This window comes from Colletotrichum jinshuiense, chromosome 2 (genome assembly GCF_051148585.1).
Source record: "Colletotrichum jinshuiense chromosome 2, complete sequence".
NCBI classification, from domain to species: domain Eukaryota; kingdom Fungi; phylum Ascomycota; class Sordariomycetes; order Glomerellales; family Glomerellaceae; genus Colletotrichum; species Colletotrichum jinshuiense.
This window is the reverse complement of record NC_139309.1, coordinates 2433483-2971652: the sequence shown is the minus strand read 5'-3', so window position 1 is coordinate 2971652 and position 538170 is coordinate 2433483. Positions and strand designations below refer to the sequence as shown.

The 538170-nt window shown below is 54.6% G+C and overlaps 159 protein-coding genes across 159 annotated transcripts; 73 read left to right on the top strand and 86 right to left on the bottom strand.

The window, feature by feature from the left end:
* Positions 1-962: 962 nt before the first annotated feature.
* Positions 963-1730, bottom strand: EsH8_II_000810 (uncharacterized protein; the record flags this gene model as incomplete). The annotated part of the gene is made up of 1 exon (XM_083264108.1): positions 963-1730. One exon carries the CDS (start codon positions 1728-1730, stop codon positions 963-965), a length of 768 nt encoding a protein of 255 aa, XP_083121430.1.
* A 2320-nt stretch (positions 1731-4050) lies between these two features.
* On the bottom strand, positions 4051-5708 carry EsH8_II_000809 (uncharacterized protein; the record flags this gene model as incomplete). The annotated part of the gene is made up of 3 exons (XM_083264107.1): positions 4051-4511; positions 4586-4795; positions 4886-5708. 3 exons carry the CDS (start codon positions 5706-5708, stop codon positions 4051-4053), a joined length of 1494 nt encoding a protein of 497 aa, XP_083121429.1.
* A 912-nt stretch (positions 5709-6620) lies between these two features.
* Positions 6621-7370, bottom strand: EsH8_II_000808 (kinase A anchor protein; the record flags this gene model as incomplete). The annotated part of the gene is made up of 1 exon (XM_083264106.1): positions 6621-7370. The coding sequence occupies one exon, from the start codon at positions 7368-7370 to the stop codon at positions 6621-6623; it is 750 nt and encodes a 249-aa protein (XP_083121428.1).
* A 1383-nt stretch (positions 7371-8753) lies between these two features.
* Positions 8754-9496, bottom strand: EsH8_II_000807 (signal transduction histidine kinase; the record flags this gene model as incomplete). Its single annotated transcript, XM_083264105.1, has 3 exons — positions 8754-9021; positions 9211-9383; positions 9476-9496. 3 exons carry the CDS (start codon positions 9494-9496, stop codon positions 8754-8756), a joined length of 462 nt encoding a protein of 153 aa, XP_083121427.1.
* Positions 9497-16158: 6662 nt separating this feature from the next.
* EsH8_II_000806 (DUF3984 domain-containing protein) lies at positions 16159-17298 on the bottom strand (the record flags this gene model as incomplete). The annotated part of the gene is made up of 1 exon (XM_083264104.1): positions 16159-17298. The coding sequence occupies one exon, from the start codon at positions 17296-17298 to the stop codon at positions 16159-16161; it is 1140 nt and encodes a 379-aa protein (XP_083121426.1).
* Positions 17299-18570: 1272 nt separating this feature from the next.
* Positions 18571-22947, top strand: EsH8_II_000805 (Elongator subunit IKI3; the record flags this gene model as incomplete). The annotated part of the gene is made up of 5 exons (XM_083264103.1): positions 18571-18761; positions 19020-19969; positions 20022-20807; positions 20863-21205; positions 21267-22947. 5 exons carry the CDS (start codon positions 18571-18573, stop codon positions 22945-22947), a joined length of 3951 nt encoding a protein of 1316 aa, XP_083121425.1.
* A 261-nt stretch (positions 22948-23208) lies between these two features.
* EsH8_II_000804 (KOW motif domain-containing protein) lies at positions 23209-24446 on the bottom strand (the record flags this gene model as incomplete). Its single annotated transcript, XM_083264102.1, has 2 exons — positions 23209-23922; positions 24009-24446. 2 exons carry the CDS (start codon positions 24444-24446, stop codon positions 23209-23211), a joined length of 1152 nt encoding a protein of 383 aa, XP_083121424.1.
* Positions 24447-28270: 3824 nt separating this feature from the next.
* EsH8_II_000803 (ras family-domain-containing protein) lies at positions 28271-29380 on the top strand (the record flags this gene model as incomplete). Its single annotated transcript, XM_083264101.1, has 5 exons — positions 28271-28338; positions 28480-28507; positions 28681-28878; positions 28962-29096; positions 29222-29380. The coding sequence occupies 5 exons, from the start codon at positions 28271-28273 to the stop codon at positions 29378-29380; spliced, it is 588 nt and encodes a 195-aa protein (XP_083121423.1).
* Positions 29381-32448: 3068 nt separating this feature from the next.
* On the top strand, positions 32449-34293 carry EsH8_II_000802 (uncharacterized protein; the record flags this gene model as incomplete). The annotated part of the gene is made up of 3 exons (XM_083264100.1): positions 32449-32508; positions 32614-32911; positions 32975-34293. 3 exons carry the CDS (start codon positions 32449-32451, stop codon positions 34291-34293), a joined length of 1677 nt encoding a protein of 558 aa, XP_083121422.1.
* Positions 34294-36343: 2050 nt separating this feature from the next.
* EsH8_II_000801 (uncharacterized protein) lies at positions 36344-38970 on the top strand (the record flags this gene model as incomplete). Its single annotated transcript, XM_083264099.1, has 3 exons — positions 36344-37265; positions 37351-38202; positions 38255-38970. 3 exons carry the CDS (start codon positions 36344-36346, stop codon positions 38968-38970), a joined length of 2490 nt encoding a protein of 829 aa, XP_083121421.1.
* Positions 38971-39204: 234 nt separating this feature from the next.
* On the bottom strand, positions 39205-39792 carry EsH8_II_000800 (uncharacterized protein; the record flags this gene model as incomplete). The annotated part of the gene is made up of 1 exon (XM_083264098.1): positions 39205-39792. The coding sequence occupies one exon, from the start codon at positions 39790-39792 to the stop codon at positions 39205-39207; it is 588 nt and encodes a 195-aa protein (XP_083121420.1).
* A 637-nt stretch (positions 39793-40429) lies between these two features.
* EsH8_II_000799 (alpha-soluble NSF attachment protein SEC17) lies at positions 40430-41705 on the top strand (the record flags this gene model as incomplete). Its single annotated transcript, XM_083264097.1, has 4 exons — positions 40430-40462; positions 40598-40721; positions 40861-41167; positions 41291-41705. 4 exons carry the CDS (start codon positions 40430-40432, stop codon positions 41703-41705), a joined length of 879 nt encoding a protein of 292 aa, XP_083121419.1.
* A 1191-nt stretch (positions 41706-42896) lies between these two features.
* On the bottom strand, positions 42897-46458 carry EsH8_II_000798 (AEX-3 domain-containing protein; the record flags this gene model as incomplete). The annotated part of the gene is made up of 3 exons (XM_083264096.1): positions 42897-43333; positions 43395-45701; positions 45765-46458. 3 exons carry the CDS (start codon positions 46456-46458, stop codon positions 42897-42899), a joined length of 3438 nt encoding a protein of 1145 aa, XP_083121418.1.
* Positions 46459-53106: 6648 nt separating this feature from the next.
* Positions 53107-54180, bottom strand: EsH8_II_000797 (trafficking protein particle complex subunit 13; the record flags this gene model as incomplete). The annotated part of the gene is made up of 2 exons (XM_083264095.1): positions 53107-54010; positions 54110-54180. The coding sequence occupies 2 exons, from the start codon at positions 54178-54180 to the stop codon at positions 53107-53109; spliced, it is 975 nt and encodes a 324-aa protein (XP_083121417.1).
* Positions 54181-55920: 1740 nt separating this feature from the next.
* EsH8_II_000796 (uncharacterized protein) lies at positions 55921-57939 on the bottom strand (the record flags this gene model as incomplete). The annotated part of the gene is made up of 8 exons (XM_083264094.1): positions 55921-55944; positions 56001-56613; positions 56668-56876; positions 56923-57087; positions 57138-57190; positions 57247-57268; positions 57446-57681; positions 57738-57939. 8 exons carry the CDS (start codon positions 57937-57939, stop codon positions 55921-55923), a joined length of 1524 nt encoding a protein of 507 aa, XP_083121416.1.
* Positions 57940-59446: 1507 nt separating this feature from the next.
* EsH8_II_000795 (acetolactate synthase regulatory subunit) lies at positions 59447-60472 on the top strand (the record flags this gene model as incomplete). Its single annotated transcript, XM_083264093.1, has 2 exons — positions 59447-60237; positions 60292-60472. The coding sequence occupies 2 exons, from the start codon at positions 59447-59449 to the stop codon at positions 60470-60472; spliced, it is 972 nt and encodes a 323-aa protein (XP_083121415.1).
* Positions 60473-60638: 166 nt separating this feature from the next.
* Positions 60639-61807, bottom strand: EsH8_II_000794 (ornithine carbamoyltransferase; the record flags this gene model as incomplete). Its single annotated transcript, XM_083264092.1, has 3 exons — positions 60639-60679; positions 60732-61422; positions 61478-61807. The coding sequence occupies 3 exons, from the start codon at positions 61805-61807 to the stop codon at positions 60639-60641; spliced, it is 1062 nt and encodes a 353-aa protein (XP_083121414.1).
* A 1143-nt stretch (positions 61808-62950) lies between these two features.
* Positions 62951-65718, top strand: EsH8_II_000793 (uncharacterized protein; the record flags this gene model as incomplete). The annotated part of the gene is made up of 3 exons (XM_083264091.1): positions 62951-63713; positions 63833-64795; positions 64901-65718. 3 exons carry the CDS (start codon positions 62951-62953, stop codon positions 65716-65718), a joined length of 2544 nt encoding a protein of 847 aa, XP_083121413.1.
* Positions 65719-68348: 2630 nt separating this feature from the next.
* EsH8_II_000792 (uncharacterized protein) lies at positions 68349-68975 on the top strand (the record flags this gene model as incomplete). Its single annotated transcript, XM_083264090.1, has 1 exon — positions 68349-68975. The coding sequence occupies one exon, from the start codon at positions 68349-68351 to the stop codon at positions 68973-68975; it is 627 nt and encodes a 208-aa protein (XP_083121412.1).
* A 287-nt stretch (positions 68976-69262) lies between these two features.
* On the bottom strand, positions 69263-71269 carry EsH8_II_000791 (U4/U6-U5 snRNP complex subunit SNU66; the record flags this gene model as incomplete). The annotated part of the gene is made up of 2 exons (XM_083264089.1): positions 69263-70389; positions 70450-71269. 2 exons carry the CDS (start codon positions 71267-71269, stop codon positions 69263-69265), a joined length of 1947 nt encoding a protein of 648 aa, XP_083121411.1.
* A 2346-nt stretch (positions 71270-73615) lies between these two features.
* On the top strand, positions 73616-75866 carry EsH8_II_000790 (glucoamylase; the record flags this gene model as incomplete). Its single annotated transcript, XM_083264088.1, has 7 exons — positions 73616-73841; positions 73907-73927; positions 73993-74193; positions 74247-74394; positions 74450-74523; positions 74574-74705; positions 74776-75866. 7 exons carry the CDS (start codon positions 73616-73618, stop codon positions 75864-75866), a joined length of 1893 nt encoding a protein of 630 aa, XP_083121410.1.
* Positions 75867-76008: 142 nt separating this feature from the next.
* On the bottom strand, positions 76009-76904 carry EsH8_II_000789 (ribosylnicotinamide kinase; the record flags this gene model as incomplete). Its single annotated transcript, XM_083264087.1, has 3 exons — positions 76009-76542; positions 76603-76708; positions 76765-76904. 3 exons carry the CDS (start codon positions 76902-76904, stop codon positions 76009-76011), a joined length of 780 nt encoding a protein of 259 aa, XP_083121409.1.
* Positions 76905-77500: 596 nt separating this feature from the next.
* On the top strand, positions 77501-78287 carry EsH8_II_000788 (aminoacyl-tRNA hydrolase; the record flags this gene model as incomplete). Its single annotated transcript, XM_083264086.1, has 2 exons — positions 77501-77891; positions 77962-78287. 2 exons carry the CDS (start codon positions 77501-77503, stop codon positions 78285-78287), a joined length of 717 nt encoding a protein of 238 aa, XP_083121408.1.
* A 976-nt stretch (positions 78288-79263) lies between these two features.
* On the bottom strand, positions 79264-80984 carry EsH8_II_000787 (WD40-repeat-containing domain protein; the record flags this gene model as incomplete). The annotated part of the gene is made up of 2 exons (XM_083264085.1): positions 79264-80235; positions 80292-80984. The coding sequence occupies 2 exons, from the start codon at positions 80982-80984 to the stop codon at positions 79264-79266; spliced, it is 1665 nt and encodes a 554-aa protein (XP_083121407.1).
* Positions 80985-81378: 394 nt separating this feature from the next.
* Positions 81379-83899, top strand: EsH8_II_000786 (small subunit rRNA maturation protein TSR1; the record flags this gene model as incomplete). The annotated part of the gene is made up of 2 exons (XM_083264084.1): positions 81379-81472; positions 81558-83899. 2 exons carry the CDS (start codon positions 81379-81381, stop codon positions 83897-83899), a joined length of 2436 nt encoding a protein of 811 aa, XP_083121406.1.
* A 216-nt stretch (positions 83900-84115) lies between these two features.
* EsH8_II_000785 (CobW/HypB/UreG, nucleotide-binding domain-containing protein) lies at positions 84116-85125 on the bottom strand (the record flags this gene model as incomplete). Its single annotated transcript, XM_083264083.1, has 2 exons — positions 84116-84755; positions 84938-85125. The coding sequence occupies 2 exons, from the start codon at positions 85123-85125 to the stop codon at positions 84116-84118; spliced, it is 828 nt and encodes a 275-aa protein (XP_083121405.1).
* A 553-nt stretch (positions 85126-85678) lies between these two features.
* On the bottom strand, positions 85679-86289 carry EsH8_II_000784 (type 1 protein phosphatase-activating protein YPI1; the record flags this gene model as incomplete). Its single annotated transcript, XM_083264082.1, has 2 exons — positions 85679-86004; positions 86088-86289. 2 exons carry the CDS (start codon positions 86287-86289, stop codon positions 85679-85681), a joined length of 528 nt encoding a protein of 175 aa, XP_083121404.1.
* A 736-nt stretch (positions 86290-87025) lies between these two features.
* Positions 87026-89213, bottom strand: EsH8_II_000783 (uncharacterized protein; the record flags this gene model as incomplete). Its single annotated transcript, XM_083264081.1, has 2 exons — positions 87026-88647; positions 88697-89213. 2 exons carry the CDS (start codon positions 89211-89213, stop codon positions 87026-87028), a joined length of 2139 nt encoding a protein of 712 aa, XP_083121403.1.
* A 290-nt stretch (positions 89214-89503) lies between these two features.
* Positions 89504-90343, top strand: EsH8_II_000782 (mitochondrial 54S ribosomal protein mL61; the record flags this gene model as incomplete). The annotated part of the gene is made up of 3 exons (XM_083264080.1): positions 89504-89542; positions 89684-89790; positions 89902-90343. 3 exons carry the CDS (start codon positions 89504-89506, stop codon positions 90341-90343), a joined length of 588 nt encoding a protein of 195 aa, XP_083121402.1.
* Positions 90344-90764: 421 nt separating this feature from the next.
* On the bottom strand, positions 90765-94367 carry EsH8_II_000781 (HECT-type E3 ubiquitin-protein ligase; the record flags this gene model as incomplete). Its single annotated transcript, XM_083264079.1, has 2 exons — positions 90765-91687; positions 91739-94367. The coding sequence occupies 2 exons, from the start codon at positions 94365-94367 to the stop codon at positions 90765-90767; spliced, it is 3552 nt and encodes a 1183-aa protein (XP_083121401.1).
* Positions 94368-96510: 2143 nt separating this feature from the next.
* EsH8_II_000780 (uncharacterized protein) lies at positions 96511-97336 on the bottom strand (the record flags this gene model as incomplete). The annotated part of the gene is made up of 2 exons (XM_083264078.1): positions 96511-97186; positions 97257-97336. The coding sequence occupies 2 exons, from the start codon at positions 97334-97336 to the stop codon at positions 96511-96513; spliced, it is 756 nt and encodes a 251-aa protein (XP_083121400.1).
* Positions 97337-99113: 1777 nt separating this feature from the next.
* Positions 99114-100789, bottom strand: EsH8_II_000779 (zinc-dependent alcohol dehydrogenase family protein; the record flags this gene model as incomplete). The annotated part of the gene is made up of 9 exons (XM_083264077.1): positions 99114-99271; positions 99331-99428; positions 99496-99761; positions 99835-100038; positions 100104-100208; positions 100265-100348; positions 100422-100426; positions 100524-100627; positions 100755-100789. The coding sequence occupies 9 exons, from the start codon at positions 100787-100789 to the stop codon at positions 99114-99116; spliced, it is 1059 nt and encodes a 352-aa protein (XP_083121399.1).
* A 2715-nt stretch (positions 100790-103504) lies between these two features.
* EsH8_II_000778 (40S ribosomal protein eS10) lies at positions 103505-104159 on the bottom strand (the record flags this gene model as incomplete). Its single annotated transcript, XM_083264076.1, has 3 exons — positions 103505-103550; positions 103635-104050; positions 104121-104159. 3 exons carry the CDS (start codon positions 104157-104159, stop codon positions 103505-103507), a joined length of 501 nt encoding a protein of 166 aa, XP_083121398.1.
* Positions 104160-104597: 438 nt separating this feature from the next.
* EsH8_II_000777 (splicing regulator SDE2) lies at positions 104598-105458 on the top strand (the record flags this gene model as incomplete). The annotated part of the gene is made up of 1 exon (XM_083264075.1): positions 104598-105458. The coding sequence occupies one exon, from the start codon at positions 104598-104600 to the stop codon at positions 105456-105458; it is 861 nt and encodes a 286-aa protein (XP_083121397.1).
* A 319-nt stretch (positions 105459-105777) lies between these two features.
* On the bottom strand, positions 105778-106317 carry EsH8_II_000776 (cytochrome c oxidase subunit VIb; the record flags this gene model as incomplete). The annotated part of the gene is made up of 4 exons (XM_083264074.1): positions 105778-105812; positions 105862-105925; positions 105981-106093; positions 106269-106317. The coding sequence occupies 4 exons, from the start codon at positions 106315-106317 to the stop codon at positions 105778-105780; spliced, it is 261 nt and encodes an 86-aa protein (XP_083121396.1).
* Positions 106318-106663: 346 nt separating this feature from the next.
* EsH8_II_000775 (uncharacterized protein) lies at positions 106664-107158 on the top strand (the record flags this gene model as incomplete). The annotated part of the gene is made up of 4 exons (XM_083264073.1): positions 106664-106726; positions 106788-106803; positions 106919-106981; positions 107034-107158. The coding sequence occupies 4 exons, from the start codon at positions 106664-106666 to the stop codon at positions 107156-107158; spliced, it is 267 nt and encodes an 88-aa protein (XP_083121395.1).
* A 256-nt stretch (positions 107159-107414) lies between these two features.
* Positions 107415-107931, bottom strand: EsH8_II_000774 (RNA-binding protein; the record flags this gene model as incomplete). Its single annotated transcript, XM_083264072.1, has 2 exons — positions 107415-107555; positions 107611-107931. The coding sequence occupies 2 exons, from the start codon at positions 107929-107931 to the stop codon at positions 107415-107417; spliced, it is 462 nt and encodes a 153-aa protein (XP_083121394.1).
* A 531-nt stretch (positions 107932-108462) lies between these two features.
* Positions 108463-112352, top strand: EsH8_II_000773 (uncharacterized protein; the record flags this gene model as incomplete). The annotated part of the gene is made up of 3 exons (XM_083264071.1): positions 108463-108671; positions 108725-112253; positions 112308-112352. 3 exons carry the CDS (start codon positions 108463-108465, stop codon positions 112350-112352), a joined length of 3783 nt encoding a protein of 1260 aa, XP_083121393.1.
* Positions 112353-113220: 868 nt separating this feature from the next.
* EsH8_II_000772 (GET complex subunit GET2) lies at positions 113221-114371 on the top strand (the record flags this gene model as incomplete). The annotated part of the gene is made up of 2 exons (XM_083264070.1): positions 113221-113368; positions 113470-114371. 2 exons carry the CDS (start codon positions 113221-113223, stop codon positions 114369-114371), a joined length of 1050 nt encoding a protein of 349 aa, XP_083121392.1.
* Positions 114372-115478: 1107 nt separating this feature from the next.
* On the top strand, positions 115479-119195 carry EsH8_II_000771 (ankyrin repeat domain-containing protein; the record flags this gene model as incomplete). The annotated part of the gene is made up of 2 exons (XM_083264069.1): positions 115479-116875; positions 116927-119195. The coding sequence occupies 2 exons, from the start codon at positions 115479-115481 to the stop codon at positions 119193-119195; spliced, it is 3666 nt and encodes a 1221-aa protein (XP_083121391.1).
* Positions 119196-122105: 2910 nt separating this feature from the next.
* Positions 122106-123622, bottom strand: EsH8_II_000770 (basic helix-loop-helix domain-containing protein; the record flags this gene model as incomplete). The annotated part of the gene is made up of 2 exons (XM_083264068.1): positions 122106-123499; positions 123556-123622. The coding sequence occupies 2 exons, from the start codon at positions 123620-123622 to the stop codon at positions 122106-122108; spliced, it is 1461 nt and encodes a 486-aa protein (XP_083121390.1).
* A 3765-nt stretch (positions 123623-127387) lies between these two features.
* Positions 127388-129357, top strand: EsH8_II_000769 (uncharacterized protein; the record flags this gene model as incomplete). Its single annotated transcript, XM_083264067.1, has 4 exons — positions 127388-127717; positions 128068-128129; positions 128197-128455; positions 128512-129357. 4 exons carry the CDS (start codon positions 127388-127390, stop codon positions 129355-129357), a joined length of 1497 nt encoding a protein of 498 aa, XP_083121389.1.
* A 2420-nt stretch (positions 129358-131777) lies between these two features.
* EsH8_II_000768 (class I glutamine amidotransferase-like protein) lies at positions 131778-132623 on the top strand (the record flags this gene model as incomplete). Its single annotated transcript, XM_083264066.1, has 2 exons — positions 131778-132380; positions 132468-132623. 2 exons carry the CDS (start codon positions 131778-131780, stop codon positions 132621-132623), a joined length of 759 nt encoding a protein of 252 aa, XP_083121388.1.
* A 289-nt stretch (positions 132624-132912) lies between these two features.
* Positions 132913-133935, bottom strand: EsH8_II_000767 (NAD dependent epimerase/dehydratase; the record flags this gene model as incomplete). Its single annotated transcript, XM_083264065.1, has 1 exon — positions 132913-133935. The coding sequence occupies one exon, from the start codon at positions 133933-133935 to the stop codon at positions 132913-132915; it is 1023 nt and encodes a 340-aa protein (XP_083121387.1).
* A 4024-nt stretch (positions 133936-137959) lies between these two features.
* Positions 137960-139265, top strand: EsH8_II_000766 (uncharacterized protein; the record flags this gene model as incomplete). Its single annotated transcript, XM_083264064.1, has 3 exons — positions 137960-138088; positions 138322-139006; positions 139063-139265. 3 exons carry the CDS (start codon positions 137960-137962, stop codon positions 139263-139265), a joined length of 1017 nt encoding a protein of 338 aa, XP_083121386.1.
* Positions 139266-140579: 1314 nt separating this feature from the next.
* On the bottom strand, positions 140580-142913 carry EsH8_II_000765 (uncharacterized protein; the record flags this gene model as incomplete). Its single annotated transcript, XM_083264063.1, has 2 exons — positions 140580-142344; positions 142408-142913. The coding sequence occupies 2 exons, from the start codon at positions 142911-142913 to the stop codon at positions 140580-140582; spliced, it is 2271 nt and encodes a 756-aa protein (XP_083121385.1).
* A 2179-nt stretch (positions 142914-145092) lies between these two features.
* Positions 145093-147685, bottom strand: EsH8_II_000764 (uncharacterized protein; the record flags this gene model as incomplete). Its single annotated transcript, XM_083264062.1, has 2 exons — positions 145093-147260; positions 147313-147685. 2 exons carry the CDS (start codon positions 147683-147685, stop codon positions 145093-145095), a joined length of 2541 nt encoding a protein of 846 aa, XP_083121384.1.
* A 1854-nt stretch (positions 147686-149539) lies between these two features.
* EsH8_II_000763 (RuvB family ATP-dependent DNA helicase reptin) lies at positions 149540-151074 on the top strand (the record flags this gene model as incomplete). Its single annotated transcript, XM_083264061.1, has 3 exons — positions 149540-149548; positions 149604-149833; positions 149898-151074. The coding sequence occupies 3 exons, from the start codon at positions 149540-149542 to the stop codon at positions 151072-151074; spliced, it is 1416 nt and encodes a 471-aa protein (XP_083121383.1).
* Positions 151075-151271: 197 nt separating this feature from the next.
* EsH8_II_000762 (U5 snRNP complex subunit LIN1) lies at positions 151272-152675 on the bottom strand (the record flags this gene model as incomplete). The annotated part of the gene is made up of 1 exon (XM_083264060.1): positions 151272-152675. The coding sequence occupies one exon, from the start codon at positions 152673-152675 to the stop codon at positions 151272-151274; it is 1404 nt and encodes a 467-aa protein (XP_083121382.1).
* A 484-nt stretch (positions 152676-153159) lies between these two features.
* EsH8_II_000761 (polyubiquitin-binding protein UFD1) lies at positions 153160-154421 on the top strand (the record flags this gene model as incomplete). Its single annotated transcript, XM_083264059.1, has 3 exons — positions 153160-153162; positions 153216-153521; positions 153582-154421. The coding sequence occupies 3 exons, from the start codon at positions 153160-153162 to the stop codon at positions 154419-154421; spliced, it is 1149 nt and encodes a 382-aa protein (XP_083121381.1).
* A 985-nt stretch (positions 154422-155406) lies between these two features.
* EsH8_II_000760 (uncharacterized protein) lies at positions 155407-156262 on the bottom strand (the record flags this gene model as incomplete). The annotated part of the gene is made up of 3 exons (XM_083264058.1): positions 155407-155488; positions 155612-155998; positions 156108-156262. The coding sequence occupies 3 exons, from the start codon at positions 156260-156262 to the stop codon at positions 155407-155409; spliced, it is 624 nt and encodes a 207-aa protein (XP_083121380.1).
* Positions 156263-157497: 1235 nt separating this feature from the next.
* EsH8_II_000759 (uncharacterized protein) lies at positions 157498-158513 on the bottom strand (the record flags this gene model as incomplete). Its single annotated transcript, XM_083264057.1, has 3 exons — positions 157498-157579; positions 157642-157887; positions 157984-158513. The coding sequence occupies 3 exons, from the start codon at positions 158511-158513 to the stop codon at positions 157498-157500; spliced, it is 858 nt and encodes a 285-aa protein (XP_083121379.1).
* A 289-nt stretch (positions 158514-158802) lies between these two features.
* On the bottom strand, positions 158803-158964 carry EsH8_II_000758 (uncharacterized protein; the record flags this gene model as incomplete). Its single annotated transcript, XM_083264056.1, has 1 exon — positions 158803-158964. The coding sequence occupies one exon, from the start codon at positions 158962-158964 to the stop codon at positions 158803-158805; it is 162 nt and encodes a 53-aa protein (XP_083121378.1).
* Positions 158965-160276: 1312 nt separating this feature from the next.
* EsH8_II_000757 (uncharacterized protein) lies at positions 160277-161646 on the bottom strand (the record flags this gene model as incomplete). Its single annotated transcript, XM_083264055.1, has 2 exons — positions 160277-160829; positions 161495-161646. The coding sequence occupies 2 exons, from the start codon at positions 161644-161646 to the stop codon at positions 160277-160279; spliced, it is 705 nt and encodes a 234-aa protein (XP_083121377.1).
* A 3208-nt stretch (positions 161647-164854) lies between these two features.
* On the top strand, positions 164855-165717 carry EsH8_II_000756 (uncharacterized protein; the record flags this gene model as incomplete). The annotated part of the gene is made up of 2 exons (XM_083264054.1): positions 164855-164926; positions 164980-165717. The coding sequence occupies 2 exons, from the start codon at positions 164855-164857 to the stop codon at positions 165715-165717; spliced, it is 810 nt and encodes a 269-aa protein (XP_083121376.1).
* Positions 165718-176383: 10666 nt separating this feature from the next.
* EsH8_II_000755 (WD40 repeat domain-containing protein) lies at positions 176384-178924 on the top strand (the record flags this gene model as incomplete). The annotated part of the gene is made up of 5 exons (XM_083264053.1): positions 176384-176798; positions 176855-176981; positions 177038-177349; positions 177416-178687; positions 178741-178924. The coding sequence occupies 5 exons, from the start codon at positions 176384-176386 to the stop codon at positions 178922-178924; spliced, it is 2310 nt and encodes a 769-aa protein (XP_083121375.1).
* A 21-nt stretch (positions 178925-178945) lies between these two features.
* On the top strand, positions 178946-180237 carry EsH8_II_000754 (major facilitator superfamily domain-containing protein; the record flags this gene model as incomplete). The annotated part of the gene is made up of 4 exons (XM_083264052.1): positions 178946-179086; positions 179139-179314; positions 179372-179656; positions 179724-180237. The coding sequence occupies 4 exons, from the start codon at positions 178946-178948 to the stop codon at positions 180235-180237; spliced, it is 1116 nt and encodes a 371-aa protein (XP_083121374.1).
* A 736-nt stretch (positions 180238-180973) lies between these two features.
* On the bottom strand, positions 180974-182645 carry EsH8_II_000753 (cytochrome P450; the record flags this gene model as incomplete). Its single annotated transcript, XM_083264051.1, has 2 exons — positions 180974-182060; positions 182125-182645. 2 exons carry the CDS (start codon positions 182643-182645, stop codon positions 180974-180976), a joined length of 1608 nt encoding a protein of 535 aa, XP_083121373.1.
* A 1451-nt stretch (positions 182646-184096) lies between these two features.
* Positions 184097-184729, bottom strand: EsH8_II_000752 (uncharacterized protein; the record flags this gene model as incomplete). The annotated part of the gene is made up of 1 exon (XM_083264050.1): positions 184097-184729. One exon carries the CDS (start codon positions 184727-184729, stop codon positions 184097-184099), a length of 633 nt encoding a protein of 210 aa, XP_083121372.1.
* Positions 184730-190293: 5564 nt separating this feature from the next.
* Positions 190294-191615, top strand: EsH8_II_000751 (polysaccharide lyase family 1 protein; the record flags this gene model as incomplete). The annotated part of the gene is made up of 2 exons (XM_083264049.1): positions 190294-190433; positions 190565-191615. 2 exons carry the CDS (start codon positions 190294-190296, stop codon positions 191613-191615), a joined length of 1191 nt encoding a protein of 396 aa, XP_083121371.1.
* Positions 191616-192162: 547 nt separating this feature from the next.
* On the bottom strand, positions 192163-194369 carry EsH8_II_000750 (ankyrin repeat domain-containing protein; the record flags this gene model as incomplete). The annotated part of the gene is made up of 2 exons (XM_083264048.1): positions 192163-194143; positions 194200-194369. The coding sequence occupies 2 exons, from the start codon at positions 194367-194369 to the stop codon at positions 192163-192165; spliced, it is 2151 nt and encodes a 716-aa protein (XP_083121370.1).
* Positions 194370-197950: 3581 nt separating this feature from the next.
* Positions 197951-198261, top strand: EsH8_II_000749 (uncharacterized protein; the record flags this gene model as incomplete). The annotated part of the gene is made up of 2 exons (XM_083264047.1): positions 197951-197991; positions 198048-198261. 2 exons carry the CDS (start codon positions 197951-197953, stop codon positions 198259-198261), a joined length of 255 nt encoding a protein of 84 aa, XP_083121369.1.
* Positions 198262-200168: 1907 nt separating this feature from the next.
* On the top strand, positions 200169-201163 carry EsH8_II_000748 (uncharacterized protein; the record flags this gene model as incomplete). The annotated part of the gene is made up of 2 exons (XM_083264046.1): positions 200169-200751; positions 200970-201163. 2 exons carry the CDS (start codon positions 200169-200171, stop codon positions 201161-201163), a joined length of 777 nt encoding a protein of 258 aa, XP_083121368.1.
* Positions 201164-201542: 379 nt separating this feature from the next.
* Positions 201543-203057, bottom strand: EsH8_II_000747 (uncharacterized protein; the record flags this gene model as incomplete). Its single annotated transcript, XM_083264045.1, has 2 exons — positions 201543-202343; positions 202410-203057. 2 exons carry the CDS (start codon positions 203055-203057, stop codon positions 201543-201545), a joined length of 1449 nt encoding a protein of 482 aa, XP_083121367.1.
* Positions 203058-204663: 1606 nt separating this feature from the next.
* Positions 204664-205495, bottom strand: EsH8_II_000746 (ER lumen protein retaining receptor-domain-containing protein; the record flags this gene model as incomplete). The annotated part of the gene is made up of 4 exons (XM_083264044.1): positions 204664-205157; positions 205217-205283; positions 205343-205401; positions 205471-205495. 4 exons carry the CDS (start codon positions 205493-205495, stop codon positions 204664-204666), a joined length of 645 nt encoding a protein of 214 aa, XP_083121366.1.
* An 894-nt stretch (positions 205496-206389) lies between these two features.
* On the top strand, positions 206390-207430 carry EsH8_II_000745 (WLM domain-containing protein; the record flags this gene model as incomplete). The annotated part of the gene is made up of 1 exon (XM_083264043.1): positions 206390-207430. The coding sequence occupies one exon, from the start codon at positions 206390-206392 to the stop codon at positions 207428-207430; it is 1041 nt and encodes a 346-aa protein (XP_083121365.1).
* A 557-nt stretch (positions 207431-207987) lies between these two features.
* Positions 207988-208921, bottom strand: EsH8_II_000744 (LicD family-domain-containing protein; the record flags this gene model as incomplete). Its single annotated transcript, XM_083264042.1, has 2 exons — positions 207988-208060; positions 208155-208921. The coding sequence occupies 2 exons, from the start codon at positions 208919-208921 to the stop codon at positions 207988-207990; spliced, it is 840 nt and encodes a 279-aa protein (XP_083121364.1).
* Positions 208922-214712: 5791 nt separating this feature from the next.
* On the bottom strand, positions 214713-215214 carry EsH8_II_000743 (bladder cancer-related protein BC10-domain-containing protein; the record flags this gene model as incomplete). The annotated part of the gene is made up of 2 exons (XM_083264041.1): positions 214713-215127; positions 215198-215214. The coding sequence occupies 2 exons, from the start codon at positions 215212-215214 to the stop codon at positions 214713-214715; spliced, it is 432 nt and encodes a 143-aa protein (XP_083121363.1).
* Positions 215215-216629: 1415 nt separating this feature from the next.
* On the top strand, positions 216630-221426 carry EsH8_II_000742 (uncharacterized protein; the record flags this gene model as incomplete). The annotated part of the gene is made up of 2 exons (XM_083264040.1): positions 216630-221183; positions 221244-221426. 2 exons carry the CDS (start codon positions 216630-216632, stop codon positions 221424-221426), a joined length of 4737 nt encoding a protein of 1578 aa, XP_083121362.1.
* A 1694-nt stretch (positions 221427-223120) lies between these two features.
* On the top strand, positions 223121-225982 carry EsH8_II_000741 (WD40-repeat-containing domain protein; the record flags this gene model as incomplete). Its single annotated transcript, XM_083264039.1, has 4 exons — positions 223121-223256; positions 223324-223599; positions 223685-225670; positions 225723-225982. The coding sequence occupies 4 exons, from the start codon at positions 223121-223123 to the stop codon at positions 225980-225982; spliced, it is 2658 nt and encodes an 885-aa protein (XP_083121361.1).
* Positions 225983-226831: 849 nt separating this feature from the next.
* On the bottom strand, positions 226832-228111 carry EsH8_II_000740 (DNA repair protein RAD14; the record flags this gene model as incomplete). The annotated part of the gene is made up of 2 exons (XM_083264038.1): positions 226832-227950; positions 228022-228111. The coding sequence occupies 2 exons, from the start codon at positions 228109-228111 to the stop codon at positions 226832-226834; spliced, it is 1209 nt and encodes a 402-aa protein (XP_083121360.1).
* Positions 228112-228698: 587 nt separating this feature from the next.
* Positions 228699-229483, bottom strand: EsH8_II_000739 (inorganic phosphate transporter Pho88; the record flags this gene model as incomplete). The annotated part of the gene is made up of 3 exons (XM_083264037.1): positions 228699-229093; positions 229208-229368; positions 229467-229483. The coding sequence occupies 3 exons, from the start codon at positions 229481-229483 to the stop codon at positions 228699-228701; spliced, it is 573 nt and encodes a 190-aa protein (XP_083121359.1).
* A 1673-nt stretch (positions 229484-231156) lies between these two features.
* Positions 231157-232506, bottom strand: EsH8_II_000738 (glycoside hydrolase superfamily; the record flags this gene model as incomplete). The annotated part of the gene is made up of 5 exons (XM_083264036.1): positions 231157-231268; positions 231354-231649; positions 231747-232046; positions 232135-232248; positions 232306-232506. The coding sequence occupies 5 exons, from the start codon at positions 232504-232506 to the stop codon at positions 231157-231159; spliced, it is 1023 nt and encodes a 340-aa protein (XP_083121358.1).
* A 1743-nt stretch (positions 232507-234249) lies between these two features.
* Positions 234250-234706, top strand: EsH8_II_000737 (mitochondrial 37S ribosomal protein uS19m; the record flags this gene model as incomplete). Its single annotated transcript, XM_083264035.1, has 4 exons — positions 234250-234292; positions 234361-234376; positions 234438-234617; positions 234673-234706. The coding sequence occupies 4 exons, from the start codon at positions 234250-234252 to the stop codon at positions 234704-234706; spliced, it is 273 nt and encodes a 90-aa protein (XP_083121357.1).
* A 410-nt stretch (positions 234707-235116) lies between these two features.
* On the bottom strand, positions 235117-235849 carry EsH8_II_000736 (transcription initiation factor TFIID 23-30kDa subunit-domain-containing protein; the record flags this gene model as incomplete). The annotated part of the gene is made up of 2 exons (XM_083264034.1): positions 235117-235524; positions 235616-235849. 2 exons carry the CDS (start codon positions 235847-235849, stop codon positions 235117-235119), a joined length of 642 nt encoding a protein of 213 aa, XP_083121356.1.
* Positions 235850-239889: 4040 nt separating this feature from the next.
* Positions 239890-241754, bottom strand: EsH8_II_000735 (Zn(II)2Cys6 transcription factor; the record flags this gene model as incomplete). Its single annotated transcript, XM_083264033.1, has 3 exons — positions 239890-239914; positions 239970-241480; positions 241695-241754. 3 exons carry the CDS (start codon positions 241752-241754, stop codon positions 239890-239892), a joined length of 1596 nt encoding a protein of 531 aa, XP_083121355.1.
* Positions 241755-242630: 876 nt separating this feature from the next.
* EsH8_II_000734 (uncharacterized protein) lies at positions 242631-243587 on the top strand (the record flags this gene model as incomplete). The annotated part of the gene is made up of 2 exons (XM_083264032.1): positions 242631-242911; positions 242969-243587. The coding sequence occupies 2 exons, from the start codon at positions 242631-242633 to the stop codon at positions 243585-243587; spliced, it is 900 nt and encodes a 299-aa protein (XP_083121354.1).
* A 220-nt stretch (positions 243588-243807) lies between these two features.
* EsH8_II_000733 (uncharacterized protein) lies at positions 243808-245859 on the bottom strand (the record flags this gene model as incomplete). The annotated part of the gene is made up of 6 exons (XM_083264031.1): positions 243808-244446; positions 244517-244849; positions 244908-244979; positions 245048-245235; positions 245353-245528; positions 245639-245859. 6 exons carry the CDS (start codon positions 245857-245859, stop codon positions 243808-243810), a joined length of 1629 nt encoding a protein of 542 aa, XP_083121353.1.
* A 679-nt stretch (positions 245860-246538) lies between these two features.
* EsH8_II_000732 (uncharacterized protein) lies at positions 246539-248992 on the top strand (the record flags this gene model as incomplete). Its single annotated transcript, XM_083264030.1, has 1 exon — positions 246539-248992. The coding sequence occupies one exon, from the start codon at positions 246539-246541 to the stop codon at positions 248990-248992; it is 2454 nt and encodes an 817-aa protein (XP_083121352.1).
* Positions 248993-249932: 940 nt separating this feature from the next.
* Positions 249933-250359, bottom strand: EsH8_II_000731 (uncharacterized protein; the record flags this gene model as incomplete). The annotated part of the gene is made up of 3 exons (XM_083264029.1): positions 249933-249986; positions 250049-250240; positions 250297-250359. The coding sequence occupies 3 exons, from the start codon at positions 250357-250359 to the stop codon at positions 249933-249935; spliced, it is 309 nt and encodes a 102-aa protein (XP_083121351.1).
* A 13167-nt stretch (positions 250360-263526) lies between these two features.
* On the bottom strand, positions 263527-264256 carry EsH8_II_000730 (uncharacterized protein; the record flags this gene model as incomplete). Its single annotated transcript, XM_083264028.1, has 2 exons — positions 263527-263888; positions 263950-264256. The coding sequence occupies 2 exons, from the start codon at positions 264254-264256 to the stop codon at positions 263527-263529; spliced, it is 669 nt and encodes a 222-aa protein (XP_083121350.1).
* A 3469-nt stretch (positions 264257-267725) lies between these two features.
* Positions 267726-268173, bottom strand: EsH8_II_000729 (uncharacterized protein; the record flags this gene model as incomplete). The annotated part of the gene is made up of 2 exons (XM_083264027.1): positions 267726-268026; positions 268139-268173. The coding sequence occupies 2 exons, from the start codon at positions 268171-268173 to the stop codon at positions 267726-267728; spliced, it is 336 nt and encodes a 111-aa protein (XP_083121349.1).
* A 2464-nt stretch (positions 268174-270637) lies between these two features.
* EsH8_II_000728 (uncharacterized protein) lies at positions 270638-272116 on the bottom strand (the record flags this gene model as incomplete). Its single annotated transcript, XM_083264026.1, has 3 exons — positions 270638-270782; positions 270854-271214; positions 271267-272116. The coding sequence occupies 3 exons, from the start codon at positions 272114-272116 to the stop codon at positions 270638-270640; spliced, it is 1356 nt and encodes a 451-aa protein (XP_083121348.1).
* A 1397-nt stretch (positions 272117-273513) lies between these two features.
* On the top strand, positions 273514-274815 carry EsH8_II_000727 (Zn(II)2Cys6 transcription factor domain-containing protein; the record flags this gene model as incomplete). The annotated part of the gene is made up of 1 exon (XM_083264025.1): positions 273514-274815. One exon carries the CDS (start codon positions 273514-273516, stop codon positions 274813-274815), a length of 1302 nt encoding a protein of 433 aa, XP_083121347.1.
* Positions 274816-276239: 1424 nt separating this feature from the next.
* On the bottom strand, positions 276240-277166 carry EsH8_II_000726 (lytic polysaccharide monooxygenase auxiliary activity family 9 protein; the record flags this gene model as incomplete). The annotated part of the gene is made up of 1 exon (XM_083264024.1): positions 276240-277166. The coding sequence occupies one exon, from the start codon at positions 277164-277166 to the stop codon at positions 276240-276242; it is 927 nt and encodes a 308-aa protein (XP_083121346.1).
* Positions 277167-279925: 2759 nt separating this feature from the next.
* Positions 279926-281545, bottom strand: EsH8_II_000725 (Alpha/Beta hydrolase protein; the record flags this gene model as incomplete). The annotated part of the gene is made up of 1 exon (XM_083264023.1): positions 279926-281545. One exon carries the CDS (start codon positions 281543-281545, stop codon positions 279926-279928), a length of 1620 nt encoding a protein of 539 aa, XP_083121345.1.
* A 1835-nt stretch (positions 281546-283380) lies between these two features.
* On the top strand, positions 283381-287390 carry EsH8_II_000724 (RNA dependent RNA polymerase-domain-containing protein; the record flags this gene model as incomplete). The annotated part of the gene is made up of 3 exons (XM_083264022.1): positions 283381-286364; positions 286418-286738; positions 286796-287390. 3 exons carry the CDS (start codon positions 283381-283383, stop codon positions 287388-287390), a joined length of 3900 nt encoding a protein of 1299 aa, XP_083121344.1.
* A 905-nt stretch (positions 287391-288295) lies between these two features.
* Positions 288296-290147, top strand: EsH8_II_000723 (major facilitator superfamily domain-containing protein; the record flags this gene model as incomplete). Its single annotated transcript, XM_083264021.1, has 3 exons — positions 288296-288615; positions 288678-288999; positions 289056-290147. 3 exons carry the CDS (start codon positions 288296-288298, stop codon positions 290145-290147), a joined length of 1734 nt encoding a protein of 577 aa, XP_083121343.1.
* A 458-nt stretch (positions 290148-290605) lies between these two features.
* Positions 290606-291818, top strand: EsH8_II_000722 (aldo/keto reductase; the record flags this gene model as incomplete). The annotated part of the gene is made up of 4 exons (XM_083264020.1): positions 290606-290648; positions 290745-290783; positions 290841-291378; positions 291458-291818. The coding sequence occupies 4 exons, from the start codon at positions 290606-290608 to the stop codon at positions 291816-291818; spliced, it is 981 nt and encodes a 326-aa protein (XP_083121342.1).
* Positions 291819-292476: 658 nt separating this feature from the next.
* Positions 292477-293438, top strand: EsH8_II_000721 (uncharacterized protein; the record flags this gene model as incomplete). The annotated part of the gene is made up of 2 exons (XM_083264019.1): positions 292477-292636; positions 292702-293438. 2 exons carry the CDS (start codon positions 292477-292479, stop codon positions 293436-293438), a joined length of 897 nt encoding a protein of 298 aa, XP_083121341.1.
* Positions 293439-295235: 1797 nt separating this feature from the next.
* Positions 295236-296677, bottom strand: EsH8_II_000720 (uncharacterized protein; the record flags this gene model as incomplete). The annotated part of the gene is made up of 6 exons (XM_083264018.1): positions 295236-295322; positions 295379-295443; positions 295498-295923; positions 296001-296173; positions 296230-296399; positions 296471-296677. 6 exons carry the CDS (start codon positions 296675-296677, stop codon positions 295236-295238), a joined length of 1128 nt encoding a protein of 375 aa, XP_083121340.1.
* Positions 296678-297834: 1157 nt separating this feature from the next.
* EsH8_II_000719 (uncharacterized protein) lies at positions 297835-298196 on the bottom strand (the record flags this gene model as incomplete). The annotated part of the gene is made up of 2 exons (XM_083264017.1): positions 297835-298103; positions 298163-298196. 2 exons carry the CDS (start codon positions 298194-298196, stop codon positions 297835-297837), a joined length of 303 nt encoding a protein of 100 aa, XP_083121339.1.
* Positions 298197-301195: 2999 nt separating this feature from the next.
* EsH8_II_000718 (major facilitator superfamily domain-containing protein) lies at positions 301196-303102 on the bottom strand (the record flags this gene model as incomplete). Its single annotated transcript, XM_083264016.1, has 3 exons — positions 301196-301508; positions 301568-302804; positions 302871-303102. The coding sequence occupies 3 exons, from the start codon at positions 303100-303102 to the stop codon at positions 301196-301198; spliced, it is 1782 nt and encodes a 593-aa protein (XP_083121338.1).
* Positions 303103-306528: 3426 nt separating this feature from the next.
* EsH8_II_000717 (aromatic alcohol reductase) lies at positions 306529-307440 on the top strand (the record flags this gene model as incomplete). The annotated part of the gene is made up of 1 exon (XM_083264015.1): positions 306529-307440. The coding sequence occupies one exon, from the start codon at positions 306529-306531 to the stop codon at positions 307438-307440; it is 912 nt and encodes a 303-aa protein (XP_083121337.1).
* A 3427-nt stretch (positions 307441-310867) lies between these two features.
* EsH8_II_000716 (HET domain-containing protein) lies at positions 310868-313198 on the bottom strand (the record flags this gene model as incomplete). The annotated part of the gene is made up of 2 exons (XM_083264014.1): positions 310868-312930; positions 313018-313198. The coding sequence occupies 2 exons, from the start codon at positions 313196-313198 to the stop codon at positions 310868-310870; spliced, it is 2244 nt and encodes a 747-aa protein (XP_083121336.1).
* A 1227-nt stretch (positions 313199-314425) lies between these two features.
* On the top strand, positions 314426-315382 carry EsH8_II_000715 (uncharacterized protein; the record flags this gene model as incomplete). Its single annotated transcript, XM_083264013.1, has 1 exon — positions 314426-315382. The coding sequence occupies one exon, from the start codon at positions 314426-314428 to the stop codon at positions 315380-315382; it is 957 nt and encodes a 318-aa protein (XP_083121335.1).
* Positions 315383-316974: 1592 nt separating this feature from the next.
* On the bottom strand, positions 316975-318212 carry EsH8_II_000714 (uncharacterized protein; the record flags this gene model as incomplete). The annotated part of the gene is made up of 3 exons (XM_083264012.1): positions 316975-317061; positions 317121-317570; positions 317625-318212. 3 exons carry the CDS (start codon positions 318210-318212, stop codon positions 316975-316977), a joined length of 1125 nt encoding a protein of 374 aa, XP_083121334.1.
* Positions 318213-320264: 2052 nt separating this feature from the next.
* Positions 320265-322289, bottom strand: EsH8_II_000713 (uncharacterized protein; the record flags this gene model as incomplete). The annotated part of the gene is made up of 4 exons (XM_083264011.1): positions 320265-321358; positions 321414-321488; positions 321547-322155; positions 322256-322289. 4 exons carry the CDS (start codon positions 322287-322289, stop codon positions 320265-320267), a joined length of 1812 nt encoding a protein of 603 aa, XP_083121333.1.
* A 1403-nt stretch (positions 322290-323692) lies between these two features.
* Positions 323693-325363, top strand: EsH8_II_000712 (uncharacterized protein; the record flags this gene model as incomplete). Its single annotated transcript, XM_083264010.1, has 6 exons — positions 323693-323929; positions 323987-324114; positions 324167-324266; positions 324328-324469; positions 324528-324736; positions 324794-325363. The coding sequence occupies 6 exons, from the start codon at positions 323693-323695 to the stop codon at positions 325361-325363; spliced, it is 1386 nt and encodes a 461-aa protein (XP_083121332.1).
* Positions 325364-326804: 1441 nt separating this feature from the next.
* Positions 326805-328845, top strand: EsH8_II_000711 (P-loop containing nucleoside triphosphate hydrolase protein; the record flags this gene model as incomplete). Its single annotated transcript, XM_083264009.1, has 4 exons — positions 326805-327080; positions 327155-327419; positions 327477-328147; positions 328201-328845. The coding sequence occupies 4 exons, from the start codon at positions 326805-326807 to the stop codon at positions 328843-328845; spliced, it is 1857 nt and encodes a 618-aa protein (XP_083121331.1).
* Positions 328846-329543: 698 nt separating this feature from the next.
* On the bottom strand, positions 329544-333145 carry EsH8_II_000710 (FMN adenylyltransferase; the record flags this gene model as incomplete). The annotated part of the gene is made up of 11 exons (XM_083264008.1): positions 329544-329681; positions 329733-329777; positions 329874-329887; positions 330025-330411; positions 330585-330625; positions 330703-330918; positions 331847-332260; positions 332324-332691; positions 332750-332817; positions 332877-332913; positions 332969-333145. The coding sequence occupies 11 exons, from the start codon at positions 333143-333145 to the stop codon at positions 329544-329546; spliced, it is 1905 nt and encodes a 634-aa protein (XP_083121330.1).
* Positions 333146-334636: 1491 nt separating this feature from the next.
* On the bottom strand, positions 334637-335745 carry EsH8_II_000709 (glycosyl hydrolase; the record flags this gene model as incomplete). Its single annotated transcript, XM_083264007.1, has 3 exons — positions 334637-335231; positions 335285-335402; positions 335463-335745. The coding sequence occupies 3 exons, from the start codon at positions 335743-335745 to the stop codon at positions 334637-334639; spliced, it is 996 nt and encodes a 331-aa protein (XP_083121329.1).
* Positions 335746-340960: 5215 nt separating this feature from the next.
* Positions 340961-341605, bottom strand: EsH8_II_000708 (DUF4863 family protein; the record flags this gene model as incomplete). Its single annotated transcript, XM_083264006.1, has 2 exons — positions 340961-341423; positions 341502-341605. 2 exons carry the CDS (start codon positions 341603-341605, stop codon positions 340961-340963), a joined length of 567 nt encoding a protein of 188 aa, XP_083121328.1.
* A 3163-nt stretch (positions 341606-344768) lies between these two features.
* On the top strand, positions 344769-345203 carry EsH8_II_000707 (uncharacterized protein; the record flags this gene model as incomplete). Its single annotated transcript, XM_083264005.1, has 1 exon — positions 344769-345203. The coding sequence occupies one exon, from the start codon at positions 344769-344771 to the stop codon at positions 345201-345203; it is 435 nt and encodes a 144-aa protein (XP_083121327.1).
* Positions 345204-346307: 1104 nt separating this feature from the next.
* Positions 346308-348304, top strand: EsH8_II_000706 (serine hydrolase domain-containing protein; the record flags this gene model as incomplete). The annotated part of the gene is made up of 4 exons (XM_083264004.1): positions 346308-346848; positions 346908-347024; positions 347082-347367; positions 347425-348304. 4 exons carry the CDS (start codon positions 346308-346310, stop codon positions 348302-348304), a joined length of 1824 nt encoding a protein of 607 aa, XP_083121326.1.
* A 192-nt stretch (positions 348305-348496) lies between these two features.
* Positions 348497-349447, bottom strand: EsH8_II_000705 (zinc metalloprotease; the record flags this gene model as incomplete). The annotated part of the gene is made up of 3 exons (XM_083264003.1): positions 348497-348569; positions 348624-349141; positions 349199-349447. 3 exons carry the CDS (start codon positions 349445-349447, stop codon positions 348497-348499), a joined length of 840 nt encoding a protein of 279 aa, XP_083121325.1.
* A 2120-nt stretch (positions 349448-351567) lies between these two features.
* On the top strand, positions 351568-353825 carry EsH8_II_000704 (MRX complex nuclease subunit; the record flags this gene model as incomplete). Its single annotated transcript, XM_083264002.1, has 4 exons — positions 351568-351583; positions 351641-351768; positions 351821-352910; positions 352960-353825. The coding sequence occupies 4 exons, from the start codon at positions 351568-351570 to the stop codon at positions 353823-353825; spliced, it is 2100 nt and encodes a 699-aa protein (XP_083121324.1).
* An 11511-nt stretch (positions 353826-365336) lies between these two features.
* Positions 365337-367299, top strand: EsH8_II_000703 (uncharacterized protein; the record flags this gene model as incomplete). Its single annotated transcript, XM_083264001.1, has 4 exons — positions 365337-365687; positions 365758-366280; positions 366329-367189; positions 367244-367299. 4 exons carry the CDS (start codon positions 365337-365339, stop codon positions 367297-367299), a joined length of 1791 nt encoding a protein of 596 aa, XP_083121323.1.
* A 3467-nt stretch (positions 367300-370766) lies between these two features.
* Positions 370767-371610, bottom strand: EsH8_II_000702 (histone H2AZ; the record flags this gene model as incomplete). Its single annotated transcript, XM_083264000.1, has 3 exons — positions 370767-370955; positions 371033-371164; positions 371506-371610. The coding sequence occupies 3 exons, from the start codon at positions 371608-371610 to the stop codon at positions 370767-370769; spliced, it is 426 nt and encodes a 141-aa protein (XP_083121322.1).
* A 3616-nt stretch (positions 371611-375226) lies between these two features.
* Positions 375227-377211, top strand: EsH8_II_000701 (uncharacterized protein; the record flags this gene model as incomplete). Its single annotated transcript, XM_083263999.1, has 3 exons — positions 375227-376621; positions 376668-376879; positions 376944-377211. The coding sequence occupies 3 exons, from the start codon at positions 375227-375229 to the stop codon at positions 377209-377211; spliced, it is 1875 nt and encodes a 624-aa protein (XP_083121321.1).
* Positions 377212-377532: 321 nt separating this feature from the next.
* EsH8_II_000700 (uncharacterized protein) lies at positions 377533-379080 on the bottom strand (the record flags this gene model as incomplete). The annotated part of the gene is made up of 6 exons (XM_083263998.1): positions 377533-377763; positions 377834-378404; positions 378486-378697; positions 378804-378862; positions 378926-378981; positions 379049-379080. 6 exons carry the CDS (start codon positions 379078-379080, stop codon positions 377533-377535), a joined length of 1161 nt encoding a protein of 386 aa, XP_083121320.1.
* Positions 379081-379729: 649 nt separating this feature from the next.
* On the bottom strand, positions 379730-381290 carry EsH8_II_000699 (MCT family MFS transporter; the record flags this gene model as incomplete). Its single annotated transcript, XM_083263997.1, has 4 exons — positions 379730-380301; positions 380358-380561; positions 380622-380995; positions 381085-381290. 4 exons carry the CDS (start codon positions 381288-381290, stop codon positions 379730-379732), a joined length of 1356 nt encoding a protein of 451 aa, XP_083121319.1.
* A 1228-nt stretch (positions 381291-382518) lies between these two features.
* Positions 382519-383734, bottom strand: EsH8_II_000698 (uncharacterized protein; the record flags this gene model as incomplete). Its single annotated transcript, XM_083263996.1, has 4 exons — positions 382519-382577; positions 382866-383070; positions 383126-383302; positions 383369-383734. The coding sequence occupies 4 exons, from the start codon at positions 383732-383734 to the stop codon at positions 382519-382521; spliced, it is 807 nt and encodes a 268-aa protein (XP_083121318.1).
* A 463-nt stretch (positions 383735-384197) lies between these two features.
* EsH8_II_000697 (phosphoribosylamine--glycine ligase) lies at positions 384198-385736 on the bottom strand (the record flags this gene model as incomplete). Its single annotated transcript, XM_083263995.1, has 5 exons — positions 384198-384240; positions 384293-384473; positions 384528-384815; positions 384867-385400; positions 385451-385736. The coding sequence occupies 5 exons, from the start codon at positions 385734-385736 to the stop codon at positions 384198-384200; spliced, it is 1332 nt and encodes a 443-aa protein (XP_083121317.1).
* A 180-nt stretch (positions 385737-385916) lies between these two features.
* EsH8_II_000696 (HET domain-containing protein) lies at positions 385917-387974 on the bottom strand (the record flags this gene model as incomplete). Its single annotated transcript, XM_083263994.1, has 1 exon — positions 385917-387974. One exon carries the CDS (start codon positions 387972-387974, stop codon positions 385917-385919), a length of 2058 nt encoding a protein of 685 aa, XP_083121316.1.
* A 659-nt stretch (positions 387975-388633) lies between these two features.
* On the bottom strand, positions 388634-390305 carry EsH8_II_000695 (anaphase promoting complex subunit DOC1 domain-containing protein; the record flags this gene model as incomplete). Its single annotated transcript, XM_083263993.1, has 4 exons — positions 388634-388747; positions 388802-389174; positions 389228-389603; positions 390122-390305. The coding sequence occupies 4 exons, from the start codon at positions 390303-390305 to the stop codon at positions 388634-388636; spliced, it is 1047 nt and encodes a 348-aa protein (XP_083121315.1).
* A 1038-nt stretch (positions 390306-391343) lies between these two features.
* Positions 391344-391663, top strand: EsH8_II_000694 (uncharacterized protein; the record flags this gene model as incomplete). The annotated part of the gene is made up of 2 exons (XM_083263992.1): positions 391344-391424; positions 391487-391663. The coding sequence occupies 2 exons, from the start codon at positions 391344-391346 to the stop codon at positions 391661-391663; spliced, it is 258 nt and encodes an 85-aa protein (XP_083121314.1).
* Positions 391664-392394: 731 nt separating this feature from the next.
* Positions 392395-394465, bottom strand: EsH8_II_000693 (RNA-processing protein NOP58; the record flags this gene model as incomplete). The annotated part of the gene is made up of 3 exons (XM_083263991.1): positions 392395-394135; positions 394282-394371; positions 394431-394465. 3 exons carry the CDS (start codon positions 394463-394465, stop codon positions 392395-392397), a joined length of 1866 nt encoding a protein of 621 aa, XP_083121313.1.
* Positions 394466-394905: 440 nt separating this feature from the next.
* EsH8_II_000692 (H(+)-transporting V0 sector ATPase subunit d) lies at positions 394906-396163 on the top strand (the record flags this gene model as incomplete). The annotated part of the gene is made up of 4 exons (XM_083263990.1): positions 394906-394937; positions 394995-395083; positions 395133-396025; positions 396080-396163. 4 exons carry the CDS (start codon positions 394906-394908, stop codon positions 396161-396163), a joined length of 1098 nt encoding a protein of 365 aa, XP_083121312.1.
* A 181-nt stretch (positions 396164-396344) lies between these two features.
* EsH8_II_000691 (mitochondrial 37S ribosomal protein uS15m) lies at positions 396345-397370 on the bottom strand (the record flags this gene model as incomplete). Its single annotated transcript, XM_083263989.1, has 2 exons — positions 396345-397261; positions 397325-397370. 2 exons carry the CDS (start codon positions 397368-397370, stop codon positions 396345-396347), a joined length of 963 nt encoding a protein of 320 aa, XP_083121311.1.
* Positions 397371-397744: 374 nt separating this feature from the next.
* On the top strand, positions 397745-398808 carry EsH8_II_000690 (40S ribosomal protein uS2; the record flags this gene model as incomplete). Its single annotated transcript, XM_083263988.1, has 3 exons — positions 397745-397914; positions 398027-398475; positions 398534-398808. The coding sequence occupies 3 exons, from the start codon at positions 397745-397747 to the stop codon at positions 398806-398808; spliced, it is 894 nt and encodes a 297-aa protein (XP_083121310.1).
* Positions 398809-400836: 2028 nt separating this feature from the next.
* On the bottom strand, positions 400837-406372 carry EsH8_II_000689 (mitotic regulator LTE1; the record flags this gene model as incomplete). The annotated part of the gene is made up of 2 exons (XM_083263987.1): positions 400837-405832; positions 405954-406372. The coding sequence occupies 2 exons, from the start codon at positions 406370-406372 to the stop codon at positions 400837-400839; spliced, it is 5415 nt and encodes a 1804-aa protein (XP_083121309.1).
* Positions 406373-418254: 11882 nt separating this feature from the next.
* EsH8_II_000688 (AAA family ATPase SEC18) lies at positions 418255-420705 on the bottom strand (the record flags this gene model as incomplete). The annotated part of the gene is made up of 3 exons (XM_083263986.1): positions 418255-418605; positions 418662-420531; positions 420581-420705. The coding sequence occupies 3 exons, from the start codon at positions 420703-420705 to the stop codon at positions 418255-418257; spliced, it is 2346 nt and encodes a 781-aa protein (XP_083121308.1).
* Positions 420706-421574: 869 nt separating this feature from the next.
* On the top strand, positions 421575-422762 carry EsH8_II_000687 (uncharacterized protein; the record flags this gene model as incomplete). Its single annotated transcript, XM_083263985.1, has 2 exons — positions 421575-421582; positions 421637-422762. The coding sequence occupies 2 exons, from the start codon at positions 421575-421577 to the stop codon at positions 422760-422762; spliced, it is 1134 nt and encodes a 377-aa protein (XP_083121307.1).
* A 114-nt stretch (positions 422763-422876) lies between these two features.
* On the bottom strand, positions 422877-424754 carry EsH8_II_000686 (putative isoamyl alcohol oxidase; the record flags this gene model as incomplete). Its single annotated transcript, XM_083263984.1, has 2 exons — positions 422877-424215; positions 424276-424754. The coding sequence occupies 2 exons, from the start codon at positions 424752-424754 to the stop codon at positions 422877-422879; spliced, it is 1818 nt and encodes a 605-aa protein (XP_083121306.1).
* A 997-nt stretch (positions 424755-425751) lies between these two features.
* EsH8_II_000685 (uncharacterized protein) lies at positions 425752-429643 on the top strand (the record flags this gene model as incomplete). The annotated part of the gene is made up of 7 exons (XM_083263983.1): positions 425752-426135; positions 426827-426920; positions 426991-427660; positions 427724-427884; positions 427947-428310; positions 428365-428718; positions 428788-429643. 7 exons carry the CDS (start codon positions 425752-425754, stop codon positions 429641-429643), a joined length of 2883 nt encoding a protein of 960 aa, XP_083121305.1.
* A 3128-nt stretch (positions 429644-432771) lies between these two features.
* EsH8_II_000684 (slipin family protein) lies at positions 432772-434182 on the top strand (the record flags this gene model as incomplete). Its single annotated transcript, XM_083263982.1, has 4 exons — positions 432772-433135; positions 433204-433787; positions 433841-434069; positions 434169-434182. 4 exons carry the CDS (start codon positions 432772-432774, stop codon positions 434180-434182), a joined length of 1191 nt encoding a protein of 396 aa, XP_083121304.1.
* Positions 434183-434917: 735 nt separating this feature from the next.
* Positions 434918-435523, bottom strand: EsH8_II_000683 (uncharacterized protein; the record flags this gene model as incomplete). The annotated part of the gene is made up of 1 exon (XM_083263981.1): positions 434918-435523. The coding sequence occupies one exon, from the start codon at positions 435521-435523 to the stop codon at positions 434918-434920; it is 606 nt and encodes a 201-aa protein (XP_083121303.1).
* Positions 435524-436447: 924 nt separating this feature from the next.
* Positions 436448-437233, top strand: EsH8_II_000682 (uncharacterized protein; the record flags this gene model as incomplete). The annotated part of the gene is made up of 1 exon (XM_083263980.1): positions 436448-437233. One exon carries the CDS (start codon positions 436448-436450, stop codon positions 437231-437233), a length of 786 nt encoding a protein of 261 aa, XP_083121302.1.
* A 1555-nt stretch (positions 437234-438788) lies between these two features.
* EsH8_II_000681 (KxDL motif-containing protein) lies at positions 438789-439731 on the bottom strand (the record flags this gene model as incomplete). The annotated part of the gene is made up of 3 exons (XM_083263979.1): positions 438789-438870; positions 439114-439266; positions 439397-439731. The coding sequence occupies 3 exons, from the start codon at positions 439729-439731 to the stop codon at positions 438789-438791; spliced, it is 570 nt and encodes a 189-aa protein (XP_083121301.1).
* Positions 439732-446506: 6775 nt separating this feature from the next.
* On the bottom strand, positions 446507-447712 carry EsH8_II_000680 (diacylglycerol kinase; the record flags this gene model as incomplete). The annotated part of the gene is made up of 1 exon (XM_083263978.1): positions 446507-447712. One exon carries the CDS (start codon positions 447710-447712, stop codon positions 446507-446509), a length of 1206 nt encoding a protein of 401 aa, XP_083121300.1.
* A 1465-nt stretch (positions 447713-449177) lies between these two features.
* On the top strand, positions 449178-451184 carry EsH8_II_000679 (ATP-dependent RNA helicase SPB4; the record flags this gene model as incomplete). The annotated part of the gene is made up of 3 exons (XM_083263977.1): positions 449178-449242; positions 449297-449399; positions 449451-451184. 3 exons carry the CDS (start codon positions 449178-449180, stop codon positions 451182-451184), a joined length of 1902 nt encoding a protein of 633 aa, XP_083121299.1.
* A 6697-nt stretch (positions 451185-457881) lies between these two features.
* On the top strand, positions 457882-458499 carry EsH8_II_000678 (uncharacterized protein; the record flags this gene model as incomplete). The annotated part of the gene is made up of 1 exon (XM_083263976.1): positions 457882-458499. One exon carries the CDS (start codon positions 457882-457884, stop codon positions 458497-458499), a length of 618 nt encoding a protein of 205 aa, XP_083121298.1.
* Positions 458500-459112: 613 nt separating this feature from the next.
* Positions 459113-459550, top strand: EsH8_II_000677 (methylated-DNA--protein-cysteine methyltransferase; the record flags this gene model as incomplete). The annotated part of the gene is made up of 1 exon (XM_083263975.1): positions 459113-459550. The coding sequence occupies one exon, from the start codon at positions 459113-459115 to the stop codon at positions 459548-459550; it is 438 nt and encodes a 145-aa protein (XP_083121297.1).
* Positions 459551-460948: 1398 nt separating this feature from the next.
* On the top strand, positions 460949-461362 carry EsH8_II_000676 (uncharacterized protein; the record flags this gene model as incomplete). Its single annotated transcript, XM_083263974.1, has 2 exons — positions 460949-461117; positions 461187-461362. The coding sequence occupies 2 exons, from the start codon at positions 460949-460951 to the stop codon at positions 461360-461362; spliced, it is 345 nt and encodes a 114-aa protein (XP_083121296.1).
* Positions 461363-463469: 2107 nt separating this feature from the next.
* On the top strand, positions 463470-465324 carry EsH8_II_000675 (FAD-binding oxidoreductase; the record flags this gene model as incomplete). Its single annotated transcript, XM_083263973.1, has 3 exons — positions 463470-463741; positions 463806-464006; positions 464070-465324. 3 exons carry the CDS (start codon positions 463470-463472, stop codon positions 465322-465324), a joined length of 1728 nt encoding a protein of 575 aa, XP_083121295.1.
* Positions 465325-467549: 2225 nt separating this feature from the next.
* Positions 467550-469134, bottom strand: EsH8_II_000674 (uncharacterized protein; the record flags this gene model as incomplete). The annotated part of the gene is made up of 5 exons (XM_083263972.1): positions 467550-467771; positions 467822-468228; positions 468281-468809; positions 468867-468894; positions 468956-469134. 5 exons carry the CDS (start codon positions 469132-469134, stop codon positions 467550-467552), a joined length of 1365 nt encoding a protein of 454 aa, XP_083121294.1.
* A 1319-nt stretch (positions 469135-470453) lies between these two features.
* Positions 470454-470857, bottom strand: EsH8_II_000673 (uncharacterized protein; the record flags this gene model as incomplete). The annotated part of the gene is made up of 4 exons (XM_083263971.1): positions 470454-470480; positions 470546-470627; positions 470681-470712; positions 470762-470857. The coding sequence occupies 4 exons, from the start codon at positions 470855-470857 to the stop codon at positions 470454-470456; spliced, it is 237 nt and encodes a 78-aa protein (XP_083121293.1).
* A 348-nt stretch (positions 470858-471205) lies between these two features.
* On the top strand, positions 471206-471789 carry EsH8_II_000672 (tubulin-binding prefolding complex subunit GIM3; the record flags this gene model as incomplete). Its single annotated transcript, XM_083263970.1, has 4 exons — positions 471206-471223; positions 471278-471409; positions 471468-471535; positions 471597-471789. 4 exons carry the CDS (start codon positions 471206-471208, stop codon positions 471787-471789), a joined length of 411 nt encoding a protein of 136 aa, XP_083121292.1.
* A 782-nt stretch (positions 471790-472571) lies between these two features.
* Positions 472572-474444, top strand: EsH8_II_000671 (major facilitator superfamily domain-containing protein; the record flags this gene model as incomplete). Its single annotated transcript, XM_083263969.1, has 4 exons — positions 472572-472629; positions 472683-472876; positions 472928-473341; positions 473410-474444. 4 exons carry the CDS (start codon positions 472572-472574, stop codon positions 474442-474444), a joined length of 1701 nt encoding a protein of 566 aa, XP_083121291.1.
* Positions 474445-477168: 2724 nt separating this feature from the next.
* Positions 477169-478269, bottom strand: EsH8_II_000670 (uncharacterized protein; the record flags this gene model as incomplete). The annotated part of the gene is made up of 1 exon (XM_083263968.1): positions 477169-478269. One exon carries the CDS (start codon positions 478267-478269, stop codon positions 477169-477171), a length of 1101 nt encoding a protein of 366 aa, XP_083121290.1.
* A 7165-nt stretch (positions 478270-485434) lies between these two features.
* Positions 485435-488905, top strand: EsH8_II_000669 (uncharacterized protein; the record flags this gene model as incomplete). The annotated part of the gene is made up of 2 exons (XM_083263967.1): positions 485435-488027; positions 488088-488905. 2 exons carry the CDS (start codon positions 485435-485437, stop codon positions 488903-488905), a joined length of 3411 nt encoding a protein of 1136 aa, XP_083121289.1.
* A 781-nt stretch (positions 488906-489686) lies between these two features.
* EsH8_II_000668 (uncharacterized protein) lies at positions 489687-492095 on the bottom strand (the record flags this gene model as incomplete). Its single annotated transcript, XM_083263966.1, has 3 exons — positions 489687-489872; positions 489972-492044; positions 492093-492095. 3 exons carry the CDS (start codon positions 492093-492095, stop codon positions 489687-489689), a joined length of 2262 nt encoding a protein of 753 aa, XP_083121288.1.
* Positions 492096-492806: 711 nt separating this feature from the next.
* On the top strand, positions 492807-493691 carry EsH8_II_000667 (uncharacterized protein; the record flags this gene model as incomplete). Its single annotated transcript, XM_083263965.1, has 2 exons — positions 492807-493113; positions 493177-493691. 2 exons carry the CDS (start codon positions 492807-492809, stop codon positions 493689-493691), a joined length of 822 nt encoding a protein of 273 aa, XP_083121287.1.
* Positions 493692-493844: 153 nt separating this feature from the next.
* On the bottom strand, positions 493845-494456 carry EsH8_II_000666 (Cnl2/NKP2 family protein-domain-containing protein; the record flags this gene model as incomplete). Its single annotated transcript, XM_083263964.1, has 2 exons — positions 493845-494102; positions 494160-494456. 2 exons carry the CDS (start codon positions 494454-494456, stop codon positions 493845-493847), a joined length of 555 nt encoding a protein of 184 aa, XP_083121286.1.
* A 759-nt stretch (positions 494457-495215) lies between these two features.
* On the top strand, positions 495216-498421 carry EsH8_II_000665 (MRG-domain-containing protein; the record flags this gene model as incomplete). The annotated part of the gene is made up of 4 exons (XM_083263963.1): positions 495216-495614; positions 497759-498030; positions 498084-498199; positions 498249-498421. The coding sequence occupies 4 exons, from the start codon at positions 495216-495218 to the stop codon at positions 498419-498421; spliced, it is 960 nt and encodes a 319-aa protein (XP_083121285.1).
* Positions 498422-499106: 685 nt separating this feature from the next.
* EsH8_II_000664 (mitochondrial 54S ribosomal protein uL30m) lies at positions 499107-499367 on the bottom strand (the record flags this gene model as incomplete). The annotated part of the gene is made up of 1 exon (XM_083263962.1): positions 499107-499367. One exon carries the CDS (start codon positions 499365-499367, stop codon positions 499107-499109), a length of 261 nt encoding a protein of 86 aa, XP_083121284.1.
* Positions 499368-502163: 2796 nt separating this feature from the next.
* Positions 502164-504222, bottom strand: EsH8_II_000663 (citrate synthase-like protein; the record flags this gene model as incomplete). The annotated part of the gene is made up of 2 exons (XM_083263961.1): positions 502164-503693; positions 503755-504222. 2 exons carry the CDS (start codon positions 504220-504222, stop codon positions 502164-502166), a joined length of 1998 nt encoding a protein of 665 aa, XP_083121283.1.
* Positions 504223-509049: 4827 nt separating this feature from the next.
* Positions 509050-510994, top strand: EsH8_II_000662 (uncharacterized protein; the record flags this gene model as incomplete). Its single annotated transcript, XM_083263960.1, has 2 exons — positions 509050-509490; positions 509966-510994. 2 exons carry the CDS (start codon positions 509050-509052, stop codon positions 510992-510994), a joined length of 1470 nt encoding a protein of 489 aa, XP_083121282.1.
* A 3574-nt stretch (positions 510995-514568) lies between these two features.
* Positions 514569-516284, top strand: EsH8_II_000661 (Glucanosyltransferase-domain-containing protein; the record flags this gene model as incomplete). Its single annotated transcript, XM_083263959.1, has 2 exons — positions 514569-514574; positions 514839-516284. The coding sequence occupies 2 exons, from the start codon at positions 514569-514571 to the stop codon at positions 516282-516284; spliced, it is 1452 nt and encodes a 483-aa protein (XP_083121281.1).
* Positions 516285-518380: 2096 nt separating this feature from the next.
* Positions 518381-519285, top strand: EsH8_II_000660 (guanylate kinase; the record flags this gene model as incomplete). The annotated part of the gene is made up of 3 exons (XM_083263958.1): positions 518381-518390; positions 518612-518931; positions 519028-519285. The coding sequence occupies 3 exons, from the start codon at positions 518381-518383 to the stop codon at positions 519283-519285; spliced, it is 588 nt and encodes a 195-aa protein (XP_083121280.1).
* Positions 519286-520047: 762 nt separating this feature from the next.
* On the bottom strand, positions 520048-521209 carry EsH8_II_000659 (septin CDC10; the record flags this gene model as incomplete). Its single annotated transcript, XM_083263957.1, has 3 exons — positions 520048-520377; positions 520430-520992; positions 521095-521209. 3 exons carry the CDS (start codon positions 521207-521209, stop codon positions 520048-520050), a joined length of 1008 nt encoding a protein of 335 aa, XP_083121279.1.
* A 703-nt stretch (positions 521210-521912) lies between these two features.
* Positions 521913-522380, top strand: EsH8_II_000658 (mitochondrial 54S ribosomal protein bL32m; the record flags this gene model as incomplete). Its single annotated transcript, XM_083263956.1, has 2 exons — positions 521913-522273; positions 522331-522380. 2 exons carry the CDS (start codon positions 521913-521915, stop codon positions 522378-522380), a joined length of 411 nt encoding a protein of 136 aa, XP_083121278.1.
* Positions 522381-525260: 2880 nt separating this feature from the next.
* On the top strand, positions 525261-526394 carry EsH8_II_000657 (WD40-repeat-containing domain protein; the record flags this gene model as incomplete). The annotated part of the gene is made up of 4 exons (XM_083263955.1): positions 525261-525263; positions 525314-525350; positions 525428-525973; positions 526024-526394. 4 exons carry the CDS (start codon positions 525261-525263, stop codon positions 526392-526394), a joined length of 957 nt encoding a protein of 318 aa, XP_083121277.1.
* A 446-nt stretch (positions 526395-526840) lies between these two features.
* EsH8_II_000656 (DNA polymerase delta, subunit 4-domain-containing protein) lies at positions 526841-527487 on the top strand (the record flags this gene model as incomplete). The annotated part of the gene is made up of 2 exons (XM_083263954.1): positions 526841-527260; positions 527314-527487. 2 exons carry the CDS (start codon positions 526841-526843, stop codon positions 527485-527487), a joined length of 594 nt encoding a protein of 197 aa, XP_083121276.1.
* Positions 527488-527788: 301 nt separating this feature from the next.
* On the bottom strand, positions 527789-528952 carry EsH8_II_000655 (queuosine 5'-phosphate N-glycosylase/hydrolase; the record flags this gene model as incomplete). The annotated part of the gene is made up of 2 exons (XM_083263953.1): positions 527789-527961; positions 528025-528952. The coding sequence occupies 2 exons, from the start codon at positions 528950-528952 to the stop codon at positions 527789-527791; spliced, it is 1101 nt and encodes a 366-aa protein (XP_083121275.1).
* Positions 528953-529833: 881 nt separating this feature from the next.
* Positions 529834-532266, top strand: EsH8_II_000654 (E1 ubiquitin-activating protein UBA2; the record flags this gene model as incomplete). Its single annotated transcript, XM_083263952.1, has 5 exons — positions 529834-530103; positions 530271-530441; positions 530501-531508; positions 531566-531912; positions 531975-532266. 5 exons carry the CDS (start codon positions 529834-529836, stop codon positions 532264-532266), a joined length of 2088 nt encoding a protein of 695 aa, XP_083121274.1.
* A 69-nt stretch (positions 532267-532335) lies between these two features.
* EsH8_II_000653 (SDR family NAD(P)-dependent oxidoreductase) lies at positions 532336-533624 on the bottom strand (the record flags this gene model as incomplete). The annotated part of the gene is made up of 5 exons (XM_083263951.1): positions 532336-532484; positions 532594-532686; positions 532810-532896; positions 532994-533171; positions 533307-533624. The coding sequence occupies 5 exons, from the start codon at positions 533622-533624 to the stop codon at positions 532336-532338; spliced, it is 825 nt and encodes a 274-aa protein (XP_083121273.1).
* A 1763-nt stretch (positions 533625-535387) lies between these two features.
* EsH8_II_000652 (phosphatidic acid phosphatase type 2/haloperoxidase) lies at positions 535388-537435 on the top strand (the record flags this gene model as incomplete). Its single annotated transcript, XM_083263950.1, has 4 exons — positions 535388-535589; positions 535724-535940; positions 536007-537271; positions 537353-537435. The coding sequence occupies 4 exons, from the start codon at positions 535388-535390 to the stop codon at positions 537433-537435; spliced, it is 1767 nt and encodes a 588-aa protein (XP_083121272.1).
* Between the last annotated feature and the right edge of the window lie 735 nt (positions 537436-538170).

The window sequence follows — 538170 nt, the reverse complement described above, 5'->3', positions numbered from 1 at the left end:
AAACGCTCGGCGAGGAAGGATGGTGGTAAATGTAAGAATAACATGTCGCACGTTATGTGCTATGCAAGGTCTGGTGCCTAACTGTGTCTGTAGTCCTGTTGCTGTTGCCGATGCTGACCACGGTGGGGAGCCATCACATTCCTCCCCTAATTTGAACCCAAAAGCATAGATCGAACCCCAAAGAAGTAGCCCCTGCAGTAAGGCAGGGTGACGCCGGTGTTTCCTTCTGACACTTCAGAAGTCTGACGGGTCGTAGCTGCCTGAAGGGCAACCCATCAGATACACAACGCTGCGCCCACCTGGGATGTCTTTCTCTTTCACCCGGATCATCGGGCGAACCGTTGAACAATCTTTCCAGATTCTCGCACCACGACGGGAAGTACGCAAATACCCAGTCAAATCCAGTCAAAGGAAATGTGTCATGTCTCATCAAAAGTCGAACTACCAGAGACCCATGGCACACTGAAAGAGGGGTCGTCTCTTCCAGAACACCAAGGGACTAGACGCCCTACCCAACTTCTTCTGCTGCCCACTTGGGCCGCCCTGTCAGTCAGCCTCACTCACCCAAATGTACCTCAAAGCCTCACACATGTCCTCAGGCTCCGGGAATACAAGACAGGGTTGCCGTCCTGGGTTGCAGGCTGACCTGCGGCCTCCTGCAGCACTGCCCTTCCAAGGTGAACTACCTTGTGCAGGAATTACCGACAACATGGATACTGGAAAACCTTATTAGCAGAGGATGAAATCAGTTGAACGGTCGCCGCCGCCCGCAAAAGCCTAACGACAAATCGGAAACTTGCCCGCCTCCCCCCCGCCTCCCCCCGCCGATGATCGACGCCGTCGTCTCGGCCCGCCCCGGGAACAAAGCGCGCCTGTTACCCACATCTCCGGAACTGCCATAACACTGCATTCCTAACAGCATTGGAACAATAATTGGCCATCATAGCTAACAACCCCATCACCTATTGATGGCGCCTGCTGGGCCGCCTCCTTCGAGGCCCTGCTACCTCCGTCACCACCTCAGGCCTGACGGGTCTCCAACCCGAAGGATACACACCAGTCGGGGCAGTGGGGCCTTCACTAGCACCCTTGGCCTGCTGGTAGGCCTCATACGATATCATGCCGGCGCGATACACGTGTTCGAGAAAATGGAAGTCGGGCCGCCTTTCCTCGAAGCGATATCCATCCAGCATGTGTCCCGCGATATGTTGCATACGTTGAAAGAAGTTCATCCCTGCATCGGTACCGCGTTGGGTGTTGAAGTCGAAGTCGCCGCAGTACCAACATATACACATCGTGGGGTACACGCCTTGTAAATGATCATCCTCGGCGTGTCGAATCCACAGATCCACCTCATCCAGCCGAAACTCTTGCTGACACCCGGTCCAGGGCCGAAATTCGCAAGATAGCATGTGTGTGCTTGCTGGAGCTGGGACCTGCCGTTGCGCAATGCCTTGGCCAAAGGTGCTTAGCGCAGTGTGCGTCGACGGAGGTGGTGAAATGGAGTACGCGTTAGGCATGCGGAACTCGTCATACGAAGGCCTGTCGCCATTCGAAGGGGTGTAATAGCCCTGGCTGCTACCGCCATAGCTATAGCTGGATTCGGCAGACGAGGAACCAGAAACGGAATACGTATTGCCTGCATAGCGAGGGGTGACCGGCTGGCCAGCAGACGAGTAGTAGCCTGCTGAAGAGTACGGGTAACCGTATCCAGAGCCGTTGGACGACATGATGTACGAGTTATCACGAAAAGTCCCGTCGAAAAGGGCGTGGATTACCGCCGGACAGAGCAGGCTTCGCAGGACGGCAGGTGCAGCTTGGCCGGACAGACTTGCGGGGTCAAGTGGATGGCAGAAGGTTTCTGACCGTTGCCAGACGGATGCAAACCAACCGAAGGAACCCAGCCCAAGGCTTCGAGGTGGGAATCGATGCAAAACGCAAGGAGGTAACAAGCGACGGTCGAGTTGGAGGGGTGGGGAACTTGGAGATTGGTGTTCGTGAACGACTCTGCACCGGCGTGCCTCGACTCCGATCCCGGGATGGAGGATGCTACTGTTTAACAGCACCAAAACTGCAAATGCGGTATGGGTGCACTTTCTGGAAGACGATGATTACTCGAAAAAACGGGAGAGTAGGTGAAAGGAAGTCTCGCTTTCTTTGCTTGCGTACTCGAGGATTGGGGATATGCGTCCGTCTTTATGAGCCGATAACATTCTTACATGCACCCACTTATCCCGTCATGGTTGGCAACCCTTGACGGGCTTCTGGTACGAACCGTGGCCGGCGGCACGAACCCACACGCGTCCCAGACGGATAGTTACAGCTGAGCACACCAACTCCAAGCCCAGGCATCAGCTCCTACAGCCGGTCTCATTCATTCACCCACCTCTTCAGCAACAAAACAACCATGTCAGCAATGTCTGAGTGGCCTTTGGTTTCCATCATTTCCTCGGAAGGTGTTCGTCTCAGTTTGGAACCTGGCCCCGACGTTGTGTTCCTTTGCATAAGATCGACGATCTTGTAAACAGATGTATTGGACCGGAGGCCATGCCCGATCATCTGCGTTTTGTGACAGCTTCATAGGGCTACTGGGGGCTGGGATACAGAGTTCATTGACTGGCAGCACCGTGTTGTACAGGCGTCAACTTCCATCGAACATCCCAAGGGTTTGGTACCAGGCCCGTCTTTCCCTGCGTGTTGACGTCTCTCTTGTTCATTGGTACGATGGCGATGACTGCCCACTATGTGTTGTCCACGTGTATGGCGAAAGCCACACTAATATTTCGAGAAGAGCGGGGGTTTGCAGGAAAGGTAGCCAGAGCAAGCGAGTGCTGTGCGGCGCGCTGCAGTGACACACCATGGAACTGCCGGGAGACGCCTGCACAACGAGGCTTGTGTTTGAGCAGAGCAAAATACGGGGGATTATTATTCAAGATGCTGCCAACCTGGACAAGCAGAACTCGAAATACGATCTTCAAAATACGGTCCTTTGTCCTGTCATCACACGGCCCTGGTGGGACTACTGTCTACGGAAGAGCTTCTCAATGGGTATTGCAGCCTGTCACTTGGGTGGTGGTGGTCCAGGATCGGTTGTTGCAGCGGGCCTACAGCACAGCATGGCAGCTGAAGGGAAAGGAGTTGCAGGAGGTGCGTATCAGGTGTCAGCGCATGTTGGGGGGATCCCGTAGACCCGGAGCGATTGCCCGCCGATGGGCAGCAGAGCCGCACTCCTTCTCTCTTCCCCCCCTCGACTGGTAATCTGGCTCGCTCGGCGGCAGGATAGATTGCGTGGAAGGGTGACAGTAACAGTGGGGGAGGGATGGAGAGGAGATCAACCCCGCTCCCTACCAGCCTAGGTAAGGGGGGGATCCAACTGCAGGAAGCTCAGAAGGGTTGCATGTCTTAAGGACGCAAAGTCGACTGGGATTGCAGTGAACCGGCGCGTTCATTGGTCGGCGTCGCCGGATGGCATGCCCGCACCTTTCCAATGGTAAAATGTGGTGAATCAACAACGCCTTCGTGATAGAACAAGATACGAAGAGCGGTTACGGGCCCGGTCTCAGCCCGCACCGCGCCGCGCCGCCCCGTGCGTGTGGGAGGGGGGGGAGGGGTTTAGGAGCGGGGCGTGCGTGTGTTCTAGAGTGGCTGGCTTCCTGCCGAGTGAGTTATCTGTGCCTGCAGGCCCAGTCGGCGTCTTGAAGAGAAGGGGGGTGTGGGATGGCCGGCGGCGACGGCTGATGAAGACAATGGAGGATGATAAGTTGATAGGTGAAGATTGCGGCCCAGGGAAAGTGCAAATCTCACATGCGGCAGCGCTTGACGACGGTTTTGCATCATGAAGGGCGGTTGATGGGCGTGTATTTGTAATGACCCCGGCAGAGGGTCAAGGCTCTTGAGCCGCAGCCGAGAGGAGATGGGAGGAAAAGAGAAAGAGAGAAAGAGAGAGATGGAGATGGAGAGTGAGTAGGTAAGTGAGATGAAATGAAAGGGAGACAAAAGTAGAGAGATAGAGGGAAGCATTCGTTTCTTTTCTTTCGGCATCAGCGTCTTTCATTCGGGACTACATAGTACCCTAGCCTTGGCAATGACATTCTGATACTGCATGTGCCCGCCGTTCTCGTCCCCGCGCTTGATGATGCCGGGGAAGGTGACGCACGCGATGTCGCGCTGCGCCAGGGCGTCCTCGTCCTCGCCGCCAATGTCCTCCATGGTGGCCGCGTCGAAGCGCGTGCGCTGGTGCGGGACGATGTCGGGCATGTGGACCCGGAACACGGCCTTTTGCACGGCCAGCTGCCGCGCCAGGTCCGCCGCGCTGCCGACGAGGGCCCTGAGGGCCGCGTCGCGGGGCTCGGTCGCCTTCGCGTCCGTCACGGCGTCGAGGACGCGGTTCACGCGCCCGATTACGACCTCCGCCGCCGCCGACGTCTCGGCCTGCATCCTGGTCTCGGCCTCGCGCTGGAGGAGCGCGAGGGTCGAGGACCGCCAGTTGTTGATTGCTTCTGCCGAGTCCACTGCGAGTTACCAACCGTTAGGATATTTTCATGTTTCACCGGCAAAGGGGAGGGGGGGGAGAGGGGCCACTAACCATGGCTCGAGAGCATCTGTTCTACGGCCTTCAACTGTTCCGCCTGCTCCCTGGGTAGACCGAAAAAGTACGAGTCGAATATCGTGTCTACGAGCAGGCGCGAGACGACCGACTGTAACAGGTGGACCTTGGCCGAGGTCTCGAGGTCGGCGTACATGGGCACCAGCTGGCCGAGCTCTTCGCGGATCTCGTCGCTCGCGGCGGCAAAGTCTGTTCAGATGTGCGTGGTCAGTCGCGTTCTCCCGCATCCTCCAAAGCAGCTCGGCTAAGCCGCGCAAGCCCATCGAAGAGGGGACGTACCCAGCTTGGCCCTTCGGAAGTTGACAATGACCCAGTTCTGCAGGCCGTTGCTCAGCCTCGCCATGCCGTCGCAAAACACCTCGTCGGAGGTCTGCCCGCTGGTGCGTGTGCTCGTGCTCACAAACTCCTTCAGCCCACGCACCTGGGCGCGCAGCTCGCTCACCTCCCGCCGTAAGACGTCGCGGTCCGCGTCGCGGGCCTCGGCCTCCTGGCGCAGAAGGCGCGCGTCGGCGTCGGCGCGGAGGAACTGCTGGTTCAGGTCGCTGTGTTTCGCCTGCCAGAAGACGGCCGTCTCGCTCTCGTTCTGCGAAAGCTTGTCGAGCTCGCGCGTGAACTCTTGCTCCATGATCTCGAGCTCCCGCTCCAGGTGCGCTATGCGCGCGTCCTTGTCCTTGGCCAGCGCCGAGGAGCTGCCGCTGCTGGTGCCGCTACCGGCGGTCTTGCTGTTTCCCCCACTCGAGGCCTCTTTTTGCCTCGCTTCCTTGTCTTTGGCATCCTTTCCACCACTTGAGGTGGCACCAGCACCATCTTCGGGGCTGGGGCTTGCAGAGGAACTCGCGGGGGCGTGGTGCGCGCGGGGGGGCGGAGCGATGATGTTCGCAGTGTTGTTGCGCGGGTTCGAGGTGTGGAGGACGTGGGTGCTGGAGCCGCCTTGTGACGGCTTGGAGGGGCCGGTGTTGGAGGCGGCGTTATTGCTGCTGCCGCTGCCGCTGCCGCCTCCGCTGTTGTCCTTGCTGCTACCTCCGCCACTGCCTCCGGAGATGAAGGAGCGGCGCTTCTCCGACATCGTGGACATCCGACCGAGCTTCTTATCTTTCGTCATGGGGACGGCGGGGGAGCTTGCGGCTTGTCTTGGTACTGCATGTTGGGAGTAAGACGAAATGGTGGGGGGTTTCTCTCACGTCGGAGGGGAGATGTGACGGGCTTGCCTCTCCCTCCCCTTTTGCTGAACAGCCCCTCTCGCGAGAGGTGAGAGGTCGACGCGGAGCCTGAGGGCGATAGATGGCGAATGGCGGTAAAACTCGTTGGCTGCCTAGCCTTGGGAGGCGAAATGGCGAAAGTCGACTCGGGATGGACGGCTGGCCTTATTAATGGGAGGTAGCCTTATGGCAGAGAGTCGTCGCAAGTATCCCCAGGATGTAAGGTTGTCATTGGGGTCCGACGGGGATCCTCTGCCTTTGGGGGTCCGCACCCAGGTGGTTCCCCGCCGGAGCGGTATTTTTAGCGGCCCGGCGCTTGTGGCCGCGCTCGGGGCTGAACCGTGGGGGCAAAGCGGTGCTTCTTCGGTTGCTGCAACCTTCCTGGGAGCCCTGCGAATGGTGCGCGTTTACGCAGTAACCCTGCTGCTGAAAATTAGGAGAGTGGTGTTTGCTTGGCAAAATCACTCGGGCTTTCTATTGCCTGTCTTGCTTCGAATTGTACGTCTTTGAAGCCGAGGCCGTCTCCAGTCAATCATTGAGGTTCGTGGATACCGCTCAATTTGCAGATACTACGTAAAAACCTATTGGAACTTCCTTCAACGGCAATATGCTCTTTGACATACCAAGAAAGCTTTCTGCAGACAAACAAATTCAGAACAATCCCAGGGCGAGCGACTGGCCTGCCCACTTTCACCTGGGCTGGTCCATCGCTGACCAACGTATCTGTGCTTTCCAAGATCTGGTAGGAATTTAGTCCTCAGTTAGTGCCCAAGGCCAACACTGCGTGACGAGACAAGACTGGGTGGACGCTGGCCTTAGAAGTTGATATCAGCCTCGACCTCGTATTCTTGGTCGTCCACACCCTCAACCTGTTTCGCCCCCATGCGGCAGATGGCGATTTTGTCCACGGCCATGTCTTCCACCCAAACGTAATCATCGTATCGGTCGATTATATCCCTTGCGTCGATAGTCAGCTTCGGCCCCTTCTTGCCGCGCCCACCTTTGACGTAGATGGTGTTGATAATAGTAGCGTGCAGCAATAATCCACGGTCATCTTTTTCCATAACTTCTGCCTCCTCGAAGACCGTCCTGATTTTTTCGCAGAATGTTTGGAAGATACCCTCGGAGTAGACGGGGGGCGCGTAGAGGACTGATGCTTTGCTAGGATCTGCCCTTGGGCCGGACTTCATGCACTGAAGGCCGCGGAGCGTAATGGACAGTGGGGTAGCATCGGGGGCAACCAACGCCTGGCCAGGGCCGGCCAGTGGTGTTTTGGAGGACAGAGGTTTGATACCGGCCAGTATTTCCCGCGGCTTCAGACTTTTGAGCACCTCGACTGCCTTGTCGACGCCTTCGTTCTTGGGAAAGCTCATCACTCCTAAGGTCAAGTGCAGAGTACCAAGCGGCCGTACGGCATCCGTGGGAATGGCGAAGCTATCTGGGCTGGTGACGTCCGCTTGAAAGGATGCCAAACTCTTAGACAACTGGGGCCGCGAGGCTGGAGTGACCAGAGGGATGCACAGAAAGTGCGTAGGCGACGGCCTGGCGCTTGGTCGAGGCGGCATGTCGGATGCTCTGGGGCACAGACGGGCTGAGATGAGTATGTGCGGTTGGCTTAAGGAGATCTGCCAGATCTGGTTAATCCCCAGCGCTTGCCGATGGTTATGCTCGTTGTACGACAATCACTACCCCGGTGACTGGTCAGCCTTGCGATGAGCGACGGTGTCTGTCAACCACGTTAGTCTAATCTTGGAGGGCTCCGCGAGCGAAGATAATGAGGAGTCAAACAAGACGCTCCTGGAGGGACGGCTCAAAGACTTGTATCTCCGGAGTGCCTGTGAAAACACCATTCATTATCAAGCCGCAGGACAAACCGCGAGCCAGGGCATGTGCGGTTTCCACGGCTTCTGTGATGTGGCTTCGAGGCTACCTATGGAAGAGGCTGCGCCTGGCACGTCTATTCCACGAGCACCCACCCGCACAGCCACAGAAGACACCCACTTGAAAATGTCATAATACGTCGAGGAAACTTCGAGACGTACCGGACTTGAGCTATGGCGTCAATTTGTCGATCCTCGGGTCTGGGCTTCGTCACGGCTCGCAATGATGTCAGTCGGTCAAGGCTGAAAGGAGACGCTCGGGTAGAATTTTGGCGGGTTCCCCGCTGCCCGCACTGAATGCTGAAATGCAAACCTGCTTGTCAGCCTGTGTAGTGCCCCAGAGGAAAGGGTATCTATCCCCTCGGAAATAGAGGGAGCACAGCGTATGATTTTGTACATCGAGCCATCTGGCAGGTTTGCCCTACCCCTTTCTTACCCTAGATATTTGGAAATGCAATTTCTCTGGGAAGGTCCATCCATTTTCTATTTTCACGAGACGAGAACTTATTGCACTTGCCCACGCAATATTAATGGCTTATTTGTGGCGACAAAAGAGCCTCTCCATTGCTCTATTCAAACGCAAATACTGCTATTGCCCGTCTACCCAGTAGGGAGTGTAGAGACTGTGTGCGTATGTGTATGTGTGCATGCTGTTGATTTAGGACTATGGTAGGCGTGGAGGGAGAAGCCCATTGCACAAGCGCTCAGAATATCTCTGTCGTTCCAGTTGACTACCTCGGACATCCGACTATTCGTTCGGCTGCCCCCAACAGAGAAGGAGAGCCTTCCATGCAAAAGCCACACCAGGCCACCATTGCCAAAGCGCGAGTTTTCTTCATGATTCAAATTCGTAAGCGTAGGGAAGGGGTATGTGGAGAGGTAGGTTCGTAAGCAAAGTGTCCAAGGTCCGAGGTAGCTGAAGAGCTGCGCGGCCTTCCATAGAGGGCGAGCCCTCTTTCATGTCCAATGTCCTCGACGTCGTCACAGCCATCGTTTCTAATGCTGTTCGACGGTACGGCTGGTGCTGGGACACGGAGCGACGTTGCCGGGCAATCGTACAAGGCAGCTCTAGTCTTCTTCTTCTTCTTCAGTGCCAAAGAACTTCTTCAGAAGCTTCTCGGTGTCCTGGTACTCCGTCTTGAGGACCTTGAGCGTCTCGGTAATGCGCTTCAGGCACAGCTCCTCGTCCAGCTCAGGTGATCCGTCCTCGTTCTCCTTCTTTCCGTAGCGTTGGATCTTTTCGCAGCTGTCTCTAACTTTGACGAGTCCAAGAGTGGCTGACGAGCCTTTGAGGAAGTGGCCCAACTGCGACAACTGCTCCAGGTCCTTTTCCTCTCTGGGAATGAGAAAGAAATGAGAGTCAGCCTTGCTCAACGCCGTATTGAACCATGCGCCCGGGACCGAGAGACAAGAGACACTTTTATTTGTTGCCGAGGGTAAGGTAAGGCAGGGGGGAGGAGAGGAGAGGGGAAAGCAATGCGGAGTGGGGGGCCAAAATGAGGCGGGTGATGATGATGCGACTCACAAGGCCGAGTCCATCGACTCAAAAGTTTCTTCTGCTTGCTCGAAGAAGCCAAACACGATTGACTGGCTGAAGTCGCGATCATTTTCGTCCTCATCCATCTCCAGGATCTGACCGAAGGTGACTGAGTCAATCGCGTCGCCAAATTCGGGGCTGCTGAGGGGGCCGTCATCGCTCTGTGTCAAAGACCCGACGTTAGCCCTTTGTGGTCCTAATCACCATACGACCAGCGCAGATGAATTTTTCTTCTTCTTCTTCGGTCACGTACCTTATCCTCAGAGGCAGGCATTTTGACGGTTTGGTGTGGTCCTGTTAAGACTCGTTGTGTGTTTGGTGGCGAACGTGGCCGTGAAGGTAGGGCGAATAAAGACTTGGAGGGGTAAAGGCGACCGAGATGAAAGCACTGAGTGTGATTGGCGGCAGCACAGAGGTACGGAGAGGCTACCGAGGCGAAGAATTTGGTTAGAGTCAGGAGACCAACGGCAACACGGTAGAGGACCAGTCAGGTGGTGGATCCCACGATGTGTGGATTGTGGAAAGAAGGCTTCGGGTTTGGCGCCCGGTTCTTGGGGATACCCGGGCTCTGGGTGTGATATGGTAAGGATGGCAACGTCGCCGCCGCCGCCGCTGCTTCTTCTGCCGCCGCCACTGCGGGTGATGATGAACGAGATATACCGCACAGGGAGTGTGCAGCTGAGTGTGGATATTCGGAGACGAAGGGGGGCAAAGGGGACAAGGTGGAATCGCGCACACAACAAATTACTTACATACAGAGTCAAATCGGTCTGAGGATGGTTGCAACGAACAGTTGCCGTACTAGAGTAAGAAAGGGTAAGTAGCTGTCGGGTCCGATTCTGGTCGGGTGCGCATATAAGACGAGGACGAGTCCTGCTGGTAGGCAGAGAGGCAGGTAGGGCTTCCGAGGTGTCTAATAATTTTTCGGCGGGGGATGCAGTGAGTGATGTGGGTAGGTGGGCTTTTGGAGGGGAAGAAAGCGTGGTGGGGTTGCGCTGCTGGTGACTGCAAAGTACCTGGACTTACTGGGTTGGGATCAGGACAAGAGTGTGTACTGAAGAGGCGCAATGGAGGTGCAGTGCCTGAAGTGTCGGTAAGTGAGGCGAGGTCAAGCAGAACGGGTATCTTCTTGGTCCCTGCCCTCCTTGGACGGGGGTTTCAGCGAAGCCGAGGAAGAAGAGAAAATGCGAAAATTGCGTGCCGGGGTGACGACGCGAATGAGATGATGCAGGGTCGGCGAAGAGCAAGGCTTCGAGCAGTGAAGCCGGCGGCAACAGGCAATGGCGGCGGCGAGATGGGCTCTTTGGTGGACAGTCTCAGTCGCAAGAAAACCAGAGTGTGTGCTCGGAGTGAGTCCCGTTGAGCGCCTGAACGGGACTTCGGAGAAAATAAGGCCAAGGTACCGTACCTCTCAGGTGAGCTAAGGTAAGGTGAGACAGGGAAGTTACTGCGCGGTATGGTATGGCCTAAGGACGCTGATTAAAAGCGGAAGGCGTGACGGCGGGGGGCAGGAAGACAAGGGCCAGAGGGGAGGGGATGGGATGTCTCAAAGAGGGAAAGGGCGGATCTGGGAGTGATCTCTAGTGCGATTGTGGTTGGGACCTTTGGTGTTAAGCAGCCGGTGTTAGGCTGGACGTGGACAGCAGGAACAAGCCTGGGGGGAGAGGGAGTGCGTACCGCTACAGCCTTGCTAGGAATTGCTGCGAGCATGTACAGCCGTGGTACCCTCTGCGAGCGGATGTTGTACACTGCACACTACACTACGGATACACTACTGCCCAAGGCAAGCAAGATGGGCGGGACGGTCAATGGAGGCGTGACGAGGGAGGGAGGGGAGCAGGAGCCGGGGGGTGGGACAGACAGGGTCCAGCGAAGATACGGCGGGATTGGGTCACCATTTTTCTCCTGCAGGGCCTCGTCCGGGAAGGGCAGGCACCTCCAGCGCGCGACGCGAGTGTGGGTAGTGTGAGATTGGGACGGAGGTTGGCTGAGAAAGGGTGCCGCCGTGGACGGGAGCAGCAAAGTTCGACTTCTTGGCCGCGACCGTTCACAAGAGGCACGCCGGCCGAGATGAAGGGGGATGGATATAACGTACCAACCCGTGCACCGCCATGCCAGCCGAGAAGCGATTGCCCAGACAGACTCGACTCGAACGTATTCAAACCTCGAGGTTTGCGCTGTGAGAATCGGGACAAGAGCGGCTGCATTACCCACTAACGGGGCCTAGACGTGTCTACCTGACCTCATACCTGATAACCCCCATCGAACCGTCGCCAGAAGTTGCATCATTAATCAGCCCTTTCCAATAAGGGTCCGTCCGGCTGCCTCTGTCAACATGTGCGCCGCTTTCCCACCGGCACAACCCACCAAAGGTACAGCCTACAGCCACGGTACTTGACTTGCCTTAGCACCCAGCAGCCTCCCCCCCCTTCCACGCACGGCTGAAGCCCAAGGTGCTAAAGCAAGGCACCGTGGTAGTTAAAAGCTCGGGGCAGGGAAAGACTGCTGGGAAGAACCCCCGAGCCAGCTTGAGGCGGCAGCGTTATGCCTCGATACAGCATTTCAACGCCGATTTACCTGCATGAGGCCGGCCTCTGGGTTAGCTTGGCCAGGGCAATCGGTTAGCTCATCCACGAAGAAGATGCCGCTTAGGAACGGCAATATGTCAAGGTGTGGAACGTTTCTTCGCAGGCCTTCCAGAGCTTCTAGGGCACCTCTTTTACGCTGCCGCTGCCCCTGCCGCTGCTCTGGGCGCCTTGCTTAAATCGTGGAATATCCGCCATGTCCGCAGAACCAAAAGTGTGTCCTTTGTCAAGTGCTGCCACATGTCTTCTGCAGGGTGGGCGCAATGCCTTGACGTTTATCCTATCACCTACCGCGCTTTCCTACGGTCATCAGCTACTTCAACTGGCTTGTTGCTTTCTTTTCTTCAGAGACCATTCGTCCGTCTGCCAGCTACACCTGCTCGGGTTCCGACGATCCTTCATCCATCCTCCCTCCCTCGGATTGTCTTACCATGGGTGTTGTCTGCTCGATTGCAATCTAGACCTTCAGGCTGTTCCCACACTGACCAACTTTTCGTCCAAAACCCCCCCGTGTCCACGTCATGAAGGTCCGGCACGAGCCCCCGGGCGTCAGCAAACACACATTTCAGCCCGAAGACCCCGGGTTGCTGGCCACTTGACTGCGAACGACTTGACAGATACACACCACCGCCGCCAGCCGCACTCGCTCCTCATATCGAACAGCTTCTAGACCGAAGAGACCGGCCACGGGGTTGTGGATCTAACTACCGCCGTACAATACCCGTGAGCACCAACACGAGCTACCCCTCATTACCTAGCGCCTCCCTGTACCTCCTTCACGATGCGAGAGCGCTGCCCCCTGCATTGCAAGTTTGGTGTTGTGTCTGGCACTTCTAGTCACCAAGAGGTTGTGATCAGCGTCTTCCTCCGTCTCCCTCCGTCCCCCTCCGGCTTTTTCTCATCATCTCAGCCGGCTTGGCTCCTCTGCGCGCTTGCAAGTGTCATCTTGCTGGCGTTTGAACCTCACTTGCTCCTACCTTGAGCAGCGACCACCCGCTAGTAACTGGGTTATAGTAAGCAGGGCGGCGACTTTATGTCCTTCTGCGATGCTCTCATGCCATAGTATTCTAAGGGAGGTGGTGTGGTCTCAACTCAGAGCGAGGATGACACTTTCCGATGTCATAGCAGCCGGGTGAGTAAATTGATTTTGCACCCGGCACTCTCGGTATCTAGTCCGCATCTACCCCTTTCCAGCCCCAGACCTCACTTACACCCATGACCTCGCCTACTTAGCTTGTCTGTGCCCAAACGAGAGCGAATATGATATTCAATAGTCTACATCCAGTGTCTCGATACGTTCGAGCCCACCATTGAGTGGCACGATCTGACCATGGCGTGTTGCGGCAAATGCCATTCACTGCCACGGAAATTTACGACAAAATATGCTCACCACTCCACACCGATAGGAGGGCCCAAATAAGGCAGGAGGGATGAAGCCAGAACCAAACCCGGCGACCCGAAGCTGGTAGGAGAGATGGGAGAAGCAAAAAGGAAAGTAACGAGGTGGGGAGAGGACGGAATGCAGGGTCCATACCCGTTCAACATCTTTGACGATCTGTTCCTGATTCAAGCCTCTTAGCCATGCTCAGAAGCCATTGGATGCCACTCGCGCTGGCCGGGTGGCAGGGGCCACGGTGAACAACCGTCCCACACCGCTGCAGAATCATCTCAGAACAGCCTGGCGACAGAGGCTAGATTTACTCGGCAGCGGTTGATACCCCACTCCCCACTGCTTTTCAGCAAAGAAAAAGGATTTTCTTAGCCAAAAGGCTGGGTTTGGAGGTGCTGTCCACCGTCCTCCGTGTTATGGAGTTTCCGTCAAGGTGGTTAATGGTGAGGTGGGGCGGGGCAGCTGCATATGCACTCTGGGGGGGCTGGAGTTGGTGCCTTCCCACACGTCATACCGCACATGGACGTCATCGGTGGGTTGCACTGCAAGGTCTACAAGGACCAGGGTGTATCGAATGCCAGCCGTCTCCGTTTTTGTTATCAACCGTCCGCGACGACAGTCTCAACAACCATCAGCCCGACTTGACTTCACACCTTCACGGCTATCTAATCGACTGACTGCAGTAGCCTGGAAACAAGCGGCCACGACCCAGTGTAGAGACGGTGCGCTATTATCGGAGCTCTCTTTTTGGGATGCACTTGACGCTGGAGCCATGTAGCGTTGAGGCTCTGCTGCTACTACCAGCAGCCGAGCGTTGCGCCTGGCGGAAGACGACAAAATCCGGCCGCACGGGACCGTAACGCCAGTAGACTTATCCGTGTTTTACGGAAGCCCACTCCCTTGACGGTCGTGTGCAGTTGTCCGGAAATCGGCATGCTACTAACTGAGAACTTCCATCCCCACGAGTCCTGTCGGACCCACCATCACCGGACCCATGATTTCTGTCGCTCACTCGCACTGATGGCTCTCACCAAGCCAACTCGCATTGCATCTCACATTCTAGGCCCTGTAGAACTTCGGTGAACCAAGTGATCAACAAGCAAATCTGCGCAACTCGCCTGATGATTGGATCGGCTGGACCTTTGATGTCACGCATGCGCCAAGCCTATGGAGCGAACGGCGAGCCAGCAGACGGAGGCGCTGACCTGAACTGACAGAGCCTTTTGACTCCTCCGCCCAAAACTTCGATCGTCGCATGAGTGGAGGGTTGTTGGGTATCGCACAACCAATGGTCAATGTACGGTGACATCTTCCCGTGCTTCTGGAGCTCCTCTCCGCTGCCATACATACAGGTTCACGAGGGCTGTTCGGTCCACGAGCTTTGACCCTCACGACAATGTAGGCACACTGCTGATGTAGACCGAGAAGAACCAGACTACGTCGATACTCACGGGCGTATGTATTGGTTATGTGCGTTGGAGGTGCTTAGGTAGAGGGCTCGCAGTGACAGCAGACCTGCAGGTTTGGCTTCAAGCTTCAAGCTTCAAGCCTTGGGAAACTCTGTCTCGGTCAAACATCGATTCGGGGATACTAAATGACACGCCGGACGGACGACCGAACGGGAGTCGATTGCTTACAACCTTACACGTTCCTCCACTGTACAATCGAAGTCATGGTCCACATTTCGGTCGGCATCCGTCCGAGTGACAAGGATTAGCTACAGTGATATTTTTTTCTTTCCACATGGCCCAAAATAACATTGGCATACTGCCCATCAAACTTCTGGGCCATCAGACGGGATGAATGTATGGCGGAAAGGGTTATCCAAGAAAATAGGCCGCAATGGCGGCGGTCAGCGGATTGAGAGTGAAATTGGTACGTCCTCGCGGTACAGGACACACTCGCGCTCACCGTCTCATCCCGCGAGCCAATATGCACAGACAACACGAGGTTCCCGCCGGTGCTGCATGCAAGTGCGAGGTGACACTCCCAAAACCTGTTTTTGGCCCTATTATGCGGCCAGTAGTCTCCTCACGCCGGCTTGGCCGGCCGCCATCGCCCTTGGGGTGGGCGGCTTCGAGACGATAGTTCAGATGGTGCCCTCGCCCTTCCGTTGGTCGCATCAGTTGGACGCGCCGTCTTATTGGTCCAGGCCCTTTTCCCCTTAGCCCTTCTAGACGCCCGGGCGAAAAGCCAATGCTTTTGGTTGATGGAAGGAATCGACGGCCATTTCCAGTGGGGTTATTGACATGGCCGGAACCGGGATCACCACCACCGGTCCGGGGGGCGTCTCGGTGCAAGCGGTCACGTGTTGCATGGGTTGCTTTTCTTGCGGGGTTCGTACGTTGATGATTTTGTGGCCTATCATTGACTGCCGGATCCGAAAGGCAGCTACTGGGCAGCCGAGGGTTTTGGTTTCATTGTTTGTATTTAAATTGCTTGTATATTTATTTTCCATTCCTTTTCAGAGTATCATGTTGCGATCCAATGAAGCTGTTGCACCGGCCCTGGTCCGTCCCGCAGTGTTTAATCCTCGTAAAAACCGCAATACTCCGTGCTTGCGGTACGGTTTGTATGCCAAACCAGGGAGGATGGAGCTGCCATCCGATTTCTAGACAGGTGGAGAGCATCTGCATCGGATAGAAGGGGGTTTGCATCGGGCGCCGAATCGCGGACAGAGACGCTCCTCGAGAACAGCAGCTTCGCAGGATCCGGCAAAAAAAAAAAAGGAAAAAAAAAAAGGGACGTGGGGCCCGGCGAGCAAACAAACATACCCTGCAGATTTGGCTGCCGGGGGTCTCGAATAGTCTAACGGTGAAGCTTTCGGTTTCGCTAGGGCTGCGATGATACCCACATCACCGTTCTGAGGAGTCAAGGGGCGCGCGAGCGAACCTCGCCGTCTTGGCGGGTGGTGCAGCCTCTTCTTTGGTGGGAACAAAAATCTTGTCTTGTCTAATCCATTCACAGCAGGACCTTGGTGGCCACGCTGAGCAGCCATGCTGCATCCTGCCAGCCACCCTCGTCGGCCTTTGGGGGCGGGATCCGTTCTTCTGGGGCGCCGGCAACGCCCTCAAATTGCCGGGCTGACCACGACGAGCGGAGTCCATGCGCCTCTTCGTCAGCCTCACCCTCGAACTCCCCGTCTGCATCGTCGTCCGACTCATCCTCGTTTTCCTCCACTGCGAACAGCGGCCACCCCAGGATGTTCCCAACCCAAGAGGCCGCCCCGGCCCTCTCGCCCTTGACCAGCCTCCTGACGGCGGCCTCGTCGTCTTGAGTCGTGTCAAACTCTAGGGACTCGAGCTGCTCGTCGAGATTGACGAAGTCGGGACCGGCAATGTAGTCCTCGCTGTCATGGTTGCGAGGGAAGTATCCCTCGTCCGAGTGGCGATCCATGGGCGTCAAAATCTGGCTTCGGGTGCCGACTCTACTAGCTGACCGACTACCAGGACGACTCGGCCTGGCCGAATGGGTATACGCGCCGTCTACATCGGCGAGACTCCCGCGCCGGCTGCTCCGGCGGCTGGCGAGCTCCCGCTCCCGAGCCAATTCCCTCTCGAACGCCTCCTCCTCCGCGTCCCGCACGCCCGTCAAGCTCGTCGAGCTCTGCCTCGATACTAGCCACGCCTGGCCCTTGAACTCGCGGTTCTCATTCGTGATGAGCGCCCCGGTCCTCAGAAGCCAATCGCTGTCGTTCTGGTCCCTGGCCAGGAAGTCGTCCTTCTCCTTCCTACGCCGCACCGTCGGCGACGTGGTGCCGGAGACGGACTTTCGGTTGTTTGCTTTGCGATCGCTGGCGCCGGGCGTCAGGTGGGTGGCCGACTTGCTCTTGGGGATGTCGGCGTGCGGCACCGAGGAGCGGCGGGCGTTGGAGTTGGACCTGGCGGGAGAGCGAGAGAGCAGGCCTGGTGTGGTGGGAGCCGACTTGCCCTGCAGGTAGGAGGTGCTGTGGTGCGGCGAGGTCAGGTGTTCGGGGAGGGCATCGTCGTCTTGTAGGGGCATCCTCGAGGTGAAGGGCGCTAGGGAGAGGTGGTTCAGGTTTGTGCTGGAGCGGTTCTTCCGACGCGCCTGGTTCGCGTACTGCTTGTAAGCCTCTTCCATGGTGACTCCTTTTTTTTTCGCTTTCGTCTGTCTTCCTCTCCTATCAAGCTCGTGGTCTGGCAGGAGTAGACAGGGGCAATTGGTAAGCGAGAAGCAAAGTAGCAGATGAGCTAGGGTGTTCAATGAGTATGGTTCTACAGGCGGGATGGAGGGGAGGCAAGTTCGGGTGGTTTCGCTTTGGTCTTTATGAAGGAAAAGGGTTGGGAAGCACAGGAAGCTTGTTGAGGAGGGCGGAGAGGACGGCAAAGCGGCCATTGACGGGCGGCGGCAGGGAGCAATGGAATGCAACACCGCAAAGCATATGCGCTAATGGCAAAATCCGGGGCAGCAGACTTTGGCTACCGAGGGATCGGCTTGTCTGTGATTTGCTGATCTGGCCTTGCGGGGGTGTTGGGCGGTGATTGGATGCATGATTACGTAGGTACCTCCTCGGTAAGGTACATGAGGACGCTCGGGTAATGCTATGCGGCGGGAGGTACCGGGATATCATGCAACCTCTCTTGGGGGGGCGCTGAAGCCTCTTCTAGGCCCTTAACCCCTCCCCTCTGGATTGCATGCGCTGAGGTTACGGGCTGGAATGAGCTGACTCTTGCACGAGGTTGCGAGACCTGCTTCATGCGAGAAGCATTTGCGTCGCGTGAGCTCAGGGAACCGCTCAATGGCATGTTCTTTCTGTGTTACACACGGACTAGCCTGAGCAAGATGCCCGATATGACTTGTGAGGTTTGAGGTACACGCCTGCTCCAGCTCGAGGTGCTTGGGAGTCGGAATTGGCCGTTACGATATGCTCCGTTCGATGACTGAAGGTGAATTATTAGGTCTACTAGCCAAGTTAAAAAGCATGCCAGAGGCGACTATCAACTGAACCAAGTGAAAGTGTGGCTTGCACGGACTGTCCCCCCCGCTCCTGAATTTCACAGACGTCCGTCGCCCGCGAGGCGGCCCCGGGGGAGGTGAGAGAGGAGGGAAGAGGGGGGAGGCAGGACTTGGGCCCCGCCAAGGTACAAAAGTACATGCCTGACGGCGCGTGGACTATGTAGGGTACTTTCTTAGTCGTCCCGCCTTTGGGCGGCGCATTGAGATTTTCAGCGAAGAAAAAAAAGAAAAAAAAAGGGCAGTGACGAAGATAGAGCCTACTGAAGATTACGACTCACAACTTTCTCGCGACCGAAACGGCCCCATGAACCCCCGAGCATAAACCCCTCGGCGCAACCACCAGAATTTTATGCTTGGGAGCTTGCACGCCTGGTATCTGAGCACCCGAGAGTCAAGATGCGGAACCTGCGCAACATTCGATTCAGCGCTTGGGAGCAGCAGCAACAGGGCGAGGCAGGCGTCACCGTCACTTCGGCGTGCTGCTGGGACCCCGCCAAAGACGAGCTTCTCTGCACGACTGGCCCGACGGAAGCGAAAGCCACCATTGAGCTGGTGAGGCTGTCGGACCACCACCAGCAACAGCAAATGTGTGGCGCCATTTTTCTTATACTCCCGCCGTTTCTGATTGCATCCCTGTTTCGTTGCGCTACTTTTCGAGCCCTTTCCTATTATTCCCATGTATTGGTTTCCCTGTTCTGTATTTTGACTAGTTCGAGTCTTCCACCCCCTTTCCTTGGTTTCGACGTCGTTTTGTGATTTTGTGTAGTGGTGGCGTGGCTTGTATGTGGCGGTCTTGAACGAGACTGGGGGACTTGAAGGGATTACTAACATGGATCTCGCGGTAGTAAATCACACATCATCACGAGCTGGGATGCGCCGAGCCCCAGCCCGGACCTGCCCGCGGACAGGGTAGTCAGCCTTCACCACTTCAGTGACACACTCACTACTTGTGTCATCCTCGAGGGCGGAGACATCGTCACCGTGCAAGAGGATGACGGCTTTGGCGGCAACTCCCAGGATGGGGAGGTCCAGATCGAGATCGTGGGGTCCATCGACGCCGGCATCGCCGCGGCGCGGTGGTCGCCCGACGAGGAACTACTTGTTATTGTGACCAAGGAAGGGAATGCCGTCTTCATGGGCCGGACGTTCGATCCCATCGCCGACGTGGCCATGACCGCGGATGACCTGAAGCTCTCCAAGCATGTCTCTGTCGGATGGGGAAAGAAGGAGACGCAGTTCCAGGGGAAGGGAGCGAAGGCGCTGCGGGACCCTACGATTCCCGAAAAGGTCGATGAGGGTATTCCGAGTGTAAACGAGGATGGCAGCGCGGCGATCAGCTGGAGGGGCGACGGCGCGTATGTTGCCATCAACTCTGTGGCTGGCGGCGCGAGGAGGGTCGTGAGGGTGTATTCCCGTGAGGGTGTCCTCGACAGCGTGAGCGAGCCTGTCGATCACCTCGAGGGAGGTCTGAGCTGGAGACCCTCTGGAAACCTCATTGCTGGAATTCAGCGGCTCGAGGACAGGACAGATGTCGTCTTCTTTGAGAGGAACGGACTGCGGCATGGGCAATTTACGTTGCGCTGCGCCGACGGGCCCCTGAGCGCACACGAGAAGATCCGGCTTGAGTGGAACTCTGACTCGACGGTTTTGGCTGTTGTTCTGAGTGATAGGATACAGCTGTGGACTACGGGCAACTATCACTGGTATCTCAAGCAGGAGGTGTCGTTGACGTCCGACTTTGCAGGGTTGGCATGGCATCCTGAGAAGCCGCTGCGTTTCGTCGCCGCTACGTCAGGTTGGTTTGCCCCTTTTGGTAGTTAGTTTGTGTTGTACTGACCGAAGCGCAGACGTTGTGAATGTGGCTGAATACATCTTCACCGTCGCACGTGGCTCGCTCAGCCCCCCCAATGACCATGGAGCCGTTGCGGTTATTGACGGCCAGACCGTCAAGTTGACGCCTATCAGGACGGCGAACGTGCCGCCTCCCATGGCCCTCTTCGAGATCGAGTTTGCTAGTTGTGTGACTGACGTTGTGTTTGACCCGAGCAACTCGTTCATGGCCGTGTTGCACCGCAAGGGGCTTGACGTGTACGAGTGGCAGACGAAGGGAGCGCGGTCAACAAAGCCCAAGGAGCTGGCAAAGATTGAGTTTGAAGCCGATGTTTCTACCAAAGTTCCTCTGCAAGTCGCATTCTCAGGGCGGACTGAGTGCCAAGTCCTTGTTTCTAACGGGGGCTTGAAGCTTGAGACCTACGACGTTGAGGCGTCCGCTCTTAGCGCTTCAGGATCCATCCAACTCAGACCGTCGGAGACGATATCGTCAATTTTCAGTTATGAGGGTGATTCAGGGGTCGAAGCTTGGGGTCAGGACCGCTCGGGCAAGCTGTACAAGCTGTCAGGAAAGCAAACTCCAGAGGTGCTGAGTACTCAGCTGTCAACACAGCTCCCGTGGTGCGAAGTTCGGAACATCAACGGAAGGAGTGTTGGCATTGGAATGACCAGGAACGGTCACCTCTATGCCAACTCTAGACAGCTGGCGAAGAACTGCACGTCCTTTGTCGTTACCCCTGCGCATATCATTTTCACGACCAACAACCACTTCCTCAAGTTTGTGCACCTGGTAGACCCGGAAGGTGAGTCGTCCACATCCCCACCACCGTATCTAGAGATGCTAACCAGTTTTTTCAGAGATGGAAGTCCCTGGCGATGACCCCGAGATCGACGAGAGATGCCGAAGCATCGAACGTGGTGCGCGTCTCGTGACGGCGATACCGACTAACATGAACTTGGTCCTGCAGATGCCGAGAGGTAATCTCGAGACCATCTTCCCTCGAGCCATGGTCGTTGCAGGCATCAGACAGCTCGTCGACGAGAAGAACTACGGCAGGGCGTTTGCCTTCTGCCGCACGCAGAGAGTCGACATGAACATTCTCTACGATCACCAACCGAGCCAATTTCTCTCCAACGTGGGCATCTTCCTCGACCAGCTCAGGGATGTTTCCTACATTGATCTGTTCCTCTCATCTCTCAGGTAAGCCCATGCGTGTTCATGACTCGTCTTCTGACAGTAGGTGAAAGCTGACTTTCATCAGGGACGAGGACGTTTCTCAGACCATGTACAAGGACACAAAGCGTTCGGCTAGATCAACCGTCGAGCCATCAGCAGAGACCCCCGAAGCACCCGCGGACCAATCTAACAAGTCCAAGGTCAACAAGATCTGCGACGCCATCCTCAAGAGCCTACAGAGCAAGAAGAGCACGAACCTGCAGAACATCATCACCGCCCACGTCTGCAAGGTTCCGCCAGCCCTCGACGACGGCTTGACCCTCGTCGCCGAGCTGATGCAGGAAGACGAGAAGGTCGCCGAACGCGCCGTGGAGCACATCTGCTTCCTCGTCGACGTCAACCGCCTATACGACAACGCGCTGGGATTGTACAACCTCGACCTCGCCCTACTCGTTGCGCAGCAGTCGCAGCGTGACCCGAGAGAGTACCTCCCCTTCATCCAGAACCTCCACAACCTGCCGGACCTGCGCCGCAAGTTCGAAATCGACGACCACCTCGACCGCAGGACTAAGGCGCTTTCCCACCTCAAGGCCCTCGACGCCTTCGACGAGCTGGCGAAGTACACCACCAAGCACGCTCTCTACCAAGATGCCCTAGGCCTGTACAGGTACGACCAGGCGCGCCACCAGGCCCTCACGGGTCTGTATGCGAGCTACCTTGAATCCAACTCCAAACACCGCGATGCTGGCCTCGCATACGAGACGCTTGAAAACTTCGCCAAGGCTACCAGCTGCTACCGCGCGGCCGGCGTCACCTGCTGGCGCGAGTGTCTCTTCGCCGCACAGCAGCAATCACCCCCACCCTCGGAGGAAGCGCTTGCAGAGCTTGCCTCGAACCTGGCAGACGCCCTCTGGGAAGGAAAGGAATACGCCGCTGCGGCGACGATCCACGTCGACTACCTCGCGTCCCTGGAAACGGCAATCAAGTGCCTCTGCAAGGGCTACCACTTCGCCGAGGCCCTTCGCCTCATCGCCCGCGAGCGCCGCGCGGACCTGCTCCCGACCACGTTCGACGCCGGCCTCGTCGAGGCGCTGAGCAGCAGCACCGAATTCCTCGCGGACTGCAAAGCGCAGCTCCTGTCACAGCTGCCCCGCGTCGCCGAGCTGCGCCGCAAGGCCGCCGAGGACCCGCTCGCATTCTATGAAGGCGAGCGGCCCGGCGGCGCGGGCGACATCCCCGATGACGTCTCCGTCGCGGCTTCCTCCCGCATCAGCACATCTGCGAGCTTGTTCACGCGGTATACGGGCAAAGACGGCAGCGTCGGGACCGTGGGCACGGGTGTCTCGCGTGCGACATCCAAGAACCGGAAGCGCGAGGAGAAGAAGCGCGCGAGGGGCCGCAAGGGAACGGTCTACGAGGAGGAGTACCTTGTCAACAGCGTCCGCAGGCTCGTCGAGCGCGTCGAGGGCGGCGCCAAGGACGAGGTCGGGCGGCTCGTGTTCGCGCTTGTAAGGAGAGGCATGACGGAGCGCGCGCGTGCCGTGGAGGTTCTCATGGACGAGGTCGTCGAGGGGTGCAAGGTGGCGGTCCGTGAGGTGTTCACCGCCAAGGAGGAGGCACAGGAGGCCGTCGTTGGTCCCGACGGGGAGACGTGGAACCCGTCTGGTGCGGACGCCGTGTTGCAGGAGCATCTGGATGCGAGGACCAAGAAGTTGGAGCCGCCTGTTCTCGGGGCGTTCCAGAAGCTGACGCTGTTGGGATCATAGAGTCGGCGTAGACACATAGACACATACGGTGTTGTTTAAGCATGAAAGGGCAAACAGGGGGGTTTCAAAAAAATAGAACAAGATAAAAGAGAATATAGACTGGTTGTTTGACGAGTCTTTTTTTGTGTTTGACTAAAAGTACAATATTGCACATTTGAGATTCTACTAATGGTGTTCATACATGCTATATCTCACCCGCGCGCCCATCTCTTTTTTCGGATTTCATACAACCTCAACATCCACGCCCGCCGCAAGCTCTCCTCATTGAGGCGGGGGACTACTCTCCTTGCTTGCTTCCGCTGACAACGCAGCACCCTCAAGGATGTTCGGTGTAGGCGCAGACGACGCGGCAGAACCCCCAACAGCAGCCCTGTTCCTCGCGATAAGCTCTCCGATCTTCGCCATCATATCAGCCGTCAACTCGGGCTCGCCGCGCGCGCGGCGGGCCTCACGCTGCTGGCGGTTGAGCTCCTGTAGCGGTGTACGCATGGACGCGAGGGCGTCTGATGAAGCCTTCTTGAGGGCCTTCTTCTCGGCCTCCTCGGCCTCCTTGCGGAGGATGTAGTCGTCCTCGTGACGGGTACGGAAGCGCGAGTACTTGTTACGCAGCTCGTCAATGACGGACTCGGGCATGGGCGGGTGCAGAAGCGTGGGGACGAAGGTCGCCTCCTCGACGTTCGTACGCAGAGTGTCTCCCGGCTGGTCCTCGCGGGCCGGGAGATCGCGCTCGGGCCAGGGGATGGCGATGTTGGCGCCGGGGATGTAGCGGGTCCAGGAGCGCCAGCCGGTGTGACGGGACCATTTGACGGGGCCGCGGGCAAGTTGGCGAACTACGACATCGCGGGCGACACCGGTCGCAGGGTCTACGATGGGGTGGACGAGGCGAATGGCTGAGATGGGGATGTTCATGGCGGCGTTTTGTGTTGGGGGGGCGTCGAGGACGGATTGGAAAGTATCGGGAACGTGGACGGTGACCTAGAGGATGGGAAGCGGTTAGTTTCAAGCTTGCTATTTTGTTGCCGTTCCTTCTGGGCATAAAAGCAGAGCTCTCAGCAGCGTACCTTGGCGATGTTCTCCAGCTGTACGGTGCCATACTCTGGGTTAATGCTCGCGATCCTGTCGATCTTGCCCTTATCAGGGCCCTCGAGGAGGACTACGCGATCCTTGACGGCGATGTTGAGGTACTGGCAGCCGCCTGCCCAGGCGCAGCGTGCCTCAATCTCCTCGGGCTTGAGGGGCGTTGAGCGACCCTGGCGGTTGGTCTCGAGAGCGCCGTAGGTGTCGAAGATGTCGCGGCGCGGGGCCATGGGGCCCAGACCCCATTTCTCGGAGCGGGAGATACGGGCGGCCTTGACATCATTGTTGAGCTCCGTGAGCTGCTGGCGCTGTTCTCTGAAGCGCTGGGCCTTCTCCTGGCCGTTTTCCACGCGGGAGCGCTTCTTGAGGCGGCGGGCAACCTGCTTCTCGGCCTGGGCCGTGCGTTTGATGAGTTTCTGCATCGTTGGCAGATGGCTAGCCGCCAATTGGGGGTGGAATCGGTCCCTTTCGAGTTGGGGGGGTTAATCGCTAGAGATTATCGACTTTCGTGGAGTTCGGCAACGGGGTCGGAGGTAGGCGTCGGCAGAACTGGAGCCGCGGTGGTCTGTCGACGACGTCCTTGAATTCGTGATTTGGAAATTTCAGACGGGTCGGGAGCTTCCACGATCCCTGCAGCTACGGCCAGGCCAGGGGTGTATGCTACGGAAAATCATAGAGGCCGAGCCGCCGCGATCGATCCACTTTTGTCACCGTCCCATTTTCTTGGTGCCAGGCACGCCAGGATGGACTGATGGATGAATGCACGCCCCCACATCCCCCGGCCAAGGGGAGATGGCGGTAAGTATCCGCCGGGATACTTGGCTGACATTTACAGACACAGCGCATGCTCACGTCGATGCTTGCTCCGATGGCGAAATCTAACCGGGCGCTGGATGCTGGCAAAAAAGACGACGTGGAAGTTGGAAACTACCATTGCTGCAATCTCCCGTCGCTGAGGAGCCGCATAAGAATGTTGGCCATTGTCCAAGGCTATCCAAGGCTGACGGGGCCATTATGCAGGATCTACGATGATCCCTCGTGCGCCATGTCCGAGAATAGCCATGGGAAAGGGGAGAAGTGGATGGCGACTCGGAGATGGGGGGATGAATGGATATACGCTCCGTTAGTCGTTGCCGATGACTCCTGGTGATGGCTTCCATGCATTGTTCAAGGAGACTATAACCTCGGTATGCGTCGGGCCAGTATTGCTCTCTGAGCATTCAACACCAATTGTGTTAGAGAACATGGTGCCTCGGACAGTGTACGCCGATCAAGGGTGCGAAGGAAGGTGCCGTTGTGCCCCTATCCCAGTTATTGGAAATTGAATAGGGTTTCCAGGTGTGGCTGGCGACCGAGACATTTGCACACCCTTTTGGAATCTCTTCAACGAGGTACGTATGGCTCTTTCCTTCAAAAATGCCCGTATGATTGTTGTCGAATGATGGAAGCTGTTAGCGCAGGCGTTGAAACTCAAAGTCGCGGTCAATGGCTTGTCACGTCAATTGGAGACGCGCAGCGGTCCATCATCCGAGTCTCCAGTTCCGGCGCACAGAGCCAAGAAGTAGGTAGCTATGTAGTGACAGGGGTTGAGTCCTAGATCCAGGACTTTGCTACCGCAGTGCGCGGCGCAAGCATCGTCCAGCAAGGCGTCATCCCGGGGTACTAGACCACCGTCGGCGTTTTGCAACATTTGATACGGTCCTGATGACCATCTAGTCCTCCTCCACGTACCTCTCCATGTGGGCGCATATGCACGAATGGCTGGGGAGCGTGGAGGGATAGCTTGGAGCTTGTGCAAGCTAAGGCTTTCCAGATCCAGCAACCACCATAGGATTGCGCAGGGCAGCGTATCGGTATTGAGTGTGTGTCGCGTTGGTAGCCCCTAGCAGCCTTGACCGCAAGAGTCTTGAATCATGGAAATAGAAGCATGACCATGGCTGGATCTAGGACGTCCTGGTGTTGCGGCAGACGAGTGCGTCCGTGGCTTCGCCTCGCAGCGGAGGATGTGAGATCAGGCTAGTGAAGATGTACCAAGTCACAGCTGGTTTAGTTTGACTCCCTCAGGAATCAGCACCAGTTCCCGGGCTGAGGCTGCGGCTGCTGTTAGGCAGGCTGTCGCTGTCACTGGCGACAGTAGTCCTGCGGCGGATGCGTGGATGATAATCTGACTGAGCCACTCTACCACTGTGCAACTGGTTTCAGCCCAAGCTTGGACCCTGGAGGCAACGCTCATGGTCGGTTCCTCGACATGGACTTTTTGGTTTATGCTTCCCCCAAGAGACCTCGCAAAACATCAGCGTAAAAGGGGTCGATGTCAAAGGCATAGGACGACAGAGGGCCTGGCATCATGATCCCTGGCCAGATAATACAGGACTTCTGCGTGTCTCGTATGCCGCGGCCGCCGCCGCCACCTGTTACTACCGCGTATCTGCCTGTGCCTGTGCCTAGATTTATGCCTGTCGAAATGTCATGTCCTTTCATATTCTCAAGGAATAGGACAGGCAGGGCTGCCTGCGGCGGAAGAAGACGCATGGTGCTACATGTTATCCATGGACGAAGTAAGAACAAAAATATACGTACATTGGAGAATACCCGAGACCAACGTCAGCTCGGCATTTAAAGATGCTTTGTTCGTCACCCATTCCCTTCATCGCGAAGGTCCGACTACCACACACATTGTCACTGCAGATCAATCAGTACCGGCGTAGCTTCCCTGCCTTATCGCATCACTCCCACATCTGCCATCATCCTCTCACCTTCTTTGCCTGATCCTGCTTGCCAACTCTACCGACCGGTTTGGCTGAAGCGCCATTACCTGCCCTTCTCCCGCCGACGCCTACAGTTCCTGTGGCAAGTCAGCACTGTTGGCCCATCCTCCGGCCCTGCCTTCCACACCTCGCTGTGCAGCAGAAACAGGCCCGTCATAGTGCATATCCGCTGTTGTTCAGTGGGCGAGATTCTCACAAGGTCAGCAAGACAGGGGGACTCTAGTGGAAGTTGCCACCCAATTGAGAGGTGAGTGAGCGAGAACCCACCTCCCCTCCCCCCCCAGAAGCCACCCCGCCCCCTGTATCCGTAACGGCCCCTTCCATCCAACTCGCAATTCCATTCGCCTTGTTTGGCTGCCTCAGGACAACGCTCCCTACCTTAATAATAAGGACGCAACGCGCACTCACCTGCCAACCGGGGCAACGCAAGTACCGAACGCGTGGTGTTTACAGCCAAAAGATACTTGATCATCAAAACTTACCTGGGAAAGAGAAAGGGAAAGAAAAAAAAACAAGGACGCGGCATCTAGCCTGGCTCCCTCAATCACATTCACTGGCTGGTCGGACAGCCCCCGTCTCGTCTCTCTCCAGTCCAGTCATCGGTCAAGCCAGACGGGTCAACAAGTGAATCCATCCAGTCCCATCCCGTCACCGTTACCGTCGCTCTCTCGTTCAGCTGGCAAGCACACACCACTAACCAGACACACACAGCCCCAGGTGCCTGATTTAAGATACCTTACCAGGGAGTACGCTATCAGCACAACAACACCTCCGGGCTCCGCCATCTCTTCTCACCTCACCTCGCAATCAAAGGTACCTACGCCAAACGCCAACCAGTCCATTGCTCTCGGTTTCCCAGTCTCTCTCTCCCCCTCCCTCCTTCCCTCTGCCTCTCTTGCTCTCTCTCGTTCTCGTCCTCTTTCTCTTCATAACCGGCCAGCCAGCAGCCAGCCGGTCTCAAAAAAAAAGTAGACGGGAGAAGTCAAAAGTCCCTAAAAAAGCCCAGACCATCTGTCTGTCCTGCACCTATCTGCACCTGCAACCTGCACCTTTCCAAGGTACCCTACCTACGGATACCCTACCTTGCCTGCCTTACCTCCCCTACCTTAGTCACTTACCTAGGCCTGTCTGCGCCTACGCCTGCGCCCTGCACCCTGTCCTGCTCCCCCCAAATCTTTGTCTCTTGTGTTGCTGCCAGGTCTCGCTCTCGCTGGTTCCCTTCTTTTCCCTCCCGCTCTTCTGACACCCCCCGCCCCAACACAATCTGCCCTGCTGTTGCTTGCACGTCGTCGTCAAGTGAACTCCACCTACTACCACCTTACCTTACTTCTACCCATCCCATTCTCTTCCACCTTCAGACTCCCCCTTCCGACGCAGCTCTTTCTTCTCCATCTTCTCCGCCAACAAGCTCAACCTCACCAACCGTCCACAACTCAATCCGCCCTCCGTCGCTCACTCTCTCTCACATTACAGACACCATGGCTGAGATCCGCCGAAAGCTCGTCATCGTCGGCGACGGTGCCTGCGGTAAAACCTGCTTGTTGATGTGAGTATCTGCCTCTCCCTCTCCCTACCCCTTCGATTGCCCCCAGCGAGTACCAATCTTGCATCGTCGCATCGACGAAAAAATATACACACAATGCTATCTCGCATCGTTCAAAACTTCATCACGCTGACCTGTCATCAGCGTCTTCTCCAAGGGCACATTCCCTGAGGTAAGATTACCTTTTTCTCACACGCCGACGCGGCCTGCCGCCTCCTGTTTCCCCGACACGAAGCCAGGCTGAGATGCATCAATCCATCAACAATCCAGCCCTCCGATGCCGATGCCACACCCACCTTTCATGAATCCGTCTCCGATCCACGAATATTCTGACAACTAATCCAGGTCTACGTCCCCACCGTCTTCGAGAACTACGTCGCCGATGTCGAGGTTGATGGCAAGCACGTCGAGCTGGCCCTTTGGGATACGGCTGGCCAGGAGGATTACGACCGTCTCCGTCCCCTTTCCTACCCCGACTCCCACGTCATCCTGATCTGCTTCGCTGTCGACTCCCCCGACTCCCTGGACAACGTTCAGGAGAAGGTACGTTCTTTTTCTTCCCCGGCACCACCACTGGCCGCGTCTGATAAGCCAACTTTCGCTAACACGTGCTCTTCTTCCCATAGTGGATCTCCGAGGTCCTGCATTTCTGCCAGGGTCTGCCCATCATTCTTGTCGGCTGCAAGAAGGATCTCCGCTACGACGCCAAGACGATTGAAGAGCTGCGTAAGACCAGCCAGAAGCCCGTCTCCCCTGAAGAGGTAAGCTTATCTTCATCTGCACACCCGGGTTACCAGCCCGCCTCGGGCATCTGGCGATGCTGGATGCCTGACGGCCTCCCGGTCTCATTTCTTTGTCATTCTACGCATGCTAACAATCCGTCCAGGGTGAGGAGGTCCGCAAGAAGATTGGCGCCTACAAGTACCTCGAGTGCTCCGCCAAGACGAACGAGGGTGTCCGCGAGGTGTTCGAGCACGCTACCCGCGCCGCTCTGCTCTCTCGCAACCGGAGCAGCGGCAAGAAGCACAAGTGCATGGTTCTCTAAATACCCCTCTGGGTGTACTTCCCAACCCCTTTTCTCCCTCTTCGACCACAAACCCCCATTGTAATCATCAAGGTCCCGGTCACCATTGTCTTTTCCCAACTATTCGGATGAGAGAGGGCTTGTGGTGGCGGTCTCGAAGGCGGGGGCAATATCTGCCTGCATAGGTTCTCGGAATTTGGAGTTTTGCTCAACATTGTGTCTTATAACAACCATGGCACCACATTATCGGCGTGTCACCGTGTCTGGTTCTGCGGGGGTCTTTTACTGAATCCATTTCTTTCCCTACCGAACGGTGATTGGGAGAGGCGACAGCTGGCCACGACCCTACAAGAAGCTACGAGGAGGCTGAGTTCAACCACGGTTGTCTCTCTCATGGTCGCGGGGGAGGAAAGGGCTTAGTGGCTGGCGTAACCCGCAGCTGCTGGGTGGCGATGGACAGTGAGTTGTTTGGCGACTTCGGGAACGGCGGAACGGCAACGGTTGATTTTAAAGCTGTGGAAATGGCGTGTCTGGCCGCAGTGTTGCGACGAAGCCCGGCTACATCATAAATCTTTCGTGTTTCTTCTCTTTGGACGCCTCGCAGCTTTAGACGGCGGAGATGGACAAGTGTTGCTTCTGGGCCGCGTTTTCTTCTCTCTTGTCGATTCTCTCAATCCAGGTCTTTGATAACTCAAACTGAATCCTAACGTCCCTTGTACAGTGATGTCTCCACGTTCATTGGAACGACGATCGACTTGACCAGGGCTGATATTGTCCATGGGTCTGGACATTTCGTCACCACCGTCATACTCACGTGTCAAGGATGGCAAAAGACGAGACGAAAAGATGTCCCAACCAGGCACCACTGCTTAAATCGACAATGCCGTGCCGTGATGCTTGAGATGAAGTAACCCAGGCAACACAGATATAGTGTTGGTATTTTTGAAAGCGGGCCGTTATATAGAGTCCCTGGCCCGTTATACCCTATCAATAGGCACATGACAGCAATGATTCTAAAGACGGCCGATTGCACGTTGGCAGGCGAATGGGCATATGGGGTAGCCACGGCTCCAAGGTTGGGCGGTGTCACGTTGATTACGATGCCCCGCCCCATGAGGGAGGGAATGGCCCTGTTCGGCAAAAACAACAGCTTTGGATAGTACATCACGCGATGCTACATCGGGCATGAGGAAACAACATCAAATAATTTTGGGGGGGTGGCTGATTGGTTTTCATTTGCTATCATGCTGATTTCGGGTTGTTGAAGCGAACGGGAGCGCGGTTCCCCTCCCTGCCTCTCCCTCTCCCTCTCCGTCCGGCTAGCTGTCTGGCTAACACGGAATAAAGGTAAACTCGAGATAAGCTAAAGTTACGTTTCAGAACAGTGAATGTTGTTCCCCATCGTCTCCCGTCTGCCCGTGCGTTTGACTAGAGAGGATGGGTAGATAGATGTATGAATCACTTGAAGGAGTGTGAGGGGTTTCTCGTCCAGTCCTCCTTCGCTCTCTCAAATCGTAGATACGATTTCCAACCATAACGTCTCATCTCGACTCCCATCTTTCAGTACAGGTCAGGTGACATGGCGGCGGGCGGTATAGTCAAAGTTGAGAGGTGCTTAGGCGGGGCAGGTCTGTATTGGAGAGGAGGGGCGGACGGTCAGCACGTGTAGTCAGATAGGAATGGAGGGTCGGAGAGGGCCGAAGGCCAGGAAGGTGAGGTCAAGGCAAGAGGAGGGGGGACCCGGGGTGAGTGAGGCTTACAGCTCCGCAGGACGAGCAGGTCTTGCCGGTCTGGCTGGCGGCGCCGCACTTGGGGCAGGAAGAGTCGTGGGTGTTGATGAGGGGCTGCATGGTTGCGGTTGTTGAAGTTGGGACTTGGGGCGGTTTCTTGGGCTGCTTTGTAAAAAGTGGTATGGAAGAGGATGAGACGGGGGAACTGAAGGAGTCAAAGAGGAAAAGATGGTGGAAAGCGGGGTGGTTTTTATTCCTCTCAGTTTGCTTTCACAGTCCGCGCCCGCGCCCGCGCCCACGAGGCGGCCATGGCCTGGCTGATGTGCCTGTTCACCTGTGACCAACGCAGGAGCTACCACTTGTGACCCTCTCTCCCTTTGCCTGCGAACGTCCCCTACTCGTTGCCGTAGAGGGTGGGGGGAGGGGGTGGGCTTGATTGAGCTTACCGATGGGTTGTCATGCGAGATGGACGCCTTCTCGTTGGCTGAGAGGAGGGGTAGGTCCAAGTCTCACAAGACGCCTTGGGGGCGTTAGGCACTGGTTAATTAAGTGGTGGGTTACGGAGCGGGTGGTGCTGTCCAGAAAAGGCCCCCCCCTCCTTTCTTAACCTTGGGGCGGGCTTGGTTAGTTGTCATACGTTCGGGATGGGCCTTGGAGTGAATCGTTTTGTTTGTGTGTGTGAGCCTGGAGTGGGCGGGCGCGCGGCGTGTGGGTGGAGGAGTAGCATGAAGTTTAGAGGGGAGATACACTGGTGGATGGTAGATTCAACTGTCCGGCATACGTATCAGTGGTGAGCAGAGGCGTGAGGGTGCCTTGTTCCTCAGTAACAGTGTTCAGCAAAAATGTACCTATCTAGCCATCCCAAAGTAAGGCGGGAATGTCTGGGCATCCGCGGCATGTGGACGAGAATCGATAAGGGTTGTTTCTGCAAACGGCGCTCTGCAGAATCAGCAAAAGGCACTGGGACTGGTGGAGAGATATCTGCAACGAAAGAAGCCCCGAAGAAAAGCGACCTCGTTCGGGCATTTCTTTCGATCGTTACCCGCTCGGGAAGGTTCATCCTTCATTTTTTTCTTATGCACCTTGCCAAAAGTAGCGTGTAGCGCAAGTGGACAGACAAAGGTACCTCTCCTCGCCCTTCCCCTTCGGAAGCGGACCCCGGTGTGGGCTGTCGGTCGGGTGACTCGGGACATGAGATAAGCAACTGTTTCCCGCGCCCGCGCCCGCGGTCATTGCGCCGCTACATCCCACACCACCCCGGATCCTACACCGATCAAGCGCCGGAGGCGGTGGGGGGTCACGTATTCATCCATCACCCCTTGTTGTTCTCACCAAAAAAGGCAAAAAGCCAGAGGAACCATGGAATTGCCCAGAAGACGGGCTCCCAGGAGGAAAGATGACCGGATCATTCTCCACTTTGTACGTCGAAGCTCACTCGGTTTTCACTTGGCTCTCCCGTTCACCGTCTTAAAAATTGACGAGGCTCGCGGCCATGGCGTGCCCAACTGCTAACAACCACGTCAGGACTATGACTGCTTCTACGCCTCGGTATATGAGAACCGGGACCCGCGGCTCAAGGCACTGCCGCTGGGCGTGAAGCAGAAGAGCATCCTGGCGACGTGCAACTACGTCGCCCGCAAGCGAGGCGTCAAGAAGCTCATGCTCATCACGGACGCCAAGAAGATTTGTCCGGATCTTGTCATCATCGAGGGCGAGGACCTGACGCCGTTTCGGGACATGAGCAAGACCCTCTTCGGGTTCATGAGGGGTTACTCGTGGAACAACAAGGCCGAGAGGCTGGGTTTTGACGAGGTTTTCATGGGTGTGTGTGCTGCCCCTATCCATCTTCTTGGTGGAGGAGCAAAATTTGGCTAACAAAGGACAGATGTTACCGACATTGTCAACTACAACATGTTTTGCCTCAACAGGGCGTCGCTGTCCGAGTCGTTCTTCCATCTCTCAAAACATGATCCGGAGAAGGGCTTCACGTGCGATTTGACTAAAATTGCTGGGTGCGTGTACGGAGCGACGCCTGAGCCGGGAGACCTTGAGAGTTCTACGTACGTTCGCCTGCTGCTGGGGAGTCACCTGGCTTTTCATCTACGGACGAAGCTAGAGGAAGATTTTGGCTTCACGTCCTCTGTTGGAGTGTCAACGAACAAACTCCTCAGCAAGCTAGTCGGAAGCGTGAACAAGCCACGCAATCAGACGACTTTGATGTCACTTGATGACGCCGTTGTTGCGGATTTCATGGACGCACACTCGGTCAGGAAGGTACCCGGTATTGGATTCAAGATGTCGCGCGTGTTAGAATCTCGTTTCCTCTCGGCGCCTCTTGGACCCGACGATGCGGACAGGGAAAACTCGCCCCTGAAAGTTCAGAACGTACGTGTCCATGCAGATACGACACCGGATACCTTGGAGAAGCTCCTGGGCGGCGCTGGTTCCGAGCGCGGTGTTGGCGAGAGGGTATGGGGCCTCCTGCACGGCGTCGATGAGACGGACATCAAGGACGCGAGCGATATACCGTCACAGATCAGTATCGAAGACACCTTCAAGGGACTGGAAACAATGAGTCAGATTGAGAGCGAGCTCCGGAAGATATGTGCATCTCTGGTGAGGCGGATGCGGACAGATCTCTTGACGGACGACGATTCGCTAGATCCAGGGGGTCAGAGGTGGATCGCCCATCCCAAGACGCTGCGGCTGTCCATCCGGTCTTGGCCAGCCGAGTCGACGCCGAACTTCCAACGCATTTCCCGCTCCCAGCCTCTTCCCAATTTCATTTTCAACCTGAAGGAGTCCCCCGAATCGATAGCCGAGAGACTTACGTCCGAAACACTACTCCACACGATGAAGAAATTCTACCCGGCAAACCACCAGTGGAATCTGCAGCTGATGAACGTCTGCGTTGCTAACATGGCTGCCAGCGGCAGCGAGGCCGGCCCGGGCGTCGGTCGAGACATCTCCGTGATGTTCAAGAAGCAGGACGACGTGCTCCGGCAGTGGAAGATTGACACGACGGTTGTTGAGGATGATGAACAGGTCTCAGATGACTCGTTTGAAGAGGCAGAACTTGGAAACTTTGACGCCGGTGACTCGTGGGAGGACCACCATGAAACAGTGCGGTGCCCGCTGTGTGGGCATTGTATACCGCCCTTTGCCCTCGCTGCCCACGCCCGATATCATGACCTGGGCAATTGAGTCTGAGGCGGCGGTCACTTATGCGAGCGGAGCGTTGTGTTGAACGCCTCCACGCGCACTCTCGTCGCTGGTGGTGTCAGCCTCGTCATCCGACGAGATTTGGGAGGCCCATTCATCGTCGCTGATATACCCACTGCCCCGGCCTTCTTCCTGCTCAACGCTAGAGTTGTACCGCGAGGAGGTGGATCTTGTCGACCTGACGCTAGGCTCTCGGGAAGGAGACTCCTCTAGCCCGGTTGCGCGGGTCTGGTTGCCGTCTACGTCTTCCACTATGACAATCGGAGTGCTAATAGGGCTGTTACGTTGCGAATATAGACCACGGCTTTCAATGCTATTATTGGGATGAGGACCAGATTTCGAGGAACCGTCGGGCTCCGGGTGGTCTACGGATCTCTTCGCCAGACGGTTGTTTTGGGACCGCCTACTGCTGAAGAGCTTCCCGATGAACATGCAGAAGCATTTTCGGATGCGGTGAGCGAGTTTCGGTGCCATTGCTACTGGGGACGTCGGTCAGGGATGTACGCTTGTGGTGTGATTGCCGGGTGCTACAGCTGTCTGGACTTGTCTGACGGGGACAGAAGTTTGCGGCATAGTCTGGAGCATTGTGAGAATTCAGGATGCTTCAAGCTTGCCGTTTTATGATATGGGAGAGAGGCAAGCGGAGATAGCATCCTGGTGGACGGGAGATGTATAAGTGACGCCCATGGTTGGGTGCAACTTTGGCCTGAGAAGGGTTGTCGAAGACCGAAAAGTTAAACCTGATATACCGTTCCATACCATGCTCCGGTGAACAAAGCAGAAATGTGCAAAAGAGTATTAACAGCAACAACTCGAAACTTCATCGGGTGCTGATGCTGTGAGAAGGTCCTGTTGACCAGTGATCTTCTTGCCAGACGTCCCACTCTTAACAATAGCAGCCCATGGGTGGTTGTCTCGGTGCTCTCATTTATTTACTCTCCTCTTAAGCTTATCTTGCGTGGCTTTATTCGGCAACCATGACCGTGGAATTCTTCGTTTCGGGTGTTTGAGTCTCATTCGAGTCTTTGTCGTGAGCGGCCGTGGTGTCTAAGCTTTGAGACAGGCAAGCCAACCCTAACTCTGGCTTTTTAGGTTGGGAATACAGAATGACAACGGTTGTTCAGCCCTACTTCCCGGACACATACTGTGTTAGTTTGATCGCGCAGACGTCTATTCCAGGAAATTGGAGATGGACGAGTGAAATCCTGCTCAGTCTTTAGTCCGTAAAGGTAACATGTGGTGATGGCGAAGAATATGTCATGGAGCGCTCAAAAGCTTAGACATGTCTCACTTGGTCCAAAGAACAGGCACATGGTGCATCACAATACCAACCAGATGACATAACAGTCGACCTGATCACGACCTGTCCGAAGTTTGCGCCGCTGTAGACAAAAATAGAGTTGATGGCGGACCAACGGGGCGATGCCAAACGGAACGGGACACAACCGGTTGACTGGGTCTGAGCTGCTCTCTTCGAAACCCCACGGTGAGCTCTGGAGCTTCCAGAAGAGGGCCGAAAATCCTTGCATTAGCGCGCCTGCAAGCATCCGCGAGGGTGAGGCTTGGGGGCGGCAGCGGGAGGGCACTGGAGACGTTACAGGCGGTAGCTGCCAATCAGACGGCCCAAGCACGCCCCTCTGCAGGGTCAGGTTTATCGATAAGATCGCTCCATACCCCGGAAACAGCGTCCAGAGCGTCTGTGACCCTGCAGTGATGCGGTGGTGCATCACTGAGTGCGACCTGACAGCTGACGTCAGGGGTGAGGTCTAGTCGCAGCTTCCCGGGACTACAAACAGAGCTCATGTCCCTCACACGCGCTTCCCGTGTGGTGTTTGCTTCACCTTCTGTTTCTTCGCGTATAGACACAGGTACAGGCACAGGAAAGCAGCACTCGGGCAGACCGACACATTCACCGCTGCCTGTGGCGCCAAACCCAATAATAGCCAGTTGTACATTGTAACTGTTCACCTTGTAGTCACCGTGCCTTCCTCCTTCCCGCGATTGGTAGCCCGCCCTCGAGAAATTGCCCGTAATGGAAACTGCGCGCCCCTCCTCACCTTCCCCGGCAGCACCTGCCGCGGAGCAGGCGTCGGTTGCGCAGGAGGCAGCACCCAACGTACCACCGCACAATCACCCACGGAGTACAAACACGGATGCCTCTCCAGCCAGCTCTCAACCTCCCCCTGACTCTGGCCATAACATCAACACTTGCTCAGACAACGACGAGGACCAGTACAACTACACTTACTCTGACGAGGAGAACTTGGACACATCATCTATCTGCTCCTTCGAAGAAGAAGAAGACGGCAACTGGGAACGAGATCCAGACGACGACACCATGGGTGGTTCGAGACGCCCTCACGGCCAGCGCCGTCGTACCCAGACGGACCTGACTGGCGTCCTCACCCTCGAGGAGAAGAACGAGCTCATCAACCTGGTCGGCAACGTCTTGGAGAATATGAAAGACCAGCTCAGCAACATCTTCCACTCCCCTCCCATCACCCCTGCCACAACCGAGGACCCCCAGCACTCGTGGCTGTCACTCTCCCTGGCGAAGAATAAAACTGGCAACAACCCCGCCGCCTCTCAATCGCGGAGCAATGTTAACAAGGAGGCCGCCGGACCCTCTTCGGCATCTTCGAACCAGCAGAGTACCGGAAAGTTGTATGACAAGGCCCACGGGATTGTCGAGAAGGAGGAGAAGGAGGCAATGACGCCCCAGCTCCAGGAGCTCAAGAAGGAGTGTCTCGTCGTCTTCAAGAAGTGGCAGGGCAACGTCCTGACGCGTGCCAAGGACATCTCGGTCAACGACCCCGATGCCTCTGCCGGCCGTGGGGGCCGTGGTGGTCGTGGAACACGCGGCGGTCGCGGCGATCGTGGTGCGCCTCAGGGGGGCCGTGGCACTCAGCGCGGACGTGGTGGCAGAGGCGGCCCTCTCAGCGTCAAAACAGGAGGTAAGTCATTATTAGGCCCTTGCAAAGAGGCCAATATCCATGACAATATCCGTCGGATTGCTTGCAGCTTTGCTTACCTGTCTAGGCTCACCGACTGCCCGCCGACCATCTGAGGCTGACCCCTGGCTGATGCAACGATTTCCCCCAACTTCCACGACGCTGACTTCCCTTCCCATCGAGCGGCGCAAGCTGTTGCTTCACACCGCCCTCTTGCTATTGCTGTCTTTGGAGCAGTACACTGCTTTCTCCCGCGTCTTTATGCTCAACTTGACTTCGTCACTTCACCTGTCCCTTCGCACGTTTCAAGAGGACGAGGTTCGAGTTGCCCGAGGTCTTGGCAAGACTGTCCAGGAAGTCAACGCCGACGAGGTCGTCGAACAAAAGGTCGCAGAGAACAAGACATCCAGACGCTGGAAGGTTGGCCTCGCTGGCGCTGCCGGTGCCGCTATCATTGGTGTCACCGGAGGTCTAGCCGCCCCCTTGGTTGCTGCTGGCATCGGTACAGTCATGGGCGGTGTTGGTCTCGGTACTACGGCGGCAGCGGGTCTTCTCGGAACCCTTGCCCAGAGCGGTGTCGTTGTCGGGAGCCTGTTCGGCATTTATGGCGCTCGACAGACATCCAAGATGATGGATCAGTATGCCAGAGACGTTGCGGACTTTGCGTTGCTGCCCCTGCACGGCGAGATGAGAGATGAGTACCGCGACGCCAAGGGAATCGCTCCCAAGGACCGACGTTTGCGAGTCGTCCTCGCGCTCAGTGGCTGGCTGACCCAGAAGGAGGACGTGGTAAACCCCTGGCGGTGCATCGGCCACCAAGGCGAGGTGTACGCCGTCAGATGGGAGGTTGCCAACCTCATGAATATGGGCAACTCGCTCGAGACTGTCATCAAGAGTACCGCCTGGGGTGTTGCCAAGAAGGAGATCATCACACGGACTAGTAGGTCTCTCGTCTCCCGAGGTGAAAAACCACGTATACTGACTCCCTTCAGTTTTTGCCAGTCTCATGTCAGCCATGTGGCCCATCGGCCTGCTCAAGGTCAGCAAGGTCATCGACAACCCCTGGAGCGTGGGCATGGTCCGAGCCGAGAAGGTTGGCATGATCTTGGCCGAAGCCATCAGCCGCAAGGTTCAGGGTGATCGTCCTGTCAGCTTGATTGGCTACAGTCTGGCTGCCCGAGCCATCTACACCTGCCTGATGGTGCTTGCTGAACGTCGCCAGTTCGGTCTGATTGAGTCGGTAGTCATGATCGGCACCCCGGCCCCGTCTGAGAGCCGCGTCTGGCTGGCGTTGAAGAGTGTCGTTGCCGGCAGACTTGTCAATGTCTACTCGGAGAATGACTACATCCTAGGCTTCCTGTACCGCACGTCCAACCTCCAGTTCGGCGTGGCAGGATTGCAACCGATTCAGGGCGCCGACGGCGTAGAGAATTACGACGTGAGCAACATGGTTAGCGGCCACCTGAGATACCAGTACATGATCGGAACCATCCTCAAGAACATCGGCTGGGAGGATCTCGATCACGCGCAGATCCAGAGGGATGAGCAGGTTCTTGGCCTCATGGACGAGAAGTACGGCCGCGACAAGAGCGAGAAGCCGGCCAATGTCGACATGGACAAGGAAGCCGAGAAAATCCGAGAGGAGGTCAAGTACAAGAACGATACCAAGCTTGAATCGAGAATGAGCAAGATGAAGATCCAAGATTAGGCTACGGAGAGCATCTTAGCTGGGATGATCGGTAGAGAGATATCATTAGAGAGAGGTTATGGTTATTGGACGAGACAAACGGCGTGCGCAATGGACAGACGAGGACTTGCAACAGGATTAGCCATATTACAGATAAGATTGGCAAACACAGTTGTAACAAAACGAGTAACGAATAACGAAACAAGCTTGTCCATCGACGGGTTCTCTCACCGGGTATTCTAACTGCTGTGGGTATCATGACTCCTCCCTTTTGCTCTGAACGACAAAGTACTTCCCGGCCTTCCTGGATGCCGTCCCGAGAGGATCCCAATCTTCAATGCCCGCTGTGTCAACCTTTGTTCCACGTACCCGCTTCGGTCGTTGCTTGTGGCCGAAGCGGATTTCTTTGGCCAACGCATCTTGTAGCTCCTGTAGTCCAATCGTCGTCTCTGCCACGCCCTCGGTTGTTTCGTCGCGCAATGACCGCAGAGGTTCGACGCCGGTTGTGTCAACACTCTGTACGTCGCGCACAAAATGGAGCTGCGAGTGCAGGGTGCGCAGCATCGCGGACTCCTCTGCCTCAGATTCCGGGAGTGGAAGGGCGGATAGACGGAGGAGGTGATGGAGTTTGGAGCGGGTGATGGGTTCTTCTGTTGGCGCTTCCGCGGCGCCGGAGGCCGGGGAGGGCGGCAGGAGAGATGCGACGGACCATGTCGGTTTTGAGAGGAGGGTTGCAGCGGATTTCGAGCTCGAGGAGAGGCGGCTGACGGAGGACGTGAATGCGCGCTGCTGGCAGAGGAGAGCGCTGCAGCGCCGGCAGAGGGGGCCCATTGCGGGTCGCATAGCTGGGTATTTGGCTCGGAAGTCGTGTTTGCGTAAGGCTTTTTGGATGGAGCTGATCGTCGATTGAGAGCTGCAGTCGCAAGGTCAAGGGTATCGTTAAGGTTGAAGTTGGTAGCTTCAGCCTCTGGACAATTATTTTGGAGCTTGAACCCTGGTTTCTTTCGATGGACGGCAGAATGAGTATCGGAGCAAACGCTGGCGAATCATGGTGCCGGGATACCACTCCCGCCCACCCGCAGATAGTGCTCCCAGGAGGCGGCCCCCCACCAAAGGACACTGGAACCTCACTCAGCCCGGGATTCGCAAGCCACGGGGGTCCGCTAAGCCACAGGACACCCCGCGTCATAGCTCGCTGGCTCCGCTGCCGACTCAGAGAGCGAAGCCCAAACGGCCGAAGTGGGTGGTTCGCCTGCAGGTGGTTGCTGCTACACTTTCGAACGCTGATGCCAAACGCGCAACACCACGCACGACGCTCTTACAACTCGCGACCTGTCCTCATTCCCGACACTTCATAAACCTCAGGACGCCCCCGCGACTAAGCAAAGACGAATACTTGATTCTGAACCCACCCCTTCCCCTCCGATCATCGAACGAACCCATAATCCGCAGTACCGAGTGACTGTTTAATTCCGAAACCATGGCTCAGGATCCTCGCGCTCTGCTGCAGAAGGTGCGTTGCTGATGGAGTCCATGCCGCCGTGGCGCCACCCTTCGCCTTTGGTGGATGGGGGGCCTCGCCCGGGATGGACAGCCTTGTCTATGAGTGTCTGTAGGGATCGGGTTGCTGACGTTCAGAATCGCGCAGGCAGACAAGACGCTCGCGAGCGCCGGCGGCGGCTTCAGCTTCTTCGGCGGACGAGAGGACAAGTACCAGAATGCCGCCGACCTGTACATCCAGGCCGCCAACGCCTTCAAGATGCAGAAGCTCAGTCAGTTCCCCCTTCCCGTCACGGCCCAGATCCGCCACCATACCCCTCCTCCAACACTCCCAGCACTCCTCCATCCTCCGTCACCAAAGACGTCGGGTAGCAAAAGACTGACCAGTGGGGCAACCTTACCCCGTCACAGGCCGTGAAGCAGGCCAGGCCTTTGAGAAGGCTGCCCAAGTACAGACCAACAACCTCAAGGAGCCCGACGATGCTGCGAACACCCTCGTCGACGCCTTCAAGGCCTACCGCAAGGATGACCCGGAGGCCGCGGTGCGCTGCCTCGACGTCGCTGTCAACCAGTACTGCTCCAAGGGCAACTTCCGCCGCGCGGCGGGTCACAAGGAGGCGCTGGGCGAGCTGTTCGAGACGGAGATCGGCGACTCGAAGCGCGCGCTCGAGAGCTACGAGGCCGCCGCGGGGTGGTATGAGGGCGATAACGCTGCTGCGTATGTTCCTCCCCCCCTTCTCTTACTCCTTCAATCTTCGCGTATTCGCTTTCTGTTCCCCCCAAAGTGTGCGAGGGGTAGGCAACAAGAACACAGACGGCTAACAGCGCGATGATCAAACAGTCTCGCCAACAAGCTGTGGCTCAAGGTCGCCGACGTAGCGTCCCTCGAGGGCGACTACTACAAGGCCATCGAGAACTACGAAAAGGTCGCCTCGGCCTCCATCAACAACAACCTCATGAAGTACTCGGTCAAGGACTACTTCCTGAGAGCCGGCATCTGCCACCTCGCGACGGGCGACATGGTCGCCGCCCGCCGCGCCCTCGAAAAGTACACCGACATGGACCCCGGGTTCGCCCAGCAGCGCGAGGCCATGCTCCTCAACGACCTCCTCACGGCCGTCGAGGGCGGCAACCAGGAGGAGTTCACCGACAAGCTGTTCCAGTACGACCAGGTCAGCAAGCTCGACAAGTGGAAGACAACGCTGCTCGTGAGGGTCAAGAATGCCATCGAAGAGCCCGAGGACGAGTTTGCCTAAAGTCCCTATTTTATATACATTTTATTTTTTATTTTTGAAACCCTGTCCTTTTGCGGATGAGAGGCAGAGAGACTGTCTATGCTTGTGCGCGCGCGTGTGTGGAGAGAATGGATGAAATATGAGAAGAATAGGTCTCCCAAGAAACCCTACTCCCAGTTTTGTTTAGAGGCTTTGGTTTTATCTCCTCCTTGGCAATGGAAATCATGGACTGTGAGACGAGCGCGTGTGCGCGTGAGGGGGACGGGACCTGCCATCCACCCCTTCCCCCTATTAGGGGGAGCACCTCATGGTATATGTGTGTATGCGTGCGTGTGTTTGTGTGCTTGTGTTTTTATGAGTGTTTCACACATGGGGGAGAAGGGGCCCTTGGGTTTCCTCCGGGATCACTGGGCGCTCGCTCACTCCTATGTGTGTCTGGCATCTCGTCTCATACAGTAGCAGACTAGGACCGCCGCCTCCATGGGAAGAACCGGCGTACATCGTGGTTTTCTTTCCTTTCTCTCTCTCTCTCTCTCTCTCTCTCTCGCTTGAATAGAAACCGACATCCAAATGAACAAACGCACTTTAGATGAGAGATTCCCCTCCCCCCCCTGGGTTCTCCCAGTCATGAAAAGACGTCGATCGAATGGGTTCTATACTACCTACCAGTAGGCTTAGAGTCCACAAGACAGTTCGCAAGAAGAGGGAGGAGGCCAATGTGCTACAGCCGATGTCACATTAAATGTCAACAGACCTGGGGTCTATTGTATTCACCGTTTCCTCTTCGTCTTGATTTATCTAATCTTACGCAGAAAAGAAAAACAAGCCAACCGTGTCACGGCTACATATAGCCTACGTTGTTCACCTTGCAAAATAAATAAAAAGACAATGCCTTCCACCTCGCCAATGCTCTTTCTACCTGCTTGCTTGCTAGTTTGCATTTCCTGCTCAACAACAATGCAATTATCCGGAAATGGCTTTGGAATCCAAGTTCCTCTTCGCAACTGGAAAATAAAAAGGACAGCTTCTAAGGAGACCCCCTGGCCTCTTTTGTCCCCAGACTCCCTCCCCTATGCCGTTTTGTTTTGTACAATTCTGCCTCCGGTCGTTTATTAAACATATAGTCTCCTTATCGTACAGTTCCGGAAGCAGAAGATAAAATGGTCGTCGAATCATGGCCGGCGTTTCGCCGATAGGCATCATCGTTGCCATCTAAGACGGTGGGCTGCCCACCATGCTCGGAACCTGCTTCCTTATAAGGCCGCGGGTCCGTTGCTCTGCCCGAGGTACACCTTGGATCGCCCGAGGCTCTTTCATGAGACTGGGGTCCAGCTTGGTGGGAGTCCGGCTGACGACTGATCGATACTCGCCGGGGAACTTGGCGCTGGGGACAGGTACCGAAGCCGTTCGCCACATGTGATCAGAGGTGTCGCCCAGGTACGTGGGTATCTTGAGCTTCGACGGGGCCGCAAAGCCGGAAGCGTTGCTCGAAGCACCGTGTGACATGCGGATGGTCGAGAGACGAGATAGTCCCACGCTGAGTCCCGGGCGTCCTCGCGCCTTCTTCGCCATGATGATCTCGTCAAAGAGACGGACCGAAGAGTGCGTCGCTGAGTGAGTCTCCCGCTCGTGAATGAATTCGTTGAACGCTGGTTGCATGTTAGCATATACATGGAAGTGAAGGAAATAGGGGGGGTTGGTGGGCCATACCTTGAGTTTCCCTCATCATCGTCGCGTACTCTTGTTGATCATACGGAAGGCTCTTCACAAAACCGTTCATGTCAAATGAATAGAGCTGGCCATTACTCTTTTGCTCTCGGGTGGGACGGCCAAGATGCTTCCTATAAGTGTACAGCAAGCTGGCTAGGCATCGAACGAAGGCTGCCCGCACCCGGTCCGGGTGGAACGCTTCGCTGCATACCACCGAGACCTGTCCAAGACAGCGGTTGTGGGCGCAGCTGTTGCAGTGGGAACACTTGTAGATGCCGTCTCCCTCGGACTTGTCGTCACAGACCGAGCAAATCGATGACATGTCGTGGGGAATCCAGTTGAAGCAGTGGCCTTCGACCCAAACCATTGTGTCTGTGTTCCGTACGGGTTGAATGAGCATGTTCGGCATGATGGTGGATGCTGCCAGTGTAGACTGCGCATACGTGGATGGCGCATATCCCGGCGTATACCCTCCGTAGGAAGATTGAGAATCAACAGAGATGGAAGATACCGACATGCTCGCAGCATGTCCGTTTAGGAAAGGCAAGCTTGGCCGATGAAGTGGCGGGTGCTTATCCACACCGAAGGACGAACTGCGGCGGGACTTTTCGTCAAAGTGACCAGACTTCTTCTCCCTGAGGGTCTGGGCGAAGCCAGAGTCACTTCGTGACACCGGCGTTGTCGGCATCGGCGGGAAGCTCATTGACACCGGGGAAACGGAAGAGTTGGGGCTGGTTTTACCGGACTTGCTGGTGCCGGGCCGGTCCGACCTGCCGTGGTCGCCCTTCGAATGCAAGAAAGCATTGAAGATTGGTGGTCGCACCGTGTTTTGCGCATCGGGCTCCCCAAACGACGATGAGTTTTGGGTGACCCACTTGCCCAGGGAGCTCGAGGCAACGTTGGGGTTGTACAGCGTTTCGTTCTCGACGGAGAAGGCATCGTACGGGAACGACTCCATCGCATACGGGGGAGGTCCCGTCGTCACCCCGTACCGAATATGATGCGGAGCTGCGACATGAAGCAAAGAGATGAGCTTGCGGCGGTGCTGTCGTGGCAGACGGACAGGCTGGGCAGTAGCGTCGATTGTGTCCATGTCCAGGTCGACCAGCACGTAGTCGTCCTCTGGCAGCTCGATCTTTTCGTATCGTCGCTCAATGCCGACGATGTAGGGGCAAGGTGCCTCCAGCGCCGAGAGCAAACGCGCCGGAAGCACAGGAATGAAGATGCTCGCCCACTTAAGGGGATACAGCAAGTTGACCAGCGCGTGACATGCCAGGTGAAGCATACCAGTATGGGAGGATATGAAGATGATTCGCGACTCCGACATGGCGTACTCGAACAGGGCCACAATATTCTCCATGGATAGGCACCGGAACAGGGCGTATATGTCAATGGTTCTCGCCCCCGGGATCTCGTTGATGGCCTCCTTTCGGCAGTACAGCCGCAGTTCTCGCACGCCCAGCTCAACCTGCGTCTTGGAACTCAGCGGGCTGAAAGCCTCGGTGCAGAGGTTGACGACATATCGCTCGAGGGGTTGCCAACGGCCAACCTTCGGGGAGCTGGGTGGGACTCGCAGAACGGCGCCGTCCGTCATGGGTACGACAATGGCCCGCAACCACTCCTTCCAGAACGTCATTCTTGTGACATCTCTTCCCAGGATGCCGTAGGCTCTGGGGGCCCACAAACCGCTCTCGCCAGCGGTCAGGCCGTCGATCTTAGATGCGGCACCATGGCGCAGTGGTCTCAACATTTCTGTCATGAGAGTGATCTTTTCCTCTACAGAGCTGATTTGGTCATCTAGATTGTCACGAGCAGAGGACCCGGAGGGGATTGTGGGGAGCTTTGCGAGCAGCTGAGAAAGGTGGGCGCGCTCGGCTGCAAGTCGCACACCAAGGCTCGCCGCCAACTCCCGCTCTTCGTTGGACATGTGGCTCTGCCGCCATTGCTCGCATCGCTGCTCTACCTCGTCTGCGACTTCGGAAGTCAAGGCGGTCCAGACAATAATGGTGATGCCGTATATCTTGGAGTTGTCATCCGAAGTCATTGTGAAGCCATGCCAGGTGGATCGGGGCCTGTCGTCCGAAGATACGATCTGGATGTCGTTCGGGAAGGCAAACATGGGGACGTAATCCGGAAACTTCCCACGGCGGCTGATCTCGTCTGTCGCGTCCTTGGCAGGATACCTGTCCAGCAGTACGGGCTCGAAACGTCGCCTGAGAGGATGCATGTCTGGATCTGTATTCAGGGGCTCCGGGGGAGGGATGACGGAGTTGTAGTTGCTCAAGCGTTTAGAGGTCCTAATCGAAGCTGGAGCCAGCGTGTTAGTTGGGCGGAAAGAACTTGGAGATTGCACGATAGAGGAGGATGGACCTTGGCGGGGGATCGTACCGGCTCCTGGCGTGCCTGCTCTGGGAGTGGTGGGTTGCTTGCGCATGCTGTTCATGTCTCTGAAACTCATCTTCCGGCGGATGCTCCCCTTGATGCTCCTCTCGATGCTGCGCAAGGGGCTTCTCCGACCGCTCATGTCGCCCTCTTCGGCCTTGATGCGCTCGGCTCTCGGGTTTACCATGGGAGGCCGGGCTTGTGTTTTGGCACCGGCAGTGAAGGACAGGTCCTCGAGGAAGTTCTCCCGTTCGGCGGCGAACTTGAGCAGGGCCTTGTCGAAGTCGAAGCCCTCGACAAAGGGCCCATCGCCGTTGAGGCCATGCAGACCATTGAAGATATTGAGGCCTTGAGGGCTGCTGGTGCCGCTAATCTGGTTGGCCTGGGAGGGGCGAATGGTGGCGCTGCTCCGGTTGCTTCGTGTATTCCCGTCAACTTCGTCCAAGGTGTTGATGGAGAAGCGCCCGTTGGAGGTGCGGCCGCCCGAGTTCTGCCTCGAATGGCGAGCGACGCGCTTGCTCGGGGTGGCATTCAGATCGCAATCGCTCTCCTCAAGTTCGCTGTCCTCGGCGATGGTGGACTCGAGGTTGGAGGGGAGCTGCGGGGTAGAGTCATGGTAGGAGATGGACTCTACGCCGGCGATCCAGAAGTAGTCGGCGAGCGGCGTCGAGGAGCTGTCCATGACATGTCACTTGCTGGTGACCAGCCGGGTTGGCGATTGGGCAATATGTCTGGCCAGCGAGGATATTTTTTCCCAACGTCTCGTTGCTTCGCACGGGGTTGGCCCGGGCTTTTAATCGCGAGAGGGTCTCGGGGTCCTTTGGGTCGTTGACTGGTCAGTCAGGACTGGGGTGGTACTTTGTCGTAGGGTGGGCGGGCAGGGCAGGGGTGCCAGGATCTGGAAGGTTTCTAGGGAAAAGTCTCAGGCGATGGCTGTAGGGAACGGGGTCGTTTAGCTATGGACTCCCTGTGTCAAGGACTCCATCCCGGACTGGAGAAGAGAGGGGGGGACAGAAGGCGGTGAACGCACGAACCAGGGAAAAATGCGACGGTTCTTCGGCCAGCGACAGCGACAGCGCCCAGCAGCGGAGCGAAAGGAGCAGATAGGCAGGGAAGCCGGAGGTAAATGATCGAATCGGATCAAAGAGGGGTGGAAGCGTCGCGTAAACCAAGTCGAGGCGAAGCGAGGCAGCGGGATGAAGAAGCTGTCGAAGATGAGGGTTGGGCCAGGGTCGAAGAAGTGAATCAACAACAAGAAGAGGAAGCCGCCAAAGGAGTGAAGAATGGAAGTTGGACGTGGGGATAAAGGGTGGAAGTGAAAATGAAAGTTGACGAGTATCGAGAGGCGTCAGTCAGCCAAGTCGGGTGCGGGCCAAGAACCAGGCTCGCTCAGATCAGATGGTCCAAGTTTAGGTTGGTCGGTCGGACAGAGATAACAACGGCCAGCCAGAATGGGGAGAGACTATTTCTTCCTCGGCCTAGACTTTTTTTTCTCGCGTTCGTTTTTTCGGTCGTGACAGAAGAACAGACGCAGAGCCTCCAAAAAAAGAAAGTACAACAAGAAGAAGGTTTGCTGGCGGCAGACGACCGTGCAAGGTCGCTGGACGGTGAGGAAATGCGAAGGAGACGAAGGTAAACAGGCCAGGTACCAAGAAGCCACGCGCCGACAGGTTTTCTATTCTTCATCTGGTCGCGTCGTTCGTTTTGCCCTTCACTGTGTAGGTAAGGCCGCAGGCAGAGGCCGCAGGCAGCGAGCGCAACGGGCAACGAACAACAACCGCATGGGACGGTTTGGGACAGAATGGGAAGCTAAGATGGTGATCGGGCCCAACGCGAGAGTAAAAGAGGGCAAGCCTCAGGCGCCTTCATTCGCCATGCGTGGAGGAAGGAGGTGGTGTGTGGTTTGCGGCGGGGGGGTGGTGGTGGTGTGGGGGGGAGTGGGAACCGGACCGGGGGCGGCGGGCGGGCGGGCTGCGCAGCTGAATAGCAGTTGTCAGTTACAGTGGCCAGGGAAAGCCAGTGGATAATTAGGCCGGGGGGTGCTAGTATACAACTGCGGGATGGATGGTCACTGAGGAAGAGGAGTGAGCACGGAGTACGGAGTACGCAGGAGTGGGATGCAGGCAGGCCCCAACCAGGGGGGTTGCAATGCACCTACCTAGCGGCAAGCACCAAAAGTAGTGTGTGGTTTCCGTACGGATACAGGGGAGAGATCACAACAAACTCTTGGCCCGATGAGAGGGTCGATTAGGCCTTTCCATGGGAGGTCGACTGGGAAGAGGGGAGGGCAGATGTCATTTCTGCTATGAATCAAAGCACGACAAATCAACTTCTGTTGCTACGTGATAGAGAGACCCTGTCCCTTTCCGTCCGTCTTTCCTTGCCTTGTCGTAAGGCTGTGTTTTTTTATGTGAGACAGCAAATCTGCACCGTCGGCCATCCCACCCCGTAGAGACGCTCTAATGCTTTACTATTTTACTTTGCCTTGAAGGGTGTCCTAGAGCCTGCTCAAAGCCTGCGCTGAAAGGAAGACAAACCCCTTCGCCTTCGAGCCACGCACGCCGAGTGTCTCTGAGTGGTCTTGCTGAGATGAGACTGGGTCAACAGGTGTGTGTGTGTGTGTGTCCGCCGCATTCCTCCCTTGGGGCGTTGTTGAACCAGGTTGACGGATAACTGACGTGTTTCATACCAGGCTTATTCTACTTTCTTCTTCAAGATGGGGGGGATATGGGGATCTCATATGATTGAAGAAGCAATGACATATGCAGTGAGACCCCATCGAAGAATGTCTCTCGGTTGCCGTTGCCGTGTCTTGCGTCTCCCATCCGGCTGGACGTTCTTCCCCACTGCCCATATCCCATATCCCCCCCAAGTTGAATGCCATTGCATTCATGAATAGTCCGTGCCTTTCCTCTTGGCTCTTTCCAACGGCATTCTCGGCCTCCATCCCCTCCCCCGCACCTGATTGGTTTCCTTGGAGTACCTATCGTCTCTCTCCTTTTGTCTCCCAAACGGCGCTTACACTAGGATCGTGCTGCCGAAGCGTGCAAGAGGCAAAGCCACACCCCTGAACTAGCGTTCCAGCGAAGAAAGAGCCTAGTATAGCAACCCGGGAGACCGCGCTACATAGCACCCGAACCCTTACTCTATAGTACACTAGTAGTACGGGCGACGATAATCAGGGCCCTGGACTTCTCCTGGACCACTAACACCGTCGCAGGCATTGGCTCGTCGATCAACTTACGGCCGTCGTCGTTGGTTCCACTGTTCCACAACGAGCCCATTGTCGCCCTCCCTCGCCCACAGTGGCTGCCACTCTGGTTCTCCCCACCCACCAGACCCTTTCGTGTCTTTCTCGCGACCACGGTCCACTATGACGGTCCACATCCACCTCTTTCTCCTCCTCCAGCATCCACACGCTGCTCTTCCTCCGGGCATTCTTCTTTTCAGCTCCCCATGTCATCACGGAATATCCCCTCAAGGTAAATCGCTCTCCCCTCACTTGCTTTTTAGTGCGTGTACGCTGCTACCGCCAGAGGCCCAGCGTCGTGTAACTTGTCTTCCCGCCCCAGCCAGTCAGCATCCCGCATGCCAACATCCCAACGGGAGGGACATGCTCCAGTGAGGGGGGGGAATCTGAGTTGTGAGGCGCCCAGCGCTAGCCTTCCATGCTGTCCGGGATGAAGGTCCTGTCCAATGCAACGGCAACTGCAAAGCAACCCAACTGGACTGCACCCATTCTGCAGACACGCCGGTCCCCTACACTACGCCTCTCCCTCATGAGACGCACGTGCGCGTACGCTACACACACTACGCTACATTGCACTACACTGCAGTCCTTGGTCTGAGAAGCATGTCACCCACGAGGAACAGATCCCGGTCTGCGTTTGCTTCATACGGATACTCCTGGCCACTCCTGCTGCAGACGTGCATCTCCTTACAAACCACATGAAATCGCGGAAAGAATTTTCATCTGCAGAGCCCGCTGTCTCTCCAGCTGAGATCGACCATACGGGGTACGCATACACTGGAGACAAACAACACTGGTAACCAGTGCCCCAGGGCTCAACCCGGCCGGGGCGGAACTGACATTCTCTTGTCCCGAGGTGCCGATGTCCTGCTCCAACACCCTAACCCCATATTGTATTGCCCATCCAGCTAGCATGAGAGAATCTGCCAGATGCAAATTCCCTCGGAGCAAAAGCCACCAAAGACGTCCCTTGGACGAGACCTCGCTCGTCTGGTGGATCGCCCCACCAACCCGCCGTATCTCATCTACTATAATCCATGGATGTCGTCCTGACACTGTCGTATCGTCGTCACTCGTCACCCGCTGGGTGTTTACTGCCAGTGCTCAGTCTCCCTGTCAGCGGGCCAGGTGCCCCATGACGACTCACAACCATTCTTCACGAGAATACTCTACAATAATAGTTCCCAAAGGATGCTCCATCGCTAGACTGGGCAAACAAAGCCAAACACTCGTCAACTACAACCTGTTACCTGTTCGTCCGGCATCACGGCCAGGACGGATGCAATAGTCTCAACAACCCAGTCAGTCAGTCCCAAGTTAGCTAGCTAGCCACGCATCCTGCTCAGGGGTTGCGGGCTTTTGCTTCACACCCTCCCCCTCTGTGGATAAATTCTCACGGCTCCTACAACCCATGGGGTTGCCTGCAGCAGGGCAAGGCCTCTCCCATACTCCGACGAATACGAATGGGCCAGACCAGCCATGCCAAAGCAAGCAGCCAAGGCGGTCTGCAATCTGCATCCCACCGCTTGCTACAGAGAACACCTCGCCCGCCTGATGCACTTTGCCTTGACGCGGCATCTATCAAAGAAAAGAAAAGAATATCCTCGTTGCGTACCTGCTTGTTGACTAGCATGCCTCCAATGCGAGGGTTTGCCTTGGCGTGCATTCGCCTGTTTCAAAACAGTCGTCAACGGTAACCTGCCTGAGCCGAGCCTCCCTGAATTGGCTGTCGCCGTTTCCCCTCGCAAACCAGATATTCTTGACAATCAACACAATCGCCCCCCTGGCCTCTCAGCCGCTGCCAGAATGGGACTTGGTAACTTCGCAGCACGGCGATCCCACTAAAAGGGATCAGCTTTGCGACATGGCTCATAAAGCCTCCCAAACTCGGCCTCTTTTGGCGCACAGAAGAAAAGATCATCCCATTCTTGGTACACTACGCCTGACATCACGGCCCATGACCGATCGTGGACCCGACATATCGAACGTGATGGACAAGGATCGGCGCACAGCTTCAAGTGTCTGTGGGTGATGCCCGGTCCTCACTGGCCATATCCCTCAAGAGCCCATCGCGGGCTACTCCTCATGGGCGCCAAAAGCAAATACCAACGCCGGCAGATGCCCGCCACAGCCCCCGGCGCATTTGTCGTGTCTAGGAACCCCATGCCACCACTTGACATATTTTCCATGAATGAGTCGTCATTTACTCAACCCTTGAACCTAGAATGCACTGCAGTAAAGGGTTCCTTTCCTCTAAAGACCCGCATCGTAGCCGAGCACATATTTTCGGGCACTCTTGTATTATCACAGCTTCCTCGGGGGGCACAGGATTGCGGATGGCTCAACGGGAAGGTTTAGCCACTGCAGACTCCTATTCTGCAGCCAGGCAAACGGCCTGGAGAGACCTTTGTTTCAGATCTTGCCTACGTGCCGACTCAACCCATGCGCTAGGCGCTTTATGGGGTATTAGAGTCTGCTAGTTGGCACTTCTCGTCTTGTCTACCTCGTTTGACCCCTGACACCCGCGATAGCCACTCATCATCTCGCCGGGGTTGGATCATCCGGACTTGTCGAATATACCATGTACAAGAACACTATAATGTGTCGTGGCCAGCGTCCAGCTTGCCATGCTCGCCGACACTGTTTTTATATATATTTATCACTCAGCTATCATATGCTCCTCTTGCCTCCTACCGGATGTTTGCGCTTATTTTTGACGTCGCCGTTCTGCTCATACCATTGCAAAGATGGGCTGGTTCCGCATCATCTGGCCCGAGTGGCCTCAAGCGTGGACGCTAACATCTTAAATCCATGGCCAAGATCCAGGAGGCAAGCACGGTTGTTCGCGACTAACACCAAGATCGTAATGCCTCCGCAAAGCCGGTCGTCTTGCCTTTATTCCCTGCAAGCCCGCCGCGGGATGGAGTATTGAAGCCCAACGGCGTCTCTCCCAATTACTTTACCTGCAAGCTGCCTGAAAGAGATGGTTTTGTTTCTTTTTCCCAATAATTTTGTTTTTGTGCATTCTGCCCAATGCTACCGCAATCAATCCAGAACAACGGCCTGGTGCATACCAGGGGGGGAAACACTCAAATGCAGTGAAGCCGTCTGTCCCACAGGACCCGGTTTCCTGTCTCGGACGGACGCAAGGCACAGCAAGGCATGACAAAAGCAGAGCAACCAAGCATTGTGCCAGTCACTGCCGATCTGTACACTGCATGGCCAGGGACGTCACTTTGAATACTGGGGAGTCTACACTGCAACTTGGACAGCAGAAAGAGGTGGACAATACTATAACGTGCTATAACGGTCGTTGCCTCCGCGAACCCCCTTTCTGTTCGTAGAATAACCGAAATGCTGAGAGACGATCCCAGGGGCTGCCACGGCACGGGGCCAAGACATCGATCTTCGGTAGTCTCAGGGCGCCCATTAAAGTTTGTGCGATCTGAGATGAAATGGCTGAGATCCGGCGCTGTCACGCCCAGCCACCGTTGGAAATGTCCCCCAGATGTTCAGCAGTGCTTATTCTGACATGACAATTTTTGGTGCAGATTTAGTGGCGCATCCGAGCGCAAAAAGGGGAGGGACTACGCGCCTCGACTCTGTCTTTAAATTTGAAAGAGGGGACAGACTAGACCGTCTGCCTACACCAAGTCTCCCGGGGCCTCTCGAGTAGGTATCACATCTGCTACACACTGAATACTGGCAGTTGCACCCGAGCACCGACCCTTACTTTCTTTCAAGGCGTTTCCCCTTCACTTGTAGCCTCATTACGCGCGAGCCATCGGCCCGCGCCCTACTCGCCATCCGGCGCGCTCGGCCAGGACTCAGCCGTGCGGGTTAAGCAAGCCGCTGCTAGGTCGATATTCACCTGCTCGGGCATGGCTCCAAGTGTTTCCCTACCGGAGTTAACTCCGGCGGCGCGCCCTGGCCCCCTTCCAAATCCCCCTCGGCGTCGTGCCTTGACTGACGTTGAATATACCATCGGCTCCAGAAGTGCCCCTCGCTAACCTCTTTTAAAAATAAAAACCCCCAAACTTCTCAGCTGTAGACGCCAAAGTGATTTCCCGCGGAGCCACGTCAATCTACGTGCCGCGTACCCAGCTTCCCGGTGGAAAGAAAGCCCCTGTTGCCCATCTCCCCCCTCCACCCAATGCCCAGCACGCCGAACATGATCCTGCCGTCCTCGCCGGGCACGGCCTTGGACCCCTCGTCCTCCTCCACCACGAAGCACACCTGCTCCACCTCCCCCGGGTGAAGCACCGGCCGCGCGCCATCGGCCGCCTCCCAGTTGCAATCCGTGTACCCCAGCCCGCCCTCGAGGTCCAGCACCACCTTCTCCAGCTGCACCACGTCCTCGGAGCAGTTCTCCAGCTGCGCCTCCAGGACCCACCGGCGGCCCCCGTGCGCGGCCGACGGCGCCAGCGGGCCGATCTTTGTGCGCACGATGAGCGACGACTTGCAGATGAACTGGTACAGCTTGCGGAACGTGCGCGTCTTGCCCGACGTCTCCGTCGCCTCGTAGTAGCTCACCGTCACGGCGAGCACGTGATTGCCCTCCTCCTTGAGGTCGAAGTTGACGATGCGCTGCAGCGTCTCGCCGGCGTCCAGGTCCGTCCCCTTGGCGTCGTCGCCGTCCTGGGGCGACAGCTCGAGCCGCTGGACAGAGTTCGCGCCGGGGGTCTTCATCTCGGCCTCGATGCGCACGTCGCGGATGGTCCTGCGCTTCGCGCCTCCCCCGGGGGCGGCGGCGGGGTCGGGGGCATCGTGGTTCGCGCAGAGGGTGCAGCTGAAGACCTCGCCGACGTAGGCGGAGCCGAAGCTCAGGGGCAGGTTGAGGATCGGGGAGAGGAGGAAGGGGGCCGGGTTCGTGGAGGCGGCGGTGTCGTAGGCGAGGGACGCCGGGGCGGGGTCCGCGGGGAGGTTGGACGGTGTCAGGGGCGGGCGGATCGGGTGCTGGACCACGAGCGACGGGCGGGAGAGCCTAGTCGACGATTCGGGTTAGAAGGGGAGGGGGAAGCTTGCTACGAGGCTACGGGCGGCACACGGTCTACGCGATGGACGGGGCGGGTGGGTTTGCTACCTGAGGACTTTTAGGGAGACGGAGTGAGGCTCCTTGAGGGGGTCGTGCGAGGGGTACCGTTGGTGGCTCATTGTCGTGTGTGCTTGTGTATGTGTGTGTCTCGGTCCCCCAGGGACGGTCGAAGGCCAATGGAGCGTGTATGTGGAATTCGAGCTATCGTCGGGACGGCGGAGGACGGGCGACGAAAGGTTACGGACGTAATTGGAGATGAGAAGGGGTGCTGGCTGCTGGTGGGACGAAATGACGATGGAGTTTAGCTGTGGTGGAGCCCGGCCGTTATCGATAAGGGAACCCCTAATTGTGAACGGGCCCGGGGCGCGCGGCGGAGGCTTCCCCGCATGGCCTGCCCGCTCGGGGTCCGGTCCAGAGCGGTGTGTATGTTGGCGCCGCACTGTGGCCGGAGTGCACTCCGACTTCGACCTCCGCTCACAACTACCGGTGCCGCGCTGTGCGTTGTACTCGTCCCCAGCCATGCATATTCAACTTGGTATCTTGCTAGACAGCTTCGCAGATCTTCGGGTCCGTCGCATCTGCACTTGGACTGTTGAACTTTTTCGACATAACATACATAGAGAGAGTTACGGCTATCCCGAGTCTAGAACATATGACCCCACGGAAGGATCCCTCTGATGTAGCTCTCTGAAAAATCATTCACAACTGGCGAGGCAGGCATGCTTGCAATGAAAGTTCCTTTATACTATGGTCCTCGCTGTGTTGTACCACCAGCGCCTAATGCTACGATTTGACGTGTAACACCATCCGCCTCCGCTTCCCCGTGTCCCCCTTCAGATTGTCGTGAAAACACACTTTAAGGTTCAAGGCGGAGGAATGGGACAGTGACAACGGGTGCGGCGCAATATAACCTTATCTCACGTTTCCGGACAGGGTTGCTATGCACGATGTTCAGGCTGCAGCCCGGTGCGAGGTATCTCCAGCAGCGACTTGCAGCGTCCCCTACACACATTTGATATCTTGGCCTGGCTATGTCTCGCTGCTCCGGAAACAATATTTCGGTCTGGAGTAACCGACTGCGCCGGATTGTTTGTAATTTATAGAGCCCCCCCCCCGTTCAGCAAAGGTGGACATCGAGATGTCTTTTTATCCGCCCTTTTAAAGCTAGCGAACATTATGAACTTAGATATCAATCATCATTCAACTGTTTTTTCCCCTTCTCCCTTTCGAAAAGAGCTACGGGAATAGAAGTCGCCACAGCTGAGCGAGGTCGCAGAGGTTCTCCACGAGTCCCAAATATCAGGGACCACATGGTTCGGTACGGGCGGGTGGTGATACAAACTTACTCAACGATGCTGCCGCCACTTTCTGCCGCCGCTCTCTGCTGCCGCTTTCTACCCTCATCCTTCTCCGGCAGCGGTGCACCATCCAATTGAGGAAATTGGGCACTGGAAGGGCGGTTTGAGACAAGTAATTTTTCTCTTCGTCTCGCCAAACTCTTCCATGGACGAAGAAATCTGGCTGCGCATTCAGCAACTCCCCCAGAGCACCTAGCCTGTAAAGCTCAAGTCCCGCAGAGACTTCCACGTATTGCGGCCGGCCCTGTCTCAGACTCGTAGCCACAAGGCGTCGCAGCCAGAGCACGGGGAGAAAATTGTAGCCCATAGGACGCATCAAGTATCTTCACATTACTATATCTGTTTAATCATTTACAACCTCATCTACCCCTCCGTATGACATGTCTAGCGACTGTCTTTTGTGACGTCTTCGGTTGTATCGTGAGTAGTGCCTCAAATGGCCACTCTTATCACCAAGTTAAAATGCAATTTTGAGAACTATTACTGTGCCCGATCTTTTTCCTAAAGGCCGGGAGGCGGCGGTACCTAAAATCAGTTTAGCATTGTTCCTCGGCTTCGAAGCTGCGCAGGAAGATACTTACAGCACCGTATCCTCCGGTTCCCGGAGGCGAGCCTGAAGGAGGTGGCGGAGGAGCAGAGCTTGGAGGAGGTGGAGGTGGAGCGGCCTCGCTAGGTGGCGGTGGAGGGGGAGACGCTCCAGGAGGCGCCGGCGAACCTTGCTGTTGCTGTTGTGCAGCGGCATAGTATTGCTGGTACATCTGGACGTATGCAGCGTAACCGCCGTAAGCAGCGTACGGGTCCTGTCCGCCGTAATACTGCGCGTACTGAGCGGCATAGTCGGCCCCAGCAGCAGGGCTGTTTGAACCGCCGGCAGGAGCCGGGCTGGCAGATTGTCCCGCTCCGTGACCACCATACCCGCTGTGGCCGCCGTGACTGCTATGGCCGCCGTGACCGCCATGACCGCCATGGCCTCCATGTCCGGAGTTGTAGCCACCGCCGCCGCCGCCGCCGCCGTGGCCTTGGTAGCCGCCGTGGCCGCCATCATGACTGCGCGAACGGTCGCCATAACCACCACCGCCACCACCGTAAGCACGAGGTGGCCTGCTCTTAAACTCCTCGTACTGCTCCTTAACGTTCGCAATAAGGTCTTCGCAAAGCTCCTTGGCCTTTTCAACCATCTTGGGATCGGGTCCTCTGTTCAAACATCAGCAGAGGGTTACAAAGCTGGATTACTTCTCTGAAACTTACGCCACATGAAGGTACATGTCTTCATCGCTCTCGCGGTTGGTGGCTGCTTCGAGGTATCCAGAGCCACGTCCCTTGATTTGGACACGACACTGGGTCTCTTGCTGAATGTGCTTGACATAGGCACCTCCGTGGCCGACGACCTGGGCGCGAAGGTTGAAACCCGGAACAGATTCCAAGCCTATAGGGATCTTCTCCTCGGGCCATTTGCGCTGGGGAACGTTAGGTGCGACCAATCAAGACGGGGGTTATACGTACTCTGCCATATTCGTCTCTTTCAACCTGTTCTTGGTCACGACGACGGAAGCGACGCTCGTCCACTAGGGCGGGAAGTTCCTGTTTCATAAGCTCCTCAATCTTGGCCACAGCCTGCTCGAGGCCCGTCTTTGATGTGCTAGTGACGTGAAGGTACAAGGGCGGATTCTATAAAGATGTCAGGAGGTGCGCCTTGGGCATGGCAGGTGAAAACATACCGCAGCAGTCGCCATGCTCTTGTCGGGATAATAGCTTCCTCGGGTAGTAACATCTTGCAAAGTCAACCTTTGTTCCTAAACAGACGTAAAATTGGGAGGTGTTGCGTACCAGCACCAGTGTCTTCTTTGATCTAAATCAAGCAAACGGAGTCAGCAGGTGCCAAAGAGGGGTGATCTGTGCGAGCTATCGTGCCAAGTAAGCAGGATGATCTCGACACAAATCTATGGATATGTATGGAAGCAGAATGCGCCCGAGGCGAAGCCTGGGAAGGAGTAATGATCAGTGGTTTTTGCACAGGAGTATTTACCATCTTCTGAGTCGACCCCTTGGTCAAGAGATATCTGTTGCGAAGGTCGTTCACTTCTATGTCTTTGATGTAGTCGCCGTCTGCGATGTACATCTCGCCGTTGATCGTGTTGGCCGGATCGGGTGATTCGCCGCTCGCATTGGCCGGAGGAGTTGCCGTCTTGATCGGCGGGACATCGACGTGCTGGATACCCTTCTTCGCTTGGAGTTGCGCATTGATTCGCGCGGCGGCGGCAGCTGAGACTCTGTTAGCATTGATTCAGTTGAAGAAGCAACAAGACGCCAATCTATACCGGCAGCGGCGGCGGCATCCACAGGCGACTTCTTGGGCTCGGTCGCATTATCGGCCGGCAGAGGACTACGATCCCTAGCCGACTCCGAGCGTCTTGAGGGAGGCGATCGGGAGCGACGGTCGAATCTCGACGCCTTGCGCGGCTCGGGTTCGGTCTGGTCGAAGCGCGAGCGCTTGGCGGAGCGTCGCTCAGTGTCGTCCATTGCGGCGTACGGATTCAGCGATTCCGTCTGTGTTTGTCGCTGAGAGTGAGTAATTCGTCGTCGGCGCGCGTTCTACCAATGCGCATGCGCCTGTTGATGTAAGTCTGGAAAATGGTAGGATTGGCAAAATTTACGCGGTTTGAAGCTCATCAGAGGTGGAGCCTGGCGAGGTGGACGGGCCAAAATAAAGTGGCTTGGTCTGTGCGGCGAGACGGCCGTCACTTCCATCACGGCTTTGCGCCTCAGGTGTCAGACGCAATTAGCTGCAGAATTTAGTCTGCACCAGCCACATGTATTTCTCGGAGCGACCATCGGCAGCATGTAATTAGCTTTCCGCCCGACATGGTCTCCCGGGGGATCCTGCGCCGACTATTTCAGTTATCACACTCCACTATCATCACCTGGATAAAATCCTTTAAGGGCCAAGTCGTTCGTTTTACTTCACTCAAAAACATCAGTACTAACACAACAGTGCCTGTAACAAATTGCAGTCTGCTTGAGCGCAAGTATGGCAGTGTAGATATATGCTGGTCCTGTGCAGAGTAGATCGCTCGACAAATATGCTTTTGTGGTCTATCCGATCAATGCTCTATTCTTGTGCCACTGTTCCCAGGAATTCGTTCTGTCAAGTAAAAGGATGATAGAAGAGAGGGCTGTACGCATGGTGTCATCATCGTAAACACCGTGATTCTCTGGATTGAAGCAGATTTTTTAGAAAACCCGCAAGATCCCAAATGTGAACCTTCTGGTCTAATTACTTATCACTATAGTCGCGGCTCTTGTTACACTTTAAATGCACCCGAAGGACGTGGGCAGAAAATATTACATACATCAAAGACTTTCATTGTCGCCTGCCTAGGAGGCTTAACATGACAAAAGCGGGCTGCTGAGCTTCGAACCGCTTAAGACAGCTGAAGTTAAAAGAGACTTCAATGCTGTATAACCAAGAGGCCGAGATAATCAAGTGCTAGAGGTGAGGTGACAACAAAAAGCCAGGTCGAAGTTCGATTCAAAAAGCAATCTTTTGTGGTCAACAATTAGGTTGCCATTGGGGTTTTAGGCAGTGGTGTAAATCCCATATTGTTCGGGAACCAACAGAGGAGAGACTCGGGGACAACATTTCACCTCAAATATATAGATTTGATTACTTTGGAACTGTTACCACAGGTCAGCTACAGACACAGTGTAGGATGTAACCCCGCACCCTCCAGGCCGACCCCGCGATGCAGTGTCAGTGTGTCCACTCGCTCGGTGGAAACCCTTGTCGAAAGCTGATCCGTGCCCCACAACCCCTGCAAACAGCCAGCTCCCCTGCCTCCGACTTCCCTCCGAAGAATCATCCCCCAATCTCCTCAAATTTTCCCAGTGGAACTAAACACAGACGGTGAGTCAGTTGTTTCTTATCTATCCAGCCATTGAACCTCGAGCTCACACTCATACAGGTTTCGAGATTCGTCTTTCATCTGGTCGGAGAACAATTGACTGTTCTCGCACTTGATCAGGAAAGATGGCGTCTCGCCGCCTACTTTCGTCCTCGCTTTGGCGGGCCTCCTCCCTGAGCGCCGCCGCTCCGGCCCATGCGACATCGCTCTCCGCTGCACGATGGAGCTCAACGACCAGCTCGACCTCTGCCATCGCCTACAAGGCTCTCCGACGCCGTTCGGCGCCTCTGCCCGTCAGCGACAGCCCGCCGTCATGGTCTGCTCAGGCCGCCGTGTCTAACATCCTCTACGACATGCCCTCCCCGTCGTCGCAACCCCCCAAGCGCCACATCCTCAACTGCCTCGTCCAGAACGAGCCCGGTGTGCTGTCCCGCGTCTCCGGCATTCTCGCAGCTCGCGGCTTCAACATCGACTCTCTGGTTGTCTGCAGCACCGAGGTCGAGGATCTCTCGCGCATGACCATCGTCCTGACCGGACAGGATGGCGTCGTCGAGCAGGCCAGGCGCCAATTAGAGGACCTCGTCCCCGTCTGGGCTGTCCTTGACTACACCAACGCCGCCCTGGTTCAGCGCGAGCTTCTGCTGGCCAAGATCAACATTCTCGGACCCGAGTACTTCGAGGAGCTGCTCGCCCACCACCGCGAGATGACGGCCGCCGATGCCGATGGCGAGTTCGCCCCCGAGATCATTGATCAGCACTCGCTGGAGGAGGTCGCCAAGGACTTCCACCCCAGCAAGTTGGCTGTCAGCCAGGCCCTGCGCCACAAGCACGAGCATCTGAAGTCCATCACCTACTTCGCCCACCAGTTCGGAGGAAAGGTTCTGGATATCAGCACCAACAGCTGTATTGTGGAGATGTGAGTCCGGCCCTCGGCTGATGGAAACCGAACAGAGTACTGACAATTGCGCAGCTCCGCCAAGCCGTCCAGAATTGACTCCTTCCTGAAGCTCATCGGACCCTTTGGTATCCTCGAGTCGGCCCGCACTGGTCTCATGGCCCTGCCCCGTTCACCCCTGTACGGACCGAACGAGGAGACGGTTATCAAGGAGGCGGATGAGGTTGTTGACGCTAGCCAGCTTCCTCCCGGTTAAGTGGTTTTGTATTAAAGAATATCCGGCGTTGGTAAAAAAGGGGTATTGCCATCTTTCAATGCTACCAAGTTGCTATACAATCTGTACCATTTTATTTGCCAAGAAAGAAACGCCTCGCCTTTTTTTTCGTCCACTATGACCCGTAAGAACGCCGATGCATGTCCCATTAGATCTTGCCCTTGTTCACAACAAATCCCTCGAGAGCAGCTGTTCTACTGTTAGCGTGGCCATGTTTGCCGAGAATGAGAAGAAAACGTACAAACAGCAGCCCACAGTCGGTTCTCCGCCTCGGGGAAGACCAAGGAGCGAGGGCTGTAAAAGACCTCATCGGCAACCTCCTCGGGGTGACGAGGCAGGCAGTGCATAAACTTCCAGCCCTCGTTAGCACCGCCACGCTTGGCCAGGTCATTGGTGATCTGGTAGCCGGCAAATGCCTTGAGTCGCTTCTGGGACTCGGCCTCTTGACCCATAGAGACCCAGGTGTCGGTGACCAGGATGTCCGCATTCTTGATAGCATCTTCGGGCACAGTAGTCTCACTGAGCTTGCCGGGAGAAGCAACGCCATTGGCGGCAGCGGAGATGACAGCCTTCATGGCATTGGGGATGCCATAGCCAGCAGGAGAGGCCACAGCAATGTCGACGCCCATCTTGACGCAGCCGATGGCGAGGTCGAAGAGGACGTTGTTGGAGTCGCCGATCCAGGCAACCTTCAGGCCCTTCAGGCCAAGATCAGCCTTGTCCGAGGTAGCGTAAGCAGGGAAAGCTTCATGGATGGTCAGGAAGTCTGCAATGATTTGCAGCGGGTGGTAATCATCGGACAGAGCGTTGATGACGGGGACACTGGAGTCCTTGGCCAGGCCAGCGACATCGGAGTGAGGGCCAACACGGGCAACCATGCAAGAGGTCATGGAGGAGATGACTTTGGAGGTATCATACAAGGACTCGTTGACCTACGCATGTGTTAGCGAGGGACATCTCATGTTATGAGACGGTGGCTCAACAAACCCCGAGCTGGATGTCGTCCTTGCCGAGGAACATGGGATGGCCGCCCATGAGAGCCACGGCAGCCTCAGTCGACACACGGGTGCGGGTACTACGTTTGCTGAACATCATGGCAACCGTCTTGCCCGTCAGGCTCGCGGCGAGCGCCTGGGGAACGTTGCCGGACTTGACGGCAGTCTTGTTTGACGCGGCATTGCGGACCAAGGTGGCGAACTCAGCAGGGCTGAGGTCGGCAATGGACATGAGATGGCGCGGGCCGGTCGATTGTGAGTAGGCGCGGCTCTGCGCGCCATTCAAAACTTGACGAGTGACTCGGAAAGCTGATTGCTTCATGTTGGGCGACTCAATGACTCGAGTGTTGGGGAGGAGGGTACCAAGCTTGAGACTGCTGTGGGCGGATTGAAACGGTTCACTTGAGTGCTTCGGGCTTTTGGATTTTACTTCAGGGTGGATTGAGTAAGTTGCGGAACTAAGTGAGTCGTGGTCGTGTCCAATTGAGATATATCGAAAGGTGGTTGAGTCACAATTGGATAGCTTCAATGACTGACGATAACGGTTTCCACCTCCACAGACTGACTCCCTGCTCAGCAAATTCGGAGCTCCCCTCACCGCTTTACACCGAAAATTTCAGAGTTGGCTCAGAAGCCCCTGTAACTCCAGCGCCCTGCAGGGCTTTGGATGCAATGCCAGAAGGATGCTACAGGCGGGGACGGCCTGCAGGAGCCCAGACCGGTCCGGTGAAACCGCCGGAACCGGAACGCGTGTGCGGCCAGCCCACCACTCGGAAAACTGGCGCCTACCAGCTCCCCCCGGTTATTTCCACTTATAACAATCCTCAACTTGACTAAAATACACGAGTAAAAGATACAGGGCGGAGTAATCAAGCCCAGAGACAGTTTGGTGAATGTGAAGGAGAGACGCTGTGCCGAGAGGGAGTAAAAGACAAGAGAGAAAGGCATAAGCCAAACTGACTGTTTCCTGCAGGTACCGCACACCTCCCATTTCGTTGGGGCCCGCGTGCCAGCCTGGTTTCCTCCCATCCGTCCGCAGTGGTTGCCACTCTGTGCATTGTGCCTGAGCAAGAAGGAATGGCCCGTGCCCGCCCCCGTGGTACTCGCCAGGCACTCAAACAATCCGAGGAAGATCATCCCCAGCCATCCACTCAGTCCGGTCGGCCCTGGTGACCAGATCTCGTCTCATTGGTTTCAGCTGACCTCCACCCCGGCCTCTTCAACAGCACAGCCCGCCCTGGGATGAACCAAGCTACTTGACATCATCACCCATTACGAATCCCGGCTGTCTGGGTGTCTGGGCACGAACGGAAACCTTCTCATTTTCTTTCTGCATCATTTTCTTCTGTACGCTCATCTCTGCCTATATTTCCTCTGTGTTTCTCGGACGGCGATGACGGGCTTCTTCCTACTGTAATTCAACAAATCCCCCGCTAATTGCGATCACGCCGCCCCTCCATTCGCCATGGCCGAAGACGACGAGAGATCGCCACTTCTGACGCCCAAGGGCAAAGGTCGAGCAGAAGATGATTCCCTGCTGTCTGAGTCGGCGCCTCTGCTGTCCAGCTCGTCTGCGACTCCCCGATACGATGGAGAACAAGACGACCCCGAGAGGTCCTGCGCGGCCTCCCTCGCCTCAAACCAATCGTCCAAGAGCACCAAGAAATCTATACGATGGGCTTCCCTCATATCTATTTCGGTGCTGACAGTGTTGGTTGTCTGCATCATGGCTGGCTGTTTCTTCGTACCCTCGGCCGTTGAAGAGTACGCCAAGCAGGCCGCCGTCGTCGAGCCGACCAACCTGGCCTTGGAATCGATCACGACGGACGGTGTGCGAGCGCGGATACAGGCAAACTTCAGACTCGATGGTTCCAGGGTGCAAGATCCGACTTCGAGAAGGATTGGGAAGTTTACGACTTGGATCGTGAGAAAACTAGGAACCGAACAGACCAAGGTCGGCGTCTTCCTGCCCGAATACGACAACGCTTTGCTTGGCAACGCTGTCGTACCGCCACTTACCATCAGCATCGTCGAAGGCCAGACCACCGCAATAGACTTCGTCGCCGAACTGACGCCTGGCGACGCCGAAGCGTACCGCAAGATTGCCAACGAGTGGTTGGATGGAAAGCTCGATCAGCTCAAGGTGCTTGGAAAGGCCGATATTCCACTAAAGTCTGGAATCCTGCCTCTTGGCACCCATCCCGTCAGCGAGGTCCTGGTATTTGAAGGTCAATCACTCTACCGCTCCTTTGCGTCTTTGTATTTTGGAGAAAAAGCACTGCTTTAAATATGATTACGCATCATTCGCAAAAAATTGTTCGAAGCCCGAGACTAATGCCTCATATAGCAAACCAAATTCCCACGCTGCCGGCGTATAACATCTCACGACTTAACTTCCGGGACGTGCCGGACTCGGATGGCCAGCTTAGGGCCGTTGGCGCTGATGTTGCAATTACAGCGTATAACGAGTTTCCCGTTAGCCTTGACGTGCCTGAGCTTGGATTCGAAGTTCTCGTTCCTAACTGCAATTCTTTCGATCCCTACATTCTTCTTGCGGATGCCACTACCAAGCCTCTTACCATTAAGCCCAGGGCCGAGGTCACTGTCAACGTGTCAGGCATCGTTAGGGAGCTACCGAAGTCTTTGACAAGAGTCTGCCCGAACTCTAAGTCGTCGCCACTGGACAAGTTCTTGGATCAGTACATGCATGGTGAGGCTCCCACCGTCTACGTTCGTGGCCGGAAAATGCCCAATTCCGACACGCCCGACTGGGTTGGCGACATCTTGTCCGAGATCACCGTCCCTGTGCCGTTCCCCGGCCAGGGATTTGACAATCTCATCAAGAGCTTTTCTCTCACCGACGTGAACTTCCAACTCCCCGACCCGATGGCGGACCCAGACGACCCGGATGGAGCCCCCAAAGTCTCTGGCACGGTCCAGGTGCTCGCCGGCTTGCCGAAAGAGATGAACTTTGACATCAATGTCACGGACCTGCGAGCGACGGCAGACGTCCTGTATCAGAACAAGAAACTTGGAGAGCTCAACCTTGACAAGTGGCAGCCTGCGAACTCGACCAAAGAAGAAGGCACCGAGGAGCACGAGCCACTCTTGAAGATTACGTCTCGAGTTGTCGATGCCCCTCTAAATATCACCGACGGCGACGTTTTGTCGGACGTCATGCAAAAGCTCATTTTCGGCGGAAAGGAAGTCATGTTGGACGTCAAGGCCGGCGTCGACATTAAAGTTAACACGGCTCTTGGAAACTTGGTTCTGAAGGATGTCCCTGCAGAGGGGAAAATCCCAGTAAAACGTCCGTACTAAGTTTGACACTATTCGTCTTATCGTGGGTTGGTTTCTTATGTCCCTGCTCACTAAGGGGGGAACTACCGGAGCACAGTGGCTTACACCGGTGCAGCTTTACCCGGCAACACCTTCGGCAGCATCCGCCCCCAGGTTGGAGATGTCAGGATCCTCAGCACCTCCTCTTCGTCGATGACGATCGAGGCAGTGGTCAACATTACGAACCCAACGCCGTATACTGCCACTGTCCCGTATGTCAATATTCACATCGTCAAAGACGGGTTCATACTTGGCAGCGCCACGGCGAAAAACATGAAAGTTGTCAGAGGCAACAACACAAATTTGGTCGTCACGGCAAATTGGGACCCAACAGCAGGGGGTGAAGGTGGCCGCAAGATCGCCAGTGATATGATATCGGAATATCTATCCGGACGCAACGTCACAATCGACGTCAAGGCTCACCGCGGAAGCATCCCATCTGTTCCTCTTATCGGCGAGGCTTTGTCTAAGCTCAACATCAGCATCGCTGCTCCCAAGCTGGAACTTCCCGGAGACGGCGAAAAGAAGGGACACTTCATCAGGGATGCCACTTTCCATTTACTTTCCTCTACAGCGACGTTTACTCTGGTATCGCCTTTGCGATACAACACTATATTTATTGACTGGGTGAACGCCACAGCGTTTTATAACCACACAGAGTCGGTTGGGAGCATCGTGTATGATCTTCCATTTGCGGCGCCCCCAGGAATGTCCACAACGCCTAAATTGCCAGTGGACTGGTCCTTGGGATCTGTGGGCTACGATGCCGTAAAAAGGGCTCTTGGAGGGGCTCTGAAGCTCGATGCAAGTGCAAATGTTACGGTACGGATTGGGAATTGGAAGGAAACGGTCTGGTATGAGGGTCAAGGGATCGGGGCAAGCATTCGCTTGTAAGGGCTATTGGGATTTGGCGTTATCAGGTCATTATCGGGCTGGGCGGCGGCTGTAAACGCCTCGCGCTTAAGCGACATCAAAACATGGTCACGGATCTGTATGTGAGCACAACACACAAAACAGTCGTAGGACTCTATCAATAGCGGCTCATTATATTGAACCAAGTTATCTTGTCTTAACTGTACGTGTTACTAGGGCAATCCTTTTCCAGAATCTAGAAAAAGGAAGCTTTATTGGTGGGGTGGTATTAATTATAATCACGTCTTCCGGCAATGAGTAGCGTCAGGTCGTGCCAAGGTCCGGGGGTGGATTGTGCAGTCTCGGATCGGCTGGTTTAATTTGGTGTCTCTATATATTGCCGTGGACAGCTCATTCTTTTACATTTCTGGACATGTACACACGGATGATGCTGAGTGTAAATCAAAACCGCCCAATGCTTTTTTTGAACACTTATACAAGGTGCAGAAGCGATTCTCACCAAGGAGATGTGTATCGTGTCATGTCATAAGACTGCGAATTCGAGCGGTTGCTGTTCCTCCCCCTTTCCCACTCCTTCCCAGGGCGTCAGAAAGAAGCCTAAAGATACAATAGCCTAGCCTCTTCTCTCTAATGCTCCTGTTATGTGAAGTGTATATTATATTGCCAAGTTGGACGGGGCCCTTGGCAAACCCAGCCGCCGAGAAAGTGATGCGTGAAGTGGCAGGAGGCGATTCACAGTGCGCCGAGACAGTGCCGCCACCAACCTTGGCGCCGACCGGTCCCCACCGCTGCCGAGAACCCGTCTTCATCAGGGGATTCGCACAATGCTCGTTACCCCATTGCGCGCGCGCGCCGAACTTCATGTCCCATTTCGAAACTCTGTCATTTTTCCATCAAACGGTCTTGTCGAAATCCGGGGGCAGAGGCCGATCGAAACTGCAGTTCCTCATCAAAAGCCCGCGCCTGTCAAGGCCTGCCATTCCCCAAGTTCATCCAGGAGCCCACACCGGCCACCACCACCAAACCAACAACATTGACGACTGACTGCCACTGGTACTACACACACACACACACACACACACACACACACACACACACACACACACACACACACACACACACACACACATACACACACAGCACCTACAACAAACGGGGGACATCTACATCGGCCCACACCCCCTGGAGCAATGCCATCGATTAACTTCTCCCCCTACGCCCCGCGGCGACGCCGCGCCCCGCTCGTGGTCGTCACATGGGTGGCTCTCTGGCTCTTCGTCCTGACTCTGACATGGTGGTTCACGACGCAGCGGCGGTCCGGGTTGGCGGCGATAACGGATTCGTATGCCGACGCGGGAGTCAATGGAGAGGAAGCCGCTCCCGAATCTGGTGCCTAAATCTATCTTCTTCTTCATTTGGGGGACTGGAGGGGAGTGAGGGTGGAAGGGCGGGGGATTCCCAATTACCCTTACGTCGGGGCCTGGCGGCTGTCTCTTGGCTTTCCTTCTCCTTTAGTGTTCTTGTCTTACCTACTAGGACATGTAAACCCCTCCCTCCGGAAATGCCCGCCGTCATGCTCTGTCGTGCGGGCCGAGTGCGTTGGTTGTTGTTGTTATTGTTGTTTGTTGTATGATAGGGAAGTCTCATGAACAAGGATGAAGCACGTGGGGGCGGCAAGGTCGAGACCCGACGCCAATACATCTCGAGTTGTTGGGTTTTGGTGCCATCTTTGCCGCGGCGTAGGCCGCTCCCCCTTGATCCGGCTCAACTCACCTCAACTCAGGTCACTCTCGGGGTCATCGACTGTGTTAACAAGTGCCGTAATACTCAAATATGGGAGCGACGGTCATGGGAGAGAGGAGTGTCAGGATATGGGGGCGAGGAGGACATTGGCACGCAGATGATACGGCAGAGCAACAGTCCCTGGAGATTAAGGCCTCCCAGAAGGGGGTAATGGCATTCCAGGGAGAGTCAGACCATGGGTAGACCGGAAGGGCGGAGGGAGAATGACCACATCGCGATCGGGAGGACTTGCGAAAGGAAACAACAAAACATAGGCGTTTTTTATTTTTATAATTTTGTTTTATCGTTTTGCGACGGTGAAAGGGAGGTTCGGAGGATCCTCAATATTTCTTTCTTTTTCCTTTTTTGTTCGTTCGCTACCCTCTCCATTGGAGGCGATAAGACCTGGATCTAGAGATCTGTCGGGTCTTATCAACCTCGCACGCGCGCGTGCGATTCTCCCGCTCTTCTCGGGCAACCGGCCTGGACGAAGCAAACGCCACATGGCAGGAGGCCTTGTCGGTGTGCTACTGTTTCCATAATTACGAGTGCTCGCCACGGGCTTCAGCAAACGCCTCAAGCACTCTAGACGGGGAGAAAGGCAAGAGGGGCCGGGAAAGAAGCCCCCAAGACGGACCAGCACGGGCGAAGGAGACCCCGTCGCAACTGACAAAGTGGGTGAACGTGGTGTGATGTTGAGTGGCTCACGAGGTAATGTCATATGTCTACAGGTTTTTGTTCTATAGCTCACTACCTGCCAATCATCTAGCGCACATTTCACTCAGTGTACAGACACGCTTGGTTCAAGTATCACAGAAATCCAGTGTCAACTGTCGGGTCTCGGCAGACCCTATTTTCCAAAGTTCAGGATGAACGGCGGCAGCGGCGGCGGGCGGGCGGGCCCCATGCCCAACCTCAAAACCATGCAGATGGACGCTCTCACGCATGAGTGCGGCCGGAAAGGCTGCTTTCGCGGGTCGGCGGCGCCCGACTGTGAGTTCCACGGCAACATCGTCCGGGACATTATCAGAATGAGACGGGACCAGAGACGCGCGCGGCTTCAGCAGCGGAGTCGGTCACACAGCGATGCGATGCCGACAACGGCAACGGCCTCCGCATCTACAAGTCGAAACGTCACGCCGCTGAAGCGGCAGTCGAGTCAGAGCAGCAAGCTCGACAGCCCGAATTCATGTACTTCATCGGAGTTTTCTTCCGACATCTCACCTTGCGTCTCGCCACTAATGGAGGACCTCATGCTCGAGGTGGAGGACGCCATCGACGACAGCAATGGCATGCGTCCGGAACTCACTGGTTCTCCAAAACGGAAAACGTCTGCGTTCAACATGGACGAAATATTCAAACTTATCGATGAGGCTCAAAAGGAGTATGAGAGCCTTAGTGCGTCACCTAGCACCGCCCGAGGGAGGAACGATTTCGCCCGTGGAGCTCGCTGGGTGAGAGAGGACAGCTGGGAAACCCTGCTGGGCCCTCGGTAGTCGCCAGGCGGTCATATGCCAGCGACTTGAATGACAGGGGAGAACCACTTGGCTCCGATTATTATGATTTGAAAGCAGTGTCGTGCTCTCTTTGAAAGCACGCAACATGAGCCGGGAATACAACTAGCATCCCGGCTGCTGGAGGGAGATGAATGTCAGAAAGGAGGTGTCACCAACCGGATGTCTGAAGGATTGCGCGTTGTGTCAGCATGGAATAAACTCCATCAATTTGGATTGTACATATTAAGGGTCTGCACCTTTTTCCTGGTCCCAAACACCCGATAGCCTTATTGTAATCGAACACCGGCCTCGCGCCGCTTAGACGATGATGAACTCATGTTTGCGTTTTCGCTCGCGTCAAAAGTGGGCTGTGCCATGCGTCGATGTTCTTCCTCAATCTTCTTCAGTCGCTTGTCGGTCTTGCCCTTGCCGCTGCCCTTGCCGTGGAACTGGTGGCTCATGTGCTTGAACGCCTCCTTTTGATCGAGAGACCTGCCGTGATCGTCCACGTACTTCAACTCGACGTTTGGCTTGTAATGCTTCTTGAAGAGGTCGTCGACGACACGAGACTGCTGCAGTTCGCGGTGTGCGTTCGCCTGTCGCGCGCGTTCCTCTCTGTCCCTCACCGACATGGCGTCCAACCGGCCGCTGTTTCTGTCGCGTTCACGTTGAGATCTAGCTCGCTCATCTTGGTCCCTCTCGACGCGTCTCTTCTCTGCCAAGAATTCGGCTTTCTGACGCTCGCTCATGTTTAGCTCGGCACCGTGAGAGTCTTTCAGAATGCCACGCTCTCTCAGCAGGGCCAGAGTTGAGCCCATGCCTGTGTCCATCGTCCTCTCCTCATCGACTCCTGTCGCTGCAATGTCTTCGGAGTCTTCTCTGGTCCTGTCCACAGAAAGCTCGTGGATGCCTTCGCCCATGGGATGGTCCTCGTCATCCGATTCGCCATCCATAGCTGTGACGGCCTCTTCAACCACGGATTTAGACTTCTTCGGTTTCCTTTCCTCGTCCTCGTCGGGTTTCTTCAACCCCGAGACGAACTCGGAGATCTCATCAATCACAACGCCGCCTTTCTGAGCCTCATTCTCTGGCTCATCGACTGCTTCCTTCAGTTGTCGGGCAATGTCCTCAGGGCGGGTCCTCTTGCGTTTTTTCAATGCATTTTTGCGCTGGATCGCCAAGGACGCCTGCAAATCCTCATCATCAACGAAGGTGTCGTCCTCCACTCTGCGCTTTTTCTGGTTGACGGACGCGCCAGAGTCCACGTCCATCAGATCGTCGGCTGGTGCGGTGTCGATGGGGAAAATGTCGTCCTCATCAATAGGTTTCTGCCTAGTCGACTTGGACTTCTTCTTCTTTGGCTTTTTGATCTTGATCTCTGAAATGTCGAGGTAATCTGACGTGGGGGTATCCTCTGCACGGGGCGAAGTCAGTAGAGTTCCACATCGCCGGGGCTCGAACGGGTAATACTTACGAATGAGGTCGAGGTCGATGGCCTGCAGCTTCTTCGACTTCTCTGACGGCGCCCCCAAGATATCGCTCAGCTCTGCGATCGCACCAGACCCATCAAGAGTGAACTTCTTGCCTTTCTTGCCGTAGATCTCCTCGTCGTACTGAGCCAAAATGCCACGCTCGTCCCCTTCGTCTGTTGTTGCGAATACGTCGTACGCGGGCTTCTTCTTCTTCAACTCCATTCTCTCCTGCAGTTGTTCCCTCGCCCGAAGCTCCATATTTTCGAGCTCGTCGCCCTCTTCTTCGTTTTGGTCGATGGTGGCGTCCTTCAAGGTCAGGATTTGTTCGTCGCCGTCGAGGAATGTGTCCACTTCGTGCGCGACCTTTACACCAGCTAAATCTTTGGAGGTGTACTCGACAGCCGCAAGCGCGGCAGCTTCGGCAGCAGCCTGTTCCTCTTCCAGCTTCCTTGCCTTGTCGATGGCTTTTTGCCGCTTCTTTTGAGCCTTCAACCATGCCTTCGCATCCATCTCGCTGCCCTCGTCGGCTTCGCCAAGACCCTTGCCCTCCAGAATCGCGTGGCGTTGCGCAGCGTCTCTCTCTCTCTTTGCAGCAGCCGCTCGCTCCTCTCGTTTGCGCTTGGCGGCCTCGGCATCGCGTACTTTTTGGTAGTTGTCATATGCTTGCGCCTGGCGGCTCTCGAGGGTACTCGGCGCATCCTCGTCGTCTGAAGCGGAATTGTCACGTTGCGATTCAGCTGGGGGGGCACCAGGCACCGGCAAAGGCTTCATGCCCAGCGAAATGCGAATGCGATTCGTCTCCTCGATGGTCGCGGCGTCCATCTTGGCGGTTGTGTGGGTACTAAAGGATACTACTAATGTTCAGGATGTTGCGTTCGTAATGAGGCGGGCCTTGGTGACAAGAGTTGGTGAAGTTGCGGATGGCGATTCGTACACTGCAGCTGGGAAAAGTAGCTACTGTTGCGCAGCGAGGCTGGATGGAATCACTGGTGCAGTGCCGATAGACAGGGGCCCATATTTTGCTTCGTGGCCAACCAGGAAAAGTATGAGGCTCATCAGCACTGTGTCGGTGCCCCACACAGAGAAAGCTTAGCTAATCATAGTGGGTCTTACGTTTACTACATATCGCAGCCTCGCCGAAATTTTCTTCTATTCTTCTTTCTTTCTTTAACAAACACGGGTCTGTGCCAAGCGATCCTCTGCTTGCTCCGGCGAGTTCAGAGTTGAACGCTGCGGCAGCTCGATCATCCAAGGAGCCATCAAATCATGATGTAAATCTTCCGATCGACAGATCCAAGAGTGACCGGTCTTTAGGCAGCCATGTTCGCCGTAAAAAGCTTGAGCGTGGTGTATCATTGTACTGGGGACGTCATATTCCGTACCCTTTTTCCGAGATCGTCGATCTGTGAGGTTAGGGAAAACCATGACTTACCACAAATTTTCTTCCGAATAGTCCTGTTTTTTGTAAAGTTCTACCACGAACGCGATGAGCAGCTGTGTTGCAGCTGGTCTTCAAAATATCGCGGTCGTGACGGTAGTAGCCAGTCGCAGCAGCGGGTATGTGACACGCCAGACAGCCAGTTCTTCCCTTGACCAGCATGGGCAACCGGGTCGTACGTGGTGGTTTGGTGTGTCTGCCGACTGGAAACAGTATTCTTGTCAGCGCGGTTGCGCATCACGGGTCGCCTCTGATGCCGCTGCGAAGTTCTCGTTAAAAATCCTTTCAAGTGGGTCTCCTGGTCCTCTTCGCCTGACCAGGCATGTGAAATGTCGGTTGGACTGTAGATCCTCTACGGTCAATCTCTCGGTGCATTTGTGCCTGGTGCTGTCATCCAAGCCTGCCATACCACGATGCATACTGCTCCTGCATCTTGGTGCCCACCTTTTCGCTTCTAAATTGCATCAAGGTTTGTCGGTTGCGGCGCTGGATCCCCGTTCTGGATATCCTGGCCGGCCGTGTCAACGGTGCCAACATGTGGGCGATGCCCGGTGCGGGGTGCAGCCGTATGATCTGGGGTAGCTATTGGCATGGCTGACCATCTGTCCGTCCGGCGGCCCGATATCAACAGGAGGCTCCGCCATGCCATCCATCATACATACTGGCCGATGCTACTGCAGCGTAGCAATGAGCAAGTTGCATGAGGACAGACTGCTTCTGAGGATGAGATTCTCTGAAATGTGACGCACAAAGGCATCATCCCACCAGCAATCACAGGTAGGGAGTGTTGACGTTGCGCCTGTTTCTATATGCTCGATGAGGCGATCCGGGGATAATCCAGACGGAACATCGTGAGTTGTCCCGTAGTATCAAACGTTGTTCGTCAACTATTTCTAGCAATGAAATTTATCCCTCGTTTGATTGTCTAGGCCTAAGTCCTACCAATGTAGGTTGGCAAGACAAAGGCATTTCCCGTCCTAAGACGCATTTGGCTCGAACATGTCTTGGTCATTCGATCGGCCTAAGCCTCGGGACGGAGAGTGCGGGGAACGCTTAACCTCTACCACCTGGGCAACCCCAACTTTGATGTCTCCGTCATCAAACCACCAATAGTACCACACAGTTCCTGGCGGATAGGACCGAGCAACCAGGTTGTCTGATCTGCTTGCCGACGACATCATTCAGCCCCCTGTCGCTATCCTTGGCTCCTGGCTGAGCTGACTTCCTGGACAGAGGGCCAACCTGAACCACGTGCGGCATACTCGGCGTTGCTTGAACCGGGATCAGTGTTACCCTTCCTTCATGACATGACTTGAGAATTTCATGTGGTACTCATCGACATTAGTATTAACAGGCCACTCAACAGGAAGATAGAGAGGAGCCGGGGGGTTGTAGAAGGGAGGACGGAAAGAACACGCCATCAGGGTTGGGAAAGGAGAAGACGGTTTAGGCAGTTCGGCTAGGATTTTCTCACGGTTCATCCGACATAGCTCCAAACTTTGGAGCGTGACGAGGTTCATCTCCGACACCATAGACTAATGCGGGCCGACTTGACAGCTCGGTGATACTCCAGCATTCGGGCCTTCGAGGCACATCAATTTGAGGCACCCTGGACAATAACCCTGTTCTTGCGCCTTTCGAAGTGGTATATAACCGCGATGGTGTACCTCCAGCATGTCATGTCAGGCGTTCTGGCATTGAACACCACAGAGCACTTCACACAGCCCATCATGAAGTTTCTCACCTCTGCTCTTCTCCTTGGCTCTTTCGCCACCCAGTCCATCCTGGGCTACCCTGGGGCCAACGTTGCCAAGAGAGACGTCGACTCCTTTATTGCTACCGAAACTCCTATTGCTCTGAGAGAGCTACTCTGCAATATTGGATCGAACGGCTGCCATGCTCAAGGCGCGAGTCCCGGTATAGTCATTGCGTCTCCGGACAAAGTTGATCCTCCGTGTAAGTTCTACCCATGCGATGGAATACCTCCTCCTCCTCATTTCGGTTACTAACATTTTGGGCAGACTTCTACACTTGGACCAGAGGTACGATATTGTTACTCTCTTGGTAGAATTTGTTGATTATATGGCAGTAACTGACAGAACTCCAGACGCTGGTCTTGTCTTCAAGTGTGTTGTAGACATATTCACGAACAGCTATGATGCGAACCTACAGGCCAACATCCAGAACTATGTTGTGTCGCAGGCCCGCCTACAGGGAGTTTCAAATCCCTCAGGAGGCTTAGGCGATGGTGCCGGCCTTGGTGAGCCCAAGTTCGAGGTGGACTTGAGGCCTTTCACAGGCTCTTGGGGTACGATAGAAGAATCTCCGTGTATTTTGAGGCCATGCTGACAGCTGCGGTAGGACGACCTCAGAGGGATGGCCCAGCACTGCGGGCGATTGCCATCATCGGCTACGCCAAGTGGCTGGTGTCGAACGGCTACTCTTCCACGGCCTCATCGGTCTTGTGGCCGGTTATCCGAAATGATCTGAACTACGTTGCCCAATACTGGTAAGGGACTGCAACAGCCTGCGTTGGCAGATAGGTTTGACTTATGACCCATCAGGAACCAAACCGGATTCGATCTCTGGGAAGAAGTCCAAGGAAGCTCCTTCTTCACCGTGGCCAGCCAGCATCGCGGTACTTACTCCTGGTTTCCGTTACTGGTCAAGACTAATTCTGTGTAATAGCGCTTGTTGAGGGCAGTGCGCTAGCCCGCTCGTTGGGCCTGTCTTGTAATGCTTGTGATGCTGTCGCTCCTCAGGTCCTCTGCTTCTTGGGGAGATTCTGGAACCCTGCGGGTAACTACATGGTCGCGAACAGTAAGTTTACATCTCATATTCGAAGTCCTGTATTTGTAAGATGTTCTGAGAGGCTAATAACTCTATGAAGTCAACGGAAATGGAAGATCTGGTCGGGATGCCAATGTCATTCTTGCATCCATTCACAACTTTGACCCAGCCGCAGCCTGCGACGCAGCGACATTTCAACCCTGTAGTGACAAGGCTTTGGCCAGTCACAAGGTTGTCGTGGACTCCTTCCGCTCCATCTACACCATCAACAACGGCATCGCACAATCTGCCGCCATTGCAGTTGGCAGATACCCTGAGGACAGCTACTACGGCGGAAACCCCTGGTACCTCAACACTCTTGCCGCCGCCGAGCAGCTCTATGATGCTCTCTTTGTCTGGAAGCAACAGGGTTCCATTACGGTCACACAGATATCCTTGCCCTTCTTCAGGGACCGCCTCGGCTCCGTTGCCCCTGGCACGTATGCTTCAGGCTCGGCCACCTACAACTCACTCATTAGTGCGGTGAGCATCTACGCAGACGGATTCATCAATGTTGTCGCAACATACGCCCAGACCAACGGCTCGCTTGCGGAGCAGTTCTCGCGGAGCAATGGTCAGCCCCTATCAGCCGACGATCTCACCTGGTCCTACGCGGCGTTCCTCACCGCCGCACAGCGCCGTGCCAACGTCATCCCTCCTGGGTGGGTTGCTCCATCCGCGACCTCTGTTCCAGGCAACTGCCAGGCTACCTCGGTTGTCGGCGGTTACTCAAGCGCCACGGCGACTTCGTTCCCTGCAAACCAGACCCCCGGAACTGGCGTGCCTACTGGGACTACAACGCGGGCTACATCGACCGCGACCGGGTGCCCAATCGCAAGCTCTGTCCTCGTTACTTTCAATGAGCGAGCCGTGACGCAGTTTGGTCAGACTATCAAGATTGTTGGAAACGTTCCTTCGCTCGGAAACTGGAGTCCGAGCAACGCCATCGCTTTGAGTGCTTCTCAGTACACTACCGACAACCCTGTTTGGTCTGTGACAATTGAGCTGCAAGCTGGCCAGGTCATAGAGTACAAGTACATTAACGTTGCCAGTAGCGGTACGGTCACTTGGGAGAAAGATCCCAACCACACTTATACCGTACCCTCCTCCTGTGCTACGGCAGTCAGCAAGTCCGATTCTTGGCAGGGTTAGATGCCTCAAGAGCTCCGTGACTTCAACAGCTATCAGGCTTGAGCTTGAAACAATGCTTCTAACGGAATGAGATGAGGCGCACATTACATACTTTCTTGTATATATCGTCTTGGATATTTAAATGGACATGGCCAACTATGTACTAAAGCTTCTTGGAAGCTTGCGTCTCCAACTCCGTGATGATTGTATCAACAGTCCACTCCAAAGTAGTCTCCATATCAATATCCAGCCCTTTGCCGACCTGCGCTTTGATACCCTTCTCCCTCAATACCTCCTCGTTCAACTCACCCTCAACATTTCCGTTCTCAAACAGCCATGCATGCGCTTCTGCGTAGTTGGGCCAGACGATCTTGTCTACATAATCAGGGGGGTCCTTCCAGAAGCCCTCAAGAGTAACATATCCGTCGCGCGCCTCACGGCGTTGGGTCGCCTTGGCACGACTCACCAGGAGGAATAGCTTGATATCAATGAGTTTCATCGTAGTCTCCATCTCCTGGCAATAGAGAAGGAATCCATCGAAGAGGCACACATTGAGCTTGCCCTCGGTGAAGATGGCGTGCCCGGGTTTTCCAGGTTGGAGCCAGGCGTCGACTTTGGCCTTCACGGCGGATATTTTATCATCTGAAATGGGACACTTGCCGACGGAATTTTGATCTTCTTTGGAATCTACGAAGGGCTACCGGCATGCATGTGAGTAAACAGCAGTGCGAGGACACACATAGGCTGCGGGACTTACTGGGAATGTTCCATTTTCACGGATATGGATAAGGGCTTTCTCCATGTCTGGAATGGATATCGCTTCAGGACAGTCCCAGTCAAGAAGGCCATTCTTCGTCGGCAATCTGACGGGAACGTGAGTCGAGAACCACTGATGTTTTGTGCACTTGGGCTCACTCACTCGGACTCGGCCTTGTAGAAGTCATCTTCGTGAAGGATAAAAGTGTTTGGGAATATGTCTCTCAGTAGACGGGCCAGCGTCGTCTTGCCGCTTGAAGAGCACCCGCTCAGTCCGACCACAACCGCGTTGTTGCCTCCCATCTCAGTGCTTATTCACGGTGTACCACGTAGATAAGTGAGCTATAGGAGTGTTAGTCCATGTGCACTTGCTTACGAGACATGAAGTAGACATGAGTAGACATTATGAGAGATTCTTACTTCATGCCAGAGCCGGAATTGTTCTGATTATCTGCCGTCCTTTTGATAGACCGCCAGTTGCTAAGATGTGAACGAGCGGGAGATGACCACAGCCAAGTCTTCATCTGAGATTCTCGCATGCAGTAGCTCAGATCTCCAAATCATAACCCCCACTACTACCCCTCCCAGAGGTCTGATAGTGGGGGCATCGTCCGCTAATGGGTCCTGGCAACAGCGGTCGAGGGGGGCTTCAGCCACAGCCTGGCCAGGCAGGCAAGCCCCTGACGTGCGTCATCCGGCCAGGTACCGTTGTCTGTCCACCACGAGAGCAGGCAAATCCGACATATCCAAATCCCATTCCCACAAAAAAAGATCCAGTTCATCCCAACCCTCCCGGCCGTTAGCTACCAACCTCATTGCTCCTTGGCTCAGCGACTCTCCTTTCCGAATCTCCTAACGACCTCAAAAAACCACTACCCAAACTGGCAACGTCGCCTACAATGTCCACCGACTTAGGAGGCCCGCAGGCCGCTGTCGTCATCTCGACGTCCATCGTCGCGCTCATCTCAGGCTTCATGCTAGGTGTTTACTCGATCCGCGGGTACCTCATCTCCCCCGAACTCCGCGCCGAAGCCCGCGCAAACGTTGAAGATCCGATCGAGACCGATGAGTCTGATGTTGACGAGGATGACACTATCCTCGACCACGCACCCAACTGGGCCAATGGCGAAGCCGCCGACCGCCGCGACGGTCTGCGCCAGCGCCAGACTGCTTCCTCTGAGAAGCCTGCTTCGTCAAAGAAGTCCAAGTCCGCCTCCACGCCGCTCGTCGATTCTAAAGAGGAATGCAAGCTCGTTCTCGTTGTCCGGACGGACCTGGGCATGACCAAGGGTACGTTTGATTTAGGAAGCCACTGCCCCTGAGACATGTTCCTCCTCTAACTTACCTTCTTTCCACACAGGCAAGATGGCAGCACAAGCCTCGCACGCAACCCTCGCCTGCTACAAGTCCCTCTCGCGCGCCGCGGAACGCGACCCCTCATCCCCAGCCGCCAAGATCCTTTCGCGCTGGGAGCGCCTCGGCCAGGCCAAGATTGCGGTGCAGATCAAGAACCAGGACGAGATGCTCGAGCTCATGGGCAAGGCACGCAGCCTGGGTGTTACTGCTGAGGTCATTGCCGATGCTGGTCGGACGCAGATCGAGGCTGGCAGTCTCACCGTGCTCGGCGTCGGCCCGGCGCCTAGAAGCCTGGTCGACCAGGTTACGGGTCACTTGAAGTTGCTGTAAAGGGAGGGGCCCATACTTGGGTATTGGGACTTTTTATGACACATAAATTCTGGGAACATACATGAATGGAGCGCAATGGCGTACGGTACATAAAAGTAGGCGATGATCTTACGCGTGGATTTCACTTTGCACGTGGGACATGAGGCATGCCCTCAATGAAGAGGTTAAGAAAAAAAAAAGTCAACTTGAAAAGGGAAGAGCAACCTGCAATTCAACAGCGAGATTAATATAGGCTTAGGTATCTTGGACTGTGGACGAATGGCTATGGGTTATGGTTGGTGTACTTACATTGTCAGCCACTGTTCTTTACCTCAAACCTTTGAGGGTGGGGAGTGGTTCCTAGAGGACTCTTACTGAGCCATCGTTTCGGTAATCTTTCACCTCTCAGAGATTTTCATAGCTTCTCAGAGCTTATAATGGGACAGCTTTCTCGTCGTGGCGTAAAGAAGAAGATGTGATGGATCGCACCCGTTCAGGGCAGGGCTGGGGAGCATGCTGGCAGCCGCTCAGGTTGATGGAAGCCGAATGCACAATGCCATTCATATTTCTATGGCAATTTCTATAGCAAAGCAAAGATCCAGATATGATAAAAGCCAGATCAAGATTGTAGTATCTACTTGCCTTTGTAAAGTCTTGTTGTCGTGTCCCATTTTGACTCTGTTACCATTCTCTGACCTGTCTCCTGATAAGTAACACGCCAATCATGCTTTGCTGAGAATGAATTAATTGTTATTTGGACACATGTAGAAAACGATGGATGAGGCTTATAAGTTGACAGTTCAATGAGACCCATGTACATAAAGACACATGCAAATGACGAATGAGAGCAAAATACATGTGATGTAGGTAAGAAGGCACAGAGATTGTCTCTCAATTTTGGGTATTCATGGTCACTAAGGGTGCAAATGCCTAAACGCCTCTTACATGCAACCAACTCCCCGGTCCAACTTTTCACTTTTACAGTTTGTCCCGCCCATTATTCCTTGCGCGCGAATCTTGACAGAGCCGGCCCAAGATCAGCCTCGACCTCCTGGTTCTTCCTCTCCCGCTGCTTCTTCTGCTGCTCCCAAATCTCATCCACCTTCATCCTCTTCTCGTCGATGATGTTCTTCTTCCTCTGCTTCCTCAGGTACTTCTTCAACGCGCCGTTCTTGCCCCTCGCACGATTCTTGATCTCCTCCTCGATAGACAGCGGCTTCGAGTCCAGGTCCTTATCGGCCCTGCGCTGCTTCTCCGACCGCAAGTCGATGTTGCCGATAAAGTTGGGGTCCAGAGCAATCATCTCCGGCTGGAGCTTGTTCAGGAGACCCTTCACCTCAGCCTCTTGTCTCTGCTTGACGTTCTCGAAGGGGTTGACCTCCAGGGCGTCGAAGTTGGCCTCTCCAGCGCCAGGAACGATGATGGACGAAAATCCTTCGTCGTGGCCCATTCCCAGAACATCTTCGAACGGGCACCATCTGACTCTCTCAATGCGCTTGCCCTCACCACCCCATGCCATGTAAGGGCTCTGTATCTTCTGCTGGACCGGCTCGTTCTTCTGGAACAGGTCCTTCCAGACGCTTGTCTGAGTGCCCCATCCGACAGCCGTAAGACCAGTGTCTGAGATGGCTACTGAAGATGCGGGCTGTCTTGTGAAGTAGTTGTTGACCTCCCTGAACATTCTAACATCCCAAACAGCCATTTTACAGTCCTGGCCGGTCGAAACCATGTACCGGCCCTCCCGGTCAACGGCTAATGATCTCACAGGCCCTCTGTGAGCCAGTAGCTTGACCAGGGGGTCGGTCTGATTGGGCGACCAGAGTGTCACCGTGCCATTCTGGTGGCCGACATGGAGGACAGCGTTCCACGGATTTTGGGTCATGGCTGTCGGGGGACCAAGCTTGGTGGGGATCTCGGAGACGATGTTACCGGTCGAAACATCTTGGTACTTAAGGAAGCCCGTCGATGCCTATAAACGTTAGCAGAGCTCGGTGCCGATGTTCATTCTTTGTCTGGAATACTTACCACGGTGCCCAGGAGGAAATGGTAGGGGAGGAACTCCATATGCGTAACCTCCATGTGCTTCCTCAAGCAGTGGATTTCCACGCCGTTTCGGTCGTAAATGTAGACATACTTCTTCTGCGCAACGGCGAAGAACTGGTTGTTGTGCAGCCACCTTACGTCTCTAATTGTTTCCCCGAGCTGGATCTCACATCCTAGTTTGCCTTCCCTCCAGTCGAACGTCGCGAGATGTCCTTTCCGTCCCGCAAGCAGCAATTCTCTGCCGTTACGGGTGTACTCGCCGACGTATGGTCCAAGTTCCTCGAGCTTGAGCTCGAAACGCTTCTGTGCCGTCGTAATGGCGACGTCCTGAGTGATCTCATCCTGGCGAACCTTGTAGGTCCTTTCGAGTTCTGTTTCGGGTTCGAGGAAGCCGCCGGAGTTCTCGAGCAGGATCTCGGCATCCTTGGCCTTGATGGTGGCGTCGCGGTACTTGTTCTCGAGTCTTGAAAGGTTGGTGCGCAGCTTCTTGTCTCTGATTGACTTGACGTTGATGTTCTTGCCGCGACCGTACGACTTGTTCGCTTCCTTCAGCCGTCGGATCTTCTCCCGCTCCTCTCTCGGGATGAGATCGGTACGCCGCTTCACCGTAACGGCGCCATTGGAATGAGTATTGTTTCGGGATATCGTCTGCGTCTCAGTTTTGTCGATTTCCATGGTGGGCGACGCCTTCAGGTTGTGGAAACCTGTTTCTGGTGCAATGCCTTTTACTAAGTCCAAGCCAGGCGCAAGTGCAAAAAGTTGAGCGAGGGTCTCAAATTTCTCTATCTAGGCTCTATCTTATCACCGATAAAGACCCACATTTTGAGTGTGGAGGGGACCAATAGACATCTCTGGATAATGACCTCGAAAAAAATTCCGATAACACTTTTTTGAACTCGCACAACCCCTCATCATCACAGGCGCAAAACCGACGAAAACCAAATTGCGCCGTGCTCGAGTATTCACACCGCACTTTTGTCGACTTCGCCAAAAGAAGCCTTCGTCCAACCTGGCTTCGCTACCTTTCCGATTCAAGTCTGGGGGAGACGGCAAATTGCCCGCCTCGGCGATGAGTCACTCTCATAGACCGACCACCAAGGTCACCCACAAACCCTTTAAGTCCAAGCATGCGACCAAGGGTTCGCTGAGAGATGCGGCCAAAGGTTCGTCAATGCCCGGAATTCTGAACCTGCACGGCACTTTCGGTGCTCCAGTTCTCGTACAGAAATGCTGACTCTCTATTAACAGGCAGACTCGGAGGCGACGAGCGCGGCCAGCGAAAGACGCCCCACCAGCAGGTCATGTCCAAGTTCGACCGACGAAACCAAGCCAAGCAGCGCCAGCAGGCCAAGCGCAAGGAGCGGTTGGAGGAAGCATCTATTTTTGTTGGAAAGGATGGCGCCCCAAGAATCGTCGCGGTCGTACCCCTGTGTCAGGATGGCGACGCTGCCGCTGCCGTCAAGCACTTCAACGACAGCCTGGACATCGAGGCCGAGATCGAAGAGTCGCCGTTCCGAGTTTCGGTCGACCGATTCAAGCAGAAGATTCAGTACATTCCCCTCAAGAGAGACCTGAATGCCGTTCTGGACGCCACCCGGGTTGCAGACTTCGTGGTGGTTATGCTTTCGGCCGATGTCGAGGTCGACGACCTTGGAGAGCTGATGCTTCGGAGTCTTGAGAGCCAAGGTCTCTCGACTTTGTTCACCGTTGTCTACGGCCTGGAGAAGATTGAGCAGGCTAAGCAGAAGCATTCAACACTCGTCTCCCTCAGGTCATACATCACCCACTTCCACCCGGAGCAAGAGAAGCTCTATAGCCTGGAGAACAGGCAAGAGTGCTCCAACCTCATGCGCTCGCTCTGCAATACCACTCCGAAGGGCGTCAGGTGGCGCGAGGACAGGAGCTGGCTGCTGGCCGAGGACATTCAGTTCCCCAACTCTGGGCTTGGCTCAACTGTCATTACCGGTGTCGTTAGAGGAAAGGGTCTGAAGGCCAACCGCCTGGTCCAGCTGGGTGACTACGGAACCTTCCAAATTGAAAAGATCACCGCTGCGCCGCTGGTCAAGAAGCAAAAGAAGGACGAGATGGCTCTTGAGGAGACCGAGGGCGAGGAGATCCTTGAGATCCCCGATGAGGACCAAGATGACCTGGCGGAGCTGGCACCCGACGCCTTGATGGACGAGGATGACGAAATGGATGAGGACGAACCGCCAGCTATCAAAAAGGGCGTGCTTCTCGACGACCACCACTACTTTTCAGACGATTACGGAGAAGCTGAGAAGGCCAAGACAAAGGTGCCCAAGGGAACATCAAACTATCAAGCGGCGTGGTATCTCGGAAATGAAGAGGTGTCCGACTCCGGCTCCGACATGGAGGACTTTGAGATGCCGGACAACGAGTCTGAGGAGGACGAAGCCCGCCCTGAAGACGGCCTCGAGGGCTACGCACCGAAAGAGCCTACCGAGGGCGCTCCCTCAGAATACCCCCAATCGGAGGTGTTCATCCAACCAGATGAGGAGGAGGATGCCGCGGGCCTGGCGGCTTACCGGGCCAGGAAGACGGATGAGGTTGAGGACGACAAGGAGTTCCCCGACGAGATCGAGCTGCACCCCGGAGTTTCCGCACGGGAGCGCCTGCAAAGATACAGAGGTCTCAAGAGCTTGAGGACAAGTGAGTGGGTCGAGAGCGAAGACCGGGCGTACGAGCCCGAGGAGTGGCGCAAGCTTCTCCGAATCCCAGACTACCAGGCATCCCGCTCAAGGACCACGAGGGAAGCCCTTGTTGGTGGTGTCGCCCCCGGCACGAGAGTCCACGTTCACCTCAAGGGTGTCCCCGCGTCATTTGAGAAGTCTTACCAGCCCAGCCGGCCCGTAACGCTCTTCTCGCTGCTGCGCCACGAGCATAAGAAGACGGCCGTCAACTACCTGATCAACCTCAGCGCTGACTGCCCCAAGTCGCTCAAGGCCAAGGAGGAACTCATCGTGCAGTGCGGCCCTCGCCGCTTCACTGTGAAGCCCATCTTCTCCCAGCCGGGTAACACGCCCAACAACGTCCACAAGTTCTGCAGATACCTCCACCCTGGCCAGTCTGCTGTGGCCACCTTCATGGGCCCAATTACCTGGGGCGCCGTGCCGGTGCTCTTCTTCAAGCGCACCGCTCCCGTGCCGGAGGGCTCCGAGGAGGCGGAGAACGGCGAGTCCACCGTCGGCCTGACCCTCGTCGCCACCGGCACCGCCCTGCCACCCTCGACGTCCCGCGTCATTGCCAAGCGTGTCGTCCTGACGGGCCACCCGTACCACATCCACAAGAGGATCGTCACGATCCGCTACATGTTCTTCAACCGCGAGGATGTCGAGTGGTTCAAGGCCCTGCCGCTCTGGACCAAGCGCGGCCGCAGCGGCTTCATGAAGGAGCCCTTGGGTACCCACGGATACTTCAAGGCGACGTTCGACTCCCGCATCAACCCGCAGGACTCTATTGGTGTCAGCTTGTACAAGCGTGTGTGGCCTCGTAATGCCGTCCCGATTGAGGGACCTCTTCTCGAGCCTAGCGTCGGCCAGGTCGAGGAGGGTGATGTGATGATGGATTGATTAAATGGGTATATCAAAAAAGTCAAACATGATGAGATGGAAATGCCAAAGCGGTCCGGGGAAAAAAAAACCAACCATAGATGTTAGCAGCAACGTCGGCTATAGATACAGGCCTGACGCCATCCTCCGGAGTTAAGAGGTTCAAGACAACTTTTTTACTTTTCTTTCGCTTACAAGCTTCAATGATGACCAGAAAAGCCTCCCTCTCGCACCATCCTAGGCATTGAGACTGTCCAGTCCCTCCGTCGCCCGCGGTCCGCCCACGGCCCGACGCGCGCCCTCCGCTCCGCTCGCCTTCCACGCGCTGAGGATGAGGTTGACAATGTGGTCCACGGCCACGTTCTTCTTGACCTGCGCAAAGACGGTCGGCCCGCCCTCGCGCATCTTGCGCGCGTCCCTCTCCATGACGCCCAAATCGGCGCCCACAATCTCGGCGAGATCCGTCTTGTTCACGACCAGCAGGTCGCTCTGCGTGATACCCGGGCCTCCCTTACGGGGGATCTTGTCGCCTCCGGAGACGTCGATAACGTAGATGATGTAGTCGGCCAGCTCGCGCGAGTAGTTTGCCGCGAGGTTGTCGCCGCCGGACTCGATGAGGAGCAGATCCGAGTCGAACTCGCGGTGGAGGTCCTCGAGGGCCGCCAGGTTGGCCGAGATGTCCTCGCGCACAGCGGCGTGGGGGCAGCCTCCGGTCTCGATGGCGCGGATGCGCGGGGCCGGCAGGGCCTTGTGGCGGGTGAGGAACTCGGCGTCCTCGCGGGTGAAAATGTCGTTGGTCACGGCGGCGATGGAGTACTTTTCGCGCAGGGCGAGGCAGAGGGCGAGCATCAGGGCCGTCTTACCGGAGCCGACGGGTCTGGTTGGCCATGTTAGTCTCTTTACGTAATGTCTATTCAATGGCATATTCGGTTGAACCCGAGCATATATGCGTGTAAATTCGCTCCCCGTCGTTGCTCAAACCCCCTCAACCACCAAGACGGAACAGATATGAGCGGTTTTTGGGCTGCTGGGAGAAACAGCTCCGGAAAAGCGACTTACCCTCCGATACCGATGGTGAAAGCTCTGTCAGTCCAGTCTCTGCCCTCAACGATCGGCATCTCGCGGCCGAGGTAGCTGCCAGGACCGTCGAGGATCTCGTGCGAGTGGCCGTGCTCCTGGGCATTGAAGCCCCCCTCGTGGGAGTGGGAGTGGCCGTGGGGGCCGTCGTGGGAGTGCTCGTGAGACATGATGTGAGTGTAGAAGAGATTGAGTACTTCAAGGGCTGATTTATGACGCTGGTGGGGTGAGTTGCCTACGGTGTTGAAGGTTGCAGTTTTTGAGATCGATGCAGGGACCCTTTATGAGGATGGAGGGGCTGTGTCGCAGCGTTTAATGAATCGCGGGGTACGAGAGCTTGTCGCGGCTTATCGATAAGGCGACCCCTGGGCAACGTGGGATGGATGCTTTTCCCCCAACGGTGCGGTTGGGGTGGCGGGTATGACCTGACACCGCCGCCCTCCTTTGTATGTTTATTATGAACAATGCAGTGACAGACGAAAAGTGGAAACAAAATGGGTCATTCAGTAGATTGTAGCTGGATGCCTCAAAGAAGGCTGCACTGTGCACTAGCAAATGTTTTTAATAACAAGTCAGAGGCACCAGCTCTGCAAGTATGCTTCTTCTAGCATGTGTCTGTCTTCTTGCCCGCTAGCCCTACCCGGGGGCTGTATGCCTGTAAATGATGAACCGAACCCCCCAACGAACGCCAACCAATGCATGTGAATCATTCGGCATTTATCCTCAAGCCTTGGTTTGAGGGTTCTTGCTGCCCTCGCCCGCCTCATCCCTGGACTTTGGTGGCTTCGGGACCCTCTCGTACGCATTCGGGCTGGGTCTCCTCTTCTGTTTACCATCGCCCTTCCTGCCATGTCTGTGATCATGACCGTCGTGATCGTCGCAGTTGTGATCCCGCTTGCTACCCTTGCCCTTGCCCTTGTGGTCTCCAGAAGGTATCCTCCTGCGACCGCCGTCATCTGCCTCCGAGTCGGACGAGTCAGAAGAGGAATCGGAGGAAGACTCGTCGCTGGATTCGTCAACCCCTTTCGGGCGGTGGTAGATGCAGCAGACTGAGCGTAATGAGGCGATTAGTAACGCGATACACAAGAACGAGGGGGGGGGGAGAAGCAAAGCATAGACTCTGATCCCGTACCTTTTGAACTCTTGCGTCCCAGACCCTCGTTATCCACTACGTCCTCGGCCCAGCGCACCGACTGCCGCGCTGGGGCATGCGCGCCTCTCAACCGAAGAATCGCCTGGGTGCCCGTCCGGCTCTGTGTGCTCGTTGTCTCCGTCTGGGTCTGGGAGGCGCCGGGCGCCGGGCGCTGCTGCGAACGATTTTGCACGGCCGCCATTGTGGTGGTGACGTGTGTGCGGTGTGGTTTGTCGGGGAGGAAGGAGAGCGGCGGAATCCGTAGGCGGTCGTGAGCAGATGCGCCTCTGTTGCAGACCTGAGGGCGGTTCTCACACCGAGAAGTCTCTAGTCAGCCGCTCGTCGAAAATTCTCGAACGGAGTTCCGAATTGTCGAGATGTACGTGCAGCGCGTTTCCCAGGAGTATGCGTCGTGGAGATTTGTTAAACAGCAGACAAGTCAAAAATACCCAGGGGTCGGAGCGGTTTGTTCATTTGTAGGTGGAAGGGGGGAAGGGAAGGTGGGATGCTTTTGTTATTTTTTGGGGGTGCCGGTTCAAGGACCGATTGTCAGGTACCCCACGTCATTCACTGGACCCACACATACAGCGGACCAGCGGTCGGGGGTTCCGCCGTCCAGAGGAACGCCGGCGCCGTAATGGTTCCGGATTCGGCGCATCCATCATACTGCCAACGGCCCGGGCCGGGCACGTCAACGGCCAGTACCTTCGTCATTTGGGACGCAACCGGATCTATTGACCCTCGACGCGGTTTCACACGTGAACATAGCTCAGCGAAACCTGATGTCATGGTTGCTTCTTTCAACTCGTCATCAGAACTGTACCGATGACGTTCATGGCTGCAATTCTGTAATGCATTACAGGTGTTGGTACAAGGTGGTATTACATGTATCTGTTTTTACAGATGATATACAGTATGTGGAGATAATTACAGAGCCACTATGTGGCCTCGCCGGTTCTCTTAGCTTCCTTGGCTGCCTTCTTCGCTCCCTTCATGCTCTTGCGAGGACGGCTTTTAATATCCTTCTTCGGAGATTTGTTTAGTAACCAGGCATTCATCGGCAAGCGCGAGCTAACGAATTTGCCCTCGGGAGACCAGACCTCAACGACAGGCCAGTTCGGTTCGGCAGACTTCGCAGGCTTCGCAGGCCGCTCCACCTTGGGCGCTGCCTGGCGCTGGGCCGCTTTCTCCATTGCAAGGAAGGGGTCGACGGGTTCAGGTTCTGACTCGGGCTGAGATTGTTCTTCAATGAAGGGCGCGCAGCCCTCGAAGAGCTTCCTTGTTCGTACCTGCGCCACAATTTCGACCCATCCGCAGCCTTCGATGAGGATATCGGTGGCAAGCACACGCCACGGGAGGTTTTCAACCTTCATGCCCGCGACGTCCTTGCGGGTGAGGGGCCCCGCTCGCTCTTTGGTCACGTCGTAGCGGAGCTCGAAGGACCCAGCCAGCTTGATTTTGTCGACAATGTCGGACATAGCGAGACTGGGCACTCGAGACGACTGTCTGGTCTGCTCATGGAACTCGACGGCCTTCTCTGTAGAGGTTGAGTGTTCGGGGAGGGGTGTAAAGTTATAGGCGAGGAAAACCAGATCCGGCGTGGTAGGGGTGATGCGAATAAGGCCACCCAGCAAGAGGGACTGGCCGGGCTTGAGCGAATGCTGCTCAGGCTTGATTCGGTGGTGCATGATGAGATCCTGTCGGTGCTCCGGCTTGACATAGTTCTCAAGGTTCGATCGAGCGACGCCAGGCAGGTCAATCAACTCCCCCTTTCCGTTTCCGAAAGGGATTCGAATAGGGGAAGCCGTGGTGCCAGGCAAAGATGACACAGTAGGCATCTCCGGGAAGTTACTTTCAGCTCGGGCGGGTGGCAGCAGTGCGTCCACGTCCAGACGATCGGCATTGCTCTCGAAAGGGTCGTCCGTCACGTACTGAGCACTGTCGCTGTCTTCTTCCTTTGCAAACATGGAGACTTCGAGAGGGTGTTTCGATGGGATGCTCGCCGTAGTACCTTTGGGAAAGACGGCATCGAACAACTGGCTCTTGCCAACGTTGACCTTTCCGACCATCCAGCCCGCCCCTCCACGCTCGTAGATTTCCTCCTTGAGCGACTTGGTCCACCAGCCCCTTTGCGCGCTGACGCACTTCACATTGCCCAGCCTGATGAGCTGACCGAATCTGCCGAGCGACCTGCGCAGCACCTCTCTCAGATATGGCATGAGCGAATCAACCTGCTCCTTCTTCGGCGCCAAAAGATCCGACCTCGTAATAATGAAGCTCATGTCGAATTTGCGGTCCTTAAAGTATCGTCCAGCCCTGTTTCGGCGGTTGCGGTGCTTCAGGTTAGCCTCGAGGACCTGGTGCAGATTGGGGATGAACGACATCGGGAAGTCGGCGGCGTCGATGATGTGGTAGATTTGGTTGTTTTTGAATGGCGACTCCTCGATCGTCTCGCGCAGGGAGTCCACGGTGGGGTGGAAGATGGGTTTTCCGGCGTGATGGTGTACCAGCTTGTGGCATCGATCGCAGAGCGGTGCCCTCTTAGTCGCAGGGCGTGATACTAATACTTGTTAGTGGTTGCTACAAGCATCGTGAGAAGGATCACGTACCAGCTCTATCCGATTCCAGCTCCTCGCCGTAGCGCAAAGCATTCGGGTCCAGGCCTAGCTCTGCAAGCTTGTCCGCCCCTAAGCGCTGCAGCACTTCTTCGACCAATATATCATCCTCGCGAAGCTTCTTCGCCGCCTCGTCATCCTTATCTGGTGCGAGGAACTCTTTTACAGCTTTCCTGCTGAGATCATAGTACCCAGCCTGCCCGGCATCACTCGTCTGACTTAAGGCACCACAGCCGGTACACTGCAATGGAAGCTTCTTGGTCGAAGACTTTGTGGGTTCAGTCGTAGGAGGTGGCGATGGTGTCTCAGATGCCGGGGTAGCGTCATTATGTATGCATCGCCTCTGTCTGTAGGGAAAGCTCCGGTGCGCCTCGGTAGTTGGCGCAAACGAGTGACGAGCGGACGCGGTGCCCAGTGACGGGCAGAGATACACCGGCACCTCTGCAAGGGCGGCTCGGTCGCCGATGCTCAGGGCGCTTCTGAGCCATCTTGACGACAACGCGCGATGCATTGTCGGAAATAAAAACGAACGGCTAGAATCAATGGCTCAGGAAATCGATTCCCTGTAGCTTTGCTTGTAGAGCTCAAAATTTCCCTGATCCCATTCCCCGTCCAAGCTGGCATGCGATAAGAACCCGCCAATTTTCTTATCAGGAAAAACCCCGGTCCGAAAAAAAAGGCAAGGGTCGCGGACAATTTTCAGAATCTCAACCACGCGATCGCAGGATAGAGGTATCTCCCGAAGGTGGCAGTGGAACCTCTGGATTGTAGCATTTCTGGAGAACTTCTCAGGTCGTCAAAATGACACGTGTAGGGCAGAGATGGCATGCTCTAAGAGCTGTAAGTTGTTACCGTCATGCAACTCCCACTCAATTGCGCCGTGCATGCTAACACTTCCCGTGTAGAAGGTACATATGATCGCCGATACAACCCGACATAGCTCTTAGGACAGCTTCAATTGACCCAAGAGAAACCCTCCAGATCCTGAACATACGCTTCGGCCCCGGCGCCGCAACACTTCCTTCCAATGTGACGAGGATACATATCGAGTTCGCCAGGCGCGCGGAGCAAGGCCACTTCGGCCCCAGGTCCGTCTACCCTATCCAACACGGCCCCCCGACCTCTCATTGCGAACATCGAGGGCACTCTCCCCGACAGGCGGATAGACAGGATAAATACTGACACTCCCGGACGAATAGGAAATTCTGGCGCGACATGCTTCCTCGCCTTAAGTTCTACAACCCCGCCATCCCCATGATCGTGAACCGCAAGTCCAACAACGAGGGCGCGGCTGTCATGTCCCTCTACTTCAGCACCGACAAACCCCTCGACCCGTCGACGCTTCCCCAACCGCCCTCCTCCGCCATCGACAACAGCAAGGCACCCGCTCCCGTAGACGGCGAGCGCGTCGTCAAGATCGACATCAAGAACAAGCACTCGGAAGAGATCCTTGAGCACTTCCTCGCCGAGACAAAGGCCGAGGCCGTCGTGCCGGGCCCGGAGGACGAGAACGAGATGAAGGCCGTCGAGGAGCTGCGAATCAAGGGAGAGAAGGACCGCCAGCGCAACTTGAAGATTCGCGAGGAAGAGAAGAAGGAGAAGGCTATGCTGGCTAGGGCGCGTGCTGAGGCTGGCTCTTAATAAGGGGGCCAGAGTCTGTACGAGTGGGCGTGGGAAGAAAAAAACTTGTATGAATATCCTGTACAAAATGTACCAAAAAAGAATCTCTGCATGAATCGGTGTGCAATGGGGTAACTTTGCACGTTTGAGTGCAGTACGTGTTGTAGAAATACGTAGCCTCTGCATTGCTTCGCGGGATCATCATCACAAGGAATGGTTACAATTGTTCATTATAAACTAGCTAATCAGGGGCTTATCGCCCATGTACATCCAAAACACCGATTTCCACCCAAGAAACCCGACCTGCCGGTTGTAGGCCAGGATGAAGCTTGCCAGCCACCCTGTCTAGATGCTTGTTGATACCCTTGAAAGGCTGCTGAGGCCATTGTCTTTATGTAACTCCGATACTAATGTTCCTTGTCGCCATTTACACATGATGCGCTTATTTCAATCCAAAGCCTTCGCTTTCGTGTACAGCGGTCCAGAGCATATGCTCCAGTCTTTCCCTTGACTGGTACCGTCGCAATGCCAGCATATTGAAGCAGGTTCGAGCTATGGGGTACCTGTTCTCGTCTTCGCCCAAGCATGTTATCTTGATAGGAAGGAGAGCAGCACCCATTGCCGGTACCCTGTCCGTGCCAGTGATGAAAGAGAGAAGCTTTCTCTGCTCCTCAGGGGCCGCCTCCTTGAAGGCGTCCCAGAACCATCCAATGACGGGCTCTACGCCGTCGGGCGTCTTCGAACCCCAGTTGTCATATTCGGCCACACCCCTGAGAGCATCCACATCCAGTGCGGTGTCAGAACCTCGGACGAGGAGTTCAATCTCTTCAGGCCTGAAAAGTGATAGAGCGTTGCCACCGCAAACAGTGTAGAAACCGCGCTTGAATGGCTCAAATTGCCGGGTAACCGCTGTTTCGAGTATGTATCTGACGTAAAGATTCACGTATTCGCCTCTGTTCGCATTGGTTACAGGTTTCCTCTCCCCTCCCGGACAGAGCGGGATTTGGGTCACAATCCCGTACTTCTCGACATCGACGACGAAGTCGAGCATGAAAGTGTCCTCTACATCGCCGTCGTACTCGAGTAATTGTTTAAGGCCGCTTGCAAGCCGTGGGCGATATTCTGCCAGGTCCTCAAGCGTGTAATTCATGGTCGGGCGAGGATGAGCCGAAGGCCCAGCAGACGAACTAGGAGCCGCTGCAAGAAGCTTTCGAAAGGCGAATGGTGGCAGCGCAACGTCCAAAATGGTGGAATTGTATATGGCCAGACCCAGTACGACGCCAACGAGGAAGTACTGATCAGAAGTTTCAAAGGAATTGGGGTTGAAGTAACAGAACCGAGAATCATCGTCGTACATGAACATGCCTACGGCTGCATTAGAGAAAAAAACCAGAATGAGGGCAGACTGAAACATACCATGCTCTGGGTTGAACACCTCACGGACGAGGAGAAGAAACCACTCTTTCTTGAGGCCTCCAGCATCAAGGCCCTCCTCGCCCTTGAAAGCAATGCGCAGCCCCTTTTTGATGTCTTCGCTGCCGCTTCCAATAACCTCGCTGACAGCCTTCAAGCTGTCGTCAACCAGGCACTCTCGCCGGACGTCAAGCATGAGGAACTGCGTGACGTTCCTCCGCGTCATGATGCTATCAAAGAAGGCATCTCGAGCTTTTGTCATCTGCTGCCTGCGTGCGTCGTGCTCTAGTATCTGGGATTTGGCCCAGACGCTTAACAGAAACGGATACTGGCAAAAGGCGAAACCGCCCCGTTTCGACTCCCAGGTTTCAAAGTCAGCCACCAGATCAGTGTAGTCAATCATGGTGTTGTAGAAATCACTGGTCGGGATTATTTGCCCATGTGCTTGTATGCCTCCTCTGTAGGTGCTGCTGCTCATGCTGCCCGACGTCTGGTCGGGGCGTCGAATATGCGTCATGTTGTTTGCCGCAAACACCAGAGACAAGACACGCGCTGCGGCCCGGATCTGCCAGTCTTCATTGTATACCATCTTCTTCGGTTGCTCCTTCTGTTTCTTCGAAGAGCCACGCTGCGTTCCCAATGCTGCATGCAACGAGGCTGCTGAGTGGCCAGCACTCATGTTTGGGATCAGGTCAGCCGTGATATCCACTTTGACCTCATACTTCTTTTCATTCTGACGAACAAGTCTGTACGTCAAAAATCCAGCGGCCAAATCCTTGAGCCTGATGAACCTAGACTCGGAGTACCGTGCAAACCATGTGATCAGGTGGTTCTGGCATGAGTTCGACGAGTTGGATATCAACCCTAGGATCCGCTTAATGATGACGGAGTGCTGTCCAGATACGGGGCCGGTTTTCAGTGTCGATCTGTCGTCTGCATATAGCTCCTCGCGTTTCAGCGATGGGCGTCTGCCATCCTTCTGTTGCGCCTGGAAGGTATTGGGTCCGCCGTGAAGCAACGGATTGTCCAGGATAATCAACAAGTATCTCAAATCTTCCGGGTCAGTCATGGGCCGGCCAGGACGCTTTAGTAGCGTTTCTGTGGCTTTCAATAAAGTCCTGTGGGTATGCTCCTGGCCGAAGAGAAGCTGAGATTCCAAAGCTCGGAGTTCAGTTGCTGACAAGGGTTCCGCACCCGAATCTTGGCTCATCTCCTCATAGATGGACATCCACGATTCTGCCGCGTTGATGACTGATCTATACCATTCCGATACTTCGTTCCATTCCACCTGTGGAGAGCGAGGCGTGATGAACGAGGGAACATCTTCGATCCGGTGTGAGGCCGACCGCTTATGACGTGCCCTACTCTGACTCCCGGTCCACCAGGTCCCGTTCTCGGCGAAGTCGCCGAGCAGGAGAAGCTTGGGATCAAGATCACAGATCGGAGATTCGGTATGCTGTTCTGTATACCTTGGTTCGGGCCTCGGGACAACGGGCCGTCGGGGGGCAGACTCGCTCCCTGATCGCACCGCCGTGGCAGGTCGGCGAGAAAGAAAAGACGAATTCACGCAGTGGAATGAGCCGAAGCACGTCGTAATGTAGTCTTCTAGGGGCTTGAAGATCCTCTTCGGGTCGTCGACATGCCAATATCTGGGGTCTGCAGGCCGCTGTCCACTTGTTTCCGTATTTAGTTGGCGCACGGAGGGTCGATCGGGGTACGAGGAAGAGAAGGATCTTGACGGCGCCGCTACACGGGGCGGCGGATTGGGGTGCAAGGTGGGCTGTTCAGGGAAACGGTAACCCGACCTATTGCCGTGGCTGTGTTCTCGCCTGTGACTCGGGACTTCGGTGGTCCTCGAAGTGCATGGCCGCTGACCTTGTTCCCTGAAAGGGTTGGACGGCACATGGTTCTCGGCAAATTCGCGATGTTCATCCTCAAAGCTCGAGGACCTCCTAATTGCCCTCGCCAAATGTGCTTGAATACATTGTCGGATCAGTCTCCTGGTCTGGTCGAGGGAAATGGGTCTGGCCTCATATCGTTCTGCCGGGCGGGTAATTTGTTTCGGGGGTGACAGCGATTCCTGAGATGGCCGCTGAAGCCACTTTGGGCCAGTGTTGGGCCTGGGGCTCTGATGGTCCGGGTGGAGGTCGTTGATGGTCACGCAGACGGTGCATTTGAAGACCCTTAGCTCTCGCGGCCAGCGCACCAGGGAACCGCAGGTCATACAGTTGCCTGTGGCGAAGTCCCGGCTGCCGCCATTCGTACCTCCTCTCTTGTGCGTGTTCGGCGGTGGCTTCGTCATGACGGGCGCATCGCCGTCAGAGTCGGTGTCATGAGCGGTGTCGGGGCGCTTCTTCTTGCTGGAGAAAAGCGAGGGGAACGGATGGCTCATGGAGCGGGAATGGGTCGGTCGGCGCGGGCGTCTTGGGTGGAAATCGGATTCGGATGAGCTCGAGTCGCCGTGCAGGTGGGAGTTATCCAAAATCGCATAGTCTGGCAGGCGTCCCAGTTGTCCAGGAGGTGCGTTTAGTGAGAGGCTATGTACCCGGGAAACTAGGTCGACGGAGGATTGACGGAGAGTAGGAGGCCGAAGAGGTGGAGCATGACGTTGGGATTGGGACCAAGGAGCCATATTTGCGAGCGAGGTCGTCTAATGTCTGCGACGGAGGCAACGGCAACGACAAGGGCATCGGCACTGCTTCTCCTCCAGGCAGCGAATAGGCATGGAGAAGATATGTACAGCGAGATAAGGTTAGACTTTCTCTCGAAAAGAAATTAAAAGGTGCATTACAGTCCCAAGGAAGGCGCGATAGGTTGTAGTGGGAAAGTGAGACGGTTAAGACGGGGAGGTGCGGCCAGAGGTAGGAGGAAGGGAGGTTCTACACTTTGTGTATAAATTCCAAGTTCCAGGTGTGTGTAAGTCAAAAGGACGGGACGAGACAATACAAGACACCAATGCAGAGAAGACAGGCTCGCGATGCAGGTCGGTGCATAAGGAGGAACTCTCCGATGCGCCAACACTGGGATTGTGCTGTGGCATTCGGGCCTAGCTTGGACGCCACCGAACGCCGGCGGCACTGATGGCCAAGCGCCTGGGGTTCGTTTGACTGAGGTATGGTGGCCTAGGAACTCCAACGTCGTTGTGTTTGTTGTTATTGGTGGTCAGGCCGGTCGAGGTGGTGGAATTGACCGCCTCCAGTGGCCCGGCCAACACCTTGCGCTGTGCACGCAAGGATATCAGACGATGGGACGATTCATCCGGATGTCACGACCTTGAACTGAGCGCCGCGATGTGCTTCCAAGTTCCACGCCCGTTCCTCGACCTCGAGTCGGGCTCGAGTCGGGCTCGGCCGAGGGCCTGAACAATCAATGTAATGGATGGCCGCAGTCACCCGACTCATAACACGCACTTCGGCATCCCGTCTCGTATCCAAAGCTGGGCGCGGAATCCCGTGGGGCGAATCAACGCTCAGCCCAGCCCATCGCAGCTCCAATATGATCACCATGTATGTAGTGTAATGCCACCTAGGCAGCCGGTCCCCGCGGCGCAGCGTGACTAACTGACCGACCGAGCGCCCCTTCCAATAACCCAAAAATGGCTTGTCACCCCCCGACATGGCATAGGGTCTGGCTCTAGCAATAAAAAGACTTTTGTGGCATTGCATCCATCGCATGAACTGCTATAGAGCTTGCTGTAATTAAGGCCCTGGAAACATCAAACATCAAACAGCAAACAGCGCCAACGTCAAAAAAGAATTCTGGGACCTGTGGAGCAATGTGAAATGTTGCAATTTCCATGTTGGCCCCCTCGCTCCCCTTCTTCCCCCCCTTGTCGCCCTCTAATAATTTTCTGTTAATCAAGGGTCCTAGGGGTAACCATTTGAGGCAGGGGTTGCTTTTTCGGGGCCCCAATTCCCTGGGCTGGATCCCACTGGCCCGCTCCCAACCTCTTCCCAGTGTAACCCAACCCAAACAGACGAGGCCGTCCGCGGCTGTAATAATCTGCAGGGGGAACACTCCAGCGTGCCTTACTTCCCGTTAGCACACACACAGAGTCACACACACATCGCACTGCAACTAGCAGCTCAAGGTCGCACTTCCCCGCAGCCGGCACGCGGCGGCCGGTCGGCCTGTTGTTTCCCCCATTTCCTTCCGAGTCCCGTCCATCTGCGCCAAGCTTGGCTAATTACTCGAATGAGAGAAAAGTCGATCGCCGATCCCCGGTTTGACCTGTCAAGGTCCGCGATTGGTTCTCTTCTCTGCCTCTGGTCGTCGCACTTTCGACTTCAACCATGACTTTCTGCGGACAACACACGTGCAAGAAACTACCTCGGCCGTTTCATCATCATTCTGCTTCATCCATGAATATGCTCTCTATCCGGCTTCTCCCCCAGGTCCCCCACCCATACTCAGACAGCCGCCCCCCCCCACGCTTATCGAGGAAGCTTAAGCTGCCCAGCTCTGGACGTGACGTCAAGATGTGAACCGGGAATGTTGGAAGCTGCAGAATGCTGCTCGTATTGATATTGCGAAATCGGTCGACGGAAGAGATCGCTTGTTGCAAGCGATCTGAACAATGCCATGAGAAGTGGATGTGGATGCGTGCCCGCTGTCTAGATTCAAATCGCTTATCGCTCATAATGCTGACAGGTACGGATTTAAGCTTCAAACATAGGAGCACGGGAGCTTGACTAGGTGCAAAAAAAAAAATGTTCATATTCTCATTCGTCATAATCCGAGCAACTACTACTGCCGGCCAACTTCAGTGCACTCTCCTACAGCAACTGAGCAAACTGGGGCGTTACGCTAAACGCACAGTCAATGAACTTGATCGAATCGTTGCACCAGTTGTTTTCCTCCGTGGCGACGCCCACCATCCTCGCCTTGTCGGACGTCTTGGCTCCCTTCTTGACGCTTCCATTAAATGTGGTCTCAAAGTCGCCCTTCACGATCTTCAGGTCGCCCTTCAGCTCAGCCAACACCTCGCCACTCTCGCTGCGAAGCTCAAACATGCTCACACCGTGATCAATCTCCAGTGGGCTGGGGTTGTACACCTTCATGGTGTTGACGAATCCGCCGCCCCGCTCCGCTGAGTTGATCTGCGCGAGCTTGGGGCCGCCCATGCCAACGATGGGCACGTCCTTGGCGTACTTGACCTTGGCTGACATACCGAGCGCCTTGATCGTGCAGTCGCCGTTGTCGAGTCTAAGCACCAACTGATTGTCGCACATGATGGCTTTGACGAACGCCATGAAGGCGTTGCGGTCCAGGATCTGGATGAGTTGGTCGTTGACAACAACTTCTGTTCCGCCCGACTTTGTCTTGACTTCGGGAAGGTTCAGTTTGCCAAAGCAGCCGCCGTTGAAAACCATGTCCACAGTCATTGGGGCCATGGTCGCGCCCATGGGTCCGGTGCCCGTGACCCTGCTCACGATGGTCATGACGAAGGAGCTGTAAGAGGTTTCAAAGGTCAGCAAAATGACGGACACCCAGAAGCAAGACCCGATCGGGGATAACTCACTCTGCCTTCGGCTGGGAGATCTTGATCGTCTCCACTTCCAGCTTGGAGCGGTTCAGAATAGCTTGAGTGATGGCTTCCATATTGGCTAGTCTGTCGATTTGTGGGGTTCTAGGAAGATGATGGCGTTGACTGAAATGAGATGGCGGTGGTATGAGTGAAGTCTTGAGTGCTGATGAAGCCGATTGATTTGTTCACAGCAGAGCAGACGATGGACGAAGTCTTTATACTCGCCTACCATCTCAACTGATATCTTGTGCATTATTCCCGCGACTCGTTGTCGTCGGAACACATGCAGCTTCAGCTGCAATGTGGCTACGAAGCTGCTGCGACGGTTATTTTGCCTCGGAACTTGAGCCCGTCTCCAACAAATCCACTCTCACAACAGAGTTCGCATAGTTGTTCGCATAGCTCTTTGCATAGCTTGCTGCCCTGCCACACCCCGTCCGACACTGACAAGGTCCCTGGGGGTTACAGCAAGAGCCATCAGATGAAGACAACTATACTATTCCTGGCAAGCCAACACAATGGATGACAACCCCCTGGCTGTATAGTCCGATCAAGCTACCGATCCCCCCAAACGGCAGCACCCTGTGCGTTGAAACACCATTTCGGTGTATGGCAAGGGGGGTTCCGCAGCCAAAGCAGGTACCAGCTCACGCACAACGCGCCACGCACCCGCACCCGCACCCGCATTCGCACAGCTCAAGCACCTGCAACGCTTCCCATCGTTCTCCGTCGCTTGGACGTACCGTTTCGAGAAGCATTGTCGCTTACGGGTTCCAGCTTCAGCTCCAAAGCTCGCCCCAGAACCCAGACCCGCGCCTCGGCCGGCGGCAAGTCTCAGCTTTAAGCGAGTCTCTCTTAACTAGCGTGTCAGCGTAACGAGAAGCCTACAAGTCCCAGACAACTAAGGGGGAGGCTGTGAAGACCGATTGCCGTGCAGTACCCCACCGCTGAGGCCAGAGCCAAGTCGAAGGAGAGAGGGAGAAGAGGGACAAATTAGCCATTGCCACGAATGGCTGTGCATTGTTGTTTGTTCGGTGACGCAGCTTGTTTGGTGTGAATATGCTTAATCTCGGTACTTTTGTGAGAAATGTTGGCAAACAATTGCATGTGCTTCACCGAGCAACTTCATGGGGTGGAGCAGCGCGGGGGCATTACCTATCGACCATGCCACGCAGTCTGGAAACAAACCATTGAAAAAGCATATCGTAGGGATTTGGTTGCAATCGCAAGGCGGGGTAGGCACATCTCGCGGTGTGGAGGGAAGGGGAAGAAGGGATGGGCTTCGGATGCGGGTGGCGGTGATGCGGAGTAGACTGCGTAATGCAATGCTTCGTCTCTCCTCGCCCAGTAGGATCTCCGTAGGACGCGCATCTCGGGAAAACAAGGAACTTTGGATCGGGATACAATGAACAAGTAGTCTTTGGAGGGAGCGGAGGGCGCGAGGCTACGTTCGGGACATGTGGTAGTTCATTTGCTCTCCAACTATCATGTGCGAGCATTTCCCTTTTGGTGTTTTTTCCCCCTTCCAAAACAACGCAAAGGAAAGACTGATAATATAAAGCTCTTTTCTCTCCTGAACGCTCCTTTCAACTCCGCAACCGCTCGCGCTAATAAAACTTTAAGCCAAAATCGACATAAACAACTATTCAAGCCCCAACATCAAACTCATAAAACTCGTCAAACTCGTCAGAGTCACCTGGCAACCGGTCCGCTACAACCCGCCCCGGCCAAGCCTCGCCGTCAAGCTCCGATCCGGTATATGTCCAAGCCAGGAAACGGCAACCACGAGAAACGGCGGTCTTCGGATGGCGATGAGGAGCGGACGTCCTGCCATGCTGGCGCAGAGACCCCTTACACCCCGGTAGCGTCATCGAAAACAATGGCGGCCTTGATGGCGCTCTTGTTCTTGATGGACTCCAAAGCCTCGCCGAACTGCTCGAGCTTGAAGGTCTTGTTGACGATGCCCTTGGTCTTGACCTTGCCGGAGTCGAGGTAGTCGATGGTAGCAGCTGCACGACATCAGTCAGTCTTTTAACCTCCACAGCCACAGAGACTGGTTGGTACGTACGGAACATGTAAGTCTCGGAGAAGGAACCGAGGATGGTGATCTCGTCGCCAAAGATCTTGGAAGGGGGCCATGAGACGCGGGCAGAGCTGTTGTAGACACTGGAGGGGGTAAACGTTAGCTTCTATTGTATAAAAAAAGCTCTTGGGAGATGGTTCTCGAGCTTACCCGTAGACGACGAGCTTGCCGCCGCGGCGGACGTAGTTGATGGCGTCCTCGAGGATCTTGACGGAGCCGGTGGCCTCAACAACGACGTCGAAACCGTACGGGTTGTCCTTCTGGAGCTGGGTGAACTGGACCTCGGGCTCGGAACGCGAAAGTTCGATGTAGTTGTCAGCGGCGTCGAGGCTGCGGGCAAGGTCCATCTTGAGGCCCTGGGGGGCGGCGATGGTGACGTTGCAGCCACCGTTGTGGCGCATCAGCTGGGCGAGCATCTAACCGGGGCATTCTAGTCAGAAAGATGGAGGGAGGGAAGATGCAGCTTTCGGAGCTTCTTGGTTCACTCACCAGACCTGTGGGACCGGCACCGAACATGAGAACGCTGGAGCCGAGACGGGGGCGGATCTTGTCAAGGCCGTGGCACGCGCAGGAAGCAGGCTCCAGCAGAGTGGCATCGACGTCGTTGAGGTTGTGGATCTTGAATACCTTGCCGGCAGGGTAGGCGCAGTACTCAGCGAAACCGCCGTTCATGGTGACACCATGAGCCTCGAACTAGATAGAGAGCGTGTTAGTAGTCCGGAGCTTGACCATGTAAGCTGGAAGGTAGGGGGCCGTACGTGCTCGCAGAGCAGAAGCTCCCCGCGGCGGCAGTAGAAGCACTCATTGCAAAGCTCGCTGTTGTCTGCGGCGACGCGGTCGCCGACCTTGAAGTCTTTGACTTTCTGTGTTTCTGTGTTAGCAAAGAGGGTCGTTCTTGAGGTTAGGGAACCATGCGTACGGGACCGACGGCGGCGACGACACCAACAGTCTCGTGGCCCGGAATCAGGGGGAACTTGGCAATGAACTCTCCCTCGTGAATGTGCTGCCAAGAATATCAGCCATGCAGCTCCGGGAGCACAACGTTTTTAAAGTTCGTGAGAGGTCGGGTGGTTTACCAAGTCTGAGGCGTTGTGTTAGTCGTACATGTCCCCCCCCCCCGGCTGACCTCGACTTGCATTACGCATGCCATGCAAAGGGAAGGATGCAGTTTTACTCACCAGTGCCACAAACACCGCAGGCTCGAACCTTGACCAAGACGTCATTCTCCCGCAGCTCTGGAAGAGGAACCTGGACAATTGACCAATCCTCGGGCTTCTCATATCTGAATGAGGGGTCAGCTTATCGCCGAAGGAGTAATATCCCCAGAAAGTCAAGTTGCGCGTTGCGCGGGGTACACTGTTTCGTCGCGGGGATCGGGGAGCTGGGGGTTGACCCTAAGAAAAGCGTACCGGAGAGCCTTCATCTGCTTGGGGAGGTTCGCCATGTTGGTTATGCTGTTGGTTTGTGGTTGGTTACTAAACGGGCTGTTGATACAGCTAGGTGAAGTGAAGCCGGATCAGTATCACATCTCGACGTGTAAGTGAGCTCAACCAGCGCCAGAGGAAGGGCAGGGTGGGCAATGAGGCTGGAGACATACTTGGAAAGAATTTCACGTGGAGAGAAAGGACGGCGAGTAGACTTGGGGTTGACTCTGAAATGGAGATTCAGGAGGCGGCAACTGCAGCTTTATATACCGCCTCGTACACAAGCCTCTGTTCTAGTGACGCGGGGAATGGGCACATCTTGGGATGGAGATGGGACCAAGGCCCAAGGCGTTGGCTGGCATGTCCGAGGTCAGGGTACCTACCTCCAAACCCTCCCTGGGCTTGCATTGTACGCTCTAGCCGGCGAGCTTTCGATAGCTACACCGAATGAATGCACATCTTCACTCGTACAGTACCGTGCAGCACGTTTAGTGTAGTTGCATCCAACCCCACATCCGCATCCCGCGTCCATATCGACGTACCACTCGGCCATCAAATGACGGGACAAACACGAGGCGGGCATGTCACGCCGTGAGCAAGGGCCGGCCTGAACTGGCCAAACAATGATCGATGAGAGCGGGAAACATCTGAGGATTAACGGAGCCTTTGGCAGACCTTGAAGCTGGGCAAAGTCTCCTGGCCATGCCCCCTGTCCATCCTAAAATCGCCCCGCCTCGAAAGCTCCAACGCCGGCTGCACACTCGCCGTCATCACGCAGGGCTAGCAACCCGACTTCCTGGCCTGGAAAAAAAAATTGGGGAAGGCACCCCGCGAGAGCAATCATACTGCAGGGGAATGAATTGAGTCGTAAGAGGGAGGTGAAGTGCCCACCCCCGGAGTGTCCAACAACTGCCTGCCATCCCACCGAACGGGGCCAAGAAAGTATCATTGAGCCATTGAGAAATCAGCGAGGCGAACGGGATGCATCCGACTTGGAAAAGGGGAGAAGAGCCCTGGTCTCAGCTTGCAACTGCAAGAACATGGCAGTGACACCACTACTTTCAACGCGACCGTCTCTTCTGTTCCGTTCCAGCTACCTACCTAACTAGCAGATCGGTCCACTTGGTCACTGGCGCGGTGCTTGCTTATCTTGCACATCCGACATCCTTCCCAAGGTGCATCGCCTCAACAAAACCTCACCAAACCTCCACGGAGAGTAAGAATGTGGTGACACTTCACGGCACATGACAAGAGCTTACACTAGTCTCCCGGTCTCGACCACGCCCGCGCCCTTGCCCACGCTCATCATGCCCGCGCCCGCGATTCTCTCCCCACGCGCTAGCAACCCTGGGCGTGGCTCTCAACCGGCCGCTCCCCGGTTTGCTGGACTTGCTGCGTCGGCCCTTGGCGTGGAGACGATTCCTCCACAAGGGAACTGACTTACGTACCGGGCTGGCGTGACTGAGTGGGATGACGATTGGGTGCTCTGATATGATTCTGCTACCGTCGTGTTCGACCTAGGTTTGTGTCTGGTGGCTCATGAGCTTAATTCCGCCTCTACCCATTGTCGTGTGCGACAAGACAGAACATTGGAAATATTGTTGGATGTTAAGTCTCTTTCGGTTGGCCAACGGACCCGGAAGCAATGCGCGGCTTCTTCGCGTCCTGCCAATGCTGGTTTGAATAGGTGCATGTAAAGACTGCGTCGAGGGAGACGGTCTGCATGACTTTCTCACAAAGTGATACAGTCCAGGATTGCATTCCTCCTTCCCATCTCATTGCCCCGGGGGAGAGGCAACTGCGCCCGAAATCCGATGCAAGCACAACTGCGATGAGACCGAATGCAATGTACCTCACAGGTCGATGTAGGTAATGTGCTTCGGGATATGGTTAGGCAGGACGTTGAGGAAGTAGCCTGCGTGCCTTCTCAAGCCAATCTGCAACATCTCACTCGCTTATAAGTTACACAAGACACATATTCAATTAAAAGTGTGGGGTTGGGTGCTTCATATCCGAACTCGTGCGGGGCACAATCAAGACTTTGGGAAGTTGGGAAATTCAGATACATGGCCGTCATTGAATTTACCTAGTCGCCGACCGCTTATTGTCAGTACAGCCAGCACGGCCCGGCACTCCTCCAACTTGTCATTCTGGCGAGGGCCTTTTACTGTCACACATATTCGCGCCAAGGCGCGGAGACGTTGCGCATTGCTCCTTTGCCCAGGGGCCATGAGAGTCCAGTACGATACGTTATTCGTGCGAAGCCTGCTGAAGCTATCCTACGTGTGTCGGCGCTTACCCAGGCTCTCAACGTCCCTTCGTAGACGGACCCCTCCCTCGTCCGCCCTCGACTTGAGGAGACATCCGGATGTTCTCGTTTGTTTTCCCTGTCCTCGCCTCGATGCTTGTAAGAGTCTTAACGTAACCTCTCGAGGCTTCGGCACCACCCAATGTGCCAGCGGGCAGACACCACTTGCTCATCACAGCGTGGTAAAGAAAGAAAAGGACGTTTCACAGTTTGGAGGAAGCAGCACAAGCCGCAGGCTGCAATTCATGACCTTTTGATGCAAACGATTTCCGAGGATCTAACCTCCAAACTCCCACGATGTTTCCCCCGTAGTCTGTGACGTTAACAGACGCGCGACTGTTCCGGCCATCCACTGTTTAGAGTACATGTCGGTGCCCTTTTTTTGCCAATGCGTCTCGAGAGTAAAAGCCGATAGGAAAGAATCCTCTTACGAGGGGGGAGCAGCTCCACGGCCACGGCCAAAGCCACCACGGCTGCAAACAATTGTTAGCAAAATATTCCGTTCTCAATGCTGAGCCGCCGTAAAAGGTCGCGGGATGGGAGGGGTTGAGGCTCACAATTGGGGCTCGAATCCACCAGGCGCACCACCCTCCTTGCCTTCACCAGCGTCGCGGCGGCGGTAGCCACCCTCACGGTCACCACGGTCGCCACCACGGCCACGGCCGCCGAACGGTCTTCTCTCGCGCTCGCCCTCGCCGAGCATGCCGCGGGGAGGAGCGTGGGAGCGCTGCTGCTTGATGTGGGTGGCGGGGACGATCTCGGCGGGAAGGTGAAGCCACTCGCGGAGGTAGTCAAGACCCTCGGGAGTCAGAGTGTAGTAGTAGTATTGCCACGAGAACTGAGTCTTGACATAGCCGCGGGAGTTGAGCGACTGGAGAGCCTTGACGACGAAGAGGTTCTTGGTGTCGATGTCGGGGTGCTTGGGGAGGTTGAAGTCCTTCTTCGCGACGAGGACACCCTCACGGAAGAGGTACTGCAAATATCGTCGTCAGCAATCCAAACCCTCCCAATTTTTTCGTGCTCCTGCAAATTGGTAATCTAACCTCGTGGATCTTCTTGCGGTCGGCCTTGGGGATCAACATCGTGGCGGTTGTCTGCTCGCTTGCTGGTCGATGTTGAAGGGGGATGGATTCGTGATCGGAAGGCTTGCAAAGATCTCAAAAGGAAAATTCGTGTGGGCAAAAGCCTACGGTAGAGGGTGGTCTCCAACCCTATCCTGATGTGAAAGCCGAAGTGGGGCTGGCGACGCACGGGCCGAGCTGTGAAAATCAAATCACGTGAAGATAACGCAATCCGATAAGAAACGTCCTGCTTGCCACAGCAGCGCTGAAGTTAAGCGCAGAGTGGCTGTGCAGCTTTCCATATCTCCAGTAGCGTCGCGAGTAAGACAAACATCTCTTGGTGTGGTTGCCAGCCGCTTGAGATTTCGCATCCGCCGTCATCGTTGTCGTCCAAAGCGCTGCAATTTCTGATCGAATAATACCAGCAGCCTGCGACGGACGAGGAATCAATACGTCAAAATGACTGTCAGGAACGTCAACGTATTCATCAGCACCTTTGCTGGACTGGGTCTGCCATCAACACTGGTCCTCCCGGTACCCTCGACGACGACTCTATCAGATCTACGACAGAAGCTCGACGAGCGCTTGCCTGCAACAGACACCCGCCTTATTCTGACTACTGTCTCGAACAAGGAGCTCGCTGCATCGTCCACAAAGCCAGTATCAGACCTCCTGTCCTCCGCCACCGATGATTTCGTTTCTCTGCGGCTGTCAGTGCCGCTTTGCGGTGGCAAGGGTGGTTTTGGATCCCAGCTCCGAGCCGCTGGTGGCCGCATGTCATCCAAGAAGAAGCGCAACCAGGGAGACGCCAACAACTCAAGTCGAAACCTCGACGGCCGACGCTTGCGCACCGTCACCGAGGCCAAGGCTTTGGCCGAGTATCTAGCCATCAAGCCGGAAATGGAGAAGAAAGAGAAAGAGAAGCGCCGCGAAAGATGGGAGCAGATTGTTGAGCTTGCAGAGAAGCGCGAGGACGAGATCAAGAATGGCGGCAAAGGCCGTCTTGATGGCAAGTGGGTCGAGGACAAGGAAGAGTCCAACGAGAGAACCCGGGAAGCCGTGCTTGCGGCCATCAAAGCCGGAAAGTACAAAGACAACCTGCTTGGGACTTCGCAAGGGTCGACTGGCTCAGAGGAGACAGATGAGGCGATGACGAGTGAGGATGAGCAAGGCGAGGGCAGCAGCTCCAAGGGCTCGACACCTCCATCAGAACCTGCCAAGGCGCCCAAAGACAAGCCAAGGACATTTCTAGGATTTGATGAGGATGACGAGTTTATGAGCTCGGACGAGGATGACGAAGTCGATGGCAAGAAGAAGTGAATTAGAGCAGGTCTCCTATGTTATTATTTTCGGTTGGCATTTGCGTAAGGAGTTTCGCGTCAGTAAGAGCGCACGGAGTTTCCGGACAACTGGGCGGTTATGGGACGGGATCAAGTTTGGGGGGTTTTTATACAAATGACCATTTGGGGCGAACACTACAGATAGTTTGTCACGAAATCAAATTCGACGCCCATTAGCGCCTTCAACTTATTCGCACGACACATCTTTCGATGCTCTATTTGAGGTCTCGAACCATCTCGAAGTAGTACAGTCGCCCGGCTCCTCCGTCCAACATGCTTGCAACCTAGTCCAACGTCGCTTATGCGTCCAGCTTGACGGGGAAGTTGCCAGCCTCTGTTCTGTGTCAGCATACGCTTCTTCGACATACGGGCATGGTGCTGACCTCGCTGCTCATCCCAGCGCGTGTACCAACCGGAGGGGCACAGAGAGCGGTAGCCAAGCCAGAACTGTCACTCGTTAGTTTCCCGGTCCTTCTGGAGAGCAATTGCGGATTGTCCGGACCTGGCGGCAGGGGGCAAAGTCCTCGCCCTTGGCGTTGATGCACTTGTGGTAGTCGACGTAGTTCTGCCAGCAGTGCTTGGTCTGGTTCATGTTCGGGTAGCGGGCATCGGTGCCTGTCCAGCTCACGTTAACATATAGTCCAATTGACCATTGTTTGCGACATCATTCGAGGTGACGCTATCGCGGGTTTCGGGGGTTTGGGCGGAGAGTCATACCGGCTAGAAGTCATCAGTTAGCCTCGGAAAAAGATCAGACCATATTTCGGAGAGGGATATTTCTTCAACGTACCAGTGACGAACTTGAAGGGCTTGGTAACGAGTTCCTGGTCGTCGGACATTTTGACTGCGTGCGAGTTCAATTGACTAGGAGTCGGTTCTGGTGATGGGATAGAGTGGGCAGCGGCGTGCGATTGCGGTTGTTGCTTTCAGAGCAATTGAATGGTCGTTTCTGCACCGAGAATCAGGTGGTGACGGGCGAGAACGGGTGGGTGCCTTAAATGACCAATTGGGCCTCAGGCATTGCAAAGGTGGGCCGAGCTCCATTCTAACATCAGACCAGACTCATGGAAGTCAGGTCCAACTTCCAATCACTCATTTCGAGATCTGATCCCGATCAACTACGCTCCCTCAGGTGTACCAAAAGAACCGAAAAATCTCCCCTCTTCAAAAAACAAATCTGTCAAAATGCGTCCTACTCTCGGTCTCCGCGCTTTCCGCCCGACTCTTCGGATGATGTCTCCCGTCCCTGTACGTTGAAATTTCGCTGGTCCGGACGAGCGCAATTGCTAATTGTAACGTTTACCCGTAGGCCGAGGACCAGGTTGGTACGTCAACACCCGCTCCCAGCCATTGAAGGCTCTCACGATACCGGACATCGAAAACGATGACGAACGATGGTGGCTCGAATTGACTAGCAGGAGCTGACTTGTCCCACCGTAGGCCACACCATCTCTCAGAGACTGCGCAAGCTCCGCCAGATCCCTCCCGAACTGGTCCCTCTCGGTACGTCATTGGACTTGAAGCATTTCGTCGGTCAATTGTTGACGAGAATCAGGTGTCGTCGTTGGTTTCGCCCTCTTTGCTGCCGGCTACTCGGTCACGCGCCACTTCCTGACGGACAAGACCATCCGTCTCAAGCGCCAAGGCAAGTCTGCCGCCGACGCCGGAGAGCACCACTAAGCGAAAGTTGGGAGAATGATGAGAAGCAATTGACGAAGGGCGCCGATGTGTTATTAGGGGGGTCCGTTTTTATATGTCAACGACAGACAGATCAAAAGGCACCAGGGACGCTGCTTCAATTTCCTCTCTTTCAATGTGCCTCCCTCGCCCAATTCTTAGAGAAAAGCGAGATCCATTTGTACATCAGCAAACCATGTGAACGCCGTCGCTATGCAGTTAAATCAAGACTCAGGTCAACCTTCCAAATACCTCGCCCTCACTCCGGCCTTGGTCCTGCAACGTCAAGCCCCTCCAGGCCCTGCATGGGGTCATCTCCACGCACTTCAATCTGCGCGGTAGTTTGCTCTGCTGCAAGTCCGTCCTCATCGCCAGCAGCATGTTCCGCCAGCCAACCCTCCTATTAAATTGATCAATGAGAAGAGTTTGCAAGACCGGGTGCAGAAATGGCTTACCTGTTCCCATACCGCCTTTTTGCTACCCAGGCCTTCATCTGCGCTCTTCGGTACTTTGGCGGCTGACACTTTGATGACCCGCCCGAAGAATTCCGACTGATCCATGTTGTCAATTGCCTCTTTGGCGTCTTCGGCGTCCTCGTACTCAACGTACGCAAAACCTCTGTGAGGGTCGGTTGAGTTTGGTTTGTCGTTTTTCGGCAGCGATACATCTGCAATTTCTCCGAAGGGGAGGAAGGCATCGTGGACGTTGGCGGCCGTGACAATGGAAGCCAGACCACCCACAAACACGGTCGCTTTCCAACGCGCGGCGTCCGTCATTTTGCCTGCTTGTATAGTTCGGCTTTATAGCCCGGCGCGCTCTGTAATAATATTGGAGAAGCGGTACGGCTGGGTGACAGTGAGAGTGAATCTTTTGGTTGGCGGGGTTTCTATGCAGGAGCTCTCCTAACTCACTATTGGCTGGAAGGAGCTCTGTATTATGCACGTGACGCAACCTTTCGTGCCAAAGTGCACGGTCCTTGGAGACGTGGAGCCTGCGGTTTGGGGAGCTTGAACCTGGCAAGCCTGAATGTGGGCTGCAATCTGGCATCATAATTCCCCAAGGGCCAGCGTGCACTGTACCGATCTAGCAACCAACAGCCACCTGTAACCTCTCCCTCAAGGCTTGGCCTCCTTTTCTTACACCAAAGAATCTGGGCAATACTCGCCAGATTTTTTGTCCTCATCAAGTAACAATCAATGCCAATCTGCAGCTGCGTTTGAGTTGTCTCGACTGGCCCGCCTTCACTTTGCAACGTCCCTCCCCCTCCCTCCGAGTGCAGTCCCGGGGACTGAGTGATTCTCGCAATCATGGTTCGCCTTCGCGAGATCCCTAGGACCGCGGCCTTTGCCTGGTCCCCCGACCCGTCGAAGCCCCTTTTGATCACTGGCACCAGAGCTGGCGCTGTCGATGCCGACTTCTCTGATGAGACCAAGCTGGAGCTCTGGGACCTTAACCTTGACAACCAAGACCAAGGCCTCGAGCTGCAACCCATAGCTAGCATCAGCACCGACTCGAGGTAGGCTCTGCATCCACACAGCCACATCGAACGTCTTCGCTCACGGCCCTTAGATTCTATGACCTTGCCTGGGGACCTCCCGACTCCGATCATCCGAAGGGCATCATCGCCGGTGCTTTGGAGAATGGCTCTCTAGACCTCTGGGATGCCGAGAAGCTCATCGAGGGCGCCGAGGATGCCTTCATGTCCCGAACGACGAAGCACACCGGTCCGATAAAGTCCCTCCAGTTCAACCCCCTTCGACCTCAAATCCTCGCAACCGCCGGCGCAAAGGGAGAGCTCTTCATCTACGACGTCAATGACGTTGAGAACCCCTTCCGACTCGGTACCGCCGCGGCTCGCGCAGACGATCTGGAATGCGTCGCATGGAATCGCAAGGTTGCTCACATTTTGGCCACTGGAGGTTCCGGTGGATTTGTTACTGTGTGGGATCTCAAGACCAAGAAGTCGTCTTTGACGTTGAACAACAACAGGAAACCCGTCAGTGCCATTGCCTGGGACCCCAACAACTCGACGAAGCTCCTGACCGCCACGCACGATGATACTACTCCTGTCATCTACCTCTGGGATCTCAGAAACTCCAATGCGCCGGAGAGGACGCTCCAGGGACACGAGCAGGGCATTCTGTCCTTGTCATGGTGCCAGCAAGACAGTGATTTGCTGCTTTCGTGTGGCAAGGACAACAGAACACTTGTCTGGAACCCTCAGACAGGTGAACGCTACGGGGAGTTCCCCGAGGTCACGAACTGGACCTTCCTCACTAGATTCAACCCTTCCAATCCTAACCTCTCCGCCACCGCTGGGTTCGATGGGAAGATTACCATTCAGACCCTCCAGAATACCAACCCTTCGAACACTCAGGCCACAGCCGCGGACAACCTGGATGGTGAGGATTTCTTCACCAGCGCCCAGACGCAGCCTCAGGGAGCGTCCTTTTCACTGAACAAGGCGCCCAAGTGGTTGGAGCGTCCAATCGGAGCTTCGTTCGGATTTGGTGGAAAGCTCGTCACCTTCAAGCAAAATGCTCAGCAGCGGTCCACCAAGATTTCGATTACGCAGTTCTCTGTGGACTCGGCGATTGGTCCCGCAACGGAAAAGTTTGAGGAGGCCCTGCAATCGGGCGACATTGTCGGTCTCTGTGAGGCGCGCAAGGAGCAGGCGACGTCTGAGGAGGAGAAGGCAGACTGGCTTGTCATGGAAACTCTGACGGGCGAGAATCCGCGAAAGCGCATTATTGAGTATCTTGGCTTCAACGAGGAGGAGATCACGAATGGAGTGTCGCCCAAGGACGAAAGCAAGGCCGAGGATACCGCCGACGAGAAGAAGGAGGATGCCAAGGAAGAAGACAAGTCCGACAACCTTTGGGGCGAGGGTGATGGTGAAGGCGAAGGCGAAGATTTCCTGTCTAACCTCTCAGCAAACAAGGGGGCCAAGACGGACAGTCCTTTCCACTTGCTCGCCGACACCGATACTACGGTGGAGAAGTCCATCACCAAAGCCCTGATGCTTGGAAACTTTACCAAGGCCACTGAGATTTCACTCAAGGAGGAACGCTGGGCAGATGCTTTCCTCATCGCTAACTGCGGTGGGCAAGAGCTCGTGGACAAGGTGCAGACTGCTTACCTGGCCAGCAGGGATGGTGTTCCCAGCTATCTCCGTCTTCTTGGTTCAGTTATCGCCAAGAACCTGTGGGATGTCGTTTACAACGCCGATCTCGAGAATTGGAAGGAGACAATGGCCATTTTGTGCACATTTTCGGACCCCAAGGAGTTCCCTGATCTCTGCGAGGCCCTCGGAGACCGGGTCCTCGAGAACGGCTCACGTAAGGATGCTTCTTTCTGCTTCCTCGTTGGCTCGAAGCTCGAGAAGGTCGTTTCCATCTGGATCAAGGAACTTGAGGAGGCGGAGAAAGCAGGCGTGCAGGAACCCAGCGACGACTCGACTTTCTCCGTCCATGCCCGCTCGCTGCAGCATTTCATTGAGAAGGTTACCATCTTCCGTCAAGTTACCAAGTTTCAGGACTCCGGCAAGGATCAAACTGCCGACTGGAAGCTGTCAGCTCTGTACGATAAGTACACGGAATTCGCCGACATCATTGCCGCCCATGGCCAGCTTGCGGTTGCGCAGAAGTACTTGGACCTGCTCCCTGAGCACTACCCCGAGGCGGCGTTGGCGAAGAGCCGCCTGGGCCGCGCCACGCAGAGGGCCCCCGTCGCCCAAGCTGCTCCCAAGGCGGCGGCGGCGGCGAGTGGTCGTCGGCCTGGACAAGCTCCGCTTGTCAGCAACCCTCGACCTACTCCGGCTTACCAGCCCACTGGCCCCACCCCGACTCCCGGCGGTTCCAACCCGTACGCTCCCGCAGGACCAGCTCTTGTTGCTACTCCGGGACCTGCAGCGCCATCGAACCCCTACGCTCCGGCCCCGGCGTTGGGTGGTTACATACCAGCTGCTCAGTCGGGCTATGCCCCGGCCCAAGGCTACCAACCTCCGGTCGCCCAGTCCTACCAAGCGCCTACGGGTTACGGACCACCACCCAGCAACTTCGGCAATCTGCCGCCGCCTCCGCGTAACTCTACACCTACCACCAGCTTCCGCCCTAAAGAAAGTTGGAATGACGTTCCCTTGGTTAACAAGGCACCTTCTCGGAAGAACACCCCCAGCGTGGCTGCGATCACGTCGCCCTTTAACCAGGCGAGCCAGCCGGGCCCTCCTCCCCAGAGCCCCTATGGCCGCACTGGCTCAACGCCTCCTCCACCTCCCCCCAAGGGACCGGCCCCTCCCCGTGTCACATCCCCGCTTGCCGGGCCTCCTCAGTCCTTCCAGGCACCGCCGAGGCCGACGTCGGCAGCTTCGAATGCATACGCTCCTCCGCCACCCCAGGCCGGCGCAGCACCTTCCTTCATGCCGCCTCCGATGCCCCGCACTGCGTCGCCGTACAACCCTGCCCCATCAGGAGCCCCCCCCTCCAACCGTTACGCCCCTGCCCCCTCAGCGCAGCCGCAAACTAGCCAGCCGCCCCTGGGATCATCCATTCCGCCTCCTGGAAGTCAACCACCACCGAGGAACCCCTACGCGGCACCACCGCAGGCAGGGCCTCCGCAAAACCAGTACGCGCCCTCGCCGTATGGGGCCCCGCCTGCTGCTGCACCCTCGCCGTATGGCGCTCCACCTGCCGGTGCGCCCCCTACTGGACCTCCGCCCTCGAGCGGACCCCCACCCGCTGCCAGAGCCCAGCCTACTCCTCCCCCCCCGAGGGCAGCTGCTCCACCCAAGGCCAAGCACCCTGCTGGTGACAGGTCGCACATTCCGGCCCACGCCCAGCGGCTGGTCGACGTGCTCGGCTCCGACATGCAGCGTGTAGCTTCTCGGGCGCCTTCTTCCTTTGCCGCGCAAGTTAAGGATACTCAAAAGCGTCTCAACCTGTTGTTTGATCATCTCAACAACGAGGAACTCGTCAAGCCTGACACGATTGACCAACTGAGTGCGCTAGCAGAGGCTATCGAGCAGAAGAACTACGAGGTAGCTCAGAAGATTCAACTCGAGATCCAGCGTGACAAGACGGAGGAGTGTGGTAACTGGATGGTAAGTACAACACCACGACAGCCCGCCTGATGACTTTGCTAACTATCGTTCTAGGTTGGTGTGAAGCGGTTGATCAGCATGAGCAAGGCCACCCCATAAACGCCATCTGAGGACTAGGGTAATGGCAGTGTCGGGACGAGCTGTTGATGATAGCCGGTTGCGCTTTTTACGTATACACTAGAGCTTTAAAAAACGAATGTGGAAATTGCGATTTGACTACCCCATGAACCTTACACACGCGATGTTGTAGAGAACTCAGCAGGTGAGAGAACGCATGTGTCTTATGAGCCATCGCACTCTCAGACAGCAACGTGCGTCCACTCCATCACATGGCCATCGGAGGTGGAGCTTTGCCAATGAAACACTACATGTTGTATTCAGTCGGCCTCTGTGACGAACAGACTCACTTGGTCAAGCTATACACGGGCTGGTCCTTCCGAGTTCAATCACATTGCAGGCCGAGCTTGTAACCGGCTTTCTAACCCCCTCCTTTTGAGCTTCTTTGCATTGTCGGGGCCTCTCTGCGCCCCATGTAGGCGGAGAACACGAAGTAAAGGCCAAGGAAAAGAAACTTGCCGAGAAAACAAGACAGAGATACTAGGAGGCTTTGGTTAAAATAAATGTAGCTTTAAGGTCAAGCATTGTAATAAAGCGTTGTTAGCAACGCCTCTTCAGGGAATTTGGAATGAAATTCTGATTGGTACGCCATTAAAATCACATTAATTACATGTCATATGTGCAGACTTTTTGCATGGTTTCAGTGTGTAACTGATTGTTATAGCATATTATATGTATATTCCACGGCGAAGTGAATCTCTCACCAACAGTACCTTGAAACGGCGCAGAGCGAGCTCAGCGGGCCCCCTTGTCCGATAAGATAAGCACGGGCGGGCTAAAGCCAACATCATCCACAAAACGTCACACCTCACCAACCCGTCTATCTCCCCACAGTCAACAACCTCACAAGATGACGGAAGCAACACCTGAAGATGCCGCTGCCCAGCGTGCAGCAGAGCAAGCTCGCATTCGCAAGGCGAAGCGAGAGGCAAAAATTCGAGCCGGCGGCACGTCGAGACTGAACAAGATCACTGGCCTCGGTGGAGGTTTCCAGCGAGGTATGATTCTAACCCTATCCTCTCAGCTGCGATTTGCGCGATCGCGTTCGCTCTGTCTTGTAAGGATTGGAAGAATCAACAATGCTGACTATCATTTTCAGAAGATCCGGCCCCAACCCCTCCTTCGACCACATCATCCCCAGCGCCCTCTGCCTCGCCGGCCCCCGCAAAGCCAAGTGCCGGCGCCGAACACGCAGACCCTGAGGAGATCGACATCTCGCAACACTACTACGAGCCAGCCTCCACACCTCGCCCCTTTTCTGCGGCGCCTCCCATCGATCCAAATGGCATGACAGAGGATCAGCTTCGGCAGATGATGCTTGGTTTCGAGAGACCAGGCCAAGGTGGGGCCCCGCCCATGAATCCCTTTGGGGGCCCAGGAATGGGAGCTGGTATGCCTGGCGGCGAAGAGGACCCGATGATGAAGATGCTCTCGCAAATGATGGCTGGCGGTGGCCCTGGGGGGATCCCAGGCTTTCCCGGCGCCGGTGCCGGCGGCGCGCAGGGGGGCTTCCCTGCAGGATTCCCGGGCATGCCCGGTATGCCCGGTATGCAAACGCCTGAACAAGCCAAGGCCTCGTCATCCGCCTACCTCTGGCGTATTCTCCACGCCATCTTCGCCATTACTCTGGGTCTGTACATCGCCCTCTCGACGACCTTCTCCGGCACCAAGTTCGAGCGCGAGCGCACGGCGCTGGCGTACAACTACCCCACCGGCAGCGACGAAGCCGTCACAGACGTTAACGACATGGAGAAGGGGCGCGAGGTCTTCTTTTGGATGTTTGCTACCACCGAGGCCGTGCTCCTTACTACCAGATACTTCATTGAGCGCGGACAGGCGCCAGCAGGGGGCATGCTGTGGACCGTCGTGGGGTTTTTGCCGGGCGGTATCAAAACTTATGCCGAGACGGCGCTGAGGTACGGGCAGATTTTCGCAACGGTGAGGAGTGATATACTGGTCTGCGTCTTTGTCCTGGGCCTTGCCTCGTGGTTCCGCGGCTGAGGAGTTCGATTGGTGCGCGGGACGGTGACATTGCGATAGGGGGGTGTAGAATCTAGCCTTAATCCTAACCCATCCTCTGGACGCAAGTTTTGAATCCCATGGTTGCTAGGTGTTTACGGGCTCGCCTGACGACAGAATGTGCTGAGCCGAATCGTAAAATATGTTGCCGATCCTTCATCCTTGTACGCACAACGTCGGCTCTGCGTACAACACCAGTTGATGTACACCCAGACGATATATATACTCGAACCGGGGCACCCACGCCTAAGTAAGCTTGATAGTGGGCTTTCTCGCAAGTGAGCATGCTTGTTACTTCTTTTCCCACAAAAAAAGTACATTTGAGTTTAAAGTTATTTTCAACCCCATTCATTGTATCCAGTTCCCTACTCTCCGCACCTCGACACAGACGCCCACACGTGTCAAAAAGCAGAAACATACAACACGATGTATTCGCTGGTCGCCACCGACCCAGCTACTAATCCAGCCCTCACTGGCGTCCCCTAGACGAAGAAGAGACAGCTCTTTCGCAATAGCCTCGACAACCCAGAGTAGTAGGCAGTGCTCCTGTCACCAAGCGGAGCGTGATAAAGATATGCCGTTTGGATGCCGTTTAGACATGTGCCAGGCTGTTAGCTTATATTCCGTCCCAGTACGTAAATCTCACCCGAGGCGTCACCATTGCATGAAACAAGTATAATACGTTCATTAGGCTGGCAGAACCGGTAAGCGCCAAGCTTGATTTTTGACGTTGGCCTCGTCTTTAACGGCCTTTGGTCTATTGTTAGCCAGAGGTAGTTGTGTGACTATAAGCATGCATCGCACGTATATCTATTTCCGTATGTCAGAAGCAGGCTGCGTTCAGTATCGCCAATCAATGGGGAGGGGGGGTAGTGATGACTGAAGCTAGTCATCATGCGGAATTCATTTTCGCGGCAACAGCTGATGAGCTATTGTATTACTAGCGAAATCGTACACATAGGTTGGTCTTTCAAATAGTTTATTTTTTCACCCTTGGTTGGATGTCGTTTGCAATCTTCAATTTTCTTTTACACAGAACTCCCGTTCCCGTCCCACACCGACTATTGTGAAGTCGCAGGCGCAGCAATCATGGAAACAGTCGAACTGACGGCCAGTATTCTGACACTGGTTGAGATGTCATGGAACATCATCAACTATCTTGAAGGTATAGAGCAGTGCATCAGTGTTCAGAATAGTCTGCTAGAAGAAGTTACCATGTTGTGGCTTCTGCTTCGAGACCTCGAGGGCCAATTCCAACCGTCGCAGGATACTCTTAACGCCCCCTGGATGAAGTCTTTGAGAATTCTTAACGCCCCGAATGGAGTTTTGCAGCAGATGCGCGAGCAACTCCAAGAATTAGACGGAAAACTTTCAACCCCCACGACGCGAATCGGAAAGTCCAACATGACTCTCCGGTGGCCCTTCGAAGAAAACGATGTGAATCGAGTTATTCGACAACTCCAGAGTCTAAGAGAGACAGCCACACATCTTATAACGCAATCCGACAATAGTATTCTGCAAGACATCCAGACAAAGACATCCAGCGTCAGGGATATACTTGACAGCACCTACTTTGAAAAGTTTTTACAGTGGCTTTCCCCGCTCAGCTTTACGCAGAAGCAAGAAGAGGTTTTAGGATCGGCAGACCCAAACACATGGGTCCTGGGATCCGAGGAGTTTAAGAGGTGGCACAAAGACGATGTCAGGTCTCTCTGGTTCTGTGGCCCCCCTGGAGCTGGCAAGTCCGTCGTCGCGGCGTCGATCTATGCGCATCTCAAAAAAACGCATGACACGGATAATTTTGCTGTTTTGATTGCGTTTTGCAGTTTTGACAGCGAGGAATCCAAATCGACGAGGAGTGTGGTAGCAAATCTCCTGAAGCAAGTTCTGCAAATCCGAGCGGACGGCAAGGTTCCATCGACGTTGAAGGAACTACATAACCAGGCAATCATCAGCAAAGACGAGAAACCCTTGGGCTTGGATAGCCTGGGAGGCATACTTCGGGAAGAGCTCGAGTCGTTCGACTCAACTTTCATCATACTGGATGGACTCGACGAGACGAGCAATGAATCAGAGCGAGAGAAAATGGTTGATGCTTTACACAGTTACGGGCCCAGAGTTAAAATCGGCATTACTTCGAGGCCCTTGGATGACATCCGGACTGCTTTAGACAGGACTCAAGTTTGTCACGAGTGCAAGAAGCGTGATTCCGATACGCTCTGGAGATGCGCAACGCAGCCAAAACATGTCATCTGCGACGATTGCCATGCCACTGCTCTTTCCCAAGATGGAACGCAACCTCACACTGCCAGGGAGTTGAGGTGGCAGGAGCTTTGGTATCTGCCAAGGCCAGAGGATATTCGAAGCTACATATCTAGGCGCATCGAGATGAAACCTCACTTCAAGAAACTCCTAGAAGAGGAACAGTCAGAAGAGAGTCTTAGGAAAACGCTCATCACAATCGTGTTAGAGAAATCAGAGAACATGTAAGTTATTTATACCGAGTCACTCTGAAATTGATACTGACTTGGTATGAGATTCCTACTGGCACGTCGCCACATGGACCGTATGACAGACTGTTGGAGTATCGACCAAATCGAGGAAAACCTAAAAGATCTCTCAAGTGACCTAGATGTTGGGTATTCACAAACGCTTGCGCGAATGCAGCGCTCGCTTGAACCGAATCAGTGGCAATTACTGCGAAAGCTTCTGCTGTGGATTGCATGGGTTCAAAGACCTTTGAGTGTATCCGAAATGGAACACGCGCTTGCTGTTCGACCTGGTTTGAATAAGATCACGAAAAAAGGCATTCCTCCCATCCGGGAAATCACAGCATGGAGCGGCGGTTTGTTATTGATAGACCGCGCCGATCTGATCCGCTACATTCATACAACAACGAGCCGCTTCTTCCTGACGGAAAGAGAAGCTACATTCCCGAATGGTGATGCGATCATCGCGCACGCCTGTCTAGACTATTTGAACATGGCAGTCTTTCAGGAGACATTATGTGGTCCAAACAAACGCTCCCTTTTGCGGCTGCGGCTCAAGAATTACCCCTTTCTCAAGTACGCCATCCTCCAATCCGCTCGACATATCGCTAAGAGCACCTCTAAAGACGACGACGGCCGGGCTCTGACATTTCTTCGCTCTGACGCTCGAAATTCCTTCCTTCAGGCACTTTACTACCTCGACGAGGAGTGGAGCATTGAAAGAAATGCGACTGCAATGCATGTCGCCGCATACATGGGCTTGACACATGTAATATCAGAGCTTGTGGCTTCAGGGGAAGAGATTGACGCGCGCGATGCATTTGGAGCAACGCCTCTGATGTATGCAGCTGCAAAAGGTGATGATGGCGTCAAGGGGGTGGACTGCCTGCTCGCCGCTGGAGCTGATCCCGCTCTATCATGCCAGTTGGGATCGACTGCCCTGATCCGCGCCATCAATGCACAGTCCGATTCTGTCGTAGCACGACTTGTCCGGGAAGCCGATATAGGCATCAACACCGTCCTTAATGATCCAAGTGGGACGAGCGAGCCTGCACTTGTGGCAGCTTTCTATGCTGACAGCCGAGACATCTTTACCATCCTACTTGCGAGGGAAGATATCAATGTGAATATACGCTCAAGCAGAGGATATTCGGCCTTACAGCTGGCTGCCCATGCAGGAGTAGACTGGGCGATAAGAGCTCTTCTGTCCCACAAAGACATAGATATCGACCTTGAGACCCTCGAAGATGCTTGGACCTCTTTGTTTATGGCCGCCTCAAGTGGCTTCACAGATGGTGTGGAGTTATTACTCAAACATGGCGCCAACCTGTATCATCTAGATACAGACAGCGGAACGGCTCTTATGCGTGCTGCGGACAACGATCGTGAAGAAATCGTTGATCTGTTGTTGAAGCGCGGACTTGACGCCCACGTTCCAGACTTCTTAGGGCGGACTGTCCTTCACTCAGCTGCCGTCAACATGGCTTGGGGTAGCCTCGAGTTGATTCTGAACAGCGTTCCGGACATTAACATCAATGTCCAAGGGCAAGGTGGCGAAACACCGCTACACGATGCCTGCAAGCGGAATGACTCGAATGGCGTCAGGATCCTGGTGGCGGCCGGGGCAAGATGTGATATCCAGGACAAAGAAGGGCGAACCCCTGTGGACATTGCCACCAATAACCGGCAAGGCGAGTCCCTTGAGATCTTGAAGACAGCGAACGGCTATGAAAACACAACTGGTAGTCATCTGACAAAGTCTCTCATAGAGGCCATCAACACCGACCCCTCAAACGTTCTGCATAGAAGAATCAGCAAAACGACAGTCGAAGAGTTGAACATAGCTAAAGCATTCAGTGGCACCCCTCTATGCCAGGCGTGTTGGCGGGCTAGAACTGACGTTGCTGAGATGCTGCTGAAGGCCGGAGCGGATCCAAATCTTACCAACGCATTCAATCGGGCCCCATTATTCCTCGCTATTGAAGCTGGATCCCTCGGCTGTCTCCAAGTTCTGATTTCACATAAAGCTGATGTCAACCAGACGCCCTACATCCCTTTGTGGGAATATGCCATGGCTAGGAGACAAAGGGACATGGCCCTTATTATCCTTGAGAATGGTGCCGAAATCTCGAAGGGATCTGGCTACTTGCAGCTGGCGTTGCACTTCGCAGTGCGGAGGAAGAACCTCGCTGTTGCAAAACGCCTCATTGAGGCTGGGGCTTCAATGCAGCTCAAGACAGAAGGATGCGCAGCGGAACAGTTAGCAGAAATCGCCGGTACTGATATATTCGAACAACTATCACTAGACGGACAGTGAAGTAGTATGCTAGTAGGCTCTTCAATTTGACAAGTGTTGGGCTGGGGCGAAGTTCAACACTCGACTCCACAGCATGGAAGCAGCAGGGCCATCTTACCCCTTCTGCAGCAACCTGTTTGTTTGTTAACTGTCACCAAGTTATTTCATGCCTGATCAGGCTCATGGAAAGTATTAGGAGAGAATCGATTAATCAAAGCGACAGCACGAGACACATAATACATCTTTGTTTTCCCGAGATTTCTTGCGACGATTGCACACTCGTAGGCCGTTGAGGCAACCGCTGAGCAACAAGGTGAAACACCCGGTCCTCCCCGTACTGCTGAGAAGCACGAGTGTCAACTCAGAAAGAGCCTGATTAGGCTTGGTCCGATCACATACCGTTACTGTTGTTGTTCTGCGGATGGAAAGTTACTCTATAGTAGACGGAACCTGGGGCGCGTGGCAGCATTGCGTGTGTTGTAGTATTTTGTACCCAGCTATCCATCCTGTTCCACTTGAGTGTTCATGTAAGACACTTTCTCACGCGTGTGTCCCAATAACGCCATCTGTCTGTTCCATTAGTATGTTTCTTGAACTATGGAGCCCTGTTAGTAGGGACTGTGGCCACGCCACGCGCATTACAACCAACTGTTCAGACTTGTCCTGTGACATCGGGTGTTTTCTTAGTCAAGATAGTGAAGACGAACCGCGGCAATTAACAATCAGCGGAAAAAGAAAAACAGCAAGAGGTGAGAAGGGTGCTTCTGTTAACCAAATCAACAAAAAGCAAAAACATACAACACCAGGTATTCGCTGGTCGTCACCGACCCAACTACTAATCCGGCCCTCACTGGCTTATCTATGGGAGAGCGGACGGGATCCCGAGTTCTCCAGTGGGTATGGTCGTATGTGATTGTTTGAGGCAACGAAGTTGGCTAAGGACCTCGAGCGGCGGTAGCACGGGGTTGGATGATGCCTTGAACAAACCGCAACGGTTCTTTACTGAGAATACAATTCACATCCTGTAAGCATTTGAGCAATTATAATATTGTTCAGGTGGCTGGCTTAAATGCGAGGTGCTTGTTGTGGTCGGCGCCAGTGTCGAGATTCGCAACCACGACTCCAAGCGTGTTCTTTCACGTGATGTCGCGATAGTGACACCGACACACCTCCTCAACACACTTCGGACTTTGACCCCGCGCCGATAGCGTGACTCTTAGCCTGTGAATTATGTATGTATTCGTGCTCGAATAGGAGAGCCCCCCGAAAACAAAGTTGAGTCCGGGAGAAGATCCTTGGGATTAAGCTTGACTGGGAATGCCAAAAACCCGTCTATCAATAGCCAAAGTGAAACCACAGCAACTCGAAACCCGGCCTTATCGTACCCACTGGCTCGGAAATCAAGACAACAATCAAAAGATCTCTGGCATTTGGACGCTTCGGCAAACCCCAATACTCATTGGCTTTAGTGCATATTGGGAATGGTTTACCCGTATCATATTCGTCTCCCTGCCCCTTCCCCTCCCAAAAAGGCTGCCTGGTTTCGCCGATCAGAAATCGCCCGACAGCTTCCGTGCCCACGACGTCCACGCCGTCAGGTTTTCTGTCTTCACGGGCAGGCGACTAAGCCGACCCCGGTTCGACAGCCCTTGGCTCAACCCCCTTCACCGACGGGCACTAGCTGGTAGTTCACAAAACAAACGCCATGTCTCAGTCCTTTGGTCACTAAGGCACCGCCAGCCATCCCACCAAAACACTTCCATTGTTTGGCTCCCGGAAACACCATCCCTCTCCCCCCAAGGAATACCTTAGCCGCCCGTCCAGCCCCTCGGCCTAAAGAGATCCGTTATCCTCATCGTGTCAACCGCTTTGTCCCCCGTCCAATTTGCCTTATCTTCGTTCAACGTGGTCCTCGTTCCCCATCACCGCCCGCCGCTCGGATCTCCCTTTTGTCCCCTTCCTCACCCCGCGATCGTCAAGATTAGAATCGCGCCTGGCAGACGGGCGTTTTGGGGAGGGGGGACGACCCTTTACCCCACCATCACATTCCCCGGTCACCTAAGGATTCACGAGACGAGAGTGACGGGCAAAAGCGTAAGATTGGCCAAATATTGCATCGCACTAGCACAAGCATGCAGCAGTCATTCCCGGGATAATATCGCAGGGACGTAGGCTCGGGGCGAAGGCAAACATGTACCCTCGCCAAGCGCCGTCGTTTGGGTTGGGTTGGAGAATGCGTGGGTGCGAATACGCATACATGATCGACGTCAAGCAAAAAAGAGGAACCTGCGGGGTGCATCCGTACCACGCGAGCTTTCACATGTCAAAAAAAAAAAAAAAAAAATGTGTGTCGACTCCGAGGGACCCAAAGCCTGGTCGCAATCAACCCTTGCAGATTCTTGTGTGTCAGTCGCCAGGGAGCGAAAAGTTGAGATGGCAGATCAGCTCAACAGAACCAGAATGAAGGAGAGGGGCTCTCTCACTGATCTTTAGCACCTGCCTGCAAACGGATTTGTGAGATGAAATGGGCTTTGCTTAATTTTAACAAATAGAATTTTCAAGAAGACATAGTGTGAAGGGTATCAACTGCAAGAGCCTTCCCTGATAAAAAGAGTAAATCTGGGTAAATCTGTTCCCGCATGTAAATCATCATTGCCTCCCGTCCACGGCCTGAGCAGGGCCGGGCTACTCTCATAAATCACTCTCGTAATCATCCGGCTTGCCTTGACTTCCCCGAAAATTCCCAGTGTCCCATTGGTTGCCACGCTTCGCGCCAGTGCCCACCGCTCCTTCTTATCATATAATGGCCTTGTTTCGACGAGATGAACACGCAGCCATCACGTTCAGTATTCAGCTCCATCCCAAGATGAAGGTGAAGCGTACCAATCGTACGCCTCCGTATATCAGTAGCGTGATGTATGATGGTGATCATCACCGGCCCTCGAGGGCTTCCGCTTGAGCCTTCAGCTCGCCATTGCCTTTGAGCATGTCTTCGAGCCACTCAGCTGCCATGGTCAGCATGGTGCTTTTGCTGAAACCGCCTCCCTTTAAGCCCGGCACGATTTCACAGAGGTCGTCAAACCCTTCCTTAATCAAGGTTCGGCGCTTTTGCTCGCTCTTGATATGGTTTTCTCGCTTCTGTGCCTCAGTGAGATTTTCACGTGCTGTTTTGGCACCAGCGCCTGATTTGCGCCTGCGGCTGGCCGTGCCGTTTTCTGCTGGTGGTGTGGTTGAGGCCGGCTCTGCCTTGGTCTTTCGTTTCCTTGCGGCCTTCGTTGCGATGCCGTTCTCTTCATCTTCATCATCGATATCCTCCTTGGAATTTCTGCTCTTTCTCCTCTTTCGCGGCGGTGCATCCGTATCCTCTTCCCTTTTCAGAATCTCCGATGACTTTCGGCTGTGGCCCTTCCCCAAGGCATGCTCACCGTTGGGGCTCGGCGGACGAGTGTTGTCCGTGCTTTGACTTGGCTCGAGACACTCCATGTACCTCAGTTGGCCCTTGGATAGAGCATCATAAGTTTCCTTGGGGTCCGGAACAAAGCTGTTGGAACGATTGAACCGGGCATCCGAGCCCCATTGCATATCGATATTAGGGACTTGATTCGCCCGCTGGTTGGAGACTCTTTCGCCAGGCGCAGGGCCGAAAAACATATCCGCGAAGGTGTTCTCGTGCTCGTCAACAAGGTTGGCTTGGGCCACACTGCCTCGCTCAGCGCGCTTGAAGTCCTCCATAGGCTGGTGTCGGAGGTGACCGACCGGGGGTCCAAGAGAGTGTGGAATATCTCTGCTGCCGCCGAACATCGCTCCGGAGCCGGTCGTATTCGATCTCGATGACGAACCGTTTTGTAACAGTGTGCTGGCAGCAGCAAGGATCTCGGCCGAGGCATGATGTTCTACTAGGGTAGGGTGTGGTTGTTGGTGCTGTTGGTGTTGTTGGTGTTGGTGTTGGTGTTGGTGTTGGTGTTGGTGTTGCTGGTGTTGCTGCTGCTGCTGTGGCGGCGGAGGAGGCGGAGGCATCAGATTGGAGCCCATGGACATCATGTCCGAAAAATCAGTGTGGGGGATAGCATGCCCAGGAGATGCGAGAGGTGGAGGTGCAGGTGACTGGCCAAAGGACGTGGCCGTCCCCATGAACTGGGGCGGTAGCTCCAACCATGCATCGCTGAAATTAAGGCCTTCACCAAATGAGGGTAGGTTGTAGTGGTCCGCCGTCATGTCCTCAAAGAAGGAGCTGAGAAGTTTCGTGTCATTGTCGGAGAGGAGAGGTGCGCCGGGCGCAGGTTCGGGAGGGTCGAGGAAGAAGTCTTGCGAGGGATCAACGGCATCTGGAAGGTTGTAAGCATTCAACTTTGATGAGAAATGAAAGAGACGGGCCTCTTACAGCCGAAGGGCAAATTGGGGTCTGACGGCTGCGTCGAACCCATCCTGGGACGTTGTATGGCGAGCATGGGTGCGTCTTGTGGTAAATGGACGATAGTCGTCGAAAGTGCCGGTTCTAGCAGGGAGAAACGTTGGGCGCCGAGGCTTCGGAGTGTGAGATAGAATAAATGCGGGCGACTCGGAGGCGGACATGCGCATTCCTCTGGGAAAGTCGATATACTAGAGGCACATGGCAGCAGGGGCGGAACGTGTCTATCAGGAGCGCGGCGCGTCTATAAGAAAGAGGAGGCTCGTCAGGCTCTGGCTAGGAAAGGACGTGCGTGCGGGATGGTCGAGTATCGGCCGGTTGGTTGTTCGTCTGTCTTGTGATTTTGCTGGTTGGCGGCTGGTTGTTGTGGTAGCAGTGGCCGTAGTGGTGTTGCTTGATAGGGGACTGAAGAGGTTGGTGGGCGTATTTGTGGTCTTTAGATGCGCGCCGTGGCAGAGCAGGAGGAGACCCGAGCAGACGCTGGCGGGTTGCGTCGAGGCGGAGGTGGGGTGGTGGCTGCGCTTAGGCGCTACACCGGGTTTCTGGGGTTCTAGTGCTGTTGCCAGGAAGGCGTCCTCTTCGTCCTCGTCTCGTCTGAAGAGCGGCGGGGGGAGGGGGGGTGAGGGGAAGAGGAAGAATGGTGAGAATGGGCGCGAAGGAGAAGACGGATGGGTGTCGTGTAAGGTAAGGTAGGGTAAGGTGAGGTGAGGCCGGGCGAAGGAAGGCAGAGCTGGCAGCAGCTGGGCGTAGCAGTGCTACGTGTGGATTGAGCTCCCAGCAAAGGGATTCCAAGGTCTATCCCGTACGGCGAGCGTTAATGCGGCCCATGCAGGGCTAAGAATAATGTAGAGACCCTTGAGACTTGTTGGACGGCAGAAACAGAGAATGAGAAGACTGTTCTGACGAGCCAAGAGACGACGGGGGTACGTGTGTTTGTCGAAGATCGGATGCGAGCCCAAGGGCCATATGAAGCATTGCACAGTCTCTAGTGCTTGATGTTGAGGTCGCGCTCACCCGTGCACTTGCATATCTGAGCAGTAGCAGTCAGCGAGGTACCCCCCAATCACCTTGAGGTGGCCAGCCGCAAGGTAAGGTAAGCAAGACAGGCGAAGTGAGGCGACGGTCACGGGCCTGGAGACGGACGGGAGGGCTCAAGGACCCCGTGATTCAGCAGCGGGAAAATGACGAACAGGAGTAAACCAAGGACGTGAAAAGAATGAATGGTCTGGGGCACCAAACAACCAAACGACGACCCCCTGTTGTTGACCGGGGTCGTTGGGTGCAAGAAGAGGCAGAGACTGAGAAGAAGGAGGGCAGGGCCGCAGGAGGGGGGTGGGGTGGATGGGTGGGAAGACGGCACGGTCACCTGCATCTCGCTGCACGCCTCCACAGTTTATGGCAGCAGCTCGCAGGTCTTGAGTCGGCGGCCTAATTTTCCCACAGCTGCGCGGCCCAGGCCCAGGCACACCAGGTGAGGGAGGTGTGGTTTCCTGCCCTGCCCCAACATGTCGACATGCACGGAGGGCTGATTGGAGAGAGCCAGGATTTGGCTCGGGGCCAGACGGGCATGCGGCAAGAGTGCTGATATCGTTAAAGCGGTGCTTATTAAGGCTCGAGTTGGGTGGATGATGGTCAGCAGACTGGCCTCGGGGGCATAAACGGGGGTTCGATTGGCTCGCTAACCATCCCTCAACCATCCCAATAGCCAGTACTCTGCACTCGACGGCTTTGGCCGAGTGGGCCGGCGCAATCCCTGGGGACTGGCGGGCTTATTCCTGTAACGGTGCTTCACATGCCAACTTGGAGCTCCCTCTTCACATTTCCCAATCTCTCTTCCTCCCGCTGCTTGCTGTCAGTCACCCTTCGAATTCTCCCTCGCCCCAGGAATTGCCTGACACTATGCCGTTCTGGGCTTGGCTCTACAGCAGTACCTTGTACTGCTGCGGGCGGATCCGCATCATCGAACCTCCTAAGCTTTCTCCAGCACCTTGCTCTTCCACTCTCACTCTCTTTCCCTTCTCTAGTGTATGTCCGTCCCCTCACTCACTCACTTGAGGTAGCTTTCTTAGTTCTGCACCCAACCGATATGCTCTGAGGTCTATTGTCTTATCCTGCCCTGTTCCTCTTTCTTTCGCACAATCGTTCGGCCAAACCCGTTGCTTCCGCCTGTCGCCTGGAACTACATCTGTTACACCGCTCCGCTCCGTTCTGTGCCTTCCGGGACGGCGGGGGCCCTAATTAACCCTGCCCGCTTCGACAGTTACAGCTCTGCCTCGATTCTTTGAAATCTTGACGGCAGCACGCACGTACTTCTTCACTAGCGGCCAGCGGATCCCACTAAGGCACCTCACAGACACTGAACGGCCCAGCCTCCGAAAGAAAATAGATCCAGTTTTAGGAAACGGAGAGATAAAGAAACAAACACCGCCTCGCCTGACACGAAACGGCTGGGTCGTCCAAGCTTGTCTGGGTCTACCTACCTACCAGTCGTCTCCCCGCCATCTTCACAGTCGGTCCATGGGAGGGAGAAGCAGGCGCTGAGATCACCTCAGATTTTGACGGCCGGCGATCGCATTGATCCAGCGTCCTGCAGTTCTCAAGGATTCGAGCAAGGCATCCCCTGTTTAGCACCGTCTGCCATCTGCCGAGCTGACGCAAAACGTCCTTCCCTTCAGGTCGTCCGTCAACCTGACAAACTCTAGCCTCTGGTCAAAGTCTCCTCCTTCTTCTGTAACTGCGTCGCACTCGCATGGGTTGCCGTGCCTAACCCCATCTGGGTTGGCTGCGCTCAATCTGTTGCCCTGTTCATTTCTGGTCGACACCGTGAACCTCAGCGTGACAGAACACCTGGTCGAAACACCCTTTCTGCAACCAATCATCTTCGACTATTTCCAACTGTGCTATAGTCATCAACGCCTCGGTCACCTTTACCCGATTCGACCTCCAACGTGCCGAAGGATCCAATCGTCACATTGTCCTCGGGCTCATTGCTGCTCCCCGCCTTGCTCCCATCTGCACCACCTACGTCGCCCATCCTATCCCCAGGGTTCCATCCAAACCGTGGACACACTACTTCCCCACAATTTCTTATTTCATTCCCGTCCTATTCATCTCTGAAGACGCAAGGTACGGTTCCATTCGACATTGGGCACTGTTCCAGCCCTGCCCTAGGCGTTGGAGGGTTGGCAGCAGAGGAACAGTCGTCACGATATTCCAGGAGCCGATTGATGGACATCAGCCTGGTCTCCTTACCCCGGTAAGACGCACCCGCTAGTTCGCAACCCCCCTTCCCGCGTTTTCTGTTATTCTTCGACATATTCCATGCCCAGACTCTCTCCTGCAGGACGCGTAGTTGCATCCGAGGTATCTAGCCAGCTTCAAGTGACAGAGAGTCCCGAACAGTGCCGATACGTATTCCTAATAAACAGATACCGGTACCTGACAGGTCTAATTTACCCCGTTTGGCATGATCCATACCCTCTATGCGAGGCGTGCTGTCCACTTACCGCGCCTCTCCCCATTGCCTAACGTCACTCATGCCTCCCTGCCATTAACCACACTTTGCCGGTTATTCCTGTCACTCGGCGTAACACTCCGTGCCCTCAGCCACATCTTTCACAAATCCAAATCCAAATCCTGAAGTCAGTGCGGCCGAGTAGCCTACCTGTCCAACCTCACGCCACTGTATGGTTGCATCAACGCAATCTGTGTGCACGGACACATCGTTTTCGGCTCCGAGAAGGGTTGCTGATTCTCCGTCCAGGGACAGTTTCTAGTTCGTCTGCGGCACTGACGCCGAAGCTTCATGGCTCTCGTCACATCTCCGCCCTCCGCAATGCTACCTCGGAGTCAGATGCAAATCCGCCGGAATGGCCTTCTCGAACTGCAAGGAATCCCGCCAATCCTACGGCCCCTCCTTCGGGCCTATCTCCTGGGCTACGCTTCCGCTGTCACTCCGAGAGTTCTGACCTTGTTGATGCAATACATCACCAAGAAGCGCCGCAAAAACGCAACAGATCAGCGACAATGCGCTGGGTTTTGGGCGTCACTGAGGCGAATAGTCCTTACCAGTCTCGAACCCCAACGTTTTCCAACGTTTTGTGCCGTAGTTGTCGGCGGCAGTACATTGCTAGAGGTATGTACTCTCGGCACCCTTGAGACGGACTCGGACGCTGGGCATGCGATGGGTGTGGATCACTGTGCCTTCAGCTGAGGCCATGCATTATCAACAAAGCGGCAACCACTACAACGATCCCAAGAGTTGCGTCAGAGATTAGCCTAGAAGCTGTCCAAGATGAGGAGCCCAACCACTCGGCTGTGCTCTTCATCCTAAGCAATTCTGGCTGCTGGCCGGAGCACAACCTCGGCCCATACAGTCGTATCTGCCGATAGGATACCTATACTTTTCATCGCAGCCGCCTGGCGTTCCGGCTTCGTTGATATTAGTGACCTGGGCTGCCCCTGATGACTAACAAGCCGCGATAGGAACCATTGCGGCGCTTATTCGACCGCAGTGCAAAGGGTCTCAGTGAAGTGGCCCGCACAAGGTGAGCGAGTCCGATGCAACTGTGTTTCTAGTTGCTCCAGAGTTACCGAATGCTAAGTTGAGGCCAGGCTTGCAAGGTGGAGCGCCACATTCATTGCCGCTTGGTTTAGTTTGCAACTTCTGCAGTCCAAGACGAGCCCAGCTTTTACAAAGACGGTTCCAGTGAAATCCGAGGCTCCTCCAGGGGCAGAGCTGAAGGAGGTTCGGTACGCCGGGCGGACTCTTGATTTGACTCTCTTCACATTAACGCGAGCACTTGATGTCGTTGTTGGTGAACTCTGGGCACGTCGGCGTGCCCGCCGTCTGATTGAGGGAAAATGGACCAAGGTAGGCATCGCAGCTTCCTTACCCCATATATACTCCTCATTACTGACCTTCGACAGGCTGAGACGGCCGTCAGCAGGTTGACTGATCCATGCTTGTTCGTCACCTCTTGTGCTTTCATCATGTGGGCATGGTTCTACCATCCCTCCAGACTTCCCAGTGCCTACAACAAATGGATCAGCTCGGCGGCAAACGTCGATATGCGGCTGATTGATGCTCTCCAAAAGCTACGTGCTAATGAGATGTCCTACGGCAAGAGCGGGCAAGCAGAGTTGCTGCAGGGTATGTGCGAGCAGTACAAGTGGCCGATGGAGTGGGGAAACCCGGAAAAGTCCATTCCTATTCCTTGCGAGATGGTCCACATGGGCTGCGGCCCTTCGTGCGAGTACCACGCTATCAGCCGGTTCTATCGGTCATGGAAGTGGTCCATGGCCATGTATCTCCCATTGAGCATGGCGCTCCTACTTCGGGGACGCATTAACAAGAAGACCATTGTACGGGCGTTGCTCTCGGCCTCGAGGTCATCGGCCTTCTTGGGCACGTACATTACTTTGTTCTACTACGGCGTATGCCTCGCCCGAACAAGGGTCGGGCCTCATATCATCGGCAAGGACCTGGCGGCACGGCAGAAGATCGACGCTGGTGTCTGCGTCGGTACGGGGTGCTGTCTATGCGGCTGGAGTGTTCTCGTTGAGTCCGCCAGCCGTCGCAAAGACATGGCTTTGTTTGTCACTCCCCGAGCCATGGCAACATTGCTGCCGCGGCGGTACGATATGGATAAGCAGTGGAGGGAAACGCTTGTATTTGCTGCCAGCACGGCGGTTGTTTTTACTTGTATCAATGAGAACCCAGCACGTGTACGAGGCGTACTGGGGAGTGTATTGGGAATGGTTTTACGCAGGTAGACGGAGGGTATGAAAAACAGCCACACTACGGGGATTGGGATTAGGTATCATCTGGATAGATTTGTAGAGTTGGTCTAGCGCATGGGCGGGCATCCGGTCTTTCATTTTTGTACTTTATTGATGCGACATTTGGGAACGGTAGACTAAGATAGAATCCTGCGTACTAGGTTATAGGAAGACAAAAAAATCAAAGCACGGTACACGGCGAACATTGAACCCATCCTCGCCAAATTCTTCCGTGTGTGTAGCTCGGCATGTTAGGACCACACTAGGATTGTGAGGACGAGAGTCTGGTGACTATCCCACCAAAGACTGACAATGGAACCACTACCAGCAGTCCTTGCAACTTCCAGCGCCATAACACCAGCAAGTTCTCGGGCAACTCGTCTTTTTCTGACCATCTGCGTCGACTATTAGCGGGTTTCGCGTGTCCGTCTTGAGGAATAGTAATAGCGTACGTACCATGAGGGCTTCTGGCTGGTGATGGCGAACACCCATCCGGCCCGAGTGATTTGACTTGGGTCTCGGATCTCTTTGGCGAGTTGATCGGCAAACGGAACTCTATGATCCGGATAGCATCGACTCACGCTGACGCTTGGAGACCTCGTAAATTTTGGCTGAACTAATTCGAAGTCTTGCTGGTTCTTCTTCGGCCCTGTTTCGTCCCGTCGTTGATTACTTGTCTTCGTTCATTTCCCTCCCATTTGCCACATACATTAGAAGACAATGGACAATAATGACTGTATTATTTCCCCAGCTTAGATCCCTCGGTTAGTCCCCTCCCTACGGAGTCACGAGTGCAAAGAATGGAATTCACCAGGTTACTCTAGAGTTATTGAGTTGGAGATGGACACCATTGGCCCTTGCCTCGAGGACTCCAGTCAGGCGTCGTGATCCGTTCTACATGCAATCGGACATTGATGGAAGACTCGACTGAGGCCGCTCATACTGTATTATGTTACCTACTCTCTGTTGCACTTTTGGGGTTTTATAAGAAAACAAGAACAATCTATTTTCCAAGCATTTGGTATTTCAGCGTACTAATGGGAACAGCAGAATTTCGTCACCAGATGTCCTGATGAGCTTCATTCAAGTCAAAGGTGATTTAGAATTCCCCGACGGCCAGAAATTTACCCCGGTGGCCGCCCGTTCTCGGTCGGGGATAAGATGTTTGGAACAGTCGCTGCCTGGCTTGGCCGGGCCACCCGGGGGCTACGGCCATCCACCGGAACCCGACATCGGGACCGGGGGCCTAGCTCCACCGGTCATTTGTGTCAGTCGGATCCTTCGACTTGGCCTTCCCCCTGAGATTTCAACGACAGACGGCTTCCCATGCTTCCGGTTCTCCCAAACTCTTGTCACGCAACACCCTTCAAGTCACACCATCCCCAACATACCAAAGTTACAAAAAAGGTAAACCCAAAGGTCTGGTTCGTTGACGGATTTCGGCGCCATCGTCAGAGTCTTGTCCCTAAGATCTTGACGGCCATGGTTCAGCCATTGGCTAAGAGAGCCTCCGAATAAAGGGGGGTATTGTTTACTAATTCTATGCCAGCTGCTCTGGTTCGCATCACGACCAATGGGCGCATGCGCGCGATATTAATCAGGAAAGCTTGGCAGAAAATCCCACGAGGCAACCCCGGAGGCTCCCCCGCCGCAATGTCACCCCCTTTCAATATCCCGCGTTTGCGCTTTCGCATCCTTCGGCCCTTCCTCTACCTGAATCACTATCCGGTAGACGTGTTTGTCCAGTCACAGCAACTGACAGGTGTCACAGGCAGAGATGGCGCTGAAAAAAGGGAAGGGGGGATGTGGCAGAAAAAAAAGCAAACAAGGATAAACACAGCCCAAGAAAAAAACGTGCTCGAACTTGCTCAGTCCTCCAAGGCAAGCAAAACCCCACACAACCACAAGTTTGCCAAACCACATAGGAATTTTTTCTTTTGTTGGCCAAGAAGCCGAGGGCTTGCTCTTTTGGTGTGAGGTGGTGTAGCAGCTATATTGTAGATCCCTTTGCGTGGGCCACGCCGCGCCGTTCCTTCGGGTTGGGACTCACAACCGCCGTCGTCCGTGGCCTCGGGGTTATGATCTTCAGCATCACTGGTGACACACTCGATGCCAGTCATTTGTTGTTTAATTAATATTAAAGAGTATATATATTGCCTGTCGACTGCCTGCTCGGAGCATACACGGTTCGGGAACCAAATAGTGCGCTTTGTTCATAGGATTTCATTCGCCGACCTTCCTTTTACTCTCCCATTTCAGTTGCTTCACTTCACTTTGAGATCTCTCTCGTCCCTCTTTCACATATAATTCAGCGGTTTTCGCCCCAAAGAGAAACGAACCGCATATTCAACACCCATCAGCAGGACTGAAGCCAAAAAGAAAAGAGAGAATAACCAGTAAACCCTACATTCAAGATGCGGTTCTCACTCCTGACCATCATGACGATGGCCGTCACCCTCGTCGCCGGGAAGCCCTTACACATTACCCGCAGGGCCACCAACGGCACCGGCGAGCCCCCCGTCAACTACGGCGTAATCGTCTTCCGCGCCCTCGACATGCTCGATATCTGGGGCCCCCTCGACGCCCTCCAGATCGCCGCCCACAACCGCCACATGAACCTCCACATCATCGCCGCGACCCTCGACCCCGTCACCACCGAGACCTCGTCCGCCTCGATGAACCCCTACAACTCGTCCTTCTGGCCCCTCATCCAGCCCACGAACACCTTCGACGACGACCTCGACCTCGACGTCCTCATCGTGCCCGGCGGCCCCGGAATCCGGTCCCCGGGGCTGGAGCCGATCGTGGACTACATTGCAAAGTACTACCCCAAGGTCAAGTACCTCATCTCCATCTGCACGGGCGCCAGCTTCGCGGCCAAGGCGGGCGTGCTGGACGGGAAGCGCGTCACGACGAACAAGGCCGCGTGGGCGACCATCACGGCCATGGCCCCCAAAGCCAAGTGGGTTTCGCCGGCGAGATACGTGTCGGATGGCAACGTCTGGTCATCCTCTGGTGTAAGTTAAGCCTTTTCCTGCAACAGAGTAGAGAGAGACTGGTGGAGGTATTGGAAGAAAGATGTCTTAACCGAGTTGTAAATCTAGGTCACCTCCGGCCTCGACCTGATTATTGCCTTCATCAAGGATGTGTATGGCGAGGCCCTGGCCACCAAGGTCTCCAACGTCATGGAGTACGTCCCTAACGCCGCGGACTGGGACCCTTTTGCCGAAATCAACAACGTCGAACCCACCAGCAACTGATGGAAGGCGACAAGGCAATTAGCGAGGTTCTAGTGAGAAACCTGGTCCATTTTGCTTCGGAATAAGTACATAGAAAGTGCATAGCAGGGGCGAAGTGTTTTTCTTTCCTTTCTTCATTCATTATTCAGTCTCCAAGAAGCTGCATATTTGTACATATTGGGGGAAATTGGCCCAGAGGGCTTTGAATTCGCAGTCTATCTGACAATTAAAACATTTTATCTATCATACTCCTTCGCTAGATCATAGAAAAGAAACTATTGGGGCTGCTATAGTGATCGAAAGCACGGAATCAGGTAGACTTGGAAGTCTTCTCTGTCTCAAACAATTGTCGAATGGAGTCACGCAAGGTGATGTTGAGGGGCGTGTACTTCAATCCCAGGACCCGCTCAGCCTTACTTCCGTCAACAACATACAACTCCTCCGTCTTGCCATAGCCCGGTCGTCCCACCGGGATTCTGCTCTTGGACTCTGGGACCTCCTCGCGGATGAGGTCGGCCGCAGTCTGCCAGTCAAAGTGCTCACCAGTGAGGAACCGCTCGTTCCCGGCCTCGGGCGTCTCAATGGCCTTAATCAGTGCCTGCGCAACGTCGCGGACGTCGGCGAACCCGCCAAAGTCCGTCGCTGGGACTTCTTTCGCGTCAACCAGATTCCAGAGCAAACCCATTGACTCGCTCAGACGGTTGAGGTCCGGCTTGCCAAGGTACGGACCGAAGACCCAGGGCGGGCAGATGTTAGCGAGGGTGAATTTGACGGCCGGGTTCTCGTCAATCCAGCGCCACATTGCTTTCTCGGCGAGACCCTTGGATGCGCAGTACGCCTCTGCGCCGTCTTCTGTCTTGGATGCTTGCTCATAGGTCGCTGGGTTCCAGTCCTTTTCGGTGTACGTGTAACCCGGGCGGTAGCCCTGGGACATGTCGATGATGGAGGCGAAGGATGAGACGTTGACAATGCGCTTCACATCGTGGCCATGCAACCTAGCGGCCTCCAGGATAGCAATGGAGCCCTGGATGGCAGGCTGTAGGAGATCTGTCTCGTTGTTTTTGGGGGTTAAGACGAAGGGAGAGGCGGTGTGTACGATGCCCGTCACGCCGGCGAGAGCGTCCTTGTATGACTCTTTCTTGGTGATGTCCGGAACGATTGTGAATGAGAGGCGGTCTGCAGCATCGGGGAAGATTGAACGGAGGTTGGAGAAGGACGACTCGGAGCGGCCTGTTGCGCGGACTTTGTAGCCGCGTTCGAGGGCAAGGCCGACGACGTGGGTGCCGATGTAACCGTTGGCGCCGGTAACGAGGAGGGTCTGGTTTGAAGCCATTGCGTCTTGTTTGCTCTGGTCGTGGGTTTTGATATATTGAGCTGTAATGAAGTTCTTTGTATGTAATGAGAACGTTGGCTGTTTGCGTTGGGTAGATGAGATGTTGTGATGGACAAATGTAAACTGAGTTGCTAGATGATCCTGGAGTTAAACATCAGCATCGGGCATGTCTACCTTTATATCCAGTGAGAGAGTCGTCTGGTCTCATCGAAATGGTTCTGACCGATGCCATCCAGGCACCATTGGAACCAACTCGCAATATGTCAGCATGCTAATCACCGCTGCAATTGAACGGCGCTTGCGTTCACGAACGCCTTCTCTTGCTTGGAAATTACTAATATGAGCATGACGTGATTTGGGCGAGCAGCCGGCGTCACAGATGTTCGTTGCATGGGAAAAGGCGAAATGGTCATCAATGGTGTTGATACCCATGGGCCGAAGCGGACTTGGAAATCAGTGAATCCTTCGCCGAAACCTCTCAAGGTGAATGCGGCGATAAGATGTCTGTGGGGGAACGTGGGGGTATCCTGTTCATCGGCTTTAGACGATGGCAGCATTAATTATGCGCAATTGCACAAATTATCTGCATGTAATTAGTAATTCACCGACGAATGTTGTGCCGAACTTGGGCCGACGTCATGGGTTGCTTTTACGTCAAGCTTGAAAACCCATGGCAAGTGCCGGCGGGCCGGGGCATCTCGGTGTGCAGGATGCCTCGTCGAGGTGAAGAAAGCTCACCGAAGGGGTAGAGCTCACGAGAGTTCGACCCGAAAGAGGCTGTCGCAGGTTACCTGTTGAGCTCAAGCTAAGACCCTCGTCTCTTGTACCGATTCAAGTCACTATTGCCATATGGGAGAAATACAAGGCCACCATCCCAAATAAGGCTGGCCACGTCGAGACAAATAACCCGCCGGCAAGTCAACAATCGAGATCACGACATTCCCCGAGTGTCACCTCCTGCGCTGCCAGTGTTTACAAACATCAGCCTACGCGTCCACCATAGGAAGTAAAGCCCACACATTATGCAGACAAATTGTGGATTGCGATTCGCTGGATCGAGCTGCCAAATACTTCTGACTGCCCGACTTACACGCTCGCAGTCCTCCGCCGCTTCTGCCAAGTGACCCACCGACTTGGACACGAACCACTGGGTCTTGAAGAATCTCTGAGACTAAATTAATCGCTGCTAGATGAGACGAGTCCAGATCTCCAGGCGCGAGGTTCCTGTACCCCGGCTCGGCAAACTATAGCTTATGTACGGCATCGGGGCGGCGGTCGGGAGGAACCGGAGCGGAAATCTGGGGTAGGTCGGGTCGAACCTCGACGAGGGCGCATCATTCCGGGGCGGCTGGCGGCAAACGGGGCCTGTAGGACAGTTTGGTTTTGGAAATGCGACGCTTGCTGCCGTGGTCCATGTAAGTTGTGCGTACCCAGTTAACGGTGGACTTGGACGTGGGAAACGGCTATTTCTGGTGATGGGTTGTTTGCGGATGGGACAACGGTCAATGACATCTAGATCGCCACAAGGCTGACGACACGGCTGGTCCTCTGCGCCCTTCGACATGTCAAAATTTTTTTTAGCAGGAGGCGAAAGTCAGCCTTTGACGGTCTCATGATTCAATAAAGTCTGCTCGTCAGATTTTGAACAGTTCTATTAAGTTCAAAAGGGGAAAAGTTGATGGGTGTCGCCGAATGGCAGCTCTTTCATGTCGTGGGACTGTAGTAAGGCCATGGCATGGTCCAAGGGTATGTGCGTCGTCAGATGCTAGTGGTGGGAAAGTGACGGCAGAGTCATATCATGCCAGGTCGACTGATATTTGGACCATGCAAAATGACCCAACCCTGGCACTTTCGGGCGTTTGACGATATGGAGGACCCCCGCGGTAAACACATAGGCCGCGGCATTGACGTGTACGGGTATCCTCGGTAGGCATATCGTCACTCCCGAAGTATTCGGAAGTTCAGAGTCGACATAGGCGAAGCCAGGAGCTCTTAGGGCCGACGAAGCCGTGATGCTCCGGCATATCGGGCCAGCCGGGTCTACTTGGTAGCTCATTGGGTTTGGGGGATAGGAGGCAGATCTCGGGCCCCACCAACCGCCGGTACGCCCCCAGCCCTGTTTTGATGGACCGACTGAGCAGGCCAAGGCCAAACGACAAAAGTGAGTGGCGAGCACATCTCCAAGCGCCCATGTGAGTCAAGGAGCACCACTATTCAATTGACGAGTTGGGATAAGCATGATGGTGTAATTTTTTTGTGCACATCCTTCTCCAACCCGGACGACGAATCCAAATCTGGTGCGGTCCATATGGGGGTGACCGAGAACGGAGTCGTAAACGGCCCTTCTCGACCATTATCTTTCGTGAGCTAAAATCGGCCGAATTGAGGCAGCAAGTGCCTCATGCACCAGGCAACGTGTTTCATTAGCTGAGCTCAGTCGAGCTTGGCGGGTTGAGCGATGGAGCAATGAGTGATTTATGGAACTGGGACTTTTTTTTTGTCCATATCTTAGCTGGGCAAGAAGAGCAAGAGGGTGGTGTCAGGGACCCTGGGGGCGGAGGAGCTTTGGCGGGATGGTGAGAGGTGTGAGCTGTTGGAACCCTGTGGCATGCGGTGTCTTGAATCCAGTTGAGGATGATAATAATAACAGAAACCCACCCATCTCAGGATAAACTGGAACGGTGAGAGGAGCACAGAAGCCGCCAGAGCTTTGGCGTGGACCACGGTGGTTGCATATGGTGGCAGTGAGCGACGGGGGTCTCGGACTTGATGCTGGTGACCGGGGGGTAGCTGCGAGTGTGATGTAACGAGGGGCAGGCCAGTAACGACCGGCAGGGGCCAGGGATAAGGTGCCGTAGCTGACTTTTTTTCGCTGGAAATCCAGGGAAGCTGCCCCTCCATGCCCCTCCATGCCTCAGTTCCTGACCCTGACAATGCTTGCTTGCTCGACTCGTCGGTCCGGTCTCTAGTCGGAGTGACACCACCAGGCCCCGCCAGGAAATGGAGATGAATGAGGTGAAAGTCTTGCTAGAATTGCAAGACACAAGCGGTTGATGGGAAGCTCATCATAAGATGGAAAAGGGAGATGGAGCACAGACAGGTTTGAGGTGTCAACCCAAAAAAAGGAGTGAGGAGGAAGGGGACGACGCCGCCACGCATCAGTCATCAGTCAATTATTGCCCAGGCCAAGCTGGGATGGAGAAATACCAACAACACCAAGTCCAAACAGCGGCACCCAGCACCAGCACGCACCTGCACATCCCACCTTGCCTTAGCTCCCCATCAGGCGAATTGGTCCAAGTACATAGTACCCGGAGGGTATCATACTAACGCCACAAGTGGTAGCAGCGCCTTCCCGCTTGACGCCCCGCCACGTCCGTAAAAAGACGCACCTGCTTGGACTGAGTGGGTGAGAAGGCTCAGGATGGGAAAGTACGAGACACGCGTTATGGGAGGAGCTCTCTTGCACGAAAAAGTGTGTGTCACTCACCCATTCACCACCTGGCGTCGACCAGGCAATCACCTCTCAATCACCGAGTCGCCTCACCGTCTCTGGAGTCCGGCCCCCCCTGCGGGGTGACCGTACCTGGTACCTCCCTAACTTGCGTCAAGTCCGCGTTGGACTCCGGGCCTCTTGCTTCCTGCTGCGGCGTTGCGTTGGAAAGACCAGGACAGACCACCCCACCATCTTCCCTCAACCGAATTTACTATATCTCGCGCGCCCTTCCACCACATTCTCTCCGTCTCGTCCCTCCTTCTCTCCTTCTTCTGCCATTGAAAATTCTCTCCCACACATCAATCCATCTCTGACCTCGTCGAATACTCCGACGTGATACCTATCAAAGGTGAGAACCAGCTCTTGATAGCTCCCCCTCCAAGGCTTTGCACCAGCCATCATCACCCCACCTCCCAATAAATACCCCGCCTATCTACGTCGGCACCTCGTCGTCCAGCGTCGCCCGAGAAAACTTGACTAACTTGGCAACCCTCAGAAATACCCTAGAAACACTTCATAACAGACAACATGGCTCCCATCAAGGTCGGCATCAACGGCTTCGGCCGCATCGGACGTATTGTCTTCCGCAACGCCATCGAGCACCCCGAGGTCGAGATTGTCGCCGTCAACGACCCCTTCATTGAGACCAAGTACGCTGTGAGTAACACCCCACCTTGCCCCTCCACGATGACTATGATATCACACCCGCCACAACAATACCAAATTGCTTCCCTCGCACCATCAATCGTGCAGAAGGAAGGAAAAGGCAAAGCCCCCGCTTTCAGCCATCGTTAGAAACGCAATCGGTGCAGTCTTTCGAGATGACGTGATGTGATATCATGTGCATCAAGAATACGAGGAAATTGGAATACTGACACGGTTTAATACAGGCCTACATGCTCAAGTACGACTCTACCCACGGCATCTTCAACGGCGACATCAAGCAGGAGGGCAACGACCTTGTCATCAACGGCAAGACTGTCAAGTTCTACACTGAGCGTGACCCCGCTGCCATCCCCTGGAAGGATACCGGCGCCGACTACGTCGTCGAGTCCACTGGTGTCTTCACCACCACCGATAAGGCCAAGGCCCATCTTCAGGGCGGTGCCAAGAAGGTCATCATCTCTGCTCCCTCTGCTGATGCCCCCATGTACGTGATGGGTGTCAACGAGAAGTCCTACGACGGCAGCGCCGACGTTATCTCCAACGCTTCTTGCACCACCAACTGCTTGGCCCCCCTTGCCAAGGTCATCAACGACAAGTTCACCATCATTGAGGGTCTCATGACCACTGTCCACTCCTACACTGCCACCCAGAAGACCGTTGACGGTCCTTCCGCCAAGGACTGGCGTGGTGGCCGTACTGCTGCTCAGAACATCATCCCCAGCAGCACCGGTGCCGCCAAGGCTGTCGGCAAGGTCATTCCTGAGCTCAACGGCAAGCTCACCGGCATGTCCATGCGTGTGCCCACCGCCAACGTCTCCGTCGTGGACCTGACTGTCCGCATTGAGAAGGGCGCCAGCTACGACGAGATCAAGCAGGTCATCAAGGATGCCTCTGAGGGTCCCCTCAAGGGTAAGCACCATCAATTCCCCAATATGATTTCCCGTACATGAACTAACTCGACACAGGCGTTTTGGCCTACACTGAGGACGACGTCGTCTCCACCGACATGATCGGCAACCCCAACTCCTCCATCTTCGATGCCAACGCCGGTATCTCCCTGAACAACAACTTCGTCAAGCTGGTCTCCTGGTACGACAACGAGTGGGGCTACTCTCGCCGTGTCCTCGACCTCCTTGCCCACGTCGCCAAGGTTGACGCCTCCAAATAAATGTGCAGAGCACATGAGGGCGCCATGGAAAGGATATAGGGCCGAATGGGTCCATTAATGAGATGAAATAGCAACGACCAGCAAAAATAGTAAAATGAAGATGGGCAGTCTTTCAGGTGGGAGGGCAACGATGACAAATGAGTCTCGAAGGCCAGGGAGGATTATGGTTGTTTCTTTCCCTACAACACAAAACTCCCATATTACATGTCCGTATGACGTCTATGAAATAGATTATGCCTACCCATCACAGTCTATGCTTGCATTTTGAAGTGCGGAGTGATGTCTTTGACCCCAATACTGCCCTCTATGCGAACTTGGTTGGAGGCTTACTCACCACGAAGTTCCGCTCTAAAAATGCGTCAGCGCTCGAGCTGTGAGGGAGGGGTTGGTTTGACTTGTGCGGGGTCGTCGCTCCACGCCGTCCCTCCCCCGCGCGACGCCGTGACTGGCTGGGATGGATGGACGATTTCACAAAAAAAGACTACCAAGGTAGTTTACAGCTTTCAGAGACTCAAGCGGTCGCGATTCCTCTTCGGGATTGTATTTTGGAGAGATCTGCATGGGCATCGTTGCCATTTCTTCTCATTCGCATGGTATAAGAAGGCCATTCCCGAACTTTGGAGGGAGGTTCTTATCTGTCTCTTCTCCAGACGGGACAGCAGCCGCCACCGCCAACCATCGAGGTGGATGGCGCTCCAGGATATCGGAAAAGACCAGATGACGAGATGAGTAAGAGGAAGAAGAAAAAGAAGAAAAAAGGAAACAGTGATGAAGCACCAGGGGGGGGATATCTTTTATTTACAAGAAGCCATACACGCAGCCCTGGTTATCCCGTAAAACGCCTAGCTGAAGACACACACACACACACACACACACACACACACACAAAGAGACAGAGACAGAGAAGGCTGGAGACAAAGAGAGAGAGAGAGAGAGAGGAAGAGAGAGCTCGTGTTGATGGAACACACAATGTGAAAAAATCGTGGGGGCTCTCGTTCCCCCCGAGATATTGATTTCATACAGAGACTTTGCGCACATAGCTAATGAAGTGGGCTCTCCCACAGTTTTCCCCTTGAATTAAAACAAAACGCCGAGGCCGCCTTTGCCGTCGCCGCAACCGCCCTCCCCGCCAGCCACCAAAAATGGGGAAGGAAAAAAGTTTGGTTCATAATACATGTCATTAGGAGAGCCCTAATGCCCTTCTGTCTGGAGTACCGCGTTGCTTGCGTGGTGTGTAGGTGGTGAGCTCCCCGCCACGGTGAAAGTGGCATCGTTGTCGGCCTCGTTCTCCGCCGGTTTCTCGCCGTCGGCGTCCTACGACGACGTTCCATTGGCGCCTGATACCGTGACCTCGGCGCGCCACGAGACGTGCTCCTCCTGCGTCCAGCGGCGCATGATCTTAAGCGCCGACGCGACGGCGTCCTCCACTGATGTCCAGGGGCCCATGTTGGTACGCATCGCTGAAGCCTCGACGCGCTCGGTGGCGTCAAATGCCGATTTCCACACATTCGCGCGGCCCCGTTCTGCGCCGATGATCTGTCCCGCGTGCGACGCTGGGTCAAGCGACCAGTAGCACTTGATGAGCTCTTCGTGGATCACGCCCTGGAGCTGCCAGAACAGTGCCTCCAGGGGCTTACTCCTCCGTACTTCGTGACGCATGACGTTGAGTAACGGCAGTATGCTGCCCCATTGCTTGGGATCTTGTGCCTTGTTCTCCATCCGCCGTGACTCAAACAATGCCCTGAAGCCGATCATGAATGCCAAAGCAGTCTCCAGCCCGAGGATCATGCTTAGCTTGCTATCCGTGTCTGAGATGTGGGCACCTCGGTCACCGTTTTTGCGCTCAAGGAGCATATCTCGCTCATGTTTCAGCTTCGTACCGAGTTTGCTGAACCGACCCCAGCGATCCCGCAGCGCCTGGATTTTGGCCGGGTTCACCGTTTCTCTGCTGTCATCTCTCGTCTGCGGTCGATCTCGGTCTGAAGAAGGCGGAGCGGCAGGGGTAAGGCTGTTGCCATCCCCGGGTGTGTTGACCGAATTGTTTGATGCCACCCTTGACATTGACGTGGCCGCCTTCGAAGGAGTCGCAGGCGTGGCCAGCTTGGAGGACATTGTAACGTCTGACGTCCTCGGTCGCTTGACCGCGATCGAGTCGCCGACATTCTCGGTGCTGCTGATTGGTCGTTTCCTTGCCTGTGGCGGTGCCGGAGGCTCTATGCTCACTGAGCGCTCCTTCTTGATGACATCCTTCTTTGGCGGCAGAGCCAGCAATCTTTGAACCGTCTTAGAGATCTTCCTGCTGTACTTCAGCGTCACCATGAACCTGCGTGGTTTGTCCTTTGTCTTCTCTTTTATTTCCTTTCGGTCTTCGTCCTCCTCCTTCACTACTATTTGGGGTGGTCTCTTGCCACTCGTCGGAGAATCTGGAGGTTGTGTTCTCTGACTTGGCGTCTTCTTCGCCCGGGCCAATTCCTCTTCCAGCATTGGGGGTAGTGTCGGAGACAGCAGTGCCGGAAGTTTGAGGGGGGATTTCGGTCTCTTGATTGGCGGAGGTGGCTCCGGCTTGAAGGACTTCTGGGGTTTGTTATATTCGCCAATGTCATCCCTCCTCTTCTTATCCTTAGGGTGAGACTCGGATTCGTTCGGTAAGTGTAGCGGAGATAGCAATGGAGGAACTCCTGTCCTCGACGACGCGGTGTCAGCTCTGCTTCTACTGCCCGAAGAAGGACTCGGCCTGTTGCCATTGATGGAATCGCCTCGCGCACGCGAGATAGGTGACTTGTTCGCGTTTGAGCCCAATGCTGCTTTCAGAGTCGACCTTCCGTTTGGTAAAGATGACAAGCCCGTGCCTGATTTGCCATCTTTCTGCGGTGTCCTGTCATGCGATGCATGTAGATCCTTTCTTCTCGGGGTATCATCTCGGGGTGTTCGCGATCGTTCGTCTAGCGGGGTGCTTGCTTCAGGCTTCGTTCGCTTTTGGGGTCGCAAATCGCCGTCCGTGTCCGGAACCCGTTTTCTCTTCTCCGGGGTATCATGTATATCATGGGTTGACTTGGACTTTGCCTCGGACTTGATTGTTCTAGATTCAACAAGTTAGCGCACGAAAGTTGTGGCGCAAGGAGGGAGTCTGCCGTAATTGTACCTCTCATCATTGGGAGCATCGCGTAACTTGTGCGCCTTGGCATCCCTTAATGCCTCTGGTTCCCGATATTTGTGTGCATCCATCTTTCTGGGTTCCCGATCAGCTCGGCCGTCTACCACCTCCTTCTCCTTTCGCAATATGTCTATTTTCGGCGTCGCTCCAGAGCCAGGCGGAGACGCCGAAACCTTCTTCTGCTTGTTCTTGTAATCACTCAGCGACAACTTGGTCACCGCCTTTTTTTCCATCTTCGCGTTCAGGTCCTTGTTGGCAGCTGGAATCGGTGGTTCTTCGCGCATGTCATAATACGGGCGGGTGAGCAGCATACCGCGGTCAGCGTCGGACAACAGCGTCATGTATTGCAGGCGCTGATGCTTGAACTCTTCAAAGGCCTTGCTATGATCCGGCGGGACGCGAAAGCGCTGGTCGGGGGACACGGATAGATGATGCGGTCGGTCGGGCAGAATGCGCTGGGCCAGCAGTTGGACCTTTTTCGCCGCTGCTTCCATGGTTTGGTGGCCTTTGCATGCCGTGGGGGCATGGAGAAAAAGAAATCGCGATATGCGCGGTTGGGAGGCGTGCGCAAGATTTAAGAATGGGATGAAGTGATGCGATATTGGAGGGATGACTTATTGTGGTTGGGTAGCGAGTGTCGGGGTTTGAGGTTGAACAACAAAGGCTCGCGATGGCAGCAGCCAATGCAGGGTCGCTGGTCGACGCAGACGATGGAATGGGCGCCGGAGCAGAGCTCAAAGCTCTCTCCGCAGCCCACGAAAGTATTGATCCGAATCGGCGGCAAGCAGCGCCGACAATGAGCGAACTTGATGTTAGGCCCGGGGTGGGCGTTGGGGAGGGTTTGTCGTGATAGCGTGACGTGGGTATTCGGTACCGCCCTTATCTGGGCTAGGTGAAGCGAGTGCCGAAGGAGGGTCGTCTTCTGAGTGTGTGATCGGGAGCAACGCGAGCAGGTGGTCTGAGATCGAACTGTCGGCAGTAAAAGCGGTGGTAACAGGATGCACCGATTGCGATCGCGACGTGTGTTAGGTGCTGGGCGAGATGGGGGTTGCTCTCGGGGGGTTGAGTCTCGTCTCTAGTTTGTCGTGGATGGGGTGGTTCTGGTAATCGTGGTCGTGGCCGTGGTCGTGGCGGTGGTGTGTGCAGCCTCCAAACATCAACCCTTGCAGCAGCAGCAGCGAAGTTGACCCGCAGCGCATTTCCCAGCGTGCCCTGCTGCTGCAATATGCGATGCGAAGCGACGCGGGCGTCGAAGGTGCAAGTCAATCGACGCGAGTTGAGTCGGTGCGAGGTGCAAGAGTGTCCTAGCAATTGCGCCGGATCCAGACGGGGCAGAGGACGGGACGACGTGCCGCAAGTCGACGATACGGGGGACAAGGGTCAAGGTATGTGGTATTGGAAGGGTCAGGTCGGTTCGGAGAGTGGTAAACGGGAGACGGTGGATTGGACGTGGATTGGAGGTCCAGGTGGGCAAAAAAAAGGTGGATGCCCAGCCTGACCCAGTCGGTAAGCGTGTGTGTCCAGCCCAGTCGGGGTTGATACGAATGGTGAGGTGAGGCAAGGTAAAGAAAGGTAATGAATGGCAAGGCAAAGCAAGACACGCGCTATCACACAGGCACGCTAAGCCAATGAAAGGTACCGATGGCACTGGACGCAGATGATGCGAGAGGGAGATGGATGGTGGAGTGGGCGATGGGCGACGGGGAATTGGGTGAGGCGCGTGCGTGCTCCTTTACCGTCTGTCGGCTCCCAGTTGCGCGGTAAGGTAAGGTAAGGTAGGTACCGAAAGGGATCCTGCCTATGCCGTTTTCTGGGGGCACTATGACACTACGAGTGAGTGAGCCAAATTGTCCAGTGCAGATGCAGGCGCTGGGCTGGCGGGAGTCACTGACCACCGCGCGAACACGGGGCACGGGACACGGGGGTCAAAGGGGGGTCAAGGGGGGGGGGGGGTGGACCTGCTTACCTAAGAGATTGTTTGGGCGCAAGTGTGCTGATCCCATATGCCCAGTGGAGGATGGCAGGATGGGATGTGCTGGAAAATGCCCGTGGGCTGTTTCTGCGGGACGGGACTGCAGCGGCCACTTGCGCTCCTAGCGCCAGGGCAGCCACAAAACGTCGCTCAAGTTGTGTCATTCCTCCAGCCCCTGGGCAGACAAAAGACCCACGTCTTGCTACCCGTCTGCCCAAATCATATACCGCCGTATTAGGCAACTAAACAAAGGCCATGCGCATTCTCATAACGATTGCATTGCACGAATCCGATCGCCTTAGCTGTCTTCTCGGCTTCTCAGCTTCCCATAGAGAGAGAGAGAGAGACAGAGAGAGAGCCACAACTGAAGAGGAACGCAGAGGGATGCAGAAAACTCTTTGAATTAACAAGACTATAAAAAGGTTGAGCTAGACTCTTTTGTATTTTCACAGCTTCTTGTAACACGCTTCAAAAACCCCCCAAACTTAGGGCAGATTATACTTTAGAGGTAATTGCTGAGTTTAGTTTAATGCCGCCCGAGAGGGCAACTAACTAGAGGCGCCTATGCACCGGCTCTAACCGCATTAACTAACATCCCTAGGCAGCCCACGCTACCTAGGCAATGCATTACATCTTGATGCTGAACACACTGTGGTATCTTAACTCATTCCCATGCGCCGTTGTCCTTGGTATCACACACTTTATGGCACCGCACCAACCCCGTTGCTCATTCCTTCCCGTTCCTTCCAGATGGGAAATGCCGGCCTGTGTCTTGGGCTGAGTTTGCGTTTCTTGTTCGCCGGCTCTTCGCCCGAGTCCACCGTTCGCTCCAATGCGACGAGTCTTTGCTCGTACACGTTCATTTGTTGAACCATCTTGTCCACCTTTGGCCCAACCAGGGCCTCGGTAGGATGGTAGTTGTCAATGTGGTGAACAATGGCTTGGAAGAGACTTTCCGTTGTCAGATTGTTCATCTGGGAATCGAGGCTCGTAAAGTTATGCTGCATGAATTCCAGACTCTTTGCCAGCCTTTCTTCATTCAACCGCATGTTCTGCTCAGCAGTACCGAGTCGCATGTTCGACCCAGCTAGCTTGGCCTCTAGCTCGCCGATTCGTCCAATCTGCGCAGCCTGACTCTCATTCGTTAACTTGGCCGATTCGGATACGGCTTTGACGCTTTGATCAATCATCGCCACCTGGGTCTTCAGCGCTGTAATCGCAGCCTTCATCGACTCAACAGAAGCCCGCTTCAGTGCTAGTGAATCTGCAGCATCAGCTGGCTCTTCATGAGTACCCTCGGATTGTTGTAGGCTCGGTCTAGAAACAGCCTCAAGAGCCTTGAGCCGTTTATCATGGTCTTTCCACTTTCCTTCCAACTGAATGGTCTTAGGATCAACAGCTGGGGTGGGTACGCGACGAGTTGCTCTTTGGTCTGAGGTATTTTTGAGTATCTTGATTTCATCCTCGACAACCTTGATCTGGGAGGAAACGTCGTTCTGCTGCTTCAAGATGGCTTGCAGTGTTGGATCCTGGCCCTCAACCGCGTTCATCCGCTTTTTGAGGTCTTCGATCCACCCGCCAAAGGTCTTGAAAACGGCTTCGTTCATGCTTGAGAACTGTTTGACGGTAATAAATGTGTCAGCTTCTGGCGGTCGCTGGACAACTGATTGCAGCTTCTCCGCATCCAATCGTAATTGTGCCGTTTCGGACTTGAGTTGTTCATTGCCGGACTTGAGTTGTTCATTGTCGGACTTCAGCTGTTCAGTATTTGACTGTAGCAGGTCTGAATCAGATCGGAGCTGTTCAGCACTCGATCGGAGTTTCTCGATATCGGAATGGAGCTTTTGTGTGTCCAGTTGCAACTGATCTGTGATCAACTGGAGCTGTTTGGCACTGGACTGGAGGAGCTCTGCATTTGTTTGAAGTTTCCCATTGTCTGATCGTAGAAGAGTAATGTCATCTGCAGCTCTCTTGATGGTCTGTTCAAGTCGTGGAACCGTCGTCGCAATGGCACTACAGCTGTCGCCGATGAGGTCGATATCCATCTCTCCTAGCTTCTTGTCATGCTCCGACACTATACCTTGCAGGTAGGCAATCCTGTCTTGGCATTCCTCCATGGCCACCTTAACATCCGTAAGATTTTCTGCGGCCAATATGTCCTGGTGTGGTGCTTGAGTCGGCAGGGAGCTTGGCCTTTGTTCGTGCAGCTGCTTGATGGAATTTTCATGTTCACCAACCAAGGCAGCCAGAGACTGATTCTGGTGCTCTAGATCCTGGACCTTCTTTTTGAGGGACTCGTTCTCGATACCCACAATCTTACGCTGAGCTATTTCGGTGGACAATCCCCTCTGAAGTTCCTGTATTTGTTTCTCGTGTCTTTCTGCTTCTTCCTTGCGTTGCTTTTCAAACGCATCCAGACGGGAGTTGATCCGTGCCTCGAGACCGTCATTCGCAACGGGCGTAACGATGCGACGGTCTTTTTCATGTTGTAATTCGGCAAAGGCCTGCAGCAAGGTGGAGGCAAAAGCTTCGGCTGAGGCGAGCCACTGTTTATCTGCAGCGTTGACCTCCTTGCGCAGCGCGTCCAGGTCCTCGATGTCCTTCTTCTCCAACTTGCGATGATAGTCTTTCAAGGATGGGAATTCGGCATACTTGGGGTGCGACTGGACGTGTTCTCTTTCCCTAGCCCTGGCACGCGCTTCGACGACGTCTTTTCGCAATTGGAGCGCCCCTTGTTCGTTGCTTCGCTGGGAGAGCTGACGCAAAGCTGCGGTGATTTTTCCCGAAGCAGAAGAAGAATCGGCGGATGAGTTGGGGGTGGGCGGCGTAGAAGAAACGGGCGTTGACAATATCGTCGGTTTTCCGGGCGCTTTTGTTGTGATTAGCCATGACACACTGAAGAGACGAGGGGTTGCCCAAACATGTTTCTGGCCCGCGCTCCAGGCGTGGGTCTGTTGTGTTATTTGATTTACTATTCAAAGGCGAAGAGAAGCCCCGGTGAAGATGGCGAGGACCAGGATCTCGCGGGCCGGTGGGAGGCTTTGACGCTTCCGTACGGCCTCCTCTCGATTGGTCACCGTCCCTTTCCACCCATCTATCCCTTTCCCTCTCTGTGTATCTCCCATCCCTATCTCGGGAGCGTGAGCGTGAGCGTTCGCGAAAATGGTCTCGGGGGCGGTCGCGGTCGGTACGGTCTCGAGGGTCTCTTTCGCCGTCACGTCGATCGTTGTAGTCGTAACGGGTATCACGTCGGCCGCGATCGTAACGACTGCCTTCGGGATGCCTAAACGACATGTTGTCGTGCGCAGTACACACTCCCAATCGAAGCAGGAGCTTTGGCGGTCGTTTCCTTTAACATAAGGTCATGTCCAGACGGCATAGTCGTGGGATTTGTAAGAGCGAATGCGGGGATGGAATGGCTGTAGAGAGAAGCATCAAGATTGACCTTGAGGCGGGAAAGGTCTAGGTGTCTAGTATTTCGTGTAGTCTTCTCACGGACTTGCAAAGCTCAGAGGGGCAGGCAACACAGTGAATGGTCGCCGTTTGAGGGCGGTCTGTGGATTTTTTTTTAATGATGATGGAGCACCTTCTGGAGAGTTGGGTGGCCAGTCGCGTGCTGGGAACTGAGAGCCACGCGAGGTGCGCGCCTGCTAAATTGCAGCTCAACTACCTTACCAAGGGGTGGGTTGGGTGAAGTGGCAGGTGCCGTACGTGCTACCTGCCTTATTTCAGGCAGGTTGCGGCTTGCGCAAATGACCGAAACGCAGAAACCTATAGACAGCAGATAATCAAGGATAAGTGTGAAGAGTCAAGGTCTCGAGAGAGGTCGAATCGAATGACAATGTGCAATTTAAAGGCGAGAGAAAACAAAACAAAAATATCCCGTCCCCGAACTTGGCATATAGGGTAGGTGTTGTGCACCAACACAAACCACCTACTTTCCCGATCCAATGCTACCAGGTTACCTGCAGAAAAGGCGAGCATTTACATGCGCCATGCCGCCGGTCGGTCCTCGATTGGCGGATGGCCTCCGATACACCACTTTGCATCGGGAGCTGAGGAGGGGTTGCGTTGGCTGGGGGTGGTGGGCTACTGCGTTGGAAGCCTTTGCTCAGGGAAGATGGTGGGGGTCCTGATTGGTTCCTGGAACTGTTTGCTCTGACAGGTGGTGCGATTCCTGTTTGGCAAACGGCAAGCTACCAACTATAGCAAGGCAGGTAAGGGTGTGTTTGCTTTTCCCGGGGAAGCAAGACAAAGAGGCCGGTCCAACGAAAGCCCAAGGAAAGCAGATAATTGGTGGGGAACTCCCCTAAAAGCGGTAGGTACTGCGTTGTCGCCAACGCCACCGTTGGTTTGTGTCTCGAGTTGAGATTGTGTCTACCCCTCTGCTATCATTCCCGATGGACGGCAAGTCGCTTCTCCCTCGGGCTCATTTGCTAGAAGATTCCATACGGTTCTCCAACCAAAGAACATATCATACATTCTTGCTCATCGACGAGGCATACTCGGCATGGTCTAGGCTGAGAGTGCACGCACACTTACCTACTTTATATAACATTCACAAAGGATGCTGTTACTCTGTGTTACCATTGACTAGCACTATGCCCGTAGAGTAGAGTCGTGAACTGAACTGAGATGAGATGCCTCGTGTTGTTTACCTACCGTTCGACAGGTTCCGCTTACATGCAAATAATGCCCTAGTGAGAAGAGAAAAATGTGCTGGACGTTACCATTTAGTCTCCGAACAGAGAGAACAAGCCAAGATTTTGTGCGACTCGTTATAACCGTCAGACCAAGCACAGGAGATATAAAATACAAGATGGAATTAACATTGCCATAGGGTCCGGCGCGAAGCTTAAACTAAAGGTGACGCAGTGGGTATTGGTGTGTATGCGCGCCCGCTCGGGCGCTCAAGCGCTAGCCGCGCCACGCCACGCCACGCCTGCGCAAACTAAGCGCCGTTCCCAAATTTCTGAACGCGCAGTCCAGCTCTCAGCCTCGACGGCAACCCTTCCGTCGACGAACTGTTTTTGCGCCTCATCCACGAACATAGAATCCCGGTCCTATCCTCACCCTGCCGCAACCCTCAACCTCGGAAGCCAAAACCGGCCACCAGTATCCCCGATTGTCCAATTAATCACATCCAAGATGGCTGCGGTAAGTCCTATCTTCCACGATCCACAAACACTTCCAAAACTAACATGGCCTGCAGCAGCCTGTCATGACCGTCTCCGAGAGCAAGGAGCTCAGAGGGCTCAATCTCATTGCAGCCCACTCGCACATCCGGGGTCTAGGTGTCGATGGCACAACACTGGAGCCCAGAGCGGCATCGCAGGGTCTGGTTGGACAAGAGAAAGCCCGTAAAGCTGCTGCTGTGATACTGCAGATGATCAAGGAAGGCAAGATTGCTGGAAGAGCAATGCTGATCGCCGGTCCCCCGAGGTGAGACCTTTCCCTGTGCACATCAGCCATTAAAAGGTCAATCAACTGACTTTCATCTGCGCAGTACTGGTAAGACGGCCATCGCCATGGGCATGGCTCAGTCTCTCGGTCCCGACGTCCCTTTCACCTCTCTCGCCGCCTCCGAAATCTTCTCTCTCGAAATGTCCAAGACCGAGGCCCTGACACAAGCTTTCCGAAAGTCGATTGGCGTTCGCATCAAGGAGGAAAGTGAGATTATGGAGGGTGAGGTCGTCGAGATCCAGATCGACCGAAGCGTCACCGGCGGCGCGAAGCAGGGAAAGCTGACGATCAAGACGACCGATATGGAGGCTGTGTACGATATGGGCGCGAAGATGATTGATGCCATGACCAAGGAGCGCGTCATGGCTGGTGATATCATTTCCATCGACAAGTCTTCGGGCAAGATCACCAAACTCGGCCGATCATACGCGCGCTCGCGCGACTACGATGCGATGGGTGTTGATACCAAGTTCCTGCAGTGCCCAGATGGCGAGCTGCAGAAGCGTAAGGAGGTTGTGCACACCGTCACACTTCACGAGATCGACGTCATCAACTCAAGAACACAAGGGTTCTTGGCGCTTTTCTCCGGAGACACCGGTGAGATCCGTAGTGAGATCCGCGACCAGATCAACACCAAGGTCGGGGAGTGGAAGGAGGAGGGCAAGGCCGAGATTGTCCCCGGTGTCCTTTTCATCGACGAGGTTCACATGCTCGACATCGAGTGCTTCTCATACATCAACCGCGCGCTTGAAGATAGCCTTGCGCCCGTCGTTATCATGGCCAGCAACAGGGGCAACTCCCGCATCCGGGGAACTGACTACCGCAGCCCTCACGGTCTGCCCCTCGACTTCCTTGACCGTGTCGTCATCATTCACACCAACTCATACAGCCCGGAGGAGATCAAGCAGATTCTCGCCATCAGAGCTCAGGAGGAGGAGGTTGACGTCTCAGCCGACGCTCTGGCGCTCCTCACCAAGATTGGACAGGAGGCAGGCTTGCGCTACGCCAGCAACCTGATCACGACGTCTCAACTGGTGTGCAACAAGCGCAGAGCGAAGCAGGTGGATATCGCCGACGTCCAGAGGAGCTTCTCGCTGTTCTACGACCCGGCCCGCAGCGTTAAGTTTGTGTCCGATTCGGAGAAGCGCCTGATAGGCAACACCGGAGCCGTTGATTTCACCGTTACCAACGGTCATGGCGAGGCGATGGAATTGAGTTAGGCGTGATAAGGATCTTCGTGTTGGGCGTTTTTAGGCAGTAAAATAGGTGAACACCCCTGGGATTGTGTGATAGATTATGTACCATAAATGTTTGAAATGGTAAGCATCATGACGATGCCAGGAAATGCAAGGCTTTTGATTCATTGGTTTTGTACATTTTGTTATACGTGAAGTGTTCCAACCGGAGAGGGATGCAATCATACGAACGAGGCAACCCTAGTCCAGTCGTCCTCACCAACTAACCGGAACTCGACACCCTCCCCAAAGTACCCGGCGTCCTGCCACGCCTTCATCGCTGTTCCGTCAAACGGACCCTGCTTGTCGGCATTGTCGCGCCCGTCCGTCCACCGGAACTCCCACATCTTCGTCGCGGCATCTTCACTGGCTTCCTCTTTAGCTGGCTCGACCCATTGCTCGCCCGTTTCCCGCTGCCACTCCCGGACGAGCATCTCCCTCTCTTCATCGTAAATCTCGGCGCGATCTCGACTCAGCAATTTGTCCGCCGCATCTGTGATGGCCTCAATGGCTTCTTTTCTTTTCACTTGCTCGGGGCTGAGCTCCTTCTCCTTGTCGACGTCCATGCTATCCTCCGCACCCTTATTCTGCTTCTTCAGCTTCCACTTGGGTATCTTCTTAGGTTTCGGCTGCCCCTTTGCTAACCTCGCCAGGGCCTCGAGTGATGTCTCTCCTTTCTCCAACCTCAAGATGAGCGCCTTGAGTAGGTCCGTCGTCAAGATGTCATCGTTTTCCATCCGTAGCCTCCGCGCCTCGGCCTCGCGCTTCTCGTGCGCCTCTGCGGCTTTCTTCAAATCCTTCTTGCTCAGTCCATCAAGCCATTTGTCGTGCACCGCGTTCGGATCCATCGCTTTCCTGACGTAATTTCCGTCCTCGTCGAAGCGGCCCTCTTCCTGCTCTTCCTTCATGTTGAAGGCTTCGACCTTGGGCGCATTGCGCTTGAGACCGCCGAGGCCGACCTCCTCGTCGATGCCCTCCTCCTGAATCGCCAAGTCACGATCGATCTCGTCGTCGCTGCTCTCTTCATCGTCTAGGCGAATCTGACCTCCGCTTTTACTCTTCAGTTCTTGGCCCACAATCTGTTCGTCCTCGAGGAAGTGCACCGCTTTATCTTTTTTCCCCTTGGTCGCATCCTGTGTCGTCTTGCCCTCTTGCTCCTCATCGTCGTCGTCCGCGGCAAACATGTCGTCGTCCTCGTCATCATCGTTGGGTTTGTCCCCCTTGCCAGCCCCGCCACTGTTCTTGGCATCGTAGCTATCCAACTGATCAAAGAAATTGGCGTCGCCCTTCTTCCCCCTGTGGCGCTCATCCGCGCGTGATTTGAAGTTGCGCTCGTTATCCGAGTCGCTGTCGTAGCCGTCCAGGTTTACGGCGCCGCGCTTCGTCGCCGCGCTCCCGCCGATGACGTCTGCGTCAAGGATGGCGTCCTCTTCTGGGGCGTCTGGGGCCAGGGCGGAGGGGTTGCGGACATCGAACTTGAGTTTCTTGGGGTCGTGGCCCTCTTCGTCGGCGGCGTCATGGTGGTGGGTTCGCGCGAATGTCTCGCCCGCCCTTTTCGGACGTGCTGCTGAGTGTCTGGAAGCCATCTTGGGGCGGGGGTTGTCTGTGCTATGTCGTACAATGCTTGTGTGAGAAACAAAGCCAGGCAGGCTGGGCGATCTTTGAAGAGCTTCAAGGTGGGTTGGTTGGATGCAGCTCTAAGAGCAAAGGTACCTTGGGTCCTGGAATGCATCTGAGAGCGGGTACCTTGTTCTCCGTACAAAAGTGCATGGGCATTAAAGTACCGTCTGGGGTCTGAGCATGGGATTTTTTTAGTGGAACCTTATTGAATGTTCAGCGGGTTTCGTCATTCATCAGTTGCCTTTCGGCCCCACGTAATCCGGGCCCTCCTTCATCACTACCAAAGCCAAAGCTACCTACCTACCTTATTTCACAAGCACCTCCTCGGATCCAAAGAGCTACCAAGAGAGCTTCCCTACTTAAGCCACGTGAATAACCGGGTCGCACACTCAACTTTCGATTATTCTCCTTCCGGCAACTTCAACCCCTCGTCCTTACCGACCGCCCAAGATGGTAATGTCAGCTGTTCTGTCCACCTTACGCACAAGCTAACCGCGAACCCCCAGTATCGCTTCGACCCCAGCGAAGCAGACATGTACAACTTCGCCCGCGGCGGCCGCCGCCCTATTATCCAGCGCTTCGACGAGTACTACCGATGCTACCCCATGGTGATGGCCCCCGGGCCCGAGCGACCCGACCTCAACTACGGTTCCAAGATCTTCCTGCCACCCTCCGCTTTGGACAAGGTCTCGAAGCTCCACGTGCAATGGCCGTTGCTGATGGAGATTATAAATGGCGAGAAGGGAAAGCAGTCACACGCCGGTGTGCTGGAGTTCGTTGCAGAGGAGGGCAGAGCCTACCTTCCCCACTGGGTGTGTGATCACTCTACGGCATCGTCCGTTGTGAGGGTGGCGTTGCTAACATGAGACCAGATGATGCAAACTCTCCAGCTGGACGTCGGCGATATGATCCAGGTCAAGACGACCTCCCTTGAACTTGCCAAGCTGGTCAAGCTGCAGCCCCAATCGACCAACTTCCTCGACATCAGCGACCCCAAGGCTGTGCTAGAGAAGGCTTTTAGAAACTTTGCCACTCTCACCAAGGGGGACATTTTCAACTTTGAGTACAACGACGAGATCTACCATGTGGCTGTCCTCGAGGTCAAGCCTGAGACGGAAAAAATGGGTGTCTGTATGATTGAGACGGATGTCGAGGTCGACTTCGCGGCGCCGGTTGGCTACGTCGAGCCGGAGAAGCAGCAAAGAGGAAGCGGAACCAGCACACCGAGAAGCGTACGTGGCGGTCTTCCTGCCGGTGGCTTGCTTCACAGCCAAGGCAGCATGGCACAATCCATCAACTACAATGCCATCGCACCTTCGGCGACGGTGTCCACTTCCAAGTTCTACGGCGAGGGCCAGAAGCTCAGCAAGAAGGGCAGCAAGGCGTCGACGCCGAAGCCCGCGACGCCTGTCGCCGGTGCCTCGGCCAACGCGCCTGCTTCTGCGCCTCTGCCACGTCGGACGAATGGACCCATGCCCCTCCGTCTGCCGCCCAACAAGCTTTTCTTCGGCTACGAAATCAAGCCTGTCAAGACAGACGCCGACAAGGAGCGCGAGAAGGAGGACGCTAACCGGCCACACTTTGCCGGACAGGGTCAGACTCTGAGAGGCAAGAGAAAGGGCGAGACCGAAGATAAGGACAAAGCTCCCGAGAAGAAGGGACCCAGTGAAGGACGCAGACTGGACGGCCGTAAGCCCCAGGGTATTGAGTGATGGGTTTGGCTCAAGGGATCTCATGATTTGGGAGGATAAGCGGCGTTCAGGGACAAGGCAGGGCAGTCATTGAGGGCGCATTATTATAATTACCAGGGAATCTTCCGGAACAATCGGACGGTGATTAGATTCCCCGAATATGAAGAATGATTGACTAATGTGAGTTTGCATCGTGTGGAATCTTTTCAATGAAGGTAGATTCGTATGCCTTTTTCGGTCGAGGTGCCATCGATACTCCAAGGTTTTTGCTACTTTCATCATTCCCCATAATCCACGGCTATTCCTTCCATCGGATACAGATGTCTTCATCGCACTCATACGAGACCACCCATCACGACTCGAACACACGAAGACAACTACAAAGCGGCAGTAATACACGCGATGCCGAAGGTCTCGACTCGGGCAGCACAGGGCATTGTTACGGGTCATAGTACCAGTGTATTGAGCTCTGTTCTAGAAGCAAGCGAGAAATAAAAACCGCAGGCTTGTTATGAAAAGAGCCTCTCATCGCAATCGAAGGCGTAGAAACGAGCCTCTCCTTCACTCCCTGTCCTCTCTCTCCCCCGAAATCCATGTACGAAAAAGCCCTAGCCATCCGTCCAGCACAAAGTTTCTGCGAAGCGTCAACATCTGTCAACATCTCTGTCTCTCAAGTCTCTCTCAAGCCTCCTTGCCGCATCGTCCAACCGAAACCCAGAAAGCATTATTCGTCTGTAGAGCGAGGGCAGATAGAAAAGAAGAAGAAGAAAGAGCCGAGGGTTTGAGAAAAACAAGTCGGGCCAGAACCAAAAACCCCAAACTGCAAGTACCGAAAGACCAGTTTTGACATCGCCTGCCGATGCTCTAGAGCTAGAAACAAGCTGCATCCCTTTTCCTTTTCGTCGGAAGAGAAAGATGGGGGCAAGAAATTTTCTTACTCCTGAGCGATATCCTCCTCCGTGTAGAAGAAGTTCACGGCAGCGGCGACGCGGCACTTGGTACTCTCCTAGACGGAATCATCGAGCTCGTAGGAGGAGCAGCCGGTGCCAGGGGCGGGGCCGAAGTACACGGCCGGAACCATGGTGGTGCTGGTAAAGGGTGTCAGTCAATCTCATCATTGGGGTGGATCAGATGGAAGCCTGTGGATGCTGCGGAGGGGACAAGATGCTGAGTTTTGCGAGAGGAAGAGACGGAATGAGGGGCCAACATACCTTCGCTCACGACCAAAGGGGAAGGCGCCATCATTCTCAGGCTTGACCTCCATCTTGGGTTCGAAGAACTGAATCTCCTCGTCATTGCCGGTGGTGAGATCGATGTTCTGGCCATTGAGGCCAGCAGCGACGCCGTGGTTGTGCTTGGCGCGCTTGGGCTTGACGTCCTTGAGATCGGACTCCTGATCATCCTGGCCATCATCAATGGCATTGGCGGCCATCTCATGGGCGGCCTGGTTGGCTCTGCCGCCGACAGAGGCGCGCTGGGTGGGGGTGGCGTTCTTGTTGCCCGAGCCAGGGGCAGGACGCTTGCGGGAGCTGGTGGGAGTAGTGGGAGCGCTGGAGCGCTGCTTGTACTCCTTCATGATAGTCTTCGACCATCGCGAGCTGTAGACGGGCTATTGTTAGTCGCATTTTTTGGTATGTAGCAACGCAATTGCGGGTTTGTTGTCCTTGCGTTTGCTTTCAAGATGGACAGAAAGCGAGGATAACTTACTTGAGAGACTCCTTGGAGAAGGAATATCCCAGGCCAACCATTTTCTGATGGACCTTGCTCCAGTCCGCCTTTGGAATCGCACCACCGTTGGAAACGGCGAGGAACGAGAGGATCAGGTCCTTATTTGCCTGTTCGTTCCAGGAGCTCGGAGCCATGATGCAAGTCTGGTTGGAATTTTATGAATTATGAGCAAAAAAACGATTTATTTTGATTTGGGAAAGATGAGGTTGGCGAGGTTGATGGTAGGAAATGAGAGAGGAAGGCTGCAGATAGCAGTGGCAGTGACACCGCTTGAATGGATAATGGTTACGAAGGATATGATATAGGAAATTGAGTAGTGAGTGGAAGTAAGTGAGGAAAGACCAAGTAAGGTCCCGCGTGACGACACAATTGGCGTCAGATCACGAGCCTCAAGCGAGGGAAGGATGATATTGTGCAGATAGGCGAGGGCGAGGGGAAGAACGAATGAATGAATCGAGGGCTGCTGAAGAAGATGCAAAGTTAAACGGCATAGTCACTTACCTGTATGCTGTGATAGTTGAGGCTGTCTGAGTTTCAGTCGAAGACCTCTGTTGGAGGTTGGTTGTTGTGTCGGAAGAGGTTTGTTTTGTAGATGAGGTTTGGCGGAGCAACGAAGTAGAATTAATAGCCTCGACCTGGTTTTCCAAACAAGCGAGGTAAAAAAGGAAGGAGGAGGAGGGGCATGGACTCGCCTGCACCCGCCTCGGGAGTTGTTTGGCATATTGGGGGGCCAGGGCGGTTGACGCGCGTGATTAGTTGTTGTGCTTAGTCGTTGAGTTATCGTCAGGTCGGGTTGGTGGTGTTGCTGAACAGATTTGCGAGGCCTGCGTGCGAGTGTCGGGACTAGTCTGTGTATATATCGACCACCACACAAAGATCGACAGTGCGAAACACAATGGACGACAAAATGGGGACAATGGCGAATGCAGTGAAGATGGAGATAGTGTGAGGATATGAAAGGCATGTTGAAGGCACAGGCAATGCCAAGGGGGACACTCTGAACCAAGAAAGAAGCCACAAGCAGTAACAGGGGGGGCGGGGTGGAGGTAACAATCTCACCTAAAGATTTGTGAACAAGATGGGGGGGCAAGCCAGTTGGAGAAAGTAAGCAAGTTTCTCAATTTTCTGTAGAGCATGTTCATAACCTTAGACCACCTATGGCCTGTTTTGCCTGCCAAAGCATAGAGAGAGCAGTGCAATATCATGTGCCAACGCCAAAGATATCCGCAACCCCAAACCTACCAACCCAACGTCTCATCCATCCAAGCATCGTCATCCTCTCCAAGAAAGTCCGGTGTAGTTCTCCTCTCAGAAAGGAATGGCGGCATGATCGATTCTATGGTCGGAGTTGTAGAGGCAAAAGTTGCACTTAGATCTCGCCGTTGTTGTTTGGGACGAAGACATCGCCGGCGCCCTGGAGGTCGAGGAAGTGATCCGTCTCATCCTTCATGCTATTCAAGGAGTACTATCAGCACTAGCTCAGGAGTACGACAAGGTTGTGTTGTAAGCTTACTTGGGACGAGAGGGAGTGCAAGGCTTCTTGGGGGGAGGGGTGGCCTGCTCCTCGCCGTCCTCGGCGTCATTGGCATTGGCCGTTCCCTTCTTGACAGCAGCCTTGCGCTTGCGGGGAGTCGGGGTCTTCTTGCCAACCGCCTTCTTGCCAGATGTCTTGTTAGCCGGGGTGTTGGAAGCGGAAGCGGATTCCTCGCCATTCTCGGCGGCGGCTTGCTCCTTGCGCTGGAGCTTCTGGATGTGCTGCCTGTTATGACTTGTCAGTATCTTCCACGCATTGAAAACTGTGAAAATTCAAGGTAGAGTGAGGAGGAACGCGAGGAAAATGAAGGGGAGAAAGCACATAGCAGCGGTTGCGTTGTAGGAGTAGCCCTTGGCACGAACCGTGACCAAGGCCTGGTCCCACTCCTCTTTGGAAGGCTTGACAACCAGCAAGAGCGCTACCAGAAGATCGGAACGAGCCTTGTCATTCCATAGAGTGACAGGGGCCATTGTTATTGAAATGAGAGTGATAAGGTGTAGGATAAGTGATGAAAGTCGCGACGAGTGGTAGAGTGAGTAGAAGAGTCGAGAGAATACGTGCGTGATGATGAAGCGTGAAGGGGGCTTAGGTGAGAGTAGAGGAAGACATATGGTTTTGTGGAAGACAGCATGCAGAAGGAAGGAGCCTGCAGAGGCGGAAGTGAAGAGAGGTAGAAGACGGAAAGAAGGGAAGGCGCACTTGAGGGCTGAGGCTGTGAAGCTGTGGCCGCAGGCGTGAAGCTCATCAATGATGGCAGAGTACTGATCTCCAGTTGGGTTGATTGCCTTGACCATGGCGACCAGGATCTGCTGGTCGACCTCTGGGGTCCATTTCATAACCGTGCGAGACATGTCTGCAAGTCGAGGTATTGGTATCGGAGTAAAACGATATGCGTGGTGATCTAATCACAGGGTGCAGTGATATAGATGTAGGTAAGGGAGAGTTGGAATGAGTGAGTGGGGAAGAGATGTAGTGTAAGTGGGAAAGGAGAGAAAGATGGAGACCCAGGGGAGAGAGAAGAAAAATATGTGAGAGTGGGAGGGCAGTATCAAAGTCCGAAAGGAGAAGGAACGTCCGAGGAAAGAATGAGCGAATGTCAAAACGTAAATTATGGATCGAAAAAACGCACCGAGCTCCCTCTCAGGTGATATCGGTGAAGCCCCAGAGATGAACTTTCTCGATGATCGCCTCTTTGGTATCTTTGTTAAGGCCTTCCTTGGCAACGCCGTGGAAGCCCATCACCAGAGCTTCAAGAAGAGCCGAGTTGGCCCACTTGCCAGTAGGAGCAGTAGTCTCGGACATCGTTCATGCCATGATGTGGTGATTGGTTGAGAGAAAGATGAAGTATTGGTGAGGTTTGAGATGTGGAAGAGGTGTGGAAAATGAAAAGTTTGCGTATTGATTGATTGACGACCAAATATATGAGGAGTGAAGATGTAGAAGGGAAGGAGGCGGGCAATCGAAAAGGGGAAGGTATTGAGAAAAACAGTAGGCAGCTTTGCGGAAGGGAATAGTAGGCCCAAGAGGGCGGACTACCAGAGCTCGTCGCAGGAGGGGATATAAATAAAGGGGGAGAAAGGCACACATACCGGATGCTGTCCCAGGTCACCCCATCAAAGCCGGCACGCTGCAGTTTCTCCTCTACTCCATCTTTCGCCTGCTTGGTGAAGTTCTCCTTCGTGACGCTGTAGATAGCCAACAGCAGGCTATGCAGGAAGACAGGGTCGGACCACTTTCCGGATTGCTGCTTCTCAGACATTGTGGCGGCGTTGATGCGTCAATGAAATAAGCCGTTGATAGCCAAAATCGAGAGGACTGTGGACCGCGGGTTGCGATGGCCTACAAGTATTGTAAGTGATTGAGGAGAAAGTAGGATCGCAGGTGATATTGGTGATAAGATTTAACTGATCTCTTAACGTTAACGAAGGAAGGTAACGGGAACGGCAGGGGCAGGCAGGCCATCGCATTGACCGAGACAGCACAAAGGGTAACTGGGGCTATACGTTCCAGAAGAGACTCGGAGGTGTTGTTTCCAGTGGGACCGGGACACGTCGGTAGCGGTCCTTTGGCCGGAAGGCAACAGTGCACAGAGATATGTTATCAGGTGCAGAAGGTTGAAGATCTCTGTAACACTGTTAAACAACTTCTAGGCAGCTGGGAAAGAGGTAAACAGGTTGCAAGATCATGTGAGAATGCAAACAGGGTTTGGCTACCAGAGTTCATGAAAGCACCCGAACACAGATTGCTCTGAAAAGACATCGAAACATGTGGTGGTGGCTGGCAAACTCTGGTATATTTCTTCCTGCATCAATGCTTTGTTTACTCGATAGAGACCCTCGGTCTGTGCCAGCCTAAGAGACTTCCTTATATACTGCATCCTAAGAAGTAACAAACACTAAAATGACCTGAACTCCAAGCACCCAGTCGTGTTCATAAACCTCGCTCCTGATGCCGCTACCGCTTGATGCACAACGCCTTGACCTGACAAAACTGATTCGGGATAGGAATTTCAACCTATTTGGCCCTGTCGATCCCGAGACTGGCCCTGGCCTATGTGATGGCTATTGCTGAGGTATTCTTGCACAGCTGCAGCCAAAGGGGCCAGATCTTCTTCCTATGTTTCACCGCCATAGCTGAAGCTGTGTGGGTCTGACCCAGTCAAGCCAGCTGTAGGATACTCGGAAGCGTAGGCGTCAACTGAGGGGGCGTCACTGTGGGCTGCCAAAGCTAATACAGCCTCGTCGTCAACAAGAGATGGGTCTTGAGGTGGGTTGTCAAGCTTGATTCTTTTAGCATCGGGTCCGTCCTGTCCATCGTCGTTATCTTCCTTCAGAGACATGTCGAGGGCATCGTCCTTGATCGGAAGATCCAACGACTCCGGTAAAGCATGGAGATCGTCGGGCATTACAGCGGGCGATGGTTGGGGCTGATCGTCTGGAGTAGTTTCGTCAAGTTGGAGCGATTCACCATCTTGGCCGGGTTGAGCAGACAAGGAGGGGATTGGCATTGGAGTAGGTTGCTGAGGCTGTTTCTTGGGTCTCCCACGACCAGGACCGGGACGACGAGTGATTGGGTTCATGGTGGGATCAATTTTCCGAGGGTTGTCCGAGCCAGACCCGTTGGTCTCAATCTTGTGCTGAGCGCGGCGAAGGCCTTGAAAATGTTGGCTATACTCTGTCAGTAGCTGCAGAAACATTATGAGAGATTTTGAGTCTATCATCGAATAGCAAGCGCAATGAGATTCACGTAAGGATTGTCGCAGAACCTCCCATGCCGTAACCCAACCGACTAAGAAGGCTGTCCAGAGGTGATTGGCAATCATGCCCACAAACAAAGCATGAGCGAAATATGAGAAGACGCGGTACAGCATGCAGTCAAACCCGGAAGGCATAAGAATACTCTCATCGGCTTCCCTCTCTTCTTCCTCAAAAAGTATTTCAATTGAGATGCAGGGGACAGATGCAGTGACATCGCAAGATGAGAAAGTATCAAGGCTAACAAGAGAAAGACTATTCGAGAAGGAAGTGAAGGAAGTGAGTGCGCGATAGAAATAAAAATGAGCATTAAAGAAGGTACACGAGGAAGGGTAGCGAGAATGGAAGAAAAGCTAGTCGATGAGGGAAAATGGTGTAGATGCCCGCCCTCGACATGGGCAGTCCGCGACTGGGGGTAGCCGCGTGAGCGCGTATTTGCTATGGCGACGATAAATCCCTCTGCAGGCCACTTCGTCTTGTTGCGAAAATGGGCTATGGAAGACGAAACAAAAAAAAGGACAGAAGAAAAGTGCAGTCGCGCAACAAGGCGAAGACTATGACAGAAAACACCAACTTACCGACATCCCTCATTTGTGAAGCCGTAGCCCATGGAGCGCATATGATTCCCAATGGTGGTCCATTCTGAGCCACTGATGACGCCGATGTTCTTCACGGACAGAATAGTGAAGAAAAGGTCCTTGTCGGCCCTGTCGTTCCAATTTTTGTTCATGGCGACGGTGAGGGAGAGAAGGCTTGCGAAAACGATACTCGGGACTTATACGATTGATGGAGCGCTGCTACAGCGTTAACAGTTTCTCCTCTTGAGTGAGAAATTAATTGCTAGAGAGAGAACGACGGGAGCTCGAGAACTGGGGAACTGGGGGATTGTGGTCCTGATGCGGGCAAATGGGTGGGCTACCTGGATCGGATTTATATTAACCCGAGGGGAGCGACATTTTGCACGGCACTTTCTCTGAGCCCCAGCGGCTCAAATTTGTATAAAACCCAGTGGTATGTTCTTTTAAAGACTCTCAGGACCCAGTACAATTTTTTCCGGTTTTAATGCTGGTTTAGCCAGTTAATTTACGTTGAGTTATCATGTACCAAAGTTGCCAGTCATTTGGAGGATGGACCGGTATGGGGCCGTGTGCTAGGCTCGTGCAAACTCCAGACAACCGACGATTACCCGGCCATCAGAGGCCGGACGATGCTGATAAGCGTCGCTGCCTCCCCATCGGTTTAGTGTCCATACGGTGGAATTGTAGGTCTATTGGCGAGGGCAACATTGACATTGCCTTTCAAATCCAAGACCTTTGAAAAGTTTGAGGCTGAGGCAAGCAATTACGATTTATTCTCCTTTCTCTTTCGGTTGGGATTTTTACCTTCCTGTTCCGCTGGCTATGAGGCACCTGTGCATCGAATACTATTATTGCATGAGTCGGTTCATGAGACATGAAGACGCTCTGCTTATCGTGTCGACTTACAGACAGCTTGTCTGGCGATGCCAAAGTTTCTGTCATGAACCTGGCCTAAGACACAAGCGGGGAAAGGCGTAGCCTCTCAAAACTCGCTCCGGTTTAAGGGAGATCAAGCTTCGGAACGTACCCGATGATGCGATCTGTTTCTCATGCACGTAACTAACGCAGGATGTTGACGCTGGTAGTGGAAATCTCTGGCGACAATTCATACACAACTGACAGAGTATTTAGGAATGCAAACTACAAGGCCTAGACTGTGAGATACTGCTTCCGCTTCTGCCTCTCCTTGGGCGACGTATCAACCATTGCGAATGAGATTACGAAATATGACGAGCTGTCTCTTCCAGCATCCGCGGAAGGCCTTCTCATCCAAGATCTCGGCCGCCCGCTGCTTTTACTAAGGTACCTAGGTATCGGCTACGGTCGGTGTGGAGACCAGTGCTACATTACCTCAGGCAGCGGTGGTACGTGCGATGGACGCGCGGTGGGTCCAGCTGACGCCATCACGTGGTTTCGTGGAAACCTGGCGAGAACCTGGTAGCACAGTGCTGCCCCCGAAAGTTCGCGAGAACGCGTCTTCCGACCACCTCCCCTCATCCCACCAACTTCATCGCGTGTCGCCCACGGCAACAGCCAGGCCTTTTGACGACTTAGATACCCATTGAACGGTTTCAATATACACTCTCTTGTTCTTCTGCAATTTTAGCCCATATCCTAGCCGCTTTTACTCGTCAAATGGTCAATCCGGCCTTTAATTCCCTGGCCGGACGATTTTCTCCATTAACCCCTCTCTCGCCGGCTCCCATCACCAACACCCGGCAAACGTCCCAGCCAGACACGAGATTGAAATTACGACTGTATGACTGACTAACGCACGAATCCAGGGGGGCGCTAATTCGGGCCAAGAGGCTCGAACTTTGTTTGCAATTTTGCGCCGTAACTTGCATCGCAGCAGCCCGTCGCGGCAAGTCTCAACAATTATCAATTCTTAGCAGAACACCCCAGGCGCGGCACCAAACATTTCCAAGCCAGGTATCAATATCGGCAGGCATCCTGCGTCGCCACAGGGTGTTCGTCGACCAGAAATGGCCCAAGTCTGTTTGAGGACTCGATGCCGGAAGGCCGCCAATGGATAGTGCGCTGCGAGATGGATGCTGCAACATGGACGTAGCCAATCGGCCCAACCCCCTCCATTTCCAAGGCGAAGCTACTCGAGGTGACTCACACACCCATACTGCTCGTCTGTCTCATCCATTAAGATCCCTGCTCCGTTTCCAAGTGGCCCGCTGGGCGTTCCTGGATCTTGCATCGGGGCCACATTGACCGACGAAAAAAAGTCGACCCTAACATCGCCAGAGATGCGCGTGTCAATCAATTGACGAGTCAATGCTGCCTGCGGGTGCAAATGGCAGATAGTGCTTGCATATCGGTGGACACGCTAGGCCGGACGCCTTGCAGCTCCTGGCCTTCCGCTCGCACTTTTATTTGTCGGGGAAAGTCAAGTCTGCTCCATCATGTCGGCTGAGTGCAGGGGGGGATCTGCAAAAGAGGACCAGCCAAGGAAAAAAATACCACTTTACGCGATGACACGGCCCCGCGCCGCCGCCGCCGCGACACCTCGACGCTCGCTCCAGCGCCCCTCCACCATTTCATCAGCAACCGTCAAAACTTCAACCCTCCCATCTGCTCATGGGTGCCATGCACATGCATTTGCACCACACCACCCCCTTCCCACATACGTCTCACCCCTCCCCCCCTCCCCCCTCAAGGAGACCTGTCAAAGCCTGCCGTAACTCCAGGCAACAAGGGACTATTTTGATTCCTTGTGTCTCAACGGGGTGGTTTGCCACTTGGAGCTCAATAAAATGTCGGCCCAAGCGCGCGGCGCCTGCCCTGAAAGCATCTTCGTTCGCCTTTCTTTTTCCTCATACTGTATCGCTTCAGCTCCGCTGTGCTTCCTCCCCCAGAGCTGCTGGCCCCACCGAGTTCGGTCCCAGCATCAAGCCGACATGCATATCCATTCCCTTTAGCTCCATAGTCCAAGGCCCTCCAAAGCACCTATAACTACCGTTGACGTCCCGGGGTTGTTTGGTTGCCATTTGGCCAACGTCTCCTTGTCTGCCTCTTTTGTCCGCCTCACCTTCATTAGCCACCCACACCAGCGGGTGACTGATATCGCCCACAGTGGTTGCACCATTTTCAGAACGCAGCCTGCTGACCTGGTCGCCATATATCTGCCTCCGCCTTGCCTCACCGATCTTCACAGTGACTCATTTCCTTCATATCAACTCCACACTTGCCTGTCGTGTGCTGGTTGACTGGGTCGGGCCAAAGCCTCTTCAACCATCACTGTGCACCTCAAATTACCCCCTTTCCTCCAGCTCACTGGACTCAATATCGCCCTCGCCTTCATACCGTACCTTGGGCAGCTTTGGGTGGCAAGCAACTCGATAATACAACATGTCTTCCAGTACAGATAACCAGATGACGAGGTTTCTCTTCGCCATCTTGAAGCAGAAAAACTTGAAGGATGTAAGTGTTGATGATACCATGATCCCCCCGCTGTTGGCTCACCTGGTTCTTAGATCGACTGGAATGCCGTCGCTCATGATCCCATATTGGCACAGCCCATTACCAACGGCCATGCTGCTCGTATGAGATACTCTCGTTTCCGCTCTGCGATGCTGGGGCTTGAGCCTCAAAAGCGGAACAGGACTGCCGCAAACAAGAACCGGGTCACTAAAAACAAAAAAGAGCAAAAGCCGAAAAAGGAGGAGGATGATGAGGACGGACGGGTTAAGCCGGAACCAGGGACACTCGAGTCTCTCCATCAGTCGGAGGCTCGTGCCAGATCACCTGTCAAGATCAAACAAGAACACAGCCAACCTTCCTACCGGCAGCAGTTCACCCCAGCATCCATGGCGTCGCCTCCTGCCCCTGAATGCCAGTCCACCTTCCAACCAAGACTCCTCACCCCCTGCAGCGACGACATGTTCTCTGCTCCACCAAATCTGCAGTTCAGCCCGTCTGCCAACTTCATGGGCGCTCATCCCGCATTCGATATTCCTCAAGCCATGTCCTGTGCTCACGAGCAAGACCACCACCACCACGAACACGAGCACAACTCCTGGGCCCCAAGCCCCATCTACTCGGCTTTCGATGCGGCCTACGACATCGAGGGATTTGGTGTCGGTGCCATGTGCGACCACCAGCATGGCCAGGGGCATTCTGAAGACATGCACGGAAACGCTGCTCTTGCCGCTATGATACCCGAACACATTAATATCAAGAATGAGCACTGGGATTCCCACTTTCACTCCTAATATGGGCATTCTTGAGAAAGGAGTGGAGTTGAATTTTCTATACAAGTCGGGTCCAGGTCGGAAAAAAGGTTGTCTTACTACTGGCTTTCTCTGTTTTCTCGTGCCGGTCACTCTTCTCCCCGTTTGGATTGCCAGTTGTACTAATGATGTTACGCACACCTGGACGGCGTTTGGTTGGTTAGAATGTATGCGCCCGAAAGACAGGGGCCTTAGAACTTCTCAAGACACGCTATGATGATTTCTACGATGAGTTGCGTTTCTATGCTGGCAAGCCTGCTTTATGTACAGTACCTAACGACTGAAGTCTGGTGCGTTTCCTGGTTATAAGTTTGCATCATCGACATCACTCCTGCACAGTTAACACTTCTCTCTTACACTTCTAGCGAGTGATAACTCAGTCAGTATCCGTGTTGTCCCGATATTCTCGTCCTTTTGATGTTTTGGGGTTGGCATTCATCGCCATCTAAACACCCCCACTGCCATTATCTAGCATGTGCGCCACTATCCCCCCTTTGCTTTTCAAGACATCAGGTGAATGGGAGGTTACAGACGCCGGTGGGGAATGCCTGTGATATCAGCATTGCCATGCACGAAACTTGGAATGGTCATGCTGCACCTCGCAGTGCCCCGGGGCCCTGCCATACGGTTGGTAGTGTCTCCAGCTTTCCAGCCGTGGACCAGGTAGAGCAGCCAATCGCTTGACACTCGCTTGGGATCTCGGTGTTCCTTTGCCTTGGTCAAGCCCCCCTCCGGCTGAAGACCCTCCAACTACGGTAGCCATTCGTGGTTGTGTGCTGCTAATTGCATGTGACGAAATAAAAGAAAGAAACGGAAAAGAAAAAAAAGTCGATTCAATTCGGAAGGTCGACATGCAACTTTTTTTTTTTAAGCCATGGGTCCGTTCTGTGCCGCACTTGGATGCTGACGATGACGGAATAGCCGTCCTCTCTGCCTGCTACGAGAATGAAGACTGTGCCGCGCGGCAGCACATCGTCCTCGTCCTCGTTCTCTAGGAGCTTGGAAGGTTGCCCAAGGGGAGAGGGTCATCTTTTCTTTTCTTTCTAGATTTGAAAATTTCGCGCGTGATCCGTAACCATCCTGTTTGGTGGTGGGGTAGACTCGGCCCACTGTGTGAGTACTTGGTTGGTCAAGCCGTGACAGTATAATCTCGGCGTTACGAAGTCGGTTCGTGGTTATATAACGAAAACTGATGCTTCGAGGAGCCAAAATTCCTGACGGGAGCAGTAGCGGCGGAGCTGAATCGGCATCCAGCAAACAGGCCCTCACGTCGCCAACGTGGAACCAGCATGCGCTGAAGTGTCGGTTCATGCTGCTGGTTGGATACTTCTGAGATTGGCATGTTCACTTACACTCTCAGACCAACGTTGCCGTATGACCAGAGTGCTCTCACGCAATAACATGCCTGATTTGGGACCATCGAACCCACAACTTTCGCACCCGGCGAATTGTGTGGTCAAGATGGCACCCTAAAACCATTACAACCCGGTAGCTCGATATGGCAGACAGAAGGTGGAAGCACGATGTGTGGTGCTTGGGCACGGTTGTTGCCTGGAGATCTGAGGGTCTGCTGCGCACTTTCAAAATCATTGATGTTCATCTGATCGGTATCCAGTAAGAATAATAACTGTGTCAACGCCGGGTGAGAGTGTCATTGAAGGCCAATACAAACATCCTCCCTACATAGACATATCCTACGCTTCTTATGATCTCCTCAAGAAACTTTAAATTCTAAACAATTAATAGCATCTGGAAATCTTTACAGTAGAAAAGCCTCGTGGTTTGAGGCGTAATCGGCATGGCCCTGAAAATGGGCTCGAAACGCCGGGCACGCTTCATACATGGGATGGATTGGTAATCGCCTAGAGTGCGTGTAGAACAGAACACTGGCTCCCATGTCCACTGAATTTTCGTGTCCGCTATCGTATCTGCGTAACTACGCCTCTCCTACTTGAGGCTATCCCGGGCAACACATTACGAGCATATACAGGAAGTAGTTCGGCGAGGGAAACGAAATACCGCCCATGGCACGGGCGTTACAGGCTCGCACGACAAGCACAACACGAAGAAGCATAACGGTTATTGATAGTAAACTGGAACTGACCGACACACGGAGAGAGGAAAAGGCTATTCCGAATCGCCGCCAAGCACCACTGGTATAAGACCAACAACGATTGCAAGGGCAAGTCTACGAGTCGTCGAGGCTCTCGTAATGCCCCCACATACCAGATTCCTTCCTCATAAGAAATAAAGACTCAGATAATGATTCTTCTATTTGTTATTCTTTAGCCAAGCGAGAAGGAATGGCCCAATGGAGAGCGCCTCAACGCACTCGCATGCACTTGAGTATGTTGACCGTCTGTTTAAGCGCGACCTTGTCCATAGCCATGTTCTGGGCAAGGTTGAAACTCTCGCATTCAGTCGATTCCCCATTATCCAATGCGATACCTCTCTGATGTGGTCCATCAGAGGCATATGCCCGTCCCTCCAACACGAGATATTTGGGAGGGCCACCAAATGGCCAGCAAAATGCACCATCTTCTCCCGGCGCTTTGGCCTTTGAACTGCCACAGGGCCGTCTTCATCACAACAAAGGCCCAGAGGCCAAGACAAAGGCCCTCAGGCGTCGTCGAAATAAGCCCCGGCCGTTGGAGCGGGAGCGGGCGGGGCTGTCTGAGACGCGCCCCGGGCCCGCATACCACGGAACGGGATCAGAGTGGGGACCGGAACCGGGACTGTGGAACCGGAAATTCGGGCACGAGGGTTTGGCGCCGGCATTTGCATGCGAGCTGTCACACTGCGCTCTTTGCATAAAATTTCGAGAATGCATCCAAGTACAAATCAATCTCATGTAGTTGGTTCATCGGACTTCACCTCTCTGCGCCGCACGCTTGAAGCTAGGGCTCACCGCCCGCCCTGCCAGATTCGAGCCAAAATAACTCGCGAGGCTTGCGAGTGAATTGGCCAGAGGTGGCTGGGGAACCGCGCAGAAGAAGGGATCATCAACTACATCGACATACATAGGTTGCCAGTTAATCTAATTGCTAGCTTGCCGGCTCGAATACGAAGACGCGCATCGGCCGTCGAGACGTCTGCGTCGTTGGCTCTGCATGCGCGCTTACACACCTCACCGACACCGCAACCTCGCAATCCCACCTCAACTACCGGTAGAAAAACCTCCCAGATGCCTCCTAGAGACACAACCGAGACATTGAATGACACTTGATCTACGCTAGATCGCCGGCCATCGGACAGACCGGTCAAGAAACCCACGAAATCTGTACGGTGATGTGACGAACCAACGTCCAGCCACCCCCCACCCCACGACATTCCCGACTTTTGCGTCTCCCGAGGTGCAGGTCGCACAAAAGACCACGTGCTCAACAGTGAGCGCCGAGAAGAATGGGATTTTTAGTTGTTATAACTAGACAAGGGGAGGGGGGAAGACATAAAAAAAAGGAAGCAACAGCAGTACCCGCGCCCCGGCATCGTGGCACGAATTATCGCAGCGAAAATCCCAACCGCCCCGGCCTCGTACGTTTGAACAAGGGCACATGACTGAGTGATATGCAACACGTCGTCCAGCGCTCACCGCTGCACTGCTGCCCGCCGATGAGTTTTCCCCTTCTGGATCCCGGATCCTCGATCTTTTGTTGCATTTCGCTCTCTCTTTGCCCCCCCGAGCCACCTGTTCTCCAGCCACCCCTGTTTTTCTTTCCTTTTTCTATTTTCTTGCCCTCTCTTCCAACTTTTTAGATCCAACAGACATAGTCACCCCAAGGAACCGCTGGAAAAAAAAATCCACTCAGAGACCAGCGTCAAAAAAATACGAAAGGGGGGGGGGGCTCAAGTGAATTGGAAGTTAGACCTCCAACGGCCAGTTATGTAAACCAAAGGCGAGTCCAGCGCCACCACAAGCCGCCAGAATCCTTCCATCACATCTACGACCCCGGTCCGCCTCCCGCCACCACCTCCATCGCCCTCTTCAACCCCTCCTTACGCCTCGCCCCGCGCGTGTGAGCCTAGCGTGCCCGTCATCCGCGGACGTCTGTGTCGCCTATGGCTCGTGCCGTAAACGGGGGGAGGGACGGGGGACCAGCGGGGACCATGTCAAGTCACAGATAGCGCCGTTCGAATCACACGCGGCTAGCCCGCATGCGGCTTGTAAGGCGGCACGGCGGTTGGGCCAGGGGTCTAGAGCTCTTTTGAATTAAAGCCTGTGCGCGGACTCCCCGACATTGTCAATTGCATGTTGGAGTAAAGAGAAGTAAAAAAAAAAAAAACCGGTCAGGCATAAGATACTGGGCCGTCGTCGGCCGAGACGTCGAACACGAGGTGATTAGTGACCACAATGTGGGCGCCGAATAGATGTGACGGGACAAGGATGCCCTCGGCGGTGATGACATTTGCAGATGGAGAGGGCTGCTGCAGTAGAGTGATCGAAGAGTGACTGGAGAGAGCCGGGATCCCGTTCTTGTTCGAGCCCCTGCAGCTTGCCAAATACATAGTAGGTTGGGTGTTGGTTGACGAGATGCTACGCTTCTTCTCCTTTCTCAAACGGTACATCTGGAGGATTTTGGTTTTTTTTTATTGTTTTTGGGCGGTTGCGAGCGAGCTTAGTTGCTCCACCGCCCGCCCAAACGGATGACAGGACAGGGGTAAGCGAGAGAGTCAGCCAGACAGCCTCTTCCGCGGCGCAGAGTCCGTGATGCCACGAGGTGGTGTGTTACTTTCTGCTGAGACACGTCGGGTCTCCAATCGAAGTCCACAGAGGGTCTCCTCAACTTTTCTGGTGATGGTTGAGTAGGCAACCCTCTTCCGTTTGTGACCAGAGACCCAGAGCAAGGCCGCATCGGCTCATCATCACGGGACGCGGGCATTCCGTTAAAATATAACTGGCGACCTGCCTTAGGCCAGGAATATTTTACCTGTCCTGACGTTCCGGGAAACGTATCAGCTTGTTTCCCCTAACTGTGGATATATGAATGAGTGATTCCAATCCACCAAGGTGCCGTGAGAGCCACTCGTCGATGGTTACTGACGGCCATTCTGTATATGAGAGGATGGTTGACCGCCAATGACGATGCAAAATTGGCATAGCGGCTTCTCATTCGTCGCACAGCACTCTGTCACCTCCCCTGGCCACAAGCATTCCTACGCGCATGGATACATTGCGCAATGCCGCGGTTTCCTCGACCGTGCCATCGTCATCGATACTGCCGTGTAGCCTGAGAAGCGCGATGTCCGACTTTAAATGTCGTGCTATTTGACAGCGTCTGGGAATGATGAGAACCCAGCCCAAGGCGCCGCCGGACAGGCGGAGAACGCAGGGCAGCGGTTGTTGGTGTTGGGCAACGCGAGTCCACGCAGCAGCAGCGCATTTTGCGGTCGGCAGCACAAAGATGCAAATGCTGTGGTCCTCTGATAAAAGTGTCGAAAGAATGATCGGAGTCGATCACAATGGTCGGGAACGTACATACAGCCGGGCTGGTCCTCGACGCCCCTCTGCCGCTTCCTGGCGTGTAAGATCCTGACGTTGATCCGAGCGATCGAATGTAAGATGGAGCGGCAGTACGTGGGGCGACAGCTGCCAAGCATCTAGCCCCCCTAGCGGTGGCTTCAAGAGGGCACTACAAAGTGGGATGTGAATGTGATCCGGCGTGAATTGAGATATGATCAGAACCCCCCATCGTTTCGCCCCTCACAATTGATCGAATATCTTTTTGATTTTTTCTCCCGTCACAGCATTGCACCCATCAGCTGTACAAACTTTGGCACACAATACTACCACGCTGACCAGATTGGCCGTGCTTTCTTGTGTCGCCTCCAGCATGAATATCACTGTTGCATCAATAGATGTGAAGCAGGCCAGCCACACAAAACTATCACCGGTAAAGCCGGGGTGATAGAATCCTGCTGACAGCACCAGGAACAAACACGCGATGGCCATTGATCTCTTGTGACGGCTGTCGATCATCGATTTTTAGCTGATTACTGCAGCGGAAGCGAGCCAAACAAAGTTGCCAAAACTGGACGCTATGCAATGGACGTATCTTAGTTGATGAGCAATTATCTGATAAATAGCCAATATTCATTCAGAAACATCCAGCTTCAAGAAGCCAAAGGGCCACACCCGAGATCAAAGCGGAAAGTCGACCAGGAACAACTGAAATCAGATGGCTAGAAAGGTTGGCTCAACGGCAAAGCGAACTTATGACCCCTGTTACCGAGCCGTGTAGATGTACGACATGACAGGGGTAAGTAAGCTCTGCCCATCTACCCACAACGCCTAACCTCCAAGTGGAGGGAAGCTCATCAAAGCTCATGCATTGAACGCTTATCGTTGAGGTCGATCCATGGGTCGGACAACGGATTTGTCAGGTTGCAGTTGGGTAGTAACCCAGGCTTGACTGCTTCTCGATGAGGCTATCATAATCTGCGTGGATATCGTGGCGTCACGCATTCAGGGGCTCTGAGCTCCCAGCGGAGAGACGTTTGCGGGTGATACCTATTGCAGGTGTCTTCCAGCCCGCTCGGCGCTGTAATCTTTGATGAGAACGCCTCGTCGACGCCATTGCCAATTGATTCGAAAGTCGGGATGGTCATCTAACTGAGCACCTCACCGGCTGCACATCGAGGCATTGAGCCCAAGAGGACATGGGCTCTTCCGAATTGCACCATCCAGAAGGTTGCCCAACCCCAATTGGCTATGTCCTCGATGTATGGCAGGTAGGACGGCAGCATACGAGACGTCAGGTACAGCGTGAATTCCGGACTCGTCAGGTCTGTCATGTTAGGTGCCTGACAGTCCCCCCCTCCACACAAATAAAAAGCCGAGCGCACCTAATAAGCAGCTAGCCGGGGCAAGATGTGAGGCACCGAAAACATGATGGTTGTCGCGGGGGAATTGGCCACCCGTTCCGGAGTAGCATCGCGGGCGTGGGAGATAGGAAGGGCATGTTACGTACCTAAAGCGTGTGGCATCAGCTTAGCCATCCTTCCAAGCGATGCTTCAAAATGAGGCGGCCTTGTGTTGAACCTTGCTCTCAACATGCAGCCATACCTTAATACGTGCTTCATTCATGCACGGGGAAGAGGCCGGTGAGGTTGCATGGTGAACCAGTGTGAACGATATGAAATCTCATTAGCGGCCGATGAGGGAGTAGTACATGGCGAGGCTGTCCCGTCTGCCCATGCCATTGGGCTGCCATCGGACGGTTCTCCAGGGGTTGCGGCGTGGAACTGATATCCGGGGTCCAAAAAAGCCGACCGGGCCAGGGCCACTGAGTCGAAGTGGTGTGAATGAGGGGCGAATTGGAACAGCAGGCCCGTGAGGAGGTCAAGAGTTGCAGCAACATCCATTCCTATGGCTTTGAGTCAGACAAGAAACGAGTGTCTTGCAGCTCCCGATGTAATGTGATGCATCTCGTTGTATCTGCGGGATATTGCGATGGGACCTGTGTATTGGCCAGTACCCCACAAACGCCGAAACGTTGGACAGAGGTCAGCACTGACCAGCTAGACAGCATTGATTGGAGTGGATTGGATCGGCAGCTGGAATCCCAAGGTGAATTTGGTACTGGGTCATGTTGGGGCAAGGGGAGGGGAGGGGGGAGGTCTGTGTTGCGCATAGCATTCATGGTATAGTATTGATCGGCCCGCGAGGACAAAGAGCCAACGGCGGGCGGATGCAGTGCTGCAGCCTCAGTAGTCCGTGTATGGCCCTGGGGCTGCAGATGCGGATGTGGACCATTTTAGGGAGCCATTACACGTTGCCAGGCCGTTGAATAGCTCCATCCGTGTGCAGACAGGGGCGAAAGGGGACACAGAGTTCCGAGCTTCAAGCAGAGGTGGGGATTGGTGATGGATGGTGGCCGCTTATGTGCCGGCCAGCGGGATGTGATTCCAGACCTGCACCGGCAGAGGCGACGGCGGAGGGTACAAAGGGTGGCGTTCAAGTCTAGCTTCTGGCAAGAAGGGGGGTTGACCAGATCGCGGCATGGATGGTTTGATGTTCTCAGCGAGTGATGGTTCCTGGTTCCAAAACAGATAGCGACGTCGCTGGTGGCATGTTAGTGAGCGAGCCACACAATGGCATTGATGGTGGGTGAAGAAAAAAAACGAGTAGCGGGGACAAAGAAGGCCGACAAATTTGTAAGCGAGGAGGTGGTTCCGCAGAGATGTATCGTGGTTGACGGGAAGAAAGAAGCAATGAGGCAGAGACACACACAACTGTTGCGCCGTCGTTGCTTCCACGAGGGGAGGTGAGGTTCGTGAGGTGGCACAGACGGGGAAACTGCCAGAAGTCGCGGCTACTTCTGGTCTTGCCCACATTTGGACGGAAAAGGCAGGCGCCGGTTGGTACCGACTACCCTTCGCTGTGGCAGTGTGGAGAAATCGCCGGGAGGTTAAAAGCAACGGACCAGTCAAATGCAGGTGCAGGGGTATCCCTGTAACGCACCTGCTGAACACAAGGCACATGCGGCTCCGGATTGGCCCCATGCAAGTTCCTTAGGCGCCATCACCCTTTCCTCGGCGCGTAGATTGTTCAACCCTGGCCTCCTGCCACCAGTTTCCCCTGCGAATCGCAGTCGTCCACTTTGACCCCCGACTCATCACGCTCCGTCCTTCCCCAGCTCCCTCTCTCCTCTCTGCTCCCCCAACCACGCTCTTTTCCTCACCTCGGCCGCTCTATGTCGGCTTTGGTTCGCTCTGGGCTGCTGTTCTGGTCTTCGATAGGCTCGAGAACCTGTTAATGAGACCGTCCTAGCACCTGGTCATCCATGGCTGAAGAGGGCGAATCAAGCCTGTCGGTGCCAGGATTCACCACCGCGATCATCACCGAGAAGAGGGGAGTCATGCCACTCACCCGTCTCCAGATGGATACGCAATCCCTCCGTGCACACACAGCGTACCGCGCATTCCACATTCCACGACAGTCCTGTAAGGTACCTTTGGCGCCCTCATAAAGCCATGCCTCGGTCAGCCACTGCTCGGTATAGTAACGCGACGTCAACTCACCAGGGGCAAAGCGGAGCTGGGAGATCGAAAAAGAGAGACAGTTTTGTGGGCCGTTGGAGAACATGCCGCTGCCCAGACGTCGCCGCGAGCGAGCCAAAGACCGGACGGTGTGCTTCTCCCGTCTGGTCGTTCACTAGGCTTCTTTTGTTCCGTTGATGTAGGAATCTAGAAAAGGATGGCCTGGACGTCGCAGCTACCAGAAAGTCAAGTTGGGCTGAGCGCTTGATAGGTTGATATTCCTGTCGTCCGCGCGCACATACGCACGCAGGACAGGCAAGCATTGCAGGCGGGAGGACTCGAGAGGGAGGAGATGGACTAGCACTGCGCAGCAGAGGTTCAGAAGACCTAATTATGGCAGAATATTGATGTACTGCCCTGCTCAGACACACTCTGCTCGCCTCAACCCTCGACGGGTTACCCAACCAGGCTGCTTATCCCACTCGACCATCTCCACCATGCCATGGACCCTAGTCTTCCTGCTGCATATCCCCCAATTCTAACCCCTCGGCACGCGGTGGCTTGCACCTGCACACTTTGTGCGGCCCCCTTGGACTGGCTTGATAGGACCTCTCGACGACAAGCACCCCGGTCTCGTCTCCAGAGCCATGCAGCGTCTTGGCTCGTTCAGATGAGCCGGACCGTATCCGCTCCCAGATTCCTCGACCGTTCAGTGAAAAGCTCTAATTTTATGGTCAAGCCGGATCGTCCAGTGACAAGCCAGCTCGACATCTTAGGCGCCATGCTCCATGTTGCTTGACTCTCGTCCTATTTGGCTCCATCACACCCTGGCCACACACCCCTTCAAGCGGCGACCTCTCTTATTCTCCATCGTCTGTTCGATTCCTTCCTTTTTCTTTTCCTCCCATCGTCTGCCAAAAAGCCTTTTCTCGTGAACACCTCAGGTTGCAGACTGGCAGAACCAACCTGCAAGACAAGCGCCGGCACACACCCTCAAGTATAGCTTGTCCAGTGAGATCCTTCTCCACCTCCAACACCGCCCTTTGCAGACACAACTGCATCGCTTCACACCCTCCATCTGCGTCTATAGCGTCTGCCCCCCCTCGACAAGTCCCGACAGACTGTAACCGTCTTTTAACACGCCGTCTCCCAGACCTCTTTCTTCTTTTTTCCCCTGTCCCACCTCTACCTGGCAACTCGCTAGAATCGAAAAAAAAGAGAGACCAACCCTGCGCCATAAAAGAGAGACACTAGAGAGAGTACAACGGCGCAACCGTAACACGAAAGTAACCAGACGATACCGCCATCTCAAGAGCCTACGAAGAGCATCCCGCAAGTCTGGAACGCTGAAACGTGGAAGGACAACCGGTCCGGGAACGGACATTGGGAAGTGCTTCATGTGATGGTTGAAGTGAAAGAGGTGTAGCTTCCTGACTGCCCTTGGCTCGCCACGAAGCAGCCGGACGGTGCTGCGATCACCACGGATTGGTGAGTAGTCCCGTCTCACAAAAGTTACCGCACTTGCTTCTCCGGTTGAGAGGGGTTAGAAGGTTCCGGTGAACGAGGACCTGCAGATAGCTCCCTAAAGCTCTGTCCTCCCCAGATGCAGCCAGCCGACTAACATCGCACCGGGTCTCAGATCGAAACCCGAAAAGGATATAGTGCCATCATGTCCGCTTCCACGAGAAACCGAACCGCTACCGTCAGCTCTGGGAGGTCGTCACAAAGGGGCCGGAGCAATGATATGCAGGACTTCACCATGTCGCAGCCCAACATCATGCGCTATTTCGAGCCATGCGCCGCGACGGCGTCCATGTTCTTGTATGCGCAGGGCTCCTCCATCGTCTGCTGCCACCACGATACTCTCACAATAGAGAGGAGGTTTTCGAGACACTCGGACGAGGTCCAGTTGCTTGCGGTCGACACACAGAGCGAAATCGGGGCCGGACGACTGGTAGTGAGCTATGATGCAGGACAGACGGCAATTGTCTGGGACATCATGACAGGCGACGAGGTGGCCCGCTTTGCCTCATATGAGCATTTGACCACCGCCGCGTGGATGCGTAACGGCAACGTCGCATTTGGTAAGTCCAGGCGTATTGGGTATTCTCCTCTGTCATCACCACTTACAAATTGTTAGGCAACACGCAGGGCAACATTATCCTATTTGAACCCACCACATCAGAGCATATCTCCTCCAGAACGATTGATCAAATTGCCGTAACAGCACTTGCACCGGCCGCAGACTGCCGGACATTTGCAATCGGGTAAGCTTCGCAGATGATTGTTACAAGGTTGTCACCGCAATACTGACCTCTTCCAGCTACCAGAATGGCTCTCTGTTGGTCGCAACTCTCCAGCCGCGATTCACCATCCTGCACAACCTGGGCACTTCCAGGGCGCCTTCACCCATAGTTACCTTGAACTGGCACGCCTCGTCATCCCGACAAAAGTCGGACATGCTTGCGTCCCAGACACATGACGGCGATCTACGGGTCTGGAGTGTATCCAAGTCATACAGCAGCGACGACCCCGCCAAGGTCGTAAGAATACTCAAGCGCACAGATAATTATCAAGTTGGACCCAACTGGATGGGTTGGTCGAAGAACGGTCGCATCATCCAACATTCCGATTCGTACGTCATTTTGCCACTTGGACCAACGCGCGCGCTTAGGACTTTCACTGACTGTTATCACACTAGGGAAACACTATCATGGGATGTCCGTACCAAGCATGTCACTTGGGACAATATCCCGACACTTGAGCATGTCAGGGGCCTGGCCGTGTACGGCCCTGGCGCCAGTCTATTCACACTCGGAGCCAACAACACCGTTCAACAATTCGACCTCAACACCCCATCCATTATCGTGGCCAATGTCCAGCATCCAGCTAACTTATTGCCGCCCTCACCACCTGTCTCGATCGAGGAGCAGCAGGGACAGAAGACATCAACATCGATCGTCTCGGACTCGGATGCTACCTCCGGCACAATTGAAATGGGCATCTCAGAGAGCGACGAGGATCACCTGTCTCCTTTCGACCGCATTGTGGGCCGGAAGGAGACGGGCACACCCAAGCCGCTCGACCCCTACGATGCTGACACCGCAAGTGCGGCTTCTAGCCACAGCGGACTTTCTTCGATTTCAAGATCGTCCGGTGGCGGATCTCGCACACCCGGCCGTTACCCTTCATCCGCTGTCTCTCGAGGCATGACCGAAAACACTTACATCTCTGCTGGGTCGTCTTTGAGGTCGTCCGCTGCACCGTACCAAGAAAGAGACATGTACTCCATGAGCGGAACCTCCATGGTGACCGGTACTTCAATGTCTTCGTATCGCTCTCGCCGGTCTAGACCTTCTCGCCTGAGGAACGAGGTTCTTCCGAGCCCTGTCGACAGCAAGGTCCAGGATCTCTTCAAGTACACGAGGAGCCGGCTCAGCGATATTCCCTACAAGCATCCGGGAGTAACTGACAACAGCCGACTCACAAACGATGATCTTCGGAAGCAAATGCTGAGCACCATCTTCGGATGGAACAAGGAGATTGATGATTTGGTCCGGGAGGAGCTGAGCCGGCACAATGCCGGTTCACCGGGTCGCATCCTTCTGATGAGGTGGCTTGGTGACATTGACGCGGACGTCATGGCTGCCAGCTCAGCTTCCATGACTTCTTCTGACTGGATGTTGCTGGCTCTCAGCGGTATTGGGGGCCAAGCCTCACAGCACAAGCTGGGTCGAGCCTACGTTCAGAGACTGCTAGAGCACGGCGATGTTCACGCCGCGGTTACCATTTTGATCGGCATGGGCGACCACAACGACGCCATTGAGATCTATGTATCTCATAAGAGGTACATGGAGGCTCTAATCTTGACTTGTCTTTTCTTTCCCGCCGTCTGGGAACGCCAGTCAGCCATTATCAAGAAGTGGGGAGAATGGGCCGTTATGCACGGACAGCAGCAGCTTGCAGTACGATGGTATGTCACTCATTCAACAGTTGCAAGATAACCAGCTGACCTTGTTCTCTTAGCTTTGCCAGTACCGGAGCGGAGTCCAGTGAACCTTGGACTTCGCCTTCTGCTGCCCAGGTAACCTTTCAGAGCATCAACCAGAACCTCAACGACAACATACCGGAAGTGTTATCCCCGCCTCTGTCGCCCCCTGGAGTCAACCGTGGTCCTCAGAGGAGCATTGCCAAGACATCACACAGCTGACCGCCTGCAGTTCCTTCAAACATGTTCTTGACCCGTACGAGGCCCTCGATATATATGTCGGCCTGTATGATTGGCTGGGCTGGCGTCTCTGCCGCTACAGCAGGTGTCAAGAACTACTCTGGGCTTGTCGCGTGCCGCTTTTTCCTTGGATTTGTTGAAGCGGTGAGCGGAGTAAAGCAACCCCGAGGTCTAATCCATGCTAACTTATGCATAGCCCTTTTACCCTGGCGCTCTCTATCTGCTTTCAATCTTCTACACGCGTAAGGAGCTCGCAACTCGCATTTCGCTCCTTTATACCGGTCAAGTTGTCAGCACTGGTTGTTCTGGTCTGATCGCTGCCGCCACATTCTCCACTCTGGACAATGTAAAGGGGATTGCTGGTTGGCAATGGTAAGCGTTGTCCAATAACGCTTCAATGACAGTGGCAGGCTAACCAAAACTCTCCAGGCTATTCATCATCGAAGGATCGGTCACTGCTTTGGTCGCCATTTTTGGTTTCTTTCTTCTTCCCGATGACCCTTCTGTTACCCGCTGGCTCACCGAAGAAGAACGGAAGCTTGCAGTAGACCGCATCCGTCGCGACACAGTCGGTCAACAAGAACGCGGCTCTACCTGGGACGGTCTCAAACAAGCCTGCAAAGATCCCAAGACTTGGCTCTTCTGCTTAATGCAGAACCTGCATATATCTGCCTGCTCTTTTAACAACTTCTTTCCGACGATTGTTCGTACTATGTGAGTAAAGCCTGGAAATGATGTTTTGTTCCAAGTCAGAGAAGACATGACTGATAATTTCACGCAGGGGATTCCAATCTACAGCGGCTCTTCTCCTCACAGCTCCTCCTTATTTCGTCTCTGGTCTCTTGGGCATTCCATTTGCCTGGTCTAGTGGAAAGCTCAACGAAAGAACCTGGCACATTACTGCTGGACTTTCTCTCGCCATTGTTGGCTTCGCAATGACCTGCGGTTCTACCAACAATGCTGTTCGATATGCTGCCACCTTCCTTTATGCTACTGGAGCGTATAGCGTTGGATCCGTTATACTCGGTTGGGTTAGCAATACTTTGTCGCAGACTCCGGAAAAGAAGGCTGTCGCATACTCCCTTGTAAACGTCACGGCTAACCTGGCGTATATCTACTGCGCCTACCTCTGGCCCAGCTCTGATGGACCCAAGTATATGATGGGCTTCTCGACCATGATTGCGTTCGCCGCTACCAGCATCATGTGCGCGTGGGCGATGAGATTCTGGCTGATCAAAACCAACAAGCAGATCCGGGAGAGCGAAGATGAGAACGTCAATCTGTACGCTTACTGATACAAGTTGGAGGAGATATTTCTTCTGGGCTACTGAGATGGTCGTAATGCTCCGGATTCAACTAGGCTTGGAAGAGAAATACGTGGTTTGATGCAGAAATAGAGCTTTTCGTCAAGTCAAATGCCTAGTGCGGGGCTCTCCGAGTATCACTGGTTGATTTGTTTTAGTTACAGATGCTTTTGTTGGAGGATGCATCATTAAAAGATAAACTTTCTGCTGTTTTCTTTGGGACATAGATCGATAAGCTTTGCCTTCCTGGACATATAATTGAGGTTAACAATCGTATTGCCAAGTACCAGGCAAGGTTGTGATTATACTCCCTGAAGAAAAGATTGCATTTGTCAGTTTATTTCCAGTGGGTAAATGCCAGATAGCGCCGTTGGAAATGACAAGCTGCTGGCGCAACTTGAAACATGACATAAAGGAGAGGCATGCAGTCTACATTGATTGGCATGGTGGTAGTCTGGTCAACTTGCCAGCACCGCTTCCCATTCACTGATCTTCAATTTATTGAACTCTTTAGACAAGATAAGACATATTGGTGTTGCGGCAGAATCTTACTGAGCTTCCAAACAAGTCTTTTAATTAAGTCGCGCTACGGTAAGTTTATATACATTATTCAGTCCAGTGTTCACATAAACCTCATGTCAACTACAACAAAACTTTAAATTGAAGGGAATTTTGATTTCGGATGACGTTTTTACTAAAGTGTACGCTCCATGATTTTCCGCGATGGTTAGTACCTGACCTTGAATTCATCTGGATCTTGAAGAAGCTCAGCATCGCTCGGTTCAAACGGATATTTCTTCTCAAGTTGCCGAATCAAATCTATGTGTTTCTCACTCCGTGGCGTGGCTTTGAGTTGAAATTCCGTTGGGAATGTCAGAACGCCAGGTTTTGGCTTTACATCCAACTCAATCTCATTGCCATCCTTGTCCACAGCTAAGCTAAGGTTGAAGGTTGCTAGCGTTTGTACTATGTTGAGATATATGCTGGAGTCCGCGAAGAACCTTCCCGGGCATAGTCTACGGCCGTAGCCGAAGGCCTCCGTTGATGGATCGGGCTCATTGCGCGGCGGGAGAAAGCGATCAGGGTCGAATGATTCGGGATCGGCATAAACTTCATTATCGTGCAGAAACCACCAGATTGAGGGCAATATGAAGGCGCCCTTCGGGATGTAATAGCCGTTATACTCAAAGTCCTCCGTGGTCGTGTGAGGAAAGCTCATTGGCGCAATGGGCCACCATCTCAAGGCCTCCTTAATCATGGCGTTTACATACGGCAGCCTCTCACGGTCCTCGATTGTTGGCAGGCGGCCGGTTCCAATCACTCGGTCAATCTCTTCTTGGGCTTTGCGCTGGACGTCGGGGAACTTGAGCATAGCTGCAGTGAAGGTGTCGAGAGTGATTACCGATGTATCTGCGGCGGCACCATAAAGACTTGTCGCCGTCCAGATGACAGCGTCCTCGTCTTCGCTGCTTAGTTTGCCATTCTCACCCTCACCTAGCTGCTGGATAAGCTTGGATACGTATGAGGGCCGATGTGTAAATGCAGCCATCTGACTCTGAACAAATTCGTACGGGATGTACGCTGATGCCTGAATAGATTTGCGCCACTTGCGAGCAGTCTTCTTGAAAGAAGCACCTGGGAAGTTCTCGGGAAGAAACTGAAGGGCGGGAATAATATCGACGGCCCAGGCCATTGGACTGGCAGCAAGCGAGAACTCGGTCATCATCTTCTCGATCAGTCCCACTAGGGCATCGGGCTTATGGGGTTCGATGGTGTAGCCATACGCCATTTGCAATACAGTAGCGGCAGTGTTACTATGACCTCTCCAGTTAGCTACAAAGTTACAAATGCCTTGCTCGAATGGCAGTTCAGACTCACGTCTTGTAGTGAGCCAACAATTTCCCAGGCTCCTTCAGCGTCCGCACAAGCTGACGGCCCACTTCTCTTTCCTGCGCATCGCGGAATTGCGCTGCAGACACCTTGGTTCCAAATTCCTGGTGGAGAAACTTGCGGTGGCGACGGAATCTGGGATTGTAGCTCTGGCAAAGGATGATGGACTCATAGCCGCACAGCTTATTAGCCATGACCATCGAGGGGCGTCCAGAGGTCTTGCTCGCGTTTTGGTCCAGCAAATCATGCGCGATCTTTTTGTCGTGGACGATGATGAGCGTCATGCCCATGACCGTCACAGAGCTGATGCCCCCGTATAAGTCCTTATGCTTGAGCCAGTGTAGGTGCTCAGGCGTGCCGTCAGGAGGGAAGTCTTTGATATTTCCCAATACAGGCAAAGGTTTTGGGCCCGGTGGCAGTTTGCGCTGGCCAGTTTTGCGCGACTGCAGGTACGCGACGAAGGCCACCAGAGCGAGGACGCCCCAAAGCGGCCAAGATCCAAACGCCATGCTTACGAACAACTGGCCGACCTCGCGGTGGCTCTCGAAGGCTCAGAAGTAGTCAATCGATGCACGCGAGGCGAGTTGAAATAGCAAAACGGTCAGATCGCGTCGTGAGGAAGATATTGAATGCAGAGACAGTCCAAAGATGATTTTCCGGTGCGACCTATCTGGAAGGGCCGCTCCAACTACCCAATAATGCAAGGAAGCGACAGTATGTAATGCAGTATAATGAGGGGTAGGACAATAGAGAGGCGTCCAGGGGGCAATCGGGGTCCTTTCCGGCCCCTGGTCCCAGAGCGTTGGACTGACTTCCAACGCACTCCAACAGACTCCAACGTGGACATGCACCATAGTGGCAGCATTCGGGGATGTTATTGGCTTGGTTGCAGTAATGTTGTATCTGGTTCCCCTCTTCACGTGCAACGGCTAATCCAGTGGCCAATCCAAGACATGGGGACACGGGCGCCGGGCGTTTATCCCCTCCTCAACTCGCGGTTATCAAGCCCAGCCAGGACAGTGACGGGGCACTCTACACAGGTCGACGGGGTTCTTTTGAGTAGGATCAATCCCCCAGGCCGATGCCGTTAGTCGCATCGCACATACTATTTGGGCAATTACCATCGAGCAAGGCAAGCCAGCTCATTAAGGACGTTCACATTAGCACGCTTCGAGACGAGCTTAGAGAAGTTCAGCGACAAAAACGGCTCTGGAATGCAGTTTGGGTGGTAGAAAAGGGAGGCTTACATGGAACATCCACACAGCACCAAGTTATGGGAACGCCTATCGGAACAGTCCTCCATGGAGGTGCATCGGAATCATGGGTTGGTGACGTTGTGTCGTACGCGGCCACCAAGACCTTCTGTTGGATTACTCAGCCAGAATACAGGGAGCTGGCCAGCAGCAGCAGCCGGCCGCGGCAACGGCGCGGCAGCGGAACCCGAAGATCCAACCTCCGGGCTGCCAATAGTGATATCTTCACTACTGCTGCTGCTGCCAACCTACCTACTCTTCTACACACAAGATATACAGAAGAATACAGTGACCAGTCTGACCCTTTGATTACGTTCGATTACCTCCCGTGCGGGTCATATGTGATTCCAACACCTTCCTTAGTAACGATGAGTATGACAACCCAACGATGGCCAATTGGAAAGGGTGTGGTTTTGTTGTTAGATGTCAATACACGTTTTCGTACAGTTGCACTCAGCTGGGCTTCATATTTGATGCGTTTCATTGCGTTAATAACAACTAACTCGCTGTGACTTGAAGAATATAAACAGAGGTCTGAAGTATGGTCCTCTCGCTATGAATCTTACTCAATCTGTGGGTTGATTAATCGTCCGTGTCGGCTCACATTGCACCTCAAAGAGTCAGGACAACAGTTGCCTTCCGTGCTAGAATCTCTTTTCCAACATGGGCTGCTGTATTTTACCAAGAGCGTGTCTCTTTTATTCCCTTCATGAATCTTTGGCCGCTGCCATTTCCCCCTCGACCTCGGGGCAGACTCTCAGCACATGCTCCAGAATACGCGTCGCCGCCTCGGCCGCACTCAACCCTGTCACGTCAATGTCCAAGCTCGTCACATCCGGCGCATTGAAACGGTGAATTTCAACACCCCTACGAAACATGACCAGCAGCTCTGGGTCAACGATCTTGTGATGAACCTCGCGGTCTGCCGTCTGTAACCTCACCAGGTTGGTCGCCTCGTCACAGCACACGACAACGGACACCAGTGGCGCGCCGCGAGCACGCGCCGCCTTTAGGTACTCGGCACACGCAGCACTTCCAACGGCGTCGGTGGATTGGAAGTCGGTGAAGACATATGTGAAACGGTGGCTCGCCGGGCTCTGGGCCAACGACGCAAAGACGGCCCCACGGATAGCGCGCCGAAGGTCTTGATATCCGGCCTCGGAGCGATGCAGCACCGCGTCGGCGGGGTTGATGAGAAGGTGGTTATGGACCAGCCGGCAACATGCCCCGATCTGCTGTTGCAAGGCGCGCGCGATTGTGAGCTTCCCAGTACCCGGGAAGCCGTTCAGGTGGATGATGGGAAGGGGTTTCGGTGTTGATTCTGGTTTAGCGGATGCCATTTTTGGGAGATTTCAGATGAGTGGGCGGTATAGAGGCGATGTTGGTGGGAAGATGATGCGGCGGGTGGTGCCGAACAGTGGTCGATACGCCTCTTGTGACGTGTTCTCTAGTGTCTTATTTGTTTGGATCCATCACGGGAGAGAATACGATATTGGGACCTACGGTGTCGGCTCTATTATGTTCATCACAGCTGATCAGCCGCCTAGCCCTATGTCTGGCCTCTCTGGGGCTGAACTTGGTATAGTCACGCCGCGGCCTGAAATGCTGCAAGGCCTCCAGTACGCAGCAAAGCCCCCTGCAACATCGCTTGCTAGTGTACGCGGTATGACTGACTGTGTACTCCAGCGCTTCGTATTAGCAAACACTTCCACGTAAAAATTCCAACTAATCTAAGCAATCACTTTTGTAGCTAGAACGCATCCACAAGTTTATCTATAAACAACCACATGAAGGAGGGTTGTCCGTGGCGTTCTGGCCAACGGATCGGTCTATGTATGCACCCTGTAGCTGAGGAACTCAGGGGTGGCTTGTTCAGCTCTTCACCCCTAGCAATTAGGCAGGGGGGCCTTTGTGCAGTATCGCACACCCCTGTTCCACGCCGTCTCTGGGTGGCGCACGGATAGACGAGCTTGTTTTTTTGAAGGTCCTTGGCATGACAGGACCGAATCCAATCAAGCTAATCTCCTCGCTGTTGGCTGATTTGGAAAAGTTTCCGCGACTTGGCTGGGCGGATATCGATCAACAGGTCTATGTCTCAATACTCTCTCACCGCCTGGAGCCCAAACAAGGCGATGCAGTCTGGAGTTGCTGACGTACACACGACGAAAGAATGCCAATAGGGGCACCGCAGTGACACGGAGCAGCCATAATACACGGCCACTCATATGGAAAAATAATACACATACGGAAAGCTGACAAGCGTCGTAGCATAATTAAGAGCATTAATTAGGTAAATAAAGATGTAATATACTGAGAAGCACTTGAAGATTTCAAACAAGACCAAATTCAGAGTGCGCAGGTCAGCCCTTGAGCCCTGATAGTAGCTGGGCATCCCGAATGTCATCATGCAGCAAGACCCAACTGAGAAACCTCTCAAGCCCAATCCCCCATCCAGTCGTGTCGAGCGGCTTCAAACGTCGCATGCCAATGTACCAGGCGCAGTCCGCTCATGGCTGCTTCCCACCAGCCCCACTGCCTTGTACGCCTGGCTCGTTGAAATTTTGAAATTTTGTCTACAACATACGAAGCCTCTAACTGTATCCATAAACCGGCAGAGCCGGCTAAGATCGCTCATTATCAAGGCTTATCAAGATCCAACTTTCTCATTTTGTGACCCGGCATACTACCACACGATGCATTGCGTCGACTTTGTTCGCCAGCAGATCCTCTGCCACGCCGACGGGCACGCTCATCTACAAGCGGCCACCTACAAGCGGCCACAGGACAAGGATTCTGGCGATGGCGACATGCCCGTGTGCAACAACGTTGACGCCCTCACTCATTGGACCAAAGAGTACGGGTACCAGTCGTTTTGGGGTGGGCCGTTCGTATACAAGTGGAACATCTGCTTCTGTTGGGCTTTTATTCAGACATTAGGTCAGCCAACCATATATCTGGACCACACAAAATCGCCTCGTCGAAATTTCACAATATAACCATCAACCAGGTTCATCGATTATTTGTCAATTTGTCAGATTCGAGGGCACATCAGCAATCACACATATCGGCCGCTTGCGACCTGACGGCAATCTCTGTTAACTTGTTCAAGTTTGGTAAATGAGCAATCAGTTGCTCCCAAGGTTGACATCTCGGCTCGGGGACTTGCCTGCAGGGACCTGTATTGTTGGAATGAAGAGGCAGCTAGGGGGCTAGTTGATGAAACTTGGGGGATACTCTTCGAGGACTTAGTGCAACACTGGCATAAGTGGAACCGAGATAAAGAATAGTTATGTCTCTAGAGAATATTCTTAACAACCCACAATAGCATATTGCGCACACGTGTCATGCTGTATTTATGCAGAGTATATTAGAGCTTTGCTTCATTTGAACAATGAACTCTCTGACTCCAAACTATGACGCTGTTTCGTTCGATGTGTGCGTCACAGTCTACCTATCAGCATTACTAGCCTATTTACTGATGGAACCCTATCTAATCCATCACATCGTCTGGGTCTTCTGGTGACTTATTTCAGCGGAAACAGAGACTTAAGTCCCGGAAAAGATAGGGTAGCTAGCTGATATGGTTGTAAAGTGTGTTGCTGTGGGGGAAATGCGGTTGGACTTTCGTTTACTTCCTAAAATATGCTACAGTCAACCTGGTGCGTCCCAAGGCTAGAGGAGGTGGCGTTTATACCAATTGATATAGTGCCGCGCTATTCAAATGGAGTAAAGGTGCTTTTTAGGGCACTGTAATATGTATGTTGCAGAAAGACAATAGGTTAGATTGGACAAAGCTATTTTCTTGCTGCCAGTCTGGATCACATTGCTGTCGGTTCTGAACTGAGGTTTTAGAAGAATATTAGCCGTGTTAAATTTGCCACAGGAACAGACAAGGAACCTTGTATGAGTTTCCGATTAACAAGTAAACTTGAAGGGCTCATTCCAGGATTGGGGTCTGCACATAGTTGCGTGACGAGACATACAGGGTAACTATCCTGGAAACACCTTAACAACACCGGAGCAAAGTAAGGACTCGCTGTTTTCACCAGTTTTCTTTTTTGTCGGAAACCTTACCAAAGAGCCAAGTATAGCTCACATTGCAGGAGACTTGAGCTATTTGCTAAGATTTACATATATATCGTCGTATATTGCTAATAAGAAGACCTACAAGCATCTGTAGGTTTGGCATCTTTGAAGTGCAAATTCGGGAACCGGTTTCGGACTAGACTGATTGTACCACCTGCCATTACACTACGTGCTGGTGGTTGGCTCTAAACCCTATTTGCAGCAGCTTAATGCGCCGCCGGCGTGCTTAACGGCATCAAGACTAGTTTTATCGACCTCCGCGAACCCCCGCGCCCCCTACAAGTATGAAACTAGAGAATGGGACACAACTAGACTTGAGCATACCAGGTCACAGCAATCTAGAGTTAGTTAATCCTCAGTCTTGTAAAATTTACTCAAGGAACGCATGCTCGTCCAAGATGGTTCTCTATCTGTTTTACAAAGAGCTCACCCTGTTGTCGGATAATCAGCATGATAAACCCACCCGTAAGACAGCATTGGTTAGATTATTCTCGTTCGTTACAAAGTCGTCGTGGGAGAAAGCCGGTTCCCACTCTATGACGGCTCGGTTTCGATTCTACTGTTCATGTGCACCAATGACCAAAGGTTTAACAAAGCCGACGGAATGCCTCATCTCAAATAGGCTTAGAACGCTCCTCATGGGACCAATGCCTCAAATTTCGTGTGTGAGGAGCTTGGAAGGCTACATTCTCTAGCAGTCGAGCCATGTGTATCTACATTTCTACGAGTAGGTTTGTTTGAAGCAAGAGAAGGTTGGGGACGCGTAGGAAGGATCTATACCTTGACGAATGTTCGATGTCTGTTTCATAGTCACTCGTTCTCTTTCTTATTATGCGGGACAGATTTTGGGAATCGGGTGTGCTACTAGACCTTGGGAGAGGATATTGATCGTAGGATGCGGGTGCTAGTGAGTCGAAGGTCTCGGGACTTAGGCAAGTCGCCGCTGACTGGTTTTACGAATAAGGGTGCGGAGTAGTTATCCCGGAAGCCGGTGCAAGTTTTTGTATCTGTATCCCGAGAATTGCTGAGCAAGATGTGAAAGTTCCAATTTCTCTCGTCGCGGGGCGAAGTCCGGACAACTGGTGTAAGACGCGCGGCGCACTCCGTGGTTCCCGTATAAATCAGCAGTTTTGGCAGCAGCGCAGGCGTGTTCGGCTCCGCTGGCGGGACTTTTGTGCCAAGGGCGCAAAAGTTTATTGTGTGAGGGGCCGCTTGCCAACCTCAGCAATGCCTTGGGCTAAGCGGCAAGGGCTCATGTGATTGAGACTGTCGAGGCTGCCATGGTGTGACACCGCTCTGCAGGATGGTGTTCCGGAGATCAAAAGGGAAGCTGGCGGCGATCTACTTACGCTTCTCGGAGTGTTCGCCACAAACCTGCATCGCTAGCGCTTTCACCATTGTGAGTTGGAGCTGAACCGGTGGTCTATGCCTCAGCACACTGAACGAGATGAAATGCGGAGTTGCTTGGATACTTAGTTCACAACTAGCAAACGATATTAAATGAGGGTTTATTACATCCTGTTATGCCAGCGTTCTCCTTGGGCAGCCGGCCATGACATAAACATGGCAGAGTGGCCACGACGCGAGAAAGGCTAATACGAGGCTTGGGCGGGTTAGAAGAGATAGTAAACCAACCGTTCACAGGTTGAGATCTACGTTTCTGAATGGGCTGGTAGGCGCGGATATGGAAGAGGTTGACGATAATAGGCAGGTAGTCGAGACAAGTATTGATATGTGCATGAGGTGGCTCAATAAAACTCTGTTGCGAATGCACCAACGGAAAAGCCCGCCGGCGGTATATTTTCCCGTTTGGACATCTGCCAATGCACGTTATTCCCCTAGCCCCTTGCGATATACCCCGTATGACCGATCCAATGTGATCATCTTGAGGCTCACCACTGTCGCCGGCGCTAGCAGAAGTGGCCGGCCGCATTAGTCCACCACACCTCCGGCTTGCACGGTCAAAGTGCGAGATACATAGCGGAGACCCCCCCGTTAACCTTAACTCTTTTTAGAGTGCATGGAAGGGCTACGAAGTGATTGCCCGAGTTGAACTGGAGCAGGGGTCCCGAAGGCGTCGGAATACTCCATCCACTCAGATTGCTGGCCTTCTCAGTTCTCTCAGGCCGCGCTCCTTTCATTTGCGCGCATCCCTACCATTGATCTGTATTCGGACAAGGAGCGGGGTAGGCACCCGGCAAGGTGTAGCATATTGACAGTCACGGCCGAGAGGTCCCGCTCGACACTCCCATTTCCGGGATATACCCCAGTTGGCAACTTTCCGTTTAGGGGCAGATGACGGGCCCATCTGCCGGCGGAATGCCTGCCAACGTCGTCGCCGCCACGGCGAGGAGCACTGGGACTGGCGGGATTCCAGAAATCTAATTACACGGATGTGTCCAAGATTCCCGGGACTGCCGTTGGACGGAGTTTACGACGAAGTTGCCCCTATCCCCTTGCTGTTTGGTGGGAATAGGGCCAGAAGACGCTAGATGGAGGTTGCCGGCCCAGCCTTATAGCGCCGCTTGGCACGAACCGTTGCGGACTCGTGAGAAACGTGGGAATAGGAGATGAGGAATTTGCGAAAACGAGATGCTCGGATGGCGCCGCCCTGATGTGGCCCCACCAGATCGCAACATCATGGTATGGCCCTACACAAGCCTAAGCTTCTTTTTAAGAGTGCGAGCCTCCCCAGGCCCATCCCTGGTTTGGCATCCTACCCTCTCTCGTTGATCTTCATAACTTTTCGGTATATAAGTTTTTTTCATCTCACACAGTTGAAGCCTCTCTTTTCCCCTTCTTTTCTTGGCCTAGCACCATGAAGGCCTCTCTTTTCTCCCTCGTCGCCGCTCTTGCGAGCACGGCGACGGCCCAGGTCCAGGGCAAGGCCTTTGGCTTCGCCGCGGGCACCACTGGTGGTGGCTCTGCGGCGCCGCAGTACCCGGCCAGCATTGCTCAGTAAGTCGAGATGCCATTATTATTTCTTTCCTTTTTTTTTTCTTCTTTTTTTTCTCTTGTCTCGAACGGCCTCTACGATGGGGGTGGTGTTGCGTTCATACGCGGGTTCCCGGGACTAACACGCTGCGCAGGCTCAAGGAGTGGCTCACTGACAGCACGCCCCGAACCATCATGATCGACCGCACCTGGGACTTCCGCAACACCGAGGGCAAGACCACGGGCAAGTGCTGCAGCGACAACAGGACGACAAAGTGCCCCGGCGGCACGTCCAAGGGCCAGGGGTGGATCCAGGACACGTGCGACGCCGCTAGCGGCACGTGGGTGGACTGCACCTACGACAACGCCGCGAAGACGCCCATCGACGTCAACAGCAACAAGAGCATCGTCGGCGTCGGCTCCAAGGGCGTCATTATCGGCAAGGGATTCCGCGTTCGCGGCGGCAAGAGTAATGTCATAATCCAGAACCTGCACATAACTACGTTGAACCCCGAGTACGTCTGGGGCGGCGACGCCATCACGCTCGACGGCTCGGACAAGGTCTGGATCGACCACTGCAAGATCTCCCTCATCGGCCGCCAGTTCATCGTGTCGGGCTGGGGCGCCGCCGGCAAGGTCACCATCTCCAACAACGAGTTCGACGGCAAGTCGGACTGGTCGGCCGGGTGCAACGGCAAGCACTACTGGACGGCGCTCCTCATCGGCGCCAAGGACTACTACACCTTCTCGGGCAACTGGCTGCACGACGTGTCGGGCCGCTCGCCGCACATGGGCACCAAGAACACGGCCAACAGCGAGAACGTCTTCCACGGCGTCAACAACTACTTCCAGAACGTCGGCGGCCACGCCTTCGACATTGACGGCAACACCTGGGTCCTGCTCGAGGGCAACTACTTCGACACCGTCACCACCCCCATCACCCCGGCCACCCTGACCAACGGCGGCAACATCTACGTCGTCAACACCGTCGCCGAGGCCTCGGCCTGCACCTCGTCCCTGGGCTACATCTGCGAGTGGAACCGCGCCGCCAACTCGGGCGTCGTCAACACCCTCACCAGCTCCGCCGCGCTGTCCAAGCTGGGCGGCTTCAAGTCCTCGCTCGTCGGCCACATTGGCGTCGCCGACGTGCCCGCCAAGGTCAAGGCCAACGCCGGTGTCGGCAAGACCACGAGCACCAACGCTTAAGTACTGTACTCGGGCCTTGGTAGAGCGCAAGACTTTGACGCCCCGTTGGAGGGGGGGCGACAGATTTGCACTAGCACACACACAGAGTTACCTTGGAGGGCTCTAGGCAAACATTTCCCTATTCACCTGTATCTACTTTATACGTACATATATGCTTCGGCAGCCGCCGTAATATAGCTTCACTTCTCCGCCAATGAAGGAGATTGCAGTAATGGACATCACTGCGTGAGACCAGCGCGAAACCGGTTGTCAAAAAAACACGGCGTGTAAATTTGTATGAGTCGCAACCTAGTGAATCACCAACTCGGGGTATCAAAAGCATTCCCACTTGTGAGCATCTCAAGCCCAAGAGCCCTCGTATCGTATCAAGTCTTGTTCAAAGCCGGGCCATGGAGGAACGCCTTAACGCCATGGACTGCTATGCAACCACGTCAGAAGAAAAGAAGAAAGAAAGAAAAAAAGGAAAACAAATCAACCCATCCAGCTTTTGTGTATGCCAAAAAAAACCCCGCCCGTCATCCCTACACCCCTACATCCCCAATCCCCCTCACGACTCCCTGAACCCCCACTCTTGGTGTATCGTCGGGCACAGCAGGGCCTTTGCCTGCCCCGAAAGCCAGGCGTGGCAGGCCTCGTAGTGGGAGTAGTGGATGTTGTGCTTGGACGACGTCACCATCCGGTCGGCGACGTCGAGGATGCTCCTGCCCTCGACGTCCCGGGCGTGGACGTTTGCGCCGTGCTGCGCCAGCGTGCGCATGGCGAGCTTCTTGCCCTTGCGGACGGCGATGTGCAGCGCCGTCTCGCCGCACCTGTTGCGCGCGTTCACGTCGGCGCCGGCCTCGATGAGGAACTCGAGGATCTGCACGGGCTTCTTGTAGTCATCGTCCTCGGGCAGCTGGGCGACGAAGGCCATGAGCACCGTGTTGCCGTACTTGTCGTAGTGGTTCGGGTCCACGCCGAGCTCGATGAGGTCCCGCACGACCTTTTCCCGGGCCGTGAGCCGCTCCTTGGACGAGTCGTACAGCGACTTGCTGAGGACCGGCTTGTTGTGCTTCCGCTTGCGGTTGGGCGCCGCCGCCCGCTGCTGCTCCTCGGCGTCGGCGTTGAAGTGGTGGGGGAACTTGGCGAACAACGAGTCCTGGCTGAGGATGGCGTCGGCGAGGCAGTGGAGGCCGTTGCGGCCCTGCGAGTCCTGCACCCTGGGGTTCGAGTGCGCCGCGTTGACCGTCTTGAGAAGGTCGGCCTGCTCCTCGATGGGCGACGAGATCTGCCGCCGGGTCTGGGAGTCCCAGGCCGGGGCCATCTCCTGGCCGACGGCGGCGGTGTAGGCCCGCCGGACTGCCAGGCCCGCCGGCGCGGACTCGGGGATGTTGCCAAAGGCGTCGCGGCGACAGTACTCCATGGCATTGAGCTGCTTTAGCAGAGCATTCTTCGTCTCCCGGTCCAGGACTTTCTCGTCCTTTGACTGCAGAATGTGGCAAAAATTGCGGCCGTAGACGTCGCACGCGTACAGTTCGAAGTCCGAGCGCTGTAGTTGTCTGACGAGGTGAGAGAGAGATTCGGCGTGGCGCGCAAACCAAGTGTCGTTGAGAACGTGCAAGAACGTTTGGCCGGCGCTGTTCTTCGCCGATGGGTTGGGAGAAGACTCAATGGCCTTGATCAGGTGAGAATGGTGGGCATCGCCGGCCGCGAGGAGGTGGAGGATGGTGTTGCCAAAGGCATCGCGCCGGCCGAAGTTCTTGTCCGGAGGCTCGCCGTAATGGAGAATGTGTTGGGCATAGGGAGAGGGGCCGGTGGCGGAGACCCAGGATTCGTCTGTGAGCTCGTCTCTAACATGGCAGAAGCATGATCGCGAGCGATGCTCGGGAAAATCCTCGACGCAGAAGCCCTGCCTTTGCAGGTGATGGTGCAGAGTAAGAAAATCGCCGGGGAGGGGCTTGACGTCCGTGGCCGAGGTTCTCTGCGGGGCGCCATACTCGAAGATCCACGACGCCGCGTTGGAGTCGGCGGTGCCGGGGCGTTCATCGTCCACGGGCGACTGGTTCATCATCGTGTTGCTGGGCATCGTGTACCGTTTCAACAGCCGGTCAACTTGGCGGATGAAGCCGGTCGAGTACTGCGACAGGACGTCCTGCAGGGTCAGCGTCGTGGTCTGCCGGCGGATTCCCGCCTCGGGCGGCGGCACGGACGCGAACTCGGTGGTGACAAACGTGGGGAGCGGCCCGGCGGGCGGCGGGCCCCAGCCGGCGGACGACGAGCGCGAGTGATCGTAGGGCTGGAAGTCGTGCACGGTTGGGCTGTTCCCGGCCTCGTTTTTGAAATCGGGGTTGACGCTCAGATGCGACCGTGAGCACGAGGAAATGGACCGCGAGTAGCCCGGCGAGAACGCGTTCTCTGGCGGGGTTTGGCGGGTGGGGGAGCTATCCAGGGCGTCTATACGGCGGTCCATGTCGGTCCGCGATCGGGGATGAAGCCATCGCGGTTCCTTGTCGAGAATCGAGTTGAGCTTCTTGTTGGCAGAGTCCTTGCTGCAATTGGAACGTCAGCAATTGCGCCGGCGGCGAGGTGGAGGATGTTAGCATACCCTGGGCAGTCTCGGTTCCCCGGAGTCGACTTGTGGACGACCTCGACGATCTTGGTAAGAGGCAGCGTTGTGTAGACATAGAGCCGGGCCAATCTGCGCTCGGCCGATTCACTCCATAGCGAAGGGCGACCGGTCTGGGTGGCGTGGGAGCTAGAGGGTGATTCCGACATTGCGCTCAGAGTAGAGGCTGGCCGCCACAGCCTTGTCGCGTTTGGCGATGTAGGGCGTGTAAGCGAGGGTATGAAGGGAATCAGACTCGGTAAATGGCAAATGCTGCTGTCGACTAGGCGCGAGGCAAATTGTTGAAGCGGAAGAATCAGGATGGTATGAGAGACATGATGGGCAACGAAGAGGATCAAACTGGACTTTGTTCGTCAGAAGTGAGGGGGGTGACCAGGCTATCAATGAATGAGCTGAAGGATGGCGCATACCGCCGTAGCGCCGTGGTGTGAGGACGAAATGTGCATGGATGGATGGGCGGCCCAGGCCAGAGACACGGGATCCCGCGCGGAGCAAGGGTGGACGAGCAGCTAAGGCTAAAGAAGCGAGTATCGGTAAACCTGATAAGACTGGCCCCCAAGGAGGCCGGGGTTCTGGAGCACAGCAAACTCGCAGCCTGGAGGAAGAGAGGTCTCGAAGGAGGTCTGGCGGAGCCAATGGGTCTGGAAGTGGAAGAATGTGGTGCGCCATTGGGCTGGGGCTGCAGGGGATAGAGGCTCAGCTGGGTGCCTAGGGCCAGTCAGATCCAACTAGGCTGGGCGGCACGAGAGAGAGGGAGGGAGGGAGAGGGAGAGGGACAGTGAGAGTTGGAGAGGATTGGCAAGGCGAAGACGCGCCCCGGAGACCACCTCTTGGCCGCGCCATACGGAAAGGAGGGTGTTTTGTGCCTTGGCTGGCGGCAGACTCGGCTGAGAAACAGGAACATTGAGGGTATTCACGACCCGAGCAACTCGCTCACCGGGCCACTGCAAATTCCAAACTCCAACCTCCAACCTCCACGGCAACGGCGCACACTGGACACTGGGGCAGGCAGCGTCTTTGCCGTTTAGAGGAGGTCTTCGTTAGTGGAGAAACGTCCGTACCCCAATCCATCCTTGTCAGCGCCCACTAAGCAACGGACAGCCATCCCCGTCGTCTTCGGTGTCGGTGGCTGCAAATGACGTCCAGGGCGGTTTCCAGCCGTCTGTTCCGCTGGGACAAACTCGGTCAATGGAGATGACTTCATTCCAGCCCACGGAACCGCATGACGATGAAGGACACCAAGAGAGGGGCCGTCGAGTTGGCCTCCAACGGGGTAGCCGTGGCTTGGGCGACATCGGCAGACAAGCCGGCGCACCGTGGGGAGGGAAAATGTGTGTGAACGAGTGGAGGAACGAGAGAGCCCTGTCAGGCAGAGCTAGAGGGAGGGGAGCTTCTGTGTGGCGCAGCTCAAGGCACCTACACTAGCTCTCGTGCGCCCCATGCAAAACAGCAACCGACGGGAACATGACGTGCTGCTATGTGCTGCCTCCCCTGGTATTGTCTGGTCTGGTCAGTTTCCTCGAGGTGCGTTAGCAAGGTTCGTTCGGGTCGAGCGAGGTGAGAGGAGGGAGAGCTTGAGCAGACGAGGCATGGGATGACTGTCAATCCAAAACCAACACAGCCAGCCCTGCCGAGGCGAATGGTCCAAAGAAAGCTTGGCTACTCGTTGCTTTGTCTATCCACGAGACGCCAATGAGGGACATGATAATTAGTTTTCAATTTCCTTATTTCACTACCGGTACTTTGTCCTGGCTTTGACCTGTCACCTACTAGATAGAACCTGAGTATAAGGATATGGCGATGATGGAACCCGAAACCCCAACTCACTTGATCGAGCTGCTGTTCAGCGGGACAGGAACTTCAAAGAAGAGACAATCAACCTGGTGTGGCGGAATAGACCATCAGCTTGGGGTTCTGCGATTCGTAATCCGAGATGAGATGCCATTGTAGCACACAATGAGAGTTTCTACAACCAGGCCACCGAACCAACGGGTTGAATCATTTCATGCTCCCCCCCGGCCCTTGTCATGCGTCCACTTTAGTGCTTCGCTGGATCCTTCCGCAGAGCACCGCCCGCGAACAGCCACAGGCGGGCCTGTCTAGCATGCATAAGGTTGAACGCCAGACAGACTGTTAGTTGATCCTCGACACTTGCTGTGAACCATCTCGTCTGTCGTCTGTCGGCGGCGGCCTCGAAGGGCCATCCATCTCGTCTGACGTATCGTATCGTATTGACGTGAGCCCAGCAGCACTCGGACTTTGTCTTGCTTTGCTCACCTTGTAGCCCTCCCGTGCTGCACTGCTGACAGCTTCCTCGGATGCCTCCCCCGCCTTTCGCTCTGTCTCTCCGCCTCTCTGCCTCTGAGCCCTCGTTCCGTCATGCTGGCCAGAACGGTCCATCCATCATCGTCAGCCTTGTACTCTCAGACACTCGGCTTGCCAAGCCTGGCAACTCGATAAACTTCTTCCATTGCCCCGCCCCAAACGGCGAGGCGATGAATTCATCGTGGCAATCGCCCTATGGTCCTGCATGACATTGCGCCGCCAAAGCCAAGATCCCGCCCGTTCAAGTCCCTGGTCCTGACCGACCGGCTCGGTTCCTGCGGCGCGCCCATGACCTTTGGACATCATCCATCCCCAGGGCTGGTTCGTAAACATCGTGAATACGGATCCCGTCATGGCGCCCCTCTATCTCGTTGCTATCCCCCCCTCGCTAGCCCCGGCTTTCGAGCCTGTGGTTCCCGCCGTTGGACCCCTGGTCGCCAATTATCTCCCTCTTCCTCCTCTTCCTCCCGTGTCACAATTTCCACATTCTCGCCCACCGCCACACACAAACCCGCTCCTCCGCCGGCCCTGCCGCCTACGCCCGCCCTCTCCAGTTCTCGCTTCTCAGGGCGGGCGTTTGTTTCAACCCATGGGTGCTGTTTCTGAACCCTCCGCCAGCTAGCTGCTTTGGATCCCCATGCGGTGGCGAAATACAATACTCGGCGATGAGATGGGATCTCCCGCACCTCTCCCTCCACGCGCGCTGTCTGTCCCAGCCAAGTGCGAGCCGGGATCCCCCTTCCGGCTTTTTTCCAATTGACTTCTTCCTTTATTCCGACTTCACCTCTTGCTGCTGGGCCAGACCTCTCTGTCTCGGTGTCGTGTATCCACCCCGGCGGGCGCGGAAGGGAGGCCGTTGGCTGCCGGCCAATGTTCTCAGTTCCTAATTCCAACCTCATGACATCTTTTTGCTTCCCTGCCCGGTCAAGTGACGGGCAAAGCGAATCCGGTTCTCCTCGTCGCTCGTCGTTCCCCGTCTTCGCGTTGCGTCACAGCAAAGACGCATACGCGATATTTCGACTTTTCCAATTCCTAAAGCCATGTTCCTCCCCCCCCCCCCCCTTTGCAACTCTGGTTTCACCCGTCTCCATTCGCGCCTCTCTAGACGGGTTGATGATGCGGTTTTCTTCCAATTACACGTGGCGTTTTTTCTACTTTCTCGTACGCCAGCAATTGTTAAATCGCATTCCGCATCAACGGGGGGCTTCTAGGCTGGGCCGGCACTCATATATATACAGTGAGATGCGCGTTGGCGGTTGATGAGAAGGTTGTAAAGGTCGGACCCAACCAACACTACTTCATCTACCACACTTCACCCGCCATAGCACCACAGCACCCATCATCTCTTGCACTTTCAGTCTGCTCTAGCTTCTCCCGAGCCGTACCCGCCCCTTCACATCACACCATGTCTGGATCGAGTTACTACTACCAGCGTCCTGCTGCCAGGTACGCCGGCCACACCCTCCCCCCCTTCCCGTGCCATCCATCCTAACACTCCCCAGCTCTTCTCAGTCAGCCTATAGCACGTCTGCAACCACCAGCGGACAGGGGCATAGCACCTCAACCAGCCAAACGCCATTCACATCGTACACGTCGTCGTCGGACTCGATGGAAAGGTTCTGGGTCACGGGCCAGGACACGAGCAGGTCGAGCCGGTCCATGGCCGGCCAGATGGCCCAGTGGGAGCAGCAGTGGACCTCTGCCAGCCGCCGGTGATGGACTCGGCCGGCGGCGGGAGAGGTCTTGTACCCGGCTCCTGTTCTTGTACTACATTTCCTCGCTGTGTAAACAACTGCTCGATACCCAAATAGTCATTTCCATATACATTATACACACATCGTTTACGCATACATACATCAGTTACAATTTGCCATCTGCTCGTGCTTGTGCATTCTGACCCCCACTGAGTAACCAGCAGCCCGCTTCGCCATCCAACTCCCAGAGCCGTCTGCCACCCCGCCTCGAATCTCGCAAACTTCGTGGCCCGTTGAAGCCATACACAGCCCGCAGGACTCATGAGAAGCAAAAGGTAAGCAGTCTCGGTGAGACGTGTGCTCCTCCACCTGGGCTCGAACCAGGGATCTCCCGATTAACAGTCGGACGCCTTAGCCAACTGGGCCATGGAGGATTGGACAGCCGGACGAGGCCGGTCAGCTGGATCGTGGGGATCCGGCGGGGTGGCGTCTGCTAAGATCCCACGACGGGGCGGGCCCAATGCCCGATGGATATCGCGAGCGAGGAAACCCGGGATCCGCGCCTATTTTTGAACGACGGGCGAGGCGACACCGCTGAGGAGGTTGAACTGTACGTCATCTCCATCGCCCGACGTAGGGATCTGAAAGCCCAAAGCGGGCGAGAATGACAGCAAGGTATCGATCAAGTGCAGTGTCGCGATGGAGACACAGTCTGGATACTATACATAGCAACGCGGGGCGCTCCGCCGTCGATAGGATGCCGGGTCCCTCAACGGGCTGGCCCAAGGCTGGTGTTTGGATACACCGTGGCCTGTCATCCGTTGATCGTGGCAACATGAGACGGCATATGATGTGATTGCGGACCAAAACCCCTCAACCCACTGTTTTTTTAAAGTTCTGGAAATAGTCTCCGACGCACTTGTTGCACATGGCCCTTCTACACAGTGAAGATCTGCGGCCACCCGCCCTCAGCAAAGCCGGCCATCCCAGGCGAAATCACGCCCGCAACGGAGAACTCAAACCGGGCCCCCGCGGGTTTCGGCAGGGAGTTACTGGCGGAGGCGGGTTCACGTAGGGCTGCTATAGCCCGGGCTCGTCAATACGACGACGGCGGCGACGAACTGAAACCCGAGCTCAGTGGCCCGCTCGACCGTTGGAGGGGGTCCTTGCCGGGCCCTCCCTCCCGTGTTGGCAGTCCGGACCACATGCCCCCGCGGCGGTTCCAGTCTCGTCTGTGGTTAGCCTCGAGGTCTTGGCGGGCGGCTGAAACCGTCACCGGCAACAGAAGCTGGGACGAAGCGCGACGGGCTGGCCTGTGTCGTGGTGGCAGTGGTGGTGGTGGTGGTGGGTGATATCAAATAGCAGAGAACCATACTAGAGCCCGCTTTCGAGGAGGACCGTGGTTGGGCGGTCTTGTGCCGGGTCCTCCTGGGACCCTTCGTCCTCCGCAAAAAGATCGCGCAAATTATTAAATGAGTCGAGGGGGGTTCATGCCCAATCCGTGGGTGGCCTTTGTTCGCTGGGGAGGCATTTGACTCGATCCGGAATAAGACGCTCGCGCCAGACGGCGGCCAGTCAAATTACTCCCCCCCGCGCCAGCGCACGAACCGTCGCAACCGTCACCGAGACTCTAGCTCACTCACCTCGTCGTTACCTTATTTCTCCACCCTTCATTTGCTATTGAAGCTCTGACCTCGTGCTATCAAGTCGGTGGATTTCAATCGGTCCTCTCGCAACGCGGGTTCCATCAGACACTGGAGAGACTGTTACTCTTGCCCGTACCCCCTGCCCCTTTTCATATATCCCGCCTTGGCTCGTTTGCTCGCGTCGTCTCAGAACTCTTCGTCTCAGAGCTCATCATCTCGTGGGCGAAGACAGGACTTCTCAAGCCCAGGGACTCATCAGAGGGCCCCCTTCAAATGAAACAGCATGGCAGAGACAAGCATGCGAAAGAAGCGCCTGGCGGAGGACGACGACGACGAAGGCGATGAGCACCTGTTCAAAAGAAGCCGCGGCGGCGGCGTCGGCAGCGGCGTGGCCACCCCGTTCAAATGGCTCTGGTCGCCCTCACTCACGCACTCACCACACAACCGCCCGCCGCCGGGCCTCTGGAGCCACGCGGTGCCGGACGGCCTGTTCCTCGGCCAGGACAACGTGCCGCGGTCCATCTCGCTGCCCCCGGAGACCCCGTACGCCAGGCGGCCGCGGCGCCGCGGCGCCATCTCGCTGACGTCGGCGTCGCCCAACGAGCTGGACCGGCAGCTGGCCCTGCAGCTCCAGCAGCAGATCGCCATCATCCGGATAAAGGCGGCCGAGACCCACCGCGTCGAGGAGGAGGGCTGCGAAGACGACGCCGACGACGCCGACAAGGAGGTTGATCGGATACGACGCGAACTCGAGGGCGTGCAGATCGACGCGACGCTCCCCTCCATCCTGGGCATCTGCATCGACCTCGACCGGAAGCTTTGCCTTGGGCCCTCCAGCGACCGGCTGGAGGGTCCAGGACGCGGAGGTAAGTGACCAGGCGTTTGACCCAGGCCAGGTGTTTGAGGGAGACGGGCGGGATGTGGGAGAGAGTGTGTGTGAATGTGAGACGGGGAGAGAGAACTACAACGGAGTCATGCCTCCCCCTCCCCTCCCTTCCCCCCCGCCCTGTCAACCGATCACGAACATGTCTTGGCCGGCGATCAAACAGATCCTGAAGGGACGTGTCCTAACAGAGTCGCGCAGAAACCGGTTCGTCCGCGCGCGCCGATTCGACGGCCTCCGCAAGCTGCCGCCTGTGGGGGTCGGGCAAGGCCAGGCTGGGGCGTGGGAACGCGACGCCGGATCTGCCGCCGCGGCGCAACGGCTGCGCCGTCCAGCAGCAGCATGTAAGCAACACCAGCCGCGCCGAGGGCCTGTGGAGGACGCCCAGGACTTGAATAATGAACCGCTCCCTCCCCCAACAGCCACTGCTCTACCTACCTACCTACTTTATCAACCCCTTCACTTTACCTACCTACCTACATCACATCCCTCTCGCACACAGTCACACTCGAATTCTTCAGAGAGAAGAAAGACGGAGCAGATAATGGATGAGTCTTGCATGAGTGTTTTTAAGTGACAATACAATTTGAATTAAGATTGAAGAAATGAAGAAGAAGAAGAATAAGAAGAAATTGGTTCGGGTGTTATAACCCAGACGTTATTAATGAACAAATACTAATGAACATTTTGCTTTCCTGGACGCATTAAAAACCCACCCCCCTTCCCCCCGTTGTGACACCCGACACTCTCAACGTTGCACCCCGTCCCCTAGCTTCACTTGGCAGCGGGGGGAGGCGAGTTTGGCCTTGCAAAGGGCCAGTTGGGGTCCTTCTCATCCGTCGGAGTGTCCGCCAGGTCCCCAAACGGGCTGACGGTCTGCGTCCGTCGCAGCCAGTCCTTGCTCCCCTCGACCAGCTCGCCGTCCTCCTCGTCGACCCTGTACAGCTTCTCGTTTGTGGGGGCCGCATCCACTGCCACTGCCGTTGTCGTGGGCGCCGGTGGTGCCGGTGCCGACGCCGACGCCGGATCCCGAGCAGTGGTGGGAGTGGGAGGCAGCGGCCCTGTCGGCGGCCCGTCCCTAGACCTTGGCGCGGGCGGGAAGAGCGAGAACGTCTGCTTCCTGGGCGAGGGCGCGACCGGCCTCCTCGTTATCGACCCCTCCCGCTGCATGCCCATCTGCGGGATGCCGTTGTTCACGAACGTCGTCGAGCGGGAGAAGTTGGGAGTCCCGTCGCTGAAGGTGCTGACCGCGTAGCCCATCCCGTTCGACCCCGTCGTGCGGGCCGTCTCCGGCCGCTGCGGTGATATCGGCGCCTTGATGTCCCGCGGGTAGTCGTCCCTCATGACCATCGAGTTGGTCGTCACGAGAGTCTCCTGCTTGGGGTAGCTGATCTCGCGACGGAGCGCCTGTGCCGTCTGGTCTTTACGCTTGCCGCGGCGGTAGCGTGTAAAGATGTAGAAACCCAGGATCGTGAAAAGGGAAGAGCCGATGATGGCGCCGACCACGGCCAGAGCGGCCTGGGTCACCGAGACTGCGGTCCCCTGGGCTTGCGACACCCGCAAGTTGGCATCGTCCTGTGGTGTGTTAGTATGAGGCGGGCTCCTTGCGGGGGGAAGAGGGGGGTTATCAAAGAGACTCACCCTTGCAGCTTGTATCTGCTGCTGTGCCTGCTGCTGTGCGCTCTGCACGGCCGCACTGGCAGACTGCGTTGCAGCCGCAATCGCAGTCGCCGCGCTCGCGCTGGCGAGCGCAATGCCCGTAGCCGCGCTGGCGCTGGCGCTGGCCTGGATGCTCGCAACCTGAGAGGCCAGCTGCGCCGACGCGCTGGACGTCACCATTGCCAGGTTGTCCGAGATCTGGGTGCGCGCGCTCTCTCTCGCCGCGTTCTGGGCGTCGGCGATGCCCGCGCGCGCGCTCGCCTGGGCCTGCACCACGGCGTTGTTGGCCGATATCGAGGCCCGCGTGGCCGCATCGTTGGCCTGCCGTGCTTGGTCCTCCGCCTGCCTCTGCCTATCCTGCGCCTGCCGCACCTGGTCGTTTGCCTGCTGGACAGCCTCCCTTGCCGACTGAGAGGCCGCCGCGATGGCCTGGTCGGCAGACCGGGACGCCGAGTTGATGGCCTCGACGGGGTTGCCGAGTATCTGCCGGGCCTCCAGGGGGGCGCCGCCGAAGAGGGCCGCCGGTGTGGGCACTGCTAGTACGACTCGGTCCTCGAGACGCTCCGGCTTGTTGATGTCCGTCGATGCCGTGGGTGGCTGTGCTCGCTTGCCCAAGAGGTCGACGACCATGCCGTGTCCCCCTCGCCTCCGGTGAGGCTCCGCCGGTAACCTGAGATCCCCTCCGTCCGCCCATCTCGCCCACGCTCCCTTTTCACCACCCGCCGCCGCCGCTGATGCCGTTGCCGCCAACACCAACCATGCCAAAACCGAAAGCAGTAATATTCGTGGGAGGCAAGCCTTCACCATGATTTCATGTCGGATTATGTATGCCTCTCTTCGCTGTAACCATATTATCTTTCACCCCGACGAGAAATAAACCTTGATCGACTTTCAACAACTAACAAGGACGACAAAATAAAAAACCAAGGAAATAAAAAATAAAAAATAAAAAAGACCAAACCGAAAAGAAATCAGGCCAGAGGCGGCCTGGCCAGCGGCCCTCGCACATGTTATGGACCGCCTCGTCTGATTGTCCAACAAAAGAGCCGCACGAGCACGGCCTATTTGGCTCACAACTCCATCGGTCCCTCCCCAAGATCGCACCCCCGGATATCCAGTCGGCTTCGTTGGAAAGCGTTGCGACGGGGCCGGAAGGCGGCTCGTTGACACGAGGGCGAAGGGTGCTGATAGCTCAGATTGGCGCGCTTTTTCGTCTCATTTTCCTATTCGGTAGCAATGCCAGGCTCCGGTTGCTGTAATGCATCTGTGGTTTCAAAAGTCAATTTGGAAACAGAACGCTGACAGAAAGGTTGGGAAAGTTCATGCTTGCCGCCGGTGGGCGGTCGTTACAGCGGCGGCATCAACTCTCGTCTACGTTCCGACCTTGGTATTGTCTCATAGGACGACGTTGAACTTGATCCCTGGTTTTGAGGGGACTGCAATGACGGGATCGCAACTGCTGGATCACCTCGAAGTGCATCGACTCTCTGGGCCCCCGGTCTCTCACATCCCTGTCCAAATCGCTTGACTCGAGGTCGGGTAGCCGGAGGAACCAGGAGAATTCATGGCAAAATGTCCTGAAACCACCCTACAAAAAGACACTCTGCAAGGTCTGCTCCCCTTCTCGTTCGGAAACAACAACGAACAGTCGTGAGCGTAAGCAGGGAACGACCTCCATTTGGCGACCTAAAAACTTGGACGAGATCTCGGAAGCCGGTAAACTAACCGAAAAGATCGAGTCATCCACGCGATTGCCGCCGGGCGATGTGAGAGGCGAGGGGGAACGTGCTGAGAAGGAGGGGGGGGACGGTTGGGATTCGGAAACGTTCTTCACATTGACCATCTATATACTAGTGTTGTCCCGGTCCTACTATCGTTCTCGATCATATCGATCTGCGGGCATTCATCAGCAGTTCAACCGATGACCCGTGCGCGTCGGACTGGCTAACTGGCCGCCCATTTTAAACTAACCATATCTCCCAACGCCAGCCATGCACCCGTCCTGTCGGAGGGTATCCCGTACCCTACCACCCGCGGCCAACTTTTTGCGTGCCCGAGGAATTCGACTTGTGATGAGAGACTGAACGATAAAAAACGTGGTCCTGGCCCGCCATTGGCTCCAGCCTTGCTCGTAGCTTTTTAAGAAATCTCGTGAATCTGTCCCGCGCCGCCCGCTGCCCAGTGGGAGTGACCGGGTCGGCGCCGCGCGGCAGGCTCTCGAGGGCCACGAGAGAATTTAGACGGGCAGCTTGAACTTCTTGCCCTTCATCACCTTGGTGTAGTAGATCCAGAAAAAGTCGCTGTACAGGACGGTCTGGACGATGCCGGCGGTGATGGCGATCCAGTCAACCTTGTGGTCCACCTCGGTGAAGTAGCGGTAGATCCAGTTGGGAATGTACAGGGCGCGGTAGATGCCGAGGGCAAAGAGGTAGTGCGTGGTGATGGTCTCGGCCTCGCCGGTGCGCTGGAGCATGAACAGCTGGGGCAAGATGGCGACGGCCTCGAGCCAGATGGAGAAGGCCCACAGGATCTCCCAGAAGGTGTAGAAGTACGGGAAGACGATGGCCAGGACGGCAGCTCCTCCGAGGAGGTACTGGACGCGGAAGGTATCTTGGTTGGGGTCGTTGGTCGGCTTGTAGGCGGTCGTCATCAGGTAGACGATGTAGCCCTGGGAGGTGATGAAGAGGATCTTGAAGATGAGGTTCCACAGGCTGGAGGTCGAGAACAGGTCTACGGAGGCGGGTGTTAGCGCAGGTGTTAGTGGTGGTGGGGGGAGCAACCCGTCGTACCAAGATATCTGGTGATGTAGACCAGGAAGTAGAGGGCTTGCGACTTGAACGAGATACCGGAGCAGCTCTGTCGATGGATTAGACAAGGGGTCCGAGTGACGACATCGTGGGCATCGGGGAGCTCACATTCAACTGCACCATCTTGTGGAGGAGGATGCCAATGCTGGCAAGGTGGGACAAGTCCCCTGCAGAACCATACTGTTAGTCGACGAGGCAAGCATCGCCAGGGCGCGCAATTGGGCGGCGGCACATACCCATAATGCGGAAGAGGTTGAGCATCGTTGCGGTTCGGCTGCGGCGTAGGGAACAGGCGCAAGTGACAGTTTGGGGGGAGCTTCAGATGAATCGGGAGCTTGGAGCTTGGAGCTGCCAGTGAAGGCGGCGGAGCGCAGAGTTGTAGTCAAGCAAGTGCACGGGTCTTGCTCGGGCGTCGTGGTTGTCGGGGGATTTCGTGTCGCGATGGCGTCGAGATATGGATTTGTAGCCAGGGAGAGAAGGCTTCAACTGCGTTCGGCAGAGCTGGTAGCTTTTTTTTGGGTGCCAGGAGATCGAAAGGACACGAACGCGATTGCAAGCTCATTGGAAGCTGGAACCGTCAGTCCAAGCCACACCAGGCCAGCTCGCACTGTTGTTTCCGTTTAATTACCTAATACCAGTCTGACTTAGGTAATGAGACAAGCCTCACTCACTCACACCTGTCTCTGTCTCTCTCTCTCGCTGCATTCGAATATCCACAGCGGGTAGGTGCCTTAGCTGCCAGGAACGAACGGGCACGGGCCAAGACTGCTACCTGCTGAGGTAATCGAGGGCCCGGACTCCCCGAGAACCCACACCTAAGTTCAACCCCGAAGGCGTCGGAGGTCGGGAGTTTTTGGCTGATGCCAAGGCGTGACGTATTACAAAGCTGCCTACGTAGCGTAGGTAGGGACCTGACAAACTCCCCGAGCGCTCATCACCGGTGATCGTCTGCGCCTCTCCCGGCTCGATTCCTGCACATTCTACGACTAGCATCGCCGCTGTATATAACCTCACAACTTGGCGACACCCGAGGGGCTGGCATCCCCCTTGTGTGTGCTTTTCATCAATACGTATCCGTAGTCGAACGGCAACCCCACACATCCCATCTATTCTCACCCATACATACACCACCCACCGAGGACGAACAACCCCGCCATGGCCGAACCGCACCGTGACGAGTCGGGCTACGACTCCTCCGAAGACGCCATCACCATAACTCTCACCCATCGCAACACCCCTCACACCTTTACATTCCCCGCCGATGGCACAATAACACACCTCTCCGAAGATGTCGAGGACAGCCTATCCATCCCGCCCTCGAACCAGAAATTCATCGTCCCGAAGCTCGGCCTCCTGAAACCCCCCTTCAAGGACCCGGACATGTCGCTCGCCGGGCTGCAAAACAAGAAGATCATGCTCATGGGCGTCGAGGCGAAGGAGGTCGCGTCGCTGCAGGCCGCGTCCGAGTTCGCCGCGAGGCGCAACGCCGCACGCAGCGCCGCGCGCAGGCAGAACCGCTCGTCGCGGAGGCGGGACCAGGGGCGCGCGCAGGCGGACAGCACCTACACGTTTCTCTCCGTGCGGCCCCTGGCCGGGCTCCCGCACCCGGAGCGGTCCCTGGCGCTGCTCGAGAAGCTGAAGGAGGACCCGGGCATCCGCGCGTCGATGCGCAAGCACAAGTTCAGCGTCGGCCTGCTGACGGAGATGGAGCCCCTGTCCAACACGCAGTCCAGCCACGAGGGGACGACGAGGCTGCTCGGCCTCAACCGCAACGGCGGCGAGGTCATCGAGCTGCGGCTCCGGACGGACGCGCACGACGGCTACAGAGACTACAGGACCATCCGCAAGACGCTGTGCCACGAGCTGGCGCACAACGTCCACGGCCCGCACGACAGGAACTTTTGGGACCTGTGCCATCAGATCGAGCGCGAGGTCGACGCCGCGGACTGGAAGCACGGCGGGCAAACCGTCGGGCAGTCGTCGTCGTCGTACTACGCGCCGGGAGAGGACGAGGAGGAAGGGTTCGAGGACCACGGCGGCTGGGAGGGCGGCGATTTTGTCGTCGGCGGTAGCGCCGCTGATAACAAGGGCCTGAGCCGGCGTGAGATTCTGGCAAAGGCGGCGGAGGAGAGGGTCAGGAAGATGAATATGGAGACGCGGGATGGCGGGAAGCCCGACTCTGGCTCATCGCCTTGAGTTGAGCTTTGTTAATGTTGGATTTGATTTTGGTGTTCATTCTGGATTGCATTGCGACGGCGTTTGGTTTAGACACGAGATATGAATAAGGCCTTTTGAGACTAGGGAAGGACAGCCAATCAACTCATTTTATGTTATATGTTTACGGTTGAATTCGAACATCACAGTGTCCTCGTATTGATTCACAAAGCTTATCAGATGAAAGCCGCCGCCTATACGGTCGATACAGTGATGAGTAAACAGCAAAATCTGCCCAGAGGGCGATTGCTGTTGATTGTACAACTACTGTCTTTATGATGTAGGTTGTATACAGACACAGAATAAAAAAAGCGACACGTCCGAGTGTCTCCCCTGTGTAAAATGCTTGACCCTGGAACACCATAATGCCATGCCTTGCCATGCCATGCCCGAAAACGCCACTCACGCATGTAGGCGTGCAGCGCAGAATGCTGCCGCCCCAAATGCCCATGATTTTGTAAAAAATGCAATCCATCACACTCTGAAAGTCATCGCTTGCGCCGGCCAAATTTCAATTCCTTCCGAATGCAGCTGTCTGTCTATTGCTGCGGCTTTTGGTCGTCGGGTTGCGGCACCTTGATCCATTCCTTTTGCTCAGGCTCCCACTTGTGTCTGCAACTCGTGTTAGTCATGAACCCAAATTCTGTGCACTGAAATCAAGCTTTAAAAAGCCAGAAACCACAACGCGGATCTTTTTAAAACGTACCCAAGCCATTCAGTGGTCACCAGACTCTTGGTGCCGTACTCCTCTGATAGGATGCGCTCGAAGCTGTAAGGGATGGTGGCGGGAACACCCTCGAACTCGGTCTCGCGCATGGGGAAAAGGTCGGTGGTGCGGTAGCGGTGGTAGTTCTTGCAGCTCCATACTCCCGGCATGCCGGAAGGATCGCGCTCGGCGAGGCCGGTGATGTCGATGAAGGCGCCGTTGGCCATGTTGATCCAGCGGGCGTCGATAATGTTCTGGCCATCGCCGCGGTCCTTGTCGGTGCCGTGCGGGTTGACGTCGAGAAGGTAGCGTTCCGTCTTATCGTTGCCGTCCTTGTCGGTCCACTTGTATTCGTGCTCGGTACGGTTAAGGTTCTGGCCCATCCAGTAAAGAGTCGCTGTCGAGACCTGAACATCGAGGTCGTAGTCCCACGGCATGATCTTGCCGTTCCACCACCAGCCCAGCAAGGTTCCGTGAGCGAGCCAGGTTTCGACCTTCAGCTTCTTGGTGATGGTCAGGTAAGAGCGGACGAGGTTGCGGAGGACAACGCGGTGGTCATCGTAGCCGACGGCCTCCTTGAAGTAACGAATATCGTAATGGCCCAGCTCCTCGCCGCAGCAGGGCTCGTGAAAGTACTTTGTGTCTTCGCGCTTTACCAGGGCCGGTGATGATGACTGGCTGTCGTCTCTGGGGGCTTGAGGAGGCGCCGCAGCAACCGTCGAAGTGAGGCCCAGCAGGGCTAGCGGAAGAGCTAGGTTGAACCGCATGGTGGCGTATGTGTTGATGCGCCACTCGGATATGTTGTGTAGCTGATGCTGAGGTTGCCTGATCAATACCAAAGCCCCAAAAAAATCCGTTGACCAAAAACTCTCGGAAAGACGGTTGTTCGTGGGCGGCTTCGTGGTGCCAAGAAGTCGTCGGGTCTGGAAAATAGCCGGTGAGGGAGGAGGCAGGCGCAGTAGTCCAATGCAACGCTGGGTGTAATAAGAGCCAGGAGGGCCGTTCAAGGTCGTTGAATAAACCAAACTCGATGGGGTATCACTACGGCTGTAAAGACTCAGAAAAAGATACGGAATGGTCCGTTTGCTCGTGCGGCACACTCAAACTCGGGAGAGTGATGGTGAGAATCGTTAAGGCGGATGAAGGCGAGTGTGAGGTGAGATAGTGTGAGATGAGGTGAGGTGAGACGAGGCGAGAGACGACGGCAGAGATAGTGACGACGAGGCGTGGAATAATAAGGAAGGAGGATGGAGACGGTGAATATGTCCCTGCAGGAGGAGGAGTTCGGACGGGTTTGTCAGTTGCAGGTTACGGGGGGACGTCAAAACACACGGATGCCAAGAAGAGGGTGGCAGGAAGGAAAACCGGAGCGGACATGTCTGATGCGCGGCAGGGCAGGAGCGAGGTGATATGTAAAATGTGGGATGTGAAGGCGGTGGTGTGTAGCAGCCGCGTGGTGTACACTACATGGATGGTGTGTGGTGTGGCGTGTAGTGAGAGTGTTCCTAGTCTTGTGCAAGCATCCCGAGTCCCGCCATGGCGAAGAAATCCCCACGGTCACCGTCACCTTGCTTCGCGGTGCCTTGCCAAGATGCCGGGGCTAGCAGTCCATGCTCCAGGGTTTCCGATGGATGACCCCCCTCCTCCACCTGGTGCTTCTAGTGCAGTGTAGTGTACATACACTATTCCTCCTTCTCCTCCTCCTCCTCCTTTTGGACCTGGGGCTGGACACACGACCAGCGAGACCAGGCGAGAGAGACCCGGAGACAAGACAAGAAAGACCAGCCAGGGAGTCCTCGCCCAGGGCAGTCTCGCATGTCTCGCCTCCCAGCCGTTCGGCCGTCTACGCCTCGCCTCGCCTGGCTGTCGGGCTCGGCGCGAACAACGGTGGTACGTACCGGGACTACGTACGACGTACTCTTTGTGCGGGAGGGTACCAGTACTATCAGCACACTAGAAGCACACTTCATTTCATCCGAGAGGGCGTCTCCCACATTCCTTGGCAGTGCCAGTTTGCGCGTATGCGCCGTGTTCGGGCAGCATACGTAATCCCGCGCAAAACGAGGAGGGCCCGGGCTGTCGCCGGAGGCCGGGAGCCAGTGACAGGCCGCGTCTTCAACCGCGCCAGAAGTGGATCAACGTCTCTCTACGGCACACAAAGGCTAATTAATGAACCAGGTATCCAAAGTGGCTGAAAAAACAAATGATTAGCGGTTTGGCAAATGGGATTCAGGTGGGCGGCGGTCTGGGACTGACGGGACGGACAGGGGAGGTGAGGAGGGGGCTTGGGGGGGTGGGGAGGGGATGGGATATCAAAATCTGCTCTGCAGAGCAAAATACTTCACTTGAGGCATCAGGTTGCGTGAGCTTCGCAGGGTTGCAGCCAGCACGCACAGGCAGGATCGCCGGTGTCGTGTGCTCTCCTTCTGCTTCCTTGGTGTTTCTTGGTTCCCAGTCGCCGCATAAGCCGCTAACGGACTTGGCAACGACCAGGGGGGTTGCTCCGGTGTCAGGACCGGGTCTAATGGAAATAACCAAATAACCGTAAGTCGCTTTAATAGTATACCTAGATAGCGTAGACTGGTCGTTCTAATCGGTTTAATCGTTCCAGCCGCATTTTAGTCGCTTTCGAGGCTTCTGTCCACCCTTGTCCCTTTTCCAAAGTGAGAAACTCTGTCGATCCATCGTCCGCCACGCACTGCCGCCGCGGTGCCGAGTGTGCCGTTGGACAGGGCGGCAAGCGACGTCGTCTTGTCTCAAAAATCTGATATCAGCTGCATGCAATGCAGCCACATGCATTGTTTAGAGTAAGGCGGATGATGATGTAGGTAGACGGCAATGGGGAAGATGCATGTATGCGGGCTCGGACTTCACCGTGTGGTAACATAAGCCCCGTTAACCCGTCAACACAGGAGAAGAAGGCGAGAGCGAGCACCTGGAGAAATGAGGCTTCCCCCCATTGAGGCTATCCTGCACCCAAGCAGCGTAACAACGTCACAATGGAGCCCCTTCCCCATCAAATGGCAGTAGCCCCCCTGCCCCCTCCTCCCGGAGTCGTGGATTCGTAATAATCTGGGCTCAACCAACAGAAATGAACACGGCCAAAAATATCGATGACGGGGCCACTCCATCCGCCGCGAATGAGACAGACACATTGCCTGTTGTTCAATTCGAGTGTCGCGTGCCCGTCGTCTTTCTTTGCACCTCGGGCCCCAGGCCCAGCCAGGCATCCCATGCCATTCTAATCCGATGATTTGATGATTTGACCCCCGAAAACTGCATAACGTCTTGCCCTGCAATCCGATGTTGCGGCGCCGAGATGGTGGCACGCCGACAAGTCGAGGCAGACACGGACGCAGACACGGACACGCTCACCATCGGATCAAACAAGATGGGACAAAACAAAACGGGCCTCTGCTATTTCCCAGAGATTGGCACTGTCTTGGGAGTCTCAACCCGCCGCTTGGCGTCCTTCAGCTTGCGCTTCCCGTCCAATGATCCGAAGTTTTCCGCCGGGGCCTCACCTTGGCACTGCTGTGCTGTGCTGTGCTCACGGATTGTATCCATAATGTGCACAGCGCGAATCCCGTTCCGCTCCTTGGCTCTGAAGAGTCTGTCAGACATCCATCCGCAAGCAAGCAGTACTCCTTCCGCCGCCGCCCAAGTTGTACACTCCCTCCCAGTAAGCGGAATGCTTGTAGACTTACACAGGTGGTGTGTAGGCACACCGCGTCCGTATCATGCATATCCAGGGGCCACCCGCCATGGCGATCAGCGGCTCTGCAACAGTGCAACGTCGAAAAAGGGCAGTAGAGACACTGCGAACGCCTCGAGACGTCCGTCCGAACCCCTCTTGGTGCACCAATGGTGTGCTAACCAAAGAACACCACCAAATTGCGCCCAGGTGAAAAGCAACGGAATTGGCATGGGTACAGGGGAAAAAACGAAAAACCTACCCAAAGCCCGGCGCCAGCGACACCTACCTACCGACCGTCTCACTGTCTCACCCCCCGTTCCTTACCATTGGCACCTGGCAGTGAAGCCCCCACAGTGACGCGTGGCCCGGCTGCTGCTCACCCCTGCCCATTATTCTTTTTCGGGACAACGGTTGTCTTGTCCCTAGTCGGAAAACGTCCGATTTTTCCTCTCCCCCCTTTCCCTTCTTCCCCTGCACCCTTTTTGATGCATACGGGATGGAACCCTCTACCGGTACAGGATATGTGGCGCAGACCGCTACTAATCGTGGCTCAGTGGCTTCCGCTCCGCTCCATCGTCCGCCTCCGACCCTGACTGTCGTCGGCGCAGGGCTGTGAGGCTTCCCCTTACGCCGTCTCGTTAGCGACTCGGAAAGTCGCTAGCGAATGCAAGTCTAACGGATAGCAGGAGTATTCGTGGCCCAAGTTTCAGGTTATCCAGACAACGGTTGTCACTCGTCACTGGCCGCGCGGTTGGAATGGAAGCCCGGCACAGCTTGCCGGGCGGAAAACAAAGCTATCGACAGCCAGCTGCACCATGGGAAGCATCGCGTTGATTTTACACCCCCCGATTTCAACACCTTGCAATTGTGGTTGCATGTCTCGGCGCCGAAACGGCCAATCGATATGAAATGACTGCAGCCTGCAGCCTCCCCTCACGGCGCCAATCCGCCGCCCTGTCGCGTGTCGACCTTTCCTTCGCAAGAGAAGGCTGGGGATCGTTGGCCGAACATTGTGGTTGGCGGCTGGAAATCGGCATTGTCTTGGCCGCTTGCCGTTCTCCCGGCTCAACACACGCCTCGGGATAATGCCCAGACGTCGGGCGAAGCAGAGGAATGCCTGAATTAAATGGACGGAATCCTTCCACGTGTGCGCGACCGAGTCGTCACGATCATGCTGCCGGCCAAAGAATGCCTCTCATCACCGTGCTTCCAGGCATGAGGAGATTCCGCCGATGATACCTGCACCCTGAACAGTGCATCTCCATCTGCAGTGTCTAATCATGAATGTTGACTACTGGCCTTCCGGGCTCGCAGGGGACGTCGCATCTGCCCCACTAGTGAATTAGGTGCAGAGTAAGTCTAATGCAGATAAGCGTCATACCTGTTAACCGGGTAGCAGCGCCCGCCAAGGATCCCATCAAATAGGGCACATCAGCCGGCAGTCAGTTTGGTAGTGCCGTTGCCAAGACCCCACCTAAAAAGAGGCACGCGCCACAACCCGTCGCAAGTCTGCATCTCAAAATCGCTTTATATTAATTGCCCGACGTCGCTGCTGATGTGTGCGCCGTAATGTGGGCAGGGCTGGAATCCGGGACTCAGGCGCAGCAATCGGTGACACCGCCTCCGTGATGAATATCCCAATTGTAGCCAGCCCTCCCGGTCCTCCGCGTCTCTTTTCGGCGGACGCGCAAGACCACGCGGCATCGAAACCCATCTCCCACCCCGTTGGGGGCGGCTGGTCCATCGGTCTATGCTTCCTCTCCCGGAGACACGGGACATTGTGATCTAGATCCGGCTGGTGCTGAGCCTCTCAGCCTATTGTGGTGCTCGTCTATCAAACTCTATTCCTGGCCTCTCTGGCTAGTAAAAAGCTCTGCAAGGCAGTTTGTCGACCCGACCTAAGCGACCCATCTTTCCCCAGTTAGCAGGCCAGGGAATGTCTCGATAGAGTTGATTCTCGCCTTGGGGGGGGGCTACCTCTTTTTGGGATCATGACAAACCCACGTACACGCCTTACCCGGTGTGCTTTGGCCGCAATGCGGCACTCTTCTGGATCCCTATGCGCGATAGGCATGACAGATGCCCTGATTTCCTAATTTCACTGAAAATAGGATGCTACTCCTCCAGGCTCCGGGATAGCCTAACCTGCCATACGGGGCCGGGCTGGTTGATGTCGATACAGCAGCCTCGTCATACCTTCAGCCCCCGGAGCCGCCTCCTTTCTTGGTTAGTAGTGGTGCACGGTCGAAGCAGCGAGAAGCTTACAGTCACCGAATCCATGGTGTTTGACGTATAAGACAGAGCCCGCCACTACCAGCGTGAAGGCCGGGTATCCTTGAGACTGGGCCCACGAGCCAAAGGTAAGCATGATGGTGGCAGTTGTCCAGACGAGTCAAAGACTGTCGATCAATAGGTAAGTAAATAAGCAACAAGGCACCGCGTTCAAGTATCACGTCTAAGCATCATGCCCAAGAGTTCACGATCCTAGGGGAGGTTGCTTTCCCCCCATCCCAGCTCTGAGCGGCGACGTCTCCCGTCCATGTCAATTTGTTGATATTAGACTCGTTCGAATATGTTGATACACGAAAACAGTTGTCTTGAGAAACACCAGGCCTCTGGCCGCCAACGTGATCCCAAGAGAAGAAGCCCAGCATCGTCATGACCGCTCTATATCGCACGACCAAGGGCAACAACACACAAGGAAGAACGCCGCAGAATGCACCTAGGACCCATCGCGGGCTAAACCGCGTATCGATTTTTCCTACCCCATTACCGGACACACGATATTTTCTTGGCCGCGCGCGCACGCGCACCTAGTCGTTACTCATGAACACTCTTTTTCTCCGCAGCCCAACCGGCGATTATAGGCGAATACTGATATCCAAGCACTCCACCCGCCACTCCCTCCGTCCAAGAAGACTCCGCAGCCACTCGATACCCAGGCCGGTCCACTCCTGCCTCTGCCGCGCGAGCTCCTCCGCGGCGGCTCCCGCCAATGCGCTCGCCGTCGAGTTGATAACCTCCACTACGGAGGCATTGAAGCCGGCATTCGGATCGATATCGGGCAGCAGCGAGGACGTGGGCGGACGCGGCTGGAACCAGTTGCTGCTGAAGTCGAAGAAGCAGCGGTCGGACCAGTTACAGGAGGTGAGGAAGAGGATCAGGAGGAGGAAGCTGCAGTAGACGCAGGGGCGGTTGAGGAAGTAGGTGCATATGAAGAAGAGGAAGATGAAGGCGGGCGACGCGTTGGTCGGGATGAAGAGGAGCGGGAGCCAGCTGTTTCCGGCGCCATTAGCAGGATGAGCATGGGCTGGGTGGGATGTAGCCCGCCGTGGGCAAAGCTTACCTTCGAAGACAGAACATGGCGGCGGCGTGTATGGGTTGCCGGTGACGTATATGAGGGGGAGGCGGTTTGGAGATCCCTGGAGGGACTGACGGTCGGTCGCGCGGGTTTCCCCCCAAGCAGAGAGAGTCTCTCTTGTTGCACGTGTGTAGCTAGAAGCAGCTCTTTTCCAACGCGCGCAAAACCCGGGTACGGCGTATCAAGCCAAGCAAGCTGTCCCCGTTTGTTGGGCACCTGTGCACCAGTTGCGAGCGGCGCGGTAGTCGGCCCAGTGAATGCTGTGCTGGGTGTGCCCGCGTGATGTCGAACGATTCTCGTCGAGCTCGGAGCGGTTGCGAGAGGCCGCCGGGGGGTCGTGCGGTGCGAGGGATATTGTGTGGTGACTCGGCGGACAGGCCGGACGCAACAGGAAGTATTGTTGGGCTCGAGACAAAAAAAAATAGTGACGGGTTTCCTTGCAGTACTGACGGCAACGGCGCGGAATGCAAGGCAGGGCAGGGCAGGACGAAGTCAGGTACACACGGCTGGCTGCGTGCGGTCTCTTTCTCGTTTCCTGGTGCAGGCGGCAGGTATTAGCAAGCAGCAACCTTTCCCTCCAAACACGGCGACCAGATAGCTGCTTACGTCAGAAACTCGGGGTTCTGCAAGCAGGAGGAAAGAAGGCCTTAGACTAAGGTAGGGAGGTAAGGTAGGTAGGTACCTTACTTACTCCGTACTCCGTCCAGAGCAGGAGAGCAGCAGAGCGGACCTGACCTGACCAGACCAGACCAGTGGCACGCCACGTCGCCGCCCAGCGCACCCAGCAGCCAGTAGCCCAGAGCCAGCAGTCAGTAGTAGCCAGTAACCGTTCGCCATCGCACAACGCGCGCCCATCCATTCAGGGGTGCACAGGCCAGTGGCCCACTGCCTGCCCAAGCTCTAATTGCTACCTGCGCAGTGGTGGTACCGGTAGTGTGTCTAGGCTCAGGTCCCCCCCCCTGGCACTCTGGGCAGCAAAACCATCCACCGTCGCTTTTTTTCCCTCCTCGAGCCCGCCGCACCAGTGCTGCACCACCACTAAAGGGAACACTCACACCACGTCCAAACCCCCGACGCAGCCCGGAGTGGGCCGCGCTCCCTCACTCCCTCACTCACTGCAAAGACAGCAGCAGCTGCCGCCAAAGCGCCCGGCCCTTTCTTGCTTCCGGTCTTTCTACATACCACGTCACCCCCCTGCTCCTTCCCTCCGGCGCCTGCAGGGTTGTGTTAGGTTGGGCTCAGATTCCAGCCTCCCAAGTCATCCATTTCCGTCCCAAAATTTATTTCCAATACCTGCTCTTTTTCCTCACCTCCAAACCCAACCCATCATCGTGTCGCGACGGAAGGGTCTCCTTGTCAATTGTCCTCTGTTTCCCTCGTCGAAACACCTCCCCTTCCCTCTCCCCCCGGCGCCATCATGGTGTCCCCTATGCCCCCGGCACCGACGCCCCCCGGTGGCAGTGTGCCCTCAAACGGCGATCGCACCAACACTCTGCTGAACCTCCTCAAGTTCAGCGGTGTTGGCGGTCAAGCTTCCCAAGCTTCCCAGGCTCGCCAGGAGGCCGCAGGCTACCAGCAGCAGCAACAGTCTCCTTCCCAGCAGCAGCAGCAGCAGCAGCAACAACACCAGCACCAGCACCACCAGCAGCACCACCAGCATCACCACCAACAATCGCCGCATCAGCACCAGCACCAGCAGTTGCATCAGCAGCATCAGCAGTCGACGATGCCTTCGTCCATTCCGACGCAGATCATCGCACCAGCCCGCGCCCCGGCCGACCCCACCGGCCTGCTCGCCGCTCTGATGAAAGGAGCCCACGAAGGCGAGGAGTCGCGACCCGAGCCGCCTCAAAACGGCTCGTTCTCGACTTTTGGCGCATCGTCGCCCCCCGACGATACGCGCGCTTACCTGCTGAACCTGCTGAACCGGCCGAAGCCCAGTCAACACGACTTGATGCTGTCTGAGTCTGCCCGCTCCAACATCCCCCAAGCGGGCGAGGACATTCTCCAAAAGGTGCTCGCCGAGGCCGGACAAGCTCCGAGCCTGTCGCACCCGCCCTCCAGTTCGTTCGAGTACGACTCCAGCAACTACGCTCAGTCGAGCGGCAACTACGGCACATACTCGTTCCCTTCGACCCAGGAGTCAAATCTGCAAGTCGCCCAGCACCAGCAGTATGGCTACAACGCCAGCACCAGCAACGGCTTCGAGGAGCCTCAAATCACTTCGCCACACAACCGGACACCCAAGTCTGGTTCCATCTCGGGAATCGCCCCACATCACTCTGCTGGCCAGTCACCTGCCGGCCCAGCTTTTCAGATCCTCAAGAAGACCCACGACTCGCCAAGCTCTCACCACTCGCACCACGGAAGCGAGACCAAGCGCATCGCCAACGAGCGCAGCCCTCTCGCCAGCCCTGAGCGTGTTCGCCACAGCATCGGCCACGGTTCTTCCCCTGCGGACAAGCTCGCCAACCCCACCCCCTGCTCGACTGCCTCGTTCGCGAGCGCCCCATCTGCCGAGAAGAACAAGGAGACGGTTTCTGAGGCAATCCTTGACATTGCCGAGCGGGCAGACTTTGAGGCCCAGCAAGCTTTGGCCCGCGCTGAGGAAGAGCAGTCGCGGCCAGAGTACATGCAGGACCTCGACGACATGGACACTGCGCGCACCGAGAGGGAGTTCGACGCGAGTGCCCACCATGCCGCTCAAGCCATCAAGAAGGAGCTCGACCGCGAGGAGAATAGGGATCTCCTCGAGAGGGTCGTCTCCGCCGAGGTGGCTGATGAGGTCCGGGAGATCATTGAGGAGGCTGCGGGCCACCCCGTTGCCGACAGCTGGGAGAGCGCCGACCAGGACGAGATCGTGGTGATTGAGGAGGAAACTCCCGCGCCCGTCAAGGTCTTCAACTTCCCCATGAAGCCCTGGATCTCCATTGGTCTGCAGGACGGCGCCACCGAGCCCCGGCCCCAGTTCCGGGACGAGGCCATCATGGACATTGCCCGTCTCAAGAAGGAGTTCGACCAGATCGACCGCAACCTCTACACCGCCACCGAGACCTACATGGCCTATGGCATGTCCAAGGCCGGCGGTCTTCGCGTCATTCGACAGGACGACGGCAAGGACGCCAAGATCTTCACCGACACCAAGGACCGCATCTTCAACGTTGCCATGTCCGTCACGCCCCCGGACCACACCGGCATCCACCGCGAGGCCATCATTGGCACTGGCATCAGTGGTACCGTCTACTGGGTGCAGATCAAGAGCGGCGAGAAGGACCACATCGAGGATGCGCACCCCGAGCAGTACGGCTTCGCCCTGCCCCCTATGGCTTCCCACGAAGGTGGTGATGCCCCTGGTGGCGTGCTCAAGACCCGTGCCCGGACGTCTACGATCCACCCCGAGTTCTTTGCCGTTGGCCGCGGCAAGTCGATCAACATCATCTGGCCGACGTTCATCATGCAGAACAACCTGTTCAAGCCTGGCCACGACCGTGTCGTCGACACCGAGAGACTGGCCAAGCAGTGTTCGTTGAAGATCAACACCGGTAAGGCCGGCAAAGACTTCACCTTCAGTCAGGACGACAGCGTGATAGTGTCTCTTGACAAGTCTGGACGTGTCAAGTTCTGGGACGTCCGTGACCTCACTGCCGCCAAGGAGGGCAGCGACCCCCGCGCGCCCACGCCTGCGCACACTTCGCTCGAGATCAAGGAGCCTCTCATGACCTTGACCAGCACTCCCGAGGGCGAGAAGGCTTGGCCCACGTCCGTCCTCCTGGTCGACAAGCTTCGGCCGTACCAGAAGCGATGTGCTCTGCGTTACATGATCATCGGAATGAAGCAGAACCACACTCTTCAGCTTTGGGATCTTGCGCTCGGCAAGCCGGTCCAGGAGTTCAACCTCCCCCACAGCAAGGAGTCCGACGCCGTCTGCAGCGTCATGTACCACCCTCCCACTGGTATGCTGGTCATTGGCCACCCGACCCGAAACTCCATCTACTTCGCGCACCTTTCGGCTCCTAAGTACAACCTGAAGAGCGTGTCGCAGGTGGAGTACATCCAGCGGCTGGTCGCTCAGGATACTACTATTCCTCAGCCCGACTCGACTGCCGTTATCAGCGGTGTTCGCGAGTACTCCTTTGCGAACCGCGGCATTCTGCGCAGTCTCGACATCCTGTGCAACCCCGCCATGGCCCAGGAAACTGACGAGCCTACTCTGTTTGAGCTCTACGCCATGCACTCCAAGGGTGTTGCCTGCCTCTTGATTAAGCAGGCCGAGCTTGGATGGACCAAGGACAACAAGGTTCTTGCGCCGGTTGATGCCGTTGACGCTGGTGTCGTCACCATCTCCAAGCTGAAGCCTCCTGCGAGCCAGCCCGCCGAGCCTGCCCACCAGAACGCCGATGCTGGTCACCCCTCGGCCCGCAACATTGCCAAGGACTCCCTCCTTCAAACGACGCCCTCGCAAGACGAGAGCACGCCTCGCCGCGGCCCCGAGTCCGTCACGCCGGTCAAGATTGCCAAGGCCGAGGCCAAGGAGGAGGAGACTCCGGCACCTGCCCCTGCTCCTGTAAAGGAAGAGAAGCAGGAACGAAAGAGTCGCAAGAAGAAGGCGGCTGCTGCGGCTGCTGCCGCCGCCGCCGCCGCCGCCGCCGACTCGCAGACAAACGGATCCCCTCGTGTTGGCTCCAACAACTCCAAGGATTCGGGCAAGGCCTCCACCCAGAACTCCATCACCCAAGAATCCGTCGAGACCGCAATCAGCAGCATGGAGTCTCGCCTACAAAACGGATTCAACAATCTCCTCAACTCGTCTTTCAAGACGCTCCACAGCCGCATTGACGATGGTCTGCGTGCTCGCGAGGCTGACTTTGACGAGCGCCAGTTGAAGCTCCTGAACATGGTGTCGGAGGTTCTCAACGACAACACCCAGAAGGTCCTCGAGGCCCTCATCCAAGAGCAATTCAGCAACGCCGTCATCCCTGCCATTTCCGAGGTGGCGGCCAAGGCTGTGTCTGACCAGTTCACGAAGAGCATGAACGCTCAGGTTTCACACTCCATCCAGAAGGAGATTCACAAGGCCCTTCCTTCCGCGACTCAGCACGCGCTGCAGAACGGCGACTTTGTGAAGGCCATTTCGGACAGAGTTGGAGCCACCGTCGCGGCCAGTGTGCAACAGGAGGTCGTCACCACTCTGCCCGCTCGCCTCGGACCGTCCTTCACCAACATGGCTGTGCAGGCTTGCCAGCGCGTGGCCGGCGAGCTCCAGAAGCAGCACCGCACGGAGATGGAGACCCTCAACGCTCAGCGCCTCGCTGAGAGCAACAAGGTCGACCAGCTGTCCGCCATCGTGACTCGTCTTACTGGCACGATCTCTAGCATGGCAGCGTCGCAGGAGCAGTTCCAGAACGAATTCCTCAAGTTCCAGCAACAGATGATTCGCGTCCAGGCTCAGGCGCAGGCTCAGGCACAGCAGCAGCAGCAACAGCAGCAGCAGCAGCCGCACCAGGTATCTCACCACCACTCGGCTCCTTCCTACAACGCACCCTCCGTCATCAGCCAGGTCCCCAGCCAGGTTCCTAGCCAGATCCATAGCCAGTCTTACAGCAACGTCCAGAGCCCTGACCGGGCCTCGCAGCACTCCATGAGCTATGGTCACAACCAGGCCTTGGCGGTGGCCAAGTCCAACAATGAATACGACGCTGATCTGCAGGCCCGCATTGGCGTGATCAACCAGTCTATGAAGGAGGGTAGGGCCGAGGAGGCTGTCGTCCGCTGGATGCAGTCTGGCCGTGAGCAGGAAGTGTTTGAAAAGTACATGTCCAAGTACAGCCCGGAGTTTGTCCGCAACCTGCCGCACCTGGTTCTCCTGACGGTGACTGCCACTGTCAGCCTGAACCTGGAGTCGTACACCCGAGAGAGAATCGCCTGGCTTGAGATGGTTGTTCACAGCCTCCAGGTCTCCCTCGACAACATGGTAAGTCGCGCCTTGCCTGGGCACCCAGCATATGACTGCATGACACTAACGCCTCCCCAGGACGAAGATGCTCGCGCGGTTACGCCAAAGATTATGGGTATGCTGGTGACTCGCGTCGAGGGTCTCTTCGTACGCATCAGCAGCACTTCGGGCAACGACCCGGTCCTGAAAAACCTGTCGCAGATTATCATCAACGCCAAGCGCGTCATTGAAGCTTGTCAGGACGAGCAGCAGTACGCTTGAGAGGAGAGAGATGAGGGTAGACATATCCGGGTCTATAATCCTGAAGATATGACGATACCGAGTACATAAGACATTTCGACGCCATACACTGCACCGCGGCTTTGCTACTATGCATAGCCATGTTGAGGAGACACAGCTCGTGAACAGTGGGCTGGCTGCAATGGGCATGATACCAGACGGCAGAGATTGCACATATGGCCGCAATTCCTTGGCTTTGGAGAATGGGGTTCGTTGCGTTTTCGTTGGGAGGCGAGGTAACGGGCATGCGGACGGAGTAGCTTGGGATTTGAATGATCTGTGGGAAGGAGGGTGGAAACGTTCCGGGCCTTTTCTCGTTGTAATAATGGTACGCTTGGGTCAAGTGGAAGAGCGAGGGCGTTTGGACGTCAGCCAGGAGAGCTCATTCTTGGGGTTGGATGGTTCCATTGGGGCGTGACCTCGGCTCTTTTGATATGAAAATGGAGGCATGATCTAGTACAAGGTGTAATGAAACGCGCGCGAAGGTGATTCTACGTGGAATATGTGCTTTTTTTTTTTAACGTTGAGCTACCTACTAGGATGACTGACGTGTACAAATTGAAGCTTCCAACGCAACCCACTCTTGACCTTGAACCGATCCGACTTGCGTCCCTTTTTCTGCACGTCCTTGATGGAGGTGATTAGATACCTAGACAGCAAGATACTTTCATAAGTCTTCACGTCTTAATATTCGTAACACAGTACCTGATCCAGTTACATCGTCGGAAGGTTGCGATGAGAAAGATTAGATACGCTCGGCCCAGCTGGCGACCTTACATAATCTTCAAGTACCAGCCGCATGGATGGCCCGTGCCCCCTGAAGAGAACGCGGAACCCTGCTGAACTTTGATGCCTGACAGCCTCACGGCCTTGTTTCGCAGCGTCTGATTGGGTGGTCCGGGGCGGCAAAGCAGCAGGACACCTGTGCTTGTGCTCGGGGAAAGCTCAATCACAGTGAGCCAGCCAGGACTGGCCCGAATCTGGCTAATCGGCGGCCAAGTACACCGTACACCGCACAGCGCAGCAGCAGTGCCAGCAGCAGCAAGTGCCAGCAGGAGGAGCAGGAGCAGCCGAACCACGACCAGCCCTGCCTACCTGTCTCTCTTGCCCAAAAAAAGCCACCAACGCGGACCGACCAACGACGAAATCTTCGCGGCCACCTTCATCGCCAAGCACTCGTCTCCGTACCACCCAGTTTCAGTAACCCTCAGTTCCCATCCGGAGCGAGGCAGTTGCGATTTCGACACGTCGTTCCCCCGACCCGCCGACACTGCTGGGCCAATTGCGTTGGGCAGAGTGTACTGACACTCGACGCGACGACGGAAAGCTCCAATTGACCAGGGGGTCAACAGCTCCGACCACCGCTTTAGTTAGGGGCCGTGAATCGACGACCTTCCTTTCCACGACGACAACGACACGACGACAACGACGGATACGCCAGCCCCTCGACGAGTCGCTGCCCGGTTCTTTTGACTATTTTGGTCGTCAAATGTAAAGACGGGAATTCCACCATCACTACCCCGACACCAAAGGCGCAGCGGGGCCAGACCGAGAAACGACCACCCGACGGCTCGATATCCACCCACCACCGACTCCTTCCCTCACACCCTCTCCCGCATCACATCTGACAGCAGTGCCGAGCTGCTTGCCGGGGACCAGTCCCCCCTTGCGCGCGTATGAGCTGGCAGGTGGTTTCGGGTATGGGGCCGAACGTAGGCAACGGAATGGGCGGGCCTGGAGGAAACGAGATGGGCGGCGCGATGCAAGGCAACGGCGGCAACCAGCCTCATGCGACCGAGTATACGCTGCAGGGTAGGTGTCCCAGGCCTCTTTTCGTGTCGCTTGAAACGGCCGTTTTGCTGACCACAACACTCCACAGGCGTCATGCGCTTCCTTCAGACCGAGTGGCATCGACACGAGCGCGACAGGAATGCTTGGGAGATTGAGCGCCAGGAGATGAAGGCGAGGATAGCCGCGCTCGAGGGCCAGGCGAGGAGGGCCGATGCCACGCAAAAGGCCCTCAAGAAATACGTCATCATCCTCGAAAAGAAGGTCAAGGACCAGGCTGCGCAGCTCAAGGACGGGGCCAGGCCAGGCGACGAGACCGCAAAGGCCGAAAAGGACAGGGCCACCCAGATCCAGGAGAAGCTTCGACGTGAGTTTTTTCTTTCTTTTTCTTTTTCGGGAGACCGCGAATCGTGCCAAACATTTTACTAACGCACTCTTTTTCATACGCGCAGCTGCGTCCAAGAAGCCGTTCGATGCCGAGGAGAACGAGATCGATGTTGAAAAGGGCGAGGATGAATCGCAGCGGGCCGACCTCAAGTCTTTCCTGGACCAGTGCCAGGCCGAGTTTACCTACCTTATGATCACGCCGGCCAACCCCCTGCCTCCCCGAGAATCACCTCCGCTCCCCATCCTCGAAGACTTGCGCGAGGGCGAGCCTTTCGGCATGCCAGGCGGCAAGCAGTTCCAGGAGCCGCCCTTCCCCTTCGCATCTTCGTCGCTTGTGCCGCAAAACCACGTACGAGAGGCCAACCGCCCGCCTCCCGCTCCGAACCATGCACCTCCCATGCAGCGAAGCCAGCCAACGAGTTTCCAAGTCAAGCCTTCGGACCAGCTGCAACAGCAGCAGCAGCAACATCAACTACAGCAGCAACACCAACACCAACAGCAGCAGCAACAGCAGCAGCAACAACAATTACAGCAACAGCAGCAACTACAGCTACAGCAACAACAGCAGCAACAGCAACAGCAGATGGCGCCCCAGAACCCCGAACCCGCACCGCCTGTCCTGTACGCTGCCGGAACCGAATGGCCCCAGCCCATGTCGGTAACCGCCCGTATGCTAGACGACAACTTGCAGCGTCCCGGTCATGTCGTTGAGTCGGTCAGTAGTGTCGATCCTATAGATGAGCCTCAAACCAGCCGAGCTGCCCCCGAGACCGATGGATGGGACTTCTCCGAGGGCGCTTTCACCGAGTCGACCTCCTCGCAACCTCTGCAGCAGCTCACCAACAGACCCGACACGGATGCTTTCCCAACCGCGGATAACCTCCCCAAGTCGCCCAACCGCGGGCCGGGCTCTCATCGCCGCAAAGGCTCCATGTCGAGAAGACGCAGCGCGGAACATGAACTGTCCCTTACTGCGGCCGCCCAGAAGGCCGAGACCGGCAACTTCAAGTTGCGCTTCGGATTGCGAGGCCACTTGGACACGGTCCGCACCATCATCTTCTCGGGCGGCGGCAGCCCCGGAGAACCGGAAATCTGCACTGCTGGCGACGACGGCATGATCAAGCGCTTCCACATCCCCCGGGCGGACAGCCATGGCCAGGCGACCAACGCGGCTTCGGACCTCGACGTAACGGCCAACTTCTCTCATCGCGGCCATGCCGGGGGAGTCCTCTGCCTGACGTCCTGGTCACCGTCACCAAACTTCGCCACCGGCGGACGCGCCCAAGGCGACGGCTGGATCTTTTCCGGCGGGCAGGACGCCACCATCAGGGTTTGGGAACGTGGCAGGGTCGATCCCAAAGCCACGCTCGAAGGCCACACCGATGCCGTCTGGGCGTTGTGCGTGCTGCCGACCACCCTCGGTGCCCTCTTCGGCCAGAACAGCCAATACGGAAGCGCCGATCGCATCCTGCTTGTCTCCGGAGGTGCTGACGGGTCCGTCCGTCTATGGGCCGTCAGCGCACCGCCTCAGTTGACCTCCCCTCAGCCGGGCACGAACAGAGCCGGCCCGCAAGGCAGCAGGGGTCGGGTCCGCGGCAACTCGATGAGCTCGGGAAGTGCTTTCTCGAGCACCCCGCAACCCAACATGGCGACAAGTTCCCCCTTCAACCACACTCTTGTCCACAACATCAAGAGGGCCGATGGCTCCGATGCCAGCCCCACTTGCATCACACCTCTCAGCCCCGGCGGTGATACGTTTGTCGTCTCCTACTCGGACGCGGCCATCCTCGTCTACGATACCCGGACAGGCGAACAGACGGGGACGATGGACAGCTCGGAGACGTATGATGGATCGATCAACACAAGTGTCAACGCAGTCGTCGCAACAACGGTCGGCCTGGAACAGTCACAGAGCGGCCTGGCCGAGGAGGACAATGGCGCCGGTGGCGGACCTACGGGCGGAGGCAGGTCGATGGCTGGATCCGGCGTCGAGGGCGTCATCATTTCTGGACACGAAGATCAGTTCGTGCGTTTCTTCGATGCCAACAGCGGTAAGTCTGGCGAGTCGTTCCCACCAAGCAAAAATGCTGATCAGCGTGACAGGACAATGCACATACAACATGCTGGCGCACCCGGCATCGATTTCGGGCCTGTCGCTCAGTCCAGACGGCCGCGAGCTCGTCAGCGCAGGCCACGACGCCTCGCTGCGGTTCTGGAGCCTCGAGAAGAGGACCTGCACGCAGGAGATTACGAGCCACCGCATCATGCGCGGCGAGGGTGTGTGTTCGGTCGTCTGGAGCCAGGACGGCAAGTGGGTGGTGAGCGGCGGCGGCGACGGCGTGGTCAAGGTGTTTGCGCGGTAGACGGGGCGTGGCTTTGTTTGAAAGACGAGGACGAAGAGAGCAGATATTCAGCAGCAGCATAGCGTCCGTTAAAATGGCGTCATTGTCTTTGGGTCACTTGCTCCGGGGGGCCGACCTCTGACGACGGTTGCTCCGGCTTGGTTGCCCGGGCATGAGCTGGACATGGGGTGTTTTCTTTTGGGACATTGTGTGCGGGACGTTTTGAGCATGGGGGTTAAGAAAGGGGGAAGGCTCGGAAACTTTTTGGGTCTGCGGCAGCAGTGGGCTCGCGAGAGAGAGAGAGAGAGAGAGAGAGAGAGAAAGAGAGAAGATGAACGGGACAGGATACGAAGGGGAGGGACCAAGTCCTGTTGTAATATGTAACCGGGGCATTGTTCATTATACGTCGATACCCTCCACTACCACCACCACCATCACCACCATCGCCGCCGCCGTCACCACCGCCGCCGCCGCGTCACCAATACTACCCCTCCCCCCCTCCCCTTCTCGCCGTGCGGTGACTTTGTTTTTGACGTTGGTCTCGTTTTTTCGTAGTACATAGTTTTTTTTAACGTGGAAGGAATAGATGATTGTATGAGCTCGGTCGGGTATTCGAAGAGAGAGAGAGGGAAAAGAGAAGCCATTTAACAACCAACCCCCAAAAAAGGATTAAAACTCCCAAAAAACAATAAAAAGAAAGAAAACCAAAAACCCTTCCGGACCGTCGTGTAAAGGGTTGACTTCGCCTGCCTCCCATGCCCGAATGTCTTGCCAGCTTGCCTGCGTACCTGCCCGTCTTTGCCTCCCAGCCTCTAAAAGGGGCTTGTTTTTCATTCCAAAATTCGTCACCGTCCCGCCCGTCCCCGACGCTCAAAACTCCATCTCCTCGACCTCCATGCCGCAGTCGTTGCACTTCTTGACCGTCATGCCGTCCTCGTTCTCGACGGCCCGGCCCCAGTCGTGGACGTGCTTGCCGCCGCCGACCGAGTCGCCGAACTTGCGGGGCCCCGCGCCGGCGGCGCCGGCGGCCTGCTGGCGGCGGATGGCCTCGGTGCGGGTCTTGCGCTTGAGGTCGTTGAGCTTGTCGCGGAACTTTGCCTCCTTGCGGCGCTTCTTGTCGGCCTCGCGGCGGGCGAACTCGGCGTCGAGCTTCTCGGCGGACCCCCACTTGGTCGTGAAGGCGTACTCCTCGACCTGCAGGCGCAGGAAGAGCATCATGTCGTGCCAGTGCGACTTGTGCGGGTTCGGGCGCGACAGGTGCGGCAGCAGCGCGGCGTCCTTGAGCTCCTCGTCGGTGAGCAGGTAGTCCTCCTTGCACTCCGTCTTGGTCAGGAGCGAGTACTTGTCCGGGTGGGCGTCCTTGCAGGCGTGGCAGACGTGGACGCCGAAGACCTCGTCCCAGACGAAGTCGATCTCGAGGGAGCCGCAGTCGGCGCACCGCTTGCGCGTGGCGTCGTCGGCGAGCACGCTGAGCCCGGGCTCGAACGGCCCGGCCTTTTGGCGCCGGAGCTTGCGGAGCAGCTGCAGCCGCTCCCACTCCTGCGACGTCATGCCCTTGGGCTTCTCCTCCTGGGGCGGGCCGCCGGGCTTCTGCTTGGGGAGGAGCGCCGTGTTGTGCGGGTCGTCCTCGGCCGTCAGGAAGCCGCCCTTTGTGTCCGTCATGGCCGACATGTTGTAGTCGACGAACTTTGCAAAGCTGCGCGCGGGGCGCGGCACGGCCGCCGTGTCGCGGGCATCGCGGTTCGTCTGGGGGTGCGCCGACTCGCGGGGGTCCGGGGCGGAGATGGCCGAGTGCGGGCGCTTGCGGGAGCCGTCCGCCGCCGCCGCCGCCGTCGTTGGTGGCCGGGAGGCGCCGCCGGCCCTGGTGATGTGGACGTCCTTGGTGGCGACGAGGCCGGACGAGGTCTTGGGGGCCGACGGGAGGCCCGCGGCGGCGAGCTCGGCGTCGCGGCGGTCGCGGATGGCTTTCGCTTTCAGACGGGATTCTTCCTAGGCGGGGCAGGAATTAGAAAAAAGGAAGGAGGACGAGGGAGGAACGCGCACGGAGGGGACGTTCTCACCATGCGACGGGTTGCTGCGGGCGTTGGGGGCGTGACTGCGACGGGCGCCGACGCCGTGGGGTTCGGCGGTGGTGTCGAGGGGCGAACCATGGCTGCTGCTGCTTGGCCGCGTTGGATTGCGAGTGTGATCTGGGTAAGGGGTGGCGGTGATTATCGGGAGCGACGTGGTGTGCGACAGCAGAGTTTGTGGTCTTTTGGTCTTTCGACGTTGGAACTTTTGGACTTGGGCGGGAGACGTGAATTGGCGGGGGGCAAGATTCGAGAAACGATTATGTCACCACCGGTCGAGTCGCGAAAGCACGTGCACACACTCCCGCGCTGACCGAGCCACACACACATGCACTGGGAGGAAGTTGACGGGAAGAGCGGAGCCCGCCTGCCACTGGGCAGAATCGAGCTATCCAGAGACGCTAGGATTAATAATAGAGTAATAATAATGGCAAAAGGACAGGACGAGTCGCGGACGGGACACAATGTGCGGATTAATGAGCTGTTTCTTGACGAGACTAAGCATCTAACAAAGTTTGCGACTCCATCCCGAGGTTCGCGGGGATTTGCCCTCCCGAGCACGCCTCCGTCGCCGCGTGGGCAGCGACACACACGCATCGGAGGTGCCCCCTCCTTTTGCGTAAACCAGCGAGCTTCGTTTCCGTCCGGCGCAGGCACGGGTTGCCCATTTACTCCTCCTTGGCACCGCCACGGCCGGCACGCTCGGCGGTCTCGATGGCCTTCTTGTCGCTCGCGGCAGGGCCGCTCTGGAGGCCCTGCATGAAGCCGGCGGGGGCCTTGAAGGGGCGCTTGAGGTCGCCGCTGGCGGGCTTGCCGAAGATGTGGATCTTGACGAGGTTGCTCTCGAGGGCGCTCTTCAGGGGGATGATGGACTGGATCAGGAGGGGGTTGGTGTACTTCATGTAGATGTGCATGAAGCCCATCATGGCGATGCCCATGGCCTGGGAGCGGAACGCCTGGCGGAGCTGGGTCGTGTCGTAGGCGTGGATGGTGGTCGTGACCAGCTTGCCCTCCTCGGTGGAGCCCATGGCGGGGGGCTCGACGTACTTGAGAGTGGTGAGGTCTGGGGGGTTTTTGTTAGTCGGTGGCTTGTCCGCACATGCGAGGTTTTGAGAATTGAGGTTTGAGAGGGGAGGGGAGGGGGGGCCAACGTATGGCGTCCCGCAGACGGACGTACCCTTCTTCTTGTTGATCTGGGCCTGGACGTAGAGGTAGATGATGGCGATGATGATGTTGCTGGCAATGTAGCCGGCGCGGCACATGTTCAGGACATTGGGGTCTTCGAAGGGGACCTTGCGGGAGACCTGCACCATGCCGAGCATGATGATCAGGTTGGTGCTGCGAGGGCAATGTCAGCATTGGGTCCTGTTCATCGGGTGCTGCGCGAGCAGAGGCAGCGGTGCGATGCGATGCGATGCAACGGGTGAGGGACGTACATCTGAGCGCTGACCATTTTGGCGGTTGGGGGGGTTTTCTCGAAGAGACCGTGAAAGGTGTTTCTGGAGGTGGAATTGACGAGGGGGCAAGATGAACCCGATGGACCTCAGCAGAATGGGAGAATAGGAGGAGGAGGAGGGCAATTAAGAGGGACAGGGAAGAAAGGAGGCTGGCAGGATGTAGAGGCGAAGACGGCGCGGCGTGGAGTTGGCGAGTTTTTGTACAGTAGCGCGTGAGGGTGAGGTGGTCGAAACGGCGTGGGCTGGGCTGGCTTGGCTTGGCCGGGTTAGGTGGAGGTGGAGTTCGGGTCAGTTGCAGTGTAGTGTGTCGCCCTTTTTGGTGCGGTCCGATTTGCGGTGCGGTGCTGTTTGTCGGGGTCCAGCGGGATGGCGAATCTGCAGAATGGCACAAAATTTCAAGCAGTGATCCGCAGGCCTGGGGGGGCGAAGGGGAGGGGGGAGGGGACTCTGGCCTTCTGTAGCCTTCCGTGGCAGTCTTTGGGGAGAGTCCAACGCCCGGCCTGCATCTTGCGCGCGCTCGCAACGCAACGCAGCGGGAGCCTCCTGCTGCCCGTTGCCTTTTTTTTTCTGTCACATCGCTCCATCTTTTTCTCCGAAGTGCATCTCTCTTTCTCTGTGTATCTACCCTATCTACTTTTGCTGCGAGCGAGGGGGCGGCGGTCTCACTCTTCAGCGTCTCCAACGATCATGTACTGTATATGATGTACTGCGACACCGATGCAGCACCCCTTCTCTTGGGTCTCGTTACATCGCAACTCCGGGCTGCCTGCACTGCACATTGCATACCTCTGGCTAGTCCGATACGCAGGCGCAGGCACCCGACGAGACACGCAGCTGGGTGGCTGGACCCTGGATTGACACCGTCCGTAGGCCGCGGAGCAGTCAACTAGTGCAGTGTAGCGTAGCGTAATATGGTGCACCTCGCACACTAATCCCGACGCCACCCCCCAAGTCCCCGATGCCCCGCGTCGCGCCGGTGCTGCCTGAGGTGTCGGGGACCGTGAGTGAGTCGGAAAAGGGACGTGTGTTGCTATACTTCGCCGCGGATGCTGGGCGACGTCCGTAATGGATAATAGAGGACACGTTCGTACAAATTGCAACGTGGGGAATCCTGCTTGCTGATATCCACCACCTGCCTATTGCGGACAGCTCCCCGTTTGCCTCATCTCACAGCTGAGATTTTATCATGCGGCCGGGCTGATAACCAACACTCCGGAACCAACCCAGCTGGTCAACGATACAGGGCCATGTCTCTCGGGACCGCTCGCTTGTAGTCCGCCGCCTCGTGCTGCACGTGCAATAATTACGCAGTATCCGTAGTATGTGTGGCATCAAACCGGTGTGAATATGTATGTGAATATGTACTATGGCGGGAGGCTTTACACAACCCCGTGTTCCAATATGTACATGGAGAATTGCCATCAATGCTGATATGACAAGAACAGTTCCCATCCTCGGGCCACCCTGTGCGCGCCTGCAATGAGAGGGAAAAGGCACACGGAATGCCATGTACTACGGTACTCCAATGCCTCCGTCGATATCACGTGGTCCCAGAACCTTCAACGGCGGGCTCCACATGTCCGACAACCCGCTCCACCTGCGCTGCGGTAAGGTACGTACCTCACCAGGAGCCTCCAGCTGTCGCGACTAGGTACCTGGGATAAGTACTTTAGGCAAACGACTTCAACGTCGGCAGGTAGCCGGCGTAGGCCTTGCCCGTCGTCGGCTCCATGCTGTACATGTAGTCGCCCCACCAGGGGCCGGCCGCCCACCACAGGACTCTGTTCTGTGTTAGTTATCCGGTCCTCAAAGCGACAAAGAAAAGGAACCCAGCCCAAAGGGGGGCCGGGGGGGATCGCTACTCACCCTCTCCACTGCTCCGAGTTGTCCGCGAGGTGCTGCAGCGCGCCCTTGACGGCCGTCTGGCACTGCTCGTTGACGCCGGCGCCGATCTCGCCGAGCACGCCCTGCTTGTTGTTGTCCTTGAGCCACTGCGTGGCCGTGGCGAGACGCTCCGCGCCGATGGTGCTGCTGACGCACGCCTCGTTGGTGCCGGACCCGTCCGTGTCGAGGTACTGGTGCATCTCGTAGAAGAGAAGCTTGCCGGTGGCATCGGCCGGATCCGTGAGGTTCTTCAGCGCGTCGCCGGAGCCGCTCTCGATCTAGTTGCACGCCGTGTTAGCCCGCATCCATGCAAGTCGCCTTCTCCCCGAGGATAGGGGAGGGTTGGAGAGGGGTAAAAATGAAAGGGGTGCCTACCCAGTGCCAGGCACCCGAGTACGAGTTGCCCTCGATCCAGATGTGCTGCGTGGTGGCACCCGCGGCGCGGATGTTGTCAATGGCCGCCTGGTTCAGGTCCCTGATGAGCGAGTTGTCCATGTCGTGGTACTCGTTGTTGGTGTCGAAGATGACCTTGTCGTTGTCCTTGAACCGCGCGGCCACCGTCTTCCACCACGCGCCAAAGTCGGCCGAGCTGGTGATGATGTTGCCGTAGTACCGGCCGTAGTTGTGCGGGTCGATGACGGCGTAGGAGCCCTTGGAGGTGACGTCCTTAACGAGCTATGGGGGTTCGGTGTTTAGTCTTTGTCTTTTTGTTTTTTTATTGCTTCGTTACACCTCTCCTCCTCCGAGGCCGGCAGAGACTTACATCCTCGAGACCGGAGAAGTACGTCTCGTTGATCGTGCCCGTCAGCTTGTCCGGGATGATGCGCTCCATCATTGTTCCGATGCGGAACGTGTTCAGGCCCTGGGACCTCAGGATCTGTTTTATGTGGTTAGCAAAACTGGCCGTCTACTCCTTGCTCCCGCCTTCACTCACGTCAATGGCCGTCTTGTTGGGCCATGTGTACTCCTTGCCCAGCTGGCCGGGCAGCGTGGTCTGGCCAAACTCGCCGCCGGACTCGTTGACGCCGGTGAAGAGGAACTTGCCGGCGCGCTTCTCCTTGGAGGCGCCGTCGACGGGGGCCGCCAGGACCGATGCGACGGACGCCGCTCCGAGAGCGAGGGTGCCGAACTTCATGATTGGAAAAGGGAAAAGAAGGAATGAAACGGGTTAGACTAGAAAAGAAGGTATAAAGGTCGGATGGAGTCTCAAGGAGCCAAGACCAAACCCCCCCGGAGTAGTCCTGAGGCGTGGCAGGCTTTATATCCTCCATGGCCGCCCCCCCTCTCTCCTCTCTTTTTCTCGTCTCGTTTACCGTTCAAAGGGGCGGGGGGCTAAGACGGGTTCGAAGTTTGACCTCTCGGGGAGGGTTCTCCAGGGGGCCCGTCGTGGCGGACTCCCATGCTCCGTCCCATGTATAAAGGCAAAACACGGTATGATTTGTGGGAAAAGAGGGAACGCAATCAACGTCAACCTGACCAGTGGTGCGTCTGATCTGGAGCCGCGAGCCTCACGGCACTAGCTAAGCTTGCTTGGCATAGATGATGTGCCGTGTGGGGTAGCCCCCCCCGGGCAGGGAAATGCACGATCTCGGGACTTGGGACCTCCTAATTAGTTGCCTACCTGGGACGCCTCCTGCTTGCCTACTTAGGACCTTACTGTGGTAGAGAGGCGGTTCGTGGCCAGGTTGATGCCGAGGGTGCCGAGGAATGCGGCTGCATTGTGACCCTCCCCCCTCCTTCGGCTGCATTTCTTGCGCCTGGGATAGATTGTGCGCCTGGGGGGGTTCGGCCGAGTAAACTACTATGCACGTCACATCGCCACTCGACGTCGTTCGAGCAAAACGAGACGCGCGCATTCCCGGCACTCTGAGCGAATTCGAGCGGCTAGCAAGTGCCGGCACCGCATGGCAGGAAAAGAAACAAGATGCGCAGACAAGCAGCCCCCATTGCGACAACAAGCTTTGGCTCTTCGCCGGCTGTTGTTGGCTCAAAAAGGGGAGAAATTAAGTTGGGCTGTTTCAAGTCGCCGGGGGGATTCCCTCCGCGCGGTATAGCACCTGGAATTAAGGGATGGCCAACTCGGCCGCTTTCCCCACAGTGATCATCAAGATGGGACTCGGGGAACAGAGGGTGGGAGGCAGACTGAGCCGTGAACCCGGAACGGCGGTGCTTGCCAGAGTGGCACGGCATGATGAAAATCAAGAGACACCTTGAGAAGAATGTCATGTTGTGGGCACACCCAGCAAGCAGTGACGTTATTCAACACACATCAGACCAGGGGAAAGAACCAGATTGAGCACTCTACGAGGCTTCTGCGAGCCACGCGACCTCTCTCGGTCGATTCGGGGCCAGGAAGCGAACAAGGAGGCCCTTGGATGGCCAAAACCTTGGGCTGTATTCGTTTCATCAGAGAGGTCGTGGTTCAGGAAACAAAGTCGCGAGCGAGGCGGCCGAATCTGGCTGTCGCCGTGCTGAAACAGCGCGGAATTACCGTCCAAGCAAAGATGAAAAACGAGAATGATCCGACGTTGGGTAACGATGAGGGCTGCACCACGAGCATCCCACCTACCAGACTGGATGATGGGATGGACGACGAGTTGAACCATTGAGGCGGGACTCGCATGTAGTGTGCGATACCCCCGTTCGTTGCATGTCACTCCCATCAAGCCTCTTTGGGGAGCGCTCTGCAGCTAGGGCGGATCCGTAGGTAGCTTGGCCCCCAAAATCGGGTCCGCGCGGCACGGAGCATCGGCCGTCACGTGACACGGACAAGATTCTTCCCGCGCAGCATCCCATCCCGTCGCGACATACAGAGAGAGGCAGTAAGGCGGCTATCAATCCCAGACAGGGTCATCACATCGCCACAGGAGTTGCGAAAATGCAGCCAACAAGACACCTTCTGAAGAGATCCGTGTGGAAGGGTGAGTCGCGAGCCCTTTCTTGCCGTGCATTGACTTGGAAAAATGTCGAGCTGACCATCGCCTTCTAGGACCGCACATTGTCCCGTAAGGAGGAACCCTCCCCCCCCTCGACCAACCCTTCGAATCTGACCGTTCGTGACCTCAGTCTCCCCATCGTCCGGCCCGCTCCTGGAAAGAAGGTCCAGCCCATCCGGACGCAGGCCCGATCCGCGACGATCCTGCCCAACTTTGTCGGCCTCAAGTTCCAGGTCTACAACGGCAAGGCCTACATTGACGTGACGATTACGGAAGACATGGTCGGGCACAAGCTGGGAGAGTTCTCGCCGTGCGCGCAGCCCCGGCCCACAGTCGAGATTGAAAACGGGCTAACATGTGGCCAGGACGAGAAAGCCCTTCATCTGGACCAGATTGTAAGGGGGCGGCCGTCTTTCGAGCAGCATTCGGACGCCGCCGCCGCCGGCAGCGGGGAGGAGGAAACTTTTGTACAACACCATGTCAAGATACCAGCGATACACTGTAGCATAACCATTGGGCCCTGTGCCGTTGATGACCCTCTGCTAAACAAAAACAAAACGAAACGGGGAAATAAAACTTGTTATGAAGTGTCTATTGTGAACCATTCCTCTTTCGCGCTTGACTTGCCGCCGTGCGAAAAGAAGAAGGGGAAAAAAAACCGTTCCCCCCTGGTCATTGACCTGACCTCGCCCGGACGCCGAAAAAACCCAACCATCCAACGCCGTGGTATATATACACCTAGCCCCAAAGATCAAATCCACGTGAAAAGGGGGTATGCCCGGCCCCCCTCCTCCCCCTCCTCTTCCCTTTCATCGGTAGAACTCGCTCCTCTTGACGTTGACGCCGTACTCGCCCACGGCCATGCCGAGGTCCTCCATCGTGAGCACCGTCCGGTTCTGGCTGCCGCCCTGCCCGCCGCCGCCGTAGCCCGGCCTCTGGATGCCGAGGGGCCCGCCGCGTCCCTGGTCCTTCGCGCCGGCCGGGCCCGTGGGCTGGCCGGGGATCGGGAAGCCGGCCGCCGCGCCGAGGTTGCCCATGGGGTTGTTGGCGTTGGAGTTGGAGGCGCGGATGCGGCTGTACTGGTAGGCGTCGGCGGAGATGTCGGCGATGAACTTCTGCGTCGCGAGCGCGAGGAGCCGCGCGAGGCGGGGGTCCGTCTGCGGCGGCGGCGGGAGGCCGGCCTTGGTCATGTAGTAGTTTGTGACCGCGTCGGGGATCTGGAACAAAGGCGCAAAACGCCGGTTAGCGTGGGGGAGGTCCCGCGGCGCGACGCAGCAGCGCAGCTTCAAGGGGTGGGAGGGGACGCACAATTGGGGCGTAGTCGTCCATCTTGGTCAAGAACTCGCGGAGCGACATGTCCTTGCGGGTGATGGCCTTGGGCTCGGGGCCCGGGGCGACTGCCTCGGGGACGGCAGCATCGTCAGCGGTAGCGGCAGCAGCAGGAGCGGCGGCGGCGGTGGCGACGGCATCGGCGGCGGGCTCCTCCTGCGTGTTGGGGGCAGTGGGCACCTGCTCGGCGTTCTCGGGTGCGTTGGTGGCCATTCTGATCGCAAAGCGCAAGGCGGGAGTGTCGATGGGATATTTGGGGGGGTTTGATTTGACGCGACGTCCCGCGAGGCTGGTGAGGCTGGTGATGTAAGGTGGTTTCGCCTTGCGGGCCACTGGAGTGGCGCCGGAGCTGCGTCACGTGGTCTGCAGCCACACCACCGTGAGCTTTCCCCGCAAACCAGAGCCAACTGACGTCTGTGCATGCACGCTCACTAGTACCGGTATACGCGGCTCTGGTACCGTTATGGTCTGTTGTTATAGATAGTGCCGTCGGTACATACCATGTAGCACTCAAGTGCTTGCTATGTAATGCCACGGTTCGTAGAATGGCACTGGGTACACGACAGCACTACGCAGCTCATAAAGTCACTACCTTGAGGCTTGGAAGGCAGGGTCCCTCACAAACTTGACGATCTGGGACACATGCCCCATTACGCTCATCTTGGCTTCACCAACTACCTACAGTACCATACAGTCGGCCCGCACGGATGATAGGTAATATCCCCGAATTCGACCCGCTAAATGTCAATATAATGCAATAAGTTCACCGCCAACCTTCGCGCAACCGCCCGTTGATTCCATTCCGGAGCAAACCGATGATTCCTACGCCTGCCGCGTTGATCCGCGCAGGGTCTATCGAGGCGTGCTCTGACAATCCCACAACTTACTCAGGACCAAAGTGGTTTGAACTAGGGGGTGACAAAACTGTGGTCACTTTTGAACAACCACGCGGGTTTACACAAACCTACGACTTTGAACCGAGTTGGAACTCGTCCAGCGCGGCGAGCAAGGCACAGGGTGGAGAATGAGCTTGGGACGAGGACTACTCCGTGCTCGTATGTGATGCGGAGACTGCTCCGCGTTTATATTAGAAGAGAAAGCCAACCAGCCAGCACCTTGGCAAATTATGGTTCAAAAATACATGTACAGCACCACCCACGTCTCCATCGCCGATCCATTTGACACATCTGTTGTGGATGCTCTGCGCCTCATTCGTGTCATGCTTCAACGACCAAGCGATTGATACGGACATTGCAAATGCAGAACAAAACCATCAAAGTGCCAACTATCATATTGGTACCCACAAATCCCATGACACACCAACCTGGCCTGACTGCTGCTTTTCATCTAAGAAGCTTCGAGCTGTATCAAATGCCTACAGATATTTCGATGGAGGTGTTTGAGCAGTAAATCAGGACGTCAACAGCATAATCAGAGTTTACCTTCTTGTCTTGGCAACGTGTAGACATCAGAATAAGAGTCTTGGCATATATAGATGATGCAAAAAGTGATTTCGATCATCACGGTCCTAGACCGCCGCGCAACTACAAAACCCGGAGCAGCCTACCTCGCCGATCACATTCAGAATTCCATCCTTATCACATTCACTATTGAATCCTCAGAACCAGTTCAAAATGCAGTTCCCCTCCTCCACCGTCGTCCTGGCCTTCTTCGGCCTCCTCGCCTCGCAGGCCGTCGCCCAGCAAGTGGTAAGTAGACATGGATGTCCCGGCATAGATGCGATGATCGTTATTAACACGTCTTCCAACCTTAGGAGTGCAACTGTACGTAACAGCCCTCTTTTGAAACTCACAAATGACAGCGCCTGACTTTTGACAGCCTGCATTGCTGCGTGCCAGGCCAAGCCCGGCGCCTGCTGGGGAGGCGACAACGTCGGATACTGCAAAAACCTTTGCGGCCCCAGCTGCCCCTGCACGTTCTAAGGAGCTTTTTGGACGGAGCTTTGAAGCCTCGGCGCTGAGATGCAAGCTGTGACATGGGCCAATTCGGGGCCTCTGATGGAGGACCATCGTGAAACTGGGCCTTCGTAGAGGACAGAAAGACAGAGTCGGCACCGGGGAAATCCAACGCGCGTGCGTCGCAGAGCAAACAGAAAGGTTTGCGCGCAAGACTCGATGGATCACGGGTTACTATTACGAATAAATTTTTATTTCAGCATCATACTTACACGATGCGACTTCATTTTGATGCTTCCCAAGGTTCCATACGCCCGTGTCTCCGGCGGCTCCCACGTCAAATCAATTACAACTCTGCCAGTAAGCTTTTTACCTTTCACTAGTCAATTTAGCAAATGCCTCTACTATATACCCAAATTCAACCTCAATGCACCAAGAGACAAAAATGCCACTACAGCAGGCCGAGTAAATGTCAGGCGAGGCGGATGACAAGTATAGTGAAAAACAAAGACACCAGCTCTGCAGACCAGAACATTCGATCCATTCCCCATGTGTGTTTTGCATTTTGTAGATGATACCAAGTCGAAAACATTCAGGACCTCGGTTGACTGTTCTCATTACTCTTTTCGACAGCGAAGTCATTGGTTGATGCTACCAAAAGTACTCATCAATACTCGTTCTTTCTCCGATGAATGCCCCAAATTCCTCTTTCATAAAATTTGTATACAGTCTCATTGTATATTGCCGACAGGGTCTAGCGGGTATCTTAGGACTCAAGGGGATATGAAACGATGGTCATAATGGTTCTCCGAGTAGGACAATGTAGGATGGAGGTTGGATTCTACAACATTTTTATCCTGAGAAGGAAACTGATGTACACTTTACACAGTTCAACCGCACAGCGCAGTAGCGGTCGCCGTGTAAAATTGTACGGCTTTCTCTGGAATCAAGAATAGTAACTGTGATAGGATTGTAACACTAACCTAGAGGTTGCCGTGGGTTATCGAAGTACCTCTGAGATTGGACTAGTCCTATCAAGACCACTTATTGGATCCAAGCTCTACCAGCCCTAGCGGGCTTTTTTTGGGCCAACAGAGAGGTGGCAATGGAAGGGGGGTGTGCTTGTTCGAAACACGACTCGATGAGAATGAACACATAACCCTCAGGTCTTATTCCTCCTCGACTTCAGGTTTGAAGCGAGGCAACGCCCACCCACCCTCGCCGTCCCAACCACCGACAGAGTTCATTCAGAAATCGCCTTCTATCAAGTCACGGAAGCCGTGCTTGAAAGAGTAATCTAGCGTCAACTGCCAGAGAAATCGCCTGCCATGAATTCCAGTCCTCCAGCGCATCATCGTGATCGGCTTCCTCTAGCTTTACCCCCTTGGCTAGACCGCTAAGATGACCGTTGGTGCACTCGCACCACTCATCATCTATCCCGACCCGGCATACTCCGCGGAAGAGGCTGCACGGCTGCGTATCTCGTGTACAATGGCATATACCCATGCGGTGTCAACGAATACCATGATCATGGGGTAGCTCTCCAGTGCGTTTACCAGCCAGTCGACGGCTGCTACTGCAAAGCAGCCTTTGATATCTCTGCAATCCCCGACTCGCACTCTTGCATTAGTAGAGGACGTATTAAATTCGACGATTGGTGTGTCGGCCCGGCATCCTTCACCTATACGACCCCTGCTGCGCGATGGCGAACGCCATGCCTGGCGGTTGATTCACACGCAACGATGACGACCGATGGCCAAAGCTCTTCGCCAACACCACCCATGGTCTCAAAAACTTCGAGTAACGGGCGTCCGGCACAGTCTTGGGGGTCAGGCCGCACCGAGTCGTCCTCTCCGGACGCACAATGGACCACCCCTGGAGCGGGCAGGGCCCGTCTGAGCATATCGAATATCGTGGCTTCGACAGCAAGCTTCGGTGTTGGAATACCGAAAATGCCGACAGCTACTCTGGCCCTCTACTTTCAGACCAGGAAAAGGTACAGGAACGTTGGCGTCGCACATTATACGGACCGGGTGGTGCCGCAGGAGAGTAGGTATGCGGGATGCAGCTGGGGAGTCCTCCCTCTTTTGTCCTGCACGTTGCCGATGCAAAGGGTTGACAATTACAGTGAGCGGACGCCGAGGAGCCTGGGGCAGGCCGTTCTCGATATGCCTGATTTCGTGCAGTATGGCCTTAGCCTGGGTGCCCCCCAAGAATGCCAGGGCTCTGATGAGACAGAGCTAAAGGCAGGATGTCGGGATATTGTATTTGGCCGGTGAAGTTCTAGTGAGGATGTAAGTTTAATCGATGCATCATGATGGGCAATGTCCCAGCTTCTCAAGCAAGGTGGTATAAGTGAAGCCTGGGCGCGAACTCAACAAAATTGAACCTGCAAATGTAGACGAGGCATTACGTACCACTCTGCTCCTTGACTGCGCGTTATCCCGTTCGTAGGTGAAACCAGCTGTGGGATCCGGCCGTCACGACTTAGCCGGTCTAAGCAATCGAGAGCAAATTGGCGTGCATCAGGGGGCGTCAAGGACACCTCTGAAATCACCGACAATGGCCAGATCAGGCATCTTGCCGTCACGGAGAATCGGTCTCCAGAAGGTTCCAGATATTCCCCGCAACTGGCGAGAACCTCGACAACGAGGGTCGATGTCTTTCGAGAGGCGGATCTTTGAAGTCCCGCGTAGTCGATCTTGTCATCCTGGTCGGGCCCTTGATTGAGTATGAAGGACGACTGCACCCATATGAGGTCATTGAGGAACAGCCGGATGATTCTCAAAGCGTTCCAGTACCGCAGAGCTCGGAGTGAAGGGTAGCCAAAGGACATCCCCTTGTATGGCATGGGCGATCTCTCTCCCGGAGGCCTTGTCGTAAACCGCCATCCTTCTGGAACATCGTGCCCAATCTTCGCCGTCGCCGCGTCCAAATCTAGCGCCTCAATCACTAGGTCACGTCTCCCAGAGTCGCTGGTTTGGGATATTCTCGATCTCAAAGCAGCAACCCGGTCGACGACAGGAGTCATGCTGAGAAAGGGGTCATCGAGGTCGAGGTGTGGCCTCGCCTCCTCGTAGAGCTTCAAAAACCGGACCGGGACGGGCGTCATGCTGTGCGCGCAACTTGTGCGGATGTTGTTGCTCGAGTGGATAAAGAGCTTACGGCCGAGAGGGGTCTCCAGCTGCCGAGTCCCGCGCAGGCGGAGAAGTTCCACGGCGCCGAGCGTGTGGGCGTTCCAGCTGTCGAGCGACTGCTGACCCGAAAATACGATGGCCTCGAAAAGACCGAGCAACAAAACCGCCGCTAGCGTACCGTCTTCAACGGCAAGCTTTGCCGAGCTCAGGGCTTGGTTTGTTTGATAAAGTGCGTTGGCGTAGTGGGCCGTTGCCTGCTTCATAAGTTTTGTGTCTGATAGCTTGAGCGAAAGGCTGGCAAAAGATGCGGCCAGCACCGACGCTGACATTGCATCTTCGCTCCTCAACCCATAGGGACAGAGCTTGGGGAGGTATTCGAAAGGGGAAGTTGCTATGTAGTCCGTCATGAAATATGTGCACGCCAGGTCCTCGAGGGGTTGCGAAATATTCCGATAGCGAACCACGGCGACCTCTGGGTGTGGATATGCGGGTGATGACCTCAAAGGCGCATCGGAATCGACCCAGTTCCTGACGACATGGGCTGCTGTCGCTGTCGCTGGCGCTGTCGCCACCGCGCTAGCCTGCTGCTGCTTCTGTACATTCGCACCCGGGAGCGGCTGTCCCTGCTGTTTAGTTTTGGGCGGGTAACGCTTCCTAGGCTTCCTATTCTGGACCTTGAAGGCGGCGTTGGCGGTCTCGTCCCTAAAGTAGAAATCCGAAAGATCCCTGTAGCCAGGGCAGGTGGTTTGCTTGCGCGAGCATTGCGTGCATCCGGGCTGCAGGCGATCACACTGCGGGACGGGAAAGAAAGAGAGAGGGTCAGCCTTGGCTCATGACCTATGGGTGATTTGGGGTTGGTTCGTTTGCGCATGCCAGTAACCAGGTGGGTGAACCGGTGGTGTGCCAACGCGCCGTGCCCGTAGGGCTGACGGACTGAGGCCGTCTTTGGGATACGAGCGGTCCAGTAGGACGTGTATTTTGGGATGAGAGAAATGGAGTACGAACCCTGAGTCTTCCCTTGCGACAGGGGTAACACGCCTCTGACGGTCGGCCGGAGAAGACCATTGTTGGTTGTTGGCTAAGATTAATGGCTCACGTAGGAGGGGTTGGCACGCATTGCAGCATGTCTCTCACTCCAGAGACACTTTGTGTGACGCGCCGCAAGAACTGGAGATGTCTTGTGGCAGACGAAAGAGGGTGAGGTGTCAAGGCTTTCATCATCGTGGCTGTGCTTGGGGGCCGTTACAGTGACGAAAAAGCCGTCGGATACCCGGCTCTAATTTCACAACCCTTGGCACCGTCGAGACGCCCACCCCATTTGGTCTAGTCTTGCTTTCATAAACACCAGTGGCTTGCATCTCACGACTGGAGTCATCAAGGCTTATTGACTCCACACTTGACCCTTGCTAACAGGGGCCCTAGCCGGGCTGATTTCGACATTCCTTTGAGAGGTGAGAGGTGAGCCACTACACATTTTTTAGTGTTACAGGACCTGAACGAATTGGCAGCTCTGCTTTCTGCCGAGATGCCGTCTATGCGAGAGCCTCGTACCTCGACGCTAAAATATGTCAGCCATGTCACCGCCAGAGGCATTAGCTTCGTGGCTGAGACACATGGCTGTGTGGAAAGACAGTCTGCTCAACGACTTGGGTATTGGTTGCAGAAGGGTCATCCAAATGGTTGCCTCTACGTAGGTGTGCCTCGATGCCGACTGCCGGCAAGCGAGTGCGACCGGCCAAGCGAGTGCGGATGGCTTCAATATTCGATCAGCATTCGCTCGCCGAATAACGACGTTTTTACTTCTATATAACTCTGGCTTGGCATTGCCTTTTTCGTAGTTTGGTTTCTATGTTTCAACTTAGCTGCATATTCCAACAAATTTTCATCGAGCAAGTTTCTGTTTCTCATCAGTTTTCGTTCAAGCAAAACCTCTAATACGAAATGGGCAAACTTGATGGCCGTGGCGGTATCGCTATCGCTGAGCTTATCGTCTACAGCCCGTGCTTACTAGTTTCCGTCTTCCTTTGTGCCAAATTTGGGTTCCAACGCGCATCTGGCTGGATATACACTGTGATCTTCTGCCTCGCACGCATTATTGGCTCTGGGTTCCAGTTGTCGACTTACAGCAACCCGTCTGTCAGCTCTTACACAGGCGCATTCATTCTCAACGGCATCGCTCTCTCGCCGTTACTCCTGGCAACTCTTGGGATCCTCTCCAGATTGTGGGTTCCCTGAAAAGTGTAGACAAAGCCGAATATGAATGACTAACACCGACGCAGTATCGATTGGACCAGGGCAAACGCTGGTTCGCCGGTCAATGCCAGCCACGTTAGGATTATTCAGATCATTCTTCTCGTGGGCCTGATTCTCGGCATAGTCGGCGGAACAAGCACGAACTTTTCTGCGGATGGCACCTACCAACCTCAACCGACAACCCAAGCATCCACTATCCTTTACCTCTTAGGATTGATTGCGATCGCGGCTGTACTCCTGTTGTCTCGCCGGAGCTTTAATGAAGCACCCCGCGGCGAAAGAAGGATCTTCATCGCCATCACCCTGGCTTTGCCGATTCTCTTCATTCGTATCATCTATTCAATACTTTCAGCGTTCTTACACAACAAGACCTTCTCCATGCTGAGGGGTAGCTTGGGCGCTTATATCGGCATGGCCGTCATTGAGGAGTTTGTGGTGATTGCAATCTACTTGACACTTGGCTTCATGTTGGAGAAGTCGGTTCCTGAAAGATCGGAAACGCTTGCCGGTAATCAGCGGAATTGGAAAAACCCGCGTTCTGGCTATGGCCGCCGGAGACCTGGACTGATTGGTCTTGCAATGAGCGCATTCGAAGGGCGCAATGATTACCGGGAGCCCGAACAAGCCATGTCCGCGCGTCATTGATGCCTTATACAGGCGAGTTATGGGAGTAATGGAGCGAGGTAGTTGCGAGATAAGATTGATTTTTAGACTCAGGTCGGTGTAGATTCTGCACAAGTTGAATTGGAAGCGAGCACCTTTGGCAAATAGAGTAACATGCATAGAAAAGACACAAAAACCTGTGGGGTTTGTCGTGTAATCAAAGTTTCAGATAAGGAATTGATTATGAATGTGTATGAAGCGACTATTCCTTGTGTGACAATTCAATTGTCTCTTCCATTTTGATATCCGCCTGTGATAAGTTTCTCGACTGACAATGAGTCTTGAACTTCCTTGTGGGAAGGTTCTGCTCAAACATGTAGTCGATCTCAATGTACGACAGGCCCTTCATCTCCGGAATTTCAAAGAAGATGATCAAGAATCCAAAAGTACACAAACCCGCAAATATGAAGCCAATCTTGCCACCCAAGTTAGCTTCATCCGTGTTGAATAGATAAGGGACGAAAAAGTTGAAGAGCCAGGAGAAGAAGGCGTTTGCAATCCAAGCAACGGTCTGCGACTGGGACCGAAGGCGCATGGACGACGTCTCGGCGCTGACCACTGGCCAAGCAGCGCCAACGCCGGATGAGAGGGCAAAAGACAAAACCATTAAGCCTATGCCGATGTACCACAACGCAGTGCTTTGGGACTGGAAGCACCCGGCAATACCGATGGAAAGCCAGAGGACGCCTACAATGCCGGTGCTCCATAGCATAATGAACCGGCGACCAAGAGCGTTTATGGAGTACCAGGACAGCGCAAAGGCCACCAAATTGCACGCAATGCCGATTTGGGTTATGGTGAGAGAGAGCTGGGCCGACATTCCTGCCAGTTGGAGGAAGTACTGCTCTGGGTTAGCATTCGGCTCCGAGTACGCGAAGAGAAGAGTTTCCCCAGACCAGGCGCCAACTTACAGTGCCATTGCTAATCAAGGTGACCCCAAGCAATTGCTGGAGAAGATTAGCCCATACGATGATTCTAGTGCGCCGGGCGTTGCTGCCACGAAAACATTGCCAGATGCTTGCGGACTTGTCAACCTCTTCGCGGGACATTGCTGACTCCCGCACCACCGAAGCCTCGAGGGATGCGAATTCAGCATCTGCCAATGGACCCGAATGTAGTCTCCCCCATGCGATGGCTGCTTCTTGGATTCGGCCCATTCTCACGAGGTACGCCGGACTCTCGGGAACAACGAAGCCAATGATGACGGCAAACCCGGAAAACGCCCATTGGGCGGCAAAAGGGACCTATAATATTCTTTTTAGTCTCAGATACTTGCATTGTACTTTTAAACTTGTGGCTGACCTGATAGGAAGATGGGTTGAAGATGGCGAATCGAGTAAAGATGATCGTGATGGCAATGAGCTGCCCGATGCTCTGCGCAAAGACGCCATTAGTACATGCGAGGTGGCTCACATGAAGTCATTTCCCCCATAAAATCTCACCATAAAGAAGTTGTAGGTGCCGAGGAGAGGACCTCTCAGTCTGGTTGGAGACACCTCTGATACATATGTCTGGGAAGTTGAGAGTAGAACGCCAAGGGCAATACCGAGTATGGTCTTGCCGAGGAGGAAGATGCCTCGGCGGCCATTGAGAGACGCCACGCGATCTGAAGCGTAGATGGCAGCGACAGCTGTACACCAATCAAAGGGAACGCCCTTGGGTTAACGAAATGGCCTAGCACGGTAGATGGGATATGGCCCGTGTTGGATGGCGTCTTGCAACCCCAGGAAAATGTCCAGTCGCTCACCTGCTGTACCAATGACGCCACCCGTGCTGAACCCAACCCGTCTGCCGTACTTTTCAATCAAAGATGAGTTGAGCGAAGCGCCGAGCATGATCCCCAGCTGCACAAAAGCATTCCAGAGCCCAAGCCATAATGCAGGGAGAATGTACGCCTCGCCAATCGATTGTCCGTATGTCATTCTGCGTAGTTAAAATGTTAGCCAGGCTACAGAGAGGGATCATGAAAGGTGAAAAAGTTGAAAGTGAAGCAAGATGCAACGCGACATAAAAGGGTTCTGGACTTGACTTACTGAAAGAAGGGCAGACCTGTCACTACACCGACAATGATGTTGTCGAAGCCGAACATTAGGGGCGAGACGGTGGTGATGACTACATATCCGATGCTCTTCCTGTAACGAATGATTGCGTTCCAAGTGCTGACATCCGTGGGTTGAACATCATCTTGTACAACGGTGGGCTCAACATTCAGTGTGCGAGTGGCAGGCGTTGCTGGAGTGTCAGATGGTGCCATGTTGTATGTTTCGCCTTTCAATGATTAAACCACCGATTCACAAAGGAAAATCGACGGAATTCATGTCCACTTCAGCAAAATCGGGTGGTATTTATTTAAACTGCATCATTGCCAGACGAGAAAGAACGAGAGTGGTATTGTCACATCGCTGATAAAGTGGTGGGGCCGATTCCCCGGAAAGTCTGCAACATGAATGTGGGGGACAGTATGGGGTATGGGGAAGCTTCGGCAAAGCTCTTCGCGTGCAGAGATGGGTTGGTTTGCGCATTCAACCTAGCCCGCCAGCCTGGAACTCATCTTCAGCTCGGTCCCAATTGCTTTCTCGTGTCTTATTAACCCGAGAAATAGAGCATCTGAGCGGAGTCTCATGCCCAAACCGTTCAAGGAGCCGCATGTTCAGGCCCCTATTCGCCAACCAAGCACCCCAAGGGCCGGAGGACCAGTCGGGGTGTGGTGGGGGAGGGTCTAGGAGCGGCACCAAGCCCTCCACTTTCCGCTCAGCTGCTGGACTGCTGGTTCATGGCAACCTGCGCACAGCAAGGAGTCTTGCGTTAGCGAAGAAAAGCATCTGGAATTGTGAAGCCATGACGGGCATATCTAATCTTGATCACCCCTCCCTCGAATCATCGTATGCTGTCAAACCAAGCCAAATACAAGTATCGTCACAACGTCTCACGCTATGATCATCTCCATTTCCCGAGTATGGTTTGAACACCACAACCCCGGCGATGCTCTCGGCATCGCAACCGTCCGACCTCGCATCTCATGGCGCTTCGAAGGCGACGCCAACGACTGGATACAGGCCACTTATGAGATTGAAGTTCGGCGGTTCCCAGCCGAGAAGGAGAAGTCTCAACAGGATGCCTCAGCCCAAACCTTCCGCGTTGAGTCCAGTGATTCTTGTCTGGTCCCTTGGCCAGGTGCGGACCTCCAACCCCGAGAGGTGGCCTTTTTGCGGGTTCGAGTGCGCGGCACAAGCGAGAGCGAGTTTACCGCATGGTCCGATGAGGCAACGGTTGAGGCGAGCATCCCCGCAACGACTTCTGAAGGTTGGGCAAACGCTTCCCTCATTGAGTCGCCATTAGACCAAAAGGCAAACCCGGAAACGGGCCATCGACCGATTATCTTCAGCCGCAGGTTCACCATCCCTTCTACAGTCCAAAGGGCCCGGCTATATATCACCGCCCATGGCATATATCAAGCACGGATCAACGGTAACAAAGTGGGCGACCACGTCTTCCCGCCTGGTTGGACAAGTTATAATCACCGCCTGCTGTACCAGACATACGATGTTTCCAAGTATCTGCATAGCTCGGGTGTCGAAAACACCATCGAGGTGCTTGTTGGCGAGGGCTGGTGGGCAGGCAACCTGGGCTTTTTCGGCACCAATCGCGACGTGTGGGGGGACTGCCTCGGCCTCTTCGCCAGGTTAGCAGTTTTCACGTCTGAAGGGACCACTTTTGACCTTGTCACAGACGAAAGCTGGCAGTCGAAGTTCGGTCCGATACTTTCGAGCGAGTTCTACAACGGAGAAACGTTTGACTCTAGCTTTGACATATCTGGGGCGGAAGCGAAAGTTACCAGCGTTGTTTCCAAGGACATGGACACGACAAAGCTGGCAGCACCGACTGGGCCACCTGTTAGAACACAGGAGGAGGTGAAGATCAGGACGGTTACTAAGAGAGATGATGGAACCTACATACTGGACTTTGGCCAGAATCTGGTGGGTTGGCTGCGCGTTAAAGTCACGGGCCCCTCAGGGCACGAAGTCGTCTTCAAACACAGCGAGGTTCTTGAGGATGGACAAGCCGCCATGCGCCCTCTCAGAAGTGCCAAGTCAACAGACCGTGTTATTCTTTGCGACCAGGAGATCACCTGGGAACCCAGCTTCACCTACCATGGGTTCCGCTATGTCCAAGTCGAGGGATGGCCGGGCGAGCTCAGCCACGATGCCATTGTAGCGGTTGTCATCCATACCGACATGGAAAGAACAGGATGGTTCGAATGCTCCAATACAAAACTTAACCAATTACATGAGAACATTGTGTGGTCGACGAGGGGAAATTTTGTGAGCGTTCCCACCGACTGCCCGCAGAGAAACGAGCGCCTTGGGTGGACGGGCGATATACAGGTTTTTGCGCCTACTGCCAACTTCCTCTACGACACAAGCGGAATGTTGCAGTCCTGGCTCACAGACGTCGCGAATGAGCAGGAAAAAACAGGAACAGGTGCCATCGGGTTATTTATTCCGTCATGCTTCCGGTTTATGCCGCACAAGCCCATGGCGGTGTGGGGTGACGCAGCCGTCACGGTGCCATGGGATCTGTATCAAGCGTCCGGCGACCTCGAGATTCTTCAAAAGCAGTTCCAAAGCATGCGGAATTGGATTGAGGAAGGAATTCCCAAAGAGGAATCCGACGGCCTCCTGTGGTCAACGTCCACGGAAGAACAGCTCGGTGACTGGCTGGACCCATCAGCTCCTCCTGCCGAACCCGGAAACGGTCGAACAAACTCAGTCCTAGTCGCGGACGCCTATCTAGTTATGGTCACTGACCGCATGGTTAAGACATGTGCTGCGCTTGGTCGCAACGAGGACGAGCAGCGCTACAGAGACCTTGCCTCGCGGCGTCGGGCCGCATTTGCGGACAAATACATCACCGCCCGAGGCGGAGTGGTCTCTGACTCCCAGACCGCGACTGCCTTGGTATTGGCGTTCTCGCTGGCGCCCACCTTGGAAATCGAGACCGTTGTTGCCGCTCGTCTCGAGCATCTCATCCGAGCCCAGTCGCATTTCCGAATCGGGACCGGCTTCGTTGGCACATCCCTCTTGGGCCCGGCCCTCAGCAGTGTCGGACGCGATCAGGTGTTCTACCGCATGCTTCTGTGCACCAAGAATCCATCTTGGCTTTACCCGGTCAAAATGGGAGCGACGACCATGTGGGAGCGTTGGGACTCGATGCTTGAGGACGGGAGCATCAATCCGGGTGAGATGACAAGTTTTAACCACTACGCGCTTGGCTCGGTAGGGGGTTGGATGCATTCTTACATGGTCGGCATGACGCCTTTGGAACCCGGCTGGAAGAAGATGAGGGTGCAGCCCAGGCCTGGAGGAGGCTTGAAGTTTGCTGAATGATCGCATCTTACGCCCTATGGTCTGGCCCGTGTGAGATGGGAGATCTCTAGCGAGAGTCAGATCAAGGTCACAGTGGTGGTGCCGCCCAATACTACAGCAGAGGTTATTTTGCCATGCGAGCAGCCGGATGAGGGCAGAGAAGTCGGATCTGGAAAGCATGAGTTTACAAGAGCCTACGTTCCAGTAGAATGGCCTTGCAAACCGATATACCCTCGAGGTCTTCCCACACCCCCGGAAGATGACTGGTAGTTGAATGATCGTAGAATGAAGAAATCTGAAGGAAAAGGATACTGTTCGTCAGATGGCACTCCAGGTACAGTGTCTGCATACAAAAATGATGCACATATTTAGTGTCCTTGAATACCAAGAAGCAGCACCAAAAAAGAGGCGTGGCTTGACTTGTTTCGAAGAAGTCGGCATCAACTGGATTCGTGATAGGCTTAGTTTCAGTGCCAACGCCGACAAGATGAGGGTTTATCTATCCCAACCTCAAGTGAGCGACCAGGAAGTGGCTTGGTAAATCAGCATATTATAAAGTGATCGAATAGTAAAGGGTTTTTTTTAAAAGGGGGCCATAATCAGTCTACCAGAGTAAGGAAAATCGGTAAGTTCGATAGGACTCATAGGCCCAATTAGGCATCTCTTGCAGTAGAGACTGACGCCTAATTCCTATTAAGATAGCCCTAGTTAGAGTTCTAAAAGATAACTAAACATGGATATCTATTTCTACTCAACACTCTCTAATGAGATTAACTGTTAAGGAATTAAAGCCTTGAGATATCAGTTACAACAAGTCGGTTCTAACTCTGATACGTTGTTATTGCATGAAGAGTCAAATTCTTGAGGAAAGGTTAACTAATCTATCTGCAAAGCTTTCTTGAGGTGCTAACCACTCCAGTTACCAACAGAATGTGCGGGCCATCATGTAATCTATCCTATTCTACTTAGGGCAGCCAATTCCCCAACCGGTAGTGGTAGAGCAGCAGTCGGCATCCTGTGATTGTTATTAGTTAACTGTTTGGATACTCGTACTGTCCGGATTGGTGTGTGGCTTACACAGGTCGCCGAGACTGGCTGGCCATTGCGCTGAACATTCTCGCAGAAGCTGGGGCTCTGTTCGGCACAGTATTGGGAGTTGGTTCCGCGAGGAGTATCGCCCTTATTCTGGGCCTTACAAGACTTCTGGCCCTTACCCCAGCAGCAGTTGTCAAGCACAGCGTCACCCTGTGTCCAGCTATAAATGCGGCACTGTTGGAATTAGCAATGTACATAAGGCATACTCGCATGGCATATATCAATCTTACAGAAGAGGCTAAAGCTCCAGTAACATAGACAAGGCCAAGAAGAGTGATCTTAGAGAAGTGCATGGTGAAAGATTTGAGCGTGGAAATAGTGAAGTAGAAAGTGATGATACAAGAGTTAAGTAAGAAGAGTTGAGTTGGTGTTGTTGAACGGCCAAGAGCTGAATGCTTTGAGTATGATGAGAAAGCAAATAGATGATGATGGATATCTTCCCTTTTTTATACAAAATCAAATGACTAGATTGAAGTTCGAAGCTGTACTTGCCTCGCTATCGCATTCGATTTAGACACAGAAAGACCAAATGGTGGAGCATTATTTGCTCATAAACCGAGGAAAATCTATTAAAGAAACGCAAGGCTCAATTATGCCTCACGTCCCAAATTCATTAAATAGACTTGTCGCCGAAAGGTTCTTCACCAGTAGTGCGCCCTTGAGGCTATACACTGCGGCTGGGTCTGTCACAAACTTTGTAAAATATTCCGTAACAGCCGAGGATAGCTCTTCACTCCTTGAGGAAAAAAATGTTTGTAGGTGCTATGTAGTCATGCGCTTTGATCTGGGAACTGGCTGTGTGTGTTTTGAGTTGATTAATGGCACAGACCCAGGCGGCTCTTCTTTATACGCGGAGATGTCAAGTAGTTGGCACAACGAGTTTAGATGATGGGTTTACCCCGTGTAGAACAGAACCATTGAAAGTCAAAGTCTGCTTGATAAAATCCCGAATGCAAGAGACTTGCTGATTTTGTTGCGGAAACTTTAAAAAACTATCGAGGCTGGACCAACTCGCCGAGGTTCTCCATGAGTCAAACACATATAATCACAAATGCGAAAGCGAAATGAAACTCCGCTGATCTTTACCACATCAAACTTTACTTGTCCTGGAACTTTGCTCGGTTTCTGGCATTACGTCTACTCAAAAGGCCATTCGATTAATGGCACCTTCCTAGCAAACCGAGGTTAGACAACATCATCATTGCAATGTGGCTGTACTCTGTAGTGTACAATTCATTTGACGAGACGGTCAATGGATCAATCAAGGACACTTAGCTTTTAGGTAATTGACAGAGGGTGCAAGCCAGGTTGTTACATACAAAGATGAGTGCAAAGCGGCAGTTTGGGAATATAAATAAGGCACCAGCCAGGCTGCTATCCAAAGAATTATTTCCAAAGACGTTATCCCAAGCCGCCAACTATCAAATCTAGCTACTCTCAACATCAATTTGTCTTTATTTCAATCGTCACTTTAACACTTTGAAAATGCAGCTCTCCTACGTCTTCTTGGCTAGCCTTGCTACCACCGCATCTACTGTATTGGCCGCACAGGTTAGTGGTTTAGAAGCGATTTTGATCCTAGAAGCTTACTTATTTGCAACCAACAGTGCGCGATTGGAAGTGCCGTCCGTGACAATTGCTGTTGGGGTGGCGATGATGGATACGCGTCTTGCAAGCGTCAAGCGGGGTGGGCGGATTTCTGCAAGGGTGATTCGGCCAACTTTTGCACCAACGTCATCGGTCCTGATGGAAAAACGAAAATGTCCGAGACTTGTGTAAGTCCATAATTGAACTGAGGCGGAAAAGCATCTTGCTAATCTTTTAGGGTGCTGATTGCTGCAACACCTTGAACGGCTGGGGAACGGGTTGCCCTAAGTAAAGGGCTGGTGGAACTTTGCCAACAAACGTTACTGGATGGGGTTCTAGATACAGAGATAGTTCAACTTTGGAATTAGAAATCGCAAAAACTCTCTCGAGAAAGTTTGTGATGCCTAGATGAAGGGTTTGCAATCATTATGGAACTTCTTGTTATGTCTCTAACACCTCTATGTGATAAAATGACATGTCTAGAGAAATACCTTTATGTATTGTTCACGTGTTGGAAAAGTAGTTTTGACTATTTAATAATTTACTATATTCTTTTAATAATCCAAACAGGAAGGACTAGTTCCTCTATGAAGGTAACCAACGAAAACTCAATCAAGTCTATATTCTGGAAGTTCCACCGACGTTACGGAACACCCCAGCAGCAATATGAGATAAATACTGCCACTGAAAACAAAGTCTGTCGGACTAAGTGGTTACATTAAAGTGTTTGAAAAGAGTACTAGGCAGCCGAAACTTACAATACTATTGCCTGTGCACCCATTCGGTTTCGCATTTTCAAGCCGTGCGGCATTCCCTGTAAAGCTTGTTTTTTTACCCATAATAAGATGAACAGGCTTTATTTTGCTGGATCCTTTTTGACATATCATAACTAGTAAATGTATGTGTATTTAAAACAGGTGGAGCTTTCAGCTCAAGCCTTCGGTATCGGCTCACTCCCAGCCAGGTCTTGATCAGTTGCTCCGTAGGTATCCGGAGATCTTGTCCCTGAGACATAGAGCATGAATATACTGCAGGCTACGCCACTACTTTCAGCAGTCAGGCTCACAGGCGTAGTTATCTAGCTCATTATGCATTACTCTTTCATTGTCAGATGTGGCAAAGCAAACCGAGTTCTAATATACAAAGCCTATTTTGTTTGCGCCATCGAAACTGATTTTTATTGTTCTGTCGCGTGTTTAGTGGAACTGTACCTAGCAGCCCCAAAGCTGATGTGTCCCGAATCATCCGGTAATAATGTATCCGTAAGAAAAGATGCCGGACTGAAATACTACAAGAGGTTGAAATGATCCTGTCTAAATTGACTGAGTTCACACTTTCCAATCTCGTCTACACTCAACCATCAAATCTCTTCGCCAACCATTCTCTTTCAGTCTCATCTTTTTAAGGAATATTTTATCCCTAAACTTTTATCGCAAAATGAAGTTCTCAGTTGCTGCTACTGCTGTCATTTCAGCCTTTGCTGTTCCGGCAGTATTTGCTTCTCAGGTACCTGTTTTGCTATCTCATCCTCGCTCAACTCAAGTAACTTATATTGTGTAGTGCAAGGTTGGAAGGGGCAACCCTGTTAGCAATTGCTGTTGGGGCAGAGGCCAGAAGTCCTGTATGAACCAGAATCACGATGCTTCTTGGTGTGCCTCGCAATCCGCCAGCTTCTGCTACAATGTAAAGAAGGCGGGCAGCGATCAAACTGTTGACGCATCATGTGTCAGTGTATATGTATGAACGATAAGTCTTGTTTCTCACTAACTCTTCATAATAGGATGCTGACTGCTGCGACACCGTCACCGGATGGGGCATGGGCTGCCCCAAGTAGGCTGAGGCTACTGAGTATGCTTACTACTGTTTCCACAACTGATTGAGACAATTTCTCTAACAGATGTATTGCTAGGGGATAACAGAGAACTATTTCCTTTGGGTACCAGCGATTTGTTACCTATATCTGTGGAACTATCCGTAGAATTTCATTATATATGAGTATCAATACACACATATGACCCCGTGCCTTTTCCAACTGGGTGTTAACACCGGCCATCAGCTTTCCGCCATCCCGACATAATAGCCCTCGTAACTTGACCTTCGATTTTCATGTAACGATCTAACCTTGGATTTGAAGACTCCACATAAGTAGTAGTCTATTGTTATTTTAAATGGTCTGCTACCGCATAGAATTCGTTACCTAATGCCATCTCCATGGGTGTAAATGGGTCATCCAATTCGCGCCATCCGCTCAACAACCAATTACCGCTCGACTGGTCTTCATCAGCCTGGAAGACGACATATCCCAGGGCGTCTTTATTGGCACCAAGTCGAACCAAAGCTTCGGTGCAGTCCATGTGGCCTCTTAATGCTGCGAGATGAAGTGGTCGCAACCCGTGTAAGCCAACCGCCGGAAGGTCGATTTTGGCGTCATAGTGCCCCAGTGCATTTAAGCATTGCTCATTTCCGAAAAAGGCCGCGAAGTGGGCTGGCGTGAGACCCAGGACTGTGGTAAGACTACCATCTGCTCCAATGGCCAAGAGCGACCGTACTGCTTCTGAGTGTCCTTGCCGGCAAGCTATGTGAACCGGTGCCAGACCACTCTCATCTGGCTCATCAAGATATTCTTTGGGAATATTCAGAGCAATTTGAACCCTGCGAATACCCTCAGAGAATCCGGAAGCAGCCACATGCCAAACTATAGATCGTTGGTGTATGTCGAAATAATTCCTGGGAGACGTCCATCTTGAACTTAACGAGGTTTCTTGCTCCTGGATTAAGGGTGCGACTTTACCCCCATTCAGGATGCTCCAACTCAAGAGCCATGAGAGTGCCTTTGTATTTTGAGTTGCTGCTGCTCGGTGAAGCGCCTCGAGGACCATAGGCGCTCCTGGGAATGTGACCGAGCTTGAGTAGCCTTGATCTGACCGAAAATCTCCTTGCTTCAGAAGATACGTTATGATCTTGTTGTTACCATTGAGTATAGCCCGGTAGAGCGCCATGAAGCCGTATGACTCCACGCTTCTGATTTGGAGGATTTTTCTCAACGACCCCAATTTAATTAGTGTTTCGAGATTGCCGTCTTGGCAAGCCTCTACCATATCTTTTGCGCAACCTCTTTCATCCGGGCCAAATAGCGCATAGTCCCAGTCGAGCTCGGTTTCATCTAGGATATCCGGGTGTGGATATTCTGTGTAACCAAGGCTCTCTATCGGTTCGGCACTGACGTAATTTGTATCTATGGAAGAGCCGTCAAGACTACTTAGAGTCTTGGGATGTTCGACAACAATAGCTCTCAGGATCCTCTCAAGTCTGCTTGTAGTGTTCTTGGGCCCAACTGTTTCTCGCCTTGGACAAAAGCCAGATGCAGGATTTCTCTCATAATGATAACTCCCAAGTTCTCCTACGTCGCAAATTGTGAGTGAAATATAAACTCGTCCGTGACGAACAATCTCTTTCACTTGCGCTCTCATAGTGCCATCTGTGCCACTGAAAGGTGACAAGGACTGTGGTGTCTCTCGACCCTCTCGTATGTCTGTATCTAACTTTTCAAAAAGCTCTCGTAATGAAAGGTCCTGTCCCAAGGCCACTGGGCAGCACCAGGGTCTGGTGGAGCCCTCTTGTACCGATTGGATTCCAATAACAATAGCGATGTCGGTGCCCACTGAGAAGCCTTCGTAGTTTTGGATGCAAATGATGCCCATGACACCGCCGATTTGGCTATAATCAGACTTCAACACCCAGGCGGCCGGATCCCATCGGTTGGGAGGAAATGCGGCTTTAATCCGCCGATCTCTGAGAACCTCCCAGTTGACGACAAAATCCGGGAGTAAATGCACAGGCTTTTGACGTACGTACAACGATTTGTATCCTTCTTGCGCCGAGGGAACTTCGATGCCCGGAGGTTTTACCAGTTCGATTTTGTTGGGGAAGATACGAGCGTACTGGTTACCCCAAAGATGTCTCAAGTAGATGGCAGGGCAGCTTTCCACTCCATTTACTATCCTATTGCAATCAAGAACAGCATATGAATCGTTCGACGATCCTCGTTCTCTTGATAGGGTAATCGGACGGAGGTAAAGTCGCAAATGAACTCCCTGGCTAGAGATGGCCGTTGGCATCGTTTCTCCTGATAGCAAAGGCGGCAGTGGCCTGATTTCTTTACTCGAGAGAAAGTGCAGGGGCGAATCTGCCAAAAGGCCATGGAGCTTTTCTGGGTCGTCATGAGAACGCTTTGAAGACTTTGAATACGTCCGATGAGGCCATGATTTAGTCAACGTCCAAGCAAATATCGACTGATCTTCTGTCTCGCGCATGATGGCTTCTTGCAACCGGATGAAAGCTCGCGAGCCCTCCCCGTAGAGTAAAGGCATGTTTACCGAAAAGATTCCCAACAAGCAATATGCAATATCTTCGATTCTTGTCGTGCGGCGGAGTGCAGCCCAGCTCATTCGGGTAGCCACGCTGATATATTGAGGGTCCAGGCCGCCAGTAAGCACATGTTCGTTTATGCCAGTAACCTTGCTGAGAAACTTGGTATTCACAAGGCTTGAATAAGGACCTTTAGTTTGGGGAGAACCCTTATTTCCAAGATGCTTCCATTCGGCCGAATAAAACTCCACCTCGAATGGTGCAATGAGTTCCTGCAGTGTCCAGCCTCGAGTGAACCAGCGAGACTTGCTAAGCATAAGCTCACAATCTGTTGCCTGAAAGTTTTCGGGGATGGCGACGTCGGACAGGAATACATAGCAGATGCTTGCTTCTTGGTACCAACGATACATAGAGTTGATTGCCTCGGAAAGCTCGGCGGATGAGGATTTGTCAATGCAGCAAGTGTCGATCCAGATGTATTCATACCCATCTTGGATAGCCCTTCTAGCAGCTTCTTCAATTTTGAGAAACCCTTTTTTTGACTTGACATGACTAGATATCTGGGGATGGCTCTCTGCTGCGCTTTTGGGTTGGGTAGGCAGTTGTTCCAATTGGGGTTGGAGGTCTTGGTAAGTGATTTCTTGTTCTTCCCACGTGTGCGACAAGATGGCATAAATAGGCACCGCGTCATCACGGACCTCAACCACTCGAAGTCCCTTTGCATGGAGAAGACGCATTTTTGAGATATAGGATCCGAGACGAGACCGATCAAAAAGTTGCTGCAGGTTCGAACAGGCTATAACGCCAGAGTAAAAGACCTTGTCGGCATAAAACGGCGCAATGGTTGATTGTTGATGGTATAGAGAGAGTCGTCCATTCAAGTCCGAAATCCCATGTGGTAGCAACTTCGCAATCGGACGAGCCGAGACTCATAAAAATGGATTTGTTCAGAGCCCACCGAGAGAAAATTTTGGACGAGACGCACCAACGTGTGAGAACCAGTACCAGTCTTCACATGGATTGAGAGGCGAGAAACGCCAGTCGGACAAGAGCGATGCATGCGCGGATTATTGCAATGCAGGGATGTTCGCGAATCGACAGCGTTGTCTTTCTTTTGCCGAGTTCCCGAATTTAGAAGGCGGTCAATACACAGCATTACAAGATGTACATGTCTGGTGCATAAGCACTAACTCGACTTAATGCGTACAACAAGTATGTCAATGTGAATTTTTTAGGCGTATTAAGTTGGTCGTAGTTATTGTCTACTGGTCCTGTTGGTGGATATACAAAAAGACTCACGTGTGGTAATTATGATGGTATCAGGCACGAACACATACCCCGCCTACCCGGAGTTTTTCTGCATTTAAACTTGTAGAGTACGCAGATTATTCCTGTTGTATTACCCTGCCAGGACACAGACAGGTAGTCAGCAGCAGCCGGCCGCCGGCCGCGCAGCGGAACCCGGCGATTCCATCTCCGGGCGGCTAGCAGTGTTATTTCCACCACTGCTGCTGCTGCCAACCATTCTACTTTCTTCCCTTCAACAGATATATAACATATTACAGCTTTGAATTTACTATGTTTTTCCTCACTTGTATGGGTATCTTGTGATACTAACAATTCTCTCAAGCTAATGGTCATAATGTCCTTGGCTAAAGCAGTTGCTCTAGCGAACTACCTCCAAGGTTTGTTCAGTCAAGTAATCGGACATTGACTGAGATGTGTTTGGGTATGACCGGAAGCATCACTTGTTATTCTGTCGGCAGCGAAGGAATACTCTGAAATAATGCTTGTACATAAGGACTAAGCCAGATCCGATATCCTGCATGCCGCTTACATATCAACATCTCAGGAGCCAATCTACAATTTGGCTACTTGAGACGTTCATGCGAACTGGCTTAAACAAACCAAAATACCGGCCAGCTTTCCTCTGAAATATGACAAAATGAACTTGGTAGCGGACGAGTTTGGTGAGCAGATCGAGGCCTTACAATCCACACACTGAAATATAGAACTATGTAGATGAGCTGTGGGATTTGCGGCGCGGGTCGGCCTCCAAGCTTCTGAGACGGAGGCCAAATGATTCAAGTCTAAGTAACACGGATACAATGTGAAACTTGACAGCTCAACAGGGACGACCAATGGAGATATGCCAATTCCTATAAATAACATGATGCCGCCTCTCATGTCAAAATTCTGGGAATGCGAGAGAAGACCACATGTCAGCCGAAAACGGCATCAACTCGGACGGCAGGAAAGCCCAACGTGTGGAGATGAGCGGGGAAGAAGCCTCCCTGCACGTTTATCTAGTGTTGCTGTCTCAAATCGTGGCAGCTTACATGTACGGATATGGTTGGTTGTCTCAGCCTTGAATTTGCGGCTTAAAATAACTGCGAATCAAAGAGGCGACTCTATGACTGATCAACATGCCAATGCTCTGTAACTCGCCTGACTTAAATACTACGTCAGTTTCACACCATGTTCTGACGGCTTCGAATAACAAAAAATGACCAATCGAACTAGTTCTCACGGTTTACACAGTTAGGTTGGAGATATATCGGCACCGCGGACACTAAATTCTAGCTTTAGGCTCAGCCAGTCTACACATATTAAGTACGACTGCATGCGGCCACATTAATTATTCACTTCCGTCACATCCTTAGCCACGGGAAAGCCATTACGACTAGCTAGCGGACGGTATCTACCGACAAGCTATCACAAAGGGAATCTCAACCTCGTGTCTGAATTCAGTAAGACACTGGCAGGTCTGGTCATGTTCTCCCTGAGTACCAACGGTCTTGTGACTCGTGGGAGACACTCTCGGCTCGGCCCTATGCCACATTCTCTGTGATTCACTCATATGCAAGGCATTCTGAGAGCCGAAGGATCGCCATTCTTTGGGCCCAAGCACAAAAATTAAGGGAGGCGGATCTTCCACCTCTTGGCTGTCGGTCACGTCAACCTTATTCCTAGACAGTGACCGCGTTCGTTCGTTTATGTTGTCTGAATTGGGAAGATGTTAGTATTCATCGCCGTCGACAGGCGACATCCGAGGCGACATCCGAGTATAAGATGAAGTGGCATTTCTCCGATTGATCCGTACTATATCAACCATCACACCTCAATTCCAAGTCTTCTTCAATCAACTCTACCAGAACATCAACTCAAATACCATAAAATGGTTTCAATCCGCACTATTGCTACCTTCGGCCTGGCGCTCGGCGTTGCAGCTGCCCCAGCTCCAGAAGCAGATGGTACTCCCACTGCTGTCCCTGTTGTTCCAGTCCCGCCAACATCCATCGCGCCCACTTATCCGACTGCTCTCCCTATCCTTACCTGTGCGACAGTCCTCTGCCCCCGGGGCTACATTTGCAAGCAGACATTAGGAAATCGTCCCATCTGTGTCCCTGGGCCCGGACACGTTATATATCCCTGCGGTCCGGTTCTTTGCCCTTTCGGAATGGTGTGCTGCAACTATAGCTGTGGAATCTGCACGCCTCCGGGTGGCGCGTGCACCCAGCAGTTTTGCAGCCCCCCTATCATCTCTTTACCTGCGGAATCCCCAGCGCCGGAAGTCGCCGTCCCTGCCGTCGATCCTGTCCCGGCGTAAACGGAGGTTTATTGCAGCGCTGGCATTCGGGGAAGACACGTGTGGGGAAAGGAGGAGAAACGGGGGTGGCTTGTGTGGTTTCCCTCGAATTGTTGCAAGGGAGACCGTGGTTATGAGGGGGAGAGGGGAGAAGGAAACGCCAAACTCAGTTGCCCCTGACGCATGAATCAGTGTATTGCTTGCCCAATAGTAAATCTAGCCAATTCTTTCTTGAAGTGCCAAGCCATGTTGATCATTGTTCGTCCGAACGTCCCGACTGCTGCTTAGTCTTGTTCTTCACCATTAGCATCTGTTCTTGGGCTTGAGAATGGCCCTGTGTAGCCTTTGCCCGCATTGTTTAAAGTTAATTCATCCTCGTTTTATAATTGGAGCAGCCAGCGGCGCAGTCGGTCAATTACTTTCAAACAATGGAGTATGTTCATCACCTGAGTCGTGCCGAGCCCAATGCCGTATGGGGTTCTACCGCACCATAAAGGTTGGCGCTTCCCGCCTCATTGTCGCGGTCTTCGTTCGTAGTCCAAAGCCAATCATTCGTTCAGTCTGCGAAGCTCAAGTCCAACTCAGTCATTCGTTATACACAAAACAACCAAACAAGATGATTTTCACCCGCACCCTTATCATGGCCATCGTCGCCATCGGCGCATCCGCAGCACCGGCCCCGAGCCCTCCAACCACCGGAACCCTCGATCAGCCTGCAGACGACCGGTGCGCCGATGTCATCTGCCCGGAAAACTCGGTTTGCAAAGTTTTCGATTTCCGCCTGGAGCAACCAGTCGGATGCGAAGCCAATGGCACAGTCCCGGCAGATGCGGAAACCTGTGGCAGCGTCATCTGCCCGACGGGGACAACATGCTGCAACCCGACATGCGGTGTGTGCGCGAAGCCAGAAGAGGCATGTTTGCAATGGGTGTGTTAAAGCGGTCGGAAATTTTATTTGCGGCTGGGATATGGAGTGATTGCGATCATCAACGGAGTCCGGGGGCATAGGGGGCATAGGCTGGGTTCATTTCGCAGGCAAGCGAAACTTTGCATGGATATAGTATCTTTCCCACCCTCTCATTTGAGAGAAGGCTGTGTTACTTGGCTCGGGGAATTCAAGCGCTTCACCACCTGTTACTTTGTTTATTCCGTTCTTGTCTGTAAACAAGTGCTCTCTTTCATACTCGGTCGTTTGAATAATCGGCAACCGGTGCTATCAATGCCTGTGGATGATTCCAAAATTCGGCGGGTGGTCTTGAGAACCGGTCTTGGAGTCGCTATGCTCGTGGAAGGTTGTTCCCATCGACTGTAGTGTACATGGAACGCATCGAAACCTACAGGAGGGGTGCCCCACAAACCCCATTTCATCTGAAGCTAGCCGTCTGATCTTTAGACACGGTGATCTACACCAGGAAAGAATCCTTGATTAAAATAGGCCCGGGTGTCTGGGCTAACCCTGTCTCCTCATATTGGGTAGCACCCTTTGTGAGTCGACAAGCCTCTGCATCACTTGGGGCTCTTTTGTGACAAATCATTCATCTCCGTGGGTTTCCTCCCCATTGTATAGTCCCAATCGTTCTTGCAACTCGGTTTATTCGACCGGATCATCTTCCATTCACCTCGTGGATAACCACACTCCGGAGCGGAGAGTTGCACCCATTTTGTAAATACGCGATCGCCATGTACTGTTGAGTTCGACGTCCTGTATGGGGGAGGAGAGATGGGACACGTTGCACGCAAGACTTGCTTGCCATTGGGAACGATTGATTGCCGCCCTTTGAGGGTATGCTGGGGTGCTGAGCCTGTGCCGCTTAAAGGATGTCGGTAAGAATGACCATCACGGCGATGAGAGGCTTTGTATGGTGACCTTTGTTTCATTTGCTTGACCTCAAAAGGGCGGCATAGGATCAAGCACGGTATCAGACGCTCCATTCTGTGGCTAATCGCTTTGATCCTCGAGATGGTGCCATTGTGGCACGTGTCCATCGCGGACATCCTTTACGTTGGCAACAAGGCAGATGTAAGGATTCATAGGGAGGATATTGTTCATGATGCCTGTAAGAGCCTCAATCTTAATGCCGAATTCGCCTGCCCAAATCCTGTCGATTCATCTCATTGCTTGCCTAGCATGCATACAGGCGGCGCGTGCCCGATGCCCTAGTCCTCAAGACTGGAAGTTGACCAGGCACTTGCAATCGGCATCGCGTTGCTAAACCAGGCAGTCATCCTATTTACCAGAAAGAACGTGGTAAGCTGGGTCCAGCATATGAACACATGTGACACAATACGCCGCAATTTTTGAGCCTCTTTTGCCATGACGAGGATCTTAAGCGCGTCGGAATAGGGGTCTTGGACGCGGTCGTAGTACAGGAGCCAAAGACAAATAAATGAGAGGTGGGTTTATATGTATACCATGTATACAAGTTACAAAGGCCCGAGCGGGCAATTGGGTCACACCGCCTCGTAGTGTGTACACAATACGCCACACGAGGCTTTCGCATTGTTGGTAGAGGTCAATGAGAACCAGTATCTAGGAGGCAAGCGGAATAAGGCTGATCCATTTCTTCCAAAAGTTTTTAACGCGGCTGGCTAGGTATCACATTGAGCGAAAGCCCTGCTCTCGGAAGTAAGATTGATGATTGGTGAAACCTTTGCCACCGATACAGTGTCCACATGTCAAAGCTCGGAATTCCGAAATCATTTTCATTTGAACACGGCGCAAATATACGAAAGTCCCCGTAGCAGGGGAGAAATGAAAAAAATTACAGATCCTCGTGAAACCAATAATACACGGAACGAATTCTTTGTTTACGCGAAGATGCCATTCACGACTTCAGCGTTGGTGATGTATATGTGGGAGAATTCGGCATCTACTCCTCGTTGGCTTACAGGAAACATGTCTATGCCTCAATGGCCTGTAGCTTATCAGGTCCTAGATAGTAATCTTGTAGGAAAAGCTGTCGGTCTGAAACTATAAGTTACTCATTTTCAGGAACCAGTGGTGTAGTAACTAACCGCAGTTCTGCTAGATTATAAATAAGTCCGAGTAATTATGTCAGACAAAAGGCAAGTGGCACAACGCACCATCACCGTAACTTATTTTCAACAAGGTCTTCACCTTGGCTATGAAGTCATTAAGCATTACCATGTTCAGGTTTGTTTGGTCAATGGGTTTCCTCAGCATGTCGGGACGAAGGTAAGCTTTCCGCCTCGCTTTGTGTCCCTCGGCCCCTGTAAAAGAACCGATTGGTTGACTCATCATCGGCATAACGGAACGTCATCCTCGGCGGGCCACTTCGGACGACACGTCTCTTTGAGGGGCAGCAGCCTCAGACCGATTGCCAACCCGAGAGCTTGTTCGAGTCCAGCGGATATCGCCGTGACAATTGTCAGGACCCTTTGACTGGGCGCCAACATTGGACTTTCTCTTTCAACAAACTTTAAGAACATGCAACTGAGACATCATCCACTCCAGACCACACCAGTGATTACGTGTGCTTCAAGACAAATCGCGATCGGATTAATGACAAAATGTCGGTTCAACGCTTGGGATGAAATCTAAGTCCCGAGAACAATCCGATATTCGGCATCAGGATCCAATTCTCTTGCCCGGATCTCGAAATGGACCAGATTATGCAAGAACACTCATCATTTCACAGAAAGTATCACACGGAACAGGAGCGGGCCAGGTAAGGTAAAAGCATCTATCTTTCAATTCCAAGTAACCCGTAAGCAGTACACAGATATCTCATACACGGACCCAAAATGACCAAAAGGAGCGACGCGATTACATGATTTCCCCCACTACCGTTTCTTCGTCAGACATAACAAACTACCCGTGACCATTATCCACCTCTTTCTGACTATTGTCCTGACATGCACACCGCCCGGTATCCGCCTGGTTGGCGCGAGACGCTTAGAGCATGAAGGCACCGAGGGCGAAGGCACCGGCGACCAGGGCGCCGGCGGCGCCGAGGAAGCTGTTGCCGCCAGGGGCGACGAGGCCGGCAGCGGCGTTGGGGGCAGAGGTCTGGCGGCCGCCTCCGATGGTGGAGGTGGCGATGGAGGGAAGGCCACCGTTGCCGCTGGTGAGGTAGGTGGTGGTGACGGCGCCGTCGGTGGAGGAGCTGGTGGGGGCGGCTCCGAAGGTGGTGGTCAGCTGGCTGCTGGCAGTCAGGCGGGTGGCGAGGACGATGACGGTCTGGGCCAGGCTGGTGGAGGCGGTGGAGTAGCCGCTGGCGCTGGGGAGGTTGCAGACGCTCATGATGCTGGAGATGCCTGTGAGATGCGAGTTAGTATCAGAAGTCGGGCAGAGACATGGAGGCGGCGGAGGACTCACCCTCGAGGCTGCGCTGCTGGTCGGTGGGAACCTTCTCGATCATGCAGGCGTTGCACTGGCCGGCGAGGACCTTGAGGTCGAAGGAGTTGTTGGTGCAGACGCACTGAGCGTCAAGCTCATCCTGGGTCTGGTCGCTGTTGTTGTTGCCCTGGCCAACGTTGAAGTTGATGGTGCAGATGTTGCCGAGGTCACGGACCGGGCGGCAGATGGCAGTGCAGTCGGAGGGGACATCGTTGGTGTTGAGGCGGAGGTCGGCGCTGACAACGGCGGCGGCGGCCAGGGTAAGGGCGACGGTCTTGGCGTACATCTTGAAGGTTGTTGGGGGGTTGGTTGAAAAAGGGTGGTTGTTAGGAAATTGGTTGCTGGAGCGAGTGTTGAAAGGAGCCGAGGCTGCTAAAGTTGTAAATGGAGTTGAAAGGGCGAGAGACTAGCTGTCGAAGGCGAAGTGAAGTTGATTGAGTGTGAGTGGATGAGGAAAAGAAAGTCGTAACAAACAGGATCGTGATAGGATATTTATGTCCTCGAGGCCGACGGTTCATGCGTGCGTGAACTCACCCTCGCCTCCTGCTTGCTGCTTGCTGGGCCCGGAAGGCCGCTTCGCTTCGGCGTCAACGGTAGCCTCTGGGCGTCGAAACAGCCCCGGCAGGCTGTGCCATGACGAGAGAGCGGGTGGCACTGATGGGGAAGAAGGACCCCCAACCACGGTAGGCAATGCCAAGCTGCGCCTGAGAGGCCCCGAGCAGTCCAAGCATCAGACCGAGACTCGGTGGTGCTACCGGTATTCAGACTCACCCAGTGGAGGAGTCCTCGCCCAAGCACTGGGGATGCGTGAGTCGTCCTAGCCTCAGCACAGAGCAGGGCGGTCCAAGAGCTATGCACAAGTTGGCGGCGTTCGTCGAGGCAGGGCATCGTGAAACGTCGTGCCTGTTGCCGCCCTTCTCCTCCACGTGAAGGGCATAGACTAGTGGCTCTGCTAAAACCTTAGTTCTTAGTGCGCCCCGGTACTCTATTTTCGATATGGACTTGGCCAAGTGACGGGTCTCGCCCGACAATACAGCGACGAGGATGCATGGGGAGAGGGGAGATGCAACGTGGAGCACGAGTCTCTGCGAAGACGCACACTTGGGAGGGGCTGCATCTGTTGGAAACCCCTTGCGGTCCATCCGTTGAGGAGCTCGCGATGGCCGAGAGCAGAAACCGATCGTTTGGTTCCTTGCCGCTGGTACCCATCTGAGGTCCATGTTTGAATCCTCCTGGGAAGACGGGGTCGAGAGGTCGGGATGGATCATTCCAAGTCATGGCCCACGGGGAAAGACACGACCAAGGCTTGGAGGGGTCGTGGACCATGCACTGCATCCTCCGTCTTCTTGCGCCTAGAGCAAGCTTTTCGCTCAAGGTTTCGGGAGATGACGCCAGACAGCTGCCAACTCCCTCCCACCACTGCCCGGAGAGGTCATTCGGCGTGTTGCGAAGGCGAACCATGACTACTGTTCGCTCTCGCGTTGCTCCGCCAAGCGCGAAGCCACAGCTGGCCACGATTCCGAGTGCATAGCCATCGTCAGTCGCCCTCTGCAACTGGTCTTGTGGTGGTCTTGCTGGATGCGCGCACGGCGCTCTCAGTCCTCTTCCATGCTCCGACGATCCCCTCGCAGTGAGCTGTCGAGTTTCACCTTCGGCCGTAGCACCGGGACGTGCAGCTTGACCAGGGGCGGGGCGAGTTTCTGCTAGACTAGGTCGACGCTGCACTTCCCCAAGTCGTCCGGTGAAATTATGAGCCCTCTCGGTTGTCCTTGATCCCTCGCGCGGCCTCACACCGAGATGCCGGCTAACCGATTCGAGCTGAGCGGCGTCCACTTCTGGGGGCGGCCGTTGGGGAAGGCCCACGGCAAGGGGGCAGCATGAGCATTCGCAACTAAGCCCCCTCGAGCTAGCTCAAGAACCGCGGAGCTCACTAAGAAACAAAAACCGCCCGTGCGCCCACTGCGAACGGGATGCCGCTCGCCTCCGTGGAGATTGAAGAGTCGATGCTAGGCCTCAGAAGTGCGAGCTTGCTTCCAGAGCTCGCCCCTAGCACGGCCTGGGGGGACATTGAGGCGAACAAGCTGAGCTGTTCCTGAGCCTGGGTACCTAGTTCCCCTCTTCACCCCAAGAGCTTAAACTGGCAACGGCGAGAGTCTAAATCGGGTGGCTGGACAATAAGAAACTGCAGCCGATCGTCACCTAGGCGATTCTTAAACAGTAGTGTCCGTCATGGACACCGCGCTAGCAGAGCCTTAACCACCGAGGAAATTCGATTGCGGTTTCTAGCTCGCCGGGCTATCTCGAGTTACCAAATTAGAGAAGCCATCGTCAGGTGACACCGAAGAAAACTTGGCATCCCCCCTTCTAGCATCACATCTAATTTGGCATGGATGGGTTTCGGGCCAAACGACGTCTGTCTGCCGTCGTTCATCGACAGTATGGACCGGTTCACGCTTACCCGGCAACGGGTTCATGTAGTGAACCAAGCCAGGGCTCAGGCCAGAGAGTGGCACCCATCCGGATGGCATGTTCGTCCTAGGTCCGCGGGCCATCCCACTCTCCCATTTATTCGGCAGCCATCCTAAGTCTCAGGATCCCCCGTGACTGCAGGGTGACGGATGCGATCAGGTGACTGGTCGACTACGACAACAGGAGTAACAGCTATGAAGTTTTACCAACATCGGACCTGTGGCGCAGTGGCGATAGCATGCACCTGCGAGAGAGAGGCCTCAAACAAGGGCTGACGAATCGCACTCCCTATCCAAACATCTTCATGCATGCTGTACCCCGCGTTTGGGAGTAGAGGGGGCGATGATGAGTTACGCCGAGAAAAGGTCCAAGAGGCAAGACTTCCCAGCCAAACTGGCAGAAATAGAGAGAAGGGGGAAAAAACTTGCGACGCCACTCATTCAATGCTCGCCAGCGAAATCATGAAATCCCACGCTCAGAGCTAGACCAAGCGCGAGTTGTGGACAATGAGTCTTCCTCCTCCCGCCCCAGGTAACGCTGCAAAATTATCCCGCAGGATCATCTATACCCAGCATTTGACGAGATTTGCTATGAGCTAGCCGCCCGTGCCCTTCTACTCGTCTCGGGGAGGGACTTTCTAGGGCGGATCCTGCAAGGGGCGGCAAGGGACTGTGGCTCGGCCTGCAGGCCGAGACCATTCGGAGTCGGAGGATGCCAAGACCGTCTGTGCCCCAGCTACCAGCAGTGCGGACAATCCCAAGCGGGCTCAGGCTGGCTCTCGACCGGCAATGTCATGGCGGCTGGTTCTTGTGGCGCATTCCCGGGGTAGGAGGTGGTGAGGTCCGGCGACCAGCCATTACTCGCGGGCGCCGCCCACGTCCCCTCGCCTCCGGGGAAGAAACAGGGCTGCGAATGGATTGCACCGCGTCCTGGTTAAAGGGACGACGGTCGCCCCATGTCGCCGCTGCTTGCAAGGGATCATCCCATTGCTGAGAAAGACCACAATGGTTGCATTAGCTCGAACCAACTGGCCAGAGGAGTTCCCTCCACTACTATGGCCAAATTTGTTGAGTTTACACATCATTTGCACTGGCCCCCCTTTCTCCCCGATGTCATGGGAGTTGATTCAAACATGCAGTTTGGCAGACGTTGACGTCAAGTGGCAAATGGCATTGAGGCTTCTGCATCGTCTGACCGACTTGATTCAACAACTTTTTCGGACGATCCCGGGGCGGGGACGCCAAGCAAGAACTTGAGCAAAGAAAAAAAGGAATTGGGACTAGTTGTCATCGCAGTACGCATGTTCCAACCTCACTCTCGTCGCTGTGACCAAAAGGAAAGGCGACATCGCCCAGGATCCCTTCCAGAATCTCCATCATGCGCGCATGCCCGGCCGCCGCGGCGTCCTCCGGCGATGGCGGCGGCGATGGCGGAGGCGTCGGGGGGCCCAACAGCGAGGGGCGAACGCGCCCAGGGGCAGAGGACGCCGAGCCGATATAGCGGCTGATAGAGTACGCCGGGTCCGCGGGGACGGCAATCTTGGGACGTGCCGCGGATCGCATCGGCGTAGGGGTTTTGTCGGGTCCGCTGCCAGTGACTTTGTCAGCCAATGTTGCACAAGATCTCGCGACGCACTCCTGGATGACATGCAGGCGCAGAAGCAAAACCAATCGGATCCAAAGACGGCCCCGACGCATACCTATTATCAGAGCCGGCCGTTGTGGAGGAAGGCATATTGATGCTGGCCGCACTACGGACAGCACAGGATACGACAATCATACTCGGATATCGTGTTGTGGTTCGTCCGGGCGCTCGCCTAGGACTTTTTCAAATCGTGCGGGTTTGGGATGGTACTAGCCTGCCGACTTGTGAGACTGGCCCAGGATGTTCCCCCCCGAGAGATGCTGGAAGATGATTAACTGTACAATGGCGCTGACAATTCAAGCTTATGTTCAGTGTAAGATGTGTGGATTAGGATGGATGGTGAGGATTCAGACAAGCGGGCGAGGTTACGGCTTTATCAACGTCTGCAACGCCGGAGTCGAGTGTGACAATTCAGCTGTCCCAGGGCGCGTAAGTAAACCAACCCCCTTTTGGGCTAAACTTAAACCAGATAGGGAGCGTGCCCGACCAGTGTGTATCGTGAGGAATCAGGAATCCCAGTCAGGCAAGCAGTGACGTGATATTCCTTTCCGGGCCATTTCATCCCGGACGCCCACGTCCTCGTGTACGCGGTCTATCCCACGCCCAAATCGATCTCGGCAGCGGTCCGCGGCCCAGCAGTTCGCATCCACTCTCATGCCTTCATCACGGCGGAAATCACAGAACCCAGAGTCGCAGGCAACTGAGGCAACAGCGACCAGACGGATCCAGAGGTGACTCGACTCCCTCTGCCAGCTCAGGAAATATCTCCTGGCGATCTTCATGTGTCCCCGTGGGCTAGAACCGCGTAGCCCTAGATGACTCTGGATGCTGTGCCGTTGTCGAGGATGGGGCATCCACACACTGCTGTGCCCTTCGCCCTCGTTGCAGTGCATCGAACAAACATGACTCGGCGCCCATCCAGAACTCGATTCCCCAAGCGACCCAAAGGATGGCTGGGCATAGTGGTCATCGACACGCAGTCGTTAACCCCCGCGCATTGATCCGGACAGAATGGAACCGGGTCTAGAACCAACGTTGAGCCGCTACAAGGACTCCAGTTGTCAGTGATGTCACTGCCACGAGGATGAGACCGACTGCAAAGGGGGGAAAGGGAAACCAAAAGGGGCTCTGGGAGCCCTACGATGCGCCCCCGGGCTAGTCCAGAACCCGGGGTCCCCAAATGCATCTCGTGAGATCAAGAGCCCAGGCCGATCCGCCGAGAGATCTGCCCCCTTTGCACGCGGCCACCACGTGTGCCTCCTGTGGGAGGTTGGCGATGGGTTCCGGTTCCGCAGCAATGCCCTCACTGATTCACTCGTTTTGGTCGAGTTGGAAACGTGGCATGACGTCGACGGCTCAGTTTCCTCACTTGTGCCTCTTTAGGGTTCTCCTCGGATTTTCATCCTGTCTGGAGCTTCGCTTGACTTGCAATCGACCAGCCCAGACCTCCCTGGGGCAGTGGTTTCCGTCTCTGTGGGTGCACAGAGGGTGGGCGGCAGCTGGGCGGCAGACAGCAAGGCGGATTGGTAGATGGTAATCATCCGTGGTGACGATCAGTGGCGGTGCGGTGTAAACTCCGGAGCGGAGAAACTGGGCGCGTCTCCTCCCATTGGCTCAACCCTCCCCCCTCAACTCAAGACAGCCCTGCCAAAAATCCCCCTGCCCCCTCGAGAATCGGAAAGGAGACAAATCCATGTGGAGCGGCCAAATGTGCTATCCCTTTCACAAACCCCCCATGTCAAGGCCCTGGATGCCTTTCGGGCCGGGGGACTAGCGCGGCACGTGGGGTTTGTTTATGTCGGGGGGCAGATAAGAGCAAAATCTCCCCGTTTAAGACAGCCAAGGGGAAAGGGGAGAGCTGAAGATTCTCAATAAAAAGAGAAGGAAGAACCGTCGCCCGATCTAGCCCGATCTTGTTTTCTTTGCATGCCCGGATGCACAATAGCCTATTGAATTGGCCTCAAGTGAGGCGACAAGGCAGCAGTAAGGCGTCACAGCATGGAGGCGGCACAGCACGGAGCGGCACACGGACACGGAAGAGAGAAGTGGTGCGCGGGCAGTCGGTGACGTCACATCAATTTCCCTTTCTTCTCTCATGATAAAGATGCTGCTGCTGTATCGACACGCGTTCTCCGAGTCCAGCTGCCATATTGAACTCGGTGCATATAAGCTCACTACTCTTTCACTCGTGGGCCACGATATACATTCAAGCCACCAGACCGGATGCTACCTCAGTTGTCATGTTTCAACGCCTGTTGTGACTCATGGATATCACTCAAAGGTACCAATCTAAAATGTGCTGGGCCTTCATGAGCCATCATTATTATTTGCTGTTCTTCTTAGGGTATCGTGAATCATGTTGTGCAATCGGAAGGCCTGAGTGCCATTTTTGCTTGTCATAAACGCCGGACCAAACCCCACATGTCCTCCTTCAGAATCCTGAAAGCCCCTTTCAATGCATTAGTCATTGCCTTCTCTACGTCTTCACGGTTTAAACTCCGCGCTGAAACCAAAGACGCATTCCGTCCTTTTGCCGAAAATGAATGTAAACTTGTCATCCAGGCCTGAAGGCACGGGGACAGGCACGGAAGTGGACACGGAAGCAGCCAATGGTGATGGCAAAGGTGATGGCAAAGGTGATGACGACGGCGTCATGCCTGACGTGGCTGGCACCGCTGTCGCGCTGCATGCTTGCTTCCCTGGCAAAGGTCGTGGGTTTTTGTTCGCCTGCTTCTTTGACGCATGGGCTGCCTTTCTTCCTGTTGGGGACGCTTCCACTTCTTTGTCGACCCATTCGCAGGCCAGAATCTTGAACACCACCTCCTCGGGATGCTTGTGCTTGCTGAGCTTGCTCCGCGTGGCGTACTGAACAAACCTCTTGCGCACCCAGAACAGGGTGTCAACGACCCTAGACTTGACATCCCAATTACTCTTGTCAAACTCCCAGAATACTCTGCCGTCACTCTTGAATCGCTTTGTCGTCGCTTCTGGTTTGTTCTCGCGGCTCGCCCCAGCAGCTTCTGGGTTTGTGGAGTCACCTGTGTTATTCAATCCCCTGGTCAACTCGGGCAACGGATTGGCAGCAGCGTCCGACAACAGACCCTGGTCAGACTCGTGGTGCTTCTTGTTTACTTAAGCACATTGTCAGTAACACAGCTCGTGGCTTGTCAGAAGGGCTCCTACGCTTGTCAAGAGTTGTTTCAGCCGCAGGCTCTGCCTTTGGCTTTGCCTCTCCTGATAACGATGAACTCGTTGGGTTGGAACCATTGGAGTCGTCCTTTGTTTCTTCAACTACAAAGTCCTCTTTGACGATGAGGTAGTCAATGAAGTAGAAAGTCTGAAGGTTCGGAAGACATCTTGCGAGAAACTCGTAGAGGTGAGCGGGGTAGATCTTCTCGAGGCTGCGGCCGTGGGGATTGCCACATTGGCTGCATCGGAAGACGGTGGTCTCGATATCCCATGCGTGGCAGTAGGGTATTGCGACATGGCGAATGTCGGACAGCTCCGGGCACTCAATGTTCAACGATATACGACAGCTGCTGCGGAAATCGTTGGTAGAGAGGTATTCCAAGCACACGACGTCTTCGGAAGCGCCCAGGAACACGACACGGCCATCCTTCAACTTTAAACCACCGGACTGGTTGATGAGACGCCGAACCACCGCAGCGGCCTCTGAGCAGGTGGCTGAAAGCCTGGCGAGGGTTCGATTGAGGTTAACATAGTTGGATATGTTGGCTTGCGGTGTCGGATACCGGGGCTGCAGCGAGGCGCGCCAGAGCTTGGAGGGGATCTTTTCTTTGGAAAAGTTGGGCAAAGGGATTGCTCCGTCGTCTTCAATGTCGTCAGCGGCGAATTGATGCAGCGGTGCCGGGAGGTGGGTGGCTGGAGCTTTGGTCTTGAGGCGGAGGAAATGCATGCCAGGCTCGAGGATGGCATCTTCCCAGATTTGGTATCGAATTTCCGAGGGCAAACTCGAAAAGAGCGCGAAGGAGCGTACGGAAGAAGGTATGTCGAACTTGATAGTGGATGTCATGATGGACGACAATTTATCCGCGGCAGTCTTGTGGGCCCGAAAATGAAGGCGTGAAAGGATGAGAATGAGGTAAACAGGCTCCAGAGAAGATGCTATGGTATCGACCAATGTGGAAGATGGAGTTGGGGGGTGAGGCGGGTTTGGAGTTGGCTGTGCGGATAAAAATGAGGCTGAAGGGGGACGAGCAGTAGCGGCGGCAGGTTTGACCTTTCAAGCTGCCCTGCTGTGCAGTGAATCAGTCACAGACGGGGCATGGTCGGAAAGAAGGGAATAAGAAGACAACAGGAAGGGCCGGCTAATTTGCTGAGCCAAACCTGTGTCTATGTCCACTGATTTGAACCGTGTCGCTTGGAACTGCTTTGGTACAACCATGATTCCGCCAAACTTAGAAGTGACACGGTGAATTAAATTGCGATAACTGCACGAGACTGATGGCAGAAAAGAAGATGAAGGGCTTCTAAAGTTCGGAAAAGATAAGATACGCGACAGAGAAGGGATCAGACGGCAGGTGAGAGTGGCTGTTTGCATAGCCATGGTGGTGTCGGCACCTGCGCTGGTTGAAGGAAAGAAGCATCTAGATCGAGGTCCATCTCAAACGTGACTGCCTCTCCTGGTCAAAGCTATGCGCAGAACCTGTGAGATAGCAGGAGCTCCGGAGACTCGTGTGTCTCTCCTTCCAATACCACCTCAAAGCGTTTTCTCAAAAGTATGACTACTACCTCTCCATCTCATTCTCAAGGCTGAACACAGGTGTTTCTACACGTCTGCTCTATTCCAACATGACACCTAGTGCAGCAGAAACCTGTATCGAATTGTCATTCAATCAGTTGTCTCTCTTATGACTGATGAAAATTGAAACCACACCGTGAGACTTTCCAACTTTGTTGTTCAGTGAGTAAATCATAGGCTCACTCACCTCGAGTATTGATGGTTTGTCTCACTCACTCACTCCCTCCCACACACACATACTCTTTCGCGCGCAAAGTTGACGGACGCGTCGCAGGATATTGACTCACAGCTCAGAGAACAATCCATCTGCATCTGAAAGCTCCTGCCGCACATGGGACGGCACAAAGCATCCCCAAGACAAGTCCTGCGTCGAATATCACGATGAGACGAACTGAGCGCTCCTCGCGTCCAAGCGCCGGAGCCGAGTCGGAGCCGGGGCTACATAATCCTCCCCAGACCACCCACCCCCGCCTCACCCCCTTGTCGCTACTTCATTCATCCCACAGGAAGGCCTCCGAACGCCCCCAGCATAAGCAAAGAAAGCCTCCGAACGGATCTGACGCGTCCGATCCGCCCTTACGCCCTCTCGCTCGTCGCCGGCAACGGACAGCAGACAGCAGACTTCAACATGTGCACACTCCGCAGGGCATGCGCGCTCGGCGAAAACGATGACCTTTGTCACGCACCCGAACCAAAAGCGATCGGCCTGCGAGCGATGCCGCCGGCAAAAGCTGCGCTGCTCCCGCCAGGATAGCGATGAGACGCGCTGCTCGCGATGCGCAAGGCTCGACTTCAACTGCATCGCCGGCCAGCAGCGGCGCATTGGCAGGCCTTCTCGCGCCAGATTGTCCGAGAACGCGACTCCGACGCGTCGACCCGGGGGAGACGAGCCTGCGAACGACGCGGCCGCTGTTGGATCTGCGGCCGGGCCCGAGATCCACGCACGTCCGATCGGCTTCTCGGCAGAAAATGACCCTCTGACGGAGCCCCCGGCGTCTGGAACAGGTGCACCGCCTCTCGACCCAAATGAAACCATATACGACTTGTTTGAGTTTGATGAATTGCCGTGGGATGATGGCATCGCTCTGGCGATGGATCAAAACAGCACCCTTGTTAACCTGACTCTCGAGGCAGACGTCGTTGACGCGCCGCCAATCGACCCCGCCACTCAACACAAAGCTCTGGCGAAGCTATCCAAAATCAACGTCGACCTCCACTCTTACCTTTCCAACATCGAGATGAGCAGAGACCGCCTCGATTTCTGCGCATTCACACATCCAGAGTCATCTCTGAGCGTCGCTGGGGTCACCATAATCGAGCTCACGCTCGTTGCCTTTCAAGACGTCGTCGGTGTCCTCTCAGATCTCCAGGGAGCGTGTTTGGTCCACAGAGAGTCCCCAACGACGCACACGACCCTCCCAGTGCCACTTCACCCAGCCAGGGACTGCCTAGGCAATCAGCCAGGTTCTTCGGCGCCTTCGATGACTCCCGAGAGCAGTGCGTTCTCGGCCCTTGTGCCCCGTCAAACGGGCAGCCGAGCGTCTGGAGTGATTGGCCAGCCCCTGGCTTTGATCGTGACCAGTTGTTACATCCAGATCATTGGACTCTTGGAGGAGATTTTAATTCAAATCCACGAGAGATTGGGTGTACTGCCGGCTGGCCCAGTAGGGCCGATCGAGGGCATCAAGTTTGGCGCCGTTCCCATAGGCGATGGCCGTCTCCAGGGCCTCATATTCATCCAAATCGTCACCAGTCTCTTGGACAAGGCTGAGCGGCACTTGGGCGTCCACCCACCAGGCGTTTCGCCAGTTACGATAGCATTGCAGCCAGGGTTGCTATCGCCCAGTCAGTCCGGTACCCTCCGTGATCAGCTGAGAGCGTCCAGTGTCCGGTCGTCGTCGCGGCCGACTTGGACGAGGGACTTCATGGAATGTATACGGAGCACCCTGGCAAATGCCGCAACATTCTGAAGCCCTGTAAAGTCTGCACCCTCCAACTCTAAAGTCTTCTGATGGGCCCTGGAGGTGACGCCTGCATGGGTGGACTTGAAGTAACAAACTTTGGGCACATCTGCCGTAATGAGATGGACGGACTCGGTTGACCCAGCACATCCCAGACGGACGCAGGCAACGCCAGGGTTTTCCACTCCCCGGCTCCACCAATCCTCGCCATCTTTTCTACGATGACACTCCGGCATGTCACGGCAATCCTGACGGTGGAGGGGGGTCCCTCATCGCGACTGCTCTCCTCCTAGCTCTACTAGATAACTACGTGAAAAGAGTCGGTTACGCGGCAAACACCCCCATAAACACACTTCTCTCTCTCATGCTGTCCACGCCAGCAGAATGACGTGGTCGGCACGTCTTCCCGCGGCACTTTGATCCCGTTTGCCTGCTCCTAAGGCCTCAAATCTGCTCACAATGCCGCCCCCCCACACGCACAACCTGCTCAAACGACAGGTATATATATGTATGTATATCTGAAGGGCCCGGCACTCAACTTTTCTTGGCATCTTCCACCCCCCCACGCACGCGCGCCTTCCCCCTTTCCAGGTTCCCAGCCATCGGCGACAGCGAGTTGCTGACGTTCGCGTCTTCACGGCCTGGGCGCCAGGCCGTCTACCCGTGCCCCCCACTCCCTTCATTTACATGGAACCGACCGCCCACGGAGCCAATTCGCTACCGCGTTTCCCCTCACCGTTGCATTCTCCTTTGCCGAAGCTGGCTCGTCGTTCCCGGACACGCCGTTCACAAGTGCCATCCGGGTCGGTTCAGGTCAGCGCGACCGGAAAGCCTGAAGCCATGCCTTTCTCACCGCTTTCCCTGTGTCCTGGTAGGTAAGCTCTGGTGGAGGGCCACAGACCAGATTCCCGCGGGTTCTCAACGAATTGGACTTCCACGCGTACGCGGAACCACCCCATGGATCCCGCAGACTGAAATGCCCTCCATCGACTCAGAACGGTACGGCCTTGGTATCCCGTCCAACGTCTCAGGGGAGCAGCTCCGAGATGGAGACAATCTCAACCCTTTTTACCAAAAGTGTATGGCGCACCAACACCACTTATAACACACATCACAACAAAATCACAGGAGACGAAGAGGGACTAGCAAGAGTTTTTTGAACAGGTATACATTGCAAAGTTTGAGAGCGCCCAGCTGCAAAAAAAGGTCGCGCTGGGACGCCCGTGGTGGTGGTCGGCTAAAAAGGTTTGGTGTTCGTGCTTGCGGGCGATATATACACCGGGTATAAATCTATTTACATGGTTTGGCGGGTTTTTGTTTCGTCGAAACGAAACAAAATTGCTCAATTCATTTTCGGATTCCAGGAAAGAAGAAAAAAGTGTCTTCCTTTCATCCCATTTTTTCTGCATCCTACACACACGCTCCCTCTCCGCTTAGATGCGGAAAGAGCGGGCGTGGCGGCGGGCCTTCTTGGCGCAGCTCGCGGCGTCAGAGACGGCGGGAGTGGCGGAAGGGACGGTGGCGGAGGGAGTAGCAGAGGGGGTGGCGGGGACGGTGGAGTTGGAGCCGGAGCCGGAACCAGAGCCGGAACCAGAGCCAGAGCCGGAGCCGGAGCCGGAGCCGTACAGAGCAGGGCCGGGGATGGTGTAGCTCTCAATGGTGGCGTAGGGGTTGAACTGGATGCCGGCGTCGGTGGCCTTGTACAGCTCAGCGCCGAGGGTGCCCTCAGGGGAGTCGGTGCCGGAGCCGGTGATCTCGATGTTGAGGCACTGGGGGTAGTTCTGGGCGCCGTTGAGGGAGCCGGCGCCGTGCATGGCGATGATCTCGTGGCGCAGGACGTACTTGCCGGCGGCGAGGGTGGAGGGGATGGTGGAGGTCCAGGTGTTGTTGTTGGCGATGAGCTTGGTGGCGGCCCACTCCTGGGTGGCGACGTCGATGCCGGCCTCGTCGATCTTGACCCACTTGAGGGCGGTCTTGTCGACGGCGCTGAACTCGCCGTCGACCTTTGCGACGTAGGTCAGGACGGGGCCGAAGTGGGACGCGGGCCAGGCGGACCACTGGAAGTCGACCTTGCCGCCGGCGGCGACGGTGGCGGAGGTGCCGCCGGGCGCGGCGTTCTTGTGGCAGTTGATGTCGGCGCTGGCGTAGCCGGTGCCGTCGACGAAGCCGTTGTCGAGGTTCTCGGCGGACCAGGCGGCGATGGTGGGGGGAGTGCCGCCGTTCTGCTTCAGGTAGTAGTAGTCGAGGCTGTATCCCTGGCTGTAGGTGCCGTCGAGGACCCAGCCGTCAACCTTGCCGTGGGCAAGGGCGGAAGCGGCGAAAGCGCCGACGAGGGCAATGGTGGACTTGATGGAAGACATTTTTGAGTTTGTTGAGGGTTTCCTGAAAAAGGGTTGGGAGTTGAGAAAATGAATGAAGGGGTTGGTTGGTTTGATGTAAGAGTTGGCAAGGTTGAAAAAAAAGAATGTTTCGACTTCACACAGTGAAGGAATGGAAAAGAATGAAAGTTGGTGAAGAGTACCAAAGAATGTGTGCGACCTGCAATGTTGGATGCTGAACTAAAAGGAGGAAACGAAACTCGAGAAGGGAGGAGATGTCCTCTGTATTTATCCCAACGACGACGACGACGACGAACTGATAAGACGAAGGAGGCACACCACCCCTTTCAGGCTTTGCGTGCGTGTTTCCCTTGCTGCTCGCCAAATCCATGCACAACCACTCCCCCCCGGTCCCCTTCCCAGAGATGCTTTGAGCCGCCCTCATCCTTGGAGGAGACGTCCGGGTGGAGTTGGCAGAGGGCTCATAAGACCGAAACACCAATATGCAAACCAGAGTGGTGGAATGCTGGGGGTGTGGCACCGGTCGAGGCCGGGGTGGCCATCACCGCAGTCGGATGTGCTCCGATTTGGAAGCGCGGCCGGTCTTGGAAAGATGAGATGGATGGTCCCACTAGACGCGGCATGGAAGCCCCCATCTTTCGTTAGGATGATAGGCCAACCCGCTCTGCCCTGGGCGGCGGCTGGGCTGCTCTCCTCCCCTCTGCTCTGCTCTGATCTGCCGGCCATATGGTGATGATGGCGACAATGATCTGGCCCAGGGGTGCACGCAGAAGGGCAGAAGCTGGGATCACGGCCGGGGGCATGCGGCGCAGGGAAGGTGACGGCCACGATGGAGTCGGTCGTCCCCAGTTGGTTCTGATAATGCTAGCCGAGGGGAGCTTTTCTTTCGGTCTTGGGCCTCCTCGCCTCCCCTGGCTGGCTAGTGATCACGACACTCTCTCTCTCTCTCACTCTTTCTCTCTCCATCTATCCATCACTCCCCCCCGTAAACAGCGCCTCGGTAGCAGCAGGGGATCTCATACGGGAATAGTGAGCTCGCAGATAGACAGAAGCGAGCCAACGGCCCCTTGGCGCGGTGCCTGAATGGGCCAGGGACGACTCATGGGCCTTGCGCAGGTGTGTTAGTCATGGGGGGGGTTTTGCCGCCGTCAGAGTACCCGCATGCGTACAGATACGGCTGCGTTGGGGAGGAGCGCCGTACCGGAATCTCAGACGTAGCGCCGGGCATGAAACAGACCCTCCCGGCGCCCTTAATAAAGGGCAATAAGGGCAAAAAGGGCAGATCATGGGAGATGCGCGTGGCTAACGCTGCACTAGCCCCACGCGCCCCGCCCGCGAGCCGCGGTCCAGTAATCAATTAATCGCACGACATACCGCTCGCTAGTGCAGCGTGCCGTGTGTGTGTGTGTGTGCGCTTGCGCGTGTTGGCCAGATTCGGAGCCCAAGCCCGACCACTCTGGGGCGGGTGCACCCAGTATAGGTAGTGTAATAAAAGCGTCTCCGCCCACGAAATATGCATATCCCCGTGAGATTGAGTCGCTCAACGGCGTGCTGTGCAGGTTGGCTGGGTGGGGGAGGGAAGGGTAATCGGATATGCTTACTACGTAAGTATGTGTGTGAGAGGATTCGTAGTGAACGGAGCGCAGCGCATGGCCTTGTTCCTCGTCGCCTCTGCCAGGGGTTGGTAATTAAGGTGTGGTTCCTGACGCCATATTCCCCTGAATATTGATCCACAATTGCCGCCCACGTTTTTTTCTTCTTCCGCCTTCTTCTCGTCTCTCGTCTCTGTTGGTTTGTTTTTCCCGCCACTCCGGCAGCAAAAAGTCGCTTGGTCGCCAAGCGTATATCACGTCCACTATTATTCCGTCCCTCTTTTCCTTTCCATTTTCCATGGGCCCCGGGCTGTGGTGATCTCGTTTCGGGCATTCCCTTGCGTCGATCCCATAGTCGAGATGAACTCTGGCCAAGGCCGACCGCTGCCAGCCCGTTTCTGCTTTATGCGCCGAGACCTTTTGACATGGGGATTATTTCCTTTTTTTGTCTTTTTCGTCCCTTTTCCGCTGATCTCGTCGGATTCGCTCACTGCCCGTCGCTCAGTCGCGTTCGTCCGTGGACACTATTGATGAAACCGCGTCTGCATACCCGTCAGCAACTGTCAGCGCCCAGCAAGCGCCGTCTCCTCCTTTTCATCATCCTCCCCGCCGTTGCAGCTTCGCTTCCTGCTTCCTGCTTGCTCCTTGCCCTCGCTTGCCCTTCCTCTGCGTGACGTGACTCGGGAGACTCGTCGTCTACAGAACATTTTCCCAAGACGGCTCTGCGGCGCGAGGTTCCCAGACGCAGACTGCGTTAGACAAGGGCGGCAGCGTATCGCTTGACCTGCGCCACGAATCGCAGCTACCCCCCCAAGCCTCAGCCCGAATCGGGGTTAGTCAAGTGTTTGAGATTGACTTTTGTCGTCGTCAGGCCCTTTCCGCTGGGCCCCCCCTGGCAGTAAGCACCACTCTCGAGTCTTTACTGACGACACCACCACGGCTGTGAATGTGGCCCGTGTTCTGTTGTCGCAATTGTCTGTCTGTCCTGTCCCGCAACTCCAGGGAACATCTCTGCTCAGTCTGCGCAACCAGTGTATCACGGCAGATGCATCGCATCACTAACCCCCTCCTCATGACCCCCTAAACTTTACCACGTTGTTTGTGACAAACTCTGGTCCGCGGTTGGCGAAAGACTTTTCCATCGTAGGGCTTGTTGTTTCATTTATTTCTTTAAATTAACATTTGTTCTTACAAGAAGTCCTGGATGGCCTCCCAGAACGCCGCAGGGTCTTCCCACATTGGCAGGTGGCCGGCATTTGGCACAACCTTCAGCTCTGCGCCGTTGTCCCCTACCAAACCCTTGAACCCGTCCATCGCCTTGACAAGCGCACCTTTGCCGTCGCCGTCGCCGACAACCAACAACCCGGGCACTTGACAGGACCCGAGCGCCGGCTTGAGGTCATAGTCCCACAGCGCTTGGCAGCTGTACCTGAACCCCTCCACGTGGTTGGCCGCCACCATGTCCGTCATCGACTTGACGACGCTCTCCTTTTCCATCGTTGCCGGATGGAACCACCGAGCTACCGTCTGCGGCGCCAGCGTCGCGATGCCCGCTCCGCTATCCGCCTCCGCCACCGCGATGCGGTCTTTCCACGCCTGAGTGTTGGCAGCGCTGGAAGTCACGTTGAAATCGCAGGCGATGAACTTCTTCAGCCGGTTGGGGTACTTGAGGGCAAAGTTGGTGGTTGTCGCGCCTCCCATTGACACCCCAATCAGCGTGTCCAGCTTGGGGATGCGCAGAGCGTCGAGAACAGTGCGCAGGTCGGATGCGAGCAGGTCCAGCGTCGCCGGCACTGGCGGGCTGGGGATCGAGTGCCTGCCTCGCGTGTCGTAACGCAGGATGCGCAGGTCGGGACGCTTCTCCTTCAGCAGCTGCACAACGGGATCCCACATGTGCAGCGACGTCAGGAGCGAGTTGCAGAACGCCACCGTCGGCGCGTCGGGCGACGAGTTGCCCTCCAGCCTGTAGGGGATGGTGAGCTGGTCCTCAGCCGTGACGTAGGAGATGATGGCTTCGTCCGGTCCCGGCACCGTCGTGGTCTTGCCGTCCGGGAACGTGAAAGCGGCAACCGAGTCCGGTGCGAGCTTGGCCAGGTTGTCCAGGTCGCGGGGCGCGGGTCCAAAGACGTAGAAGAGCGAGTAGGTGCGGCGGTTCATGCCCTTGACGAGCTGGGAGGCAACCTTGGCACTCCATTCTGTAGACACCGAGGCCTTGTGCTCCGGGCCGCCCAACCCGTTGGTGCGGGCGTAGTCGTGCAGTGCGAGAAAGGTAGACTTGCTCCCAACGCCGTCGCCAATGCTGGAGATTTTGAAGAGGCGGGTCCTCAGCCAGCCCGGAACCTTGGACAGCATGCCGATGTGTTCTTCTTCGTACCACTTCTGGAATTCTGCCTCGGCCGACTCGTCGTTGAGGGTGGTCTCGACGGCGACCAGCTCGATTCCCTCGGCTTCCTTGTCGGAAAGCTCCTCGATGGGGAGGAACAGGGGGGCCTTCCTTTCCACAACCAAGTCGTAGAAGAACCTCGTGACGTCAACCTGGCCGATGGTCTCGGCCTCGCGGGAGGATCGGTTCGCTCGGAGGGTCGTGTATGTGGGGGTCTCGAGGTGCGACATGGACGTCACGTCGTAGGCGGCGAGGAATGAGGGCTCCTTGCCGTCGTTGGCGCGGTATCGCAGGCCGTTGCTGAAGATTTGGGGGAGGCGCAGGCGGGTTGGGCCGTGCTCGTTGTTGTACCACTCGTGGAACTGCTCGAGAGCCAGGTCAGGCTTCGGCTGCATGGTAACGTAGAGCATTCCAGGGGTCGCCATCTTGATGCTGGACTCAATTGGCCTCGCGGGTGATGTGTTTGTGCTGGAGGCGCGCGTGCTAGGAGGCTAGAAAATTTCGAGACTGAGAAAAAAATAAAGAAAGAGAGAGAAATGGGCAGTCTGGGAGGGCGACTTCGGATCTGTGCCGTGGGAGGGAAGCTCGGGACGGGGTGGGGCTGGTGACGAACGCGGGGTCGAATTGGGCGAGGAGGGTCCGGTGTCGTTCGGGATCTCAACACGGCAAGCTGCCAGTGCTAGCGGCAGATGAGGTACACGACGGGATAAACTTTCGGGAGCACTCTGGATTGATGAGGGGTCAAATGGTTGCGCTGCCTTGTTGTGTGTCGCTCAGATTGGGGTAGCGCGTGCGGAGGAGGGGCTCGGCGCCGGCACTGCTCAGATAAATACGCCTGGCGGAAAAGTGTTCTGCCACAGCGTTGCTGTTGCTAGCGTTGGGCGATTGATGATTCTTCCAGGACAGGACATGCTCATGCGTTTGGCCATCTTCTGGACAGCGATGTCGGTCGCATCGTAGAGCGGTTTGGCGAGCAAGCCGTCTGCGAAAATATGTTTGAATTGAATTGTGAGCGGGAGGGAGATTTTGAAGTCTTGATAGACACCTCAACCCCGCGATGACCTCTTCCTCGTACGTTGCGGGCGGCTGTTTGGTGGGGGATCGCAAAGCGAGACCATGCAAAAGAAAAAGAAAGAAAAATATTAGAGAGAAAAAGAAGAAGGAAAAAGCAACGAGTTGGCGTAAAGAATATCATCGTGTAACGATTGACGGTTTCCAAGAAGGAAGCAGACACTCCCCCCTCCCTCGTTCGTCCTAATGGCTCCTTCCACGCGACATGCCTGTGCAAAACAGCTGGGCAAGTGCAATCATCTTAGTCTGGCCTTTGGCTGTATCTGCCTCACCCTGATGGAGGAGGCGGCCAGAAGGTGCCAGCAAACATCACTTGCTTTACTCTGGACTCTGGTGCTGGTACCGTTACACCATCCCCCCCCCCCCCCCCCCCCACCTATTTTACACACATTCCAGGTTGGTGTCCCGTCCTGTCGGCAGCTGCGAGGGGCCTGCCAGCACTTCGTCCGATGCCCTCGTTGGTGGGGTGGGTGGGTCTCTAGCCTCCCGCATACAGCAGCCCGGGCTAGTCTTCTTTGGGAGGCCAAGTGCCAGTGATGCTAAATCGCGTTGGCGCAAACATATCGCAAGGTACCGCGATACTACCCTCCCTCAAGTCATCGTTCGGTGAAGCTTTCCGGAGCTTCCTCAGCGACCCCTCCATGTGTGCCACCATGCAGTTAGACTTTTGTTTCCAGGTTCGCTGGGCACAGCGCTGGTATATACACAGCAGGGCCCTTTCACCTACAGCTGTTGCAAGCTGCGGCAACGGAGAGACATCATGAATGTTTGATTGTCACGGTTTGCCATGACCGCCTATTTGCTGCGGCCGCCAACATCCGTCATCTAGACGTGGAGGTCTGCGACTGGCCATGCCTGCAGCCTTGCATAGCTATGCGCGTTTCCCCTTCCCATCCCTGCTGTGCAACGCCGCCGACCATACGTTGGCCAGAACTGACCTCCTACTCGGATGTTACACAGCCTCATCAAGTTACGTCAAGCTTGAACCTGGAGCCTCGCCATTCCTTTCTTCAAACAAATAACTTGAATTCACTGCCGTTTCATTTCTTCTCTCGCAGGAATCCCCAAGTCTGCTCAACCTTTGACTAGCAGACTTGAGCCTACCGAATCCTTCGCTTCGACACAAATCCCAAATCGTATCTCGTCTCTTCAAATTCCGAAACAAGTCTCGCCAAGAGTACTCATCGCCATGGAAGTCTTTCTGTACAATGTTCCTCCGTCCCTGACTACTTCCACACTGGAGAAGGAGTTGAGGCAATATATGAATACCTTGGGTATCATTGAATGGTCGTGTTACTCGAAGTCCAACAAAAACCTTGGTTGGATTACCTTCCTGCATCCAAAAGATGGCGCCAAGTTCTTGGGCCGACACGGAAAGCAGACCTTGCCGAATCCAGATGCCACTCGCAATTTCACTTCTGGGCGCAGTGGTAGCAACACAAAACGCCTGAAGGCGAAGTCGAATCTGTGCCTGATGAATTCTGACGTTTTCGCCACCGAAAGCAAAAAGAAGCCTGATCCCTTCGTCCTAAAGAGCCTCAGGGACAACTTGCAAGACAAATACAACGAGCGCAACAAACCCAGCCGACGAGATGCCCTCAGTTTCTCAGTCGGCCACTTGGCTTGCGGACATAACTCGTTTGACAATGCTCGGACGGCCTTGACATTCATTGAACAATTTCGCTTCAATGAACAAGGCAGGGCGAAGTTCTGCAAGAAGATGATCGTTATAAAGTTCGATCAAGGCACCAAGATCGAGATGCTTTATTCATCCATCGTCGAAATGATCCACAGCTCGTCTCCCTGCGTCTTCACACTCGTGCTGAGGGAACCCCCGCGATTCTATCGCTCAAACACAGAACAATATGAGCTGCAGGAAGCGCTAGCCGGATTTTCCATTGGCCTTTTCATGCCTCCTCAAAAAGAACTCGTTCGATGCGTAAGCATTCCCAACGCCGATGCCCATGTCAAGTTCTCTGGCACATGTTTGGTCTACCAGCTCAGCGTCTTTGACCCCGATTTCGACCAGAAAATGACCAATCTCGATAAAAAACGCCTATTTAACATTGTCCATTATCAAATTTCTCTTAACAAGTTTCCCTCGTTTCGCAGAGAGGATTACCAGAGTGCATGGGCTCGCTTCTACGACTGCTTGACTGATGCGGGAAAGAACAATACGCTCTCCTTTGGCACACTTTACCAACTACAGTCTCTAGTGTGGAACAACTTGTTGCACCCACGAAGTGCCTGCAAGTTATTATTGTTGATTGAGAAAATTTCCCGAAAAGCAAAGGCGTATAGGAATCCCGAACCAATATCCGAGCAGGCCATCAAATGCCTGCAGGGCGGCATACCATTTGCATGTCATGATGCCGACCCAAAGCATTTGGACCCTAACGAGATTTCGCGATACCTTTTTGAAGTTGAAAACCGCCTAGTAGCCGAGAGCGAGTACAGAGATGTGCTCAAGGGTGAGATATCGGCAAACCATGCATTAATCTTCAAGGCCACGGTGACACCAACGAGGATAACCCTGCATGGCCCAGACATTGAACCAAAAAACCGCATACTCCGCAAATTTGCGAACCACACAGACTTCTTCATGAGAGTTACCTTTTGCGATGAAGACGGCGGCAATCTTTTCTTCAATCCACAGGTCTCAAACGACCGGATCTTCGATCGCTACAGGGACGTTCTCAACAAGGGAATCCCGGTTGCCGGTCGGGTGTATCAGTTCTTGGGGTTCTCTCACTCTTCCCTTCGGTCCCATTCGGCCTGGTTCTCGGCTACCTTTGTTGACGGTGAGGGCAAGCTACAGTTCCCCGCAAAGATCATCAAATCCCTGGGTTATTTCAACAGCATCCAGATCCCGGCCAAATGCGCAGCCCGTATTGGCCAGGCTTTCTCCGACACTCCTACGTTTATCTCCCTACTTGAGAATAACATCAAGACCCGGAACATACCGGACGTTGTATCGCACGATGGAACTGTCAAACGAGTTTTCAGTGATGGCGTTGGGACAATTTCGCAGGACGCTCTCGAGTTGATTTGGCCTCGTCTTCTCCGGGGCTCGCGTATCCCAACTTGCCTACAGATTCGCTGGGGCGGTGTGAAGGGCATGCTCTCCCTGGACTCTAGAATTCCAGGCCGAGTCATATGCATCCGGAAGGAATCCATGGAAAAGTTCCCTAGCAAAGATGTGGAAAACCTTGAAATCTGCGACGCAGCATCTAAACCTCTCAGGTTGGTGCTGAATCGGCAAATGATCAAAATTATGGAAGATCGGGGCGTTGAAAAAGACTTCTTCCTTCGTTTGCAGAAAGTTGAACTCGATCGTCTACGGTCCGTCACCGCCGATGCGGAAAATACTGCAGCATTCCTGCAAAAGCAGGGTATTGGTTCGAGCTTCTTTCTATCGAATCTCATCAGTAGCCTTGAGAGACATGGCATTGACTACCGACGGGACGATTTCCTACGACCGGTGGTTGAGGCCATTGTGCTGCGAGAATTGCGACTGCTCAAGCACAAAGCAAGGATCCCGGTCCCGAAGGGAGTCACTTTGTTCGGAATCATGGACGAGACTCGTTTCCTGAAAGAAAACGAAGTCTATGTTTGTTATGACACTGGTCGGCAGACTGGCAGAGCCCCAATGGAAAACTCGTTGCGTGATGGCGAGGTTCTTGTTACACGATCGCCGGCACTCCATCCAGGTGACATTCAGAAAGCAGTCATGAGGACCCCGCCGTCAGGTCATCCTCTACGAGACCTTCGTAATTGCATTGTATTCAGTCAGGTTGGGAAGCGCGACCTGCCGAGCAAGCTAAGTGGTGGCGATCTCGACGGCGACTTATATAATATCATATGGGACGAACAAGGTATACCACCAACGACCCACAAAGCAGCGAAATATCCACGTGTCACACCGAAACCCATCGGCAGAGAGGTACAGAGCGAAGACATGGCAAAGTGGTTCGTTGACTTCATGAAGTCTGACGTTCTCGGCATGATTGCCACGCGACACCTTATTCTGTCTGACCGAGACCCCAAAGGGACAATGGGAGAAGACTGTCTCAAGCTCGCTGAGCTTCACTCAACCGCAGTGGATTTCTCGAAAACAGGAATCCCAGTTAATCCAAGCGAGATCCCAAAAGCCCCCAAAGCCCGGCCTGACTTGTGGGTCCCTAGGTCCCTCCCCCGAGACGACTCTTGCTAACAAAAGCTCTCAGTCTTGCTCCTGCCCCGCCCGCTCAACTCCATGACCACAATCAGATCGATTTCATTGAAGAGATCGATATAGACGACGATGAAGACGATGCTTCCAGGCCAGACTACGTGTACTACAAATCTGATAAAGTCCTCGGCGAACTCTACCGAAATGTGAATGAGAGGCAGATATGGGACGAAGAAATCAGACGTGACACCTCAAAGACTGGCCCCTCGGTTTGGGAACAGTTCGTTGGCATCATCCAGCGCAAGATTGAAGACTACACCGAGGGACGTATCGTCTGGGAGACAAAGAAAGCCGAAGCTCAAAGACTTCGCGGCGTGTAAGTATCGACTACGGTCCCTATTTTGCATTCATGGCTCGACTGACTTGCTACTAGGTATGATGACACTATAACCACCGTCACAAGGCAGTATTCGGACAACTACAGGAAGCCGCTGACAGAGGTCGAAGTTTTCTGCGGGTCAATCTTCAACAAGTCTGGCTCGCAGACTCGACAGCAGAAGGACAACTCCAAGAAACTCAAGCAAGAGTTCGATCGCCTTTCGGCATTGATGATGCAGCAGATGAGACGGCGGTTCCGAAACACGGCGGATCGGGTCGCGAGTGAAGACGCTGTCGAACCAGGGCCTGTCTATGACCTGGACCGCCTCCTGGCACCGCATAAGGAAGCATTGGAGATGTCTTATGCGTGCCTGATGGTAGGCTTGCCACAAAACACGGACGTCGATTACGGGCACCGGGCGCACTTGCAGAGCTTCAAGGTGATCGCGGCGAGCGTTCTGCTTAAGGAGCTGACGGAGCTCGAGAACCGTATGAATGGTGGTCAGTTGGTCCATCCAACCAATGGCGATGAGGATGCAGGTGGGGGGTATGTTGGCGTGCGCTCAGGACCTGCGTTCTCATACGCGTACAACGGCTACGACGTCGATGTCGGACAATACCCAAACTACGGGTACAGTCAATATCTGTAGGGTTACAGGTCCTGGTTTTGAAAAGGCACAGTATGTTAATCTCTATGTAACAAGGAGTCGGAGGTCCATATTTATATGTAATATCATACTCGCGGTGTCAACGTTTCCGCCCAGTACTAGTCCCGATATTCATCATCATGTATACAGGAAACTGTCAACGACAACAGGGTGGCGGCCAGCAGGGCGTGTGACGATTGACGGAATTGAGTATATTCGTACTACTGAGGAGGTAAAAGGAACAATGTGGCCACTATCTCGGCCAGCTAAATACACATCTATCTAAGCGAGGTCGCATCGACTTAATGCAAATAGGCAGTATATTAGGCCTACCCATGGGTCAAATGGTGTGATGTTTCAGCAATGTATGTGGATCTATCCCCGACAGAAACCTACCCTGTATCGCAGCATCAACGTACGGCCAACTGTCCCTGTTTAGGAGAGATGTACTCGGCCAATCGGTGGCTAAGGAATGGCGGTATATCATAACAAAAATTTCCTCCGAACTGCACCCCGAATGTATTCCCTTCTAAGCCAATCAGAGGCAAAGTAAGCCTCCGAGTGGCATCAAAAAGCCTCCTGCCGAACCGACGCTAAATAGGGCGTTGAGTTCCGCGGCTGCAAAGGAGATCTAGATGATGGCAATTGACTACTATACTATCGGGCCAAAGTTTTGTTTACCTCCTCTGTCAGGTACGGAGTATCTTTTGGCTTGCTATCCTGCTTATCTAAGCCTAGATACATCACGCACCTAGGCGAGTTTCTCCCCATTTGGGTTGCGAACTCAGGCCGTCTGTGGGTCTTAACCCAAGCACTACCTGGGGAGGATACAAAACTAACCCATACCACCATAGTAGTATAAGCAGAGCCGTGTTTTCCATCTTCACCTGGGACGTGTCAATCACACAATGTCCCACTCAACGGAGCCGGCCGCGACAAAAGAGGCTTTTGGAACCGAGAAAGCGACGCCAGACACCGTCGCCGAGCTCACCAAGACATCATCTCCGCAGACGAATGAGAGGCAGGGCGATGCGCAAGATTTACAGGAACCCACAAAGTCCTACAAGCATGACTACCGCTTCTGGACCATATTATTCGCATTGTGCATCACCTCGCTCCTTGGGTCGCTGGAACACACGGTCGTCGTGACCTCCCTCCCTACAATCGTCGAGCACCTGAACTTTGGGAGTAGCTATGTGTGGGTTGGAAACGTATTTTTCCTCACAAGGTGGGTTGGGCGAGCGTGGCTCTGCACTCGTCCGCTCTTGGCTGACAGACCCATTTCCCAAGTGCCGCCGTGCAGCCTCTCTTTGGCCAGTTGTCGAACCTCTTCGGCCGCCGGCATCTCACCCTCTTCATTGTGGCGCTTTTCACCCTCGGCAGCGGCATATGCGGCGGAGCGAACAGTCCCGCGATGCTCATCGCCGGCCGGGCTGTGCAGGGGGCGGGGAGCGGTGGCCTCAACATGATTATCGACGTCATCGTCGCCGACCTCGTCCCTCTCAGACAGAGAGGGAACTACATGGCAATCATCCTCGCCGTATACGGTGTCGGTATTGCCATTGGTCCGTTTGTGGGCGGCATCATTGTGCAAACCACGACCTGGCGATGGGTGGGTTACCCGCCAACCGAAGCCACACACATGCCCAGCCATGCTGACAAGCCTAGGTCTTCTACATTAATCTCCCAGTCGGGGGTCTTTCGCTGGTGTTGCTTTACCTCTTCCTCCAGGTCAAGTGGGACCGAGCCGGCTCGGTTGGCGAAAAGTTCCGCCGAATCGACTTCATCGGCAACTTCATCCTCATCGCCTCCACCGTATCCGTTCTGATCGCCCTAACCTGGGCCGGCGCCGTTCACCCCTGGTCGTCTTACCATGTAATAGTGCCGCTCGTCCTTGGCCTGCTCGGACTCGTTGGCTTCTGCGTGTTCGAGGGCTCGGGCATCGCCCCGGAGCCAGTCATGCCACTCCGCCTCTTCGCAAACCGCACCTCGGTCATCGTATACGTAATGACATTTTTCAACGCCATACTCCCATACTGGGCCCTGTTCTTCCTCCCCCTCTACTTCCAGGCCGTCAAGCTCTCGACCCCGGCCCGGTCCGGAGTCCAGCTCCTCCCCATCGCCCTAATCTCCATCCCCGGCGCCGCCATCGCCGCCGTCATCCTCGCGAGATGGGGCCGCTACAAGGTCCTTCACATCACGGGCTTCACCCTCACGACCCTCGGTTTCGGTCTGCTGACCCTCCTGGACCGCCACAGCAGCACCGCGGCGTGGGTCCTGCTGCAGATCCTCCCCGCCATCGGCTCCGGCATGCTCCTCAACACGCTGCTCCCGGCCTTCCAAGCCAGCCTCGCGGAGGCGGACCAGGCCGCCGCGACGGCGAGCTGGTCCTTCATGCGCAGCTTTGGGCAGATCTGGGGCGTCGCGATCCCGGCGGCCATATTCAACACGTACACCGCCGCCTTCGCCGCCGACAGGATCGAGGACCCCGTGGCGCGGGGGTCCCTCCAGCACGGGGACGCCTACGCCAGCGCCACGAAGGCGTTTGTCGAGTCGTTCCCGGAGCCGACGAGGAGCCAGATCATCGACGTGTTTGCGGCGGCGATGAAGAAGGTCTTTTTGGTTTCCATTGCGTTCGGGGGCTTGGCTCTTGCTTTGAGCTTCCTCGAGGAGGAGGTGAAGCTGAGAAAGGAGCTGGAGACGGAGTACGGGCTCGAGGAGAGGCGTGAGAAGAAGGACGGGGAGAAGGGTGCTGCTTAGTGCGAAAACATAGTCTTAAGTTGTTCTAGTTGTGAGGCAGAGGTGAGTTGTGGAGATTTCAGTAACGGCAGCGGTGCCATTTGATACTACTTAATAATAGACGCAAAGAGAGGATAACGATCAAGTTCGATGTCAAACGAAGAGCATACAGGGTTGTTTATGTGCCATTGCGCCCCGCCCGAGGTTGCCGGGCTTCGTCTGATTGACTGCTCAACTAGCCTCAATAATGCTCCAAGCGATCAACCGCACTGTTGAAGCTCGGCTATTCGTGAAACATCGGAATGAATTATGTGGGCAATCGGATCTGAAAAGCCGTATACGTGATTTCATAAGCTTAAATGACGTCATCCCGTCTACGGAGTCTTCCCCGCATCAAATCTCGCGCAGTAAAGAGAATATGGATGTTTTCTTGACAACAACCCTCAATCTGTAGTTATTGTAGCAGTGTCTTATCGAAAATGGCGCCGCCTATCTGCACCAAGACGTTCAAGCTGAACAACGGTAAGCCACCCTGGTTACAATGAAAGAAAAAGACTGGAAGCGATGAGGAGTAGAAATAAGCAGCAAAAAACAAGAGCCTGACTGACAACGTTATAGGCCTCGACTTTCCGGCCGTCGGCCTGGGGACTTGGCAAGGCAAGTAACTCCTTCTCGGAGACTGGGTGACCCCTCAATTCTGACCTCCCCGCCCAGGCGCCCAGGGAACGAATGATGCCAAGGCCCTAGAGGAGTCCATCATCCACGCCCTCAAGATCGGCTACCGCCTCATCGACACGGCCCAGATCTACGGCGTGGAGGAGGTCGTGGGCAGGGCGATCCGCAACAGCGGCGTGCCCCGCTCCGAAATCTTCGTCGTCACAAAGTTCTGGGGCCACTGGCACCACGACCCGGCGGCGGCGCTGCAGATCTCGCTCGACGCCCTCGGGCTCGACTACATCGACCTCTTCCTCATGCACTGGCCCTGGGCGACGACCCCGGCGCCCGAGAAGAAGGTGCTGCGCAAGTCGGAGAGCCCGACCATCGTCGAGACGTGGAAGCTGATGGAGCCGCTGGTCGGCGACAAGTGTAGGGCCATCGGCGTCAGCAACTTCATGCCCAAGGTCCTGGACGAGCTGCTCGCCGAGGCCAAGATCGTGCCCGCCGTCAACCAGGTCGAGCTGCACGCCTTCAACCCGAACCTGAATCTGGTGCCCTACTGCCAGGAGAAGGGCATCGTCGTCACGAGCTGGAGGTGAGACCCCCCCCCCCGGAAAGCATGATCCTGCTACACCGACTCGGTGCGCGAGACAGGCCGCTGACAGTTTCGGCAGCACACTTGGCGGCTCGCGCGGAGCCCAGAACGACATTCTCACAAACGAGCTCTTCACCGGCATTGCCAAGGCCCACGGCGTCTCCACCGGCGCCGTGTCGCTCTCGTGGGCCGTGCAGCGCGGCGTCGCGGTCATCCCCAAGAGCGCAAACAAGTCGCGCATCGAGGAGAACATCCGGCTCGTCACCCTCACGGACGAAGAGGTCAACAAGATCAACGAGGCGCACAAGACGATCAGAAAGGAGCGGTTCTCAAACGGCATCGCGTCGCAACACGTGACGATCGATGGAAAGCTGACTCAACAGGGCTGGACCTACGTCGATATGGGATACGAAGATGAGGATGGCAACTGGCTGGCGTAAAGAAATGAAATCGAAGAGTCAATCATCAGCGTGGCTGGTGAAAGGTGAAATAAAATAAAAACAACAATCTCGCTTGAGAACGATGCTATCTGGGGAACAATACGCACCCTGTTGGGTTAGGATGAAAATGCTCGCCTAGGTTATATTGCATGCGATAGTGCTACCGTAAAACCCTTTTCGGGAGGGGGTAATAGGGGTAATGCTTTTACGTTACAACCTACGTCACCTTGGCGAAACTTCAACTCTAGATGTGTCTGGTGTCAGCGGAGTTAACGGCGATGATAACTAAGCTGGCAAAACTGCTGTACTCGGCCCAGATAAGAGTGCCGCTGCCCCCCTCCAGCCGTCAGGCAATAGCTGCTGGAAACACAGACCGTTTTGAGGAAATCCGACGAAGAATATCCTTCAAAAATTGATACGATAGAGGCTTGCCCGTAGCCAGCGGAGATCGTGCTTCTGTTGGCGTCTCAGCAACAAAGAAGAGCGAAACCGAGCCAAGCCAAGCATGCACTGACTTTACAGAAAAGCACTGAATCAGACATGTGGGCCGCTAGCGTCTCGTCGGAAGTATAAAAGAGATCGAAGCGGCTGCCATGCATCTCCGTGCTTCTCTTCCCTCCGACCGGATTTTCGCAAAACTGCCAACAAGGCCGCGAGCATGGACGTGTCAGCACAGGAGCACCCGCTGGCGGCGCTGCAGCAGCTGGAGGAAATTCCCCAGCATACCGAAGTCGTCGAGCCGTCGGAGGACTGGTCGGGCTTGGCCTCGAGTAAGGAGCGGCGGAGGCTTCAGAACCGCATCAATCAAAGGGCGCGCCGTTAGTCCACCCTGAAAACCGTGACCCAAGCTGAGCGCGACTAATCTCAAACCACGGCCGATTAGGTCAGAGGATGAAGCAAGATTTGTTCCGCCAAATGGTTGAAATGGAGAGGGGATCTGTAGTAGAAGCCGAGCCCTCTGGCACACATGACAATGAAATAGAGACTACAGATGAGGGCTATGCGCTTCTTCCCTGCCCCGACAGAAGGGCCAAAATGATGCGTCTTGCGCAAGAAGCACGTAGGAATTTCGTCCTAGGGACTCCCCAGCCCAGGCAACTGCAGGCTCTCGTCGGGCTCAACCTCCTTACAGCCCTGGCACGCAATGCTCGCATCATGGGCTTCAACAAGCATTCCATCTGCGAGGACCAGTTCATATCCCCGTTCAACCTGCAAGGCCCCGAACTCCCCTGCGGCCCCCGCCAGGCGCTATCCTGGCCCCCTCATCTGCGTCCCACAGAAGCCCAGTACAAGATAACTCACCACCCCTTCCTCGACGTGTTCCCGATCCCCTCGCTGAGAGAAAACGGAATACGGGCCGAGGAGCTCGGATTCTTTGACGAGGACGACTTCTGCATGGACATTTTTGATAGGGCGGAGAATGCCGATGTCGTGGAGCGCCCTCGGCTGATTGTCTGGGGCGAATCCTGGGATCCTCGGGGGTGGGAGGCGAACGTCCCGTTCCTGAAGAAATGGGGGTGGCTCATCCGCGGGTGTCCCGAATTACTAGAGGGCACGAATTACTGGCGGGAAAAAAGGGGCGAGAAGAAACTCAACTTCCATCGAAACGGTTGGAGGTAGATTCGGTGAAGGGTAGGCCGAGGCCAGATGTCAGCCATACCTGATAGGAGTTTGGATGGTAACGTAAGAAATTGTCGAACTTTTTTGGTGGAGGGGGAGTCGAAGGAGTCCTGTTGATCTGCCATTTTCGTTGGCTTCTGACAGTAAGAGGTACGAAGCCAACCGGCGTTCTGTAGGCAACTGGCACGACTGCTAGATGCAATTTTAAAACCCCATACCGCAACTGGAGCACACTTAAACCGTTGGTTCTTCCCTAGGCCTACTAAGAACGATGCGATAAGTGCATGTCATAAATGTCTCTTATAGCATACCGATCTGTACATGTCCTTGAAGGGGCTCATTGACGCAGGCTTTGGTCACGAGATCATTTTCTCTCGCTGCCATCCATCTAGGTCACAAAGCCAGCCCGAGACGTCTCCAAGACTTTTGCATAGTACATGTGAGGGTACACACGAGCGTGAACGGTACTTTCGGGGAAAAGCGAGCATGTCTTGTTGAGGTCAGCCGGCATTAACTCAAAGCCACGACTCGAATATGTAAAGGAAGAAGCGCCCTATGATTCGAGCGACACTCCGATACTATTTAAACCGTATTTATAAGTGTGCAAAAATACGAGATACTTGCTGTTCCAAAGCCACCTGGGCACAGGCAGTAGGGCGGCACAATAGGGCGTGTTTTCCTGATTAGGCAATTTTGGGACTGGGTATGAGCGACATTCCGCGACGATCTGCCCGAACAGGGAATCTTCCAGTACAGCTCGGAATTTAGAATTGAATTAACGCACAAGTCAAACATATGATTATCATCGTCTATTCAGGTGACGGCTTTAGTGTCGTCATGTAGTCCCCACACTTTCTTTTGTAGATGCAGCATTATTGCACAAAGACATCGCGGAGTGTCGCTTGACGCTAAAAGTATAAGCTGATACAACCTGCTGTAGGTGACTAGAACAATACTCGATAACGATAAATATATATTCGTCAATGAATCGGTTTTCGTCTGAATACTCTTACCTCGCAACCAGTCCCATTCAGTATTGACTTCAAACATTCTATCATCAGCCAACATGGTAAAGTTATTCGAGCACATCTGCCGCTTTAACAAGAAGCGCAATGACTCCCTCAGCGAGGTGAAGCATTACGATAAATTCAACGCCTCCGACTCGACACTGCAGTCGCACCCAGAAACCAAAGTCAGTCCAACCCCCGACGAAAAGAAGCCCGCGCAACCGGTACGTGGGTGGTCAGTCTACACAATCAACGGCTTCTGCGCTGTGGTGAAAAATTGAGCCGCACGGGCTGGATGTAAAAGCCGTGGACGTAGGCCTTAACAGCGTAGAAGGGCTCTTGAAAGTATTCCCAAGGTGCGTCAGCAAGCAAGACAAAAAAGCCTGCAGCCACAACGCGGCGATGACTTGAAAACTAACAGAAGTTATTTCGAAAGGGTTTAAATTGGAGGCCTATACTTTCAGAGAATTTAAGGACTGCCTGAGACGAAATGTAATGCGAGATATCCGAGATGGGCCCTATAATGCTCCGAGACAGAACTGAATGAGAGTCAAGTTGGTCTCATAAGTATCGAAATAAACATAAACAAGCACATTGATAGTCCCAAGGGTGTTGCGGAATTCTCTTTTTTTTTCTGTCTTTGTTTTTAAAGGCTTAAAAATGCTTTATCTACTTATTTAATATGAATACTTTGAAGGATACAAGACTTAAGTCCAGGACGCGACCCAAGCAAAGCCTTGGCATGGCAAACGGCTATGCTCTAAATAACAGTAGCTTGCGGCTTATGGTTCTAAGCCAAGTAGGAAGCCTCGACGAGGAATCCCACAGTAAGCTTGGAGTGGCGGAGGACTGCGGCCCACTGGATGCTTTCGTACGTCTGTGTTTATCGTCAGTTTATCATCCGGCACCAACTCTATGCACAACCTGACTTACATCTCTGGAGCTGTGGATGTTGGGGTTCGAGGTGCTGAAGGGCTCCTCGTTGACGAAAGCAGCAGCTAGGCATCAAATTAGCTAAATGTCCCACTCATTATGCCAGCTCGTTTACTTACGGAAACCGTTGGATCTGGCGCTGGCATGGTCTGAGCAGCCGTAGCCGCAAGATGAGCTGGACGGGGTGGCGCCAGTGTACTGAGTAGTGACGAGACGAACGTAGGCGGTGAATGCAGTGTCGACATAGTCCGTGTATACGGTAGCACGGCCGCCGGGGGAGTAGCCGGTCATGTCCTGGTTCAGCATACCAAGGACGCGCTTGCCAGTGGTTCGGTAGTTGGAGAAGACGGCCTGCGAACCGAGGAGACCACCCTCCTCACCACCGTAGAAGTGGAACTCGATGGTGTTTTGGGGCCTGAAACCGCCGGCGATGAGCACTCTGAGGGCCTCGAGGAGGTTGACGGTACCGGTGCCGTTGTCGTCAGCGCCAGGGGCACGGGCAGTGGTGGAGCCGGCGGTGGAGTCGTAGTGAGCACCAACAATGACTGTGAACAGAATGTTAGCTTTTGAACGTAGCTAGAATGAACTACGAGAGATTCGGTTTGCTGGGGGTTCAACTTACTCAGGTTGGAGCTGGTACCAGGGTAGCGGACGATAATGGAAGGCTGGTTGAAGGAGTGGGTGAACCGGGTCACCGTGATGGCGGAGTAACCGGAAGCGATGCTCACAGCCTGATTGTAAAGCCAGGTTGAAGCCTCGGTGCCGTATGTGGACCGGTAGTGACGGTTTTGGAAGCTACGGAACAAAATCATTAGGATCAAGCCGGAAAACACAAACGTTTGATGACTTACTTCGTCAAGGTCCTAAGCCAAGTCTGAGGGTTGGTGTTGCTAACCCTGGTGATGAGGGCGTTGGCCTCGGTGATGTGGGTAAGGGTCGTCGGGTAGGTGATGGCTTGGCGAGAAACAAGGGAGGTGACGTTCTCGGGAGCGGTCGAGAGAACGTTCAAGACCTCCTCATCCTGGATTAATGGTCAGCCTGTTCATATCTTTTTGCCAAGGACGACTCTGGGATCGAGGTAAGGAAACTTACAGCGATGTCGGTGATGTCAATGAAGCCGATGCCTTTTGAGGTGTACTTCTCGAACTTCTCGTCCTCAGTGACCCAGGTGCCGGCATCTTCCTCGGAGGTCTTGACGAGCCGCAGACCGGGGTTGAGGTGCATCTCATCAGTGGCGGGGGCGGCAGCCGCAAGGCCGCAAGAAGCCGCGACGACGGCCAGAGTGGTGCTGAAGCGCATGGTGGCTAACAAAAGCAATCAATGCCCAAAGGATTGGTCGACGGGTGTGTGTGAAGTTGGCAGACTCTCGCCAAGGAAGCTCCTGAGTGAGGAAGGGAAAGAAAACGGAAGTTGTAGACGAGGCGGTGGGTCGATTATTAAATACTTCCTCGTCCCTTCCCTTCCAAAGTTAAGTGGTATGGCGGACCTGAATACGATTGATTCAAGGCAAGTGCGGCCCGACAGACTCTACTCTACAAACAAATGCGACAGGTGCGGGGGATCACCTGCAAGTCCGGACGGTCCCGCAAGTCCGGACGGTCCGCCAGCTGCTGAAAGAGGCATCTCGATCGGCCCCCCGGATGAAGCGATCAGCCAAATGGAACATCACTTGGGTGGCTCATGTACGCGGTGACATTATGTCGGAGCGAGGGGAAGCATGGGGCAGGAGGACCAGTGAGTTTAAGCTTATCTGGGTCGCCAAGACATTGGGGTGATTTCAACTGCCACATCCAGCTTAGACCCGGCTGTTGGGCGTTCGACCATGATCCGGCAGTGCAAGGGGCCACAATCGACGTGGCTTCATTCCCTCAAACTCGCCATGGGAGATAGTGGTCACGTAATCCGTATATAGCCGACCGTTATATAAAGACTTATTGCAAATCAGGAAGCTCCGTGAATACGGATGGACCAGTAGACTTGGCGAACCGCCCAATCCAGCAGCCCGAAATGGACTTGGCAAGACACCTCGCTTAACCTAAATATTACTCTTTTACCTCCCAAAAAGGTCATTGATTAGTGTCTATGATCGGGGGAAGAGAATACTGGGCTGTAGTACACAGACCTCATTCCGCCCCGCCGCACTGCTACTGTAACTTACCTATGGCTCTGCTGAAATAGTAGGCACAACAGCAGACTGACAGCAAGGTCTCGCACACCACCTTGCTAATCCCGAAGCATTTCGAGTCATTTAATGGAATAGAGGTGGAACCAACCAAGAGTTGCTTTTCCTATTTAGATTTGCTATTGTGACTTGTGACCAAGTCTCGCACATCTTAAATTAACGGATTGTCTTGGGATCCGTTCCTAAGCCTAGTTGTTGGCATTTGACATAAACTCGAGGCAGCCAACGCGCTGCAGATCCATAGTCCCTTAGAATGTAGTCTCTTCCTTTCGGCTTAGAAACCTTGCTTCTTGACTTGAGCCTCGGCAGCCGCGATAGTGGCCGCTCGGTTGGGGTCGACAAAGTTGCAGCCGTTCTTCCCGTTTTGAAACTGGGCGGCCTCGGCAGAGCACACGCCTACACCGCTTGCATCGGCGCAGCAGGCAGATGAGCAATCTGCGTCATCAACGCAACCTCCCGTGATAAATTGAGAGCCATCCCCCTTGCCAACACTTCTCGCACCCGCCTTGTTGGGTGTGATTTGCGCGAAAGCGGTGGCCGCAACTACGAGACTAAAATCAGCTCACTGATCGAGCACAATCCAGAAGGGGCAGAGTGCTTACAGAGGAGAGTAGCGAAAATATCGACGCGAACCATTTTTTCGAGTGTTGAGGTGGAGTTGGAATGTAACAAAAAGTTGTATTAGTAGTTAAAAGGCGACGCCAGGTCGTTGAAATGAAAGAAGTAGCACAGGAAAGTTGGATGGTGTTGTGGATGTGGAATTGGGAGACTCATAAATCAAAAGGGCGAGATAACAGGTTCTTTAATACCTGGAAGATAAAATAGGTGCTTTGCAACTGACAGAGTCTCGGTAGTTGTGGGAATTAGCCCCTCATTCACCAGGTTACTTCTCGGCTTCGACTCCATGATACCGGTCCGCGAGACGAGGACCAAGGATTCTAGGAAGGCCTGAAACTCGACTGCAAAAACGGACAAGGCTTATTTCGGATCATCATTGGATTTCTACCGAACGGTCTCCACGATGTATCGGGTTCGGGTCATGACAGGTGCCATCCGAACGGCTAGATCGGTTGGTTGCGGTTTGATCGTCATCTGAACCATGTTTGGCGCATCATTTTTCAATGCGCACGGGACCACCATGGATCGGTCTGCTGCATGGAACGCTTGGCGACAGGTCGTGATGGGTCTTCATTCATACACTCTGCGTTTCCAGTTTCTGTGTCGCTTCTTTTTCCGGTGGCTCAGGAGGTTGAGTATGCCAATTCTTAGGAACACTTCATGTTGCAACAGAAGCGCTTGCGCGTAGGCAACAATAAAAGCAAGTCGTGTTCATTTCGCGTTTGTGACAATTCATCTTGCCACTCTACGCTATTGGGAATTATCTAACTTGGACATGCTATCACATCCGTCCGGATGCCTGGGTGAGCCCTATCCATGGCGCCGTTGCTTGATGACTGGAAGAATTCTATTGGTACCCGCATTAGTGTAATGTGGCAATTTGTGGCTAAATCTGTAGAGTATGTCTTTACAGACTATTGAAATTTTACAACAAGATTGCAATCATGTCGATTGTCACTGGCTGGGTAATGGCATATATTCTGTCTATGGTTCTCATGGCCTCACTCCAATCATCCTCCTCCCATTTACCGCACACAAAGCCCCAAAGCAGGCACTGAATTGAATGCATTCAAAGGCTTTGAACAATTCTGAAGCTTCCATGGTCCCTCAAGAAGTCTTCACCTTCAACAGCCGAGAACATGTATTGAACAGCCGGTGTTCTTGGCCCGCCGAAACCAGAACCTCCCATCAAGTAAACGCAATCTCCCGTCACGTCCTCTCCAGAATTCAATGCTTGATAGACCGCGTCTGGTTTTTGAGCCATCGTTCCAATCATGAGAGTTGCTCCCCGATAGCTGCGCAAGTCGCCAGATAGTATTTGCCCCCTGCGGGACCGCCACACAAGCTCTTTCCACACAGGGCTCGGCCAGTGAGTACGCAGTATCTCGTATCCTTCCAACTTCTTAATTTTCTCGTAGGGGATAGTGACGGACAGAACGGAGATTTTGGCATCACTCGCTCTGCGTTTTGCGTACGACGCCTGGATTCTTGCAATTTCGTAGATTGGGCTGAAGTAATATACCGACGAATGCCCGTGAAAATCCGACGGTGCTGGATACCGGAGGTCCCCGAGAGCATTTAAGTTGAACTGCCCTCCATGCGGACTGTCATTGTTAGAATTGAGCTGACCGTCGAAAAAACGGCGAGCACGACCCAGGTCTGTAGCCATAAAAAGAGTTACGTGCCCCGGGAAGTGAACGCGCTGCCGGCCGGAAACCTCTGCTGCCGTTAATGAGTTATTGCATGATTGCGTAGATACAGGGTCTGCTGCGGTTGCAGACGCTTCCTCGGTCCTCTGCAGCCAAGCGTAGCGCATCTCGACGGTATCTTTGGCCCAATATCGGGCTGATCGAGATAGACGAAGGTAGCGAAAGTTTGGGTCCATAATTTTGTCCTGTGTGTCGCGGTTAATCCCATAATTGTCGAGGGACTCTCGCCATTCATCATCGTTTTCGCTCCAAGTGTCTCCATCAATAATTTCCAGACTGCTTATGAAGAAATCATAGAATGTCATCTGCAAGCCACCTTCAAAGGGGTCAATTTCACGACTCGGCGGCCCTGACGGCCAGTTTGTCCACTGTGCCCAAATTTGCCTCGCTTTGTGCTCTGAAAATCCCACTGCAATAAGTGACTCGAATGTTGCGGTATAAGACATTTTGGCTGTAGGACCCTGGTGCCGTCCGTTGTATTGCGTATTCTGTGGAATCATTGAAAGCTGCGAAGGACGATGGCAGAGGTTAAGGAGTGACGAGGCCGGCTTAAAAGTTGTGGAATAGCCCAGCCCAGAATATTGGTATTATTGGTTACCATAGGTCGGACAAACTTTCTTTATAACAGCCGCAATAGCGAACTTGGTTCGAAGAAAGTAAGTGAAGTGGGGCTCACGGATGCATGCATCGCTCCTAGTATCAGTATTTAAAGGATAGCTAGAATTCTTATATATGATGGTGCTTACAAGTCACTGAACACATTTGTTGACTTTTTTTTTATAAACTTTACTAAAATCTTCACAGCCTCATAGATAATGAGTCTAGAAATTTGTTTGTTGGAAAATCATCGCAGTATATTCATTGCATTGGGCTTTTTTTATTATGATATGCTAGGTTGTACTAGTTACCCTATCTATTGAGGAAGCCTTTACTCATCTATTTATTTATGAGTTTACGAGTATTATGACAGCATATAAGTGAGATTTCGCCGGAGAAGACAGTTGCTGCTTCCTTGTATCGTTAAGCTTTATTATGACCTTTCACCTTCTCATTTTCTGCTCAAGTATGCCTGAAATGACTCTATTAAACCGTAGACTGATAGCAACCAAGTTCTCAAAAAATAAAAAGAGCACACAGGTAATCAAGCTCTAGTGCCAGCGTTAAGTTGACGTAGAATAAGTACGAAGCAGCACTCAAAGAGGGATGAGAGCCTTGAGCAGAAGTGCTATCTATCTTAGACTATCAGGCGTAATTCAACCCCCCTTTCACTTGTCTCCTTTTTTACTATTAGCAACTAGTTAATCTATCTCATTCTCGACTTCCATAATTCTGTCCGGCTGCTGACAAAAGCCTCTGTCTCTCCTCAGTTGCGTCTAGCGCTGGCTTTTCCCCTGCAACGAATGCGTGACCCTTCATGTAAACAAATACAGTAAGTATGATCCCGATGACGGTCCCTGCACATCCAAGTGAGATGTTGACTGGCGTAGGGTCACCGTGCAGGGGACCGTGTGTCAGAGAATCCAACCCTGACTGAGAAAAGTTGATCAGCCCCGAGACGCAAACGATGGTACCGTAAATCCGTCCAAAAGTTGCAAAGCCAAAGACTTTCGTGGCATAATCCCTAGGAAAACGGTTATTAACTGTCCAAGTAACAAGGTTCAAGCCTTGTGCAAGACTTACGATATGGCCGAATAGTAAAGAGGCCGGAAAATGACGAAGCACACAACCGTGGCATAGCCAGCCCAGCTAAAAGGTAAGCAGTTGAGAACGCCAATGACCATAATGAGAAAAGTCAATACCCCAAAAGTGGTAGGCACACTGAGGTTGTTGAGGAGAATGCCAACGAATGGCGTTGACACTAGCCCCCCAACTGGTAAAGCGATGTCGAAGAATTGGTTTATAGCATCAGCATCGGCCTCAGAACCCAACATGTACCGATATTGCGCACGAATGGTTGCAATAAAGTAGTTCATCCTCAGCATCTGGATGATGGTCAGAAGCAGTATGAGGATGAACCATGGGCTCTGGATCTGCCGATGAACGGGAACACCGTGGAGGACTCCCCATACACCACTGGCTTCTTGACGTTCCTCGTTGACCTTGACACGTTCCTCACGTTGCTCAGCGTCACCAGCGACTTCCTCGATTTGGCCCAACCTTGACAACCGACGATCTGCGCGGGCGCTTCGCACCTTTCTCAGCTGTCTGGAATCAGATATCTCATCGTCGGATTCATGGATGTCGCGCGTCTCGTCCTCCGCCTCCTCGATCTTCTCCTCAAGCTGAGGAGTATTGTGATATGAACGGGCCGGCATGTAAATGAATTCAGCAAGAAGGATGATACCTGGAATGGCGATGTATGCGTAGAAGAACTTTTCAAGTGAGAGTTTACCTCCCGTTGCTTCGTAAACCATACGATAGATGAGGAAGATTGCAGCGGACGCGTCAAATGCCCCGGTGACCATCGCGATGATAAGGCCACTGTGCTTGGGGAAGGCGTTAGCAAGCTGGAAGCTGGAAACAAAAACGAATGTGCCACCCAGCGCTAAGAAGATATTTCCGAGAAAATATCCGTCAAAGTCGGAGAAGTTGTGCGAAGTAGCCATCAAAATGCAGCCTATGGTAAGGCAGACGGATGATATGACCCAGCATGTTCGCCTGCCGTGGCGATCGAGCACAGAGCCAGCTATTAAGGAAGATACATTGGCTGTGACAGACGCCGCGATGAAGAACAAATTGAGCCGCAGGTCTTGTTCGGCACACGGGATGTATTCGCCGTCCTCAACGGTACTCGGGTCGTTGGCATTGCAAAGATCATTGTAGACGCCTTCGGAAATGAGCACAGGCTTGAGGGCGGCGAATCCAAAGACAATTCCGGCAGCCATCCAGCATGCCACGATACCAGTTGCCACCTGTACTACGGAGTGTTAGCTGTCTCGAGTGAAACTGGCCATCGCTTGAATCTTCGGGCTCAAAAACGTACCCCATCGCTTCGCATTGGAGACCTTATAAGCTGCAATTGGTCTTTCCAGGTGGACGGATTCAATGGGCGCGAAACTCAAACGTCGCCATTGTGGGCCATCTCTGTTGTTCTCAACAACTCCCGGCTGCAGTGTGTCAGAGACGGCTTCGCTAATGCTAATTTGGCCTGCTTGCTCAGTAGGACGTTCGTAGTCAAAGCCTTCGGCCCGTGTGACGTGCTGAGCGAGAGACATTGGTCGGACTCTTGAAAATGGAAATGCAGGTGTCGAGCAAGCACTGATTGAATAAGTCCCGACGATATGCAGCTGTCTGATTCCCTTCTGATGCGAACCCGGAGACTGGGTATTTGTGGGATAAAGATGCACAGGAGGAGCGGAAGAGCATCCTCATGATTCTATTACAATATGTATATCTGAACCTTCCCTGTCTTGTAATGTGCACAATGCCTGCCGGATGCCGTGTCTGTGACGTAACAGCAAAGGTTCGTCGAGGAGGGGTGCGGAGAGATCGAGCTTTCCAGTAATTTCTAAACACCGGAGAGCTCGAGCCAACACTCTGTGGGGCCAGCCTCCGGACATCAACTCCATCGACCGGGTATTGACATGGACCGAGAGCGGGGTGACGGCCGCCTCAATCCCAAGTAACAACGATTTGGCTGGGCTCACCAATCTTTATAGGCGGTTGCGATCGGCTTAAAACCCCGAGGCTAAGATGCAGAGCTATCAAAACATAATCTTAGGTCAACAAAAGTGTGTTGCTTCGGTGGCCTTTACGTTTGGCATTTTTAATCAAAAGAATGGAGCAATGGATGACGACCTAGACACTTGCAACAACTGCGCAGAGTCCCATCTCTAGTTTATTTGCACTTTTATATTCACTTCATTTTCCTTCCTCTGTCGCGAAGTCTTAAATCTATTTCATCTTCCACGCCCTGGGGTTTCCTATACGCATCCTTCTCCTCCAGTAAAGTCTGGTTATCATCCCCTTCTTGCGGATTCTGCTAAATCACTCTCGGTCAAGGTTTCTTGAGAGGCTACTTAGGTATTCTCCCAGTCACCCTCCAGCGTTGAACTGAGGCAGTCGTTTTCAAATATTGAGGGAAATGATCCGAGAAAGTTCAGGTTACCGCCACCCTGTCCTTGTTGGAAGCTGGTATGTAGCTGCTTTGGAAGATCGGAGCCGGCAATAATGTAGCAGCGTTGCGTGCTTTGATGCAAGAGCGAGAAATCTTCCATGTGAAGCACCAAAAACTGATGAAATCAAACTTGCTTTATAATTAAATGTCTAGAAATAAAGGACGCCGTTACCCAAGCAAATTTCTATGCGCTGCAGAGATCCTTGATGGGCTAGTTAAAATAAGTTTACACGTACATCGGCACGATTAAAATGACAAAGAGGTTATTTACCAAGTGAGTCACGCCTTCTCCGCCTTAAACTCACCGTCAAATTCGACCTTGACGTCCTCCGTGAGCCTTTCATACAAATATCAATCCGTCGCCCCCGTTACTCGTCTCGGCATTGTCCATGCCTTACAAACAGATCTATCGGCAGCAATCACCTGGTAGAATAAATGTTTTGCGCAAGCACGAGACAACCACAATGCAGACGCGAATCCGAGTACTCAGAGCCACTGGACCGGAATCAAGAGCCCATTGGCTCTCTATTTTGCCACACGAAGTGCTATTTATGGTTGCAGAACAGCTACCAACACCATCACATATAGGCCTTGCTTTGGTCTGCAAGTCCATCTTTACATCCCTCTGCCCAACTGGCCAGTTCCCGCGGCTCAGCAAGGAAGATCTCCTTCCAACCTTACTGCTGTTGGAAAGAGATACACCAAATTTGTTCCTATGCTTCGGATGCATGCGGCTTCGACCCTTGGAGCGTAATAGTGAGGGTGGTTTGCGAAGAGGACAGCTTCACCCACGCTGCGATTCCGAGCTTCGGATCGTCCGCGAGTTCCTTATGCGACCCTTACCAAAGCTACATTCTGGTCGCTGCCGCGGAGTTGTTGACTGCTATCCCTGGGTTGAGACTATCAGCCTTGTGATTTGGAGACCAGCGGTCTTGGGACTAGAGCACAACGTACCCGAGATTACCTTTTCTGAGGGGCATCTCATAATGAACCGACATTTCTACGGAGACGCTTACGGGCTGCCCATTCAACACCTCGATAGTATGTTTGAGTTTGAAAGATACATCCCCTTGGACGACGCGGAGATCAGAGCAAACCACTTTCCGCTCGAAGCCCACCCGCGCAACAGAAGATACTCTTTACGGCCGTTACATCATGACGTCGATGCAACATCCAGCAGGCCGTCGCTTGTACAAGCTGCGACGCGCTGGGTGTTTACCCACCGAACCTCGGCAAAGGTGATCAACGATGAACTGTTTCTCCGCCGTGATCACATCATAAACGGCCCCCCATGCTCCCTAGGCGACTTCTCCAGGGTAATTGACAGTCTTGAGCTTCCCGTGTGTCGGCACATTCTCGGTTCCAGCAAGATGCCTAGCCTGCGTTTCTGGGAGGAAGGCGACACCTGCATCCCCGAGCTGCAAAGCATACGGATATCTGCGACCGAGCCTGAATTCGATGTACACCCCGACAGCGCAATTGGCTCATGTATCATGTGTTTTACCGACTATGAGATAGCAATCGAAAGAGGCGGGCACCAGAAAGATTGGAGCTTGAAACTCGTCACCTATCACAAACTCGGAAGGTTTCGTACACCCAAGGACCCTGCCTGGATTCGCCTAATACAATCTTCATATTCACGTCTTACTCCAAAAGACTATAGACAATGTCCCGTCGGAGGTGTTCGCTATGAATGGCTTTACAGTGAAGGAAATAATCCGTCAGTGGCGGGTGGGCCCACCGATTCGGAAGCTAGCACACATACTGACCCGCAGCCATATTGGGTTATTCCCCTCCGTTACATGATTCACAAGCGCTATTCTCGCTTTGATGGCCCGGGTCGTGCTTCGCGCTTGACATATCGTAAAGTATTTAGTATGTGTTATTCGGGGCAAGGGCCTGAAGACAGACCGGGTTCGGTTACATACGATGGACGAAAATGGCCAGGGGAAATTTTGGACTAATGAGCTCTGGAAATTGTAGACTACGGGGCCGATCCACGTTGCAGCATCATGGGATCTGCGGCGTCCTCTTCTTCTCCAAGTCACTATAGATCTCTGCACCCAGCTCCCAAAGATATTATTCTTATCGTCTGAATCTGCTTGCCGTTCCTGCCGCTCGAGCACTAGTCTGCCACTGCACGGTAGGGTGTAGTAGTGGACCAGTCGGAACCGAATGATCGGTACCGACTGTCGGACCCGATGGGCGGAGCCGACATACTCCGCTTTCCAGTCCCCGGAACCGATTGCCAAGTACGATATTCAATCAAACGATGTGTAATGGAGACCACAGCATCGGATTAATGGTTTGATTTCTCCTATGGAAACACACTGGAGCTGGGTTTGCGGTTCGGATATCGCGTTGGACTACCGTTCCATCGAGTACCCCCCCCCCTGTTCTCCTTTGTGGGCGTGAAGTATATAAGACCAACGAGATTCTGGCAAGATTTGGGAGCTTTGCATCCTTCATTCTTACATCCAAACGAATATTACAAGGCCTATCCCGTCGAAAAGACCCCTGAACAATGTCTTCGATTCGAATTGCGCTCGCTGGTGCCTCTGGCAACCTCGGGACTCCAATCCTCAAAGCTCTTCTCAACGCAGACTTCTCGGTCACGGTTCTGTCTCGCCGGAACGGCAACGCTTCCAGACTGGCGCATCATCCGAATCTAAACATCAAGGAGGTAGATTTCAGCTCCGTTGAGTCCTTGCGGTCCGCGCTCTCAGGTATTGAAGTGGTCATCTCTTGTTTGGCTACGTTGGCAATCGGTGGCCAGAACCCCCTCATTGACGCCTCAGTGGCCGCCGGCGTGAGAAGATTTATACCTGCCGAGTTTGGTATGGACTCGGGAAACGATCTCTGCGCGCAACTGCCTGTTTGTGCACCAAAAGTCGCGGTGCAGAAGTACCTCATGCAGAAGTTCGAGTCACACCCTGGCTTCACCTTTACGGCCATCGCTAATGGGTTGTTCCTCGACTGGGGCCTCAAGATGGGCCTGATATTGGACATGAAACAACATACTGCGACGCTATATAATGGTGGCAACGTGCCCTTTAGCGTCACGAACTTGGCTGATGTCGCGGCAGCCGTTGTAAGCGTCATTTGTCATCAGCCGCAGACGGCCAACCGCATTGTTTACGTGCATTCAGCACTTGTCACGCAGAACAAGCTCATTCAATATGCCAAGGACTTCGATAAAAAAGAATGGACTACTAGTTTCAAGGACACCGAAGAGCTCCGGAAAGAGAGTCTGATGGAGCTGGCCAAAGGCGCGCAAGCTGACGTCGATAGTGCGATGCTTGGGTTCTGCCTCTGTGGTTCTCTATGCGTTGACTACGGTTGTAACTTATCTGGCCACCTGGACAACGACCTACTGGGTATCAAGGAGTTAGACGAGGATGAATTGAGGGCTCTGATTATAAGCCTCCTAGAATAATTGATAGCTGATATGAAATGATGTAAGGGAGGAAATACCGGCCAAGAATCGCCTCTGGTATTGTCAAGACATTCTTCAACAGGTCTATATACTACATACCATAGAAATAGGTGTAGAACTTTCTGAAATCTCGGAACCTTGTCTCAAGGTATAAGGACACAAGGAAAATTAAAGTTTTCAACCTGTGAGGACCTCTTGCATTTGATAATCGTCGAATCTGCTGAAAATATGACGTGTGCCATTTACCGCTCCGTATTGCCTCTGTTATTCTAATCTCTAGACGATCTGTACTTCCATCTTCCGGAGGAGAGATAAAGAGAAAGAAGAAGATCAATATAGATTTCAGAGTAACTCAAGATTTTCTTAGGTCTCGTGATATTCAACCTCGTAGGAAACTATCTGATCGTATGTACAGAACTTCTAATAATCGAAGGCCTACATGGGATATGTAACAGTTGATGGTACAAAGGAATATTGGCTTGGTCGTACTGTGTAATCTGCAAGCTGTACCGTCCACACAGCTGAGATAAACATTACGTACTGCCATGGGTCATTTCAGCTGCATGGCAGCTCCATAGTCTTGGATAGACCAAGTCACTTCACGCATAATCAGCAATCCACATGTGTTGTGCTGGCCAATCATCTATTTTAGGTCTGGCTTGCTGAATAATATCAGTGAGACCATCAATGCTGATTAGAAATCGCAGCGCACGACCGCAAAGTCTGGGGCTCTCCCTCATCATGACTTGAATGAGCCAATCTCGCGTGTAGCATTGACCAGTTGGTTCATCAAAGTTTTGACTTGCATTTGAGGCAACGCAACTTCAATCAAATCAATGCGTAGTAAGAGAAAACAGTATTCCAGTTGCGATAGCTGCCGTCGCTCGCGCGTTGCATGCAACGCCTCACAGCTTGGTCACCAGCCCGGCGACTCGAGATGGACCGGCACCTGTTCAAGGTGTACTAGACTCAAGCGATCATGCAGTTTCCAGGTGAGATTCTCAAAGGAAATGCCATCACAGGCAATAAAACATGGCTGATGATATCCAGTGGATCAGAAGTGCAAAGAAACGTGAACATAGTCTTCCCCAGGTATCATCTCGACATTATTCACATGTCGCAACTGAGACCGACCACACAGATGATCCCGAAATCGTCGACCAGGAGCATCTGGATTCCGTTCTAACGATGTGGTCCGATTCATTTCTGAGACAAAGTTTAGAAACTGTACTGCTTCTTGCAATCGGAAACAACAGCTGCCCACTGGTGTAAGCTTCGTGTTATCAGTCTTCCAGGCCATGACCACTAACACCACCAGCAACAACTTCAAGAGCACCAACATCCCTTGTGGCATTGAGGCGTTCAGTGCTCTCGACAAATATGTTACCAAAGAAACGAAGGGTATTCGTTCAAGTCATGAGTGCAATAATGCAGAGGCAAAGAAAAGAGACGATAGGATGGATCAGTCGTTGCGCACAACGATCAAGGCATTCACGGCTCGATGGCTTCCACTCATACTCAACCGTGCCATCTCCGAAACAGATGGAGTCGAAGAATTAACTAGGAAAACTTGGCGTGCTGCCAGAACCGACATGCTCAAAGTTATAAACCGGGTTTCTTATCAATCGGTCTTAACGCTGTTTCTTTTTTCGCAGACACCGATTCCAGCGGGAATTTCCGAGGAGGAGGAAGAAGAGGGCATCAGTGGGCTGTTGTGTCTTCATACCGCTCTGTTACAAGTGCAAAGACTTCGAGAGCGACAAAGCGACTGCCAGTTTCGCGGGCCGAATGTAGTGCCTTGGGCCAACATAACCACAGGTCCTGGTTCTACTCCTAGCCCAGGTTCAAACTTCGCGGAAAACTATCTCGAACTTGAAAACAGAATATACTGGGCGGCTGTTACTTGGGATACATCAAGCTCTTTGACTTACAACTTGAGGGCTTCCCTGACCTCCGGGCTTAAAGGGGCCTGCCTGGAGCCGGTATGGATTCTAGCCAGAGCATTCCTTGTGGGATCATTCCATCCTCAAACCGAGATATGGCGCACGAAAGGATTTGAAGTAACCGACGAGACATCCGAAAAAATACTTTCTGCTGCAGCTGTCGGCAATGTGTACATTTTGAAGACCATCACGTCACTGAAAGAAGCTTTGAGAGAAGGAGTTGCCGAGGACAGCCTACTTCATACATGGAGAGCTTTTCTGGACGCCATTGACGTTTACCGAACCTCTATTCGCCCCCTCATCAACACTTGTGAGAGAAACCTTCATTACTTGGATCAAGGACGCCGCTTGTGCTGGTTTGAAGTGAGTCTACAGTATCACCTGGGTGTTTTGACCATGACAGATGCACTCAAAGTCGCTCAACGCTTAGACCTGCTGGCACAAATCCCCCAACTGAGCCAAGAAACTGAAAGCGATATATTCAACGTCCTTAAGTTTGGTGTTGATAATGCATTCACGATAAAATGCGTAAGAAAGGAAGCTTCCGCAGAGGGATCGAACAGAACCGCCCAAACGCCTTGCCAAATGATTACAATAACTATAATCGCCATTTATCCGTTTATTTCCAACGTGGTCGACTCAGTAGCTTTAGCAAAGAAAGCCATTGCCTTCACATATTCAAGGGGTGAGATCAAGGATGACGTATACTCCTACCTCAATTCAATTTTGGCCAGGACTCTCGTTCAACTTCCTCAATGTTCTCAACGCGTCATACTTGCTAGAAAGACATATAGAGACTGGGAGTTTCCGAGGCTTTAATGAGAAAGCACCTCATGCTTCCTGGCATTAAGACTTTAGTGCGGGCTATTCTCAGGAATGTTACATGCGTCTCAGTGCGACGATGATAGAATATCACCTCTGCATTGCTTAAGACATGCGTCATTGTAGTTTTAACACAATTACGTGAGAAACCGATTTAATTTTCACTTTATCGACATAGACGAGTTGACTTTGACTGAAAGCGTGATCGTATGTTCTATAAGATCAGGTCCGGCAGTCAAGATCTCGATAGCAGACCCGAGCATGTCACTGCAAGGTTGGACCCCCTCCATCACAAGTTGAAGCTCTTACCTGAAATCTCTATTGCGGAGGAGCATATAGAAATCTCCATTCGAGAAGGCTCAAAGGGCGATATTGCATACTATTGTGCCCTCACCTGCTTGCTACGCAATTCCAAATAACTACACCTGGTCTTGTAAGTCCGAAGTCCTGTCCTCTCCTACGTTTATACATGGAGACACGGCCGTACGATCAACATTGGATACCCGGCTTGGGCTGGATAAGCATGAGATACCCAAAGATAACTTTATAATAGCTTAGTAAATTAAAGGAAGTATCGGTTGCTATCAAATGGTCTGAAGTTGACTTAACTAGCGGACAAGCTGGCCGTTGTAGGCTGGTAGTCTCATCTTACTGGAAACTACTCACAGAATCTCAATCGAACTTAATCCATCATCATTAATCCCTAAGTGGTCTTCCGGCCCTATCAGATTCGCTGCCATCCTTGAACCTTCTTCCCGGGTGCTGGGCTGGGAAACGTCAGCAACGAGATGAGGTTTTAGTCGTCGCCCGTTTCGAGACTGTTTGCTTATAGCCCCGTCCGAGAATTTAACAAGTGCCTGCATTGGTATGCGTCGCAGGATGCCTTTGGCAAGTTCTGGATTTTGTTGGTAGTCGTAACTCGCCGTCATAAACATCCCAACCCTCCCGTACTGACCCTTGCCTGGGAGTCTGTGAAGTATCAGGCCCTTGATAACCAGATTCCAGTTTTCCATATTCCTCAGCGATCCCTTACCCCTGTCCCAAGCGATTGGGACCATATACAGCTGACGTGGGCGATAAGATGCCTCATCTGCCCATAGCATGTCCGTCGTGTCCCATCTCACCTCTGCGTATGATCGAGTGGTCGTCTTCTCATAAGATGCGATAAACTGGTCGAAAGACATCAGCCCCAGGCGGTGGCTGAGACGAGGGATGCTGCTCCTAAGCTTCTCCTCAAATGTTGTCGGTTTGACCGACCAGGGATCATGCGATTCTTTGTACCACTTGCTCTCTCCAGACAAACGTATATGTGGAGCACCGTTTCTCCATTCGCGCTCGATAGGTATAACGCTGACTTGCAACTTCAGAGTCGCGACTTCGAGTTGTGCGAAGCGGTCGCCGTTGCTAGGGACGATGATGGTTTGAAGATCCTGGAAGAGAGGGCGAGAGTCGCTCATTTTCCATGACCCTATATCTATATTGTCGTTGGCGAATACGCTCGCCCATGACCACGACGGCGCGGCTGCTAGGTCACGGATTGATTCATTTTCGGGAGGCTTGAAAAAATGCCACAGAAGACCTTCTGGTAGCGTCTCTCGCCAGAGACCCGCGAGATAGCTCTCAGGAGGAAGGCCTCGGCGTACCATAAACCACCTCGCAATACCAGAGATAGCTGGAAGCCGGTCGCGCGAATATGTCAGTTCCTTAGGGGAGTAATAGGCTCTGACGATAAGATGGAAAAGGTCGAAGTAATCCATTGATGATGGGGTATTGTGCCCTTGGACAGTGTCGGGGTTCATCGACGCCGTCACAAATTCGCTCTTGATATTGGTCCGGTAATCGACCATGTTAGTTACCTTGTCATAGTCCGTTTCTCCGAGAGGGTCGACCTCGGATGCGCGCAGGCAAGGGCATTCCCAGTACACCATGTTGTGGCAGCAATGCAAGACTCTAGGCGCAAGTAATCGTTCCTGGAGCACCCAGGCGCGATTATTCAGTGGTCCTAGATCAACAAATGTTTCCCATGGGCCAGCAGAAATCATAAGATATTCTTCTGCGGCAGCTTTGGAATACCACGGTTTTGCCGTGTCCTTTTTCCGCAGAATAGGCAGTACGGACATAGGGTTCCGTTGGAAGATGAGGCCCGTTTCCCCAGAGGTGGCTGAGAGGTTGAGTTGTGAGTATCTGTAGATGCTCTGCATACGGCTGATTTCACTTGCTCTCTCGACGGGGTCGGCTTGATTGATGCAGATGGAGTCTATCCAGAGATAACGAAAGCCCAAGCAACGAGTGATATGGATGGTATCCTTGAAGGTGTTGGACAGATTTGAGATGGGAATCTGCTTCGAAAACTCATCCAAGTTATCCCAGGTCAATTCGGTTGGTGCCGTATCACCCCATCGATGGCTGAGGGTCAGGTACCTGACGCCGTTTAGACTTGTCGATGCGATTTCTTGAGAGTGCTTGATACAGGTACGCGTTGCTTTTTCGCAAGAGAGGAGGTTGATGTTGACCTTCCACAGGTCGCCGCTCAGGTATTCTCCTTTGGGATCGACATCGATCAGACGCAAGGGTAGACCATTTTCGTCACCAGCAAGATTCTGATACTGTTTACAGGTGTCATGATGTTCTAAGCACTCGTCCATCCATTGAAGAATCTGGCGAATCGTCTCCGCTGTTATTGTGGAAGGTCCGATGCGTCTCTCCAGCTGCTCGCGATGTTGAACTATAATTTCAGCTGATTAACGACGGTTCATAATCATATCTACGTAGTTATTGACCGGGGATTCTTCTCCTGGGAAAATCCACTTACTTTTGTGAGAATCAGACCTTAAAGTTTCCACCAATGCCAGATACTTAAAGTTTCCTTCATTGGTATCGATAAAATCTCTGACTTTCCTCCCTAGACCGCTGCCAGAAAGTTCATATGTGGCAGCCGTATGAGCTTCGATAAATTTTTGGTGATGCGGACCGGCTGCTGCATAGAACAGCATTGTACAGAGATGACAGGAGCCGGCAAGAGCGTTCTCAGACCAACGTTGGAAATTGATATCGACCTTGTTTTTCCATTTGCGGTGATTTTTCGCATCGCCCAGGCCAAGCATGCCAGAGCATGCTTGGCATAGGGAGTCCATAAGCCTCTTTTTACTCACGTGGAGAATGAATGATGATGTCTACTGCCGATTGAGCCCTAGAAGTCAACGAAGGCAAATGGCGTACAAAGAAGAATTCCGGGATATGGAGCTGCTATTTCACTACAATTTAGCAAATCCTTATGCTAAAGAGGTTTGCACAGCCCACGGTATGTCCTATGAACCTCGATGTGATGAATCAATAGACAGGTAAGTCCCGCGAGGTCAGAAGCCATGGAGAGGGGTTAATTTGAGTGAAGCAGATGTCAGCGTAGCATCGGAGCTCGCCTAGTTACCTAACCAATAAGCGGAGGGTAATTAGGGTATCCCAGAAGGGAAAGGGTGGAAGAGCCTCTCAGGGAGCGACGGAATTCGATGACATGCATAAATCCTTTGTAGAACGGCAATATAGCCGCAGCCAGCGGAACCGCCTGAAAAAGAATAGTTTACAAACGAAAGAGATAAGAAAGAACAGGAGATCTCTCTTAAGCCGCCATCCACATGACCAAGTCTAATATCAAAGTCGGACACTCACAGAGTAGATCCATAGGAGTTAAACCTAAATCTTCTCCTTAATTAGAAGAGCGTTTTACTGCCTAGGTTATAAGACTTTATAACGATTTTATTAAATATAGTTACAATGACGTTATATGTAACGGGACAGCCATACAATTGGCGTGAGGCGCAGTCCGTGTGGTCCTTAAGCAGTGTTGACAGCAGCGCAAACATGGTTGCTTGCACTGATGGATCTTTTGATATATTGCCACAATTGGTCACTATCAGCCTTCTGTTACATTATATTTGAAGGCATTTATGAGTAGTAAGTAGCTAGGGAATTATAATTACTATTATAAAATAATTAAGTTAAGCACCAACCGATTCGGGTCGTAACATCAAAGCGCGGCCCTAGTGTCTCCACGTGGAGAAAGGTCCCAAACTAGCTAGTAGTTTTGGTGGCACGCCTGCTGGAACTTTCCGTCGCTCATGTCGGTAAAGACACTAGGCCCATCCCATTTGAAACCCTGAAATTCTTCTAGCTACATCGCAATAATCTGCTCCTTTGCTCCCTTTCTAAAGACTCTCGACATCATGCTTGAACAGATTCTTAAGGCAATTGGCCTCGTTTGGGTTCTCTACTCTTGCTACCGACTTTACGACGCAATCGCGCCATGGATTCTACCTTCGGTGCCATTCACCCGCTACCAGAAGAAGGGTTCGCATGAATCCTGGGCGTTGATCACCGGCCCGTCTGCAGGCATCGGAATGGGTTGCGCACAAGAGCTTGCTCTTCGCGGTTTCAACATCGTCTTGTTCGGCCACAACGAAGATGAACTGGAGGAATCCCGTGCTCTTATCGAATCGGAATGCCTACGTCGTCACAAAAACGACATTGCAGTCCGCATTTTCGTCATCGACGCGGCTACCAGTTCGCCTGACCAAGTGCAAGCTGCGGTCGCCGAGATGTCTGATCTGAACGTTACAGTTCTGGTTAACAACGTTGGAGGCATGCCTGTGCAACCACCCGCAACCAGGTCACTACACGAGTACAACGCCGAGGAAGTGGACAAAACCATTAACCTCAACATACGCTTTATGGCGCACTTGACTCGACTGATGATTCCCATCCTCGCCAAGAATGGCCCTTCTCTCATGCTCAACGTGGGCTCGGTTGGAAGATCAGGCATCCCGGGGGAGGCGATGTACTCCGCAACCAAGAGCTTCGTTTCGACTTTCAGCCATGCCATTGCGAGAGAGATGAAAGTTGAGAAAATGAAAGTGGATGTGCTCCACCTCGTTGTCGGCGGTGTGGAGACTCCAACGAGCCCTCTTGGTTTGTCGTCGGGATCAGAAGGTAGACAGTTTGCGCAGGCTGTCATGAAGACAGCGGGCAGGGCGGCCCAGAGGGGAATGCTGGATCTGTCACCTTGGTTTACGCATGTGGTAAAAAGTGCGTTCTTTGATTGTATGCCTGAGTGGCTGCAGTTCAAAATGTTGAATGATACCCTCAAGAAGAAACGTGCGGCTCATCACGAGAAAGGAGAGTAAGGCCGCGAGCCGGCCTTGTCGTTGTTGGCTTCTCGTATTATGAGGACCCATATACTCTATGTAAAATAGAAAAGCAATATGCTTCTTGTATTTCTCATTGTGTATCATCAGTTTTGAGACTGCGCCGGTCCTTCAGTATTGTAGGTTTAGTATGAACTGATTGTTTGATCCGCTGGACAAAGTAAAGCTTAGTGGTAATCAAAATATTTCCTCGGTAACAAAATATCTGTTTATGGGAGGTGCCTTCTAGGTGTAGTATAACAGAATATCGGACTAAATAATTCCTAGATGCCATTGCAGCGGCGGCGGCATGCCTATGGTTGACACCACGTGCAGACGTCATCCTCGATTCCTTCTCTGACAGCTAGTATTAGCAGCACTGGAAAGCCCCTCTATTGCATGGATTTAAAGAGGCATATGTTATATTCCCAGTCAAGTACGACAGAGTATTCAACAAGCCTGTCAAGGATGTTCATTTCGAGAGTAGTTTAAAATTGTCATATTAAGTTGCAGGCTGAGTAGTTCTTAGGACAATCTTAGGTCAAACCCTATACTGTTACTGTCACCGGCGAAGAAAGCAATAAAACCAAACACTTGCATCCTGATTTGTATCAATCCCAGTGAGATATGTTTTGTTAGAAACTTTGAAATATAAAAGGAAAAGCAGTGGAAAGTGGTCTTCCCTCTTACTAAGTGATTTTTGACTGTCATACAGGAAATAAAATTACAAAAGGAATAGTGATGAGAAAATAGAGAGAAATTTCGCATAAGACAAACTCACGTAATTAGGGTATAAATAAAACGAACACAAGCACCGGAAATAATGATGCCCGTGTCAACTGAAGCCTCGTAGTTCCAGTACTGTCTTTGAGTTTCTTGTCCATCCATAAGGGCATGTCCTGATATTTCTGTTGCTCAGTTTTAATTTCTTTGGGTGTATGAGCTACCCTTGTAGGTAGCGTACCGCAATGGCATTGCATTCCCGCGTTTGTACAACATTTAGAATATAGATCCGACTTCGACGTAAATTTCAGCCACCTCACAATCACCTCAAAGGATAGATAGGCTTAACCATACCCTTCTTATCCTAATATCTACTTCTTTGATGTACCTATCATTAACTATTGTATCTTCTACTTCCTCATGCCTATCACTCGTTTTCCTAAAAGCGGTCAGCAACACCACACGGTCAAAAAATCGGGTTGAGCAATCGGTGCTGACGCCCATGAACTAAGCATCGTCACTTACTCAACAGTACATATAAATAATCAAATACAGGCGGGACCCATATAGTGACTGCTACAACCTGGCCAAATCCCCAGTCTTTGGCATCGAACATATCTAGAGACAGTGTGATAGACAAGAGGGACATTTGCAGTGCAACACATCCGATTGATGCAAACGTTGTCAACCAAAATGCAACACGTATCGTTTTGGAGGTGATGTATGCTGCGTTGGACGTGGTCTGATCGGACAAAGTTCTAGCATGTAATCGATACTTTCCAACTTGTGTCCATGCTTCAGCAGTAAGGACGCCTAAAAGTATTGCCGTCGAGATACTCCAGACCAAAGGAGGTATGAACCTGAGCAGCTTAATTGCTCCTATCGCTTTTTCTCGTCCCAAGAGCAAATTGTCCGGGCAAGCTGCCAAGGCCGATAAGCCGCCGCAAGTGTCGATACTGGAAATTCCGTACATGTACTGGGCGAAAACGTTGTATGTCAGGTCGTTGGTAGTGACGAGAGATCTGAGGTTGATGTAGAGAATCCAGAAAGCCACGGTGGAAAGGATGTAGACGGCAACGGTGAGAAAAGTGATGGCAGACGAGCAGGCGCGGTTGTAGACGAGCATGATATAGGCAAAGACGACGGGGACGACGCCATTCATGGTCAAGGGGAGGAGCAGGTAAATCATAGCGACGTCGATCTTGATGATGCCGGAGACGAATATGGCAATCATCAGTGTGCCGGCGAAATAGCATTGCGCCTTATGGAATTCGAGGAGGAAACGGAGCCAGCTCTCGCGAGGTACTCGCGTTTGCCTGCCACCGCGGGCCTCGGCCGGCCCCTCTTGCGCTTGCTTAGTCGCATTCGGTCGCCTGATCTTCCTCCACCCCACTAGGCTCCTAACTACTAGACCGAGCCAGAGAACTGAGACGAGAAGGAGTTGGAGGACGTACGATGAGAATATCTATTTATGGTTTAGATCAGCAGCTCCACGTATCGTGCTACTTAATTTGCTTACCCCGATACCAATAATGTCTGAATTTGCAAAGGGTACGATCTCAAGACCGTTTGAGCAAAGAGTGTACAAGCACTGACTGATGGCTGTTTGGTTTGGCATCGTGCCGTTGATTAGAAGTTTTGTCGGTGCGCAGTATTGGTCGTAACAGAGACTTCCATTTCTCGCAGCTAGACAGGTCTGCGTCAAACACTCTGTCACTGTAGCTGTTACCCCCCTTAGGTTATCTTCAGTTGCGTCTTCAGGCGGTATGAACTGTCTAACTGTCGTGGCCTGGTCGGGAAGGAGGATGTCGTTGGCCTCATAGCCCGCGATAGCGGGCACGGCGACACAAGCCATGTACATCCGGATGGTATCCGTATTCAGAATGCTGTCCTCGGTGGTGACACCACCGTAAAGCGTCATAGGGTTTTGACAATCCTTCAAGCAATTACCACTAGGACACGCACTGGCCAAGATGGTGTCTCCCGGATTGGGACCGATGAAGGTCTGGCAAGGATGTTGTGTCTGGTTGTTTGAGTAGCAGCATAACTGCTCCTGGGGGGCTAGGCCAGGGTTTTGGCATCCAATGGGGATGTCTACGGTAGCCATGCTGCTAATATGAGTGTATGGCCTTTGGTGAAGGGGATTTATTTTATGTAAAAGCGTCGTGATTCCGCATATTTCAGCGATTGTAAGGGCGGTAACATGAAAGGTCGTGCTTTTGGTCGAATTATTCACAGAGCTTGCCTATGTATGGCCTGGGACTTGTTGTAATCAATAAGAGGTTTCAGCCCCTAATTGCCCGAAGAAATCTAAGTGAATTGGTTGGCAGGCAACAAAGCACAAAGCTCCCTACGATCAACGGTCTTCATTACAATTACGAAACACATAGAGCGACTGCTGTATTAAAGATTTGAGATGTATGGAGGGCAGACAGCGATACTTAGCAAAATCAGCCCTCTATGTTGTCCATGTACATACGCAGGTCTTTTTATGATAAATGAGACTTTGTTTCAATGTAGCGGCCCCCATAATGCAGCTAATTTGGCTCCTACATTGTTGTGTGTACCAAATCTGGAAAGCTGAATGGGCTGCATACTTGGCGTAAGAGCTAGTCATCTCAGCCTCACGGTTTCTTGATAGCTACTTTCCTCTGTTGTACATTCGTATACACATCCTAAGTAGACTAAAGTAACAGTCCTTGTAGGTCCGCATCAATCAACCATAACCGACCAAGGTTTCATTTGGTTCTCCTGCATACACTTATGTCTTAATTACAAAACGTGAGATGCCGCCCATGTCAGCGGCAGGGGGTTTGCCAAACAACATATCAGAATGGTCTGCAGAGTGGCGTTTTGAACAACAATTCGGTCTGTGTGTGTGCGTATATGATTGGCGTTCAACAAAGCCAGCAGATAATGATTGTAGCCAGGATGCACGAGCTGACATTTGATTCTAAAATTACCTTGTGATTGGCTCGCACAATTTAGGATTCGGCATATCTGCGTGAAACTATTGGTGCTTCACACCAGTCTTTGTAGCCAGCCTTGCGCCGAGGCGGGTTCACGTAAGCTGACGTGATCACCACAGACAGTCGATGCGTCGTAATCCGTCTGTCTTTAACCTGTGTATGTAACTGTAGTTTAACACAATGTAGTGAGAGGCCCTAACCTTTTCAGATGCATTCTAGGCAGAAATGCATTAAAGAGCCGGGATTTATGGAGCATGATAGGTCAAGAGGGAGGTAGCGAGGGTATGACATAAATCAGGCTGCAGACACCCATCAGCACCTTGCGGCCAATGACAGGCTGGCCTAGTACTCCATGATCAAGGAACAAGGAGAATCTCGTAATGCTCTCCAATTACCGCCGCACTCTGAAGTTCCGCTCCGTTTTGCGTCTGGTTTTATTTTGCCTATCATACCATTCCACACCCGAGCCTCTACCGTGGTAACCGTACCCTCCATTTAATACTTGTCTTCATTCACATTGCACCAGTAGATCTCCTCATAAGCGGTATTATGTTCCTATATGGCCAGTTTTGGGCTGGCGCGGCCGACTAAGGCATCCGAATTTATGCCTATACGCCAAATCAACTGCATAGCTACAACAGATAAAGGATAAAATCTATATGATGAATCTTTGCCTTTTCCATGACCCAAATGGCTTTCTTCAAGTAGAAAGGAATGTTAATTTAATCCAATGGAATCAAATCACATTACATAAGCCCAACAGCCCTACTGTGATAGTGTATCGTATGCAGGTTGGATTTCTGCTGCGCATGGGCCCAGCTATTTTTTTATGATGTTGAATTAGTACCTTGCTGATAAAACCAACATACAGGAACGCAGGAATACAGGAATATCCCATAAACTGTTAGTCGGCGTGGTCCCAGAAAATGTGCGCTGTCCGGCAATTTGTCTCTGGTTGATATGTCGGGGCTTCACAAGGATTCTCCAGAGAAACAAATGCGAAGCGCTGAATCGATTTGTGAAAAACACAAATAATCATTGGTCTTGGCTAAAATAACTGACATAGCATTGTATCTTTCTCCTTTGTCCGTGACATCATTACCAAGTGCTTCGGAATCCGAAGTAGAATCCGAAGAAAAAAAAGACGAACAAAATTTAGAACAAATCCAATAAGCTAAAGAATAGCCTACTTATTCAGACACAACCTTGGAAGCTCCAAATTTGCTCTGCCATTCTTCGTTGATCTCGCGATAGTCCTCTGGCCCATAAGGAGAGTAAACCTCAGCCATGAAGCCCTCCTTTCGATACGGGACAAGCCCCAGGTCGCGCTGCAAAAGATCGAGGTAGGGCACTGCATCGAAAATGAAGCTGGGGCACTTGTTGGTGCCCCAATCTGTAGGGTAGCGCCAGCGGCCGAAACGGTTAAACAGTACTGTGTCGTACTGCAGCTTTTTCAGCGCCGATTCGTCCCCTACGGCGGCTGCAGGATCATTGGCAAGAAGGCCATCGAAGTATGCACTGATCCACAGCCCCTGGAGATGAGCTGTTATGACGTTGCTGAAGTTACTGACCATGCCGATGAATGCCGTGTCGCGAGTGCGTAGGAAGCGCTCTGAGGGTGGGACAATGAAGTGATGAAGCATGTAGGGCGTAAGAGTTTTGTAGGGTGTGACTTTGTCATCGCTGTCTATTCCCTTCTGGTCTGTCAATGGAACATAGTCCTTGTTCCAGACAGGTTGATCCTTGAGTCGGGGGAAGCGCTCCAAGATTTCCTTGTCGGCCTTTTCGACGAGGTCTGTCTGACCAGCCAGGTCTTCGCGCGGCGCATTTTGCATAACCTCATGCGGTATGCCGAGTTCCTTCTCAATGCCCTCCGGGAGAAACTTGATAGGCGGTACATGCTTCCAGCCGGTATGGGCTAGCAATACCTCGGCCGGTAACTCGGTACCATCAGAAAGATGAACCTTGCCAGCGCTGAGGTGATCAATTTCGCCAAGATGGACTGTTATGTTTTCGCCCTTGACCAGCTCAAAGAAGTCGGTCTCATAATTGAGAATGCTGAAGCTGGTGCCGGTGAACATAGCCTCTGTCCATGGCTTCAGCTTGGCCGTATCCGGATGAGCATCGTAGGCATTAAGCGTCATCACATCGCCGCCAAGAACTTTCCAAAAAGAATTGACAATGCCGCGCCCGATGGGGGTACCATGGAGGAAGTTTCGTGTGCCGGTGTAGCCATCAGCATCACCCCACACGCAAGGACTGAACCAAGTCAACGCCCGCGTGTCTACAGACGTTAGCTTGACACCAATCCTGTCAATAGCAGACCGCAAGACACATACTGGCTAGCTTTTCTATCCACTTTTTGAGGGGCGTAACATATGCAGGCGACATCCAACACGGACCATGACCCGTTGCTAGCCATCAAGTCAGTCGAACCGCCCGTCCTCTAAACGAGGCAACTTGTTCACTTACATCTAACGATCCAATTCACTTTCACACCAGCAGTCGCATATGCATAAACCGCATCCCATGCAAACTTGGTGGCGCCAAACACAGTGACTGTCTTTGCTGTCTTCAGAGTATCGGCATTCTGTTGGAAATATTTCCCATGGAAGATCCTGCCGCCGAAAGACTCTTGGCCTTCAAAATGTGGGAGCCAAGGTTCTGAAGTCATGCCGGTTGCAACGATGAGACGACGAGCGAAGACCTTTGTCTCTTCCTTGTTCGCGTTTGATACGGTAAGTATCCATCCACCTTCAGCTGTTTCTTGGTGCTCTGCCACAAAGACCTTGTGGCTGGAGCGGATCTTGTCGATGATGCCAAACTTTTTCGCGTATGCCTTCAGATAGGTATTGATTGTCTCGCCGGGAATATGCTGTCCATTTTGAATTTTAAATGTCTCACTGTCCATGGGAAAATCCGGGTACTCGTAAGTTCCCAACATGTTGTTGCTTTTCAAGCCTGGGTACAAGCGCTCTTCCGCCCACGTGCCACCAAGTGTGGACTGAGAGTCGAAGACGACCAGAGACGACTCTGCATGCGTGCAGTGATACTGCTTCGCCGCAGCTAAGCCGTACCAGCCTGTAGCATTTCATTAGTGCTTCGTGTTTCTCGAACTCTTTCCAAACGTATATGTAGCTTGAAGGATCAAATCCAGAACTATAGCGAGATAGTGACTTACCGGCACCTACAACCACACAATCAATCTTCTCCATTTCTTCCGCCGTGAACCTGCTCCTAGAAGGAATAACAGAATGGTCGGTGCTAGAAACGGATGCTGACGCGTTGGGGAAACGATCTTGATGAACCCCGATTTGCGCCACAATTCATGTCTGGTCACAGGCTCCCCCAGATGTCAGCGAATGCCGATCTTCTGCCTTGGGAAGGTGATAGGCTAAGCGGCGCCACCGGGATATCTGGGGTTTCCTAATTGAGAAGCTTACGCAGGGTTACGAGCCCCTGAATTCGTCGCTCACTGCAGTCTTGGCGGTAATTTACTATATTTGACTCCCAAGGGAGCGAACTCTGGATCCACCTCCAACGGTCGATGGTGCGATGCAAGTGTGTTCAATTTTCCTGTCGTTACATTGAGGATTGCGTAGTCAGCGAGTGATTAACATCTGTCGTGAATATCGGCAGCTTCCCTGGGTTCCCCGCGCCTGCAACCTTGATTGGATGTTTTTCGCCAGGGTAACAGCTAGTAATGAGGATCGAAAAACACGAGGGGGCCAATGGGCTTTGGAGCGATATTTCTGTGCACCAACGGTTGTGCCATGTTGAGCAAACGAATGCTACCCTTGATATACGGCGATGCTACGTAGCCACGAGTCAGTCTTCAGCGCAAAGCTCAAATGACAGACAACAACCCCTGCTTCCGGTGCACGTATATGGCAAAGCTCTCCGGGGAGCGACGGGTGAAGCCAAGACTAGTCTTCACCTGAATTTTACTGCCATGCGAAAATATCTCGACTGGTCATAAATGATACTTCGGGCCGTTATGTGACCAGGGCAATGAACCCCTTTCGGACTGGGAATTTTACATGCTTTGATCCTTTAGAATTCTGTCCCAGGGGGCGTGAGAGAGTATTGGCAAGGTTGCTCGTCCGGTAATTGAATGTCATCATGCATCGATATCAGTAGCGAGACTTGAAGGTATTTTCTCTTTTCCACCCAATACATTGATCTAAGATGCGGAAAGAGGGTAGCACCGAGCCTGACTTGACAGACATCGGAAAATGAAAAGTAACCCTGATGTTCGGTGACTTCGGGTTTCCCGGCCCTACAGTCCACTTCTATGGTAGCGATTCAGGTCCAAGGCGATCTCAAACGCGTGCTCTATGTGGCACAGCCCAGGAGGTGCAGGAGGGTGCCAGCACCGATGGAGCTCAACCAAAACTATGGTTTGGGATCGGCAACTTTTCGGCGTAGATGAATGTCGATCGGCTCAGGGTTAGGGTGCTGTATAGAAGGGCATCGCCAGGAGGTTATACAAAACGAGCACCCCGGAAGTCCACATGCCTTTATATGAACTCTCTTAAACTCCCTGTTCGTTTTCTCTCTTTAAGTCCAATGCTCTTATTTCATTTGTGCAGAAGAGGCCTTTGACCAGGCTTTCAACATGTCCGCTGCGTCCTCCGACCCTGCAGCCATGGACCCCGCCGCGGCGGAGGCTGCTGCTGCTGCTGCCGCTGCCGCCGCCGCTGCCGCCGCCGCTGCCATGCAGTCGTTCACGATAGAAGCGTGGACACTTTTGACAGTAGGCATTTTATTTACCATGTTAAGGACCTACGCGCGAGTTAGAGCTGTCGGCTTCAAAGGTCTTCAAGCCGATGACTACTTGGTCTGGGTTGGAGCGGTATGTCTATTTCAAATTCGGGGTAGATTTTGCGGTAGCTGACTCGGTCATGGTTAGTTATTTTATGCCATCGAGACTGGTCTTGCGCATTCTGTTGGCGCAATCGCAAAGGGTATGGCCAATAATGGCATGACCGACGAGCAAAGGGCCACATTGTCACCGGACAGCGAGGAGTATCGGCTGAGGTATGACTACTGCTCACAAAACCATTACTTTGACTGACGTTCTGTTGAAAAGAGTGGTCGGCTCCATCATCCAAATATGTGGATGGTCCAGTTACTCCATTTTGCTGTGGTCACTAAAGGCATCATTGCTAGTGTTTTATCTTCGATTAACAGTAAGTTGAAATCGTCCTCTTTTACAAACTAAGAGGCGTTATGTATCTGACTAAATCGTAGGCGGGTTTGGGTCGTGGTTATCGAATTCGTATCTATGTTGGATTTGGTTTTCTCATTGTCAGCTGGATCGTCGTTATCATGAATCTCTTTCTCTCATGCCGGCCCTTCCACAAGAATTGGCAAATCTATCCCGACCCCGGAAGTAAGATATTAACCCTTCGCCAATACGTGCGATTCACTCTTAATCTAACTTCTTGTAGATGTCTGTCAGCCAGCCGTATCCAACCAGGTCGTATGGGTCTACCTAGCCTTCAACGTCTCTACGGACTTATACTTGCTGTCTATCCCGCTCCCTATGTTGTGGCAAGCCAAACTCAAGCCCATCAAGAAATGGGGCTTGCTCTTTTTGTTCAGCGGTGGACTTTTTGTTATCGTCTGCGCTACCCTGCGTTGCATCCTTATCGTCACTGTAAGTATATTCCAGTGCATCCGCGTATCGCATTCGTGCTAACATCCTTGGATCTAGGATCCTCAAAATGGTGCCCAGCTCGCTGGTTCATGGGCTGTCCGCGAGACATTCGTCGCTGTCATCACAGCCAACCTGCCGATGGTCTTCTCAATCATCAAGTTATGGCTGGGGCCCGTCTTCGGCTCCCTTCTGACTTCCATGCGGTCGACCCAGAAACTCACAAACGCTACCCCTAAAGAACTTCGAACCTTTGGGGCCGGCAGTAACCAAAGCTGGAGAGGCCGTGGCCCTCCTTCGGCATACCCAATTACCAACGTGACCTTTAACGAAAGCGAAGAGCGCATGGTCAACGAGTACAAAATGCAGGATCTGAAGACCTGGGGCGACCCGAACCCGCAGGGCGAGCCTGTTACTGCTAGCAGGTCGAACAGCACGAGAAGAAGTCAGAGCAGCCGGCGGAAGAACAACAACATCCGAAAAGATGTTGAGGTTGCAATTACCACCGAGGTGGTCCAGCCATCTAGTAATCGAGACAGCGTAAACAAGAGCCTGTCACCTAGGACTTTCTCGTTTGCGAGGGGTCCCAAGAGAGCGTCGTCCGGATATAATCCAAATAATCAGTTTTGATGGAACATGGGTGGGTGTAATATAGCATTTTCGGCGTACTTTTGATACCCGAATTCTCTACGGGAATTGGCATTGGCTTATAAACTAGATGTATGGGATGTACACTATTGTTAAGAGAATATATAAAAACTTACGACTTCATTCCTTGCGCAGACTGCATTCATATGTCGTATTTGACACACGATGGGTGATGCATTGTAGAAAGCCTACAATATTTTCTCCAATTCTAATGACAAAGCTGTTCTTATCATCATTATGAGGAGGACCGACCCAGAAGATGTCTTTTGTTTCATATGAGCGCTGTATGGATCCAGTGCATCATTGTGTGCATCCTAGCTCCAACTTCGAGAGTGTTCATTCGCTCTGTTTCGATCGATGTACCCAACCTGGCTCACAACCCATATATAAATACTGAAGCCTTGCAAGATCGTCGGCGCATTTAATACAAAGTCTGCGACCTCCCATTGTGAATGTCTTTCTTTGCTTTACTAAGTAAAGTGAAAGTCACACCCGGATCCTGAATCAGCTTCTGCCACCAGTGGTTGATAAATAAAGAAACAGATTAGGTCGCCAAGCGTCATAGCCTTTAAATCTCTTGCATTTGGACATCTTGTTTACTATTAAAACGTGTGCATCCCGTAACATGCCAGTTGTGCATTGATTTCGGCCAACATCAGTCTCGCGCTACGCGTTTTATTGCCATTGAGCACGAGCTCATGTTTGGAAAGAGATAAAATAGGCAGCAATAGGAAAGGTTATTATGATGCGGAAACGGGAGCTTTGGTATTACGTCTGCCTGATATCTTGTCAGTTGTCGAGCGACAAAGAAAAGTCGCATTTGAAACATCTGCCAAGAGGTGCGGCGTTGTTCAGGCACCGAGGAAGCAGCGCGCGAAATCGCTCATGGCATGTCTAATCTCACTTCGTCGAACGTCACTCTCGGCTGCGTAGGCATCCAATTGTAAGAACTTTTTATTCACTGTCTAATAGTCAGCGATTGAGTTGGCGTCGCTAAGACTCCACAACACCTCCACCTAGGTATGAATGATTGATAACGGCTGCGGCGTTTTAGTAAGTCGGTGCCGATATCTCGTTGTTATCCTTGCTCCCAGGCAGCTGTCAATCGGACATCTTGCACAGGGAGTCTCCCTTGACTGGGTGTCTCACTGGCCTCATTGGGTGGTGCTTGGTTGCCTGGTTGACCGATCCTAGGCACCGAGTTTCCTTCAGTTGTGGCTTCACAACCGAATCACTGGAACTCGCAGGGATTAAACCGTTGTCAACAAAACTGCGGGGGGCGAACAACACCACGGGCTGTAGCGGACAATAGCGGTGACTCTTCAAGAATATAAGATACGAGCGTCCAAGAACAACTGAGGATAGAGCCTTGAATACAGGGCATAAACAGCATTGTTTTCTATTGAGATTCAAATTCGTCGCCATGGATGATTACCACATCAAGCACACCCCCTGGTACCAGGCTTCGGTCGAAGCCTTCAGTGCGAAGGCGGCGAAAGAAGACCTTTCCCGTCCCGAGGATTTGAATACTACCCCCAATCCGGACATGGTGGTTGCGGCTCGGCTCCGCCCGGTCTTGGAGGATGAAGTGGCTGCCGGCCTCATCCGCGGTGTCTTCCCGCGGGACAGCGGGAACGGCGCCGTTGACATCCACCAGATCCGCAAGCACATCAAACCCCTGGGACCCCCAACGCTGATCGTAAGACACACCACTTTCGGCCTTGGCCATCTTTGGCCATTGGGTATAATGTTAACCGTCTTCCGGCATACCAGTCCACTTCAGTACGTCTCGATCGAGCCTACGGCCCAGACGACACGTCCGAACAGATTTACAAGGACTTGGTGCAGCCACTGGTTCCCTGGGCATGGAGCGGCGGTGTAAGCACCATGTTCGCGTACGGTCAGACCGGCTCAGGGAAGACCTTCACCGTCAGTGCCATAGAGCGACTGGTCGCCGAATCCCTGATGAGCGGTAGTATGGAAGGAGAGCGCAAAGTGTACGCGTGCATCATAGAGTTGGCCGGCAACTCGGCGTTTGGTGCGGCCTCCAATCCTCATGTGTTAGATAAACCCCACTGATGTGTACCATTTACAGACCTTCTGAACTCCCGCAAACCTATTTCCATTCTCGAAGACTCATTTGGCGTCACGCAGCTTGCCGGGGCATTGGAATTCGAAGTAACCGAAGCAGCGACATTGCTCGACCTCATTGAAAAAGCCGCGAGCTTCCGCCGCACAGCGTCAACGCTCAAAAACGACGCCTCCTCGCGTTCCCACGCCATCTGTCGCATGCGCATCGAGAACCCGTCCATGCCGACAGCCGACGATGGAATCCTCTACCTCATCGACTTGGCGGGCTCCGAGGCCGCTCGCGACGTCGCCAACCACACCGCCGACCGCATGAAGGAGGCCCGTCAGATCAACACCAGTCTGTCGGTCCTGAAAGACTGCATTAGAGGCAGAGCGACGATTGACGCGGCGTCTTTGACGGGGAAGCCCAAAAAGCCGACGCACATCCCGTTCCGGCAGAGCTCGCTCACCAAGATCCTCAAGCATGTGTTTGATCCCGCCGGCCGGCGCAGCTGCAAGACCGTGGTGATGGCATGCGTGAACCCAAGTCTTCCGGATGCAGGCGCCGGCAAGAACACGCTCAAGTATGCCGAGATGCTGCGGGTTCTGCTACCCAAGGCGAAGCCTCAGGCATATGATCCGGAGGTCCCCGCCACATGGTCAAACGAACAGCTGAAGAGCTGGGTTGGCAGCAATGTAAGCGATTTCAGCCCGCCGTGTTATGAACAACATTGACTAATCTCTTCAAGTCTGGAAGCCCCGCCATTTCGGGCGATGTCCTTGCCCCCTTCGAGACCGGGGGGCTTCTTCTCCGCCTTCCGACGCCCGAGTTCCTTACTCGGTGCCTGAAGACCGAGGGCGTGACGCCGGACCAAGCCCGCGCATTCCAGGCCAAATTCTGGCGCTTGCACGTTGATTCGCAAAAGTCCACGGCGCAGAAGCCGGAGCCAAAGGGTGAGCCAGAGCCCCCGGGACAGGGCCGGCGGACAGCCATGAACCAGGAGTCCCTCTCGTCCAGCGTCGACCCCGACCCCGAAGCAGCCGGGACCCCTTTCAAAGAGCGCATCCGCCCGGGCATGGTCGTCCGCTGGAACCCTCCGTCGACCTTCCCTCTGGGGCTTCCCGGGATGAACATGGTTGCTGTCATGTGCCCTCACTCTGCCGCTGGTCCGAAAGCGCGGGACGTCACCGGCAATCTCGTGAGCGGTGCTGGGGCAGACGGCAATGGAACGGAAGGAGAAAAGTATCTCTGTGCAATGGTTCTCCCCGGATTCATGGCCGACTCGTACGAGCTGAGTATGTGGCGTCATGTTGTTGTGAGCGTTGACCAGATGGAGGCGGAGGTGCTGCTAGAGTACGATGCGGCGACGAGATACTACTACATGACTCTTTAGAGTACACGATTGGCATTTAAAAGTTGAAAACGAATGAACATGACGGAAACGGCCGCGCATTAGACGAGAAAAGCATGCTTTTTAAGCTCAAGATTGCACGGGTGATGTAGGTAGGCTGGTGACATGATATCCCTTTAGTCAAGATAGATGCCGTCTTGTGGGAGCAGAACAGGAGCGGATACGTTTGATTGCATATCAACCGGTTTGTCTCTAAAGTAAACTTGAAGGCCAGCGGCTTCCTCATATAATAGTTTCACGAAATCCTGCTAGTCAAAGATGGCGTACTCGCAGAAATGCCCAGCATATTGATACCGGGGAACGTTGCGCCCGTTCTCAACCGTTATGATGAGACCAAAATTGAAGTTCGGAGAGTAAATGAGGAAGGCCCCTTGCTAATTCCGGATGATTGAGTGCGCACATGGACTTGAAAGCTTGGGGGGTTGGTTCCTGGGTTTTGCCCCAGACTTCGCAGCCCCTGTCCACACCACCAGCAAGGTGTTTGGCCGCACTCCCTGTGATGTGATAGGACAAGATGACTCTTGATTTTGGCAAGCTAAACACAGCCCCCAGAGATGAGCGAGGTGTTTCTGGATAACGCCGTAAGTCTAAATGCTCTATGAAAAATCGCTCCCTCGTCATGCGTATGATATGCATCCATTAAATCTCAGCGTACAAGTCAACACTTCGTTGTGATGCCATCATCTATCCCGACCTAGCCTCTCTTCGTCATCTTCCGTCAACTCGTAAGCGGGTCGGAAGCCGGCGCCGTTGTCGCCTTCCGTCTTCAACTGGGGGTTGGGGTGGGTATCTTGTGTTCCGCCTAAACTCGTGTAGCCCTTAAGGCGGGTTAGTCACTGAGCCCGTTCATTATGTAGGGTCCATCTTACTTGATCATATAAAGGGCAGTATGGGATCTCCAAATGTCGGATAAACTAGCATGTGGTCAGCGTGCGTCCTCCGCTTTGGCCTTGCCCGTTCGTGTTGGCGGTTGTTGCTCAAGGAAGCAATCAACCGAGTCTTAGACTTACTGCCCAAATCTCCGCTGTTAGGTTTGCCAGTTAGCTTTCATTCAACTCCTGTTTCACAGATACCAAGACCGGTCGCAGGACTCGGCGCATCCGTAGATGGCTGCCCAAGAGCCCTCTGGGGCAAGGGGGACGTAAGGGTCGGTGAACGTACCATAATGCCAGTCAATTACCGGGTGCACCCGCATAAAGTCAGGCCACCCAGAGTCGGTAGGATCGAAATGTGTCAACTTCTCCCCGTGAGGGTCCGTCCTCCTCGTTCCCACGAAAATTGATTTTACGCCCGGCCGGTCGGCCAGGTATGCGCCCAGCCCATCCTTCATCGACATGGCGTAGCGCTTTACGTCTAGGTGGTATTGTGTGCTGGTTGTTTCGACAAAATCGTCGACTTCGGCGAATGGGTGCTTGGAGACGATGTAGACTGCTTGGAATTTATCGGGGAATGACGTCGTGCCGTTTGAGCCGTTCGCAAGAGAAGTTTTGGAAGACGAGGGATGTCGGCGGGCCAGACAGGCGAGGAGCATTATTAGTAGTACTAGGCCTGATATCAAGATTCCATCAGTATTTGTTCGGGAGTTTGGAAGAGAGGCATGTCGGCAGAGACAATGCGCTATGCGATTTGACGCTACGGTGCGTTGCGCTACGCCGGCAAGCCGCGGTCTCCGGGAACTCGAAGGTAGGAGCCGAGCATGCTAAAGAATGGGAACCACATACAGTCTTTGCCTCCGTTGTACGAGATCGAAATCTGTTCGAGGCTGTCCCGTGTCCGCGCATCAGCAATCCGACGAGACGACTCTAGATAGCAAGCTGTGATTGACGTGAAAAGACGCACCTGTACCGCGCCAACGCCTCCTCGATAATGCCCATTGAGACTTGAATTTGCGCCTGGACATTTCGCAACAAATCCGACTTCTGCTCCTGGGCCAAGAAGGCGTCGACCCTCTCCCGCAGTTCGTCGCACACGTCGTGGAAGCTGCGCGGGGACGGCTCGGAAGAGTGGGGTTTGGCGGGGTCGCCGTTGGCAGCCGCGGCGGCGTGTTCGCCATGACTGTATGTCATTGTGAGTCGGCTCGAGTCTGGTATCTCGTAGCTTCCAGTGAGTAGTAAGTCGGGAGAGGACGAGGAATTCGGGCCAGCGCTGGGTGGGAAGCCGGAGGAATAAGACGGACGAGACAACGCGATTCGGTGTCCTCTCGAAGGCGGCGATGGCGGGGAGGGGACGTGCGGCGGCCTACAAGGCCATTTTGCCGGGTTGCCGCCTCGACCGCCTTCCCCCTATGGTTTAGCGGCGCACGTGAAGAGTCCCCATTTATCCTAGCGGCCCGGCCGGCTCAGAGACCCCGAAAAAAAAGGGTACGAGCGCCTGGGCCGTGACCACATGTTCCTGACTCGAACGGGGCAGTTCTTCAATGCTCGGGGTGCAGGGTCCATGTCGGAGTCCTTTTCCGGAAATATTCTGGTCCCTCCGATGATCATCCTTTTTTCCCGCCCACCTGAATGTCAACAGCGTGAAAGCAACACACGCAAGTCAAACAAACTTTCGTTCGCAATGGCGACGCAAATGGTGTATACATCCAAATCCGCGCAATTTGAGGCATTGACGTCACCCCCGACCTTTGATCAGCGAACGGCCACTTACTTAGCAGACGTCATCAAGGAAGATAGCTGACAGGCTGACACCTTGCTGACTGACTGCGGCGACTTTCACAACAACAAGGAGCTGTCATTGGCATCTCATCTCAGGCACTTGCGCATGGTATTTGAGGAAGGGCATTATCAATTTATATTATTTTAGCTAAATCTGCCTCTAACTGCAACCTCCAACTCCATGCTGAATCTACATGCGGCCAAATCGCCTCCGCCCTTCGAAGCTGCGCGATGTTGAGCTTCTTGTACTCATTCAAGAGGAGGGTTTCCTCGGACTGACATAGGGCTTTGGCGGCGGGCTCAACGACGTCGCAACCTCATCCACAGACCTATACATCTCAGATCCATCGTCCGAAAATCTTGCCGTCCACGCAGGGCTGGTGTCCCTCATGATCGTCAGACCACTCCCGCCAAACGTCATCTGCGTCGGCGTCTTCGGTTCTGCATTCGTCGTCGCAGACATTGAGCTCGGCCTGCTGTGCCGGCTCCCAAAGGTTCCACTTTTAAATGGTTTGCGAGTGTAGCGCGCCTCGGCGCTCGCCTCTGATGACTGACGGGTGTAGTCTGCCCCGCCAAACATGCCGAGACGCAGCAGAGGGCGAAGGGTCGGTATGCACACGCACATGATGGCGCAGCACAGCTCTACTATGGACCAGACCAATGCTGGTATGATGGTCCACGTCACATCGTTCGTGAAGGTGTGGGGCAGCGTCGAGATTCTGACGACAGAGATGCCCGTTGTGCTGCCTACCGTGTTAGTCGTCCCATGTTGATTGACGAGCACCCATGTTTGATTCCGAACTCACATAAACCCAAGGCCAAAACTGCATATCAATGCAACCTTTTGAATCGTCCTAAGCGTCAGACTGTTCAGCAAAGGTATCGGCATGATGAAGATGATAATGTCCGTGACCAAGTGCACCACGGCTGTCGAAAGCCACCACGCCGACTGGTTGTATCGTTCCCTCGCAAACGTGTCGCCCCTCCAACTCGGAGCGCTGATGACGATGGATGACACGACGGTTGCGGTGCCAAACATAATGGTGAAACCGAGCATGATATCGCAGAATAATTGGAATTTAGGAAGGGGGAAGACCCGGCGGTACTGAAGTAAGAAGGCCGCCTTGATCACGCTGAAGGTGACATGGTATCCCAGTGTCGCTGCAATGGTCAACTGTCATGGCAAGTTAGAACTTCATCTGCTCAGATCTGTCGCCTTTTGGGTCACTCACTCTGCGCCCGGTCTGCTGCACCCCTGTTGGAATTGTCCAGATGTGTGACCCAAAGCCGTACCTCGTACCTGTGGTCCATGTTAGCCATGCATTCTTCGGCTACAGCGGGTTGATTATGGCGACTTACACACTGAGAATACGACGCCGGTGAATAAGACAAAGCACTGAAACGATGTTAGGTTCTCTCTTCGTTTCTGAGACAAAAGGCTGGATGCTCACAAATGCAACGATGACGAGAGTGTCGTCGGGGCCCCATTTCTTCAATACTATCGCCCGCACATAGGCGCGAAGCAGCACGAATACGAGCGTAAGAGTCAGAACCCCCGAAGCCATGCCGATTAGCAGAGGCGCCCTTGTTTCGTCCGCGCCCGCAAGGTTTTGAGTCCCGGAGTCCATCGCGGCTTGTTGGTGTGTCCCTGAGGACTGCCAATATCAATTATCGAATTGGTCTCGTGGTTGAGTGAGGAATAGGTTACAGACCAGATGGTCGAAACTCTGTGACGAAATATTGGTTACTGCCTTTGCGATGTGTTGAGTACGGACGACATCGAGGGATCAATCTTTTTGAACCAAGGCATCGGTCAGGTTTTCAGGACTACCACCACATGCCACTGAGAAGGGAGGGGGCGGTGCTGTATAAGTCACCCGAAACTGAAAGGGAAAATAATTGTTCCCACGGATGATGACTTTGGACGCTACCATGGAAGACTTGCCGCGTCCGGTCTGTCAAGGATAGCTAGGGTGGGCACCATCACATCATAAATATGCCGGATGCGGCGACGCCACGGACCCTTTTGAGCCTCCCCGATACACAAGCTGAACGCAAACCACGCCCACCAGGAGTCATTTCATTCAGGCCATCGGCCAAGACTCCGTTGCACAGATGGCGAATCATGAAATAATTCAATCCCCTCTTGGGGCTAGACGGATCGATCAGGCGCGATGAAAGGCGCCGCTGCTCATCAATCCAGAACCATGGCACCCAATAAGCTGCAACGGAGCCTCGCTCCGTCGAGCTAGGAGCGAGTCGTTGAGATGGGGTAAATGAACCGCCACCACCCAATTTCACGCTGAGAACTATCTTGGCTTGAATCTAGATTCCCGGCAAGGCCGCATAAACTTTTCCAGGTAAGCCTTCCGCGCTCACTCTCATCGTGGCGGAGGCGAAGGCGCCACAACGCAAAGTCTTCTATACCGGCGGCGCAAGAATTGCATTCGATTAACAATCATGCGCATTTGAATACGGCGCAAGATTGAAGCAAGATAAGACAGACGCGAGCAGTATAAAAAACCGAAAGAATTCGTGCTGGTGTTTGCTGCATTCCAAGCTTATTGCTTTCTCGGCAGGAGACGTAAAAAAATAAATGGCAGAAAATGCCACATTCTCGATTTGGCACTGCAGTGTCCGACACACACTGGCATTCGGCCAAAGATGTACATCCTTCACATACCTGCCCATGCCCGAAGCGGACATGCAGCCAACGAACCCTAAAACTGCCACTGGACCCTGCTTGGCGCGGACCCATGCCCAACCTGCAGTAGAATGAAGACAAGTATCAAGCCTCACAACACCTGGAGGATCGTGGCTGATATTGACGGTTATCTCGATGATCGGAACTTTCCCTATCCCTACTGAGGCTTCGGGAATCTTCGAATCCATCCGAGGGCCCCCGAGTCCTTCGCACACTCATTTTCTTCGCCCTTATAGTTCGTCTCGATGTCATTCGAACGAAGCATTGGCGGATGAAGATACGGAGTGAAGACGTAGGTGGGCCACGATGAGATGAAAACAACGTGAAATTTCAACTCCCGATCAAATTTATTCGTTAATCATTATGTGCTGTGAATTTCATATGTACATCAAACGTTCGCCGCGGGTCCTTCTCTTCAAGCAGGGAACCTCGAATTCAGTGCGTTCCACTCCGCCTGCGTCAAAGGCGTGACAGAGCCGTGCTTCAAGCCGGTGGGGAACCCGGATGTGCTCGAAGCCTGCCAGCTGGGCGACTGGATGTTGCTGGTCTGGAAGGGGACGTACTGCGTGTAGTCGTCGAGGAGGAGGTGGTACAGGCCGGGCGTGGTGTTGTCCGCAAACGACGCGGGGCCCTCTCGGGGGCTCTCGTTCCTCACGTAGCCCGAGATGCGCCTCCAGGTACCGAAAAGGCCGTCGGAAGTGACCTCTTGGTAAACCTGGTTGGTGGTCTCGTTCTTGAGGAAGCGGGCGTAGGCGCCGGGCGTGCCAAGGTACTGGAATTCCTGGTCGATGAGCGGGGTGTCGGCTAGGGCGACGTAGTCCCGTGCAGGGCTAAAGGTGACGAAGTCCTTGGTTGCCGTGTACCGGATTCGGTCGAGCGTCGCGGTGCCGGTGTGGCCCGTGTCGGTGGAACGGTAGTGGCGGGAGGCCCAGAACACATACCAGTGGCCCTTGGCATCGTCCCACACTGCGGAGGGGGCCCACACCATGCCGGCGGTGTCTGCCTCGACGCTGTACAAGGTGAGTTACTCGAATTGAGACTTGAGGTGCCGAGCAACGCTTACATTCTCAGCGAAGGGGCAGACCAGTCAACCAGGTTGGTCGACGTCCAAACAACAATGCCCCGGCTGCCGGTTCTCGTGGCTTTGTCCCAGTTGAACCCTGATGCGTTGATATCAAGGTCTACTTTCGGTCAGCATGATTCCTCAGTCTGTTCACTGTCGGAAAGCAAACTGTACTCACCCGTGGCGATAATGTACCAGACGGACCGCGACGGGTTGGTCGTCAGGTAAACATCGCGAACAGCCTTCGTGCCGACAGTCGACGTGAGAACGGGCTGGCCCTTGTTCAAGAACTTGAAGCTCGACGCGCTGTTGCCGTTCGACAGGTGGAACTGGACCTTGGGACTGGCATCGCTGAAGGTCGAAATAAGGTACCCGGCAAAGTTGGAAGTCTGCCGGGCTACAGGGTTGCCCGCTACAAGAGCAGCCGAAGCAGCCGCGGCCAGAATGGAAAGGACGCGCATCTTGTCGTTGCTGCAAAGTTCAGTCGGGTGAATTCACAAAGGCAACGTCGTCTTGCTTGCCGAGAGACATATTGGGACCCTTGGAGACGATTGTCGTCGTATATATATACTCATGTTGCGATGAGGTCACAGCAACATATTGTCTTGGCATCATTTTCGCACCAAGTTCCGTCGCAAAAGCTCGTCAGACACGAGGGCTCGTGAGTTCATATGCAGGCTGTTTTTCTATGGCGCGGCTAGACGTCCAGCTTCAATCGGGGTAGCGTCCCGCCGAGGCCATTCTCACTGCGGGGATATCGAACCCCACAGACGGTGTAATCGTGTCCGTCCACGGGGCTAGCGTATGGAGAAGAGAGGCCCGTTTCGGTAGTTACCCCATGAACAGCACGCTACGTGTGGGGTGAACATCTGGAGAAATCCATGTCCATAAGTCATTAACCTTGTTTCAATGATGCCATGTCGTGGGTGGGAGCGCATCCCCCGGATGCACCCGCAGCACCACGATAATCACATGAGGCATGGGCCCGATCTTGATTTAAGCGCCAATAGCGTCCAAGGAAATCCGCGGGACTTTTCGGTCCCAAATAACAAGTTTACGCTATTGTTGAATCCACACACACGTCTCGGCAAGCATTCAAGCCTGGATTGAGCCTGTCCAATTATTGATCCATTGCCACACGACTTCGGAAAGTGTTGAAAACTGGATTCAACTGGCTATTGGCGCGCATTCTGACACTCCGTTCTATATATTATATGATAGGTGTGGAGCTTTCCGTACCTGCATGGACTCGCTCTGCCGAGCGTTATGACCATTTTATGTGGTGACTAGGCGAGAGTGTGGTATACGGAGGGTTCAGGAAAGCACGCAGTCGTGAGCATGGAGTGTGAGCTCGGATTACCAGATTGCCAGCCAGAAATTTCGACGAAATCGCACAGTGTCCGTAGTCTTCGGGAGGGAAGCGCTTACTGGGCTACCAAGGCTGTTGCTATGATGGACAGGCTGTGTCTCTTGAACCCCAAGAATGGTATGATGCATCGTCGGCAGCAATAACTATGGTAACTGGGCTACGCTGCCGAAAGAGCTTCAGTCAGCTGCTTAGAATCACTTCCGATCTTACTATACAATTCAGGGCAATGATAAAGATGATAATTTTGAGGAACTCATTTGCTGTATTGATGTAGTCTGGGATATACGCTAGAGAAAAAGGTCCTGGCAGCACAAATATTGAGCTAAATATAACTCAAGCATGCGGCCCCACTGAGCCGGTGTGCTGTTTCTATGTATTTTGCAGAGATTTTGAACAATATGCACGTTTGGCCGTTTTTGGTGCTACCTCGCAGCCAAATCAAAGCCTAACACCAATCAGGCCGGGCCAAATTTGATTTCGGCGAGTATGGGCATCGTTCAGAGTTGGACTGGCATTCGGGGAAATCGGCTGATGGCTTTGCGACCCAATCTGGTCTCCGCCGAGAGGGCCAACCTATGCAAAGGGTTTTATTAGCACAGTGTCCGTTATAATTGTACTCTTGCTGTGCCCAGCCTGCTTACCGTTGGGACTATTTAAAGTACTAGACTGTTCGGTGCATGGCGCCAACGGCTACCATGAACGAAAAGATAGATAGCGCGCACAATATGCACTTGGATTTATCAAGAACAGGCGACATCACGATCGATTGGGGAGTATGTTCTGGCTGAGCCAGAGCAGATCCCCGTAAAAGCGGCGATTCGAGCTTAGCACTCTTTCCTTGATGTTGCTGGCCCGAAGACAATGCTTCCGCAGGCGGCTCCGGCTCGGTATTCCTTCCATGGCGTTGGTGGCGCCAAGGCGATGCTCCTCCAGAAGATTGTTCGTCTTTCGGTGTCATGTTGAAGTTATAGATATGGATATTGGTTATCGCACCGGGTTGAGGATTGATGTTGAAATTAGTCCCATGGTTTCCGGTACTATTGATTGCTTGGTTCTCGGTAACGGGCCCGTTGTTTTGTCTCTGCGAGTCGTAACATGCATTTTGCGAGGCTGAGTAGCTTGTCGGCATTTGCCTCGGCAGGCGTTCGAAACTATGGGGAGGGTGAGGATTCGTCCGGTCCATCGCCTCTCTCGGCCAGATACCGTGTACAGTAGCGTTGTGTTGGTTCGCTGTGCCCACTCGGTCGACGAGATCGTGGGGGGGTGTAGGCGTCGCGGTTTTGATTTGCCGAGATGGAGAGGCGAACGAGAAATTTTTGCCAGTTTTCTTACAGATGTCTTGGTTGTGGTGTGCATAAGGGTCACACCGTCTTCCCGTTCCGCCCATGCCGCAGCAAGGGGTAGGAGGTCGGTCAGAGTGCCAAGCTGCACGTTACGCGACGGACAGGGGTTAAATGCAACAACCAAACAGAGACCTCATACGTCTGGTACTCTTGTTATTGAGTGCCATGAGCTTCACATCGAATTCCATCTACAGGAGGAATCGCTCGCCTGCGTCTATGCGCCTATGTTAGGCAGAAGCGAGCTGCAACTCACGTTTTTGATCAGATGAACTTCCGCCGAAGTTGATAGATATTTGGTAGAGCATTTCTCCATATGTCCATCCTACTTGCTTATTCTCTCCCCATGGTCGACGGATTTTCTTCGACATTATTTCAGATACACCGAATCCGGACCAAAAAACATGGAAACGAAGAACAATGAATCTGGACCATAGTATCTCTGCCGTGCCTAGTAACATAACTGCTCTGGGCTGGATACAAATAAATACAATACGCTCTATCAGCCAGTACATAAGGCACGCACATACACACCAACTGTTATGCATGGAACGTGCCAAAGTCTCGCCCCCAATGTACAGCTCACCATCTCCACACCTCACCAGCCCAACCACTACTTCGGTAATAATAGCCTTACGGCCGATAACTCTCAAGATTTGGGCGCTTACTCCACTCCTCAAAATCTACGGAATTTCTTCAAGTCAGTCCGTGTAAAGTACGTTGCTTCTAGTTGGTTTATATCACCCTTAACAGTCTGTAGCTTCAACTGCTAACTAGACATGCAATTGGAAACCTTACCAGAACCTTTTGGCAAAAAGGGATGCCATAATATGAATACCTTTTCTTCCGAAATATCCAATAAAATTCCGCGGCATCATCGCGGTAGGGTACTGCCGCTGGCCGAGACTGTCACCTACACCCTCTTGTCTTCCAGACTTTGATTCCGAAGGCGGTGAGGGCGGTAAACTGATCAACCACACCCTCACGACGCTCATTCATGAATATGCCGTCCAATTATGTGCTCAATAATGCATAAATATCCAATCGGGGCTTCACTGCGGCTCTTGCCAGTTATGAAAAACCTGACTGCACAGCCCCCTCCTCAAGATCAACCTTACATTGTAATGCATGTCAGCCTTATTTTGTCGACCGAGCCTGCAGCCTGGCATGTATTTCCATTCATTCATGACCTCTAGGTACTACTCTTTGGTCTCTTCTTTGATGTTCTCATAGCTTCATCACCTCGCAGCCCCCAAATTTGAGCCAACAACGGCCACGTTATCGCGACCTTTGTCCAGCAGATGTCTGCCCGCATGTCTACCGGCCACACCATCATGCTATCATAAGAACAAAGTGCAATTTTTTGTTCAAGCGGGAGAACCTATTGGTTTAACATTCTCACCGCCTTCAGGCGATCATTCATTTTGAAGCCTTGGGTCTTTTGTGCTTTGGAAGATTGAGTCATTCCATCGGATTCTTCGTTATGGCCGAAGTAATAGGGGTTGCTGTGGCTGCCGGCCAGCTAGCAGTGTCTTGTCTGGCTGTCCTTGAGCTCACCAAAAAGATAAAAGAGGCACCATCGGCCCTTAAAAAGTATCAAGAGCAGCTTCAAGACATTCGTGGTCTTTCAGACTCCATATCTCAGAACCCCTTACTTCAGACTGCAGAAGTCGGACTCCAGACTCAGTCTCTGCGAAAGATTGTGGAGGAGAACAGCCTCGAAACTCTCCTTCAAAGAAATCGTCTTCATCGAACTTTGGGTTTTTTACGCAAAGACAAAGACCTAATTGGTCTCTTGGACACCCTCGAAAGACAGAAGACTCAGCTGTCTCTCATTATACACAACATCGAGGCCAGTACACTGCACCAGATACAAACGGACATAAGAGCTATGTCGAACATTTCATCTCGAAGTAATGGGGAAGGGTCCTCTTCCAAAGCCAATAATATCATCGTCAATTCTGGAGAACAGTTCTCCGTGGTTTTCTCGTCGACCCCAAGCAGGGCAGTGGCTATAACTTCCCGCAAGTATCGAACTCGTCATTCACCGACGCTTGAAGATGACTTAGGTGACGGTGATGCTGAAAACAACGGCAACGCCTCCGATCAACAGTCTTACTTCTCGACGAGCATTCCATATCTCTCTGAGGAGCAACACCGTCGGGGGTTCCAGCTAGGCTCTGATTCTGGAAGTCGGACGACTTACTATCGCTGTCATGCCGACGAAGGTGTCGATCAATCCAACGGACCGTGTATTGAGTTCGATGATGATTATCTGGATCGCCTAGCCAAGGAACAGAGAGGACCCCCTCCCAGATACAAGCAGTACACTGACACGGAACCTAACAATACTGCCAACGGTGAACGAAACCCAGACTCTGCTGGAAATCAGTCCACATACATTGACTGTGTGAAGTTCGGAAATGGCATTCAAGTCAATGGCATTGACGCAATCTATTCTCGGCCATTGAGCGGGTCTCCTGGAAACAATGCTCACTACAGTGGATGCCATTTCTTCTCGGGCCACGGTTTTGGTCCAAAGAAGCAGATAAACGGCAATAGAATGAGGAGGCAGAACCGGAACTGATATGGGGATGATGGGCAAAAATCTCATTGAATTTTGATGTGTTTTCTTTTTCATGTTTTCTTGGTCGACGCTTTCGTGTTTCTTTACATGCGACTTTGCTTCACACACTCTTTAGATTGCGTTCTCTTTCATTTTTGACTAACTATCGATGACTTTGTTTGCCTCTCTGATACTATATGCCTGTGATTTGCGGGGTCCATGCCGCTGTGTGCCATTGAACAAATTCCCCATCCTTGTTTCCACAGCCCAGTGTGAAAAAACCCAAGCTGCATTTATGTCTCAGCGTATGGAATAAAGATATTCAGTTGAATTAATATGAATTGTAACATGATACTCATAGGCAACTATTAACTTTCGCCACTGACGTCCTGCCCAGCGCGTCATACTGATAGAGGCTGCGGTACACCTGGCTCAACATTATATGAGATTCGACCAGCAGGAAGGAAGAAGAGCGCAACCAGGGCACCTTTGCGCACCTCTGGATAGTGGTGCGTTCCAGGCCCAGGAGAAGTCCAGCCGGCACCCTGCCAACCCTGCATCCCTTTCAACTCAGCACCGGGGTCAAGTTGGATAACGCAGTTTATCTCGCCGTATGGATGCGAGTGATACTGCCCCCTGTACTCTTCTTCGCTATCCATGTACACAGTCGTGATGCTGAAGTATCTCGTTGCGGCTGAAGGAAGCGCAATTTTCCCTCGTCGGTATTTCTTTCCGTCGATCTCTGTCTGAGCCACCCATCCTTCTGTCAACCCAGATTTTATATAGTAGCAGAACTCCTCAAAATATCGATTTCCCGGGCCATAGTCTTTGTTGAGTCTGCTCTCCAAGTCTTTTCCAGGAGTTCTATAAGAAATTCGTTTCCCCGTCAGTTTTGGACAAGCTTCAGCACCCAGTGTGAGAACTCTCGAAAGAGCCACTTACAAGTCTTGTACTTCATTAAGAAACTCACAGCAGCAGGAGAAGAACTTTTCCGCAGTTGGCCACTGGGAAAGATTTGGCACGTTGGCACTATCGTCCAGCTTCATCATTGCCATATGTGAACGGGTGGTAGTTGAATGAGGGGGTTGTGTAGGAAATTGCATGAATTAATGTCGGTACCTAAAACCGGGACGGAAGATAGTGCGGAGAAATAGCCAATCCGTTAGGCTTTAGTAGTGTACTTTTACTTTCTAGAGTATCAACCTCAGCGATCTGGTCAGGTGAGGTGCGGGGGTGGCAGCCGCCTCCCCAATCAAGAGCCTTGAATTCTCGGCTTGGTTTACCAGTGTAAGCATATTAAATAGCGTGCATGCTGCGTAGGCCATCCACTAACACAATGCTTCTTAATCGAGACAGTTCTTCTCTTTCAATCACCGACCGCACGCCCCTGATGAATCATGGCTGATGGTTTTGTTGTCAACCCACTGGGGGATGTAGGGGAGTTGATGATCAAGCGTGTTACAGGTCATGCTGCGGAAGCCATTGGCGTCCAGGGCCTCGCCGTCGCCATTCTCCCGGCCCATATGGCCTGGGCATCTGCGGGCCTGGCGGGCCCGGCGCATGCGCCTCGCCGGCAACCATATGGAGATTCTGGGGGATGGGAACCTCGGCTGGCGTTGAGCTAAAACATCAGTGGGCGCTAGAGCCCAAGATGCTTGCTTATGTGTCTCCTCTCTACCTATAGTGAAGAGTGACTAGAATATCATATGAAAACTGGAAACATCCTGTAAACGTCCGGATCGGATGATATTGTATTAAAATTATACTCTTTCAGTTCACCTTTTCTGTTAAAGCCTTTAATATTCTACCCACAACCTAGGAGGTAAACAGTCAAAAGCCAGAATGGTCTTATGGTCTTTAAATACTGACACTTGAATATACGCGTATTCACGAGGTATACTAGTTTGATTACAGTGACTTTCACCAAGGGAAGGTCAACCAGGGAATAGACATTACTTGACCACACCTATCTTTTTCTGAATCTTGCTTCTCGTGCAGCTTCACTAGTTTGCTCTTTGTTTCATCACCTTCACATCGTTTGTTTCATATCTCGTTCTATTCGTCCGTTTGTTCACGCCGCTCCGTTACTGGTTCGAGTTGTCTCACGACGTTGCTGCGCTATTTGGCGGTTTCCCCTATTAGAACCAGGGCAGCTTCTAGGAGGATTGTGTCAAGAATTGTATGGACAATGAGAAAACACTCAGATTCTCAAGAAACACAATCACATTCACACAGCACGCGGCCTGAGAGGCCCTTTGACCACTGCTGTGCTAAAATCTACCGGGCAGGTAAATTATGGTATGCTGATACCCCGCTTTGCTGATGTTGCCAAGTATCTCAACGGGCGCATAGCTGCAACTTCAACGTGATCTTTGGCAATTCTGGTTTTGTTGTTGGAAGTTGCTTGCGACACTGATTATGTATGTGTGCGGCGTTCTTGCCACCACCCACGGATTCCATGCCATTCTTGCCTAATCAGCCATAGCCAAGACTGAAAGTCAGACCGTTCAAGTCTCCTATTTTATTACATATTGTTGACTTTCTTGGTTCCTAGTTGTTTGGATTTTGATGTGCCGAAGCACATGTGCCACCAGTAAACGTGTTTGCTCTTCATGACTATGACGAAAGGGTCATCGACTGAGTTTCTTTCCAATCTGGGGATTGGAGTTTTTGATCACACGCCGAGGTAGAAGGCTCGGGTTAGCAAAAGCTAATCACACTCTCACAACCAACCGCATATGCAATGCACAGGGGTTCAGACACACAAGGACCATGAGAAGTCAATTGGATATGTTTTCCGCCTATTTCAGCAGGTGATTCATTTGGTCGAGGGAAAAATGCGCCTAGTTCACTGGCAGCTTTTAGCCTGTGATGCACGACCTACTGCACGAATCGTTGTATCGTCTGTCTTGGCTGGTGGACTTTTAACTCACGAAACGGAAAATCCAATGAATGCTTAATGAGTTGTCTCGGCGCCCAGAACCTATGCTGTCATGTAACCTTCTGAAAAGATGAAAGCAATTTTGAATTTGCATGTCGTCGGGCGATCGAGAACACCTGCCTATATGGGAAATAGCAAAGGGCTCGTGATGATCCCAGTATCGATTTTTTCATAACCTTCGACTACAAATGTGTGTCTTGGAGACGTAGAAAAAGTATAAGTAGCACGGCCTTAGACACAGTTTGTAGAAGTCTCATCTCACCCAAAAAAAAATTTACTCCAAATATCTAACAAAAGCTCGATACAAGAACAGAACGCTTTACTCTCACTTGACAAAATGAAGGCAGGTTGTTGAAGTTGCCTCTGATTTTTGATGACTTACATTCCTCTTAGACTGCCTACGCAACCGTTCTCATCTCCCTCATTGCTGGCCATGCTATGGCAGCGCCCATCAATCCTCCTACGACTCCCAACCCTGTCCATCAGTTGAAGCGGAGGGAGTGGTTTTACCTGGAGTGCAACAGCAGTAGTATATTCAACACCTGCCGGGGCTTTAACACGTACTGCACCAGTGGAGGTGCTCTGAAGACTGATTACGTAGCGCTTTGTGGCAGGCCCACATGCGAATGCGTGTACGTCAGTGGATGTGACATAATCTGCCGTCAGGCACTGGGAATTGAGGAGGATTCCGAGCTTGAGGAGGAAAGCAAGAGCGAGAAGGATGAATCGGCTGAGAAGTAGGTCTGTCAAGAAGTCGCGGTCCTGTAGTACATGATGACCTCTATCTCGTCCTGTTGAAATGATATATATTATTTCGCATAACTTGAATTTCGCCTTGAAGCGCCCCTGAGCTCTTGCTAATACTTGGACATCAGTAAAGATGTATCAGTCATACGCCAGCACGAATGTAATGTGATATCTTGCAATGACAGCTCTAATTTCTGCGTCAAGGAAATTTGTCCTCAGTTGCCAAGACACAACCCCCACCCAGTTGATAATGCAGGCAGCCCTTCCTGCATCTACATGCAGAATCGTTGGTTAGATAGAGTACCAACAAACAGGAAACTAAGAGTTACACATTTCCTTTAGCTGGATTCGTCACAGAGCTTTACCTGTTTGATAGCATACTCCGACACCTCATACAACATGTATAAAGGCTGCGTGTCTCTCAGTGTTTAGATTTGAACTTCCCCTTTCCCCCAGCATCCTCCTTCCAAGCACACTTTTGCATTCGAACCGCCTGGAAATTCTAACTTCTTTTTCGGAAGATGTCCAACCCAGAACACTGTGACATTGCACCACCAGTAACGCGGCACGTACAGCAGTGGATCTTGTCAGAACCAGAGGATGAAAGACGCCTCGTGCCTATCGTCGACGGCAAATACCACGATCCAGACACATCCGAGGTCATAATAGTGGCCGACAGACAATCTACAACGACCGGACCTCCAGTTATCGATCAATACTGGCATAACTTGCGCGCCGGCCCACCCGGGCAGTTTCGTGGGATGAGAGGGGCGTTCTTCAAGGACATCACCGAATACATCATTCGCCTCGGAGAGTTCCTTAAAAAGGAACACTACAAGATTCATTCCTTAACCGCCACTGAGTTCTCCGTCACTGTGGTTATCGAAACAATGCGTACCAGGGCCGAAGTATCGGAAGATATGACAGCCTGCCGGTTGCATTTCACTCTCGATTAGCCGTAGTTTTCTACGCTAAAGGTACAATATGACTTTATCACAAGTACACAATGTGTTGCTAAATTATTATCTATTTCTTTCAGACCATTTCGCGAGAAGATGCGGCTTTTCGGTTGCTAATCTAGTTTTTGGCGAATTTCACCGGGGACTAGTGAAAGCGGCACATGTAGCAGACTTTACTACATAGATTTACCTTTTTCATAAGAATTGATGTGCTTAATCTACGTAGTTTTCTCATGATCACTTCCTTCGCTATAATGATCCGAGACAGGGGTCTGGAGAAACAAGCACAATTTGATGAAGCCTCCTGTTGCCCTATCCATCTTTATATGACAACCCAACTCTGTGGCAGTTAAGGTAGCCTGAAGCAACCTGGTAAGCTAAAACAAAGAAAAAAGAGAAGGCTGCTGCAGTCTGCCGGGTGATGTTCCCGGTTGTGGTTGATGGAATGGCGTCGATGCTTCGCAGGCGCCAAGGACAATTTAAAAACAGTATCTTGAACATGTTGAGGATTTGTTTCATACGCAGCTGTTGCTTGATGTTGTGTTCGGGAATGGCTCAACGCTTAGTTAGAGCCCAAACGGCGTATTGGATGGAACATGGTGCTTAGCTGGGGGGGGGGGGGGGGGGGTTTCTTCTTTTTTTCGGTTTTTTCAGCTATTCTACTTTATGACGAGTGCCTTTAAAACATTGTGCAGCCTCTTTTTATTAGGACTGTTTCCTAATCGAAATATTTGATCAGTAGCCAACTGCTACGTCGACGTTCACCAGTGGCTCTCTTGCATCCCGTAGTAACTCCAAGTGTGGACTGTACCTGTAATGTAAGCGATCACCAGGCCCGGCTGTTCGGGCTCAAAGTCGGCAAATCAATACCGGTATCCAAAAGCTTTCCGACCTTGCTCCGTAGTAAGCCCCAGACCCGATGAAGAAGGTCCCTACCACGTGGACCCGCAACGTAAGCGTTTATCGTCGCCTTGGGTCTGTGCCGCACTCCTGCTTATGAGCTCACGCAGTGCATTTAAAATCTTGTAGCGGTCTTGCAAAAATGATTCACAGTCGAATTCATTTTTCTCCTAGTTGTTATATCGATACGAGTAAGAGACCATGAGGCTTACATGGTCTCCGTTCTTCTTCGCCTTTCTAGGCCTGGCGAGCAGCCAGAGGGCCGGGCTCAGTAATTGCCCTTTGCTAGGACCGACTTACCCTCCTCCAGATCTTCACAAGTCGCAAGTCATCAAGGATGTTCAGAAGGCCTTTTCAAACCTCATTAATGACGCTGTTGCGACTGGCAAAACTGAACTGGGCGATATAAACACAGAAACTGCGTCCTTTTCAATCGGCGTCTTCTCAACTCACTCGGAGGACTTTCTCTACGAACACCACCATCGGGGTACCGAACTCAATGGGTCTCTTACCGGGGGCGTATTGAACGCGGAAACGCTGTACCGCATCGGGAGCGTCACGAAGCTGTTGACTGTGTACACATTACTCGTCAAGTTGGGTCCGTCGTACTGGAATGAACCAATAATTAAGTTTATCCCGGAACTGGCAGACACACCGACAGGGAACCGGGCACATCGGGTGCAGTGGTCAGAGGTAACGTTGGGGGCTCTCGCCGGTCATATGGCCGGCCTTCCGCGGAACAGTATGGTTCTTCCGCTTCCCGCTCTCGTTGAACTTAAGGGTGTGCTTACCCCTATCTAGATGGATTTGTCGATCTATCCGGTGTTCCTGGAGTCGAAGACATCGGGCTTCCTCACCTTGATAGTTCTGATGTCGCCAAGTGCGGTCTTCCTGACATCCCTGGTTGCACGAGGGAAGGTGCGTAATCACCAGCATATCATTCGGGAGCAAAAGCGATTGACTCACCAAATCCAGAGGCGATTGGCCTGATGCTGCAGCAGGACCCTGCTACCATGACTTGGCACACTCCCGTATACAGCAATGAAGCCTTCCAGTTACTGGGCTGGGCTTACGAGAACATCACTGGAGAGTCAATGGAAGATGGTTTCAAAGCAAACATTCTAGAGCCTTTGGGGCTGTCTCGATCGTTCTGGAGTCCGCCCAAAGACGACCCCAACGCCAACATTGTGGACCTTGACCCTTCGGTAACCAAGCCGTTGATAGGTTTTCCGTTTGAACAAGGGCTAAGTAGCTACACGCCGTAAGAAATAGCATCATTCTATCATCTTGAACGTTTAGTCTTGCTCATCCATCTTAGGACCGGTGGCGTCTACGCCTCAATGGGCGATCTCTCCGCCATTGGGCGCTCTATTCTCTCTTCTTCACTCCTCCCGCCATCCGTTACTCGTGAGTGGCTTCGGCCGATAACCCACACTCAACACACTCACAGCGCGATTGGGAGGCCTTGGGAAATCACGCGAATGGACGTCCCTATCCACCCCGGCTCTGATCGCACCCGCCTTGCAGACCTGTACACTAAAACCGGTGGTATTTCGGCATATCTCTCTTATATCATTCTTTCTCCTGACCACGACATCGGCTTCACCGTCATGCTTGCTTCAAAGAGTGCATTCAACGGCGGTGGCAATTTGGATTCCACCTTTGACATCCTTAGTGAGCTGCTTCTGGAAAAGTGGGTACCGGCCGCCGAAGCCGCGGCTCGGGAGGCAGCGGGACGGGACCTGGCTGGCACCTATGTTGTCGATGACGACTCGGGCTCAATCGCCGAGCTAGCGTTGGTCCCAGGTAGACTGGGTCTTACGCTGCAGAAGCTTGTGTATAACGGTACAGACTTTTTGGCGACTGTGGGCGGAACGCTAGGCTTCCAGGGTGCGGATCTACACTTCATGGGAATCAGAGACGAGGGTGAAGTCATGTTCCGCGCAGTCTTTTCAAGTGCCCAGGGGAGAAGCTCGGGGCGAGAGCCGGTGTTGGGAAAGAAATGCGAAGGAACCTGGGCAGGAGCAGGGTTCTTTAACTACGGTAACAATGCGCTTGATGAAATTGTTTTCAGCGTAGATGAAGATGGAAAGGCGAATGCGGTTAGTTTCCCGGCGTTGCGAGTGAGGTTAACAAAGAAATCGGGAGGAGAAGATACAACTGGCGGCGATGGGCAGCAATTTTTCGAAGAGCTTTGATTTAGGTATTACTATCATGGTATTATACAAGTCATATATCGAAATGCTCAATATCAGCTCTCACACCGTTAGCCCCAGTCATCCCCTGGAGGTACATTTCAACATGACTTGTCAGCCTCTCTTCAAATCGTATTTGAATTTACCGTCCACAAATTCATCAGCGTATAAGGTTGTTTCTGAAGCACAGAAACTTTAACCACGGTATTGGTTCCAGAAGCTGTAGATGCGAGTCTGCTGGCCAGGAGTGAACTCCTCGTAGCAAGAGCTTTTGACACGTTAGCAACCGTTCAACTGTGTGATGTAGACAAAGGGTACTCACTCATAGGAGTAGTCCATGTAGTTGTGGATGGGGTCAAGACCGGCCTGAGTGGGGCAAGAGTCGCGGCCAATGGGACATCCCTCGGAGTCGCTGGCCTGAGCGGGCGTGTCGGCGATTTGGTCGCCGGTGCCGGTGCAACCACCCTGGAAGGTGTGGTATAGACCGAACCAGTGACCGACCTCGTGGGTGACGGTCTTTCCGAGGTTGTAGTTGGTGGTGCTGCCACCCGGCACAGTGGAGGAGAGGATGGTGCAGCCATCACGGATGTAAGCGGTGGAGCCAGCAGCGGCGGTGGTGGGGAAGTAGCAGTAACCAAAGGGGCCACCAAGGGTCCTCAGGAAGTAGAGGTTGAGAGTGCTGTAGTCACCCTTGCGGAGGGCGCGCTTCATGGCCAGCTCGTTGCCATCTTGGGCCCAGGTTGGGTTGATGGTGCGGGTTGTGCCGACGAGGTTGAAAGAGATACCGTGAGGCGCAAAGTTCTGGTTCATGACGGCCAGTTGGTCAGACAGCATTTTGTCCTGTAAGTTTTGTTAGAGATAAGACCATGCAGGGTGTCAAGTGTGCAATGTTCTCACGGTGAGGTAACCATTGGCCACAGTCTGGGATGAAGCGACAACGTGGAAGTAGGTGTCGACAGTGATGGTGGCCGCTGCCATCAGGCTGAAGTTGCCAGCGTTGGCCGCCTCCTCTTCGGCGAGCTTCTTAGAGATCTCAATGTGCTCGGGAGAGGGATCATGTGTGCTGCAGCCGAAACGAGGGGTAGGGGTGACAGCCGCCGAGACGACCGCGGCAAGGGCCGCAACAAAAGCGAGCTTGGCCTGCATGATGGAGATCCGATCGATGACTTAATGAACCTTGAACCAGGGGACTAGGGCTTGAGAGTTGAGAGTGATGTCTAACAGCACAAGAGAACCTTGATGGTAGAGGGTTGTCTTATATAGCCTTGAAGACAACCTCACAATCATCTCTTGAGTTGTCGTCTCTGAAGGCCATGATCTTAGGCCAAGGCCAATTGAAATGTGACCTTCCGAATCAGCTCAAGTCGGATTTTGGGCCCATTAGCGACAATGAAACCCAAGAAGGAATCAGTTTTGAAGAGAAAAAGGGTTGGATACGTATAGACATGTCGTGGGGTAGGCTTGGATACCTTCCTCTTCGGGGTTAACAGATCAACTCTATCGGTGTGGTTTGGTCTGAAAGGGAAGACCGATGAACGGTACCGACAAGCCATCTTTGGTGGCAGCTGTCGTCTCTCAGGGCCGTTAACGCATAGGGCACTTTGATGGAGCTGACATGTACCGACCCCGATTAAGGTGCGTCAAGGTAACGACCCTACCCATGTTTGCGCAGCGTTGCGTGCATAAACCGGCACCGGCCGAAAACACTGGCACTTTACAAGCGAGGGCGGCTTCTGGCCGTCGATAAGACATCTGATGATCCCGTTCATCTAGCCTAAGCGAGAGTCGGAGATGAATGCGGAAGGACGAGCAAGCTTCGGAAGCCGGCGCTAGCGGTGCGCGAGTCGCATCGCAACATGGACTGCTCCGTAATTATAAACGCGCATGCCAAGCTCCCGCCAAGATGGCTAATCATCCAACCAAGCCACCGTGATCGAACCTCCCTATTTGAGCAATAATACTCACCCAGACAAGAGCGACTTTTGGAAGATGGTTTTTGGATTACTATGTAGGCATAACACTTGGCCAAGACTATGTCTTGAGTCACCAGTGGTTAAAGGCCGCATTCTCCACCATTGACCGTCCTGGTCTTGACCTGACCTGCAGAGGTTGCGGTGGCTAAGCCACCTGAGGTCAAAACAACCTTCTCTTTTCGGGGAGCTATATGAGAGGGGATAGCTCGTATGTGGGCGCACCAGCGGCTTGGCCTGCCCAGGTCACAGAGACTATTGAAAACCGTGCAGGTTGGATGCTAGATTTACGGATCAGCCGAAGTGCCCGCTTTCGTCATCTCCCTTGAGCCTGCAACATTACATTTCGGCAGTATAGAAGATTCCGGATGTGAACGAGTCCATGGCTTGAATAATTTCGCGAGAAGTCAAGACGTGAAAAGGAATAAGAGCTACATTCTCGAAGGCGGGAAGAACTGTAGATTATTGCATAATTAAATGGGGTTTCCCGTCCCGGGATCCGTTACACACATATAGTAAAATGTTTTCAGAGTCTTAGTAGCTATTTGACAGGCAAAATCGATTGAGTTTCAGACGCTGCCAAGATTTTTAAAAAGACACTCGAGGATCGCTTTGAACTTCGTTGGAACGAGAGAAGGGTTTGCATCTTCGTGTTTTATCTGACAAAGTATGCAGAGCATAGGCAGACGCGAAAATGGCACTCTCCTACTCAAGCGAGTTGCTCCTTCTTAACAGGTAAAATAGACTAGGCTAAGGATTAAGCAACTCCATCGTGTGATCCAAGGTGATCCTGGGAACAAAGGAGAGGGTCCGCTCTTTATACTGCGCGATACAACGTCCGATAGCCGTAGGCAACCAAGACAGAGATGAGCTCCGGTGGGATACCGGTATCGTGTCTGAAAATAAGCGCAATGTGACATACCCCGCCAGGGGCAGAATTCCCATTTGCGTTAGCTAGGTTCGGTCTGGCTCACCGAAGGTGAGAGGGAGAGCTGAGACGTGGGGTGGGTTGGTGAACACCGAAGGCAGCCACTACACCGAAGGCCCAAGGCACCAGCCACCAAAGCACAGGTCACAGTGGAGGCAAGCTCCTTCACCACGTGACTGCGAGTCGCATTGCCTGGAATTTCGCGTCACTGCCTGTTGGAAGGGCGCGCCGCGCGCCTTCCACTTAAACCCCAACGGCGGCGGGTGATTTCTACGGAACCACCCACGTCGCTCTACAGCCCCTCCAACGATCACCATATTCCCGGCCTCTACCGTCAAGCTGAACCGGCTGTTGGTCTGTTCGACACCATGCCCGAGTTTACAGGTATGCTTTTCCTGCAGCTACTGCCAATCAGCTATAGCTAACCTCCCTCCATTCTAGAGGCGGATACTATCCGCATCTTGGTTGCGACAGACAACCATGTCGGTTACGAAGAGCGAGATCCAATTCGCAAAGATGACAGCTGGAAAACCTTTGACGAGATTCTGAACCTTGCGAAAAGCCAAGATGTATGCGAGAATCCCATGTCGGGGGTGCTTCGTTGGCTGACAAGAAGCACAGGTCGACATGGTGTTACTGGGCGGCGATCTCTTCCACGACAACAAACCCTCGCGAAAGTCCATGTACCAGGTCATGCGCAGCCTTCGCAAGAACTGCCTCGGCATGAAGCCCTGCGAACTCGAGTTTCTCAGCGATGCCAACGAAGTCTTCGAGGGCGCATTCCCGCACGTTAACTACGAAGACCCCGATATCAACATCTCCATTCCCGTCTTCTCGATTCACGGAAACCATGACGATCCCAGCGGCGAAGGCCATTTCTGCTCCCTAGACTTGCTCCAGGTTGCTGGGCTGGTCAACTATTTCGGCCGCATCGCCGAAGCCGACAATATCGAGGCGAAACCGGTGCTGCTGCAAAAGGGCCAGACGAAGCTTGCACTGTTTGGGTTGAGCAATGTGCGTGACGAGCGCATGTTCCGGACCTTTAGGGACCATAAAGTCAAGTGGTTCCGGCCGGGTGTCCAACAGGCGGATTGGTTCAACCTGCTCACAGTGCACCAAAACCACCACGCCCACACGGCAACATCATACCTCCCCGAGAATGTACTGCCCGACTGGATGGACCTGGTCGTCTGGGGCCACGAACACGAGTGCTTGATTGATCCACAGAAAAACCCCGAGACGGGCTTCCATGTCATGCAGCCCGGATCGTCGGTAGCAACGTCGCTTGTGCCGGGCGAGGCAGTACCGAAACATGTGGCCATCTTGAACGTCACTGGCAGGGAGTTCAAGGTCGAAAAGATTCCGTTGAAATCCGTCCGGCCATTCATTACGAAGGAGCTGGTGCTGGCGACTGACTCACGATTCAAGGGCCTGCACACCAAAAAGGACAACCGACAGGAGTTGACGAAGAGGTTGATGGTGGTGGTCGAGGAGATGATCCAACAGGCAAACGAGGATTGGTACGCCGTTCAGGATGTAGACGACGAGGAGCCGCCTTTGCCATTGATCCGACTCAAGGTGGAGTACACGGCCCCGGAGGGCGGCCAATACGACTGCGAGAACCCCCAGCGGTTTTCGAACAGATTCATTGGCAAGGTGGCCAACACCAACGATGTCGTCTACTTCCATCGGAAGAAGACGGGCGTCTCCAGTAGGTGTCTCTGATGCCGTTGAGTTTATGCCTGCTAACACTAGCCCAGGACGCAATGCCGACACAGACGTTCCTGAAATGCTCGAGGAGACACTGGGATTGGACACTGTCAAGGTGGAAGCCCTCGTGCAGGAGTTCCTGGCAGCCCAGTCTCTCAAGATCCTGCCCACGGCGCCTTTCGGGGATGCCGTCAACCAGTTTGTCAACAAAGACGACAAACATGCGATGGAGGAGTTTGTCAGCGACTCTTTGGCTGGGCAAGTTCAGCAGATGCTCAGTCTTGACTCAGACGAGGATGACCTCGACAACGCCATGGAGATGTATCGGGCCAGGCTTGAAGAGCAGTTTGTCAAATCGGGCCCGAGGCAGGTCTCGAGACGCAAGGTCAAGCCGAAGCCTGACACGTGGGATTCGGATCTGGACGGACACTGGGAAGATCAGCCCGGCGTGATTGAGACTGAAACCGTGTCTCAGGCCCCGGCTAGGTCAAGAAGCGCCAAGACGCCGAATGACGATGATCTCATGGATCTGGAGGATGAACCGGCGACCCGTAAAGCACCGGCAAAGAAGGCGGCGACCACACGAACTACGAAGACTGCGGCGGCAAAGAAAGCCCCAGCGAAGAAGGCACCGGCCAAGAAGGCGCCTGCGAGAGGCCAAAAGAAGCCCCTTTTTGTGGATGAGGACGAAGAGGAAGAGGACGTGGTGATGGACGACGACTTCGAGGAGCCGCCCGCGCCCACCCGGGCCAGGAGATCCCAGCCTGCGCGCGCGGCCCCGAAGACGCGTCAATCGAGGCTCAACTTCTCCCAGGCCACGGCCTCGCAGAACGCGGTTGAGATTAGCGATGACGAGATCTCCGAGGATGACGCCTTCGAGCCCGCACCAACGACCACCCGTAGCAGACGGAGGTAGTCGGTTGCGAGGGAATCAAGTTGCGATTCGGCATGGCGATGAGACTTCCTGTCGGTCCTGGTTCAGGGGCGAATTTGATGTGATGGAGAGAATTGATAGAGTCATTCTATGGTTCCGCGTGCGTTTAGCCATACGGAGTCCGGGAGCGGGATTTTGCTTTGGCTTTGATCGATGAGAACTAAGATACCACGTCGCCAACGAGAAAAGTTTTGCCCCTTGATTCGCTCTTCGTTTGCCATTACCATTGCTTTTGGGTTCTCCTTTGCAAAACCTCAACGCGGCAGTGTTTCCCTCCCTCAAAACGTATACAAGCAACTGCTCCTGTCCAAAAAGGAACCATTCGTGACGGGCGGTAGCCCAAGATACGCCTCCAAACCCGCGGAGCTTCCCCCCCTTTCGGCTCCCTTTACTTACACCCACGTCTCGATGACCTAAGGGTCACACATCGCGACGAACAAACCCGTCACCACCCCACCTTCTACGTCCCTCTGTTCCCACTCGTGTTCCAACAGTAGCTGCAGCTGCAGCAGCAGCCCCGAACCGGACGACGAGCCCCGTGTCAACACATGGAGCAGCCATCTCCAGCAACGCGGCGCGCCCATGCGAGCCCGGGATCTTGAGGGTGTCGGTAGGCGAAGGGGAGGGAAGTTCCCATCCGCTTCCCCCTCGTCATGCCAACTCGAACTAGAATCTCCCTCCCCCTTTCCCTCTTCCGTAGTGAACCTCTTGCCATCTCATCCCCGTGGCCCATGAGAAGAAAACACACACGCACACACACACACAATCACATACGCCTAGTAACTCGCCAGCCCTCTTGATCAGTACGCAGAGCGAGGAAGGACACAAACAAGCAAAACCTGGCAAACTCCCTCCCCCCTCGCCTGCCGAACCTTGGAACCCTTTTCTGCGGGCCCGGTGACGATGAGTGAGCATACCTTTCACACGGAAAAGATAGTAAGCATGGTGGCCGCGGCAAAAAACGACCGCCGCACCGCAGGAAGAGGGTAGATGGAAAGGGTCTTCCCTCCCCCCCTTGGCATTCCCTTCAGGGAACGCGTTAGGGACACGAGCCCAGCCCGCCTCGAACAGCGTTCCGAATAGCGGTTCATCAAACAGAATGACACATCGTGATGACGGCGGCCATCGTGTCCGGAAGGCTCGGAACCCGGGGGAGAATTACGCGCCACGCTCTCGCGAAGTGTGGTATAGGGGCTCATCGTGTGGATGCATTCATATCAGCCTCCTTTCTTTGCCTAGGCACCGGCCAGACACTATTCCCATTTGGAGACGGCACCGGAGTAAGTGTTCTGTCATACAAGTTCGACCAACTCGTAATGCGTGATGACTTTACTTGGTCATCCACTTATAGTGTACAAATTCGCTAAACCCTACTAGAGCCTCCTCTCCCCCAGTCTCTCCTGCCCGTGCCTTAACAGAACGGTGCGGATCTGGTGATGTAGAAGCCGCACAAGAACGGCATCCAGCTTTCCGCCCGCTCCGACCTCGGAATATCGACTGCCAAGGTGCAGCCAAAAGCGTACGGCCAAAAATGAGCCCAGTCAAGGTTTCGAAGCTGCAGTGTCCCTCATTTGGGCATGACTCAACCAACAGCTGCCGAGTAAATCGGGAAAGGCTAATTCTTCCGTCGTTTTTTCGCAATGGAACACAGCAGCCAACTTCCGTGCGCAGTTCGCCTAGCACAACAACCCGAGGAAGGTCACGAGGGCAAACAGCTCGGGGTTACGGGTCCTCTAGAAATCCCCATCAAAGACATGAGAACCAACCAGGAGCTGCAGGATCTTCAAATGAAATGCCCCGTGCAACGCCGCGGAGCCTCTTCCAAAGTCGATGAGCCCCCTTTCTATGCCCCTTACCCCCAGTTTTGTCATCGCCTCGCGACAGCAACTGCGCCGCAACGATCTCATTTCGCGGGAGGCCGGCTGCTCGAAGCGCAAATGCATGTGGGTGGGGATAATGAAAAGTCCACTCAGACTCTGGAGACCCTTGGAATGATCAGGGGCTCGCCGCTCCCGAAAGAAGCCTTTCTGTTGGTGTCCACGGAATCTTTCGAAAAGCTCCAACGACGCCACAACGGAGCAAGATCCTTGCCCGATGGCAAAGTTTGGGCACCGAAGTGTCATACGCGACATTGTGCTGCCATCGCCGTCCCGACGCCGGCTGCACAAGTATCATATGTTTCCAGAGGTGGTCATCGCCAAGTGGGCCGGAATCTTTAAACTCTGTGGTGAGGTTGAAGAACCAAGTTGCAGGTTCATCCTCGACCCTCCAATTACCTTGCCGAGGCCCATCGGGCCATAAGTATGCCTCATGGCAGTAGCTGTTGCGGTTTATCCAGCTTGCACTTTGCAGCCCTAGGATCCATAAACTGGCACAATTCAAAAGTTATGCCGACCAACGGCAAAATAGGCATTAGCGTGCGGTGTAAGCCAGACCCGCAGGAAGTGGAGGGTATTCCGACTCCCCGGCACTGGGCCGGCTGCCGTTGGGCCACACGAATAATTGTCCTGCTCGGGATTTGCAGCCAACTGCCATTGTCTCCGTCTCGGGGAGAGAGGGATCATCTGGGAGCTGACGTTGCTTGAATCAGAGATTACCGTATGACCGATCGGCCCCCTGGGCAAATGAGGGGCGGACCCCTTGGCAAATATTCCAAAGTAGGTAGACCGAAAACTGCAGGTCTCAGGGATTTTTCGCCTGCGACAGCATACGGTCGTGCCATCAAATATTTCGGTTCGTGTTAGATGGAGGTTGTTGGAACAGTCAATTAGCCGTAGCACAGCACGTTGCAGTCGATACCGAACCGGTCACGGCGCCTCGACGGAGCCGTGGCCATGGGCCCTGGTCCGCCCCATAGGCGTGATGTTTACTTCCCGCCGTGCATAAGCGGAATATGTAGCTTTCTTCCGCGTGCGCCACTGATCACGTGGAGGGGAGGAGAGCCTCGCGGGTTCGCTGGCAGACGTTCATAGGGATCTACAGTCCCTTGTGCCATGCTTCTCTCCTCCCACCGTAACCCCTACAGCAGATTCATGAGTCTGCCGGCTACTTCCAGAGTCTTCCAAGTTAAACAGGGTCATGTTTGTGATGTGATGGACGTGACCTGTGCCACTCCGGGGCTCCTTAGAGTGCCAGCTTTAGGAAAGACAGGGGTATCACCAACATGTTGGGCATCGAGAGGCTACTGTACTGTGATGCTGCCATGCGATATTCTACAGGGCACCTCTGCATATGGGCGGTGCCAGGACACCAAATGTGTAGAGTGTGACAGATCGAGCTGGGCCGAGTCTGCTGCAACTGTGGTACGGCGATGGTGTGCTGTGAAATGAGCGTCGAGGAAGCCACACTGTCCATCAGGACACCTCTGGAGAGAACAATCTGGAACATTGAAGAAGCTCGTTGACCAGGGCTGCCGCCGTGCGGCAGTGAAGTCTAATAACTATGCAGTGGAAGAAGACCCAGGTCGAATTATGAACACGCCAGTGGCGATGACCATTGACTAGGGTTGGGCGGCGATGAGGGAACCTTGGCCGAGACATTGGGCAGGCACCTATCTACCTGCCTGCAGCTCTGTGTTAAAGGGACCACTTTTCGTAGAGGATATAGTTGACAAGACGTTGTTTTGAGTATGCGACAAGCCGCCCCGGAACGCCAGTTATTGCTGTTTATGATGAAGGCATTCGTCGTGGAATGTTTGACAAGCTGCGCCACTAGCCTACCGGTCTTGGAGGCCAGATTGACGCAGAGCTCCTCAACAGTCCAGGAACTTAGGAGGGGCGCCAATTTACACGACAGCACGCACTGCATGTCTGAGCCGAATGGGGACGGAATAGTTGCCTCGAACGCGACGTAGTTCCTCTGCTTGCCGGATACGACGCCGGTAGGTAGATTGAGAAGGGTAAGGGCCGTCCATCGAGAATGTCGTGGAAAAAACCATATTGTTGTGTGGCAATGGTGGCGCATGTTTCCTAGATGGTCGCATCGAGCAGTAGCAACCCGTATACCCACGGGGCTTGATTTAAGCAACCGACGGGGAACGGCTTTGGGTAACCCGGCCCATGAGCAAAGCCACCATCGTTCGGCCAGTAGACAACACTGGACAAGGCCATGGGGGCTGTCGTGGTGAGATCGTGTCCCATTAGCTGCGGGATCGGCCAATCGATCATGCTAGCTATACATCAATGACGATTTTTGGACGAACCGGTGACCCGAGACACCCCTATGCTGAGGCAGCCCACTGCTGACTTGATGCAGCCGTCTGTCTGTCCCCAAGTTGTGACTGGGAGGGCATGATCTCCGAAGTCGTTAGAAGCCAAGCCGGAATGGTGCTACCGACAGTCCATGATTCAACCATGTCAGAACTCGGTGAGGGTCGAGTCTTGAAGAGAAAAACGAGTCCTTGCAAGGCATACTGGCGAGTCGGGGGTGACTCCGGAGACATGTTGCTGCGGCGGCGCACCGGTCGGTGGGTAAGATTAAGCTCCATCCCCATCTCGCATCCATCTGGCAAACAGCAGGGGTGTTGGACGGGGATGCGGAGCATGGGACGCAAGGGTCCGGCACATTTGTGAAGGCGAGTGCCGCGCGATGGCGCGTGGGCGATTTGTGCGACGATGCATCCTAGTGTTCCATGCTACCATCCGGCGCACAGTTCAAGCTGGCCGAAGCTCAGGCCAGACTTTATCGTCCCTTGAGTCTTCTTCTTGCCAGGGTGAATATTGCGCTCTCTGGTCTACGGCGAGATACCTGTACAATACGACGATATTCTGGAGCAACAAGGTGGTTGCACTCTGTAGCAGGCCCGGGACTGCTGAAATCAAGCGGGGAGATGGAAATTACGCTGCTAGGCTTTCTTCCAAAGCCCCAGTTACCGGTTCAAAAAAGGGGCTAGAAATGACCGCAAGTGGCCGGCACTGGCACTTTCTGCTCTTGCAGGCTTCGAAGCGGCGCCCAGGGGGCGAAAATAGGGGTTCACGAACCCTAGGGTATTACCAAGGAATTGGCAGAGAAGAGATGGAACTTTCGAAGCAGTGGAGAACAAGGAGAAGGAGGAGGAGAGGAGGACAAGCGTCTCCGGCCATGTGTCCGTTTGTCGATCTCGTTCCGGCTTGAGTTGTTCCTGGGCGGTCGGTACGGATGAGACGTCAGGCGGGCTCCCACAGCCTTGAAGTCGCCGGCCGCTAGGGACATGTTGGGGAATGGCAAGTGCTAGCTAGGCGTGTAGATCTGGGTCCAGCGTGACGGCCCGAAGACGTCAGGGCAGGCGTGCCAGGTTCTTCTGCGAGGAGAACCCAGACCGCCATCGATGAAGATGCGAAGATTTGAGTGGCTGCGATGCATGGGGTCGATGGACAGCTCGTATCGTCGTCTCCTTGCCGGTCCAATATTTGCTTTTGAGGGTGACATGCTGCAGCCAGGTCCTCGGGGCCTTGCTTGGTTACTGCTTAAGCGCGCGGTGCAGCGAGACGCAAGGAGGGAGAGACAATATGATGGCTGCAGGCAACGATGCGTAGTTTGCGCCGCCGTTCAGCTGCCTCGATAACTTGGGCGGTCCGAAATGTGTAGCGAGACGGGTCAACCAAGTGGCTCGGGTTGAATTGCTAAGGGGACATTGGAGGGATATGTCGGCCTCGTCCGTTGAAGGTATCTCCACCAAGTTCCAGGGCCAGGATGGCTGCTGGCGAGGTACTCGTATGGCTGTGGGTGGATGGGTAATCACCGGAGTGAGGCTGACGGAGATGGGGGGGACAAAGACCCTGGGCAACGTGGCACGCGTATTGGATCCCGCGTCCGAGGTGCTGGATCGCCAATGAATGGCTGCAACAGGGAGCAAATCGACCCGTCGTGGCGGACGTGCCGATGGATGTGCCCTCACTTTTGGTGAAACGGAACGGCGCGCGAGGTGCGGAGTCGTCGTGCTGCCGGCGCCCTTGTATTTGTGCATCTCTATCAAAAAGAATGGAAGACGACGCGAGGGTCTGCCAAAAAAAAAAAAGGGGGCATGAAAAAAGAGGGTCAGGGCGTTCAGCTGAAGGGGACTCGAAGGAGGTGACATTGAATGAATGATTGACGTATCCGTACGGATACATCAAATTGCTTCTTGGAGAGGAGGGGCCTGTCCATGTCGGCGATGTCTCAGCAGTAGCCTCATATGCAGTGGTTTTCGTAGGGCATAGAGGAAGAGATGCGCATGCAGCTGGATGTTTGATGCAGGCCGTGCGACTGCGCAAAGTTGCCGGGCGTATGCAGGAGGAAGAAGAGGAGAAAAAGTAGGAGAAGAACACCCGGCAGTTGGTAATTGAGATTTGGACAGACGGGCAGACATACAACATGCAGACGTGTCGATGTTCATATCCAGTGTTCATGCCAATGCCAATGCCAATGCCAATTCTAATGTTAATATTAATAACAATGTAAAAGTGTCAAACGTCAGTGGTAAGGAAGGCAGTGTCAGTCAGTTACTGTCCTGTCTGTCTCGCACCTGCCGGTCTAAGTGAATCGGGATTGGTGCGCACGAGAGTACCGAAGCAGCGTGGGGATGCCGGTTGTTTCCCGAGTCGTGATTGGCCGCAGGTGCTGTGTCTGGGGGATGACTGTCGTGCCTCCATTTCTGCACAACACAACTCAGGTGCTGCAGGTAAAATCACGATAACTTGGCGGGCAATGTTTCATTGGTCAGTATCACAGTGCTGGAGCGACTGTGTTGGAGAAACATGGGCACCTGGCCAAATAAAACGAAGGAAAAGAAGAAAAAAAAAAAGTCGGTATTGCTGCAGATGGGTACCATGGATCGATCCTATGCGGTGGTACCAAACAAGCCCCATCACTCACATTCGACCGATCCGACGCCCGATTGGAAGTATGTGTGGCAACGAAAAGGTCGATGCGGTATTGTCGAGGATTGGATTGTATTCGTACTCGCACCATCATGGTACCTGTCAGGTCTGTCTTTATACAATGCCTAACACCCCGACGAAAGTTACTGCACTGGTGTGAACCATTTCTTGGTGCGTTCGTCTGATACCAGGAATGCCCATCGTCTTTTGGGGAGGAGGGAGCGGGGAGGGAGGGGAAGAGAGGACGGGTTGGGAGAGAGGGAAGAGCGAGAAAAGGCAAGCAAAATAATAATAATAAAATAATAATAATAAAAAGGAGGGGGAAAAAGGAAAAGTAAAATCCCATTGTCGTGTTTCTCCTGTCTCGTTACTTGGGGAACCCTTTCCGGCCGTTGGATGGGGACGGGACGTGTTCGCGATTGGAGCCACAGTCAAATCATTGGCCGTTGCTTTGCGATCGCACTGTCCTGGCTGCACTAGTCATGGCTGCACTGCATATCTTTTGGTTGGTGCATCTGTCATGGGGATTAGCACCGGTATGTTGTGGATTAGATTTTGTGCGTGTTTCCCAGCAACGCACGGGACGGCGTGTGTGAGGGGGAGAAAGAGTGGAGGAGTGAAAGGGCAAAAGAGAGAAAAGACGCCAGCTGCCAGGTGACAATCGCCGAGTGACACTTGCCAGGTGTTTGCCACAACAAGTCAACGGCAGCAAGAGAACAGACTGCGGGCAGGCGCCTCGCTCCCCCCTCCTCCCTCCTCCTATGGTTGTTTCTAGGCGCTGTTAGACCAGTGCCAGTGCGTAGGTGTGGCCAGTGACAGCCGGCGCCGTCTAGCTGACACTGTGCTAGCGCCGCGCCATCTGTCCTGTCCTGCCTGCCCGTCCTCGCATTCTTTCTACGTAGGTAGGTAGGTACCTTAGTAATAATAAGCCCTTCCCACCCCTCCTTGTCCTGGCAGCCCGTGGTCCCCGTGCCACCCTCCCGTCCCTCCCACAGACACGGCCGAAGTACTCGGTAGCATCGCAACAACAAGGTGTGCAACAGTATGGCCCTTTGCCTTGTTGCGATTCGACTGCGCATGCGCTTGCATCCCACCTTTCCCTCCCCCGCCCGGAATTCTGTCTCAGGGTGTGCGTGTGCGTGTACGTATGTATGCATGTATGTATGTGTGGGTGGGTAGGCGGGTGAGAAAGAAAAAAAAAGTGAGAGGGAGGGGGGCAATAGCCAACAACCACAGCAACATCATGATGATGACGGCGCCTTTGAGCAGCAAAGTGCGAATACAAACACACGTATGTACATACATACATACTTACACTAGCACGCTAGGTACGGATACTCCACGCGTATCCGTGCCTTCCATTCCTTCAGAGCCCCCACGACAAAATGCAGCTAGCTACCTGAGGGATATGAGGTAATGACGGGCTTTGGTCCCTCCTTATTGCAGCTCATTGCAGTCGGCAAGCACCTTGTCCTTGGCGGCCCAGGACCAACCTTTCGTTCTGGCGCAAGCCATCCACTTTTTAATATTTCTCCTCTGGTCATGGGCAGATGATGGCTATCCATCGCGTCCATCGCGTCCATCGTCAGCGACTCGATCTCCCTCGCTCTCTACTCTCGTTTCCCCCCTTTTCTCCTTTTCACCTCGAGGCCCGTTGTCCCTTCTAGTCTCCCCTGCGAACGTGAAGCTCAAATGTCCGTCGAGGACCCCTCCGTCCCGCTGTGGGCTCGCTCCGTCGTGTTGCTGGTCTACAGTCTATACTACACTCACATTGTCGGACCCGACTGGCAGTGTACCTTGCACTAAAGAGTACGTTTATCCGCACAGTCCACCGCTCTCCGTAATGACCCAGTGGTCGCGAGGATGGAAAAAAAAAAAAAAGAATTGGGAAAGGGAAGAGAAAAAAAAACAAAAAGTCTGGAGAGACGGACCCAGTCTTTGTCTGGGTTCCCTGCCTTGACGGGTCCTTACAGTGTTCTGGAGGCTCCTCCTTGCTCTTTCCATGGCAGGGCATGGGCGTGGCATGGCATTTTAGCTTCCTTTTTTATTTTATTATTATTTTTATTTTATTGTCCTGTACACCACTCCCGTACGGATGGGTACCTTGCCTCGGGCACTGTTTTCTCAGTTAATTACGGGCACATAACAAAACTCGCACGCGACGGCCACGACACGACACAAGACGAGACGAGACGAGACGAGACGAGCCTTTCCCGTGCCCAACAGAACCCACTTGCCATGAATCTGCACCCATCAAAGATACCACACCGCATTGCGCGCTGCACACACAGTTCGCAAGGGGTAGGAGGGTACCCGATTTTGCGGCAACGTTCTCCATACCTTGTCTCGACTCTCTAGGTAGGTACGCTACCCTCCTACCTACCTACTTACCCGCGTGCACATGGCATGGCAACCACGGTCGACGGGGACTTGACACAACGGGAGAAGTCCGGCTCTGAGAAACAGTTGCTGCCGTGGCCGGGAGCCGGAGCGTCAGTGCCACGGCCAACCCACAGGCTTCTTTCTCGCATCGACAATGCGTTCTCGACGCAAAACCGAGAGATACATGGGCACAAGAGACGTGTGAGCCGCACAGGTTTTTGGCAACCACCGACGCCCGCCGGGCATTGGGACATCTTAGCACCACACAGCCCCAGAACGGATGGCCACGACGGCGACTCCATCGCCTTGGAGCCTGTCCCAGTCGTTCGTTCGTTTGTTCGTTCCGCGGTCTTGACCGTCAAACCATCGGTCAACGGCCCCCCGGCGAAGCGACCTGCCTAGGCTTGCCATGTAGACGACGGAAACGGATAGGATACCGCCAGTGCCAAAGCCAACCCAGTCAGCTAGTCCACCATAATAAGAGACCCTGACTGCCTGGCTGGCTGTGTCTTGGGTCGCCTTTGACCGACTGAAGCGAGCCGACTGGCCCTAGAAGTTTCCGTCTGGACCCCCAATTCCTAACCCCCCCATCCCCGATTCCCAGTCCCCAATCCCCAATGCCAAAAAGGTCCCCCCTTCCGGCGCCCGCCATATCAACGAACCCCTACCGGACCGAGGAAGACCACGGCGTCCAATTTCTAATGCAGGCAGAACTACCTGCCAGAAGGCCAACACAAGCGCATTTCTAAGAGGTGAAATTCGGCCCTCTCTACGAGATGGAACAAAATGCTGGGCCCAGCCGATACCCTACTACATGTGCAAGTATTTATTGTATGGGGGGAAGGGGGGACACCAGAGCTGGCGGGAGTGCCAGGACAGTCCCGCTGCCACTTTGGGGGGTTGAGCGGGCTGCTGTTGGTGGCCCTGTCAGGTTTGTTCTGGCCCGCCTTCCACCACCCAAGTCAAGCAAGTAGTGTAAAAGTCACTTGTGCACCCCGTACCCTGTCCCGTGCCATCCATTCCCTGTGCCTCTGTAATTAGTGTATGTGTGTACCTTGCCGAGTACAGTTTCCTCTCTCCCTCTCTCCATTTCTCTCTCTCCCGTCCCCCCCTAGTACCATCCATCGTCGGTCGCCCTGGATCCTGGGCCCTGGCCCTGGTCCCCTCCCTCTCTGGCCCTGTCGTTGTCTCCGGTCGTGCTCGTCTTTCTCGTCTCTGGCCCTGGCTGCCCTGGGCACTACACTGGCTCCTTACCGTCTGTCCTCATTCCTCCTCCCTCGTCGCCTTCTGCCGATGCGTTGCGTTGCCACACCACATACACATCCTTTCACTCACTCACTCCCCCCCCCCCGTCCCCGTTGGCTGGTACCCGTCCTGTCAGTGGGCCCTTCATCAGCTGCGTCCACTACCATCGTCGAGGGGGAGAAGGAAAGGAAAAAAAAAAAAAACCACAGAGAAGCTCCCCTTTTTAGCCTCCTCACTTCAGCTTCTTTTTTTGCTGCAACATTTTTTTCCCTCCTCGCTCGATCTTCCCTTCCTTCCTCTTAACCTCCCCCCTCCCCTCCCTCTCTATCCCTCCCACTTGCCCATTGGATTTTTTCAGCCTCAACCTCAGGCGAAGCAGCGCCTGTCGTAATATCTCTCTCCTCGTCCTCCCTCCCCCTTCGCCCTCTTCCCTCGCACCATACCTCTCTTCGCCCAGCCCTTTTCCCAGGTGCACCCAGCGATCGCGTGTCTGCGACTGCGTCCGTCTCTGCTGCTACGTCTTCGGCGGAGAAACAAGCGAGCACCAGCCCGCCTGCGCCCATCCCGCAGCCCGCCACAAACCAATCCCACCACCCTTTCCACCCCTACATAACATCCGCCACGGCATTTTGTCTGGTCACAGCGTGCGACTTTCCGGCTGCTCGCATCTTCCCACTGGCTTTTTGACCCATCTCGGGGGGCCCTGCACGACCCAAACGACGAGCGATCCGAACGAGCGAACGGCCGTCCTTCACACAAAAAAAATTCCTGCGACTTCTGTTGCATGCTGCGTGTTTGGTGACTGCTCCGCATCGCCCACCAGCCCCAGCCAGCTCCTCCCGTCCACCGCACGTCAGTTTGTCGAGGGCTTTGCCGCATCTGCCAACTGCCTGCCCCTTGCCATCCTGCATCTCCCTCCCACCTCCGCCATCTCCCCCCAAAACTCCCTTTCCACCCCAAGCCGGCACGATCCAGTTACTGGTCTTCCCCCAGTAGCTGCCGTCACCGGGACTAGATCTCGAACAAAACAATGAGCCAGCAACAACACGACATGTATCTCGACTACTCAGCCCCGCCTAATCGCTCCCCCAGCTCCTCGAGGGCTTACGCGGGCGGCTTCCAATCTGGCCTCTCGCTCCCCCGACAGGCGCAACGTCCTTTCGACAACGGCCTGGGCTCATCCGCCTTGTTTCCCTCCGACCGTCTCGGCTACAACCCGAGAGCCATGGACCAAATGTCTGGCAATGGAATGCCCGGAGGATATATGCTGGACAACAGCCAGGCCTGGAACTACAACGCTGGTGGTGTCGCGACCGTCAACGGCGCCATGAATGGCGCCAACAGGCAGAGGAGCGTCAACCGCCGAGCCGCTCTCCCCCAGGTGAGTCCCCCTTTTTTTTTCTTCCCCTTGCCTCTCGTAATGCTTTCATCATCTGACTGATCACCCCCAGAACTGGACCGACCAAGGTCTCGGTATGCACGGCTCCTACGGATCCGGCATCAACAGCGGCATGTCAAACGGTCTTCGATACGATGGACAGGGCGATATGCGACCTAGCTCGCAAACGGAGGAGCAGTTGATTCCCACGGCCATTGTTATCAAGAACATTCCGTTCGCCGTGCGAAAGGAAACCCTCGCCGCCGTCATGCTGGAAATGCATCTCCCCCAGCCCTATGCTTTCAACTACCACTTCGACAACGGCGTGTTCCGCGGCCTCGCATTTGCCAACTTCCAGTCTCCCGAGGACACAAAGATTGTCATTGACGCCATGAACGGCATGGAGGTCCACGGCCGCAAGTTGAGGGTCGAATACAAGAAGATGCTGCCGGAGGCCGAGCGAGAGCGAATCGAGCGCGAAAAGAGGGAGAGACGCGGGCAGCTCGAGGAACAACATCGTGCCCCGATGCTGCACCAGCAGCCCTCTTTGCAGACCCTGAACAGCGTCTCTAGCAACCCTCCGCGTGGTCCTCTCGGTATGTCAAATCAGCCACAGTGCGCTTCACGCATACTGACAGATGAAGGAGACATCGACCTGAATGACCCCGAGACTCTGGACTTCTACACCGAGCTCACTCTGTTCAAGCGTGACACTTCCCGCGAGATTCTCATCTTCCCCTCGACCGTGGCGCCTGAGCAGCGCCGCCGCATCCATATCCTGGCCCACCACATGGGTCTCGAGCACAACTCCGTGGGAGAGGCCGATTCTCGCCAGATCCACGTTGTCAAGCGCCAGCTCCCCTCGCCCACTGCCCAGATTCACTCTCCGGCCGTTGGGCTCGACTACCACAAGAAGGGTCTTAGCAGGGCTGCCACCTTCGACTTTGCCGCCGACAGGGAGGCCAGGAGCGCAAGCACCAACTACTCGCACGCCATGGGGCGCCAGGGCCCGACTTTGGAGCTCCCCGGAAGCCCCGATGGAAACGGTATGGCCAACCTCCGGGCGGCCAAGAGCTTTGCAGACCTGCGATCCTTCAGCCCCAGCCCGTCCGCATCCTCGTCGAGCTACTTGACTGCCATGAACGGCATCGGCAACATCCCGCAATCTGGAAACTCGGGCAACCGCTTTGGCGATTACAACGGGGGCGTCAATCAGACGGGTGCGCTCGCCACGCCCAACCTGACGCCTACCTCTGGCACGGTCGGTACTCCCGGAACCGACAGCAGCCTGCTCAGCTCCCTCGGCGGGCTCAACCTCGGATCGTTCGAGTCTACCTCCCACTCCCAGGCACGAAGCACCCCCGGAGCCATTGGAAGCCAGCGCCCCGGCGCCAGCGGAGGCAGCCGCAACGCGCCCGAGAGGCAACCCAGAGGCCCCGAGTGGGAGCCTTCTGCCGGCTTCAGCGGTCGCAACCGTTCCAACGGCCACATGCAGCGAGGAAGCGGTGAGTTTTCTACATACCTGTCCTCCCCCGACGCACAAGACTAAACCAACGTAGACTCTTCCGACAACGCACCTCGTGCTGGAAGCGCCGGCGCATCTCGATACCACTAGACAAGAGACCTAATTACCTCACCGAGACTGCCACGACAACCATTACAACGAGGACACGATTCATGACTCGCGACGCATAGATACTACAAACGACATTCGACGAGTTCACCCAGCTCTCTCCCCCCCTTCAGCTCGGTAATCGACAAACCCCTGTGTTATACCTGCCATTGCTTTTCATGATGGACACTCTCCCACCCATACTGCTTATAATGATGATTTGTTGGACACGAGCCTTTGGCAGCGTCATGATGTTTCGCTCGGCCGTCTCGGATTTGGTGGATAGAAGATTCCAAACGTCGCGGCGGCATCCAATTTCGGATTCACGGCACCCGCCCGACGCGGAAACCTCGGCTCATCGCTGTTTCACGACCAGAGAAGGATGAACGGAAAAAAGAAACCTGGATACAAGAAAACTTGATATGGGCAACCATTTCGACATGGCAAAGGCGCCCATGGGCGGTCCCCTATACCCTCCTGTTTCCCCGCCATATCTCCTTTCATGGCGAGTGGAAGCATATGAACCACCTTTGACGATGAATACGCTGTTACGACCTTTTTATGTCTAGATAGCTGTACCAGCATGCTCGACAAAACCCGATTCTTTTTTTGGATGACGAGACCATGCTTCGGCGACCATGACTATACCCACCTAATACCACGGTCCGGCATCACTTTGAACAAAACGACCCAAAGACTGGTGTTGCCGTTGGGACCCATCTTACGGCCAAGACCTGTTGAGCGTCGACTTCAAAGCACTAACCGCCCCTGAGCGGCTCACTGAGAAAAAAAAAAGTTTGATTTGAATTTGGGCCGCTGTTTCGCCCCGGCATTTCATGTTTCCATCCTGGGTCCCACAAACCCCCTTGCCCTGGATCCTTCGAACCGTCGTCTCTCGATCTCCTTCGAGAGGCGGTATCCAATGAACCTTTGGTCCCTTGGGTGGTCTTCCGGACACTCGGCGGGGACATTGGCGTTGAGGCTGCATTGGGATGCTTGGTCGTGCTTTTTATCTAGGTCTTCTTATGACCTTTCTGCCAGAGTTTTCTTTTTTTTTTCTTCCTGAATTTGCATGCATTTGCGAGCATCTGAAGCTGAATGACAGGATGAGGTCAGTGGACGATCGAATATCGATATTTAGGAGACATATGAGAGAGATGAGATGGCAGAAGTGTGAGGCTGGCCAGACTTTTGCGTGTATGTGCATCGGCACACAAAGATAATTCGACGAGAGAGAGGATGATGATGTACGGAGATCCACACACTGGGCCGTTGCGCTGTTTTGCGCCTTGTTAAATATACTGCATTTGGTTTCAGCTCGTATAACCTTGGTGATTGTGATGAAAAATGACAAGAACCCAACACCCGGGAACCTCTCTCTGTATGACAATCCCGGAGATGCGTCAGGGTCTCTCAGCCGGGGCCCCCATCCCCCGGCGATGATCATTCAACGTGATCGTCATTTCTTATTTTGTACGGACAGACTACAGCTGCGCCCTTTTCTCAGCCACGGCTATGTGTGTATGTGACGAAAGGAAGCAGATTTCGTTATCAACCTTGGTCGGTTTCAAAACATGTCATGACGGCGAGATGGGGGGTGTCTATGCTGGCAGGAAAAGCGCAGCCCCCCGATTCACTCACTCACTACCATATATTCTTCTCTTGGGCCGGGTTGGCAACGGGTTGTTGTTTTTACTGATGCGAATTGGGGGGGGGGAGGCATTTCGTTTCACGATTTCTCCATTACTCTTGCTGGAACTCTCGCTCTTCTTCCCAAGTCGATTTCAACACCCCCCTCCCCTTCCTTTTTTTTCCCCTCCTTTTCATTTTGTTGTGTAAAAGAAATGTTTAAAAAAAAATTCCCACCGCCGATTCACACAAGAGAGGGAGGGTTTTCTCACATCATCTGTTCCTGCTTCCCACGAACATTTAATGAACGAGAAAAGTTTGGCAACTACAACCTTTCCTCTTTCTCAAAAAAAGAATGTGCCCCCCCCTCTCTCGTCCACCTTCCTCTTCCACCTTCCTCTTTCCGCTTCTGACGGTTTGGTAAGTAAAGGGGGAAGAGGAGGGAAGAGGGGCATGAATGACGCAAGGCCAAACACTGGAGAACCAAGCAACCCCCCTCCTCGGAGGGAACCAACGTCGACTTTCCCTTCCTTCTCCTCCTCCTCCTCCTCTTCTTCGTCTTCTCGTCTACGCCCGCCGCTGCCGTCAACGACCGGACCCGATTAAACCTGGACACGGGTGCTGCCGCGTCTGCGAAGCCCTCCTCCGCCCCTCCCGTATGTGGTGGCGTATGCGCTGCGGACATGCCCCGTGCCAGGACGCGGTGGATGAGGTTTGATCACCGGTGCTGGCTGTGTGCATGGCGGCGGTGTCACATATGAAAATGGCAGGGAGGCCAGGAGCGGGCCCACCGAATGGGGGAGGGTGCTGTTGGCGGGACTGCGACTATCCCCCCTGGCAGTTCCATTATATCCAGATCTAGGAGGGCCCGGCGGCATGAGGCGACGGTTCATGGCCACATTCGTCGACGACAAGACGGGCGGGGCCGCTCTCAGTCTCGTTCAAAGACGCCGCGGAGGACCCACACGCCATGGAAGCTGGCGAGGCCGAGTTTGTCTTCGCGGCCCGAGTGCCGCAGTGGGTGATGGGTCTGAACCAGGGCGGACCCCGTTCACCGGAACCGACAGTTGAAAACGATCCCCTGTGGATTGGGTAATCGGCCAAGAGACATCGGGGGCTTCACCGATTGGCGCCCGTCTCAGAAAGATGGCAGCGGGGTGAGCGGCGAGACAGTCAGTGGTGGTGAGGGGCGTGGCGGCGGGGAGGTCGAGGTTGTGAGACCGGTGTGCGAAGGATGATGCCGGGTGGGTGGCATGACATTAGGCATCGAGAAGTCTACTTCTTCAGAGCGGTATGGAACGTCTTGCAGGTCCAGCCTGCTCACGCGGATGCATCTCATGAGGCCCAATAGTGGAACAAAGCATTGCACCCCCATTACAATTTTATTCGTCTACCTAAGCCCATCAGCCGGTGCCATATCCGCGCGTGCCTTGTTGGGAACCGAAACAGGAACCTTGAAATGTTATACATTGTTGAGTGCCAGACTCGAGGCGAATCTGCGCGGGCCCTGAGTGTGTAGGTAAGGCTACCCTTTTTTCCCCTCAGGGGCGAGGCGCTCTCGGCTCCTTTTGTGGCCTCTTCAAGCACCGTACCCGTAAACATCCCGAGACGGAAGGAAAAAAAATCGCACGCGACGCTAGGCTGTGCGTGCCCAATTTTTTTTCGTTTTCAGAGACGTCTTGAGCAGTTTATTCAACCTCTTGACGCACCTGCTTCATCGTTTCTGACCAGTGTAAGGAAAGCAGCAAAAAAGCATCCCTTCAGACCGAACCGCACCCAAACAACCGTCCTGAGAAAGCCAACCGGGAATATCAACATTCTTGCAAGAAGCAATCGAAAATCTATGCCTCGAGCGCCTTCGCCTTCTTCTTCTGCTCGACCTTGAGAAGAAGCGCGCGGTTGATGTGTGGCAGGACACCACCGAAAGCGATGGTGGCACGGATCAAGGTGTCGAGCTCCTCGTCACCGCGGATCGCGAGCTGGAGGTGGCGGGGAGTGATACGCTTGACCTTGAGATCCTTGGCGGCATTCTGTACGACGCGTGTTAGCATCGTATTAGGCAGCAACCCCGGTGAGTCAACGGGATGCGCGGGAGAGGGGCACTTACGCCTGCGAGCTCGAGGACTTCAGCAGTGAGGTACTCGAGAACAGCGGTGACATAGACGGCGGCCTTAGCGCCGACGCGCATCTTGTTCTGGGTGTTGGCCTTGAGGAAACGCTTGACACGACCGCAGGGGAACTGAAAAGTCCGTGTTAGCAAAGCTGCGACCGCTAGCCTGAGAAATTTTCATCGCCAAGTGCGTTGTGGTCTTGCGCCATCGATTTCGAGCCCGACTGCATCGTGCACGCGACCGTGTCCAACTCATCATGCCATGCCCCCCTTAGACTACGCGAGAGTGATCGCGCAACATTGGCATTGATGGCGGGGGGCGCGGCGCGAGGGAAATCGATAGATGGAGATCTAATCTGTCGTGGACTGGTGTTGGACGCGTCGGAAAGGTGTTGTGTCGGTCGATGCTCGATATCGGGGCCCGAAATGGAGGTGCAAACCCGGCGCATCATCAGCAGAGCGCAACTTACCTGAAGACCAGCGCGAGCAGAGTGGCTCTGCTGCTTCTTGGGGGCCTCGGCCGTAGCCTTGCCTCCGGACGTCTTTCCGCCTGACTTTCCCTTGCCTCCGGCCATTGTTTATATCGATTTGAGTGCGCGAAAAGGCTTGACGGACTCGAAGTGGAATAAAATTCGATGATACGGTCCAAGTGGGGATGCGCGTGTCGGATGCAAGAAAAAAAAAACCGAGCTCTGTTCGAACAAGTCTGTTTCGGGGTTGGGTTGGAGTCGGAGGGGTTGTCGAGGGAAGCTTTGGCGGAGGTGGATGGAGATGGCAGAAATTTAGCTCGAAGGCTGACGGTGATTGTTGTTGTTCGTCGGTGACGGCAGGAGAAGAGGACAGGGGGGGCGAATGGGAGCGAGGGAGCCTCGGGGCGAGCAAGAAAATCGCAGGTCGGAGTGGTGTGGGAGGTGGGAGGGGGTGCTGCTGGGAGTTGGGTGCTGCGTGTTGCTTCCCGTTTCTGAACAGGTCCACGGCACGGCCTGAGTTCTGTTGCTGGTGCTGGTGCTGGTGCTGCTCTGCTGCTGCGGTGCTTGTGCTGTGCTGTGCTTGTGCTTCTGCCTTTGCCTCTGCTTCAGAGTTTGCTGCTGAGCTGCTCCGCTGCTCCCATTCGTCGGATGGAGCTCTGCTGTGGATGGCTGTGTTATGGCGCTAGCGAGGTGTGCCCAGATTTCCTTGACAGACTGTTATTGCCGAAATGTGCGGCTGCCGAAGTAAACCCGACCCGCATCGTAGGAGCAGGCACACCATGGGCGGGCTGGTTGAGTGAGTGTAGTGAGGCAGGCTGGCGAGGCAGCCGCTCAATGTGTAATGCATGGCACTGGCCACGACACAGTCGCCGTAGAGGAGGCGGAAGATGAGCAGTAGCAAAGAGAAACACCTGCTCGACTTGAGCAGGTCGCCTGGAGACCAGGAGACGCCGCGGTGGCAGCGAAGCACATACCTTGGCTTACCTTGAAGTGAGGCTCTGCGACGGGTGCCTGCAGAAGCCCTCGGCCAAGCCAGCTGCACTGCGGCGAGATGGCCAAATGAAGCCCATGAGACGATAATAGATGGCCTTCATATCAGGCTGGGCCAAGATGCAGCCCATCTCAGGCCCTGGAGGGGAGTGTTGTCATCTTGACATGGACGTTGCTGATGATGACCTTGATGTCGACGCAAAACGCAGACCGAGGAAACAGCGTCCCGCACGAGGCTGGTGCCCAGCTTGTGGCGCATGCCACGTGATGTGGCTCGGGTGGTCTGTCACGACTTCCCTTCCTCCCCTGCCTGTCCGTAGTGTACATCCGAATACGCTACTGCCGCCGTCTGGAGTCATAATTAATAAGGGACACGGCAAGGCATCAGCACCTCACGTGCTGCACCTGATCGGACGGGACGGCCCCGCAGAATTCCAAGAGATCTGAGCGCCGGGCGATCCGTGGTCCGGATCCACACGGCAGCTGATGCCAGGTGGCTCTGCATTACATCCGCTGTCCCTTGTCTTCCACGTTGCTTTAGTTTGCATGTGCATCATCACGCGCTGTTCCCAATGCCCCAAACTTTGCCCAACTCAAATCGAGTCAGCTGACGATGTGGTCCTGTCCGCGGCAACGGCAACATTATCAGAAGAGAGTCAGAAGAGTCCGCCGGGGCTCGACTCCCACCGAAACCCGGATCCTTGGCAGCCGCTATACCGGTAGTATCTTTTCAACCGGCCATCTAATTACTCTTTCGCGACCATCATGTGGCCCTGCCCGCGGACTACGGTCCTGAACTAAAGACTCCTCTTTTCCCCTCCTTCTCGCCATGTCCGTTACATCGCGTCGCGTTACATCGAGTTTGCGTTGCTGCTGGTAAACTGGCATCGGCTACCTCACCGGGCCCCATCTTCGCTCTGCCAACTCCGTGTGATGCGCTTTCACCGCTTCGATCACAAGCTTGACTTGTCATCGGATAACGGAGGCGGGCACCTTAGTAACAAAACTCTGCCGCATACAAACCCATGTCACCGTTGCTCCGGCCACAGGAAAACACGCCCCACATTCCATCAAATATCGTGAGCCCGTGGTTCCGGAAAATGGCGTCTTCCGTGCCGCACAACGTCTATCCAATAATTTTCACTGGCAAATATTAGGACGACAAAATGCGGGGATGGCTTCGCCTGGCGACTGGTTTGCAATGACAAGTTCACTTGAAACGTTCCTCTTAGAAAGCCGGGATGGCTTGGCCAATTTGAACCACTGTCATCCTGCGATGGTCTGTGATGGTCCTGACTACGCCGTGGTCCAGATCGTCTCTGTCGTCTCTCAAGAGGTATGCGTGTAGCTGCAGGGGGGTCCCCGGGGGGCAAGAAGAGGAGAGCCAGGGAGACACGGAACCCCTAGTGTTCGAAACATGCCATACCCCCCAACACACCCAACGCCATCCAGACAAAGTTACTAAAGATGGACATGGAGATTCTTGGCCACGTTTTGACGGCACCTGAGGCTGATCCGAGCGGCCAAAGGTAGTGTTGTACCTTGTCGTGCCAGTAAGGCCTCCTGCCTTGGCGTTGCCTCCATATGTGGATTTAATACGAAGGGGGCCCTCCACCGCTTGTTGACGACACAGCTTGATGGTAACAAAGGCTTTGTGTTTTCTTTCCTCACTTGACTGGAATCCCTGACGATTGGATTTCGCCCATTCCACCCTCGACCATATTATACCTTGTTGTTATTATTGTTGCTTTTTTGTCACTGCGATCTATTTGAGAAAGAACCCCCCCCCCAGGTTGATCAGCAACAGCTCCGACCTAGACGCTTGTTGGCGCCTGAACGCTCAACCGTAGCTCACGGACCGGACCCCACCTCGAGCCCTCCCCGGGGACCCTGGACTGCCGAGGTACATGCGCTGGCACCCAACGCCCCCGCCGTTATCTTGTACCTCGAAGGTCACCTCCGCTCGCTCGCGAGCTTCCCATGCGCACTACTCTGGCACTATCATCGCTTTTGCACCAATCTCGGGCTCTCAGCGCCCCCAACCCCTCCACGATCGCTGCCCATTCCAGCCCGTTCGTTGCAGGTCGCCCTAAAAAGGTGAGACCACTTGCACAGAGTTGACTCTACACTGCTGCGTCGAAGTGACCGGAACCCCAAACCAAAGGAGAAAGCAACCCTGCCTCAGGTCAGGGCGAACCAGGTCCGTTGGCTGCCAAGGAAAGCGAAGACGAAGAAGAAAAGAAAGCACCCGAGGCTCCTACGACCACATCGCACACACATAGCCATCATCACTCGGTCCTCCATCTCCTCCTCTTCCCATCTTCCATATTTCCCCCGCCCCCTCCCTTCCACCCTCTTTCGGAACTCAAAACAATGTGCTGTCTGTTTACAGCCACCGAGGCTGCGATTGCGGATGTTGGCTAAGACCAAAAGACCCTCCACTCCGCTCATCCACTCAACCACGCATCGCTCACTCACTTGCTTTACCTTCCGTCACATCACCCGTCTTGGCCATCGCCTCATCTTTTGCTCATAATTCCCGGCGCGGCGTACAGACCCGTTTCACATCGGCCTCTCTGCAGCACGCCGGGTTCCAACCAGTTTCAACATCCCGTGACGAGGGTAACCCCAGTCACCAGTCGACCCCCCAGATCTCCCCCAAACAACACATATCCGTGGACGGTGCACCGCCATCAAGACCTCTTCCAGAGTCACCCGTACTGGGCTCATAATGGATGCCCTCGAGGTAGCCCGCTCATTCGGCAGAGGTATCAACCGCGCTGCTCGCAGCGTCCGCAAGAGGGTTCAGCGCGATCAACATTCGCCTGATTCCTCCCCCGCTTTGTCGGCCCCATACTTGGCCGCATCATCCACCACCGCCGACGAGACACATGCACCCGCTCCGACCACTCAGCCCGATCTCGAAGCTCAGCTTCCGGTTCAGACGGCGACTCAAGCGCAATACGCGGCCGTGCCGCCTGCATCACCGCTGTCATCCCCCCCGACTGCACCTGAGCCGGTTTCTCTGCCTGCCCAAACTGCCCATGCTCAACATGTTCTTCCCACACTGGCCATGGGCCCATCCGCCCAAACCCCCACTCACGATGCATCATCTCATGACCATCTCACACCTCAATCCACCGGCTCAAACTCCGCGACTGCCCAGACCCTAACCGATGACATCAACACGCAAACTCTCACCGTCCCGGGATACCAATCTCAGTCCGCATCGCCGTTGTCGCCACCGCCGGCTTTAGTTCACTCACCTCAGCCATCACCCGCCACCTCATTCATCCCATCCGCCATATCCTTCGCGGCACAAGTTCACCCTAATTCGCCAGTCCCTCCCCCTCTCAACCTCTCGGCTGCAGCCTCGCCGGCCCAGTATGTTCCCTCGCCACTCGAGTCGCCCCTCCCCCTCGAACTCGAGCGGCAGTATTCGGGCAAAGATGCGGCCTCAATCCGTCCCCAGAGCGAGCGGCCCCGCACATCCCGCTCCCGGCGGGACTCGGTCATTGAGAAAGTCGCTTCCCTCGACCCCCGGCCCTCGCGTCGACGGTCTCGCATCCTGGGCCCCAAGACGGGCAACAGCCTCATGGACCTCCCTCCCGAGCTTCAACTCCTCATCATCGACTACCTCGAGTTCGGCGAGCTGGAGAACCTGCGCCGTACCTGCCGCTTCTACCGCAACTTCCTAACAAAACAGACCATCCGCGACCTCTTTGGCGAGCAGTTCCGCCTTGCTCTGCTGGCGCATTGCTACATCTGCCTCAAGTACGACCCCACGCGCGGCAGCCTGCTCTGGGCTGACTATAATCACCCGCGCTACCCGCTCGCCAGCAAGTGCGTCGACTGCGCATATCAGGAGAATGAGCTGGCCGTCGGCAAGAAGGTGGCCCTGGGCAACTACGCCAGCGTATGGATCTGCCGATGGTGCGGGTATCCCGTCGCCGACTCCCCGGCCCCTAATCAGCCCGAGTTCCACAAGATATGCTATGGTCACTACAACAATGTGCTGCTCGTGTATTTCGTCTTGGGATGGATCCAGCTTTCCATTGGCATCGTCGCTGGCGCCCTTTGCTGGAGATACTTCACGGACAACATACTCATCTTGGCACCGTCCATTGTAAGTCTTGTCGGCATGACAGGAGATGCTTTACTAATTGGAACAGGTCAACTTTGTTTTGCTATGGTGGTGCCTGGCTATCCTTATTGTCAGGGGCGATCACAAGCGCACATATCATATTTCCGCTGTGCTAGAGGCCGCAGTACTCGGGCTCTGGTGCCTCCCTCTCTATGTTCTAGTCAACGATGTGGAAATAGGCGTAGCCGGCACCGAAGACAGGAGGGTTACGGTAACCCTGGTCTTTATTGCACTAAACATGTATGTCAAATGCAACTCCTTCCCACTGTTGGACGAAACGCCGGCAGAAAGCTAACAAACGCAGGTTCTTCCGCTTTCTGAATTTCCTCGGAAACGCGATCCTCACTTTCGAATGGCGGCACTGGGCGCGAAACAAAACCAGGCTGCCAATCACCGCCCGATTCCTCAACATTGTCCTGGCCGGGCTGGTGTACTGGACGTACCCGCAATGCGTCGAACAGGAGTACCCCCCGCAATACTACTTTTTCAACACCGGCCAACGACGAATCAAGCGGATCCTCGCCGAGAGGAACCGGCAGCAGCAGCAGCGGCAGCAAATGATGATGATGTAGATGAAACCACGAAACCGGCGTTTATTATGACCAAGTTCGACATTATGACATTGGGGCTTTCCAGGGTCGGATCTGATATTGAGCGTAACGGATGCGAATGGTGTTATTTTGGACAGACCCTTTTGTGGCGTACGGCGGCGTGGGAGGAAGGGAGGAGAGAGAGAGCATGGGAACCCGTGCTTTATTGCTTTTATTGCAGATATACCTGCAGATATACCTGCCTAGCAGCCTTGTCGGAACTTACAGTACGATACTTGCGCTGATAATGACCACAAATTTGTGGCTTACCTCCCACGACTTAAGAAGTTGAGGGCAAATACATCAGAAACATTTCCTGTTGACTATCTCGGGACCCGTCTCGTTATACTCCTCTCTCGAAACAGACATGCTCCTGAACGTGGATAGCTCGCTCAGCATCGAGCCCCCGACCCACGCAGAGTACGCCCTGTTCCGCGGCGAGATGACGTTCGCCTTGGTGCCTGCTCCGGCTATGCCCTCGACGTCACGCTTCAGCCTGGCGCCGAAGCCAGGCAGCATGGTATTCCCGCCAGCCTGCAATGTCAGCTACCACCGCGTCCGGGGGGTTCATGGGCGGGGAATGGGGCAATGGAAATGGGCTCACGAGCAGGATGTTGCCATAGAAGCACTCCCTCAAACTTTTGTCGCACTGCATGATGGCCCGGAACACATCATACTGTACGCCACCCACGTCGAGCCCCAGGATCCCCGGCATGAACGGTATCTCGCCCGCAAGCAGCCCAAGCGGCCTAGCGAGCTTCACCCTCCGCCCATCGGGCAGCTCCCACACCTTGTCCCTCCCGCCCTCGCCCTCTCCGAGGTTCACCCACTCCAACACCTCAGCCTCGAAATCCCTCGCCACGCGACAGCGCTGGAACTTCAAAATGCTGGTGGCGTCCTCCCAGGCCCCGTTCGAGGGGAGCTCGACGCCGGCCTCGTCGGCCAGGGCGCGTCGCAGCCAGTCGTCCACCGCCTGCCCGCTTACGTCGTGGCTGCGGGCGCGTTGGCGGATGGCGGTGAACTCGTATATCGGGACGATGAAGGTCGCCGTATGGCCCGAGTCGAGGACCAGTGCGGTGGGCGTGTTGGCGGCGTAGGCCGAGAGGAGGGCCGGGGGAGCCGAGTAGTACGCCGGGGCGGAGAAGGATTCGAAGACGCAGGCTGCTTGTCGGAGGCTGCAGACGGGGTCAATGAGACATCGGGACAACGGGTCAACGGGCCAATATGGCCAACGGGGTGCTGGGGGTTGGGTTTACCGCTGGCTTGGGGGGACGTAGGCTGCTTCTGTCATGATGATTGGATGAGAGAGTGGCAAGGAGGCACCTATCTCGGCGAGGGCGTATTTCCAGATGGTTTCCATTTCTTCCCAGTTTTGGATAAAGCCGCAGGCTGAGAGCGGGTGGCGTAGGCGGTGGAGGGATGCATGGGGTGGATCGGGGTTGACCGAGTGGCCGATGTTGTATATGGACTAACAGGCGGAATGCATTAGCCCGCTGGATCTAGATATGAGTAGTTATTGGAAGATCCGCAAGCAGATAGAAAAGCCAAAGAGACAGGTTACACGGCAGCATCACCTTCCACTCATCCGTGTGTGCATTTGAGGGCGTCCTTGCGGGATACTGAATGACGGTTGCTGCATGGTGTTAGTCGGAAACAAGACTGACAAGGAATGCTGATATAGACGACCAATACTCACGGAATATTGCAGAGGGCAGCAGATCGCCCCCGTAACCAACTTTCATGAACCCGGCTCTGCAATGATAAGGCTCTCAGCGCTCTGGCTCAACGTTTAACACACAATGGCTTGGAGCTGGTTTACCCATTGTCGATTACGATCGCCGGCGCATCCATTATGCGCCAAAGAGGGATAGCAGTCTCGAAGTTCATTCAGTTGAAGCAGAACGTAAGACAAGACGCGCGGGGTGCAGCTTTATATGGTCTTATTCTGGCCCGCAAGTTGCGCTGAGGACGCCTGCTGATTGAGGCGGTGCTGCCTTATAGGCGGAGCCTGACAGTGGCATGGCAAATGCATGCAACTTAGCAGGTACTGTTCGTCAAGCTATCATCATACGGCCGAAACATTGCAGATTTTGAAACCTTTTTGCAAAAAACATTGTAATCGGGAAAAGTGAATGGCATGATTCCCGAATCCAGTTCCTAATGCATACCAACAACCGAGTTATGTTCACGGACTGAGGTCGCCCTTCGCAGAGGGCTAATTTCGAGAGAGAAATATTGACGAAAGACGTTAATATCTTCCCACGTTCGGGCTCTTGTAGCGGGAGGCAAATTTTCAAATCAAGCGTCATCGTATTCAAAATTACTGGATATAGAATCATAAAAGGGCAGTTTTCCTGGACCTTTTGGAACTTCGATGGTATGAAAACATAACGAACGGGATATCAAATGAGTATAATATGATTAACTTGTTAGTCCCCAGCATATCTCAATGATATTTGGCAATTTCAAGACCACCAGCCAATTGATAACTCCCTACAAACTAGCATTTCCCTTTGAAGACCGATCCAACCCTCAAGGACCTCGAAACAACCATGGACAAAACCGCCGCGAGCATGAACCCTCCCGCAAAGATCCAGCTCCCCTGGAACTCCCTCTGTACCTCTGCTACCCCATCCCCCTGCGGCTTCTGTGCGGCGCCCCCGATGGGATTCCCAATCAGCGCCCCAATGCTCGCAATCGTGTATCCCATGCCCATCCGCGTCCCGTACTCGGACACGTCATCCGTCAGGTTCGCAATCGTCGCCGGCGGCAGCGAGACCATGCCACCCGACACAAACCCGTACACGATGGATACCACGATTAGGCCCGGCAGGTCGTGCGCGAAGCGGAAGAGGAAGAGGATGATAGCGGAGCCCAGGCAACAGGGGAGCATGACTGTCATGCCGCCGTACTTGTCGGCAAGCCAGTTAGGGGCCAGGCGGCCGAAAAGACTTGCGGCGTTCATGGCGCTGAGGATGTAGAAGGAGGTGTCTTGGTCAACGCCAAGGCGGATGGCGTAGGCGTCCACATAGAAGAAGGGGACGTAAACAGAGCCGATCATAAGGGCAAAAGCTGGGCTTTAGTTAGCGGGACGTACATGATAGGTGAGAATAGGGTTGCGTGCTAACCGATGCAGAAGGTAATGTAAGGAATGTCACGGAAATGCTTCAGACGGAAGAGGGCGCCGCGACGCTTCAGGTTCGGTCGGAGACGCATGATGGCTATGCAGACCAAGAGACTTCCGGTGACAATGAATGCGAATACCCGGACGGCCCACGGAAAGCCGATGGATGCGATGAGACGCCTCTCCATGATGGGGTAGACAATGCCCGCTTGGCATACTCGTCAGTCTGCTACCGAAATGGAAGCTAAGAGCTCGCGAAAGGACTCACCTAGACTACTCCCAGTGGCGGCAATACCCGTCGCAACCATCCTCCTCCTGCGGAAGTAGAGCGGGATAACAGCGACGCAAGTCAGCCCCAAAAGCCCACTGCCCGTGCCCACGCAGAATGCCTGGGCGAGGAGGATCTGCCAATACTTGGTGCACAGGCTGAGCATGAACAGACCGAGAGACGTCATGGTGGTACCGCAGATGAGAATGAAGCGGAGGTATCCCGCGTCGAGGAGCCAGCCCGCGCACACGCCGATGAGCATCATCAGAAAGATCTGGATGGAGCCGATCCAGGCGATCGTCGACGGGTTGGTGTCTGGTAGGAGGTTGTTGGTGTAGTAGGCTTGGAAAACCCCGAAAGAGTTGGATAGACCCCTTGGTGAATCTTCAGCATGTCTCTTCATGTTTGCAAGCTCTGTTGACATGGATCATAGTGTCCGTTCTGTCAAGATCGGGCAACTCACCAGGTATTGGCAAAGAGAATCCAGCTCCCGAGTACCTGTAGCCAGGCAACGACTCCTTGGTCCATGAGAAGCTCTTCCGCGACATCTTGCACCGGCTCCTCTTCCCTTGCGGGGGACGACACCGTGTGGTCCTTTTCTCCATCGGAAGTCATGATAGTTTGCGAAACCACCTCGGAATCGGTGTCCTGGCTTCTCATTACAGTCATGACGAACCGGTCTAAACACTAAGAAATCCGATCTAGAAAAGTCGTCGGGCGGTTGAGCTGGGAGCGGACGCCGAGCTCATGTTAAGTCTCACAAACAGCGTCCAACAGGCCCGCTGCCGAGCCCTTCGGATGGCGCTGTCAAGCCGAGTAGACGGCCGGCCGGCCGGCTTACTGGGTTGTTGGGCAAAAGTTCCCAAGTGGATCGGGTGTGACGAGACTTGGTCCCTGGCTCCTCTGCCAAAGAGTCTAGCTCACGCGTGCACCATTCATTTCAGTCATGTAACCAACGAGAACCTGGCACATCATGGTCTCGATGCAACGGCGTTCGGCCGCTACGCGCAAAGTCAGGTAGCTTGTTGTATGGGGTCTTCCCTCCCGTGTCTTACCGCAACGTTAGGGCTCTACAAGGCGTGCTCAAGGGCCCACTGCGGTCAATGCCGTGACTGACGGTCTAGACCTTTAATCTTGGAGCCTTGTGCAAGCAAGATGTAGATCGATATACTTGCGTGACGTTCATTTTATTTCTTGTCTTCTGCTGGAGTTTGAATTTCTCCTAGCGCAAGAGTTATTGGAATGGGCAATTTTTTTATGGCATTGTATGTAAGTCGCCTTAGAACCACAACCCTGTGTGGGGCCTTGATGCTTCTTCTTTGGAGGACGACTGACGACCTAAGATCCCGCGGGTGGACCGCGTTGGCAGATCCTTACAAGCGCGGAGTTGAGCCGAGACTGCAAGACCGGAGGCAGGGGTATGTTCCTGAACGAACTCCGAGATGTTCAAGCCGGTGACAGAAAGATGAAGAAACAGTTGTTCTTCTTTTGGATGAAAACGGGTTGATGACTGTCCATGAATTCTCAATGATAAAGAATGATACTTATCCCCGCCCCATACTCAACCTTACAAAAAGAGGTGGTTGTGGTGCGAGGGATCACGAATCTTATATTCACATTCGTCGTCTCGCTCGGCTTGGAATACAGTGGGGCCGTCGGCATCGGCATCGGCTTGTTTTGTTGGAGAGGAGGCAGGCAATCTGGTAGTGATGTAGTAGAAGTATTTTAGCCGTGGGGATGGACAGATTGTCTTTTCCAAGTCACATAGCTATGACCAAGAACTATCGCCTGTCACTAAAAACAGGAAATAAATAAACACGAAGCGCAAAACAAGAAAATCATAAAAATTGAAGAACCCGTCAGAATGGCTTTGCCAATCGCGGTGAGGATTTGAGCCTCACGCGGGGGTCGAACCCGCAACCTTGAGATTAAGAGTCTCACGCTCTACCGATTGAGCTAGCAAGGCGGGTCTTTAGTAATTGTTGGCCAAGCAGCCAGGTTTGCATTTTGAGTAGCCTGGCTAATTCTACCACCATCTTTTTCGAAACATCTCCATTCTCAAACCAACTCTTTTTCACTTTTGAACCCTTTCATCCGTTAGCATCCTCCCAAGAGCATCATTCAACGTATCCTTTCCTCTTTGGATTCTGGACCCTTCGTGCATATCCTCCACTGCGATCCCGCCCGGCAAAAAACTACGAGTCATCTCCACGAACAACTCGGCCATCGGCGGCTGGAACATACGGGCAAAGTAGCTCTCCAGCTGATCGTTCTGAACAAGCCTGACTTCAACGTCTTTCCCTATCGCTTTCTCAAATAGTTTTTGCACGTCTTGTGTTGAATACGATCCTGGGCCGTGCAAGTCGAAAATGTACGGGTTATCATTTAACGGCGAGCCTGCGGCGAGTGACTGCGCGGCGCATGTCCGGCCAATGTCTCTCACCGACACCTTCATATGATGGAATCAGCGCCCCCCAATATTGACCTAAGAGCAGAAAACTCACCATAGGAACTTTGTAGTCCGCAGGGCACAAGGCGGAGTAAAATGCTGGCGGTTCGGCTTTCAGCGTCTCCAGCTCCGTCGCCCAGTTCTCCATAAAGTAGGCACAGCGAACGAAGACTACCTCGGGGGCGGCGCCTATAAGAGCTTGTTCTGCCTCATGGTTCGTTTTGATCTCGCCCTAATCTCGCGTATCCTTTAGCAAACTCCCCAGATTTAGCATTCGTCCTCTCTGGTCCCAACTTACCGTACCATGCTCGAACTGAGCCCCTATACTAGACACATAAACCAAGCGCTTCGGAGAACCATCAGCCCTGCCAATGGCGTACTTAATATTTGCAGCCATCTCCCGTGCTCTCATTATCGGCTTGGGCTCGGAGAACTGTGGAGGTGTGATGGTCACGACGGCATCCGCGCCGTTGAGGTTGAGGCTTCCGACGTTGGCGACATCACCCTTGATAGCCCTGAACCGGGAATGGCCCTTGAACTCAAACGGTACTTTTCTCAGATCTCGGTAGACTCCTGTCACAATTGGATCGGATGGATCTTCAAGGAGAGACTGGATCGTTGCTTGCCCGGTCTTAGGCGACCCGGGAACGACAAAGATGTGCATCGCGAGTGATGTTCTTCGGGTGAATCAACGCCAATTAACCAAAAAGGCAAGTCATTGGCTTATATCGGCCATAATCACAAACTCCGAAACTAAATATCGGGAGGTCGTGAATAATATATACGACTAGCTGTTGAATGACATCATGCAAGGAATAGAATCGATCTACCGGTCGCCATCCTCCAGGTCCGACGACGCGTCAGTGGCTGTATTTCTTACACTTCAGGCTTCACACCAAGCTTCTCTTCTGTGTTCTCTTGTAAGCTGAGCCTGATGCATGCACTTTGACGCCTCAAAACCCCGCGATACTAGACGTAAGTTAATGATGCCAGGCCAATTTTATTATTATTAGTCATATGCTTGCTTGTTTGACGAAAAAAAGAGGTCGTCCCAGGCCCTCGTGCTTCACAGGTGAAAACTGCCGGCAACAGCTCAAGTTTTTTTTTTTCTTTTTTTTTCCATCGAGCTAAAAGCCGCCTTCGGTCCTTCCCGGCGCCAGACTCAACGAGCTTTGTCATTGTTAGCCAAATGCCCTAGTGGCCAAGCCTCGGGTTGACTCACCCTGCTGCTATGTCCTTACGATAAAACATGCCATCGAAATGGATGCATTCAACTCCCTTGTAGGCAGCAGATACGGCTTCTTCGAGAGACTTGCCTGTTGCAGCGACGGAGAAGACACGGCCGCCTGCTGTTCGGAGCTCCCCGTCAACCCGTTCGGTCCTCGAATGGAAGATATGTACACCTATAGAACACGTCTTGTTGGTACCATATCTAATTCTGAACTGGCGCACCTTACCTTCAGGAGGGGAATCAAGTCGAATGAGATCTCCTTCGCGGTGAAACTCTGGGTATCCCTCCGCCGTGACAGTGATATTACAGGCATATTCAGCGGACAGCTCTAGCTTGACATCTGCAAGTCTGTTCTCCACACATGCGAGAAGCAGTTCGAGAAGACCCTCATCCGTGAGAAGGAGCAGCATGCTTTGCGTTTCGGGGTCTCCAAAACGAGCATTATACTCAAGCACCTTCGGTCCTGAAGAAGTCATCATAACCCCAGTGAACAGCATGCCATTGAAGGGCCGGTCTTTGTATAGACATCAGCTTTAAGCGCATGATATAATGTCAATAGACTCACCTGCAATCTCTAGACCACGGATAGTTGGCATGATTATGGTTTGCTCGATCTCGGTCATAGAGTCAGAAGACACAAAGGGAATTGGCGCAAACACTCCCATGCCGCCAGTGTTCAGTCCCTTGTTTCCGTCGCGGGCCCGCTTATGGTCTTGACCCGGCGGAAGCGACAGTATTGATGTACCGTCGGTGAAAGTGAGAATACTCATCTCGTATCCTTCCAGGTATTCCTCGACAATAACAGTCTCGCCAGCTGGGCCAAATTTTCCGTCGAGCATGATTTCTTGAAGAGCTTGCTGCGCCTCTTCTTGCGTCTCAGGCAGAACGACACCCTTTCCCGCGGCTAAGCCGTCCGCCTTGATGACCACTCTACGGTTCAAGTTCTTCAAGTACGCCTTGGCTTCTTCGTAATTTTGCTTATCGAAGATTTTGTAGGCAGCGGTCGGTATACTCATCCTAGCCATGAAGTCCTTGGCATAATGCTTGGAGCCTTCAATCGCTGCGGCTCTCTCACTCGGGGCGAAGCAAGGAATTCCATCTAGAAATAAGTTACATTAAAAGTTGCAGTTAATATTCCAGGTGACTTACTGTATCGAAAGTAGTCGCCAATTCCTGCGACAATGGCATCGTCAGGGCCAACGACGACAAGATTGATGTTGAGTCTCCTCGACAGTTTGACGAGACCGGGATAGTCGTTCTCAGCTACCTCGCGACAGTTCGAGGCTTTAGGCAGCGCTTCTGTGCCTGCATTTCCTGGCACGATGTAGACATGCTCAACGTACTTTGAGCATGTGAGCTTCCAAGCAAGTGCATGCTCACGGCCACCCTTGCCGATCAGGAGTATCCTGAAGTTGGGTCGTTCGGCGGGCGCCATGCTCGATATTTATGACGTACAAGCGATTTACGATTTCGAGAAAGCCGGCGAGTTAAGAACGGAAAGTGCTGCTTGGAAGAATTTGAGAAGATGGCCATCAGACGGGATGCCGCCGCAATAAAAGGGCCTGCCAGTGACGGCCCGTTGACCTTTGCGAGTTCGTGTATTCGCAACCGCAACTCAGTGAAACTCAAAGGTCACAACGGGAGGGCCACCGCGATTAAATCTCACCTTCTCGGTGACCTTGCCCCACATCAACTCGTCGTCAACAAGGAAGCAGCTTCCAACAAGAAGACGATGGTCTCCCCTCGGCCGTGCAATGAACGGCATTCGCCCCCCAAAAAGGACAACAACCTCGTCTCCCGGCTGCATCGTCTTGGGTCCGATACCCACACGTCCGTCGCGGGTCATGAATACCCGACGGTTGTTGGAGTATGTCCGCACTCCGGCCCCAAAAGCTAGAAGTCTGTCCTCGCGTTCTAGGTGCCCGAAATCCTGTGCTCCTATCTCCGGGAGACCTGTTTCCTCCATATGGGTCAGAAACGTTGCTGCGAGGTCTTGGATATCCTTCTCAAGCTCTGCGTGCGATTTACGAGTGCGGTCGTCAAACAGTGGGTTAAAGCCACCATGTTTTTGGGTAAGGAGGTGACTGAATCCGATTATCGATCCCAAAACACCAGCAAGAATGGCTTTACAAAAGGCCGCGTCGAGTGGGCTGCCGTCTCGGTACCTTCTACCGCATCGCGGCGCGATGGGTATACCAAAAAGCTCTTCCCAGGCCTTCAGGATCGCGGACAGCGTAGCACGAGGACCGAAAGCAAAGTCAAACGGTTCGCTCGTATTCTGTACCACGTCTACATGGTATCCATCCAGAGATAGCACACGCGGCCGCACTGGGTCGTCACGAATGGGAATGTCATGGAGCTCGGCGAAGTATCGGAAATGCCCATCGCAGAAACCAGCGAGATATGCACCCTTGAACACGAAGCAAGTCCTCCGCTCGAACCACTTTGGCACCCAGGACGGATATTCTGTGAGGCTGGGGTCCTCGATGTGATGCACGTGGTCGAGGACATCAAGTACCCGGGGTTGTTTGCGCACGAGAAACCTTGTGAGATCGCAGTACACCATCACTGTTTCCCTTTTGTAGTCCGGGCGAAGAGCTCTCGGTCGGCCAAAATTGAGATCGGGTGCGAGGTCGTTGACAAAGTTGTTAATTCGTGTCAGTCCCCGACGAATCAGCCGAATGCGCCAGCTGTCGTTATTGTCCATGACCTGCGTTAAGGCAAGCACGGGGCTCAGTCCCTCATCGCAGATCCCCAGGAGGGAAAACACCTTGTCACGGTCGTCAGTCGCCTGCAAGGTCCGCGTCAGCTCCAGCAAGCCGAGAAACGAGCCGATGGAGCCCTCGACTGGAGATCTTCCCAGTTGGTTTTCATGCTGACGTCTCATAAGAATCAGATTCCACAGCTCGTATGGGCGATCGATTACGATTTCCCCTTTCCATTGTGTAAGAACGATCAAGGATGCAATCAAGTCGAAAAAGGACATCTCCAGGTCTTCAATCTTGGCGATGGCCCAAGATGACGCCACAACCTCCTGTACACACCAGCAACGGCTGAAGTACTGCCGCTCGAAGACCTCATACAAGTGGATCATGCATGTCTCGGGCAAATCTTCGACCATGCTTCTCGTCAAGGCAGTGATGGCATTTGGGTCAAGCTGCCCAGCACCCGGGCCTCCAGCTTTCGGATTGGTGTATTCTCTGATTCTGGCTAGCCTTTCCGCGGCTTGAAATGCTTCATGGGTGCCGGAAGTCTTGAGGCCTAGCCAGACAATGACACGGGCAGCATGTTTGTATACTAGTCTCATGTACTGAACTTGGCGAGAGCGTTCGTCCAAGTCAGACTGGTCGATGCAGAGAGCGTCAACCCACAGCCGGCGCACTTGTGTTGGCAAGCGCAGGGACCGCAAAGCGTCTTCCAAGTTTGGTTTGATAGGTAACGGGTAGCCTTGCAACCATATATAGTCTCTCGCTTCTTCCGTTGGTTTCCCCCAGGTGTAGGACAGTGCTTCGTAAGGAGGCGCATTCTCTATGTCGACAATCTGCAGATGCGCCTCGAAGGGATCCTCACCCGCACCCGGATTCAGGAAAAGCAGCCGTGTGAAAGATGGCATGCGTCCCTGTTCTGCAATCGGTGGCAGAGGCTGATATCGGTACGAGTTTCTTTGCTCCATCTTGTCTCTGGTTTGGCGTCGCAGGCCTCTCACTGAACCCGAGAGTTGATAAACTACAATGAAATACTAGCCTACGGCATTGGTGGCGGCCCTGCTCGTGAACTCCAAAATGTGAACATGGCATCACGTGCGACTTCTTCGGTGCCAACTTCGTGTCAGAATCGGGCATAGTTCGTCCGTCTCTACAGGGATCACGATGAAAGGTGCCAATCAACTTTGGACACCAGACCTCAGCCGCTCACGCTAGGCTTCGTGTAGGCTGCAGCAAGTGGGAGTTGGCCAGGCATCCTAATATGCTTCATAGGGCACAGGCTGATTTCAAGCGTTTCCTAGTTATGCGGGAATAAGTTGGTTGATACAGTAGGCCAATGTGGTGGCCACAAGGATGTTGGGGCGTCTTCTGCGACGCCCAACCTTGAACCATGACCATACCACCAAACTCCTGGCCCTGATTTGAGCCTTGTCCGCATCAGAAACAGGGGTATCATTGCAGCAAAAAGAATAGTTGCAGTATTAAATGCTGCTCATCGCATCCGTAGTCCCCTTGTGTTCGTGAGCATCATGAATGTACCAGATCATCCTGGTCAATAACCGGGCTTCTCTTCACAGCTGGCAAGGATACTAGCTCCACAAGCTAGTGGTGTAACTTCGTCGGCTTTTTATCGGATTTCTGGCTCTTTCATGAAGTCAGGAAGAGAAAGACCAGCCTCGAGAACGGAGAAATCCCAGGGGTCGGCGGGTTCTTCTAGATCTAGCTTTTCGTTTACAGTCTGCTGCAAGCTTCATGTCAGTCACACAACCGTAATAATATGAGGGACAAAACTCACGAGGTTCCCGCTGTCCGGATCAGCATTGGCAGCATCGGTATCCGCCGCATATATCTTGATGGATCGAAGGTGGGTATCCTTTCCGTTCTGGTGGTTCTCGAGTATCTGCATTTGGAACACGTACGAGACCAGCGTGTTGCCATCGGGACCGCCGCCAGCACCAGCAACCGGGACCTGTTGCCAGCCAACGGGTGCTGACAGATCCATCGTCGCAAATTGAATGAGATTGTTCTCACTAGTGCCAGACTTGAAGATGATTTTGGTGGGTGTGTAGGACTCGTCCTCGTTGTAATCCACGTAAAAGCGGATGTCTCTGATGCCAACTCTCTTGATGAAGTAGACGGTCAGTTTGTGAGGCTGAGGTCCATCAGATCTGCTGGCAGTTAGCGATGCCGTTCATCAGCGGTGGTGGTCAGGAGAACATACTGCCAGTAGGTCTTCAAGCTGTCGTGGCGCAGTTGCTCTACGCCATTGCCTTGCTTGTGGCTGCTGACGGTGAACTTGCCCAGATTGGATATCTCCTTCAAACCAGCGGTGAGAGGGTCGAATTCTGCCTCTTCATGCTGGTCCCCCACATGGTCTCCGTTCTCCTCATCCTCAACACTAGTGTCGGTGCCGGAAATCTCACCCAGGACATCAAGAGGGATGCTTCCCGGCTCCTCTTCATCGGAGTACTCGGGGATCTGCGCGTTTCGTAAATAATCCTCCATGTTGGCGCCTGCTCTCATAGCAGCCCAGTCAACACGTTGCGGGGGGAATGCATCCCCGTCATCAGAAATATTATCGTCTGGATGTGAGCCACCTGAGTAGATGAATGAGTCAGCAGGGCGGTTGACAATGAAGTGAAACAGTGCCCACTTGGGAATGCGTCTGGTGTGAATGGCCCGGGCCAGCCTGGACCAGCCGATTAACGAATGTCCTCCAATCCCGGTGCCCTGCATCCCCGTCCATGTGTTTAAAAAAGAAAAATTAGGGAAACATAAACGCTGGCCCGCCACCTCCTTATGCAAGTTTGTGCTTAACCAACCAAACAGTGCCCTTGTAGGTCGTAACGGAGGCGCCAAACCTCCCTGACCACTCGGTAACAAAGCCACACCCCTGCTGATGGGAGACCGTCCTTGCCCACACAAGGGCACATAGCATACATGAGAACTCCCCGCGCTCGCTTGGAAGAGTGCACCAGGTAAGATACCAGCAACCAAAGGTAGGTATGTGTGTTTGCAGATTCCAAGCAAACAGCTAGGGAGAATAGGGGATCTTATGGCTGGAAGATGACCGGTGGCAACCCTGCTCGGGACACAAGAGAAAGACTTGACATACCATTTGGGCCGAGTGTTCTCGTAGCTCGGCGGTCATAGTAGTCGTTCATCCACTGCTCCGCCGCAGGTTCGGAGTCCAGGTCGAGAGCACTCCGGCCATTGAGAAGCTCCTCAGGACTCTGAGGGGCCTGGAGGTTGGGCCGGTGGCGTGTGGCAGGGATGTTTGCCCTCCTTTGCTCGTCCATTACAACAGCTCACAGCTTGAGCTGCCGAATGAAGGTCTTGGGTGGGGTTTGAAGCGCGATCTTGCAAAACTCAACGTGGTGATGCTGCATCGTTCATCGCGCGGCATCACGTGGGGCGTTGTGTCACGTGCCTCGCTTGTCGGTGTGCATCCACTCACCGAGACACCATCGTCGGGGTCACGATTGTTGAGCTGTGCCAAATGGCTTAAAGTATTGGCATAAGATTTGATATTATGCACCATTTAAAAGTATTCATAGCCACCGTATACAACGTGTTAATGTTGGCCAGTTGGCATTCGACTCTGACTCAAATTGCAACATCCTTGCCAGTATGCTAGCTAGCTTCCGTGAGGGGTTGTTCAAGCTGAGAGCCTAGCTTATTCATAGCAGGGTTGCAGTGATTGGTGGTGCATAATGGGAAGCCCGTGGTACATTTCAGCTGAACGGCTCTTTAGCTTTTACGTGGTCTAGACTGAAAGTTACCCCGACTCCGTGTAAGCAATCTAGTGACAGCCTTGCCCAACGAAAACCTCCTTCCATATTGGATCTATATTATTGAAAAGACTAATGCAACCATTGTTTGAGGCTAGTAGCGGCACAAGCGCTCATACAACCAGACTTCTATACATGGCCCGGAGTTGTAACCTAATTTACACCATGTTGTCCAAATCAGCCAATGACAACATAATCAACTCACTCCAGAAATCCCATTGGAAGTCTATATCGGTCTAGACGCCGACAGTCTGCCTTCTAAATTGGACTGCAAGGCGAAAGTTCCAGAAGTTATGCTGTCAAGGTAGCATTCATTCTTGGAGGCGTTGTCAGTAAGCCTTGGTGACTTTGGTCCGAATGGCTGCAGATGAGATGCGTCTTGGAGAGCGATATTGGCAGTATCAACATATTTGCTTTGATAATCGTGCTTGACATGTATTCTGTCGTGTATAAAAGACCGCCGTTCATCCCATCATGAGGATTGTTAGTCTTTGAAATCCAATACTTCACCTTCATATTCACTTTCGGATCGAAACAACCGCCACCATGAAGGCCTCCGCTCTCGTCTCAGCCCTCTTCTTCTCCGGTGCCCTGGCAGCCATTGGCAGCTACTGCAAAGACAGCAAGGTCCGTCCACCTCCCCCTTTCGTTCTCGCTCTTCGGTGTCCGCTTATGCTCAATAATATTAGGGCAACTATGGTACTTGCCAGAAGGTTTCTAAATGCAACTCTCTCGATGGCTATACCAAGACCAACCTGTGCCCTGATGACCCCGCCGACGTGAAGTGCTGCTTCTATCCGGATTGCAACAGTAATGGCTTCTGCCAGCGGGACAGCCTCTCCTGTGCCGGCACATACTCCACGTAAGTCTTCCTCAGTTCGCGGATGCCCCCGGCATTGTCTGAGACTTGCGCGTTAACCCAATAACCTCTGCCCAGCGGCGATTGCCCTGGACCTAGCAGCTACCGCGTAAGTGTCGACCATTCTCCTTCCAGCTACTTTAAACTTACCTGAAATAGTGCTGCAACTTGAGGACCGGGAAGCCGCCGATCTGTACCAGGGGAGAGAAGAACCGTCGCTGCATTCCTCTTTAACTCCGAAGCTGCTTGCGTTGGATGATCAGGATGATATATTTTGTAGCAACGAATAAAGTTATGGAGACTGTTTTTCTTATCCTGGATTTGCGAGTGACAATGGCATACCTATGTATAGCCTAACGATGAGTGAGGTGGTGTGTTTGAACAACACAACAAGGAGCCTCGCGAGGCATTAGGTTGACGGGTTCGCCGCTCACTAGTACGGCCAGCTGAGAAGACACGAGACGTTGCCATAAGCCATCTGGAATATGAGGCATACCATGTCAAGTCGGATACATGAGCAAGAGATAACGAGATTCAAGAGAGCAATTACATTGCATTTTTCCTGCCAGTAAAAGAGAAACTATGCCCATCCAATGATCAGACCATATAAGCCCACCAGGTCCATCCCAAACGCCGGCCAGAGAGATCAAGGTATCATACAGCGCATTGAACAATATGTTGATGCACATGAGGCCCAAGTGCCGTCTATGAATAAGAAACGCGACGCCGCTTGGCTTCCTAAGCACCAAGGGAGCTGCGCTTCTTCTTCAGCTTCTTCTCCTTCTTGGGCGTCTCATCGTCCTCGTGCTTGCGCTTCTTCTTGCCACCGTCGGCAGCCTTGACCGGCGTCTCGTCGGCCTCCTCTTCGCCCTTCTTGAGCTTCTTCAGCTCCTTCTTGCTGAAGACAACGGGCGTACCGTCCTCGCCGAGCTGGACATCGCCGCGCTCGAACTTGCGCTTGAACTTGGAAACGCTGACGCCAGCAGCCTCGGCGAGGCGCTCGTAGTCCTTTTCGCTCAACTTGGCGGGTGTTCCCTTGACGCTCTTGCTCTCCTTGACGGGAGTCTCGACCGCCGCGATGGAGACACGCTTCTTCTCCTTCTTGTCCTTCTTCTCCTTCTTCTTGTCCTTTTTGCTCTTCTTCTCCTCTTCGCTGGCGTCGTTCATCTCTTCATCCTCATCGTCACTGTCGGCGTCCTTCATCTCCTCATCGACGACCTGAATCAGCTTCTTGGACTTCTTGCCATTCGTCTCGGCATCCTCGACACCGTCAGCGTCGGCGTTGTACTTGCGGGACTCCTTCAGGCTGAAGCCGCCAGGAGTGGTAAGCTGGCCGTCAGGGCCGACACCAACACCCTTGGGCAGGAGAGGCTTGCCCTCCAATTTGCGGAGAAGGTTCTCGAGCTTGATGCGGTTGGTCAGGCCGAGGATGCTGCGCTCCTCCTCATCATCCTGGTCCTCGAATTCACCGAGGGCATCAACGCGGAGACCAAGGGCGGTCTTGGCGGCGAGGGAACGGGCAATCTTTCCCTTGTTCTTGCCGGTGGCCTGGCCGACGAGCGAGGAGTGGTAGATGATACCGTACTTGGGCGTGTCGTGCTTAGTCTTGAGGGCACGGAAAAGAGCCTTCTCGGCACCGAAGATTTGAATGGTCGACGAGGGGGCCTTGGCCAGGCTGATGAGGGAGCCAGCGTGAGCGATCAGACGAGCACCGACGAGGTAACCGACGAGAGCGGTCAAGTTGGGGGCAAGAGCGCGCATGCGAGTCTCCAAGTAGTTGGACAGCTGATTACGGTACTCGGAGTAGGTGACGACCTGCTGGGCCAACAGCTGAATGTTGTCCAAATCCTCGGGAGTGATCTCAGTTCCCATGGAAATCTCTGCAGCAGTCTTGACGGGGGTCTCAAGCTCCTCGGGGAGAATGTCGGAGAGGTCGGCCTCGGCAAAGCTGGAACGCATGCCGACGGCAACAACGAGGCGGGCATAGACGAGGTTGTCGTTGAGAATCTTGGCCAGCTCGGGGAAGTGCCATCCGTACCATTCCTTCGTGCGCATGGCGTACACGTTCAGCTCCTTGTCAAGATCATCCACTAGCTTAATCGCCTGAACAACCATGGCGTCGACCTTGTCGGCGGAGAACTTGAGCTTGTGTCGCGAGATGGAGTGCGACAGACCGAGGGCCATACGGTCCATAGTCTCGGTGGTGAGGCCGGGGATCAGGGAAGACATGTTCTCGCGGACAGCACGGAACAGATCCAAGGAGGCGGCGTCAGAGACAGCCTGAATGTTCAATTCGGGGAGCTTGCCAATCGCAGTGCCGAGCTTAAGATCGGCAACAGCGAGAGTGGCCTTCTTCTCGTCCTTGATCTCCTTGAGCAGGTTGGCGAGCAATGGGGGAACACGACCCTCCTTGAGGCCAGCGGCTTCCTCGACGGCGACGGCGGAGCTATCGAACTTGACGAAAGACTTCAACTTGAGCCTTTGCAACAATTAGTACCCGTTCTGACCCAAGTGGCACGGTTTGCTTCGCGATGTTGGACTTTAATGCAGTGTGCACACAGGTGTGCGTTGCCTTGTGCGTTTCGCAAGAACCGGTCGCCATTGACTTTGAAGAGCGCGACTTACATCTCGTTGATCGCCTCCGACGAGGTAGGCCCAGTGGTGAGCTCATCGCGCTTCAAAAGCTTCTTGTCGGCAGCCTTGAACAGACCATAGCTGTGTCTCTTGTTAGACTCGAGAAAAAACTTTCTGCCACATTTAGGACAAAAACTTACCCTGCCGGCGTTTCGGCGAGAACGAAGAGAGACATGTTGGATATTGTCGAAACCCTTCAAATCAAGCCGGACGGTTGCCTCGGGTGAATTCCTCCGCTCGTGGGTGTGAATGTTGTTGTCGGCGGAGGCAGATTTGTAGAGCGGGTTGATGGTTTGGAAATATTTTTTCTGAACCAAGCTCCACCAAATTTTTGATGCTGCAGACCTTTGGGCGGGCCCCCACACCAATTGGCAAGTGGGATGGCCCGGAGCGCGTAAAATCTGTTTCGCCGAGGGGACACCGCCCTGTGGGCCTGTGCGTCGATGCACTTCGTAATGGGGACTTGGTCGCCTGCTGGGGCCTGGCAGCTGTGGTGCAGTGTTTGGTTTGGCCGAGTCCTTAAGTCAACGACGATAGCTATCTCCATTTGCGCCTCCACAAGACCGTCTTCGCCTCTTCAGCTGCCTCGAATCGAGCATCCACAATCTCGTCAAGATGGAGGGTCTATTCTTCAACGTCAACAGCGGGTGAGTCTGGTGCTGCCGCATGTGACGTGTGCGCGGCTGTGGCTAATACCTACGCAGCTACATCGAAGGCATTGTCCGTGGTTACAGAAATGGCCTCCTCACTGGCTCCAACTACAGCAACTTGACGCAGTGCGAAACCATCGATGGTTAGTGTCTATGTGGTGCCTGTCGCGATACATCTCTAAGCCGTTCTAGATCTCAAGCTGCAACTTGGTCCTGCGTATGGCGACTTCCTCGGCAACCTCCCCCCCAATCCCTCAACATCGGCTCTCGCCGCTAAGACGACCGACAAACTTGTCTCCGAGTTCCGCTATGTTCGTGCCAACGCCGTCGGGTCCCTGGCCAAGTTCATGGACTACCTTACCTACGGTTACATGATTGATAACGTCGCCCTTTTGATTACCGGCACCCTTCACGAACGAGATACCAGAGAGCTGCTCGAGAGATGCCACCCCCTCGGCTGGTTCGAGACGATGCCAGTCCTGTGTGTTGCAACAAACATTGAAGAGCTGTACAACAGCGTCTTGATTGAAACGCCTCTTGCCGCGTACTTCAAGGGCAGTCTCAGCCACCAGGATCTGGACGAGCTGAATATCGAGATCGTGCGAAACACGCTGTACAAGAACTACCTGGAAGACTTCCACAACTTCGTCAACACCCACCCCGACATGGCGGGTTCGCCAACGGCCGATATCATGTCAGAAATCCTGGAGTTCGAAGCCGATCGTCGTGCGATCAACATCACCCTTAACTCGTTCGGCACGGAGTTGAACAAGAACGACCGCAAGAAGCTGTATCCCACCTTCGGCAAGCTTTACCCGGAGGGAACCCTGATGCTCTCTAGAGCAGAGGACTTTGAGGGTGTTCGACTGGCGGTTGACGGCATCGCTGACTACAAGAGCTTCTTCGAAGCCGCCGGCCTCGGCGGTGGCGCCTCGGGGCCCGGCAACCAGGGCGGCGGTACAAGCTCTGACGGCAGAAGTTTGGAAGATATGTTCTACCAAAAGGAGATGGAGATCTCGAAGAACGCATTCACCCAGCAATTCACCTTCGCCATCGTGTATGCCTGGGTAAGGCTTCGTGAGCAGGTAAGAGACCACGACCCCAGAACGTGGATTCAAGGAAACTAATGACCCGGTTAGGAAATCCGCAACATCACTTGGATCGCCGAATGCATAGCCCAAAACCAGAAGGACCGCATTGGGAACTACATCAGCGTTTTCTGAGTTTAATGTTTTGCAGTCCTGTTCTGTTAGTTTTGTAGAATACCAGTTTATCGTTCAATGGCAGGTCACAACGGCGCAAGGAGGTAGCTCAGGTTCATGACGTGGAGATCAGCATCTTTACCGATCGTTATATTGTACATAGAGGACAATTACAAGTCTGAGTTTTACACATGGGTTTCACCTAGAAGCTGATCTGCTCCTGGTAGGTCGCTGGTGAGAGGCCCAGCTTCTCAAGCAGATGCGTCCACCGCTCACTTCCTCTCTCCTTCTTCTCCATGTACTTGAGAAGCTTTTGCCGCCTGTGGCAAAGCACTCTCAAGTTCCTCTTGTTGTGCTTGTCCTTGTAGCCGCGGTTCTGCGAGAGCTCTTGCGACAACTTCCTGATCTTGGCGGTAAGGATCGCAATCTGCACTTCCGAGCTTCCAGTGTCCGGACCAGCCCTCTCCGGCGCCGGCGGAGCGTTGGGGTCCACGTGGATAGACGTAGGCTTCTGCCTCAGGACGGCGTCGGTGTTGTGGCGGCCAAACTCATCAACGCATCTCTTGATGTTGGTGTGCAGGAGGATCTTGGAGTTCGCGTTGTCCATCGCAAAAATACGGTTTAGAGCCTCGACCGCCTTGGAATGGTTTGTCTCGTGCTTCTTGTCAGCCAGCTCCTCTGCGGCAGGGTCCGCCAAGTCTCGGATGTCGCTCTTGACGGGTTTCGTCAGAACATAGGCTTTCTGTATGACGTGGTCGAGCTCATCCCGGGTGATGAGGTGGTTGAGAAGCTGAGGGGACGTCGGGAGAGGAAACGGTTCAGAGATGATGTTTCCATTGTCGTCCTTGACGGGCTTCGTTGTGGGCGCTTGGCCGGCCGAGTCGAAAGAAACGACAAAGGGAGTCGGAATGCCATGGATCTGGTCGCCCCATTTCGCGTCCTTCTCCGCCTGAATCTCGTTTTGCCTCTTCTGGTTGGCGGCCTTACGCTGCTGCGCCTGTTGCCATCTATACGGGTCCTGCTTTGCCTTGCGCTTCTTCTCGCGTTGGGAGATGTTGGCGGTTTGGACGACGGGGAGGAAGCTCGGGGTTGCTGGCCTCACAGCTGGGCGAAGGCACACTGAGATAATCAATTAGCCATTCAATTGTTTGCTGCATACGTTAGAGTGAAGCTGGAGCTCACAGCTAGTGGTACCCAGCCGTTGCAGGCTCTGTAATCTGGGAGGCATGGCGGCGACAGTTCCCGTTCAACACGATCATCGGCGTGCAGAGTCGCCATAAAATTTCCAGACTCCCAAAGGTCCCATCTCCCCATCCCCAAGAACTGGGTCCATCGCCCGTCTGGGACTAGCTCTCTGAATCACGTGTCGCATGAGGGACCGAAGGAGGTACCTGCGTACCGAATGGGTCTAAACCTAAACCGGAGCTAGCGCAGTCAGGGCAAGCGCACCAAACACCAATTTTATTGCTCGAAAATCGAGGTCGCGAACTTTGAATTCTTAGCTGCGACGGACCTCTCGCAAGTCTTCACTTTCTTTCCCCTCAACCGCACCACCACCGTCCGACCCGTCTCCCCGTGGAAGAAAGACCGAAATTGCCCAAGATGGCTCCCGCTAACCTGCCCTCGATCTTCAATGCCACTTCCCAGGACATTGAGATGCTGCTTGCAGCTCAAGCCCACCTGGGAAGCAAGAACCTCCAGGTTCACATGGAGCCTTACCTCTGGAAGACCCGTGCTGACGGTGTCAACGTGATCAACGTTGGCAAGACCTGGTAAGAATGCGCGCTGCTTTCAAGGCAAAGGGGGGATGAGAAGAACAAGAAGGAGGAGGAGAATGCGGAAATTCGTCCTTGCGCGCAGACTGCTGACTTTCGTGCGCTTTAGGGAGAAGATTGTCCTGGCCGCCCGCATCATCGCCGCCATCGACAACCCGGCCGACATTTGCGTTATCTCTGCCCGTCCCTACGGCCAGCGCGCTGTCCTCAAGTTCGCCGCCCACACCGGCGCCGTCGCCATTGCCGGTCGCTTCACCCCCGGTTCCTTCACCAACTACATCACCCGCTCTTTCAAGGAGCCCCGCCTGATTATCGTCACCGACCCCCGTACCGATGCCCAGGCCATCAAGGAGGCTTCCTACGTCAACATCCCCGTCATCGCCCTTTGCGACACCGACTCCCCCACCGAGTACGTCGACGTTGCCATTCCCACCAACAACAAGGGTCGTCACTCCATCGGTCTCGTCTGGTGGATGCTCGCCCGTGAGGTCCTCCGCCTCCGCGGCACCATCTACAACCGCGAGACTCCCTGGGACACCATGGTCGATCTCTACTTCTGTATGTGGCTCCCCCCCGACGTGTGAGGAAAGAAGGTGAAACTAACCGCGCGCAATAGACCGCGACCCCGAGGCTGAGGCCGAGGAGAAGGTCGAGGAGGAGAAGCTCCCCGGCGTTGAGGAGGAGGGTGTTGCCGCCATCGAGTCCGGCTTCCCCGCCACCGGTGACTGGGATGCTCAGGCTCCTGGCTTCACTGGCGCCGCTACCGGTGCCAACTGGGACGGTGCTGGTGATGAGTGGGCCGCCGCTGGCGCCGCTCCCACCGGTGACTGGGCTGCCGCCAGCAGCGCTGAGGCTCCCGCTGCCGCTGCCCCCAAGGACTCTCAGTGGTAAATTTCCCGATTTCAGGTGTCGGCATCAACGAGGGGCTCTCAAAACAAATCAACACACCGTCGTCAGAGCACGGTGAACAAAACGGCGGAGCAGCAAAAGGTCATGGAATGGTAGATAAACTGCGTCTTCCGGAGTTTTTTATGATCGCTGGTAGCAATCTTTGGGCAAAAAGGGTCAAACTTGGCCGCACTAATGAGGGAAAGATACTCGAACCAAAAAATGTGATATAGTCGGCAACCCGTACTTCTGTGTGCATGTTTTGGGGAGAGGGAATGCCCTGTGTGGTCGAGAGGGGTGGACTTGATCGTTATCCCGCCCTTTTGCTCTCTCTGAAGGCTTCCGGTTGAGAAAACATTAACAAACGTTTTGGGGACTCGGGAAACGGTTTAAAGACTTGCTTTGCAATACCACAAACCGTCATTGGTCTCTCAACCTGCAACCTCTCCCCCTGTCTTCATGTGATGACATCGACGTTGTGAGCCATTGCGCCCGTCCCACCCCCCTCTCCCATCGTACCCTCTCCAGAGTCCCACATGACATGTATGTGCCAGAAAAGAGACTCTGACTGCGTTGGTTAGCGTGCTATCGCGTCTCCCATCCTATCCAGCCTCCTTGCAGACACATTGATATTGTCCCTCCAGACTGGGGTCAACGACCTTGTCCTTGCCATTCACAGCCAACCTAGGAAAGGCCACAACGTCCGGCGGGCCCCGGGAGTCACCGAATCAAGCCCAGAACGGTGTCGGATAGCCCACTTTGTCAGCTGCAGTCAAAGAGGGGCGAGGCGGTTCGCACGACTGCGACCCCATCCAACCCATCATCAAACGGGGGGCCGGCCGCGCGCCGGGAATCCCTCCCCGACGGCAATTAAGCTGAATTGCTCCCTTTTTTATTTCTTCTTTCTTGAAAAAAGGTATCGTTACCAATGGGGGGTGGTGGTGGTTGGTGTTGACATCAATCATTCACTACTACCCTCACTTACACCAGGCTTCCAGCACGCCACGCCAAGCCAAGAGCTTGACCGTACTGCGACAGGCTAAAGTCACGGCAAAAAAGAAAAGAAAAAAAAAGGTGGGGGGGGGGGGGGGGGGGGGGGGGTTGGCAAGGCGAGCATTGGCCATATCCCAAGGAGCTTCCGTTCTTCTGGGTTGACGTCTTGCTGTGATCAATCACTAAGAGTCGGGCTGATGGAATCATCAACCACTGTCCACTGGAATGTTAACATTACTCATAACAATCAATGTCCATGCAAATGGGCCGTCGACCTACAGAGGCACGTACATTTCTTCCCCTTCGGCAGCTGCAAAGCGATGAAGCGTATGTCATGATGGCCAATTGGCTTTGCAACGTTGTCTGTCTTGTTCACCACTGCCATGTCACGCACGCAGACGCAAATAGTTGAGAAGTTTCAAGGTATTGATTTGCTTTACTCGCTGGCTCAAGTAAAGGTTCTAACATGCAGAATGGGTATTGAACGTTGCTTGAGAAGTCTCAAGTCCAGGAAACCCAACATTTCCCTTATCCTTCCAAAAGAAAGAAAAAATCCCGTTATCCTCCAAACTCCTTATGCTTGACTGTGGTCGCTCGCTCGCTCAAATGACGCAAAGTAAGGGGTATAGACCGCCATTTCTATGTGCATGCTTGGCCAACCGCGGCCGGTTCTTCTTTCCTCTGCATACTCATCCCCTCCGCTTGTTGAGCCTGAAATGCTCTTGTAATATCATGAGTGTATTATCAGTACAGGGTATATGGCCACTACCTCGAATGCACCACCTCGAGGTAGGGCTGATTGTAAAATGACGATCGCTGGAAGAGACCTCGAAAGAGTGTATTGGTCGGCACGCATGCCTGTTGTGCAGGGTGATGTTGAAGGAAGGAAACGTGAGCGAAGGTGCTAGGTCATGGGAAGCACATATACAAAGGTGTAAGGGGGTTGTCTTTCGTAGGTCGTGACTACCGCAGCGACCGCGCTGTTTGTAGTCCGAATATGATTATGTTTAGTGAGCCGTGATCGAGGCCAAAGTAAGCCTATTCAAGGCGGTGCGAATGTTTCCGGATCTCCTCGTCGCTTAAAGCGCTCATCCAGAGGCAACGCTCCGTAATACCCTCGATGGGTTGGAACTGGTAGAGTGTGCTGGCCTCGAGTAGTCTCAGTAGCGTCTTGACTATGGTGGCGGCATACCGACACCTCTCAAAGTTGACTAGCGGTGCAGTTGTCGGCGAGCTGGCGATCTCAGAGGGTCGCTGAGCATTGAACAACAGGTCGTGTGTGTAGATACCGACAAAAGGAATGCAGCCTGTGTCGGAACCACTCTCCATCTCGGCGCGCAGATTGTAAAAGTTGCGCGTGGGGGAAATGAGACTCTCGAGATCCCGCAGAGTCTTCACGTCGTATGGCGGTACCATGGCCCAAGTCTTTGTAAGGCGAGAAGTTTCCATGGAAGTCAGGGCAATAGCGATCTGGCTCATGGTCGCAAAGTTGCGATAACGGCGGCAGTGGGCGGCAATGTGAATGAACTTGATGATGCACCGTGCCCGCTCCTCAATGTTCTGAGTCAGAACGATTTCGCTGCACACCCACTTCACCATGATATTGAAGCGCGCGATGACAACTTCGACACCGTGGGCATCCGTGTTGCGGAGAAAGTCGACCCAGGATCGAGAATCGTTATTGGTTGCGTTCTTCCAGCCCATGTCGATGAGCTCCTTCCAGTCGATCTCATTGAGCGCATCCTTCTCGATCAGCGTGAACTGTTGGGCCAAGATCTCTGAGTCGAAAGCAAGGATGAACGGCAGGTGAACGGAAAACCTCAAGGAGGAATCTCTATCCGGTTCAGAGAACTTGGGCTGGCCTCGCAGTGCCTCCTTGGTGCCAGTGGGGTCAGATGACGAGCCCGAGTGATGCGTAGCTGTCGGAATGGTCTCGGGGGTCGGTGGAAGAGGCTTCTGTTCGAAAACCTGGTGATCGTGAAGTTCTGGAACCATGGCTGCTTCGGGTGACATCTGAAGGGCTTGGACAAGCGTCATAGGCGGCGAAGGAGGATCTCGGCTGTTCGAGCGGCTAGCAGTCGACTCTCTCCAAGGACGAGGGTCGAATTCCAGGACGGACGCACTGCGGCGGCGTGGCAAAGGCTGCGTCCGGTTCATGGCAAACTCTTCCGGCTCCACTACTTCCGCCGAGAGCTCCGAGGAAATATCCGAAGCCAAATCCTCTCCGTCACTGTCGCTGTCATCGTCTAGGAACGAGTGTTCACTGGACGGGGGCATGGTGTCGCCAGACTTCATTTTTTCCATGCTCTCTGTCTTGCGAATGAACTCATAGGAAGAGGGCGGTGATCCCGGCGCTTGATACATTGGTCGCGGGGTGACTGCTGGTGAAATGTCTTCTTCGGGCCCTTGGAGAATGGACATGTTGACCCACTCGTGGGTAGACGTCTTGCTCCGGCCATCGTCTGTCAGGCCGCGTTCCAGAAGAGGGATAGAGCAATACGACGCCCCTGAGTTGTCGGACAATGAGCTTGCTTCGGTGAGCGGTCGCTGTGGAACGTCGAGGAAACTGGAATGAGCTTCGGGTCCTTCGACGACGTCCCCAGGTAGAACATGCAAATGACGATGGTCCCTTTTCTCTTCCTTCGGGACCTCGGTTTTGTTGTCGGCATTCAGTAGGTTGCCTACACCCTGGAGTGGTGCGTTTGTGGGTTCCATGGAAAGTTTGAAGGTCTTCTTCTCGTACCTGCCCTCTAACTTCAGCAGAGCCGACTCTACTCCACCGTCGTCTTCGAGATCGTCAGGGATCTGGGCCAACTTCTGCGCCTCCGCCTCGAACGAAGGGCGCATGATGGGCTTGGATGAATGTGTGCTGAAGAGCGAAAGCTGTCGTTTTGCAGATGACTCCGCCATAGCTCCAAGAGAAAAGGTTTCTGCGTCGCCTTTGTGCGAGAATTCGCTAGACACAACATCTACAAAAGCGCTGGTATCGTGGTTGGGGCTTGGCAGATAGGAACTTCGCATCGACTCCGAGTAAGTCGTGAGGGAGCCTGCAGAACGCGACTTACGCAGCGGAAAGGCATCCATATCGCCAACATTGTTGACGGCCCGCAAGTCGCCGCCCGGACGCCGTCTCAAGATTCGGAGGGGTGGAGGTACAGGGCTTGGTTCGTCCTCGTCAGCCACAGACTCTTCCGAGTATGTGGTTGCGTCGAAACTCTTCATAGTAGAGCGCGGGTTGAAGGCACTTCCAAATGAGGCGGCCCGTCGGGGAACTGCTGCCGAATCGAGTGACCGATTCGTCCTGCTAGACTTCTGTCGGGTATGCTTCTTAACAGATCTGCTGAGAGTGAGTCTGTGGGAAGTCGGGTCAAGGACTTGTGAGATGGGACGACCAGTCTCGAAAGACGGCCGCGTGCTCCGGTCATTGCCCAACGTTGCCAGATCGGGAACAAAGGGAGGCAGAGAATCGGCCGAGATGGAGGGTCTGATGGCATGCTGGTTGAGCAGAAACGACGACCGCCGGGGCGTTCCCATTGGATGCCCAGGCGGTGTGTTTGGCGGAGTTGGATCCGCACCGGTCGGTAGGAAACTATCAGCAAATGCTTCCACGGACTCGGTAGCTGGCAAGGCCCCGTGCATTGCCGGGAGCGAGAAAGGAACCGTGTCATCGACAATGACGATTGACTTGCTGCCGGTTGTGATTGCCATGTCGCTGATAGCCCTGGAGTTCCTATACTCGCCAATGCTACCGAATGACGAAACCATGTGAGCCGCCGAGTAGTCGGGCGTCTCCCCAGGCACTGGGCTGCGCAAGACACCTGCAATGCTCAACCCCCCCCGCCGTTCGGCTTCCTCGGCAGCGTCTTCCCGCACAGCCTTTTTGAAATCCTCGACAATCTCTGCGCCCAGAAGATCTATTCGCACCGGAGGGCGAATTCCGTTATGATGTGGCCTGGCCTGAGGTACAATGGCGGTGCCGGGGAGTCGGTTCGTCGTCGCTCCGCGAGGTCCTAAGGGAGATATATTGATAAAGTTCCCTTGTGTTGGGGAGACACCTTGCCCTCTCGTGCTGAGCGCACGCCGAACACTTCCAATCAGCTTCTTCATGCCCTGGCCAGACATCGCAGACGCGCTTCTCTGATCCGGCGGCACCTGGAAAAGAGTCGTCTGTCGCTGGGCATCACCTGCAACGCTGGGGGACGTGACTTCGACATAGGGCTGACCAGGTGGCATCAGGTTTCCTCGGACGAGACTGCCCGCGAAGGGCAACGACATCAGAAAGTCTGTGTCTTGAGCCCCCCATTTTTCATTTTCTCTAAGCGAATCCGTCAAACTCCCGTTCCTCTTGTGTGCTTGGCCCGGCCGTACGCGTTTCCCAACCAGCGCTCTCGGCGTCGTAGCTACTGGCCCGGCGCCAGAATATGACGTGGTGGCGGGGTCCACGGGATGGGCACCAAACGTGTAGTTGTTACCCTGGTGAGCTGTTCTCGTGGTCTTACCCGGGAAGGAGCAGGATATGACGTCCACACTGGCGATGCTCGTCGGCGAGGCTGCTAGTCGTCTTTCCACCTCCGGAACATGACGATGCTCGGGTGTAGCGGGTCTATCAACAATCACCTGAGAGTCCCCAATATGCCCGGCGCGGGACACGTCCTCGTAGAAACTCGTTTGTTCCTTGTCCTCGAAGATCGGCACAAAGAAGCTGTCCAGCTGAGGCGCAGCATCCTTCCTCTCCCAGAAAGAGGGGTCCAGGTTAGCATTTCGGTGGCCGGCTATGCCACCTGGCGCGATGGGCACATTCGGTCCCAGAGAAGGCTCGAACTCAGGGCCGTCCCAGAACTGGGCACAGACTCGCCGCCAACACTTTTTCAACTCTGCCAGGATTTTCAACTGAACTTTTTGACCGCGGGGGTCAGTAAACAGCTCGTCGACCATGTCGTTCAACAGGTTGCAGAATGCCACGCGGAGACCGTATTCGATAACAAAGTCGTCCATGAAGTAGTTGAGAATCCAGTGACGCATGGCAACAAACGTTCTCACTCGCACGACCATGCCAGTCTCATCACTCCGGCCCAACGCCCATCGTAGACGCGCCATGAGCATCTTGAGAAGGTCGCCCGGTTCAAGAAACGCTCGGTACGTCAAGAAAAAGTCGGAAATCAGTTCGTAATCGAGGAAGCTAGGGGATGTGAATTCGGCCACTAAACGAGGCGGTGTTGCGGCGGTGACTGCCCCCGTGGCCGGGGAGTACCGCACTATCGATCTGTCGTCGCATGCTGGCTTAAAGGTGAGGGAATCAAACATGGCCGGTTCGATGATCGGATGGGTCGACATGTATGTCGAACGAACAGCAAGCAACCGGGGCGTTGTCATGGGAGCTGGACTGAGAGGACCGGTGGGCTCCAGGGGTGGCAGGCGTATTTGAGGGACTGGGATGGGGCTAGGCTTCTTGGACACTATTGAGTCGGGTATCCTTGGGGTGCGCTCGCCTGTCTGAGACCGGTGAAGGAACGAAACGTTGCTGGAGCGGGGGAACTCGTCCGTTGGGGCGTAACTCGACCCTCTAAAGAATGGTGTGCCTCTCATGGTAAATCGAGGGTTGCCCAATTTCCAGCCTGGAATCTCAATGTCTAACATGGGAATTTGAGACGCATCCAAGTCCTCCATCGTCTTTGCCCGCTTCTCGCCGCCCGGCTTTGAGATAACGATCTTGAAACCTTCGACCACCTCGGATTCTCTGCTCGTAGTGCCGCCGTCATGGACCGTCGAGTCCGAGTGTGCGCGCCGGTGTTGAGAAGGCCGCGAGGTGTGGCTAGAAAAGTAGCGGGTGGTGCTCGCCGGTGGAGGAGTAGCAGCCGTTGCAGGCGTTGCGGGAGTCGGTGGCGTGGCTGTCCATTGGCTCAGGTTAAGATCGATTGCGTCCTCTTGTTTCCGCTTCTCGGTCAAGGCATCAAGGCCGGCCGTCCCAGGTGGCGTTATGGGAAAGACAAAATTGGGTTGTGGGTATCTCTGGTTGGCGGGACGAACGGTCGGCCTGTTTACTGTCAGTACGTTTTCGGGCAAGACATGAGATTGCAGTGAGGCATCATCATTCCTGCCCATGAGGGGCAGCGACGAGTCAACATTCACCATAACCCAGCAGGATGGCAACCCACCTCAGGTATATCCGGCCGTTGTTCCCCACGTTGGCAACGGTAAATTGTCTTCCGTCACGACCAGCAGAAGCTCCATCAGGCGCGATCTCGAACTTGTCGTCGGCTGAGCTGTCGGCTCTTGTGCGGCGCGTGGCAATCGGGTTCCGCTCCTCAGATATTCTCTCCGTGACTGGTACCAGGGGTTTTGCTGAAGGCGCCTGCTGGCGCATCTTGTTTGTCCATTTTCCTCCAAAGCCAATGCTTGCTGCACCCAGGCCTTCCTTCCCTCCAGTTCCCGACTTTGGCGATCTTCCGAACCTCGACTCACGGCCGACGGGGCTTCTCGGGCTCAATGGGCTACGTGGGGGCTGATCGATTTGGGGAGAACGCACACGGAAGCCGAGTCCATTTGGCGAGGACGGCGGTTCGGTGGCCTCCATGGCCGGTGTTGCGCGTGTCGTTTACAGCTGCGGGCGGCGGGTGATGCTCGCTGGGGTGACTGGTCGCAAAGGCATCCGGTCAGCTATTGGCGGGACAAGCAGGTGGGTTGAGTACGGCGATGGAAAGCGAAGTGCGGGAAAGAGCAGTAGTAAAAAGACAGGAATGCAAAGGAGCGGCGCGTTTGTTTGTGGCAGGCAATAAACTTCCAAGTCGGCACGAGCTCGACGGGCCTAGGACGGTGCTATACTGGATTCCGTCAAGGGCCCTCGCGGGTCCGTGGGATCCAGGGACCAAAGTCGCCGCTCGGAGGAAATGATGAGCTCAGGGTGCGTGAATGTGGAACGTACGTTTTGGCGCCATAAAGAAGCAATGGCAGTGGTCCTGTGTTTTGCAACCACGACGGCTGGGAGGTACCTCACTGGCGGCAGCAGAGACGCGGACCAACGCACAAGCGTCCAACGGGCATAGTCCAGGATACCGATGCTTTGGTTTCGAAAGGCAGGAGACTGGAATGCACCTCGACGCGCGAACAAGGCGAGGATGCGGCGGCTATTCGACGACGGGCTCGTTCGTGCTGTGGCCGTCGGGTCGGTCGGGTCGGTCTCAAGCTGATCGAGGCTCCAAGGAAGGAGAGATTTGGAAGATGCGTATGGTGGAGAGAGGAATGATGAGAGAGTGGGAGTGAGTACAAGAGTAAAGCAAGGTGAAGACCAGACCCAGACCCAGCCAGACCAGACCAGGCCAAACCAGACCAGACCGGGATGATTGGAGCGAGGAACAGGACCGGGAAATGGGCATTCAAAGGTGAATTGGTGGTCCGTGAGACGGGAGTTGATAATTAGAGTGCAGGGCAGGCAAGGGTACGTACTCCCTGTATGTAGTACCTATCTAGTGTACACTACCTACTCTCTCGATCCCTCGCTGGCGGGTTCCCCGTCCCTCTGTCTCTCCGTCTCTCTCCAGGGCACAATGTCAGGTGGGTGGGAGATCAGGGACAGGGGAGGGAGGGCATGGTTGGTCAATTGGGACACGCAAGGCATGGATAAACAGCCAGCAATGGGCGCAAAAGCAGGAGCAGTACAGAACATGGCAACAGGGCGCACACTCACACTGACACGGGCACACACATGCACCAACCGTGAGTACAGTACACGCAGCCAGCAGATCCAAGCAGAGACAAAGAAGCAACGAGAAGCATGGAATGAATGGAGGCAATGAGTGTACCTAGTGCATAGAAGAGCATAGCCAGAGAGCCATGACGGCGTGGACGGGGACGGGGGATGGGAGACGGGGCCACCGGGTGGGCCTTCCTGGGCTCTCTCTCTCTCCTCTCCCCTGTTCCCCTAGCCAGGTATAGGTGTGGATGCCATTTTGGTGGCCAGGCAATGGGATGGGATGGCATGGCATGGCATGGCAAGGCATGGATGGGAAGCTGAGAAAGCAAAGGTGGGCTGGGTGCAAGTGCAGTGCAATGCGCGTGGTTGCTTGGTTGCTTGGTGGCCCGGTGCGCTAATCTCCCCTAGCTGCACGACGGCAGAGTACGTACCTTCTTGGGCTGATTTTTTTGTTGTTTTCTTTGGGAAGGAGGGGGCCCCGCCTTCTTACTTTCCAGCGTTGTGGCTGGTCGGGTCGGTGGAGGTGGAGGGCCGAGCAGGGGGAGAGCAACGAGGGCAACGGGGCGGGGCCAGCCACTGTTGCAGCCCAGCGTGCTGAGAGAGCTCTTTCATCGTTTGCTGGCGACCTGACGACGTACCGCGCGCACGGTTAGGGCCCCCGTTGTTCCAGTCTTGTGTTTGCAGGGGGGATCCACCAAAAAACAACAATATACGTACCGAGCCATCTGCTCAACGTACGGACGCGCACTACGAGGTACCTCGCTAGTGTACGTACAGAGAAGAGAAGAGTACTGCCGATGTACTCAACCAGGTCGCCGATACGGCCATGTCGTCGATGCCAACCTGCTGGCTGCTGCTGGCTGCTGCTGGCTGATGCTACTGCTGCAACTCGACGTTCTACGCACTTCCTGCACTCCCATGAGCAAGCATAACGGCCCCAGCCATTGGCCAGCCATCACCCGACCCAACCGACCGGCCACATGTCGTGGGAAGGAATGTGGTGCATCTGGCGCCTTTCCCTGCTTGTTTTTAACCTTGACTTTCCCTCCCGCCGCCGCTGCTCAGCTACTGCTTACGTGGATGAGCTTAAACACCGGATCCGAGAGGGAGAGGGAGAGGGAGGGGGAGAGGCAGTTGAACAGAACAGATGGGATAGATGCAATAGCCACGGGACTTCAACAAAACCCAAGACTGCGACTTGAGATTCTCTCACGGTCAGATACCCCCCCGCCTTGCCTTGCGCCGTGCCATGTGACAAAAGACATGGCCCTGCTTTTGGGGTTTAATGCACTGCTCGGCCACCACCCAGCCAGCAGAACCACCATGGCCAGGCAAAAGGAAAAAAGAATCGAGACCGCCGCCCCAGACGGGCCACTGTCCTTTCTTCTCAGCCTTGACGCAGGGAGTGTTTCCCCTCCGCCGTCGGCCTGCACACCTCGCAGCGCCCCGGCCTCAAGGTATTTTGCATTGGGAACATGGCTTCCTTCAGCGCCGTCATCGCTCAGTCATTGCTGGCCATCCCATCCATACCAGTACCTCGGAAAGTATACAGAGTAGAGACCTTGGCCACGGAATGGAATCCCCATCCCCGGTTGATGTCATTTCCTGTACCCAGCCTCCTGGCTACCGCTGCCGATACACGAAGCGAAGCGAAGCGAGGCCAGGCCAGGCCAGGCCAAGCGAGACGAGGCGAGGACGTCAGACCCCCCAGCGCTATGGAGTACTCTACCGATATCCGTACCAGATTACGGTGACCTCCAACTCTACCCAACATCCCAGATGGCCCATCATTACACTAGATGAATGGTTTCCACCACCTGCCTTCTTGCTCCTCCTCGGGTTCGGTGCTTCCCGCGGGCCGTGGGACTGACGTACTGGGATTCGGGGATGGGACGGCTCTAAACGGGGATGAAGACCTTACCGCTGGGACAATTTGATCCACGACACGTCCGAGTCCCAATCAATTCACTACACGGCACGGCAACTCCATGGCCGTGTGTGTCTCTCTTTTTTCCTCTTTTGCCTCTTCTTTCCTCTTGCCGTCCTCCCCAGCCGAGACGCCAATGTACATACCACCGATAAATACTCCGTCCGTCCTCGGTGCTGCACTGGTCTACAGAGTGCAGATACCCGCAACATGTTGCTTCTGCTAATTGCCCCCCCGAAAAGGGGGTACGGCACAGATGGACAGAACTGGAAGAAACCCGATCACAATGCGCATGAGACCGTGGCACGCCGCTGTGCCATGTAGGCTGTTGCCTGTAGCCTGTAGCAGCAAGTCACCCACCGTTTCTCTGCACCTGCATCTGCGCTCTGCATGGCCGTAGCCTGTCGTCAATTGGCCCCGCCCAATCGCCGTCACACCCTGCCCCTGTCCGCCATGACTGCACCTTCACCGGTTGTAATTGGCAGCCAGCCCATGACCGGGTTTCTGAGATGCTTCGACCGAAGCCTCAGAGAAGGCGGCCCCCAGAAACACCACCTGTCCGTACTAGGGTCTGCGAGACCAGGAGCAACCCGATAGCGAGCGAGAAACAGCAGCGGGAGGGTGGCCTGCATCCATCTGCAAGAGATGCTCACAGATCACATCGTCTGCCCGTCAGCCTTGCCCTGCGTCGTCATTTTGCCCTGAAGCAACGGCACACCATTAACAAAAGCAAATGAAGGCAACGAAGCAAAACCCGGCTACCCAGCTACCCAGTCGTACTATGCACTATGTACTATGTACTCCGTACGAGAGCTCGCTCTCTACCTGCAGCAGACCCCCAGCGCCGGAGCCGCGCCGAAGAAATTTATCACATGTGCGCCGTTGCGAGACGTCCACTATATACAAAGATAGTATCAGAGAGGAAACAGAGCATGGAGATCAGCGAGCCCCTTCCCGTTCCTATTACACTACCACGAGATGACGATTGGTGATTGCTCGCATAGCACGAAGAGAATACTACTTGGTCGGGTCGAGATTCCGGGACAAACTCGTACGGCAGTCCTTCATTGATTCGAGAGCCTCTACCATGAGGTTGTCGAGGGCACCAAACCCCCTCCAAGAAGAAAAAAAGGATACTGAGCAACCCCCGTTGGGGTACCCTGGATTGTCGCTTTAATACAGCGCTCTTGCGGACCCTTGCCTTCACTACAAACCTCGTGGCATCCTTAGCCAGAGAAAGGCCGAAAGAAGGGACGGAAATACCCCGCAGATGCACAGCAACGGGGTCGGCTAGCAAACCTCTTGGCTGGTTTTCGGTCAATGGCGAGTGCAGTTCTCGTTGACAAGTCGACACCCTGCTGCAGCGGAATCCACACACCCAGAGAGCAACAGACACTGACTGCAGTTGGAATCCAAACGGCCAACCACCATGACAGAAAGCTGTGGCACGGCATTTCTATTTTGTGAACATAGTTCGGCTTCACAGACACGCGCGTGGAGCTGAATGACGAGCTGAATGAAGACATGCAGAAAGGTTCATGGAAGACCCATGACGGCCAACCACGACGCGCCTTAGAAAACCAGCCTCGAAAGTAGTGCGGTTGTATAATCATGAGGATCTGCAACTTATCGCGTAGGCTGTGACGTGTTTACTGGTTTACAGAAGCCAAGGATTTTCACCGGCATCGAGAAATTGCGCGTTCGCGGACCGCGGATACGACACCACTGTTGTTGTCGGTTTTTCAAAAAGACGCGACGCCGTCTGCCGGGGTTCCTTTAATATCACACTTTTAAATGACCTGCGACTAGGATCGGAAATTGTTGCAGGGGGTGTCGACGGTGACAGCCACTGGCAGCCACCAACAGCCACGACGCCCAGCAGCCACGCCAGAGCCTCTCTTCTTCAGGCTTGGTGTCTCTGACCGGGTGTGTGGCTCTCCCTCATCCTTCGTCGGCCCTTCCAGCTTCCCCGGGCCCCCCTAACCTCGGCGACCGGAGCGGAGCATCAGTGTGTAATGACTGGACCTTTGGCGGGACGACAGGGACGGTGAGACAGGAGAGAGGAAAGCAGCCGTCGAATCTCTCGACATTTGCAAGTTCAATTTCGGCCCTCTACGTCGGCCTCATTCCGCCCTCTACCGAGGCATACAATGTGGGATACAAAGTACACCTCAGCGAGTACTCACAACATGCATCCACTAGAGGGGCCCCCGAAAGAGAGTTTGATCTCGTCTCATCTCGTCGACCCCATTCGGGCTAGGTCCCGCCATCAACAAAACACGTCCACAACTCACCCCAGGCATCAAGCCTGTCGGCTCTAGAAGGTCTTATTTTGGGAATCTCCGCCAAACATTTTCGTGGCTCGGTCTGCCCATGTAGAGGTGCAAATTGAAGGGATCCAACGCCGCCGCCGTGAGCGGGCACCAGAGAGGGGACCTGTGCCGCACTGATGGCAACGGAAGAAGAGGCCAAAGCCGCTGTGGGTGAGCTCTGGGTCCCGTCCGCCGGACGTGCCAGAGGCCAAGATTGAAGCCCGATGCCTATCGCCATTTCACGCTTCTCAACTCCCAGGAACTCAATCGCCAGGTGTTGGTTGGTGCAAGTTGACAAGTTGATTCATCTTGTCAATGGCATGATCGGATATTGGTGTCGCAGCCGTGTCGCACACCGTCGCGGCTGCCGGCGCCGCCTGCCAACGGTGAAGAGAAAGGAGGAATAAGCAAAGCAAATGGTGCTAATTACAGGAAGCCGGGGGCCCAGCAACCCGCCAACGCCGGCGCCGGTCAGCTGATCGCGGCGCCATGCTGAACATGACACAACCGGTTTACGGTGGATCGCGGGTCGTGGATCGCGAACCATATTCCTGATGTGCACTTCTTCTTTGCCCTTCTCTATCCCCCACACGTCTTTCTATAGGGACGCACAAGGCTCGGTCAGACCGTGCCAGTGACTCGCGTGCGAGAGGGCGTTGCCGATTGCTGATCTCAATGCCCAACGCCCCAGTTGTGGGAAACAATCCAGCGACCCGATGCACCTATACCAAAAGAGACACTTCACCTCCCCCAAACGGGCAACCTTCGTCCACACTAGCATTTGGCTACGTCTGCACGTGTGGTATGGGACTATGGAACCCAGAGCTTTGGATCGAAAACATACATGCCCAGGTTAAAGTAACCCTTGCTCTTGAGCACAGTGGCTCCCAGGGCATTGGTCCGGATGTCTTCCAGCTGCGGGTTCTGGCGAGTCAAGAATCGAAAACAGATGGAGAACACCAAATTTTTTATCTATTCTTTTATTTTAGTCCTATTCCTGATCCTTGAGCTGCGAACAAATGCACCCCTTCGGCAGTCGCCTGCGCTGCGCTTGGCCGAAATAGACCAACCTGCGTAAATTAAAATGGCCATGGGCATCAGCATTCCACTCGTCAGCAGTCAAAACCCCGACCTGAATGCTGGGAGCCAAACGGTGGAGATTTTCTACCATGCCACGACCGGCTTTCCAGATCCAGGAAGGCGGATAGCCTCGCTAACTTATTTTTTTTTTCTTTCCCTTTTTTCCCTTTTTTTTTCGTGGTCTCTCATCCCCTTGGCCGCCGTCGCATATCATTTTACTCGGCCGCCCTCGCCCGGTTCGCGGGTCCGGCCTTCCGCGGCCTTCCGCGGCCTCCAACGCCTCAACTGCAGTTTAGTGTTGTTGTTGTTGTTTTTGTTGTTGTTGGCAGGGTAAATAGCTCATTATCCGTGGCTTGTTGGAATAGAGCTGCCTCGCCGTCCAGATAATGAGCAGCAGCAATGCATCAATAAATTCCGGAGCTTTTCGGAGCGTGTGTTCTCTCGTCCTGCACCAGTTGATTCAACAGAGACGGAAGACAGAATGTGCAAGGGACAGGCCCTTTGGAAACACACACACCAACGTGTTGTGAACCCGGTCATCTTCTCAAGCGAGATGCCCCTCCCCCCTCCACTCAAGGGGGGTTTGTTCTCGGCATTGACCAACTGCTCCTTTCCGAAGGCCCTTACAATTTCATGCCGGCCGTGTGTCATCTGGGATCTTCTGGCATCACCATCGTACGTACTCTGCCCGCCTCAAAGCAATCCTACCGGGCCATACGACACAACCAACACGGTGGCCCCTCGAGCAACTCCGAGAAATCGGCCGTCGGTGCCTTCTCGGGACTTGTAGGTTGCAAACGAGTGTTACCCCCCCCCCCCCCCCATCTCTCGATTCTGCAGCGAGAGCCTATCCCTCTCTACCTCACTCTCTCTGCCATCTCCCAAGGCGGGAAGGGGAGTGGGAAACAAATCACCTGGATCCCTTCCCAAGGATGCAGACAACGATGTTCCAACGTTTCGCATGTGCCTTGAATAATTAAATTGAATTCTTGTTGATGAGAGCATTGACCAGCTGTCAAACCCTGCCAAGACCTCCGGGGGGGCGGTCGCGGTTCGGCGAGGTCGAGACTCCGCCCTCCCGACGTCTTGGGTATTCCCCTCCCCCGGGGCCTCGTCTATGAACAGTAGCTAATCTACGGTTCCTACGAAGACCAGGGCGAGCACCGCCTGAAGCAGTGGTAATTTTTGTTTCTCCTCTCCCAGGGAGCCACATTTCTCGCTGGAGAGACGCTCCACCAAAAGTGATGGATGGCAGCAGCAGTACAGCACAGCGCTGGTCAAAAATCCATTTACACAAGCGCGTGCATGGCTCTTTTGCCCGGACGTCCAAGCAAAGCCAATGCATGCAGACATCACCGAGCCCGGGGTGTGCTAAAAACCCCCTCTCGCTGGGCAGGTATTCTGCTGAGTGGTTGCAGTAGACGCAGCATCCGCCTCTCTCTGTAAGGTGAGGTGGGTGGGGAGCGGGTGTTCATTAAGTGTCAAAGCAGCCAGCCGCGCGGGGTAAACCGCACCTGTGTCTAGTACGGTGTAACCTCGTCCAACACATCCATATATATACTACCATCATCGTCTTAGCCGGCTGCCCACCGCTGCATCTTATCAGGCGGCGTTATTGCCCACGTCTTGGATAAGTGGTCCACCCATTGAGGCAACTCTCCCACCCGTGAGGAGGGAGGGAAGGGGGCGGAGGGCGGTGGCGGGTGTCCTCCCCGGCCATGGTTGCAGCCGATGGCACGCAAAAGCCGCCAAGGCGAGGAGGAAGATAGAGGCCTGGTCGACCGAGCCCGTGAGCCGAGAAGCATGGGACGAGTCAATCTGCCGCCGTGGGATTGATTGAGGAGGGCTATATGTCATACCGCCTTTGCCCTTCTTATAGAGGACCCCCCCCCCCGGCAGTCAACTCTAAACAAGAACCTGTCAAAGCCGGAACGCCGTCGGACGACGCCCGGGTGGCGATCGGTGAGTGGATGATGAGCGAAGGGCCCTATAATTATGCGGCAGGCAGATGGCGTCGTCGTCGACGAGACTCGGAGGAGCGGACGGAGGCCCTGACTTGTCTATCCGAGGGGCGGCGGCGGGCTCTGGGTTGTCGTTCGTCACCTTAAGCGAGGCGAAACGGGACCTAGGTCGCCACCTGTTAAGCGGCAGGGCATCATGCACCGCTTTGACGGCGGCGGCGGGCTCTCCCCCAGCCTGACCTGTCTCAACGGCCTGCTCGTTGGCAGCGATTACCGGCGTCACATATGCAACCAGATATTGCAGGTTCATCAGGGATAACCCACCCCCACCCGCTCCATCACTCACTTGCTTGCCCTGACGTGCCGTAGAAACCTGCAGGTTTACGGGGGGGAGCAAGAGTGGGAAGAGAGGAGGGGCGCGCTTCTGCACGCTGCTGGATGAGGCTTTTGAAAAGAGTCCGTAGCCTACCTAATGTGAGGATTTAGGCGCGCGTTGCGGGGGGGAAGATTCGAGTTCACCGCTCTTGTACATAGACACACAGAGGTCACGTTCGACCACTACCGCCTGCGGGTCCCCCTTCTTGTCTCCATCGCCAAAGGTCCTAAAATTCCCAACTGAGAAGTTCGAGAAAACACCAAGGGGAGCGGCGGATAGTGGTGTAGGCCAGTGAGGCCCCTCCCCTCGACAGAATCGAGATATGATCTGCATCGGTTGCGGTAGGGCCAGCAGCCCAGCCCTGTCACACCGCCCTGGTTAAGATTGCATTGTACGGATACTCGAGCGTGATGGGGCGCGGCAGGTCGGCGTGTCTCCGCCATATACGACAGAGAGGCAGCCCTCTTTTTTTTTTCCTGGAGGCGAGGGCGGGATTCGTCTTCGAACCCGAATCAATATCGGAGCCGAAAGGGCACAGCAAGCCATATACACAGCCTCGAGGGCGGCAGGGGCGGGTGTGATGGACGACGACAAAAGGCGCACTTGGCAGTGAGAGCCACCACGCCGGCCTCGTCTACCGTACGACGAGCCTCGCATCCAGCTGAATCGTGTATGAGGTTGGTCAGCCCCCGGCGGCCGCCCATTATCTTTTCACCAAACACCCGGGCACGATGTCTGTCCATGTTCCTTTCTGCCAACGAGATCCGACTCGTTCAGCAGAGCGTTGGCCCCCACCCCCACCCCCGTCCGCCTTGTAGGTCGAGATATCTCTGCCATGGGGGTGCGGAAGAGCGGGAGCAGTTTCTTTTCTCTCTGGGCCACCTGGGACAGCTCCCACGTCTCGAGACATGGGCTCATGGCGTTGTTCTGGGCTCATGCCTCTTAGTCAGGCGACCTCTTACTCAGCCCGTCATGTGAGAAAAGGCCTGTCCGCTCTTCCTGCCTGCATCCTGCCTACCCGAAGCGGCATGCAGAGCTCCACTGTCCGCAGGCCAAGCACGGCGGACAGACTCCTGGGTGCGACAGCTCAGTGAGAGAGGGGTTCCCCTCCGCGTCTGCTTCCGGGAGCTGCTGAGGGAGGGCGGAGAGGGACCAAGCGGTTTCTTGGAGCCTCTTGAAATGCATGGCCGTTGTCGGAAGCACTGATAACGGCCATATAATGGTGCGTTAGTAATAGTTGGACGCAGCCAGGTCTTTCTTCGTGGAGCCATAATCGTCAGGTCCTCAGTCATCGAGGGGCGCTGGTGGTTATGACTGTCTCATGTGATAAGATGGAGCAGATTGCCTGCTAGCATCGTCAACCAACCACCACGCTGACGTGCTTTTTCTGATTTGTGTTGCCGATCAATCTCTCGCTGCGTATCAGCGCCATGGCGGGGCTGAGGACGTCCAAGGTTATCGTTTCCCATGGGGCTTTGGAGCTTTGGGGTTTGCCCTGGACGAAAAAGCGTACCCCATGTCGATATCTGGCTTGTGTCCATCTAGCTTTGAGAGATCGTCGTGCCGATCCGGGCAACTTGTGTTGCGAGTAGGTCAAAGTTCAACAGCGCGTGCTACGTCGTGACTCGTTGCTATATTATAATATGCTCCATATATTCAAACAGAGATATGTGACCGTGGTGGGCACCTCTATGTATCTTCAAACACGTCGAGTCATCGCGAGGTCCCTTTGACCTCTTTGGATGGAGGGGCGCCGACGGGTGGAAACAGGAAAGCCTGGGTCTTGTCGACGAGGCAAGTCTCTCCCCCGCTCGGTTTCCCACGACCGGGTGAAGTCGGCCAACGCCATCCGCGGTCGGGCGGGCAGCCCGGCCTCAGCCAGTGTCTTTCGCCGTCGACGCCGCAGTTTATATGTCTGGCAATTCCTTGGCGGTTCTGTTGCCGCGAACCAACCGGTGGGGAGGTGTCCTTTTCTTATTCGGAGGCTCTGGTGAGACGTCATGGTCGAGTCTTCAAGTAGGGGTTCATATATTAAGAGAGTCGTGCTGGAAACAATAATAGAACCTTTGGGCCGCAGCGTTAACGCCAACCTTGGCCTCGACAAGGAAAAAAGGAATACGTTGTCGTACAACCGGCTTACCGCTATGACTATATGTCTTCTCATGGAAAGTGAGGATACCGTCATAGGTAGCTTCACAGCCAACTAAATATATCCGGTTCTTCTCTACTACCCTCGGGACTCTCCGTCACCCTTGGCATGTCCTATCAAACACAAACGAGGAGTTGGTGCATTTTGAGGGCGGCTGATCGGATGAGCAGTAACACTCCCCGAAATAACGACAAGCCTCCTTCACGTTCATGATCTCATAACAGACTTGGGGCACCCATTTGTCTGCCTTCCAACCCGGTCGTCCACCAAGCTCGAAACTAGGAGTGCCACTATGTACCGTCCTACCACGTAGAACTAGATGTTGATCCTTCTCTCCTGGATGTGGAGGCTCCTTTGCCACTCGTCATGAATTAGCACTCTTGCTACAGCGGATTCGTCGGCAAGAGTTCTCGAATAATGAAATATGTCTTATTCCCATTTTGCTTTTAGTAAAAAGAAAACTATCGAGTCAAAACGCGAGCGTGGGTAAACTTTGACGGGCCGATGCATAAGTCTTGGAAAGGAGGAGAAAGGAACCAAGAAGGAAGAAGAAAAAAGAAGGAAAACCCTCAGGAGGTACATTGCGTCCTTATAAACTCGTAACCCAATAATCAAAACGTATGACTACCATACGATGCAAAAAGATGACGGGGAGAGTGGACTTTTCATAACAATCTGGTTCTCTAGCTGGCTTTCTTGTTGGACTACGTCAGAGTAAACTCGTTCTTTCCCACCACGTTCTGTCGTTCGGCCTGCTCGTCCTCTACATCTGTTGGGATCTCTGTTGTGACATGACATTCGCCAATACTCTCTAATACAAAACGCTGGCACATTCAAAAAGCCGTGAAACTTGGACACCTACTTCTGACTGATACGATAATGGAGGCTTTGGTAGATTCGACATCTTCTTATTGATCGTCGTCTATTCTATAACTTGAAACACACCGGCATGCCGCCTTTTCTACGCCGCATCCAATGCATTGGATGAAATAGCGCTCACAAGCCTGTTTGCGACGCTCTCCAGCATATCGGTACCCTGCGATGCTGCCTCGACCTTGGACTCCTCGATAGACTCCAGGATCGTCTTGATGCCAAGTCCGATCTTGTCCGATCGGGTGTCGTTTTGCACCGACCCAATGACACTCTGGATATCGTTCTGGCCGAACATGCCTGTTTGGTTCAATACCTGGGCGAGTTCGCGAACATCGGAAACAGCCGGTACGGGGATCTGTCTGCGGAAGTGCTTGAGAACACCCAAGTTGCTGAGAACGAAGCGTTCCGAGGTTGTCACCATGACGAGAATGCGACGGCCCTAAGTAAAATTAGCTGCTGCTCTAGCATATGACCGGACGAACGTAATAAACTTACCTTGGGTGGCTGAGTCTGAATAAGAGAGATGAGTCTGTCGAGCACCGTGTTTGAGAAGCGAGGTCCGATGGGGTTCCACTCGATCAATTGCTCAAAGTTATCCAGGATGACGATACTTCGCTCTGACTTGTAAGCGTCGGTGAAGACCTTGGTGAGGTAATCCTTCTTTCCAAACTCGTCTCGGAAAGCCGTCAGGTGCTGCGGTGATACGAGTTTGACGAAGGGGAAGTCTGAGAGGGAGGCAGTGTGGGCGGCCAGAGCAGTCTTGCCCGACTCGGGAGGCCCGTGAAGGAGGACTGGTATCCTGGTGAGAACGTCCGACTCCTTGACAGTGTCGATGTATCCCTTCATTGTGCGGATAATTGCCGGAATATTCTGGTTGTAGTGAATGATGCCCATGCCGAGGGCGTTGGACAGCTCGTCCTCAGAAACACCATAAGCGGGCTTAACCTCGGTCAGTGCGTTTTCGAAGTCCTCCATGGTGATCTTCATCGACACGACATCGGACTTCATCTTGGCGCTGTTGCCGACTTCGGTGTGGCGGTTGAATGCAAAGGATGTTGCTGCCTTGACGACACCAGAGATCTCTGCACCAGAGTAGTTCTTGGTGCGGGCAGCCAGTGATGCAAGATCAACCTTGGGGTCCATGATGTTGTTGTCCCGCATCTTGGCGGTGTGAATCATCAAAATCTCCTCGCGTCCCTCCTCGTTGGGCAGACTGATCTCCAGCTGGACCTCCAAACGACCGGGACGCAGGAGAGCCTCGTCGATCATGTCTTTTCGGTTAGTCATACCGATGAGCAGGATGTTGTTGAGCTGGTCAACACCATCGAGCTTGGTGAGAAGCTGGTTGACAACGCTGTCGCCAACGCCGGTGCCGCCTCCGGCACCAGAGCCTCTCTGCTTGCAGACGGCGTCCAACTCGTCGAAGATGATGATGTGGAGACCACTCTGGTCGCCCTTCTCCTTGTACTCCTTCTCTGCATCGGCAAACATCTTTCGGATGTTCTCTTCGGATTGACCGACGAACTTGTTGAGCACCTCCGGGCCGTTGATGATCTTGGGTTCACGGGCGTTGAGCATCTTGCCGATTTGTCTGGCAATGAGCGTCTTTCCGGTTCCCGGGGGGCCAAAGAGCAAGATACCCTTGACGTGCTGGATGCCCAGCTTCTCCACCAACTGCGGCGGGAAGACACGGGAAGCGAAGGCTCTGCGGAAGATGGTGGAAAACTCGTCGTGGAGACCGCCAATACCCATATCCTCGAACTTGAAATCCGGCGAAATGATGGGGTTGGCATTGCCCTGGTGCTCTCCGACTTGCAGCTTCAGTTCCGAGTCGGCAGACTTGAAGAATGACAGCAACGTCGAAGTGCTGTAAAAGCCACGGGCTCCAGGATCAGAGCTTGTGACGACTGCGTCGGGGCCGCGGCCGCCTTGGAATGTGATAGTCTTGACGGTAGCAAACACCTTCAGACCTTCGATATCCAGGAGGGTGCGCTGGCCAGGGGCGAAGAAGTGGCTCTGGAAGAAGCGCTCGAAAACCTTGGCTAAGTATTCGTGCGTAAACTGATAGTTGGGATCCCTCTTCATGGAGGCCCAGGATATCTCCAGGTCCATCGCCTCGAGGCGAATAGCGCCTTGCCTGTTGGCATCATAGACCTCGCCCTCGAAGGTATCCGTCATTCCGATCTTCAGCCATTGTCGTTGCGGGTCGGACAAGCTGATGGTGCCCTCTGGGAGCTCGGGTGTCGGTCGTGCCCTGATAACATTCTCTCGTACCGTCCCCCTGACCGGGTCTCTAGCTCTGATCAGGATGTTGATGTCGGTGCCGTCGCGGCTCGGGGCGAAGTCTCGGTAGCTGACACCGGCGCTGGCAAAGGGTTAGCAACAGCATGGGCAGAGAGGGCTCGAGGACTTACACATTTGCATAGATGAGTTGGGTCTGCAGGGCCTTGTCCCTCACCTTCTCGATCCTCAGCCGCACGCCAGGCTGTCTGGGAGACTGCGGCTGCTGGCGGGGCAGCGGCTTCTCGGGAAAGCTCATGTCGGAAGTTCGCTCGACCGGACGTATAGGGAGGGGAGTGATGCTTTTGTTTGCGGTGCAGAACAATGAGGTCGTTGTGTTGGAGGGTCTGCAGTTCAAGGTGCCGGGAAGAAGGAATGGCGAGGATGACGAGGGGAGGTTATGTAGCGGTGATGGTTGTTGGAGGGGCTGCGCGGCGTCGCCTCAAGTCCCTGGGCCCGGGGTGCGCTAAACCTTCTTTAGGTAACGTAGACATAAGGCGAAGCAGGTACGTATAGCAGGCCCTCACATAACCCTTGCTGCAGCGAATAGCGTGGAAGATCCGCGGGTGCTTATGTGGATCCAGTCAGTGGTTTGTAACCGTGTTCAATCCGTTTCAACTCTGGCCAGTTTGAGAATGTTCGGGTCGACTTTCACGATACGGAACCGCTGCAGAATCCGTGCTGCCTATAGCAAGCCATCGAGCGATTGGTTATCTCGGATACTGGGACGGATGGCTCGTCGACGCCGAGATGGACCTATTAGCTCATCGTCGAGCATGATAGAACATGTCCGAAGCATGTCTAAGTAGGTATCTTCAGCAACCAGTATGAGATGAGCTCGGGTGCTTGGGTGTGTGACCGCCCAGGACAGGACTCCACTGGCGGGAGGTCAAGTGGAAGGTGGGGCAACTGCAGCTGCGGCAGCTGTCGGTCCCTCTTCCCTACCACAGTACGTACCTAGGGACAGCGTGAGCAATGACGTCTATTGGTTCCCAAAGCAGCCTAATCCATTTTCGGACGTCGCCTGCTGTGAGCAGTGACTTGAGTGAGATGACTGTGAGCGTCAAAGTTCGTTCACGAGTAGCACGCTCATTGATAGCAGCTGGTTGAATCTCACAGGTCGCAATAATGCCTCTGTAAGTCCTCTGTGTGTCTCAAAACGGAGTACAGGAATGCTAACTTAGCTGCAGCCATCTGCTGGGCAAAAAGTCCTGGAATGTCTACAATGCAGACAACATCGCCCGCGTCCGCCGCGATGAGGCCGCCGCAAAGGCCAAGGAAGAGGCCGAGGAGCAGCGCATGCAAGAGGTTGATGCCGAGCGTCGACTGGCCATCCTCCGAGGCGAGACACCGCCGCCTCTGCCCCCAGCCGAGACTGCTGAAGATGAGCCAAGGCCGCGAGACCGTGATGCCGTTCCGCATGGGCGAGAGAGGAAGAAGCGCAAGCGTGCCGGTGAAGATGATACCGAATTCGAACTGCGCGTCGCGAAAGAGCGTTCAGACGTCGTAAAGGCGGCAAATGACACGCTGCGCAAGTCGACGAGCTCCGCGCCCATCGTCGACAACACTGGTCACATTGACCTCTTTGGCGAGGAGCGGAAACAAGGCCGCCATTTGAAAAACGAAGAGGCCGAGAAAGAGGCCGCGAAGAAAAAGAAGGAGCTTGAAGACCAGTACACGATGCGGTTTTCAAATGCCGCGGGCAAGGACGGTCTGGTTGGCCCCTGGTACGCAAACTCGGGGTCGAGAGCCGATCTTGCAGAGCTTGAGCCCCCAAGCAAGAATGTATGGGGCAACGAGGACCCGGGAAGAAAGAAGAGGGATGCTCAGCGAATCGTCGCGAACGATCCCCTTGCGATGATGAAAATGGGTGCATCCAAGGTACGGCAGGTAAAGAAGGAGCGGCAAAAATTCGAGGCCGAGCGACAGAGGGAGCTGGAGCAACTGCGCAAGGAGGAAGAGCGCAAGGAGAGGCATGAACGGCGGAGACGGGAACAAAGGAGCGATGAGGACCGGCATGGTAGAGCCAGGGACCAGGACGAAAGAAGACACCGTGAGCGGAGAGACAGGGACGGTGGCGATGAGCGCCATGCTAAGGCCGGTCGAGACGAGGAGAGATCTCGGAGTGAGAAAAGACAGCGCGAAGACAGAAGACACCGACACGAAGGGAGAGACCGGGAAGATGCAAGGCACCACGAAGAAAAAAGAGGTCGCGACGAGGGAAGACATCGGTCAGATCGAGAGCGAGATTCAATCTCAAGGCGACGCGATGACGAGAGGCGGCAAGAAAGGCGCAGCGAGAGAACCAGAGGTTAAATTCACCGGCAAACAATCAGCTCTATCTATGCAAGGTATCAAATCCACCCAGCTGCCGCGTTGCAAACACTCTAGGGAGCATGACTATCTATCTGCTACTCGGTATCCGACCATTCAGACGGCGTTACTGCACAGCCTTCCGCTGTTGAGGTCATATTCCCAAGTATCGCTTCCGACGCCCGACAAGACGAACAGGCTGTCCGTGGGGTCATACTTGCGCTTGATTTCGACCAGGCGGTCGTAACTAGATCCGTAAAAGTCCTCCTTGAAGTTGCTGTTGAAGGCGTTGCCCTCGTTCATGTATGCGCCGGATCCCGGGGCCCATTCACGCCATACAGGCTCCTTCGTCTCCTCCAACCATTTCGCAGCGCCGGCGAGCGTCTCCTGTGGCGAAACAGTCGCGTCGACGGAAGCTCCATAGCTCATCATGTGGATGTAGGTTGACCGCCACGCAGGGTTGAGGGCCCCGCGCATCGTCTCTGGGACATTTCGGGGCCCCAACCCGCCCTGAAGGCCGATGACCATCATAGAGCTGCCGGTTGGGTCCTGTGGTACCATGAGCCGCCGGAGGTAGGAGGTCATGGTCGGAATTGGGACACCGGCGAGCTCCTTGCGACCCAGGAGACGGCTTGTCATCAGGCCTGACGAGCCGGCTCCGCTAGGCGCCTCATTGACGCTTTCAAAGAAGGACATGAAATCAGGCTGCGTGGACGGCTCGCTGAGACTGACATCGACAGTGCCGTTGCCAACCTCGGCGATAATGCGGTCCCTGACAGGCCCGAGAAGCGAAGCCAACCTCTCCTCTGTGGTGTTGTACGTGAAAAAGCTCAGGGAAGCCGAAACCTTGCGCATCGAGTTGGACAAGGAGGAGTTCTGCAAAGCCTCGGCCATTCCCATGCCAGTTCCTGTCAGCCCGGCGTCCATCAAATCGGGAATGCTGGCGAGCAGGACTGCAAAGCCTCTCCACGCCGCTTCCTTGGCAGTAGTATCGTTGCCGGCCGTGGATATCTCGATGGCACTCGAGACAACGTTTCCAGGGTTAGGGTGCGCCTTGAAGACGTACTCCGTGACGACGCCATATTGGCCGGCTCCTCCGCCGCGGATGGCCCAGAGGAGGTCTTGGTTCTGCGCCTCATTGGCAACAAGAATTTGGCCTTGAGTGGTGACCACGCGCGCCTGCAGGATCTGATCGGCTCCTAGCCCAAAGGTGCTCGACAAAGGGCCGTGGCCACCTCCTTGTATGTGGCCGCCAACCCCGACTGTCTCATCGACGCCGCCGACGAGCACTCTGTCGAATTTCGCTGCCCCTCGGGAGGCGGAGCCCCAGTCGTGGCCGCTGCCGAGAATAATCGCCGACTCGGTCCTGTTGTCGCTCGGAGATCTCCACTGGGCATCGAATTCGAGCTGCTTGAAGTTGTGAGTCCAGATCGATAGGGAGTAGGCACCGGAAGACCTGCCCAAAGAGTCAGCGAAAACACATTTTCGGCGGCAGCGGTGTCAGTTTCGTCCTTACCGTCCATTGAGATCGTGTCCAGTTCCCTTGATCACGATGCGAATGTTTCGCTTGCTGGCCCAGCTCATAGCCGCCGCAACTTGCTCCTCATTCGTAGCGTTGACTACGTACAGAGGCAGGCCTCCGACCTCGCAGCCCTTGGCGGCAGTGTAACCAGCAGCGCCTGGTGGCAGACACGAGTTGTTGGCGTACAGAGGAGAGCCGACCGACTCAGGAAGCGAGGCATGGTAATAGGAGTAGCCCCATCCCTTCTGAACGTCGTCGCATGTTTGCAAAGAATGAAAAGGGTTCCCTGGATAGCATGACGAGGCGACCGGTCGAGTCTTGAGCAGTGTGCCGGCGAGGGTGGTGTTCAGCGCAGACCAATCCGCTTCGGATGGCCAGGCGGCGTCGAAGGGAGTGGTTTTGCATGTCTTCTGCGCCGAGGCACCGAGGGCGCAAAGGAGGGTAAAGACTGAGACTGTAGCTTTGAATGCCATGGTGATATCGATTGGATCCTCAGACGCAGATGAGGAGCGTTGCCGGTCTCAATACAGGCCATAGTGCTATGTTGGCGGTCTCCTTTTGTATCAAGACAGATCTTTGCTGTACGCATTTTCGTATTTCTTTTACGACGCTCCGCTGCTGTTGTTAGGATAAGCCCCAATGGTCCTTCGTCATCGGTCTCCGTCTCCAGCTCTGCCGGGTTCTAATGACGAGGTCCCACGAGGCTATGCCGACGACGGCCAGGGTCAACCGTGCCCCCATTGTATTTGTCGTATAATCCCTTCGCTCAGGGAACGATGGCCAGAGGACCGACGACTTGCCTCGGGAGGAACGCTAACGGAGTGCGTTGACGTTATTCCCAGGAAACTTGGACTGCGGCCCACGGCAGTGGTGAGTTGGACGCCACTTCGGGGCCACGATCCGGTATGAAGGCGACCCACCCGATCGGCCATCTGCCGTTAGCCCTGCTGACGAGTCAAAAGACTCCGAATATGGGTTTCTTGGTTCGGGGTTTCGAGAATACTGGGGGGACTGGGGAAGAGAAGGGGAAAAAATGAATGAAAAGAAGGGCCGCCGGGGGCTAAACTGAATCGGAGGCTTGGCTCGCCGCCCGCCCGCCGTATCTGAAAACGATGGGTTTTTCGTTTAGAATACGCAAATGCGCTGATTGGTTGGCGCCGCGACTCAGGCACGGCCCCGCCGACGACTTACACGCAGCTCAGACGGCGTTGAGTAGGGTCAAGATGAACTTTTCCACCCTGCCCCTCCTTTCCTTCTCAAAGACCAAATGATTTGCGGCGAAATCAAACATTGATTCCATGGTTTCTCAGGAGAGTAATACCGAAAGTCATTCCCCTTCCCCCCTCCCCCTTTCCCCGTCCTCTCTCAAAATCCGTCTCCTGTCTCCATTCTTCTCCCGAACCCGACTACTCCTCCACCACGAACAAACACCACGAATCTCCCAACTTCCACAATATCTAAGCCGATATAATGATCAGAGACTACTGGCAGTTAGCAGGCCCCTTTGGGCTCGCGGTCCGCGCTGGGATCCGGATCCTCCAGTTCGTCTTCGCCATCGTCACCATCGGCCTCTACGCCGCCTCCCTCGCCTCCTGGGACACCTCCTCGACCAACGTAAAGAGAACAAACTGGATATTTGCTCTCATTCCCGCCGTCCTCTCGGCGCTGACATGCGCATACCACTGCTTCGCGACGGTGACCCACGCAGCCTGGTCCGTCTGGGACTTCACCCTCGCCGTATTCTGGGCCGCGCTCTGCGGCGTGTCCTCTGCCGTTGCCGTGGGAGGCGAGGACGGCAACACGGTTACCGGGGATATCAAGACGAGGCTTGCCGTAGGGGCGTGGATCGCGGGGGTCAGCATGGTGTTCTGGCTGCTTAGCGCCGTGCATGGCTGCGCTTGGTGTTGCGCCTCGAGGAAGCTGACGAGGACGACGGAAAGGGGGAACAAGACGGAATTAGAGGAACTTCCTGAAAGGCAACCTGGAACGGTTTAAACATCACGGCTCTCCTGATGACATTGGTTTCCTGGATTTGGCTATACAATAACCATGAGCATGATGATATCTGGCGTTAAAGAGAAGGGCGGGACATAGATACGGCTTATAAAGCACAGAAAGTACTTGCAAATCTTGCGAGGAGATTCAGCTTCCCGAGCCAGTTGCAGCAATAATAGAAAAAACTGCTTTGGTGAATTTTCGGAGAGAACTGCTCTGTCCATATCGTAGCAAAACCCAGTGAAACCTCGCCCGTACTGAGGGTTAGCCGCCCATTAGACTTTTCCTCGGGCTCTTCCCAGGGCGACAAGGGGTGGCTGGCGAGGTTCGCCCTACGGACACCCCCGAGTTACAGATCTCGTATCTGTGGCATTCATTAGTCGAGAAGAGAAGACCCACACCCTAGCTGGGAACAGCCGGTATCTGACGCGGCCCCTACTAGACTGTCGAGGCAAGGCATGTTCAAGTATATGTGCCCGAGCTTGGCCCTCTTTCGAGGCTCTGTTCCCTTTCCCCTACAACCACAGCCCAAAAGCTCACCTCCCTATAGACGCAGACCATGGGAAACGAACAAGCAGATACACACAAGTCTTCACGAGAATCCAAAGCCTCGGTTCTTGGGATTGAAGATCTCTACCTCGAAGGTTAGCCCCCCCCCCCCGTCGCTCCTCGCCGCGAGAAATAGTTCCGAGAAGCTTACCGGACCAACTGCAGATGAACCATCAAGCTCAACGCCAAACGATGACGACGTCTTCTCGCAGACACCGCCAGAGTACACCCCGAAATACACGCCCCGGAGACAATGGCCGATGCCCCTCAACATCGTGATCCAGGTCGTCGGCTCCCGAGGCGATGTCCAGCCCTTCCTGGCCTTGGCCTCCGAGCTCCAAAAGTCGGGCCACCGCGTCCGGATAGCGACGCACCCGCAGTTCTCCTCTTTCGTCCTCGATGCCTCCCGCAATGCCTCGTCCCCGAACAAGCTCGAGTTCTTCCCCGTGGGCGGCGACCCGGCCGACTTAATGGCCTACATGGTCGAGTCCCCTTCCCTGATCCCAAAAATGTCCCAGATCCGCGCGGGAATCATCCAGCGCAAGCGCGACATGTACACTGAGATGCTCGACGGCTTCTGGCGCTCCTGCGTCCACCCGGACCCCATATCCCACACCCCCTTCGTGGCGGACGCCATCATCGCGAACCCGCCCAGCTTCGCCCACGTCCATTGCGCGCAGGCGCTGGGGATCCCCGTGCATTTGATGTTCACGATGCCGTGGAGCAGCACAAGGGCGTTCCCGCACCCGCTGGCCAACATCGGATTCTCCAAGGCGGACAAGAAGAGCACGAACCACGCCTCGTACGCGGCCGTGGAGTTTCTTACGTGGCAGGGGTGAGATTTTGTCCCCGTTTGCTCTCGATGTGCGGTGGATGCGTTACTGACAGAGGTCGACAGTCTGGGGGATCTCGTCAACGCATGGAGAGTCGCGTCGTTGGGTCTGGAGCCTGTACCCTCCACCGAGGGTCACCGCATCCTCGAGAGCTTGCAAGTCCCGTTCACATATTGCTGGTCGCCATCGCTCGTGCCCAAGCCCAGCGACTGGGGCCCGCACATCGGTATGTGGTGGCAATACCCCCTAGGATAATGTCTCCGGGGCTCTGCTGACGACTCATTCCAGACATTAGTGGTTTCTTCTTCCGCGACCCGGCGCCGTACACGCCGCCGGCGGACCTTGAAGCATTTCTCAACAGCGGGCCCCCGCCCATCTACGTCGGCTTCGGCAGCATCGTTGTCGGCGGGATCGAGGGGTTGATGACCATGGTCCTCAGCGCCATCAAAGCAACAGGTGTCCGGGCAATCATATCAAGAGGCTGGAGCAACCTGACGGGCGAGGAATCCCCCGACGTGTTTTACGTGGGAGACTGTCCGCACGAGTGGCTGTTCCAGAAAGTCGCGGCCGTGATTCACCACGGCGGGGCGGGCACTACAGCCTGCGGGTTACGATACGGGAGGCCCACGACCATCGTGCCTTTCTTCGGAGAGTAAGAACGCACCGACGTCTTCGCATTTGTTCTGACTGACACCGCTCTTTACAGCCAGCCGTTTTGGGGCGCCGTCGTCGCAGAAGCAGGCGCGGGACCGGACCCCATCCCCTACCGCTCCCTGACATCTCAGAAGCTCATGCACGCCATCCAGTACTGCCTGTCGCCGGAAGCCGTCGCCGCAGCAAGACAGCTTGCCGAGTCGATGCGGTCGGAGGACGGTGTCCAAGCGGCCGTCGACGCTTTCCACGCCAACCTGCCGCCGCAGACGGAGATGGCCTGTGACTTCTTCAACGACCAGCCGGCGGCCTTGGTCTACGGAAAAGGGAAGAAGCAGGTCAAGATGTGCAAACCTGTCGCGTCCATTCTTGTTAAGAACGGGAAAGTGGAAAGAAAGCACCTCAAGTTGTAAGTGAGCAAGACTCAAGCCCCCCTCCCCTACCCTGTCAAGACCCCAACGTTGACCATGCTCTCCAGGTACCGTCCAAAGCCGACAAACATCGAAAACCAGAGGTGGGACCCGTTGACCGCGATATCCGCCGCATCACTCTCGACGATCGTTAAGATGGCTGGAGCCACCGCCGACATCATTGTGAAGCCCTTCGAAGAGTACAAGCGCAGCAGCGAGTCCGGCGAAAACCTAGAAGAGCAAGTAGAGAAGACGCGAAGACACAGCCAGGCGCCGGCCTTCGCGATGCTCCCTCTCCCCGGAATCGGGGTCCCGGACGGCGCAGAGCAGCCCCCGGGAAAGCGCCCACCGCCATCCAGGGGAGGAGGAGAAGATTCATCAGGGAAAACGGGGGCCATGGCGGTGGCCGCGGCCAACGGCGTGGGAAAGCTCGCCGGCAACGCGACCAAAGGCTTGCTGGTGGACATACCCCTCGCCGTCACCGAGGGCCTAAGGGCGGTGCCGAATCTGTACGGGGAGCCGGTGCAGAAGCATGACGCCGTCGAAGGCTTCCGCAGCGGCGTGTCTGTTGCAGGCAAGACGTTTTGCCATGACATGAAGGGTGGTCTCACGGACATTTTTGTACATACTTACACGGGTAAGAAGGAGCAAGGCGCCCTCGGCGCCGCCAAGGGTCTGGGAAAGGGGGTGGTGAGCCTGGTGACCAAGAGCACTGCGGCCACGTTCGGCCTCGTCACTTATCCCGCCCAGGGCATCTATCGCAGTATATGGTCCGCCACGAACGGAGACACGCGGAGGAGCATTGAGGATGAGAGGTTGCTCGAGGGCGACTGGATCGTCTCCATGAGCCCGACGTGGAAGATGGATCACGCGGCGATTGTTGAGGACTTTGATGGTATGCGGGGCACCAGGGGGCGAGGATAGTCACGTCGGCCATGTCAAGCTATGATGTCGGGGGGTTTTTTTTTGCCTGATTAGCACCGGCGTTCTGGTAAAGGGTTCTTGGACAGCTGAGTGCGGCTCAAGGCTGAATCAGGGGGCCAGGCAGTAATATTTCCGAGGGCATTGTAATCCGCTCAGCCCTTCTCATTCAAGCCTTGGCTTCCAGAACATTTCGAATGCCAATATTATGATTATGGGCCATTCGTCGTGGCGCAGCCAGCTGATCCGGTTCCGCCTTGCCCGGCTTTCTGACAGCCTAGGATTCTGATGATGTAAGTGTATCCCTGCAACTCCAAGCACGGCTGGCCCATAGCCACGAAGAAGAGGCCATGCAGGGGCGAGGGATGATCTGCGAAGTCAGAAAGGAACGGCGGAACGACGGCGTGGTAAACCATATCGGACATGACGATGCTTGAATAAGATGCAGGGCGGTGCAGGGGTGGCGAAAGAGGAAGGCTTCTGGAAGGATTCGGCGGGTGGAGACAGTTAGTTCGACCCAATTGGGAAGTTGAGGAAGGCTAGGATCTGCGACATGATGGCTGGAACTGAGCCGGGAATGCCTTGGATCTTGGGCAGAGTAACGGGGGATATATTGTTACTCGGAAGGATCTTGCACCTGTAATTTTCCCCAGAGCGAAAAGTTGCGCGAAACGAATATCATTAGGCAAGTCGACCTGATGTTTCGACAGACCCAGGTCTCCGCTCAGCAAAAGCAACAAGATAGAGTAGGTATCATGAACCCAACTAAGCATTGCGGGTCCCATGAAGCCATGTGACGATGATCCCAGGCGAGATGTGGGGACGGGCTTCTCCGGGTACTGCATGTCCTGGGCAAAGATTGCAGTCGGCCGTGTACCTTGCTATCAGCCTAGCACAGGGGGTTGGGTTGCTGGTCGATCGGCCGAAGTCGGGCGCGTTCGGACATGATGTCAACGGGCTTTTGGTTGTGGGAGATGGTGATGGGCAGATATTATGAAGAGCTTTGCTCGGCGCCGCCAAGTAGTCGGGCGAAGGATTGGCGGCAGTGCCCCGGGGGTCACGCGTGCCGGCAGAACGCTACGGCCACATACGGCCAGGTGGAGACATGGGGCCGGTGCACATTGGCTGATCCGGAGGCAAGGGTGTTTTGCCCAGAAGCTGGGCGGGCGACGGCAGACTGGAGCAGAGAAGTAAGCGACCCAGTCACGCCCCAGCTGGAGTCGGGACTGGTTGGAGGCGCATCGCAGGAGTGGAGGCTTTGGAGGATTCCAGATGAAGTCATTCCCCATCCTGTCTTATGCTATACTATGCTTGACGTGTTGATTGAGAAGCTCTGCCACTGACATGTTTCCGTGGGGATTGCACAAGTCACCGAGCCGGCGCTCCGCAGTAGCGAGACGGTGCAGAAGAGAATCTTTCCTGCGCATCTGACTGGCACCGAACGAAAGCGGCGACTTGTAGCGTTGCAATGGGACGGAGCCGAAATGGACAGGCATCGTTGGCGTTCTCGGCGTTGTCTGTCCATGATCTCATCCCACCTGCGGTGCCCTCCCTTTGCGGCACTCGGCACGCTAGATGCTGTTTTGATTGGTCATTGGCGGCTTGGAATTGACAGGCCCCCGAAATGTCATGACACAGAGATGAAATGTTTTGTGAAACGTTTCCCGTTCGCAGGAGGCATTCCCGACCCTTGCCCTCGAAAATGGCGGCAGCAATCACCTCCCTTTCACTCATGGCTCGGCAGAGCGGCGTTGTCGAGATCAGATCAGACGGCGGGGCTGGCGGGCAGACAGGCAGCCAATTCAGTGCACGGATTGTCTTGTCTTGTCTAGGTAGCCAAGGCTGATTGACCAGAAGGGTGGATCAGAGATGGAATGATGGAATGGGGTAGCCGCCACCGTTGGGTTCGAATCGTGGAGTTGCGGGTGTCTACACCAGGCAGCAAGGAATGGACAGGGCTGAGCAGCGAAAATCGCCTCGTGCAAAGACCGAAAACAATCAGACGACCGACGGCCGTATTTCGTAGATGCGGGAGGAGAAAGAAAGGTTGGATGAAAGGCCGCGCTGGGTGATCGGGCAAAGGAGGGAAAAGGGTGGATGCATGCGCCGAGTTCTGTGCAAGGCGGCTGGTTCGTGATTGGATGCGCCGCGCAGAGGCAACAAGCCATCGCATCGCCCGCCCATGGTAGGATGCGTAATATCGTCGCTTTTTGAGGCCCGATCCCCAGCAACCGCGACCAACCAACACAGCACGACCGTTACGGGGAAGCTAGGAAGCAGAGTCGAGTGGGCTTGAACCTGAACAGCCAGCTCGGAGCACGGTCCAATTCCCGAGGTATTACTGACTGACTACGGATACTAGGTAGGTATTATGTGGTGTGCACTAGTGTAAAGTGAAGCTTCGCGCGGGCAGTGCTCTGCCCTTGCTCTCCATTGTCGGGCACTTTGTCGCAACGTTTGCGCCCCGCATGGCCACCTTTGAAAGCCCATCCATCCCATCCCTGGCTCCCCGACTCCCTGAATCCTTGCACCCCCCAGGATCCCTGTCGAACAGACCACCAGCTGCCCCTTCCTCCACCTCCTCCTCAGTGGTGAGTGCCTCCTCCTGCACAAGCACAAGACCCTGGCCCCACCCCTTGGCTCTTGTACTACGCAGTAGCTTCCTTTTCGCATTTTGCAGCAGCCTGCCAACCTATCGCCAGGCGCATTGGAAGCTCAGTGCCACCACACACCTGAGCTCAAGCGTAGTGTGTACGGATGCTACGGCCACCTACACGTGTAACACGGTACCTCATCAAAAGGCAGGCGGATAGGTATGTACCGGCATACCCTTCTGCCTTCCTTGCCACGGAGGAAGGTGTGAATGAAAGGGAGGAAAGAGAGAGATAGCTCCCCTCCCCTCCCCACCCCCAAAGCCAAGAGACCAAAAGCTTCCGGGCGCAAACACAGCCCACATTGCAATCCGAACCCTGCTACTTTTCCCTCGTGGGCCGTGTCTATGATCCCCAGTCTCATTCTTCCGCCTGGGCGCCGCATTCCCGTCTCCGACACACGTCTGATCGTGCCGTGGCCATCGTATATCTACATAAGAACCTCTTCTCCCCGTCCCTCACCCTTTCTAGTCCGCCCACATGCCTCACCACTCCGACTCCATTCACGAAGCTTCTGATCACCACCTTCAACAAGCTTCTTCCTCGTCTAACAACTCGGATCGCCATCTGCTGCAAACCACCTCTACTCGATCGAATTCGCCCGCCACAATGAGCGCTCCTGCTGCTGCCCCGCACGTCGAGGGTTCCTCCACCGGCAAGGTTCGCGCCCCGGACTACGACGAGCGTACCGAAACCACGACCAATGGCACCGGCGTCGGAAATGGCGGTTTCAAGCCCCACGGTCCCATGACCGTCGTGCCTCCCAAAATGGAGGACCTCCAGCGTAGCTATGCAAGAGTTGTCGCTGAAGACGCCAACCCCAATGACTGGTATGGAACTATGAGTATGTCTTACCGCTGCCTCCTCGCACCGAGACATGATCACGGCATGCTAACAATTGTCCTTTCACAGAGGACACTCTTGGTATTGTCCTCGGTACCATGGGTGCTCTTCCCTGCTGTATCGTCTGCCCGAACCCCTACAAAACTGTCCAGCAGGGCAACGTCGGCCTCGTCACGAAGTTTGGCAAGTTCTACAAGGCCGTCGACCCTGGCCTGGTAAAGGTGAACCCTTTCAGCGAGAAGCTCATCCAAGTCGATGTCAAGATCCAAATGGCAGAGGTCCCCCAGCAGACCTGCATGACCAAGGACAACGTTACCCTCCACCTCACCTCGGTCATCTACTACCACATCGTCGCTCCCCACAAGGCCGCCTTTGGCATCACCAACGTGCGCCAAGCTCTCATGGAGCGAACCCAGACGACCCTCCGCCACGTCGTCGGTGCCCGCATCCTCCAGGACGTCATTGAGCGCAGAGAGGAGATCGCCCAGTCCATCGGCGAGATCATCGAGGACGTCGCTGCCGGCTGGGGTGTCCAGGTTGAGAGCATGCTCATCAAGGACATCATCTTCAGCCAGGAATTGCAGGAGTCGCTTTCCATGGCTGCCCAGAGCAAGCGTATTGGTGAGAGCAAGATCATTGCCGCCAAGGCCGAGGTAAGCACCCATTCTTCTGGTTCACGCGAGACATGAGCTAACACAATTCACAGGTCGAATCCGCCAAGCTCATGCGCCAGGCCGCCGACATTCTGTCGTCGGCACCCGCCATGCAGATCCGCTACCTCGAGGCTATGCAGGCGATGGCCAAGTCTTCCAACAGCAAGGTCATCTTCCTGCCGGGCCCGAACCAGACGATGCCCAACATCCAGCAGGCCCTCGGAAAGGACCCGACGGGCGAGTCGAGCGGCGCCCAAGACGTCAACTACCAAGACTTTGGAGGTCAGGACTCCGGCTTTCAGCAAGCCATCAACTCTCGTGTCATTGAAAACATTTGAGACCGCGCCGAGTGCTGACTTGAGGTCGTCGTGGGTGGAACAGCTTGGTCCCACTGAAGCCGGCCCCTTTTCGGCTCTCACCCCCTCGCGATGACCTTTTGCTTTGACGACATGCCTCTTTGCGCTTCACGATGCTCGACATGATTTGATTTTCAAATACCCCTTTGCGACGACACAGAACTTCAGAAAACACAGATAAAAAATGGAACCAGAACATGTACTTGTATCAACTTGAGGAGGAGTGGGGGACGGGCCTGTTCAGAAGACGATACCCAAGATCGGCATGACCAGGTGGAATGGGGTTGGCAGAATACCCAGTTCGTTCGTTTTGACTTGAAACCCGAGGCACCTAATAGTAATAGCAATCATTGTAGTTGAAAATTGACCAGTATCTTGATATGTCTTCGCCTTCCCCCCACCTTTGATTTAGTTTGCTGGGCACACGCAATATGAACAGTACATGCGCGTGAATCAAATTGCGACAACACGGTCACATGTACCATGGTTGAGGCACTTGGAATATGATCTCGACAGTGCCAATTGTAAAAGTTCCAAGTCGCGGCATGCGCAAGTCGCACGATACGCATCCGCTCGAGATGACAAAGACTCGTAGCGCCCGGCAGGGTCAACATCTGCGATGGCGAAATTCGTACGGCGACAACGCTGCAACGATGGCAATCTTCATCATCTCATTACTCCTTACATATTGCGCAGGCGGCCGGCTGTCTTGCCCCTTTCAAAGCACCAGTCTCCGACCCAGGCGAGCACCCGGTATCCAACGGCGCCCCCCGCCTAACTCTCCTTCCACGGCAACGATATCTCGACAGGCAGAATGTCCTTCTCGACCATATCCACCACGTCCTTGGCCTCCAGCCCCTTCAGCCCCTCCAGAACCTCCTTGTAGCCCTCCTCGCTCAGCCCTTCCCTCCGGTCGCAGTACACATCGACCCCCTCCTTGGTGAACACGGTCGGCGCGAACCACGTGACAACCCACCTCTCCGTCTCCCCCGCCGCGGTCTGTCTCTCGCCCCAGCCGAGGACCTCCCAGTGGCTGCCCACGAAGAAGAGCCAGCCCTTGCCCCTCCAGTCCCACGTCGACGTGTCCCCGGCCTTGGACGCCGTGTCGACGCCCTTGACGGACTTGACGCCGCCCGTGGCGGTCTTGTTCGACTCGTACTCCACCAGGTCGTCGACCCGGGCCGTGCCGTCCGGTTTCGCGGGGAGGGCGGCGTAGGATATGCGCACGTTGCGGGCGTCGCGCCACATGGCGAGGGTGGAGTGCGTGACGGTCCATGTGCGCAGGAGCCAGTCGAGGGGCGGCGCGGAGAAGGTCGGCGGCGGGGAGGTGACGTATTTCGAGGGCGAGCGAAGGGTGACGTCCGTCGGAGGGGCGGCCATGATGGGCTTGTCGGGTTGTGTGTGGGCGATGGATGGATGGGTGTCTAGGACGATGGGGGCACGCGCGCGCTCGTGTGTGTGCTCGATGGAGCTTGCTTGCGCGGAGCTCAGTCGCGGAAAGAAGAACCCTGGTCAGAAGGTATCCTACAACACGGTGCAAATGCTCGCACAGATATTACGTTGGTGGAGGCCCTAATAAATGCTCTTGATATGGCAGGTTAATTGAGTGGGTATGGATGCTGTCGGGAAAGCAGCAAAAGGCGTGAGGTCGAAAGACAAGCGCAAACCGTCGCCCAAAGCTCCGGGATCCGCGCCAGGGGTGCGTCGCGTTTCAAAATGATGTCAGCGGCCGGCCCCCCGAACGCTGAGACCTCAGTTTCCGCTTTCAAACATCTCTCCCTCCCCTCCTCCAAAGCCCACTAAAACCCAATCAACGAAACGGTACAGAAAAAGAAGAAGCACAGAAGGAAAAAAAAAAAGGATTGATCTCCAACTCGAGTGATTGGTCCCCTTCTCCTACACTCTCATAGGTTTTCTTCACAAGCCGCGAATACCCGAGTCCCGTCTCAGTCACGCTCGAGGGAACGACATTCTTTGCGACCCCCGATTTCTCTTCTAGTTCTCTAGCTCTCTAGCTTTCCCCGCCAAGCCGAAATTAGCCCCGGCGAGTCGAGCAAGGGTCTTAATTCAACCTTTTTCTTTTTCATTGCCACGGATCTTCCCGCGCCCAAAGCTCTTTCTTTCCCAATCCTCCCAATCCGTCCTCTCTCTCCCCACAGTATCCATCCAGAACTAGCCTGGTGTTGTTGTTTTATTTTTTGATATCCGAAGAAAAAAAAAACCCCCGACTTCTGTTGCAATACCACCCCTACAACGTCGCTCCAGCATCCCTCCCCTTCGACTCCCCGACCGCTCACCGCCATAATGGACGAAGACCCTTCCGAGATCGACCCCGAGATGGCGGCCTTCATGGGCTTCGCCTCCTTCGGCACGCAGCCCGCCGCCAAGAAGCGCAAATACAACCACCGAACCGACGCCGTCTCCGACTCTACCGGCGCCTACGCCCCCGCCCGCGCCGCGACCGGCGCGAATCAAGTCGCCCTCAAACCTCGAGCGCCGCGCGCTCCCGACCCGGCCCCGGCCCCCGTCGCCGCCGCCAACACGGATGAGATAGCCCTCGACTCGGGCGACGAAGGCGCCAACGGTGCCGCCGCCGCCGCCGCCGCTGGCGAAGCCGAGGACCAGGACGAGGGCGGCGCGAACCTCTACTCGGACCCCGCCGTCGCGCCGGCCCTCGCGCACGCGCAGGAGCTGATAGACGAGCTGGCCGCGCGAGGCGGCGTCGCCTCGTCAGGCCCGACCGGCCCCGCGGAGGGAGCCCTGGACGCCCCGCAAGCGCAGGGCGGTGGCCTCCTCCCGCCATCGTCCGCCCTGCCGCAGCGCCCCGACGCGTCGTGGGGCAGGGAGATGGGTCTGCCGCCGACGGCCATGCCGACGAGGGAGCGCACCGAGCAGCAGCAGCAGCCGTCGCCGGGCGGCTACCAACCCCGCGGCCGCCACCAGCCCCGGGACGACGGGAAGCCCTGGTGGGAAGGCTACTACGACCCGACGTTCAACGAGAACCCCTGGGACAGGCTCGAGAAGAAGGCCGGCGTCAAGTCGAGGGGGACCTGGGTGCCGAGACGCGCGGCGCAGACGCAGACAGCCTGAAAGGGGCCTGTCTGTCTGTTTGTCTGTGACGGCTGAAGGTCGGGCCTATCAACAACAACGTGGAGGATGGCCAACGATTGGATCGAGGGACGGACGGACGGACCTATGGGTGAAGAAGACTGTCAGCTATACGACCGACGTTCATGGATATCCTCCAACCGTCCACGGTCCATCATTCCAAACATACCGACGGCCGGCTTGGCTTACCAAATATCTCTATCGACATCACGTGATACTCCTCGCCAGGTCAAGGGAACGATGCGGTATGGCATGGAGCAAGGCATCACGCCTCATCACATGATCTGTCACTGTCACTGGGCTTCACGCATCCTTTCCGGGCTTGGCCATGGACCCGGGGACCGTTACGGTGGGCAGGCCAGGCTACTACGGGTCACGACGGTGATGTTACGGTGGACTATCGTGGACTAGCAGTCCCGGGGGATTGGGACCACCACGACCGAACATGAAAAGGCCTACAATTTTACTATGAACCATGGCGAGAGCGCCCTATTCACTAGAGAGCCACCGGGGGGGTCGAGGGAACACGACCCCATGTCCGTCCAGGGGAACTATCACATCATCATCATCATCATCATCTCTCCCCTTTCCCGAAAGAGCAATATCCCACCGCCCCGAAAAGGACAAGCGCCTCCTACAGATGCCGCAATTTTACCTCCCCTCCGCCTGGTCTCTATCTCGATCCCTTCCCCGCCCTGCCGACTCCACCGAGCCGCTCTGCCGGCCCTGGCCCAGCAGATGGGGGACCCTCAAAAGCTACTGCTGCAGCACCCCTCCCTGGGCGCTTGCCCTGGCTCCGTTGCCCCCTCATAAGGAGGAGGGTGTGGTGTACTTTTAACACACAAGAACCGCCCCAAAACATTCCATTCGTCCAATCATATCTCATAATCGTTTCGTGAAAATAACCTCCCCAAGCAAGGTTCGGAGAACCGGGCGGAACCCCACAGCCCTGCGTCAGCCAGGGGGCGGCGCGGCGCCAAATCCGGGGGAGATGCGTGTGTGCGTTATGTGTGTGGTCTACTACGCGCGCGTAGGAGTTGAGTTCTCCATCGGCCACACTCTCCGCCTGCTCGGCTCGCCGCCGGCTCGCAAAAGCAGCGTGAGATGGGCAGCTAGCCCACCCATGCTCGCCCCGCGCCGTGCCGCTGCGCGTCAACCCGTCCCGACTGTCAGGTTCGCCTAGCCCCCTGTCTCTTCCCCTCCCTTGCCAGCCCAATATGTACCCAAAAATAAAAGTCAACAGCGAGATGGAGGGAGGCGTGCGCTCATCAAAAAATGCAAAGTAAATCCCGAAATCTGGTATCTCGCTCCTGTTCCTGCAGTTCTTCGGCAGGGATGTCTGGTATATGTATGTATGTCGTGCGTTTTGTGTGGTGACTGCAGGCCGGCTTTTTTGGTAGTAGTTGAAAAATGACACGCTTGAAAAATAAGGCGAGGCTGAAAAAAAGGGAGCATTCGCTCCAACGTCTGCGGCTTCGCGCGGCTGAAGGAATTGCGATTCAGTCGCGGAACTCGTCGCAGAGCACCGGGATGATTCCTAGTACTCGGGCGACGGGTAGCGAGCGCGGGCCTTGTTGAACTCCTTGGTGTGCTTGCGAGAAGTCTTGCTCTTGAGCGATCTGCACGAAACCCCCCGCGTGTTAGCCAGCCGCATTGTCTCAGATCTCGCAGATTGGAGTCTGCCACTCTGTCCAAAATTCCTTTTCTCGGTCCGACGTGCGACCAAGCCAGCAACCCGCTTTTTGTTTTCTTTCCCCGCTGGTTCGCGGGGATTTTTTTTAAGGATTGCCGGCTGATCTACAGATGTTCCCTTTTTTCCCTCCCGGGATTGCGCGGCTCTCGGGTCTCGGAGGTTCACTTACGAGACTTTCTTCTGCGTCCACTCCAGGTCCGCGCGCACGTCCTGAGCGTCACGGTAACCCTCGTTGAAGCGCTCGCGCGTCTTTGCGAGACGGGCTTGCGCCTTCTTTTGCAGCTCCAGCAACTCACGGTGCTTTGCGTTTAGCTTTCCGGACCTGTTTTTTTCGTGTTCCCCCGTTAGCCATTTTGTTTCCTCTGCAGCTGCAGTGTTTTCCCCCGGGCGTCATGCAGCCTTGGTGGAGCCCCGACAAACTGCCCGGGGACTTATTTAGAGGAAACACTCACGATTGCGCCTGGACCGCAATGTTGCGGTCGAGAGGGATGGGGTCAAAGGTCTGGGCGAAGCGGTCCTGCATGTAGTCGTTGAAGTCGACACCGCTGGCGGAGTGGTGAGTGCTCTCAAAGTCGCCGCTGTTGCTGCCGGCGTAGCTGGAGTTGGCAACAGAGTAGCCGCCGGAATAGCCGCTGTTGCTGTATGAGGGACCGGTTCCAGAGCTGACGGACTCGTCGGTCTCTGGGGGTGAAACAGAGTAGGTGCTGCTGTAACTCGGGTAGTGCTGGCCCTTGTGGGAGGGGACGGGCAAAGGGAGAGAGTAGTGGGAGTTGTAGTGGGCGGACATGATGGGCAACCGGGATGTCGACGAGGCGGCGTGACGTGTATGTGTTTGTGTGCGAGTTCCGGAAACTTGTTTGAAGCAAACAAGCGATGACTAAGTTCAAGCGTGGACTGGGGGATGGCGGCACTTGGTGAGACAGAGTGCAAGGAAGTTGCTTGCTAAAAGAAGATAACTTGGTGAACTGTAGTGAAGCTTGCAAGATGGTCCGGAGCAGTGGTGAGAAAGGAAGAAGAAGTGAACAAAACGAAACCGCTCAACTTGTGCCCTTTTATACTTTTCCCGGGTCCTTCTCGGACTCCATCTCTTCTTTCATGGGGATAAGACATCAAGCCTCGATTCGTCCGATGACAAGCCGTGGCTTCATCATCGCCCCCGCTCCAAGGGGACGGACGGAATGGTCCAAGGGCATGATGTGATGGGATGATGAGAAAGGGTCGCAGACGACGACGACGACTTACGAGCAGCCGGTCGACCTGCCTGGGCCTGGCTAGCCTGTGCGTTAGTGGCAGGGAAGTGACAGAGACTAAACCCTGTCTTCACCCGCGTACTTGCTCGTGGTATATAGCCGCGGGGTGGGAGATATCCAACGACAGAGCAATAGATGTTGAGGGTGTGGGCATTGGGGGGGGTGGTAGTGGGCGATGTGGGAGGGTGATGGACGGAGCCATTGGCCAAGCAGAGGCAGGGAAGTAGACTGCTGCTCCATCTGCAGGCCGAGTTTTCATTTCTCAGAGAAAAGTAAGAAACGGCAAGTGTCGAGGACAAAAGAGAGAGAGAAGGCGAGCAAGGTGTCTGCATATGCCGAGGGGCGACCATCATGGGTTGTATTGGTGGAGATAGCCCACGACGGAGTATGGGTGGCCCGGAAGCGGTAATGGATCTGTCTGGAATATCCAGGCAAAAGAACCGAAGAGCCAGGGTAAGGAAAGAGAAACCATAGAGCAAGAAAGGAAGAAAAAGCACAAGGGACAGTCCGGTAAGCCAAAGGGGCACGGACTGGCCGGCGTAGGCTGGCGAAGAGCAGGAAGCAGAATGTGGGTTAGGAAGCCAAGTCTGTTGTGTAAAACGGCGACGAAGAGACATGCAGAAAGACATGAATGGATCGGCAAGGGAGGTACAACTCGAAAGTATTCCGCTAAGGCAAGGACATGATGGCTGCACCAGCAAGCCAGGGGCATGGGGCTCTGTGGGCAGGGACGGCCACGGCGTGAAGGGTTCTTTGGGCCCTTCGGTCCACGCCCGTGCGGTGTCAAGAAGGTAGAGGGTGCCTTAGCTCAAAGGGGCCGAGGTATGTGAGGTGTGGGTGTAAGACGTGGCGGGAGACAGCAAGCGGGACGTCCTTCGTCAGGACCCCCCCGGGTCGACCGACGACCATCTCCGGCACGCCATGGCTGTAGATGGGAGGTAGAAAGGAAGGGGGAAAAAAAAGCATACGTATGACGGAGGACCAGGCGGGTCGCATAGTATATCGGCCCAGTAAGACGCAGGCCGAGGGCCATCCGGCGTCCAGGGGAGGGGTGTGCTCTGATTCGTGACGGATGGCGTTGAGGAAGAGGGCGAGAGACAGCGACGGAGACACGAGAACTCGGGCTGGAGGATGTGGATGTGCATGGTCATGACAGTTTTAGGAAATCCGGGACTACGGGGAAGAAGCAGGCCCGGCGTGGATCGAAACTCTGGTCCAACAAGTGTGCTAGGCTAACGAGGATGGGACGAGATAGGATGGGATGAAGGAGGACCGGATAGGATACACTACGTATGTAAAGACTGGAAAGGATAGGGCAGGGCAAGCAAGAACAGGACAGAAAGACGTAGAGGATGGGGATGGGATGGGCATGTAACGGGGCAAGCCAGGCCGGGGGGTGTTTCTCCTCTTCCGTTTCTTCGTTCGCAATTGCGAACGAGACTGGCGTTCGTTTGGGGCATTTCCCAACCTGAGGTATGTGGTCTCTCTGTCTACCTCTTCAACGGTACGACAACAAGGTACGGCGGCGATACAACAACGACAGGATCGATACATCCAAAGGCATCGCCTAGACAAACGAGCAGGTACTCGTAAAAGCGGCGTGAGGCTTCCCACTCCCACCCGGCTCGTGTCGTCGTCTCGTTGGACTGAGTGAGCCACCCACCCCTTGGGAAGAATCGGGAATGCGGGATAAAGAAGTGCCCCATGTTGATCGGTTCTGCGAAGAGTAAAGAGCATGTCTCTCCTCTCTAAACGGCGATGCCTCCTGCTACTGTGCGGATGCGACTGGAGCATCTTGTGGTTGACATTGGCGTCAGGTCAGGCAGAAGTGCAGCAGATTCGGGCATTTTATGTGGTGATGCGTTGTCAAGATGGGAACCGGGACTTATTTTATTTTATTATATTCTATTCCCCCTGCAATCATTTTATTTATTTATTCCAATTTTTCTTTTTTGGTTCTGACTCGATTTCCATTGGCTCGCTGCACCTCTTCTCCCCATTGGATTCCTGTATCTGTGCCCTTCTCTCACTCGTTTTCCGGCCATCGTCTGCCTCTCCCCCCTTCTGATTGACTTGATTTGCCTGCATTTTCCGGATTTTCGATTGGTGCAAAAGACGGACACTTTGAGATTCTACCTGAACAGGACACCGCCAGGGCTTCGGCAGGGCTACTGCGCCCCCCTGCAAGCACCCCCGGCTCGTAGGAGATGCACAGATGCAGAGGGTTGACCGGGGGCAATGTCGGCTTAATTGACCGACTTTTGCGAATTTTGATTGGTGATAATTGCTGGAAAGCGGTGCTGGTTTGTTGAAATTCGCCCCCTCCGAACTTCAATCACCGATGCGAGGGGCGGGGGGGAGACTCCATTCCCACTCACTCCCTCCAAGTCCCAAGGTCTTCTTCATGATGGGGGTGAATGCATCTCCAGAGACATGTATGCGCAAAGGCGGAGCATGGAGCTGCAGCTCGAGAAATGACATTGCGTTTTTTGGAAATAGCCGTCTTTTACTTATTTGTTTGTTCATCCAAGGTGGTCTCTCGCCGTTTGTTGAACGTAACAAACAACGGGCAGACCTGGACAATCTTACACCCGCTGTTCCAAGAGCGGCGGTGTAAGTCCCCCAACTCCGTCATGGTCAGCCGTTGACGGTTGACGGGCGAGAGAGGCAGCCCAAAGTCAACGCAAAGGTACCCAAGCCAATAGCCCAATCCAAAGAGAGAGAAAGGGAGGGAGGGAAAGAGGGAGGCCCTCATCATCATCATCATCATCATCATCGGGTCCTCACACACACAACGCCCCTCTCTGCCTAATGTCATGAGTTGCAGGACAATTCAATAGGCCTTTTCCGCTCTGATCTAGCGGCGCATTGGCTTCGCGTCACCCCATCCCTTGAACATGTACGCCGTACCATAGTAGGTTCTCTGCACGCTTTTGCATGTCGTGCGCCGTACTGCAATACACCGTAGACTCAAATTGGAGTCGACTCCGCGACTGGTGATGGATTTTCGGACTGGGTCCGGGGTGGAACCCCAGATGCAATGATGGGCGAGCATGGCAAGGCACCCGACGAGGCATACCTGTTCACTTCCATTGCTATCAAACCAAGTCGAAGTGGCTCGCCTCGTGTGCAGTGGGATCATCAGTTGAAGACATGTATGTCGTATGTACGCCGCAGGGGTGATGCGGGCGTGACAGCAACGACCATGCCCATCAGTCCGAGGGCCACTAGCCGCAGTTGCGGATACCTCGACTCTACCGTGGCTCACCGGGCTGCCTCTGCCCTCTTGGCCGGCAAGGGCCCGATATGGTCCACGCAAGGTATCCCCGGATGGCAAACGCCGTTCTGGAACCCCCGAACTTGAATGGAGGGGGAACGGGCTGCATGAGATTCTGGCAGGGCCATCCTGGGCTCGTCTGACGTTCGAACACTGCGGAAAAGAAAGAAATCTCAGCATGGCGCTCACAACGCCATTAAAACGGTCGACTATCATCCAGACAGGAGGTCAAGGCTTGCCGGGTCCTGGGCCGGAGCCGGAATGGAGGCCCAGGTCTGGGACTCCCAACGCCTTTCCTGGTGGCCGACGTCGACGAGGGGGAGGGGCATGACCTGTGCTCCATGCGATATGTGCGCCGGGGATCCACCACCCAACGGCACTCCAACGGGGGGCACTGGGGAAGAGGGTGAGAGGGGGGAGAATCGGCGTCGTTGACGACCATTCTCGAATTCGACTAGTCGACTAGTGTTGCAGTAGGACCTGAAGTGACAGTCATGGTGCCCATAGTCGATTGGAGTGGCCCAGAGTAAGGCATCGAGGCTAAAGCACCCGACCAGAATGAATGTGAGGTGTCGCCCATAGGTTGAGATCTCATCTGGATGACGGGGCTCGACCTTGCATGGGAGGACGGTGTTGAGCAACCAATGCTTCAAATGTGAGGCTTGACTCCATCCGTCTACGCCACTAAGACGTCTGAGTGAATCGGAAGAAGAACCGCAGGCACTGACCAGAAGCTGCCGTCGTCAACTCCGGGATCCCGCCCGGACTTTCACTGGAACCCGTGGTCATGGTAAATGCAGCGTGTGTCGAGACGATGTGAGGTGAGGTGAGACTAAGAGTTAGGGACAGAGCGGTGACGGGTGAAACGAAAACGGTCTGTGCAACGGGAATTGTGTCCACCAAAACCTTCTTTTCGAACTGCCCGTTCCAGACCCGGTGTTTCCTTTGCTATCCGGCATGAGTAAGGTATCTCACGTTGGGAGGTGTGGGCATGGTGAGGTTGCGCGAAACTCGAAGGGTTGGACACTGGCTCCGAAGCAACAGCACAAACGACGGGGCCCTGCTTCCTCCTATTCATTCCTGTTCCTCCCCCTTCCTCCTTCCGCCGCCGGGCTGCTGTACAGATACGTGAATTTCCGGGACACATGCTCAGGTAAGGTAGGTAGGTAGGTAGTAGGTATTCTTTTTTGAGAAGGAGGGGTGGAACAGACAGCCACACGTACACATGCTCGGCCTTACCTTACCTTACCTTACCTGCCCTTGCCTTCCTTGCCTTGCCAATCACTGCTGCACCGCAACATGCCATGGCATGAACCGGGACGTGAGCGCAGATGCAGTCAAACAGGGCTGCCTGATGATGGGGCACCACATTACTGGATGACGCCTCGGCAGGAAAAGAGAAGGGCGAGCAGGGCGCCTTTCGTCGACCCCCAACCAACTTCACACCACCCATCCATCGCCCTTATTTCAAGGAGACAAGTCGTTCTGACGTTGCATTTTGGTGTTTTCCATTCCAGCCCCCATGTCACTCCCACTCACCATCGACGCCATCCATCGCCCATCGCCCATCGCCAGTCCCGCAGATACACTCGCATGCCCTTCTGCATCTCCCAACTCTCACGCTTTCTCGTCGCTCACCTGCCATAGGCCGCTCACTGGCCATCCTCACCCATCTACCTTGGTTGATTCTTGCCAAAGCGAGTCCCCTCCCCTCCCCCCCGAAGACAAGTTCAAGTCCCAGATGCAAAATGCAGAATGCAAGCAGAATGCAGCCCATGTCACGCCATCCGGAGTTTGAGGGGGGGGGGCCAGGCAGCGTGCACTGCACTGCACTGCAGTCTTGGGTCCTGCAAGGATCGACCGTCGTGCAAGGTCAATCGAAGCCAGCCCGACGCTTGGTTTTCTTCGCTTGCCAAACAATGTCCCACGTCCCATTTCGACCTCTCCATATTGGTCTCGTGTCGACCATCAATCCCGCTTCGTAAGTTTTCGTCGCCGTATAACTCCAGCACGCCGCCATATGCGGTGCCCATCATACCTCGGGGAGAATGCCAAAACCGGAACCCCACGAGACCGAGAAGCAAAGTAGAAAAAGAAAAAGAAAAGAGAGCAAGCAGCCCAAACCAAGCGAGTCCCGACAGCTGCACGACATTACAGCCCACGCAGCCGCCCGGCCAGACAGACCACTGTCAGCCCAGTTCCTCAGCCCCAACTCAACCCCAGCCCAGGCATGAGTTCGCTAGACTGTTGCTGCAGTGTGACCAACTACGGCGAGGACGCAGCAAACTTGAATATTATCCGATGTGTGATGTATACAGAGATCCTTCTTTGCGCTCGCCGACCCCTACAAGCCAATCTAAAGCAAAGATGTCGTCTCTTTGGTTTTTTTTTTTTTCCTTCTTTCCCCCCAGAACCAAGACCAAGGTCAAACTCAAAGTCGTACCGAGGGTCGATCTCTTGTGCTCCTCCAGCACGCTAGCAACTATGCCTGACCACTCAGGTGGCCCCGGATCCCACAAAGTCACATGAAGCCTTGTACTCGCATCTCAATCGTCGCGCAAGACGATGCATGTCAGATCAGCAAGTGAGGGGTCGAGGCGAGACGAGGGGTGAGAAGGGAGAAATTTCTGATATTTCGTTGTCCTGTAATAGCAGCTACCATTATATATGTTTATATACCCTCGGATCGGACATCTCAGCCCGCCATCCGTCCTTGTTCCATAGATCCCTCCCTATATCCGCGTCCAAAAAAAGAAGCACAAACTAGATACCTGTTGTTGTGATGGTATGTTTCCTCATCCCCGGCCGTCCCCGCCTGCCAGGCCATGCCCCCGCCGTCCCCGCCCCTGTTCAATCCCATTGGACTCGATATAAACGCCGATTAATCATGCACTGTAGAACGCCGTGCCAACCGTTTGCAAAAGGCAGAGGGCGTGCCTTTTCCAGCCTCTCCCTCTCGTGTACCATCTGCCGTCGGTGTGCTAGCATCGGGAAGCTAATGAAATCTCTCAGCCCGTCTATTCCTCCCACCCATTCTAGCCAAAGATTTTGAGAAATCCCCAAATGCCAGCCCCGCTGAGCACCGGAATTGTCAGGTTGTCGTCCCAGCCAAAAATGTCTACCACCTCACTGGCGGCCGCCACAAAGCCAGACCACAGACCCATGACTCCAAGCGCTAGCGGTCCGGTGATGGTGGCCTGAGCATCCGAGAGCCCCACGGCGCTTGCGATAGTGCGGGGCAGTCTGAGGGCCCCGGTGAACAAGAAAGGATAATTCTCGTCGCCGGGAAATGGTCCAGTTCTCGGTGCAAGCCATCCCCAGAAGAAATATGACGACGCGATGCCCACGATGAAGGCGGCCGTAGATCCTGCGAGCGACTTGCCGCGGCGGATGCGCGGCGTGTAGGCGCCGTAAAGACGCCCGAAAGTGCTGGCGGCTGTGTCGCACCAGCTGAGCAGAAGGATGCCCATGACACCGACGTCCTTGGGGTAGAATCGCAGGACAAACCAGGCACCGAGCAGGTAGAAGATGACGCCGTTCCATCCAGCGTATTCGCTCTCGCGCATCAGTGCGCCGAGCACAGAGACGTAGAATCGATTGAATGAGGCATAGTTGTGACGGAGATAGTCGGCGGTCGTGATGGGCATCAGCGCGGCCATGAGCCACGGTGCAACGGAGCTGGTCTGGATACCCGACACGTACAGCCATAACGTGAAGAAGCCGATCGAGACGTGCAAAACCTTCCTTGGCACCTCATGCTTGTGTACGAAAGTCCGCCATTTCCTGTGAATTGGTATCAGGCCCAGCGGACTGGGGCTTCGGCTGAAGTCTCGCCAGCTCCAGCCTGCGGGCGCGGCTGATGGAGGGGCCAGATGGCCGTTGGCGGTCGTTACTTTGCCACTTGCTTCGCCCTTGACGGCGACGTCGTTTGTGATCGGTTCGCTCGGGATGATGGGCGACTTTCCTCTTTTGCTCTGTGACTTGACCGTCGTCATGGGCGTGATTCGGCGGGACTCGATGGGCGACCGGCTTCTCGTGCGCGATCTGCGCATCGTCGACGGCTCGTAGTCATCCTCGTCTGCCCGCTCCTCCACAGGCTGGGGGGTGGCACGCCGCTTCTTCGCAGCGGATCTCGTCTCCGGGGCGAAGTAAGTATCTTGTGACGCTGCATCGATTTCTGAGGGTGTCGGGCTGGGCGAGATGACGCGCGGGGTAGAGGGGACGGCGCGGACGGACGACATGTTGTATGGAAAGGGCGGGAGAGCAGGACAAGAGACTGCTCCCGTGAAGATGCGGTGGAAGGGGAAGAAACTTCGGAGCGGCCAAAATGAGGAGTGGAGGTGCCTGTCCCTTCTAGATAGGCGAGAGTCGTGGGGGGACAGGGCGGCGGAGGCGGAGGCGGCGCGGGCGTGGAAGAGATCGAAGGGTGAGCAACGACTGTAGCTATGCTGGGCCTGGGACTCGAGTTCGGAGGCGGCTTGGGTTATTGGATCCAGGATGATGTTTGAGGATGCAGCAGAGAACGACTCCGCCGCATATTGAGCCAGGCTGGGACGGGGGAGGAGAGGACCACGGAGACATGCGGTCGGTCAGCAGACAGCGTGACATGTGTTTGGGACGAAGGGTTTGGGCCGGATCGTCGGTGTCTTGTTGTGCTGCGAGTCCAGTGCCAATACTTGGTGAGGATTTTTCGCGGCCAAGGTACCGAGTACTTTCGGCGACATAGACAAGCTGTGCGTGGGGGGCCGGTCGCACTGTCTCTTAGCTAAGCCCACTTGGTTTGTTTGTCGATGAGAGATCTATGCCTAATGTCATCTTAGGTGCTACAGCCATTTAGTGAAGTCTTTTTTTCATTTTGATTCATTTATCACAATGTGCCCGCGAATTGGTATTAACCCAAGGTCTGTTTTGTGCGTGTCAGACTTGTCAGGCACTTTACAGCGCAAGGATATCCCCACGCGACAAAGTGACGGATACGACGATTCACAGTCTGGATAACCCGCAGCACCGTGTGCCGCGGCCCGAATGACTACGACCCCGAATCCCACCCTTAAGCCGTCCGGTGCACGCGACTAGGGAGGGACGGCCTGTCGGGCGTAGTCAAGTCCAGTTGGCAGGGGTTTTTGGTGCGACTCAAGTTGCGGTGATTTCTGAATGGGCTGGGCTCCCGCTGCAAGCATGTGAGAAACCATCTCCGGGCATCCCGTCGGTTCCATGTCCTTCTCAGGTGAGGGTCTCCTGCGGATTTGGACGGCGCACTTCTATCCGTCTTTCCGTTTCATGTATGCTGTACGTGAAAGACATTGTCTACCCTGATTTCCAGACCGCTTAGTGCGGTGTGCTTGCAAATTGCCTAGAAGGTTTGGGGGGATAGGCTCATGGCACATTGGTGCTTGTGCAACTTCGAAACCCATGGCTCGGAGTGGCTGAGGACGGCGGGTGGGTTGCGGAATGATATCACTGTCTTTGTCCCCTAGGCGGTCGGACAAAGACATGGCCCCAAGGATGGCCACGTCTAAGAAGCCTTGGGCCCACGTGAGGATAAGATAAAGATAACGATAAGATGTCCCTTATCGATAAGCCAAAAAAAGTTCTCGACGATCAGCCCCTCCAGCTCGGGCTACGTCGAAGTCTTCTACGGCGCGAACTTTCCGATCAGACCTTGCTCGCGAATCATACCCTGTACCAATTGATTGGACTGTCGCAATGGCGCCCGACGAGAAGAAGAAGGATCCCAGGTCCTGGAGAGGCCTCACGCCTCCTCTGGCCGAGTACGAAGTCCCGAACCACTCCCCAGCTTTCGCGCCATGCTAACACCTGCGCAGATGGATTATCGACTTCGTTTCTAGCCAAGGCTTCCAAAGGATGACACCTGTCCAAGCGGCATGCCTCCCGCAATTCCTTGGAAACAAGGACGTTGTAGTAGAGGTAGGACATGACTGATCAGGAGAATGGCATCCAGAGCTGACAATTTCCTAGGCCGTCACCGGCAGCGGCAAGACGCTTGCTTTCCTCCTCCCCTTGGTCCAAAAGCTCATGCGCCTCGACGAACCCACGAAGCGCGGTCACGTATTCTCCATTATTGTCTCACCGACACGTGAGCTCGCCATCCAGATCCACACAGTCCTTCAGTCTCTCGTTGGCTTCCACCCCCCCTCCGCAGAGATCCTGCCCTACCTGAAAGGAGACGACAAGCGCCCCGACACGGCGGTGCCGGTCATTGTACCCCAGTTGCTCGTTGGTGGAGTGACGACGACACAACAAGATCTCAGCTTCTTCGTAAGGCACGCCCCCAACGTCTTGGTCTCGACACCAGGCAGACTCGTCGAGCTGCTCGCATCTCCCCACGTTCACTGCACGCAATCGACCTTTGAACTCTTGGTTCTCGACGAGGCGGATCGCTTGTTGGATATGGGTTTCAAGCAGGACATTCAAAGGGTTCTGTCATACCTGCCCAAGCAACGGAGAACAGGCCTGTTCAGTGCCTCAGTTTCGGAAGCAGTGTCTCAGATCATCACTGTCGGTCTGAGAAACCCCGTCAAGATTGCGGTTAGGGTGAAAAGCCTGAGAGACGGAGGAATCATCGAAGACCGGAAAACACCCATCAGTCTGCAAATGTCCTACCTCGTTACGCCAGCAAGCCAGAAGCTTCCGGCGTTATGCAAAGTCCTAGAGAACCTGAGCCCGCGGCCGCAACGGAGTATCGTCTTCCTTTCCTCCTGCGCCGCGGTAGACTACTTCCAGCACGTTCTTCCCACCATTCTCCCGGCAGGCTTTACACTTGTGCCGCTGCACGGAAAGCTCCCTCCCAAGGCGAGAGAAAAGAGCTTTGCAAAGTTCGTCAACTCAGTATCACCATCCGTCCTGCTGTGCACGGATATTGCGGCGAGAGGTCTCGATATTCCGCAAGTAGACTTCGTCTGCCAGGTCGACCCTCCTTCAGACCCCAAGGTGTTCATTCACAGAAGCGGACGCGCTGGAAGAGCCGGCAGGAAGGGATTGTCGGTCGTATTACTGCAACCCGGTCACGAGGAAGACTACGTCCCCTTCTTGGAGGTCCGCAAGACGCCCATCTTTCCCCTTACAAAACCTGAAGTCGCCATCACCGAAGAGGAGGCCAACGAAGCGTCGGAAAAGTTCCGCGACGTTCTCCGCAGTGACCGCGCGTACCACGACAAGGCCCAAAGGGCTTTTGTGAGCTGGGTGCGTAGCTACAACGCTCATCAGACAACCTCAATCTTCCGCGTCAAGGACCTCGACTGGGCCGACCTCGGCAAGGCCTGGGGCCTGCTGCGACTGCCGCGCATGCCTGAGACCAAGAACTGGGAGGGAGATAAGTGGCTTGGCAACGAAGACTTCGACTGGGACAACTTTGTCTACAAGGACAAGACCCGGGAGGCGGCGCGGCTGGCGGCGGCAGAGGCGGAGCGGAATGGTGAGAAGGCGGCGGCCGCGAACGAGGTCAAGCGCAAGCGCAAGACCAACGAGGCATGGAGCAAGCAGACCGATGCGGAAGACTTGCGGTCAGAGCGCCGCGACAAGAGGAGACGCAAGAAGGAGGCCGAGAGAATGTCGACCATGACCGAGGAGGAGAAGGTCAAGGCGATGGAGCTGCAGGAGCTGATTGCCGAGATTAGGAGAAAGAACCAGGCCAAGGAGGCTGCTGGGAAGGAGGCGGATGGGAAGGACGACGAGTTTGAGGGGTTTGATTGAGCGCTTGTAATATATCGTTGCGAGGTGTCCATCCCGGTGCGGGTTGCGGCAAGGGTGGAGGATGTGGAGGCGATACCCCGAATCTTTGATCTAAGACGATCCAATCTCACGAGACCCTCCGTCCGCCCCATTGCTGCTGTCCTCGTCGCCGACCTTGGCTCTAAGAATGTTTCCACAGCGGAGCTCAAGTTAAACACAATCGTGACGCGAAAAATTGCTCAAGCTCCACCGCACAGCTTCTATAAACTAATACAAACGAACGAATCTCAACAAGCAATACAAGCACGGTAGCTCAGGGGTAGAGCGCTGGGCTCATAACCCAGAGGTCCCTGGATCGAAACCAGGTCGTGCTAACTTTCTTTTTCTTACTTTTTTCATCTTTGCTTTCCTTCGAACTGTTAGTTGTCCACATGTAGCCCAAGAACCCAGTGCGAGACTTGGTGTGCAAGCCACTTGTGTCCAGGTGCCTATACATTTATTTTGCGGGGTTTGATAATCATTTAGTGTAAACTGATCATCAACTACTATCGCATATCTCTACCAAGGTTCATGCTCCAGAGATGCCCCCCCCCCCAAAGACTATTTTACGGTCTCTTATCCCACGAGACCTTTCTTTAAGAGACTCTTGGCGAAGATCAACTCGGCTTGGTATCAAGAGGTCACATGTTCTAAGCCAGTGTTCAGGAAAGAGTTCCTCGCCAACTGCGCCTTCAATATCTAAGGCGAGCTCGGCGAAACTTGAAAGTTTATCCCTTGGGCGTCAGGTTCGTCTACAGAGTCCTTCCATAACTTTTACAGGAACTTGAAAACTGCTCTCGAGTTGCTTTATCAGTTTTCTCCCTCTTCTCCCCTCTTTTTGTCCTGTATGACTGGCGGATTCCATGATGGCCCTCCATCTGCATGATATAGAATATGGAGTGTGTTAACAGCTCAAGTACGGCTTAAAAAAAGGACTCTTGAATTCAGATTTGTAAAGCTTTATTTTGACTTCACCATTCCATTAAAGATTTTATTTCGTAGACGCCTGATTGCACCCCATGGTAGCTCTCACTCATCTCAGTTATACCCTGGAACAGAATAGTAATTCCGCACAACAGCGCTCAATGGTTTCCCAATGATTTCACACTCACTGAGAGGGTTTAACAGGTTACAAAAACAAGCTAACAAGATGGTTCCAAATCCAGTAAAGAAATCCTCCAATACTACACTGTGTTGTCCCAAAAACTAAGCTGGTCTCTTGTCATTCTCTCAAAAGACTCCAGATCAACTGGCCAATCCTGGGAGTCGGAAGCATTGTGGTACATATCTGGGATGATCTCGGACTGGGGGCGCGGTTGCTCAGCTGGTACTTCCTCCTCCCTGACATCGGTTGACATGTCTTCCAGCAACTCTTCTTCATCTTCAGTGTCGAAGCTCATTTCATCATATAAATCTTCTTCGGACCAAGCTTTCCAATCCGATAGCTCCTTGAACCAATCCCATGGTCTGCGATCCGCTGCCGTCCATTCCCGGTGTCTCTTCAACATATTTGCCGCAACCAAGTGTCCTTCTCTTTCGGCAAATCTGATCGCTCGAAAATACTGCATTTGGCCTTTCCCTACCGTTTGCGCCCCTTTATCCAAAAGAAATTGGATCATGTCTATTCTCCCGTGCTCTGCCGCGCCCTCCAAGGCTGTTCTTCCACCTTGTTTGGCACGAGGTGCATTGAGCTCCGCTCCTAAATCAACCAACTTCTGCGCGATACCAATACGCCCTTTGATGGCTGCAAGCTGTAATGCGGTAGCACCGTATTTTCTTGCTGCAGGTGCGTTAACATCAGCACCTGCTTTAAGAAGCAAGTCAATTATGGCTAGGTTTCCGTCCTCGGTAGCTTTCTGAAGTGGATTGCGTCCACTAAACCAAGTATTAGGCTCATCGACGTCCTCGCGGGCCTCTAAGAGGGCTTGTACAATGCTCGTATGTCCCTGTTTTACTGAACAGTACAGAGGTCCCTCAAAGGAGTCCTGGTCGATATCCAGTCTTGGTAATATCAAAAGTCTCTTGAGAATCTCCAAATCGCAATGGCTGGCTGCCAAGGCTACTGTGAATCTGTCAGGATGGTATCCTCTTTCCAGAAGCCTAGTTAGACACGTTTTCGACCTGTAAGCTAGCGCAAGGGGCGAAACCTCCACGACTTTCAGATCTGTGTCATGCCAGAATGGCACCCCGTAACGTTCTGGTCCAATGAAGATCTCATCAGGCCATGCAATCTCGTCAAGAGCTTCTTTTTTAGTTGCGTAAAGCCATTTTATAGGGGCGATAGCCATAGTCGGTGTTCGTAATTTGTCGATAAGCATGTCCAGAATCTCCATTTTACCATACCAAGCTGCAATTCCTACAGCCAAACCTTCTAGAGGTAGAGGGGTTGCTGGTGGCTTACGATGGCTCAGAACTCGCTCCAGTATGGTGGTTTTCCCTTCTGAAATGGCGAAGAAGACACCAGCACAAAGTGCGCCAGGATCGTAGACGTACGGGGCGTATGCAAGAACTCGTTCCACCATTTCATCTGACTTTGTGAGCAATGCTGCCTCGAGCATGGACATCGGGCCATGTACTTGGAGGATATCCTGTGAGTCACGTCGAAGGATATCTTCAACAAGCTCCCAACGCTCGAGAAAGATTGCCTTCTGAGCCTCACCACCGGATAGGTCTGCGCCAGCGTTAAGAAGTTCAGCAGCTACATCCACACACGCTGCCCTTCGATGTGGCAGTTCATCTTCTTCACATCGCCTTACTTCTAAAGCGGCTTGAAGAGGTGTCTGGCCATCTGGTCCACGCAAATTTGGACTGACGTTCTCTGCTAGTGCAGAACGAACCAGTTGAAGGTCTGGAGGGTAGCTGGCCCCATAATAGATGGCCCAATTCGGTAATCTGGCCCCATGGCTGGCTAAGTATCGATATATCCTTTCGTCATGGATTCCAAGAATAGCCGCACCTATCGAGTTGATGAAACATTTTTCTGGCCATTGATTGTTAAATTTTGTTGTCGTTGTTGAACCGTTTATCATCCAGAACCACTTCTCATTGGAAGTTCCAAATTTGATGGTAAAGCCAATGTTCAAGTCGGCTCCGTGCTGGTGCAGAAGTTCGACGACAGTATCGTAGCCTCTTATGGCAGCGAGATGGAGAGGAGAGGGCGAATTCCTAGATGTCTCGGTGTCATCAACGAGCACACCATAGCTAAGAAGCAGTTTGCAGGTATCAACGTGTCCGTAATACGCGGCGAGGCGTAGAGCGGACAGTCCTCTGCAATCAGCAGTGACAACATCCGGATTGATCCTATACAGCAGAGCCAGAATCTCATTATAGCCCTTAGAAGCAGCAGTCAATGCAACATCCTTTCCCACAAGACTAGCTGGAGAAATCGATGGGTAAAATGACTGTGCTTGCCTGAGCAAGTGATGTACGCAGGCCATTGCTCGTTCTTCGGTTGAAAGATTGGCGGCAGATCCAAGTACACTCTCAGTAAATCGATACCAATCTTTAAAATGCATTGCGATCGACCGATGTAAAATACTTGCTCCACGTTGGATGAACAAATCAATTAAATCAAAGTTTCCAATGCTAACAGCCATCATTAGCACAGAGGGCCCAGTGCATCCATAACCCTCATGAAGTGAGGCACCCGCATCTAAAAGAAGCTCAATAACCTCGCGGGGAATTTTACTTTCGGGGTCTTCGAATCTCAAACGGGTGATTATGCTCATTAGGGGAGTGTCATCACCATAGGACAAATCCGGATCGGCTCCTGCATCGATAAGGTCCTTGCAAAGACTTATGTTATCTTCCTCTATAGCCAATTCCAATGGTGTTTTTGGTCCGAAGAGTACACCTTTGACGGGAATATTCGGGCTCTGTCCAGAGGATAAGATCCAGTTAACGATTGACTCCCAAGAATCGTAGCCTTCAGTCATAACTTGGATAGACCACTGAAACAACTTTTCAACGATTGCCGCAATTGTGAAATCTGTAGTCTGTCCAAGACGAAGTGGCGTACTTGTTATGCCGGTACATTTGAGAAAATCGACAATCATGTTCCAGCTGGACTCGTTTATGTCATCGTCTAGAAGTCGCGCCATATTGTTTGATAGTTGATAAAGAATCAGCTTGACGAACTCCGATGAAGCCTGGGTGGGTGATCCTTTCAGAATGAGTTGTGCGCGGTTGACGTTTTCATTGTCAAGTAACTCGGGCATCATTGCTCCGAATTCGGCAGCAATTTGAGAGACACTTGCTGGGAAGGCGATGTCGGTTGAGTCGAACAGCCCCGAGTAGACAACCTGTAGAGATTCTTCTCGTCGGTGACTGCTATAAGTACTGCCCATCGACGCTACGAAAGGAGGGAATACTGGAGATTGCTTAGCCCTGAATATAACTCTAATGTAGTCTAGAATTCTTACCTTCCGTAATCCTGGCCAGGAATCGCAGCCAAGGAAGATCTTTGGACCAAGGAAACCGCATAGGTAACGGTACAGGGGTGCATATGGAAATATTCAGCCCCTCCGGGGTTCTTGGACTTATAGCTACTGAGGACAATTGGTCAGTGTATTGGCCAGTTGATTTAATATCAGCAAATACCTTGAGTGAATCTTGCCAGAGCAGTTCGCTGATGCCGGCGTCGTTCCTTCTGAACTGTGGCAGTCTCAAAAACTTTGCCGTCGATGATGACCTCGTTGGCTTTGCCTTGTATCTCCCTTCTCATAAGTCGATCATCGCAGTACTGCCATACAGCCTCGCTCTTGTTCTTTGGAAGTCTTTTGCGGAAGCCCCAGACTTTTAGCTTGTACTCAAGCTTGGACTTTCTGGGGAATGTTAAAAACTGACACAGGGGGGTGCCAGTACGTTTACTCACGTCACAGTGAAACCGTCTTCGCCGAGTTTCTGCCTTATCTCACTGAGAGATTTGTTCTCTTGGAGGAACATCTGCTGAAGCATAGCCTTGCGTTGAAGCCATTCTGCTTCTTGGGAATGTTTCTTAGTAGACGGCATGATTTTAGCAAGCAAGAACCTTCGGCGACCTTGCGTAAACTAATAGTCGGTATTGCCAGGCTCTTGCGAGTTGTGAAATCTGAAAGCAAAGGTTGGGGCAGATCAGCGTAGGGGCGAACCGACCGATATAAGTAGGGCGAGACACTTCAGGTCACCGCACTCCGGCTACATCACTTATTATTGGTCGAAGCCGGTATCTGAAGGAGTAATTGAGGCTGCGATCAGTCCCGGGCTACCATTGGCCAGGTCCGATATCTGAAAGTACAACCCTGTGGAATGCTAGGTAACATGGTCTAGGCTTTTGACTGTCGATCTATAAACAATGCTATTGGCTATAGCCCAAGTCGGAAGACAGACATGGCATCATGCAGGCTGCAGCCCAGGTGTATGCTTTCTAACTTTTGAATGACTGCGCCGCGCCTTCAAGCTAGGAATGATTGGACGGGCCCGATATCCGCAAAGTGAATCTGGTTCAGAAATAGACAGCAGCATCCCTAAAGCCCCACCCTTGGCCTGGGAAGGACATACCATAGCACCGCTATTGGCCCAATCCACAGTCTGAAGACGATGAAGTAAACGGCTGTACAGCTGTTTTGAGTTGCTTTTTCGGGCCCGTAGGCACGTGTGTCGCCAAACAACCTCGCGGGAACAAGGGGTCTCACTCGCTGGAGCCGAAGTCTGAAAGCCCGAATGATGGCATAGCCTCTAAGACGTAGCATAACTAGATATAAAATCGCATCGGAGTGAGATATTCCAACAGCGTTATGTTCAGAACGGCCACCTATTTGTCTTTGCCAATCTGCGCTGATTTCTTCAGGGCATTGATTTGACATTAGTATCCATCAAGAGCGACGACCAACGCTAGTTTGCACCTGCAACCTATTCCATGACAACTTCGAACATGGAGCTCTCTCTCGAAGCCATCATCGCCATTGCTGCTCTAGTTGTGGGACTTCCTCCGACGATTTTCATTCTTTGGAGATGCCGTTGTCGCAGACGATTCGGCCACCAAGAAGGTACATATTCCGGGCATCCAATCATTCCCACAGCAGTTGCAGCTTCATTTCCAGTGCTAACTGCCATCAGCAATTTTGCCTTCACAGGAATATGGCATGGCATCTTTCGAAACGCCTACCCGCGATAGACGCAATGATTCACCGCATAGAATCACAAAAGTTAGAGCGTGGACGCTTGTTGGACTCGAGGCAAATATGATCCGACAGTCAAATGAACCATTTCCCATGCAGCAAGGATGGATGATGGGAATACATAACTTCGGACATGCTGAAGATGGCAATGCCCAGTATATAAGACGGGAGACTGGAAGGTTGTTATAATTTCGTAGGGCTACATAGACATAAACGTTGGAAACTGAACAAGTTGCATTTTATAGGCATATAGGATGCTGTTGCGAAGGAATTGTGATTGTGGAAGGTCGATGGTGAATCCTTGCTTGAAATCAAGCTTCCGCGGGGAAATAGCGTGAAAGCAACAGCTACCATTGACGTTTTGGATTATGTAAGCAGACACCATGCAACGGCACCTTCCATCTGACCTGTGAAAAGTGGAGCAGTTTCTTCTCAGTGAGGTCAGCGTTTCGGTGCACCAGGTTTCCAGATCGCAGGTGCTCCAACCTTCACCAACCCGCAACAAACCGTCGTACCTCACGATGGCCGACAGAGAGCGTTCGAGATCGCGCTCGCCTCGGCGCGATCGCGAGAGAGACAGGGATCGGCCGAGAAAACAAGGAGGTTTCAAATGGAAGGACAAGAGCCGCAGAGACGACCGCGATGACCGCGACGACAGACGAGGCCTCGAGCGAGGCTACCGCAACCGCTCCCGCTCCCCTCGCCGCGACCCAGAGAGAGACCGCCGCAACCGGGATAGCGACCGTGACCGCGATCGCGACCGCAATCGCAACAACGACAGTTATCGATCTCGTGACTCGGGCCCTAGAGATAGCAACCCCGGGTCTTCGAGCTCGAGAGACGCACCGAAGCCCAGCAAGAAGGAAAAGCCTGCACCCGCGCCTGCTGCTGGTGGTGGCGAAGAGATGATTATAGTTCACGTCAACGACCGTCTGGGCACCAAAGCTGCTATCCCCTGCCTCGCCTCGGACCCTGTTAAGATGTTCAAGATTCTTGTGGCTGCGAGAGTGGGCCGTGAACCGCACGAAATCCTGCTGAAGCGTCAGGGCGAACGGCCTTTCAAGGACAACCTCACGCTGGAGGACTACGGAGTCAGCAACGGTGTGCAGTTGGACCTGGAGGTCGACACTGGTGATTAAGAGATCTGGAGGTATGGGCTGGGGCCAGGGCTATTGGGACGGGGTTCGGCTATCGCTATCGCGTTCACGGCTTGCGGATGATACACATGTCAGCATCGTTAGGAATCACAACCTTTTACGACTTGTTCATTTTGGCGTTATCGGGAGATCACGAAATCATGGGTTGAGTTCTGGATGTCAAGGATACCCGTTATAAAAGACGATGCAGAAACATGCAAAAATAAGGCTGTAAAATATCATTGAGCCGGCCACATCTATTCTCGCGTATCAGGGAATTGAGGCTCAGACATGTCTGCTTAGTGCATCGATGAGCCATCTGAGTTCAGGCTCAGATGAGCTAGAATGGTCACGTGAGCCCGCGATCTCGCGTCAAGACCCCGCTCGGGCTCGTCGCGCATCTGTGACGCGCCCTTGTCTTGACATTGGTCAAACCTTCACCATTGTCTTAAAAGCAGACGAGTTGCGTACTTGGCAATCTCTCTTCTGACAGATTTTTTTCCCTAGAAACTTATTTCTTCACTTTTCTGTCTCTTCACACATTTTGAGCTCGTCGCTAAACTACTTGCTTTATCTGCACAACACCCGCAACCACTCATAACCCCAGATCATTACCATGTCTAAAACGGCCATTGTGAAAGTGTCGATCGCTAAGCGAGATATTACTGCTTGCTCTATTCCCGAAGGCGACGGTATGAGGACTCAAATCGATCGCATCGCATCCTCAAATCGCACACAATTCGAGAAGCGTGTTTGGACCGCCCTTTGCCAAGTACCCAAGGGCCATGTCACGACATACGCAATCCTAGCAGCACATCTCAAGTCATCTCCACGAGCTGTCGGCAACGCTCTGCGGCGTAATCCTTTCGCACCACAGGTTCCGTGTCATAGGGTCGTCGCCACTGGCGGGACTTTGGGCGGTTTCAAGGGCAAATGGCCGAAGAATGGAGAGGGCATTACTCTGGACGAGAAGCGGATGCTCCTGAGGAAAGAAGGCGTCAAAATTGATTCAAGTGGCAGGGTTTTGGGTTCACCGTTTGTGGCTTTCGTTTAATCATATTAGAAATCGAACATCATTAGCGCCAAGTTTCTTAGGGGTGGTCGAAAGACATCCGTGACCATGAGCACCGTCGTCAAAGAGGCACCTCCATCATGTCCTACTCTTGATTTCTTGCCAAACTTTCTGGGGACGCTCCTCTTTGGGTGACTGACTGATTGGTATGAGGCACAAATTTATCACAAATATCCCCGGTGGGGGCGGGCGAAGCCGCAGGGCCGACAGACAATCGGGCGTTCTGTACTATTTCCCATCCAAGCAGACGACGGGGCGTGCAGGATATGGTTGTTTACCATATGATATGACCAAACATCGGTCGCCAGGAAAGAAAGCCTTTCCCAGGTCGTGAGAATAGCCTATGCACACCCACGGATAGGTCTCTTAGCATCGAGGCACGGCGCGTACGCAACAAACCATGCCGGAGCTCAGTACGCATCCCCATACATACGTACCAGGCCTCCTCGTTCAAGCGACCAGCGTGAGAATGGCGACGACGGATGTACTTCATGCACTGTCATATCGACATTCAAATACAGCTATTCTTGTGACCTGTATGACATTAACACATTTAACGACAAATAAAGCAGGCAATGGGTACTCCGCTTATTGCGGATATCACCGATCTCGTTCATGGCTCTATCTCCAAATTCGGCTAGGATGGTATGGCTGCTACTGAGGGGAGGGTGGAACATAGCAGCAGATGTAGAGCATATATAGGCAATAGCAGACCACAGCAGCGTGGCGAGCAACCGGCTTCGATTCGTCACCGAGATGGACTCATACCTGGCCCCCAAAGCTTTACTTGCGCTGCTTCGTCATGTTTCTATAAAAAGCCGGCATGGCTGGGAGTATACTAATATGATCAATTTATTCCCTTGCATATTGCAATTACACCCCTCCAGGGTCGCCTAGTGCAAAATGCGTTCCCAAGAATGGCATGATCGATGCCGGGTTGTGTTGAGTTTCCCAAGCGAGACTGCGCCACGCGAATGCCATGCCTTGTCAGCGGGCAAACCCGAACTGCCCAGAACAGGTCGATTGCCTAGGGTTTAGATCATAAGTGCTAGCTAAGTGCACGATTCTAGTAGACACACCACCTTCACAGCCAAGCGTCGCCAAGATCACGTACGCTCTTGAATTCCGTACTCTACGAGCACCAAGAATACGATAGAATGGCTGACAGTAGCCTTCTACCAATAGCCTAACAACGGGCGACAAACCACGAACGCCAAGAGTGGTGAACCGTCGTATTGAGCCTACGATCTGCCAGCGCAACGAATGGCTGTTAGGCCATCTGAATCTGCCGCAATGTGATGTTTTTCACTATAAACCCAAGTGCCGATGCACCTAGATGAGCCGGGGGCAAACCACCACGCACTTTTTCCAACATCCGCGATGAAACTCACCGCCGCTCTTACGATACTCGCCGCCTCCACCACTGTGGCAGTTCCGACGCGGCGAGAAAGGGACTTCACTGTCGTGGCTAGCATTGCTTTCAGATATGAGAACGGCACCTCCGTCCCCGTGGTTGACGTACCTGAGACGACATCATGGTACCCCATCGGTGAGCACATCTTAATCCGGCCTCATCGCCGGCAACAGCACCCTGCTGACACAGCTTGACATGTGGTAGCCAGCAACGGCATCGTGGAAAACATTCTCATCTACGCACCCCTTGGTCGGGCCACTCGCTGTGCGTTCCTGAAGCCAGAGCCCAGCAGACAGACTCTCGGGGCCTGGACAGTCACGCAGGCGTTGCTCGTTGCCCTCAATCCGCCAGCAGAAGTGGGCTTCGTGCAGTGCGACTAGGGCGGCTTGGCACCGCCGAATAGTCCGGAAAGCAGTGGCGAAGATGGGGAACAGGCAGATGGAGATAACGACAACATGGGACACGGGAAAGAGCCTCAAATCTGCCTTCCCAAAGGAGACACAGAGAGAGAGACAAAGAGGGCTTAGATAAAGATGTACCCCACCATCGGTATGAATAAGACGTTGCGTCAGCCTCGAGGACTCCAGTTGTCGTTACGCACAAGCTCAAAAGCAGACTTGACCACCGAAATGATCCCGGCGCAAATACCCCCTTCCGAGCCCACCAGCCCACCGGCCCCTCCCCCCGTAGACACCAACACGTGTTGCGCAAACGATCATGTTGATGCGCATACACAAAGACTGGGCCCGATGGGGGCCGCGATTCTGCAGCGCTCAGGTACAGCGGGAAGATGCCGGCTTTCGGTGCTGTTCCGAGGCTAAGACACGTTCGTAGGGTCATACAATGCGGTCGCGGGGTGGTGACTTTTGAATCCTACGGCACAGCAGTTGGAGTTAGCCGAAAGTTTGACAATATCGCCGAAGCTATACGGCGTATGGCTCGATGTTGCCACTTGCGACGTCCAGTGCCCCCCTGCCTTCTCCTCCTTTCGCGCCTGGACCGGTGACATCGCGGCCAAGACTAGGCTTCGGAGGCCGTTGGAACTTGCAAATGCCCCTCTTAGACAATGCAACGGGCGACGCTAGTGATTGCTATTGAACAGGGACGGCTCGGGGGAAAGCGTTGGGGATTCGGTGACGCGGACTGCAGAAGCTGCAGAACTATTGCTTTCCGAGCAACGTTGTTTGCTCGAACTTGGTTGTTTGGGTCTCGAAAAAGGAATTCGCCATCGCCCAAAGAGGGAACAAGTCCTCCCACCATCGAAAAAGAAGGAAAAAAAGAAATTTCCATTGCCGCCAGCTGCATCCCCACAATGCCGATGCATGTCTTGGCCTTCCATTGTCTCTCTCGCGCCAACTCAATTTGGACACCCACAACGACGACAACGGCGCAGTTTGGCAATTGCCACTGGCTCCGAGTTTGTTTTGTGGCGTCAACCAGCGCTGGGCAGACATTCCATCCCGCCAGCCCGCCCTTCCCGTTGTCGAAATCAAACATCTATCTGGACGACGACACGCTCCGCAACGGCCCATACCGCCGCCTCCATTGTCCAAGGTCAGATAGCAGCGTACCAGCATCAGGCCTGTACTGCAGGAACAGCAAGCAACGGGGAAGGATGGGCCAGGGTTCAGATTAGGGGGGGATGCAGGGGGCTTTGGGATTCCCCGAAGACCCAGCAGGGGAACATCGGAGGCGCTACCGAGGCAAACTCTATGAGCCAAGTGGTGGTGGTCAACTTATCGCCCCCATGCGGCCAGGGCACACACACTTTGGTGTACAGCTGCAGTGAGCTCCCATCTTGCTGTTCGTCTGATGCGCGGCCCCTGACCAGCACCCCGGCAGTTGGCGAGATTCGATTTCATGCAAGTTAGGTGCGATCCCTCAGTTGTCAAACCTGTCACTTCCAACATCCTTCCAGAAGCCTGCCACATCAGACGACACATACGCACGTTTCATTTCGTCTTGGAATCTAAGCCTCAACGGTCCCCATCTTCTGAGACTCTTCACTATCGGAGCCATCCCAGAACCATCCCAGAACCTCGTGTCGATCTTGGGGTCAAAGCAAAGGCCGGACGAAGCTCGAAGGCGACTGTGGATAGGCCTCTGGACCCCTGTCCATGTCTCGCTTCACGCAGAGAGAACAAAGGGCTCCGCATCTACCCCGTGGTCACCACGGACAAATTGCCCAAAGGGGACAGTCCTGGGATGGTCACCCCCGTGGAAGCAGACATGGCAATCGGGAGGAGATGACAACGTCCCTCGCCGTCCTCCCCCATGCATGGGCAGCACACAGCCCGGTTGAGATGCTCTGCGCGCCATTGATGCAATCCCTCCCGCGTGTATCCCCAGTTCAGTCCTACCTCAATATAAAGACTGTCCATCATGGCCCTCTCGCTTCATCTAGCCGTCAGGAGTCTTCCCTGCAGCCTAGTCATTCTTTAATATCCCCTCTCTTTCAAGGCTGCTCGCTCTTCCCGCCCTGCCAAGATGAAGTCCTCCACCGCCATCGCGACGGCGGCCCTTGCTGTCGCGCCCTTTGCCGCCGCAGGGCTGCTCCCGAAGCGCGCTGTCGATGCTTCCTGCCATTGCCTTCCCGGCGATGCCTGCTGGCCCTCGACCACGTCCTGGGACACTCTCAACAGCACCGTCAGCGGCAAGCTCATCGCCACCGTGCCCATCGGTTCCGTGTGCCACGACCCCAACTACGATGAGGCGGCGTGCACGGCGCTGCAGAACTCTTGGACTCTCCCCGAGACCCAGTAAGTCGAGGCCGATTCTTGTTCTTTGTTGTGGGAGATTTGGATGTGCCCTAACGAAAGTCAGCTTCCCTTCCTCTTCTTCCGTGATGCAGAGCTACTTCGCCAACCAGTCCTGTGACCCCTTTACGGACCGCACCACCCCCTGCCTGCTCGGCAACTACGTCAACTACGCCGTCGAGGTGACATCCGCCCAAGACGTCGTTGAGACCCTCAACTTTGCGCGTGAGAACAACATCCGCTTCCTTGTCCGAAACACGGGCCACGAGTAAGCTTATTCCTGCCGAAACCTCCTTCCCCTGATTCATGTCCGCTAACCTGCTCGACCCAGCCATCTCGGTCGATCAACCGGTGCCGGTGCCCTTGCCGCTTGGACCCACAAGCTCAAGGACATCACCGTCACCGACTGGTCTGACGACCTCTGGACCGGACCCGCCATCAAGCTCGGGGCCGGTGTTCTCGGTTACGAGATTACCGAGGCCGGCAAGTCTGCTGGCCTCGTCGTCGTTGGCGGCGAATGCCCCACCGTTGGTCCCGCCGGAGGTTACATCCAGGGAGGCGGCCACTCGGCCCTCACCACCAACTTTGGCATGGCTGCCGACCAGGCACTTGAGTTCGAGGTCGTCACCGCCGACGGCAAGATCGTCACCGCCTCCCGCACGGAGAACCCGGACCTCTTCTGGGCCCTCAGCGGCGGCGGTCCCGGAACCTTTGGTGTCGTCACCTCCGTCACCGTCCGTGCCTACCCCGACGCCAACATTGGTGGCGTCGGCCTGCAGACCGCAGCCGTGTACACCACCCAGGAGAAGTGGTGGCAGATGCTTGACGCCTTCCACTCCCTCCTCCCGGGAATGACCGACCAGGGCGCCATGGTTGTCTTCCTCTACAGCAGCTCCGTCTTCGCCATCAACCCCCTGACCGCCTACAACAAGACCGCCGAGGAGGCCAAGGCTATCCTCCAGCCCTTCCTCGATGTCCTCGCCAACCTCTCCATCCCCTACTCCTCCGCCGCCACCAACTACACCAGCTACCGCGACCACTACGACAAGTGGATGGGCCCCCTCCCCTACGGTCACGTCGGTGTCGAGTCCTACAACTTCGGCTCCCGCCTTATCCCCCGCTCCGTCCTGACGGATACTGAGTCGCGTGCCTCCTACGTCTCTGCCATCCGCTTCGGCGCAGACACCTACGGCGTTCTCTCCGCCGGAGTGGCCCTCAACGCCACCGCCCCCACGGGCGTCGACAACGCCGTCAACCCCCACTGGCGCAACGCCGCCATCCACGTCCAGTACTCGACGGCCTGGAGCAACGACCCCGAGGACTGGGACCAGATGATTGTCGACCAGAAGCGCATGACGGAGGAGATCATCCCGCCCATCGAGGCCGCCACGCCCGGCTCCGGAAACTACGTCAACGAGGTCGACTTCAACATTGCCGACTGGAAGGAGAAGTTCTTCGGCAGCAACTACGACCGTCTGTTGAAGATCAAGCAGGAATGGGACCCGGAGGGCGTCTTCTACGCGCTCAAGACGGTCGGCAGCGATGCCTGGACCGTTGCCGCCGATGGCAGGATGTGCCGCGCATGATGTCGATGATTTAAAGCATTTGGGGAGGAGTTTATCTGGGCTTGGAGCATATATATCTAATACTGACAAGGGGCACGCTCGCAAAGTGACCTCTTTTTTTCCCGATCCAAAGCGCTCGTCTTACTCGCCTGTCCTCCCGTGCATTGTCGTGACACAATCAAACAAAGGGCTGTGTGGAGTGGTTCCAGCCCTATCCCCCTTTCTCCTCACGGGCGACGCTTGTGACACCTGAGACCCGGAACCTGATCTTCGGCATATGCATCACTCGTTCTATGTCAGGAGCCGAGTCTCCGTCTCACCCCCCCTCTGCCAAGCCGCTCCGCTAACACGATGTCGATCCACAAGAGACGGATGGTCTCAACGTGGCCCGGAAGCAAGATTACTCACAGCCAATATCTGACTGCGCCGGCCGCCCTCTCCGTCTCTGGATCCGTACTCGTCGTCGTCAGAGGCTGATTTCCGCGGCCGTGATTACGTGAGGGCCCCCTACCCCCCATGACCCGGGCAAATGCGTACCCCGCCGGCACGCCGCCCGTCAGACGGGGATGCATACGGCCCCCAACCAATCCCGAGGCACCGCGCAGCTTTCAGCTACCCGTAATCAGCGCCAAGATGGGGGAGTGTAGTCAGCAAAAGATGAGGTGGGGGACAATGTGGCGCCTTTCTGCCTGGACGAGGTGAGAATGTCGGTATGCTTAACAGCGCGCGCCGTGACACACACCACACCCACCCCCGGACACACGATGGACGGAGCCTGGATTACACGACGGCTGGGGCGGCTCCGGTATTGAGAAGACGTTTGTTTGCCAGCCCGTGATTTTTAAAAAGGTCGAGATGTTTCCGTAACTCCCAGACCGTTTCCCCTCGGGAGAAGCCAATCAGAAAAAGGTGTAGACGAACGAAAACAACCTCTCAAACGTTACATCCCAAAACGAAAGGAAAAGGGGCAAAGAAAGGAAATAATAACAACCCCCCAATAACACCAACATGAACTTCGGCTCATCCCCCCTTGTCTCCGGCTTCATCGCGTCCTTCACAAGACGCCTCTGCACCCGCTGCCTCGAGCCATACGAGTCTCAACACTCCTGCTCCCAGGCCCAGAGACCTCTATGCAGAAGCAAACCGACACGAGCCCTCTGCTAAACCACGAGGAAAACAAAGGAAGAATAAGAACGAAAAGCAAAAAAAAGAAACGAAATACGCAATTTTGTTGACGCCTATGGCTTTCTACACGCCCCGCACGACAGATTGATCAACACTTGTATAAGACTATCTATGGCTTGGCACCAACTCTCAAGTCCTATTGACACGTCGGTGTTAATGAAGAGTCAAGCAGACGATGGAGCTGCCTAGATGTTTGATGAACTCGCATCTCTTAAGACCTTACCGAGTTTTAATTCCAACCTTCCTCTTGCGATGAGAGCAATACGAGAGACAGTATCCCGTACAGACTGAACCGGCACTTATATCCGGCTGGAGACGAACGTGAAGCCGTACCAAAGGCCCTTCGTCCTCGAAAATTGGACGTTAATTGATGGGGTCGGAGAGAACGATGCTAGTAAGGGTTTGTGTATATATGTTTACATAAATATATGGTTCTGGAAAGTCCTATGAACGGTTCATCATATAGGGTGCTCAAATATGATACTCCCTGATTTAATTGTCTTTGGGAACAAGCTGCAGGAATAGTTCAAAGGGGCTTGCTGAGACGATGCCGAAGTAAACCGGCCGAAATATGGTCTGTGACAGCCGTACACGGCTCATGTATGAATTTAATAGCTGTGATGCCCGTGATGGCTTCTGAATACAAGCCAACTTGGCATCTCGATTTATCTGTCGCTAGTCACTTCACACTTATGCGGTTGACGTAATATTGGGTATAAATGTCTCATTCCTTATGCTTTTTGTATACCGGCCCCGAAAGTCATGCTGTGTATTGTACAAGCGTAAGCCACGCCACCCGACACCGCCAGCCATGCCAACCGCCCAGAAACCGCAAACCCAGAATAGGGGAACCGAATGCCTTCATAGTCCATTAACAACATCCCCTTCCCATTCCTTACCAGCCTTGACACCTATCAAAGCCATTGCAGTAAATCACGTTGCGTAGGGCGTCGCCATGCCCCAGTCGTAATGCGCCGTCGAGAGACACGTGGCGACGCGTAGGAATTGAGTCTACCCAATGGCCGCCGAAATGCCAAAGAACGCCGCTGGACAGAGCGTCTCTACGACTCTTCGGTCCGACGAGGTCCCCGCTGCGAGATAGAGCCACCTCGCGGGCCGCCACGGCCGCGGCCACGGCCCTCGCCACGGTGTCCACCACGACCGCGCCATTCACCCCGGCCACGTCCACGGTAGCTGGAACCTCCCTCGCGATCACTACGGCCGCGGTTGCGTCCCTGAACCTGATGGAAGCCATCATTGGGGTCCGCAGCAGGAGCGGGAACCTGTGTATAGTCAGTCTACCGGCCAGTTCTATGGCTGAAAGGGGGCCTACCTCGGGCTGGGTCTCCTGGTGCTCGGGCTGGTCGTCAGCCCAGGACTGAGTGTTGGCGACGGCGGCAGGGGTGGCTTCGATGCCGGTCTCGGTCTCGGCGGGGTCGCGGGGAACAGAAACCCATTCCTGGGACAGCGACATGCTGTTATCGTTCGACTGATCCCACTTCTCGCCTGCAGCATTGCCGGTGCCGCTGGTGATGTTGGCGTTGCTGGGGGTCTCGGTGGGTTGCTCCTCGTTGTGGCCATTGGTGATGGCAATATTCTCGCCAGCCTCAATCTCGTTCACGGTGGCGTTGGCAACTGTAGGGTCGGTGACGGCCTCAGCGGCAGAGGTCTCGGTCTCGGCGGCGGCGCTCTCCTCAAAGGGAGACTTGTAGGCCTGAGAAGCAGTCTTGACCTGGGCAACTAGGAAGGTGTCAGCGCGGGGATCGTCATCAGATCGTCGTGTTGAGCTTACAAGTCGTCTGGAGCGGTTCGCCATTAACGCTATAAGTCTGCTCCTCGGTGCCGTCAATCAGCTTCAGCATGGTGGCGACAGCGCTGTCGTCGCCCGTGTAGATAGCAAGCAGGACTCCTTCGAGAGCACGGTTCTCCTCCAAGCCCTGGTCGGCATCCTCAGAACGGCGGGCAGCAGCAAGACGAAGGAACTGTGACAGAATAAGGAGCTTGCTGTTGATGCTCTTGCTAGAATCGCCCTCGAGCTGCGCCTTGACCTCGGCGGCTGCATCGGCCTTCTCCTTCTCCAGCTTCTCGGCAAAAGCCTTCTCGAGCTCCGCCTTCTCGGTTGCAGCGCGGGTACGGTATTCCTGGTCAATCTTCTTCAGCTGGGCGAGCTGCTCCTCGTATTGGTTGACCTGGGCCTGCAGAGCAGGCTTCTTCAGGTACTGGGCTCTCTGGTCGGCATTGATGATGCGAGCAGCAACAAGTTCCTCGAGGGACTTGCCGGCGTTCTCGGCAATCAGGTTGTCGATCTTGGAGGCATTGGTCTGGTGAAGGCACTGTCAGCTGCGAAGCTTGCCGAAAGAGGGGTAAGGGTTACGAACAATCTTCTTGTTGGTGTTTCGGATGTTCCTGCAAGGCGCAATTAGCCAAAAGGTTACCGGGAAAGCTTCAATCGATGGCTGGTGCTTACTTTTGGAGCTCCCGAATGTAGGCAGTCTCGCCGGACTCGTCGGAGCCGTCAGCCTTCTCGGGGGCGGGAGAGGCAGTGGGAGCAGGGGACTCGGTGCGCTCAGCAGCCTTGACCTTCTTCTTCTTGGCCGACTTGGATTCGGATTGAACCGCGGGGTTCTGAACGGGAGAGGCGGCCATGTCGAAGCTGGGGGGGTGCGCAGTCAACAAGGTCGGGGTGTCGCGTGAGCTTGGTGGTATTTTTTCGGGTGACGTGGTGGCCAGCTACAGCTACGGCAGAGTGCACGCAGATGGGACAGATCAGATGTAAACAAACTAGTTGTAAGTAGGGTTCACGATCAAAAGGACAAAGATCCCAGGATCGAAGAAAGATATTCCAGGTGGAGAGATTATGATGGGTAAGGTCGGGTGAGGTTGAGTAAGGTAGGTAGGTGGATGTGCAGGTTTAGGGTCGGATCAATTTTGGAGGTTCGCGAGGATGATGCAGTGGAGGACCGGGCCAGAAATGGCTAAGAGGCCAGTGAATGTGCAACTGAGGCGAGATCCCAAGTGGATTCCAGAAGCCGGAAGCACCCCCCTGCCGCCCACAGCTGCTGGCTCCTTCCCTTCCCTTTCCCCTAAAACCCCTGCATCCACTCTCCCCCAGGTCGATTCTAGAACTGGTAAGAAGAAAAGATACATTTCCAAGTACAAGAAGCGCCGTGCTGGTTTCAATAACCACCACGTCCGCCTAGCAACTCGTTGCGTTTTGTTGGATTTCCCAAGTTGTATCGTCTCACGAGTTATCGTGTGCATCGTGTCATCTTGCGCTCGCTGTAGACTCTCCAGGTATAATGTTCCTGGCCTCAATTGGATGACGTATCAGACAGGGCATTCTCAGCCTTGTATGAACTAACAGCTAAGGTACATGTGCGCCAATCCCCCGCATTAATTTGCGCTTGCTGGCCATTCATCGCCTGGAACCGCTTGCTGAACCACTGTACGATCGACCACACGATCTTTGATGACAGCGAAGCGGCTAATACGGGGTAGAGATGTGACTCCGATGATTGCGCATTGGACCGTTCAAAGGTTGATGGCATTTGGCCGAGACTATTCAGATGAATCGGCTCTTGGCCCGACCTCGCTCCCCCGCGGAAATCCACACTGAGGTTATATTCCTGAAATAAGGAGGGATGCCAAAGCTCCCGAGGTCTCCCATTGTCACTCCGCGCATGTCACACCACGACAGATCCGCAAGTCTAGTTAACGGTGCCCAAGACAAAGACATGTTGGCTCGGCCCTGCTTTGCTCACGAACAGTCTGTCGCCCAGCAATGCACCAACAACCGAGGGGTGTGCCTTTTGGTAGTGCATCTCGATTTCGTTAAGATCAATTATGCCAAAAACTGGCTTCGTATCGCAGAAATAACTTCGTGTCTCCAGTGCTGTGGGGACTGGTATCGGGAGAGATGGGCATTATCGTAGCTTCGTGTCTTTAAAAACTGATGTTTCCGGGTTTCAACCCCTGAATTTGGTCAGAGTGTCCTGTAAGACACATTATCAGTTTTTGAACACCCATATGAAGAAAACCCGGCATTTCTGGGACATACCGAGGTCACCTTCTTCACGCTCCGAGCAGTGATGCCTCTTTCTCCAGACTTCTTGGATTCAATGGCTGCCTCTTTGACGAGTCTATGGCAGGGTAAGCATCGTAAGTTTCGAGGGCAATTGCATTGATGACTTACGTCTGCATGAATAGCACATAGTCGAGATAGATCTGGTGGGAGGTCAGCGGCGCGATCAAGACGCGTCAAAACGGTACTGACCATGACATCGACATTTTTGCTCAGATTGCAGTTGGAATGGGCCTTGATGATTTTCTTCACGGTGCCACGCGGGTAAGCCTTCTGTCCGGGTGCCATGGCGAGGGCTTTCGAGTGGGCGTTGCGGTATTGTTGATCAAAGACGGCCGATGCAGGATTGTCCTGTGTGGTGTCGCGAGCTCGGTGTGACGTTCCGGTGTGGGGGGAGCTTGGTTGTTTTGTTTGGGTGTAGGGACGTAATAGGCGGCAGTTTCCGAGGTGAACACACCTTGATTGAACCTCCCTCTCAAGGTGGGGCAGTGTGCACCCCCTCCGCACTGTGTGGCACAACTGTGACCCTCCATCTGAGCTTTTTGGGAGCTGCTGCGTCAGTCAATCCAGCGTCCACAGCAGCATCGACAAGACGTTCGCCCAACACCTCTAAGCGTCGCACTGCAACCTGTCAAGATGCTTTCAAGGCGCATGGTAAGCAGTATGGTCAATATTGTTCGCGATGCATGCTAACGTAATTGTGTGCAGCTCACCAAGGCCGACGAGGAGTCCGTCGGCGACGAGGTCGAGGTCAGAAGGGAGGACCAGGACAAGATCAACAAGTTCAGTCGTCTGCACCAGCGCGAACTCGTTATCGAGGACGAGCTTAAGAACAAGAGCGTATGTTGTACCACACTTCTCTTTACACGATCTCAGCTAATGCCTTGTCGCCATACAGAAGGAAAAGGAGGAACTCGACGACCTTAGCACAGAGTTGGAACTCGCCGACGAGGACGAGGCCGTACCGTACGCATTCGAAGGACATTTAAAAGCCGCAAATATACACAAGACTGACAAGCAGCGACAGATACAAGATTGGCGACGCCTATTTTCACGTACTACAACCGCAAGCGATAGAGATGCTTGAGCAAGCTTCGTCCAAGATCGAGGAGGAGGTTGAGGAGTTGGAATCCAAGATGGAGACGATCAAGGAAGAGATGAACCAACTCAAGGTCGAGCTGTACGCCAGATTCGGAAAGAGCATCAACCTCGAGACATGAAGCAATCAAATCACAATCTGGACGATCAAGACCCAAACCCGTCGAAATGACATATCCGGCCCAACCGCGCGATGTATATGGAGATGAATCACCGGCCGGCAAGGTCGTGGATGAGACATTCACCGTTGCGGGCCTTGATGCGACTGATTGCGGCCTATTGAGACACTCCAGCGGCCTAAAGCACGGCTTAGAGCCCGACAGCGTATCACAAGTTGAGATTCGCAAGGAGTATTCCGCTAGCGGCGACGGCTCCCATCTGTGACGGCATAGCTGTTGCTATTGCGAATGGCGGGAGACTATCGCGCTATCCTAAGGCCAAATGGCCTCCATGGAGGGGAGTTCCGGGGGTGCTGCGGAAAAGAACATCCACCGCCACGGCCGGTTAAGCGGTCTCGTCGCTCAAGTGGGTCAGCGCTTCGGCTCCGATGCCCATGACGAACCAATGACAAGGCGCCAATATAGCTCCTTTGTTCCCCTCCTTCCCGGCAGCCATACCGGGTATAAGGCTTCGTCTATTGTTTGTTACGTCCGTCCAGTCACACATGGTTCTCGGTTGCTAAAATGTGAAAAAGATGGTGGGAGCGAAGACTAGACCGTCTCAGTCCACAAGGGTGATCGGCCACATGCAGCATGCAGTCCCCGATTTTCGGTCCTCGTCTCTTTGGGTAATTATTAATCCCGTCTGCTATTTGACAACCAGTTCTTGCTCTCCCCCGTATCTTTGTGTATGAAACTCCAAAACGTTATTGCTGCAACTGCCAAGGAGTTGCTTACGATTCGCCATGCTCGACACCAGTGAACCCAAGGCGGACGTGACAGATAACTTGCAGTGCCTTCAACGTGAGCTATGACACAAGCCGGAGATTATCCTCAGTATATGTAACGTTTTGCAGAAATCCATTCTTTTTCAGAGGGTGTCAAGAGAATAAACGAAGATGAAGCCCGCAGCAGATACGAGTCCCGGGCTGAAGAGCAAGGCCTTGACGAGGAGAAGCAACCCGGCCCGAGCTCATCAAGCGATGAAGACGACAGGACGATAGTTTCATGGAACGAGGGCGACCCCGAGAACCCGTACAACTGGTCACATGTAAGGCATCTCAACATCTCCACCCCTGTGCACGGTGACTGACGAGTCCAGACCAAGAAGTTCCTCATCCTCTGTCTGACCATGATGCAAGTCATCAACAGCACCATGGGCTCAGCGCTACCCTCCAACGCCATTCCTTTCATCACCGCCCACTGGGGCATCACTAATGAGCAGCAGAAGGTCCTGCCCATTTCCGTCTTTCTCATCGGCTACGTCTTTGGCCCCATCGTCTGGGCACCTCTCAGCGAACACCTTGGGCGGCGGACGTTAACTATCGTCACCTTCATCTTGTTCACCATATGGACTATGGCTTGTGCCTTGGCACCCAACTGGCCTTCGTTCCTCGTCTTCCGCCTCTTCACTGGTGTCTTCGCGAGCTCACCCATTGCCATTGTGGCCGGCATTCTCGCAGATATATACGGCGACACCGAGACCCGCGGCCGTGCCATGACTGCCTTTATGGTTGTGAGTTTGCTCCTCTCCCCCAAGATTACGTTGCAAGAAACCTCGCTGAAACCCCCCGCCTCCCGCAGACCACAACATTCGGTCCTCTCTTCGCCCCAATTGTGTCCGGCTTTTGTTCCCCGACCATCGGTTGGCGCTGGTCCTTCTGGATAGCCCTCATCTACGCCGGCGTCACCCTCATCCCCATTCTCCTCCTGCCCGAGACCTACGGGCCGATCCTCCTTGCCCGCCGCGCCATAAAGATCCGCAAAGCAGACCCCTCCGCGGCCGTTGTCGCGCCCCGCGAGATGGAGAGGACCGACTTCAAGCAGTTGGCGACTGTGGTGCTGACCCGCCCCGTGCGCATGATCATTTTCGAGCCCATCGTCAGCTGCACGTGCGCCTACCTCGCCTTAGTCTACACTATATTTTACATGTCCTTCCAGGCTTTCCCCATCATCTTCCAACGGCTGTACGGTCTGTCCCCGGGGGTCGCCGGGCTGGCCTATCTCCCGATAGGCGGCGGCGCGCTCCTCACAATCCCCATCTTCTTTGGCTGGGAACAGGCGCATCTGTGGGCCCAACGCAACGGCTACGCCTGGGCTAAGCGGGAGGAGCTCCGGCGTCTTCCCCTGGCCTGCGTGGGCGGGCCGCTGTTTTTCATCTCTCTGTTTTGGCTGGGCTGGTCCTCCAAGGAGGGCGTCAGCTTCGTCGTGCCCATGCTCGCCGGCCTCCCCTTTGGCGCCGGGTTCATGCTCATCTTCATCGCGCTGCTGAACTACCTCACCGACGCGTACGAGATATTCGCCGCATCCGCCAACGCCGCCGCCTCGACCAGCCGGTCCCTGCTCGCGGTCGTGCTGCCCCTGGCGACCACGCCCATGTTCAACAGGCTGGGTATTGCCGGGGCGTGCAGCTTGCTGGGAGGCTTCAGTGCCGTCATGTGCATCATTCCATTCATTTTCATATGGAAGGGCGAGGAGATCCGGGCTGGGTCCAGGTTTTGCATCGCGCTGCGGGAGAGGAAGGCCGAGATGGAGAGAAAGGTGGAGGAGCAGAAGCGCAGGGAGGAGGTCAGGAGAGCCGGGCGGATAGGTGGGTTGGAATTTCAGGAGGAAGTGTGAGGCGAAGCACTCGGAGGCGGCAGGCCGACATGAGATGATGATTTGCAAGCATAATGAGTCTGGTCATCGCATAAAAAGGAGGCCTACGGCAGAGGCCTTGCCGGGGACGATACGGCATATCAGCACATGAACGAAGCATGATTGAAGGACAAATTACAGACAGGATAGCATTGGCCTTGGACGATCGGCATGGCTTAAGGTACGAAGCATGAAGGACATGATCGACTCTCGATCAATGTTACCTTTACAGAGACTCGGAGCCTCTTCAGTCAAACAACAATTATATTTAGTTTTGGATGAGAAATACTATAGTGTCTTCATAACACCAACCCAGTCAAGGACATACGAGATGTGTTATTTGCTTGTATGTTTTACCAGAACTTTTCATTTATCCCGGTTGTCGAGAACACTGGTTGGTTGGCATCCTTTTGTTATCTACAAGAGCTCTCTGCATTTAAGCCACGGCTGTGTAGAGCGCTCCAACTTTACTGTCCGTTGCTTCCCACCCCATGTCCAAGATCCGTCATCCCACCTGCCCGGGGGTGTCTTGGAACGAAAAACAAAACGGGGGTCGATGATCAAGATGTAGACCAGCGGTGAAGAACAGCAGCCACAGGGGTCTGATCTCGGCGCCTCGTTTCCACTCTCGAAATATCATTGTCCATGGACATCATGTCCGTTTGACAAAACGAAAGAAGACGGGGAAAAGAAAACGGCTGAAAACATTTGAACACTTTGTCAAGAACCGTTGATTCGCAAAACCCAACGAGGCTTGCTTCTGCGCAGTCTTCCAGTACCCCGTTTTCTCGCCGTCCCCCGCTTACACGTTGGAATCGATGCGTGCGCGGAGGCTCCCCCTCCCCCTTCAACCCCGCCGTGCGTAGACCGGCGGCGGCATACCTGCATCACGCCGAGCAATGGCGGTAAATCATATCCTTTTGTGCCGATACCGGACGTTGGGGACGGCCCGAACACGGCAGGAAATCTAGGTTTTTGTTGTATGCTGCGCTCTCTCGTTCGTTGCCAGAGTCTCGCTCTGTGTGTGTGTGTGTGTGTGTGTGTGTGTGTGTGTGCTATGGAGAAACAAAAGCGTGCGAGAAAAGAGTGGATATTTCCACGGCCCCGAGTCTACGTCCGCTTGTCCGTCGGGGCCGGAGGGAGTGTTGCGTTGTTCTAGCCTGGAGGCTGCAACGGCATGTAGGCGACATCAGTCAGAAGACCCTCCCCAAATCACGACGATTCGTTTTTACGGCTCATGGCCAGCCCCTTGACAAGAACCAAAGGAACAACACCAATGCCATGACCAAGGGCGGGAATTGGCGCCAGCTGAGGGAGGATGGGGTTGGTTCCGAGAGTGCGCCGTCCAAGATAGAAATGCTCCCACATCGTGATGCGATGAAGGGGGGAGGCAGGCTGTCCTGCGTTTTTCAACGGGGCCAAAAATCCATCCTTTGATTCACTACAGGGGCCTCAGGAACGCCTCATCTTTCTTGTCGGCCTCTATTCTGTTCTCCATGACGACTTGGGGATGTATGTGTACGGCTCGTACATATAGGCAAAGTCACTGATCAGGAACCGAATCAGGCCCCCCTTCCTTTCCCCTTTTCAGAAAAGCAACAACAATAGCAGGTTTCCGGATTGATCCAGAGAGCCCCCATCATCTTTCACACCTCGACGACGCCCCTCATTGAAAAAAAACGAGACAAAAGGCAATCCTGATAGTGACGCCGTCGCAGGGGTGCGGGCGGGAGGGCGGTCAACCCGTACACTGCCTTCGAGGGGTTACGTGGCTCCGATATTAGCCAGCTCCATCCAACCTGGCTGCTACTGAAAACCCGGAAAACAAAATTGATGAGCTGACGCGGAACCAAGCCACATAAAAACACACATACAGCACATATACACATGTTCACATCCTGGAAGAGACTCAACCCCCCGATGGCAATGCTTAGGAACAGGAGCCGAGGCTTCCTGGGCCGTCGTCGGGGTAGAGTTATTGACCTGGACTTCATCCAGTTGGAAAGGTCTACACGACTGAATGAAAGATGCGTCCAAGCTGCCTATCTCACCTAAACATACTGGCCCAGGCGCAGTTCTTAACACCAGTCAGTCAAAGGCAACTCACTCGGCTTACATTATCAACTCACAGTCACGGCGTTGGAATAAGCTTCGGAAGGTTTCAACAAAAGTTTCATTCATAGGAGGACCGCAAGTCACCAAACCTCATCCCCATTGATAGTCAGAAGAAAGTATATACAAAAGAACTGAAAATTTTCTGGAATTTTTTCCCTTTGCAAATCGGATGCCCTTGTCCGACTGAGACAAGAGACATTGCCGCCAGGAAGATATGTCGGCCCAACGGCCCGCTACATGTAACGCACGCGAATGCAAAGGACGCAGCTGTTTCCCTCCGTCTGATGAAAACCCTTTGAAACCCAAACAATGCTTTGACCAGAAACACCCCAGTTCATGGACTCGCCACACGGGGTGCATTTTTTCCGTCTAAAAGAAAACACCACACCAAAAAGCAGGCAGAGCCGAAAAACAAGGCGAGTTTATGTATCCCCCCTTTGTTCGTTTGTACAAAAACGTCGCTTTATTTTCACCCCAAGAAGTGTATACAAGACAAGTGGTAGAAGGATAAAAATGTGCTTGTTCATGAATCATAGATTCTTCTCATAACCAAAGATAGCTTGACATGCGGGGGGAATCTACATCAGACACTTAAAAGAGCTTGCCGGAGCGGCGGTAGTAGCCGGTGGGCTTAGCGCTGCCGCTGGAAGCGGTGCCGTTGGTGGGGTAGGGGGCAACGGTGACAGTGGTGGAGAGGGTGACGACGTCCTCGTCGGCGGGGCAGTCGTAGTCCTCCTCATCATCATCCTCGCCATCATCAGAGGCGTCAACATCAGTGGTGGTGGGGACCTGAGCGCTGGCGGTCTTGCTGGGCTCGGCGGCGGTGGTGGCGGGGGCAGAGCCACCGATGGTAACGTAGACGGTGGAGGCGGGGACGGTGACGGTCACGGCAGGGCAGGAGCACTCATCAGAGCCGGAGCCGGAGCCGGGGGTAGCGGGCTCGGAGGCACCGGGGCGCTTAATGGTGACGGTGCGGGTGCCAGTGGAGGTGGCGGTGGTGGTGGTGGTAGGCTCCTCGCCGGCACCGGTAGCAGAGCCAGTGGCGAGCTCGCTGTAGGGCTTGGTGACGAGGATGGTAGACTCAATGGTGGTGGGGATAGCGGTGGTAACAACGGAGGCGGTGGAGCCCTTGCCGACGGTCATGGTGAGGGTCTTGGTGGTGATGACCTGGGTGACGGTGGTGACGACCTCGCCGTCGTCAGCGGGGCAGTCATCGTCCTCTTCCTCGTCGTCGTCGCCGGCGGTAGGGGGGCTGGTGACGGTAGGGTCCTGGGCGGAGTTGGTGACACCGGCGGTGGACAGAGGAATGGTAGGAGCACCGGTGGGAGTCGTGATGACGGGAGCGGTGCGGGTGGAGCCGGGCAGGCTGCCAGCAGAGTGCTCCTGGACGACGGACTTGGAGATGATGGGGGCGTCGGTGACGGGGCAGACGACCTCGGTCAGGACAACAGTGTTGGTGACAACGTAGGTGTGAAGGTCAGAGGCGGAGAGGGTGGCGCTGCGGGCAGGGCAGTTGGTGATGGTAGGGGCGCACGAGGTGACAGTGGCAACCTCGGTGACCTCGACGGTGAGGGTGGTGTAGCCGGCGGGAGCGGTAGAGTTGTCACGGCGCCAGTGGAAGTGGCGGGGCTGGTAGGCGGAGGCGCTGGCGAGCGAGGCCATGAGGCCGAGGGCGGCAACGGTAGACTTCATTTTGAATGTGTGAGGGTTTGTTGGGCTGCAACTGGGTTCTCTGATATCTCCACGAGGGTAGACGGGTTTGTTCGGATCGGGATCGTAAAAGGGCGAAAGATCAATTCCGCAGATTCAAGGCTGTTTGGCTGCTGCAAGACACAGTTTGCGCGAAAGAACGAATGGTATACTCAAGAGTGAGCGTGGGTAAGGCTGAAGGAATGTAAGGTGTCCGAGGACTGGCAACGAAAGACTGTGTTGTGGAGAGAGAAAGGGCGAAAGAGCAGGTAAAGGAGAGAAGACCAAGAGGGTATTTAGAAGGGGAGCGGGAGGTCAGAGACCTTTTAGCCCGTGGAGCAAGTAGTGGATGGACCAGGGGGGAGGGGGGGACGTGGACTGCGAACTGTGGATAGGATCGAAATCCTCGAGGAGGGGGGAGGGGAGGGGTGCCACATTAGACCGTGGGCCCTTCATCTTGGGGACCATGAGAGAAGCCATGGACGTTGGAATTGCAAGTGCAGGGCCCGGGCGAGGCCAGTTGCGCTTGCAAGGCCAGCACAGCGAGAGAGGGCGAGATCTTGGCATCGTGCCTGACTCCCCTCCTAGCAAGGTACTCCGTCCTTGTCATAGTCGACGGCGTAGGCGCATCGCACTGCGTTAGGGGTGGGCCGCAGAGGGGGGGCAAGCACTTGCTTGGCCCGCAGCGAACGACATGGGGGTGGATGGCATGGCGAGCGCGAGCGAAGCAGGGCAGATACCGTAGGTAAGCAGAATTGGTGATAGTGTAAGAGCAGGGGAGGGCAAGGCAGTAACGGGTCTAGGCGGCACCAGGCAAAAGAGAGGAAAGATGGCGAAATGCGCTGGTCCCGGGGGGTGAGTGGTGTGTGTGAGTGTGTGTGTGTGTCGTTGGGATGAGGTGTGGACGCGGTGTGCGCCGTTGCGATGCGGTGTCAAGGTGTGGGAGTGGGACGACGGATGAGGTGGGAAGCGAAGAAGGATGACGGCGCCGGGGTGTGTGGTCGGAAGACCCCTGGTTGTCCATCCAGGAACCGCACTAAGGACCACTTCCCACCTTAGGAAGCTGGGCTAAGAGGCAGACGCACAGCGGCCAGCGCACGCACAGCCCTCGCATGGGGCCAGAGATGAAGCCGCCTCCTCTCAACCCGCAGAGGGAGCCCTCTTCATTAATCACAGGAGTGACATGGACCCACCCGCGCCGGTCATGACGGCGGCCCGGATTGGACTGGACTGGACTGGACTGGATTGCATTCGACGACGACGACAACGACGACGATGATGACATGGGCGAGTGAGTGAGTGAGTGAGCGAGTGGGCGAGTGACAAATACGAAGGAGTGAGAGACGACGTTGAAGGCGGCACGATGGGGTGGGAGGGGGGCCCAAGGTGTGTGTAAGTGCGCCGTTGACGCTTTTCTCCTTTTTTGTTTTATTTTTATTCTTAATTATTTTAGCTGTGTTTGTTTGCCTCTGCAGAGACAAGGTACAAGGCAAGGAAGGTTAGGTAGCCTTGAATGGGGGCCGGCGCCTGCCCGCCTGTCCAGTACGTACCCGATTACACCTGTCACCCGTATTCGCCCTCGTCCATTGTGCTGACTTGCCAGTTGCCAGCCGGCCAATCCCTGTCGGACCCGCCCCTGTTATCCGCTCCTCATATGCAGGTACCGCCAAACATGAGACACAAGCGTGGCCAATCGTCCCGGCCCACTCTGTCCACACCAGGCAACACCCTGGCCCAGATCGCGGCGACAGGCGCCGACACCCCTGCGTCCATGTTCATGAGCCTCGATAAGCTACGCAGGTACGGATACGGAATCTCATCAATTCTTTAATGAAGTGAATAAAAAAAGGACATGGGGAGGGATGGGCTGACGGCGAAAGAAAAAAGCATGAGAGAGTGTGCACTTGGCTTCTGTGCCTACCTGTACGGATACTCTGTTCTGTACGGACTTCCATCGCCCATCTCGCATCTCGCATGCTTCTCTGCAGATGTCTCCGTAGTGCATGGTGGTCCAGCCCTTCTAGACCTGCAGATCCGGCCGTGTCGGTGGAGAGAGAATTGATTACTGGGCATTTCAACTATTTACTGCCCGCGCGGGTTTTCCTTTTCTGCCTACAAGCTGCATCCCCCCAATGTCTTGCCCGGCCGCTCATTTTCCAAGTTTCTTTTCATTAAAACGCAGCCCAACGACGCCCATGAACGGTGGAGATGGCCTGTTGCCGTGGTCCCGTCCCGTGGCCAAGTGCCATGTGCCCTGCGCTACACAAGCACAGGATGGGGGCATTTATTTTTTCCCCCGAGGCCACGTCCGTACGACATTCAGACATACGAAGTATGCGCATGCGCGCTCGCCCGCTCGCTCGCTCGTATGCAACAGACCCAATCTGTGCGCATCTGCAAAGATTAGGCGACAGTCCGACAGGTGTTGGCTCGAGTCTGGAGAGCCCCGAGCCCGTGCTCCATCGCCCGTCTTATTCTCACAGCTCTACTCTGTACGCTACACCTACTATGTAGTGTATGCAGGTCTCGGTATCGTCAAGTCTGCTGGCTCGTTGAATCAATGCTTAAAGACGTGCTTTCAGTATGGCATATCCGTACCGTCTTGTTGCCCACTTAACCTCTAGCTCCCTCGCTCCTCTTCCACACACACCCCTCTCTCGTCCTTATCGCCCCCATCCCCTCGTAAGCCACCGATTCAGTTCGGCGCCAACGGCGACCGATGCATTCGCAAATGCGCGGCAAGGTCTCACCCGGCGCCAACAATGCGAGCCACCAGAGAGCTAAAATGAGAGACTGCCGCTTAGCCGGCGACCGTTTGCCTGACGTGTGTCTCTCCTCTCACCATAGCGTTGTGTCCGCCCATGGAGCCACGTCGAGCGAGACGACCTAGCCACGGACCGACCTTAAGTCACTTAACCTTGAGCTGGCCGTTTGATGTGATGCAAAAGTGAGACTCTGCTCACGCTGAAAGGGGGGGGGGGGGTCGCAATGCGCGCGTGCTGCGGGCTGGTTTGCCGCCGACTAGAAATATCTGCGACGCAGCGGCAGCCAGTCGATCCCTCCAGCGCCCCTATTCCCATTTGCATTGCTGCTCACCGACTCCGCGCCACAGGTCGGGCTCTTCCCTCCCCCCTTCCGCCCTCGGACAAAGTTTTGTGGCCGGTGACGTCGACAGCTGGGCGGGACAGTGGGCTTCTCATTGATGGTCATAGAGGCCATTACACAACTCGCGCGCTGCCGTGTGGTATGTGTCGGTAATAGTCCGACGAGGCCTGCTGATAGCAGCATCTTCAGGTTGTGCTCATCTGTTGTGACAGGCCTAGGGAAATGGAACTGGAGGGAATAGAGTGGGAGCAGCGGGATTATGTCGGCTGTGTCCCCCCTTCTTTACTAGGCGCTTTTAATCCACGCCGGGTACCTTGCTTTAGCCAGGAACCGCACCGCCGTGGCACCGACCAACAAGGAGTCTGCGCTCAGCCCCTGGACCGCCCCCTTTACGGTGACTGACTGCTGACTGGACAGCCGGGCGAGGGGGCGGACGCCCGTCAAGTAAGTGGCTTTCAGGAAGGGGGGGCGCGCACGACCGGTTGATGTGGCGCCGCTTCTCGGGGGAGAATGGGATCGACGCGGGGCGTATTGTATGCAACGCTGCTGCGCTGCTGCGCTGTGGCTTCCCTCTGCCGGTGCGGTGCCCGTTGGCCTGGATGCGACTCCAGGTGGGAAAAGGCCATTGCAGGGCCAAGAAACGAACGTGAACGCCCGTGGGACCTGAGAAAAATTTCCGTTCTCCATGATTGTCATCCTCCAGAATCGAGGATGAAGCTCGAAGCACGGCCCGAGATTTATGAATGAACCACTTTTTTTTTTCCTTCTTTTTTGTATAACTTTTTTTTTCATTGGTCCTGCTGTGGGCGAGTGTTTTTCGTCGATGATGCTTCCGAGATCACAAGAGCGGGTTGAAGCGATTGGTTTTATTTGATCCCAAGTCTTCGTTCAGCTCATGTCCCCCCCTCAGCTGGCTTGGAGTAAGGCTGGTTTTGTGCAACATATTCTTCTCCCGGCTTCGTTGTGTGACTGGCCGACAACCTTGAGCAGGACGGGGATTGCCCTGCCAAAAACTTTGCGCGGGCGGCGGAAAACATGAGATGGAAACAATGAGATGATCTGACGGAGAAGAACAATCACCAGACGCAGCAGAGAACGGTGCGGTGGCCCAGCGGCTGAACAGCCCGCTCATCCAGGTACCGACGCTCACTGTGCCGAGTGCCACCTCACGAGCCGTGGGCCTGCATTGTTCCGCCTTTTGGCTCATGGCCAAGCAATGAACCCCCGAAAAGGACCGTTTCAAACCCCCGAGGCGATCCCTTTGATTATTCCCCTCTGGAAGCGGCCCCCCCTTTTTGCGTGTGCCGCTCACAGTTGCATTTCGCACCGCACCGCCGGCCTTGGAATCCTCGTCAGCTCTTCTTCTCCCCGGAATTGGCGGCGGGGCCCTTCATCTGGGAAAACCTGCGGGAAAACTGCGCAAACCCATCATAGTGTAGATACACTACAAAAAGGCCTGGCCAACCGCGGCCCTGCCATCGCCCCCCCATCTCGGCAAGGATAAAAACTACAAATCTCTCCTCCACCCTCAGGGTCCTCCCCAGAAGTTGCTGTCACAGACTGATTGGGGCGAGATTATGTCAAGATGGCGTCCCCAGCTCGGCCGCCCTTTTGTGTGTGCGTGCTGTATGGTTTTTTTGTTTTTTTCTCTTATGTACTCCAGCCCTGAACTAATAATTACTCCACGATGAGTCGCTCCCGGCAGTTCCCAGCCCTCTGGTCTGGCCTGGCGGCCCTGGCCCGAACCTGCATCCTGCACGGCTGCACAGCTGCTGGGTTGTTGACTTCATTAATCTCGCAGAAAATTCGCGCTGGAAATTGCGACCTGGATATAGCATTGTCTTCACCTGAACACCCCGGACACCGTTGATGAGCATTCGTACACAATACGCATCCTTCGGGGTATCGGCACTGCCAGTGGGCTCGGTGAATGGATGAATGCCTGCCTGGCCGATTGATCGATCGATTGACGGACGGCGTTTCAATGTCAATGTCAATGTCAGCGTGCAATCGGTCGTCTGATAACGGCAACACGGCCCATCCGCACTTGGCCCTCGACTTGCCCATGCCTCGTCGTCCAGAGCCGTGGACGCCACCCATCGTGGGCTCGGTGCCTGGACACTACCTAATAATCAATGAACCAACCCACTTCCAAGTCATAAAGGCCCCGAGACCGAGACAGGCACCTGCTCCATCCCCCTCAACATCGTATCGTCTTCGGCCCATTTGCTTGCCCCGCCGGTTTGTCTTACCGCAAAGGCAACTTCGGCAAGACACCCCGCTTCCTTGCTGCTTCTTCCAACTTCCAACTTCCAACTCCTTCGCGCCGCATTGCCATCCTATCCCAGAGCCCACTCTCCAGCCTATCCCATCCCACCACATCGCATCGCATCGCACCTACTGTCCCCTACTCCAATGTTCTGACACTTTGTTTGATGAAAAATGACGGCTGGCCCAGCCGCACCAGGCCGTAGCATCCGTCGTCGCAAAACTTCAAACACGGGAGTTCCCTGGCGCGCCTCCTTGGAGGGGTTCCTCCTGTCTGATACCCACGTCCTTGTTTGAGTTTTCCTATTGTTTGCCCAACATCGGTCGCTCGTCCGAACCCTGCCGCCAAGATTATGCGGAAGCTCCGTCCTCATTGGACAGCCGACCATGACCACCACCAAAGATGTTGCACCTTTAACTTAACCGAACTGTTTAGGAGTATGGTCTGTCGAGTCTGGAACCTCGACACACTCAATCTGACAAATGGAATACGGGGTCCAGACATCATCGCCCCCATGCCGTCCGCGAAAAAAGAAGAAAGAAAAAAAAAATGGATGGGAAAAGAAAAGGAAGTGAGCCACTAGGGCTGAGCAACGGCCTGCGCCACAGGTTCGCACTTGGCGTCCTTATAGGGCAGGTGGGCAAACGGTTCCTAACTGAGGTCACCTTTCCCACTGGTCCACTCTTCACCCTGGAGGCTCTGTTAGTGACTTCATCACATCAATAACCTCAGTCGCACAGTCTTGGGCTTTTCGATGGCTGCTCGTATTTTTTCTTGGCCAGAGCAGCAAGTCTCTTGAACTTTGCAAAGCATTCAAGCCCATGGGGTCAACCACACACATCCAGCATACCACGGAACAAGCATCCCATCCGGGCTCTCCCTTTGGATAGCCAACCAATTCTTGCTACAAAACCTGATTCATATCGTTCAAATACCTTTTTCGAATGCCGAGTGGCTCAAAAGCAAAGGACGATTTCAAAGACTGACAGCAACCCTGGGTTTCTTTTTCAAAAAGAGAAGCCATCAGAAGTGGTGCACAACGAGCTTCGAGGTATGAAGCCAGAAGAGTTCGAAGTGAAGTTCAAAGATCGACAACACCTTGGTGTTGGTTAACCAGGTTGTTTTTCAAGGGCTCTGAGCCACAGGATGCTTCAAAAACACAAGCTCGTCGATTGGGGGCGACGCAGTTCCAAAGACGCACAGTTTACACGGCAGCTTCATCACCAGCCAGTTCCAATTGGGTCGAGGGAAGGCTATGGAGGCCTGCTTCGGAAATCTCTGAGCAAGTGCTTACGGTGCGGTAATGTCTTTGATGCGCGTTGTCACCAGCCGCAAAGCATTGTGTGCGGGAGGAAAGTGCTCGCCTTTGATGGTCGGCACTCGCCCTGAATGTTCGCCCTGCCCTGCGAGATGATGTCGTTCCTTGTAACTGCCATCACTGAAAGCAGAGGTCATTGAGAAGGAACTCTGGGAGGTTCCCGCTGTCTTCGCCCACAAAGCTATGGCATCGTGAGGTTGGCTCTTCACCACCTTGCCCTTTTGCTTTCCTCTGCCCCCAATCCCTCCAAGAAGATCTAGCCAAGCCTTTGCCTCCTCCCCCTTCTCCTTTACCTTTGCCCCCTTCAAGGTACTCCTTCGGCACCCGCTCATCAGCCTTTGTTTTGCATCATTCTCCCTCTTGGGAAGGTTGAGCAGTTTCTTGGATTGGTACTCGGTATTTTTCGCTAGCCATCCGACTATCACCACCCCACGCTCGTTTGGAGACCAAAACAAGGGCATCAAGAGTCAGCAAAGATGATGGCCAAGGCCCTCTGTTGCTTCCAGGTTCCTCCCCTGAAAAAGGAGGCGAAGGTAGAAGTAGAGGTGAAGAAGATCAGCGATACCACCAAGCAGCCTCCCGTCGAATTGATCAAATTACCCCCGCCGGCCAAACTCTCTGGCAGCAACTATAACTTCGAACCTTGGCTTACTAGAAACAATACCGCCGGTTCCGTCGCATCATCTCATCGTTCCAGCGCGCGATCTCCCGAGTCGGATTTCATCCCTGACCCTACCGAGGTCGAATACGTATCGGACCCCGAGGACGAGATTGTCGCGCCCAAGACGAGCAATGGCGGTTTGGGCGCCGTTAGGGGCAGACTCAACCGCAAGTCTTCTCAGGACGACACGAAACGGTTGTCTACCACCAGCAACAAACGAGCATCAACCGCTAGCACCAAACGATCGTCCAACGTCTCTGCGGGCAATCAGGAAGACCGGCCAGAATTTGACCAGGCAGCGTATCTTGCGTCAGTGAGACACAGCAACCACAGACGGATCCAGGCAGAAGTTAGGAGCGAGAACAGTTCTCGGTCTGTCTCTACCCGCGGAAGTAATAGATTCCGCGAACTCGAGACAGTGGAGGAGGATCCCAGCGATCGCCGAGACGATTTCCCAACCGGGCCGCGAGACAGAATAGAGCTCTCCATGCCTACTGGCAATTCTGCGGTCAATGTCGGCCATCAACTGCTTCGACCTCCCTCTGCAAAGCTGCCACCAATCAGCCTCACGGTTGACCCCGCTGATGTCGTCTCTGGAGATCGCCGACGAAGCAGTTGCCCAAAGCCAGAGACCAGCTCCAAGGTGGCGGCATCACAGATCGTTATTCGTGAGCGTGGATCGCTGCCCCATATGCCACCGCCTGCCCCGGTCATATCTGCCAAGCAGAGTCTTGATGAACAAGACACCGAATCATTCAGAACTTGGCGCCTCTCTCAGGGGATCCCCCAGGGTGGTGGTAGCCAACCGGTGCTTGTCGTTCAGGCGCAGGATGTCTCGGCTGCAGATCAACAAAGCGTCGCTGTTACCGACAGCAAGTATAGTTTTGAGGCCGAGAAACAGTCCAGCATTTGTGGCAACGAGGCAACTCTTGATGAAGAACGGCCCGAGACCGAGACCGTTCCCGCAGCCGATTGCTCTTCTGCCCAACCTCGCACTTCCGAATCCGCCCAGTCTCAAGATGGCAGTGCTTGGGGAACCTGGTTGCTCGCTGAGAAGCTTGCTTCTGAAGAGGATTCTGTTGTGGCTCAAGAATCATCTTTCAAAGGCAACGCTACGTCTGCAGTAGCTCATTTTGACTCCACGAAAACCGAGGACAACAAAGACGTTGACCGTGAGCCAGTGAGGCCTGACAAGCCTTGCAGTTTGGACACAACTGACAAGCCGGGGAAGAAGCGCATGGCTGGCCAACAAGGTTCTGCCGCTATCTTTCCGGAACATTCTCCGTTGAGAATGAACGTTGGTTCAGCAGTCACCGAGCCTGCTTCGGCAACTGAGCCGCTTAACTATCCTTCATCCTCGGTATACTCTTCAGCGCAGAACACACGCCCGCACTCGCCTTTGGGTTCAAATGGTGCAAGTGGCGATGGAAAAGACGACAGTATCATTGAGAGCTTCATTGATCTTGACATAGCCTCATTCGAGAGTATGGTTTCCTTCACTTACGGCCTCCCTACCTTGGCTAATCCAAAGATAGTGTCCAATGGCTTCCAGGAGCAGCGATCGGACGAGAGCTACCGCACAGCCGTGGACAAGGATTCTGACCCGGACCTGGTTATGTCATCCGTCGTACTGCCAGCCGAGAATGATTCTGTCAGCAGGAGATCTGATATCTCGGTAAAATACCATCGCAAGGTTGAGCTCGGAACTGACCCATTCGCCACCGAGCCTCAGGCTTCGCCATCACTTGCGGCTACCGACTTCCAGGAGAAATTTGAGAATTCTCAGACCGATACTTCTGCTTGGGGTGATTTACCTGCTCGAAAACCTTCCTTTCTCCAAGTCTTGTTCAAACGCAAAGCTGCTGGCTCCAAGGGACACGAAAAGTCGCAAAGTCAACCTTCTGCGCAGCTGGCCCAGCTAGACTCTTCGTCTGATTCACGAGAGAAACCCAAGGCCAAGGCCAAGGGCCACATCAAGAGATTATCGAATCTTAGCATTAGATCTCACATGCAGCCTATCTCACCCGTTGAAGAGCTCACTGCCCCCAAGCTCAAAGAAAGCACCACGATGATCTGGCAGCGAGCCGTTCAACTCGAGCACGACCGGCGCGAGGCCAAGTCCAACGCAGGCTCCAAGAAGACAACGGCCTCGGTGATGAACAACCCTTATCATAGATCCCGTCGTTCCATCCATGGTGAAGGCAGCAGGCTCTCTCACGAAGAAGCAGTGTCACTCAACTCACACGTCTCGATGCAGCTTACCAAGTCGGCATCAACTCAACTAACGCTTTCTAAAGCCTCTGCTCTAACAAGCCAGGGCACCAAATCTTTTACATCAGGCGTCTCCAAGTCTCACCTGCCGATTGACCCGAATGTTCAGGAACACTCGACCGCCACTGGAGCAAATGGTACGGAGGGCAATGCAGTTGCGACAGGCACCCATTAGGAGTCGGGCCTTCGAAAGCTAGCTGTGCCACCTACATCATGGGCAAAATGGTCGTCTCACAATCGAGCTGAGCGAATTGGTGCTGCCGGTTTGAGCGACGATGTGACCTCGAAGGATTTTGCAGCCGTTCCCGCTTCGAAGAATTTGCAGCATACCTGGGTCACCGACAAAGGTCCGGTTGCACGTGAAGCCGAGGTGAACAAAAACACCCATTCCATATCCAAGAGACTCGGCAAAGCCATGAAGGGCGGCTTGGGCAAGCTAATGGCATCCAAGCCAGAAACCAAAAACTCTGCTCAGTTGGAGTTCCCCGAGCTTGAGGTATTGCCAACCAAGGAGGGCTACAAGGACCTCAAAGCGTTAGACAGGAGCACTGAGACGTTGAAGAGCAGTCAACGCGCCAAGCTGGCAATCAACCCAGCTCTTGCCATGGCTGAGTTGGAGAACCAATCTAAGCAATCTTTGAGCAAAACGCTGTCCGCGCAGATGCAGGAAGCTGAGCACGCGAGACACGACTCCGCAGACGAGACCACCCATGGCACTTTCAAGAGCGAGGACTTTGGATCTGTCGATGAAGCATCCACCGTTCGCCCTGTCACGCCGGCCAATCTGATCACTCTTCCGGCAGGAGATTCGACTACTGCCACCACAGAGCGCTGGGCAACTCCAGCCAGTCGTCTTTCGCACAGCCCTTCGCTGCGAGCTCTTGAAGGAAGCAACTCAGACATCAAAGATGATGACTCAACCGCGGATAACTTGCTCGCCGAGAATGGCGCGTCCTTATCTTCGGAAATTATTCAGGCACCTTCTGCTGGTCTCAATCTTCAGATGGAGGAATGATCAGAGAGCGTCAGATTTCTTAACAGAAGAATGAAGTGATTTCTGCCGATGCCCATGTGTTAAACAACGGCGGATACCGGGACCGAGTATTCTGGCGATGCCCCCTGCGATGGCAAAGGACGAAGGGTGACACTTCGTTTTGATTTGGCACGCAATGATGACGCCCGTGGAATGCAACGAATGTTATGAATAGGTGATGTGGTTTTGCGACTTGGAAAAGGTCTCAATAAGTGCACTCAACAGAGCGCGGATCACACTTTTGTATGGTATAAATTGGGGGCGATGTATGGAAGTTCCCCGAGTGTATAGATTTCTTTTTCCATAGGGAATGGGTATTGGGACCTTTTTTCGGATCTTCTTTTTCGACCTTGCTCGGGAGCTATTTCCAGTCACGTTGTATGCCACCTACTGGACTTGTCGTCGCCAACTTGTTCGACCGCCGTCTCGACGGGAGAGCAGCAAGTGGACCATGTCCCAAAATCACAGGCCTACCAGTTGTCGCCCAAGGAACAGCATGGGTATTAATAGTCGTAAATCATAGATTGGAGGGTACCCCGTGGCGGTCCCCTGGCCCCTCCGAGGTATCTGTATCTTGTATTCCATCGAATGACGCATACGCCTGCCGTTGTCCACCCAAACCCCAAGCCCATTGCCCAAGTTCCCAAGTCACTCCAGTAAGTACAACAAGCTACCCATCCGTTCAGGGGGAAAATACGAAGAAAGGGGGGAAGAAAAACCAAGCCCAGTGAAGAACAGATCCTAAGTGGTAGACGGGACTATCCTATCCAAACAAGACGTTCTCGTAACTCTGCTGGTCGAGGTGCTTGAAGAACACGTCCTGCAGCGCGGCCCTGCTCTTGACGATCTGCGGCACGACGCCGTCGATCTGGCGGAGGTTGTTGCGCATGCTCTCCATGTGGCTGCCAATCTGGCCCGCCAGCCCGCGCAGCTCCACGTCTTCGATGTCCTGTGCTAGGTGTTAATGATATGACTCCTCCATGGAAGAGGGGGGTTACCCTCCCGTCGGAAAATGGGAAAAAGAAAAGGAGGAGGGGGGGATGCTCACCTTGAACAACGCCCCACTAACGTTCTCGTCGGGGACAAACTTGAAGTCGCGGTCGTCGTGCTCGGCGCTATTATCAGCGACGCCCTTCTGTTGTTCGGGGACGAGCACGTGCGTCTTGCGAAGGTTGTCCTTGAAGTTCCTCGCCTCGGACCTCGCGTTCGCCTCCAGCGTCCTCAGGGCGTCGTAGTCGTCCTCGAGCGCCTTCTCCTCGCGCTCCTCCTCCGCCTTGAGGAGGCTGACGGCGTGGAGCAGCGGGTCGAGCTGTTTCTCCAGCGACGTCACGCCCTCGATGACGCGCTCAAAGTCGAGCTCCTCGGCGCGGCCGCCGTCGGCGTCGTGTTTCCTGCTACCTGCCGAGGGCGCGGAGGCCGGCGGGAAGGGCAGGCCGCGCGAGAGCTTCTTGGCGAGGCGGTTCGTGACGAGGCGGATTGCGGAGGCGGCCTGGTCGCGGCGCTTCTCGTTCCCTGCGAGGCGCTGGAGGACGGGACGCTCGGAGAGGCGGAGGAGGTTCGAGACAATGGAGAGGGAGGCGGGCGCCAGCGGGGACCATTTCTCCTCGATCGTCGAGCGGGGGATCTGGCGTATTCGGGCGGCAATGTGGCGGTATTTCGCGGTCGGCCGGCGGGCTGCTGCGGGCTTATCTGGGGTTTCTTCCCGGGCTTCGTCGGAGGTGCGGCGGCGTCGTTTCTTCGCGGGCGCCTCCTCTGTTGAGGCATCAGCGGAAGGGCGTTTCTTGGACTTGCGAGACTGGGCGGTCTGGCTTTCGGGGTCGCGGGGGGAGGATGCGGCGTCCGAGGCCCGAGGACGGCCTGGACGGCGGCGATGTGTCTCTGGGGAGGGTTGCTCCCCTTTCCGCCTGCGGGCCTCCGTCTGTCCCGACGGTGACACGTCTTGCGCCTCTGGCCTGGGATGAGCCGGGCGGCCGCGTTTCTTCTTGTCAGCGGCCGGTTCTTTGTCGGGCGAAGGTTCCTCTGCATCGTCCGCTGCGGCTTTTGGCGGCCGTCCGCGTTTCTTCTTATGAGCCGCCTCGGCCTCGACCTCTTCCTCGAAGGCGGGTTCTTCAGCCACTGCGGCCTTCTCTTTGGGCTTCCTCCCACGCTTCTTGGGCGCAGCCTCTTCCTCGGCAGCCTCTGCGGGCTCCTCCGGTGCGGCTTCCTTGTCCAGAGAGGGTCTTCCGCGCTTCTTCTTCGGTGCAGGTTCCGGCTCCGTCGCATCTTCGGGTTGCTCTTCAGTGGCCTGCTTATTCAGAGAGGGTCGCCCGCGCTTCTTCTTCGGTACAGGCTCTGCCTCTGTCGCATCTTCAGATTGTTCTTCAATAGCCTTCTTATTCAGAGACGGTCGTCCGCGTTTCTTCTTCGGTGCAGGTTCCGGCTCTGTCGCATCCTCGGGCTGCTCCCCGACGGATTTCTGGTTCAGGGAGGGTCGACCACGCTTCTTCTTAGGTACAGGCTCCGGCTCCGTCGCATTCTCCGGTTGCCCCTCAGCAGCGTTCTTGTTCAGAGATGGTCGTCCGCGCTTCTTCTTTGGCGCAGGTTCCGGCTCTGCCGCACCCTCGTGTTGCTCCTCGGCAGCTTTCTCTACGACCTTGGCTGGTCGGCCACGCTTCTTCTTCGCCGCGTTGCCGGTGCTGGCTTCCTCTCCATCGTGAACCTCCTCGTTTGGCTTATTTGCTGCTTTGCGGCCGCGATTGCCTCCTGCAGGCTTCGCTGCTGTTTGTGACGGCTGGTCCTCCTGGCTTCCAATTTCTTCAGTATCGTCCGCGTTGCTCTCCGTAGCCTTTCTCGGTTTCCGCTTCGCTTGTCCCGGGTTAGGCCCCTCCTCGACTGCCTTCTCCTCCTCGTCAACTGCCTCCACGCGCCGTGGCCTACCCCGACCCTTGGCTTTTGGTTCTTCAGCGGGAGGCGATGACTCGACTTCTTTGTGCTTTTTTGGCCTTCCACGTTTCCCTGGTACAGAGGGTTTCTCGTTGGACTCAGCTTCCGCGGCGCCGGGAGAGCTTGCCGACGCGTCGTCCGCCTTGGACGCGTTGGGAGGACGACCGCGTTTCCTCTTCTGATCTGTAGCTTCAGGGGGCTGTCGTCGTGTCAGCTAATTCCAGAGCGTTATAAATATCTTGCTTACCATTATTGAATTTTGCGCTGTCAACAATGTCGCACAGTTGTAGATTTCAATGGAGGCGCCGAGAGATCTCCAAGCCGTCACTGAGCTCCAGACGCGTCCGTCCCCTCTATTTGGTACGTACCTGGGGAATCCGCCTCGTGTGGCTGGTGCATGTGAGACTGGTTGTCGCCGAAGGCTTCTATTGTGGCTGCTACCCCAGACCCGACGTTCCACCTGAACGTCCCGAAATGTCGCTGACTGGTAGAGAGGGCCAATCTCCTTCGGCCTAGGCCGCATGGGGAGCTAGCACACGTTCTGCAACTCCTGGCCAGTGGGTTTCGCTGTTTGACAGTGTTCTGGTTCCCCCCAGCGACCAGAGCTCCTTGGCTGTGATTTCCCAGCCGGATCACCAACGGACAAGGTTCAGGAGTAGACAAAGGGTCCTTTCTTTGTCAGGTTCTCTCCCCTTCCACTTTTTTCCCACACCCGAACTCTGTGTCCTTTTTTTGGTACATACGCAAACGGAACTAGGTTGTCTGTACTCTTTACATACTTCCTCGTCGCATACTTATCGTCCCTCCTTGGCCTCATTGTAGCTTTCGGCACGTCGTCCGTTTGCCTTGTTCTTTGTAATTACGTTTCCCCTCACCCCAAACTCGCATCATCGCTTGGCCCGTTGGATCGCGACACCTGTCCCAAGCTACCTCCCTACACCAACATCTCCACATTGCCATCATGCGCGTGTCCGCCACCACCATTCTCGCGCTCCCGCTGCTCGCGACGGCAGCCGAGTCGCAATTCGAGCAGTACAAGGCGCAATTCCAGAACTTTTTGAGCTCCTTTGGCGCCCCCTCCGTCCCCAGCGCGGACAAGCCTGCAGTCCCCGAGGCTGCCGTCCCTGAGGCGACAATCCCCGAGAAGAAGCTGTCCGTCTTGACCGTTGAGAACTGGAAGGATGTTCTCTACGAGCCTGTGAAGCCCGATGCCGCGACCCCTGAGGAGTGGTGGGTCCTGATCACTGGTGGCAACAAGACCTGCTTCGGTACGTTGCATCGCGCTCGCAACCTTTTGTTTGATGGACTAAGTGCTAACTATGATCCCGCAGGTCATTGCGACAAGATTGAGACTGCCTTCAACGAGACCGCGTCCAAGTTCGCCAAGCTCCCCGAATCTCCCCACATGGGTCTTCTCAACTGCGACGACCAGCCCGTTCTCTGCAACGCCTGGTCTGCCGGCACCGCGTCCATCTGGTCCATCAAGATGCTGCCCCCTGGGTCCCAGATCGACATTTACAGGAAGCGCCTCAACGTTACGACCACCACCTCGGACGACATTGTGGACCTGTGGACCGAGCCGACCAAGAAGGACTGGATCCTGACTGAGAACATCTTCCACCCCTTCAACAGCTGGATCGCGGAGAACAACCTGTCCATCCCCATCGGCTACTTCTTCTGGGCCTTTAACCTCATCCCCAACTGGCTTTTCATGCTCATTGTCTCCTTCGGCAGCCGCACCCTGATGAACCGTCGCATGGGCAACACCCTGAACGCACGTGAGGCTGCCGCCGCTGGCGGCGCTCCCCCTGCTGCTGCGGCCCCCGGCACTGGTGTTGCGCGGTAAAGAAATGCTGTGAAAGGTTGAGGAGTGGCATAGGAGAGGCTGGAGGGCACAACACTGCGGTCTTGATATCCCGGCAACCAAGGGGGCCGAGGGACAGGACCGAGGCCCCTGGTCATTGGATTATGTAGTGCCAAATTAGTAATCTTTAGTTGATCAACTTTTTCCTTCGCATGCATCTTGCACACTCTTGAGGCTCTGAATAACGTCGTCTCCAAGCTTAGGGTTGGAGAGTCGTCCGTAGCGAAGGTCGCTCATGCTACCGACCGTCTGCTTGAGTGACTCCAGAAGCGTCTCTTCCTGCGCTTCGAGCTTTTGAATCTCTGCTTCGAGATCTACTATTGCGGTGTCCATCTCCGGGATGACGGAATTGAGGGTGTGCTTGGGATCTTGCGCTCCAGACGCACCAAAGAGCTGCACCCTTAGATTAGAGAAGCTGGTTTACTTCAGTCAATGGGCAGCCAGACTTACCGCTCGCTCAATTTCCAGCTCCTGGTCGGCATCCTCATTTGCCGCCTGGCTCCGAGCAAGGGCGATTTCGCGCCTAATGACCCTGCTTCGCTTCTCCTCGATCGTGATGTTCTCCGTGACCGTGTCGACGACCGCTCTCCTCTGGCGCTGCAGATCACGGTACAGCGAACGAATCTGCGGGTTTGCACGCTGCGCCTTGGGGAAGAGTTCGGTGAACTCATCAAGGGTAATGGCGGAGGGCAGCTGTGCCGGGACGGTCAGGTAGTTGTGCAGAATAGTGGATTCGGTGGGCGCCATGATGGGCTGGGTGACGAGGGCAGTGGCCTTTGCAGATAGGATTGAGTAACAGTAGGCAAAAGGCGAGACCTTTTCTTAGTTATGAGGCGCGATTATGTTCTTGCTGTAACTCGGAGGAAAAGGCAGGGGTATGTGTCTGGGTGAGGCACATGGCAAAGCCGGGTGAGGTGCAACGGGTGGCGCTTGGTCTGGTCTGGCCCCGGCTGGGGGCAGGCAAGACGCGGTAGTTCCTGTGGGACGCGTTAATGAGCCTCAGCGCGTTTCACTCGTAGGAAATTCACACGTAGGCTGCTTGCCATCTTCCTCTCATTCACCACAACATCAACTCGACCAAAGGGCCCGCCAACGACTGCATTGTTCGCCCCGAGACAATTGGCATCTCACCCGTGTCATAGTGAGACCGACTTTCCTTTCATTTTTACTCTCAATCTTGGCTCAGAAACTGACCGGTCTCCAGGTTCATACCGTGCTAGCGACCCATTCAGCACTGTCGTCCGGATTAGTCTGAGGTGTCACGACGGATCAACATTCGTACTGTGCTAGTAGTCTCGACCCCCCTAGACTTGCGCCAGCCGCTCTCAACGTTGACCGTGTCTTTGTTTTGCTGCGCACTGTCGAGAATTTAACCTCATTGGCTCCTTGATCGATCAACCACTCGACTGCATCTAAGCCGTCACCCAAACCTGGTTGTCAGAATCCTCAACTAGACTGTTGTACTATCTTGACTCCTCCCGAACCTTCATAGACGCCGTATCAATCATGGCGCCCGCTCGCCAACCGCCCCAGCCCTTCATCAAGGATGAGAAGGTTCTCTGTTTCCATGGTGAGATGCTGTACGAGGCCAAGATTCTCGACGTACAGCCCGCCGAGAGCGGCGAGGGTTTCCAGTATCGTATTCACTACAAGGGTTGGAAGAATACTTGGGATGACTGGGTCTCCATCGACCGTATCCGCAAGTTCACTGAGGAGAACAAGGAGCTGGCCAGCCAGCTGCACGCCCAGATGAAAGACTTGCGTCAGAAGAGCAGTGCCAAAGCACCCAAGAAGGGTGTCCGCGCCAATGGAACCGAATCGGCTCGCGGTAGTGAGGAGCGAACCGCAGGAGTTGCCGCCAGCGGCCGTGGCCCTCGGCGGGCGAGGGACTTCGACCTTGAACAGGTAAGTTTTGAAACGGGTGTTTTTTTTTTTTTTGTCTTCTTTTTTTTTGTCTTTATATCTCCCGGGTTGTCATTGTTTGGAGCCTACAAGTAGAGGCCCTTTGGTATGTTGTATGAAACGCCATCATAAAGAGAGAAAAGCGAAGAAACAATAAGGGGCGAGCAGCATCATCCAGTGTGGGGCCCGACGAGGCCTCAGTGCAGAATCACAGTATCGCTGGCCGTCGACTATGGTCAAGACTACTTCACTTTCTGGGTGTCTGGTTTTCATCCGACGAAAGGTGAAAAGACCTAAGAGTTGGCGTTTCTTGAGGCACCTGCCGACCATCACCTTCCTGCCACTGGGATTCCACCTGCACAAAGCTATCTCCGCAACAAGTCCCCTTTCTCCCGCTTTTCAATCGCTGGCTTCTATTTGAAAACCAACACGAAGCTTTCTTCCTCGGCATCATTTGGACACTCTCTTTCATTTTATTTTCGACGCCATCCCCATCCACCGATACCGTTCGTCAACGTCGCCCGCATATCACGAAAATGGCCAACTACGGTGATTGGAACACCTGGGGTCATCCGGGCTCTCAGCCAGCTTGGTCTACTCAGCAATACAGCCAGCAGTCCTACTACACCGCATCGCCAAGACCCTACTCTCTTGCGCGGCCAGGCTACTACGACATACCTGCGTTTCCTCCCTCTCATGTAACTGGCCATGAGCAGCGTATAGAACATCGCGGTGGAGAGGATACTGCCCAGGCATCGGGCTGTATTTTCCGTCGAGAGTATGATGATTTCAGCGAATCCGAGGGACACGGAGACAGCAGCGAATATGAGGAGGAACACGAGGACAGGGTTGACCAGCGCTGTTATCATTTTTTTGCCGGGTTAGGCGAGGACGAGGAAGAACCTGAGCGGGAGGCCCTTGATCTCGAGGATATCGAGAGACGCCACCGTGCTTTCCTCCCACAGTGGAACACGATCGACTGGCAGACGCCCGCGAGAAATCCTCCAAGATCCTCTGTATCGCCCAGAGCCAGTGTCAGCCCCAACCCTAGCTATAACAGGGCGCCCAGTGTCATCAGCATCTCCAGTAATGCGAGTGATTCTAGTGTCGAGTTTCTCGGAGAGTCGCTTGTAACGTCCAGCCAAGTCAGCGGCCGCTACAGCGATGCCACCCTGGTGGGAAGCACACTGAAGCAAGAAGAGGGCAACATTGAGCAATTCCAGCATGCCCCTGCACTGGTAGGCTTGGTCGACAACCTTCGCGACGAAAATATTTCCAATGAAGGCAACAAACGAAATCGGCCAGTCAGCGTCGAGTTCCTCTTCGAATTCCGACGCAATGTTCGCCCGAGGCAGCAGTGAATTCGGAATAATCCGTCACGCCAATATCAAGGGCCCTGTGCGGCTGGTTCCGCCCTGACCTGGACGCTATGGCAGGCGCCACCACAGACAGCACCTTCCTCGAGAAGATGGTCCGAACTTGACTGATATCTCTCTCGCCCCTTCCCATTCCAAACCCTCGCCGAACCAGGCAATATCTCTTACAACTCCCGCCATCAGTTGCATTGCAGTCATTCCAAGAAACTTCAGCCCCTACCTGCGTCCACTCAGCACCATTACTGCAACCTTCACTTCTATCGCGGACTCGCGCCATTCCATTCAAGGGTTCATATGATACCACCCACATCATGAACTGCACTCCTCGCAAACATCAGCCGACTGAATGTGTGCGTCGACGGCCCCACGATGGTAAAGGGGCTGCTTGGAAGGAGCCACGCCTGGCTGCAGATTCCTTGATCACAAAACCTGCGTCGCGATACAGACTCTACGTAACCAAAGACGGAAAGCCGAACTACGACAGCCGTTATTCAACGTCATTCAGAAATCGCAAGAGAGAACAGCCTGCGCGCGTCAAGCCCACTGCCCGCTCCCCGCAACCCAGGGAGAGAGGAGACATGGCTGTGAGTTTGCACGAACATGGAAATGGAAGGTGCCGTCTACAACGCTGGTTGCCTGTCGGAAAGAGTGATAACCGGGAGAGATTGACTTAAATCGATTGGCTCAGTGGCGTCGATCTTTGCACTTTTGTTTCTTTCATACTGTATATCTACCGCTCTTCGGCTGAGTGCTAATCAAATATTCATATAGGAGGATGGGTTCCATGCGCGCCCTTCTATCAAGCTGCCCATTCCTGATCACATCAAGGCCATGCTTGTTGACGACTGGGAGAATATCACCAAGAACAACCAGCTGGTCCCACTTCCCCATCCTCATCCTGTCGATGAGATCTTGAACGACTATCTGACCTACGAGCGTCCTAACCGAGATGACGGTTCTGCAAACATGGACATTCTCGAAGAGGTCGTTGCTGGGCTTCGCGAATATTTCGAGAAGTCTCTTAGCCGGATTCTGCTGTACCGGTATGTTCATCGACTACATATGATTACTATGTTGCCTGCTAATACCATGACAGCTTCGAACGCCCCCAGTACCACGAGGTCCGCAAGGTGTGGGAGAAGGCCAGTGAGGCCGACAAGAACAAGTCGGTCTGTGATACGTATGGCCCCGAGCACTTGTGCCGCCTGATGGGTAAGTTCATTAAGAATCTGCCGTATGCACAGTCGCTAATTTAAAGCAGTTTCCTTGCCCGAGCTTGTTGCTCAGACAAACATGGATCAGCAATCCGTATCGCGGCTCCGCGAGGAACTCTCCAAACTCACCGTCTGGCTCGGCAAGAATGCAAAGACCTACTTCGTTAGCGAGTACGAAACCCCATCTCAGGAGTACATCGACAAGGCTCGGAGTTTCTAGGCCCCCAAGCATGATTCTGCAAGCTCATGAAACAAAAGGCCCTTTCTAATGAACGGCTGGCTATTCGCCGACTCGCTTCAATGGTTTTACGGCTCTTGGAAGTTCTCGATCTCGCCAATTTAGGCTTGACAACAGGGTGTTCTAGAGCCCATGGAACAAGGACAGGGACAACATCATTACATTGCCTACTAACATCGGGGTTGCTCAACCGGTATGAAGGGTTGAGAAGGATACCTAATATTGTTTTTCATAGATATTCCACTGCTATAGGGAGGGCAAGGAAAGGGGTTACGGTTCTCGGAATTTCTCTTGCATTACTTTTCTCGATTCCCCGCAAACAGTCTGGTAGTTAGCAGCACGACTAGCGGCCTTCGGGCCAATGGAATATACGAAACCCGGACGTCGTTGTTCTCAATTTGAGTGAACTTTTGATGCATTTCATGTAGATCTACGCCGATTCCCTCATCTGCGCATGCTGTTGTACAGTCCGCCATGATTTTGTACAGATTTTCGTGGTGATGGTACACGAGTTGGACTTTTCTCAATCAAGCCCGCCGCAGAACTTCCCCGTGGGTATCCCAAGGCGAGACCCTCGCCCCTCCCCTTTCAAGCCCGACAGTCCTCTCCCTCCCAAAGTTTTCACCTGGCTGATTCCTAAGCCACCAAAGGCAAAAGACTTCGTTCCTCACCGCGCGACAGCCTTCTCGACGTAGAAGCCCGGGTCCGGCCTCCGCAGCTCGCGCATCTCGGGGTTCGTCATGGCGCGGTCGACCTCGGCGACCTTGACCAGCTCCTTGACCTTCATGATCATACCGGCGAACTGGGGGCTGACGGGGTGGAAGACGGTCTGGGAGCGGCGGTGCAGGCCGAGGGCGTCGAGGACGCCGCGAGTGCTCTTGGGCAGGCCGATGGCCGAGCGGTGGAGGGTGATGCGGAAGAAGGACATTTTGAACGGCGTGGCGGGCGGACCGGTAGGAGAGACTTGGTGTGTTGGCGGGTTCGACTGTAGAGTGCGGGAGGGGTTTTGCGCCGCGATTGCGCTGTCGGTCGACGGTTTGCGTTCGAGGAAGGGTTCAGGAGAGGTTCGTTCCTAGCGACGAGGGAAGCCCAACGTTAGCGGCGTTGAAGGGGGGGCGAGCTCAAATATGAGATGCTCGAGAAGGTGTGCGGCTGTAGAGCGTACAAATTGAGTGGTCTGCCGGAGCAAGCCCGTTTCTTTTCCGTGTCGCGATGTCGTGGAGGGGGTTAGGGAACGACCTGATCGTGATCGATAGCTTCAACGTCTAGGGATCCAAAATTCAATGAGCCTGCACGTTGGAATTTTGGTGGTCCGTGCACTCATCGCGACGGAATATGCCGGATCGCAGTGACCCCCCCCCCCCCCCCCCCCCCCCCCCTTCCCCCCATTGGAGCCAAAATCGCAGTGGTAGAAATTTTGCCTTGAACACGGAAAACGTAACAACCAGAACAAATCCAGAACACCAATCCTAATGTTATCCAGAAGAAGAAAAAAAAAAGAACAAATTCAACTCTCAAATGCTTGAAGGACGTCGGGTTATTTGACGAGTATTTTGCACCTATACCACTTCATCAGCCGCCTGTATTTGTAGGGGCAAACTACATGGCACTGTCATTGTGCATGCACTTGCACGTCTTCAAGAAGTCTAGACGTATGGACAACTTGGGTTGACTTCACGGTAAGCGAAAGGCTGGCGGCATTGGCCTTGTGTTCGCAGAGTCCAGGTGCACTATGGTGCCCGGACGGTCTACATGTCGCAATTGGTGCATATACGTGGCCGGCGACCGAGAGCGCGTCGGCCTGCAGTCACTGGTAGCATGACTTGCGCATCTATCTATCTGCAGAGACTCGTGATGGATTGGAGCATGGCGGTGGAGTTGTCCTGACCAGCGAGTATAACTGTCAAGGGTGCCAGGTACCCCAACTCGAAGCCGCCTCAATCATCGGAAACCCTAGAGCGCCATCTGCCCAAAACAGCGTATGAGACTAGCTGGCAGCTTATGAGAGTAATAAAAACCCTCAAAAATGAAAAAGACAAAGGGAACGGGGGAAAGAACCGCTTCCTACGACCGAGGATCGCTGAACGGGTTGCGGATCTTCAGAAGGAACATATGCTCCAAGGCAATCATTCTCGAAAGCCAAGCGTCAGGTTCCTGCAGTATTCCGCATGCATATTGGGAAACCCCCCGATCCCCCCCCTTCTTCCATCGATGCTTTCAATGAGGAAAAACCAAGTAATAATGAAGAAAAGAAGAAAAAAACCCATCCCCAAGTCATTGGAGAGCATCGAGAGACGCCGGCGAGGCGAGGACGGGCATCTCCTTCAACACAGCCCCCCGATGGGAGACTGAATGGCCTCGCAGGGCAGTTTCATTGTTCCTGGGTGAGGCTCTGTTCCAGTCGTTCCATTTAGCACCTCACGTGGTGTCCTTGTTTCGCTTGGATAACCTAGCTAGAGCCTGCGTGGTTCTTTGAGTACACACGATACACGCCCCCCCCCCTCCATTGGCTCAAGCGAGCGAGCCTTGACGCCGGGGGTATCCCGTCGTTTCCTAGTATCGCTATCGTCCTACCGGCCCCGTGGGGGAGGGGGGGCGTGTAGACAAAAAGGGGATAGCCGAGGCGGGACATGGCCAACAATAAGAATATTATGGGGGTCCAGATTGTGAAATAGCTTTCCTGCTCCTACATGTGGGAACGCCGAGCATCAAGGATGGATGGAAGCGATTAACATCCTGGGGGGTGACAATACAAGGTTGTTAAAAGGGCATTTTTGCAGGTTTCCTTACCCTGTAACCTCCGCTGCTTATTCCATCGTGAAGCTATGCTCGCCCGGAGCGACCCGTAGCCCCCCCTCCCCTAGTCGCCCTCCTGGACCATGCTCGAGAGAACTTCCGCTCACTTCCCCGGGAAAGCTGGCAGCCGCTGGGTTTGTTACAGCGGCTCACATGGACATCTGCCTGGCCATCGGACACCCTTATCTCCGAGTACCCCTTCGTCTTGTGCGTACGAGACTCTAGACTGCTTGAGCGGGTGACGACTCTCTTGCCAAGGAGACACAGAAACAAAAGTAACAGCTTCATGCACGCATGGAAGGCCCGAGCCGGCGCTAACAATGCCCTCGCATACATATGTGGTGTTGTTTTACAACAACAAAAAAAGGACCCCCACAGGCATGGATTTAGAAACGAAAGCGCTTGCTCCCAACCCAGAGCCATCTGATGAGCTCAAGGGGCTCAAATAAGCCAAGGGGCTCAAATAAGCAAGAGGCGTTTTTATTTTGATCCGGGGGATCAGACACTGAACTCCATCCCATAACCCGTCGCAACCAGCTGTCAAAGCTTCTAATACAGCTACGGCCGTGAAGAGCAACGCGCCGTTCATGTCCCGGAAGTAGTAGAACTGAACAATCGTTACTTAGGTAGCTCCGAGCAATGAAGTATGAACGAAGTCAGTGCCACACGCCATGGGGACGAAGCAGGTTGCGAGAAAGGATTTCACTCTCATGTCACATCGCATAGGATATTATTATTGGATGACGAAAACGGGCAAAACCATTAGTATATCCCGGAGGGACTACGCAGCACTACACGTATATAGCTTGTCGTACAAGACGCCATTTAGCACACCATCATCCCTCGCATGACGTTAAAATCATTTACTCCATTTCTATAGCCACATCCCGTGGCAATCCGTAACCTTCCGCCGCTAACCTTTATCCCCTTACATCTGAACCTCCACTCTGCCCTCGGCGCCTGGCGGGCCGGAGCCGAGCTGGGGGAGAATGTAGGTGATGTCATCCCAGGGGTGGCGGTACAGACCAGTGCGCAGTCTCTTCTGGTCGAGGTAGTGGGCAATCAGACCGATGGAACGGCCGAGAACGAACAGACCGTTGAGGACACCCATCTTCAGGTAGTCCTCGGCCTCCTCGGAGGAGAAGGCACCGCAGTTGCGCATGAGGTCAACGAAGCAGACGGCGATGCAACCGTCGACGTTGAGAATGAGGTTGTCCTTCTTGGAGGTGGTGACGGTCTCAACGGCCAGGGCGTAGTCGAGGAGCTTGTGGCTGGGGAACTTGGCCAGGACATACTCCTTGACGAGCTCGACACGCAGATCGGGGTTGTTGCGGGACTTGACACGGTGGCCAATACCGGGGATGAGCTTGTTCGCCTTGCGCATGTTGTCGACGAACTCACGGGGGCTCAGGCCCTTGTCGAAGGCCTTGGTGAACTCCTCGGCGGCGCCGTCCAGGGCACCACCGAAGCGGGAACCAATGGTCAGGAGACCAGCGACGAGCGAGGAAATGAGATCCTTGCCGGCACGGGTGGTGATGATGGTGTTCATGGCACCAGACACGGCAGGGCCGTGGTCGGCGGTGAGCATGAGAACCATCTCGAGGAACTTAGAGGCGTAGGGGGGCAGGCGGCGACGGAACCACAGAAGGGACATGACACCACCAATGCCGATCTCCTCCCTGAAGACATCCGAGATGGGCATGCCAGCGTACAGGAGCTCCTGGCCACGGTCGTCGGAGATGGTGGAGATGAAGGCAGCGGGCTTACGGATGAGACCGAGCTCCTGGGCCCAAGAGTAGTCAATGGGGATCTTGGGAACAACGGGCTCGGGCTGGGGCTTGATGGTGCCGTTCTTGACCAGGCTGTCGTAGAGAGCCTTGAGGACCTGGGGCATGTCCTCGAAGGTCTCGGGGACGTAGAAGCCGGCCTCCTTCATCTTCTCGTTCTTGGTCTTGGCAGTCTCCAGGGTGGAGTTGGCGAAAGCACCGGCGTGACCGAACTGGACCTCGGTCTTGAACATGCTGGCGCAAGTACCAATGGCCCAGGCAACGATGGGCTTGGTGATGATGCCGTCCTCGACGGCCTTGATGACCTTGTACTCCTCAACACCACCAACCTCACCGAGCAGGACGAGGATCTTGCAGTCGGGGTCGGCCTGGTATCTGAGCAAGTGGTCGATGAAGGTGGTTCCGGGGTATCTGTCACCGCCAATGGCGACACCCTCGTAGACACCGTCGGTGTTGTTGGCAATAATGTTGTTGAGCTCGTTGGACATGCCACCAGACTTGGAGACGTAACCAACGGAACCCTTGCGGTAGAGCTTGGAGGCAACAATGTTGTCCATCATACCACCGGTGTTACCGATCTTGAAGCAGCCAGGCTTGATACCACCGACAGTGGCGGGGCCAATGATGGTGATGCCCTTCTGCTGAGCCTTGTGGGCGATCTCACGGGCACGCTGGAATGGCTGTTAGCAGGCCGCGGCCATTGAATGAGGGGCGGGGGCTGGTAGGACTCACGCGCTCGGGGACACCCTCGGCAATGATGGCAATAGTCTTGATCTGGGGGAACTCCATGAGCTCCATAGTGGAGGAGTAGACACTTCGGGAGGAGGCGAAGTTGACGACAACGTCGACGTCGGGGTGCTTGGCGATGGCCTTGTTGACCTCCTGGTAGACGGGCAGGAGAGTCTCGCTGGTTCCCCAGTACATCTTGCTCACGAACTGGCCACCAAAGGTGTAGATGATGCCGGCAACGGAGGGGGTCTTGCGCTTGCAGATGAAGTCGAAGTCGAGCATGCCCTGGACGGCGCGGGGCTGCAGACCGTAGACGAAGCATCTGGTCTTGTCGTTGAACAGAGCATGTTCGGGCAGAGGGCTCAGAGGACGGCTGGGAGCAGTGAAGCGTGTGATGTTGTCGTTGGCAGACAGGCCGCTGGCTGCCTTGGCGCCATTGGCACCGTTAGCGGAGGGAGTGGCCGCAGGCATTGTGAAGAAAGTCGAGCTTCGTCGGCGGGGAGAATCTCAACGAGGGGAGGGGAAGAAAAAAGTCTGGCGAGGGGTAGCAAGGTCAGCAAGCTTATCGAAGCAGACAGTGGGCGCCAGAAACAACAAATAGATGTCTGCCCGGGAGAGGAAGTGTCCGAGTAAGGATTGGAGGTGAAGGTGGAGGAGGAGAAAGTTTGGTGGAAAACAAACGAGTCGGATTTGTGGTGGGGAGGAGGTGAGATTTCAGGAGGGACTCGGAAGACGACGTTCGCAGAAGCTGAAATCGTTGGATCTGCGAGGCTACTGCTCATCGGCAGCTGGGGACACCACCAGACATTAAGTGGATCTTTGTAGCTGGCGTAGCCCCAGCTGTTTGGGGGGACTTTTTTTTTGGTGCATTGGAAGTGCGACCGGGTGCGTATGGGGGAGGTGGCATGTGCGAACCCGACGGAGGTGGGAAGCTGCGGCGGAGGGGCAGGACGGCGGATGACAGGACCAGGGGTGTGGGTGGGATTCGGAGAGCGGTAGTGACTAACCTGGCAGTGTTCAGCGGCACGCGACGGCAAAGTCCAGCTTCCTTTTCTGACGAGCTGACGGAGGTTCGTGAATGGCGTGGGGGGGAGAGAAGGCAAGAGAGGAGGAAGAAAAAAGAGAGTCGAGGATGCGAGGGTCGGGGGAGAAGAAGACGGAGGACGGCGTCGTAAGTAGTTGAGGAGCGGCGGGTGACAACAGGGTGTGTGATTTTCGTCGTCTTTTCTTTCCTGGGGCCTTCTCCAGCGGGAATCGGCAAGGGAGGAACGGTGTGCGGTGCGTCTGAGTGAAGTGAGGACAGGCAGGGATTGTTGGCGCGCGTCCCAAGTATCTGAGGGAGGTGACAGCAAGTCAAGGTCTTGACCTGGCCCAAGCCCAAGCCCCTCCGGCCACGGCCGAGAAACGGGAGGGGGAGAAAAACAAGGCCCCAATCTCAATCTCAATCCCAATCTCAGTCCCAATGATGCCTGTTGGTGTCCAACAACAACAATGCCAGACAATGCTTTGCAGCGGCAGACGCAGGCGCGGGTGGGCAGATTGGGGTGAACAGATTGACACAGACAGGCGCTGGTGCTGGCGCCGCCGGTGCTGGTGCCACTGTCGTTCTCGCTTGGTGGTGAAGGTCCGGTACGGGCGATCGGTATAGTCGGTGCTGTGTCAGGGCCAGCCAGGTACCAAGGTCGAGACAGTGGATATTGGCGGCGCAATGACACACACTCGCAGTGACTTGAGAATGGAGGGGATGGGGAATGGAGACTTCCGTCATGCGACGGCCGAAAGAGTTGGGGAAGTTCAGGGTGAATGGGGCCGTGTGATTGGCCATGTTTTCGTTGAAGTGTTGAATTCCAGCGGGCAGGGAAGGGAGGGAGAGATGGGATGGGATGGGACGGGGAGCAAGCGAGCGAGCAAACGGTACCGGTTGGACCCTTGGCCCCCGCTTGTTTCTGGCGGACCCCCCAAAGCGCCAGTGGCCATTGACCGGGCAGAGCACCACACTGGCACAGGGCAGCACCACACTACACTAGTAGGGCAATCCCAGACTGGAGCTCTGGGCCTGGGTTCGGGGGCATTGGGCATGAGCATGAGCATGAGCATGAGCCATGATCAGCATGTACCGGTACACGGTCTGCCCGCACTGGTGTCCGCAACCCGTCTGGCTGCGTACCTGCACAAGCCCTGACTCTCCAGTCTTTTTGTCCCACGCCGGCCAATGCCTGTCGAGGCCCGCCGTGGGAAGCTCCAGAAGAGCTGCACCAGAGCTGCCAGCGCCAGTCCTTGCTGGGCTTGGTGTGGTCCGAGACTCGAAAGATGGCGCGGTTCGCCCGCCGAACACCGCAAAATGTCGGTCTTGACCTCCCGTCTGCTCCCCGCCCCGACCAGTCCAAGTTGAGACCAACCGGCAGGCGCTTGACCGCAACAATAGTCGGGAGGCGCGTGCCAGGCAAGCCGTGGCTCTCGCACTTGCTCTCCTGTAGCGTTATCGTCGCAAGGACTAGGCTTTGGTTTGACCGCATCTCATCAATCACACCCCGTCCCGTGTTACCGCCAATCCAACCCAATCGCCCTCGGACGGACTGGATTGTCAGGGAGGATCAACATTCGCCCAAACCGGGTTGTCTAGGTAATCAACCTGAACATGCACCGCTGCCACACAGCAGTGACACACAGCCCGAATCCATCCTGCGCATTATGCCCAGCTACAGTGGTGGGGGCGGCGCCGTCACTAGAACAGCCTTCTTCCCCCCTCCCTCGCCGCATTCGATTGGCGTGATGCGGTGGTGCCAAAGTATCTGTCACCTAACGAGGTATTTTGCGCGCGCCGTGTACGGATACATAGACCACTTGGCCAGGCAACAAAAGAGGGCAGAGGGGGGGGGGGAACAAGGTGACATGAAAATATCCGCTGCCGAAACGAAGGAAAAAAATTTAATCCAGGACAGGCGGTGCAGCGGGACAATGCGGCGATAGTCGTAACTGCGAAGTGCAGCGAGAAAACAACGGGCCGAAATAAACGGCTACGGAGATGAGCTCCAGGTCGAGGAGTCAGATCTCGAGACTCGAGACTCGATCTGGACGACCGACCCCAAACGGGCATCTTTTCATCCATGCTCTCGCATGCCCCGAAACCCGGCATGCCGCAACCACCTCCGCCGGTTTTCGGTCCTCCCCATCGTCACTCCGCCGACCACCGGGCATTGCGCACCCTCACTGAGGGGGGAAATGGCCACACACACACACACACATTCGCTCTCCCCTTCTCTCTGTCTCCCACCCGCACCCACACACACACACAGAGAGAACATCGTGAATAGATCCGTGGTGGCTTCGGGGCCTTTTGAGAGTGACAGGGTAAAGAGAGGCTGTGAGACTTTTCCTGGAATGTCCAATTATGCCATGCCACCACCAGGGCAGACAATCTCTTTTGGACACCCCCGTTCCAACTTCCGAGGGGTCGAGCCCGTCTGACTACGCAGTCGAGGTCTCACTCGAGATTGATGACTGTGCCAATGCACGCACCCCATTCCCTCCATCCCATTCCAATCCCATTCCAGCGCCGTGACCAGGCGCAGGCGCCAATGTCCAGCTCCCTGGCTGATACCGATTGGCACCAGACATCCGGGCCACCGTCCGTTGTCCCAAGAAAGATGAGAAACGTCCGAAATCAATGCCATCCCGCGGCGCTCGAGTCCCAAGGCTGCAGCACTGGAAACCAGTCCCGCCGGCGGCCGGCGCAAAAGAAAGCATGTCGGGAACAGGGTTACCTGATGGATCGACCAGGCCAAGCAGCAGCCCAACCCGCGGTGCTGAGAGAAGCATCTGGAAGAAAAAGAAGAGCAGGGCGAACGATGCACGGCTCAGCAGCGACCGCACCACCGCACCGCATCGCACGGCAATGCCCCAAGCTCCATCTTCGTCCTCCTTCCCGTCCCGTACGGCCCAGGACCATGTCGGGTCGGGTCCTTGCGATTTTCGGCGGACATTCTGGCGTTGCATCGATGCGGGCAAAATCGTCCAACACTTAGTGTAAAAAAGCCCGCCCTGGATGTGTGCCATACCCGCCCGTTTGCTGCCCTCCCAGAGATCCCGGGAAGTGAATCGAGTGAGCAACTGACTGACTTGAAAAGGTACGAGGTCCACTTAAACCTCAACAACCAGCGCCTGTTTTCCCCCAGACAATTTTTTTTCCTTCTCGCTGGCATCCCTATTCCCGCCTCCCATTGAATCCTCTTGCGAGAACGACGCCAGGGTGCAGCAGACAACCGGTTCAGGTACAGGTACTTGCCTCCCCTTTCCCTTCTTCTCTCTGCGTTTCCTTCCTTTTTCTGGCGTGTCGTGTCCCCCCCCCTGCTCCGTTGAGGTGCCTGGCAGCTTCCCAAAAGCATCGGCCACCGCCCACCCAAAAAAAAACAAAAAAAACAAAAACGCCCGACACACTGTTCCCAAAATACCTACCCCCAGTCCCGCTCTTCCCCCTCCACGGACAGCGCTGTGGGATTCACACAGGCCGCCGCCACGCACACCCACACCTCCCTGCACGCACCATCTCACACCTCCCACACACCCCAAAACTTTTTGGCGTGGTCTCTAGCTCCCCTCAAGGTGAATCCACCGATTCTGACCCCCGGTCGGTACCTGGGCCGCGCTTCGTTGCCCCATGATGTACCTCCCTCTCACCCCTCCCCTCCCCTCCTTGCTCTCCCAGCAACAAATAATCCCTGGGAGCTTCGACAAAGTCCAAAATTTTGTGAAAGGCTGACGATCTTCTCCCTCCCGCAGCTCCCTCTTTCCACTCCATCCTTCCCCAATCCATACTTCTCCTTCAACGTCGCCGCTTCCTTCTCTCCTCTCACACCGCTCGACTCGACTCGATTTCCTGACATTCACTTGATTTCAGGACTTCATCAACCTCCCCAGACTTCGACTTCGTCGCCTGGTGCTTTTGCTTCTCGCCCTCTCTCGGTACGTCGTCGCCCCATTCCCACTCCTCCTCCCAGTGCCGCCGTCTCCCCATCCCGGCCAGTGTCTCCAGCTAGCCCACCCCCTCCGAGCTCGACTCGAGCACCTCGTGCGTGTGTGCGTTCCGGTTGCGGTGGCACTTGCCCACCAAGCATTTCCCTCAGTTCAGCCGAAATCCTGCAGCTGACGGCACCAAACTTCGACCCGACGCCGCCCACACAAATACGCCTCGTTTCCCGAAGCCATTGCTGACAATCTCCCTCCCAATTCAGGCCACAGTAAAGCAGGGAAAAGAACTCCAAAGAAAACTCACCCTTCTCTCACCTCAATACCGCCAGAATGTCCGCCAAGTCCATCTTCGAGGCCGACGGCAAGGCCATCATCAACTACCACCTCACCCGCGCGCCCGTCATCAAGCCCACTCCTCTTGCCTCCCCCACCAAGCACAACCCTCCCCCCAGGCTGTGCTCTCTTCACTTCGCCGAGGATGCCAACGTTGAGGGCGTCCTTGACCAGGCCGAGGCCACCTACCCTTGGCTTCTCCAGCCCGGCCTCAAGTTGGTCGCCAAGCCTGACCAATTGATCAAGCGCCGTGGCAAGAGCGGTCTCCTGGCCCTGAACAAGACTTGGCCCGAGGCCCGCGCCTGGGTCGCCGAGCGTGCTGGCAAGGAGCAGAAGGTCGAGACCGTCACTGGTGTTCTGCGTCAGTTCCTCGTTGAGCCCTTCGTTCCCCACCCCCAAGACACCGAGTACTACATCAACATCATGTCCGTCAGAGATGTAAGTTTTTCGCAATTTCCAAAGTTGTCGTTGTTTTTGGTGTTTGGTGGATGAGCGGGTCGTGGACTCCAAATCGTCGGCGGGGCTAGGGGGGGCAGTCAGGCCGTCGTTGAGTTGTGTGTGTGAACACAAACACACACAGCACACTGCGAAGTGTGAACTCATCGACGGTTGAAAGTGAAAAAATCAGGAAGAAAACTTCATTTGGCACCCGTGGCAGGATTTTGCATGCTTTATGGCATTTCCTATCCATGGGTCAAATAAGTGGATTCCGGCCACTGGACTGCCTCTTCCGGTAATACTCCTCCCGAACCGGACGAACGGATGCCACGAGACGAGGCCTGTGGCCCGTCCACCCACCCCGTCCACCCATGCCGCCGCCCTCTGCAGAAGTCCCATATGCGCACGGCGGCCATCATGTCTCAATATGTCAACCTCGAATCAAAAGGGTCGGTTGCTAACAATCTGATAATAGGGCGACTGGATTCTCTTCACCCACGAGGGTGGTGTTGATGTTGGTGATGTCGACGCCAAGGCTGAGAAGCTTCTGATCCCCGTCGACCTCTCACAATACCCTTCCAACGATGAGATTGCCGCGACTCTGTTGAAGAAGGTCCCCAAGGGTGTGCACAACGTTCTGGTTGACTTCATCAGCCGGTTGTACGCCGTCTACGTCGAGTGCCAGTTCACCTACCTCGAGATCAACCCCCTCGTCGTCATCCCCAACGAGGATGCCACCTCCGCCTCGGTGCACTTCCTGGATCTTGCTGCCAAGCTCGACCAGACTGCCGACTTCGAGTGCGGTGTCAAGTGGGCCATTGCCCGCTCCCCCGCCGCTCTCGGCCTGACCAACGTCGCCTCTTCCAACGGCGAGAAGGTCAACATTGACGCCGGCCCGCCGATGGAGTTCCCCGCCCCCTTCGGCCGTGAGCTGACCAAGGAGGAGGCCTACATCGCCGACCTTGACGCCAAGACCGGTGCCTCCCTCAAGCTCACCGTCCTCAACCCCAACGGCCGCATCTGGACTCTGGTCGCCGGTGGTGGTGCGTCCGTCGTCTACGCTGATGCCATTGCCTCTTCCGGCTTCGCCGATGAGCTTGCCAACTACGGCGAGTACTCTGGTGCCCCTACCGAGTCCCAGACCTACCACTACGCCCGCACCGTTCTTGACCTGATGCTCCGCGCTCCCCTCAGCAGCGAGGGCAAGGTTCTGTTCATCGGTGGTGGTATTGCCAACTTCACCAACGTTGCCAGCACATTCAAGGGTGTCATCCGCGCGCTCCGTGACTACGCCAAGCAGCTCAACGAGCACAGCGTCCAGATCTGGGTCCGTCGTGCCGGCCCCAACTACCAGGAGGGTCTTAAGAACATGAAGGCGGCGACCCAGGAGCTTGGCCTGAACGCCAAGATCTTCGGCCCCGAGATGCACGTCTCTGGTATCGTGCCTCTGGCCCTGGTCCCCGGCAGATGGGAGGCCAGCGGAGCTGAGGAGTTCAAGGCTTAAACGGATAAATGAATGAATGTGTGCGGTGGACGTGGGGGCTAGTCAGGTACCATGGGTTAGACGAAAGGAAGTTTGCCTGGTGCTTGAGACGGCATCTTGCCCACTTTCTTGTACGCTTGCAAGTTAACGGTGTTTATGACGGCTGGTGCACAATGCTCTTGACGGGAGGTCGAGGGCCGGGTCCTTGTATCGTATGTATGGAGGGCATGGTCGACGATCAGATGAGCAAATAATTAGACGCTCTGTAATGTGATCTTGACTTTCGGGTTCCACTCTTTGTTTCCATTGATATCGCGAGGTTGATTTCAGTAGCGTGCTTCTTGCCAGGCTGGTTTTAAAGACTATGCCGGCACTTGTCGCCGTTGAGAGTGTGTTGGCGTATGCTGGGAATGAGCAAGCCTGGGGCGGCATCATCCTGCAATCTCGACAGATGTCCAGCTATGCCATCCAAACCCATTTCGGGAGGGACGCACTTCTCGGAATGTGGCAACAGATTGGGCCACTGGCTTGGCATCCATCTACTCTGTCGGGAATGCCTAAATATGGAGGATAACCTGACGACGGTGGTCGTCTTCAAGTGGCTACACGGGTAGGACGGTAGACGGGCGTGGTCACGGCTTGGGCGGGGGCTCTTGGTGCCATTTACAGAGAGCATCTCTCTCGTGGGGTTCTTGATATGACTGGCTGCCAACAAGCCAGGGTCCTGAACGCCGGCCAAAATAACAACATAAATAACAAGAACAACCCGACGAAGGAGAGGCGCAGTTTCCGCAACGCACGGCAACGAAGTGGTCCCTTTGGATGACTGCTCTGCCGGGAATGGTCCCCGGGGGTCCGATGATTGCTAGCGTTGAGGCGATGCGGCCCTTGGGGAAGCGGTTCTCTCGAACGGCTAGACGGATAGGCAGAATGGTGTATATTATTGGCATGGCTGCGAGGCAAACAAGACTGGCCGTCGGAGCCGACATGGCCGCTCGGGAGCACGATGCCGGCGCCGGTCAGCCGTCATGAGTGATTTAGTCCGTCGAGATGGGGCGGGGAGGGGAGGGTGTAATGTCGCACCGGTGGGACCAGCATGGGGATACGAGTTTATCACAATCAAGCAATACTGAAGAAGAGGGAATACGATATGCTTGTATGGACTACGGATCGAGTGTAATCTTTTGACCCCCATAAGACAGAGCCAGTCAGGAGGGCTGGAGGCGTGGAAAGATGGGGGGGGGAGGGGGGGGGGGACACTTTGGTTGGGATTTGTCAAGAGGGGCGAGGGAGAGAGGGAGAGAGGGATATTCTCTCTTTGTTCAACGGCTGCTCGGCCCCCGCTCGCGGAAACCCGCGTTTCCCATGCCACGACATGTCATGCGTCGCTCGTACCTTACAGCTGGGAGGGGCATCACAAGGGAAAAGGGGCAGGGCGGGGGAGGCGAACACGATGATTTGTGTTCCTGGATTCTCGTATGGGCAGCATGAGCTCTCGGCCTCGTGCGCGGGCGGTGGGTTGGGTGGCGTTGTGTTTTCAACTTCAGGAAACGAACGCATTTTGCGCGATCGCTCCCAAGCTCCTCTTCGTCGTCCCCACCGCCACTATTGCAATGCCCAGGAGAGCCATGGCCCAAAAGAGAAAAGCCAGTCGCCCAAGCCCAAATCGGTCGGGCATTTCTTTTTCATCCACGTGGTTTATAGTGGTGTAGAACAAAGAGCTAATTCGGGCCGCTGATATGTCACTCTGGTGTTAACCTGAGCGAGAGTTTGCTCCCTCTCCCCTTTGGCTCCAGAGTCTTAATGCTCTTCCTTTGGGGGAAGGGAGTTGCCGAAGGGAAAGTGGTTTGTCCAAGTGTCAGAGGCAACTTGAAAAAGAACACAGTCTGCTAGGCGGATCCTAGGAGCAGGGCATCGATACGACACCATTCCGAGGTTAAAACATCGGATTTTTTTGAATTGCCTTCTTTCCTCTGCGCAATTGGGTGGCTGTGTGGTGGCCGTTGGGTTTTATCGATGGTCGTTTCTTCTGTCAATCAATCCGCTATCCACTACCCTCCATGTCTCGTATCAGCGTCTCCAGATGGCCTGGGCTTGCTACTGGTATGGCGCATTGTCCACCAAAACCTTGATTGCTGTATCAGAGATGGTTTCGGAGAGGGCTGTCTCTTCCGGGAGTTCAGTGGTTCTGGAGATGTTGTCGTCGGCTGGGACCTAAGGATGATAAATGCACTCACATAGATAGTACTATGTACACGTGCAAGTAAACATGCAATTTAATAAACGGACGGTGAATCCTGCCTGCATGTCGTCTGGTCGGAAGAGGAAGGCTGAAAGTGACGGGGCCTTGCCGAGATGCAAATGTACCCTGCCGCCCTGCAGATAAACGACAGGGCCAACAACGCCATTGGTTCGGACTGGGTATGTAACTGGGTAGCGAAGCTTTGTCGCCAAATTAGCATCTGCACGGTCGGCGACGCAGACACAGTCAGCACCCCTCGCAGTATGGTACATAGTACTCATTTCAAGCGCGTCCCAGTCGTCCTTGTCTGCTCTGCTTCCCTCTCCCGCCCGGGCCAGCGCGTTGCCCGAGCCACCCCGTCCTTCTCTCAAGCACTCCTCACACCAGTCAAAAGTCCCTGTGACGCGAGAGAAGCGACGGAAAATAGAGGACCCTCCCGTCTGTGACGCTCCCCAGCCCTGTAAGTGTGAAAGGGCCTTGCTTCAGAATCAAAGATCCCGGAAGGCTGTGTGCGGCCTCTCGTGTGTGGGCGAGGACGAGGAGCCAGCAACCGGAAAGAAAGGCAAAAAGAGGCTCGAGGCGAAGTGGCGAGCTAATCGGATCGAGGCTGAGTCCAAGATATGCCACAAAAGATAGAGCCAAAAGGTGTAGAGGGTCGGCAAAGCTGCATACAGCCCACCCTGCGAGTTGGGAACCAATTCGACTTGCAGGAGGAAGGGGAGGGGGGGAAGGGAACAGCCAATAGACAAGTAAACAAAAGTTGAGACGATGAGGTGATGGCAACGTCCAAGAGGGAAAAGTCGCCGCCGCTGGTCCTAGGTCAGGTACGAACGGACATTCTAGGCTGGAGATGATTGTGTGACGCTAAGCCGAGATGAGACAAAACCAGTGAGCATCGTATCCAGCATGCGGGAGCCAAGGAGCCTATTCCATTTTTAATTTACATGTCACGATTCGGCCTGTTCTTGTTTGTGCCTTCTCTTCCTTCTCTTCCTCTTCTTCTTGATCACTTCCTTCTTCCTCCCCTCGGACTATTCGCTGCTGCTCCTTCTCTCTGCAACAATCGCTCGACAGAGTTGCGCTTGTTCGCAAAAGGAGCACCGCATCCCTCCCATTATTCGTTTCTCGTCACTCACTCAGTCACATCCACCGATCACAGAAGAATTGTCTCTTACTTAGGCCCTTTAGCGTCTCAATTCTCGTTTCTTATTTGCCTCTTCCATACCCACATTCACCTTCTCGTCGCTCTCTTGGACTTCGCCCGTCCCACCGAATAAGCCACAACAAGTCAACGACACCAAAACACACGAAACAACTTTCAACGAATCCGAGATCCAGGTTGACATTGTAGCCATGCTTGTGAGTGCAATTTTTCTTATTCGGTCTCGTCCGTTTGCTTTTGGTTGGCCCAGCCAACCGGTTCAACGGCCGCTGTAATCAATTCATCGCGGCGATGATCATGGCGCGCGAGACACGCCAAATTTCTGATGTGTCATGTGGGAGAGCCAATCCCGTCGCTGGAATCCTGCGAGCTGGGAACGCCTCGTTTTGTCGATCCCCCCTCCCACCATCGTCTCTCTCCACCTTTACGTCGAATTGTAGACGGTCTAACATCCCCTCTAGGTCCAATCTGCTCTCATCGCACTCAGTGCGACCCTGGCCGCGGCTGTCAAGCCTCTCACTGTCCAGGGCAACTCCTTCGTCAACGACGCCGGCGAGAAGCTCCAGATCGTCGGTGTCGACTACCAGATCGGCGGAAGTGCTGGTTACGACCCTGCCCACGGTCGCGACCCTCTTAGCGATGGCGATGTTTGCATGCGCGATGCCGCCCTGCTTCAGCGCCTTGGCGCCAACGCCATCCGTGTTTACAACCTTGACCCCAACTTGAACCACGATGCCTGCGCCTCTATCTTCAACGCCGCTGGCATGTACATGATCCTCGACGTCAACTCCCCGCTCGTCGGCGAGAGTCTCACCAGCTTCGAGCCCTGGACCAGCTACTATGCTGCCTACCTGAACCGCACCTTTGCTATTGTCGAGGCTTTCAAGGGCTACCCCAACACTCTGGCCTTCTTCTCCGGCAACGAGGTCATGAACAACGTCGAGACGGCCAAGGAAGTCCCTAGGTACCTGCGCGCCATTACCCGTGACTTGAAGAACTATGTTTCCAAGCATGCCGACCGCGCCATTCCCGTTGGCTACTCTGCCGCCGATGTCCGCGAGATCCTCGTTGACTCGTGGAACTACCTGCAGTGTGCCGAGAACGGTGATGCCAAGGACCCCAGCCGCATCGACCTCTTCGGTCTCAACTCTTACTCGTGGTGCGGCGACTCCAACTTCGAGAAGTCCACCTTTGACGAGCTTGTCTCGAGCCTGAAGGACAGCTCCGTTCCCATCTTCTTCTCCGAGTTCGGCTGCAACGAGGTCACCCCTCGTATCTTTACCGAAGTTGGTACCATTTACGGTCCCCAGATGAACAAGGTCTTCTCGGGCGGGCTTGTCTACGAGTACAGCCAGGAGGCGAACAACTTTGGCATCGTCAAGGTCAACGACGACAAGTCTGTCAAGCTACTGATTGACTACCACAACCTGTACGACCAGTACAACAAGGTCGACTTCAAGACTCTCCAGGCCACCAAGGCGCCCGCCAACTCCCCCAAAGCTCCCAAGTGCGATCCGTCACTCATCAAGGAGAAGGGCTTCAACAACAACTTCACCCTGCCCGATGTTCCCCCTGGAGGCCAGGAGCTGATCGACAACGGTATCAAGAACAAGCCTTCCGGCAAGATCATTAGCATTTCCGACTGGGCCGTCAAGTACAAGGTCTATGACACGGACGGCAAGACGGAGATCACCGGCCTCGCCGTCTCGCCCCTTGCTGACTCGGACACCAACACCCCCGGTACCAACACCGGCGGCACGACTGTTCCGGCCGCCAGTGCCACCTCTACCCCTACCGGCACCTCCAGCTCCACTCCTTCGTCGAGCAGCAGTCCCAACTCGGGCGTTTCGTTGCGCCCCGAGGTCGTCGCCATGGCCGCGCCTCTGCTCGCGCTCCTCTTCTTGTAAAGCTATGCGCCCGTACGCTGGACGTTGTATATGGCTCCATAGTGTATTTTGGAGGTAATGACTTGGTTTCTTTCTGGTATCATAGATTCCCCGTGGTTTTGTCTAAAAACCTAATTGATTTTGATTAAAACAGCTTTCTCTCTCTTTGCGTTAAACGCAGTCCTGAATAGCTACGACTAGTAAAGTTGTCGAGTCCATATATAACTTGTATCCATAAAGCGCTTGGCGCTCGCGTGGTTGTAGTCGCCTTGACATAGGGCATTCGATGCCACCTCACTATGCGGCTATTGTGCCTGTGATTCCTCGGGTCAACGGGGGTTCACTGTGTATCCCCAAACCGTCTAGAGGCCGTCATTATCGCGTAGTCTCCCGCATGAGATCTTCAACCACCCCTTCAGAGGAGGCGTTGCTTCATCCAACATCCCAGCCGACGAAACGATACATCCAATATTGAGACCCGTGCGAAGAAATGGTTCTGGTTGATGTGGTGAGTCCTACAAGTCTGGTGGGCGAGACAGAAAATCCTATTTTCACGAGGTGATGTTTGGCGAGACGACCCATGCTGCAAGAAACAATGAGGAGGAGAAGGGGGGGGGGGGGGGGGGGGGGGGCTAGACGGACTGGAGAAGGGATATAATGAAAGAGAAAATTGTCGATGATGAGGTAACATAGTATCATATCAGGCTCCCTCCCTGACATCCCTCAACCATGCAACCCTTCGAGTCCACAGGTCTGTCGGAGTTCCAGGCAACACCTGAGAATGCTGTTGTGGATTTAAAGGGGTTACTCAACAGGCAGTCACACATAGTCTACATACGTATGGAAACCAAATATGATATGATCAAAAGCCAACAGGTTACCATCTTCATGGGTAACCTGATAATGGTGTTGAGGATTCGAGGGTCGTCGGCTGACTGAACAATGCCACAGGGCATAGTAAACCCTTCTGCTTTCACAAAATAGCCCTTTGTCATTCATTGCCGCCGCGAAGGCCAGTCTTTTTCTCTTTCTCCTGAGACAGTTGGCCATGTACCAAAAATCGGACCGAACTGTTTCTTCGCGTTCATCTTTTACGTACTCGTCAATGAGCCTCCCTTATTGCGCTGAGTGTCGACTATTAACATCTCCAAAGGCTACTATCCTAAACACACCTGGGAACTCTATAATGTCTCCGGCCCTCAACTTCTCATTTGTTGATTGATTCCAGTGATGCCGAGAATATTTAAGAAATAAACCTAGAGAATCCTCCAGAAAACACCTGGTTCTGTTAAATGCGCCCGATAATCCAAGTCCCCGTGGTCTGTGAATCTCAAAGGAACCAAGCCTTGGCTATACTGGGCTTTATGCCTCTATTATGAATAAGTTTTACTGGCAATTATTCAACCCATTTTAAATGTCTTCCTACATAGCCACGGCTGATCACTCCTGGTACCCCGAAGACAACCTCCAATGTTCATTGTGTTCCGCCACATCAACCATCAAAATGCCGGGTTCTGTTTTGCTGTGCGCTGTACATCGAAGGCTGCATGCAGTTTATTGTATAAATTTGAGATTGATATGCTACGAATGAGATTATGGTCAACTTTGTATGCCCGGAGTCAAATCGGGATAGGAAAAGGACTCTCTCTCAGAGGCTATACTACCTATGTAACCTCACCGCCCCGCTGACTTAACACAGCGTTGACTCTTCAGCGGCACATCAGTTCTGCCGGCATTTAGCAGCTCGGGCCGGGCTTAGCACGGTGCCTCGAGCAGCCCACCCCACCATACCTTACCCTGAGGTACCTCACCTTACCCCCTGGGCCGCAGAGGGACCTGGGAACGTGTCACCGCGTCCCCGTCCCTCCACCCTCCCGACCCTGTGCCTGACCGATGTGTGCGTGTGTGACTGTCAGACTTGACCGCCAACCCACCCGCTCTGCTGCCCCTCCAAACCCGACTCCGACCGACCGCCGCACTCTACGCCCGCCTGCTTCTTTTCCCATCTCCCGTTCCCTATGCTGCCCCGCCTCCGACCCCTCGCCCACGCCTTCCCACGACAGCATTCTGTGATCAGCTCCCTCTGTAAAAGTCAACCGTACCGGTTTGCGCACACAATGGCTCCAGGTAAGCCCAGTACGCACTGCAAATTCCCTTCGTTCTCGGAAACCCACACCGCGAACGGCCTCTTCAGACATGCTCCTCCTCCTCCTCCCCTACCCTAGGCAAACACCAACAAAAGAAACCACCCATATTTTTTCTTCCAAAAAAAGAAGAAGGAGTGGACGAAGAAGAAAAATGCCATCATCAGACCAAAGAAGCTAATCACCCACGTCCCCGCGCCACAGTTCCCCCCTCCGACGGCCGTCCCATCGTCATCTCCGGCCCCTCTGGCGTGGGCAAGGGAACTCTCTACAAGCTCCTCTTCGACCGCCACCCGGACACCTTCGCGCTCTCCGTCTCCCACACGACGCGCGGCCCCCGCCCCGGCGAGAGCGATGGCGTCGACTACCACTTCGTGACCCGTGAGGCCTTCGACGACCTCGTCTCCAAGGACGGCTTCGTCGAGCACGCAGTCTTCGGCAGCAACGCCTACGGCACCTCCAAGGCCACCATTGAGGAGCAGTCCGCCAAGGGCAAGGTTGTGGTTCTCGACATTGAGATGGAGGTATGTAAACCTTTTCCCAGGAGACCCCCTCCCCTATGGGGATATCCCCCATACCCAAACGCGCTTCCTCCTCCTCGACTGACACTTTATAAACAGGGCGTCAAGCAGATCAAGAACTCCTCCATCTCCGCCCGCTACGTCTTCGTGGCCCCGCCCTCCGAGGCTGAGCTCGAGAAGCGCCTCCGCGGCCGCGGCACCGAGAAGGAGGAGAGCATCCAGAAGCGTCTCGCCCAGGCGAAGCTCGAGCTGGAGTACGCAAAGACCCCCGGCGTCCATGACATCACCATTGTCAACGACGACCTCGAGAAGGCGTACAAGACCCTCGAGGACTTTGTCTTCAAGCCCTCTTCTTAACGAGTCCGGATGGGAGGAAATGGGATGGGCGCGAGATAGAAGACGGGGTTGAAAGGAAGACGGGGCGTTGGGAACTGAATACTCATTAGAAAACAAGAACTTCGCGGGTTCCTGCGACATAGCGCGGCGGTCATTGTGCATGCATATCATAGACATATAAGGGCAATTTATAGAGCGAATTTGAGCAGAATCCCTGGCCAAATTTCGGTCTAGGGAATACACATCCCTCATGCCACTGCACGCATACAAGAGCCCAATATCATAAGCCATGTCGGTTGTATTCCACGAGGTATCGAAACGAACTCTCTATTAGAGTACGATTGGATTAAAGCGTAAGAAGAAATATTGGGGAACAAGTGAAGCCGAGCTCGAAATGCTGTTTGAAAAGCGAAATAAAGAAAACAGTAGAAGTGCGTCCCAGCTATGAGACTGTAAGGGGGGGGAATAATGGACTAATTCGCCAGCACAAGTACTTAAACAACGACCATAAGGCCAGAGGGGGTATGACCTAAATCCGTGCGCCACGCCAGCATCTTCAATCCTCCCATGCGAACTTCTCCCAAGTCTTCTCATGGAGATGGCAGATGCTTCCTCCCTCCAAATTATCGGTCGATGCAGCCTCCGCTTAGTGTCGAGGCCGTGCCGTGCCTTTTTTGATCTGCGCATAACACCATGAGATTAAAAGTCATCAGAAACCCGGCTGCCCAAGGATATCATTGCCATCTGGCTCCTCGGAGTGCGTGGGGTGGGAATATCCGTCAACTAGTATCCGTTCATGGTCATTCGTTGCGAGCTCCGGCTGATCTCGCGGTCAGCAGCAGGGCTGATGGGCCTGCTGCCACCACCGTGTGCGCTGTTCTCCTTGAGGGCCAAGAGCTGCTTGGCACGGAAAGTCTCATAGTGGATCTGAGATGTGGTCTCGATGAGATCCTGAAGATGGGTGCGGAGCAGGAAGTTTCTCAGGTAGACAAATTCGCAGTGGTTCTCGTCCTCAACGTTGATGACGCCCCACCGGTTCTGGCGGCCACGGACCTGCTTGCCGTTGACGATGATGGACTTCTCAGAGCCAACCACGGCGAAGGGGATCAGATCCTGCAAACACGTTAGTAACTGAAGTACGCATGATATTCGGAGAAATGCCCACCTTGATCTGGGTGTTCAAGCTGCGCTCCTCGTCATCAAACTCCTCGTTATCGTACGGGTACATCTTGAGGTTGTGGAAGGCGAACTCTTCCTTGATACGCTCCTTGAATTCCTGGCGCTCCTCGAGGGTCAAAGTGTCCGACTTGGCAATAACGGGGACGACGTTGACCACGTCGGACAGCTTCTTCAGGACGACAATGTCGATGGGCTTCAGGGAGTGGCCTGAGGGCTGGATGAAGAAGAGGCAGCAGTGGATGCGGGTGTCTTGGATGTAGCGCTCTCGCTGTGCGGTGAGCTCCTTTCGCAAGTAAGCGGAGTGTTGGTCCTTGATGTACTTGACGATGGGATCCCAGCAGCGGTCGTTGTTGACCAGGTCGCCGTAACCGGGGGTGTCGACAATGTTGAGGCGGAGACGGACGCCATTCTCCTCGATGAGGTGGGAGACGGCCTGGATCTCGGTGGTCGAACGGACGGGCTCGTCAGGGAGCAGACGGCCCTTGGAGTCGATAAGGTGGGAGGCGAAGATGGTGTTGATCAGGGTAGACTTGCCCAAGCCAGTCTGGCCTAATTGTGGGAACACGAGACTCCATCAGTCGACTGCCGACGCGACATCGCAAACAAGCCAGCTTGCTGGGCTAGCGACTGCAATTGCGGGGGGAGACTCACCAACACAGATGACATTGAACTGGAAGCCTCTCTTCAGGAGCTTCTTCTCAATCTGGGACGTGATGCTGTCGAAACCGACATGGGTCTGGGGGAAGATGGTGGAAGCCTGCGCCATGGTGACAGCTTTTCCGCAAGGGAGCGAGAGTGGTGTGCTTGTTAAGGAGTGAATCTGAGATACGTTTCTGTATTCCAAGAAAGGTACTTGGTCTCGATTGGGGCCGAGTCGAGGGTCGGGGAAGCGATGGTCAGGGAGGAAAAGAGGATCACGAGGTTGGAGGATGTTTCGAAGGACAGAGACCGGTCAAGTGAAGGGTAATTTCTCTGCTGGCACTTGCTGCTGCCCGTCCCCCCGTGTCTTGTCAGTCTGTCAGGCACTGGCCGTTGGCTGCTGCAGCTAATAGGTTGTTCCTTCCACTCCAGCAAACAATAATTTCCCTGCAGGGAGGAGTTGCAGGGGGGGGAGGGAAAGGGGAAAAGGGGTCCCCATCGCCTTGATTGGCTGGAATGGGTCTGTGCGCTGAGCGAGCCGTGATTGGCTAGCAGATCTCAATTGACAGCTCCCCGGTCGCAAGTCTTTTTTTTTTCGGTTCGGAATGGAAGAAGCTTGAGCCTCGTTACTGTAAGGTGAACGACAACTGGTGCGCCTGCCTCAACACACGACACATCGCGACCGAGCACCGACTGATACCCGGCAGCAATCACCCTCGCTCCAACCCGAAGCCACCAGCTTACACGTCCGGCCCAGTCACCCTCTGACGGCGATAGTCAGCTCCCGAATACCTCTTCCCTTCCGCCCGAGTTCGAGTCGATCCATCGAAATGGCCGCCATCGCCATGGGCGCGCAGCCTTTGCGCATGGGCTCCCTCCTTCCCCGAATCTCCTCGCCATTCCTTACCCAGTCTTCAAGGATATTCTCCCTCTACACGCGCCAAGTCACCCACTCTTTCCTCCCCGCGCTCTCTTTCGCTCTTCCCGCAGTCCAACTCAACATCCCCGCCTGGCTCGGCGGTATCTGGGAGTCCATCCTGCGGGCTGTGCCTAAGAAGAAGACCTCACACTCAAAGAAGAGACACAGGCAGATGGCGGGCAAGGCGCTGAAGGACATCAAGTCATTGTGCAAGTGCCCGGGCTGCGGTCAGACGAAGAGACAGCACATAGTGTGCCCACACTGCTTGAGCAGTAAGTGTTCCTGTTCGATCTCATCACTAAATCCTCTCGCTCACAAGTACTGCACAGAGATCAAGGATTTGTGGCGGGACGAGAACCCCTCAGGAAAGTTTGTTTAGATCGCCCAAAGGCCGTGTAACATCTCGATACGTGTATATTCAAGTGTACAACTGGTTAGCATATTGCGGCGTTAGGGACAATCCATCACATCTTCGGACGTGCTTCTTTTCATCACTCTGTGGAGCGAGCTCGGCCCAGCCCCCCTTTGGCTGCGGAACATGACGGTATGCCCTGGCGCTACGCTTGTCTTCAAGCTCACTTGCAGCCGTATCGTGAATCGCCTTGGTGAGCTTTGAAGATTTCCCCGTCTCACCTGGGGGACTCTGTACAGCCTGGACCGACTAGCGAGGCGGCTAGACTACATTGGCCGCTTATTGAATGTTCGGATGGGCTCGACTTCACCGTGCGAGTGTTGGAACAAGCAACGCTCTTTCTGACCTGGCAGAGGATGCAGCTGTGAATCATCTGAGCCCAGTCACAAATACCTGTGATATCTTACAGGGATGCTTGCTAGCATGTCTTTTGAAATCAGTGTATATCTTATGATTATATCACTGGCATGTTGCATTGTACGTCGATCACCAAATTCATACAGCATCAGCTTGATGGCTTGCCTAAACTCGCCAGCAGCAAATACATTAGCACTGGTTGATAGGGAAAGGCTCCATCAACACAATCACAACATGGTTGAGGGCCTTGGTACGGTTTAAATGTTAGACGTGCTTTCAACTTGCTACCAAGACATTGCGCCAGCAGGCATGTAGCGAAGTCCCGACCGCTGGTCGAGTAACATAACGGCGATGGAAAGGAGGTGCACCTGCTTTACAATGGTTCCATACTCACATAGGCTTTAGGGTTGTGGGCTGAAGTTGCTGTTGTGGAGTTTTTGAGCTCTGGTTTGTTTCTTGTTTGAGGAAGCTAAAAGCATTCTGTTCCGCAATGTTTCTGCCTTTTCCATCACATTAGGTCTCCTCTCGCAGCACACCGTTAGTCTTTTCACGCTCTTGCTGAATGTTTCTCTTTCCGGAAACCCGCGGGTCTCTTGGTCATGGCAAGGCTATTATAACACGAGTCTACAGGACAGCCCTTGCCATTGTCACAACAGGTATTTGGAGAGGCTGAAGAGTGTATGAATAAAAGAAAAAGAAGAGAAGGGGGGGGGGGGGGGGTGTGGTCACCTGTTCTTCTCGGAAACAATCTTCCTACCATAGTCGAGGATGACTATTGCAATGATTCAAGTATAGTAACCCCCACTCTCAGAGTGATCTTCGACGGCAGGTCAAAGCCGTAGAGCACCTCCTGCTCCACAAATACGAGTCGAAATTCACGAAGCTTGCAACTGCTGCGTCGGAGAACTGAGATGAATAGAGGGCAGAGCATTTGCACTGGATATTGCGGTAGCATCCGTTGCAGGGTATGTTTGAACACCGCCCGCGCTGGCTTCTGTTTCTCTAAAATCCGAACTAAAGAAGGTTACGAAGAATCTCCAGAGTCTCACCGATAAGGGAACGGGGCATAAGCCAGAGTGGGGGTTCAACATATATATGTCTGAATTAGGCCAACATCCTATGTATCTTCCTTTATTAAATCAGCTCTCCCTCGTTCTTGACTTCCAGATTGTTTGTACAGACGGTATTGTACAGACGGTAGACCCTCCAATTGGCCAATTTCTACTTGGAAACACCTCCTGCTGAGATGGTAAAAAGATCTCTGCTTCTGTCTGTCCTGGAACATGTGTCGCATAACTTACACATTTCTGGAGATAATTATATCATCTTCATACGACCGACCGGAAGTGTAATTCTTAGATTATGTTGCAATAGTACAAACCCCGTAAAATATGATTCTATACACCGAGTTAGAGTAAACTGAGATTGGTCTACCAAGCGCATCCACTTTGTCAACAATTGTACGACAGATTTGAGCTACATATGTTGAATCCAGATATCGATTGCGACGTGACTAGACAAAACTCCATGCTGGTATAGGCTGCCACGAGAAAAAATGGAAGAAGAGAACCTGTTTCTCGAAGCTCGGGCGGACACCAAGCAATAAAACTCGCTGGATCGCGTTTTGGGCAAAGAGGATGGATGGCAAGGGACTTTCACCAACTGGGTCAACAGGCATATAGTACATGCGTGGAAATCCCCAAAGCACGTCAGGCTACGTATTAACAAACATTCCGGAAACCCTTGAAGTCCAGCATAGATCCAAGCTCAGCAATTTTTCTCGGCGTAGCTCCATTGCATATTGTGTCGACATATTCCTGAAGAGGTAATCATCATGGGCCCGAATCCCTCCTCGAGCACACAGCGCAGATGCCTATGCTCGAAATCACCGACGATGAATAATGCTACACCTACTTTTCTGGCCCCTGGGACAACGTCGGCTAAGGCTACGACAACGGAGTGGACCAAGAACCTAGTCCTTTGCTAGGGGTATGACAGCCATGAGAGATGTTGCTACAATTTTGATGAGGAGGTGAAGTAAAGACCTGGGGTCTCGGTGTCAAACGGAACTCCCTGGTGCTAGCTGTTTGATATTAATCATTAACCAAACGGGAATACAAGTGTTAAGATGACGGTTCTTTGAACAATGAAGAACCCAGTTGTGCAGAGGGCACACGTGAATTTTGGGAGAGAAAAAGTAGCCGATCGGAGTCGCTGAATTCGTGATTGACTTCCGTATAACATGTACTCCTTTGAACAAACAAAACGAAGATGAAGTTAAGCTCGTTGTGACAGGGTGCTTGCCGATACAGGCAAGGGTGTTGGTTCGCCCCTCAATTGCCCCTCCTCTCCAGCTGCTCTTTGCAGGGGTCTTTCCTCACAAATGTGTGATGTCAGCCCCCACCTTCCCGTTCACATCGCGTTCCCAACTTTCCCAGCAACCGCGCATCATCATCCACAGCGGCGCAAGCTTCACATGGACTGGCAACCATGGTAAGGACGTCAATAATTCTTCTGAAAGTACCCAAGACTGATTCTGGCAGTCGAAACAATATCTGACCACACATACTGTGGACAATGGTAAGCTGTCCTGCCTATTGGAGCTTGAGAAACTAGAGCCATCCTCCTGAAAGCTTCGTCTGCTAATACTAGGCCAGCGCACATAACCGACATCTTCGGACTTGCCACCACGCAGAGAGCCATTCTCTCCGCGAGCGGCTCGTCAACAATTCATGTCCACAACACCGCCGACCCCACGATCCCCATCACCCAGTCCATCAGCGGCGCCCACAAACTCGGCTGCCACCATATTTGCACCTCGCGCAATGGTCTTGTTGCTGCCAGCGCGGGCTTCGCCGGTGAGGTAAAGATTTGGGTAATCGACAAGGACACGAGCGAGTGGAAGCTGCATTCCGAGATCACCAACCAGGCAGCCAAGGCTGGCGAGGTTTGGGCCATTGCGCTCAGCGAGGATGGAAAGTTTCTCGCGGGCACCACCTACGACGGCCGGGTAAACGTTTGGGACGCCGGTGAAGAGGGGACGCCCAAGATACGAGAGTACGAGACGGGTAGCCCGGGCTCAGGAAGCTTTGGCATGTCGGTCGATTTGAGCCGCGACGGACGATACACTGCCAGTGGACACCAGAACGGTGCCGTCTATGTCTTCAACAACGACACCGGAAGACTGCTATTCTCGCTACCAGGTAATGATTCCCGAGAACCTTCCGAGATAATTGTCTAACCTTGTCTACAGGACTGGCAAAGTCTGTTCGCGCTGTGGCGTTCTCTCCAGGAAACACCAGACTGGCCGCCGCCGGCGACTCGTCCATCATTGCACTCTACGACATCAAGAACGGTGAGCAGGTTGGGAACATGACAGGCCACTCCTCTTGGATCACCTCCATCGACTGGAACGACTCAGGCGAGTACCTGCTCAGCGGAGCGATGGATGGTAAGGTCAAGGTCTGGTCTATAGACCGCAGCGCATGTGTTGCAACGCACAGCGAGACGGACAAGGCACTATGGGCAGTTAAATGGCTCCCCAAAACCGGGAAAAACGAGTCTTTCTGTACAGCAGGCGCCAACAGAAGCATCTCGTTTTATAGAGAAGCTACTGGAGCATAGATGGTGGTTTAAGGGCTAGAGAAAGGCTTTTATGCATCTATAATACCCCGAAAAGATGTGCACTATCTGCAACAATCCCAAGGACAAATGACAGGGAACACTCTGTGACCAACGGTGAGATGATGAGGGCAGTGCAAAAACAGTGTGTAACTCCAAATATACACTGTATCAAGGCACGTGCTTTCGTACCAGTCTCGTGTTGCCCCGCCAAATTTAGGCCCCTGCCACCTTTCTCATTCCGTCATCCACTACACATCGACCTGTATCAAGACCTGCCTGCATTGCGACGGCATCAATAGATTGCATTACTTGAGGTGCTTCGATCCGGATTGCATATAGCGTTTACAACATCAACTCGTTTGCATAATTCTCACTGCCGATTAATTCAATCAGCCTTCACATCTCAAACCTCACTCACCACCCCGGCTACTGGAGCCATCCACACAATGCCCACAACCCGGAGATCAACTGGAGGAGCCCGAGCCAGACCTGGCCCGGCCCGGGGCCAGTCAACCATCAGCTTCTCTCACAGGGTCTCAAAGCCTGTACCCAAGGATCTGAAGAAAGCCGTTCTCACCTCCGCGGCCGAGAGAGCTGATCTTGCTAAGCCGACCAAGAAGGAGGAAGAGATTGACGAGATCCTGACTGATGAACCTGCGACTCCTGAGATCGAGGAAACTGAGGTCAAGGAAGAAGTTCCTGAGAAGTCAGAAGCTATTATCAGGGCCGAGAAGACCAGCGATGCCCAAATCAATAAGTACTGGAAGTCGATCGAGGCTCAGCGCCTTGCGGCCAGGGTCCATCAGCAGGATATGACTTTGGCGGAGAAGGTGCTGCGGTACTTCGATGTCAGCTCGCAGTATGGTGTAAGTGAATACTGTTGCGTATATCATTCCTTTGAAGCTGACACTCTATCTAGCCGTGTATTGGGATGCAGCGCGTGAAGCGCTGGCAGCGGGCCGACAAACTAGGCCTCAACCCGCCTATTGAGGTTCTTGCAGTGCTGCTCAAGGAGGAGAAGAAGGGCATGGCTAACATCGAACGAGCTCACATGGATGAGCTGATGAACTCAACAGCTGTTGGATCTGCTTAAGCAGCTTCTGGGGCTACTGCTACTACGTTGGTGGCCTTGTATGCGGACTCAAATGGATTCCACTTTGTAGGTAAATGTGCGATACGACTAAGCTTGTGGAGTTTGGGGTTTATAACGGTTGCTTCATGACTCGGTTTCTTTGAGCGAACGTGCTGCAGTACGAATATATGAGGCACTCGAAACGAGTGATTACTGTAAATAGTCACGAAATTTGACATGCTGGATTCTTTTCATCCAGTATTATACCCTTTATTAAGGGTCCTCCTATGGTGTCTAGTCCTTCACGAAAACTCGAGCTACATTAATACCAAATGCTCCTGGTCCTGTGATGCATCACCGTCTCGGTGCCCGCAGCCTCCAACTCCTTCATGGTATCATACAAAAAGAAATCAATCAAAATGGCATTGACGCTCGTCCCCGGGTGCGCCTTTTGAATTTCCCGCTTGATGAGCTCGACACACCAAATGCTGCATGCTGTATAGTTGTCAGCGGTTCAGTCAATGCAAAAGAATCTTGGTCATGCGTGCGCGGACTTACCTCTCATTTGTAACTCCCACCTTGATCCACTCTCAAGAACCCGCTTGTCAGTGATAGCCGTCGCCAGCGAGGGGCTGTAATACAGGCAGCCCATGGTGTTGAGAATCTGGGGAACGCGGTAGTCGGCGAACATTGTAATCTTGTCAACATCATTGAAGGCACCAAGGCCCTCGCCGCCGAAGCATGCCCAGATGTCCGCCACAAGGATCTGTGCTCTCTTGAGGATCCGCACCGGCTTGCGGCGGCCCTCGAAGATGTGCTCATCACGGAAGCAGTCGAAATCCCGAGCGAGGAGGTTGACGAGTCTGGCAGCAGAACCATTGGCGGCCTCGATGAGCTTCGTGATGCTGCAGTTGTACCTTTCATACAGAACGGTACCGGCTTCACGCAAGCAGGCGAGACGCTCTTCGAGTAAGGGCATCTCCTCGTCTGTCTTGGACCGGAAGACGTGCCTCATAAGCTCCATGTTGCACTCGTCCTCGCTTTGCCAAAAATCAGAGCTGGTGATGGGGATGTCCTCATCGAGTGCGCGCTGCAGCGAGGCGACCATGCTCCAGTAACCCGTCCAGGTCTTACCGCGGTACTCAACGGCGAAGCGCTCGTCCTCGGGCTTCTCGGACCAGAAACAGAAGTTGAGCAAGTCCATGGTGAAGATGAAGGCGGCGGTGCCCTCATCCTTGGTCTTGGGGTGCAGCTCGTGCTCAGCCCAGGTCGAGGTCGAATACTGCTTCTGCTCCATCTGGGCGTAGATGGTGGCCGCGGCCCGCTTGGTGGCCCTCATATCGATGGCGACGTCAATGGAGTTGTCGTAGACGAACTCAGCGCCGTCGAGGACACCCGTCTCCGGCTCATCGCTGATGTTGAGTTTGCCCTGCAGGTGTTGGCGGAGGAAGGCCAGGAGTTCTGGGTCGGCCTCGTCGTCGGACATGATCGGCGTGCCGGTGCGGGTGCCTCTTCCTGATTTGGATGTAACCTGCGTTTTCTTTTCTTGGACGTGTACGGATACCAACAAGGCCTTGGACGACGCTGCACCTGATTGCTTCTGGCCGGCTGTGCAATGCTTTCACTGAGGGGACGACGCAGGTTTGAACTTCGGACTAGGGGGCAAAGAGCCCCATATTGCACTGACCCGTTTGTTTTTTTGTTGGATCACCGCTCAATTGCAGGCCGAGAGCATCCCAGAAATGCTTTGCTTGCATGGGCATTCTACAGCCTGTCACCCATCCGCTTTCATCCCCATGTTTCAACATCCAACCAGCAGATTCCAGGGCAACGCGGAAGGGGTAAAATGCGCTCTACACTACAGCAGAACTGCCAGGAACCGGTGGATGCCCAACGAACCTTCGGTGGTGGGTAAGCAGGGTGCTGTGCAAGGCAAACAGCATGCACCCAGCGTTTCATAGTGACTGGAGGAAACGCTAAGCCGCTGAGGTTACAGCGGCCCTTCAGCGACCTTCCGGTGCAAGCGAGAGAGCCCCATCCATTATGGCCAATCAGGACTCGAGCGCGGCAATCCCCCAGAAACTAAGAGCTCCAATCCATGCTCGATCTCGTCACCGGCTGCCGGTATTGGCTGGAACCTTGTCCAGGGCGATCATTCCTTCCGCTCACCTCAAGGAAAACCTCAGCTCGACCTTCCACTTCGCAGCCTCGTTCCCGTGCTGAAACCGTCCTCTTCACATTCCACCTGGCGCGGCTTATTTCCTCCTCCTCCACCTCGCGACAGCTGCCACTACCTCAACCCAGCTCTGTCGCCATCCATTGACCCTCGCAGACGCACAAGACAAACTCTTCAACACTGTCGAACCGATGGATTCCAGTGCAGAAGCAGGAGCCGCAGCTGCAGCAACCGCGGCACCAGAGGCGACTGCGCCCGCCGCAACGGTGACTGCACCAGCGCCAGCACCAGCACCAGCACCGCCAACATCACAACAGCCAGCACAACAGCAACCTGTCGCCGCTCCCGCTGCGCAGCCGCCCGCGCAAACGCCCCAGCAGCAGCGACCTCCTGCTGTCCAGCCGCGTGATCGATTCTACCAGCAGTCGCTCGGCGGCTCGTTGAACGCCAATGTCAAGAAGGTACGTCGCAAACTAGTCGAGCCCGGCGCATCAGACCACGCGACCTACCTTCCATCGCACCTGCCCCCCTCAACGGCAACCCCTACTTATCCAACACATAATCGATTGATGCGACAATGCCTTCGTGTTCATTTGAAGAGTCAATGGAGCTAACTACAGCCACACAGGCGCGCGTTCTGATGGTTGGAGCTGGCGGCATCGGATGCGAACTACTCAAAAACCTCGTGCTTACCGGTTTTGGCGAAATCCACGTCGTCGATCTTGACACTATCGATCTGAGCAACCTCAACCGACAATTCCTCTTCCGACACGAGCACATCAAGAAGTCCAAGGCTTTGGTATGGTCCCCGGCACAGCGGTGAGCGGTTGGTGGAACTGGAGTACTGACTTGTCAAAGGTGGCCAAGGATGCAGCACAGCCCTTCAACCCAAAGGTCAAAATCGTCGCCCATCATGCGAACATCAAGGATTCTCAGTTCAATGTGAAGTGGTTCCGGGGCTTCAATATCGTCTTTAATGCGCTGGACAACCTCGAAGCCAGACGGCACGTAAACAGAATGTGCTTGGCTGCCGACGTTCCTTTGATCGAGAGTGGCACGACGGGATTCAACGGCAATGTCCAGGTCATCAAGAAAGGAGTTACGGCATGCTACGATTGCACCCCGAAGGAGACGCCAAAGTCTTTCCCTGTCTGCACCATCAGAAGCACGCCAAGCCAACCCATCCACTGCATTGTTTGGGGCAAGAGTTACCTTCTCAACGAGATATTTGGCACGAGCGAGGACGAGTCGGCCTTTGACAACTCGGCCGACGCCGAAAACGCCCAGGAGATTGAGGAGTTGAAGAAGGAGGCGGCAGCCCTCCGAACGATTCGCGAATCTTTGGGTACCGAAGCCTTCCCACAACTTCTCTTTGATAAGGTCTTCAACACCGACATCGTGCGATTGGCGTCTATGGAGGATATGTGGAAGTCCAGACGGAAGCCGGAGCACCTCGACTATAAGACTCTATCGGAACAATCAACCGAAGCCCTCGCCTCGATGGAGACTATTCTGCAAGCTGGTCAGAAAGTATGGTCTCTAGAAGAGAACTTTGCTGTGTTCGTCGACAGCCTGGATCGGCTTAGCAAGCGCATGCAAGAATTGAAGAAGGCGCACCAAGATGCATCTGGCCCCGAGCCTCTGATCACTTTCGACAAGGATGATGAGGACACTCTGGACTTCGTTACTGCAAGCGCAAACATTCGCTCTTCCATTTTTGGCATCGAGCGGAAATCTCGATTCGATACGAAGCAGATGGCTGGTAATATTATCCCTGCCATTGCGACAACCAATGCGATTGTTGCAGGCCTATGTGTTCTTCAGTCATTCAAAGTGCTTAGGGGCGATTTCACTCAGACTAAGGAGGTAATGTCAAAACTCTGTCCCTGTTTGCCAGGTTTGCGGACTAATGTTTTTGCCCAGGTGTTCATCTCCCCTCACAACCCTGCTCGTTTGCTCAACTCGAGCAAGTACCGGTCTCCGAACCCAGATTGTCCCGTCTGCAGCGTATATCAGACGAGCGTGTCTGTAGACATGTCCAGAGCTACGCTTAAGGATCTTGTCGAAGATTTTGTGCGACTTGAGCTCGGTTACGGCGACAAAGAATTCGCCGTGAACAATGACGCTGGCCCACTCTACGACCCAGACGAGACAGAGAATCTATCCAAGAAACTTAGTGATCTTGGGATCAAGGAAGACTCCTTCCTCACGATCATCGACGAAGACGACGAAGAGCCCTTCGTCAATGTCGTCATCAGTATCCAGGAATCGTAAGACTACCTCACCAGCCCATCCCCAGCCACCCTTTGCCCACCGGCTAACACCCACATAGCAAGGAGCCCCTTGAAGATAAGCCCATCAAGGGTTTGATTGCGGACCAGAAGCCTGAGATCCCTCGGAAGCCCAAGAAGGAGCCAACCGCGGAGCCGAACGGCACAAGCCAGCCGAACGGAAAGCACTCGCTTGATATCAAAGAGGAGTCGACAAACCTCAAGCGGCCTCGGTCCGACGATGGAGACGAGGTTATCGAGGCGAAGAAAGCCAAGGTCGCAACGACGAGCAATGATGACGTGGTCATTGTAGACGATTCTACTGGTGGGGCCATCATCATCGACGACGACTGATGCTGCGGGGGTCCATTTACGTGAAGCCAGGGGGTTCCTTTCAACTACATTAGGGAGCGTTGCACTAGCTCATACAGCACTCAGCCCACCATCCAGATTAAGGATGCAGTTGTTGGCATAAGTGTTTTGGGCAAGAAAAGCGGCAGCATCGGCCACCTCTTCGGGCCGGCCCAGGCGTCCCAGTGGAATTCGCTTTTCGAGGGGTTCCCTCGACATTGCTGTGACAATTTGTATATTAGCTTTGTTCTGATCAAGGACATTGGCCTACGGAATCCCCGGAAGCCGTGCTTGCAGTCAGGGCCGGAGAGCCAGATATGGGTCTCTTACAGGCAAGCATGTTGGTTTCTATGTAGCCGGGGACGATAGCGTTAGTCCTGATGCGCAGTGGCCCTAGCTCGACAGACAGGGCATGAGTGAAGCCTTGATCAGGGTGTCGCGCAGATGTTAGCCTTTTTAACCCGACTGGGGAGATGGGTGGAAGGAGGGTATAGCAATGCAGAGTGCGCGCCATATATGAGGAATGAACCAAATGAAATAACATACCAATGATACCGGCCTTTGACGCGGCATAGACGCTGGTGCCAGGACTGCCTTTTTCAGCCAACAGGCTCGCAACGTTGATAATGCAAGCTTTGGAGAAACAAGGTCAGCACGGCTGTGACGGCGGCGCCGCCCATCTGTGCGTCGTGATCGGATCGATCGTGTGGCAAAGTATGCCATGACTTACCATCCCTGTCTGCGCGTCTGCGCTTCATGCGTTGAGCCATGTACCTCGACATGAAGATTGTGCCCAGGAGATTTGTGTCAATGAGCTCCCTTGCAGCTTGCGGGGAGGTGTTCTGCAACAGCTGGAATTGCGCAACACCGGCAGCGTTGACAAGGACATCTATCTGGCCCGTACGTTTCTGTGCAGGACGGGCATGTCCCTGTTAGTCTATTTTCCCTTTCTGTATCGAGTAGTCACGCAGCCAGTCTCAACATTGTTAGGGGTGAGTAGCCAGCTACTCATAGAAGAAGGTAGGGAAGGGGGGATATCAAACCCAAATGTCATCCAAGACGGCCTCGTCACGGCCGTCAGCAGAAACGTCCATGACGGCGTAAGAATGGACGGGTTTCTCTGACGGCGAAGTGGTTTTGGCAGCGGCGGCGGTGGCGGAGGCGGTAAGAGGGGCGAGGCGGGAGTCGCAGAAGGGTGGAAGCTGGGCGCAGAGGTCGCGCAGCTTGTCTTCCTTGCGGCCGAGGAGGGTGACCAGGGCGCCCTCGGCAGCGAAGCGGGCGGCGATGGCGGCGCCGATGCCGCCGTATGCGCCGGTGATGAGGCAGTGACGGGCGCGGAGGGGGAGGAGAGGGCCGGACATGATTGAGCGGTCTTGCGTTACCCTTGTCGTGCTTTGTCGGCTGCGATGACTTGGCGTTGGCAATGGTATGGTATTCGTTATACCTATTAGCGTGCTTGGAGATGGAAGGTGAGCTCTGGACTTGTGATCTAGCTGGGAGGGATGGCGCCCGAGTCTAACGTTGGGCAATGCACTGGTGGGTTTGCGGTACACTTGGTGGGAAGTTTTCGAGCTAGGGTTCGGGAAGAGGAAGATGAAGGTTGTGAGGTCAGAGTGTCGTGTTCTCTCTCCAAAGGTTGATGGTGAGGGTGACGGAGACAAGGGTGTGCGAAGCTCTCGGAGGGCCGAAGCTCGTTCAATGCAAAATGAGGAATGCAACTCACGTCTGAAAGTCCATTGCGGGGACTCTCAGAGACAAGACGAGACGAGGCAAGACAAGAGCGAGAGACTGGAGACTGGGGGACGGGGGAGGCTTGTCTGGAAAGGCGCTCTCTGCTTAGTGCGACCGTTTTGTACAGTGTATGTGCGCACAATGTGTGACTGGGAGGGGATGATAATGGCATTATTCGTGTGGTCTTGGTACATGGGAGCATGGACATTACTGGAGAAGGAATCTGATTCCGAGGCCTCTCTTGCTCCGTGCCATTCATTTGATCTCATGTTCAGGCTCATCATAAATGGTGAGACAGGCGTCCGACCGTCCATTGAGGAAAGCCGTCATCGTTCCCCACCTCTTCTAGTGCATTGAAAGAATAACCACTCCCAAGACAGCCGCTCTCGTGGTACCTTACAACCTCTCCATTAGCTGCATTCTGGGCCTTGGCCTTTCCATGTCGTGAAGCCCGTCCAGCTGCGCTCGGTGTACCTGTTTGATGAGTACAGAGGAACCCCTCGACATGAAATAGGTAGTGAAGAGAAGGAACCCCTGCGCTGCCCCAATACCTATCCCAGCAGCTCGGTTAAGTACGGATACTTGGGCCAAAGTACCATGGGCTGCGAAAAGGTTATTGGTGATGGCGAGCTAAAGACGCGCCCCCGCCGTTGTCGATTCCAGGGGGCACCGGATTGGTCTCTCAGCGAATGGCTCCTTTCATCCACGCCTGCAGCACCGCTGTGTCGTTGCCTGTCAGTCACCGCTCTGTCAGGTACCGATCAACCTAAGATGCTTCGTGCTGCCTGACACCAACGCTAGTGCGAGACCCTTCCGTCCCAGCTTTTTTGTCTTTGTCAAGTTCCATTCCACCCCTCGACCGATTCTCTCCCACTCGGCTGCCGCCGTCACAGGCACTCGGCGTGCCCAGCCTCTGCGACCCCCCTCCCCCCGGCTGCTCTCTCCTCCATAGTGTAGGTACTTTTACCCAAAGTACCTGCCTCCCACACACGTACACCACGCACCACGCCAGTGGTTCCAGTTCGAGTTCCAGTTACAGTTTCTACGCCCGTTGTGGTACGAAGGCAACATCACAATCCCACCTCCCGCTGCAGCTGCAAATTTCCCGCGCCTCTTCCTCTCCTTCACCCTCGACTAAACACCGCCTCTACGACTGTCGTGCTGCTGGTGATCTCTACCACGCAAACGCCCGCTTCAGCACCAAACGAAGTCGTCATCCGCTGGCAAATGCGCAGCCTTCCGCTGAGGTGTCGTGCAATTGCATCCGCATCTGCATCCCCTCCACCCTAAACGCTTACACTCTATCGGCCGACCCTGACCCCGACTACATACGATCCACACCCACAACCACAAACCAACCGATCGAACTCCCCCACGAAAGACGCATGGCCGTATGCCTTGCGATCGCGACCTCAGACAACGCCTGATGGATAACCACGCCAATGGCGCCGCACCGGCGCCAAAGTCCGAGTCGGAGCGCCGTGATGCTACAGTTACGAACCCTCAAGTTGCAGACCCAGCTGCTGCCCCGCCCATCATCACAGTCAAGGGCCCCAGCGACGCGCCCGACGCAGGGCTGAGGAGCCTCGATCATTGTACGCTCCCATATACCCAAACAACGTCTTGATAAAGCCAAGTTTTTGTGACCTCGAGTCTCGCGCATCACTGGGCGGCTCTGACAACTCCAAGGCACTCCGTAACGGCCTGAGCTGACTCTGCCAATCAATAGATAAGAGAGCGCTGCCAGCATGGCGCTACCGACTGCGCCAGTGGATGCTGCCACTGATCCGATGGGAGACTCCTTACCTGGCTTACCTCCAGGAGGCAATGCGTACCCCGTGGCTGGATAGCTACTTCGCCATCACGGCGAACCTCGGCACCCATACTTTCTTCATGATCGGCCTGCCCATGCTCTTCTGGTTCGGCTACGCCTCCTTTGGCAAAGGGTAAGCACAAGTCGCCCTGCAAACCACTCATGTAGACCGCGAACCTAACTAGCTGCGACCTCTCAGTGTCATTCACATCCTTGCCGAGGGTGTCTTCTTCACTGGCTTCATCAAGGATTTCTTTTCTCTCCCGCGACCCTTGTCTCCGCCGCTACAACGAATTACCATGTCTGGCTCCGCTGCGTTGGAGTATGGCTTTCCTTCCACACACAGCGCCAATGCCGTGTCCGTGGCCGTGTACGGCATATTGGTCTTGCGCAGCCCCGAGAATACCCTATCGGAATCAACAAAGACCCTCCTCGAAGGCCTGTCCTATTTCTACGCCATCTCCATTGTCTTCGGCCGCCTCTATTGCGGCATGCACGGGTTTACCGACGTTGTCGTGGGCTCAGTTCTGGGCGCCGTGATCTCGCTCGTCGAGTTCAATTATGGCCCGCCTCTGGATGCGTACATGCACAGCAGCTCATGGTGGGCGCCGGCTATTGCTGCCCTTGTGGTAATCGTCCTTGTGCGCATACACCCTGAGCCTGCAGATGATTGCCCTTGCTTCGATGACAGTGTAGCTTTTGCTGGGGTGGTGATTGGCCTCGAGATTGGAACTTGGATGTACGGACGAACCCCAATCGACGCATTCGGAGGATCTGCTCACAGCGTGGAGTCCATTGACCTCAGCGCTCTGGGATGGCACATAGTACTCGCCCGAGTCTTCTTTGGCGTCTTTGTCATTTTCGTGTGGCGAGAAGTCATGAAACCGACGATGCTCAAGGTTTTGCCGCATTTGTTCCGTATGCTCGAAAAGGTCCAATGGAACCTTCCTCGACGTTTCTTCACCCCGGCGTCCATGTACAAGGTTATTGATACAGGCTCGAGGATGGACACGCTCATTCCCTCCGTTAAGGACTTTCCCCGCGTGGTCCAGTCCATCCGCCACCCGACGACGCGCGGCCGTTCAGTATCGATCGGGCCTCAAAGTGCCGCTGACGCCTACGAGACGCTCGCCTACCGCGAGCGCCGGCGGCGGGAGAGTATCGGCAGCAACGGCAGCGTGAAGAGCAAGGGTAGCATGTATGAGTTGCGGGACAAGAACGGCGATTGGGAGGCGAAGGGGACGGCCTCCGGTGTACAGGGCCATCATGGCAACTCGCTGAACGACTTTGAGCGCATGATGGGCACGGGAAGCGTGTTGGCGAGCCCAAGTGAAGAGAAGGGCGAGTTCGACCTGACTGTCGGCCAACGAGATGAGATCAGCGAGAAGGAGATGTTCCTGCGACTGATTCGACCTCGGGTACGTTACGACGTCGAGGTAGTTACAAAGCTGGTTGTTTACACAGGTAAGTGCTGCAGCCCTCCTTCCGTAGTATCCGGTACCCCCCGGCTTGGTTTGCTTCGCAGGCGCTGACAGCTGGTGACAGGCATTGCTTGGCTGGGCGTCGATCTGATCCCCATTATGTTTGAGTTTGTCGGCCTGGGATCGAACCACCTCCGCACCGCGTAATCAAGTCTTCTGTTCTGAACAGGGTCATTCTGAATATATTCTAGAGACGCCCCATTTTCTTCCTTCTTTTGCTTCTCTTTGCATGATGCATTGGCCCAATTTTGCCAGAAACTCTTAGGTGGGGAAAGGGAGGGCGGTGCGAGGAGAGTGACGTACAGGATTTTGAACGAACGAAGGCACGACATATTACATACTCTCTAGCGCTTGCATCTACGAAGGGCAGGTTTCGACATTTTGACAGTTCTTTTAGATGCCCGCCGTTATGATTTGGGCCATGGGTTTCTCGGCGTTCAGGGAGAAGAAAGCTGCTGGATCAGGGGGGCAATGTCGTGTTTTTGGTAGAGATATCAGAGCTCCTGAATAGGCAGCCTTGTTCCAAAATGTTACATCAGCCATCCGTCCTGAGGATTTGCCCCGCGAGACGTGCACGTTGCAAGGCTCTCGGCCTGCCTTACCGCCATAAGGTATAGAGAGTGAGACCCACGACAGCCACGTTGACCTGTCACTCCTAGCGCATGCTTCTTGCATATCCCCTCACTTTTACCAATTCCACAATCTAAGCCAGCGACACCATCCTTTGGTGCTGTCACGAGGCATAGTTATGACCCACAGCAAACTTGGCCCATTACCGGCAAATAGCGCATCACCTTTGCTCAGGCTTGCTTCATCGGGAAACCCGGATGGCTCGTGATAGACCAGGTCAACGTCATGGCATGTCGCAATCCGACCTCGACC